General features: G+C 36.3%; 3 protein-coding genes and 2 long non-coding RNA genes across 11 annotated transcripts; 2 read left to right on the plus strand and 3 right to left on the minus strand.

The window, feature by feature from the left end:
- The first annotated feature begins 5,328 nt into the window (after positions 1–5,328).
- On the plus strand, positions 5,329–8,057 carry Insm2 (INSM transcriptional repressor 2). The gene has a single exon (XM_063246667.1). It carries the CDS (start codon positions 5,329–5,331, stop codon positions 6,991–6,993), a length of 1,665 nt encoding a protein of 554 aa, XP_063102737.1. The 3' UTR covers positions 6,994–8,057.
- A 960-nt stretch (positions 8,058–9,017) lies between these two features.
- On the minus strand, positions 9,018–249,677 carry Ralgapa1 (Ral GTPase activating protein catalytic subunit alpha 1). 7 transcript variants are annotated; one of them, XM_013154647.3, is made up of 42 exons: positions 249,144–249,677; positions 204,618–204,728; positions 197,594–197,643; positions 193,257–193,314; positions 187,307–187,350; positions 185,666–185,843; positions 183,926–184,041; positions 179,185–179,323; positions 177,189–177,397; positions 175,091–175,330; positions 171,450–171,644; positions 167,725–167,862; positions 165,807–165,955; positions 163,105–163,234; positions 161,051–161,288; positions 159,794–159,955; positions 149,153–149,293; positions 138,515–140,065; positions 136,666–136,790; positions 134,718–134,925; positions 133,364–133,540; positions 129,809–129,961; positions 127,277–127,470; positions 126,928–127,026; positions 126,145–126,300; positions 124,559–124,687; positions 119,572–119,697; positions 109,767–109,825; positions 107,013–107,121; positions 104,109–104,219; positions 102,619–102,687; positions 94,205–94,339; positions 93,621–93,804; positions 81,687–82,548; positions 80,224–80,295; positions 67,303–67,426; positions 51,521–51,676; positions 40,934–41,092; positions 39,062–39,189; positions 19,205–19,329; positions 18,592–18,622; positions 9,018–10,332 (listed from the first exon to the last, which is right to left on the minus strand). In XM_013154647.3, exons 1-41 carry the CDS (start codon positions 249,247–249,249, stop codon positions 18,615–18,617), a joined length of 7,623 nt encoding a protein of 2,540 aa, XP_013010101.2. In that variant the 5' UTR covers positions 249,250–249,677; the 3' UTR covers positions 9,018–10,332; positions 18,592–18,614. The 7 variants fall into 7 exon arrangements, with proteins under 7 accessions (XP_013010101.2, XP_013010099.2, XP_063102734.1 ...); XM_013154645.3 differs by lacking the exon at positions 18,592–18,622; XM_063246664.1 differs by lacking the exon at positions 18,592–18,622 and having other exon boundaries at positions 139,898–140,065; positions 249,144–249,676.
- Positions 249,678–258,492: 8,815 nt separating this feature from the next.
- On the minus strand, positions 258,493–264,491 carry LOC134475544 (uncharacterized). Its single transcript, XR_010046716.1, has 2 exons — positions 260,890–264,491; positions 258,493–260,044 (listed from the first exon to the last, which is right to left on the minus strand). It is a non-coding gene; the product is annotated as an uncharacterized LOC134475544 (long non-coding RNA).
- Positions 264,492–264,536: 45 nt separating this feature from the next.
- Positions 264,537–303,987, plus strand: Brms1l (BRMS1 like transcriptional repressor). Its single transcript, XM_003471890.5, has 10 exons — positions 264,537–264,839; positions 268,056–268,146; positions 272,770–272,897; positions 275,383–275,462; positions 292,086–292,182; positions 295,544–295,627; positions 296,647–296,711; positions 297,404–297,443; positions 299,581–299,707; positions 302,401–303,987. Exons 1-10 carry the CDS (start codon positions 264,698–264,700, stop codon positions 302,516–302,518), a joined length of 972 nt encoding a protein of 323 aa, XP_003471938.1. The 5' UTR covers positions 264,537–264,697; the 3' UTR covers positions 302,519–303,987.
- Positions 303,988–467,768: 163,781 nt separating this feature from the next.
- On the minus strand, positions 467,769–483,545 carry LOC134475547 (uncharacterized). Its single transcript, XR_010046717.1, has 3 exons — positions 483,060–483,545; positions 471,850–472,099; positions 467,769–468,716 (listed from the first exon to the last, which is right to left on the minus strand). It is a non-coding gene; the product is annotated as an uncharacterized LOC134475547 (long non-coding RNA).
- Positions 483,546–576,716: the final 93,171 nt, after the last annotated feature.

Genomic DNA, 576,716 nt, shown 5'->3' on the forward strand with positions numbered 1-576,716 from the left:
TATAACATTATTCTGTATTTCTTCATAATTTTGGTTGCTGTTAGCGTCAATACTTTTCCTTCACTTCTGACACTTAAGCGATAACTCCCACTCATCATTTAGGATTCACTGTGTGCCCTGTATCATGGCACTTTACATGCAATGCCCAAAGTGCCCCAGGAGATAATTTCTGCTATTGCCATTTTGCAAAGGGGTAAGTTGCTCAAGATTAAACAGCCAACATTAGAGCTGGAACTAAACTCAACTGTTTTAAAGACTGTGTTTTTGACCACTGTCTCACACACCTACCTATAAAGCTTCTATATTGAATTTTTCAGTAACCTCATTCCTACCCTCCAAGCCCAATGCCTGAAATTCCTTATTTCCCACATAGTCTTCTCCTGCCCATCCTGTGTTTCTAAGTAGCCAAGCAGCTTCTTTCTTGCTTCCATTTTCCTGATGGTCAGGTTACTTAAAAGCTTAAAAATGGTAGAATTCTCTAGGGAATTATGTAGGGAATGACTCCAAAGGACCAAATGGGAAGAATCTAGGCCATGAATTGAGTGGCAGATGCAGGGAAGAAAAGACTTCTAAGAACACAGGACACAGGAAAACCTTTTTATTCCTCACATTCTGCTGCACCCTAAATGCGCAGGATCTGTAATCCTTATAACTTCTCGTTTTCTTTTGTTTGTGTTCGGGCAGAGTGAGTATGATCAATTTATTTATGCATGTTCAGCACTGTTTATACAGCTATGAACAAAGAGCCTGTCTTGGTGGATCCCATAGCTGGGGCAGGAAATAACAATGAATAAATGCAGCAACAAGTGATAAATGCTATGAAGAAAAGTAAATAGAGGAGCTGTGTCTCAGTGATAGAGTGCACGCTTCCCATGTGTGAGGTTCAATTCCAAGAACACAACAAGCTGAGAAAGGGACAGAAAATGATAAAAGGTGGTGGGAGAGCTACCAATTATTAAGGTGGTTGGAAAAGATCTGAGATTAGATCCTTTAACTAAAACCTCGATGAGTTAGGGAATAAGATGCAAGCAAATCTGAAGGAGTATTCTAGCAGAATAAAACAGTTCAGGGTGGAAGCATGCTTATCCACACTGGAAGAAATCAGTGTGGAAGGGAATGACATTGGATGTGGTTTAAGAACAGCCAATCTTTATACTCTGAGTCACTACTTTGAAGATAATTTTTTAGGTTATTACATTATTTTGTCATGAAATTGTTTTTTTCATAAAATGAAAAAGCATTTAGAGCAGTATATGGAACATACTAAGTTCTACATAAATGCTCAATAAAGAAATCACTGGTTATTGACCTTTTACTCAAGGAAAAATAACAACCATGGACTAATGAGAGCTTTGGATTTTACTCTAATGTTATGGGAAGTCATTTGAAGATTTTGAGCAGAAGAGTGAAACAATCAGATTTATATTACAACAGAATCCATCTTGCTACTAAATGAAGAATACACTCTACAGGAGCAGGGGCTAATGCAAAAGACCAAACAGAGTACAGCGGTAGTCTAAGAAGTGTTTGGATTCAGGAAATGCTTTAAAGAGAATTGGTAAGACTTGCTAATGGGTTATGAAGTGTTTAGTTTGAGCCAAAAGTTTCTGAGTTTTGGCCAGGGCAGCTAATTGAATGAAAGTGCATTTACAGAGCTGAGGACACTGAGATGGGATTAGATTTAGGAGCGCAACTCAAGCATGCAGTGTTAGATTTGGGACATAAGGTTGATTTACAAGTTCTTGAGGACCACGGGCCTCTAGTTGCTGCTACTGGGGTTAACCTATTAAAGAAAGTGTCTAAATAGATGTGACAGTAGAAATAAATTCCTCGAGTAATCTTCTAGATACGTGATTAAAAAGTAAGTCATCTGAGCCTTTTTATATACACTATGAGTTCAGGACCAGAAGAAATCATTCTCTTTGGAAAATTTCCCAATTTCGGTTATCCCAATTTTGATTATCTCAATTTCTGAACTCAGATCAAAGTAACTTATTCCACAATTAGAGACAGAAAGCTCAAAGTGTAAATAGTTTAAGAGATAATACAGGGTATGTGGGGTTTTGTTAGAATATAGCTGATGAAGTTCCTGAGCGTTTTTTTAAAATTTTATTTTAAAAAAAACAAAACAGTAAAAGGGTACAAATAATACAGAATAAAAAAAATAAACAGTAAGAAATCAGTAGTTAATAGATTACATATTGTCATCTTAGAAATAGTTGTTCAAGTTACAGGATTAAAGCATACAAAGTGCACATTCAAACAGTGAGACTGTAAACAGTTGTGTTCAATGATCCAACAAAAACTTAGTAATATGGTCATCCATCTTACACACCTAAACACACTTGCAGTTGTATCCTTTGGAGCACTTTCTTTTCCTCTCTTTTTTACAATAACATTTACACATTTTGGGTTTTATTACTCCTATAGTTCTTCTTATTTTTTTGGAAGAGAATAAAACCAAATATGACAAAACAAAGCAGTCAGTCAAAACAAAGAATGGACATAGTACATGATGTAAAAATAGAACACAAGGTGATCAACAATGGTTACCATAATGCCACTTGCTACCTTAAAAAGAATTGCCTATATCATTAGGTATAATAAAATTGAACAAAACCGTACAGAATAAGACCAATAAAACCTAAACATTGGAGACATTACAGAGTTCCTGAGGGTTTTAAGGGAGAAAAGTTTTCAATGTCGAGAAAATTTGATAAAATAAAGACTTCATGATTTTGCCTGACACTGTCCTGTTTATTGTCACATATAAATAAAAAGAGTTGAGAAAGAAGTGCTCATATCTTGAAGGACGATCTAGGCCAGTGAAGGTAAACCTTTTAGAGATTTCAGTGACACAAACAGCTGGCTGTAGCACCTGTGCCACAGGTTTGCCACCACTGCTCTAGGCTGATAGTTGAGTAAGAGTAGGTATCTAAAGTTCCTTCTCTCCCCCCTTTCAATCCTTGATCTCTTCCGAAAGGTGTTCTTCAGTTGGAAGGCTGATGGCATGACAGCTGACAGCATGATGGAGACTTGTCACCTCTCTGCTAGCACCATATTTCTAACAGCCAGCCCTGGAGAATGCTAGTTATCTGTACAATTCTCCATTTGGTGTTGTGGTGTCCTGGGGGGTGGGCGTTTATCACATTTAACACCAGAAAGAATTGAAGGCCAGAAAGGATTTATAGTGTGTGTGTGTGTGTGTGTGTGTGTGATTACCAGAGTAACACTATATATATTTGTTGCAGAATACTTAACAAAAACTTTAAAAACCAAAACAACACAGACTTAATATTTCTAATATTACAACATTGTGGTAGGTTTCCTTACAGTGTTTTATGCATTTTATAACTGAGCTTTTAGATATATAGCCAACTTTACAACTTTCTGTTTTTGCTCAATGTTATTATATACATACTTGCCCATTTAATTAGATTTCTATGTTTACCTAGTCATTTATAGCATAGTTACACCATGATTTATTCAAGGTAATTTCTGATTATTTATAATTACAAATTACAGTGTGGCAAATAGCACTGTGCATAAACCTTTGCTCTTATGTTGGATGTCTCATTAAAAGAACAAATGGTGTAACCCACCATACATATTTTTTAAAAAATTCTTTGTATATAGTTACTCCAATTTCCAGAAAGATTGTTATTGGAAAATGAAGAGCTATCAGAAATACTGGCTATGGTAGAAAATATGACAGAAGTTATATATGTATGTAACATAGGACATACTTATTGTTGTGGGTTATGATTAAGAAAAAATAATTTGAAGCCTTTGGTATAGTGGAAAGAGTCTGAACTCTGGTATTAGACAGACCTGGGTTTGTATCTAGGCTGTCTGTGTGACTTTTGCCAGTTACTGTACCTACTTTTCCGGCTCAATTCACTCATTGAGAAGAGAATAATAATATCTTGCATTCGTGTGTGGAGAAAATATTGCTTAAAGCAGAATGCTTACTGCATAGGCAGTGATTAATATATAATCACTTCTGATCCTTTCTCCAAATAATGCCATCCATGTAAAGCAACTTCATTAACGAGAGGGAAGACAATCTGTTTTATTGATGACTAGATCTGTTACACGGTATTTAAAAACACCCCCTGGAGTATTTTTCTATATTTTGGGTTAGTCAGGCTACATGAACAGAGTTTTTTTTTTTCTGTTCTCACACTGTTCCTACCTATGTTGTGGATTTGAGAACTTCACTTTGGCCATCAGCAGTCTATTTCGTCGTCAGCCTGCATTTCCGGGCCTCTTCCACTTCCTGGACGGCGAGGAGCACATGGCAGGGGGCCTGAGGAAAATCTGTCGAGCCGGGTCTGCAGCACATCTTCTGCAAAGTGTCGCTCGTGGTGCACAGGGAGGCAGAGGTAATGCTGATGCCAGCAGCGTTTCTCACTCAATCTACTCCATGCTAAACAGGCCAGGCAGGCATTGAGTCATGTCTCCGGGTAGCACAAGTGGAAAGTGTGAACAGAGAAACCACTTTACGTGAGGGCCGCGGAAAATGAGATCCCTTCCCGCCCCACTGGCGCGGCCCTCGGGGAGGGGGCACTTATCGGCCCGGCGGCCGGCCCAGGCGTGCGGTGCCGGCGCTCAGAGGCTTGGCGGGCACGCACGCGCCGCCGAGAGCCCTTCTTTCCAGATGGAGCTTCGCGGCGTCGCAGCCGCGCGACACGATCGATACTAGATGGCGGCCGCGTCCCGCCGTCAAGTGCAGGCGCAGGGCGGGGACGCAGCCACTCCGCTGCGGCCTCTTTTCAGCCCCGCGCCGGCCACGGACGTTAACCCGTTCCCGGCTGACGAGCGCTGCCGTGTCCGCCGCCGCCCGCTTGCCAACAGACAGAGCCCGGGCCTAAGGGTTTCAGACTGGCAAGGGGCCAGGCTAGGTTTGAACCTAGGTTCCCCGTGTGATTAAGAGGCAGGGAGTCGAATCTGCACAGTTATGCTCGGGGCGTGTCGTGAAGTCGCCGCTGCGCCCGGCTCCCCACAGACGGCCGCGGAGACCTTACCTTCCCGCGGCGTCGCGCGGCCGACGTGGGGCGGGGTGGACAGGGACACCGCGCGGGTTCCCCGAGTGAGCCCGCCGACTGAAGCCCCGCCCCCAGCACCCGCTCCCACTCCTGATTGGCCGATGCGGTCCGCAGGCGGTCGGGCCGGCGTCTCAGCTATAAAGTGAGCCCCGGCATGCCCGCCGCGGCGAAGCCCGTGCAGCTTCGGGGCTTGTCCGCTCCTAGCCCTCGCCCGATCCCAGCCCTCGCACCCCCCCCCCCCCCCCCCAGTTCAAGGCACCCGAGCGCTCTTGACTCCACAATGCCGAGGGGCTTCCTGGTGAAGCGAACTAAACGGACGGGCGGCTCTTACCGAGTGCGCCACGCCGAGCGGGTCCTACCTCCACTGGGGCCCCAGGTGGCGCCTCCCGCTCCCGCCGAGGTTCCCAGCGCCTCCCTGCCGGGTGCAGAGCGCGCGAATCCCCACGCCGAGGGGCGGACGGCGGAGACAGCTCAGGAACTGTCTGGATTGCCCTGTCGGGCTGCGGGGGTGAGCCCGGGGGCGGGCGGGCGGGAAGGCCTGGAGTGGAGGGCCGAGAACTCGGAGGGCCCGGGGCCCAGCCGCAGCCCCACGAAGCCTGCGGGGGCTGAGCTCCGCCGCGCGTTCCTGGAGCGCTGCCTCAGCTCGCCGGCGTCCGCGGAGTCCTTTCCCGGGGGCACCGCCGCCCTGGCCACCTTCTGCTCGGGGGCGCCGGCCGCGGCGCCTTCCCCAGCGGAGTCATTCCTGCTGCCGCTCCGGGCGCCATTCCCGGAGCCCGCGCTCCAGCCGGAGCCCGCACTCCTCCCGGCCGCCTTGCACGGCTTAAAGCGGGCGGCGGCCGGCGAGCGCCGCGTCAAGCTGCCTGCGGGCTGCCCGCCTGGACCAGCGGCTGCGGGCATCAAGAAGCCAAAGGCCATGAGGAAGCTGAGCTTTGCCGACGAGGTGACCACGTCCCCGGTCCTGGGCCTGAAGATCAAGGAGGAGGAGCCGGGGGCGCCGTCCCGGGCCCTGGCGGGCAGCCGCACGCCGCTGGGGGAGTTCATCTGCCAGCTGTGCAAGGAGCAGTACGCGGACCCCTTTGCGCTCGCCCAGCACCGCTGCTCCCGCATCGTGCGCGTCGAGTACCGCTGCCCCGAGTGCGACAAGGTCTTCAGCTGCCCAGCGAACCTCGCCTCCCATCGCCGCTGGCACAAGCCACGTCCGCAAGCTGCAAGTACAGTCTCCTCCGCCGACGGGAAGCCGCCCCCGTCGTCTTCGTCCTCCCCAGATTCTGGCTCCATGGCGCCTTTCCTGGCCGAAGGAAAGGAGAATAGCCGGGCCGAGCGGACTGAGGATCAGCACTTGCAGGCGAAGGACAGCTCCAGGGAGGATCAGCACCAGGACAGCGACCCACGCCTAGGCCTCTCGGGGCTACCAGCCTTAGAGCAGCTATCCGTGCCTCCGGCTCCTTTCACCGAGGGAGTGTTGGGGCGTCGGGTGCCTGGGGCAGGTAGTGCCAGTGGTGGCGGGGGATCCGAAATCTTCGTGTGCCCGTATTGCCACAAAAAGTTCCGTCGCCAAGCCTACCTGCGCAAACACCTGGGCACTCATGAGGCAGGTTCGGCTCGCGCACTGGGCCCCGGCTTTGGCTCTGACCGCAGGGCCCCACTCGCCTTCGCCTGCCCCTTGTGTGGGGCGCACTTCCCGTCCGCAGATATCAGAGAGAAGCACCGGCTGTGGCACGCTGTCCGCGAGGAGCTGCTTCTGCCTGCTCTGTCTGGGGCTCCTCCCGAAGCCCCGGGCCCTGGAGGGGCATCTGACGGAAGTGCGCAGCAAATTTTCTCCTGCAAGCACTGCCCGTCCACTTTTTTTAGTTCCCCGGGACTGACCCGGCACATCAATAAGTGCCACCCCTCAGAAAACCGCCAAGTATTGTTGCTGCAGATGCCATTGCGGCCTGGCTGCTGAGGTGCAAGAAACCAGGACGCTGTCAAGGCTGGCCTCGGAGAAAACGAATCATGGGAACTTCTATGGGGCTTTGTTCAACTTGCAAGTTTTACTTTTTCTTTGCCATGTTTTCCCCTCCTAAAACTCTCCTAATAGTCAGTGTCCCACCAGGGGAGACCAGGTACGTATATGCCATAACCATTCATGGTCGAAGACTCTCAGCTGTAAAACCCCTTTCACTTTCCCCACTAAAATAGGATTTCCCCCCTCAAAACTCTGGAGACCCTAACGAATCCTATATGATTTGTAATTCCTATGGAAAGTCACAGTGAATGCGTGCATGTCTCAGTGTCTACAAAGGTTCTGGCTACCAAAAGTGGTAGTCACATTTTGTTGTTTTCTCTTGCCATCACAGGCGCCTATGTAGTTTCTGTCTCAATAGGGTCAGATATCTTGCATTGTATATTCTGTGAATTTAAAGTTATGTGGTTGGTGCCAAACTTACAGGGGGGAAAAGACTCAAGTCCTGTGTCCATGGGCAGGGAATTTAAAAAGATGTTTGCTATTCTTGAGGGTATGAGAATTTTCCCTCAAACATTTTAATGAAATGTTATAGTCGATTCTTACATTAGTTTTTGGACAGGGAGGGTGTTATTTTACTGGAAGGAGCCACCCTCCAAAGTCTTACCTTTGGCTATTTTGTGTGCAGTATTCAGGAAGAGCTACTTTAAATCTGTTTACATAGCTTTTTAGAAATACTAATTTTTTTCCTTAAATCTGTTTTAAAGGTTTCACCCCGTATTATTTAATGTTTGTTGTAAATCTCATACTGTGTATTATGTATGAAATTATGTTCAGCTTTTCAAGATGTTAATACCTGTAATACATGGAATTGAATGGCAATTCCCTCAATATTCAGTATTTTCTTTCTAGCAGAAACTTTTGAATTTCTTTTTGTAAACTGTATTCAGTGTACTCTGTACCCATTCTCTTCATACTGAGTTTGGGGCACTGGCCGAACATTGCTTGACAGATAGCTTGGATCTGTAAGACGCGTACCACCAAATAAATGTACTATAGACTGCTTTTTGTTCTGTATTTGTCTTAAGAGTTGGCTGAACATGGTGTATTTTCAAAGCCACGTTTCTTATCTCCCCAATGCCAGTGATTCTAATGCCTCTTAGAATCTTAGGATCACTTTAGCATACAAAGGCAGGAGATATATTTTGCAAATAAATGTAAGTGCAGATATGCAATAAGAAGTTTTCCTTTGAAGTATAGTAGCACAGACTTAAGTTCCAAAAAGCAGTATATGTTAACTTTAGAAAGATAATTCTCCCACAAAGAGAAATGTTAAATATTTTCTGTAAAAAGTTACTGAATAGTGTTATTTGAAAATGACAAAAATCTTAATGGTACTAATTTCAGTATTTCACGTTGGTATTTTCAGCCCATTTTGTGACCTATTAGTTGTCCACTAAGATGCTTATTTAAAATAAAGTGAATATACCTTAGAAATATGTAAGCAGTTAAATTTGAATTTCCTTCTTTGTATTTCTGAGTGGTGGGAAATTGTCTATAATGTTTAATCTTGTTTCCAGGGACTTCTTTACCCATTTATTAACTGGAACTTTAGTTTTAATTATAATGGCAAAAAAGTACACAGGAACTCTGAAAAACCGTTTTAGAAAAATTGGCGAGTTTTATTTCTGAAAGTATATTATAAAACAATGTGGAATGTAAAATATCAGGCAAACATATAGCTAAGATAAACTGATGTTTTAATCCTGCCCTGGGTGAAGTTTTTGGCCAGCACTGGTGAAGGTATAAAATTTCTTATGTTTTCAAAAGCTGTGGTAGTATCTTGAAAAGTACGTTGGAGGGTATCCTGAAAAGGGAATTTAAATTTGTTTTCATAATTATCTAAGGTAACCTAATTTTATCCTTTATATGTCACCAATAGTCATATACCTCTGATTATTCATATAGCTCTGATTATTAAGTGTGAAAATTATAAAATACAGAAGAAAATAATGGACAGGAAGTGATAGTAAGAATATTTTTATTGTTTTATTAAATACCATGTCATCTTTTTTTTTATCCTTCCCACCTTTATAAATTTGTAGACAGTACATGAAGGATGATACATAATTTTTATTCTATGGTTTGCCAGTATGATGTATTTACACATGCAGTTGGTACAGATGTCATGCTACATTTCCTTAGGAGATGCTCAATTTTTAAAAATGTGAGCAGCTTATGTACTAGAGGAAAATGCTCCTGGAGGGTGGGATGTATACCAACTTGCACATGCAAGTTTAGTATATTAGATTTAACTTAGATTCCTGGGTCATGTTTCCTTTTCTTTTAAAATAATGTACATAGTTTGAGCAACATATTTATATCAGGAAAGTTTTTTCCTCCTCACCACCTTATTTTTGGTATTTAAGAAAGAATAGAGATATACTAGGTTCTATCAACCAATGTTAATGGGCCACAATCTCAGAACAGAAATATTTAACGGTGGTACCACTTAAAGCAAAACAACAGAAAATTATCTGGAAGCTAAACAGAAACCAAAGTTCAGCAGTGATTTTGCTAATTATCTGATATACATGGCATCACCTACACATTCAAGAAATGCCTTGAGAATTGCCTTGAGAAGAAAAAAAAATTAAAATTATTTCAGTTGGAATTTGAGATATTAAATGACCATCTAATTTTGAATGTTTTATTTTTGTGACATAAATAATCTGTACATATCCTGTTTATTAACAGATCTGTAATTTTAACTTTACAAATGCTTAAGTTTAATTTTACATTTGTAAAAAAATTATATATTTATTGAACCATAAAGCTGCAATGGGACACAATAAATAAAACGAGACTATCTGTCCAATTATATTTTGGCTCAATGTTAATCATGAAATTAAAGGTAAAATTACTTACATGTAAATATCTAGAAAGGTAAGATAGAATAAAACTCAGCCCCCTCAAAAAATGGCAGTTTGGAATGTAGGGGAAAAATGAACTGAATAAATAGACCAAATCTAAAATATTAAGTTACAAATTATTTCAGTCCAGTGTTTTCTCAAATAAATGTACAGGAAAGAACATGCACAGTATGGCAGATCTGAAGGCCTGAAAGGGTTAACATTATGTTCGTGCTAAGGTGGCTACTGCAAATCACACCGTTGAGCTGCTTGTCTCCCTAGGATTTATTGGCTGAACCAGAGGAACGACGCAGCTTCATGGACATGCGGCTTTTGCTAGTTCGAGGAGACATTGGAGAGGCCAGGTCAGCCCCATCTACCTGCGTTGCTGTGGGAGCTTCACTGGGTAGAATCTCTGGGTAGAAGCCTGTAGAAACAGCAAGAACATTACCACAGTCATCCAGCCTCTCATTCCATAAGAAAATACGCTGTCTATTACTAATCTGGAGTGAGGATCCCAAGCCTTATCAGTGTCTTTCGAGAGAAAAAGCCCCATATGTTCTAGGGTACAGTAGCCTGCTAATGTATTAAAGCCCAGTGATCTGGTGGCTCATGTTATCATGTTAGCAACAAAGCACCAATCATCATCTCCAGAGCCAGAACCCTGGAAAAAGCAATGGTAAACGAAGACTTTGGGCAAGAATAGGGATCCAAAGCACTTCTGGCATGCAGGAAAAAACACAAGAAGCTAGTGAGAAAGACCAGTTTCTGTCTCTAGGGTTCAAGGTATAATTAAAAAAGGGCCTTCGTTCTTCAAACTGGAAGAGAACAGAACAGAACAGAACCTAACAGTTCTAGACAGGTTCCAAAGAACTACTCAATACTTACGAGACCATCATATACGCTAGGTATTTAAATTGGATTTTAAAAGGAGGGCAGATAAATTCTTAAAGGAGGGAAGAAGATCATAATTCTCGTTACAAAAATCAGTCAAAAAAGATAAAGTCATGTTAAAAAAGATAAGTAATGCTTGCTTTTACCTTCATTAAGTTCTGCAGTAACACTGTAGGTACCAAGTAAAACTAGTAAATGAAGAATTTTAAAGTAAGCAGTCAGGCATGGTGGTGCACACCTGTAATGCCAGTACTCAAGAGGCCGAGGCAGGAGAATTACAGTTCAAAGCAAGCCCGGACTACCATAGTGCAAGATCAGCCTGAACTACATAGTGAGACCATGTCTCAAAAAACAAAACTAAAACAAAAATCAAAGCAAGCAAAACAAATTCAAATAGGAAAAGCTTTTATGTCACAAAGTATTTTTTAACTCCGTCTTTATGAATTATGACTACAATAAACAATACAGGACCGTGCATATAGTAGGATCTATGAGTAAATGAACAAGACATTAAGAAAAATCCTTCAGAAAAAAAACCTCTACAAATAAAACAAAATTTAAATTGTTTCTATATATTTCAAGGTATGTTAATCCATATTTTTTTCTGGGTTTAAGTACATGAAAAAATGGAGGGAGATTTTTGGGAAACAACTGACAAAAAATGCTCAGTGAAGTGCAGAACTCATGGGATATCTAAATTAAAATGTATCTAAGTCTTCTGTATGTGGAAAGCCAGGTTTTCCAGTACCACTCATTAAAGAGGCTTTCTTCCAGTGTTCACATATATCTGTACAGAATATTCAGTGTTTTTAAGGCCAAAGGTTACAATTAAAAACAAATATATGTCTCGCCATGTTTTGTCATGTATAATCCATGTCAACTATCTTCCTCACAGTAACTTCTCTAACATTTTCTTTTCTAATCGCAATGACACTGGCCTTCTAAATAAAAGGAGAAAATATAGTTTTAGTTCAGTTTTACTCTTCTTAAAGATCTGAATTGGTGAATACTGAAAAATTTACAGAATATAAATCAATGGCCTATTTAGGGAAGCCCTGCAGATGGGTAGTAAAAGGAAGGTGAAGAGCAGTAGCCCACGCTTTTTTGCTAACGTGTAATATTCCGGCCATTGGGAGAGGCCTTCCCATGGCTCTTTACCTTGAGACGACCAATGGTTTCTAGCGGAGGTTTTGGGAGGAAGAGAACTATCACTGCATTTCTTTCTTTGATGTAAATGAAGAAATGGAGTAGCGAGCAGAAGTGAGAAAACAAAAAGAGAAGATAGACAACAGATATGAGAGTCGTAGTGCAGAATTCTACAGGTGTTAACTGAGGAACAGAGAAGAGAGTGACCAGGTTTTTATTGTGAAATATAATTGGGCATGCAATGAGTTAGGGCGATGAAGTTTCACAACTGTCAGTACTTTTTCCATTCAAATATTATACTTACCAACTAATAAAACAAGTTCAAATAGGAAAAAAGAAAACAAGAAAAAAGTCTGTGAGAGATCCTATAAACATGTACTTTTTAAAGCATTCATTGTATTGGTGGCACTCAGAAAATATCTAGAGATATCCTGTCAACTATGACGCAAAAGTCACATTAAATGTACATTAAATGTAATTTAAACTAAATAAAAATTCAGTTCCCTGGTACCAAATATTAGTTACATGTCAAGTGTTCCAAAGCCACCTGTGATTAGTTGTCACCATATTGGACAAAGCAGATAAATAACATTTCCACCATCGTAGAAAAATTTACTAAACGAACTGCTTTAGAACATACCAAACTCACGAAAATATTTTCCTCACTCAATTCTTCACAGAAACAAACCTCTCTGAAAGTTTACTTCACAGCTATTTCTATTTCTATTCTAATTTTTTTTAACTATACCTATTCCTAAAATCTTTTTCTCACTACTTTTAACAGTAACAGTAAATATAGTTCCTCTTCAGATGCCTTTATCACTTAAAAAACAGAACAGCAACTCCTCCACCTCTCCCTTATTGCCTGAATGAAATCCCGCCTTCAGTGAACTAAGAGTTAAAGCAGACTTTTCATAGCATATAGTGCAGTTACCAGTACTTATTCATGTTTTAGCAAATGCTGTGTGATACTCAATATATCCAAATTCTATAAATATGTAGATAGACGTCAACCAACTACTGATTTTTACTACCAACCAATGCTGATTCATTTAATTACTTTTAAATTACTTCTACTATTAACATATCCTCAAGAAAAATTTTTAAAAATATCTGTATTGTGATTATGTTACACTCACAGACACTATGATTATAAACTGATAGTATAATAAACTGATTGATGTTGTATATTGATTACAATATACACTACTACAAATAACAAAATGAGTATGACTTTAGGTAGCTATACCTACACTATGAAAAGAAACTCAATGGATTTTTTGTGCTGCTTCACGACAAGCAGGACCAATTTAAAAGTACTAAACTTACTGGTTAAATCTTTTATAATATTGTAACTTTGAAAGCAATGTTATCATACTGACCTAAGAAAGAATGTGAATGTTAGAACGTAAGCATGAACCGATAGTTGTAAATTATATACCAAGTCTGTCACTTTATTAACTAACCTCAGACATTTTATTTGTAAAATAGAGACAATTATTTTGCAAAGTTGTAGGAATTAATGACCACAAATGCAAAGATCTTGGCATGTGTTAATAAAGAGCAAAATTTAACAGAATTTAAATAAGAATAGATAAAAATCAGAAAGAAATAGAAATTAAAAATATTTCTGAGGAAAAAGATCACCTATTCAAATGTGGAGAGTGCAACACATCCTTAGGTTTAGTTTTCAAAAAAAGAATTTGTTCTCTTTTATGTTGGTAGTCCTATAAAATGTAACTTTATATTAAAGGTCAAAATTACTCAAATAACATTGTTAAAGGAGTTGATAACTGATTAAAATTAGCATAGGTACAGTAATACATGTCATAAAACATACAACTTAAAATGAAATAGCACAGAAATATAGGTAAATAAGTAGTTTCATTTTAAGATATTCAAGACTATTATTACCACATACTTAGAACGAATCAAGTTAAGCTCATTATATTTCACCCTTTTACAAATGAGAAAACTGGGTGTAGGACACATTAAGTTCATGTGGATAACAAATGGCAGGACTATGATTTATGTCCAGAGAAATATGATTGCAAAGCCCAGATTTCTCCTCTGACAATCTTAAAGCTATTAAAAACATTTTTCAATGGGTAGGAAAGGCAGAACCCTCAAAATAAAAAAAAGTCTAACATCTTTTAATTTGCAAATATGACAGGCTATTGAGCTATCTCTTTTCCCCCCGATCAACAACATCAAGGAAATGAATATACTTAAGCTAACAGGTAATTGTAATAGTTAAGATTATGTACTCTGAAGTTAGACAAGTCTAGGCTGGAATACTAGCTTTACTGACTATCACATGATCCTGGGTATTTTTCTTAAAAAATAATTTCAAAGAATTGCCATGAAGATTAAAAAGGTAGTACATATACAGTATTTAGCATAGTACCTGACACTCTAACTGCTCAGTTATTATTTTATCATTTTCATTACAAAAAATTCACATCTGAATGAATACTTTCTATGGGAACTGAACCTAGTAATTACTGTCATAGAAGGTTAATAGATGTTATTTATGATCAGTATTATTTGCCTGTTAGTCAACAACATGTAAGCCAAATTTCTAAGGTCAAAGCACTAAACAGAATGCATTTAGGTGCCTCTATCTCCAAGCTAATACAGTGTTAAGCATGAGTAAGAATCTGCTTTTAAAAACATATTAAATGCATTTATAGCCTACATTACATATTAAAGGAAACTGATTTTCCTATTGGTATTTACCAATAATACTTAGGATATTTATAAAATAACTATTTCCGAGCTAAATTATTTTCTTTTAGATCATTTCATAGCCTGGAAAGAAGAGGAGAGGTTAAAATAACTTTCAAAGGACACTGAGTTAAAAAAAAAAAAAAGATACCTAAAGCAATAGCAAAAGTTGGACGATCCATTCTACTGAAATATTCAGATAGATAGATCTGATAATCATTTCCTATCTATATGATAATGCTAATTTTGCAAAATAACCGCAAGGCTGAGGTTAGAATGAAGGTAGATTGGATGCTACCCTACGTATTTATGGTTACTCTAAGTCACTTCCGCTTTTGACAGCATATACACTATTTTAAATCATTAGTTTTAAAACATTTTCTTTTTTCCCTTTTTCTTTCCTGTGGTACTGGGAATTAAACCCAAGGCCTTTGCAATGAACTATATCCCCAGGCTTTTGTTCCATTTTTTATTTTGAGACAGGGCCTTGTTAAAACTGCTAAATGTGCAGGCTGGACTTAAATTTGTGGTCCTTATGCCTCAGCCATAACATTTCTTTCAGCAGAAACTTATTTCTAAAGGTACCTACAGAAGTGCTCTATTTGTACAGATATACATACATGAGTGTATATATTTATGTATGTGTTTGTGTATATAAAAAGAAAAGAGAGAGAAGGAGAAGGGAGACTGAAACAGCAAACTCTAATTGGTAAGGAACTGAAACCTCTAATCTATTGAAAAGCAACCCATGGAAAGGTATCTCCTGGCTTAGATTATTAGAGATAATTTTAGATGTACTAAATAATAGGATTTCAAAAATATTTTTGGCTGCTACACTAAAAATTATATAATATCAAAAATTATGTTATTCTAGTGATTTTAATACTGAAATTGAAAAACACAAACCACTAATCTTTACTGTATACTTTCAGTAAAACTGACTCCAACTGCTTGTTGACATTCTATAATTTTTTTATGATTAAAAAATAAAACACTCCCCACAACAATGTTGAAAGACAATGCAACATTTGAGAAAGATATAAACATTTCTTGTTTCTTTTTGAGACAGGGTTTTGCTATGCAGTTCAGGCTGGCCTTGAACTTACTCTGTAGCCCAAGCATGCCTTGAACTAGCAGCAATCCTCCTGTATCAGCCTCCCAAGTGCTGGGATTATAGGCATGTGCTACCATGCCCAGCCAGATACAAACATTTCTGAACTACTGTTACCTGGCCAGAAAAAAAAGTTATTTGGCTTCATGCGTACAAGATGTGTTACAAATATACAAAAAACTCAAGAAAACAATCACTAAAACATTTGACATTTTCCACATTTATGCTTGACAAAGATAAAGGGATTTTTTTTCTGTAGTTTTTTTAAAAAAGGACAAGAAAAATCTAATAATATTTTAATGTAGTTATAGAAGATCAACAAAGTGTGACATCACAACATTTCCCTCAATGACCTTAGGGATAAAAATAATTTCCCTTAAGTATCAGTCTACTGCCACAGACAGTACATTTGAGAAAATATAATTATGAAATATATGAATCAATTATGATATACCAAAATCTTTCAAGTCAATTTATATATTATCACGGCTGGTACCTCAGTACCAACCAGGAAGTATTAATATTAACTAGGAAGTGAGTTTTAGATCATCTTGAATCAAAATAAGAAAAAAATTTACAGTTTATGTTTTTTTGCTCAGGACTGAAGCCAGGGCTTTGAACATGTGAAATATGCACTCTACTGCTGAGCTATTTCCCAAGCTTCCCCAAATAATATTTTTCTATACTATGCCAAAGAATAGAAGTATATATAGGGATGGTTAGAGAGACTATGATCATCATGCTGATATTTCTATTTTTATGCTGGTGTTTCTTTAAAACTTAATTTCGAATTACTGCACTAGTACAGATTAGTATTATTTTATATGCATAGCGTATATGTGATATCTACAGTTGATTCTCAATTGCAAGTATAAATTCAATTCCTCAATGTGGCAAACAAATTTTATTGTATGCTTTAAGAAAAATGAACCCAGTAAACTTTATAATATTGTACCATTTTTGCAAACTAGAAGTCAGGTTTAATTTGCTATTATATGGCTTATTTCATGTCTTTCTCTCCCTCTAACTTAAAATGTTAAAGAACATTCTATATGTAGTGGTACAAGGCAATATGTGAAATTAATGGAAGAAAAAAAGACTATTCAGGTACTATAATGCCTTTGCTACTGTAGAAGTATATATTTCGTTTTTATTTTATTGTGTTGAACTGAGGGCCTCTGTGATAAAAATTGTTTGTTGTAACTATTAAAGTCTATGAAAAACTTACATAAATGTATTCAGTAATATTGCTACCATTGTTTACAGGCAAAAATACTTTAGAATGCATATCTTGAATGGATCCTGAAGGCAAAAACATTTTTAAGGACTACAATATTAGGTTTATGTTCAAATTCATATTTTTATTATTACCTAAGTAAGACCATTAATAATACTTAAATAACTAGTAATAAGAGTATAAGTGTTGTTTCAAACAACTTATTAATAAGAACAGTAATACATTAAAAAAGAAGTCAACATAGCTTTGACTTGGTCGCTATAGCACCCTTTATTTAATGTCTCAGAATGTGAAAATGTAACTTACTTCCCACATTGTTTACCTGGTTAAGCGCAGGATAGTAAGCAAAATATGAAAATAACATTTAGGTGACAAATATGAAAGGCTCCAGCTGGTAAACAATCCCAACATTAAAAATGAGCAGCCTTTATAAATCTAAGGGGAAAAGTTAGTCCAAAGGTTGCCTAAAAACACTAATGTACTTTTCAACTGTGAAATTTATGACTTGATAAGTATTAATTATTTTTAATAGTCTGACATGTTATCAGAAATCCTTTGTTAAACAATGAATTGGCAAGTGTACTTAGTTTGTTTTTGCTGGTCATAAGTTTACTTTCAGTATCTTTTACCTTCTCCTGTTAATGCCAAGCTGAGTTTTAGATGGCATCAATCCATTAAAGCAAATCCTACACTTTATTTCATTTTCAAAAGATTCAACATAGTCTGATATGATTTTTCTCTTTGTCAGGTTTTTTTTTTTTTTTTGTCTTTTTCCTTTTTATCGGTACCGGGGATCGAACTCACGACTGCCTGCTTGCAGGGCAGGCGCTTATGCCGCTGAGCTAAATCTCCAGCCCCAGGTCTTTTTATTAATGGAAAGAGATCTAAGTTTTTTGGTAAAATTATTTTTCTAGTGGCAAATCAATTATGACAGGAACGGAATCTTTAATTTTATTAACTAAACTTCAATTGAGAATTATAGTAATTTCTTTCCAGAAAAGATTAAGTTAAAAAAGGAATGCTATGTCTTTTAAATGTATTTAATACAAAGAAAACTTATTTAACATAAAAAGAATTTACAGGTTTCTTATGATTAATTTCATATTCTTTTCCTGCTTCCCTTTGAACACCATTAGAACAGTCATCTTTGTATTTCAGGTGCCTGGTACAGTGCAAGGCGCATGGAGAGTAACCATTTAGTGAGATATTCAATAGCAACGCAACACATTACAAAATACAAAGACACACTACTTCAGTTCAATGGTACTATTCTTTCATGCTGAGAAACAAACAACAATAAAAGGTCAATATAACAAACTGTAACTAGTTTCAGCCAAGGGGTTCTATTATTAGTTATTTTAATCACCAAACCACGTTAGTGTTTCATGCAGACCTGGGTTAGTATAATTCTAAAAAAAAAAAATTTAGTGACAATTTCTGAAATGTTTAGTATGAACCAGGGCAGTGTTAAATTTGTTTACTGTCTTGTGTTACAAGGTGAGAGCTTGCTAATTTTAAAAAAGGAAATGAGAAAAGAACAGAGGAGTATTTTGGTTGACACTTTGTCTTACCTTCAGATAAACAGAACTGATATTTAATGATCTAAAGAGGGAAAATAAATGAAACAATCATAAGGAGTGCAAGATATTACAGAATAGGAAGGCCATGAGTCATTTATTTTCTTAATGATTTCTTCAAAATTAGTTATTGTATTAATGCAGTACCCTCTTAATCTTTAAATATAACATAATACATTAATTACTTGTAAATGTAGACTAGCTTTTTTGAAAGACCAGAGACAGAGAGAGAGAGAGAGAGAGAGAGAGAGAGAGAGAGAGAATATGAGGGAGAATGAATATTCTTGGCCATAAAATTTGATCTTCTAAAGTTGAGAGTGCATGCTCAACTTCTGTTTCTTTCTCAGATACTTCAGTAACAATTTCAAGAGACACAGGGGCATTAGTAGTTCAGATAAAATGTGGTACATGTATTTTTATAAAGATTGTTGGCTTTTTAAGGAACCGTGTTTGGGTAAAAGAAACCATAAATCAAATTTACAGGCCAAATTCAAATAGTTATTTATATTTCAGCAATCAGAATTTTATTCAAGCAAGTTTTTAGAACAAAAGGGTACTGCATTTCAAGTTGCAATCACAAGTAACTAATACTTGCTTTTTATCTTACCGGCATCAGAAGGTAAATGATGGTAGGGAGCTGGAGAAAAAACCTGTGCTGCAAAATCTTCAAATGTTGTTGGTTCTAAATGGTGCTGAACAATTGTTTGCAGGTAACGTGCTCTCTCCTCATAGCTGATTTCCTTCTGTTAAGGTTGAACTTAAATGTAGCTTACATTGGAAATAAACGGATCTCAGTAAAAAGGTGTATTATGGTTGCCAGAACATTATTTCTTGATACATCATTCACTAATCATTTTTACATATGATTAACAGTATGCCTATTTAAAGCTAAAAATACTTTTTAAAGAAGTTTACTCGTGATACCACTATAAATGATAGCTTAACAGGGACACATTTATTAGAAAATAATTATAATGCTAAAGTTTTGAAAGATAGAACAGTTTACTTGAGAAAGAGTTCAACAGTTATCAGGTCAGCCCAGGCTCCTCTTGTTAATCAGCTTCCAACAGCAGATTTACTCTCAAAGCTGCATGATAAATATTATGAGGCTGCTTAAAATATTTTGTCCAAAATTCTGTATTTTTCATTTGTAAAAACTTATTGTACAAAATTCCTGCATATCTTCTTCATTTTCTAAAAATCCCTGCATTTTCTGAACAATTGTTCTCATTTTGAATGGGAGACTACTGTTGTTATAATCCTTGAATAACTCCATGTGGTTACTCCATAGCTGAATCTGTATGTCAGGAAAAAATACCCAGTCAATTATAACACTGAAACAAGCAGGACTATTTGCAAAGAGTCCACAGGACTCCTAAATACTGTCTAACAAAGCATCTACAGGGCACTGACACTGACAGAAAAATACTGTACTTCCTTTTCACCACATTTTCTTCTCTGATATTATTGACAAGCAACCAGTATCTTTAAGTGTTGTTGCTTTCGAACAACCCACTCCAGGCTTCCTGTTTCAGCAGGTCTGATTGTGCTGTTAGCACAGAGAGGGCGAGAAAGAGAGAGAGAATATTTCTGTTGTTCAAGAAAGCAACTATGGAAATGGCTGTCAAAATGTAGAGCAGCAGGCAGCAACATACAATTATCAGGAAAAACTCACATGCTGACTTCATGTCATATAGTTCCTGAACTGAGAAATCAGTTAACCTTTCTTCTACAACTTTTAAAAGTTTTCCTGCTGTACTCAGTGTGCCATGTTGACATTTAAATAAGGATAATAAAAATGTATGTAACACATTTAAATAAGGATAATAAAAAGTCTATTGGTTCTTCATTTGCCAGTGATTTTTTTTCTAAAACCCATTTTAATATTTTCTTCTCAAAACTCCTCATCTTTAAAATACTGCCACTTAATTATTATAGCTCTATAATTGCAATAGAAATTGTACACTAAGTTTACAACTCAGACTAAGAAAAATAAATAAGAGGAAGACAATTTAAACTTAATTCAATTGGAGATACTATGGGCAGTTACATTTATAAAAGTTAGTTGAGTTAGAGGGAAAAGCCTAAGAGTTAAAGGTAAGACTATAACATATTCGTTATAAATTTGCCTTTGATTCTGATATCTTTGCTTTTAAAATTATGTGTGTACTTTTTGTATTACAATTTATTTTATGCATCAAATATTGAATAGCTTGAATTCCAAATCCTTTTTTTTTTTTTTTTTTTTTTTTGTCTTTTTCATTTTTATCGGTACCAAGGATCGAACTCACGACCGCCTGCTTGCAAGGCAGGTGCTTATGCCACTGAGCTAAATCCCCAGCCCCGAATTCCAAATCCTTACAATTCATCATTTTAATTTCATATACTGGTGTTAAAGTTCAAAAGAATTTCACTTCTGAAATGGGTAGCAACAGAACAAGATGTTATATTAAAATGATTGGTGGTAAGGATTTTATAGAAGGATAAAGTGGTCATTTTTTTAGTCCAATATACATAGGAAAGTAATATAGCACTTTTTTTTAAAGGAGGTTATATATGGTTATAAATGGAAGAGGATGAAACTGATGGTTCAATCTAAATAATACCACATATCTCACAACTTGTTGGAAAGTACTTTTTTTCATTGGGGGAGATTCACAGCTGCCGAATTTTCTGCAGTTAATAGAGTCCTTTGATTCACAGCAGTGCCCCTTGTACAAAAAATACTGGCCTTTGTGTATTACCAGAAACTAATTTTCTATTTGGCTGAAAAGGGAAAAATGGGGTTATTGCTTCTCCCTCCTACAGAGCTTTTCATTATGCCTGATGCACTCAACTTCTAAGCTCTTCTGAGAAAAAAAAATAACTGAAGAGGCAAGAGGTAGAAAAATGAGCTTGTTAGCACATTAGAAGTGAAGTATCTTGGTGGGCCCTAGAAATTCCCAGTGGTGTGTTAACTTATCACTCTATGCATGCTGGCACTGATAGTCTCCCAATTGATCACTCTCTTTTCGCACCAAAGGTGCTGCCAGGAAGCAAAGGCTGAAGGCCCACAGGAGAACAGTCTGCTATCAAAACAAGCTGTTTTTAAAAGTCTGCTTGAATGGGTAAAACGCTTCATGAAAAGTAGGGTGGAGACACCTACCTGCTTTGAAAATGCTCTACTTTCAGAGGCCTATAAAATGAAATATTTTACTTTATCTTATTATATTTAGAGTTTACACAAAAAAATTAGAAAGAAAGGAAATGTTAATATTTAACACGAGGACACTTCCAATGTAATAAGTTTATTAATGCAGGAAAATGAGTATCTAAATAAAACAGTTTGAGGAGTAATTTTACCTCATTATATAAAAGGAATATAAAACTAAGAAACACTAATAGCTGCACAAAACTAAAATTATCCTGACACAGCATTTTTATTTTATATAAAAACACAAGGTATTGGGGCTGGGGATTTAGCTCAGCGGCATAAGAACCTGCCTTGCAAGCAGGCGGTCGTTGAGTTCGATCCCTGGTACTGATTAAAAAAAAAAAAAGACATAAAAAAAAAAACCACAAGGTATTTAATAGTTACAATAAACTTCATTAGTGAAATATTTCTTAAACGATTTTAAAAAAATCTAAGTGGCAGAGTGAGGGAAAACAATCATTAATGGATGATTTTTAAATGGAAAACTAGTACTTATTACATAATAGCAAAGGCTAACACCTAAAGTTTCTTGTTTTGAGGATTAACTTCAGAAAACACTATTGGCTTGGTAAATAATGGCAATTTACCTTCAAAAGCTATGTGTACTTTATAATTTCCTAAATTTGATATAGACAAAATAAATAAAAACAAACTAATCCAACACATGATATATGTAACTTTACCTTTTTTTTTTTAAAACTTCAGAAAACATTCTAAGGAGAGATGATAAACTCTAAGTATTTAAATCCTAATCCTACAAGGTACTTTTGTTATAGCAATGATTACAAACTTTCAAACAGAGCTATTAACATGTACAGTTGTAATCAGAATTTAAAGTAGTTAATTCCTATATCTCCTTATAAAAGGTTAGATACTCTTAAAAGGTAGCTCTCTAGGGAAGTTATTAGTACCTATTTATTGAGTGGAATACACAAACTTGACAGCCAGCAACAAGAAGACAAGTCAAGCTATATTCCAGCTGTGAGTGAGTGTTGCCAATAGCATTAAATTAAAAAAAAAAAAACCAAAAACTGGAATGGGTAAGATGATAAAAAGGAGAAAGTAAACTAGTAAAATATTCAAAGCAAAAATTTAAAATACAGATTTAAGTTGAACTGAGATGGTTTCTGTTATAAATGTAAAGTTCAAGCTAAATTTAGCTATAAAAACATTTGATGAGGGAGACTTTTAGCTGGTAGGAATCTTTAATACAGAACTAGCCAATCAAAGGAAATAACACACAGGTGCTGCAATCACAGCAATATAATTATCCACTAATCCTTCTTCCTTTCTGCAAAAGTAGAAAAGAGGAAGGAATATTACTATTTTAAAAATAATAAAGAGAACTAAACATTCTCTACAACATAGAAAAGGGTTAAATCTAATCTTCATTAAATTAACTTTATTATGCATTTTAAGTAACTTTTTAATTTTAAACTTTAAGAGCAGCTGTTAAACAGGGGTTCAATTTCAGGCCGGTTCTGGAAAGGTAAGTACGAATTCTCTTTGCCACAGTCTATCTGTATGTTAAATGGGGATACCACCAACTGCTCCTATTTACTTCATTGGAGTGTTAAAGAGAAAGGGTATAAATACAGGGTAACTCAAATGTGCCCTTTCATCTGTGCTGAACATAGTTTATTCTGATGATTGGCTCACATCTTGGCAAATAGCAGGTGCTGTCTCTAGGAGTTTTCAATTCAGATCAAGAAATACATTCAGGTGCAAGAACTCTCTGATAATATTGGCAATATTTCTAATTTGTGTTGTCTACATAGGGACTTTTGATTTTCTTTACGCGAAGAAACTGATTTCTCATGGGGCACAGGTACTACAGCAGTACCAAGTATTTCCTTCTTATTAACATTTAGAGAGAATGAATAAAAGAGATTTGGTTTTAAAGAAGCAACACCTCTCATTTTCCATAGATCTCTTAATTTGGTAATTCTCAACTGCTTTTAATGTAGAAATGGGAATACTTCCAATTTTATGATCAAAAATTCTATAGAACACCCTGGTAAATTACATATTTAGCTCAAATGTGATGTAGGACTAGACTGAAATGGAATTTTTTGTTGCATGTTTACATAAACATGTACTATACACAAGAATGAATATCAAGTATAATTTTCACTAAAAGGAATTATGAAAATTGCAGTTAACAGGCAGTGATCAAAAACCTGGATCATTATTTTATTGTTCAGGGTTAATGTTTTGTTTCTTAAACAAGAAAAAAAATCCTACTGGTACTTTTTAAGAAAAAACACGAATGAAATGTTTTGTATATGTGCTTGATGGCACTGTCTCAAGGATTTAAGGCCTACTCTGAAATTTTGAATTTAGTAAACATTTTTTTTTTTTTTTTGTCTTTTTCGTTTTTACCAGTATCAGGGATTGAACTCACGACTGCCTACTTGCAAGGCAGGCACTTACGCCGCTGAGCTAAATCCCCAGCCCCTGAATTTAGTAAACATTTGCTGCAACGTTAAGATATTTTGTGGTTTTTAATATGTAGAAATTTCATATCTTTTTCTGTATAGAAGATTGCAAGAATGATGGTGATAAGAAGAGGGAGAATTATTATTATTATTATTATTTGAGACAGGGTCTTTGTAGTTCAACCTGTCCCTGAATTCACTACATAGCCCTAGCTGGCCCTGAACTCTAGGCGATCATCCTGGTTCAGCCTCCCAAGTGCAGGGGTTACAGGTGCTTTACACCATGCCTGACAGGGAGAATTTCAAGAGTAAAAATTTAGTAATTTTGATTATTGATTTGTATCTTTAAGCCATATAATCTGTGTAGGCACTAAAGAAATAAAGATACAATACATGGACTCTGCTCCTATGACATTAGTCTCTCCACAAGTCTAAACACAAAATGGACAATTAAAATTTAATATAAATAGAATTATGGATTACTAGTCTCTAAAGTACATAAGAAATTGTAGATTATTGGGAGAACAAGTATGAAGATAGAGGCTCTCTGGAGTTGGGGTGGGAAAACTATCAAAGCCAATGTTAAGCTACCTTATTTATGAGAACGAATTTGACTACACCTAAGCCTTTGATCTTGCTGACCCTCTTTAATATAAAAAGTGAATAAGGCACAATTTATAATTATGTAAAGTGTAACACAAGAAAACTAATTTATTCTTTAAATGTGCATAATTGATTAAAGAGAAAGTCTATACAGGTCAAAAATAATTAGAACTCATAACTCAGCACTGAACATTTTCCCTTCACTGTGACAATTTTTTAAAAAATTAAAGAATTTTCATAAATTCTGCAATGGTATTGAGATAATATGTTTTTTTCTGTTCTATTAATTTAAGAGCCATCCATAGAGATGGGAGAAGACTCTTTGAGAAAAATCTATACAGATAAAAGTCAAACAAAGGGTAATTTTAAACCATTTTAGCCAGATTTATGAAAATCCTTGAAAAATATTTGGAAAAATTTAAATTAGATATTCTTCAACTTACAATGGTGATACCTTTTGATAAATCTACTTAAGTTGAAAATGCATTTAAGTCACCTAACAACCTATGGAATATTAAAACCAAGTATTGCTGTACACTAGACTATAGGATGTTTACCTAACAATCACTTGGCTGTCTGGGAGTTGCCCAAGATTGCTAGAGTACTCTATATTCCATTGTATGTTGCTAGCTCAGGCAATGACCAAAAATCAAAGTATAGCTCCTATTGAATGTGTATTGCTTTCACATGACATAAAGTTAAAGTATAAGCCACATTTCAAACTGGGGATGTATGTAGATAAGTTTTAAAAAGATATTTGAAAAGGATTAAATGAAGTCAAGGCATCATTTGAGAATATTTAGAGTATTTAAACTAGAAAGAGGCTATACCTATCATCATTACTTTCACAAAACTTAGTGAACTCAGAAAAATGTTTATTCAGCAATAAGCCTGGCCTCAATGGGTCTGCTCGGAAAAACAAAACTGCTGATGTACAGAGTTGGGGCTACAACCTTTTAATTAATAGCCCAGTGCTCTTGTACATCCAATGATCTCATGTTGTGTGGAGGAAAATGGCCTATTATCATGTTAGCTATTTCTAAGGCGGTCAAACAATGAGTACTAGCTTGAATTCTAAGATTGGCAAATTTTTGAAAAATATGTATACTGCCATATACATTAAAATTATAATTATAATAAGTCCCTGAATGTTCTAAAATAAGTCACTTAGTATTTTAGTTTTAAAGGGCTTGCAATATCTTTAAATAATCTGAGGTAATATCACTGCACAGTCCTAATGAAAAATAAGAATTTTACTGAGATATATGGTGGATACCTTTTCCAAGTACACTTCAAGGATTTGATGCTATTATTAGTTGTAAAGTGGCAGATTTTTTGAAATATAGAGAGTATTTTTTGAAATATTTTTTGAAATATTTTGTAATATTTTTTGAAATATACAGAGTAATCATGTATCCTAAGGACTGGTAGGCACTGTTCATTTATAAGAGAAAAGTAACAATACTGTGTATCTTACAAAGCAAGATCTGGAAAATTAATGATTGGCAGGGGGAGAATTTCTTTCCTACTATATTTTATAGTTTATTCAGGAAACACAGAGTGTACTACATATGCAACAAAAATAAAATTCTCCTTAACAGCAGGAACCTTGGTATTAATATTATTTACTTGTATGATATTAATAGAAATTCTGAAAGTATGCAACAGGTTATGACAAACTGTCTATTTTTATGTCTTATATTAATGAAATTCTTTAGTAGCTGATACTATCTACACCATGAAGGAAAAGCTGTGATTTGTCAGAGCAGACAAAGCTGGGCTTTAATCCATCCTTTTAACCATATTGCCAAGTCTATATTGTTTTCACTGCGTCTCAATTAGGAGACAGGCAGGACACCTGGTACTTCTTTATCTAAGTCCCATGGGCTGCCAGATGACTCAAAATCCATAACAGGTGCTAAGGCAGTGTGAGGATACCCCTATTATTGAAAGCTGGAGTTGAATAAAATTTGTACCATATATAATTGCTCATACATCAATTACTAAATGACAACATTAAAAAGTTGATAAGTTCACTTCTACCAAAGTTCATGTAAATACATTTTAAAAGATTATCCTTAAATAAATAGGCTTAAAATTTTCAACCTATGTAAAGGCTCTAAAAATCTTTCTTGGTTTAATAATCTTAACAATCTTGTGATTTCCAGAAACCCTAACATCATTATAAAATGTGTATGTATCTATCCTACTGTTGAATGAAGCAAAACATCTAAAAGAAAAATTGAGTTCTCTGGATTTCAAATGTAAAGAAATGAATATTTTGTACATTCATTCTTGCTAAGACCTGCTTCAAAAAATGTTATTATTAATTTAGTAATGTGGCATTCTTAGTACCTATATGCCTCAAAATCACTAGTCCTAGAGTAGAAGTTTTAAAAACAGTGGGGAGATACAGAAACATAATCACTTTGTATTGTTTCTTTTAGGAACAAAAATTTCATAACATTAAAGTTGAGGAAACAAATATATTAGTATTTAACTAAACTCAGACCCTGTAAGAAGAATGTAAAAAGAAAAGAAATAACCAAACAAGTGAGATTTTACAGTGTACAATTACTTAAGCATTATCTCTACCTAAATGTGCACTAACTTAATTAAGACTTTGTTTTAATGCTGTAATTATCGAGAATACAAAAAAAGTGATTTTATTATCATAGTAAGTAGAAACAAAGTACTGCAAACTGTCATTTAAGACAGTGTCATAGAATCTATGATAAGGAGCATATTGGCTTAAACTAATGCACTATATGCCCCCAGGGAATGATAGGCTGAGACACTGGACTTTAACATCAAAATCTACCCATTAATCTTGACTTAAATATAATCTATTCTACAGTAAAAGGAAGAATGGGCATTCAATGAATTACGGTTTTTGAAATACTGCAGTGATGTATTTACTAAAATCACTTAAGGGGATATGAGGAGATGGAATACCAGTAAATTTTACAGATTTACTAGTTTTACAAAACATGCATTTGACTTTCCCCAGATTCAGCAAGAACATCCCATTTTTAAAAACAGATTTTAAAAAGTTTTCTTCAAGTCTTTTCCTGATCTTATGTAAATACAAGGTGCATAAATTGCAATATTGTCAACTTAATTTCAGCTGGAAAAAAATCATCTGTGGAAATATACTGTGGGGTCAGAATCCCTGGAGGCTGAAAACAAGCTTTAATTAAAAAAAATGGTAGTCATTGTTTCTTTGCATCAGAATGACCAACTGCTTGCTGACAGGACTGACCAGAAGAAAACAGAAGGACCAGGGGAAGAGTGTTTATACAAACATCAGAACATATAAGACTTCATCAAAAAGAAAACAAATCTCACATTTTTAAATGATATACAAAACTAGACATAATTCAGTAAGATAACTGTAGGCTAGAACAACTACCAGTTATTCATTTAAGTGATAAATATTTAACCTTAAGATGTGCTAATTTACCTTTAGTGTATTCTTTTGGCATTTGCAACTGTTACACAAAGTTAATTTACATTTCTATACTAATTCAGCTAATATGTATTTAGGTACCACTTGGGAATCCTAAAAAAGTGTAAAGGAAATAAAATCAAAATTTATAACCTTATTTGATATGTGAATTATGGAGGTTTAATCTGTTTCCTCTTATTTAAAATTTTTTATGGACTAAAAATACATTATTTTCACCTAAACATAAAGAATATTATAAAGCAAAGCTCCTATTTTCTCTGATATAATTTGGTGGCTAAAAATAGATAATGGCATGTTAACAAGGGATTACTACAGGTGGTTGCTTAAATATATTCATTTCTTTCTGATGGTAGTTATGTGCTAAATAAAAGTCAACACTCCTATAAAGAAAGTAAATGTAGAAACATCAGTTCTACAACAGCAATTTTTGTTCCTTCTCTTTTCTGAACAGCAATTAGTAAAGCAACCCCTTCCCCTCCTCCCTAGCTGTCAAGCTGTTGAGAGCAGTTTGCAACTTGACAATGGTACCATTGTGAATGCTCTCTGGGCTTCCTTCCCACAGAGAGTTAAATGGGCAGTTCCTGCTGCCTATGATTGGTGTCCAGTGAAATAATACTCAAGAGCCAGGTTTTATCAGCTTCACGCCAAAGAAGTGAAGCCAGGGAACCCAAGCCTTCATATCATGCTGGACCATATGCCAACCCTGATGGCCCTAAAGGTTTATCACTAAGAATCAGGATCCATCATGTCCCTTGTGAAATTTCACTTCACATACCTTATGTGAAATGCAAAGCTTCACTAAAAACCGAACCTTCTTTACAATTGGTATGAACAGATGGATGGTAACAGTGGTTTGGCAAGCAAAAGTTAAGATTTAAATAGGCTATATTTTAGGATTTGAGAGGAAAAGCAGTTAGAAGAAAATGTGATCTATGCTCTATAGTTTTATTTTAATTCTATTATTGAGTTAGTAAACATTCAATATAAAAAATTCATGGTTAGTACAATAAAATAGATAAAAAGCACTTTAATTCCTATGTCAAACAAGTCTGATTTAAGCTTTATATCCTTTATTTTGCTCTCTGAAACTCCCAAGTAGCATCTGAATCTAGTTAATTTTATATTTAAACAAAGACTACATAATTTGAGTATTATGTGGCAGGTGTGCTGAATAATAATGTGGGTATACTGAAGCGCTTTCATCACTAACAAAACATTGGATTAAAAAAAAATTCTCATTCTTGGATAGGCAAGAAGGTAAACAAGGAAGAAAAGAAACATCAAGTTTGGCTGTTTTTAAAGACTAGTTTGCCCATATCCTGATAGTGTTCTTTATCTTCTTTCTGGTGCAATGTGATATATGTGTATGACCCAGCTGTCTACACTGGCATACATGGACTATACTGTCACACTACTTTTCCTTTGCTATTTTTTTTTTTAACAATGAAGCCCAATGTACTATAAAACAGAATGAAAGCACTTCATTTATCAATAATGTGTTAAAAGTATAATAATGGATAAAAACACTGTAATAAAGAAGAGCAACTTTTATGAAAAGTGTGAAAAACTGCTAGACAAGAATCCATCCTGAGTATATCACATAAAAAAGTAAAATCTCAAATGGTCTTTTAAAGATGGCAAATATTTAAAAAGTGGCAAATATGTGTAAATATTATCAAACACCTACCCAAATATAGTAGCATACCCCTGTAATCCCAGCATTCTGGGAGGCTGAGACAGATAGATCTAGAGTTCAAGCCTAGCATGTACAGTGTGACTTAGTGAGATCCTACATTAACAGTAAAAAAATAAAAAAAAGATTTGGGAATGTGGCTCAATGTGAAGACCCTGGGTTTAATCTTCGGTACCACAAAGCAAATCAACCAAATATTTAGAGACCTTCGTCTCATTATGAATAAAATAATACTGGCTACCACAGCTATTAGCTAACTATATGAAAATAATAAACTTAGTTTGGAAGAGCTTCTCTAGATAAAATAAAATAAAAATGATAAATTCAAACTCAATGGTCTATTCTACCATAGGTAAAAAGTATACAAAATCAGATGCACTGTCACTTTAGATACTGGCTACTGTATTATTGTCAGAAGCACTAGAAAATCAACTTTACATTGCTTTGCTTTCTGCTTGACTCCAGTATCTGGTTTTGATCTATATCTTGGTCTTTATTTGCCACTATTCTTCTGTCTGCCTTGTATCATTTAGTAGCATGAATTCCATACCCCCCACCCTCACCTCCACAATTTTTGTGGTGCTGGGGATGAACTGAATTCAGGGCCTCACACATGCCAGGCAAATGCTCTACCAATCATCAGGCATCTTTAGCTTCTCCTTGAATTTCTTGACCATATACCTTTATGCCTCTATGCCCATTTCCTATTCCTGAAAGACTTCCCTGACCCTGTGTCATAAGGTCCCATGTGTCTCTGAAGTAGTTACCAGAACAGCCTTGATTGGTAAAACCATTTCTAATTCTCTTGCCCCCTCTCTGCTTCCACTTAACATTAATCATCTTTACTGCCTCACTTTGAACACATAGTCAAAACTGGACTCTGTTCAGTATACATTTCATTCATCCACTCACAGGGCTCTCCTCTCCCACAAGACTGTAAACTCCTTCAAAGCACTGAGTTTTTTCTGTCTCTAACTTTTTTCTTCACAGTGCTTCCCATTTGAGGGGTAGACAATAAATATCTGGTGAATAAATGATTCAAAATAACTTAGCAATATTGCCAAACAGCTGTTAAGTTTGTGAAACTTAACAGTTTGTGAAACTTAACAGTAGAGAGTGAAAACAAGTATTTCTAGAATCAAAACAATATTTAGGGCTGGGGACGTGGCTTGGTAGTAGAGCTCTTGCCTTGCATGCACAATGCCCTAGGTTTGATCCACAAAACAAAATAAAATCAATATTTAGAGAAGTAGAAATGACCACATACTGAAGTCACTTTTGTGAGCTACCACAGTTTATGGTTTTTTTTTTTTTTTGCTTTTGCTTTTGTTTTTGTTTTCTGAGACAAGGTCTCACCATGAAGTTCAGACCAGCCTTGCAGTCATTATGTAGCACAGGCTAGTCTCAAACTCATGGCAATTCTCCTTGGGAGGCAATTCTCAGCCTCCCAAGTGCTGGGATTACAGGCATGCACCACCACTCCTGACAACTATCACAGTTTAAATATTAGTAAATTTTTAAAAAAAGATTCTCAAGAACCTTAAGGGAATGTTATTTTCAGACATGCTGGTTCAGTTCCACAGAATATACTTTATCATCACCCCAAATTTATTACATACTTATTGCCTTTATATCTTTTTGAAGAGCACAGTCAGATTTGGTAGACTAGGGGCTGGGGATTTAGCTCAGCAGCATAAGCGCTTGCCTTGCAAGTGCGTGGTTGTGAGTTCGACCCCTTGTACCGGTTGAAAAAAAAAAAAAAGATTCGGTAGACCAAACTAATATCTCCAAAGACATGCAGTGTTTCCTCAATAATTGTAAAGAAGCCCCCTAGAAAACCAGTAACACCACCAACAGGCATATAACTGCCAACCACTGAAAAGAATAGATGAACAAATTAAAACTGACACAGTAAGGAATATCTCAGTCCTTATAGAATTGCTACACATGGCTAGGGCTCACATAAATAAATATTTACCTAAACAGACTATGAGGCTTGATGGCAAAATATTTATAGGCCAATGGATTAAGCACAGCAAAAAGTGCTTTAAAAGTACTACCCAAGTACTTTGTAAAGACTCACATGTCTCCATTAGAGATGTTAGGTAAATAAGAATGTTTTGTACTCTTGGAGAGGTCCTACAATAGGATTAATATCAATGGTACGATGCCTGCTAACATTTCAAAGACCAAAAAACCTGTACCAAAGAACCTGGATCACTTAAGTGAGGCATTTTGTTTAAAAAAATTAACTTCTTTGAAGCATAAAAATCCATAATTATAGACCTTAGGGTTTTTAACAACTAACAAATTGTTCATGAGATACAATATTCTCATTTAGAAACAATGAAGAGTATGACTTTTTTTTTTTGGAACCGGGGATCAAACTCATGACCTCATGCTTGCCAGGCAGGTGCTTGTGCTGCTGAGCTAAACCTCCATCCCATGACACAGATATTAACAGCTAACAGAATTACTAATGTAAACAATAAAGCTCAATGAGCTTTGAAAATAATGATACACAATGCATTATTTTATTTTTGTGATGGGACTTTATCTTTTCATAAAAAAAGAAAAAGTTCAAGCAGCAAAACTGGAGACCTCACTTACATCTAGATTCCCACAGATGCTCCCTAGTGTTCTGTAGCTACCTACTACTTCCTTTGCCATATAGCAAGTATAAGCTTTCAGGGCTACTACTGCACAGAGCCTCCCAGGAGGGAACACAAACTTGCATCTTCCTTAAGACACCTATCATTGTCTATGGCCATACCATCCTGAACGCACCCGATCTCGTCTGATCTCAGAAGCTAAGCAGGGCTGGGCCTGGTTAGTACTTGGATGGGAGACATCTATCACTGTCATCAAGTCAGAGTTCCTACACTCACTTTTCTCTCTAACAGATCTTTTCCCTTTATCTCCACTGACTACTGATTTCTGAAAACTATCTTCACTAAACTATAATGTCCTCTAATAAAAAATACACTGATTAACCAGTCAAAATATAAAATGCTTGTACATGTACTATTCTGGCTTATTCATGAGTCAGAGGCAATTTCTTGTGGTCTTACATTTCCTCTTTTTACCTATGCAGTAAGCTCTTTAGAGTCACAGCTTAGTGTAATACTGTACAAACTTAAAGTTGTAAGTTACTATAAAAGATAGTTTTTGGGTCTGAAAATCCTTAAAAGAAAATTCACGCTAATCATACATAATAAAGTGTAAGTGAAGTTTTAAAATACACTGGCAATTGGAAAAAAGTCAATAGGCTAAGAATCCATCTACCCTTGTCCTATTATAATAAATTACTAGTCATCTATGAGGCCAGGTACTATGCTAGAAGTTAGACAAAGAGGGTAAGAGTTATTAATATGTGCACATATATGGTAAATAGTATAACAAAATGTTTTGAGGCAGCATGGAACAGTAATTTTGCCTATCAAAGATATTGTTTTGTCCCCTCATCAAAGATATTTATTTAGGTCATGAAGAATGGATATATAAGGTAAAAAAGAATAGAAATGGGCATTCTTGGGATTAAAAACATGAGTTTGAAAGAAAACGGTACTCAGAAAATGAGTATGATTTAGTTGGACATACTAGAGCATACTGTGGTGGGATGACTGAGAAGAGGCATGGAGCTGGGGAGGAGTGTAAGTCTGTCCGACAACATAAGAGTGTGAAGCACAAGGCTGGGATAGTTAAGAGGGTAAGAGAGAAAGAGTCACTTGAAGGTAGTCAACAAATGTAGATGTTTCTTTTACTACATGTAGGTTTATATTTTCAAGTATTTCCAAGATTTATGTAAAGAATTGTATCAACAATTACCATGTAGTTACTATTTTATGAGCACTTGGTGCAGAAGAGACAGGTTGCTTAGAGCTTCACATGGATGCCGTTTAATCCTTATACCAATCCTGAGTTTACTATTATCCTCTTTTCTGCAAATTAAATTAAGAACAGCCCATACTTCCTAGTATTATCTTCTGAGAAAATCACCTACAAAAGACAGTAGATACATAAAATTATGCAGTTTCTTAAGAAACTCTTTATCTACTAACATGAAAAGGCAGCAATATTGATGGGCCCCCTGACAGGTTTTATAATGTCCTACCATAATAAAAGGCAACTGAATTTAGCAGGATGGATCAATTCCATTTCATTTAGTTTTGGCTCTCATACTTTTACAACAGGTTCTCTATATTTGAGTAGAACTGCAGGGATAACAAACTATGACTAACTGAAGAATAATCATTGACCTCTGGTAATTTGTCTGATAAACGGAAACCTAATTCTGGCACTTAACAAAAAGTCAATTTAAATAGATTAGAAAAATCAAGTAATATTGGTTGTGGTAGGAAAGGATATTAAATTTAGGTACAAAGTATATTTTAAAGGTGTTTAATTGTATACTATCCCTTATACTATGTATTTCAGATTATACACACAGTATACCTTCATTCATTCATACATACATACAAAGTCCTAGGTCAGTGGCGGCAAACCTATGACACGCATGCTGCAGTGGGTTATTTGTATCACTAAAAGTTCTAAAAAGTTTGCCATCACTATGCAATTACAAATTACAATAACTGTTAACAGACTGATTGCATCATATCTACTCAGTCCCACCCTTTGACACTCAGATCTTCTTTTTTGGTGGTGGTAGAGTACTAGAGACTGAACCCAAGACCTTGTGTACAGTAGGAAAGCATTTTACCACTAAGTGTTACCCCTGGCACTGAAACTCAAATTTTTTACATTTCTTTCCTGATCTTGGACACGCCTGTGTTCCAAAGCATACAGGGGGACTGCATTAGTTTTATGTAACTATTATACCATTTTATATAAAGGACTTCAGCATCCACAGATTTTTGATATTCATGGGGGTGAGATCACAGAACGAATTCCACATAGATACTCAGTGACAACTCTAAATAGATATGGATACTCTTGTTCTTCATTAATCTGAAGAACATGTAATAATACAAAAATGGGCACAATTCTATTTTAATTCTAAATGTTGGAAGACAGTGACTTCATGTAGGCATATTACATAAGCTTATAAATAGAAGTTTATATAATAATTCACAAGTAGACACTTGTATTTTTGATGTTAATATGTAAGTATCTTTTCATTTTAAATAAAAATATATAATGTATCAAAATTTTAAATGTATGTTTTTGACAAATCCAGATTGATTTCACTGAGGAGAAAATCATGCATCCTAAAACACATTGCTAGACTTAACATGATTTACATCAAGAACTGAAATAAAAGTAGGCTTTGAAAACCACCAGAGTTAATATTTTAATGCTCTTAAAAATTTAAAGTAAAAAATGTAATAAATTCTGTTATACTTCTGGGTCAGTTATTTTATGCCCAATAAAAGTATCCACTAAGATTCCACAGCATAAATTGTGCTATTTATGATCATTAAGTATAGTTTAATTTTTATCCCAGGAACATCTTCTGTAACTATGAATCTAATGCTGTTCACTAAACAAGGACAATATTGATTGTCATATGCTGCCCAAATCGATCATCCTGGCAGCCAGAATTACAGTAATCTGTCAGTATTGATGACTGTCTTTAAGCTTTGAAACCTCTTTCACTTGTTATCTCATATACCACTTGTACTTGAAAAACATTTTCATGGAACCTCTGATTTTGTCAGCTAGGTACTTTTTTCCCTTCTATTAAGCTCAATTTGTTAGTTTCACTAGGCAGTTTGAACTGAATTGCAACACTGGGGCAGAATACCTGGCAGACTGGGTAACCACTTGATTAGATAGGTAGTTCAAGTTTAATCTTAGCCATCATTTATTAGATACCTGGAAAGAATGGTGGTTTTTGTTTATCTGTTTGTTATATTAAGAATAATTCTATTAACATTCATAGCATTAGCCATCATACTACTTTAAAAAATTAAAACAATTGCTTGTTTTGATTCTAAAACATTTTGACTATAACTTTTAAATGTATAAGCATTATATATGTCATTCTTATATGCATTCTTTCTTTTTAAATGTGAAATTATATGTAGACTTTTTTAGGAGTTAGGGTATATACTCATGTTGAAGGTTCTCGGAGAAATAGAACCAATAGGATGTGCACAGAGTCATCCTCCATATCTATGGGTGACTGGTTCCAAAATTGTAAAGATACCAAAATTTGCAGATGGTCAAGTCCCTTATATTAAATAATGTAATATTTATAACTATAAACATCTTTCTGAATATTTTATTTCAATCATCTCTACTTAATATAACTGATATGTAAATAGTTGCCATACGGTATCACTTAAGAGAACAATGAGAAAAAATTTCAAGTAATTTCCATCCACAGATGGCTGAATTTTAGTACATGGATACCGAGATATGCAGGGTTGAGTGAAACAGTATGAGAAAACAATTTCCTATACTATGCTGTAGTTTCTAAATTCAAGCTCCAACCAGAAAAAAATGTTTGATCTTAATATTTTCAATCCCATGTGTTTCATAAGCAATTCTTATGGTAGAAAACTTTTGGATGTGATTTGAATAAAGTATCCATGTTTACTATTTTCAGCTAAAATTATCTCTTCTTATCCTAGAGTTTTCTCCAGTGTGGTTCTACTAATTTCTCAACATTAACTATTAAAAACATGATAAAGTAGGCCTGAGAATTCAACCCGACAAACACAACATACAAACCAACCAAACATAAAAACTATGCATACTATGGTTAGGTAATTACTTGGTGTTGGGGTGGAATTGTTTTACAATGCCTGCAATCCTTACACGTAACAATTACTATACAAAATAACTCAACCTGGATTTATTAATCCAAAGTCATTCTCTTATTTAATCTTCACAACAACTGAGATGAGTATTAGCAACTTTTTATGGATGAACAAAGTAAGATTCAAAGATTCTGACTTGGGCTGGTGGCATAGCTCAGTAATTTGGCCTAACAAGTGAACTGTGAAAGAGGCAAAGGTCCTATCTTTGGTGAAGCTAACAGTGTGGATAAAATTATTTCATGGGGAGTAATCTGTCTATTCCATGTAAGATTAGTTTCCTTTCCAGAGATACACAGAAGACAATAAACTGAAAAATACGCTCCAAGAAACCAATTAAGGGTACATGGCTTTACAAAAGCATTACAATGAGATGAAAATTAGAATTCAACTTTAGAAAAAGTAAACAGAAGGTAAAAATTTGTTACTAAATACTCATTTTGTACTAATGATAAAGATAATATACTAGAGAGTGAACCTCAAATTTCAAAAAAGGCATATGGTATGTAAACTTTAAAAATGAAAACTGTGATGATGAGTTGATGAATCACTCACATCTCCGTGTGACCTGACTTTCAATATTTCAGGTCTCAAAAGTAATGGAAATGATCCTAATTTCTGCGTAAAATCAGCAGGGTTCATTAAAACTCTAAAGGGTTGAATAATTTCTCTTTAATACTGCCAAGCAATAAATAGATTGCATAATTTTTAAAGCAAATTTTCAAAAAGCTTACAAATTGCACAGTCAAAGACAAGTGAGTTAGAAAATAAACTTTTTTTGCTACATAGTACTACTCACTGAACCAACCCACTGAAATTTCTTCCAACTGGTACTCTCTAGTGGATCTGTGTGTGTGTGTGTGTGTGTGTGTGTGTATACACATACATACATATATATAAAAATAAATTTTTTAGAGGGGTAGAGGGGTCTTGCTATTGTTGTTCAGGCTGGTCTTGAAGTCTTAGGCTCCAGTAATCTTGCCTCATCTTCCCAAGTATTTGGGACAACAGACAGGCATTTGTTTCAAATTATATTTTTAACAATACAAGGCTCCTGAATTCTTATCATTTCACTAAAATCACAACTTGAAATCTTAGTTTTTAATTTAAAGTAAGTAAAGATACATCACAAGTGAAAAAGGCAATCTAAACAATATAAACATCATTAAAGGGCTGTGGATTTAGCTCAGTGGCACAGTGCCTGCCTGACAAGTGTGAGATCCTGAGGTTTGATCCCCTGCCAAAAAACCAAGTCATTAAGCTGTATCAGTGTAACATACCACAATTCATCTGTAATAAATTCCATTAAACTTTATCAATTTAACATATCATGATCAGTTTGTAACTGTATTTCAGTGTCAAAATGCAGAGAACTGATATAAGAGTGTTTAAGCAAATTCATCAGAGCAGAAAATGCACATGACAGTTACCAAGTTATAAATCCATTTCACGTAAAATAGAACATTTTTAATGCCTTCTTTATAAGTCTTAACACTAGCAATTATTATATAAAAGAAAAAGAATGAAATATTTTTAATCACATAGGATAAATATATGGAACACAAATTCCTTTAGAAAGGAGTATCAAAAAAGAATTTAAAACATTGTGCCTATTTTGTGTCAGGCAGTATTTCAAGAGCTCCCTGGAGAAGTCAGTATTAGTTTTTATAACACCATGAGCTACACATATCATTCATATTTTATGGGTCAGTAAACTGAGGCCCCAAGATGTTAAATAAAGTGCCCAAGGCCAGCATTTGACTCTTCCTAGAGCTCCATGTCCTTGTTTACACTGTGCCTGTTAGGAAAGCTCTCCTTAACCTCATCTATCTCTTTAACTATTAGTCCTTGTCCATCAAAATTTGTTTAATCATCACATTTATCACAAGTGTTTCCTGATAGCTGCACCTCTTGTAGTTGAGTGAGAAGCCTTTGTTAGTATACATGCTGCATATTATCTTTTTAAAAACACTACTGAAAACACTGCTTCTCCAACTAGATTGAGTTCTTTGCAAGGACAGTTTTAGTTACTTCTGTATTTCTAGAATGGCAGAGTCCTGGAAAATAATGGAACTCTAACCAATTAGCTAAACGATTAGTACTGATTGAAAGTATGTAAAAGCAACTACATCATTCAAATATCACAAATAATCAATCACTGGGGAGGAATTCCACCATCTATTTATAAATAAGCAGACATTCAAAGGTCTTAATACATAAGAGATACTTACCTTGGAAGCAGACATATATTACAGAGGAAGCTATACAGTTTTTAAAAAAGGATACAAATTTTGATACAAAGGAATTAATGATTTCAGAGCACGGCTTGCATTTATAGCTGTTGCTCGAACCATAATGGGTAGAACTTTTCCATTCACAATAGCACCATCAAAAAGTGGACCAAAGAAGGGAACCTGATGGAAAAATGAGAACATAATTTCATATTTGAATAGCAGAAAAAATAAAAATAAAAGCAATCAAGACATGCACACAAAAGTGCTTCTGCTTCTTTAGTTCTTTCTTTAGCAAACTATTATTCAAATTCAATTATTTTCTTTGATGGATCATCAGACTAAGACAATAAAAAATGCCAAAGGTCTACAGAGTGCACTTAAAAGAATTATGGGCTTCATGTAACTGACTAAATAATTTATGTGTTCTATCAATTTTCAAATTTTTGTATTTTCAACTGCAAACAAAACTCCAAGGATGTGCTCTTTTTTTTTTTTTTTTTGTCTTTTTCTTTTTTTTTATCGGTACCGGAGATCAAACTCACCACTGCCTGCTTGCAAGGCAGGCGCTTATGCCGCTGAGCTAAATCCCCAGCCCCCAAGGATGTGCTCTTGTATCAAAAGGATATCAATAAAATTAATTTTAAAAATTCCAACAATGGAAATTACTTTTTTTAAAAAAAAAAACAGGAAAGATACACATTCTAATAGGAAGTCAGTTTTGTGACTTCCTATTATTTTTGTGAGATACAAGCTTTATGACAAAACCTAAAATACTCATTACCTGCTTTATTAGGACAAAATATCTATGTTTTGATATTTAAATGTAATTTTTAGCAAGTGAGTGTAATTTTCAAAAATTATTTTACGGGACTTGGGGATCTAACTTGGTATACTGCACTTGCCTCATGTGTGAGGTCTAAAGCTGAATCCCCAGTACACACAGAAAGGTTATTTTATTTGAATACTGTTCGTAAGCAGTTGCTGAAGGCAAGAAATAAGCTGTGGGTAACCAAGCAAGTATTTTACGTTTTGTGGTCATAGACTGGTCTTTAGTTTTTTAAAAAAGAAAAAGTCTTTCAAAATGTAAAAAACGGGGCTGGGGATTTAGCTCAGCAGCATAAGCACCTGCCTTGTAAGCAGGCAGTCATGAGTTCGATCCCCGGTACCAATAAAAAAGGATAAAGACCAAAAAAAAAAAAAAAAAAAAAAGTAAACATTCTTAGCTCGTAGCTTGTATAATATTAGATACTGGGACAATAGTATGTTGACCTCTGGATTAGATGAATATTACAAAAAAAATTCTATTCATTGATAAAATTCACACATTGACAACTGCGCTGACTTTAAGGAATTGTGAAGATTCTGATCAACTGTCAAAAAGTAGGTCTTCTACTAAAAGAATTCAGCTAAAAATTTTTTAAAAGAATGGAGCCCAATAAAATACTACAAAACTTTTACTATTTTGAAAATAAATTTTTGCAATAGTTTTTAAAATCCTGGAATATATATGAAACACATAACTGTAGGAAAGGTGACAATTTTTCCTTAATTTGTAGTGTTGTTTATTAAGTGACATATGACTATGCTCCTAAAGAGGATTGTTTTTTACCATATCTTTTAGGAAACCATAATTATTCTTTTAACAAAAGACAAGTCCTTTTATGAGCCCAGTACAAAGGAATTTTTATTCTGGCATTACCCTGGTCATCTCCCACTTGAACAGTTTCTTGCCATTCACTGTTCTAGCTCTTCTAAACCAGGATTAAGACAATGTACACAGCTGCTAGAATCTGTGTTGTATTTTCCACTGTTTTCACACCATAATTTGATGCTTGAACCAATTTTTCTTCTACAAGATGTAAAGAATTTCTAAACTAATATAGAATTCAAAATCTGTATTAAAATGAAGTGAAGGAATTCTTACCTCTGGTTTTTTCATTATCTGGATACTGAACATGTGATTTTTCATTGGATATATTACAATAAGGACATCACCAAATTCTGTAGGAATAATTCCTCGCCTGTAGTCTCTAGTATGCTCTGACCAAACAATGTGCACTTCATCATTTCCTAAATGTCTCAACTGGAAAAATCAAGAAAATAATTTAGAGTGCTTTGTGAAAGCTCTGTGAGTATGGTTATAAATCTTGTGATAACATACTACAAAAAGAAGAAAAGATTTTTAGAATTTAAAGAATTTTAAAATTTCATTTGATCATTTTCATAATACATGTTACACACTCAAAAGGCATTAATTAGGAGACACTGCAGAAGACCAGATAATCTCAATTGTTCACAGTCAATGAGAAACAGAGACCTCGATAAAAAGATTTAACATATAGCCCAGTGTTCTTAACTAGCAACTGTACCAGTTCTCCACTCCAAACCTTTTAAAAGGTTATTTAAAACAGTGATTGAAGACTTGTGTGTTGGTTGTTACATGTTTATAATCCTAGCCCTTGGGAGGCTGAGGCTGAAGGATCACCGTGAGTTTGAGGCCAGCCTGGACTACACAATGAGACCCTGTCTCAAAAACAAAACAAAATCATGATTAATTTGAGATTGTTTTTTCTGATCACTCTCTTCAGTGTTAAAGAGCAGTGAAGTGGCTTAAAGGAGACAATAGGAAGGGAAGTAAAAAAAATAATTCATAAATTGGACAATCAATTTACTGCATAAGAGAAAATTGATTGTGTTTGGCTTACCAAATTAATTTCCAGGATTTCTTTGCCTATTGAACTTAAAAATTTGAACTTAAAAATTCCTCCACATAGATGTCTTGATATTTATGAGACCCCGAAAATGTCATTTAGATATTTGTGGTACTTTCAAAAGTGTTTCTGGCAATCTCAGAATTAATATTATATTAATTAAAACTATAAGGAAGTAAAGAACCTAAAAGTTGGAATTGTGGTATTTTATTTAAAAAGTAAAGTTGATGTCCTATTGTTGAGTTTTCTTCTTGAGAATACTACTATAATTTATATTATGAAATTTCATTTATCTAATATATATTGATTCTGCCATGGCCAACAAGTGAGTCTGCCTATCATACACATCTTACATAGGCTCCTTCATTACTATCACATAATTGGACACATTGTAGATGAGAAAATTAGAAAGACAAAAGTGGGATAAGTATCAATAGCTAAGCTATGAGCTACTATGTAGGCAATTTCTGTTTTTAAAATGTGGAGTTTATTTTAGATTAAAGGTGTAGGGTAGGCAAATAACTTAGAAGTGTGACTTAAATAAAGGGTTAAGACAAAGTAGTGAAAAGCTCTCTTCTGTTATTCTGGAGTACTTCTTACATCTGTGTAGAGCAAAACTGGAATGACAGAAATACAGGAATCAGACTTTTGTCATTTTTAAAAAGAAAAAAAAAAGATTACACAACTCAGAAAAGCCATGGCTCTATAATTTCATTTTTTAATCAAAATACTTTAAAAATATCCTTCCTATACAGCCATCCCCATGTGTCAGCTTCCCTAATAGGTTTATGTTAACTGAATACAAAAGAAATGTGAAATAAATTTAACCAGGAGGGATGATCCAATCTAATTTTGATACATTAATGTCATATGCTGTACATGTTACAATAGCAGCCAGATCTAATACTAAGCTCCAGGCTATACTGAGATTTCCAAATGGCAGATTGTTCTAAGTGATATCAAGTATAATTGAAGTAATAAACGATAGTAAAAGCTGAGCACACTGTCAGGAAGAATTTAAGTATTTACTTTTTAAAATTAAATGAGTTAGGTTAGCAAAGACAAGACAACTGAAATAATGCAGGTCTCAATTTACAGAAAATTCCTTTTATTTATCTGCTACATTAACCCTTGAACTCTTGCCAAAACTATCTATAATTTCTAGTGCCCACTTATCTAAAGAAACAAGAGAAAACAAAAACTGCACTTTTATCTTATAACCAAAGCTTGTCTTTAAATATCTTCCACATAGTATTAAAAGTCTATCACAGAAGTTTAATGGAAAAGAATACACATTTTTTTCAGGATGTTACAATGAAGATTTTTGGCATAGAACCCTGCACATAAAAGTCATTCTAAACATGTTCAAATATTTTAAGGGAAAAATTCCATGAAAATACCTTATAATTTATTCAAATGTTAGAAAAATAATTATCTTATTAGGCATGTTAAATTATCATAAGGTATGTTTTAGTATTTTTATATCTTTAAAATCTGTGTAATACAAATTGAGAAATCGTCAATCACTGCTTGTATACTGGAAATTTTGCAAAGACTACTGAAGGAATGAAGTATTAATGATGAATAGTTAATTAAAACTTTAACAGTATGCATATGCAGCATAAGTACCTCCTATACTATTTTATGTTTATTTGTTCCTGATAGCTTATGCACTCATAAGACTATGTATATACTCAACAGGCTTTCCTACTTTCTGAAATTCTCAAAAGAGCTTCTATCTATATGTTTCTGGATCCAGGTAGCAATCCATTTATGAAATAGAGTGTAAGACTTCTATATAGAAGATAGGTCTGTTAAAATGATTGACAACAAAATGACTCTTTCAAATTCATCTCAACTATTATTGAAGGTACTTTGGAATTTAAGGTATATAACATAGGCTAGAGATTATTAATTTTTTGAAGATAAAGCAGCAAAATGAAGTTCAACTTGTGTATAACAGAAACTCTTACTACATGACAGAATAGATGAGATCTTCTTAAGGTACAATTTTCCATTCAATATAGAACTCTTCGCTGCAGTATTCCTGAGAAATATCCTACCTCTGCTCAAATACTTTTAAGGTTAGGGAGTTTAATAATTCACAAATTAGTCTATTTCACTTTTAAGGAGCTATAATCATTAGAATATTCTTTATACTAAGATAAAACCTGCCTTCCTGAAGTTAGCTCTTATGAATTAAATCTTACCAAATAAATCTAATTTGTATTCTAAATATTTTTAGATATCTGAAGATTGGTTTAATGTCTCTAGTTTTCTAGATTATAAGTGTTTTTAGTTCCTCTTCTTATAGTTTATAAACATACTCATTTTCCTGGATTCTTGCCTCAGTTTATCAATGTTTCTGTTAAGTTTAAGTATCTAGAATAGAATATGGTATTGATAGCAAACCCATATTAAGCACTTTTTCTTTCTTTGTCATTCTGACCCCTACATTATTTTCTGCATCTTTATACATTGATCACTTATCAATGAGTAGACCTCAACTCAATTCAAAACCCCGAGTCTTTTTTCTTATTAAGTTCTTTTAGGCAGATACAATTGACTGCAAGAATACTGGGTTTTATATGTATTCTTATTAATTTTGCCTTAAAAAGTTCAGATTATCATTAAGCTTGTCAAGGTCTGCTATTAGCCTGATTCTACTATTCAATATGCTGGCTCTATCTTTACCAGGTTTACATTATCTTTAAATTAAATTTTTCTGTCTTCATTTAGGCTTTGGCTAAAAATGTCAAATGGGACAGATCTGGATCCAGCTCATTAGAGATTTTCCTCTTGGTTTAAAAAAAGTTTATTTATTTTGTGCTTATAATTTATTAAGTTCTTCCTATCCTAAATGCTTTGTGATAATTCATTTAATTTTTGCAACAATGCTACAAGCTCAGTATAATTAATATTACTCTATTTTTACAGGTGAGGAATTGAAGCTTAAAAGGACAATGGTGCTTGCCTAAGGTCAAACAATCATAAGTGCCAGAATCAGGATTCAGATATAGGCCACATGGTTCTAGAAAACGTAATTTAACCACCTATATATAATGCCTCTTGTTAAATAACTTGAATATTATCAGTTGCGAACATACTTACTAAACTATTAAGGCCACATTTCTTCAACTTGTCCACACAAATAACTTAGTTTAATGCTTTATATAGTCTATGGCTGTCTCTGATCTAGTAATCCTATTAAAAGAAATTAAATTACTTTGATGTGATTTGTTATGGTGAACTAACTTATGTGGTTCCTTAGTGATCACTACTTCATTATCACCAACTATCTGTTTAATAATGCTATTTTACCAACTATTTGTTTAATAATGCTATTTTACCAGGAACTGATGTGGGGCCCATGAATGTAGGTAATTTCTGCAGTATGTGGACTACTCTACGTCCTTTTGTAAAAATCAGGTATCTGTCATTATTATAGTCTGTATGTTAATTTGTTGTCTTCCTCCCACCCCCAAATTCACATGCTGAAGTCCCAACCCCCAATGTGATGGTATTAGGAAGGGGGGTACTTTGGGAGGTGATTAGATGCATAAAGGCTCTTTTATAAGGAATTAGTGCTTTACTTATAAGGGATCCCAGAAAGTTTGCTTGCCGCCTGTGACATGAGCTTACTGGAAGAGTCCTCTGTGAACTAAGAAGTATTTCCTCATGAGATATTTAATCTACCAGTGCCTTTACCTTGCCAGCCTCTACAACTGTGATAAATTCCTGTTGTTCATAAGCTATCCAGATTGCCGTATTTTTGTTATTACATCCCAAATGAATCAAGACACCTTTCTTATGGCAGAGTTCTCATTCTCCATGATTATCAACAGGTACCCTAGAGTTAAGTCTAGATTTTCTTAGTGTCATAAAATATTCACCTAAGGTTAGAGACTAGAATTCATGTAATGCTATCTTTTGTAAAATCAGCTTACCCAGCTGTTTCTCCCACTTTTGTTATAGACATCTGTCAACTAATTATAATCACTCAGGATCAAAATCTAAGTCTCCTTTGATTCTACTGGTTTCCTCCCTACTCTCTAACAAGCTCTTCATTAAAAAAAATGCACTATGCTTTTTAAAAAATAATTTCCTATTAGTTGTCCCTGTATACTTGAACTCATGAGTTTTAATTTTTCTCTCTTCCATCTTTTTCTCTCCTTCAATCACTTCTTTTTCATTCACTAATAAGTATTACCCTATAGCAGTGGGGCGAACCTATGGCACATGTGCCACATCAGGCTGTTATGATTCACAGTTCTAAAAGGTTCACTATTCACTGCTCTAGAGCTTTGATGAGGAAAAAAGAGACATGGTCTCTGTTTTCAAAGCTTTGGGTCTAGTAGAGACAGAGTAACTCACCAGACAACAATAGAATAATTAAAGACAAGTAATGTTTAAATGAGCTTTTCTGAATATAAGTAACAACACTGATCTAAATGGCATATGAACTAAAAGCTAATTAGTTAGTTAAAAGTTAATAAGGTTAATTAGGTTAGGCAGTTACTTCAGGACAACTGGTATACATGCAGAAATTGAAACAATATTCTCAATGCTCCAAGTCCCCATTATTTCACATACATTCTTATAGTCACACATATTTTCATATACTCATTTGCTATCTTTATTCATTTTCAGCAATTAAGAGAAGCTTCTTGACAGCCACGGGCACAGCATCTAGTATTGTCTTAGCATAGGGTAGTTGTGCATCAAATGCTGCTGGACACTAAAAAGACAGTATAATAATACATGGAATATTGTTTCTATCATTGCATGGTGCACAGAATAAAAATAGCATTATCTGCAATTATGGCTTTTTTTTTTTTTGATACCAGGAATTGAACTCATGACCTCGTGCTTGCCAGGCAGACACTGTGCTGCTGAGCAATAATCCTGGCCCTGGCATTTATTTAAGAATTTCATATTGATAGCAATAAAGATGTCTAGAGGTATTTCTTTTGATTTGAAACATTTATTAAACAGCAGTAAGCCTGGCTGTAGGTGCTGGGGATATAGCAATAAACAAATCAAGGTCCTTTACCTCATGACTTTGATATTCCTAGTGGGAAGAGTCAATAAACATATACAAAAATAAACAAAAAAGACAACTTTACATGGTGACAACTACTAGAAGGAAAATAATATAGAGCACTATAATAGTGTTCTTGAATAGAAGGGGGCTTAACTAGAATGGTATGCAAAGACTTTCCTGAGAAACTGTCACGTGAATTTGACAACAGAACAATGAGAATGAGGAAGCCTGGAGAAAAAAAAACTCAAACTGATGGTCAGTCAGTATATATATACATATATATGTATATCTGAAAACAGAGACGATGTCTGTTTTTCCTCATCAGTGCATTTGCAAAAGCTATATATATACATGTATATATAGCCTCTGTGAATGAACTTGTTATGATGGAAGGCTAGAACGAAAGCCAATGAGGCCAGAATAAATGAAGAAGAAGGTGACAAGAGGCAAGATCAAAGAGATAGGTAGGAAGGTGGCCAAATAACGGAGGCCACTGAAGGCCTTAATGAGGAAACAGAATTTTATTTTACATGCAATGAGAAGCTACTGCTACCCTTATTCAAATTATATCCTTCAGAGTGTTAAGACACATTTGAACCCAACCAATCACATTTCCTGGTTATGCTAGACTAATTTTTCTTCCTCATCAGTACATTTGTAAAAATTGAGGTTATGGTCAGAATCAAAGGAATAAAAATAGAATTAATTGTTTTATTTGGTTGCAAGGAAGGTGCAGTGCCACTGAGCTGTATCTCTGGTCATAATGGTTTTATTTGGGAATGAGACCATGAGTTTAATTTGACAGAATTTATTAATTATAATATTAACCTTACTTTTTACTAATAAAAAGCTTTTTGTTATTCATTAAACTTGTTTTGTTAAAATTCACTTTCCAGATTATATTTAGCATATAGTTCTTCAGGAAAGATCTCTAAATTTTATTTTCATATAAAATTTAAAAATATTAAAAATTAAGATTAGAGAAAACAGGCCTATGTTTCATTTATTTTACTACCATGACCAAATTTCAAGACAGAAAATCAAATGCTGTACATTACACTAATAGTACTGCAGAGGAAAACGACTTAAATAAAGTGCTTCTCCTCTTTTGGGGGTGCAGGAAATGAAAGACAGACTAGAGAGTCCAACTAAGTATGTTGCAATTATCTCAACTTGATCTTCATCAAACTTCTAAAAGAATGATTCAGGTACCTTAGAAGCAGAGTATCAGCAAGTGGCTAGAACAAGGAGACAGAGGAAATGAGAGAGGCTCCTGTGAACACTTTATACCAATGCTTGCAGCACTTTTGATTTTTAGGGGTGAATACGCTCAGTTAAGTGGAAATTATTTTTAACCATTTTCCATCAATCTTCCTTGGGTAGAGATAATTTACAGAACAGATGGCTTGGACTGGGGTTATATCAAGGTTTTTGATATGGCAGATATTTCTAAGACAGAGTACTAGATTGAATGGTTAATTTGTTCAAAAGGTACAGTCTATGTTGTAAACATAATGCTGCTACTGAAAACCTGTTCATAAGAAATAAAAATGTTACACCTAAGTAAGTCAAATGACATTTACTAAGAAAATAAAATATTTAAAAAATAATTTACAAAAATATCACATAATATTCTAAGTAAAAACTCAGAACTAAAATTAGTTTCTACAAAATGGATATAAATGATTTTCTTCTACCAAGTTTAAAACAAAAAACCAGAGTCATAAATAATTCTAGCTTGCCAGAGGCATAGCTATTTCTTTATACTGACTGTCGACTATCTAATTTAATTAGAGGTATTAAAGTCCAAGCTGAGGTCAACAAGCCTTACTTCCTCCAATATTACACTTCAACTAGTGCTCATTAATGTGTCTACTGAATGGATTAACACACCTGAAGATATATGTACAAAGGAAAAAGGGGACAACTTAATGATATCCAATTGTTCATTTGTAATAGGAAACATGTTCTAGGCTTCAACTTATTACTAATAATGTGGAATTTATTAAATTCAAAGGAGAAAAAATACCAATACAGAAAGTGATTTTTTATTAAGAACTGGTATAAGACAATTGGCATCTATGATTAAGTTTAAACATTTAACTTATTAAGGAGAAAGTGATGCTGTAGTAGTGAAACATAAGCCCATTCTTGAAGAAAATCTTACTAATTATCTGAGAAGCAGATTAAGAACAAAAGTAATAGAGAATAGGGAAAATCAGTATATAGAGAAATCAATATTTATACATTTTTATTTCTCTGAAAAGAAGATTTAGAGCTGGGTATGGTAGGACACACCTGTAATCCCAGCACTTAGGAGGCTGAGGTAGGATTGTTGTAAATTCGAGACCAGACTGGACTACAAAGTGAGCTCAAGGCCAGCCTGAGCTGCATAGTGAAACCCTGTCTCAAAAAGATCAAAACAAAACAAAACAAAAAACCCCCAAAAGAAGATTTAGACTAGTTATGTAAATATGTATTTTGGGGGGTTGGATTAAAGGATTTGTTTAAAACAAATCCTTTAAATTGCTTTGTTAAGTAAAAAATCTTATTCGGCTTTGGTAATTTTCTTTAGCAATAAAGTTTATTAGTTTAACAACTAGAGTAATACATGTTTACATTATAATTGTTTTAGAAATTTAAAAATATGCTTATATTTTTAACCATTTACCAGTCCAATTATTTAAATACAGGATGACCAAAAATTGCAATTTTTTGTTAATTTTTATAACAGGAAATATAAAAAAAAACAATTTTATCAAATTTGTTCAATAAAAAAACAGACTGCTTGAACTAATACCTGCCTGACCAATGCTTGAGACAGTACATAAATGTGCTGCCCAAGTGAAGCTCGGTGTAAACTGTTAAGTGGTAAAAGTTAGAATATTTCTGGTCTCTTAAATGTATGAAATATTATGCCATACAACTACCCACGTTTTCTTTACTAAATAATTGGAGAAGATACTAGTAGTTTTTCCCCTGGCAAATTTAAAAGTTTAAGTTAACATAAATAATTGTTAAGATATCCTGAGTTCATGAATTGGAAGACATAATAGTACTGCCTAAGTGATCCAAGATTCAATGTAATCTTCAAAATCTGAAAAGTGATTTTTGCAGAAATAGAAAATCCATCACAAAATATTATACAGAATTTCAAGAGATTTTGAAAGAAGGTCAAATGATCTCAAAAAACAAGCTAGAAGATTCATACTTTCTGATTTCAAAGTATATGGCAATGCTACCATAGTCAAACAGTGTGGGACTGCATAAGGACAGACATTTACATCAATGGAATAGAACAGAAAGGCTTTTCAACAAATCTTAATGGGAAAACTAGGTATCCATAAGGATACCTAGGATATTTTCAACTGAGTGAAATGACAACTGACAAAATAGGAGAAAATATTGCTAAATAAAAAAAAAAAATATATATATATATATAATCATCAGAACAGGATAGCAGTGGCATAAAAATAGAAACAGACCAAAGGAATCAAGTAGAATGTCCAGGAATAAATACAAACATGTATGGTCAACTACTTTTCACACTACTTAAGATATAGAAAAATCAAAGCAGATTCATTAAGATTTTTGAAAGCCTATACTACACAAGAAATAAATCATGAAAAGAAGGAATCCTTGTATATTGCTGATGGGAATGCAGACTGGGACAGCTATTATGACAAACAGTATGGAAGTTCCTAAAGAAATTAGGAACAGAATTGCCACAGGATGGAGAATCCCTCTTCTGGTATATAGCTAAAAGAAATAAAATCAGTACCTTATGAAGATATCCATACTCACATGTTCACTGCAGCACTACTTATAAAACCCAAGATATGGGAAATATCTCAGTGCCCACCCATGGATAAACAAATAAAGAGAATGGGGCATGTGTTCGGGTAAAATGGACTATTACTCTTCCTTTAAAGGAAATTCTGCCATTGTCACAGTGTGGATAAATATTGAAGATATTACGCTAAATGAAAGAAGCCATACATTCCAAACAACACTTACGATCTTATTAATATGTGGAATAAACATATACTTATATACAGAGAAACAATAACACAATGTCTAAAGTGGGTAGGAGGAGGAAATGGGGCCATATATATAAAATGATACAAAAAAGCAGATATGTGGGATAAACAAATCTAGAGACCTAGTAACAAGAGAACTGTCGTTCAATAAAATTGTATATTATTTGAGTTATTTAAAGGTAAGATTTTAGCTACTTTTTTGTTGTAAATAAGCTACTTTTTTGTTGTAAATGAGACGATGGATACGTTGATTTCCTCCTCTATAACAGTCATTTGTTATCTATATGTATCCTATAACATCATGTTGTAATCTTCAAATATCCACTATAAAATTTATGGGGGACTATAATCTTCAATCACATCATTGATTTTTAAGGAAAATATAGTTTATTATATAATAATCTTGGTTTTTTTTTCCTTTTTTGGGGGGGATAGGGTCTTGTTATATAGTCCAGGCTGGTCTTGAATCACTATAGAGCCCAGGCTTGCCTTGAACTCACAGGAACCCTCTTGCCTCAGCCTCCAGAGTGTTGAGCATACAGGTGTGCACTCTCACAACTGGTTGATAATCCTGTTCTAAAGACAGCACTAAGTTAAGAAAGAAGTATTACATTCAGAAATAGTATTTGGTCAACTAGATTTCTGAAATATTTAGTTTTATTAATTTTCTTAATTACTAAGATTTTAAATCTGAAGCATTTTTTTCTTCTACTTACTTTTTTTGTTAAAGAGTCATCAGAATCAGAAGGCATTCTTGTTGATACATGAAATATTACTTCTACTGTAGAGGTAGCAAAATATGGAGTGGTCAATCCAGTGCTTTTGTTTTTTTGTAATCCTCCCATAAAGCCACAATGATTTGTAAGATTTACCTAAAAGTAAAGAGCCACATAAAAATCAACTGACACAACAAAAATACATTATTGAGAAAGACTCAATACTAACACAAAGTCTTTTGCACATAATCAATAAATACTACATCTAGAATTGCAGTCATACTTTATATGCACATGCCACATCCATGGACTCAACCCAGTATGTATCGAAAATATTCAGAAAAAGTTGCCCTGGCACTGAACATACACAGATTTTTTCTTTTGTCAATATTCTCTAAACAATACAACAACCATTTGTATACACTTACATTTTACTAAGTATTATAAATGATCTAGACATGATGTACAGTATACAACAGAAGGAGTATTAAGCAAGCACTATTTCACTTTCTGCAGGGCATTTGAGCATAGGGATTTTGGTTATAAAGGGGGTCTTAGAACGAATCCTCCTTGGATACTGAAGGACAACAGTTTTAGAGCCAAACCTTTATGTATATGAGCATTTTTTCTTAAGAATTTGAGAATCCTTAATTAGAAGGGGTTAATTCGGAAAGAAATCCACTGCTGTGCACTATGCATCTTTTGTTAAGCAACTAAATGTTAGTGAAAAATTATAAAGGCTGTTTAGGGCACAAGGTCAGAGAGTAAAAATTAAATTTGGAAATGATTTGGGGAAAAGTTAAAACAGCAATGTCAATTTGACAAAATAATTATTTAGGTGTTGTCATTTTTACTCATAAAACTGGCTTCCTAGTTTGTCAGTATCCATAATAGCTCAGCATAAAATTATAAAACTGCAAAATTTATAATTAATTATATTCTTAAAACTACAAATTAAATCTATGCAAATATTTGTTTTAAAGTGCTAAAATACACATTAATACCAAAGTCACTGCACTTGCTGATATCCCTGAGCTTGTGCAATGCATAAAAGCCAGCAAACTTTACTGGATAAAACTGGCTATACATAGGAAAGAAGAAAGAGAAATAAAAAATCATTCATCTTTGCACTTATGTACACAGTTTAAAATAACAAATTTGATCTGGTCTGATAATTCATGATAACATTCTGGAAGGATGAGACAGCAGGACCAAAGATTTGAGCCTAGCCTTGGCAACTTAGTAACTTACCAAGACCTTATTTAAAAAGAAAAAACAAACAAAACAAAGGTTGAAATGTAATTCAATATAAAGGCCCTGTGCCCTATGTTCAATCCTCAGTACCATGAAAAACAAAATTCTGAATATCTGATAAAATGAAGAATTACAAAGCCAAATCTCAGTATTATCTGAACTGAGTACATCTTAAATATCAATACTAGTGGCTAATGGCAGAAAATATAAATGACATTTGTTTGTATGCCATTCCTACAAGACTGCTTAGATTCCTAGTTTTTAAAATTTATTTTTGACTCAGCAATATATTATTAAACATTTGAAAGTACAAAAAAGACACAGTAAAAAGTCTTCCCTAAATTTTTCATCTGTATTACTCAGTTTCCATCCCAGAAAACAATTAATAGTGTCTGCATAAACAAATAAATTCATGTGTACACACACATAGGTGTGCACACAAAGCGTGGGCATACAATGCTCTGTACCTGGCTTTTTATACTTAAAATATTCTGCAGACCCTTAATATGAAAAGCTTCCTCACGTTCTGGTTTTCATAGTTTCACAGTTCATTTTATTGATACACATTAATATAACTAGTTCCCTGCTTGAAGGATATTTAGGTTGCTTCCAATCTTTTGCTATTGGTCAGTACTGCGGTGAATAACACTGAGCGTATATATCATGTTCTATTTGTGAAAATAGGTCTGTGGACAAAGGGCAGGTGCATTTCTAATTAAAAAACATACTACCAAATTGCCCTCCCTCGATAATACAAACAATATGAGTGGTTGTTTCCTTCAAATCCTCTCAAATGTAGTATACTATCACATTTTATGATCTCTGCTTACATGATAGGTGAAAAATGGCAGCTTGGTATAGACTTTTAGTGAGAAAGTTACTTTTTCAAGTTAATTCTGTTTTAATTTTCTGATCATATAAAGACAGAGTCAATTTAGTGTTCCTTCACTGTACTTTTGTAACATTTGGCGATCTGTTTTGGAATTTAAATGTCTGAAGATAACTGTAGATTCGTGGGAAGGTATAAAGTAATAATAGGAATAACCCTATATTTTCTTATACAGAGTCCCACAATGCAAAACTCTATCACAGTCAAGATTGATAAAAAGACATAAACTAAAGGATCCCCCATACTGCCTATTATGTGAGCCACCTCCACTTTCTTTCCATCTTTAGACCTTGGCAATCACTCGTCTGTTCCATAATTGCCATTTTAATAATATGAAATAAATGAAATCACATAAAAGTAACTTTTCCAAGTTATTTTCCTGTTAACTTTTAAAAAAATGATTTCAGGTTTGACCCCATTGTAGTTGGAAAACACTATTAATTTCAATGCTTGTAAATTTGTTTTATAGCCTAGGGATATCTTCTATCTTGGTGTATGTATGTCCTGTGGGCACTTGAAAAGAAAGTAAATCCTGCTGTTGCTGGATGAAGTGCTCTAGAAATGTAGAGTAGACCCTGTTTGATTTCTGGTGCTATTGAATTCTTTCATACATTTGATGATGATTTTCTGTCTAGTTCTCAACTGCCAGGGGTGAAATCTCCAAGTACAATTGTTTCTATTTGTAATCATTCTATCTGCTTTTGCATCACATCTCTTACAGCTCTGCTATACATACATTTAGGATTGCTATGTCTTTTTGGTGGATTTGCTCTTTATAATTACAAAATGTTCCCTTTTGTTTCTTTATTTTCTTTGCTCTGCAAGCTACCTTATCTAACATCAATGTAGTCAGTCTACCTTTACCTTATTATTTTCTTTTCCTTTTTGCCAGACTGTAAAGTTATATTTGAAGTGAATTTCTTTTAGATAATATAGAAGTGAGCTATGTTTTTTAACCTAGTAACTTAGCAATGTGTTTTTTAATTTCTATATTTAGATTATTTACATTTCATACAATTATTGTGCTTTAAACCTGCTAATTTTTTGAAATCTATTTTTTTTGTTTTTCATTTTTCTTGTTTTACTTTCCCTGATTCCTATGAGTTGCCTGAACCTTTTCCTAAAGTTTTATTTTATTTACCTACCACTTTAAAAAAATTTTTTAAAAAATTTTTGAGACAGGGTCTTACTGTGTAATTCAGGCTGGCCTCACACTTAGGGCAATCGTCCTGCCTCCCAAGTGTTGGGTTACAGGCATGTGCCACCATACCCAGCCATACATTTAGATATTATATTACATATAGATAACTTATCACATTTTGTAAGTATATACCTGTTTAGGTAAAATAACCCTACTTTACTGTATGTTCCTTTACCTTCCCATTTGTAACATTTTAATTGTCCTAAATATTTCCATCATGTATAAATTTGAAACACAGAATCTGTCTCTATGTCTCTTGCCAAAGATGGTAAGTTTGCAACCATTATTTAAGTACTTTTTCAGACACAGCCTCTTTACCATCTTCTGGGATTCAGAGAAGTGAAATGTTAAAATCTTTTGTTACAGCTCCAAAGGTCCCTGATGATCTGTTCATTGTTTGTAGGTCTATTTTCTTTTTGATATTCAGGTAAATTTCTACTATTTTATACTAGAATAACAAATATTTGAATGCAATTAGGAATATAGCTGAAACAAAGAAATAGAAAATGTGTGGAACAACCAAATGGACATTTTAGACCTGCAACTATAATTGCAATAAAAAGCTCAATAGCTGAGGCCAATCAGCAGAGCAAAGGTAGGGATTGGGTTATAGGAAAAGAATCAGTACACTGGAAGATATGTTTTTGTTACTGGTGGTATTCATTCTATTTGATATCCTCTTGGGTCTTGGTATAAAGAATGATTCTGATTAAAACCTAGATAATTTCATGTTAAAAGACTATTTCTGGGTGGGGGATATAGCTCAATGGCATATGTGAGGTCATGAATTCGATTCACAGTACCAAAAAAAAAAAAAAAAAAAAAAAAAAAAAAAAAAAAAAAAAAAAAAAAAAAAAAAAAGAATCGTATTTCCAAAACTGAATGAGAGATACAAATGGCAAAGTAGTGATCAATTGTAAAATATACCCTCTCCAGGACCAGGAATCCAGACCCCTGGAAAACAATAACTTGATAAAGATAAAAAAAGAAGTAGATCTCTGAGAATTGAAAAGGAACTGACAGGAAAATTAGAAAATATAAAGAAGGTAGAGAAATAGACCACAATGTAGAGAAAAGTAAGAAATAGTCTGGAAGCTTATTACAGTTCCTGGGGAAGGGAATCAGTCTCCTGAAGATGCAAGGAAGCTAAGCCCCAAGGGTTTGAAGTTCCAGAGAGAAACAGTAGACAGGGCCAGCAACAGTGCTATGTCCAAGAAAAGGCCACAGATATTACAAGCTGTACAGCATGAGATTTTATGCTGAAAGTGACTCTAACAATTCAGACTACAGTTGGAGACGGAATCCAGCACACAACACCAGCCATATTGCCAGTGTTTCATCAGGTGACATTTCAGGAAGGGATTATTTACACTGAGCCACCGAAAAATTACGAACAACTACGAACAACTGCATTTCAGGATTCCCAGTGCCACCCTTGCATAGGTGATTGGGTGAGACAGCCATGGGAAATAATTATGGGCAGGGTCCAGGTTAGACATAAACCCCCTGAGAAATTTAAGCTCAGACTGGGAAGGGCACAGGACCCCATACTCCGTGGTGAGCCAGGTCTCACACATGTGGCTTTCAGAGGTGGCTGGAACTGAAAGTGCTAGCATTATATAGTGGCCTTGTGTTCATCTAGGACAGATTAGAGGTCTAATTGCTTTCCCCAACTACCAACATGGGCAAGGACACACTTTGGACTGGATAGCTGCCACCGACTAGAGTGAATGGATAGAGGGGCTCTGGAGTGGGGGTACCTCACAAATCTACAAATGGCAAATCTAGGAGGAGAAACAGTGACCAGTCGGATTTCAAAATTGTATATGCTAGAAAAACACTCATTCAAATATATAGAGGAAATTTTTGTTTTTATGGTATTATTTCATTATTATTTCCTTCTCCATCACTTTTTTGGGGCTTGGGATCATTTACTGTTATCTGTTTTTCTTCTTTTATTTTCCTTTTTAAATTTTTTTATTCTTATTTTTTGTTTCTCCTTTTTCTTCTCTGTTAGCTTTATCTAATTCTATTAATTTCCTCTTACTCCTTAATAGAATCCTTTATCTCATTTTTCTCTCCTCCCCATCATTTTCTATTGCTTAATTTTTAAGTTTCTACTTTTATTTTCCAGTTTTGCACTTTATCTTAATCAGTATAACTGTTAAGTTTCATTAATCTTTAGATATTTCATTCATTCTATTACTATTATTAGTGTTGGTATAATTGTTGCATTTAGATGTTATTTAGATATTTATTGTATGTCAATATTTAGTGTATCTTAGTGTTTATACAATAATTACATATCTCCTTTCTATGATTGGGTAGTACATAATTGGTTCTTATTACGTTAAGAACCAATGTTCAGTTTGTCTCTGTGTTACTGTTGCTAGTTTAGTTGCCACTGCCAGAATGGCATACAGTTGTTGCTATCAATAGATTTTTTTCTCATATGCCAATATCTGGATTGCCTTTGTGTCATTAATACATTCTTGCTGGCTTGAACTGCCTATGATACATGTACAACTGTCCCATGCATGACTATACACTTGTGTTACCAATGGTACAAGCCACTTGGGAGTGAGATGTATGTGTGGCCCACTCCTGGTGAAATGGGTACCTGGCCAATTACACTGCATCCTCCCTGTCCAAACTAATGGAAGTGGTCAAAGTTAGAGACAGAGGCAGAGGCCTATAGGTGGTAACATCCAGAATGCATCATAGAAAAGTATCTCCGTACTGGCAACAAAGAGCACCACACACACACACACACACACACACACACACACACACACACACACACCATCCATGACAATAACAGAAATATCTGGAAACAGGGCAACAAAATGCCTCCAGAAATTCTCGACTCTCCTTGGGGCACTGAGGAGAATGAAATCAAAAAGCCATATAGCTTTATTAACTGAAATGATAAAAGATATTTAAAAAGATCAGTAACATGACTGGCAAACTAAAAAAAAAGAAAAAGATATAACTAAACAGCAAGTTTACAGAAGACTCTAGTAAAAAAGTAGATAAAGTAAGGAAAAGGATATAAAATATGAACAATCAGTTTAGTAAAGAATTTGGGGCCTTGAAACAACTAAACACAAATCCAGGACATTAAATATTCTGTTGAAAGTATGGTCAGCAGGAGCAATCAAAATGAAGACAGAGTATCAGAATTAGAAAATAGGGAGGATGTTGATGACCAGTTACTTAGAGACAGCTTTAAAATAACCAGAGAACCTGAAAAATGGATCTAGCAGCTGCTAAGTGATGCAAAAAAGACTAATGTAAGGTAACTAAAATTAGTGAAAAATCAGAAGATAGCACAAATGGCATTAAAAAAACCTGTTTCCAGAAATAATAGCAGAAAACTTCTCAAATATGGAGAAAGAAAAACACAGAAAAAGGAGACATTAGAAGGGTATGGTGGTGCACACCTGCAATCCCAGTATCAGACGGCTGAGGCAGGAGGATCATTGGAAGTTTGAGACCAGCCTGGGCTACAAAGTGAACTTGATACTAGCCTAAACTGCATAGTAAGACTCTGTCTGAAGAAAAATAAAAATTAAAAATAAATTTAAGAAAAAGAGAATGCAGAAACCCAAATAGATCAAAAAAGAACTTTTTGACAACATACCATAATCAAAATCCCAGAAGTCCAACACAAAGACAGAATCTTAAAAGCTGTTGGAAAAAAACCAAAGAATCACTTTCAAAGGCAAACTTATTGCAATTACAGCAGATTTTCAACGCAAACTTTAAAGGCTAGGAGTGTAAAAAGTAAAGTCCTTCCAGCCCTAAAAACAAAACAATCCTCCAAAACACAATTTCTAAACCAGATTGTTCTACAAAACTTATCTTTCATAATTGATGAAGAAATACGGTACTTTTATGACAAAGAATATATTAAGAAATTCATTACCATCAAACCAGCACTCCAAAAAATGCTCAAGGATATCTTAGAGAGAGACAATGAAGCTAACAATACTAAAAGGTGTAACAGAATGAAATACCAGTAAAGATGAGGAAATTAAGAAGGACCAGGAGTGGGGTGGGTGGGTGTCAGCCATAAGAAAATAAAGTAACGACAGGAATAATTCAGTACCTCAGTACCTTTTGGTAATACCTCTAAGTGTAAATGGCTTCAATTTCCCAATTAAAGGACACAGATTGGCAGAACAGATCAAAAAATAAAATCCAACAATATGTTGTACACAAGAAACACATTTACTCCAAAATGAAATTCACAGACAAAAAAATATCAAAGAACAGAAAACAATATTCCATACAACAAAAGCCTAAAAACAAGTAGAAATAGCTAACTTAATTTCATATAAAGTAGACTTTGAGCCAAAACTGATTAGAAGAGGCAAAGAAGTCATTGCACATTGATTAAAGGATCAATTCAACAGGAAGAGATAACGATTATAAACACCTAGGAGCCAAATAGTGATATATTCAACTTCATAAAAAAAACACTACTGAACATAAAAGATCATATAAACATCATCACAAATATAGTGGAGTATCTCAGTTTCACACTGTCACAAATAAGTCACTATCAAAGTAACATCAGAGGTGAACCAAACCTGCAAATAAACGTACTTAACAGATATCTAGTGATCTACCTAGTAACAACAGTGTACATATTCTTCTAAGCAGCACATAGACCTTCTCCAAAGCAGAACACATACTATGCCATAAAGTATACATAAATGCAGAAGAGCCAAAGTTATACCATGCACACCATCAGATTGTATAGTACAAGGAAAATAGAAATCAATGGCAAAAGAAATCACAGAAATTATACAAATGCTTGGAAATTATGGAAATTAACCAATATACTCTTGAATAGTTAATGGTTACAGGAGAAATCAAGAAAGAAATTAGATTATTTCTAGAATCAAATAGTAATGCTAGTATAACATACTAGTAGTGCTTATGAGAGACAATGAAAGCAGTGTTAAGAGGGAAGTGGAAAACAGAGAGTGACAAGAATGACAAGCATAATCAAAATCCAAAGCTACTATAAGAAAGTTGCAAAGATCAGAGTAGAAATTAATGATATTGAGACTTAACTACAAAGAATCAAGTAACTGGTTCTTTGAAAGAATAAACTTAACAAACTCTTTTTAAAAAAAAGTAAAGAAAAAAGAACAGATTCATATAATTAGAAATGAAAAAGCTGAAATCACAATGGACATTGCTAAAATCCAGAAGATCATGATTAATCACTTTGAGAACCTGTACTCCAATAAATTAGATAATCTGGAAGAAATGGATAGATTTCTAGATACATATGAATTACCAAAACTTAACCAAGATATATAAACCCTCAATAAGCGAATAACACGTAACAAAATAAAAAACTGCCAATTAAGAAAACTCCAGAACCCAATGGGTTCACCACTAAATTCTATTGGAACTTTAGGGAATGTCCAGGGCCAATGCTCCTCAAACTGTTTAGTGAAACTGAAAGGAACAAAGAGGAACTGGGGAAATTCGCCACCACCAATCCAACTCTACAAAGGATACTGCAGGGCATTCTAGAGAGAGAAAAAAGTAGCAAGATTCTAGGAACAGTGGCAGAGAGGCCTCAATGAATGCAGCAGAAAGTAGGATGAAGAAGACAGACAACTAATGGCAAACAAAGAGCATAACAGAAATAAGGCAGAGAAGGTTGGTTATAAACTCTAATATAGACAGCCCTGATACACTAAATTTTAAAAAAAAAGAAAATCACAGGTAGAGTAGATCAGGAGGCAGGGTCCACTGAGATGCTCTTTATAGGAAATATAATTAACCTGAAAAAGGGTATATGAACTGAAAATCAAATATGGGAAAACAATGATGTATGGGACAGGGAGCCAGAGAGTAATAGGGGCAACTAGACCAGTATTTGTGAATAGGTTGGAAAGACAGGCTTTAATGGTAAAGGAATATAATTAGAGATCAAGTCAGGAGAAGGTTTGGAACCACTTAGGTAAATAGCAGCTCCACCCCACCCAATTTAAAACTCAGGGTCTAGATGAGACCCAAAAATACACAGTGCACCCTGGGGAAGTGAAAGGGGAGGAATGGTCTTTAAAAAGATGGCAGAAGATATTAATAGTGCATCAAGAATTAAAACCCATATTACTTGCACTACTCTGCTTAGATAAGATTTTATTCTGTCCCAGTTTGTCTACTTGCATTAGATTTGAGGGCACAGACAGCTATCCCCAAAACACCAGGATACAGCACAGTAATCATCTTTAATTTCCTATTAGCTTAATCTGGAGCCCTGTATGACACATACTGGTTTATCATGACTGATCTTAGTTAAATCTGGTTTGTTTGATTGCTGTTTGGTACGGACAGATTTTATTCAAAACTTATATGATTGATAGTATCAAGTCTGAGAGTTTAGGCAATTACGCTGAAAATGACAAGACTCACTATGATACCCATTCTGGCTTGATTACTACCTGTTTTTGAAGCTTTATACTACATACAAAATTGTGTTTTTATTAATACTGTTATGTACTGATATATTCAATTATACTATGTCTGATGATACAGCCAATTCTATTGAAGATAACAAGAGACAACACAGTAACCACGGTAGAATCCCTTGTACAGCAGTCTTGTATGTCTTTTTCATTTCATGTGTTTATAGGAATATGTTTTATTTTGTCTTGCTTTGTTTTGTTCCTTCCTCTAATATAGAAAGGATAGAAATACATGTTAAGACTCATGTACGTATAGAACCAATAAACAGTTTATGAGAACTGATCTTATGATACATGATGAAATGAACAAATACTTTAAAGAAAGAGACACTACAGTACCCAGTGCTGATCCAGGAGTATCATAATGTGAAACCCAGCAATACTATTATTCTTTGCTCAGAGTTTGTTGAAGAGAACTGGTTGCAGTCTCACTGTTTGAAACCCCACTTTATATGCTCCACTTTTGTATCTTGAATAACTATTTATAAGAGGACAATATGTAAATATCAACTAGTGATTTCTTACAGTTTATTCTTTCTTTGAAGGTATGTATTATTTTTACCCATTTTCTGTTTTGTTTAGTCTTTCTTTAAAATTTAAAAAAAAGAGCAAAGGGAGGGAAAGGTGGAAACTACTGTCAATTTCTTATTGTCTTATCTTGAACTCTTGCATTGTTTACACAATTTTATGAGGTTTGGCTTTTGTTAGATTTTATGCTTTCAGATGGTAAGGGCAGCTATTTTGAATATAATGGGAAATATTACTGTAATCATGGTTTCTTATTATATTGTTTTAAAGTCTTATAATGCTTTCATTCATTGGTCTGATTTTATTTTGTTTGGTTTGGTTTTACTATGTGAGATGGTATGAACACTACCTTGAAGAAAACAAGACACTATGGTAGCTATTGCGGATTTACTATCATCTTGTTTTGAAGTCCTACCATGCTTTGTTCTTCCGTTTTGATTGGTTCTATCCTGTTGTGTTTTATTTGACTTTATTATGTGTGATGTTATAGACAAATTTTTTTATCTTATAATTTTTATTGCAAAAAATTAGAATAGGGCGATTAAGAGATTTCTAGAATATATAATAAAATTATGTGCAGATAAATTCAAGGAAAAAAATGATATAATTTTCAGTTAAGTAGTTTGTTCATATATTTTTTTAAAAAAATTTAAATTTTATTTAAAGAAAGACTAAACAAAACACAAAATGGGTAGAAATAATACATAGGTTCAGAGAAAAAAATAAACAGTAAGAAATCACTAGTTGATGTTTATTGATGTTTACATACTGTCCTCTTACAAATAGTTGTTCAAGATACAAAAGTGGAACATATAAAATTGGGAATCCAAACAGTGAGAATGCAAACAGTTCTGTTCAACTATCCAACAAAAACTTAGTAATATGGTTGTCAATCCTATACACTTAAACATACATGAAATTATCATTTATATTGAGATTAAAGAAACTAAAACAGGCTAAAATCATTCTGAACAAAGAATAATAGTATTGCTGGATTTCACATCATGACACTCTGGGATCAGCACTGAGTACTGTAGTATATAAACAAATTTTTTGAGGAAAATGAGGTATTATAGCAGCCATTGTCCATTTCCTGTTATTTGGTTTTGAAGTCCTGTAAGACTTTCATTCTTTTGAATTTTTTTTACTATATTGTTATGTTTGATATTATTGTGTGTGAAGGTATGCTCAACTATTTCAAAGAAAAGAGACATTATGTTAGCTACTGTTGATATCCAGCTGTTTTGTTGTGAAGTGCTGTGTTGCTTGCATTTTCCTGTTCTGATTTGCTTTGTTTCATTCTGTTTTCTTTTGTTCTCTTTAAAATAAAAAAAAAAAAAGGAAGAAAATTCACCATTATGTTGCACCTCAGTCCCATAGTCACTAGTAGATCTGCTTTTTCTTCATCTTTCAGTCTTCTTATGTTTGTTAAAGTAGGGTTTTGGTAGTATTCAACATAAAGAATAGAAACAGTAAATCTATTCAAACATTCTAGAAGTACAAGTTCCCTTTGTATAATTTAATAAACTTTAGTATTTTCACAGGTAAGTGTAATCATCACCACAGTCAATTTCAGAAATTTTTATCACTTTCAAAATGTGGTGGCTTCCGGCACTTGTAATGATGAAGTAAGGACTGTGAATTTGAGGCCAGCCTAATTTACATAATGAGTTTAAAGCTAGCCTTGACTAGAAGCTAACAAGTCTCAAAAAACTCCACCCAACCAAGCAAACACAAAACTTAACAAAACCAAATCCAAATCTAGACCCAAATTGATCCAGCCCAACCCAACCCAATCTAACCAGAAATGCCCTACTGATTAGATAGGTGATCTTCCTACTCACCTTCCCTCATTTCTCCGCATTCCCTAGCAGCTAACTGAACATCTTTACATGTGTTTATTTGGTATACATATACCTAAATTGTAGAAAGGTCTATTTAGGCCTCTTCATTTTTTAAGTTGTCTTCTAATTTTTTATTTGAATGAGTTCTTTGTGTATTCTAGATAGCAATCATTTATCAGACATGATTTGTAATGACTCTTTCCAATTCTCTATTGTGGAGGACTATCTGGATGACTCTCCTTGAAGGAAGGGCAATAGTTTCCATTTTGGTTAAACCTTTCTTCATATTGATACGTACAGAGGTAGCTGGGGCATTTCTCTATCCCTCCAATTGGTTTTAAGCAATGCAAATCAGTCTAGCTAAGGTGCTGATGTGTAGTCTTTTAAGAAAGGCGACACAGGTCAGTGTTGTCCCACAGGATAGTTCCCAAAAAGCACATGACCCAGGTAGGAAGGAGAGCAATGCTCCACGCTGTCAGCTGCAATCCAGACTCAAGACAAGAGGCTATGACTTTCAAGGGCATAAAAGATTACACATCAGAGCTGAAGCACTGACCCCAAAACATTAGATATTGTCTCAAATTGTGTTATGCATATACCTTTGTGTCTCAAATTGTGTTTCTGCATATACTTTTCTCTGTATACTGCAGAGGTGATTTCAGGCCTCCTACCTAGCCCAGTTTGTGACTCACATAGTTCCCACCACAACCACAGTCACTCATCCCTGAGCCACTTCCCTTTCGACAAATTAATAAAACCTGAGTTTGGCCTTAGGTCAGGGCCTTTGTTCTGGTTAGCCATCATCCTTGCTGGACTTAGGACCCCTTGGATCCCCACATAAAAATGCCTTAGTGTCTATTCTCACCATGGGTTGCACTGGAAGTGGTAGACTGGAATTAATGAAATCCAGTAACTTTTCCATGGAATTACAAATACAAACTTCCTGGACTGCGATGAAGACCAGGAAGGACTCCAATACTCTATGCTGTCTTTTCATTTTTTAAAATAATTTTTATTTTAAAGAGAATAAAACAAAGTAAAATAAAACAGAATAAAGCCAATCAAAACAAAACTGTGATACAGGACTTCAAAACAAGACAACAGGAAATCAACAATGGTTACCATTCTTTTCACTTTCTTGATGGTATACCCTGAAGCACAAATGGATGCTATGGTACTCATTTTTAGCCTTGTTTCTCATGCTTTCAGTAAGGTAGCTAAGAATCCTTTGCTAATATTTTTCCCTAAGAGTTTTATACTTTCTAGATTTTTGATCCATTTTACATATAGTATGAGGCAGACTCTGACTTCATTCTTATATACATGTACATTCAATTTGTTTAGCACCACTAATTGAAGACTGCTTTATCTCCTGGATGGTCTCGGTTTCTGTGTCTTCAAAAACCAGCTGACTACTGAGCCAGGCATGTGGTGCACACTTGCATCCCTAGCACTTGGGAGACTGAGACAGGAGGATCATTGTGAACTTGAGGCTAGTCTAGACTACACAGTGAGTTCAAGTTCAGCCTGAACTGCATAGTGAGACATGTCTCAAAAATACAAAACCAAAACCATCAGACAAAAAAACCCAGCTGACTATAAATGACAAACTTCTTTCTATACTTTTAACATGATTCCACTAATCTATGTCTGTGCTTGTGTCAGTATCATGGTTTTGATTAGCACTGTTTAATAGTAAATTTTGAAATTGAGAAGTATGAGTCTTCCCAATTTGTCCTTGCATGTCTCCTACACTTTTATTTAAACTTTTAATGGCTTTTAAAAAATATAAAAGCATCTATGAAAGAATTTTCACACACACCATCTGTATTGAACTGCACATCACCTCTGTTGGGTAAAAAGAAAAATTTTACCTGTGACAATAACAGACTTAACTTATTTAAGGTAAGACATCAGCTATGACAATATATACTAAATACTAGAGATGTATCACATTGTGAAAAATGTTGGAATGAAAAAAAAAAAACCAATGAGATGAAAGTCCTTGTTCTTTAGAAAGTTATAATCTAATGTAGTGGTCTTTAGTAATTCTGCTTATAAACTCTTTAAAAGTATTTTAAGAAATTATGTACTAAATTGATAACTATAGAAATTTTCTGTTACAAGTTTAAATGGTTGCCAAAATTAATTTCCAGTTTTCTGTATGTTTCATATATATATGTGTGTCTTAAATATATTTTTATCAAAATCTTGAAGTTACAGATTTGCTTAATTCATATTGTTAATGATATGTTAATTGTTAATGATAAATCAATTGTTAAATGATAAATCAGTCACATCAGATTCATTTTCTATTAGAACACACCTGACATTTCATTTTAAAACTAAAATAAACACATTAACATAACCTCTATGATGAAAACCTAGTTTCTTGTTTTTGTTTTTTGAGATGGGATCTTGCTATGTAATCCAGGTTGGCCTTGAACTTGCAGTGATCCTCCCGCCTCGGACTCTTGAGCACTGGGATTGCAGATGTGTGCCACTCTGTCTCGCTTTTATATAATTCTAAAATAGGTACGGTACAGGAACCTTGGAACAGATGGTTGTCAGGCAGTGTTGAGAGCACACTGTTTGATATTTCTTGCTTTACTCTAAGAGACTCACTTAGGAGAACTGCTGCCAGATCTCTCAGACAATGTAGGCTTTGCAGTAGGTAAAGTAGAATGCCTTTCCTTCCCAAAGCAGAAGAATAGAAAAAGAGAAGTAAGAAAGCATAGAAAGATCCTGATATTAGTTATTGTGAAGCTGAGAATCTGAAAACTAATTTCCTTATAAGTGTGCATGTTCTCCTGCAAAGGCTTTGGTTAACCCTAATGTCTTAGTATGAAGACTACCCATCTAGTAGTCACAGCTAGAAAGAAAACCTGTATCTTCTAAACTCAAGAGTTTAGTATTCTTTGATAATATATTGCTCAAGAATCAACACTCTTTCTTTCAAAGTTCCAATTGCTTTTCTATTTTCAGATGAGATATAAGGCAGAAACAATAGCAAACCTATTGTTAAATTGTTGTATCTACTAAAATAATGTCTCTAAAATAAGCTGAGAGGAAAAAGAATCCTCTGATTCCAAAAAGCTGTGAGTTCTGTATCTACAGATTGAACCAACTAAGAATTTAGGGGGAAAAATTATATCTGTATGCAACATATATTGAAGACTTTTTCTTATCATTATTCCTTAATAGAACAACTATTTATACAACATTTATATTATGTCATATATTCTAAGTCACCTTGATTTAAATGCAAATACCCTGCCCTTATGTACATCAAACTTTAGCATCCTTGGATTTTGGTATCCACAAAGGGAGGGGCAATCCTGGAACCAATCCCCATAGATACCAAAGGATGCTGATAGAATGGTATTTGGTGTAACTTTAAAACAATACCTCCCAACAGGCATGGTGGTCTACACCTGTAAGCTCAGCATTTAGGAGGCTAATATAAGAGGACTGCTGCAAATTTGAGGCCAGGTTGGAATATACAAGGGCTAGCCTAGACTACACAGTGAGACCCTGACTCAAAAGAAAAGAAAGAAAAGACACAATACCTCCCAACCAAGACCAGCTACAAAATCTTCATATTCTTGACTTCCTCCTATATTGGTGAGAATGGAGTGCTTGTCTTCTTGTCCTTCAGCAACATAAAATACTGCAATCTTATGTGTCTCTCGGCTGTAAAACAAAAGAGTATACCATTCATTTAATCACTCATCTTCCCAGTCAATCATCCAATAATAAGGCTCTACCTAATTATTGCCAAAGTATATAGCAATACAAAGATGAAAGAGACTTAGAGCCTACAGTATACAGAGGGAGACAAATAACTTCAATATAAGTTTAAAAAAATTACAGAAATGACAAAATTGTCATTAGAACGAAAAGGCAAGATTATTTGTGACTGGAGAAAGAGACCACTTAAAAAAAAAGTAATAATGAGTTAAGTAAAAGTAATAAAGATTTGGAAAATAAAATGAAAGAATAAATAAATGTGCATTCAGGAAGCATCTAAAGAGTTTACATATTCCTGCCAGCTTGAACCACTGGTACATGCATGACTACCCATCAGGCAGCATGGGATGGTTCCACTGGATGGTACAAGTCAATTAATGAGACAGTCATGCAGGTTCAGGCCCCTCATGAACGTGTCAGTCTGTTGTGCAATGTTGCTGAATCGCAGAGTGAGAGATTTTGTTTAAAAACTAAGTAGGAATACAGAGATGCATAAGAAATGATCCATTCCTTCAAAGTACTACTACTTCAAGAGTAGAAAAAACATATATCCAAATACCAACAACATAAAACATAAGCATAAAGTTGTATGTTTCAATACTTAAGTTCTTAAACATTTTTTAGATCTCTCTAAATTTAAGTGCTCATTAAAACTTATTTCTTGTAAGAAATTAAGTTTTCCAAGTTAAGTAGGATACACAATTTTGGTCAATGTTGATTTAACAAAGCATGGATTGACAAATTATATGAGAAGCAAAGCTTTACTACCATACTATATCTTGGGGGAATTAAAAAAAGCAAACAAATGAAAAGTAAAAACAAACCCTACACCCAACTACCAAGAACAAGTAAACACAAATTGAAGTTATTTCAAAGTGTAGTGTGACAAAGTCGATTCTCCCACACAGATTGAGGAAATTGCCAAATTATGATTGTGGGTTTCACTATCGGTGACAAAGAGATTCCAGTGGCTTTCAAAAACTACAGTATTTTAGTTTAAGTGGTAAACACATAGGTAAATTACCAACATATCTGATGTGTAATTAGGATAATTAGTATAAGCAATAAAATATAATTGGGGAGAATCCCTAGAAATACAAAATAAAGACTTTAGTGGCCTCTTTTCCATGTAAAACACAATTTAACCACCGACAATAATTTTTTTTTTGTCTTTTTCTTTTTTATCGGTACCAGGGATCGAACTTGTGACTGCCTGCTTGCAAGGCAGGTACTTATGCCGTTGAGCTAAATCCCCAGCCCCCTGACAATGATTTTTAAAGAATCAAAGTCTCTGGATTTGTTTTAAAGGCATAGAGCAAATGTGTAAGTATTAATTCAGGGAAATGTATTAAAAGTTCTATAAGAACAGACGTTTTGACACCTGAACCATTATTTGTTCCCTTATCCCTGTCCCTCAGGTCCATATTACAGAAATTTTGTTCAAGCATTCTACTTAGGCCTAGAGGAGGGAGGGAATTCTTTCTCCTTCAGTTCTCAAGTCTCACTCTAGAACCTCTGGAAGCTGTGTTACTGACGGCAATTATCTTTCCCTAGCTCCCTGTTACAGATTTATTCAAACAGTTATGGGTGAGTGAATCAGACATTTTTTCTCTTATCTAGCTCTCTGTTAGAACAAAAAGCTCCAGTCTGAAGGTCCAAACATTTCCTATTTCAGCCTGCTTGTGTGTGTGTGTGTGTGTAGATTCCGATAGGAAGAGCAAGCTAAGAAGACAAGGGACTAATAACCCCTCCACATGTGCTCAATGTTAGAATAGAATATCACTCTAGAAGTCAGTCTCTGATCCCTGGCCTACGAGTGGTGGCAGATGAAAATAGCCCAGGTAATAATAGGCAGGCCACAGGGTCAAAAATCTCACCAGTAGTTCTGCCTGAGGCAGCAAAATAGCAAAAGTTTAATAGGGAACCAGGAAAAGGCCCAGCCAAGAAGAGTCCTCTTCACAGTCAATTCTGGACCTCAAGAAGCCTGTGCACATGTATCATGCTGAACCAATCAGGAGCAATTACAGCAGGAAAGCACTCCCAAAGCAACACCCACAGATTTAAAGAAAGGAATCACTGGTTGAGTAACCATTTAACTCAGGGTCAATTCCTAGGAAGCTGAGTCTTAATAATACATAGCAATTCCTGGCAGTCTGGGAGTCTGTATGTATGCCTCAAGTTGTATATTTTTTGGAATGGTAAGAAATTGAACCCTTAAGTTTAAGCTACTAGTTTCTGCATGAAAGTAGGACAAATATAGAAACACTCTGAAGTAAGAGTACAGATTCTAAGCTACACAGAGTGAAATGTAAACAGTGAAAGTCTAACTGGCTAAGGGAGTTCAAACGCAAACTCTCAGTAAGTAGGTGATATAAACCTAGGGAAGACCCTTGATAGCTGTCATGGTTTATGTTTGTGTCCCCCAGGCCTCATGCATTTGCACTGTACATTTGTGACTGGTTCATTGTCTAGTGCTTGGATTGATGGTGTCAGTGCTACCCCATCTAGGGGTGGAGCCAGGATGTAATATAATGCAGGAAGAAGGTGTGTCTTGCTCTTTTGCGGGTTTCTGCCTTGCTGTTTGCAGCTGCCATGAATTGTGGCCCCGCCATGCCAGCCTGCCTTGGAGTCAACTGAGTATGGACTGAAACCTCCAAAAACTGTAAGAAATACATCTTTTCTTTCCCAACTTTGGGCTTCAGGTATTTTGTCTCAGCAACAAGTAAAAAGTAACTAAGACAATAGCATAAAACAGGAAAACAATTAAAATCTAAACAGGGAGATCAGGCTGCCCACACTTGGGAAACTAAGTTGAAAGAAAATAAAGTTATTTCTAAGCAAATAACAACTATCGCCAACATATGTTTGGTTCAAAGACTGATAAAATTTAAACTAAAAGGGATATGAAAAGATACTATGCAAACAGTAACTACAGCAACTGGAGTGGCACTATTACTGTCAGACTGATGTACTAGTATCAAAACAACAGAGAAAAATCAATGAAACCAAAAGTTGTCCCTTTAAGAAGATCAATGAAGTTGGTATTAGGCAGACTCAACTAGGAAAAAAATACTCAAATTACTAAAACAGGAATGAAAGAAAGGCTATCACTACTCACTAGACAGAAATAAAAAGGATAAAGAAATTTTATGAACACTTACATGGAACCAAATTAGATGTTAGAATAAATGTAGGAATTCTTACAAAGATATAAACTACCAAACTAACCTGAAGAAGAAAGTGAATATTTAATATTCACTTTAATTTAATACATAGATTTATAACAAGTAAAGATTTTGAATCATCTAGAAAGGAAAATTAAAAATATTGCCACTTGCAGGTAACATAATTTTACATATAAAAATCCTAAACTATATATTAGAGAGCTATTAAGGCTAGTGAAGTTCAGCAAGATTGGAGGGCATAAAATCCACATTTAAAAAAACCAGTTGCATTTCTATACATTAGCAGTGAATAATCCAAAAACAAAATTAAGAAAACAATTTCTTTTATAATACCATCAAGAATAAAATACTTAGGTATAAACTTTAAAAATATAAAAAAATACTGCATAAACTACAAAACAGGTCTTCCTATAACATGAAAAATCACAGTTGACAAAAGAAAAAGCAGGTAACCAAATTTAATAAAAGTTAAAAATTTTAGTGCTACAGAAGATACCCTCAAAAAAGAGAACCAGTAACCTAGAGAATTAAGAAAATATTTGCAAATCATCTTTGATATGGAACTTACATCTAAAAATTTATAAAGAATGCTTAGAGTTCCATGTAGTCAAAAGGTAACTCAACTTAGAATATGGGCAGAGAATTCTGTATTAGTTTCCCAAGGCTTCTATAACAAATTACACAAAAAGATGAGTTTAAGCAGTAGAAATTTATTTTCTCATGGCTCTAGAGGCTAGAAATCAGAAATAAAAGTGTTGAAAATGCCATGTTTCCTCTGAAGGCTTTAGGTGAGAATCATTCTGTGCCTCTTTCCAGGTTTGACAGACTATCATCATCAATCCCCAATATTTCTTAATTCAGAGTGGCATCCCCACAGTTTGTCTCCACCTTCACAGGGTCACATGTCCCAAAAGCACATGTGTTTGTTATGTCTTCAATTGTCAATTGCAAGACTGGAGCCAATCTGATCCAGAATGACTTCATCTTAACTAATTCCATTAGCAACTCTATTTCCAAACACACTCTGAGTGGCAAATCAGTGGTTGCGAACCTATGGCAGGTGTGCTGCAGCATGCACAGAGCCCTCTTTGACAGCATGTGAGCCAAGCTGCCCCAGTAGCCATACATCAGATAGTAGTTGTTTTTCTAAACTAAAGCCTCAATATTCAAGTTTAATTGTAATAAATAAGTGGATATGGTTGCAGTTTGGGCCCTTAGTCTCTAAAAGTTTTGCCATCACTGTTCTAGACAGACATCAATATTTAAGGAGACACTATTTAATCCAGTACATACCTAAATAAATACTTTCCTGAAGATATAAAAATAGCTGAGTATTGAAAAATGCTCACAATTATAAATTTTTTTTGTTTGTTTTTTTCCTTTTTATCGGTACCGGGGATCAAACTCACGACTGCCTTGCTTGCAAGGCTGGCGCTTATGCTGCTGAGCTAAATCTCCAGCCCCTCAATTATAAATTTTTAGGGAAATGTAAATCAAAAACAAGACACTACACTTCATCTCTACTAAGGTGAATATTAAAAAACAGTAGCAAGTGTGCTAGGATAAGGAGAATATGGAACATCATAATTGGTTGATAAGAATGTAAAACAGTGAAGTTACTATACTACAAGCAGTTTCACAAAATGCCAAAGAGTTGTATTATCCAACAATTATATTTCTAGGTATCAGAGAAATGAAATATGTCTACATGCGCGCGCGCGCACACACACACACACACACACACACACACACCAGTAATGTTCACAGCAGCATTAGTCATAAGTCAAAACAACTCAAGCATCCATTGACTTATGAATGGATAAGTAAATGTAGTATATTCATATAACAGAGTATTCTTTGGTAATAAAAAGAAATGAACTACTGAGACATGGGAACATGAATGAACTTTGAAATCATGCCAAGTAAAACAAGATTCTGCAAAAAAAAACCCCCACATATTGTTTGATTCCATTTACGTGAAATGTCAAAGCAAATCCATAGTGGCAGAAAGTAAATGAGTGCTGTATAAAGCTGTGGACACTGGATGGCATTTAGAGAAAATGGGGAATAACTTGGTAATAGATACCAGGTTTCTTTGTAGATGGACTAAACTATTCCAAAATAACAATATAGTAATACGTGCATAAGCTTTTTGAATATACTAGTAATACAGTAGTTAATAATAATATTTCATTATTGGTTCATCTATTGTAATAAACGTACATTAAGACAAGATATAAACAATAAGGGAAACTGCAGTGGGAGAGGGGTATAAAGAAACTGTATTTTCTGGCTGTTTTTTATTTATTCTTGTGTACTGGGGACTGAAACAGATCTTTCTCACTGAGCTACATTCCCAGTCCTGCTCATTTTGAGACAGGGTCTTACTAAGTTGCTAAGTTACCCAGCAGGACTAGAACTTCTGATTCTCCTGCCTTAGCTTCTCAGAGTACTCTCACTGTTATTTTGCAAATGTAAAATTACTCTAATTTAAAACATGTAAATTAAATTTAAATTAAGTTTAAATATCTGGAAAATCTTTAGACTTGATTGTTAGGCTATCAACCTTAATGATTTAAAAACTTTTTTTTTTTTTAAAATCTTTTGAGACAGGCTCTTGCTTGGTATTTCAGCTGGCCTTGAACTCATGTGACTCTTTCACTTCAGCCTCCTTAGTAATGAGATTATAGGTGTGTATCACTACACTCCAGTGAGAAATATCATTTCAACAGAGTAATAGAGATAAAACATAGATTTGAGGTGAAAAAGACAGCAAGAGATGTGATCCCTGCCCCCGAGGATGGCCAAAAAATACCAAAGACACATCATTACAGGGAAGAGCTAAAATTGGGAACCCACAGACTACTTAAGAGAGCTTTTATAGATGTTCTGGAAACAAGTTATAAGAACAGGTAAGTAATTGAAAGTAATATTAATCTGCAGTATGGTAAGTGCTGTAACAGGCAAGGGTTTCATGGAAGTAAATCCAGACATGCAATGGGAGAAAGGTGAAGTGGAGCTTATGGAAAGGCTTCCCAGAAAAGGTGATGTATAAAGTACAAGTTAGAGGATGGGTAGGAGCAGTAACTTGAGAATTACAGAATTACAGTTTAGGATTATTTCATTCTCAACTAAAAGAATAAAAGTAAGACACACAATAATATTCTATTCTGCATATAAAATAAAGTAAAATAAAGCTTATGAAGGAGATGGAAATAACAGAAAATTTTGAGTTAGAAAAAGAAAACACAATATAATAAACTAGAATTCATTTCTTTGAAAAGATTATCTGCAGCAAGATGATCATCTGCTTAAAAAAAAATTCAAGCCAGGTGTGGTGGTGCACATTTGTGATGTCAGCACTCAGGAGAGTAAGGCAAGAGGGTTATTATTAGCTTTGGACTTCACAGTGTCCTGAAGGCCAGCCTGCACTATATAGTAAGACACTGTTTAAAAAGAAATAAAAGTAGGACAAGAAAAAGAATATAAGAAAATTATGATAGTATGTCTGAATCTCTACTATTACCTACTTGAAAATCTTAACAGAAACAATGAAATTGACCCAAGAGATAAAAAAGAAAACCTGAAAGGACAAATAAGGATGAAATAAATTTTAAAAAATTTGTCCGGGAGAACATGGCGGACAGATAACAGCAACTACCGGCGGCTCTCTGAAAGACTCGGCTCAGAAGCCAGGAATGGTGCGGACTAAGGAGACATAAGCAGGTGGAGATATGCTCTGCTGACTCAGGAACGAACTGGGCTGAGAGAAGCCAACTTGGAATGCAGTCCTGGTGCTAAAACAGGAACAGAAAAGACTCGGTGTGGAGGCTGGAACCGCGCCATTGTAAGCCGCGATTTGGGTTTCCCGCCGCGCAGCGGCTGGCTGCCTCTACAGCGGCTCGGCAAGGGGAGAGACGTGCAGAAGCTCTGAGAACGGCAATCTGCGAACGGCAGGGAGGCGTGCACTGACTTATGGTGAGGTGAGTGAGAGAAACTGACACTCTACCACAGTTTGACTCCAGCAGAGGACTTTCTGGGCCCGAGCAGTCCTGCGGGAGCAGGGCGCGGTGGCGACTCCAGCCACACATCCCCCTCTCGGGCGGGATTGGTGAAAAGTGCCTGGCCTGCGTGACGCTGCCGGCGGACCTGGTAGACTGTCCCAACCCAGATCCCAGAGCCTGATGGTGGCCGGGAGGGGAGACGCGTAGGCTGCCTGGTCCGTAACTCCCTGGTGCGCAGCGGTGAGCGGGAACACCTAACTGGCGCAATTCGATCAGGCTGTGGCTGACTGGGAGAGAAGCTGGGCCTCTTATATAAGCTTGCATATATAAGGAACAGAGAAGAAGAGGCAGCATGGGAAGAGGCAGCAACAAGAAAGTCTCCTCGGCCCCCAATTCTGAGAAACAGGCAATAGCAGACACCGCACCAATACACATAAGGCACCATATAGAGAGCCTCATAGACCAATTCAGGAATGAAGTTATCAACGACCTGAAGCTAGAAGTATGCAGAATAGTTAGAGAAATGCTAAGCACCATCCAAGAAAAAACAGGTGATGGAATGGAAGAACAGAAAAAAAGGGGAGAATTGTTTGATGGAGAAAACAGAGAAAGCATAGAATACGTGAAGCAGGTTCAAAGGGACTACCAAGATACTAAGAAGTCTATCGAAGACTGGCATAACAGCTTGAAAGAAACTAAGGACAGACTATCTGAACTGGAGGGAAGACTTGTAATATGGGAGAATGAAATGAAAAACTTCTTAAAAATAACAAAGAAACAAACAGCAATAATACAAAGACAAGAAGATGATAAGAGGATCCATAACTTAAGGATTAAGAACATAAAAGAAGAAGTAGGGATGCAAACAAGTGAACTACAAAAGCTACTCACAGAAATAATCCAGGAGAATTTTCCTAATTTAGCAAAAGGTAAAGATACTCAGATGTATGAGGCATACAGGACCCCAGCTACCTACAACCCAAACAGAGCAACACCCAGGCATATAATAATAAAAATTCCAGAAATTCAATACAAGAACAGAATATTAAAAGCTGTAAGAGACAAGAAACAGACCACTTACAAGGGAACACCCATCAGAATTACAGCAGATTTCTCTGCACAAACCATCAAATCACGAAGAGCGTGGGGGGAAATAATTCAAGCATAGAAAGATAATAATCTCCAGCCAAGATTGAGATATCCTGCACAACTGTCCCTGGAAATTGATGGAAAAACAAGGTGCTTCCAGGATAAAGAGGAACTGGGGGAATTTGCAACCACCAATTCAACTCTACAGAAAGTATTGCAGGATATTCTAAAAAAAGAAAAATACAAAGAACCCAGAAATAGTGGCGGGGAGGCCACAACAAATGGAGCAGAGAACAAAATGAAGAAGACAAACTGACAGCTACTGACAGAAAAAGAGCTTAACAGAAATGAGGCAGAGAAGATTGGATGATAGGAACAGCTATTTTGGAGAAAATGACATCTTAATAGGTAATACTGATTTAGTATCATCTTGTTTTGAAGTCTCATCTAGCTTTTGTCCTTCTGTCTCCAATGGTCTAAATAGGCTGTATCTTATTGGATTTTATTATGTACGATAGTATAAGCAAAAACCTTTTAAAGACAAGGAGATTATACAGAAACCATTGTTCATTTTCTGTTAGTTGATTCTAAATACTCTGTAATGCTGTCATTCTCTTGAATGGTTTTACATTGTTTTGATATACTTAATGCTACAGTATACGAAGTTGTACTCAAGGATTTCAAAGAAAGAAACAACATGGTAACTACTTTTAGGTTAGGATTATCTGGTGGTGAAACACTATTCTGCTTAAATGGTTATGTTTTGATCTGCGCTGTTTCGTTGTTATGCCCTCTTTTATCTCAATCTCCACTCCATTATTTACTTTTTTATCTTTATCCTTTTAATTAAAGGAAAAAAATAGCAGGATATATTATAGTAACCCATTTTGACTTTTCATTACCTTGATTTAAAGCCCTGTATTACTCTCACCATCTGGTTTTTAACTGATGTTCCCCTATTCTGTTTTGCTGGATAGTATCAGGTTCGAAAGTTTAGGCATCAGCTGTGAAGATAATGAGATTCATTATGACGCCCATTCTTGTTGACTTTTAGCTACTTTTGAAGACCTACAATGTCTCCAATGTTTTGGTTTTGTCGGTTTTATTCTTTACTGTTTTGTTCAATTGTATTATAACTAATGATATAGGCAATTCTATTAGAGATAGCGGGAGACATTATGGTAACCATTGTTGATCACCTGTATTATGTTTTTACATTATCTATTATGTCCATCCTTTTGATTTGACCGACTCTGTTCTGTTATGTCACATTTGGTTTTACTCTCTTCCAAAAAAGTAATAAGAACCGTGGGAGCAATGAAACCCAAAATGTGTAATAGTCATGGTACAAAAGAAAGGAAAAGAAAGTACTCTAAACTATATAACTGCATGTATATTTAAGTGTATAAGATAGAAAATGATATCACAGAGTTTTATTGGATCAATGAACAGAACTGTTTGCAGTATCATTGATGGAATGTCCACTTTACAAGCTTTAATTTTGTGACTTGAACAATTATTTCTAAGATGACAATATGTAATCCATTAACTAGTGATTTCCTACTGTTCATTTTTTTTCTGTAAATCTGTATAACTTGTACCCTTTCCCTGCTTTTTTTTTCTTTTCTCCTTAAATAAAATTAAAAAAAAAAATTTAAAAAAATTTAAAAATAGCAATTTTAATTCTAAAATTTCAAGTAACAAAATTCATTTTGGGAAGCTATATATAAAGGTAATTCTAAAAACATTCAGAATGAAAAAATTCAATGAATAGACTCCAAGTGAAATTCAAGTAAATTTAACAATAGCAAGTCAATGGACTAGGTAAGATTTACTTGTAAAAATGCAAAGATTTTTTTCATGTTAGCAATCTAGTGGTAGTGATATACGGTATAGGAAAATATGAAATAAAATGATATGCACAACTAAATAGAAGCTGAAAAGCATTTTGATAACATTTCACACATTTTCCTTATAAAAACACCTTAAGTCAGTAACAAACGTTACCCATTTCAAACCAGCAATCAATATTTTCTTCAACAATGAAAAAAGAACTGTTCCCATGAAAGTCAGGAAAAACAAGGAAGCTTACTCGTTTTATACTACTTAACACTATCCTGAAAGGTCTGGTTACTGCAATAAGATATAAATAAAATTAGACAAGCTATTAGAAAGGAGATTATCTGTAGATAATGATCGTACACCTAAACAAATCCTAAGAAAGAAACAACTATAACTGTATAAAATCAGTAAAAGAATTTACTAAAGTATATAAAATATAAAAATTAAATATAAACATAAACATTAAAAATAGAAAACTTAACTGGTCATGGTGGTATACACTCTGGGAGGCTGAAACATAAAGGTTGCAAGTTCAAACTTAATTGAGCAATTTAGTGAGAAAATTTAAATTTAGTCTCAAAATTTAAAAAAACAGAAACTAAAACCACTGAGGAAGTAGCTTGGTGCAAAGGGCCCTAAGTTCAATTTCAAGTACTGCCTCTTCCAAAAGATGTGATAGGAGAAAACACTATTCAAAATAGTAATAAAATATCTAAATGTTACTCATACAAATAATGTTAGGTCTTAAAATAAGTAAAGAGACATAGCATTATGAAGAGAAAAATATAACAGCTTTATTTATTTTGGGAGTTTTTTAAAGACAGAGTTTCGCCTCTTGCCTCTGAGTCAGCCTGGCGTTGAATTTGTGGCAATCCTCCTGCCTCAGCCTCCAAGTGCTGGGAAAATGATGACTAGCTGTGCCTATTCTTTTGATGACAGTTTTATTGAAAAATCCAAACGAAATACTAAGGGGACTTTTTTCTCCTATTAAAAAAACTAGAATAACTCTAAAATGTTTCCAGAAGAACAAATAGCTTAGAATATTGACAAACAGAAGAGTAATATGAGGAAAGGTTTCAAAAAGACTATACCTAACAGATATTAAAATATAAAACTGTAATAAGCGGAGTAGGAGGGTAACATTCACACAAAAACAGGTAAGTCCATAAGAAATAGCTTTGAAACAGATAGCTTGATATTTGACAAAGGAAACAACAGTGAGAAAAGCATGAGTTGTTCAACACACTATAAAAACAGACTAATCTTTAACATTGAAGCTAGTTCTAGTTCTCATTGTGCCATAAAATATATTCCCGAAGGAAGAACTAAATGTAAAATTATCACCTGAACAAAATAAAATCTCTAAGGAAATACAGCAGAATTTCTACTTAATTTCAAATAAGCACAACAAACTGAGGAAATCTAAAGAATAATATCGAGACTTAACTATATAAAAGTGAAAACTTTATGCTAAACAATCTGGGTTAAAAACTGAAAGAACAACTAATTCACACAAATAGTACAAAAGTTAATATTTAACAAACACACAGAAAGCATTATTACAATTTATGAAATTCCTAAATAAAAATGATGCTGAGAAAATTTATAAAGATTAAATTTTATATAAATATATAAAAATAAAATAAAAATTAAAGCAATATCATCTGCCTCTCAAGTTATAAGGATTAAGGAAATGTGATTATATCTTACGCTAGCCAGGTTGAAATCATATAGGTGCTCTTATCCAGTGTTGGTTGATTTATAAATTATTACTTAATGGAAAATAATTCTGTAATATGTATGGTCTGAAATATGTGTTTATACTTTGGTCTCACAATTATACTTCTAGGAATCTACCCAGGGGCAAGAAATTGTTAATGTACAGAAACAGTGAACTTGGCACAGCAGAGATGGATTATTTTTGTTTTATATTTTCTGTAGCAACCAAAAAATTAAAACAATTATTTTAAAAAGGCCATTCTGAAGGAAGCTAAAGGATTTCATAATAAAAATCACCTTGGAATTATAGGAACTCGGTAATGATAGTATTTGCCTAAAAATTTGGTAGTAAAGGGCATGAGAGAAATAGGACATCAGTTTGAAAAGCAGTAACTGGGGAAGTTTTAGTTTTTGATTTGTTTTACTTAAAGACACAGTAGATGTGTTTATGGTAGAATAAGCAGAAATACAAGATAAAAAGGAGATTGTTTTATGAAGACCGTAAAGCAGGCATAAAAGATGGAAAGCAGAGAAGTGTATGTAAGAGGAAAATAGAGGACTTTTGAAATCAAAGGCCATATAGTGAGTTAGCATTCCTATACAATAGTGATGTCATGGTGGGTGGCTTTTTAGGTTCTAGGTCCAATCAGTTTTCTGTGATACAAAAAATGACTGTCAAATACATAAAAATGTATAGACAATTCAAAGATAATGGAAACATTAATGCAGTTCTAAATATTTTTAAAAACAATTTATTTCTAAGGCATAATGAAAGTGTTTGCTCAGAAAGTTATAACAGTAACATATTACTCACTGTTCACAATATTATTCACAGTATTATTCTAAACAGAAATAGCTGAATTGCTAGTTATAAGTGTTTTTAAGGTTTTCAACAACTTACCACTGTCTTGAGTCCAAGTTCCTAAGTTCTCTAAGTAGTTTTTCATTTTTCTTCAGGAGATGAAAGCTTCTCCTAGATAGGATTTATAAACAAATATGTACATAAAATCAGTGTTTGGTGTGATAAAATATAGCTTCCTATCTTTAGTTTTTTTCAGGACACAGTACATAGATCATTACATAGCAAGAGAGCAACATATATTCATACAATAACTGAATGACAATTATCTGTATTTGGACATATCAAAGGCAACCCGTTCCCAATATAATATGTCTTTATTTCTTCCAATAAATGGAAGAGTTTAAATCATGTAATACTATGAACACTACAAAAAGAAGAACTCCATTTCAGTGCTTACCATACACAAGGCTTTGGGTTCAATCCCTAGCACCAAAAAAACCAGAAGCCTAACAAAATTTAAATGTATGCTAGTAAGAGCTAAGATTAATGTAAACTCTTAAGGGTTTTTGCACATTAGTTCTCCCTACTAAGTAAAGTGGGAATTATTCTCAATTTGTTGACAGTTGCTCATGGCTCAAAGATTAACTGACTGTAAACTAGGCCTTAAGTCTAATGCTTTTGTCACTTCCATCCTAATTTACCTGAATTCATGTGTTTACCACACGGCGGGGGATGAACTCAGGGTCCTATACACTCTACTACCAAACTGTTCTCCTACCTCTATCTTAAATTTTTTTTTAATAAAAAATTTTAACATATGTAAGAAAATCAAATAACAAGAAGAAAAAATTCCAGATGTTTTTCTTGACTTGACTTTAAATCTTGGGTTAGAGTCCAATCCAAGTCTTCAGGTAATACTATTTTCCCCTACTCCCAACAACAATATGATTCACCAAACATTGATTTTATGTACATATTTGAATCCACAGAACAGACTTGGTAAAAAGGATATATTTCTTCATAGTGTAACAATCTTGGGTTCCCCAGTTCAAAACAAAAATGATCATATTGTAGTTGGGGGTTGGGGAGACAGTATTACAAGAAGACTGAAAAACAAAAGGATTCTTTTTTCTCAATCACAGAAACTATGATTCCTAACTCAGGCTATTCTAATAGTCATTTTGAAAACGTTAATAATTTACTGAAGTATCATTTTATTCCTCTGAATTCTGATATAATTCAGTGCTCTCAAAACAATTAACCAACCAACTAACCAACCAAGCAGATCTTTTGATTAACAGCTAACTGATAGAACAAAGACTAAAATCGTTGATTAGAAGATGAATAAAGCTGGGTATGGTGGTATACACCTATAATCTCATCACTCTAGGAGATTGAGGCAAGATGATCACAAGCTTGGACCCAGGCTGGGCAATTTAAGTGACTTTGAGAGATCATATGTCAAAATAAACTAAAAATGGTCTGGGTTTGTGGCTCAGTGCAAAGGTCTTAGACTCAATACCCACTACAAAAAATAAATAAACACTCTTATTTATTCTTACCGTTTGTCCCAGGAATTCATTCCTAATATACTAAGAAGCAATCTGCAGTAATAAAATGCTGATTGAGGTTTTTGAGGTGTTGGTTCATCTTGCTCCACAGCTTTCATATTTAAGTCATTAAAGTGCTTCTCAACAAATTCTTTTTCCTCTGTGTGTTGTTTAAGGATAGCATTAATAACGTCATTCTCTTGTTTTTCAGAAATGCACACAGGTTGTGGGGCAGGAATATTAAGTGAGATTCCAGTTCTTTGTAAGCACTCAGGGCTAGTAACACCCAAATACTGCAAAAGCTCATCAAGAACATCTTCTTCATCCCTTATTGTATCCCAAGTTGGCACAGTTTCTCTAAATCTTTTAAACTGGAGGGAAAGTCCATCTTTTATTGTTATATCTTCTAAGCATTCATTAGACATAAGAGGCTCTTCTGGTTTCTCTTGGTGAGACAATGAAAGTATGAGAGATGTAGGTTCTGAGAAGCCACTTACAGGAGGTGGTCCATATAGTATAGCAGAATCCCATGAATATTTTCCAGAGAGATCACGTACTATGATTCTGACATTTGAATTGGCTGATGCAAGGCCAGCTGATAAACCTCCTCCAGGCATACTCTCTTCTGATCTGATCTGGATACACGACACTAACGTTGTATTGTTTAACACAAAGAACTGGATATTTGGGCTATCAAAGAGTTCAGGAGAAAGTTCAGTACTTTCACTGTAATGATTATCATGATTTTCACACACCTGGCTTGTTAGCATAGCAGGACCACCACTCATTGGATAATGGCCCAAGTGATTTACCAGATGTGTAATAACAGTGCGGGCTGCTATAGAGATTAATCCTTGTTGCATCTGTGTTTTCACTGGAAATAAAAAATACAAATGAGTGGGAGTAATGTTTCTTCTTAGAAGTCATAAAAATAATGAAATACTTAGACAACAAATAGGTATTGCATCACATTGTTTAAATCACAAATATTTGAATAAATATTATTTCCAACCTAGATTCTGTATTGAGGAATAATGGCAAAAATGGAAGAAAATTGCTTTTTGGTGAAATTTTGCTTATTTTACACAGAAGTCTTTTGGATCTATAATTTAAACCAAAATCTTTACATGTATATCACTTCTGAATGATCAAAAGTATTATAAATCAGTCACTTGGAATCCTAACACACAGATTTAAAAGCTAATGAAATCTATCTAACTAGTAGTAAGTTTATCTCATGAATAGATTCCAGATTCAGAGACACAGTTTGCAGAATGTTTTAAATGTCATTTAATTCTGGCTTTTATTGATGAGGCAAGTGTTTCTGAGAAAAAGGCACTCTGTTTAAACTTGAGGAGACAAGAGTGAATTTAAACAGCAAATCAGTATAGTCTGTACATGCTAAGAAAACTTTATTGTAAAGGCAAAAATCTTTGGCGGGTCTGCTTATGTATCACATTTTTAAAGAAATTCTTCCAGGTCAGTTTAACAGTGGTATTCAAAATCATTTTCTTTTTCCCTAAGCACATTAAGGAAAGCAAACAGATAAGTATATTCATATGAATTACTTTAAAAACTGAAATGGAAGAGTAAAATGAGAAAAAGACATAGTAGTTGAGAATCCCAAAAAGGCAAGACATCTTGTGTCAGAATCTGAAGGAGGGAGAAGGAAGATAGAGGTCACAGAGAGCAGTGGGAGGAGAAAGCAGATAGTAAACAGCTGAAGCTAATGAATTACACTGTCAGTGTGACTGTACAGAAGGCTGATGGTGACGCCAGATTTACGCTGAGAGATTTCAGGAAGTGAGAACAATGGATTGATGATTATCTCAATACTTTTCATATAAGAAACAGGAAGAAAGCTGTCACTGGTAAAGATGTATTAGTCATGTTATAAGAGTATGTTTAGTTGTGTGTATGTGTGTGCACATGCATGCATGGTTAGTGTTCTTGTTTCTACTTTTAGACATAGATACAGTCATACAGTTTCTAAATTATTCTATCATAGTCACAGAATATCCTTGACTAAGTATGTTATCTGAAAGTTAATCAGTTGTGAACACTAAGGCTTAGCTGTCAGAATAAATACAGATTTAAGAATGTCTTCATTTACACACAATAAAATGCCCAAGTCCAATACTTAGAGGACGTTTAGTAAGTCATACCAACAACTTAACCACCCACATAATCAATACGTAGAAAAGTTCCCTCATCAAAAAAGAATACATTTTATACAAATTATACCTCAATAAACCTAACATTAAAAAAGACTTAGCTCCATTGCTAGTACAATTTCTTAAAAGGGATCAAGAGAGACTAGCATTATATTTTAAAGGCGGTAGTCCTTAAGAGTTAAAACTAACACCAGTATGTAAAACATGAAGAGTGAGAATCAGTCAGTTATTATGCCCATTAATATTAACAACATCTTCTCCAAGTCTTAAAAGGAATGGTTTTCTTAGACACTGACTTTAAAATTTTATTACTGAAAATTTAATCTTCCTTTATTGGTCAATTTTATGCTTATATACCTGTATGTAATTTTTTAGTATATTGAGATGTTTTAAAATCATATTTACACTACTTCTGAAAATCAGCTGTTCTATACTAAATGACTAACTTAATCCTCTATTTTTAAAACTGTATCACTGGGTGATATGAAACAGGCGTGGCTTCAATTTAATGTCTGCTTTCCCTTAATTATAATTATGACTGTTTACACTGTAATCTAGTTAGTGTCTTTCATTTTGCATAAGGACAATTGTTTACAAAGTTAAGTAATCTGCCTTAGATTTCATATCAGAACTGGTCTTTGCTGCTCAGCTCAGTGTTATTTGTTCCTTTATTGTAATTCTAATTTCTACACTTTTCTCTTTTGTTAAGCTGTGACAAATGAAAACAATACATTTAAAAATTTTCTCTATGTATAGGAACTCCAAAAAAAGTATCAGAGTATACTTAGCATAAATTACTAAATAAATAGCCAGACTCAAATGAAAATGCTCATCCAAATATAAATGAATCATGTTTTAAATAGTAATTAAAAATTGCGAATAACAGCTCTAAAATATTTGATGTAGGAGAAAAATATTCTACTTTTTACTCTCATTGCCTTCCTGTTGAGTGACACACTTTAAACAGATAACTCATTCTAAGTGACTTTTCTTTACAGAACATAAAAGTTTACATTTTAAAGGAGAAAAAGTATTATTTAATAGCAATGATTACAGAAAGGAATTCACAATGAATTCATGTTTTTGATGTGCTCTGTGATCATGACAAATCATATAAAATTCTTCAACTTCATTCTTAGGTAATAATAAGCAGGTTTACTTGTAAAGAATTAAAAACTCAGGGCTGGGGATTTAGCTCAGCAGCATTAAGTGCCTGCCGTGCAAGCAGGCAGTCGTGAGTTCGATCCCCGGTACCGATAAAAAGGAAAAAGACAAAAAAAAAAAAAAAAAAAAAAAGAATTAAAAACTCATGTACAAAACCATAATGCAAACAATAGAAATCATTTAATTTTAAGAATATTATAAGGAACCTTGGTTTATGAGTTACTTTTACAAACTTGCTTATAGGTAAACTCCAAAAAGGAGCCAGCTGTTCCCTAAAACATAAACCCCCAAGCCTAGGTACCTGACTATATACCTTATATATTCTCTTGCCAATATATCTATGATGCATTCTCTTCCTACTTGGTTTAAAGTAGGAAGAGCTTGATCACAAAACTGTCACAATTATTAACAGTGAAACAAAGTATAAACTTTGATTTCAGATGCTGGTAAAATAATTCTCTAAGTTCACTATAAATTAAGGATATGTAAAAGGATAAAAATCTCCCCAACTTGTTAATTGAGTATAGATTTATTTTTGAGTTATAAACTATACAACATACATCTTTCTCTTATACTAAGCTATTAACTTAAAAATAAGACATAAAATTATCTAATTTAGAAATTAAAAATAAAATTCTAAAACAGCCAGACTTAGGAGGAAATGCAAAATGAAGATATCAATGCTTCTAAGGCTTTTGTGTTAAACAGCATTCATTTAAATGTCTTTTCAGAGTTGTCTTTTCAGATTGTCAGATTAAACAAACCCTACGGCATTTGCAGCAAACCCATAATTATAGATTATTATGGCACACAAAAGCAGCAAGACATAAAAAGCTGCTGTAATTCACTGCACTGTAATAGAACATGCAGAGGAAGTTAATTTTGGCAAAAGCTTTAAATATTAGCTTTGCATAATATGTATAGGTGAAACTATAATTAGGACAGAACAAACCCTTTGGAACCTCCTTTCACTCTGATCCTGCAAATGATGACTTTTTATTAATAAGACTACTGCCATTTGACAAAAAATTCACTACCTTGCTTTATTATTTAGTAAATTTAATAATTACAGCTACTACTGCCAATAGTTCTCAAATCAGTCTTGTTTAATCCAATACTGAACTGATTAGGGACACTTTATGTTTAGAATTCACTGGCCAAAAAAGTACTTGAAGATGATGAAACATGTCTTAGGGATACAATGATCAGTCATTTTCACTACATTAAAACCCCCACAGCATGCAGTCATGAAACAGAGAATCAAATGTTGTTGGCTCACGGCTGATCTTAAAAGATTCTGCATTTATCTGATTCTCAATACCTTTGAGGAAGTCCAAAGGAAAAAACTTAATACATTTAGAGAGTAGTATTACACAGAACTTGTAGTATCAATATTAAGCTCTTTACATCTTTTTATGCAGTGACTGATATTGTACAGTAAATTTTATATGGAACACATTAAAACTTCCTTTTATATCAAACAAACTCCAGAGATACACTGTACTGTCATGAGTCAAAATGTTACCATGATTCTTTAAAAATGCAAAGAGCAATTAATCTTTTAATATAAGTTAAACTGTAACTTACTATGTCAAATCTAAAGAGGCGATTTTAAGTTGCTTATATCAATTACTGTCTAAATTACTTAGCTATATTACATTGACCAGTAAGTCTCTTTTATATGTTAGCCATAACTGAATTCTTATGACTTCACTTGTGTATTTGTGCTCTAGACAAACCACTAGCAACTTATTATCAGCCCTATTTCTTTGAACTTCGAATTTCATATCTTTAAGGTCAAAGTATGCCATCAATTCACTATCATGGTCACATTCTACATGTTAGAGAGAAGAAACAAATCACCTATAAAGGAAAGCCCTTCAGAATTACAGCTGACTTCTCAACACAAACTCTTACAGTAAGGAAAGCCTGAAGTATTTCAAGCTCTAAAAGAAAACAACCTACAACCCAGAGTGATATACCCCACAAAACTATCTTTCAAAATTAATACAGGCACTTCCATGACAAAGAATATCTGAGGAAATTTATGAACACCAAACCAGCACTACAAAGTGTTCTGAAGGACATTCTAGAAAGAGATAGTAAGGGTGGAAGTTCTATGAACTCCAATGGAAGGAATCCATCAGGGAAAATAAAGGGAGTAGATAACAGGAAAATAATATGAAAAAGTCAATACGTATCAGTTATAGCCATCAATGTTAATGGTCTCAATTTACCAATCAAAGGAAAGAGACTTGGAAGAATGGATCAAGAAACAAGATCCAACAATATGCTGCATACAAGAAACACATTTAATGCAAAAAGAAATTCATACAATGAATATCAAAGGAGAGACAATAATACTCCATGTGCAAGAATCTGGAAAAAACCAGAAGTAGTTATTACATTTGTGGAAAAAGTGGACATCAAGCCAAGACTGATTAAGAGTGACAAAGAAAATCACTACATCCTGGAAAAGGGAACAATCGAAGAGGAAGAGATAATAATTATAAATATATATGCAATAAATACCAGTACCTAATTATATAAAAGAAACATTAATGGACATGAAAAATTAAATAAGCACTAATATAATTGCATTGGGGGATGTGAATACATCACTGTCACAAAAAGACAGATCAACTAAACAAAAAAAATCAACAATAAAATATTAGAATTGAGCCAAACTTTTGAACAAATAGACTTAGTACATGTCTACAGAATATTTCACCCCACAACATCAGAATACACATTCTTCCCAGCTATACACAGAATGTTCTCCAAAACAGACCTCATACTAACTCATAGAACATGCATAAGTAGATGTAAAAGAAATGAAATTATTTCATGTATATTATCAGATCATAGTGTAATGAAATTGGAAATCAATGCCAAAAGAAACCATAGGAGCTTCATAAACACACAGAAATTAAATAACACCCTCCTAAACAACCACTGGGTCACGGATGAAATTAAAGAACAAATTAGACAGTTTCTAAAATTAAACAATAATTCCAATGTAACATATTGGAAATTTTGAGACACAATGAAAGCAGTCCTACAAGTGAAATTTATAGAGTGAATATCCTTATCAGGAAAACAGTGACTTCAAATGAAATACTTAATGTGGAATCGCAAATTTCTAGAAAAAGAAGAGCAGGCCAAGCCCAAAGCTAGTAAAGAGAGAAAATGATACGGATCAGAGCAGAAATTAATGCAATGGAGACTAAGAAAACAATACAAAGAATCAGTGCAATGAAAAGCTGGTTCTTTGAAAGATTAAATAAAATCAAGAAACTCTCAGCTAACCTTATCAAAAAAAAAAAAAAGGAAAGACTCAAATTCACACAATTACAAATGAAAAGGGTAAAATCACAACAGATCCTGCAGAAATTCAAATCAGCTATACCTACTTCAAGAACTTGTATTCTAATAAGATGGAAAATGCAGAAGAAATGGAGATTCCTAGATACATAAGAACTACCAAAGCTGAATCAAGACATACAAATCTTAACTATCAAAGCTGAATCAAGGAAATTGAAGATGTAATTAAAAACTTAGCAACAAAGAAAAGCACAGATCCTGAGTGATGCACTGCTGAATTCTACAAGAAATTCAGAAAACACTAATACCACTACTTCACAAACTCTTTCAAAAAATTGAGAGGGAATCAATACTCCCAAATTTATTCCTGGAAGCAAGCATGACCCTGATACCAAAACTGAGCAAGGACCCAACTAAGAAAGAGAATCACAGGCCAATTTCCCAAATGAACATAGATGTGAAAATCTTTAATAAAATACTGGAAAAAACAATGCAGAAAATCATCAAGAAGATTATACACCATGATAAAGTGGAATTCATCCCAAGGATGTAGGGATAGTTTAATGTATATAAATCCATAAATGTAATAACTATACTAATAGAGCCAAGGACAAAAACTGTACGATCATCTCAATAGATGCAGGAAAAAAACCTTTTGACAAAATCCAACAACCATTCATAATAAAAACTATATTGAAAATTGGAATAGATGGTCTTTATTTCAATTTGATAAATGCCATCTATGACAAATCAACAGTCAACATCATACTAAATGGACAAAAACTGAAATTTTTTTATCCTAAAATTAGGACCAAGACAAGGATATTCCACCACCACCACTCTTACTCAGTATCGTTCTGGAAACTATAGCCAGGGCAATTAGACAAGAGAAAAAAATAAAAGGAATAATGATATGAAAAGAAGTTAAATTATCATTATTCATGATATGACATGATAATATGACATAAAAGACCCCAAAACCTTCACCAAAAAGACTTCTAGATTTAAAAACCAAATTCAATATGTACCTGGATACAAAGTTAACACTCAAAAATCAACAGCCTTCCTATATACAAATAATAAACTCAGTGAGACAAATTAAGAAAACAACACCTTTCACAATAGCATCTGAAAAAAAAAAGCAGTAAGAAAAAAAGAAATACTTGGGACTCAATCTAATAAAGGAAGTAAAATACCTCTATATTGAAAACTACAGAAAAAGGAGATTGAAGGGCGTATCAGAAAATAGAAAGATAACCCTTGCATTGGGGTAGGAATAACCTCTATGATGAAAATGGCCATACTTCCAAAATTCTATATGGATTTAATACAATTCTGCTCAAAACTGCAACACATATGTCACAGAATTAGAGAAAACAATTCTAAAATTCATCTGGAACGAGAAGAGACCTGGAATATTAAAGGTAATTCTGGGCAACAAAGGCAAGGCAAGGGCATCACAAACTCAAAAAGTTGAAATTATACCACAAAGCTACTGTGATAAAACAGCATGGTAGTAGGAAAAAAAAAAAAAAAACAGACTTGAGGATCAATAGAACATATTACAAAGTGCAGAAACAACTACAAACATACTTAGTCACCTTATCTTGATGAAAGTGCCAAATACATTCACTGGAAGAAAGAGTTTCCTTAATAAAGAAAAATTGGATGGAAAAATTGACTTTGCACATGATGGGGATTACAGTTAGACCCATATATTTTACCATGCACTAGACTAAAATTGAAATGGATTAAAGTTCTAAATATTAAAACAGAAATGCTAAATCTACTGGAAGACAGAATTTTTGAAGACACATGTAGGCAAAAACTTTCTAAACAAAATCACAATTGCACAGGAAGTATCATAAAGAATCAATTGGGATTTCATCTTTTGGGACTTCTGGGAGAACATGGCAGACAGATAATAGCAGCCACAGAGGTTCTCTGAGATTGCCTGCTTAGAATCCAGGAATGATGCAGTGTGAGGAGTCCTAAGCAAGAGGAGACATACCCTGCAGACCCAAGAAGGAACTAAGCTGAGAGAAACCAACTGGAAATGCAATCCCGATGCTATAACAGGAACAGAAAAAATCTCAGTGTGGAAGCTGGAACCCGCGCCTCTGGAAGCTGTGATTTGAATTTCCTGCTGCTGCTGCTGTGTCCCAATCAGCACAGCAGGGAGAGAGATGCGAAACCTCTGAGAGTGGGAATTGGCGAACCAAATGGAGTTGAGAGTGGGACTGGCAGGGAGCCCTGCATCGACCTGTGGTGAGTGAGAGGAACGGGGACCCTTTCATAAACTAGGAGGTTCCAACAGAGGACATTCTGGGACTGGACAGACTAGCTGGAAAGGGCACTGCAGTGACTTTAGTCGCATATTCCCCTCTCAAGTGGGACTGGTGGGGAGCACTTGGCCTGGTGACACCACGGACTAAGATCCAGTAGGCTAGCCCATACCAGGTCCCAGCGCCTGGCGGTGCACCCTAGCAGTGAAGCCTTCTCAGTAGGGTGACTGACCTGGAGGGGTGGGCCCAGCAGAGGCTGCCCAGGTCTGTGTCTCCCTAGTATACTGCAGTGGGCGGGAACACCTAGCTGACGGATTCAAACAAAGTGTAACAGACAAAGACAAAAAAAAAAACCTGGGCCTCCTATATATGCTTGTATGGAAGGAACAAAAAGTATGGGAAGAGGGAGCAATAAGAAAGGGTCTTCAGTCCCCAATCCTGAGAACACTGATCCAGGAAAGGGAAATGCAAAGGAGAATGAAGACAGAAAACATGCAATAGCAGACACGGCACCAACAGACATAAAGTGGTATCTCCAGAGCCTCACAGATGAGTTTAAAAATGAAGTATTTAATGAAATAAAGCAAGAAATAAATAGAATAGTTAGAGAAATGCTAAGCACCGCCCAAGAAAAAAACCAACGGTGGAATGGAAGAACAGAAAAAAAGGGAGAATTGTTTGATGGAGAAAATAGAGAAAACATAGAATACATGAAGCAGGTTCAAAGAGATTACCACGAAACTAAAAACTCTATTGAAAGCTGAAATAATAGCTTGAAAGAAACTAAGGATAGATTACCTGAACTGGAGGACAGATTTGTAAGGTGGGAGCATGAAATGAAAAACTTCTTAAAAATCACAAGAAAACAAACAGCAATAATACAAAGGCTAGAAGATGATAAGAGGATCTATAACTTAAGAATTAAGAACATAAAAGAAGAAGTAGGGACTCAAACAAATGACAAAAGCTATTCAGAGAAATAATCCAAGAAAATTTCCCTAATTTAGCAAAAGGTAAAGATGCTCAGATGCATGAGGCATACAGGACCCCAGCCACCTACAACCCAAACAGAGCTACACCCAGGCATATAATAATCAAAATTCCAGAAATCCAATATAAGAACAGAATATTAAAAGCTGTCAGAGACAAGAAACAGATAACTTACAAGGAACATCCATCAGAATTACAGCAGACTTCTCGGCACAAACCATCAAATCACGAAGAGTGTGGGGGGAAATAATTCAAGCTTTGAAAGATAATAACCTCCAGCCAAGATTGATATATCCTGCACAACTGTCCCTAGAAATTGATGGAAAAACAAGGTGCTTCCAGGATAAAGAGGAACTAGGGGAATATGCAACCATCAATTCAACTCTACAGAGAATACTGCAGAATATTCTAAAAAAGAAAAATACCAAGATTCCAGAAACAGTGGCAGAGAGGCCACAATGAATGGAGCAGAGAACAAAATGAAGAAGACAAACTGACAACTAATGATAGAAAAAGAGCTCAACAGAAATGAGGCAGAGAAGGTTGGATGGTAGGAACAGCTACTTTGGAGAAAACAAGACATCAAAATAGGTAGTGCTGATTTAATATCATTTTGTTTTTAAGTCCCATCAAGCTTTTGTTCTGTCTCCATTGGTCTTAACATGTTGTACCTTATTGGATTTTATTATATGTGATAATATAAACAAAAACTTTTATAGACAAGATTATACAGAAACCATTGTTCATTTTCTGTTAGTTGATTCTAAATACCCTGTAATACTGTCATTCTCTTGAACGGTTTTACATTGTCTTAATATGTTTGATGTTACAGTATACGAAGTTATACTCAAAGATTTCAAGGAAAGAGACACTATGGTAACTACTTTTATGTCAGGATTATCTTGTGGTGAAACACTATTTTGCTTAAATGGTTATGTTTTGACCTGTGCTGTTTTGTTGTTATGCCCTCTTTTATCTCAGTCTCCTTTTTTTATTATTTTTCATTTCTATCCTTTTAATTAAGGGAAAAATAAATAAAAAATAGCAGGATATATTATAGTAACCCACTATGATTTCCTATTAACTTGATTTGAAACCCTGTATTGTTCTCACCATCTTGTTTTGACTGATTTTCCTCTATTCTGTTTTGCTTGATAGTACCAAGTTTGAAAGTATAGGCAACAACTATGAAGACAATAAGATTCATTATGACGCCCATTCTGGTTGACTATTCTCTTCTTTTGAAGTCCTCTAATGTCTCCAATGTTTGGTTTTATTGGTTTTGTTCTTTTTTTGTTCAATTTTATTATAACTGATGGTATAGGCTATTCTTTTTAAGTTAGCAAGAGGCATTATGGTAACCATTGTTGATCACCTTGTATTTTGTTTTACACATTATGTATTATGTCCATCCTTTTGATTTGACTGACTGTGTCCTGTTATGTCACATTTTGTTTTACTCTCTTCAAAAAAAAGTAATAAGAACAGTGGGAGTAATAAAACCCAAAATGTGTAATTGTCATTGTACAAAAAAGAGGAAAAGAAAGTGCTCTAAAGGATGTAACTGCATGTATATTTAAGTATATAAGATAGTGACCATATTACTGAGTTTTATTGGATCACTGAACAGAACTGTTTGCAGTCTCACTGTTTGAATGTCCACTCTATATGCTTTAATTTTGTAACTTGAACAACTATTGCTAAGATGAGAATATGTAATCTATTAACTAGTGATTTCTTACTGTTTATTTTTTAAATTTTATAATACTTGTACCCTTTTTCTGTTTTTTTTTCCTTTTTCTCCTTAAATAAAAAAATAAAAGAAAAGAAAAGGTAGGGAAATAAAAAAGGAAAGAAATAAGTTATGTCATGTACAGATACAAATTCTGTGATGAACGTGATAATTATGTATATCTAGAATGTGACAATTAAATCTGATTGGAAAAAGAAAAAGAAAAAAAGAAGAACAAGAACTCAAGCAATAATATCCTGAAGAGAACTCATTTTACCTTCTGTTACTGGTTGGAGTTTAGAAGATCGTTCTGAATCTGGAGAGTGCAGAGGTTCAGGCTCTTTGAGACTTTCCAAATGCATAAAAGGATCATAATCTACAGATGCCAAATCAGAAAGGCTCATTGGAAAATATCTTGGATTGCTAAAACACTGGGCTCCATAAACACAGCCATGTAAAACCTATAAATATACAGGAAAAGAAAAATACTTAAGTTCCACGTTTAAATGAAAATAAATAAATAAATGCAAAAGGGAAAAAAAGTGAACTTTCACACAAGAACTTGGCAAAAACTGTAAATATTTTAAGACTTGGGTCTTTAATTGGGCTACAATACCTTTTCAAAAAAAGAACAAGTGAAACTGATTCTCTTATTTGACAAAGATCTAATTCAGAATTTTGCAATGAAACAAGAGTGTCCTGTGGAAAGTATTCCTAAATTACCTTTACGTGTTGTGAACCGAATCTTTATTCTTAGAAAATTATTGGCTGTAAAACAATGAAAATGTTATAGTAATTGCTTCTGTAATTTTAAAAAATTTTGGTTACCAAATAAACAATGAAGTAACTAAGGAAGTTTACCTTATAAATACAATTAAGAACCGATTTTTCTGCTTTATCATTTTCTGGTCCTGCAGCATGGACTGGTTGGAGTAGTGTCTTTAGAGGTAAGGCCATGATCCAGTCCAGAAGGCAGAGAAGTAAGGATACTACCAACTGTAACAACAACAAAATCATCGCAATTGCAAACTTGGAAAAGCTTGCTAACACTCAATAATTCATCTTCTTATTTTTCTGTTTCAAAATTCTAATTTAGGAACTATCAGCCCTATGTCCCTAATAATATTTACCTAGATCTAACTGATTTGAACATGTTACATATGAATATCATTATGGTTTTCTGTTTCATATTTCAGGAAAGCATAATGAAATCTTAGGCATACTAAAAACAGGAATGTTAAAAATTAGTTTGAATTAGAACAAAAACACCAAGCTTCAAGACAATTTATAATCAGTGTTGTAGGTATAGTTCAGTGGTAGAGGGCTTGTTTAGAACATGTAAGGCCCATAGTAAGTGTATGTGCATATGTGTATGTGCACACACGCACACACAAGTCAACAGATATCAATTAATCAAACTTATTTTATTGCATAAAGATGGAATAAAAATGAAAGGTTTTGGTCCATAAGTGTATTAATCACTTCTGCCTTTTCTCTGATTTAACAAGACCTCACCAGGAACAAAGGCACACCTATAATTTCCCAAGCTAGGGAGGCCAACAGAAGATCTGTGCAAGTTCAAGGCCACTTACTGAGTTCAAGACCAGCTTAGAACACAATGAAATTTTGTCTCAAAAAAACAAAAAGTTGGACCCAAAACAAAACAAAAACCAAAAAAGCCAAAACTTCACTGAGTATTCTGCCCAAAAGAGTACTTTAAGCAACTTCTGAAATTATTACTTATGTTAAAAAAATGAATTTTTCCACTGCACATTTTTAAACTACTGGAAGCTATGAACAGAAAATAGCCAAACATGGAACAAAAAGGGAAGTATGTACTCTATTGCCTAAAAAAAAAAAAAAAAAAAAATCACAACTAATACTAAGAAAGTAATAATTAGTGCCACAAAAGCAGCAATCAAGTAACAACAAGATACCTGATCATCTTTAAAGACCAACTTTCCAATAAGTTATTTCTGGCCTAAATTTTCTCACACATTCTCCAAAAGAGTAAGAAGCAGTAGACATCACAAAACTTATACATTCTGTAAAACCAGAAAATCAAATATCCAGACTTTAAACTACCTGTAAATAGAAAAATATACAGGTAATCCCATCAAATTTTCTCCACATTTCCCCATTGTATGGATTCATGAAGAGCAAGATTAGTTTGAGAAAAATTGAGAGAAGAAAACAGCTGCAAAGCTGACACTGATTTAAAACTAAGTCAGAAAGAAAAAGTCCATCCAAAGTGTGAGAATATTAAAAAAGTATACTAGTAGATCAGGTTATAAGTAGAGAGAAGGACTGAAAAGACACATACAAGAAAAGTAACATTTAGAAGAGGAAAATGTTAAAATAGAATGGAGAAATATGCTTTGAGAAAAAAAATCCTTTGAAAAACATGCAATGAAAAGAAAAAGAAAAGGGGCAATTCTGGAACTTGCAAAACTTAAAACTGCTAGAATAGGGAACTCGTGAAATAAGAATGTTGTAAACTATCCCAAGCCTTGTTTGCAGAAATGACAACAGCGGTCTTCATCTAATTACTAAAAAAAGAAAACAACAAGGGAATTCCTACTCCAAAACCAACTGGAAAGCATAAGAAAACTAGAATAAAGCATTCTAAATTTATTAAGAATATTTTCAAACAAGCATTTAGAGATACAGGGAGTGGGAAGATTGATCATATTTTAAAACTAAGAAGTACTACAAGATTGTACATGGGGAGGGTAGGAAGGGCTGAAGAGAGGGAAGAGGAATGGGGAAAAAAGAATCAAGTTATATCATGTAAAGGTACAAAAATACTCCATGACGAATGTGATCATTATGTATATCTAAAATGTACCAATAAAGTTTGATTAAAGAAAAAAAGAAATACTACAAGAAGGATAAAACTAGTTTAAGTCAGGAAAATAACTACAAGAGGGGCTGGAGATTTAGCTCAGTGGCATAAGCGCCTGCCTTGCAAGCAGGCAGTCATGAGTTCGATCCCTGGTACCGATAAAAATGAAAAAGACAAAAAAAAAAAAAAAAAAAAAAAAAAAGAAAATAACTACAAGAAAAAAACAAAATCATCTTAATAAATTCAGAATCAAGCTGGGTGCAGGGGTGCACATTTGTAATCCCAGCACTCTGGAAAACTGAGGCAGGAGTACTGCAAAGTTTCAGTCTAGACTGAATCAATTTAGTGACTCCGAGATACTATCTCAAAATGAATAGAAGGCTGAGATGTAGCTCAGTGTAAAGGCCCTACGTTGAATCCCCAGTATCCCATAAAAAACCAAGGTGAGTTGATTTGTTAATGTACAGAAAATGCACAGGAATCAATCTTTTCATTAAATATTACAATGTGCTCTTAAATAATAAACAGAAAAAGGTTAAGAAAAGGAATACAAAGATATTTTAAAAGGTGTACACAAAACATACACATATATGCATGTATAAAACACATGTAAACACTTGAACAAAAGTACAAAACTACAAAATTTCCTGAAAAGAGAAATTTAAAAATAAAAGAACAAAGGAAATATATCACACAGAGAAAATAATAGAAAATGTAATATGGTATGTGTAACAATGATGAAAAACAACAGATCAAAACAGTATTATCAGAATGGGTACAACTTTCTAAAGGAAAACTTCCTGAAGAAAAAAAAGAATTTCAGTTTGTCTAGCAAAGCAACACCCAAGTAAATGCTGTATATAAGACTAATAATGACTAAAAATACACACACAAAGAAAGAAAGGATTAATGAACCAAATCCATAACACTTTTCTGGGCTAAGGATTCAACTACTTGGTAGGACACTCGTCTAGCATGAATGAGGCTCTAGGTTGAAATGGCACAACAAAGTGTATATGTATAGGGGACCCTAAAGGAAGAAACAAGATATTCAGTCTCCCAGCAAGAGGTAAATGAAAACTACATGGTGATACTGGTGTTCACCAAAATTGGCAAAAATTTCAAACATATAACAAATCTATGGTTGAAGCTCTAGTTTGTTGGTAGAACTGATAAAAAAATACTATATATCTGTTTACCTTTTAATCCAGTATCCACTTCTAAAAATATCCTAAAGGCATACCCCAACAATATAGAAATATATACCCAGAAAATTAGACACTTCAGTAGTGTTTGCATTTCCAAAACTTTGAAACAGCCTACATGTATACACACAGAAAAGTAGTTGAATGAACTATGGTACATTCACACAATAGAGTTCTAATCCAATCTAGATGTAAAAAAAGAATGAAAAACTTTATGAATTGATGTATTGTGATATATAGGATACAGTATCAAATGAAAAATCTAAACTACCACCAGGTATGGTGATATATACCTATATCCCAACACTGGGGAGGCTGAGGCAGGAGAAGCTCCACAAGTTTGAGGCTAGCCTGGGCAACATGGTGCATTAAGGACAACCTGAACTACATACTGAGACCCCTTCTGCAAACAAACAAACAAACAAACAAACAACAACAACAAAAAAAACCAGAAACAAAAACTATGTTAACCAAAGGCTAACTAGACTATGTGTAGAAAAAAAAAATAAACATGTATCTATTCAGTTGTGCAAAAATAAGCATAGGATTGTTGACTGGAAAAAAAAAAAAACAAGGACAAGAATGGAAGGAAATAAGAGACCTTATTTCAAATGAATTATATCACATAAAATGAGAATCACGAGCCCATATAGAGATAAAATCAATAGGAAAGAATAAAAGGCCTTTCCTCACAGTATAAAGCTATTAATGAATGTGAAAGGAATGATGGAATTAGGAAATCACCATTTGGTAACTATTACAAAAAATGATTTAGTTAAGTCATCAATGGTTGGAAAACCAGTTAGTAAAAGTTTAAGGAATATCAGGATATTTATACAGTTCCAAAGTATTTTCCTACAAATATCTGTTAATTGGAAAAGGCTGAATAGTAGATTAACAGTGAAACACCTAGAGGACATCACCTTAATCAGCTAAAGCTAGCACCAATCAGTAATGAAAAAAACTGACATCTGTGCTATCTGATATAATGAACAATCTTCTGAGACATTCCTATCAAACATTCGTAACTAAAACTAGTAACAAAAAATAAACACTACTGCTTAGTGATTAAACCACAATGAAATAGCTGGATGTGGTGGCTCACACCTGTAATCCCAGCACTCGGGAGGCTGAGGTGGGAGGATCGTTGCAACTGCATAGCGAGACCCCGTCTCAAAAAACAAACAAACAAACAACAACAAAAAAAACCCACAATGAAATTCAAACCCAAATTATAGGAAATTCTATAAAATATGTGGATAAAAAATGTGGCTACACTTCAAACATGTCAACATCAAGAAATAGGGAAAGACTAATGACATATTCCACACAACAAAAGACCAAGGACAAACCATGACAGAATGCAAAATATGATTTGCAGTTTTCTCTTGCCAAAGAGGACATTATTGAGACCTGGTAGAAACTGGCTAAGACATACAGATTAGATAATATATTGATGCTAGCTTCATAATACTGATAATAATACTGTGGTTGTATCATTCATTACTTGGTTTGTTGAAAAAATCAGTTGCAGAGGTTAATACCCAGAAGACTCTTCTGGGTGATTACTATGATATTGGAGACTATCTGGTTCCTAGGTCTTTTCTCTGGCACTGTTCCCCTGCTCTGCTTCCCAGTTGAATGAATGTAGCAGCTTTGTTCCATCATGTTTATTGGCCATGATGACATTTTTGCCTTTGAGAGCCAGCCAATTATAGACTGAACCCTCTGAAACCATGAAACAGATAACTAAATGTCAGGTACTTTTTTTCTAGTAAAGAGAAAGATGACTAACAATAAAAAAATTATTTTGAAGTTGAAATGATGCATTTAGAATACTTATTGCCACGTACCCATACATGATTTAAAACAAAAACAAAAACAAAACATGTAAGCTGGGCATGGTGGCACATGCCTGTAATCCCAGCACTTGGGAATTTGAAGAAAGAGGATTGCCACAAGTTTGAGGCAAGCCTGGGCTACATAGTGAGTTCAACACCAGCCTGCCCTGCATAGTGAGACCTTGTCTCAATCCTTCACCGCACTGTAAAATCCAAAACCAAAACAAACTGACCATATAAATGTTTTCACTTTGTTGCATTTCTTTTTAAGATTAAGACTGTATTTATCAATACTGATGAAGTATTTTAGAAATCTAAAAACTTGTGCCCCATACAAAATATGACTCATATTCTTAAAGATCTGAGGTTAAGATAAGGAACTATAAGAAATTTTAATGCCAGGATTGAGAAATGACTCTATACTATGGCCTGCATAACAAGATTGAAAGTTCCTAGATAGAGAATAAAATAATAATTCAACATTTCTGTCTTATGCAATGCACAAGTTTCTAATAAAACAATACTCAAAGTGACTCAAAAGAAAAAAAGTATTTGGATTCAATACAGAAGAGAAAAATAATGAAGTTATGTAATGTTCCCAATACATTGCATAGAAAGGACAGTCAGACATTTTAAAGCTGTTTAGAGCAATAGAATAGTGTATTTAGAAAATACAAAGAAACCTGTTATCAGTCCAAGAAAGATGGGGCAAATCATACTGAATGATGACTCCGCATTAAGTGTATATATAATTTCAAAAAGGTACATTGAATAGTATTATTTTTATATGATTGAGTAAAAGTATTAACTCAAACCTGCTTTTATTTGTTTCTACTGATCTGTATATGAATGAATGATAAAATCTGAGACCAGGAAGTATTTGGGAGATTATTAATCTTCCCTTCTGTGTGTATACTCTTCTGGACCTGGTCTTGTATCTCTTCCACTAGTCTTTTTGGTCATTTTTACTGAATTTTCCTTTGCTTGCTTTTTCATTATTATTCTTCCTTGTGCTTATTTTGGTATTTTTTCTCACACAACAGTCTCTCCTAAAGCAATCTCATATAAGCCCAAATCTTAATACTACTCATGTGCTAAGAATGCTAGTATTTTTAGTTCCAGCCTCAAATTTTCTAGTCAGGTCTCTTGGCTGGTGGTTTCCATCTGGATGTTAGTCCTTCAGGGCACAAAAACTGAAATCCACTTTTTTCTAACAATTCTGATTTTTTTCATCATCATTTCCTTGACTGTGGATTCCACGTTATGAATATCTGTTCTCTATTCCTTTTGCCTTAGTGCAGAATGTCATCAATTCTTGCAGAAATTATTGTGATCACAATTACCATATTATTCCATTTAATTTTACTTTCATAATTTTATAAAACTGTAAAATTTCATCCATATTTTATCATGCACTGTAGCCCTTCATAACTTGGCTCTTTGATCTCTCAAATTTTATATTTCCTTCTTAATCACACATTTCATATTCTATAATATGGAACTGGTTCATATTTCCCCAAAATACATCATTCTGTTTTATACCTCCGTGACTGTACATAGGCTATTTTCTCTATTTGGAATAACATTATGGCTCCACTTCTTGTCTCTATTTATGTAGTAAACCCTACTTACCCTTACAGAAGTTTCTGATTAACATGCCCTCACCTCTTTAATAGTTAAATTACTTCTTCTTCCATGGTATTTTATATACATTAACATAGGCAAAAGAGTGCTTATTACATTGCATTGCCTCACTTATCTCTCTAATCTTAAAATTCTTTGAGAGCAGAAACTATCTTATTTATCTATGTTTAATTTAGTGCAACAGATTATCACAGATTTACTTTAAGATCAATAAATGTTTAGTTAATTAAGTAAACAAGGGAAAAACTTTTTCATCATAATAGCTAGGTCTTTGTAAGCCAAAAATGATAACAGAAGGACACAGCCAATTCGTTTTTCTAATAGTGTTAAGGTACTAGATTTAGAATTTTTGACTTTAACAGACTAAAATGAAAGACTCTGGGATGAAAATGGAGCACAGACTGAACATCCCTAATCGAAATATCTAAAATCTAAAATCCAAAATGTCATCAGTGTCAACATGATGCCATAAATGGAAAATTCTATGGTAGACCTCACAGGAAGGGTTACAATTCAAATGCAGGTATGTTAAAAATAGTCTAAAAAATTATCTTAAGGCTATGTGGGTAACGTATATAGGAAAGATAAATGAATATCTAATAATTACATGCAAATATTTTTTAAAAGCTTCTAGTCCCAAGCATTTCAAATAAAAGAGGAGACTCAGTCTCTTTTAAAGCTGAAGAATATCTTTGCCATGAACTATGCCAAATGAGATTTAAACCGAATACAAAGGGGAAAAATAAAAAATTCTAAAGTAAATCGATGAAATCAGTGATATAAAAGACACTGAAGAAACAAGTGTATGTATCCAAGCAAAACAACTTGAAACAGTAACAGAAATGTAACCATGCAATTAAGCACTTTAAATGGTGCAAATGCAGAATTAAAACTTTAATGTGAACTTTTAATGTAAAGCCACATGTGGATTAAGCTATTCAAATAGCAGAGATCTACTTTCCACATGGGTACATAATGTCTAATATAAAATAAAAAAAATTAGAAGACAGATGAACAAAAAGGAAAATGGAATCATCGTGAAAAAACAGAAACAAACTCAGTGATGACTACAGATATTAGATTTAGCACACAGACATTAAAACAATTATAATAAATATGTTAAAGAGTCTTCAAAAGAAAATTCATGTAAGATGAAGAAATGCAGAATTTCAGGCAAGATATGAAAATCTATAAAATGAAAACACAAAGAAACTCTAGAAAAGACAAATACAAGCTGAAATAATAAAGTGGCTCTCATAATAATAAATTTACAATGGTAAATCCAGAGTTTGTAGAACTTTTTCATGGACATAGAGAATGACTTTTCCTAAGTGACTAGCTCTACATATTATGCGTACTTTGCTTACTGGAAATATCTTTACTTTCTACCAGTAATAGCTATACAAAGACAAGTGGATGGTTTCAGTGATGCTGAATTCCTCACAAGTAATAGTCTCCATTATAATTTGACTGGATATAATAAAATAATTATTAAGTGGGTAAAATGTTCTCCAAGGTTCCTTAAAGTCCTGAAATTCAAAAACTTTATCAAATAAACATGAAACTTGAACTAAAATATAATATAGCATATATAATATACATGAATAATGGAAATATAGTTCTCACTATAACTGTGAATGCAAGATGAATTTTTATCATGTAAATATCTTTGAAAATGTGAAATACAAGTATTTTAAGCTAGATACCAACATATTAGATAGCAAACAAACTTTAAATTACCCTCTTGTCCAATTCGTAAGATGAGGCTTCTGTACTTGGCAAAAGATGAGTGATAGTGGCTATTAGGATCTACAGGCAAGACAAATGAGTAAATAAATGAGTGCAAAATAAAGTAATGATACATCTTAAAGTTAGCTGTTATATGCCAAAATAAAATCTATTGCTACAAATTTATCCTAAGGACATTATCTAAATACCTATACTTTAACCTAACATACATTGTTTAAGTAACTTAATAAGTAAGCTTTTTGGGGCTGGGGATTTAGCTCAGTGCCATAAGCGCCTGCCTTGAAAGCAGGCAGTCGTGAGTTTGATCCCTGGTACCGATAAAAATGAAAATAAGTAAACTTTTTAAGTATATTTAACTGTCAATCATTTAAAGTTCCCAAGTATAGACTCAAAATTACATATACATGTTCTGTCAAGTATAATTTCATCCTAATTCAATTCATGGAAATGAATCAATATATATAAACACATAGATAATTGTCAAGATATTAAAAGATACAATTAAGAGTTTATAAAAATCACTGTCACAGTATCAGCCCAAGAAATCCATTCTATTGTCTTTCCAGATTCCAATATATAAAGGTTGAGTATCTGAAATCTAAAATTTGAAATGTTTCAAAATCTAAAACATTTGGAGTGCTGACATAACAATCAAAAAATTTTCGATTTTGGAATGTAAAATGCTCAACTGGTAAAAATCTAGGCAAATATTCCTGAATCCATAAACCTCCAAAATCTCAAATTCTTCAGCTAAGGGACATTCAACCTGTATATGTAAATATATGCTTTGGAAAAAAAAGGAGGTTTTCTTTTTTAATTTGCAAATTTATCAGTACATGTATGCAGAACACAATGATTACATTCATTGTGGGATGTTGGTACATGTATATAAAATATCTTAATTCTTTTTATATTCCCTCTTTTTCTCCCTGTAGTTACTGAACCTTTCATCTCTTGGGTCCCTTTCCATTTTAATCTGTAACATATATGCAGATATTATATAAATAAATGTTAGACAGAGACATGTGAAATAATAATAAAGATGTTATTAAAATGGAAGAGCCAGGCATGGTGGCACATGCCTGTAATTCCAGCACTTAGGAGACTGAGGCAGGAGGATTGCCACAAGTTTGAGGCTACATAGTGAATTCAACACCAGCCTGAACTATGTGATGAGACTCTTAATGTCTCAAAAAAAGGGTAGGGGGATCTATTCTCGCAACTGGTTGGTCTCATTCAGTGTTTATGTATGTGTTAAAAATGTATTAGAATAAATTTTTGATGTGTTTTTATTTTACATTTTTACAAATTGATTGGATCCATTAAGTAGAAAGTTCTTCTAAATATACCTTACATAAAATCTCAAATAGCTCATAAGGAAAAAAAATTTTATGTCTTCTGAAAAATATTTTTTATTCAAGGCATACAAATCTAAGACTCTTTCACAAGGTTATAGGAAAAATAATTAAGAAATTACTTACTTGAATAATTTTCAAGGGAGAATCAGGTTGATAAATCTGAAGTCTAGGTACGTAATGAACCAGCATGTGAAGCATGTTACAAGCTACATGGGCAACCATCTTATTAGTAAACTGCAATAATGATAACAAAGAAAATCACTGTTAAAATTTTAAATTTTTTTTAAAAATTAATTTTATTGGTATTCTTTTGATATACATAATAATCATTCATCCTAGGGGATTTGTACCTGTACATAATATATTTTGACTCTTCTTTTTCTCCTATTCCCCTAGTGTCCCTTCAACGCTTCTTATTTACCAAAGCAAAAATTTTAAATTCAAGACATATTTCTTTTTGTCATACACATTTATGAATGTTTAAAATATTATTAGAAAGATAAATCTTCAGAGAAAAAATAAAATCATGACATATTTCTTAAGAAACATAAAGCTGGAGTTTTTCTTTGTAATATTTGACTGTCCTTATTAAACATTTACTACATTTCCAGTTACCTGGATTTCGGCATTATTCTTATTATCAATCTTTCTTGTGATACTGGGGAATGAAACCCAGAGCCTCCCTGTACCAGCCAGGTAAGAGATCCACCACTGAGTTATATTTTCAGACATTTAAAATTTATTCTTTGTAACGTTTTTAAATTAAACTTTTAAACCACTGCTCTGATCCTAGCATTCTCAATGTTTAAAACTCTTAAATGACTCTCCAAGAACATAAAATCAAACTTTTTGATACTTATTCATTTCTAGTTCTCACCTATTTTTTAAACTCTAACAAAATGTCCCAAAGTCTTTTTTGAAAATTAAGTCAAGGGGATCTCTGTTTCCTTTGAACTCAGCAGTTTACAGACATTATTCATTGAATACTCTCAGCTTTCTATATTTTATAACTCATTTTAAAATTTTTTCACTTATATTACTCTCCAGAAGCTAGTAATACATGTTTTAATCTCATTGTTCTTCACTTTGCCTAGCCAAGTGCTTCAAACAGTACATTGAAAAATGTCAAGAAAATATATTATTAAAATATTTGTAAGATAAATTTATGTTTAGAGTATTAAACAGATAATGAGAACTAAAATTTTAAAGAAAAAATATTGTGTATCCTTTTATTAAAAATACTCATTTGCAAGGATAACCAAAAATAGTCAATACAGAAATTTTAAAAATTGTTACAGAGAGCTGGGGATATAGCTGAGTGGCACATGCCTGCCTGACAAGTGTGAGGTGATAAATTCAATCTCCAGTACCAAAACAAACATACATACATACATTACAGTAAAAGACCTACTGCCATTAATCCTTAAAATATAATTCCGCTTGCTTCAGACACATTTATCTTATTTTTTTCTGCCTTTTATCTCTGTTCTGTTTTGGGGTTTTTTTTTGCTTTTTGTTTCTTTGTGACAGTTTCATCACATAGTTTAAGCTGGCCTTGGCTCTTGCTACTTTCTGAAGAAGTTCTGGAAGTCTTTTTTGTGAGTATCTTTAGTTGCTCTATCATAACCACATCTATGACCAAAATTGATACAAAATGTTTACCTTTTATAATCATTTTGACTTTGGGGAAGAGTCAGGGTGACATGCTGCCCGATATGATGGATGAGTATATACTGTGATGTTTTTACAAGCTTGTGTTTCTGTTGGGTGACAGTTGGTGGCAGCATTTACCGTATTTTTAGTCATATCTTGTAAGGACACCCATGAAAGTGATTTTCAGAATGGCTTTTTGTAAAGACACTCAAGAAAGGATTTTCAGAGTATCTTCAGACAGTGGCGAGAACAAGTGGGAAAAGTGAAGACTATTTTGAGGGGGACTAATATTTTAGGGGAATGAATATTTTACTACAATATCCTTTTTTTTTAAATTTAAAGATTCACTGTATATTTTACAGGCAAGATGGCATACTCCTGTAATTTCAGAGCTTGGGAGGCTGAAACAAGAGGACTCCACAAATTCAATCAAGGCCTGCCTGAACTATAAAGTAAGACACTGTCTCAAAAAAAATCAAAGATTTGCTGTATATTTAGACCATTCCTTATATTCATATGCATTCTGTATAGTAAGATTATTATATAATTTTATTTTAGCTAAAAAGAGAGATGCTAAGAGAATGAGGAAGTCAAAAGTTGAGCAGGGTATGGTGCTGCGTCCCTGTAATCCTAGCATTTGGGGTTTTTAAAAAATTTTATTTTAAAGAGAATAAAACAAAAGAGGACAGAACAAAATCAGAACAAAACAATGTAAGCAATACAGCACTTCACAAGACCACTGGATATTAACAGTAGCTACCACAATGTCTCTTTTCTTTGAAACAGTTGAGCATACCTTCACATACAATAATATCAAACATAACAAAATAGTATAAAACCATTCAAGAGAAATCCTAGCATTTGAGAAGCTGAGGCAAGAGGATCACAAATTCAAGGCCAGCCTGGGCTACAAAGTGAGTTCAAGGACAGCATGAACTACATAGTATGGCCCGTCTCAAAAAAGAAAAATAAAAAATCTGTAAGTTGAATAGTCCCCAAATTTAGGAAGTAATAAAAATTAAAAAGTTACAAGAATACTAGTTAAAAAAACTTCAAGAACCTGTGTTTTAAGTGACCAGTTTCCTTTTTTGAAGGAAATATACACATGCATACACATATACATATACACTTTTTCATATATAGGAATGAAACTAAGTATATAAAAAATTCAGATAAAAATCATCCAAAAAATGCCCTAAGTCTGAAGGTGGCATCATTCTTGAGAGCTGGGATCAAAGTAATAATCTAACAATAAAATAATAAAAATATTTACTATAAGTGCATTATTCTATGAGATCATGATATATAATCATCCTTGCCAAAAAATAATTGCATTTGAACTACCTTATTATGTCATTATACAGTTTTTATTACCTTTAAGGAAACACAAATTACATTCAGAGCTTCTTTAATTTGAGGATGATGAGAATCATGGACTAGCTCTTCACAAATCCAAATACCTAAACTGCAAAGTGCTACACATCTGCAAAAAAGGCAACCAACACAGATAAAAATAAAAATGAACTAGTTTTTAACTACCACTACAACCAGTCAACTGATAGAATGAACATGCACTATTAAAGACAAGTAATGACATTACACACTAGCTTGTGATTAGGGAGAAGAAAGTAGGAAGAAAGAACAACCCCCAAATTTAAAATCTAACTTTCTATTATAATTTACCACCAACATCATGTGCTGGGCTAATACACAGCAACTTTCTAATAAATCCATGTTAATAAACTGGTATTTCCAGAAGTTTTCCCAAATAAATATGCAACCTGCTTTCAAAAGGAAAAGTATAATTTTATTGATAAAGGTAAAATGAACTTCAGTCAGAATCTTTTGTAATCCTTCAATTAGCCAAATTCTTTATAAAACAAATCAAGAACACAAAACTTTGTTCAATTTATAAAAAGAATTCCATCAGAAATAGAAATTGTAGAAATGAAAAACCATACAATTGTTCTCTCCATAAAGGGTTAACATTCTAGCATTCTAGTATATGTGAGGGATCCACATAATTTTTTTTTCCATATTGATATTCCTGACAAATTTGGCGGAATGCTAACTTCTAGAATCACACATTCCACAAATAATTTTTCACCAGGAGCACAGCAGATTAGCAGGTTGTAAGTACCTCCTTTCAATGTAGAGTGTTGATGCCACTACATTGTTAACTATCAAACTGCCAGAGAATCTTCAAACTAAAGTTTATTGCTTTATCTCTTCCCCAATTTGTTCACTCTTAAGTCCTGTATATTTGTACATCTAAATAATGAAATTCAGGCTTAGCAATGGAAGTACCTGCAATCCTAAAGCAACACTACAGTAAAGCAAAGCAAAGCTCTCTTAAGTATTTAGCTAACTAAAAGCAGAGTTCAGTAGTACACAGGCTGGACAGTTTTGTTGTAACAAAGGGGTAAGAACAAGATGTTTTTGTTTATGTGTATATGTAGGGTTTCCTGCATTCCTCAAACTGCTAAGTAATTGAGATTACCGGCATCTTAGCTCAACTGTCTGCTCCTGCTCAGATTTCAGGATTTAGGCTTTTTAAAAAAATTAAAAAAGTTGTAGGAAAACAATCTGAGATAATGATTATGTCCTACTTTTGGAGTTGTTCCATCTTCTTGAAAACAAGTTGTAATGTTAGTGATTCCTCTCCTCAGTCACCTCTATGCAGCCATGTTTTAGGCTTCCATATTCACTTAAGAGTTGAGATCAATTTTTAATAAAGGCAGAAGATTTAATTTCATTACCTCTATTTGCCAATTTAGTTGTGCTGCTTGTTAGGTAACAATCATGGTTTTGTCACATCTGAGAGACAGTACAAGTTACTTAAATACTCTGGGCTCTAGTTTCTTGTAAAAAGGAAGATAAAAATTATGGACTCCAATTTCTTGTAAAAAGGAGGATAAAAATTATAAGTATCTTATAGAGCTGTTATAAAACTCATATCTAGCACACAGAAAGACTAATAAATGCTGGCTTTGAGTTTAATAAATATTAGGTTATTAGCATTGATTTCTGGCTAGCAAAATTCAAAGAGTGCTTCCATTAATCTTTCAGAATTGTGGTGAGGACTAAATAAAATAAACATTGTAGGAAAATCATTGTAAATTTAAATGAAATTAGTGTGAAGGAAGAATCTATTCAGAGAGATTTGTTTTTAGTTAACTTATTTATCATGTGAAAAGAACCTATAATTATATTAGTAAAAACTGGAGTTCTCATGTAACTAAACAGTTCATTTTACAGCACTTTTACTTGCCAGAAAAAAGTAAGTTTAAACTAGAATTACAGTATAAACAGTAAAAGCTAGTATTTGTACTTTTTGAACTCCAGATTAATAAACATGTACATGATTGGTAAGCAGGACTTTTCACTGAGGTCGAAGAGTACTATAGCAGCAGACTAATGCTGAGGCTGATATTATACTGTTAAAAATAACATCAAAAAATATAAAAAAGAATTTGATGTTTTGGGTAAGAGAAGAAAACCTGCTCATTTATATCTTGATCATTTTGGGGTTATTTACTAAAACAAAATGTGAGTCTTCAATTCTCAAAACATAAAAAGGAGGAAAAAGGTGTAAAAATCTTACTACTAAGGGCCAGGGATATAACTCAACAGCACTTCACCTGCCTGCCAAGTGTGAGGTTGTGAGTTCGATTCCTTGGACCCTCTCACAAAAAAAGACAAAAAGTTAATTAATTAAAAAAACTTATTATTTGTATTCTATTACAATTATGATCAATTAAAATATACTTTTTTCTTAGCTACATTACTTTCTACAATAATATTTTACTGTAATTTAATTTAACACACACTCATTCAGCACCTGCTACACTGTACAGAGACAATGATAAATATCTGAATAGAGGCAAAATATACTTAAGTAAAATGAAAGAAACTTTTAAGGTACAGTGGGTAATGAAAAAAGTAACAAGTCTTTTTAATGAAACAATATGTACTCATAAGAATATTTGATCATTCAAGTAATTTAAACTTATAGTTTTAAGATGGTTTTCACGTGTACAACCTAGAGTGCTATAATAATTTAATCAACTTCCAAAATAAGACTCCAAACACAGAATAGTTACATTAAATCTAAAATATGTGACTTACCGTGCAGGACCAGAGGGCTCATCTCTTGCTGAGCTTAATACAGTTTTGATTATAAGTTCCTAAAATAAAAGGAAAGAGTTAATAGCAATGAGAAAGATTTTCTTTACTAATTCAACAAACATTTATTAAGATGGCCACTCCAGGGTAGTCACTGTGCCAAGTATTACAGGCCCAATACTTAAGTGAAACAGTCTGTTTCCACATATATACATTCAGTAAAGAATCTGAATTATTTGTCAAAGTAGCTAAATAAATATAACAATTTGTAAAATTTATTACCAAATAGGTTCAAAAATAATCTTTTGTTCTGGATTAGAAGAATAGTAAAGACTCATTATAAGACAGCTAATTAAAACAGAATAGCTCACAGATATCTACATCCTTTGATAACTGAGAATAGCATTTAGAAGTCAGACCTGGGTGGTGTCAATGGTAAATTCTATTAAACATTTAAAGAATAACTAGCAGGGCATGTGGCACATCCCTGTAATCCTAGCACTTGGGAGACTGAGGCAGGAGATTCACTGAGAATTCTGCAAAGAGAGCTCAAGGCCAGCCTGAATGGTATGTAGTGAGACACTGTCTGAAAAAGATTAAAACAAAAAAATTAACACCAACATTTGTCAAACTCTCCCCAAAAACTGAAGAGATATGTTTCTAAATTCATTTTATGAGGCCACAATTTCTTAACAAATTCAGATAAAAAAATTATAGGCTACTATCTAGATGAACATATATACAAAAAATCTTCAGTGAAATACTGGCAAACCAATTTAACCAGCACACTGAAAAGGATCATATACCATGATCATACAGAATTTATTTGTGAAATGCAAGGATGGTTCAATATACATAATAAATGTAACAGAATGAAGAACAAAAGTCTGGTTATTTTAATAGGTTTAGAAAACACAATATCCTTTCAGGATAAAAATTCTCAAAAAATTAAGATATGGAAGGAATGTTTCTCAACATAACAAAGGCCACAGAGTCCAGAGTTGACATCAGAATCAAATGCAAAAAGCTGAAAGCTTTCTCTACATCAGTACAAGCACAAGGACCACTCGCCACTTTCAGTGGAAGTCTTGCCCAGAGCACAGTAATCTCCCGAAGTCACTGAGTTACCCTGGTTGGGCTAAAATATATGATCCATAGTGCTGGGATTACAAGTGTGCACCACTATGCCTGAATAAGATCTTTTTAAAGGCTGAATGATTTCTCATTTTGTATGTGTGTGTGCATATGTGAATATAAGACATTTTCTTTATGACATTTAGTGGAGATTTAAATTTTTTGGTGGAGATTTAAATTTTTTTTCATATCTTACCTAATATGAATAATACTGAGGTGGACATAGGAATACATGTATCTTTTGGCAGACTGATCATATTTCCTTTTGATGTACCCAGAAGTGAAAATGCTTTGGATAGGATGGACATTTTAACAATATTAATTCTTCCAGACCACGAACACAGAATACTTCATTTATTTGTATCATTTTGAATCTCTTTCATCAGTGTTTTGTAGTCTTCACCTCTTTGGTTAAATTTATTTCTAAATATATTATTGTTTTTGATGAATCTCACTTATCTGTGGACTTAATAATAGTAATTGTAAGGGGTTAAGGGCTGGGTGAAAAGGAGAAATGTTAGGAAAGGGTACAAAGTTTCAGCTATGCAGATTGGATAAAGTCTGGATAAAGTGTCCACATACTCATCATAATTAACAATACTGTAGCATATACTTGAAATCCTAGTGCTAAGAGAGTACATCTTTCTTATTCTCATTAATCATCTACCAAAAAAGGTAATTTGTGTAAACTGAAGAGTATATGACTTAGCTTGACAATTACTACAAATTATTATTGAAACACTATGTTGTATATAATAGGTTTTTAGTCACATAAATTTACTAATCATTATGGGAGGTCCAACATAGTGAGGAGACCATAAAAAGACACCTTATCAGTCTTCTTTCTCCAGTGCTCCAGACCCAAAATAGATTTCCTGCCTTTCCTTCCTGCTCACACCAAAGGCACTCTAATCCCTAGATAAAAATGTCACTGTCACTTCTGCTCACTGTCACTTGCTAGTTTAGCACTATCACAGTGAGAGTTAACATAAGCAGCCTCCCAGCCCTTTGTCTATCAAGCGAGCCTCTACATTTCTCCACAGCCTCTCCTTTGCCCACTCATTAAAGGCCTTCACCTCTTACTCTGTTTCCTCATCACTCTCATTTTCTCCACACTCTTTCAGATTGAGTGCCAAAAAATAATCAGTATATTTTTGTATATAATTTTGTCAATTTTACTTTAACAAAGCTGAAAGAAAAGCCAGCCTCTTCTTTGATGATTTATAAAGTATGATAATACATGCATTTAGGGAAGAGTTCTAGATATTTAAGTTGAATAAACAAAATGTTCAAGAGGGTAAAGAACAGAAAATACAACTACAGGATATCGAGGTGAGTATATGTTTAGCAGACAAAACATCCTAGTTTATTAAGGAATCAGAATACTTACAGAAATAAAAAGTGAATAAAAATAGATCTGTGTAAGATAACTCACTGGTACCATATTTACCTAGAATGTGTAAGACTATGGGTTCAATCTCCAGTAACTCCCACCCCAAATCTATCTAAAATAAGCCACATTTAGGAAGGTCAGAAATATCAAAAAGGTTAAATACCATAGTAGCCAAACAGAACAAGAATGACACTAGATTTCATAACTAAGAATTGGTTACTGATTTTTAAATCACCCATACTTATACTAAGTAAGCATTTATTGGCCATTTAGCAGTTTTCAATTTATCTTTATAAATTAAGCACCTAGCGCAGTGGCTAGCAATTAAGTTACCTAGAATATATCTACTGTTCAAGCTTAAGAACTTTCTATGTCATAGACTCTGCCAACTGCAGATATTAAGAAGATAGGTAAGCCATGTACTTATCCTTAAAAAAATGTACAGTTTAAGAAGGGAGGCAGATTTGTAAACAATGAAAATATAAGATCGTGTGATATGCTAGGCAACTCTATAGACAGCACAAATATATAGCTGCCAAGAGACTATAGTAAAGGAAAAAAGGAAGGACTACTAATAGATTTGAGCTTTTTTGGGGGGTGGTAAAAAAAAGTTCTAATATTAACAGTGGTGAGCAAACACTTTGGCAAAAAGCCATAAATGACTTAATAAAGAGCTGGCTTCATTAAAAACATGAAATGTAAATATAACAAAAATGCTCTGTAACTTTTCCATTAAATATTCGTTTTCTAACTAAGAACAATTACAATGTTAATGGTTTTTGCTTTCTTCATCAGTATCAGCATTTTGCTTTCTTCAGAAACATTAAAAATTTATTTCTGATCTTAGAGGCTTTTTTCTCCCCCAAAAATTGGTATTATTTTTTTAAAAATCACTTTAACCATTATTGCCTATACATCAGTCAAAAGACAGAAATACAAACATATAGGCTAGGCTAATCCCTAATTAACTCAAAACTGCCTAGGGGTGGGGATTTAGCTCAGTGGCATAAGCGCCTGCCTTGCAAGCAGGCAGTCGTGAGTTCGATCCCTGGTACCTAAAAAGACAAAAAAAAAAAAACCTGCCTGAGCAACTTAAAACAATTACCATGATACTTGGCCCTTATTAACTTGTAAAAATAAATCAAAGCTCATGAAGAACAAAGGGAAATCAGTATAGTTTTTATTAAAATATCATTGCAAATCTTCATTTTCACATATGATTTTATCTATGAAATCACATTCACTTAACAAAAGATTTCTGAATATATATCATTTGCCAAACAAGCTGTTAGGGTATGAAGACATAGCAGTACATAGGACAGCATGGTGTTATCTGTCTAAAGCAGAAGTTAGGCACTGAACAAAAAATTATAAGTATGATCAATGTTACAAAAAGAAATAAGGATACTAAAAAAATGGTACCACTTGGCATACATTGATTGGATTGAAAAACTTTAGAGAAAGCAAGTTCAAAAAAAAATCATCGTAATCCTAAAGGAAAACAACTTCCAACCCAGAATGATGTACGCTGTCCTTCAAAATGGATGGAGAAATAAGTTACTTCCACAACAAAGAACAGCTGAAGAACTTCATGATCACCACACCAACCCTGCAAACAATACTGAAAGACATTCTAGACAGACATAGGAAAAAACCACTAAGCAAGGCAAACAAACAATTGAAAGATAAAGAATCAACAGCAGAAAGATAACATGTCAAAACTAAAACAAGATATATATATATATATATATATATATATATATATATCAGTTATAACCATTAATTTAAATGGCCTCAATTCACCAATTAAAAGAAACAGACTGGCAGAGGGGATCAATAAACAACGTCCAACCACATGCTGTCTATAAGAAACTCATCTAACCCAAAGGGAAACTCATAGACTGAAAGTCAAAGGATGGAAAATAATACTCCATGCAAGAGGAACCCAAAAAAATCAGGGGTAGCTATTCTGTTTGCAGACAACGTGAACTTCAAACCAAGAATAATCTGAAGAGATAAAGAAAGTCACTACATACCAGTTAGGGGAAAACTTCAAGGGAAGAGATAACAATCTTAAATATATATGCACCAAATATGGGAGCACGTATTTATACAAAACAAGTATTGACACAAATGAAGAATCAAATATGCAATAGCACAATTATAGCAGGAGACCTTAACATACCATTGACACCAAGGGGCAGATCAACCAGACAGAAAATCAGCAAAGAAATAACAGAACTAAATCACACCTGTGAACAAATGGACTTAATAGACGTATACAGTGTCCCACCCAACAACATCAGAATATACATTTTTCTTAGCAGCACATGGAACATTCTCTAAAATAGACCACATCCTAGCCCACAGAACATGCTTAAGTAAATGCAAAACAACTGAAATTATCCCATGCATGTTGTTGGATCATAGCACCATAAAACTAGAAATAATGATAAAAGAAACGGAAAAAACCCCACCAACACATGGAAATTGAATAATACACTCCTGAGCGATCAGTGGGTCACAGAGGAAATTAAAGAAGAAATTAAACAATATTTTTAGGCAAATGAAAATACAAATACATCTTACAGAAACCTGTGGGATGCAATGAAAGCAGTGCTCAGAGGAAAATTTATTGCGGTGAACTCCCATATCAGGAAAACAGAGCGAACACAAATAAACAACCTGATGCTACACCTCAAAAATCTAGAAAAAGAAGAGCAAGTCAAGCCCAAAGCCAAAAGAAGGGAGAAAATTATAAAGGTCAGAGCAAAGATCAATGCAATAGAGACTAAGAAGACAATACAAAAAAAAAAAAAAATCAATGAATCAAAGTGTTGGTTCTTTGAAAGAATAAATAAAATTGATGGGCCTCTAGCCAATCTTATTTTAAAAAGGAAAGAAAAAACTCAAATTCATGCAATAAGGAATGAAAAAGGTGAAATCACTACAGACTCTGTGGAAATACAGATCATCAGTACCTATTTTGAAAACCTCTACTCTCATAGGCTTGATAACACAAAATAAATAGACAGATTCCTAGAAACATATGAATTACCAAAGCTGGGTCAAGAAGAGGTAAAACTGTTGAATAACTCAATTTCAATTAATGAAATTGAAAATTTAATTAAATCCTTACCACCAAAGAAAAGCTCAGGTCCAGATGGATTTATGCAGAATTTTACAAGAAATTCAAAGAACACTTAATGCCAACAACTCCTCAAACTTTTCAATGATATTGAAAGGGAAACAATTCTCCCTAATTCATTTCTGGAAGCAAACATTTCTCTAATACCAAAAGCTGAGAAAGACCCAACTACAAAAGAGAACTACAAACCAATCTTCCTAATGAACATAGATGCAAAAATTCTCAATAAAATTTTGGAAAACAGAATGCAGCAAATCATCAAGAAGATTCTACACCAAGACCAAGTGAGACTCATCCCAGGAATGTAGGGATGGTTTAATATATGCAAATCAATAAATGTAATCCACCATATCAATAGAGCTAAAAATAAGAACCATATGATCATTTCTACAGATGCAGAAAAAGCTTTTGATAAGGTTCAACCAACACTTGTTCATGATAAAAACGTTACAAAGAATTGGAACAGATGGCCTTTACCTCAATATGATAAAAGCCACCTATGACAAACCAACAACCAGCATCATATTAAACTGTCAAAAACCGAAAGCCTTTACCCTAAAATCAGGAACAAGGAAAGGATGTCCATTATAACCACTCCTATTCAATACAGTGCTAGAAATACTAGCCAGAGTAATTAGACAAGAGAGAGAAATAAAAGGAGTATGGATAGGAAAAGAAGTTAAATTATCATTATTTGCAGATGACATGAATACTCTACATGGAAGACCCCCAAAACTCCATTAAAAGACTCCTTTGTATAATAAATAAATTCAGTAATGTAGCTGGATACAGAGTCAGCACTCAAAAATCAATAGCATTCCTGTACACCAATAACAAAACCACTGAGAGAGAAATAAAAGAAGCCACCCCCTTTATAATAGCATCCAATAAAATGAAATACTTAGGAATTAATCTAACAAAAGAAGCAAAAGATCTATTCAGGGAAAATTATAATACCCTGAAAAAAATCGAAGAGAATGGAAAGACATCCCTTGTTCATGGATAGGAAGAACAAACACTGTGAAAATGGCCATTCTCCCAAAATTGTTATATACATTTAATACAATCCTAATCAAAATATCCTTATCATACCTAGAAATCTAGAGGGATCACTCCTAAAATTCACCTGGAACCAAAAGAGACCCAGAATAGCAAAGGCAATTTTGTGCAAGAAAGGCAAGGCAGGAGGTATCACAATCTCTGATTTAAAGTTATACTACAAAGCTTCTGTAATAAAATCAGCATGGTACTGGAATAAAAACAAACCTGACAGTGGAATAGATTAGAAGATACAACAGTAACTGCAAACACACTCAGCCACCTTACCTTTGATAAAGGGCCAAAGACGGCCACTGGAAGATAGTCTCTTCAATAAACGGTGCTGGAAAAATTGGCTTTCCATATGCCAAAAACTAAAACTAGACCCATGCCTATCACTGTGTACTAAACTAAAGTCTAAATGGATCAAAGATCTAAATATTAAAACAGAAACACTAAATTTGTTGCAAGACAAAGTAGATAGAAATCTTGAAGACATGGGGGTAGGTAGAGAATTCATTAACAAGGATCAAACACATATGAAATATTTCACAGAATCAATAACTAGGATTGCATCCTATTAAAAAATTTTTGCATGTTGAAAGAAATCTCCAGCACAGTGAAAATAAAACCCACAAATTGGGAAAAAATATTAGTGAACGTCCCTCAGACAAAGGACTTCTGTCCAGATTACATAAAAAATGTTTTAAACAATCAGATCCCCCAAATTCAAAAACCCATTCCAAAAATGGGCATCTGAGATGAATACACAGTTCTCAAATAAAGAAACACAAATGGCAAATAAATACATAAAAAAAAATGGTCAGCATCATTGATCATTAGAGAAATGCAAATTAAAACAACGCTGAGGTTCCATGTCACGCCAGGATCAAGAAAACTACCAACAACAAATGCTAAAGCAGCTGCAGAAAAAAGGAACTCTTGTGCACTGCTGGTGGGAGTGTAGATTGGTGCAACCACTGTGGAGGTCAGTCTGGAGATTCAGCAAAAAGCTGAGATTGGAAGTCCCATTTGATCCAGCTATTCCACTTTATGGGCATATTCCCAGAAGAACTGAAAACATCATACCACAGTGATACATGTGCACCCATGTTTATAGTCGCACAATTTATAATAGCCACATCTTGGAAACAACCGAAATGCCCATCAACTGAGGAATGGATAAAAAACTTGTGGTATTTTTATACAATGGAGTACTTACTCTGCTATAAAGAATGCACACTGAGATGTTTATAAGTAAATGGATGCAACTCGAGAGCACATTCATAAGTGAAATAAAAATTAAGCTCACATGTGTAAATACCATATAGTCTCCCTAGTATAAAAAATGGTAAGAGTACATAAGATAAAAAAAACTCAATAAATACAGTGAAAGACAAGAATCTGCTTAAAAAGGAAAAATAGTATCTCAGAGAAAATGAAAAAGAAAAAGGAAGGGAAAAGAAAAAATATCTAAAATTACATAAACGCACTTAGGATAGCTAAGATGATTATGCTACAAATTCTGTTAAGTTTTTGGAACAAAATAGCTAACATTCGTAGGATTGGAACAATTGTGCATATTATTGTATGGTGATCTGAAGAACCCTTGAAGATCATTATGTAAAATAACAACCCTAGTTATGCTCATACCACCTTGTTTTGAAGGCATATATTGTCAGTGTTCTGGGCTCTTTGCTATTGTTGTTTATATGTCTTTTTCATTTTATGTTTTTCTAGAATTCATTTTGTTTTGTCTTGTTTTGTTTTGTTTTTCCCTCTAATACAGAAAGGATAGGTATACATGTAGAGACTCATGCATGCGTAGAATTTCTCAACAGTTTATGAGACTTGATTATGTAATGCACGATGAAATGAACAGCTACTTTGAAGAAAAAGAGACACTAAGGGTACCCAGTGTTGATTCCTGAGAGTTATGATGTGAAATCCTGTAATACTATTATTCTTTTTTCAGAGTGATTTTAATCTGTTTTGTTTTTTAAAATTTCAACGTACATGAAGGAATTGATAGCTATTTTGAAGAGAATGAGAGACATTATGGCAGCCATTCCCTATTGTCTGGTCTTGAAGACCTAAAATGCCTTCATCATCCTGTTCTGATCAGTTTTACACTATTTTGTTCTGTATGAATTCACTGTATGTGAAAATATGGACAACTATTTGGAAGAAAACAAGAGACAACATGATAAGACAGTGAAGATCTCCAGTTGTCTTGCTTTGAAATCTGTGCCTTTTACATTGTTTTTTCATGATCTGTTTTGTTCTGTTTAATTTTATCCTCTTTAAAATAAAATCAAAAAATCATCAGCATTTTCCCTCAGGGCTATAATTTTTCTTTTCAACTTTTCTTCTCATTCTAAAGAACAGGTTAGGTCAAAAGACTATCCGTTAATTACAGTGACAGGCACAACTATCCAGATAGCTAGGGATGCAGATCATGCCACACTTATCTCCTCTGCAGAGGCACAAAACAACTTGTTAACAGTCTTCTGGCTGAAATTATTTAAAAGGCTTATACACAGTCAGGGTCATTTGGCACAAATGCTCCTACCAGGACATTTTCACCTTTCTTTTAGGATTAATATCTAGGATCAGGGCAGTAACAACTGTATAGTCACTGTTAATTTTACACCATCTATTATTCCACCCCTTTAATGCTTCAGGTACATGACATTGCACTTAACTTCAAAGTTTCATAAGTAATACAGAAATTTCCATTACTTTATTGATATAACATGCTAAGAAATTGGGAAAAGAAGTCAAATGCAGGTTTAGTTCAGTTTGTATGCCTTACATTGGCAGTACTGTGTCTACCTCATTGGATATTTCAACAAATGCTTAGTAAGTGAAGAAATCAAAGTGATGAACACATGACTAGGTTAAACAGTGAGAAGCAGTTTAAATACACACAAAAAAGACAATTTCTAATCGACATTCCTTATCTAGAGGATATGATTAGTTAATGTTCTTTAACAACCAAGCAGATTTCGAAAGGAAAGAATACAAATGCAATCACTTATATTTTAGGCTTATAAAATCACTTAAATGCTAAAAACTAGCATATGTTTTCTTACCTTAACATCTGTAAATTGAGACACGGCAATATCAGGAATGTTGGGATGGAGTGCAGGCAGTTCACAATATAAGTTGGGAAAGCAAACCAAAGATCCCAGAAGAACTTGTGCTTCTACTCTTGGTGCCTATATATTAAATTTTAAAACATCTTTAAAATATATTTAACTCCAAATGGAAAAAGGATATACAAAATGCTTTAGGCTTCCATCCATACTTTCTATGTAAAATACTGTTATTCTCAGTAAATAGAATGGACAAATAGCAGAATTATCCTCAAAAGCAGATAATGAGCAGAAATCAGCCACAGTTAATGAGACTGTACATAGGATATGACTTAGTTTCCAACATGCATTTACTCTAATGGAAAGGAATAATATATTATAAATACATTTTTTTTTCGGTCTCTCCTTTTTTTTTTGAGACAAGTCTCACTATGTCATCTTTGTTAGCCTTGAACTGTGTAGCCAAGAATAGCCTAAAACTTGTGGCAATCCTCTTGCCTTAGTCTCCTGAGGGTGAGAATTACAGGTATGTATCATGGTGCTTGGCTTAAATAATTTTAAAGATAATTTACACAACAAGCTAATGATTTAGTATCACTACATTTTATTTATTACTACCTAAGGATGAAAAAAAGATGAAAATGTTAACTATATTTTCAAGAAACAATATTCCAGATGGTTTTTACATCATACATGAGAAAAGCACTGTATATACTAAGATAGGAGACAGGGCATGGGTTAGAGAGGTTGGGATACCAACATCTCTCAGGACCAGTATAGAGAAGTTTCAGGAGGTTCCCTCCAGATGTGGATGACATAAAAGGACACAGATTCCATAGAAAGCTCACTATTGCAGCTTTCCTCGTGACAGCCTGCCCTGCATGTTCCAAGATGTCATCTTGTTTTTTCTTCTTCTACTCGGCCCAAACTTGCTCTGTATGTAGAGCCAGTTACTCCCTCACTCGCCACTTTTTACTTTTTCAAATAAACTTTGTCACTGTCTTTTGCTCATTTTGTTCAACTCTTCGTTTGAGAGGAGAAGAACCTGGAATCCAACTCCAGAAGGAGAGGTGAACAACCTAAAACCTGGTAACATTTATTTGGTGAGCCACTTTTATAAGTACCCAGTAACACTATGAAATACAGTTAACATTAGAATTTATGCCTTGACTGTAGATCAAAATAACTTTTCATCTTTTTTTCTTGGGTTATATTAATTATTTTGAAAGTATCAATACTTAACACTTTTTTTTCCTCTTCTACTTTCTTAAATGCCCACCAAACACCAACATCTAACTACCACGGCATTGTTTTATTAAAATACCTAAAAATTACTGATTTATATGTTTAACAATACTTAATAAAAATGCTGAAATCAATCTATTAGACATGTAATAATTCTTTCACACAAACCAAGAATCAATCTCTAAAAATGATTTTTCTTTCTCCCTTCTCCCTAACTTTTGCAGAATTGGGATTGAACCTAGGAAGCTCTTCTGACTTTTGCCGGTATCTAAGAGAGTAATAATCTGAGTATACTGACAATACAATAATGATAGTGCAGGGGCTGGGGACTTAGCTCAGTGGCAAAAGTGCCTGCCTGGCAAGTGCAAGGTCATGAGTTCGATCCTGGTACGAAAGAAAGAGAAGAAAAGAAAAGAAAAGAAAAGAAAGAGAAAGAAAAGAAAAGAAAGAAAGACAGACAGAAAGAAAGACAGAAAGACAGAAAGAAAGACAGACAGGCAGAAAGACAGAAAGAAAGACAGACAGACAGACAGACAGAAAGAAAGAAAGAAAGAAAGAAAGAAAGAAAATGGAATGGATTGGAATAATGACGGTGGAACTACTGTCCTGCTTTTCTTCCATATACTCTATACTTAGATTAATGTATTTCTTAAATATTCTCAAGGCACAGGTTCATTCACCTATCTCCCCACCTTAAAACATTTAAATGTATGGCTAAAATAGCTTCGTAACCTAGTTCATGGCATTCAAGACCTTCTAAAATATAGTCTATAGCAGTGCTTCTCAAACTTTTACCAATGATTTTTATCAACCTTTTGTGATCTAATTAAAATGCAGTCTGATTCAGTAGGTTAGCTGCATTGCTAAAAAGTATCCAGATCACACCAAAAATATTTGGTGTGCAGATCATACTTTGGGTAACAAGGATCTAAAGTATCTTTCTACTTTTCCAGTCCACTATACTCTTACAGATCAACTAACCTCTAAACAAAAGAAATTATTTGTCATTATCGGAATGCATTTTACTAGGGGCTGGGGATTTAGCTCAGTGGCATAAGTGCCTGCCTTGCAAGCAGGCAGTTGTGAGTTCGATCCCTGGTACCGATAAAAAGGAAAAAGGAATGCATTTTACTTGTGCCTGTTTATGTCCACCTGGAACAGCATTACTTAGTTCTACATATAATTATTAATCTTTCAGGGATCTTATTCATGTATTTTTTTCAGTGAAACTTTCAAATCCATAAACAAATTCAAGTAACTTTAAAAAATTATTATACATTTCACATACAATGCATATTATGTTCCACGTGGTCCTTATAAAATAATCCTACAGGGCAGAATACTTTTATTTTAAGAAACAGAGACACAGAGAAGCTAAACAACTTGCCCAGAGTTACACAGCTATTAAGTAACAGAGCTGGGATTTCCCTGACTGGCTCTAAACTCCATGCTTTTAACTATTATGCTACCCTCTTCTTCTTCAAACTTTAATGTATTTTCTGACCTCCCTAGTAGCAGACAGTTTATTTCCTTTTGTGAGCACAAAGTCTATCTGATTTATTTCACATGCCATCTGTATTCTACCCAAAGGAATTGTTGTGCTTTAGATGTGGTTTGTCCCCCAAAGGTTCATGTGTTAGAAGTTTGATCCTCAGTGTAGTGACAATCAGAGAGTGTGACCTTTAAGAGGAGGGGCACAGTGGGAGGCAGGCCAATGGAAGAGATTAATGTAGCTCTTATGGGTCCCCGATTTTGTCCTCACAAGAGTGAATTGTTAAAAAGTGCAGCCCTGCTTTCTCTTGCTTTAGCTTCCTGCCTTGCCCTGTGATCTCCCTCTTGCGTGTGTTCCCACTCTGATCCAATCCACACTAATGTGATACATCAAGGGAGTCCTTGCCAGAGCTACACTTGAGAGCTCCAAAATGAACTGCATAAACCTATTTCTTTGTAAGGTATCCAGTCTCAGGGACTCACTAAAGAAAACGACCAGTACAGAAACACTTTGTACATAAGGGGAGAAAAAAATTAATAACGGAAAAAGGGGACTGGGGATATAGCCCAGTGGCACAAGTGTCTACCTGGCAAGTGCAAGGTTCTGACTTCGATTCCTGATAACCAGAAAAAAAAACTGAAAAAGGGCTCAGCACAATGTTGAGCACATACTGAGTGCTCCTACTAATACTCATTTGATCAACAAATACCTACTAAGCTTTAGCTTTTGCTAGACAGGGAGATAACAAGATGAGTTAAGACATGATTAATAGAGGCTGGGGATTTAGTAGTGGCATAAGCGCCTGCCTTGCAAACGCGTGGTCGAGAGTTTGATCCCTGGTACCAATTTAAAAAAAAAAGACATGAGTAATATTCTCTGAAAACCGGAGAATCACAATTTTTTTTTTTTTGGTCTTTTTCGTTTTTATCGGTACCAGGGATCGAACTCACGACTGGCTGCTTGCAAGGCAGGCGCTTATGCCGTTGAGCTAAATCCCCAGCCCCGAGAATCACAATTTTATAACCAACTGTAAGTACAGGTTTTCTCTTCTGGATTTGTACTTTTCTTCTAGGTGGCTGCACTTAGTGCCATGGTTTTAAGTAACACATATAAGGAAACATCTCCTGTGTGCTCTTGGCATTAATGTTTTTTAGTCTGGGTCTCACTTTTCAGTTCATGCTGGCCTTGAACTCACTGTGTAGCCCAGTCTGGCCTCAAACTTGCAGTGATCCTCCCTGTCTCAGTCTCCCAAATGCTGGGATTACAGATGGTACACCACCAGCTGCTCTTGACTTTTATATACAGTTATTCTCTTTATATCTCCTTGTATATGTCTAGTAGATGCTTTACCAGGCTACAAAGAGAATTCTGTATCATTCAGTCCTGGTCTTTCATAGCTTACAAATGAAATAGTCTACATTATACTGTTCTGCAAATTTTAAAGTATCAGGCAAGTATTTCTTTTTCTTTCATATACTCTTTTTCAGTAGACTTTCAGTTAATTGTTATTTTGCACTTATAATGTACTCCAGAGTAATCTTTCCAAAATATAAATTTAATCACGTCATTCCATGCTTAAAATCTGTCAATAGTTATTCCTCCTGATAAAAATTTAACCTTTTCAGCACTATATTCACAGCTAAAACTTTTCTCTCCAGCTCACTTTTGCCACTTATATATAGACACTTTCCAGCTATACTGATTTACTCGACATTATCTCACAGTTCCACGACTGCAAGAATAAAAAAATCTTCAAATGCAGATGTAGAGTTTAAGGTTAAATTTCTGAATTATTTCATCACTGCTGTTTTATTTCTCCACTCAAAAATATTTAACTGTCAAATAAAGAATGAAACTGTCAAAAATTGAGCCACACGTGATCTGATATACATACACACTGCAGTGATTACACTCTGTTTCTTTTCCTTTTTTCTATTAGTCCACTGCCTTTTCTTCACTTTTTTCCCCCATTCCTTTACATTCCTTTAATGTTAAATCTAGTTATGGTTATCAGATATTTTTACAGCTCTTGAATCAATTCATCAACTAATTTTAGTGATTTCTCATACTTCAAAATTTCTTCTTTACATCTTTTAATATGGAAGAAGCAATCAATTCCAACTATACTTGGAACATATAATATCAGCTTGTTTTATTTTTATCCACAGCAGCTCTTTCCTTATTGCTTTCTTAGCTGAGTTCATGTTAACTGAAGTTTAATATGAAGAATAAGAAACAAATACTTACATTGAGAAAAGCTGAAGAAGCCACTCTACCAGCTGCTACAATAAAATCCATAATAAGCATTGTAGCACCAGGCAAACCAAGTGAAAAGAACTGAGGTGAGCAGTGCTTGATGATTGTATTAACAATATCCTTAGAATAAGAAAGGGAGACAGAATATCACATGTATAATCTTGGTTACCAGCTAATCAATATCCTTAGAATAGATAACAGATGAAAATTTAAGAGTAACAGTTATACCTGTTGGTAATCAAAAAGACTAATTTTAATTCTTCTAAACAACGCATACTAGCAATATATTCTGTTAACAGAAAATAAAACTAAAACACATTTATTTAACTGATATAAGTAATAGCACTTCTTTCCATATTGGAGGGTAAGGAAGGCTGTACTTCACAGGGATAAAAATATAAGGTGTGTACGTTATAAAACTCTAATGCAAAGAAACTACTTCTACTGTCATGTTGTTTCCAGGTAATAACTCACATCTCTAATTCCACAGGAGGTACTATGTAGCAGTTGTAGCCATTTACTTTTTTAGATGAATTTAAGTCTTTAAGTGATATTTAGCCTCAGAAATCTAGACCTACTATTCATTTGCTACGTCTTTGTTGTTTAATATGAGGATACAGAGTATTTGGTTGTAGTACGGGATTTACTTTTTAAAATTTATTTATTTTGGGGGGAGATTTTCAAGATAGGGACTTGCTATGCAGGTTAGGCTGGGCTTCACCTTACTGTGTATTTTAGGTAGCCTTGAGCTCATGGCGATCACCTGCCTTTGCTCCTGAATACTAAGATTACAGGTATGCACTACTATACCTGCCTGTTTTATTTTAAATGAAGTATTTTTCTAGTAATTAAGAGTGTCAATTTACCTGAGATATTTTTATAAGGTTAGGACACTATTTTAGATGAATGCAAGAAGTTTTTCATTTTTTTAGAAAGAAATCTAATTATCATATTTTAATAGTTAGTACTCTTTAGACGACCTGTGAGTTGTTTAACTACATTAGGATAAAAACATTTACATTACTTTGACTTATTATCTCTCATGCCTTTTAGTTTGACAACCAGATCAAGACTCTGAATTTTCTAGAGTTATATTTAACGACTATAAATGATACAATTGCCAAGTCAATGTAATTGACATGGTGCTAGCAAAGCAGTAATAAAATATGAGGCACTTGCTTCTTACAGTTGAGAAAACACCTCTGAGTGATGCAGACAAGACAATTCATATGGCTCAAGTATCAGTTATCAAGTATCAGTTATAAAATGTCTACTACTTGTACAATGGACCATCAGAGAAAGATAATGTCACTCTAAGTAAATGATGGTTTAATCACTTCTAAATCAAACAGGTTGGTTATAACACTAAACTGGAGGAACACTCAAGGCAATACCATAATTGCTATAATAGCTTGTTTTGAGTCATGTTTTAAGAATACTGTCATAAAATGGAAGAAAATTATATATAAACTACTACATATGGCAAATAGATTTAATTTTAGGTCAAAATCAAGAGTTAAACAGAATTGAGAACCAAATATAAACTGATAAAACTTGTAGAAGGCATGTATATATACCTGATCAATATGAAGTAATCCACAATGCATTATATTGTAGAAATGTGTTAGAAAATCTCTATTTGGAGATACATCTTGTCTTCTTTTCATTGTATTACAAATAAGTTTATAAGCATGTAATTTACCTTGTTTATATTTATCAGTCAACATAGTTGCCTAAAATTAAAAGATCAGCTTTAATACTCAAAAACAATGTTACCTGTTAAATACTTAACTGAATACACCAAGCATTATTACTCTTTCATTTATTTCTATGTTAGTTCAATTTCCTAAATGAACTAAAAAGTCAGAGCTACTAAAATTATGGTTATTATTCAAATGATATAATGTAGCTGCAAATAACAGTGTTTCATTGAGGAAAATGTACACGTATTTAGAAGAATTTAAAAGTATACATTATATTCTGCAATACAACTTGAAATTTATTTTTCACTTAAGTACAATACAGACACACTTTGTTTCCACTTTTGCTCTATTAAATAAAAGATAAAAATTATATATCTGCAATTTTGCCATGATTTCGCCAGAGATATAACTCAGCAGCACAGCACCTGCCCAGCAAGTATAACGTCCTGAGTCTGATTCCTGGTACAACAAAACAAAACAAAAGAAAACAAAACAAAATCTTTCCCATGACTACTTTCCTCTCTATACAATGTCTAATGGCTTCCTAAAGATATTTAAAACTAGGAACTCTAGAAAACATAATAGCTTAAATCTCTATCAAAATGTTTAAGACTTATTTACTAAAAGACTCAAACATATTTTATGTATTAAGCTTACCTTAAAAAGCCAAGGTGTAAGAATTCTTAGTGGAGGAATCAAAACTGGAGGAGAAGGGGAGGTCAGGTTATCAGTTGAAATGCCGAGGTTGTCTCTAATCTGTAATTTTCAAATAAAAGGTAACAAAACTATAAAAACTGTTTTCCCTTCCAGTTTGCTTTACTCTATACTGAAATTTAAATCCACTTTCTATCACTAATCGCCTATTTAATTGCAGTTAAGCAACTTCGTCCTGTGGGGCACCAAGATAGCTATAATGAGGAGAGCGTATAACAATGTTCTTTAACATTTCTTCCATTTCTTAAAACTTACTCTTTCTTTTTCCTATCTCCTTTATTTTCTCTTTTACCTTGGCTAGATTCTGCCAAAGTTCACAGAGGTAATCAAAAACTTGAGCATGTATTTCAGGATCCATAATAGCATTGACATCTCCTAAAATGCCTAGCATTCTTCGCCACATAACAGTAGCAACATCAGCATGCCATCCAGTGAGAGTACCCCCTGCCATCACACTGCAACATTCGGATGGAAATTCACTGATTTCTGTAAGAAAAAAATACAATACTGTCAGTAAGGTTTCAGAAAATTGACCACAGAAATCAAAAAGCCAACCTAAATTAATGTTAAGTATCTACAAAAGTGAATAAAGTGTGACTATATATGTTTTATTTTTTCTGAGATCAGAACCTCACCAGTTTGTAATTCCCTATTATGGCAATAATTATTTATTCGATAGTATTCTATCCAGATTTCCCTAAGGAGAAAATTATGCAACTACCACTGTGTAGATACTAGGTGACAAATTTGTGTTTGATTTAAACATCAATTTTATAAGCACTTGCGCTCACTATTATCTAATAGTTTCAAATTATATCGCATTGCATTATTTATAACTTCACATTGAAGCATCATAACAAAAGAAAATCTCAGGCTGAAAACAGTTCCTGTAAAGTCTTCACAAGCCTGTATCTCTGTGGTTAAAGCTTCCAAAGAAATATATGTATGTATTTCACAACCAAGCCAATTTTGCATTAAAAGAGGTATCAGGATGGCATCGAAAAGAAGTTTTATTAAAATGTAAACACAATAAAATATTTCTTTTAGTTATTAAAACTGGCCCAATTATAATAAATACAGGTAACCTCTCCTAGACTAATTTCTACCACTATATATTAAGTTATTTATAACCTTACTAAGGCCATACTTCTTCACCTATAAAAAGTGATTTAGTTAGATCCTGTTATAGGTCTTCCTCCAGGTTAAAAAATGAATCAATTATGCTACTCAGTGTATTTAATATATTACTTTATTCAATGTATAGAAAAAAAAAGCCCATCCAAAGAACTTTGGAAGCTAAATATTTTGTAAAACAAATCATGAGGCTCATGATTCTCCATATTTGATAATATCCCAAAGAGTAATTTACAGTAAGTTTATTCTTAGAATATGAACATCTTTTATTTGTAATGCTTAAGTTTTTTTGTTGAACATAAAGTAGGTAAGATAGCTAGGTATATTATGAAAAAGGTACTAAATAGTCTTTCTCCATTAAAAAAAAAAATAAGCTTCTGATATAAAGCCACTAAAAAGAAATGAAAACAATTAAGTCTAACTACTGCTGCAATGCCTGCATAGTTCACAGTACCTTTATAATACAGAAATGAATCAATTGATTTGTTTCTTATTCTTCCCAAAGTAAAGCTAACAAAATTTAAAGGATTAAAAGGCAAACAACACTACTGGGTGCTTGATTAAATACTGGACTAAATTGCTATGGTATAGCTATAAAGGACACTACCAAGGTAACTGAGAAAACATGCCTAGATGAAAATAATAGTAACATATTAATGTTCAGTATCATGAACAACACCACTACATTGTGGTTATACAGGAAATGAACATGTTTTTCTTTGCAAAGAATACTGAAGTATATTTGTAATTCTCTTTTAAATGGTTTAGGGGGGAAAATAAAACAGGACAGTTATTCATGTGTGCATGTGCCTATGTGTAGATACAGACATAAAGAAAAATATTAATAGCTGGTGAATTTATGTAAATAATTTATGAATATTCATTTTATTGCCTGTGTGTTATTTTATAAGTTTTTTCCCAAATAATGCAGGAAAACAGTAAAAAACAAAACTTGAAGACCAAATAAAGAAAGAACAAGTCAGAAGCCACAAACAAGGAAACTAGAGCCATGTAACTGAAATGTAACTTCATGAATAAGCCTCTTTTAAAAGACTCCAGAAGTTATACAGTTTTGTATTTCCTTCTTTGGTCAGAGAATAAACTAGCAATGAAAACTGGCTTTTTATGTCATTTATTGTATCATATCAACTACACAAAGTGTCTCTCTGATGCTTGTTACATCATGCAGGATTTAGCAAAAGTAACTTTTTTTAACTTGAGGTTTCTGAAGTTCCCCAAGTAATTTTAAAACATTTACTCAAAAATAAAAATATGGACTGCCATTTTAATTATATTTAGTTGCTATATCTACAAAATCAAAATCAATGAAAAATTATGATTTGATGAACTGTTTTCATTGGAAGCTCTATTAACAAGTAATAATACTATGTACTTTCTCCTCTGAGTCAGAAGGTTTTCCAATATATTAAGAACAAGTATAGCCAAATTATGTGTTTTCTATTTTGGGAAATAGCATACAGAGAAATCATTATACAACACAAAAATTAACACAATCACTAATTCTAAGACTGCAATTAACTATGATAAAATCTGAGCATAAAAATTTTTAAGAGGGAGAAAAAAAGTAGTAACGAATTTCCCAAACACTCAGAAAAGTTCAAGGATTTAAGATTCCCTAACACTAATGCTTTGAAAGGAAAACAGCAAATATTTAATTTCTAAATATTGCCTAGATCATCTGGTGTCTGAAGAACAGAGTGGTGGAGTTTCTCATCAAGTTGTAGATCCTTCTGTTCCATGTGATCTATATTCAGTGTAGAAGGGGAAGGAGTCTGTGACCTGGATCCCAGAGTGGAATGAACTGGGGAAGCACTTTCTGAACCTGTAAACAGAATTTCATAAAGTTACTATGAAGAGAACACTCAATATTCTATCCTAAAATATAATATTTAAGAACACCAAAGTCAATATGATGGTGAATGCCTATAACTCCAGAATTCTGGGAGGCTGAGATAGAAGGGCTGAAAGTTCAGGCCCAGCCTAGGCACCTTAATCTGACTCTATCTCAAAATTTTAAAAGGGCTGGGGATGTAGCAGAGTGCAAATGTCATGAGTTCAATTACCAGTACCACACACACACAAAATAGACTAAGAAGATCAAAAGATAGAATAGGTTATCAGCTGGCTAAGAGGTCAAGAGAATAATATTGTACAAACTCCTATATCTAGAGATTGAATATCTACCATGGGACTAGTATGAAATCAGAAAGGGACATATCAGGTAACAGGAACCATCTGTGAGAGTAAGACTATCTACTTCCCAGCTATAGAAACTCTGGTATTCATTGCCACTATACTTTACTTACTTCAAGCTCGAAGCAACTGTTGAGTCCCTGCTGATTTCTATGGGCCTGTCACTGCTAACTTGGTTCATGTAGTCCTCAGTCTTTTCTTGTCTCTACTTTTGCCTTTCAACCTAATCTCCAAGATATAGTAAAAATCTAAAAAATCCAATGTGATCATGTCACTTCCCCATTTAAAATCATTCAAGACTTCTCACTGGCCTCAGCATAAGCCCCAAACTTCTTAGTACTGTTTCAAACCTCTGCATCTTTCTTATCTCTCTCAATCTACCTGTAACTTTTATATTCTAGACATACAGGTACTTGTATTTATTAGAATGCATTATACTTTTGGCCTTTACTGTATGCTTTTCCTCCCACAGTGCCTAGATTAAGATAGAGACACATATCATGGGATAAATATGCAGCTGGAAGAGTTATAGAAAGGGTCTTTAAATCAGTGAAAAAATTTCGGAGGCATTTTATTCTTCCTACTTCAAAACTCCGCCCTTTTCAAGGTTCACTAATATCTCTAGACAGCCAAAACTTTCAGGGTTTTGATGATAATAAAATTTGTGTTTTCCAGGTGTGGTGGCACATGCCCTTAATCCCAGCACTCAGGTGACTAAAGCAGAGGATTGCTGCACATTTAAAACCAGCCTGGGATACAGTGGGATCTGGTCTCAAAAACCAAACCAAATCAAACCAAATAATCTATATTACACTAGAACATAAAATCTTACATTTTTCTTAATTCATCCCTTTTTAAGAAGTCACATATACTTGACACTTGCACAGTTTTGTAACCAATACTATAATTAAAATATAAGTTCCATTATCATAAAAAACTCTTTAGTGCCCATCTTCAGATTTCCTTGTCCCAAGTAAACGTTCATCTGCTTTGTCACTATAGTTTTATCTTCTCCGGAATTTCATGTATATAGTTATGGTAAGTTTTTTGTATATAATTTTTGAGAACTGGGTATGCTCCTACTTATATTAATATTTAATTCTTTCTCTTGCTGAACATTATTCCAGTGAGTATTCAATGAATATATTATACTTTGTATATCCACTCATCAGGTCATTGACATTTGTTTTCATTTTTAAAGATTTTTTTCTTTCTTTTATATTTTTGATGGTACCAGTGAAGGAAGCCAGAGTCTTTGTATTGAGTTACATCCTAACCCCCCACTCCATCTTTGTTTTGTTTTTAGTTTCAGAAAAGAGTCTTCCTAAGTTTTCTAAACTGCCCAGGTTGGGTTCAAACTTGTGATCTTCTGCTCCAGGTGTGTACCACCACACCTAGTATACTTTCAGTTTTTAGCTACTATGAATAAGCTGCCATAAACTTTCACATATACTGTCCATGGTATTTGTACAGGAATGGTGGCTGTACAGTTCTGCATTTCTGGCAGCAATACATGAAGACTTTTGATTGCTCCACATCCATTTTAATGCTTATTCTACTAAATGTTTTTGTTTATTTTTGTTTTTGAGACAGAGTCTCAGCACGAAGTGCAGGCTGACCTTGAATCCACCTTGATCCTCCTGCCTCAGCCTCCTGAGTGCTGGGATTACAGGCTGCTAAACATTGTTTTTGATTTTTGTTTTTGTGGTACAGGTGATTGATCTCATGACTTCATGCTTGCGAGGCAGGCACTTGTGCCATGCTAACTGTTTTTAATTTGAATTGTTTTAATATGTATGTAGAAACAGCTCACTATGGCTTTAATTTGAAGTCTCTGATTGCCAGTAATGTTGCGTAACTTCATTTACATTCTTAAAGAACAGTGACAAGGGCACAGGATATAGCTCAGTGGTAGAGTATAGCAAGTACAAGGTTCTAAGTTCAAGCCCCAGTATCACAAAAACAACCAAGCAAATACAGTGACAGTAAAAACTGTTTATTATAAAACAAGAAATTTCTTACTTTTCTTTGAGTAATTTAAACTCTATATTGATGGTACAGTGCATCTAAGCAAAGCAGCTCCTTTCACTCAAGCCCTATTATACAACTGGGCATATAAAGTTCTACACCCTGACAGAAGACAGGGCAGGATGTGAAAATACAAAGTTCCTGCTTATCTAGCATTCCCCTAGACCAATTTCATCCCTCTGAATTGGCTAAGGAAATGTCTAATTCCGAAATACAGTCCAGTTCCAGCTAACTACAACATGCATAAATCACTCCACTGCTACTTAATAGATAATTGCTTAGCAAGGAGCATTAAATTATAGCTGAAACCAGACTGAGTAGGGAATCATAAAATGGAATCATCAACATCTATGGTCTTGAGGATCTTGATGGTCTTCATGATGTGCTCAGAATTAGTTTGATCCCTGCACTAACCCTACAAATAACGTGACCACATTTAACATGATTGAATTTTTTCTCAGATTTGACTTGCTATATTCTAGTTGGGTTTGACCACTGGTAAAAATTTCTGAAAAATATAATTTTTTGGATAAATAATAAGATATTAGTATGTAACAAATAGGCCTGACATTAGACATTAATAAATACTATAATAAATATTTTGGCAAAATTACTTTTAAAAAGTAATTGTTTATTGGTACATTTCAGGTACACATAATGATTATATTCATCATAGAGAATTTGTATCCTATATGATTCATCATTCTTTTTTCCAGGGCTATATTTTTAAACTTTTAAATCTCAATTACTGCAAAAAATGCTCTCATTAATATATGTGCAATATTTTGTGATTATTAGTTCAAAGGACTCTCTGAAAGTTACATAGACTTACCAAGAAGTTACCTTATTTTAATAAGTTTTTATTCATCTTTAACAATGCAGAGGGAAAAAATACTTCATGCAATACAAATAATATTTAAGTAAGACTTCTTAAGAATGTAACTAGATTCTCTGAAAGTTTAAAAACTGAATTGAGGGAATATTTTCCCTCAAGTAACTTTACCAGTAACTGTTGCAACTTCAGCAGAGAAAGCCTGCTGATTAAGACTGTTTGTTTCAGAATCTATATGAAGTGTGGTTAGACTAGCCACTTCTTGCTCCTCAGCACTCTGAAGATGGCCAGAGCCTGACTCGACATCAGCAGAGGACGTAATTCCAGTGTCAGCTCCAAAGCCAAAGTCTACAGAAAGAAGAAATGTCAGTATGAGTCCCAGGTATAAAACAAACATATTTATATAAGATACAGCTAAATCCACAAAATAAGTAAACATTAACATTTCCTCTAAATCTATTTTTTTCCTCAGGCAACTGTAAACAATGTTAACATTTTGAAGATTATAATTAAAAACATGTTTTAAAGGTTTCCATAGTTTTATCAACAACAATAAGAAGAGACAGAGACATGTGAGATAGCACCACTGATTTCATCCATGTTTCCTGACAGCTGGTAATATACTTAGTGCTTACATATTTTTTTTTTTTTTGTCTTTTTTTCATTTTTATCGGTACCAGGAATCGAACTCACGACTGCCTGCTTACAAGGCAGGCGCTTATGCCGCTGAGCTAAACCCCCAGCCCTAGTGCTTACATATTTTATAGTTTCCAGTTCAGGAATACACAAAAAATGATGCAGTGAAAATAATATTTCCCTTAAATCAATCAATGTATGAGGGAAGGAAACATCTCCTAGCTCTTCACAAACTGGATTCCCAAGGTTTTCACTCTTTTTAAAATTTTGAGGCCTTTCATTAATTGCCAAGCATAAGAGAATTACTGCAGAATGATCATGTGGTCATGATAAAGTGCCAGGTAATACCATGGATGTAATTTTAACATGGAACAATTTTTTTTTTTTTTTTTGGTCTTTTTCCTTTTTATCCGTACTGGGGATTGAACTCATGACTGCCTGCTTGCAAGACAGGCGCTTATGCCGCTGAGCTAAATTCCCAGCCTGGAACAATTTATTTAAGAAAAGTTCTGAGTATTGCAGTATTCAACATAATTAATCAACGGTTCCCAAATATATGCATGAAACAATTGTAGACCGTCCTTTATTTTAGTACTAAATTCATAATAAATTATTTTCTTTTGAGCATTTTTTGATCCTAAAAATGTAATTTATTTTATGAAAAGGCAGTATTTCTTAGATGTGCTAATTTGGCAAAATACAATGGTCTCAACCACAAGTACTTTCCTAAAACTTCCTTTGGAATTTTACTGAAAAGTGAAATCAAATTATGTAGGAACCACTGTCTGAGTAACACTGGAGAGAAAGGTGATGGCTGCATAACTTCCAAGTTAGTCTTGAACAGACAATCAATATAAAACATGCTACTTAAATAGTAGGAGATACTTGCTGTCAAATTTTCGGCCATCATACTGGAAAGCACTGAAAGAATCCTCTGAGCTGATAAGATCACTGCTCCCCGCACTAGCAGGAGATGTCCATTCGGAGGGCACGCCTGGATCATCAATAGGGCGCATCTGGCTCTGCTTGTTTAGAATATCAGGGAGGTCTTTAGGAATTTCAAGGCTGCCTGGGCTACTTCCTCTTCTTGTCGTATTCTAAAAATTCAAGAAACATTTTACCAATTAAAAAAGAAGAGAGAATTTGAACTATGGAAAACAGTTATGGAGATTCCTAAAAAAAACCCCTAACAACAGAAATTACATTCAATCAGCTATTCCCCTTCTGAGTATCTTTTTGAAAGAGTAAAGATATCATAGTACAGTGATACATACATACTTAAGTTACAGCAGCACAATTCATAATAGCTAAATGTTGGAGGCAGTCTGTATGTCCATCAACAGATGAATGGATAAAAAAAATACAGCATTTGTATAAAATGGAGTACTACTCTGCTACAGGGACAGGAAAATGTATATTTTGGTTTTTGGCCTATTAGTCTGGCTGTTAATCTGTGTTTATGATAATTAACTTGATAAAGACTTATAAACTAAATAAATGAATCTGATCCTGGCAAAGAATTTTCTAAAGGGAGAAGAAAAAGGGAAAAAAAAAGAATTGAGATGTTATGTACGTGTACTAATTCTCCATGATGAATGTAATCATTACGTACTGCAAACATGTACTAATAAATACAAAATTTACAAAAATTGTTTTTCTATTTTTACTGAGCACCTGAAACCTTTAATTTTTAATATATCCATTATAAAAAGTAGTAGATTTAGGACACTTAATAGGAGGGGGTAAAAGACACTCACCAAACAATCTAAAGGTATGGGTTAGTACCTAAACCACGACTGTTCTGGTTAAAGACCAAAATAATGGATGTTGTTGGACCTGAGGTTCTAAACACTCATTAAGATCCATGCAATGACTAGAAGCTAAACAGTAGAAAGAACAAAATAAGTGGAAAAAAAGATGTAAACAGATCATAGAAGAGAAGGAAGTATGATTCCAAAGATGACTTTTTATAATAATTTCACAATCATTTCATCTATTCAAGAAAAAAACTACAACAAAAAAATATAAATAGACAACTTAAACCCCAACAGAAAACGACCAATTCTACATTTACTCTTCCCTAACAATTGAGCATCATTAGGAATAGAAAATAGCTATTTTATGTTATTTAAGTTTATTGTGTTACTTTATTTATGTTCCATGCATAATGATCACATTCATCACAGGGGAATTTGTACCTGTATAATATGTTGTACCTGTATATAATGTTTTCCCATTCCCTTCCCCAACCTTTAAGCCATTTACAAAATCTTTGTTTCCATTTTCCCCTTTCATTCCCTGACCAAATCCCTTTTCCCTTTCTTCCTTAAGCCTCCCCACTTTCTAGTTCCCCTTCTCATTTGAACATGAAATAGCTCTTATTTTTGTTTTGCCACAATCTTAATGTTCCAAATAAAGAAAACTTTAAAATCTGTTCCAAAGTCATCTGGGATGATTAAACAGTACAATATTTGTGCTATCAAAACCATGAGGTGACCTCTGCTGTTATCTTACTACTGAGGGCTCACAGCTGGTATGAAGGTGAGACCAAGCTGGGGATAACTAAGAAGGTACTGTGTGGCTCATATCTATTTGAGAAAACAGATACTGTGATCTTTCTTTGTTGAAAACTAGAAGCTTGTTTTAGGTTTCAAGTTTAAAATTATTATAAAATATAGTTTAAAAGATTTTAATTCAAAAAATTGGGAAAGACTGCTTTGAATAAAAATTTCCACCTGTATTGTATATTAAATATATATACACACAGAGGTATATATATATTTTTAGTTCTCTTAACCTTTCTCTCTATAACCAAGTAAAGTAAAAATACAACTTACCAAGGCATTACCACTTCGTAGTCGTTCAGCTATAAACTCATCCATCAAGTCAGGAACATTAGCACTGCTGCCGCCAATATCACTATTAAGAGGAGGCAGTTTGGGGCTCATGTCCTCTTTATTGACTAAAAGTAAATAAATAACTATATATAGTGAGGAAAAACAACTGCATTTTCTAAATATGAAGCCAAAAACAAATGAACAAAAAACAAAACCACACACAAAAACACATCCAAAACACAGTACCTATGCCATATCAATTATTCGCCAAACATGCATTTATGAATAATTTCCCTCCTTTTAGATTTAATTTTAAGAATTAGTAAATTGATGTTTACTTTATTTAACTAAGCAGATGTTAGTGAATCTTCAGTATGACCCTAAGTAGCAAGAAAGCTTATAGATAAGCACTAGTTGAAGTCAGGTTAATATTGCCTATAAAGAAACTGGTATATTGATCTGTCTTCCTGCTTGTATGCTTTCTTTTAGAGCTTTAAATATTTACAACTGCAAAAAATATTTGCAAGGAATATATCCCTTCCATCAGTAAAAGTCTCAGTGGGACACAAATGCATTTAAGTTTCCATATTATAAATTTAAAAATCTATGGTTTTGATACAATATTCTTTCCACTATAAAATCTAATTTTAAATAAGAAAACAGGTTTTCTTCACTGCAATATTTTATGTGATTAATTATAATTTACATTAAAAAGAAAATTAACTGTAAAACTTATAGAAGGCAGAACGTTGTCACTACTATGCTACTGAAAAACTAATTTCTCTACAATGAAAAGCAAATCAGCACTGTTTATATTCCTGATGAAGCATTTTAGATTAAAAATGTACACTGGTCAGAAGCCATTGTGAAATACCATTATCTTTATATTACTGGCCAGGCTTTGCTAAGCTGTCAAATACTGCCCTCAGGTGGCATTAATGGCTCAATGCAAGATGCATTTTACAGCATTTGTTAATCATGCTAACAAAACCATGTTAAAATAAATAAAATCAAAACCTACCTTACTGCTGAAAGGTAATTTTCCATATCTTTAAAGGTATTTTAACTTTGAATCAAAATAAAATTTACCATAATCTTGCTTTTTTCTGTAGTTATCCAGAGGTCCCATATTGAATTTATGATTAGCTATTGTGAAACTTTTATGCAAATTTAAAATCTCAGAAAAAGGAATGATAACTCTTTCAAGGATATGATTTGCATTCTATTTAAATGAATGCAACATCAGAAGTGTATAGCATGTTTGGAAATGGTTTAAATGAAAATTGACTACATTAATTGAAGATGATACAATTTCCTCTTTGAACATAGTTAACTATGTTGGTGCTATTTATAGGACCTTGATTTCTATTATGTTAGATGTTAAAGTAATTTTCTAACATGAAAAAAATGTAACACCAAATAGACAGGCAGTACAAACAAATAAACTCAATTATATATACATATAGCTAGTACCCTCTTAAATATAAACTGTAGGGGGCAGGAGAGACAGTGTAACAACTTGGTAAACTTCCAAGACTTGTATGGCACTCACAGAAAAAGGTGATTTAGGTAGCTTTTGAAAGCTCATTCAATTTTTCCAGTATCTTCTTTCCTAACTTGTTCAGCAGCAAAGAGGTTTAACTAAATGCCTTGTAAGGGAAATTAGTAATTTAAATAAACATTTTATGCTGGGAAAAATACAGCTGGGGAAAGGCGCATGCATAACCAAACAGAGAGAAAGCAGTGACCATCCCAAAGCTTTTTGATTGCTTATAGCTTGCTTCAGTTGCATTAAGCCAAACTGGTGCTGTCTTTCTCCTTTTGCGCTTTGCACACTGTTAGTGCTCACCTGCAGCTTTCCTTCCAAAATAGCCCATTACATGACTGTACAGATCCCTCAGTGGAGCCTCTGGTGGCATTCTGTTCTGCCTCTGTGGGGAAACATTTGCCTTCGGCTTCGAAAGAGCATGTACAACAGTTTTATAAACGCCACCCAGGGAGCCCTGCTGTAGTCCTGCCTCATGACTTGACCTGAGAGTACTATGACTATCTAACTGATTACTTGCAGTTCCTTCTTTTTGTAATAGGGCGGTGGGAATCTCTGTAGATTCCTTCACTGTTTTGCTACTAACTGATGCTGTGCTAATTGTATCAAGAGGCCTGTACACACCCGGTTTTACAAGCTCTGACCCACTAGTTGAGCTGGTATGGGTGTTGCTGGTGCTACTACTGTTACTACTGCTACTACTACTACTAAAGCCACTGAGCTTCCGCAGTCTCATCTTCCATGGCGCTTCTTTGTTTTCCAGAGGATTATAAAACTGAACAGATTCAGTAGATGGTCTAAAAGTAACATGAACACTATTTCGTTTTTTAGTAGCAATTTTCATGATTTTGGCCCTATGAGTTACTGTTTCAGACAAGCTCCTTTTAGTAGGAGAAAGCTTGCTAGTGTTTGAAACATGAGGCATTCTGCGGTTAACAGGTACTTTTAGCATAGTTTTCTTGGCATGCATTACATGTGGGACTGTGATTTTTTCATTAATTTGTACACCCTTAAGCTTTTCAACTAATGTGACATCTACACAGGCATCTAATTCTGTGGCTGTTTGTCTATACAAGTATTTCCTTTTTTCTTTATTACAAGGGCTATGTGAAGTAGGCTCTGATGACGATTTATCAATGTTTGGTTGCTTAGATTTTTCAGAAGTCTGTGGTCTCGTAAAACTGTCTGACTGACTAGGTACAATATTACTCATGAAAGCAGGTGCATTAGGTTCTTTCTGAAACTGTATGCTTTCAGGAGTCCCAATAAAAGACATGACATTTTTTGATTTAATTTCTTCATCTATATATTCTGACTTATCTAAGGATAATCTTTCATCCTTAGTTACTACAATAATCTCTTCCTGAGAAGCTGTATCTTTCCCTATTTCATTTTTACTATAATTTTCCTGGTTTTCCTTAAAATATTCTTTCAGGGAAGAAAGAAGATCATCATCTCCTTCAAGGTCAATGTACTGGATTTGTTCAAAAGCTGAATCTGCAAGTTCTACTGGACCTATTAAGTGGCAAAGATGGTCATATATGCTATCACCAACTTCCAGAGAAGACTCTCTACTATGAGAATCAGTGATGTGGCTTTCAGTGGATCTAGTTATTGAAGAAGCCTCTGTGGAACTCTGCAAGCTTGGTGCATGACGGGATGAACTGTCAATGACAGGAACTGCACCTTTGGCTCGTTCAACAGTGAATGGTTCCAAGATGTCAGAAGTACTGCTACTTCGAGGCAATGGCTGTTCCTCATTCAAAGCACCAAAAACTTCATTTCCAGTGTCTTCACTTTGTGAAAAATGTCTGACTCTAGTTGAGCGGGGATATATTTGAGCATCATCAATATCTGTGAAAGAGAAAAATTATATAGAGTAGAAACTATATGAATATAAAATATTAATTTTCACTGTAGCCTAAGCATATGCTTTAAAATAAAAAATTCTGAGTTTTTGTAAGTTTCATGAAAGAAAATCAATTAAAAAATATAAATCTATTTTTTAAAAAAGTGATGGGCACAAGCCAACATAGCATGTAGTGTCAATGAATTAGAAAACTACCAAAATACATTTTAAAATGTTAACATGCATCAGAACAGTGAGATGACAAAACATTTGGAAGTGCAGTTTAAGATAGAGCTGTGCCAATAAATCAAGCAATTCAAATTTGTTACTCAAGTTTTCCTACTTGAGTTCGAAGCATAAAAATAGATCTTAACACATAAAGTTGACCTAAATATTCCACTGCAAATTTATAAATTCCTGCTTCCAACCTGAGCAGACAAGAGGCATCACCTTTTCTTCACATTTTGCTCATCTGATTGGTCAAACTTTATAAGTGGAACTCTTTACTCTTTTCCTAGAATTTTCTTTGTCAAGAAACTATTATACTCAGGTGTTTTATTTTACTCTAGTATTAAAACATACTCACTACCATCAATTAAAGTCAATATACTATAAAAATTATTTTGCTTTTAAAAATTATTATTTAAAACTTCTAAGAAGATATTTTACTTGGCTATTATTGGTACTATCAAACTATCAAATTCTAATAGTTATCTATAGTTTCTTACAGCTTTTTTTAAGAACAGATTCTGGGGCCAAAATGGACATTTAGCAATCATCTAATATAACTCTCTGACAGATGAGAAAATTGAGCCCACCCACAAGAGATGAAATTACTTTCTCAGACTTTAGTCATAAGATCTGACAATCAGCATTAGTATTCTATGTCATTATAGTATGTCACATTAACTCATTTATGCCAAAGGCCACAATTTTTAAAATTTGTACATGAAATTCATGTATGTAACATAAAATTCAAGGAACAAGAATATGAAGACTAAAATTTTTATAAATGTCCCACTGTTTAATGCTATTCCAAAACTAGAACACTAGGCCTAGAAGGATTAAGTGTTCAGTACATGGTAAATCTCAAAAACACTAATAAAATTGAAAATTGAAAGATGGAATACTATTTAGCTGTTAAAATATACACATTTTCAAAGAATTATAGAGGTTAACTACAATGGCCAGGAATCTATCATGGTCTTTAGTTACTTAGGAGTAACAAAAGTTTCTTTCAGATACCAACAAAATACTGAAAACTGGACAAAGTATAAAAAAATCAGCTGTTGGGCCTGGGGATTTAGCTCAGCGGCATAAGCACCTGCCTTGCAAGCAGGCAGTCGTGAGTTCGATCCCCAGTACCGGAAAAAAAAAAAAAAATCAGCTGTTACTATTTACTAGTTTGTAATACAAAAGTAAAAATCATATAAGTGTAACTGAAAATATTGTTCATAATCAAAATTTTAGATTCAGAATAAAGCAGTGACTTATCCAAGATTACAAAACAATTTCTTATTGGTGCTAGGTCTTGAACTTAGGTTTGCTTACTCCAGACTCTGAGACCAAGTTCCTCATTGATTAAAGAGAATTAATATTCTAAGTATTTTCAGGACACATGCAATGGATGAAAGGAAAGGCTTGGCTATTTCATTAATATTATCCTCTTTATATGAAGCTGAAAAAAACTACTTTGATTTAGATTCAGATCAATGAAAGTTTCTATCATGCTAACACTCTTAGTACTTTCCTGAAGATTTATGTGTAAGTTTCCAACATAGGTCAAATATGTATCTCCTGAAGTTGTGTGGAGTATTTTATAATTCACTGGCCTTCTTTTTTATGCACTTCATTTAGAACTTTTTCTGAATGAAAAGCAAGTTTCCTTACAAACTTCACCTTTCTGTACTCATACTCACTGTTCCTGCAGCAGGTAACTAATGCATGTCTGTGCAGTTTGACAAACAGAAATATTTTGATTAGTTACACCTTCCATAACAGGTCATAAGAACTTCTGCTTTGACTATATTCAACATGCACTCCATGTTTTTTTCCATATAAAAGAATCAGCACAGGATAAATACAACATAATTTTACTACAAAACTTAAGGGTTTTATAGCGGGAATTTAATCCAAATTCAAAATCAAGAATTCAGAACATTAAATTTAATGAGACCAACAAACATGAACATTAAGAAAGAGAACAATATTAGTTTTAGTTTTTGGTTCTCACTATTAATAAGTTCATATTTTTTTCATTCTACAGAAACCAAGAAATATTACCGTTCCTTTTTTCTTCCCAAATATAGTCCTCTCTTTCAATTAGAAAACTTAACATTACTTCATCTTGTGTTTTCTTCCTAAAATTTTGTTACCACAAATGAGTATCTAAAATTGCTATGCAAGTTTAAGGGGGCAAGTGCTTTTTAAAAATGTAACTAGAAGTTGGGTGTGGTGATGCATGCCTGTAATCCTAGCACTTTGGAGGCTGAAGAAGGACTGCTGAAAGTTTTGAGGCCAGCCTGGCCTACAGAGTGAGTTCAAGACCAGGCTGAACTATATAGCAAGATCTTGTTTACATAATGAAAAAAAAGTATAACTAGACATTTTTCTACAGTAATATAGTGTTGGAGAATTTGAAACTGATACATACTTTTTTTTTGTACAGGGGATTGAACTCACAACTATATGCTTGCAAAGCAGGTGCTTATGCTGACGAGCTAAATTCCCATTCCCTGAGTATGTAGTTATAAAGTAAGCTTTAAATGGGCACATGATACTAAAGAAGTGGTGGGCACAAGACACACTAATTGTATAAAATCAAAGAAGAAAGTAACTATGGACAGGAAACTAATGCCAGCACTTGAATTGGTGTAACTGACTACAATATGCCTTATTTTAATTGGAAAATATACCTGACCTTTATTATGGAGAAGACTAAATGGCTGAACTATTTAGAGATTTTCTACATGACAAGCATTATTCTAGGCACTTCATATAGTCCTAAAAAGTCCTGTAAGGTGCTATTATCTTTATTTTATAGATGATAAAACTTTATAAATGATTTGCTCAAGATTACATGGCTATAAAGTGAAGGGCATTGATGTGAAATAGGGCAAAAAAAGTCCATACTATTAATCTTTTGAGTAATGTGTTGCATGTTTTATATTCATGAAATAATTCACTAATTTTTAAAAACAAAATTAATTGGTAAAATTAATTACATTATTACGAAACTACAAAGTGGCATAATGATTCATCTCTATAAAGATAAACATCCTAGAAGCCAAGACCTAGACAAAACAAATATTGGTGAACTGTACAGAGTAAAATCACTGAAAAACTTTGTATTGTATTGTTAGAAATGATGGCATTAGGAAATACCCTTCAAGACAATTAAATTATGCTGGTTGTATTTGAACCTGGAAAATACAAGTTATTTTAACTGAAATAGAAACCATTTAAATGGGTAGAACAAAAATGTCATTAACAAATAAGTGTTTGAACTCTAAAAAATGCTTCCTAAATAGCCTACAAATTTACAGAAATGTTACATTTTATCTCTTTGCATCTTTAGGATTAAAGTTTTGGAGATTATTTTTGTATTAACATTTTTTCCTGAATATTTTGCTTCAGTAACAGGTTTCCTTTGCTTGTTTGAAAGGTAAGCTGTGAATTAAAATGTAGTATGTAAGGAAAGTTGCTTTTTTTTTCCACTAGAATTTTTAAGTATCTTGAGGATTTTTGCTTTGCTCATCACAGTATCTATCTTGCAACTGTTTGAAAGACATCACACAGTAAGGCTTAGATAAAAATTGGTAGAAGAGATGCATTTTTAAAAATAAAAAATTAGTAGCTACTGATTGGTAAAAATCTAACTAGTTCCTCAAGGGGTTGAATAAAACATCAAGTTAAAATGCTTTCATATCAATGGAAAATTTAGAAATTTTTGAAATGATTTACATAACCAAGTACCCCAAATTCTTTTTACCAAAGTTAAATTCATTTCTTGGTCAAGCACAAATATTTATGGTCAGTAATATTTTCATGGCTCCTAAAGTTGCAAAATCATTTACATTTGTTTACATGGAAATTAGCACCATTTTCAAACAAGTTTTTTTCAGATAATCACTAGGCAATTTTATACATTTTGTCTATTTGGGCAACAATGGCAATATACCATCAAGATAAATACAGAGAATCTTTTAAAACTTTAAGTTTAATTAATTTGCATGCTTTAATTTAATGTAGGTAATTCTAAATAGTTATTTATGTTACTGAAATCACAAGCAAAGATTTAAAAGCAATAAACCAAGTTAAAATAAATAATTTAAATTTCAAGCCACCAAAATTTAGACCATTAAACTCTTTTCTATTTCTTCTGTTTTCATGACTTTTAAATCTGGAATGCAGTAAATGACCTACATGTTTGTATGTTAAGAAAATTACAGTATTTGGTTCATGCATACATTATATATTGCCATTTAAGTCAACTTCAAATTTTTCTATTTGTTTGAGATGGGGACTTGCTACATATTTCAGGCTAACCTTGAACTTGAAATAACAGTAATCTTCCTGTTCAACCTCCTGCTCATATATAGTTATATCATATAGCATTAGACAATGGAGACAGAATAAATCTGTTATTCTCTTTAAAATGTTCTACAAATAATGAAGACGGGGATGGCCAAACAATAAGAGTATAGCATTTTGAAATCTGAAAGTCCATTCTTAAAGAAGTATGCTTTTTAGACCAGGCATGATGGCACATGCCTATAATCTCAGCACTTGGGAGGCCGAGACAGGAGTCAGAGGCCAGCTTGGGCTACAATTGTGAGTTCAAGGCCATTCTGAATTACAAAGCAAAACTATTTCAAAAACCAACAATGAAAACAAAAAGAGTTATGTTTTTCAAAAGATAAGGGGGTGAGGAAGGAAAATTAAAAGGAGCTTGTTTTTTGCTGTAGTACTAAAAACTGAATCTAGGACTTCACACATGCTAAGCAAGAAAAAAACAAGCAATTAACCAGTTGTGCTGACTGAGTACCTAAGACTTGGTGATTTTTTTTTTTAACTAAACACTATTTTTACAAATGTTTATACTCATCTAACTCCTTTTTCTCCTATCCTTTCCTTCCATCTAATTTCTCAAGAAATAAATTTCAGGCCTTCAATTTGCCTCTAATACCATAGGGGCAGCAATAATAAATACAGTAATTCAGATTTCATCAATGTAAACTGGTATAAAGAAGTGTTGGAGACCACTATGAAGCAGTTCTGCGCAGGATTTAAAGTTAACTAACTGACTTTCTATGTTTATCTGTTGAGTCTTTCCTAGGCATAGGCCCCTTGCCTGGGATGGGAGCTGATTCATAGTAAGTGAATTACTGGTCCTGGCTGAGGCCTGTAGTGGCCTGAGGCCAGAGATACCTCAAAGGGACAAGGCCACAGCTGCAGGCACTTGGCTAAACATCAATTATGTAGATAGAGAATACAGCTGCAGGTATTATTCCTACAGTCTCCTACCATGTCCTCATGATGACAGTTCTACTAATTTGACACGATTCATTACTTGGAGACATCCTTGAAGTGACTCGTAAGGTGCTGCTCATTGTGTGCATTTTCTTCAGTTTCCCCACCCTGTTGTTAGACCTAATAAATAAAGTGGGCAGTCCAGGAAAATCCTTTCTTAGCCCTCGTTTCAAACTCAACTAAAAGGTTTTGACCCTCCTGGAGCCCTAAAGTCATATAACTTGTCTCTATTTAAATCTCCTCAGGAATACTCGTTTGGGAGATCCGGGATCTAGGTAAGGACCTAATAAAGAAGTACTGTCCAACTGTCATAGTGCTAATTTTTAAAATAAGAAGGATTTTCCAAATTTGTCCTCTTTGAAACTTTACTGCTATTGGCTATTAATATGTGCACTTAGGAGCTCTTTGCGTAAACAAGTTTGACAAATACTGGGTTTTACAATTTGTTTTAGTATTTTTAAACAGAACTTCTGGGGAGCATAAATGTATTGCTGAACATCATGAAGCTTTTCCTCTCTGAACTTTTTGCATCTTCTAACAAAGTTCTGAGAATTTTTGTATCATCTTGGAAAACGATAACTTAAATCAATTTCTAGGAACAGGAGAATTTTTGTTGCTATTGTAAAATGGTATGCATCCTCTTTTTCATTCTTGAGATAAAAATATTTTAATTCAATCACATCTACTTATGCTTTTATATTTTATATTTCACATATATAAAAACTGAAGGCAGGCTGGGAGTTTAGCTCAGCGGGATAAGTGCCTATCTTGCAAGCAGGAGGTCATGAGTTCAATATCCAGTACCAAAAAAACCTGGAGGCTATGTCATTTAAATTACGAATAAATTAGCCTCAGTTTACAAGTATGTATCTTTTCTTGTATTCTCTCCTATATGATCCGTGTTTTTAGAATGAATATTTATAATTTTCATGAACAAATATGAAGATTGTTTTTAGTAACTGGTGTCTCAACACTGCCTAAATGTTTACATTACAGAAGACATTTTATCTCAAACGAGAAAATGAAAAAAAGTACCATTAAAAAATTCCTTTTAAACATTCTTTATATACATTCAAATCATAAGATCTTTTAAAGAGATAATTTTTCTGAACTATGACTCAGCAGCAAGAGTTCTGAAGTAAGAACTTGTGTGGGCTAAGTTACTACTTTGGAACATTTTAAAGGGAATAACCTTTTTTTTTGTCTTTTTCATTTTTATCAGTACCAGGGATTGAACTCACGACTGCCTGCTTGCAAGGCAAGCGCTTATGCCACTGAGCTAAATCCCCAGCCCAGGGAATAACCTTATCTTTTAGTTTTTAAAAAAATACGTTGCAAAACAAAAATTCTGTAAGGTCCTGAAGACTCTGAGAAAAAAAAAATGTTTTAACAATTTCTTAAGATATGAGAATATGTGATCCAACAAACTTTTAAGAATGAGAGGGCTGTATTAAATACTTTAAGTATATTTTAAAGCTTAGAACAGCTTGGGGTAGTAATGTACACCTGTAATCCCAGCAATCAGGAGGCTGAGAAAGGAGGATTACCAGGAGTTCAAAGGCCAGCATAGGCTATGTAGCGAGTTCAAGACCAGCATGGATTACATACTGAGACCCTGTCTCAATCAGTCAATTAATAAATCAATGAAGAAAAAAAAATTGTGTCTAGTTCATAATCTGTATGTAGTTTGTTGTAAGACAGAAGTATTATTTTACTTGCCAAAATAACTGAAATAAGTTTTATAAGCAACTAACACCTGTGCTATTCACATAGAAAAGTACAAAATACTTAAAACAGAGCACTGAAAAGACAAAATATTCAAATTCTTTACTTATAGCTAAGCACTGCTTATAGCAAAACTGTGTCATTTTTTGCATCAAAATTTATATTACCTATCTATTTATTTTCTACTCTTCCGACTTGTTTGCACGGATAGCCTAAAAGATTCAGTCTATCTAACTGTTCTGGTATAAAGTCTGTTCATTCATGCATCAAACATTTATTGAACATCCAGAGTTGAAGCCAAATTTTCATTTTATTATTTTCACTAAACTACAAAATCAGCTAAAAATTTCATTATAAACTATTTGTAGTTAACTGCATTATCATTTTAAAATAACACTTCAACAGCTCTCAAGCATCACAAAATCCACTGTTTTTAGTCACTATATTCTGAATTAGAAAATATATTCAATAATTAAATGCTTATTGTCTCATTTTGAGAAATGCCAATACCAACACAAGACACATAGATTTCTGTACCTACCTGTTCTAACTTTAAATTTATGTTACCCCAGTTGGTTTGGAACAACCCTGTCCTAAGTAAGATTAAGGATGGTAGAAGATACATCATCTGAAATATTAATAAAAATGAATCTTCCCGTTTAGTTCTTTCAGTACATTCAGGTACTGAAAGGTATGAAGATTGGAAAAAAAATCAAAACAACAAAAAACCCAGTTACCTCACCAAAAGTGACAATGTCAAGGAAACATTCCTAAGAATAATTGTACTTACTTGTATTTAAGAATGTACAAGTATCTTTGAACTAGCATATTTTGCATAGTAATTGAACTCAACACAAGTTTGCTTCTGTCCAAAAGACTAAACACTCTATGACTTTATTTGCACAAAAATTTTTTGAAAAGACAAAACTAATCTATGAGCTGGGGATTTAGCTCAGTGGCATAAGTGCCTGTCTGGTAAGCACAAGGTCGTGAGTTCAATCCCCAGTACCAAAAAACCCCCCCAGAAACTAATTTATGGCAACAAAAATGAAAAAGCAGTTGTATATGGAAGAGTACAGTGCAAAATGGAAAATTTCCATATTTTCTTTGGGATGTTGGTAATTTAGTGGTGTGTGCAATTCTCAAAATTACTGAATACAAGATCTGTGCATTTTATTATATGCTAAGCCTTAATGATAACAATAATAATAAAAAGTCAGTTATTCCAGTAGTGGAGATTAAGGATCCAAGGCAGCATTGAAAGCTAAGCAGGTACTGAAGCTTCCTGAACTTTAGGCTTCTAAGAATAGTTCTAAAATGAGGAAGTCCTTAGAATTCTACATACATTTATTAAATCTAAAAAAAAAAAAAATATATACTTATTCCCAAGCAATTTTCATATTGTGTTATTCTCAATGATTTACTGACCTTATTTAGTATCATTATGACAGATGATGAAAAAGCAATTGTTCAAGTTTTATAATATTAGTATCAGAACAATGGGGAATTTAAAGTCAAGGCTTTAATTACCTTTTAAGCCACTTCTTATAAGAAATCTATGGTATAAATATACACCATATACAGAAAAATATACAGAAAAAAATTAAACATAATATTGGACATTGGCACAGCACTAAACTTAGCACTTCCAGAATGAACTGCAAGGGCAGCATTAGAGTTCAAATAACTCAAAATGTTGATTTCTCAATCATTTCCCGGTTACCCACGCCTCCCCCAAAGAAATTAACTTTGAAGAGTTTATTTGACTAAGCAAATCTGAAAGCAGAGGATTAAAAAGTGAAAGGTGGTGCAGAAATTAGCAGAGGTGGCACTACCTGAAAGCTCATCAGAAAGGGGAGTGAGAACAATATCAGGCAAGAAGGGTTTGGAAGTATGGATCAGAACAGGAGCACTTTTAGCACTGCGTATATAGGCCGATGGCAGAGCACATTCACCAATGGATCGGCTTCTCATGGCTTTAAAAAAGGAAAAGAAAGAAGTGGGGAAGGAAAAAGAAGAGTGACTATAATGAAAGGCTTGTGTCACAGAAAAAGCAGCAACAGAGAAAACTAAAAGATACAAAGGAAGGAAATTTTAAATTAAAACATTTCAGCACGGCAAATACTGGCAAGCTGTAAGAAAAGAAATCAGAGCACACATACATTTTGAATGTAAATTTTTTGGTGTAAAGCAGAAAAATGCTTTTTAATATTAGCAATCACAAAGGAACAGCATTAAAAACAGTACACACTTCAGCATTATGTTCTCAAAACCAAGAATATTTGTTGAATGCAAACATTGAAATAAACTCAATATTATTAGTTCAAAGAAATTTTTGATACCATATTTGGCTATTTCTCAAGGAGAGTGTAAGTCATTCTTCTTAATGAAGCTGGATTTTAAGAATAAATCATCCTATTTCCCTACTTTTCCTCAAATAAATTTTGAAGTCATGTTTTCCTATTTTTCCTCAAATAAATTTCCAAATGACTCAAAGATCTTTTTAGAAAAATTCTAAGTATATCACAATCAAAAAGATTCACTTTCATGGTTAGTGTTTGCTTCTCATAGGAAAGGAATACTTTAACAATCAGTATCTTTTATTTATAAGGACTAATAATTTTAAAATGCAAACATTCACACAAAACAATTTTTAATCAGCATGAAGAATAAGTTTCTTGAGAATACTAGACAGTTTTTTGCTTGTTCAAATTATAAACATATACAACCTTAAAAGATTATGTTTTAAAAGACAAATTTAGATTACTTTTGAAATTTGCATGTCATAAGAATTGGCAATTTGTTACAGTCACTAGTTCACAAAACTGAAGACACCTTTTAGTTCACTTAGATATAAAGTAGTAATTTAAACTTCATGAAGATTTTAAATCAGTGACTATTAAGTGAAGATATACAATATATACAACATATGAATGAATAGAAGATTTAATATTGCATAATGTCTAGGGCAAAAGTCTTGGGGGGAAAAACAGCTTGCATGTTAACATAAATTCAAAATCCTGGGCTTTCCTAACTACTAGTAAGAAATCCTGAATGGTTAAATTTCTTAGCTGTAACATAAGATCTTCTTCACTTCACTATAATGAAACTTTCACTGACTTGCCTATCTTTCTACCATCTTTCCATGCTGCTGCCACACAGAATTCTATTTTGTTCCCTAGAAATTTCAAGCTCTTTCATCATACCATGGCTTTGTGTGTGACTCTTATCCTTGGTCTTTTCCTTTCTCTGACAAACTCTTTCATATTTGAAATAGCTCATTTAAGAAGTTCTTGGACATTCAGTATATAACTTGTTGGGAACACAGAAATAAGTAAAATTTGTTTTTGCAAAGCTTATAACATTTTCATTGGATTATATGGTTTATGTTAGAATTCTCAACATTTCGCACACAAGAACTATATTTTCTTTGACTCTTTAAAGTCTGATACATGAGTTTAATAAATATTTTATCAATAATGGCATATAGGCCAGTTGTGATGGCATACCTGGGAAAGCTGAGGTAGGCAGATCAAGAATTCAGGGCCAGCCTCAATTACACAGTGAGTCTACATAGTTAGACCTATACTAGTCCACATAGTGAGTTAAAAAATGGTTCAAATATACAGTGAGACCATGTCTTAAAAAACTAAAACCAAAAGCAAGGAAAATAATGCTATCTGTAGGAGTACAGCCTAATTGCTTGAAAACGAAAAGTTTCAGATTCTGAAGATACAAAAAGGAAAGCTGAAAGAACTATTAACAAAAATTTAAAAGTATTATATAGTTTATAACTAGAAAAAAGTAACCAATTTTTTCAAAAAATGTTATGAATGTTGCCAAAATAAAGGATTTGAGCTATTTTTAGGCACATCAATGTGTAGAGACAAGTGAATAGCTGAACGTTTAAACGTAACAGCAACAAATTGTTTTCAGTATATGATTTATAATATTTTAAAGACAAGTGTATTTTAAAATTGAGTACATATATATAAAATATCAGAAAATAATCCTGTTTTGAGTTTTCCCACTTCTTTTCCTTCTTATGAAAGTAACCCACAACTTTATTATGATACAATTAGAAGTTATATTGACTTGAAGATGATAACTCATTAAACCTTTTTAGAGCAAAGACCAAGTACTCAGGCAAAACAAAGCACTGCTTATAAAGCAGATAACACACCACCTACAGATATAACTAGATGTAGTTTTTAATTTTAATCTTTTCAAATTAAATGGAATAAAGTTTTAGATTTCACAAGTAAATTATGCATTTTTCTTCTTTTCCTTGAAGACTAATCATTTCTTCTGTTCTTCTTTACCATTACCAACATCAAGGAGGAACTTGGGCATTTCCCTTAGTACTTTTTCGGTATTTGCAGTGGCACTGTCTTTGTCTTAGATGTAATGAATAAAAACCCAAGGTTCTGGGTGGCTCACGGTCTTCTGTTCCCTGAAAGTAACTGGTCACTCCAGATCCCTGCTGTACCCACCATTTTCGTCTCTTGCTCTTTCTTTCCCATAATGTACCATAACTCTGGAAAGGAGTTTGGGAACTCACTGCAGGGCCCCCCAATAATGGTGCCATGGAAAGGGTCTCCGATAATTGGGCAATTGTTCATATACTTACTATGCAATTTGCATTCTTCTCTGGTGAGGCACCTATTCAGACATTCTGCCTATTTTCCATCAGAGTAGTTTTCTTTCTGTTGGGTTTCAGAAGTACTTTGTATATTGTGGAACCAGTCCTTAGATAAGTGTTTTGCAAAGACTTTTTCTCAGTTCTACAATTTGCCAATCTCATTCTTTCACAGAGCAGAAATTTCAATAAAATTCAATTTTGTAATTTTTCCTCTCATGGATTGTTTTCAATATTTTGCCTTAAAACTCACTATTAAACCCAAGTGTTCCAGACTTTCTTATGTTATCTTCTAGATGTCAAACACTACATTTCACATTTAGGTTTATGATTATGAATTTTCCCTACAAAGTCTTTGCCTAGATTTTCTTCCTTTGCATGTAACTGTAAAGTGATTGCAGCACTATTTGAATTATGGAATTCTTATAGAAAGCAGGTACGTGAGTCTTATTCTTTTATCCATTCAGCTAGTCTCTTTCTTTCAATTCCCATGTATTTAGACCACCACATTTAAAGTTATTACCAATAAGGTAATATTGTACTGCATTTTTTTCTGTCCTTTATTCACGGCCTTTACTATTTTTTTTAAATGTTTACTCTCTTCTACTTTTTCAGGTTTTAAATGAGTTATTTCATATGCTCATTTCTCTTCTTTTTACATATAAATTACAATACTGTAAAAAAATTTAGTGGTTACCTTGAGTTTGCAACATGTAGCTATAACTAATCCAAGTCTTATTTTAAATAGCACAATATCACTTCCCAGATAATGCAAAGAGCCTTATGACAGAGTACTTCAAATTCCTCCCTCCCACTGCTCTCAAACATTTCAATATCCATAAAGTATAATCACCTACTACACTGTTTTTTTGTTGTTGAACAAATACTTATTGTTAGAATAAAATCCACTGGAAAAGTGAATAGGGAACAAATCATGTATGGCTGTATAAATCATTTTGTCAAAAGCAATAGAAGTCCACTGAAATATGTAAGCAAAGAAGTTACATCAATCTAAAGGTATTTTTAAATATGACAAGAGTGTAGAATAGGAAGTTGAAGGTAGTAAAGGACTGATGTAGGGAAACAAATTAGAAAATTTTTGCAACAATGTCAGAAGGGAGGTATACCAGACCAAAGTAGGAGGAGTGGAAATGTAGAGATAAGACAAATACTTCACTCAAGCTGATTCAACCAAACTCATGAGGTACAGGAAGAAAGAGAGAAGAGTGCAAATGACTTATATTGTCCATTTGGGAAACTTGATTACTCTCTGCTCCCACTGTTAGTCCTTCCTCCTTAGTTCTGACAGTAAATTAATAAAGCTGCCCACTTCACTCCTATTTGCTTCTTCTGAAATTTATAGTATATAACATTATGAAATACATCTCTAAAAACATTGTTTTTAAAAGATTACTCTGCTGCCCAAATACTGGGGTACATCTAAAATTCTTGTGTTCTAACAGTATTATTCAACAGTTCGTTTCTAGCTTTTTACATATGATAAGCAAAAGCAAATACAGTGGACCCACCAGTTATGACCAGCCTAACATATAAACAACTTGGGTTATGATCAGAATTTTAGTTTAAACTTATGACTTAACATCTTGACCTGAATGCTGGCTGCTTGGTGTTCCAGATGGTCTGATACAAATTTAACCCTTAAAGAGTTCTAGAAGAATATTACAGCATCCTTTCCTGTATGGAGTTAATATGAAATCCTGGGTCAATGTCTTTCTAAGGATAATGAGATCTGCCTGTATACAGCAGACTTCGAAGGCTGTGCAGAGGAACATGAGCCTTCAATTAGCAACTTGAGTTACAACCAGCCCTTGGGAATGAATTAAGTTCACAAGACAAAAGCCCACTCTATTGAGAAATTAAACAAGAAAGATCCATTGAAGTAATCAGAATTAGTCCAAATATTAAAGTAAAGCACATGGGTATGGATTTATCTAGGAAGGACAAACTTTTTGAGGGGATAACAATCTGTCCTTTAATGATTAATGTGGCATCACTATATAAAACTAGTAAGAGCAATCACTCTTCAATTTTCTTGGGTATATACCTAGGAGTAGAATTACTGGGTAACATAATAATGGTTTACTATTTGGAGGAAACAATAAACTTTTGTTCCAAAGCATCCGTACCATTTCATGTGCCCACTAGAATGTGTGAAGATGCTGATTTTTCTACATCCTCACCAGCACTTGCCATCATCTATCTTTCTGGTGGACAAGTCATTTGAGGGCAGTGGGAGTGAGCCTATGACGTGTACCCTGCAGTGGGCACTTTGTATCACTGAAAGCTCAAAAGCCCTGCACTAGTAAGAATTACAAAAAGAGAGTATCTCACTGTGGTTTTCATTTACATTCCTGATGGTTCATGTTGCTGAGCATGTGTTTAGTAGCCATTTACGTATCTTTGAAGAAATATCCCATTTCTTGTACCCGTTTTTAAACCAAGTTGTAGTTCTCCTATTTTTCTTTTTTGAATGGGAAAACTTCTGTGATCTTGAGATAAGTCAAGCTATTTATTTACATTTTATGTATATGTATGACATACAATACAATAAAATACATTCACTGTGGGAGAATTGTAAATATACACATTACAACTTAATTCTTTTAACTTTTCCATTCCCCTTTCTTCCTTCTCCTCTTACTCTATTCCCAGATCCATTCTATAGATATTTGAAAGTCTTAAGTTGATGGTGTAATACGATTAGTACCCTTTCCCATTATGAACAAGAATTTTATAACATATTCTTACTAAGCTCTTCCTGAATTATGTAAGAGTGACTAGTTATTTTAATTCTTTCCTTCTTCAAAATATAGACTATTTCCAGATAATATTTAGGTTATCTATGTATTTACCAACTTCTTTGATCACTTATTCCTTCTTAAATCTTCAATTGTAGTATTCTTTTCCTCATATATTCTTAAGAAGTTCCTATTATAAGAGTAAGATAGCAGCAAATTTTAAACTTTATTTCACTCTCAATATTAAAACAAGTTTTGTTCTGTACACAATTCCACAATGAAAAATTATTGTCAGCCTGTCATTCTCTTGTAGTTGATCCAAATTTTCTCTTCGCAGCTTTTAAACTCTTTCACCTTTCCTTCTATGGCATCTGTCAGTGCAACATATTAGGTCTACTTTTCTACTAACTCATTATAATCAGTATACTATGTGCTTCTGTTCCTACAGCCTCATATCTTCCATCAATTATTTGTTACTCTCAAAACACTGCATTTCAGAATTTAAAAAAAGAACAAAACAAGCTGCACAATACACATGTAACTACTGCCTGAGGACTGTAAACTGCATGAACTACAAACGTGTACTAGTAAAATTAAAAATTAGTTTTAAAAAATATTGCAACTCCTTTACTCACTCCTTTTGGAATTGTAATTAAGATATGTTCAAGCCTCTCACTCTAATCTACATATTTCTTACCCTTTCCTTCATAATATCCTTGTCTTGCTAAATTTCTTCAAATCTCTCTTCTAAGTCACTTAGTGACTTAACTACTGCCAGAAAATATTATTAGCTAATTAACTTTGTCAAGCTCTCCAGGTTCATGAAAGTCTTTACTTCAGTCTTTCAATCCTGAATCTTATCAACTCTTAGTTTAGATAGTAGTTTACTTCAAGGTCATTCTACTTTTCCAGTGTTATTGCTCACTACACAGTTCTTGGAACTTTTAGTTCTTTCATTTTGGGCAGGGAAATAGTATCAGGAAGAAGAATCCTAGAGATTTCCCTTTTTGCAGAGCCAGCAGTATAACTGCAGAAGAATAAAAAAAAAAAAGTAGAAGAATATCTAATAGCTTTCAAATACCCAGAATATCAAATTTACTATATTGCTGGCAGTTTGAAAATCTTTTTTCTCTCAATTTTTAAAAAAAAATTTCAAACATACACAAAAAGTTGTCTGTAACAACAGCACACATATTCTTCCATTTAAATTTAGAAGTTGTTAACATCTTGCCAAAAATGTTTTATTTTTTATGTGTGTGCATGGTACTTTTGCTAAAGGATTTGAAAGTAAGCTGCAGATACCATGACTCTTCAATCTCTAAATACTTTAGGATTCATTCTTGGGTAAGATCATCCTCCTACATAGCCAATACCATTATCACACCTAACACAATTAACAATTAATATACAATCCCTATTCGAAGTAACCAAATTATCTGCAAAATGATATTATAACTTTTTTTGAAACCAGAATTCAATCAGGGTTCACATATTATGTTGTTTACTGTCATTTTAACCTAAAACAATTTTTTAAAGATACTATCTTTTTTAACAGTACAAATCGTCTGATAAAATGTACTACATTCTAGTTTTAGTTGTTTCGTCATGAAGTCATTTAACTTTATGTATTTTCTGTATATGCTATAAATTGGAAATTAGGAATACAGGCTGATTAAGTGATGACCTCCAGATTCTCTACTATTAAGGTAGAGTTAGCTGTTATAAATGTAAATAATCTGTTAGATGATCCCTTCGACTAACCTGTTATAAAACAGTGTGAGGCTTACTGATACTTGCTTAAATCTTGCTTAAAAGTTTCAAACTGTGGGGACTGGAGATTTAGCTCAGCGGCATAAGTGCCTGCCTTGTAAGCAGGCAGTCATGAGTTTGATCCCCGGTACCGATAAAAAGGAAAAAGACAAAAAAAAAGTTTCAAACTGAGATTCTTCTAATTCCTTCATGATATTTATTTTATATGATACATATATAGTGAATCACAATTTTATATAAGTAGTTATACTTTTTGGCAAAGAAAGAGTTTTAACTCCTCCCCACACACAATTTTTGAGTATCATTATGAACTAATGAATTTTTGATGTTTTGACCAGTTGGAAGGCTCTAAGTAGCTATTAAATGTATTCAAATGTGCTCATCTTCATTCACATTTTAAAAATAACAATAGGTAGGAATGGTTGTACAGGTCTATAGCCCTAGTTACTCAGGAGACGAAGGCAGAAAGGATCGATCGCTTGAATCCAGAAATTCATAACAAGCTGTGGGCAACACAACCATCTCAAGAACAAACACATCATATTACTATGGAGCAAAATGTTTATTAATTAATAGCAGGCATGCAGAAAAACCAGGAACTTTTTATTGTTAATGCAAGTATAAATTAATAGAGTCTCTTTAGGAGGCAAATTAAAGTCAAATCCTACAGACTTTTCCTATAGGTAGGTATACATGCCCAAAATAGTCAGACATTTATGTATATTCTATACTATGCACAAAATCATAACATATAGTTTCAAGATATTTTAAATTAAGGTACTTTCCATGTAATAAAATATGATGAAGAAACTTAATAGTATTTGCTCCATAGTAATCTCAAAATTATGTCATTATAGCATCTCCTAAAACTCTTTTCTCACTCTATATTCTACTACATATACAATCCTAGCTCCAGAACTTTTATAACCTACTTTCTACTCAGAATGTACTTCCTATTGATATTATCTAAACTCATCCTCTCTAGGTGTCTATTCTTAAACAATATGGTAAGACAGACCTTCCCAGATCTCCCTCTCCAGAATAGTACTCTTCTCTAGCTCTATTAATTTCTAGTCCATTATGCCTCTACTTTTCCTCATGACCTGTTACTATCTGATATGTTTATTAGTTTATGTTTATAAGATTTCTCCCTAACATTATGTCAGCTCCAATGAACTTTCTGCCTTGTTCACAACTATATCCTTAATGCTTAAAACAGTGCTTCCATACTGACTACTGAAAAAAATTTTTTTTCATTCAAATATGTAAAATCCACAATTCACAATAATACAGATATTTCCACAAATGCATAAAGTGGGCTGGAGATTTAGCTCAGCGGCATAAACGCCTGCCTTGCAAGCCCATGGTCATGAGTTCCATCCCCGGTACCGATAAAAAAAAAATTAAAAAAAATAGATTTACACAAATGCATAAAGTATCTTCAGAAGGATGGTCAAAAAACTGATAACAATGATCTAGTGAGATAAATGGAAGAGTAAGGAGCAGTAATGATGGAAAGACTGACTACAATGCATACAATTTTATCACAGACTGAATTTTTAATCATGTATATTCACAAAGAACATAAAAAACTTATTTTAAGAAAATACATGCCCAAAGTACACCCTAATTTAATCTCCTACCCTTCTGTTTCCCAACTTTCTTAAAATTTTTAATGCTTTAACTTTTTGATTTTTTTTATTGTGCTGAAATACATGTAATATAAAATCTACCACTATGAACAACTTTTTGTTTGATCTAATAGACAATTTTTATTTATTTATTGAAACAATATCTTGCTATGTAGTTTAGGCTGCCCTTAAATTCACTATGTAGTGCAGGTTGGTCTCAACTTTGCAGTGATCCTCTTGCCTCAGCCTCCTGAGAGATGGGATTATAGGCAGGGGCCACCACACAGCAGATGAAACAAATTATTTTACGTAAGTATGACATTAATATAAAACAAAAACATTTCAGATATAACCATAATTTTCCTTAGGATTCCACAAAGTAATTATATGCCAAAATTCCTAGGTATTACATTAATTTTATTTATTCATTCATTCAAGACAGGTTCTTGCGATTTTGCCCAGTCTGGCCCTGAACTCATAATTATCCTCCCTCAGCCTTCTGAGTAGTTGGGATTACAGGTATGTGCCACCACACCTAACATATTGTATTAACTTTAATCCGTCAGTATGATTTTCCTTATATCATTTCTCATTCTTATACAGTACAATTACACACAATTGGCATGTGCTTATTTTATAAGCACAGGACAATTCTGAAAATACAATCTCATTAAAGGATTTTGAATAAACCATGGTCTTTAATTCTATTTTCTTTTTAGTTGTGTCTTCCTTTAAACGTAACTCTTAACACTTTAGAATCCATAATTTTATAGAAGTCATTTCCTTACAAAAATCGTTTTAAATTTCTCTAGAATGACCATTAAATGACCAGATACATACCTATGGAAAACACTCTTTTGCTACAAGTTTGGACTATAAACCCTGAAATAACTTCAAGCAATTTTGCTTTAGGCATGGAAAATATTATCATTCTCACTACACAGATGAAGTAAAGACTAGGTTAACTGTCCAAGGTTATCAAGCTATTTAGTGATGAAAGAGAGAAATGAGATTAGGACAAAGCTCTCCTTGTTTTTCATTGCAATAATCTTTCTACCATAATTCACACCAAGTTATGAATCTCCGAGAGGAAATGGAGCAAGATGTTAGCAAGATCTACAATAAGATGAGTGATTCTACGCCTGGATATTCTGCAGTAGTCCTTCACTGCTATACTTCAGATCACAGAAATTCTTCTTCGTTAAAAGCAGCAGGGAGCCTAGCAGTAGGTTCCATCTTGGGTTCAGCTGTCTGTCAGTAGAGAACATGAATTCCTTGTTGGAAGTTTATGAAGCCAATTTAACTATATAAATAACTATGTAATGAAAATTAGCTACCCTAAATTTCCATGTTTGTGAGGACATTCATTAACCGAAAGCATATCAATTAATCTTTAAGTTCTGTAAGCTGAATTAGAGTTCTAATTCTTCAATTCTGTGAAGAAACATTTTAAAATCAAGAAAAGATATAAAATAAACAGTAAAACAAACTACATAAAAGTAATATAATACAGCATGATATCATACTCTGTGAATTAATGAGAAAAAAGTTTGCTACAGAAGTTTTTCATTTCACACAAAATATGAACTTATAAGAAAATTGTACATTAATACACATGGTTTGTCAGCACTGTGAGCATACTGCTCTCTAAGTTCTCCTAATTTAAAGAGTACGTACCAACAGTTTTCTGCCGTACTATACTCCTCGCCTTTTCAGTCCCTGGAGAGCCAGTAGTTGTTGCACTTCTCTGTCTCATTGGAGCTTGGCCAGGCTGATCACGACTCCATCCTCTAGAAAATGACTTGTCAACTGAAACTTTTTGAAATTCATGTCCAACTCCTAGAAATGTAGATTTTCAATCTCAAACTACTGTCACCTGATCAACATTTTAAAATTATGTATGTTTTATTGCCTCAGATTCTCAGACTTACTTATAAATTATAAGATAGCAAGATAAAATGCTGCATGCACACTATAAAAGCTTTTTGGAGCTTCATTTTAAGTAAAAATTATATTCCAAAATTTAGGCAGAATTTTAAAATGACAATAAGCTATTATAAACTCTGTACCTACTTACTTTATAATAGAAATGAAACATCTGGCTAAGCAAAGACAGATGGGAAACAAGCTTACCAGAAGTCATTCTGCAGTGAAGGTTACTTAGTATTTTTCAACCAATTATAGCTACTTAGGAAATAAAAAGTCCTGAAAAATGTAGTCTGGAAATATAAATACAATGGATAAAGGGTGACTTAAATATTATCTCTAGCTAGCAACTAATTATTAAAAAAGCAAAATACTAACAAACCAAAGATTATAAAAATGTGCATTAGTGACAATAATTTATGTTATTGCCTCATTCCCTTTTTACTATTACACAAATATACACTTCATACGGAAGTAATGCTTGCTTTATGTTAAAACTAAAAACAAAACAAAAAAACTTTAAAATGAATTTTCCAAATAATTCTTTATACTTTTAAAAAATAGAGTGAAGGGGCACAAGCGCCTGCCTGGCAAGCGCCTGCCTGGCAAGTCGTCAGTTCAATCCCCAGTACTAAAAAATAAAAAATAAAAATAAGTAAAATACAAATAGAGTGAAATAAAATCACCCTTCAATTCTAACTAAAATTTGTTTATGATGAAAGGTATTTTACGAATATCCATTTTGGTTAATTTTTAAAAATAAAATATTTAAAATTCTGAATTATTTAACTTTGTATAGAACATTTCCATCTTTAATCAAAATTAATATTGATTTTAAGGTTAAGAAAATTATACAATGTTTTATTGTTGAAAATGTTAAACCTCCAGGTAAATGAAGGCAAAAGTAATTAAGAAATATGACTTTTACTCTCATATGTCTCCTGACTTGGTTATCCTCGCTCAACTATTTAAACAAATTTAAAAGAAGCATCTCTGAACAACTCTTACCTTTCCCTTTGTGCTTTTTTTGTTTCTGTTCACTCAATTTATCCAGTGGCAAATCACTGAGATCCAAACTATATAAATTTCTAGCTAAAACTTTAGTTAGGGTCTCCATAGTCAGTGACCACTCAGTGGCCAATTCTTCCCAATAGGTCAACGATGACAATACTGACAATAAGTCATCCCAAAGTTCTCGGGAGATGTACACATTTAAATTTGCTTTGATCCAGGCAACTATAAGAGTCTATAAAAACAAATATTCAGAAATAATGAAATGTATTTAGTATGACTCCAAAATCAGACATTCAGATCTTAAAAATTTACCTAGATACAAGAATTTAAAATTGTATGTTCCTGATCCTTTCCTCAGATACTTATAAAAGCAACTCCTGCAATCATCAGTACCTACTACAAATTTCAACAGCCAACTCCCAACTCTCAAATAAGCTAAATTGAAAAAAACTCCCCAAAAGCGGAAATATCTTTTTATGTGCATTAACATTAAATACAAAATATTGTTTGAGAGATAAAAGTCTCTATACTATTTATTTTTTAATTTAACTTTTTGTCTTTTTGAGACAGTTTCACTATGCAGTTCAGTCTGACCTGGAACTCACTTTGTAGCCCAGGCTGGCCTTGAACTTGCAGCAATCCTTCTGCCTCAACCTTGAGAATGCTGGGATTACAGGCATGCACCACCATGCCCAGCTTCTTTCTACTATTTAGTATTGAAATTATTATTAAACTAAAAAAAAACCAGCGCCATAGTTACAAAGACAGAAATCACTATATAATTGGAAAGATCTCTTTACTATAAAGTGGATTAAGTTTAATGAAATGTTTCAGAAAACCATATAGAAGCTGAAGGTTGAAATTAAATTTTATTTTGAATACATCAGCGGAATTAAGCAATTTAATCTATAAGAAATTCTATCATAGAATTAAAAATTTATAAAAGGGCAAAAACTACTGCTTAGCCAGTACCCTGAAATTCTATAGGTTTCTACCACATACCTGCTTCTAAATTAACAAGTCACAATAAGTTTTCTAAAGCTTAACTCTACAACTTTTATTAAGAAATTCATATAATTATACATATGAAATGTAAAGGCAAAAAGCGAGAACAGTTTAGTATAGAAACGTGGCAACCAGTGACTTCTCATTCTCTTTAAATGTTTAAACTACAAAAAAAGTCATCTTAAATAACAATCTAAAATTTTATCTTTCACCATTGCGTTAGTTATTAAATGGTGAAAAAATTTTTCAAAAATCTAATGACATTAAAAGAAACTTATATGATACATATGATGCTGGTTTTAAAGAATATTTACCACTAACATAGAATTTTAAGTAAATGGCTAATAGCCAGGAAAAAAATGTTTTTCAAGTATTTCCCAGTTTAACATAGTTACAGTTATGGCCAAGAATTAGAACTGAGAGAGCTTTGACCTTTGACATTAAGAACCATTTTATTTATGTATTTTCAGTTAATGTGTCATCCTAAGAAAATATTTCACTTTCCGTTTTCTAAAAAATCCATTTAAAGTCAGAACTTTTCAGGCTAAAAACATAGTATGTAGGTCCTATATAAACAAACTACTACTGATAATTCAAATTAAGAGGACAATAACGCTTTTGGAACAGCATTAAGAGTGAAACTTGATTATCTACCAGTTTTTCATTATTAAGGAACAATTTAAAGTTTTTTTTTTTTTTAATAATCTCAGAAGCTTAAAACTCACAAAGCACACCATCAGGTCATTACTTCTGAACTCTTCTTCGGAGTTTTGTCAATCACATATAAATATGGCATAGACAAAATAAATATCTTCACCCTTCACTGTAACACTTTTTCTCAAACTTTAGAAATCTACCACTCTTACACTAGATTGTAGATTTGTATGGCAATATAGCCTATTAAATGAGTAACTTTTAACACTGCAAAATCTCCTTTAACATGAACCGGTTTGTAAATTAAAAATTTTTCCCAGGTAACAAGCTCAAGGTGTCATGAACTCTTAAAAAAAATACATATCTATTTGTCTATTTATTTTTATTGCCTGGAAAAGTGGTCCTGCAAGTCGACCTGCCAAGGTCGTATTTTTTTTCCCTTGGAACTGTAGAAAAGCTTGTGATGACATCTTCAGTACAGACTCCGTGACTCTGAGCAACACAAGTAGCATCTGTTCCCTTAAAGTAAAAAGATTAATTAATGTTTCCTTCTCGCATATGTTTGTTTTGGTTAATGATTAACTTTTGAATTAATATCTGCTACATATAGTATTATCTATGGAGTAATAAATACTAAATATTTTGAAAGACAAATTCAAATATTTAGAATTCTTTAAACATTAAAATTTAAAATTCCCTTTTATATATCTATATCAGCTATTTTAAACTGTTTTCTAGCCACGATACACTCAGATGCAAATAAATTAGTTTTAGTGATGAGGATTTAGAGGACACAAGAAAGATAAAAGATATTGTCTCTTTCCATTCTTTTTATTTGAGCCCTTTTAAAATTTTTTTCTCTGTGTATTGCAAGTCAAGGCAAACTTAACATTCTTAGTTTGCCTGTTGACGCTTACTATTAAAACTATAAAATTACACCTGGTATTTTGGAAACTGATTCAAGCATATATGAAAAAGAAGCTAACAAGGGAATTTCAGTTGGTTATATGAACAATTTAGAGTCCATGTCCCTTTCACAGCCTGTTCTTCACTGGCTACTTTGCAGCCCATTCCAGGTATAGCGTTACAGGGGACAGTTGTGAGAAATATGGCTGAGGCAGCAGCAGTTACCAGATCTAGATGTCATGGGTTATTTTGGGAAGTAAAGGGAGAATCACAGAAAGCTCACTCAGTTAAAAAAAACATTCTAGATCTTTTGGCAAATAAATACATGTAATCATTCAAAAAATAAAAATCAGAAATGCCACATTTGTAATGTTAGGCTTCTAGTGTAGCTAAATGATAGAAAAGCTATTTGAAATCAACTATATATGCAATGAAGTATAAGTTTTACGAATAAATCTTACAATGATTTACAGTCAAACTCAGATAATGTTCACTTTTTTATATAAAAATGATTTGAATTAATAAAAGAAAATCATAATATCAAAGTAAATATGTGGGTAATCTTTTAAAGTGTTATAACTTTAAAATAAACTTAAAAAATAAAAATAAAACTGTGCTCCACATAGCAAGAGACTCTTTACAATTGGGCTCATCACGGATTCAAAGCACACACTAAAGACTTAAAGTGGGGAAGGGTCTAATATAATATAATTTCCTGAGTCAGAAAGATCGTAATTCAGATCTCTGTTCATCACCCACTGTGTGAACAAGCGCCAAGTCATTTAATTTCTTTGTGCCTAAGGACTATCTCATGTAAAATAGGGACATTAGCTATCAAACATCAAATAGCACTTCAAGTAGTAAGGAAGTACATGTAAAGTGCTTAAAGTGCTAGCACGAAGAAGTGCTCTGAATGAGCTAAAAAGTACTTCTTACATATTAATCTATTAATACTATTAGTAAATAATTATTTCAAAAGAAAGCCTTTTTTTTCTACATAGCAAAAGATAAATTAGGCATATCCTTTGACCAAATGAACTCACTTTTAAAGAATGAGTCAACAGAGGAAAATTAAATACAAAGATGTTCATCATCAGCCCTTACCCCCCCAAAAAAATTAAGAACAACATGTATATTACTAATAGGGGACTGGTTAAGAAAATTATGGGTCACACATATAGTACAATACTAAGTAACTGTGTGTGGTTTGCTGAGTCAGATATTTACTTATGCAAGGGCAAACAATCATAATCTCCACAGAGTGAGTTTTGGATAACTTTTAAAGCTTCTGTGTTTGAATTTTATCATAACCATGTATCATTTTTAGAAAAATTAAAGCGTCGATCTTCCCAAAGGTTTATTTTCCATTTTGTTAAACAAATATACATACAGTACCAACAATATATAATGTACTGTGCTAAGAAATGCAGGAAATATAAAAATAAGACAACCTGCTCCTTCTAGGACCTCTCAACTCAGTGAAGTAAACAAACTTATACAAGTAATTTAGGGATCAAGACAGTTTTGATGGGAACTGTGCACTGGTACAAAGGTGTGGAAAAAAATATGAGTAAGGATATGTACAAAGGGAAAGTTGGATCTAAAGGACAGTTTTGGCAAAAATAGAGAAAGATGGCAAGCATTCATTTTAAAGTATGTTCACAATGTGCTCAAGGAAGAGCAATTTGATAATAATTCTGGGAAGCAGAATCCTATCATACAAGGCAGGGGTTAGTTTTCAGAGGAAAAAAGGAGCCAGGGAGAGTACGTGTGACAGTACATATCTTTTAGTGCCAGAGAGAGGAATCAGGCATACACATTTAGTGAATCATCCATCCATCCATCCACCCACCATTCATTCTTTCACACAGGCATTAACTCATTTCTCCATATACTTGTATGTGCACATGCATGCATTCCTTCCATGGGATGTGGAAGGACATCATCTGCATACTCCAGAAAGATAGTCTAAAAGGTCTTGTGGAAGCATGATCAAAGATGTTTACAATACAATGAAAGAGACATAGCATCAATATGACTATTACATAAATATTATATTCATTTAAAAATAGGAGCCCTTACAACACTATAACAAGCCCTGCTGTTCACAGATACTATTCCTCTACAATTCATTATACTTATGTATATAATTAAAAGATATAATATATGAATAAAAGCCTTTTACCAAGTTTTTTTGTCCATTGATACTTGCACAACCATGTACCGATAAATATTAAGAATGCGTTTACACATATCTGTGTGCTCATCCAGAAGGTTTTTTATTTCATTTGCAGGTTCAAGAAGAAATATGTTTGATGAGTTTATAATGAACACCTAAGACAAAAGAAATCATTAGCTATTCACAGTGAAATCTCACTAGCAAATTTCTTATAGAAAGGGAAATTTAGATGCTGAACATCAGATGATTCACAATTAATTGTATGGGCTGGGGATATGGCTCAGTGGCACAAGTGCCTGCCTAGCAAGTGCAAGGTCATGAGTTCAATCCCTAGAATCAAAATAAAGAAAGAAAGAAAAATGAAAGTTACAATTAAAAGTGGTGGGTTTAATTCTAATCCTATTTATACACCTAACTTTGTATTTGAAATTTAAACTCATTGAATCTGCCCATTTTTATCTACAAAATTACTAAGCACTCAAAAAAAAAATGAACCAAGTATACAAACATTATTTCTAAACAAAGAACTTTCATATAATAATGTCATAAAATGAAAAAAAATGAGTAAATATACATAGTTTGGGCTAGAAGATGATATCTAAATCAGAAAGAATTTTCTGAATGAGTTGTATTAATAACTTTTTCTCATTTTTATGTGTGTACATATGTTTTTGGTGTTAACACACTGCATAAAAGATTTCATATTCATACTAAAAAGATTTCATATTTCACTGTTAATGAAGAGTCATCAGTGTCCATGTTTAATAAAATTCATTATAATCAATTAATTGTACACTGCTTCAGAGTGCAAAGTCATATAGTATAGTCATGGGCAGTAGTGTCCAAGGATATTTCAGAAGAAAAGAACAAGAAAGGGCATATTCTATACTCACAATTCTGATTTAAATTTCCTGAAAGAACTACATAATAATAATAATACAGTTATAAAATCAAAAGAAAAGAATATAAAGTAAATCTTTTTAAGATAGTAACAAGAGTTGACTCTATAAATCTGCAAACACTAAGTGAGACAAATATTAGAAATAAAATGAGGACAAGAATAATTTAACAAAAAAAATGAATAGGACTGGTGACATAGTTCAGTGGTAGAACACTTGCCTAGTATGTACAAGGCCCTAGGTTTGATCCCCAGAAATAGCGGGTAGTGGGGGTGGAGTGGGGAATTAATATAATAAATTTTTACAAATTCTTAACATCTTATGGAGTAATGGAAAAAGCACATGAATAGACAATTCATAGATGAAAAAAGATGCTTTCACATTCAATACAGATGAAGTATTTCTAAATTTACATTTATTCATGTTCTCATTACATATATTGTCAGATTTTATTTTTTTGCTACTTCTACATAAATGAAATGTTTTCATTTAAAAAATTGTTTTCACCAAGCATGGTGATGTATGCCTGTAATCGCAGCACTTGGGAGGCTGAGGCAGGAGGATCATTGTGAGTTTGGGACCAACCTGGGCTACAAAGTGAACTCAAGGCCAGCCTGAACTACATAGCGAGACCCTGTCTCAAAATCACAAAAAATAAATAAATAAGTTTTTAAAAAATTGTTTTCTTGTTTTAATTAGCTTTTCTTTGATTAGTATTCAATAAGTTTGAGTTTTCCCACCTATGAGTTGCCAATATAATATATATATGAAAAGGAAAACAACAAAAATATATGACATAAGCTAGATATGGTGGAACACGTCCTTGGCACTCAGGAGGCTGAAGCAGAAAGATTTCAAGTTTGAGGCCAGCCTGCACTGTAAGACCCTATCTCCAAAAAATAATGGGGAGAAAAAGGCATAATTGATAATTGAACTTATTACAATAAAAATTACACTGTATATTGAAGTCCTAAAAATACACATATGCATAAAATATTTAAAGATTTTTAAATAAAGTGATATACCTGCAAAACAGCCTGGGTACCAGCTCGTATGTTTTGTTCTGTGGCTTCTTCAGATGTATTATGAAGAGTATCTTGGCAGGAACCATTTTTTGCCCAATTGGAATTTCGAACATGTTCAGCCATATTGGTCCCATTTTCCTAAAGCATACATCAAGTTTTAGATTATTTCATTAGTAAGAATGTGAAGGCCCTATGTGAGCTAAAAAAGTAAATAAAATTATTATATCCCACTGGTAAATAAACATGCTTCTCTTAAAGTAGATTATTTTTGCCTGATTACAAAAACAGTGTATACTGAAACAACAGTCTCATTAAAAAAATAAAGCAACCATCCACAATGATTAGGAAGAGTTAAGATATCAGATATATACATATTTTTCTGTTAATTTACTGCATAAACCTTTTTCCACACTCTCACAGATTAAAGAATAGGATTAGAGTATGCATCACTTTGTAAAAGATGAATTCTATTCTAAGTTAAATGTCAGAATCTAAATAACTTTTAAAAATACAAAATAACATATTCATCCTACTTAAGAATAATAAAATTTCCATTATTTTAAAAATACTGATATATCAAACAATCAAGGTTGTGGCTTTCTGCCTGAGTTTTAGCTGTTCCAAGTCTTTTAGACTAGGTATTCCACTGATAAAAAGCATACTAATATATGGCACAGGATGAAGTTCTCTTTTCCAGTTTCTTCCTACTTTGAGTTACCAATATTTTCAAAGAGTTAAATTTCGTATTTTGCAGAGTTTATATTGTAATATGCATAATTCTTAGTCTCAAATAAACTACTCTTCCATTACTGGAAGTGATGTTGGATTCTGTCACAGTACAGAATACAGTACTGTGTATTCTGTAAAGTACACCACTGTCCAGTCTACATTTTCCCTATTACCAGGTGTCTTTTAAACAGTCTTCTTGAATTAAACACAACCACCTAAAACTCAACATATATAAAGTTTCAACCATGTTCTCATCATTCTTACTAATTCTTCCAATCACATAGGCCATGACCAGCAAACTTATAAAAATTCCTATCCATGTGTGAATGGTAACTACCCTAGTTGCAAAAGAAATATGTGATACATCCCTATTTCTCAATCTCTCAAAGACTACTTTTATTGCCAAAGAAGCTAATGTATCTGCCGTTTTCTTAACTATCCCATTCCAACTGCCACCGTCTATTTTAGGCATTTATTTTCCTTTTCAACTTTGACACTTCCTAATTGGCCTACTTGCCTCCAGTCTGGCCTCCAATCTATCCTGTACTCTGGATCTGGTGTGATCCTTCTGAAATATGTAACATATTCATGCTATTCTCCTACTCATAATCCTTCAAATGTTTTCCAGGGTCCAGAATGTAACCCAAATTCATTAACATGACATGCAAGTAACTGAACAGAATTTAACAACCATGTATTTCAGATATTCTATTTTTTCCTATATTCTTAGCTACAGTTAAACAAAAATATTTTAATGGTGTCTTACAACATTTTAGATGCTGTCATATTTTGTGGTTCCTTTCCCATTTATCTATTTTTCACATTATAGTGTTTTTTAATGAAGTATTCCTTGATTTTCCCAGGCAAAGTGAAGTACTCCTTGTTTCATGCTCTAGAATCAAAGCAGTAACACTTAAAAATACTTACCTTTATTTATCTTCTTGCTAAACTATCAGTTATGTAATGGTAGAAACATGTCTTTTCATATTTATATTTCTAATACTGTTTTTTAGGTGGGTACCATCATGCTCTAAAATGTTTTACTATCACAGAACTGAAAGATGTCACTGGGATTTAAAAGGACAGACCAGAGAGTGCTAAACATCCTATAAGGAGATACGCAACAGTCCTACGTATACACATGCATTCACGTACATGAATGCACACACACACATATATTTTTGTATCCTAAATGTCTTTCAAATGCCTTATATACATTATGTGAAATTAAAAACTCATTCATAATTATCTGAAAATATAATTTAATTCTATTTTATATTTTACTAAAATTTGTAATTTTTTAATATATATTTTACCAGAAATGTAAATTCACTATTGACTACAACTACTGAGTTACACATACATCATTAGCAAGAGTTGGTAGTATTTTGAAAAAAAATCATAATTTTAATGGCAATGTTACTGCATTTTAGTCAACAATAGAAGATACATGTATCATTCTCTCCATTCCTTCTTCTGTAATTATGTACACTGAAAGTTTATATCCTCTCTATCATTCTTATTTAAATGGCACAAGTAGCCTCAGTATACTAGGATGGTATAACGAAAAAGGTTGAAGAAAATATTTAAACTGATAGGTTTATTTGCTAATGTAATACAAATACTTGTCATTTTCCATTGGTAACTAACAAATAATGCTATGAATACCATTTTATTTTATTTCAATTTTGATGGTAAGGCTTAAACCCAGACCCCTACTCTACAACTGAGTTAACTGTCAGCTCCAATTATATTACTTAATTATATCTTTTCCCTTCTTAGAAGGGACAGTGTTGTACAAACATACACTCCACACGCAACAAATCTTTGTATAACTGGCCTATTCATTCAAATGTTAATGTAACTAATTAAACAAGCAGATAGATCTTTTGCAAAAGGTTACCAAAGGATGGAAGGAGAAGGGAGAGAATAAAAAAAGAATTAGAATGTGTAATGTACATGTACCAACTCAGGATGAATGTAATCATTATGTATTGTAAACATGTATTAATAAAAAAATTTTAAAAGCCAATAGGAAACAGAGAGATGGGTGTTTTGTAAATGGAAAGGGGACCAACAGATGAAGGGAGGGAACGAGGAGGGGAGGGTCACGTAAAAAGAATACAGATGTGTTATGTACATGTACAATTCCTCATAATGAATGTAATAATCAGTATTTATTACAAATAGGTATTAGTAAAAAACAATTTACAAAAATAAAGCAAAACAAAATCCAGATTAAATTTCATTGTTACAGCAGATTAAACACCAATGTAAACAAATAATACTCAGTTATTCCTATGTAGGTTTAATAAAATCTACAGTACGATACATTTTAGTAAAAGGTAAGCCAACCAAAATAAACTTTTTGTACTTCTAGCTCCGTCTTGAATTCTTCTTGTTTGATAGCCTGATCTGTGATGAGGACTGAATAACCAAAGAAGAAGAATTCATTTAGATTTAATGTAATCAAGGACTCAAGTGCCACCTCTACTCTCTTGTCTCTTTTCTCTCTGTAAGAAAACACCAGTCTTATCACACACCAGCTTACTTTATCAAGTCAAGAAATATCACATTCTTCAATCAGCTCTAGTGCAAGAGTCCTGGAAAGAATTCAGAATATTTTGGTCTGTGCTGGGTAGAAACTTGTAAAAGGAAGTCACCTTTCCCAGGGAAGAAAGATTGTAGTTTGGTACTCATCCCCAAAGTAGGTCTACATCTGTTTTGATGTAGAACAACAGCATTAAATTTAACATCTAACTTTAATCCAGCAATGTCTTCAGAAAATCAATATACGATATCAATATTAACTTATGAAAATTGGGATATTCCAAAGGTTTTCAATAGAGTATGAAGTATATTTTCCATATTATCTGAAATGCATATACATTAAAGATATCCTTATTTTCTCATTTAAGTACACTTGTGCTAGCACATTATTATACTTCTGTGAAACTATTAAAAATGTATACTAAAATATATCTTACAAATTTTACCTCTTCTCTTTTTTCTCCTTCCATTGAAATATCATGGTCTTTAACATTTTCTATGCAAGGTATATCTGAGGAAACGCTCACAGTTTCTTCAGGCTCTTGCATAAATAAAGGTTTTTCCTCTTGCTGGATCCATTCTTGATATACTTTTACCACTTTTCTCATAGCTGCTGCTTCACAAATTGGTAACAAAAATGCCTAGTAAAGAAAGAAAAAAATAGTACCTTTTCCTTTGCCATGACCACTAATAGATTTCTATCTGATGAGATATGAAATATTAAACAATTTTTTAAAGTTCTTCAACTGTCACAAAAAACCTTTTATTTTAAATAACTGAAATACACTGAAAGCAAAATGTCTATGGGAAATAACCATATAAGTGGAAGGAACAAAGATTTGTTTCAAATTTACTACCTCAGAATGAGAGTACTTCTCATTTCATTAAATTGTGCTCTAATAATGTTCAACATAAATATATTTTTTTTCTTTTGAGGTACTAGAGATAAAAGGCCTCTGCACTAAGCTACATCATCAACCCAGAATCCCATACTTTTTTTGAGACAGTGTCTCATTGAGTCACTAAGTTAGCCAAGTTTCCCAGGCTGGGCTCGAACTTGTATTCCTCCTGCCTCACTCTCCCAGACTGCTAAATTTCAGGCCTATGCTACCACATGTTGGTCAGCTTTAATTTTGCAACCTTTAACTAATGCGGTTATTACTGTTTTTGAAAATTATTACAAATAAAATACATCTGATAAAATGCATCTTTTTCTTTTTTGTTTCATAGTTCCTTGGGAGGTCTTAATGTTAAAAAACGTTTTTATTATCAAAAATACATTTTCACAGAAAAATTTTCAAGATGACAAGCAAAGGTAAAGCAGTACAAAGAGTCTTAATCTCACTAATCAAAGTGTTTTTTCCTTTTGCATGTTTTTTCTCCTTGCTGGGACAAATTCCTGACAACCAAAATGAAGAAAGGAAAGGTTTATTTAACTCACTGCTTGTGGAAGTTTCATTTTATAATCAATTGGCTCACAAGCAGGGTGGCATGGCACCTGGGCAACACTTCAAAGCAGCAGCCAGCAAGCCTCTTTTCCTCCCTTATATTGTATGCAGAACACCCAACCCGACTTCCAGGGCAGATGTAGCACTCACAAAATCTCTGTGCCCTCCTCTTGCAGAGGCTGAGGATATTTACAAAGTCAGGATCCTGGTTCCCTGCTGAGTCCCTAGTTAAAAGTCTCCTTGCTGCAATGTATCAACTATAACAATCATGGTTAACATTTTAACTTTATTTTTTATTTACAAACAGAGACAAATTCATTTTTTTCATTTTCTGAACACTATTGTCAACTTTAAAAATCACAAGATCTTTACCTAAAACCTAAAATTTTCTATTCTTATTAATGGCTGTATTTAATAATAATTATATAGTAAAATAAATTTATTCTCCCAGACTGCTGAATTACAGGAATAAAGCTAACAAAAAATCGGCATCTAAGATAATAATGGAAAGTTAATATATAATATCAACAGGGTAGTTAAGAGTTGTCTGGAAATCTTTTTTATTTATACTCCATTATTGATCCCTTGACAAACTATATTACTTGCTGCTTTCCTCAATACAACAAGTACATTCCTAAATTTTCAGGCTCATATTCTAGCAGTTAACTGATAAGACACTATCATTCTGATTGAGTGCTTGCTGTAACAAACTTTTTATAAAATCTGTAGGAAAATGGATGCACTAAGAACCTCCATAATGTTAAATGAAATCAGACACACAAGCTTAAACATCACATGGTTTTTCATATATGAGAAACACAAAATATAAAGAGCAAATGAAAAATACTAGGAAACAGCAAGATAGATCTTTTGCATATTGGAAGAGGGGATCAAGAGATGGAGGGAGTTAGGAGGGGAAGAGGATTTAAAAAACAAAAAGAGGGGGCTGGGGATTTAGCTCAGTGGCATAAGCGCCTGCCTTGTAAAGTAGGCAGTCGTGAGTTCGATCCCCAGTACCAATAAAAAAGGAAAAAGAAAAAAAAAAAAAAGAATATGTGTTATGTACATGTATCAACTCTCATGTGATCAATATGTACTAAAAAACAAAAAAAAAAATCCTTAAGTTTACATTACAGTCTGAATGGATAAAAGAAAATGTGATATACAATGGTATATTATACATTCTTAAAAATGAAAGCAAAAAGCAGAACGAATTCTTGCCATTTACTGTAATATGGAAAAAAATGGAGGATGGTATATGAAGCAAAATGAGCTTGATGGACAAAGAAGTCAAACCTACAAAAGCAGAGAGTAGAATGGTACTTACAAGTGGCTGGGCAGTAGGCAAAATGGGGAGATGTTGGTTAAGCAGTATAAAAGGTTCAGTTACATAAGACAAATAAATTATATGCACAGCATAGTAACTACAGTTAATAATACTAAATTTCATACTTGAAAATGCAAGAGATTTTGATTTTAACTGTTTTTACCATAGACATACATAAAAACTCCTAACTGTAAGGTTAACTACATAACTTCTGTCTTAACTTCTCAAGTAGCTGAGACCACAGGCGTATGCAATTCTGTTAAGCTTTATATAATTTTGTCCATTATATCTCAATAAAGCTGGGAAAAAAACCAGACTAAATTTCAAAGATCTGATATCAAGAGTCATGCACTAAATGATGACTGGGGAAACACAGAATGAAAAAACATCAGTTAAAAAGAAGGGACAATAAAGAGTTATGAGAAAGGAAGCACAAAAGGATAAAAATACAAGATAAGATAGTATGAAGAAATCCAAGCATATGAGTAACTACAATAAATGTAAATATTACAGTTAAAAGACGAAAAAAAGTTTTGAAATCCAACCACATTTACAGGAGATACATGAAATCAAAGGGTGCAGCCAGGCATGGTAGCCTGGCCACCAGCACTTGGGAGGCTAAGGCAGGAGGATCACCTTGAGTGCGAGGCCAACCTAAACTACATAGTGTGTTTGGAGGCAACCTGAACTACATAGCGAGATCTTTCTGTCTTAAAAAAAAATAAAAAGAAAGAAAGAAATCAATCAATCAGAGAGCACAAAAAGCTTGAAATTAAAAAATAAAATTAAATACATGAATTGGGTTTAATAACCAGCACTACAAGAAAAATAAGAGGAAAAAGAAAATATTCAGGGGCCAGGGATGTAACTCAGTGATAGAATGTATGCTCAGAATAAACAAGACCCCGTGTTCAATCCCCAGCACCAAGAAGATAAAAAGAAAAACAACAATCACAAAAATATTAAGCTGAATGCATCATAAAGTATAAAAAGATTATGTGGAACACATTAAAAGAATTGCACATTTTAAAAATACATATGAATTTTAAAAAATCTTCATAGAGAATAATTTTAAATAGTTAAAAATAAATATATTTAACAGGGTATAATGGTACATGCCTGTAATACCAGCACTCAGAAAGCTGAGGCAGGAAGACTTCTGTCAGTTCGAGACCCACCTTGGCTACAAGATGAATTCAAGGTCAATGTGAACTACATAGTGAAACTGTCTCAAATAACACACACACACACTGTAAGTATATATATTAAAGACAGGTATCTTATACCATTTAAAAATACTGACATATTTTACCTGACGAAATATCTCTGTGACGAAGTTTACATTACTTCTTTTACAAGAAAACACCCTGCGAACTATTTCAATATCTGTGAGATGTTCTTCATCAATACTACAGAGACTAGATGAACTAGGTTCTCGTTCTGTGAGAGTGCTGGTATTGGAATGAGACTGCTCTGGTTCTGTGGTTCTGTCTGCTTTATCAGCACTGTCATTTTTGTTTTCTTCTCTGGATACCAAACTAGCAGCTGCTCTCTAAAATAAATATAAAACACAAAGAATATTACAATCGTTTAAGTAGGTTATCTTTTCTTTAGGAAACACAGGCAGAATACAAAGTATTCAACAAGTGATTTACAGTACTGTGTGTAAAATTCAGGCACAGAGCCTCATCTAAAATCCATCCTAAATGGCAATGTAAATATTTTAACATCTTAAGTGGTATAAACTCCAAAATGTATGGTAATTAATTATAAATTAATTAATAAATTTAGGCAAATGTAGGTAATCAGAACAAATCATTAAGTAAAAGAATAATGCTGAGACATGCACATCTTCAAGAATACACAAATAATTTATAAGTAAATGTAAGCAATATTGGGTTATTTACCTAAGAATGCCTGAATTTTTAAGCCAAAAGCCTCAGGAAAAAAGTAAAATTCATCAGATAGTAAGTAAATTCTATACTACCATGATATTGGAGGCACAGCAAAATTCTGTGTTACGAAAATAACTCCTATTAAAGTATTCAAGTTTTAAAATCTCAGTTTTGTCATCCATAAAATAAAAAGAATTTAAGTAAATTATCTTAAATATGTCTTCATAATAAAAAATTTGTCATTTTTCCAGGTTCACAAAAATAGTTCTGCCTCACTCTTTGCACTTAATTGTTTGTAGAGATCGTGAAAGAAACTTTTAGGGAAAACAGATCAGACAGACTGTCACAGATTTTAAAAAAAGATGAAAGAAAATCAAAGTCAAAATGTTTTACGTTATACCTCCACCCTATTTTTAAAAAATGATTTACAAGTTACATTAAAAAATTAAAGATTTTAAAAACTAAAAGAAAAATCTGAGAAAAGGACAATTAAGACAGTAAAAATACTGTAGTAGATAAGTTGGGGAAAACAGACGCAGATAAAAGATAAAAGGAAGAATTAAAATGTTAAATTTTTAAAAACCCAAAATTTTAAATATTAGTTCCTCCATCCATAACTGTGTAATTTTATATGCTAAACTCAATGTTTCTGTTGTAAAATAGGAAAGAAGTAGGACCAGAAACTTGTATCACCTTTCCATGACAACTTAGAAATTAGAAAGGGTTGTCATGGCCCTACCTTATGATAGTTCTTTCCACTTGCAAGAACTTATTTCCACAATTTGGAATATTTTTAGTTCTATATGAATGTGCTCACTTAATCCAGATTTTTGCTTGCACTATTTTAGTTACCCAGTTAATCATAATCTGAAAGTATTAAATGGAAAATTTCAGAAATAAATTCATAAATTTTAAATCTTTTATCATGGCACATTACAGTTGACTTTATTTGTGCTGTGATTAATTTCTTACTGCGCCTAATCTATAAATTAAACCTATCATGAATATGTACAGATAGAAGAAAATATAGTAGATGAAGGCTTGAGTACTGCTGTAGCTTCAGGAATTTACTGGAGATCTTTGGATGTGTTCCTTGTAGATAAAAGAGGGCTACTGTACAACTAAAAATGTAGCAGTCAATTAGAAATTAAGATGTTTTCATGACTGAAATTATCTTCTACACTCACCAACATTTATTTTTTATTAAGAAACTTGTCACTTCTATAACTGTTAAAATTTGGATTTATAAAATACATTATTTAATAAAGGGGCTGGAGATTTAACCTTGTGGCATAAGCGCCTGCCTGGCAAGCATGAAGTCATGAGTTCGATTCTTGGTACAAATAAATAAATAAATAAATCACATACATGATTGTTAACAAAAAAAAAGCACTTAAAAAAAACAAATAGCATTTAAAAAAAAAAGTGCTACACACCTAAGGCAACTGAAATCAATGAGTTAAAACTGCAAAAGTCATTTCTAACTGTAAGAAGCTTATCACATGTGTATATTACCTGAATATTCTTTGGTAAGATTTCACCTTCCATTCCAGGAATATGAGGTCCCGTATGTGGTTTTGGCTCTAGCCAGAAAGAAACCAGCCAACGAATTACTATAACACGAGCTTTAATGAAAGGCTCTTTTGTGCAATAGATGGCTTCATTGGTTTCAGCATCCTTCTTTATCATGACATAATGTGGCTTTGGTCTGATCTGTGGGATATCTAGGTAAAATAGAAAGAAAAAAAGCAAAATGAAAGAAGAATTATAGTTAGATAAGCTTCCATTTTTTAGCTTCTAAGAAAACACTGTGCTGTTACTTTGGTTTTAAAAGTAGTTTTAGAGAAAAATAACATTCTAAAATTTGCTAGACGTTAGCATGGAACCTAGAAGAGTGACCCATACTAACCAAGTGAATATATGGAAACATGGCTTTGTACAAAATATTATCAAAAGGTCTGACAACTTAAAATGCAAAATAGTCAGTTTTTTCTTCTAAAAGTCCAGTTTCCTTTAAACCCTATATGTTAAAGAAATAGGTTAGAGAGCCTGAGTTCCAATTGGTCATTTTAAATCCACAGAACCACATGAGACAGGAGGTTACTAAACAAATGAGTAATTCCTCCGCTCCACTTATCTACAATTAGCTCTAGAACATGGGGCCATGTGGCCACCCATTTCAGACCTTTCCTAAAACCCCAAAGGCTAACTTTATTTCCTATGAAAAATGTTCCTAACCTTGAAAAATCAATCAACACATCCTGCCAAAGTACAAAGAAACTTCTAGAATTACTTAAAATTAATGAGAACTTATTTTATTTCATCTAAAACTGAAATACACACATAAATAAAACAAAGACATATTGTGAAACTGCAAAATATAAAGTTTGGCTGAACTTGGCATTATGCACAGCTTTCTGCAAAACAGACATGCCAACCATGATGGCACACACTTGTATTCCCAGGAATTACTTGCCTGTAATTCTAGTACTTGGGAGGCTAAGGCAGGAAGATCTCCAAGAATTACACAAGCTTGGGCTACACAGTGAGTACAAGGTCAGTTTGAACTACATAGCCAGAGTCTGTCTCAAAACAAAACCAAAAACAACCAGATATTACCGTATGTAGAATAATGTCCTTGGAATATGGGAAAGGTCTGTTCTTTAACTGTGATTTATCCACATCTGTAGCTCTAAGGATCCAACAATTATCTTGGCAAAGCCAATTTAGTATTCAAGATATTAGGGCAACAGAGCTATTCAGATAGAACTTAAGACTCGTGCTTGACTGAACCCTTGAGGCAACCTTAAGAGGAAAATATAGTTTGCTTGGCCTCAAACACACAGCAATTCTCCTGCCTCAGCCTCTGACATACTAGAATTACAGGCATGTGCCACCATATCCAGCTATTGTAAGGATCACAGTAAACATTAGAATTCAGTTTAATTTACAAACACAAACATTTCTGATGGGCTTTCTTTCTTTTTTGTTTTGAGTTGGGAGTCTCACTATGTAGTTTAGGCTTGTCTTGAAAGGGTTCAAATTCACAGTGATTCTCCTGCCTCAGGTTTCTGAGAGCTGGGATTATAGGTGTGCACCACACGCTTGATTTGGTGGGCTAATTTTTCATTTGCTTTCTCTTTTTTGCGGGGGAAGGAGCATTTGAGACAGATTCTGGCTATGCAGGTCAGGCTGATCTTGAACTCACTATGTAGCCAAGGCTTGAACTCACTGAGAACTTCCTGCCCCAGTCTCCCAAGTGATAGGATTACAGGCATGCACCACCACATACAAAAGTAAGCTCACTTTTGTAATGGGTGAGATCTAGAGAATAAGTTTTTAAAAATAATCTCTTCCTTCTCAATGAAAATTTCTTGTTATGTGAACAGTAAATGAGGTTTTTTGTAAGAAGAAAAATGATAAGTTAAAAAAATAAATAAGTAACAACTTAACTCTGAGAAGTATTTTATTCTTATGTATGATCTTTTAGATAATTCTAATTACTACCTACCAAGTGCAGGATGATATAAACTGTTCTCCTTGCAGATATTTGGAAAAATATAAGGTAAATAATATTTCTTAAAAAGTGAAAACAAAAATGAAAATCCCCTTTCTTGATTTTCTTTGTTCTTCCATTCTAAACTTTTTACCTAAAAATAAACAATATAATTAGAATTCAAAAGACAGAATCTCTTAAATATAACTAGCAATTATAAACAAGCTTATAAGAAGTTACAATATACTAAATAATTATACTGTGAAGACCATAACATACTGCAAAAAGTAAAATTTTTAAATTAACCTAAAATCACATAAATACAGTATATATTGCAAAAATCTGAGAAATAAAATGTGCTCTGAAATACTGTGAAGGATGTCTCAAAATTTAGCTCTACTAATGCTAAGACTAAAATTCTTTCCCCTCTGACTTTTCTTAAATAATTTTTTTTTTGGTCTTTTTCCTTTTTATCGGACTGGGGATCAAACTCACGACTGCCTGCTTGCAAGGCAGGTGCTTATGCCGCTGAGCATCCCCAGCCCCCCTTTCCTAAATAATTTAAAGGCAAACAAAATAGAAAAATGGGTCAGGCGTGTGTGTGTGTGTGCGTGTGTGCGTGTGTGCATGTGTGTGTGTGTGTGTGTGTGTATAATCAGAGTCTAAAATAGGACCATGGAAGGGATACAGTAAAGGCAGTAGCACAGAAAGACCTAAAGTCTGAGAGAGAGGTAAGGAAGGTAAGGATAATATTTATGAAGTGGGATGAGGGACAAAGGAAGACAGGGTAGCATAATACACTGCTGTGGAACTCCAACAGAGTGAGGAAGACATTTAAGTAGGGAGCTGAGGGAAGTACTAGAGACTGATAGCTACAGAAAAATGTCTGTAGAGCAGGGTATGGAGGTAATGAGAGATCTGATTACCTACAAGAAGGATTCACTGAATAAGCAAATAGATGGAGATTAGTATACATTTCTCACTGACAGAAAAAAAATTACAAATTGAGAAAGAAACTAGAGTGAACTCAGTATTGAATAGAAGTCTGAGATAGTGGTATGAATTCATGATGAAAGAAAGAAGAGGGAAAGGAAGAGGGAGAAATAGAGGGAAGGAGACAAAAAGAGAGGAGAGGAAGGGAGAAAGGCAGAGAAGAGGGGAAACGGAAAGGGAAGGAAGAACAAAGAGAGAAGGAGAAATAGGGAGGAAGAGGCAGAGATAAAAGGAGGGAAGGAGAGAAGGAGGGAGAAAGAGAGATGCCCCAGAGCAGATCTAGGAAAGGCAATAGCAAGAGCAGTCTGTGTGCCTAGATCGTGAATTCCAAACACAGTTCTCCACGAAAATGAATAATGATGGCTCTTCATAGAGACATACAACTCCAGATTGGGGCAAGGAAGGTCCAGGACAACTTCTGAAATATCTTGCTGTGCCAGGAAGGCTTGCTTGCTTGCATTTTTTTTTTTGGTACTGGCAATTGAATTCAGGACCTTGGGCTTGCCAGGCAGTCACTGTGCTGCTGATCTTTATCCCTGGCCCAAGAAATACTTTTGAATGAAATTTTTTCTTTTTCTTTTTTTTTTTTGGTGGTACCAGGAAGCAAACTCATGCTTGTCAGGCAGGCCCTTAAGTGGCTGAGCTAAATCCCTGACCCTTGAAGGAAATTTTAAAAACACAGAAGCCAGGTGTGGTGGTACACACCTCTAACCCCAGTACCCTGGAGGCCGAAGGCAGGAGGATTGCCAAGAATTTGAGGTCAGCCTGGGTTACATAGAGAGTTCAAGGGCAGCCTGAATTACAGCGAGATCCTGTCTCCAAAACCCAAAAAATTAAAATAAATACATAGCATAGAAAACAGCTTAAGGAGCGTTCACTGGTCAAATCTCAGACAATATGAGCATCAAAATAAGTAATAATAATGAATATTACTACAGGATTTCATGGGAATCATAAATCTATGTTAAGATAAATAATTATATGCATTACAGAGAAGAAAACTTTTGCTAACAGTTTTTCATCAGAATGTACAAGATGGAATTAAAATTTTAACAGTGGCCCAAAAGAGAAAACAAGCTAAATACCCATCAACTGATAAACAGAATGTAGTTTATTCATATAATATTGTTCAGTAATAAAAAGGAATGAAATCTTGATACCTGCTACAAAATGGAATTTTTTTTTTTTGAGTTACAGGTATAGTTTATGGTAGAGCACTTACTTAATATGTGCAAGCTCCTAGGTTCAATTACCTAGCACTGAAGTGTACCTTTTGAACTGCATGAAATGTGTATTACATCTTAATAAAGCTCAATTATCACCATAATAATTCAGTTGAATGAATAGATACTAAAACATATGGGTGAAACTTTGAAGAGGAAAAGGATATTTACATAGTTGTAAAATACTTCCCTATAAAACACTTACTGATTTTAAAGAAAAGAAGAAACAATACCACTGAAAAATCTTGGCAAATTAACACCATCAAAGAACCCAGATCGACACAGTCTTGGAGCATGTATCAAAATCAGCTCGAAATAAACCACAGTGAAACTAACAACAAAACTTTTCAAAATGGAGACTATTTCTTGCGATGCTGAATTAAATGAAAATTTGTTTTGTTTGTAGGGTTTATTTGTTTTTGGGGGGGAGGGGAGACAAGGTCTCACTGTTTACCTCAGGATGGCCTTAAACTTGCTAAATTGCCCAAACTGGTTTTGAACTCACAATCCTCCTGCCTTAGTCTCCTGGATGCTGAGATTATAGGTGTGCACCACCATACATGGTTTAGACATCAACTGTTGGATTCATAGAAAAAAAAATATACCACGTACTGAACTTGGTCAAAATAAAAAAACACTTCAAAAGAACAAAAACCAGGCTTTAAAATCATCCATGAAAATGAAAGGGCAAGCCACTAGGAGAAAATACAAAACATACACCTGAGGATGTGTATCTAGAATATGTAAAAAAATTCTTAAGACAAATAATCCAATTTAAAAGTTGGCAAAAGTAAAAAGTCACTTCACCAAGATGAAAAACATATAACACAATTTTGAACACATCATTGGTAGCTACAGAAATGAAATTAAAAAGCACAATAAGACAGATACCACTCCACAATCACCAGAAAAGGCTGATAATGTAATAAATGTTGGTAAGGATGTGAAGCAACTGTAAATCTCATACACTGCTGGTGGAGTGTAGAAAGATATAACCATTTGGAAAACAGCTTGGCAATTTGTTAATCAGTTAATACACAACTTCTATATGACATAGCCATTTCACTTCTAGGTATTTACCTAAGGGAGAAGAAAATGCTTGTCCAACAATGACTTCCTTACCAATAATCACTGAAATTTTACTATGAAAACAACTCAAATGGACATCAGCAGGTACTGGGTTATTAATCATGGCATATCCAGACAATGAAATGTTAGTCAATAATAAAAAGGAACTGCTGATTGTAAACTCAGCACTCTGGGAGGCTGAAGTAGAAGAATGGCAAGTTCAAGCTCAACCTGGGCAATTCAATGGCTTAGTGAGATTCTGTCTCAAATTAGTAAGATAACAAAAACAAAAACAAAAACAAAAACAACCTGGAGATATAACTCAGTGTAAAGGCCCTGGGTTCAATCCTCAGTACCATAACACTGATATATACAACAACATGTATCAAGACATACAACAATGTGAACGACTTAAAAAATAATTATGCCCAGAGAAACCATATCACAGAAGAATACATGCTATACATGAAAATACAGGCCATGCAAACTAATCTATAGTGACAAAAATTAGATCAATGGTTGCCTGTGGGTGGGAGGGGCAGAGTATAAAGGATTGTAGATTATAAATGACCCCAGGAAACTTTAGCAGTGACAGGTTCTTCATCTTGATTGTGCTAATGATTTCATGAGTGTTATATGTGTAATAAAATGTGAAATTGTAAACTCCCAATGTGAAAACTTATTGTATATTAGATGTCTCACAATAAACTAATAAGAAAATAGAAATACAGTACAGATTTGTGAAGTAATTTGCCTTAATACCAAACTGGAACAGGTAATATTTTTATCCCTATTTTTACAAATAAGAAAATAGAAGTACACTACAGATTTGTGAAATAATTTGTCAAAGGTCACACTACCATATAAGATGTGGAATGAAGATTCAAACCCTGATGCAGGATTCAAATTAACTTTATAATGCTTGTTTCTGAAGTACAGAAAATTTTATATCTAAAAGTGATAAGAAATGTGTATGTGTTAAAAAGCTTTTCATCAATGAAAAAATGCACATTTCATATCTTCAAATGAACAAGGTACCTTACAAAGTACATATACTTAGAATTTAAAAGGCATAAATAGATTTAAATGTAAATTACATTTCTCCCCAACCCCTATCCTGCAGTCTACCTTTTTAACTGTTAAATCTTGACAGATTTGTCCCTAAATCAGTTATCAGCCTTTCATTTATGGTACCACAGCTGCTGATTACAAATGAAAGAATTAGACATTAAGCCCAACTGGCTACATAAAAAACAATTACATACATAAAATTTGTATCATAAAAATTTCTTTAACTAACAGTTTCATACTATCTCCAGTGATTTTTATCTCACTGTTTTCAAAATTCAAAATTTGTCAATCCTGCTTCAAGAAAATAAGCAGATATCTACTATGACAGAAAAATGCTAAAAGAGGGAAAACGGAGTTAGTCATGTAATATAGCAACAGGGGTGATATCAAAAGTAACATACCTGAATTACTATGTATTTTAAAAGTGCTTCAAGAAAGTAGCTTGTGAGATCTTCTTGTCCTTTATCGCCTGATTGTGGGGGGACAAGAGGAGTGATCTCCTCTATAGTAACTTGAGCTACCCAAGGACAAAAGAATAGTATAATTACAAGTTTAATGATACAAATAAGTGTAATTACAAGACACAGATGCAGGGGGCTGGGGATTTAGCTCAGCGGCATAAGCGCCTGCCTTGCAAGCAGGCAGTCGTGAGTTCAATCCCTGGTACCAATAAAAACGAAAAAGACACATATGCATAACAACTGCTTGGAAACTTTCTAATGATTTACTCTTAAATCTGAGGTCAAGGTTAAGTCTGATTCCCTACAAAACAAAAACAAAACCAAATATTTGATGTCATCCTGATAGTCTGTCACACCAACATAAACTTTAGTACTCAGCTGTCTGTGAACCCTTCACTGACAGATCACGACAAAAGAACAAAGAGTAAATATACAGTGATTAAAAAAATATGACATCTCATTTGAGAAACAACTAGAAAAAACACTAGGTGATCCATTAAAACAATACACAGTATGATGGGAAATGGGAGGAAATGGGAGCAACAACATGCTTATTCATCAAACTAACATTCTGACTACATGTACAAGAAACTTTTACAGTAAAAAAATTTATTTATAACAAATGCAAATTCAAGAAAATCAACCCACAACTCATTGAGTTCTCTTAAATAATTCCTAAGCAGCACAATCAGCATCTGGTTTAACACATGCAGATTTCTAATGCTCTCTCAGTAAGTATCAGTCAAGTAAGCACACTGACAACATCCCCAGTAAGCACTACACACAGACAGACAGAGACACACATGTACGTACAAAATACAGGAGGAAGAAAACAGTAACATTAGAAAATATTAGGTTAAAAAGGGCAAAGATTCACTAATGAAGTAAAAATTAAGTAACATTTCTGAAATTATAAAATAAATTTAAAAATAAAAATACTGAGGATTTTAAAAATTCAGTTTATATATTTCTGCAGACATCTATTGCACAAAGTGAAATGCACTTGTACATCAATGTATAGCCAGACTAATTCCATGATACAAGGTGATACATAAACAGAAATTAAAGATTAGTGTAAAATGGCCCGTGTTAACCAAGTATTTCTGATGCTTAGACATCTGAGGACTGGTTAACTAGAGACAATGTTCCCTCCAGCCAACTCCTGGAGAGTCTTAGGTTGCCTTTCACATGCAAAGCAACCAATCCACAGCACCCCCTCACACCTCCTCTACATTCCCACTCAAGGCCACTACCTCTCAGTTCTAACCCCTGCAGGGCCAGGTACCAAAAAACTAAAGACAAGGTTTAAGACCCAGAACCCACTGGAATCTTTCAGTTAACTTGCTTATCCTGGCTTGCATATTTTTTCCTGGGAAACCATAATAAAAGCTCCTGCCTACATTTGTTCCTGTTCCTTCTGCCTTCTGACTAACCCTGGTATTTCCCCATTCATGCTCTAATACCTCTCCCTCCATCCTTGCATGAGACCCTGTCATCTTACTGTAATAAACTATGGTTTCAACAGCTGTCTTCAACTTCTGGCCTCACCATACCTAAATAATAATAAAACCCAGAATTTAACACATTATCTTATTTAATTCATTTAATAATATAAAGGCATTTAAAAATACATTAAGAAATATACAGAAAACTTAAAAATGCTGATGGATAAAATCTTACTTTCTTGAAGGTTCAGTGGAGGATTAATAAGATTATCTAAAGTTCGAGGTCCATGTTCAGATTGTGGTGCTGAAAACCCAGGAATTAAGCATGAAAACATCCAGAGCTGTTCTTTGCTACAGTTAGTTTGAAGAGCTTGCAACCACAACAAGAAAAGACGAACACCTTCCCGCCTAATCTAAAGTAAAATGAAAAACAGTATATTTTAATAGAAATACTATATTTCCTTTTTAGAACATAGCTCTCTAGATGATTACAGAATGATATTTTATAAAAGAAACAGACACTACTTTGAAGATAATAATATACAGTATAGTAACCACTGTTAATCTCTTGTTATGTTGATTTGAAACTCTGTACCATTGTTTTTAGTCTTTTTTTGTTTGTTTGTTTGTTTAAAAAACAGTAAGGAAAGAGGAGGGAAATACATATTATATGCAACGTATCTTGTTTTTAAATCTAAATTCATGGATTTTTAAAAAGAATAAACAGTCTCTGTCTAAAGTCAATTTTACTGTAGAATTTCTATTTATGAAAAATTAGAAAACCACTTTCTTTATGTCTACCTCCTTCCTTCCCTAATCACCACTAGTCTAATCCAAGAAACAAAAAGAGGCAAAGTAATGACTGTTCTTCCCCTAAAGGGCGTGGTCAAGGAGTAATGGTAACAGATCCTGGCACACTGCTAATCAAGTGTTCCAATCCTGAAAGAGTTCTGCAATTACTAAAATTGCTACAAGTAAGATTATTATATTTTTTATTTAAATAAGTTATTTTAAACACTTGAAATTTATCTCATTTAGTTATTATTTGTGTCTAAGCTACAGATCAATAATTTTGGCCTGTTACTCTATCTAAGCATCCAGAACAATACTTACAAATAGAAGACAATAAATATACAAAGCAATGAAGGAATGCTCTCCTAGCAAAAGACCAAGAAAAAGTAGAGGAAAATTCAACTCCTGACAAGCAAAACACTAAATTCTTCACCAACCTAGTATCACAGCTAACACTGGGAATTACCCTACCAGAGTTTTAATGGCCACTTTCAAAGCTTTTCACCTGCTGTCACTCTTGTGGTTTAGCAACATAACAGCAGAAAAGTAGAGAAAGGTTTATTTCTTTGTACTGCTATACCCAAGCCTTGATACCCAAAGTACATTTTATAATGTGTGACTTAGCTCAGTAGAGTTTGGAATGGAAAGTGTCCTTTACTGTATGTAGCACAACAAGCTAATGAAGATGAAATAAAACAAAGTATATTAGGTAAATAGTTTAGACAGACACACAGACACACACACACAAATACAGGTATTGCTACCCTTATCTTCCACTAGACCTAAAAATGTCTCTTGTAAAATTAAGAGTAATTTGTTGAATGACTAAACGACTTTTCACTGAGGAAAGATCTGCAGTAATTAAGGTCAATGTAGTGGCAAAATATAATAGTTTTCAATGCCTTGGTCAAGCTAATACACATTTTCAAACATAATATTAAGTATAACTATATTGTAGGTAAATTTATTTCAAATAAGTGATGACAACTCAATAATCTTCAGAGAAAAGTTACGGCAGCAAAAGTAGAACAGGTATATGTGATTTACTCAATTCTTAAAAAGTCAGAAACAATATATATTATACCTTTAAGGAGTTTCCTGTATGGAGTAATTTCTTTAAAATCAATCCTGAAAAAGGAAACATGATGTTAACTATTCATATACAGTATTCTTATCTATTTCTAAAATGTCAGAGTTCTCGGTCAGACTTGAAAATGTTTTTTTAACAAGTCCTTGGCAACCTCTACATTGTTCTTGGTGATCTTGAAAGCCTGCTGGCCAAACTTGAGACCAGAGGATATACAAAAAAAAAAAAAAAAAAAAAAAAAATCACCTTTTAACACATTATTTATTACAATTAAACATCATTCACTTTATTGATAAATCTGGGGCCCAAAGCTGTGTTTAAAACAATATTCTCTCAGGTATCACTTACTGAAACAAAAACTTTATCACTAACATAAAATTTACTGTAGAAATTTTTCATTTAGTGAACCAAACACCTCTAAATCTAATATTTCCTAACAATATTCCAAATGCATTATTTTTTTTAAGTTTCAAAAAATATTTAGTATTTTTTCTTTTAAATTATGAAATATTTCAAACCCTCATTAAAATAATGAAATTAACATTAACAAACATCCAGAAATTCAGTTTGATCAAATCTAAACAATTAGTTTGCTATAATCTTTCAATTTCACTTATTCACATTATCTTTAATATATTATCTAACTTAAGTGTCTGCATGGTAAGCACGAGACCATGAGTCCCCGATTCCTAGTACAAAAAAATATATATATACACATGTATTTATATATTATATATAAATATATAAAATTTGCAGGTATCACTGAATCTTATATCATTTTCTTCTCCAGAGAAAACCAGTATACAGATTTTGGTACAAATAATTTCCAAAATATTTTATATTATTACTTACTTATAAATCCACCAAGAACTTAAATCTGGTTTGTTTAAATCCTTATTAAATGGTATAAAAAACAACTCATTTACAGGTTTCTTTTCACCTCTAACAGCTTCCCTAATTTATCTACATTGATCTACACAGCTCTAGTTCATTCTCTTTTTTTGGTACCGGGAATTAAACTCATGACTTCACACTTGCCAGGCAGGTGCTTGTACTGCTAAGCTATGTCCCCAGTTCACAGTTCATTCATTTTTTAACTGCTATTTATTATTCTATTAGATAAACATACTATAACTTATCCTCTGCATACTAGGACAGTTGGCTTGTTTTCCAATTTTTGCTGTTACCAAGAGTGTTATAATAAATCTTTTTGTTCATTATTCCTAGTACACACGTGATTTTTCCCTGGGCCATATAGATGAGAATGAAATTAAAATTCTCTCACCTTTGCACAGTGACAGTAGCATAGCCAATGAGGTTTATCCATGGCATGATTATTGCTAATAGAAAATTTTCTCAAGAGTAGTTATTTATAATGCTTGTGTGTTGGAGACCACTACACTAAGCGGCTCTGAGCTGGATTTGAAATTAACTAATTAGCTTTCTGTGTTTACCTGCGAGTCTGGCCTAGGCCCAGGCCCTTGCCTGATAATAGGAGCTTCTCAAAATTATGGTTAAAAATAAACCAAATATTCTCTTTTGAAGTTTTAAAATGGACTGGGAAAATAGCTCAGTAATAGACCACCTACCTAGCATGCAGAGACCTGGGTTCAGGGACTAGTACAGCAAAAAAGGTTTTAAATAACCAAAAAAGAAAAAAAGTATAAAGTGTTTTACATATTTAAGTCCTGAAACCCATCAGAAATTTGTGTGTGTGAGAGGAATCGAGTTTGTTTTTTTCCAAATGGAAAACAAATTGTTGCACTAACTGATTCAAGGCTTATAATGTTCAAATTAAATAAAAATGACATCTCAATCATATTGCAAGTTGAAGGACAAACTCTTTTTTTTTTTTTTTTTTTTCATTTTTATCGGTACCGGGGATCGAACTCATGACCGCCTGCTTACAAGGCAGGCGCTTATGCCGCTGAGCTAAATCCCCAACCCTGAAGGACAAACTCTTAAGACATAAATTATCAAAACTGACTCACAAAGATAATAAGATATGAATAAACCTGTAACAAGCAAAGAAGTTGAAACAATATAATTCTCACAAAGAAAAGCCCAGGTCCAAATAGTTTTACTTTTAATTTTATCAAATATTTGAAGAAAAAAAACACACCAGCCATTCACAATCTATTTCAGACAATTAAGACAAAACCACTTTCCAACTTATCTATGAGGCTATACAATAACAAGACAAGAAAAACTAAAGAACAGTACCTCTCCATTATCAAAGAGGCAAAAATGTAACAAATTAGTAACACTGTGAATGTAACAACACAGTAAGCTATTAATAAATGTCAATCAGTGACATTTAATTCAAGAACACAGGTTGATTAAATATTTAAAATTCAGTGAGTGAAATATGTAACTCAATAAATGATAAAACCACCAAAGACAAAGTGATCACATCAACAGATGCAGAAAAAGAATCTGAGAAATTACAATGCATATCATAATCAAAAAAGTCTTAACAAACTGAGAAGGTGACTTTCTCAACATGACAAAGCGCATCTACAAAAAGCTACAGTTACCATCATACATAATGGTAAAAGATTGTTTTCTCTTAAAATATGGAATAATGCATGGATGTCCATTCTGGTGGTTGTTACTCAACACTAGTGGAGGTATAATATAAATACAAAAAAAAATAAAGGCACTAGATTAGAAATGATAAGTAAACATCTTGATTCATAGATAACATAGTCTTACAGCAGAAATCTGCAAGAATCCATAAGAAAGCACTACTAAACAAAAAATAATAAGCGACAAGCATAGAAATGTTCATGAGTAGTTGGTGAGCAGATAACCATACATGGTATATTAATACAACAGAATACTATGCAGCAATAAAAATACTGGTATGCTATAAATAAACCAAAGACAAGTTATGCTAAGGATACAAGGAAGATACAAACAATCTCACATTGGGATGGTTTTTCTTTTACATGATCCAAAAATTATAAATTTATTTAGAACAGAAAATAAACGGATGGTGGGAGCAGTGATTGGCCACAAAAGGCTTGAAAGATATTTGGCAGTGCTAGAAATGTTGCAACTAGACTGTAGTGACTTGTGTATTTACTAAAAATCATTGAATTGTTTACCTAACTGGGTAAATTTTATCTATATAAATTATATCTCAATGAAGCTATTTTTAAAATATCAACTGGAGTCACTAATTTATGTACTTTTATATGGAAGACAAAGAAGGAGAGGATGTAAACCAGGCATGGTGGTGCATGCCTGTAATCCTAGCACTCTTGGAGACTGACACAGGAAAATTTAAAATTCAAGCGTGAGCCAGGCAACTTAAATGACTTAACCAGACTCTGTCACACACACAAAAAAAAAAACCTATCACAACAAAAGTCTGGGAATGTAGTTCTGCGCAAGACCATGACAATACCCAGTACCGACAAAACAAAACAAAAATACAAAAAGGGGGGATTTTTCTGAATGACAAAGAAAAATAACCATTTATGAATTTTTTCAAGTTACAGGTATTTTTGGAATGCTATTAGTCATGACAAGTAGGTTATTTGTGGCAGGTAATCTGTGGTGATTAAAAAGATTCCTTTAATCTTTGGGATTAAAGGTGACATTCCTTAGACATACAAGTCTTTGAAGCTCAGATGTCCAAAGAAAGCTTCTTCACGTACAATCTTCAAAAATATTTTTATGATTATGAATAGAAAAGCATTTCATTCACTTGAGCAACTTATAAGTTTATCAGCAATTCTTCAATCTTCTTTGGTGTAATGTCTATTCTTCTGCCTACTTCAGAAATTTGTTTGCCTTTTGGAGCTCTCTGTCTATTATGGGAACATAAATTTTAGTCCCCAAATTTCGTTTTATTAGTTTGTTTTTGTGGTGTTAGACCAAAAACCAGGGTCATAAAAATTCTAGGCAAGTATTCTAGCACTGAGCTAAATCCAGTCTAAACCTCAAAATATTTCTAACAAATTTATTCTAAATATTTCTAACAAATTTTTTCTAACAGGCTTTATAATTTAGAATTTTATTTTTTTTTTCTTGTCTCTTATTTTTTCTTTTATAGTAGCTGCATCAATATCCCCCAGCAGTCCAGAATTACTTTTTTTGTTTGTTTATTTGGTTTTTTGAGACGAGCTCTCATTATGTAGTTCAGACTGGCCTTTAATGCACTATGTAATTTAGGCTTTACACAGTTTCAGTGATTCTCTTGCCTCGTCTTCCCTAGTGCTGGGTTTAGGGGCTGGAGATTTAGCTCAGTGGCATAAGCGCCTGCCTTGCAAGCAGGCAGTCATGAGTTTGATCCCTGGTACCAATAAAAAAACGAAAAAGACCAAAAAAAAAAAAAAAGAAACCTAGTGCTGGGTTTATAGGCATGTACCACCACACCCTGCCAGAATTCTTTCTTAAACTGGAACTGCTAATTAGGATGGCCTCAATTTCAATCTCAGAAAAGATTTCATTTTCTAAAACCAATTAACCAACTGTAGGACTTCTATAAATCTACCTTTCTTTTTAAGAAACAAATACAGTTTTACAAATGAATAGCCAGGCATGATGGTGCACACTTATACTCTCAACTAATTAAGAGACAGAGGCAGGAGAATTGAAATATCAAGGCCAGTTTGTGTATCTTAGGCAAAATCCTGTCTTTAAAACCAAAATTAAAATCCAGGCATGGTGGCACATACATATATCCCAGCACTTGGAAGGTTGGGACAGCAGGATCGTTGCAAACTGGAGACCAGACTTCGCTACAAAGGAGCTTAAGGCCAGCCTGAACTGCATAGTGAGACCTTGTCTCAAAATAAATAAATAAATAAAACCAACATTAAAGGGGGAAAAAAGAGAAGGGAGGAGTAGGGATGATGTGTCCAGTAGTAGAGTATCTAGCACGCACGAGGTCCTAGCTTCATCACCAACACAGTAAAGAAAAAAAAAATTATAAAATCTATACGATTGTGCTTCAACAATGTATATCTAGAGACTATCCATTCTCCATGACAGTTCCTAGCAATCAAACCTGACATCACTAAACCACCCAACAATTACCTACCTGCAGACTCTTTAATCTGAGAGGGAAAATCAGTCTTTATCATGAGAGCTCAAGCGTCTTGTGGCAAACCAGGCTCTAAGTCAGCAAGTATGCTAGGTGAACTATAATAATAGAAAGTCTGTGATTGCCCTGACAGTAACTTGCAGGACTTACTTTTTCTTTTCAGTTTCTTTTTTTGGGGGGTAGGGAGGCTTAAGACAGAGTATTCCTATGTAGTACAGGCTGGCCTTGAACTATGTAGCTTAGGCTGGCCTCAAACTCACAACAATCCTCCTGCCAGTCTGCTGAGTGCTATGATTACAAGTATGTGCCACCATGCCTGGCCTGTTTCATTTTATGAATTTGGAAAGTCCCACTTTGACCCTTCAAATCATAAGTTCAACTTCGGTCCCTTTGCTTTTTTGTTTTCAAATGGCACAAACTCAAGAGTTCACACTGCTTGCTTTCAAATTAGGATTTTTATTCTTCCTGGTGCTTTGAATTTCTCTTTTATTTTGGATACACAGATATTTATCTTGGTACTGATCCTGCTTTTATTTTATATATGTATCAGCACTGCTGATGTATTCAACTAAAGGATGAGGTACATCAAAAACACTTTGAAATTTTGATGAAAAATTACACACATACATACATGCACAAAACATAAGCATTCTAGAGTTTTAGGAATTGATCACAGGGGGTCATGCATGCAAAGCACATGTTCTATCACTGAGCTATACCCTCAGCCCTGTACCTATATTACTTAATCTTATACTCCCAATCTGTTCCTGCAGTCTGTTTTTAGTAAATCATAAATATTAGTTCATTTTAAAGAACTACCAACCTATTGAAAAGTATCTTCATATGTCATTAGTTATGTAAAGTATGAAACACATAAGTTACATTGCTTACCAATACTATGAAACTGCCATCGCTGATGAATTCTTTCTGGAAGAAGCTGTAAAATTTTCTAAAAATCAATATGAACAAAACACAGAAAATGAAATATAAGTGATGAGTCTATATCTTATGACTCGTCAGATAGTACAGCTTATTAAGCCCATGTTTTCTAAGTAAAAGACAGTACTTCACACATAAAGTAATCTCTGAGCTAATCTGATAGTGATGGTATTATTTCAGTACTGACATGCTGATTAATATCTGAAAACATAAAAAAAAAAAACCTCAAACAAGCGATATTAACAACTATTTGATACAAGAAATTAATGAAATTGGGGCTGGGGATTTAGCTCAGCGGCATAAGCACCTGCCTTGTAAGCAGGCAGTCGTGAGTTCGATCCCTGGTACCGATAAAAAGGAAAAAGACAAAAAAAAAAAAAAAAAGAAAGAAATCAATGAAATTATCTTTTATAAAAATGTTACAGCCAGGTGAGGAGACACATGCTTGTAATCCCAGAACTTAGGGAGGCTAAGGCCAGCCTGGACTACACATTGAGTTCAAGGCCAGCCTGAACTACACATAGCAAGACCCTCTCTCAAACAAACAAATACACAAACAAAAAGGTCACAGAAAGTAAGTATACTGCTCTCTAATGACTAAATACTAATTCTAATATATTTCAAAATGCTTATTTACTATTCCTAGAATTTTGATATGGAATTGATATGTTTTCAATTACCTAGCACATTAATATTTGTGACATTTTCACATTGTTTTTTCCTATTTTGATAAACTTAGGGCAATATTTTGATTTCATGAAAATCATCATTTATTTGTACTAGGCAGGGAGTGTAGGTCAGTGGTAAAGCATGTGTTTATTTGCCTACTCAGTATTCTGGGTTCTAACCCCAGCAGTGCACAAAAAAAAGAAAGAAAATATTTGTGCTGAGTTAATTCATAGGTGTTATAAAGGACGTAAGTATGAAAGCAAATACTTTAAATTTAGGAACCTAATTAGATAAGCAAATATATTCAGATTTTCATTTATTGGGGAAAAACACATTTTACATGTAACACTTTCAAAAATTTTCCTCATTTCTTTTACAACACCAATGTGGAAAACTCTGTAAATCAACAACTAATTTACTACTGTAATATGCTCTCAGTACTCACCATCTTGTTGAATGACATTAGTGTTTGTTATTTTGGTGTTATTACTATTACTGTTTTACAATACTGTTATTTGAATACTCATAAAGACCAAACACTGACCTAGACCCTTGATATAATGACATTTTGTCAATCTTTGCAGTCATCTTAAAGAGACCTATTAATTTCACTTGACCAATGAGCAAATGGATTAAGTAGTGTGCATAAACCAGAAAATGAAAGAACAGATTATAACCTCAATATGCCTGTTACCAAACTCTTTGCCTCTGTAATTCTGAACAAAGAATGATACATATTTTTTATACTTCTTACTTTTGATATGATCTTCAGTTCATTCCATATACGAGAATAAAGAAATTAACAGTTCTTCACAGACAAATATTAGTCTCACATGAGCAATACTAACTTCTTTACCTTGTCTATTTGCATCTTATAGTTAAGCCAATAACTGCATAATTTACATTTATTTTGCTATGAGATGAAATTACAGAAGAATTGAAAAAACAAGTTTATGAATTATTCAAACTGCTGCTAAATTATGACAAAATACACTTCAGACCTTTTTTTTTTTTGGGTCTTTTTGAGACAAGGTCTCTCTGTGCAGTTTAGGTTGGTGTTGAGCTCACGTTGTAGCCCAGGCTGGTCTTGAACTTGCAGCAATCCTCCTGCCTCAGCCTCCAAGTTCTGAATAGAAGCATGCATCACCATGCCCAGCTTTACACTTTAGATTTAATTTCATGTTTTTTATGTGGATAACAAAAGATGAAAGATACTACATGTGCCTTTACTTACAGTGAATAGGCAGAATATAAATCTTTACCCATATTAACATTATATAATTATGCTTTTAGCCAGAAAAAAAGAAATCTTGGGAGTTTTGTCATCTTTTGACTTTAAACATAGAGATTATATATTATCACATTATAAGGAAAACACTTAGAATAAAGAAATAATGCTTTAAAAGATGAAACCTAGGGCTGGGCACCAGCTCTCTTGACAGATCATGGCTTAGCATGCACAAAACTCCAAGATCAACCTCCAGCACAAAAGTAAAAATAATAGTAATAATAATAATAATAAATTAAATAAATGAAAATTATCTCACATCCTTAAGATATATATTTTTACTTAAAGAATAAAAATGATCAATTTGTTAAACAGATTGGAGGGGTACTAGGGACTAAACCCCATGACCTTCACACTGAGCTACATTATCAAGCTTTTTTTTATTTTGAGATGGTCTAGCCAATCACTGTAGAGAGGCCTGAATTTGCAATATTTTTGCCATAGCATCCCAGATGCTCAGATTACAGGCATGTGTCACTACAGGTGGCTAACAATTATTTTTAGTAGAGGCAATATTTTGAAAGGGCTTCTGTAACTAATCAAGCATCTTAGTTTCCTGAATATAGGGTAAGTATGAATATTTGAAAGAATGCTTTCCAGAAACTATTACCTTTTTTTTTGTATGGACACTTTCATTCTTTCTCAAACATCAATGTTTCAATATTCACCTTATAAACAGTTCATGTAAACACTTGGGAAGGGAAATTAAATTCTTGGCAGGGATCATGACTAGCAAAAATTAGTTGGCAAATATCAATTACTACTGTCTGAAATTTTAGGAACAAATTTTTTTAACTTGTGACTAAATAAATAGTCTGATCAGTTGCTACAAAACAAATTAATTAGGTTGTTCAAAGTCTTCTAAACTATACAAAATGCCTCACATGGTGGCGCAAGCCTGTAATCCTAGCACTTAGGAAGCTGAGGCAGAAAGATCACCAAAGCTTGAGGCCAGGCTGGAGTATACAGTTAGTTCAAGGCCAACTACACAGAAAGTTCACAGCTAAACAGGCTGTGTCTCAAAAACAAATAGACAAATAAATAACAAAAAATCTATATCAAAACACAAAACAGTAAATTATCTTTAACTGGCAATAGACAAAATGGAATTTGGGTACACACAGATATAGGTATATGTATAAATTTTTAATTTTTCCTGTAAGACACAGGGTCTTGCTATGTTGGTTGCCCAGTGTCAAACCTCCTACTATCAAATGATCCTTTTCCTCCTTCCTTGGTCTCCCAAGCAACTGGGCCTTTTAAGGACATACTATTATATCCACCTAGAGACTGTTTTTATTTATTTATTTATTTATTTTTTCATTTTCATCTTTTAATGAGGATGAAATATTTTCTACTGGAGGATTAATCCCTTGGTTGCATTTTGAGCTATGGGTGTTTTTTTTTGCCATAAACCATCATCACAGGGGCTGGGATTTAGCTCAGCGGCATAAATGCCTGCCTTGCAAGCAGAGAGTCGTGAGTTCGATCCCTGGTACCGGTAAAAATGAAAAAGATAAAAAAAAAAAAAAATCATCACAGGTATTTCTGTCATCATTTATATTTAGAGAATTGTAACAAAGTCATAGAAAAGTATCCAGTCTCTGCCTGCAAGGGAGAGACTGTTTTTAAGTTCTTTTCTATAGTTTCTCAAGTCACAAAGTCTAGTTATGGCTTTCTATAGGTTGATAAATTCTCAGTGTATCAGAATACTTCCATGACTATTTACTTTAAAAAGAAAGAATAAAGAACAAGGAGTTACTCCAAACTGGTATGACAGGTTCTTACGTTTTATGAGCATGCCAAAAATATAAAATATATTAGCAGAGCATCAAATTTTGCTCTGCCACTTCTGAGACACGTTTTCTTCTGAATTTAAAAACATCTGCCCTATTCTGTTTCAAATATAAATTGATAATCTTAAAAACATTTGAGATTATTTTGTACAAATTTACAATGAAAAGTCATTAGAGCAGAAATGATAAATCTTCTAAGTGTATAACAGCTGTAGTTCTAGAATTTTTAAAAGAAATCTATGTAAACTTTACACAAATTATATTTTCATTGTTTGGAAATACACTGAATATCATATAATTTGGGGAGATCAAATGCCTAAAACAATTCTAAAGGCAAACATTTTAAAAATGCAAAGTTAAGCCAAGTGTATTTGGTTAAAAAATTTGATATAGCTCTTCAAAAGACTTAGTGCAATAAAGATGAACCTTTTAGAGCTTTCAATGCTAACAAACAGTTGGCTATACCACATGTGCCATAGGTATATATTCCCAGAATTATTTTTGAAAAGAAATTTAGAAGTATCAGAAGCACTTACCTCAAAAATAAAAAGTATAGCATCCAATTCCTCTCTTTGAGACTTGTGACCTAAAATATTTTTACATAAAAATATATTTAAACATACCTTTTTATAATTATTGTTAATAATCATACTTCATGAGGTTAAAATATTTCAAGTTTTACTAAACCTTTTCTTGATTTTTTTTTTTTTTTTTTTTGGTACAGGGGATCACTCATGACCTTGCACTTGACAAGGCAGGCATTTGTGTTGCTGAGCTATATCCCTGGCCCTTTTCAGGTCTTTTTGAGACAGTGTTTTGCTATGCAGTTCAGGCTGGCCTTAAGCTCGCTTTGTAGCCCAGTCTGGTCTCGAACTTAAAACAATCCTCCTGCCTCATCCTCACAAGTGCTGGATTACAAGTATGTACCATCATGTGTGACACATGTTTAACACATTCATGACATGGTCATACATGCATGATTATCCCATGCCACGTGATGAGAGAGTCACACATAACATTGGTGGGTTCAAGATAGTGTGACTGTTTTAAAGCATATTCTATTCTTTGTGTACAAAATATCTGAATGTCTCTCTATTAAAAATAGTGGAGCTAGGGGCTGGGGATTTAGCTCAATGGCATAAGCGCCTGCTTTGCAAGCAGGCAGTCATGAGTTCGATCCCCGGTACTGATAAAAGGGAAAAAGACCAAAAAAAAAAAAAAAAAAATAGTGGAGCTGCAGATTAGTAGTACATCGAATGCTTAGTCTCTGGGTTCAATCCCTAGTGCATACACACACACACAATTAGGCTCTGCTTACTTATGTATAAAAACAAATAATGATTTACTGGGAACTTTAAAAGTATGCTCTGAAAATTAAAATATAGAATCCCTGCAGGGCTGCACTCTAGCTGTTGCCTCCAGGCCGCTGGCAAACCTGTTGCTGTAGGCCCAAGAGTGACTCAGCGCCCACTGGCTGCCCCTACCCCTGCTGCCGCCACCCCCGCCGACCTGGAGGGGAAGTGGCGCAAAGTAATACAGTGCAGGCCACAGCATTTGACTGATCCAGAGGGGAGAGGCCAGCATATGCCATCACTGTCTGCAACTCACTAGCACACGGCAGTGTGAAGGATCACCTAGCCAGCGCACTTCAGAAGAACTGTAATCAAGAAAGAAAGAAACTGAGGCCTCCTAGAAGAAGCCAAAAAATGGGAAGAGGAAGCAACAACAAAAAGTCCCCAGGTCTCAACCCTGAGAACATTGACCCAGGACAGGGAAATACAATGGAGAATGAGAATAGCAAACATGCAATATTAGACACAGCGCCAGTGGACATAAAGAGATATCTTCGGGACCTCATGGATGAATTCAAAAGTGAAATATTTAGCCAAATAAAGCAAGATATAAGAAGATTAATAAAAGAGATACTAAGCACCCCTCTAGCAGACACAGACAGAAGAAGGGAGGAACTCAAACACAGGAGAAAACCATTTGGTGAAAAATATAAAAAAAAAAAAAAATGTAGACTGGGACCGAGAGAACATGGCGGACAGACAACAGCAACTACTGAACGCTCTCTAAAGGCTCGGCTCAGAGGCCAGGAATGATGCGGACTAAGGAGATACGAACCAGTAGAGATATGCTCTGCTGACTCAGGAACGAACTGGGCTGAGAGAATCCAACTTGGAATACAGTCCTGGCGCTAAAATAGGAACAGAAAAATCTCGGTGTGGAGGCTCGACTCCGCGCCATTGGAAACCGCGGTTTGGATTTCCCCCCGCTCGACGGCCGGCTACCTCCACAGCGGCTCGGCAAGGAGAGACGCGACTGCCGAGCTCTGGGAACGGGAGTCTCCGAACGGAGTCGGAAACGCAACGGATAGGGAGGAAGGCTGACTGGTGGCGAGGTGAGCGAGGAACTGACTCCCTACTGGAGTTTGACTCCAGCGGAGGTTTTTTCTGGGCGCGGGCAGTCCTGTAAGAGCAGGGCGTAGTGGCAACTGCAGCCGCACATTTCCCTCTCGGACGGGATTGGTGAAAGGTGCCTGGCCGGAGGGACGCTGCTCGTGGACTCCCTAGGCTGGCCTAACCCAGATCCCAGAGCCTGACGGTGGCCCGGAGGAGCGACCGACTCCCACGTAGGCTGCCTCCTCCGCAACCCCCTGGGGCGCAGCGGTGGGCGGGAACAACTAGCCAGCGCAATTTGATCAAGCTGTGGCTGACAGGCAGGGAAGCCGGGCCTCCTGTGTAAGATTACATTTTATAAGGAACAGAAAATATGGGGAAGGGAAGCAACAAAAAAGGCTCCTCGACCCCCAATCCTGAGAATCAGGCAATAGTGGACACTGCACCAATATACATTAAGCGCCATTTAGAGAGCCTCATAGACCAATTCAGGAATGAAGTTATCAATGACCTGAAGCTAGAAGTATGCAGAATAGTTAGAGAAATGCTAAGCACCACCCAGGAAAAAGCAGATGGTGGAATGGAAGAACAGAAAAAGAGGGGAGAATTGCTTGATGGAGAAAACAGAGAAAGCATTGAGTATGTGAAGCAGGTGCAAAGGGACTATCAAGAAATTAAGAAGTCTACCCAAGACTGGCATAACAGCTTGAAAGAAACTAAGGACAGACTATCTGAATTGGAGGGCAGACTTGAAACATGGGAGAATGAAATGAAAAACTTCTTAAAAATAACAAAGAAACACACAGCAATAATACAAAGACAAGAAGATGATAAGAGGAGCCATAACTTAAGGATTAAGAACATAAAAGAAGAAGTAGGGACACAAACAAGTGAACTACAAAAGCTACTCACAGAAATAATCCAGGAGAATTTTCCTAATTTAGCAAAAGGTAAAGATACTCAAATGTATGAGGCATACAGGACCCCAGCTACCTACAACCCTAACAGAGAAACACCCAGGCATATAATAATAAAAATTCCAGAAATTCAATATAAGAACAGAATATTAAAAGCTGTAAGAGACAAGAAACAGATCACTTACAAGGGAAGACCCATCAGAATTACAGCAGATTTCTCTTCACAAACCATCAAATCACGAAGAGCATGGGGAGAAATAATTCAAGCTTTGAAAGATAATAATGTACAGCCAAGATTGAGATATCCTGCACAACTGTCCCTGGAAATTGATGGAAAAATGAGGTGCTTCCAGGATAAAGAGGAACTGGGGGAATTTGCAACCACCAATTCAACCCTACAGAAAGTATTGCAGGATATCCTAAAAAAAGAAAAATACAAAGAACCCAGAAATAGGGGCGGGGAGGCCACAACGAATGGAGCAGAGAACAAAATGAAGAAGACAAACTGACAGCTACTGACAGAAAAAGAGCTCAACAGAAATGAGACAGAAGACTGGATGATAGGAACAGCTTTTTTTGGATAAAATGACATCTTAATAGGTAATGCTGATTTAGTACCATCTTGCTATGAAGTCTCATCTAGCTTTTGTTCTTCTGTCTCCAATGGTCTAAACAGGTTGTATCTTATTGGATTTTGTTATGTACGATAGTATAAGAAAAAACCTTTTAAAGACAAGGAGATTATACAGAGACCATTGTTCATTTTCTGTTAGTCGATTCTAAATACTCTATAATGCTGTCATTCTCTTAAATGGATTTACATTGTTTTGATATACTTAATGCTACAGTATAAGAAGTTGTACTCAAGGACTTCAGGGAGGGAGTCAATATGGTAACTATTTTTGGGTCAGGATTAGCTGGTGGTGAAACACTATTCTGCTTAAATAGTTATGTTTTGATCTGCCCTGTTTCGCTGTTATGCCCTCCTTTTTCTCAATCTCCACTCCATTATTTACTTTTTTATTTTTATCCATTTAATTAAAGGGAAAAATATAGCAGGATATAATATAGTAACCCACTTTGACTTTCTATTATCTCGATTTGAAGCCCTGTATTACTCTCACCATCTTGTTTTTGACTGAGGTTCCTATATTCTGTTTTGCTGGATAGTATCAGGTTCGAAAGTTTAGGCATCAGCTGAGAAGATAATGAGATTCATTATAACGCCCATTCTCATTGACTTTTATCTACTTTTGAAGACCTACAATATCTCCAATGTTTTGGTTTTGTCGGTTTTATTCTTTACGGTTTTGTTCAATTGTATTACAACCAATGATATAGGCAATTCTATTAGAAATAGCGGGAGGCATTATGGTAACCATTGTTGATCACCTTGTATTATGTTTTTATATTATCTATTATGTCCACCCTTTTGACTTGACCGATTCTGCTCTGTTATGTCACATTTGGTTTTACTCTCTTCCAAAAAAGCAACAAGAACCGTGGGAGCAATGAAACCCAAAATGTGTAATAGTCACTGTACAAAAGAGAGGAAAAGAAAGTGCTCTAAACTATATAACTGCATGTATATTTAAATGTATAAGATAGAAAATGATAGCACAGAGTTTTATTGGATCATTGAACAGAACTGTTTGCAGTATCATTGTTGGAATGTCCACTCTACAAGCTTTAATTTTGTGACTTAAACAATTATTTCTAAGATGGCAATATGTAATCCATTAACTAGTGATTTCCTACTGCGCATTTTTTTTATTCTGTAAATCTGTATAACTTGTACCCCTTCACTGTTTTTTTTTCTTTCTTTTCTTTTCTCCTTAAATAAAAATAAAAAAAAAAATGTAGAATACATGAAGCAGATTCAAAGAGATCACCAGGAAATTAAAAACTCTATGGAAAGATGGCAAATCAGCTTGAAAGAAACTAAGGATAGATTATCCAAGCTGGAGGACAATTTTGCAATGTGGGATTATGAAAGGGAAAACTTTTTAAAAATAACAAGGAAACAAGCAGTAACAATACAAAGGCTAGAAGATGACAAGAGGATCTATAACTTGAGAATAAAGAATGTGAATGAAGAAGCAGGGGGACAAACAAAGGAACTACAAAGGATACACACAGAAATAATTAAGGAAAGCTTCCCAAACATAGGAAAAGGAAATGATATTCTGATATATGAGGCATACAGAACTCCAGCCACCTACAACCAAAATAGAGCTACACCCAGGCATATAATAATCAAGATCCCAGAAATTCAATATAAGAATAGAATATTAAAATTTGTTAAGAGACAAGAAACAGATAACCTATAAAGGAAGGCCCATCAGGATAACGGCAGACTTCTCGACACAAACTATTGAATCAAGAAAAGCCTGGAGTGAAATATTCCAAGCCCTTAAGAAAATAACCTCCATCCCAGATTGATATACCCTGCTAAACTGTCTCTAGAAATTAATGGAGAAACAAGATGCTTCCAAGACAAAGAGGAACTTGGGAAATTCGCAACCACCAATCCAACTCTATAGAGAATACTGCAGGGCATTCTAGAGAGAGAGAAAAGTGCTAGGATTCCAGGAACAGTGGCAGACAGGCCTCAATGAAGGGAGCAGAAAATAGAATGAAAAAGATAAGCAGATAACTGATGGCAAAAAAAGAGCATAACAGAAATGAGGCAGAGAAGATTTTATTCAAAACTGATATGATTGATAGTATCAAGTCTGAGAGTATAGGCAACTACATTGAGGATGACAAGACTCTACGATACACATTCTGGTTTGATAACTGCCAGTTTTTGAAGTTCTATACTATACACAAAGTTGTGTTTTTATTAATACTGTTATGTACTGATATATTCAATTATATTATTATGTTTGGTGATATAGCCAATTCTATTGGAGATAACAAGAGACAACACAGGAACCATGGTAGAACTCTTTGTACAATGGTCTTATATGTTTTTTTCATTTCATGTGTTTATAGGAATGTTTTGTCTTGCTTTGTTTTGTTTCTCCAATATAGAAAGGATAGACTCATGCATGTGTAGAATCTATAAACAGTTTATGAGAACTGATCATATGACACATGATGAAATGAGCAAATACTCTGAAGAAAAAGAGATACTAAAATACCCAGTGCTGATCCTAGAGTGTCATCATGTGAAACCCAGCAATAGTACTATTCTTTGTTCAGAGTGATATTAGCCTGCTTGGGTTTATTCAGTCTCAACATAATTGAAGATATGGATAACTGTATTTATGTTTAAGTGTATAGGATTGATAACCATATTTCTAAGTTTTTACTGGATAGCTGAACAGAACTGGTTGCAATCTCACTGTTTGAATCCCCACTTTATATGCTCTACTTTAGTATCTTGAATAACTATTTGTAAGAAGACAATCTGTAATCATCAACTAGTGATTTCTTACTGTTTATTTTTTCTTTGAAATTATGTATTATTTCTATCCATTTTCTGTTTTGTTTAGTCTTTCTTTAAATTAAACTAAAAAAAAAAAAAAAAAAAGACACTATAGCACCCAGTGCTGATCACGGAGTGTCATGATGTGAAATCCAGCAATACTATTATTATTCTTTGTTCAGAATGATTTTAACCTGCTTTAGTTTGTTTAATCTAAACATAAATGAAGATATGGGTAACTGCATGTATGTTGAAGTGTATAGGATTGACAACCATGTTACTAAGTTTTTGTTGGACAGCTGAACAGAACTATTTGCAGTCTCGCTGTTTGAATTCCCACTTTACATGTTCCACTCTTGTACCTTGAACAATTATTTGTAAAAAACAATATGTAAACATCAACTAGTGATTTCTTACTGTTTATTTTTTCTCTGAAAGTATGTATTATTTCTACCTATTTTCTGTTTTGTTTATTCTTTAAATAAAATTTTAAAAAATTAATATATAAGAATGGGTGTTCAAACATGCTCAAGGCATAAAAAAGAAGGTAGATGAGAAAACATGAATCTGATAAATAAAAAAGCCAATCTTCTAAGCCTTCATAAACCAGTAAAGATAGTGATACTAATCCATTAGTTTTCTCTCAAATTCATGTTGTTGAATGTAGGAGAATAGAGAAATGTGGTAAAGTCTGATGTAAAGAAGTGAATTAACCCTAAAACTAACTTCTAAAAGCCTCTTTTTAATGTTTACAACAATTACTGGAAATACCACCATCAGCCAAGATACACGTTAACATCTCACTTACCTTTCTGCTTTAGACTAGCTTCAATAGTCACAAAGTTTTCAAAGAACACATAATATATATGTGAAAAATGTTGGTCAAAAAACTGTTTAAGATCGATAGATTCTGCATTCTCTGAAAGAGAAAAGAAAACGTTTTTACTGATTACTAATTCCATAAAAGTTAAATCCTGTTTAATGACAAATTAATTATATCAAGTTTCTTTCAAAATCAAAAAACTGCCCTAAAATTACATCCCATTAAAACATATTTACGGACAGATATGCAACTATATAAGTTCATGGGCTATAGCCAATGGCCTAGGTTGGATGGTCAGGGACTTAAGAGGAAGATGATTTAAAAACTGATGACAAAAATGAGGGAAAAGATATGAGATTGCTCCATATGGGCGTAAGATGTGAAGATATTCATGTCTCACATAAATGTTCACAAAAGGTCATCTCAGTAGAAAAGGACTTTAACAATCAAGTGAACAGGATATCTCTTCTATAGATAGCAGTCAATCTCTTTCCCCACCCACCCATGTTGTTGACCTATGGACTCATGAGCAAAATGGCCATGATGCCAGGGATGGAGATTATTTATGGGGAGGACATGGACTTCCACTCATCAAAACTGACCTGACTACAGCCACTGCTAAGTGCCCAGGCGGCCAGCAGCAGAGACCAGTGCATAGGCACTGCTAAAGTACCATTTTCCAGACTGATTCACCTGAGATCCGAGGGCAAGTTGATTATATTGAACCACTTCCATCAAGAAAGGGGCAGCCATTTGTCCTCACTAGAATAGATACGCATTCGGGGTATAGATTTGCCTCCCCTGCATGCAATGCTTCTGTCAAAACTACCATCCATGGACTTACAAAATGCTTCATCCACTATTACTATATTCCACACAACAGTTATGGATTGGCAGAAATATGGACTGTCTTTTTTGAAGATACAGTTCCAGCACAAGCTGGGTAGCAATTCCTAGTAGGACCCTGGCAAGAGTCTTCCATAATCACGATTCATGGGTCAAGGAATCAAGTAGAAATGGAATGGCACCACTCACCATTACTTTTGGTGACCCACTGGCAAGATTTTTGCTTCCAGTTTCCATGACCTTATGCTTTCCTGGCCTGGAAGTCTGGTTTTAGGGGAGAAGGCTTTTAACCTTCTACTTGGCCATTTCACGATCTTTATGCCTCTAACTCAAAAGCAAAAAGGGTATTATGGTGATGGGGTTTGACTGATCTTGACTACCAAGGGGAAAATGAATTATTATTCCACAAATGGAGAAAGGAAGAGTATGTTCAGAGGGCAGGAGATCCAATTAGGATATCCCCTAGTATTACCATGCTGTTACTAAGGTCAATGAGAAACTAGAACAACCTAATACAGACAGAATAGGAATCAAAGTGGAAGACATCTTGCCAAGTAAAGAACCAAGACTCATAGAGATATCTGCTGAAGGCCAAGGGTACACAGAATGAATGTAGAAGGCAGCTAGACCACATGACCAGTTACAGAAACAAAAAGTGTACTGTCCTATGTATTCCTTTTGTTTTAAGAATATGCCCATGTTAAGAACATACTTACCTGTATGTGTAAATATACGTGTGTATTATACATACACATATATTAAGCAGATATTTTCTTTCATTGTATTCTTTTTTTTTTGGTATCAAAGATTGAACTCATGACTGCGCGCTTGCAAGGCAGGTGCTTGTGCCACTGAGCTAGATCCCCAGCCCTTTCTTTTTATTCTTTTTTTTTGTCTTTTTTTTTATCAGTACCGGGGATCGAACTCACGACTGCCTGCTTGCAAGGCAGGCGCTTAAGCCACTGAGCTAAATCCCCAGCCCCTTTTCTTTGTATTCTTATACCATGTAACATAACATTAATTAACTTAACCTGAGTTTTTAAGTATTTGTTAAATCTGCATTATAATAGTTAAGTTATGGGATGTCAAGAGAAAAGTATCATGCAAAGAAAAAAACTGCTTTTTATTCGGGAAGTGAATAAGTATGTTTCTGAGTTCTTGTAGGATAGTTATTGTATCATGTTAGCCAGAATTATGAATTTGCTGTTGTTTTGATTTGGAGATTCAGCACTGTTAAAGGAGATGTGTTTTGCTGTTACCATTAATTGTGACTATCAACGTGATTGGATTAAGAAAACATTCAAATAGATTTTATTATAATATCATAAATTATTTTTACTTCATTGTGCTCATTTTGAAAATTTTATCAGTGGAAAAGACTGCATAACCTACTGAAAAACAAAATAGCTTTGCTCCATCCTGCTCACAATTACAATTCCCACATTGAGTACTATCTGTAACACTTGTCACCTTAATATTTTTCCCAGAATTTGAAAATATAATGGTTCATACAACCTAAATGTTGTATACTAGACACTCACCTAAGCCCTCTACAGAAATTAATTCCTGAAGTCCTCAAAGAAACACTACAAAATAAGTATCATTCTTATCTCTATTTCACACACAAATGTAGGGACAGAGAGTCTAAACAACCCAACTATTAAAACGCAAAGTCAAAACTGAAACATCAGATATCCTGAATCTAGTGTTCATGTTCTTGATTTCTATGCTATTCAGACTTTGTAAGTACTATATCATCTGCCAATAATAGAATACTCATCAAATACTAGTTAAATATATTTGATGGAATACCAAAATAAAAAGCACATACAACTGAGGAGAAAATTTTTAATTTTTCCACAGAATGGTTTAAAATTAGAATGAAATATACTGCTATAATTGCATCTAACTTTCTTAAGTCAACACTTCAAATACAACATTCAAGGATAATGAAAATAAAAATAGTAACAAAGCAAAACAAGAAAACAAAAGCAAATGTGAGCTCCAAAATTCTTGAACACAGAAGCCAAGATATTCTCTTAATTCCCTTCCCATATGACATACTAACACAGCCTGGAAACTACCTGCTTACTAACACTAACTGAAATTAATGGATAAAAATTAGGTTAATTTTTTTTAATCCTATGCCTAACTGTAAAGAGCATGTTATTAAAAAAAATCATAAAACATTTTTATCACCAATTCACAAAAATTTACATGATGGGGGAAGAAACACAATGGTCAAGACTTCTTTAAAAACAACTTTCCAAAACAATAACACAGAATAAAGGAAGCGGAAAAGGAAGGAAATCCAAAAAGAGACGCTGAGGGAAAAAATTCAACCAATTCTCAATCCCAATACAAATTCCATCCTTTCCAAAAAGCCTCCCTTAGCCTGTTTTGTTTCTCTTTTTAAATACTTCCACTATTTTAGACAGTGAGTCCTAATTACATCACATGAGCTGGGATTATTCTCCTACAGGAACTACACAGCCTTAAGGAGCACGGCATGCCTAACTTCTTTTATAATCCTTTAAATTTTTAATGCAAGGGAGATGTGTTGTATACCACTGAGCTGATGGTCAGTGGGTTACAGAAAAAAGTTTAAGGGTTCAAAAATTTTCCCTATTTTCAAAAATACTTGTTTGTTTGCAAGTTTTTGTGAAGTTTAGTATTTCCTTAAAGCAATTAGAAGGGGAGAGAGAGAGAAAGAGAGAACGAGTGAACAAATGAATTAATAAACTAAGTTTTTTATTATAAATTCAAATTGAGAGTTCTGCAACTTATAAAACTGGTGCTGGCTGAGCAATGCTTAGATAATTATAAATACTAACTTAACAAAATAATTCTATATAGTTTCCACAAATGGAATTTTTCTTTGGGCTCTTTTTATGACTCAGCTTTGATAACCTGATAGTACATTTATTTTTACTACTTATTTTATTAAGACATTTAGGCACTATTAACACATACGTAATGAAGCATTTCCAAGGTTAGCAATTAGTTTTCCTGACTTTAAAGTTTAGACGCTGAATCTCTTTAAAAGTTATTAAATAACCCATTTTGAAAAAAACTGAATTCAGGGAACTCACTTTCCAGGGCTTCTTCTATCCCTCTTAGACAGATGCTGTCTTTCTCTCAATAAAATTCTTCCCACTCTTAAAAAAAAAACTGAATTTGGCAAAATTTTGTAATATCATTTTTCATTCATTAAAAAGATTTTTAATTTCTCAAATGATGGCACCATAATACATGACCACAAGATGTGTCATAAGCAATTTGCTTTTAATCGTACCAAGCACTGCAACTATTGGCTTAACATAATCAATAACAGGGACAGTTATACTTAACACAAACCATCCATTCACTGCAAACACAGAAATGCTGGAGAAAAATAAGTAACAAGTAACAAGCTGAGGGGTGGGGGTGGACAAGAAAAGAGGACAGGAGGCAGCAGGACAGAGGAAAAGGAGCTGTAGGAAGGAGAGAGTAAACTTTTGAGTAACCATTAAGAGCACCAACAGAATATAAACTTTTAAGTATTAGAGCAGTGGTGGCAAATCCACAGCATGCATACCACAGCGGAGTGTTTGTATCAATGAAAGCTCTAAAAGCTTCATCATCACTTTTTTACATGGAAAAAAGATACATATTTCTCAACCAATCATAAATCGGTAAAAAAAATTTACCAAAAAAGTGAATGCAGCAATATAATAAAACACAAAAATGCCAAACACGTTACTAGGCTAACTCTCCAATTAAGACAGGTGGAATTATACTAGATTTAAAAGCACACACAAAAATCAAGCTACAAAGTGTTTCCCAAATCATATATAAGCAAATTTCAAATAAAAAATGATTAAAGTGGCTACTTGGGAGGCTAAAGCAGGAGGATTATAAACTCAGTGATAGCTTCAGTAATCAAGCAAGACCGACTCTATATCGAAATAAAAAAAATAGGGTTGGGATACTGATCTGTGCTCCCTGGAATCAATACCACCAATAACTATTGTAAAAATAAAAATAAAAAAATAAAGTGATAAAACATGTAATTTAGATCCTAACCAAAATACCAACGTTGATACTTCAATAAAGTACAAATTAAGCATTAACAGGCAAGAATTACTACAATTAAAGAGGGTCAATATTATTTTGACAAAAAGTTCTGTTTACAAAGCTCTGTCTACTAGAAAGCTTTGTTTCTAGATTTCCATACACAATTTCAAAATATTAAAAGCAAAGTCAACAAAATTCTAAGGAGAAAATAATCCACTAAAAAGCATGTCTCAAATACCTGTCTCAAATATCTAACATGTAAGATTTTAATCCTACTTGAAAGCTATCAGGGATAAGACTAGTAGTACATATGGAAAATCTGAACAACACAAGTAGCATTTTACACACAAAACTAAATCCAACACTTAACATACAAACTAGACAATGTACCAAAAATAATATACCACATACTACACTCTAACCAAAATAAAGCAAAATTAAGCATTATTAAACCCTTTCAAGAGAAATTTATGAATAAAAAGAATGTTTAGAAATGTTAAGAGAATATTTTTAAAAAGACCATACAATATAACAGTCCCAAGCACTCAGAAAGTCCAGAATTCTGATTCGATAAACTACAAAAACTCACAATCATGTAACCCTTAGTTATAAAGAAGGTTAACAGTGGAAATAACTGACCTAGATCCATCAGTACCTCAGAGCCACCTAATAGGAAAGCAAGATGCAAAAGGATCAAACTGTTTCCAAGTAACTTTGCTCAGGACAAAAGCTCAAGAAAAATTTTAGATATATAATTTAGGACTCAACAAGGTATATTATCAGTTTTTATCTAGTGCTGTATATAATTAAAGATTATGAGATATTAAAAGAAACAGAAAATATAACTAATAATGAAGAGACTAATTAGCAAATCAAATTCAAACCAGAACTGACAGATGTTAGAATATGCAGGAAAATAGTTATAATTGTACCCTACATATCCAAAAAGGTAAGGAGAATGGAAGATACAATAAATGAAAGATTCAAATGAGTATATATGGATTAAAAATTAGTAATCTACAATGAAGAGTAAACTAGATAGAATTAACAGCAGGTTGGTACTTCAGAGATAAATTAAACTGGGCCTGTAATCCTAACTACTTGCGAGGTTGAGGCAGAAGGACCAAAAGCTGGTACTGCTTCAAAATAAAAATAAAATAAAGTCAGACATGTAGCTCACTGGTATGATACCACGGGGCTTCATACCACCCTCTCCCAAACACTACAGAGGGAAAAACAGAGCAAAAAAAAAAAAAAAAATAGAGAGAGAAAGAGAGAGAATATCATATTGAAAACATAAATTAACTGTGAGCCAAGTGGTCAAATAAAAGAACATTTGAAATCCTTCAGGTAGAGGAGAAGCAGAAAAAATACTTGGAGACATAATGGCCAAAATGATGTCTGATGAAAACCACACACCTACAAATGCAACCTCAAGAATAAGAAACATTAAGAAAATTTCACCAATGCACATTATAATCAAATTGCTCAAAAACAAAAAAGAAAAATCTCAAAAGCAGCCAGAGAAAAAGTTATGTAAAAAACAGAGTAACTAGCTGGGCATGGTGGTACATACCTGTAATTCTAGCACTTGGGAAGTTGAGGTAGAAGGCTTGCTACATACACAAGGTCAGCCAGAGCAACACTGTAGCTGATAAAATAGTTGAAAAAAACATCACAGTTCTTCTTCTCCTAGAGTGTATATATATTTTTGGCAGACTCTGTATATTGACCAGCCTGGATGACGTAGTGAGATCCTGTCTCAATCCCTCACCCAAAAGAGGAAAGAAGAGTAACTAATGTACATTTGATTCTCATAAGAATGCAACAATAGTTTTAAAGTACTTAAAGGAAAAAAAAAAAACTATGTTAGAGTTCCACGTTCAGTAAAAACATCTTTCAAAAGCAAGAGAAAACTAAAGGACAACTGCAGAAATATAAGATCTGAAAAAATTCATCACCAGCAGACCCACATACTATGGAAATGAAAAAGCCCTTCAGGCAGAAAGTATTAGAAATAAGATGTACACAAAGAAATAAAAAATAAAGTTGGAGACGTACCTCAAATGGAAACTGAAATGGTAACAATGAGGGTAGATATACAACTTGAAAACTTTTTTAAAGACAACTGACTGTTTAAACAAAAATAATAATGCACTATAGTTTATAACACATATAAAAAACTCATGGAAGCAAAACCATAAAGAGAAGGGAAATGGAAGCTTCTTATGTTATACAAATAGTATAACCACACTGGAAAACAGACCATAAAACATTAAAGACGTATACTACAAATATTAAAGCAATTACTAAAATTGTGAAAACAACAAAACAAAAATAGGTACCATCTATCTCTTAAACCAGAGATATGATTTCAGACTCATCCAAACTTCTTCCACCCAACCTCAACTCTCTACCACCCCACTCTCCTCCACTCAACAAATTAACAGCAAGTTTTGCCAAGTCTACCTTCCAATGTTGCTCTCCAATACGCTTCTTTCTCAGGATTTCCTCTGACACTTGGTTTGGTATCTCATGGTCTTTTTGGTGAATTATTTTATTTTAGAAGCCATCTGAATTGCCTTTTATACCGTTCCAGTCCATCTTTAATATTCTTCATATGATTATCAGAATTACTCAACTTAAATCCAATTACCTGCATCACTAACCTGTTTGAAATCAAGGTTTCCCATTAATGCAGAATAAAAGCCCAAACTCTTTTGATAGTAACACATCACCCAAAACTTTCTAGTGCCACTGCCCCTACAGAGTAAGGCACTAGTGGAGGCATATTCATACAATGGAATATATGGTCACTACACATGTTCATAAAAGGACATTATACTAAAATTTTAAAAGTTTAATAAGTATTTGGAGTTGAAAAAGCAAAAGCAGCCAAACAGGATGGTGCCTATCAGTAATCCCTGCACCCATGAGGACAAGAAAGGAGGACTATCATGAATTCAAGGACAGGCTAGACTACAGAGAGTAAGGCCCTGTGTTTAAAAAAAAAAAAGGTAATGCAGGAGTAGACTGTATCCATGCAGGTAGTATCAGAGTAACAGGGGCCTCTGGACAAATCCATAAAGGCAAGTAAAGTAAACATAGGCAAGGACTGTCAAAATCAACTTGTACTGAAATGTGGAAATTAACCAAAGGCTTACAATAACCAGGGACATTAAAAAAAAAAAAAAAAAGGAGTATCATTAAAAACAGTGAACTTTGTGGCACTTTATCTTATTTCCATCCCTTTTTTCCTACCGCACTCCATAGCAACTCTGAAAACCAACAGCCCAGGATTATAATGAAAATTAATAGCCCTATCCAGAAGAAATACAATCGAGACTGGTGCTCTTTCATCATCTCAATCTCAGAAAACTGTCACTATCTGACTAGTCTAGCTAGCACCTAGGAAACACCCACTTGAAAATTTCTCTTTCCTCAACTCCAAGTTTGTGTGCACAGCAACCTTTTTCTAGGACCATTCCTCTCAAACAAAAGGTGGCAATTTTTAACACCACAGCTGCCTATGTCACTGATCACTAATGATGCAAACAAGAAGCTAACCAAAAACCCTAAGAGAAAAAACTGAAGAGTGAGGTATTAATGGGGGACTTTGAGAAGCTCTGATAAATTCCAGGGAGTAAGTAAGCTCACAGGCATGCTTAAGGCTGAAAGCAAACTCAGGAAAGAATGAAGAAAGCTGTGAATTCTCCCCTCCGGCTGACCTTGAAACAAGAAGGAAATGAAAGCCAAGACAAAAGTGTAAACTGTCTAGCTGAATCCCTGATAAACAGAGGTCTTTGGCAAAGATTAGATTTATCAGTGTCAGTGCTTGTAAAGAAATCTCTATATATTCACTTGCTGATCACTAAGCTGAATGAATAAAATTTAGTGCTCACATAAAACAAAGATAATAAAAAACATAATTTCAATAAAGTTATTAAAGAAACAGAAAACAACAACCACAAACAGAAACGACATATCCTGGGAGATGGTAAAATCAGGTTTCCAGAGTTAATGCTCTATTTAAAAAGTCAAGTATTTAATAAAAACTTGTGAGACAAAGACCTGAAAATTATAATTAAAATAAAGAATTGAATACGTTCAGTAGCACATCTGACTGGCAAAAACAAGACAAACAAATCAAACTTTAACCAATTTAAAGAAAGGTCAATTATTAAGATTATTAAGTCTGAGGAAAAGATCAGAAATAAAGAGAGCTTCAGAAACTTGCACGTCATCAAGTTCATCAACACATGCATAAAGGGACTCCCTGATGGAGAGAAAAGAGTGTTACAGTTTAGATCAAGAATGACCCCCCAAAACTCATGTACTCAGAGACAGGGCTTTGGAAGATGACTGGATCATGAGGTATGACTGCAGAATGTGTGGTTAGGAGATGAAATCTGGTTGGAAGAGGCAGGTCACTGGGGACTGAACCTGAAGGGCAGCTCTTCCTTCCCAGTTCCTCCTCCCTCTCTCAGTTTCTCAGTCACCGAGTGAGCAGCTTTTCTCCACCAGACCCTTCTACCACACTTTTCTGCATTGGAGCCAGCTGACCTGGGACTATACCCATGAGCAGAAACAAACTTCTACATTAAGTTTCAGATACAGGGAGTTGTGCCCAAGTGACAAGAAAGTTCTAAAGAGAATGAAAGAAATAATGGCTGAAAATCTCGAATCTGATGAAAAGCATCTGTTTATAGTTTAGAAACAATAAATTCCAAGTAACACAATGTTCTTTATTATGATGTGCCTAGATGTGAGTCTAGATATATCTAGATGCATATAAATACACTATAATAAAAGTTCACAGATACATCTAGACACATCACAATAAAACCAATCAAAGACAACAGTCAAGGCAACAACAGCAAAGTAACAATATCACTTATTAAGGATGTCTCTATAATAGCCGATATCTCATTAGAAACATGAAGACCAAAGGAAGTAAAATGACAGTCAACAGTAGAAAGACAAAGGTTGACTACCAGGAATTCTATATCCATCAAGCCCTATTCTTCAAAAATCAAAGAAAAATTAAACATCCCCCCCCAAAAAAAATTCAAAGTATTTGTTACTAATAGGCCTTCCCTGAAAAAAAAGCTTTCAGGGAGTTCATCCAGTTGAAGTGAAAAAATATTAGATAGACTAAAGTGAAAAAATAGTTCAGAAGTGCAAAGGAAGAGCCTCTCTGAGATGTGCTGTCCAGACACTGGAATATAGCAACACAAAGCATCAGAGGACAAGGAAAGTGAGTCTCTGCATCTAGGAAGGATCTGAAGCATGTAAAGTTTAAGCACATAAGTAAATATAAAAGACAGTTTAGATGTACCTGTAAGCCATTCTTCCTTTGTGTTGACTTAAAAGACAAATGCATAAAGCAATACTTACAAATTTATGATAACATAGTGTATACATACAATTTGTATGACAATAACACCAAAAAAGAGGGTGAGGAAATGGACATATACAAAAGCAAGGTTTCTTTTTTTTTTTTTGTCTTTTTCCTTTTTATCGGTACCAGGGATCGAACTCATGACTGCCTGCTTACAAGGCAGGCATTTATGCCCTGAGCTAAATCCCCAGCCCCCAAGGTTTCTTTTTAAAGAGAAAAAAATTTTAAAGAAGCCAACTCTGTAGACACCTTTGGAGTTTAGTTTTATAATAGAAACTGTCTGAATAGAACTTTACATTCCTGAAAAAAGAATAAATGTGTAATCTTTTACCTTACCAAAAAAAAAAAAAGTTTCTGTATATAATAAGAATTAAACTGCCATTAATCCAAAAGATTGTTATACTGAAAAAACAAACTTTTTCTAAGTCTAGAAATTATAAATTGTTGTATCGTCAAGTTGCTCACATTTATTGCCAAGATTTGTGCATTTTTTCCATTTTCTGCAGACTTGCTAGCCATTAGTATACCACCATTATAAAACATAAAATGTCATTTTTAAAAATTTAATCAGACAATATGAAAGTAATCCAAATACAGTCCTACTAATACTGTACATACAGTTCTACAAATCTAAAATAGATCATTTAATTCCCTATACTTATAACATTCTTTTGGACACAGAGAAAATTAAACATGTATTATCTGCAAGTTTAATCTAAAATGGCCAACACTAATATAGGCATTTTTATAAACGTGAAATTTTCACATGATGCAATTAATTTAAATAATAAACAAGTAAATGGGATCATTATGTATCAGAAAATACAATATACTGAGAAAGAAAAATACTGTATACTGTTATGCCAGGTTATCCTGTGGTGAAACACTATGTTGCTTAAATTGTTCTGTTCTGACCTGTGTTGTTATGTCCTCTTTCATCTTAATCTCCCCTTTTATATATATATTTTTTTAAATAAAAAAAAGAAAAATACTGTAACACTGGGAAAGAAAATATATTTTAAAGCAACAGAGGATAAACGCAGAATAAGCCTTAGTTCTAAACATACTAGATAGGCTGTGCTTCTCAAACAATCTATAAAGGGCCAAATTATTGTTTTTGTTTTTTAAATTCCAATTCATCACAGATCAATGCTTTAAATGAATTAATAAAGGAAGCAAAAAGCATCTGGGGCTGGTTTATATCACATTCAATGAAGTCCACTAATCACATGCTTAGGTTTCATGGTATTTTCAAACCGAGATGTTCTCAATACGTTCAATTACTATAATTAACTTGTAGAAACACTTACCTTGTATACTTGTATTACAAGTATTTTTTTTTATTCTATGCTGACCTTGTGATAAGCAGCAAACTAGCACCAGTCTGCAGACTATGCTTTGTATAACAGTATTGACTATGGGAAGGAATGATAAGAGTTTCAGAGCAGAATGAGCAGTTTTGATAGATATTGAAGTGAGAAATCTATTCATGCTATGAATTCAGCAACTATATTAGGATTTCAAAAAGTAGAATAAGGTACTCAGAGAAATGCTATTGCCTTCTTTTCCTCAATCCTCATTAAAAACTCAAGAAATATTTCTCTAAGTAACTCTCACAACATTCATTGATTTCTAGTTACTGGTTTCGAAGCCAAAATTTTGAGACTAAAGCCTAATGTCCTTAGGTTTAATGGTATAGAGGACTACATTCTTCTAGTTCGCTGTATTCACATGCTTTTACCATTATTTTTACCCAAATAACTCTTCCTTACTTCTATCTATTGAAATTCTAAGCAGCTTTCAAGACATAGCTCAAATGTCTCTTTCGATTAGATTCTTTTCACAGCTAGGGTGGCAACCCATGCCTGTAATCTCAGCAACTGGGAGGCTGACACAGAAGATCAAGAGTTCAAAACGAGACAGGGCTACATAGTGAATAAATTCCAGGCCAGCCTTGGCTACACCACAAAACATATATTTTCTGTTACATTTTACATCTGTTATATGATTCTTTTATTATACCATCAACTCCTTTACTCTTCTCGTTACCTAAAGTCAAACGGTTGCTTAGAATCATCATTTTTAGATTTTCAAAGAAATAAATATAAGCATAAATGTTTGCCTAAAGCACCCTTGATAAGAAATGACATATTTATAAATGTCTTATAGTAACAATCTACTTGCCTCTAGAATGCCCAAAGAACAACTGATGGAAAAAGAAAGATGACTGAGAACCTAAAACTACTGGTTTAAAAGAATTCATATAATGACAACAAATTTTGGTGTCTTAGTTACTTTATGCTCGTCGCTGAGACAAAATACCTGATACCCAAGTTGGGAAAGGAAACATTTATTTCTTACAATTTTTGGAGATTTCAGTCCACACTCAGTTGGCTCCCAGGCAGGCGGGCATGGCTGGGCCGCCTTTTCATGGCGACTGCAAACAGCAAACGAGGACAGCAAAGACACAGCTTCTTCCTGCCATTATGACATCCTGGCTCCACCCCTAAGTGGCTGTAGCACCTAACACCATCAATCTAAACACTATACAATGAACGAATAACAAATGCACAATTCAAACTCATGAAGCCTGGGGGACACAGACATAAACCATGACATTTGGTGACACAAACATACCTCTTACCCTCACAATTCTGTTTTAGTTTGGGAGGAAAAGGAAAGAATATTAGTTGCTAATTGATTTCCCAGAAATTATCGGAAATAAAATACTAATGACAAATTTTATTTCCATGTAGTCATCTAATTCTTTGTTTTTCCAACATGCAACTTTAACATTGTTCTAATTATTTCTAAAAGACTACAGACTGCGAAATATAAACCATTAGCAAGATGATTCAGTAGTTGTTTTTTTTTTGTTTTTGTCTTTTTCATTTTTATCGGTACCGGGGATCGAACTCACGACCACCTGCTTGCAAGGCAGGCGCTTATGCCGCTGAGCTAAATCTCCAGCCCTGATTTAGTAGTTTCTGTTCAATTTATTCTTTAAGAATAAATTTTGTAATTTGATTCTGAAAAATTCACAACATCTTGAATTCAGTTGTTTTCTGCATTTGCTTCAGATCAAATCCAAGATTTTGAGCATACTAGACAAGACCTCTACCCTTGATTTATATCCCAGCCCTCTAATTTAATTTTATCACCTTTAAAGTTCCAACTAAAACTCAAATATTGCTTCAAAGTCTTTTATAATTCTGTGGTTCAAATGCATTTTTTTCATAGTCTCCCAACAGTCTGTGAGATGTTACAACTTTAATTTTACAGACAAGTAAATTGAAGATCAAAAGTGTTAAGTAAATGATATAGCTGAGATTAAAATCCAATCTTCTGACTCTATCTACCATACTCCAAACTATATACATAGTACTCACATCTCTGGATATTAATTACTATCTACCACATAAGGCTATTGTAGGAAAGGAAAGTCAAGTAACATATGTAAAATGCTTAGTTTGCAGCCTACCTTGATAAAAGGTTAAAAAATATTAATTATTATCAATATGTAGCTGTTTCTATAAAAATGTTCACTCCTCAAAACTTCCCAAATACAATAGAGATAGAAAATACTTTTCATTCATATAAAAAAAAAGCCTATTTGTCAGAGTATTACTAAATTGTTGGGGACACAGCTTATTAGAATGTGTGTTCACTATGTGCAAAGTCCTAGGTTCAGGCTCCTGCACCAAAGGGGAAATGGAGAATAACCCTAATGATTCCTGAGAATCATATTCAAATGTAAGAATCTTGTAACTAAATTCTGAATCAACCCCTAAATAATGAGTATTTACATTGGCTCAACTTTTCACAGATTTAAATAACTTTAGAGTGATCCTGCATAATAATTCATTTACTATCTTAGAATACTAAGAGATGGAAATACAGGTTACAAAGGCTATGCACATATATTTTATAAATGTTGATATTTCACAGTAAACCTGCCTTCCAACTTACATTTCCTCAGCAATATGTTTATATATCTTGACAAAATACTTCAGACTTGTTTCTAAGCTTTATAAATTTGTAATAGACTATAAACTAAGGAAAGTACCTGGGCATGGTGTCTCGTACCTGTAATCCCAGTTCTTGGTAGGCTCTCGCAGGAGGATAGTTACAAAATTAAGGCTAGTTTGGGTAACATAGTGAGTTCAAGACCAGCCTGAAATATATAGTTACACTGTTTCAAAAGACCAAAAACAAATACAAAACAAAAGATTAAGGAAACAAATTCTTAAACTTGCTGCAATGTTTCTTAAGTTTGTCACTTTTATTTTAATTCTGGGTTTTACTGGTAGAAATTATAGTGTGTGTCACACAGGCAAATTTATCAAAATTTCCTTGACTTACTGTCACATAAATTTTTAAGTCTTTCCTCTGCAATATTTTAAAATATTTGCTAATTTTTTTCTTCTCTTACTTTTAGGATTTTAAAAGTTATACTAAAGATGGGAAGTTGAGGCAGGGGGATTGTTGTGAGTTTGAGACCAGCCTGGGCTACAAAGTGAGCTCAAGGCCAGCCTAAACTACATGGCAAGACCCTGTCTCAAAAAGACAAAAAAAAAAAGGCAAGGACTATTTCAAACAAGAAAAAAATTTAAGTGTCTTAGTTACATTTTTCATTTCTCAGACAAAATACCCAACACCCAAAGCAGGAAAGATTTATTTAGTTTACAATTTGTAAAGGTGTCAATCCACAGTTGGCTGGCTCCATGGCAGGGTAGTATGGCAGAGGAGCATCACAGAGAAATACTTCATGATGTAGCAGGCAGCAAGGCAATAAGTCTCTCTTATCCTTTTATACCATCCAGGATACCAGCCTTTTGGGGGGTGCCGCCACACCCAGAGTTGACTTTCCCATTATACATTTTCTTCTCTTACTTTTAGGATTTTAAAAGTTATACTAAAGATGGGAAGTTGAGGCAGGGGGATTGTTGTGAGTTTGAGACCAGCCTGGGCTACAAAGTGAGCTCAAGGCCAGCCTAAACTATATGGCAAGACCCTGTCTCAAAAAGACAAAAAAAAAAAAAAAAAAAAAAGGCAAGGACTACATGCAGAAATACATTAATTCAACCAATGGACTAATTTAGTACCACATACCCTTAATACCATTAATCCCAGTATCACACATCCTAGATCCAGCCAGTTCTGAAAAGCTCCACCTATAAGCACATGAGGAAATAGTCTAGAACACTAACTTTGGCTCCTGGGGAAGGAAGAGAACCAAAGAACCACAAGGTTAAGCCCTGAGAGGAACCTCAGTAACAGATAATGTGTTAGCAATGTGAGCCCCAGGAAAAAACCCACAAGCAGCACCTTATCCCAAGCTGCACCTTCAGTGTGAGAGGGTTTTACTTCCTCACGGCACGCTAGCTTTGAAGAAAAAATCCAAAGCAGCCCTTACATATCTTGCAGTGTGATACTCAGGAGCCACTGTTTAAGACTGTGTGATGCAGGAATCAGAAGTTACAAAATAATCACACTTCGGAATCAATGGGCTCACCCTACTGCAACGCCTGGGTGGGAGACAGCCACAAGAGCCAATGGTTAAAGGGAGGGCTAGAAGCAGACCTGCCCCCCAAAGAAGTTTTAGCAGTGGGGACCTCTGGCTGTGAAGGAACAGTGGTCAGCAGCACTGCCCTTTAGGGAGAGGAGCCAGGCTGGTTTGCAGAATGGTTGGGTCAGAAAGCAGTTGGATCCAGCCCAGTGAATAGCTTGAGTCCCCTTGCTGCCACAGAATTCAATGGTTTGTTTCATTTCCCCATTCACCAACTTGATCATGGACAGGCTCTGCTTGGGCATTTGCTACATTCATGATTGTACAAAGAAAGGAGGTTCTGAAGCAAGAGGGAACCTCAGCAGCCCACAGACCACAACACTATTGGAAGACAGCAGTGATTCAGGGTATAGGGAAATCCACAATCAACTAAAAGCCCCTGAGTGAACGGAGTGCTGAGGCAGACAACATACCACTGACTAACCCCACCAGAGGAAACAGTTGGTCAGAACTCAGCATTTACACAGCAACAGCAATTTAAGTGGTGTGGAAACACAACAGATTACAGATGCAACTCACTATCCCTTCCCTGTATCTGGTAGATTCCAACACTGCAGGTTCTGAAAAGAAAATTACCCACTCAAACACCCTGATGTGAAGGAATTTTTTGGATTATTCTCTAAGGTTTTTTGTTTTGCTTTGTTTTGTTTGGTACATTTTAGACCTTATTTACTCTCAATTTCTCATACCAGGAAGACAATACAATGTTTACACATGTGACTCTGATTTATTTCATTTATGAGCTGTATCCATTTACCTATAAAAGTCTCCAGTTTACCCATCTTTGTGGCTGAGGAGTTCTAAGGGTTTCTTTTTTCTTCACTTTTTAAAATTTACTGTTATTTTTACCTAATTCTATTTACATTTCTTTTTTTTCTTTTTTTCTTTTTTTTTTTTTTTTTGTACTGGGAACCGAACTCACAATGCACTGAGCTAAATCTTTGGCCCTACATTTTATTCTTTAACTGGATTTTTATCTCCCTTTTTCTCCTTTCCCTTATCTTCCTTTTCAATTTTTACTTCTTCCATTTTCCTTTCCTTGCTACTCAATTTTTTATTATTACTTTTAACATTTATTAATTTTTAGCCTTTTATTTTACTCTTTACTATTATTTTCTATTATTAATGGTGATATTGCTTTTAAGGGTTTTGTCTTTGTGCACCCACCATTACTGTAGTTTGTCACTTTCTGAGTGAGTACTGGGGAATCAAGCCCTCAAAATAAGACTCGACTAAGGAAACCTTCAAATAAAAAGTAGAAGAGATATACATCCTGATACATGTACAAAAATCAATAGAGACAAAAAAGTATGAAAAAACAAAGCAATATGATTTCTCCAAATGTCCATAACTTGGCAGTACCTTAATGCAAAGTTGTTAAAGTATATGAAAATAATCAAAGAATTCAAAAGACTAAGTTTTAAAATAATTAATGACTTGAAAGGAAAACTCAACAAATGAAGAATCAAACATCTCAAAAATGAAAAGTGCAGTAAGTCAAGAAAAAATAACAAATTCAGGGGAAAGTCTCAAGGTAGACAGAATCAAGAAGATGGAATTTCTAGGTTTGAAGATAGGGTTGAAGAATCATTAGATACACATAATAACATTCAAAAGCATCAAAAAATTATGAACAAAGACCAAACTTATGAATTGCTAGTGCAGAAAAGGGTACCAAGGTTCAGATTAACTACACAGAAAATCGACAAGATAATAATCGGAAGCCAGGTTTGGTGGTGCACGCCTGTAATTCCAGCACTCGGGAGGCTGAGGCAGGAGGATTGAGGCCAGTCTGGAGTACAAAATAAGTTCTAGGTCAGCCTGAACTGCATAGTGAAACCCTGTCTCAAAAAGACCAATAAATAAATAGGAAATGTCCCAAATCTTGGAAAAAAATATAGACATCCAGGTATAGGAGGCATTTAGAATCCCAAATATGCATGCCCAAAAATGAACCTCTCCATGTCATGTTATAGTTAAAACGGCAAGAGTGCAGAATAAATAAAGAATATTGTAACTGCAAGAAAAAATCCTAAGTTACTTATAGGCAAACTCATCAGAACAACTGCAGACTTCTTTGCTCAAATCTTAAAGGTCAGCAGGGTATGGAATGATGTATTTAAGTCCTGAAAGAAATAGTCACCAGTCTAGATTGCTATATCTAGCAAGCTATCCTTCAAAATTAAGAGAAATAAAGACCTTCCGAAATAAGGATAGGCTAAAGAAATTTATGACCAACAGGGGCTGGGGATTTAACTCAGCGGCATAAGCGCCTGCCTTGCAAGCAGGCAGCTGTGATTCGATCCCTGGTACCGATAAAAAACAAAAAAGACAAAAAATAAAAATAAAAAGAAAAAGAAATTCATGACCACTAAGTCAGCCCTGTAGAAGATGCTTCAAGGAATTTACACAACAGAACAGGAAGAATAGGTAAGATATTGAGAATTAGCAAAGAATCAAACATTAGAGAAGCAACAGAATGACAGGAATTAATAAGTACATACCTCTCTACAATTACTCTAAACGTAAATGGCCTTAGCTAGGTATGGTGGCACAGGTCTGTAATCTCAGCATTTGGGAGACTCAGGCAGGAGAGCTACTATGTGTTTCAAATCAGTCTGGGCCTCACAATGAGCTAAAGATTAGCCTAAACTACACAGTGAGACCTTGTCTCAAAATAAATAAATAAACTGTCTTAAGTCTGCAATTAAAAAACACATAGTAGATGCCCTCAAGCATCACAATGAAACTGCTTTAGAAGTTGCACAGAGGCAACGTGGGCCAGGAGGAGAACAGAGCTCCAGAGATCCGGCCATGGAGGGACTCAGGCAGCTTATTCACCCGCCTTCTTTTTAAGTACCTCTAAGGCAGGCCAGGAGGAGAACAGAGCCCCAGAGATCCAGCCATGGAGAGACTCGGGCAGCTTATTCACCTGCCCTCTTGGTAAGCATCTCCAGGTTGGGCCTGGAGGAGAACCATTACCTGTGAACCTACTGCCACGTGAGCTGAAAATCAAGCACCCTTCTCCCACCTGTCCCCTCCCCCCACAGCTACTGGGGATAGATTTTTCAACATCTCTTGGGAGGATGACCATATGCAGTATAGCAAATATGGGGGATTTCCTTCTATCTTCTGTTCGAAGGCATAGGTTATTTTCACTGTTTTGTTATGTTTCTTTTGCTCTATTCAGTATTCTCAATTAGTTTTATAATGTTCTATTTTTGGTTTGATTTTGCAATACCTAATCGACTGCACAACTATGTTAAGTTAAAACGATATACCATAATACTTACTACTAGTATCCTAGTATCCTGCTGTGAAATCCCGTACCAATTTCACTGCATTGTCTCGATTGGCTTTGTTCTATCTTGTGCTATTGCATTTTTACTACTTTCATGTAGGGAGTGGTGCGACCGCCCCATTGTTGCCTCCCTGCCTCTCTCCTATGGGCGTATGATGCACCTGCCTACATTGACCATAATCCTCTCCTGCTTATGTCACATACCCAGACGTGACGATGACCTATCAGAAACCACCCCATAGCCTCTTCCTGTCCCACCAACCCACCCTTGGCCTATAAAGGATGCGACCACTTCCTGAATAAACGAGGCTTGATCAGATTCTCTCGACTTGCTTCAATCTCTCTTTGTCTCCTCCCTGTTCTATTCATCCCCATTCCCACTCCAGGTATACTCCACGGATTGATCTGCGGGCTGGATCAAGTGGCGCCCAGCGTAGGGGCTCCTGGCATGGGGGAGTCAACAAGGGAGCCGTTCGAGAATGCCAACTAAAAGTGGGAGCAAATTGAATCAAGGAACGAGGCTAAAAGTGAAAGCAAATTGAATCAAGGACCGAGGCCTGCGCAGATGATCGCCTGACCTGCCGCCCGAGTCACAGTGAGTGAACAGCAACCCCATTCCCTTTCCCAGACATGGGTCAAGCATTGAGCGAACATGAATTGTTCGTGGGAGGCCTTAGCAAGGCATTAAAGACAAGAGGGGTAAAAGTTAGAACAAAAGAATTATTGTAGTATTTTCAGTTTATCCATAAAGTTTGCCCTTGGTTCTCCCTAGAGGGCTCTGTAGATACCAAGAGGTGGAAAAGAGTAGGAGATACTCTAAAAAATTATTATAGGGTTTTCGGTCCAGAAAAGGTTCCGGTGACCACCTTTGCATACCAGAATTTAATCTCTGAGCTCCTGACCCAGCAGCATGCAGATCCTCAGATTGAGGAGACGGTCGCACAAGGCCCTCCGAGCTACACAGCCTTATAGTGCCCCTAAGATGGTGCCTGCCTCCGGCAAGCCTCGTGGCACTCTTAAAATGGCACCTGTGTCTGGCAGCCGACCCTTACTGGTTCTCGTGGCCAGGCCCTCTCCTACAGGGGGATTAACTCAAAATTGGGAATGCAAAACTAAACCCCAAATTATACCCAAACTAAATAACCAACCAGGGTCTTACCCACAGGAGTACAAGTCATATCACATAGAGGTGCATAGCTCCTGTTATGATGCTGTACAAGAATGTACTGGCTGGGGCTGGGGATTTAGCTCAGCAGCATAAGCGCCTGCCTTGCAAGCAGACAGTCATGAGTTCGATCCCTGGTATTGGTAAAAATACAAAAAAAAAAAAAAAGAAAGAATGTACTGGCTTAGATAATGCCACTTATTTTACAGCCATACTTACAAAAATAAAAATGGCAGCAGCTGGAGGCGATTGGGGCCTCAACCCCTCTGTATCGAGAAGCCCCATATACACCCAAGCCTCCTGCAAAGGCGAAATCAACAAGCCGGTCTGTTGGTATAAGAGGGCTCCAATCCATGTCTCAGATGGGGGAGGTCCTTAAGACAAAATGAGAGAACTTTATGTTGAGAAAAAACTAAAAGAAATAGAAGACAGTCTATTCCCAAAGATCAATTACCATCCGTTAGCTCTCCCCAAATCACGGGGTGTGGATTTAGATCCACAAACTTATGATATCCTCTCAGCTACTCACTATGTACTTAACCTCACTAACCCTGCTTTAGCGCAAGACTGCTGGTTGTGCATGACTTTAGGCAGTCCTATGCCCTTAGCCATCCCCTCCAACTCAACAATTGACCCCTCTCGTGATCAATATAATTTTACCTGTAGACCTTCACAATCATTTCTAGTCCAGCCATTAATAATACCCAACACATCCATGACCTGCCTACAGGGCTCTCTCCAAAATGATTCTACCCTTATAGATATGGGCCACCTCCTGTCCACGGCCTGTGTTCAATTTGTCAATCATACAGGCCCCGTGTGCCCCCCGAAAGGGCACATTTTTGTCTGCGGTAATAATAGGACCTATACCTATATTCCAGCCAATTGGACAGGAACATACATAACTGCTTCCCTCCTGCCCGACATAGATATTATCTCAGGTGACCAACCTGTCCCGGTGCCAACACTTGATTACATTGCTGGCCGCCAAAAACGAGCAGTAACACTGATCCCGCTTTTGGTGGGAATGGGCATCACTGGCGCTGTAGCCACAGGTACTGCTGGCTTTGCCACTGCCTTAGATAAATATGCTGACCTGAACAACCAGTTGTAAAAGATGTTCAAGCTTTATCCTTTACGATAAAAACTCTTCAAAACCAATTAGACTCGCTGGCAGAGGTCATCTTATAAAACAGACGAGGGCTAGACCTGCTCACAGCAGAGCAGGGGGAAAATCTGTCTTGCCTTACAGGAAAAATGTTGCTTCTATGTCAATCAGTCCGGTGTTGTGCGAGACAAGCTCCAAGAAACAAAGAATGGCTTCAACAGCGACGACAACAAATGGCCGCTAACTGCTTCTCCTGGATGGGGGGGGGGGACTTTTCCCTTACCTAGCACCCCTTTTGGGTCCCCTAGCTGTCCTGTTGCTTCTCCTCTCTGTGGGTCCTTGTATTTTTCAGAGGATTATGACGCTCATTAATAACAAGATAGACTTCAATCCCTGGTACTAATAAAAATGAAAAAGACAAAAAAAAAAAATAACAAGATAGACGTATTTATGGCAAAGCCCATTCAGATACACTACCACCAGCTGGAGATGGCAGATCAACAAACCTACCGGGAAGGAATTCCCACGAGTGGCCCATATGACAATGTGGCCTAACTACTCTGGGGCAATGGACAGGCAGCCAGAGACAGGCAACTAACTAGGACATGCATGTTACTCCACAGGTCGCCTAAGACAGGCATAGGACCAACTGCTGTCCTGCAAGCCCATGACGGGTAAGTCCTGGTTGGGTTCATGTAATGAGGTTCAATGACCTAAGACACATGCTATCCTCACAGGGCCTGCCATACTCCTGATTAAATAATATAGAAAGGGAGGAGATATAGGGAGCAGTGAGACCGCCCCAGTGGTGCTGCCTCCCCACCTCTCTCCTATGGGCATATGATGTACCTGCCTACATTAACCATAACCTCTCCTGCTTATGTCACATACCCAGACGTGACGATGACCTATCAGAAACCACCCTGTAGCCTCTTCCTGTCCCACCAACCCATCCCTGGCCTATAAAGGATGCGACCACTTCCTGAATAAACGTGGCTTGATCGGATTCTCTTGACTTGCTTCAATCTCTCTTTGTCTCCCCTCTGTTCTATTCATCCCCATTCCCCTCCAGGTATACGCCACAGATTGATCCTAGGCCGGATCACTTTTAAAATTAAAAAAAAAAAAAAAATACAAGTTAAGACTCATGCATGTGTAGAATCTATAAACAGTTTATGAGAACTGATCTTATGACACATGATGAAATGAACAGATACTTTGAAGAAAAAGAGACACTAAAATACCCAGTGCGAATCCTGGAGTGCCATAATGGGAAACCCAGCAATAGTAGTATTCTTTGTTCAGAGTGATATTAGCCTGCTTGGGTTTATTCAGTCTCAACATAATTGAAGATATGGATAACTGTATTTATGTTTAAGTGTATAGGATTGATAACCATATTTCTAAGTTTTTACTGGATAGCTGAACAGAACTGGTTGCAATCTCACTGTTTGAATCCCCACTTTATATGCTCCACTTTAGTATCTTGAATAACTATTTGTAAGAAGACAATCTGTAATCATCAACTAGTGATTTCTTACTGTTTATTTTTTTCTTTGAAATTATGTATTATTTCTACCCATTTTCTGTTTTGTTTAGTCTTTCTTTAAATTTTAAAAAGAAGACACTACAGTACCCAGTGCTGATCACGGAACGTCATGATGTGAAATTCAGCAATACTATTATTCTTTGTTCAGAATGATTTTAACCTACTTTAGTTTGTTTAATCTAAACATAAATGAAGATATGGATAACTGCATTTATGTTTAAGTGTATAGGATTGACAACCATGTTACTAAGTTTTTGTTAGACAGTTGATCGGAACTTTTTGCAGTCTCTCTCTTTGAATTGGCACATGTTCCATTTTTGTACCTTGAACAACTGTTTGTAAAACGATAACATCAACTAGTGATTTCTTACTGTTTATTTTTTTCTCTGAAGTATGTACTATTTCTACCTATTTTCTGATTTGTTTAGTCTTTCTTTAAATAAAAATTTTTTTAAAAACACATAGTAGACTGAATAAAAAAAAAACAAGACCCAAGTCTGCTGCCTGTAAGAAATATACCTTACTAGCAAAGATATACATTGACTGAAAGTGAAAGAACAGAACATTACACCGTCCAACAGAATATGAAAGCAAGCAGGAGTATGTATACTCATATTTGACACAGCTGACTTCAAGATAAAAATCAGTGAAATGAGACAAAGAAGGCATGTTTCTATTGGTAAAGGGAAAAACCCACCAAGAAGATTCAACATTTGTAAATACATACGCACTGAACATTGGTGCCCCCAATTCCATAAGACAAACATGCTTGACACAGTAGGACACAGGTCTCAATATGCCGATACTGGGTGGCTCTGATACTCACTTTCACAAATAGACAACCAAATAAACAAACATAAAATTAAACTACACCATGGATCAAACAGACTTTACAGAGTCTATAAAACGTTCCATCCAAAAAGTACAGAATATACATTCTTATTCAACAAGTCATAGAATATTCTTCAACAAGATCATTTTAGGCTGCAACACAAACCTTAACAAATATACAGAGAAAGAAAAATAAGTCTTTACATGTTGCCCAAATCATAATAGAATGAAACTAGAAATCAATAGAAACTATAGTAACCATACAAACATATGAAGACCGAACAATTCAGTTTTCAACAATCAGTGGTTTATTCACAAAATCAAGGAAGACTTCCGGGAGAACATGGCGGACAGATAACAGCAGCTACGGAGGCTCTCTGAAAGACTCGGCTCAGAAGTCAGGAATGGTGCGGAATAATGAGACATAAGCAGGTGGAGATATGCTCTGCTGACCCGGGAACGAACTGGACTGAGAGAAACCAACTTGGAGTGCAGTCCTGGTGCTAGAACAGGAACAGAGGGGCCTCAGTGTGGAGGCTGAAGCCCGCGCCTTTGGAAGCCGTGATTTGGGTTTCCCGCCACACAGTGGCTGCGTCTACATGGGCTTGGCAAGGAGAGAGACGTGCAGAAGCTCTGAGAATGGGAATCGGCGAACGGAGTTGAAAGCAGGATGGGCAGGGAGCCGTGCACTGACTTGTGGTGAGGTGAGTGAGAGAAACTGACACTCTACCACAGTTTGACTCCAGCGGAGGACATTCTGGGACTGGGCAGACTTGCGGGAGCAGGGCGCTGCGGCGACTTCAGCCACGTATCCCCCTCTCAAGTGGGATTGGTGAGAAGTGCCTAGCCTACGTGATGCTGCTGGCGGACCCAGTAGGCTAGCCCAACCCAGATCCCAGAGCCTGAGGGTGGCCTGGAGGGGTGGGCCCCGCCTAGACTGCTTGGTCTAGAACTTCCTGGTGTGCTGCGGTGGGCGGGAACACCTAGCCAGCGCAATTCGATCAGGCTGTGGCTGACAGGGAGGGAAGCTGGGCCTCCTATATAAGCTAGCATATATAAGGAGCAAAGAATATGGGAAGAGGCCTCCTCGGCCCCTAATCCTGAGAAACAGGTAATAGCGGACACCACACCAATAGACATAAAGCGTCATCTAGAGAGCCTCATAGATCAGTTCAGGAATGAAGTTATTAATGACCTGAAGCTAGAAGTAAGCAGAATAGTTAGAGAAATGCTAAGCACCACCCAAGAAAAAAACGGATGGTGGAATGGAAGAACAGAAAAAGAGGGGAGAATTGTTTGATGGAGAAAATAGAGAAAGCATAGAATACGTGAAGCAGGTTCAAAGGGACTACCAGGAAGCTAAAAACTCTATCGAAAACTGGCTAACAGCTTGAAAGAAACTAAGGACAGACTATCTGAATTGGAGGGCAGATTTGTAATATGGGAGAATGAAATGAAAAACTTCTTAAAAATAACAAAGAAACAAACAGCAATAATACAAAGACAAGAAGATGATAAGAGGATCCATAACTTAAGAATTAAGAACATTAAAGAAGAAGTAGGGACACAAACAAATGAACTACAAAAGCTACTCACAGAAATAATCCAGGAGAATTTTCCTAATTTAGCAAAAGGTAAAGATACTCAGATGTATGAGGCATACAGGACCCCAGCCACCTACAACCCAAACAGAGCAACACCCAGGCATATAATAATTAAAATTCCAGAAGTTCAATACAAGAACAGAATATTAAAAGCTGTCAGAGACAAGAAACAGACCACTTACAAGGGAACACCCATCAGAATTACAGCAGATTTCTCTGCACAAACCATCAAATCACGAAGAGCGTGGGGGGAAATAATTCAAGCTTTGAAAGATAATAATCTCCAGCCAAGATTGAGATATCCTGCACAACTGTCCCTGGAAATTGATGGAAAAACAAGGTGCTTCCAGGATAAAGAGGAACTAGGGGAATATGCAACCACCAATTCAACTCTACAGAGAATACTACAGGATATTCTAAAAAAGAAAAATACAAAGAATCCAGAAATAGTGGCAGAGAGGCCACAATGAATGGAGCAGAAAACAAAATGAAGAAGACAAACTGACAACTAATGACAGAAAAAGAGCTCAACAGAAATGAGGCAGAAAAGACTGGATGATAGGAACAGCTATTTTGGAGAAAATGACATCTTAATAGGTAATACTGATTTAGTACCATCTTGTTTTGAAGTCTCATCAAGCTTTTGTTCTTCTGTCTCCATTGGTCTAAACAGGTTGTATCTTATTGGATTTTATTATGTACGATAGTATAAGCAAAAACTTTTAAAGACAAGGAGATTATACAGAAACCATTGTTCATTTTCTGTTAGTTGATTCTAAATACCTTGTAATGCTGTCATTCTCTTAAATGGTTTTACATTGTTTTGATATATTTGATGCTACAGTATACGAAGGTGTACTCAAGGATTTCAAGGAAAGAGAAAATATGGTAACTACTTTTATGTCAGGATTATCTTGTGGTGAAAAACTATTCTGCTTAAATGGTTACGTTTTGATCTGCACTGTTTTGCTGTTATGCCCTCTTTTATCTCAATCTCCACTCCATTATTAACTTTTTTATTTTTATCCTTTTAATTAAGGGAAAAATAAATAAAAATAGCAGGATATATTATAGTAACCCACTTTGACTTTCCATTATCTTGATTTGAAGCCCTGTGTTACTCTCACCATCTTGTTTTTGACTGATGTCCCCCTATTCTGTTTTGCTGGATAGTACCAGGTTCGAAAGTTTAGGCAACAGCTGTGAAGATAGTGAGATTCATTATGACGCCCATTCTCGATGACTTTTATCTACTTTTGAAGACCTACAATGTCTCCAATGTTTTGGTTTTGTCGGTTTTGTTCTTTACTGTTTTGTTCAATTTTATTATAACTGATGATATAGGCAATTCTATTAGAGATAGCGGGAGGCATTATGGTAACCTTATTGATCACCTTGTATTATGCTTTTACATTATCTATTATGTCCACCCTTTTGATTTGATTGACTCTGTTCTGTTATGTCACATTTGGTTCTACTTCCTTCCAAAAAAGTAGTAAGAACTGTGGGAGTAACAAAACCCAAAATGTGTAATTGTCATTGAACAAAAGAGAGGAAAAGAAAGTGCTCTAAATGATATAACTGCAGGTATATTTGAGTGTATAAGATAGAAAATGATATCACTGAGTTTTATTGGATCATTGAACAGAACTGTGTGCAGTATCATTGTTGGAATGTCCACTTCACAAGCTTTAATTTTGTGACTTGAACAATTATTTCTAAGATGACAATATGTAATCCATTAACTAATGATTTCCTACTGTTTATTTTTTTCTGTAAATCTGTATAACTTGTACACTTTCTCTGCTTTTTTTTTCTCCTTAAATAAAATTTTTAAAAAATCGTGTAATCCCAATACTCTAGAAATCTGAGACAAGAAAATCACAAGTTCAAATCCAGCCTGGGCAACTTAATGAGACTCTGCCTCAAAATGAAAAATGAAAGCTAAAAAAGGATGGTTACTGGCTTTCCTACCCTCTGTCTGCCATAAACTGTTTTACTTCTACAATAATTGTCTGCCATGTCACCCTGTCTTGGAGCCAGACAAGTATGCACTGAAACCTCTATAAACTGTGAATTAAATAACTCTTTTTAACTAAATAAATTTTTTCTCCCTTTAATTTTGGGTGTCTGGTATTTTGTCTCAGCAACAACAGAAAAGTAACTAAGACACAAGTACATCCAAAGGAAATAAAATCAGTAAAAATTAAGAGGAGCACTGTACATTGTTGGGTGAAGTGTACATTAATGGAGCTATTACAGAAAAATGATACAGAGGTTCCTCAAAGAACTAAAAATACCATATGACCCAGCTATCCTACTACCAAGAATATATCCACAGACAAACCAATATACTGAATCCCTAGTCACAATCTCCAAGTCATAAAATCATCTGAGTATCTATCAATGGATTAAGAAACAAAATAATGAAACATTGATCAAGAATGAAGTTCTGTCATTTTCTAGCAACACAGATGGAACTAGAAGACATTTATAGTAAATGAAGTCAGCTAGGCAAAGGAAAAACAAATATTGAGTGTGGTGACAAGCAGGTTTCAAGTTTGATTTCTGGTACCCCCTCCAATAAATAAATAAATACTTATACATAAAATTAAAAAATCAGCTGTCAAAATTAAACCGAGTACATAAAGAATCTAAACAGATTGATAACATGCAATGAGATCTGAAGTAGTAACAAAGTTTCCCAACAAAAAAAGCCCACCTCTAGACAGGGTCACAGCTGAATTTTACTAGTCCTTTACAGAAGTAGCACCAATGCTCCTCAAACTTCCACAAAATAAATGGAAGGAATACTTCCAAAGTCATTGTACAATGTCAAATAACATCCTGATACCAAGCCAGAAAAACACTCCCAAGAAAGAAAACTATAGACCAATATCCTGGATGAACACAATGCAAAAGGTCTTAATAAATACTGAAAAACAAATTTCAACACCACATTAAAAAGATCATACACTGTAACTGAGTCTCATGCCAAGGATTCAAGTATGGTCCAACATACACAAAAGAAATGTTACAAATCCATAAACATACTCAATGATATAAATTGCACAATCATTTCACATGATGCAGAAAGAGTCTTCCAACAAAATTTCATATCCATTCATGACACAAGCCCCAAAAAGCTAGATACTAAATGGGCTTGCCTCCATCTAGTAAAGGCCTCATATGACAAACCAATAGTCAACATCATTATGAATGGGGCAAAACTGAAAGCACATCCTCTAAAAATCAGGAATAAGGCAAGGAAGTCCACTCGTAACCATCCCTATTCAATACAGTTCTTGAAATTTTAACTAGAGGAATTAGGCAACAGAAAGAAATAACAGTAAGTCAAATTATCCTTATTTACAGACATACAATCTCATAAGTCCCCAAAGAGTATATAAAATGAAATTTAGCACTGATAAACAAATTCACCAAAGTAGCAGGATTTTTTTAAAAGCAACACTAAAAAAATGAATAGCTTTTCTATACACCAGCAATGAACTAGCTGAGAAAGAAACAAGGAAAACAATTCCATTCACAATAGAACAACAATTCTATTCCAATTCAAAATAAATAAATACCTTGTGATCAGTATAATCAAGGAGATAAAATACCGCTACAATGAAAATTTCAGAAGAAATTGAAGATGACACTAAAAGAGAAAGACCTCCCATGTTCATAATTGATGCAATAGTTAAAATGATCGCCATTACTAAAAATGATCTACATATTCAAAGCAATTCCTATAAAAATTTCAATGACATTCTTCACAGAACTAGAAAAAAAATCCTAAAATTCATATGAAAATATAATAAATCCAAAATAGTCAAGCAAGCAATTGGGGTGGCAGGGAGCAAATGTGAAGGCATCACAATACCCAATTATTTCAAATTATTTTACAAAGTTTTAGTAACAAAAACAGCATGGTACTGGTACAAAAAAATACACACACAGACAACCCATGAAACTACAGTCATCTGATTCTGAAGAAGCCAAAAACATACAATGGTTAGAATAACTGGTTTTGGGAGAAATGGGTATCCACTTATAGAAGATTAAAGTCAGATTCCTATCTCTCACTCTGTATACAAATCAATGCAAAATGGATCAAAGGCCTGGGAATAAGAAAACTTTGAAGCTGATAAAAGAAAACATAGAGGAAACACTTGAAGCCACAGATACAGGCAAAGACTTCCTGGATAAGATTCTAGTAACAAAGGAAATAATAGTAAGAATCAACAAATGGGACTACATCAAATTAAAGTTTCTAGACAGCAAAGGAAACAACCAAAAGAAACAGCCTCTAGAATGGGAGAGAACCTTTGTCAGCTACTCTTCTATTACTCAGCTATTATGCTATTAGAGGACTAATATTTAGAGAATATAAAGATTGGTTCCCAGCACCAAAAAAGAGAGAAAGAAAAAAAATCAGTGTATAAAGATCTCAAAAAATTACTCCCCCCATAATCAAATAGTCCAATAAATGGCCAAATGAATTGAATAGACACTTCGCAAAAGAAGTACAAAGACTCAACAAGTATATGATAAAATGTTCATCATCTTTAGCCATAAGGAAATGAAAATCAAAAACTACATTGAGAGAGCTGGGGATTTAGCTCAGCAACATAAGCACCTGCCTTGCAAGTACACAGTCCTTAGTTCAATCTGTGGTACCAAAACAAAACAAAAACTACATTGAGATCCACCTCGATCTTGTCAGAATAGCTATCAAGAATACAAAAAACAATACTGTATAATAGTACAATTACTACAGAAATTAGTATGGAGGTTTCTCAAGAAACTAAAAACAGAGTTGTCATTTAACTCAGTTCTATCACTGCTTAGTACACACTTGAAGGAATTAAAGTTAGCATACTACATAGGGATACCTGCATACCCATGTTGTGTATGGAGGAGGACACAATTCACAACTGCCAAGATATGGAACCAGCCTAGCTGCCCATCAACAGATGAATAAATGGATAAGGAAAATATGGGATACATTATTTAGCTACAAAAAAAGAACCAAATTTGGTCTTTTATAAGAAAATGGATAGGTCTGAGTATGCAGGGCAAAATAAGCCAGATTCAGAAAGATGAAAGTGCATGTTCTAAGAAGTGGAATCTAAAAAAGATGACATTAAAGTAGAAGAAAAACTATTATTAGTAAGGGGAAAAGGAATAGATCAGGCATGGTGGCACACACCTGTAATACCAGTACTGGAGAGGTTGAAGCAGAAGAATCACTGTGAATTTGAGGACGTCTTGGGCTACATAATGAGTTCAAGGCCAGTCTAGACTACACAGCAAGACCCTGTCACAAAAACAAAACAAAACAAAAGGAAGGGAATAAGAGGGAGAGACAAGAGGTATAAAAGACGATAATACAGGGAATATATTTGATAAAAAAATACATATTGAAACATGATACTTGTAAAATTAATAGGCACTAGCTACAGTTCCATGTGAACACTTATGGAAAACTGAAAAGGTTAGAAAAACTGTCCAATTGTGTCATGAGGCCAGCCCTATCTGGAATCAAAACAAGAACATTAAAAGACAATGAAAACACAGATCAATATCCCTCATGAACATTACCAAAAAAAAAAAAAAAAAAAACTTTCTCAGTTCAAAGCCATAAGTATATAAAAAAGACAATATATCAACTTCAGCTTAATACAATGAAATAAAGTTGATTTTTTTTTGGCACCAGGAATCAACCTCATGACCTTGTGCTGCTGAGCTACTCCCCAAGACCAGAACTGATTTTTAAAACTCAGTGAAAGGACAGAGAAGTAGACCAGTGGTAGATGACTTGCCTAGCGTGTAGAAGATACACTAGTTACACAGTGGCACTGCAAAAAATAAGGTCAATATACCTAACCCACCACATGAACAAATGAAAAAAAACTGTTCTACCCAATAGAAACAGCCATTTAACAATTTCAACATCCATCCTTGATGACTGTTAGCAAAAGAGGAACAAAATAAAAATTTCTCAATCTGATTCAGGGTATCTATCTCAAGTTATATAGCATCATTAAAAACCAAATGTTTGACCCCTAAGATTAATAACAAGTCTATACCATAAGAGATTGCAAGGAAATAAAAAGCATCTGGATTTGTAGACAACATTCTCTAATTAAAAAAAAAAGAAAGAATGAATGAATGAATCCAGTGAAATCCTTAAGAAATACTACTAACAGTTTAACAAGGTTGCAAAGCCTGTTGTGGCATACACCCGTAATTCTAGCACTTAGAAGGCTGAGGCAGGGGGATATTGTGAATTCAAAGCCAGCCTGGGCTACATAATGAGTTCAAAGCCAGCCTGAACTGCATAGTGAGACTCCATCTTAGTCTCAAATTAACAACAAAGTAAAACAACAACAAAACAAGGTTGCAAAATACAAATTTAACATACGAACCTCAATTGTATTTGTCTACCCTAGCTACACACACACAAAAAATCTCATTTTAGAAGAGCTTCAAAAGTAGCTCCCAGGAATGGCAGCATATACCTGTGATCCCAATTGCTAAGGGGCTGATGCAGGAAGATCCCAAATTTGAGGCCAGTAAAAAAGAAGAAAATATATTTAGGTATAAATCTGACAAAAGTGACAAAAGGTGTAAGTCTCAGACACTGAAAACTACAAAACATAGGTGAGAGAAACTGAAGAAGTCCTAAATAAACGGAGAAACACATTTTGTTCATCAGTCAGCATTCCACTATCAATTTTTCTCAGACTGATATACACATTTAACACAATCCTAGTCAAAAATTTCAGCAGGCTTTTGTTTTGTTTAGAAAATACAAACTAGGGACTGGGGATTTAGCTCAGCGGCATAAGCGCCTGCCTTGCAAGCAGGCAGTCGTGAGTTCTATCCCTGGTACCGATAAAAAGGAAAAAGACAAAAAAAGAAAATACAAACTAATCTCAAAACTCACAGAGAAATGTAAAGTACTTGTCACAGCCAAACAAAAGACAAAAAGTAAAAATGAAAAGAAAACCTTTGAAAATGAACAAGGGTTGGAATAATAAAGTCAAAATAATGAAAACATGGTGGTATTGGCACTAGAACAGATGAAATAGATTGCTCTCACGTAATAGAGTTCAGAAATACGTCCAAACATACTTAGACAACCACATTTTAACAAAACTGCAGAAGCAACTCAATAAAGGATAGCCTTTTTTCAACAATGACACTAGAACTAGTGAATAGCCACATGCAAAATAAATAAATAATAAGTAAATAAATTTCACTTCATACCACATTTACAAAGTAAATTCAAGATGGATTATTGACCTAAAGACCCTAAAACTATAAAACTTTCAGAAAGCTGGGCATCGTAGCCCATGGCTTTAATTCCAGCACTTGGGAGGAAGAAAGATGGTGAGTTCAAGTTCCACATGGGCACCATTACAAGACACTGCCTCAAAATAATAAATAAAAAGGACTAGGGATATAGCTCAATGTGAAAGTCTTGGGTTCAATCTAATACTAGAAAGAAAGAAAAAAAGAAGGCAAAACAGAACTACTTTTTTAAAAATTTATTTCATTATTTATATTTGGAATGGGGTCTTGATTTAAAAAAAAATTTTTTTTTTGAAAAGAGCAAAACCAAATGAGAAAGCAAACAAAATGGAGTCATTCAAAACAAAAGGATGGACACAGCACATGATTAAAACCATAATACAAGGTGATCTACAATGGCTACTATAATGTCTCTTGTTATCTTCAATAGAATTGTCTGTATCATCAGGCATAGTAAAATTGAACATAGCAGTACAAAAAAATATCAGTAAAAACAAAACACTGGAGACACAGGACTTCGAAAGCAGGCAATAGTCAAACCAGAATGGATATCATAGTGAATCTTATTGTCATCAGAGTAGGTACCTGTACTCTTAGAACTTGATACTATCAAACATAACAGATTCAGATAAAATCAGTCAAGACAAAACAGTGATCTAACAGACCCGATTCAAATAAGATCAACCATAATAAAGACAGTGTAAGGAATACAGGGTTTCAGAATAAGTTAATAAGAAATTAAGGATGGTTACCATAGTATATCCTGCTATTTTTGGAATAGCTGTCTGTGCCCTCAAATCTAGTACAAGTAGACAGACTGAAACAGAATATAACCAAACTAAACACAATGATGACAACAATGTGGGTTTTAAATCATGATACACTATTAACAATGTCCTCTGTCTTCCTTTTTTAGACATTTCCTCGCCTTTCATAGGGTGCACTATACATTTTGGATCCCACTAACTCCTTTAGTTTTTAGATTAGGGATGTAACCCGCTCTTTACCTAAGTGGCTCTGAACCTTTTTATCCCTGAGCTTGACCTCAAGTTGTATTCCTTTACCTACAAAAGCCTCAAGATTTTCCTTTCTATAGCTGAGTAGTTCTCCACTGCACAAAAGTATCATCTCTTTCCAACCTATCTGCAGTTGCTGGACGAGCTACTCCTATTTCTCTGATTCCCTGTCATATAGAGCAATATTTTCTCTTCTTTGACTTTCAGTCCATCAACCCTCTTTCAGGTTGATTGTATTTCCTATACAGAGCATCTGGATGGACCCTATCTCCTAATCTACTTTGTTTCTTTTTGTTAGTGTATCAAGGCCATCTTTGTTAAGAGATTGCAGTCAACCTTCTCTGCCTCACGTCTGCTATGCTATTTTTCTGCCATTGGTTGTCTACTTTTTCCCTTCATTCCACTGTGTGCTCCATTCATTGAGGCTTCTCTGCCACTGTTCCTGAAATCCTTGTGTTTTTTTCTCTCTCTCTAGTATGTCCTTCAGTATTTTTTGTAGGGTTGGATTTGTGGTCATGAATTCCCCTAGTTCCTCTTTGTCATGAAAGCATCTTTCTCAGTTAATTTTGAGAGATAGTTTTGCAGGGTACATCAGTCTGGGTTATTTTCTTTCAGGGCTTGAAATACTTTGCTCCAAGCTCTTCTTGATTTGATGGTTTGTGTCTAGAAGCCTGTTGTGATTTTGATGAGTTTTTCTTTATAGGTGATCTGTTTCTTTTCTCTGATTCTTTTAACATTGTTCTTCTATTGGATTTCTGGGATCTTGATTATGTCTGGGTGTAGATCTATTTTTGTTGTAGCTGGCTGGAGTTCTATATGCCTCGTGTATCTGAGTATCATTTCCTTGTCCTATGCTTGGGAAGTTTTTAATTATTTCTGTGAATAGCCTTTGTATTTCATTTGTGTTTATTCCTGCTTCTTCACTCAAATTTTTTATTCTTAAGTCCTCTTGTTGTCTTCCAGCCTCTGTATTGCTACTCGCTGTTTCTTTGTTATTTTTAAGAGATCTTTCCTTTTGGGATCCCACACTGCAAACTTGTCTTCAAGTTTTGGTAGTCTATCCTTAGTTTCTTTCAAGCATTTTTGCCAGCTTTCAATGGAGTTTTTAATTTCCTGGTAATCTCTTTTGAATCTGTTTCATGTATTCTAGATTTTTAAAAATATTTTTCATTGAAGGTTTCCCTCCTTTTTCTGTGCTCCTCTATCCTTTCATCTGTGCCTTTTTGAGAGGTGCTTAGCATTACCTTTATTAATCTTCTTATATCTTATTTACTTGTATTAGTATTTCTGTTTTGAGTTCTTCTATAATGTCATGAAGATATTTCTTTATGTCAGCTGAAGCCATTTCTTATACTACATGTTTGCTGTCCTCGATCCCTTCTGTTTACCTCTCCTGGACCTATATTCCCTGGGTTGGTGGCTGGAGACTTTCTTGTTTCTTTCTGTTTTTATGTTTCTTTTTTTTCCAGACAGGTGTATAGTAGAGGTCCCAGGCCCTTTCTGTATTGGTTACGGTTATTCTGAAGCACGCTGGCTAGGGATTGCTGTTCTCTCCAGTTTTCTGCTGACCACTGAGGTACAAGCAGGGGTGGTGCAGGCTGGCCCCTCTTCTTTGAGCCAGTCAACTTCTGGGGACCTTCACCATGTTAGTGTGTGCTGTGCAGATATAACCAGTTCAGGACAACTTCAGGGGCATATTTGTCCCTGGCTATTGAGTCCTGCTCAGGTTGGGAACCCATCCAAGCTGTTTCCAGCAATCTTCTGCACTAGGAACAGCCAACTAAAGTTGCTATGGTTCTGAGTTCAGGCCCATCCTGCCCAGTTCCAAGATGTCACCCAGCTGGTCACCACCTCCTGTAAGAGGACCAAATTCCGAACACTCACCACATGCCAGTGCAGATCTCTACGCTAGCTCTGTTCTCTGTTGTGACACATCCTCCTGCCAAAGTTCTTGGGCTTGCCAACCCCTGACTTCAGCGAACTATGAGTCAGACCGACTCCAATGAGAGTACATCTGGCTCCAGCCTTCCGTCCACGTTTTTCTTTTCTTTTTTCTTAGTTTCTTTCTGGGTTGTGAGAATCCCTCTCCTTTCATCTGGTCTTCTCCATGGTGTTAAATTCTAGCATTCGAGCTGTTTCTCTCAGAGAGGTTCTTTACCTTGCTACTTATCTATCCACCATCTTGCTGCCAACCCAAACTACTTTTAAAAAGACAGAATGCACAAAAGTCTTTGTGACCTTCAATTAGGCAATGATATTTGAAAATCTCCATCAAAACAATACTAGTGGGGGAAAAAAAGTACTATAGAAAAAAGGTTAATGGAGCGACAAAAAGACGGCATCTTGATAGGTAGCTGGGTGGAGCACCTCTCTGGGAAAAACAGCTCAGACCCTGGAATTTGACAACATGGAGAGGGCCAAACAAGGGAAGAGTGATTCCCACGAACCCAGAAGGAAACTGAAGGAAAAAGAAAAACAGGAAGAGGAAGGAAAAATGCGGGTGGAGGGCTGGAGCTGGATGTGCTCACTGGGACTGGTCCCATGCTGTGCTGGTCCCACCGTGGAGTCCCACGATTCAGGGTTGCGCTGAAGCCGTGGCCACCGATAATGGGAGTTGGTGAGTTCCGGGCCCTTGGTGGGAGGATGTGGCACAGCATGGAGTAGAGCCAAGGTGAAGAGCTGCATTAATTCTCGGTGAGTGCTGGAAACTGGGTCCCGCATGGGTGTGGCCAGCAGGAAGACGTATTAGAGTTGGGCACAATAGGCCTGAGTACGGCACTGTGGTGGGTCAGTCAGCTGCCCTTGGCCCAAAGCTGACTGGTGGAACCTGCTTCGGCTGAGTCACTCCCCTGGTCAGGACCCAATAGCCAGGGACGAAACTGTCCCGACCCTGTGACATCTGCAAAGCACAGGCTAAGTTGCTGAAGGCACTTGCCAGTTGACTAGCTCAGAGAAGAGCGGTTAGCCCACAGTCCTTGTGTACACCTCGGATAACAGTAAACTGGAGAGGGCAGCAAGCCTCCAGCCAGCACACTTCAGAAAAACCCTAAACAATACGGAGAGGGCCTGAGACCTCCACCACACATCTGTCTGAAAGAAACCAGAAACATGACAAGAGAAAAAAATAAGAAAAAACCTCCAGTCGCTGACCATGGGAAAATAAGCCCTGGAGAGGTAAATACAGAAGAAAACCAGTGCAGCAATCATGCAATATTGACCACAACATCAGTGGACATAAAGAAATACCTTCGTGACCTCATAGACGAACTTAAAACTAAAATTCTAATCCAAGTGAGGCAAGATACAAAAAGATTAATAAAAGAAATGCCGGGGCTGGAGATTTAGCTCAGTGGCATAAGCACCTGCCTTGCAAGCAGGCAGTCGTGAGTTCGATCCCCGGTACCGATAAAAAGGAAAAAGACAAAAAAAAAAAAAAAAAAAAAAAAGAAATGCTAAGCCCCTCTCAAAAAAAGATACTGAGGGAAGAATGGAGGAACCCAGAAAAGGAAGGGAAACCTTTGGTGAAGAATATAAACTAATCTACAAACCATGAAATAGATCCAAAGAAATTATCAGGAAATTAAAAACTCCATTGAAATGGCAAAATGCCTTGACAGAAACTAAAGTTAGCCTTTCAAAACTTGAAGAAAGATTTGCAACGTGTGATCATAAAAGAAAAGACCTCTTAAAGTAACAAGGAATTGGGGGCTGGGAATTTAGCTCAGCGGCCTAAGGGCCTGCCTTGCAAGCACGTGGTCGTGAGTTCAATCCCTGGTACCGATTAAAAAAAAAAAAATAAAACAAGGAATCAGGAAGTAACAATTCAAAGGCTAGAAGATGACAAGAGGATCTATAACTTAAGAATAAAAAACGTGAGCGAAGAAGCACGAGTAACCACAAATGACAAAGGCTATTCACAGAAATAATTAAGGAAAACTTCCCAAAAAAGAAATGATAACCAGAAACTTCCCAAATGAGAAAAAAGAAATGATATCCAGATAAATGAGGCATACAGAACTCAAATCAATTACAACCAAAACAGATCTACAGCCAGACATATAATAATCAAGATCCTAGAAATCCACCACAAGAACAGAATATTAAAAACAGTCAGAGAAAAGAAGCAGATCACCTATAAAGGAAAATTCATCAAAATAACGAAAGTCTTCTCAACACAAACTATCAAAGCAAGAAGAGCCTGAGGGGAAGTAGTCCAAGCCCTAAAAGAAAATAACCTCCAACCCAGATTTATGTATTCTGAAAAACTTTCTCTCAAAATTAATGGAGAAACAAGCTGTTTCCAAGACAAGGAGGAACTGTGGGAGTTTATAGCCACCAATCCAACCCTACAAAAAATAATCAAGGACATTCTGGAGAGAGAGAGAAAAAATACCAGGATTCTAGCAACAATGTCAGAGAGGCCTCAATGAATGGAGCAGACAGTGGAATGAAGGAGAAAAGTGGAAAATAGCAGAAAAATAGACTAGCAGAGATGAGGCACAGAAGGTGGGCTATAATCTCTAATAGAGATATCCTTGATAGACTAACAAAAAGAAACACAGGCAGAATAGATCAGGAGACAGGATCCATCGAGATGCTCTGAATAGGAAATATACTGAAAGAGGGTTAATAAACTGAAAGTCAAAGATGAGAAAACGATGCTCTATGTGACAGGGAACCAGAGACAAATAGGGACAACTCATCCAGCAGCTGCAGATAGGTTGGAAAGTCATGACACTTTTGTGCAGTGGAGAACTACACAGCTAGAAGGAAGGAAAATCTTGTGGCTTTTAGTAAGTAAAGGAATATAGCTCAAGATCAAGCTCAGGGATAAAAGATTCAGCACCATCAGATAGATAATGAGTTGCCCCCCTAATCTAAAAACTAAAGTCACTAGTGGGACCCAAGGCTAGTGGGATACAAAGCATCCTGAAAAAGGGAAAGGTGAGGAATAGCCTAAAAACGGAAGGCAGAGGACATTGTTAACAGTGTATCAGGATTTAAAAGCCATATTAGTGGTCTGTTTAGTTTGATTTTATTTTGTTCCCGTCTGTCTACTCATACTAGATTTGAGGGCACAGACAGCTATCCCAAAAATAGCAAGCTATTCTACAGTAACTGTCCTTAATTTCCTATTAACTTAAACTGAAGCCTTGTATTACTAACATTGTCTTACTATGACTGATCTTATTTGAAGCTGGTTTGTTAGACTGCTGTTTTGTCTTGACTGATTTTATTCGAATTTGGTATGCTTGATAGTATCCAGTCTAAGGCAACTACTCTGAAGATGACAAGATGTAATAAGATACCCATTCCTGTTTGATTATTAACTGCTTTTAAGGTCCTACAAAGTCTCCAATGCTGTGTTTTTATTAAAATTGCTATGTAATGTTATGTTCAATTATATTATGTCTGATGATATAGACATTTATTGAAAATAATGAGAAAGCATAGTAACTACTGTAGATCACCTAATAATATGGTTTTATATGTCTTTTTCATTTCATGTATTTCTAAGAATTTGTTTTATTGTCTTGTTTTGATCTGTTTTTCCCTATAATACAGAAAGGATAGAGATATATATGTAGAGATTCACATATGGGGAGGATTTCTAAACAGTTTATAGGAACAGATTATATAATGCACGATGTAATGAACAGATACTCTGAAGAAGAGACACTAAGATACCCAGTGCTAACTCTGTAGCATTATGACATAAAATGTAGCAATACTATTATTCACTGTTCAGAGTGATATTAGTCTAGTCTCATGTTTAATTTCAGCATATATAAAGATATGGACAGCTACTTCGAAGAGAATGAAAGACATTATGGCAGTCATTGTTGACTTCCCCAGTGTCAGGCCTTGAAGACCTAAAAAGCCTTCATCATTCTGTTATGATTAGAACAGTTCTATAATGTTCAGTATGTATTCAATAGATGAAGACAATTATTTAGAAGAAAACTACAGAGACAATATGATAGACAGTAAAGATCTCTAGTGGACTTACTTTGAAATCCGTGTTTCTTAAAATTGTTTCCTAATGATTTGTTTGTTCTGTTTTGCTGTTTACTCTCTTTAAAATAAAAAAGAAAAAAGGTTGACATGCAGACAATTAAAACTAAGTACTATGTTTCTACTCCTTCAATGAAAATGTTAAAAGAAGGGGCTGGGGATTTAGCTCAGTGGCATAAGTGCCTGCCTTGCAAGCAGGCAGTCGTGAGTTCGATCCCTGGTACCGATAAAAAAAAAGGAAAAAGACAAAAAAAAAAGTTAAAAGAATAGTATGAGCCAAAATAAACCTTTCCTTTTTATAAGCTAAAAAATATGTTAAGAGTGAAAGGAAAGGACATCTCAAACTGGGAAAAGTTTTTGCCAATCATACATTTTATAAAATACTGATAATCTGGGCACTAAAAATGTAGTTTGGTAGTACAGCACTTGCCTAGAATGTGTAAGGCACTGACTTTCATTTCCAACACTGTTAAAACATACAAAAAATTATATCCAGAATATAAAAGAACTTTCAAAACTTCATAAGAAAGCAAACACAATTTGAAAAACAGGCAAGGCCTCTGAGTAGAAACTTCATCAAAGAAGTTATACAATAGCAAACAAGCACAAGGAAAGATACTGAGCATTACTAGACATCAAGAAAATACTAATTATAACCAGTATATTACAGTAGCTAAAATTAAGAAAACTGTCCATTATATTGATATTGTCCATTATATGTTCGAGGCCATACAGTGACATTGGTGCATTTATGGAGGAACTGAACTTCATCACTGCTATCAAGAATCCAAAATTGTAAAAAACAATTTGGCTATTTCTTAACAAGTTAAATGTACCACTGTGATATCATACAGCCATCCTGCTTCTAAGTATTTATTTATCCATGAGAAAGCAAGAATATGTCTATACAACAAGTATACTCCTCAGAAGCTTTACTTGCAACCACCTACAAAAACCCACATGTTATTCAATAGGTGAACATAAAAACTAAGTAGTGTTAAGTAGTGTTAAACACTACTTAGCAATAAAAAACAATGAGTTGACACAAAATAAAGATGAATTTCAAAATAATGAGGCTGAGTAAAAGAAACAGACTGTAAAATATAATCTCATTTATATAAAATTCTAGACAATGAAAACTAAGAGTGATTGTAGAAAAAAGTGGAGAGGACACAAGTAGAAGTGGGAGGAAAGAAGTAAGAGGAGTGTGGAAACTTTAGAAAGTTATAGCTGCAGTCATTATCTTGCTAATTTGCTATGTTTATTTATTTATTTATTTATGTGGTGCTGAAGTTCTTTAAGAACTTCAAAGTTCTTAAAGATATTAAACCTAGGGCCAAGGTATATGCTTTGACACTAAGACACATGCTCAGGTGTAAGACATATATATCTTGAATGTCTCTGAATTTCATCTTAACTGTTACGTTAGTTTCATGAGATATATCTCTGTTAAAGTACAGTATCATATGCTTTAAATATGTGAAATTTTATTATACACTACATCTCAATGAAGCTCTTAGAATGATTCAACATTCTATTTTTAGCCAAATAAGCATTCATCTTTTTATTTTTAAACCAAGAGAACCAAATTGTTAGCTTGTCACTTTAAAGTAGAAGCAAACTAAAACTGAGTCAATATGTACTATATGTCAAGCACCGTTAGTCATTTCACATGCAAATTCACTGCCATCATCTGAAAGGTTTTAGTTGTAAAACAGAAGAGAGAGAGTAAAAAGTACCAGACAAGGCTTTTTTTTTTTAAAGAAAACTAACCAACTTCTGATTCCTACAAACCAAACATATACACACAATAGCAAACATAGCATATTTAAATCTGAATTCTTCAGAGTCAAGTCCTATGATTAATGAGAACTGTTCTATAGAAAGAACATATGCCAAGAAAAAAAGTTTACACTGGACGTTTAAGTTATGACTATGTTCTTGTACACTTGGATGTACTTAATTCACCTATTAATACCCTAATTGAATTGGTAGTTTTGTTTGGTCCAATACAGGTCAGATTGACCAAACGAAAATAAAAATCCTAATCATGCATGATGGTACTTGCCTGAGTCCCAGAACTCAAGATGCTGAGGCAATTAGACTGAGTTCCAGGCCAGCCTGGCATATATAACAAGAGTCTTTCTCAAAAAATAGCATAACAATGCTATGAAGCCAGGTATGGTGGGGCATGCCTATAATCCTAGCACTCCAGATCTTGAGGCAGGACACTCTAGCAGTTCGAGGCCAGACTAAACACATACTAAGACCCTGTCTCAAACAAAACAAAACAATGATGTATTATTATGTGTATGCAAAATGTACCAATAAAATCACTTTTTTTTTTTTTTTAAAGACAAGGTCTCACTGTGTAGGTTCAGGTCAGTCTTGAGTTCACTATGTAGCCCAGGCTGATCTTGAATTTGTAGTGATCCTCCCACCTCAGCCTCCCGAGTGCTGGGATTATAGGCATGCAATATCCTGAATAGCATAATTCATGCCTGGCTGAATAAAATTAATTTTTAAAAAAACAGTTAAAAATCCTATGCTACTGCCAAAGCTCAACCATTCTGCAAACTAGTCTCATTGTGACTGCTTTATTTAAATACTTCATCTACTTCCAATAAAAGTGGCTCTTTCATCTGTAAAATGACATACCCAAATGCTAGACAGAATAGTTTATCCAAGGACTGGGGATTTAGCTCAGTGGCATCCTCTTACAAAAAAAAAAAAAAAAAAAAAAAAAAAAATAGCATTTGAAAGTCCACGTTTTGCCTCATATTTTGACAGGTTTCAAAACCTCAACATTATTGCCCACTAGGGATAGAATATTGTTGCAAGTGATTATTCTGAGTATTACAAGATGTCCAGCAACACTAGTGTATACCAGATGCCAGTAGCACCTCCCCACATTGCCGGACACTGACTGCCACATTGCCAATTGTCACCTGTTGGGTAAAATGAGGAATGAGAACTGTTTAGGATAATCGCTCTGTTTCCATTCACAGGGTCAGGAGTATTAAAGAAGAATGCTTATAACTTCAAAGTTCTTAAAGATATTAAAATGTAACTGTTTATGCCCTTGACCTACCCCCCCATCATATACATTCCATTTAAAAATTTCTAAAAAAGCAAAGAAGTTTGCTTTTCATTTTTAAAAATTTATTCTATTTGCAAACCAAAGTCAGTTTCTACAAAATGTCTGACTTGCATAACACCTCTTAATGTGGAATATATCTTCTAAATGGAAAAAGTGGCTTCTATGCTAAAGAAGTACAAATAAACTACTTCTTAATTATACTATAACTAAGGTACTACAGTACTTAATTAGGAAGCTTCAATATTCTATTAAATTCAACTTCAAAGCTTTGCATTTACCCAACCTATACTTGTCCCAAACAAGTATCAAGTTCCATTAAGTGTCCAATTTCAAACTTCCACTCTCTGAGATACAATATCTACATTTACATGTTGATTTTCTATGTCTCACTCTCAGCAAAATCATTTCTTCAATAACTTAACTCTTAAGTAGAATGAAAACAGTAAGATCATAATCTCTACCACATTTAAAAAGTTTATTTTCTCTTGAAAAGTGAGTTTATTTTTGTACTGGTAGCCTGGATTTGTTTTATAATTTACTTATGATAAAGATTAGCTGTCATAAATGTAGGAAGAGTAAAAATACGATGGAGACAAAATATGGGTTCCATTTCGTTTTTGCCATGTGGTAACTCAACGACCACTGAACTTCCCAAAGCCAGCTTTCTCCTTTGTCAAAACTAGACAATAATAATATCTACACCCCTGCTAGTAGGAAAGGAACAGCACAGTACAGTGTAAAGAAATAGGCACTACAAACAGAGTACTTAACCACTACATAAGTCACTTTACAAAACAAACCCTTATTAGGAAGACAACTGGAGGTCAGCAGAACTAGAATTCAGGTAGTTAGGCTTTAAGGTCAGTTATGCTATTAATTCTATGCCAATGCAAGCAGTCTAACTTTCCTTTTCACCTCAAATTTCTTCACCCAAAAAAATCAAAGTAACTGAACCACAAGTTCCCTATAAATTAAAGATTCACTTAAATTATATCCAATCTCAAGTAGGCTGCTTGGTTTGTCAACAAAGCAGAAGCTGAAAGCAGCAGACAAAAAATTTTAACTAACTAAAAAGAGAATTCTCTACAATTCTCAACAAGCAAAAAAAACCCAATAAACTACTTTGTTTTCTGTACCTAATAGTTCGCCCTTTCAACGCCAGTAACGATGAACAAGGCGCATTAACAGAAGGGCGGGGCTCTTTCCCACAAGCTTTTGGGAACCACCCACTTCCCAAAGAGGTGTAACAGCTTCCTCCACGCCCTCATCCGCCAAGAAACTTCAAAGATCAAGGAGCATATGGTCTGAAGAGAGTTTTGTTTTTCTTTTCACTGGGTGGAGAAGGCTGTAGTGATCTGGCAAATCTACATTCTAATACACCATCTTCGCACAGTTCCCCTCAAGATCTAAGTTTTTAGCGCAATACTAATCTTTAACAACGAGTTCCAACTATTAACTCAGAGCTAGGTACGTTCGTGCTCATGCTACCCGCCCTCCAGCGTCCGCACCGAGGCGACGCTTTGCCCCGCTCCCCGCAGCGCACTGGGTCGCGAGGGGACGTCCCCTGGGGCGCGCGGGAGGCAGGCCCGGCCCCCAGGCCTCAGCCCCGCCAGCCTCCGCTTCTCACCGATGACTATGCGCAGGTGCTTGAGGCGGGTCAGGGCGTCCTTCTTGGTGTCCAGCACCTTCTGGGTGGACTTCTTCACGTCCCCGTGTGGCTTCTTGGAGAACATCCTGCCGCCACCGGTTCCCTCCCCACGGCAGAAAGTGGACGGAGTGGGCGGGGAAGACACTAGCCCGAGTGGCTCATTCGCTCCGCACCCTCGCGGGCCCCAATAAACTCGACCCCACCCGCCTCGCGCCGCGGCTCCGAGGCCCCTCCGGCTTCGGCTCCGGCTCCAATATGGCGGATCCCGGCTCCGGGCCCTGCACGGAGCGAGGGAGACCCAGGCTGGCCGCCCGCCACAACCGCCGACTCTTGCGGCCGCTCAGCGCTACAGGCCGGGCCTGGGACCCGGAGCCACAGAGGTGGAGCTCTCGGCGGCGACGGCACAACTCTCTCCCTGAGGCCCCCTTAAGGTTAAAGCTTCTTTAGCAGCTTAAATCCCGCAGAGGCCAAAGCAGAGCGCAGTGTGGTGATGGGGTTTCACGACTCTGCCGTCTGTGGCGAACGGTCCCCTTGGCAACCGCCTTCTGACGTCAAGTGTTCTTGACGTCATGCTAGCGTGAGCTCATCTGTGGCGCTACCATCCTTGGTTTTCAGTGTACAGAAAAGAAAGAGGAGCCAAGAGAGTCAAGAAGGATAGTTAAGTGTGTGGCACTGTAAACACTGAGTCCTAGCAAAACTCGCAGAGTGTCTGTTGTATAGCTTTTGTTAAGTCACTGTTAAGGAGTTTGAGTAACTTAAAATCCGTACTCTAAACAAAGTAGAGGTACAATATATGCTTGATGTCAATTTTTAAGACCTTGGTTGTAATGTCCATTTCCTGATGCGGATGTTGTTTAAAGAATTTTTGTTTGTGTTTGAAAGTGATGTTTATGGATATGTAGTATTATGGCACATCCTTTTTTGGCACATCCTTTTAAAATTGCACATTTGGGAGTGTAGAACAGTGGTAAAGTGCATCCTGTGTATGCGTAAGGTACAGAGTGTGATTCCTGGCACTAAACATTCAAATTGAGTTAATAAAATTATCTTGCACAAAGAAATAACACACCCTCCCAGAAACTTATTGGAAAAAAGAATTAAGGAAAAAATTCTGAAGAATTTCATTAGTGAGTTTTCTTAATATATAAAGCACTCACATAAATTCAAGAGAAAATTGATAGGGCCTGTATAGAAAAGTACTAAAGAAACATAGAGAATACTCTTTTGCCTAGCTTTCTTTACACAGCATAACTTACTGTAACACTAATGTTTTAGCAGTCAAGTTAATAATATTTGTTTTAAATCAGTAATCTTTCCAAGGTGAACGTGACAGTGGACATTCCTACAGCCTGCTGAGTAGGAGCATTAATTAGTATAAACTTTCTGGAAAGTAAAATTTGGCATTATGTATCAAGACATTTAAAAATGTTTGTGTACTTTGAGTTGGACTTGGTGGTACAGGCCTGTAATGCCAACAGTGGAAGCTGAGGCAGAAGGATGGCAAGTTTGAGGCCATCCTGAACTACATACCAAGTTCTAAGCCAGCCTAGACTATAAAAAAGGTCCTTTCTTTAAAAATCAGAGAGTTAGGGGCTAGGGGTTTAACTCAGTGGTGTAAGTCCCTGCTTGGCAAATGCAAGGTTGTGAGTTCAATCCCCAGCACCCCCCCCAAAAAAATCAGAGATTTAAAAAATATGTGTGTGCATGTATGAATACATATGGATATCATCTTTTTATTATATATAGTATATATACATACATACATATAGTTTTAGATATGTCATAAAGTCAAGGAATGCATAGTAGGACTCTCAAAGAACAAAATTCACATTGTCAAACTGTGACAGAAAGAAGAATCATGTGTCTAGATTTTATATCTTGCTGCTACTTCAGAGTAATTATGACAAGTATCTCAAAATCTGTTAAGGAGATTCATGAAAAGCAGACCTAGTCTCATGTTTCTAAACTCACTGAAGTGGGAAGAATTGAAGGAAGGAAGGAAATCAGTTACATTGGTGTTATGATTTGTGTCAAACCCTCATGCAGTTATAGGTTGGGCTCTTTCAGAGGTGGGTGGGTCTAGAATGTGTGATTCTGAGATTAAAGATGTGTGATTATTAAATGAATCCATTGATTGGTTTGGCACTACCCTAATTCCAGTACCATAGATACAATATTAAAGGGACAAAAAGACACTGTTAAGATCCCTTGCTTGCTTGCTTAGCTACCTTCTTCCCACCATGAATTGTTTCTCCTCTGTAGTCCCTGTCTGCCATGCTAGCCTGCCTTGGAGCCGTGTGATTCTGTATCAAAACCTGAGAGACCTAAAATAAACCTTTCTTCCTTTAACTTTAGGTGTCAAGTCTTTTGGCTTAGCAGGGAGAAAAGTAACAAACACAATTGGGTATGTTGGTAGGCTTACCTTGGGGCAGTCACAGCCAGTTCCTCTGGAAAGCCCTCCCTCTCAGGGTCATTTGAGCTCACCCCCCACTGTGAAAAGCTTAAGAGTTAGGAATGGGCACATGACCAGTTCAGCCCAGTATAACTCTCTCTCTCCTAAACAGTTGGGAAAAAGAAGTTTGCTTTCTGATGGACTGAGTGTAAACAGAATGAAAGTCTGACTGGAACTGCTGGAAATCATGTGAAAAGAATCTGCTGGGTAAGTTGACATGAAGGAGAATGGGGAGAATAGAGTTACAGACTTTTGATAACATCATTTGGGTATTTGGACCCAATTTGGCCTGAAGTGCTATAATCCTGTTTCACAAGCCAGTAAATTTTTAATTTTGCCTAAACTAGTTTGAGTTGGTTTCAGCCACTTACAGCAGAAAAAGTGCTGACTTTCACGTTTTAAAGATATACTACAAAAAAAAAAAAAAAAAAAGATACACTACACTGAATAGAAACAGGAATGTTAAAGAAAAAAGTAGTACTTTAAAACAATATTGCAGCCCTCTCTGAGGTCTTCTACCATGAAACTCTTTGTTCAGTCATTCTGTGCTCTCTCTCCCTCCCGCTGCCCCTCTCCTCTGTGTTGTTCTTTGAGGGATGGTCTCACTGTACAGTTCAGGATGGCCTTGAACTCACCATGTAGCCCATGCTGGTCTTGAACTATCCATCCTTGTGCCCCAGCCTTCTGATTGCTGGGATTATAAGCATGTGCCACACACCTGGCTTCATGTCTCTTGTGACTGTAATCTCTCTTAAAGGCAGGTCATGGTTTTCTATGTTCCGATATTTCACAATCCAATTTAAATCTGCAGCCTCACCCCCAGTCCAGTGACTCAATATATTTGTGGAAAGAATGAGTGAACAGTAGGCATTCAGTAACCACTAACTGAATTATGCAAATGCAGTGGAATTACCATTTTTTGCAGTCCATTCAGGAATGGTAACCTACTTTAGGGAACACCAGGGAGGGGAGAACATGATGGTGGGAGGGCAAGAAAAAGGAGAAACAATGCTTCACACAGGCAAACCGGAATTTAAGAGAAGTAAACCTGTTACTCTCCAGGTTTTCATTCATACAAAAGTGTGTTCTGAGGTTTCCTTAGGCTTTGAAGTAGAAAATTTCCTTTTATGTTAATCTATTTCAACTCTGGAGGTTAAACTGTTGTTATTGGCATAAAATAGTAGAATGTTATATATGGCTGAGGCAACAATAAAGAATAAGAGATAAATGACAAAAAGGGGGGGAAGTAATCTTTGTTAAACATTTCCTTGATTGATCCATGAAAACATGCATGGTCACCAGATATCAGCAAAATAATACAGTCAAAGCTACAATTGGGCAGTGCCTTCTGTCCTAAATCTATTATTGAGACTATTTCATACAATATTAATGTGTTTTCTTTCTTTGGATAGGAAGGCAGTACTGAGAACATCCCCAGCCCTTTTTATTTTTTATTTTGAGATAGGGAGGTTTCATCAAGTTGTACAAGTAGGGCTCCAACTTATGATCTTTAGCCTCAGTCTCCCAGTGCTGGGATTTCTGGTGTACCTCACCATGCCTGGCTAATGTATTTTTTATTGGGTATAACACATATCCTTGTCTTTTTTTCCTCCCTGCAAATAATTAGATGACAAATACTTTTACACAGAGCTATGTAGGGTTTTATTTTATTTTTTATTTTGAGACAGAGTCTCACTAATTTACTAAATTGTCAGATTGGGCTCAAATTTGTGATCCTCTTGTCTCAGGCTTTACAGGTATGTGCCACCACATCTGATACATAGGACTTTTGTTTTTCTTTTCTTTTCTTTTTTTTTTTTAATAAAATAGTCCTACTTTTCAACTACTTCTGTTTTTAAATCCTCTTTCCTGCCTGCACCCCACATAAACATGGGTATGTAAACTGGGCATGGTGGTGCATGCCTGTAATCTCAGCACTCATGAGGCTGAAATAGGAGGATCATCACAAGTCTGAGGCCAGCCTGGGGTACAAGTAAACGCCAGCCTACCTGCACAGTGAGAACCTGTCTCAAAAAATAAACAATCTATACATGAACATAAAGTAAAAAACATGGATGTGTTATTAGTTTTTTTACTGCAAAGAAAAACTTAGAATATCTTATTACATTAATGAAGACATCTGAAGAATCTGTAATATTTGAAAAACATAAGGGAAATTCTGAATGTTATAAACAAATTGTTCATGGAAACTCTGTCCATAAATTAAGTGGTCAAGAGTGAGTCTTCTTGTTTGTAGAACTGTTTCCTACTATAGTCTCACCCACAGCAATACTGTATGTAGTCTTGTTCAAAATGCAGTGAAATATTTAGTATAAACAGACAACAAAATCAACAACAAAGAAGAGAAAAACATAAGACATTTGCTAAGATTGTGTTAAAATACAGTACTTTGCTTAGTGAAACCTTGTTTCAAAAACCATTCTGTAGGGTTTGTTTTGTTGTTGTTGTTATGTTTTTTGAGATAAGATCTCGATATGTAGTCCAGACTGACTTTGAACTCACTATGTAGCCCAGACTGGCCTAAAACTTGTGGTGACCCTTCTCCTGGTTGAGCCTCCTGAATTCTGAGATTACAAGCATGTACCATCACACCTGGGGTTCAAAAAAAAATTAATATGGTTTTAAAAAGTTACAAAATGTATACAGTTCCTAAGAGCATGGTTTGTATAATCTAGGTTATAATAGAGCTTGTTTTTGAGAAAGCATTATGATATAATGGGATAGTAAGTATATTTATTAAAGATATTTCAATTCTGGTTCTTCTCTTGGTCAGTTTTATTAATAGAAAAATTAAAGTAAAAGGCTTTCTTTCCCAGGTTTGTGAAATTCAGGCAACAGTATAGTGTTTTGAACCATGAGCTTTAGAATGAGGTCTAAAGAAAACATTTTGTTTTAGGATTTACTTGCTCTGGGGCCCTTTGCATGGTTTAATATCTCTCTGCCTCATTTTCTTGATATTAAAATTCATCAACCATTGTGATACTTAGGTGAGAGAAGGCACTGCAAGTTGCTTCTATAGTCGTTAAGGTATCTTTCCTTCACAGAAGAGTAACTTGTGTAATTGTTCAGAGATTTGCACTCTCACTAGACTGTAAACTCTCTGAGGACAGACCACACATTTTCTTTAGAGCTGTATTGAGTCTTGTTGTAAAGTGTGCTATTATACTTTCGATCTAAAGGGTGGCCCCAAATTCTCGTGTTCAGATTTGGGGCCTGGTTGGAAGGGACTGTTCCCTGGCCATACGACTGGAAGTGTGTGTTTTTATTTCTACTTGCTCCCTTTTCTGTTTGCTTTCTGGCTGCCATGAGCACCTTTTTATCTGCCATGCCTTTCTGCCATTCTGTTTCTGCTTTGGAACCCGCCAACCTTGATTTAAAATTGTGAGCTAAAATACACATCTCCTTTAAGCTGCTCGTGTCAGGTATTGTGCCTCAACTGGGAGAAAAGGGACAAAGACATGCTCTTTGCAAAATGATAACAAATACTTTTTTTTTTTTTTGGTACTAGAGATTGAACTCATGACCTCATGTTTGCCAAGCAGGCAATTACGCTGCTAAGCTAAACCCCCTGGCCCCAACAAAAATCTTTATTAAGGGGGAGAATGAATTTGAGCTCATCTCCCTTTCATTTACACATTCACTCAGTAAATGTTTGGTGAATGAGGGAAATAATTTGAGAAAATAAAAATATAGTACAGTAGGCCCCCAAAATTCATGGGGCTTATGTTCCCAGAGAATCTGTGAATTTCAGATATGCTCAGAAAAATGCCTGTTTTTAAACTTCAAACCCTATATGTGCAATGCCTCCTGCAGTTATGTAATTTAATAAAATACTATAATAATAAAGCCTTAGAAGGTGAAGAGAGTTTGGTGGCATCTCAGAGATCTTAGTGCTTTTAGAAAAACAAAATGGAGAATACTCAACATACTTACACTCAGTTCCGAAACCTGGTAAGATTGTGGGAATGTATCAAATTACAGTGCTATATGTGCACCCATGTTTATAGCAGCACAATTTGTAACAGCCAGATCTTGGAAACAACCTAAGTGTCCATCAACTGAGGAATGGGTAAAAAAGTTGTGGTATTTTTATACAGTGGAGTACTACTCAGCTATAAAGAATAATCACATCGAGATATTTATAAATAAATGGACAGAGCTTGAGACCATACTCATAAGTGAAATAAATCAAACTCACATGTATAAATACTGAATAGTCTCCCTAGTATAAGAAATGGTAAGAATACATAAAAGTATGTGGTAATCATGATTCCCCATTATATGGCTTTGAAGCATTATAATGTTTTCATTCATTAGTTGAAATGGTTTATTCTGGGTTGTTTGATTTTATTGTCTGTGAGGGTATGAACAGCTATTTTGAAGAAAATAAGACATTATAATAGCTAGTGCTGATTTAATATCATCTTGTTTTGAAGTCCTACCTACCAAGCTTTTGTTCTTCTGTCTCCATCAGTTGTATCATGTTGTATCTTATTGCATTTTATTATATGTGATGGTATAAACAAAATTTTTTATGGACAAGGAGATTATATAGAAACCATTGTTCGTTTTCTGTTAGTTGGTTCTGAATACCCTGTAATACTTTCATTCTTTTGAATGGTTTTATACTGTTTGTTATGTTTGACACTATAGTGTATGAAGGTATACTCAAATATTTCAAGGAAAGAGACAATATGGTAGCTACTGTTATGTTGGGTTGTCTTGTGGTGAAACACTATGTTGCTTAAATTGTTCTGTTCTGACCTGTATTGTTATGTCCTCTTTTATCTTAATCATTTTTAAAAATAAAAAAAAAAAAGATTGCGGGAATGCTGAGACCTACCTAAGATAGGTTACAGAGCAGCAGCCAGGCAACACCAAGGAGAACTAAATAATGCTATCAGACTGGCTACTTGCAAACCTCCTGTCTCCCTCCCTGCAATGCACAAGATATTTGCGGGTTCCGTGAAATTTCAGGGTTTACAGGAATGATTATCAGGTAAAAGGAAAAACCCGAAATTGACTGAGGCCACAAACTCTGAACCCTGATTTCGCTAGGGTATAGGGTATATTGTAATAATTAGATGGCTGGCGAACTAAAACAAAAAAAGGAAACACTGGGGGCTGGAGATTTAGCTCAGCGGCATAAGTGCCTGCCTTGCAAGCAGGCAGTCGTGAGTTCAATCCCTGGTACTGATAAAAAGGAAAAAGACAAAAAAAAAAAAAAAAAAAAAAAAAGGAAACACCATTGTGATACAGACCAGCATAATACAATTTAGATGAGGCATGTCACAGCCCATCTGATAGTCTCTCCTCATTGACTTAAAAATACATAGTAAAAATCTCTGAAAGTGTAAGTCCTCCCATCTCAAAATAAATAATAAAAAGGGCTGAGAATGTAGCTCAGTGCAAAGGCCCTGGGTTCAACCCCCCATATGAAAAAAAGAGGGAGGAAAGAAGGAAGGAAGGAAAGAGGGAAACAAAAATCTCACTGGAGACACATTTATTATGAAAAGAACCTCTCAAATTATTTTTGAAATATTGCTTATGGGAACTAGAATTTAAATTTATGTTTAAAAAATCATGAACATCCCAAGAAAAATATGCATTAACCAGTTGTGAACATGTTACAATACTGTACTATTTTTTATAAACTCAAGGTGTATTCAAATATGAAACTATAAAAATTTAATAGAATTATTTTTGCTACCATTTGAATTTACAGAAAAATTGAGTCAATAGCATGAAGAATTCTCATGTACCCAACTCCAAAACATTATTAACATCATATATTAGTAAGCTATTTTTGTTGAAATTAATGAACATTCTTTTTTGTTACTGTTTTTTGTTTTTTTGGTACTGGGAATAGAATTCAGGACCTTGCACTTGCCAGACGGGTGCTGTGCTGCTGAGCTATATCTCTGGCCTCTGAACATTCTTATTATTAATTGAATCCCATAGTTTATTCAGATTTCCTTATTTTAAAATTTAATATATTTTTTGTGTTATTATTGCAGAAGCTTTTCTAAGGTCCTGTTACATTTGGTGGTTATATCTCTCTAAGCTTCTTTTGGCTATGAAAGTTTCTCATACTTTCTTTGGTTCTGATGGCCTTGATACCTTTGAAAAATTCTGGTGAGGCATGTTGAAGGATGCTCTTCTATTGAAATGTTTCATGTTTTCCTCACAGTGACAGTAAAATTATGGGTTTTGGGGAAGAAGACTACAGCAGTAAAGTGCCATTTGTATTACATCACATCAATGATACATACCATCAACATGATATCACTGTAGATGTTAACCTTGACATTCAGCTAATGTGTTGTTTAAGTTTTTCAAATGCCTTTGTTTTTGCCTTTTCTATAGTATACTTTGAAGGGAAGTCATTATGTGCACCCATAAATTTTAATTGGTTATATTTTATTATAAAAGTTTGTATATTTATTTCAATAACTTTAGCCATGGTATCTGTTTTAGTTTCATTAGTTGTGTATGAGAAGTCTGAAATTGTTGAAATGATAAGAGTAGTTGCATAATGTTTACCAGGTGAGTCATATGGAACACAGATGGCAAGGATCCAAATTTAGCAATGGGAAAGTTAAGACCCGAAACAAGTGATGAAGATAAAGACCAGAACTTTGTAAAATACTTTGTTCAGGATTGGTATTATTGAGGTACTCTAAGGAGTCTTACCAATTACCCTACTGGTGAAAATGACACAAATTTTTGATAAAAGAAGTCAAGATATAAATGAAAAAAGCACTCAATTTTAAGATATTAATTCTTCCTAACTTGATACATACGCTCAGCATACCAATCAAAATCCCAGAAAGCTATTTTGTAGATATAGACACATTAGTTGCAAAGTTTATATGGACAGTCAGAAAATGCAGAATGGTCAACACAGTTCCAAAAAAGAACAAAGTTGAAGTACTCATTCAACTTGATTTCAATGCTTACAATACAACTGTGGTACCCAAATAGTATAGTATTGTTGAAAGAATAGATCCAGTAATCAGTGGAGCAGAGTAGACATACCCAAATATGTCAACTAATCTTTGACAAAGACTAAAATACAATTCGGTGGAGAAATAATACTCTTTCACCGGGGATTTAGCTCAGCAGCGTAAGTGCCTGCCTGCAAGCGCAAGGTCATGAGTTCAATCCCCAGTACAAGAAAAAATAAATAGAAATAATACTCTTTCAACAAAGAGTGCTGACATGTACATCCATTTTTATATGTACTTACAAAAATAAGAACCTAGACACAGACCATACACCTTTAATAAAAGTTAATTCAAAATGGAGAATATATATAGGTAAACTGAAAAACTATAAAACTTATAGAACAAAATATGAAAAATATCTAGCTTACCTTTGGTTGGTTAAGTTTTTAACTACAGCATTGAAAGCACAATCCATGAAAAAAGTTAGTAAGTTGGACTTTATTAAAATTTGTTAGGCGTGGTGGTATACATCTAATCTCAGCACTCAGGCAGAAAGATTGTCAGGAGTTCTAGGCCACTCTGGGCTATGTAGTAAGGTCAAGGTCAGGCTGAAATACATAATGAAACTGTCTCAAAAAATAAAAATAAAATGTAGCCAGGTGTAGTGGCACACACCTGTAATCCCAGCGTTCGGGAAACTGATATAAAAGGACTGCCCCGATTTTGAGGCCAATCCAGGCTACGTGGTGAGACCAAGGCCATTCTGAATTACACAGTGAGACTCTGTCTCAAGAAAATAAATAAAAATAAATAAAATTTACAGTCTAAAATACATTGTGAAGAAAATCACAAGACAAGCCACAGACTGGGAGACAAAACATATTACAAGATATATTTATATATTACTCAAAATATACAAAGAATTCTTAAAACTTAACAAACGACCTAACTTAAAAATGGGCAGAAGGCCTGAACAGACAAGACTCAAGAAGATGTCTAATCATAGCTACTCAGGAAGTTGAGGAAGTAAGATAGAAATTCAAGGCTAGCATGGACAATTTAGTAAACCCTGTCTCAAAACTAAAAAAAAAAAAAAAAAGGATAAGGATATAGCTCGAGGATATAGCTAAATAAGACAGCACTTGTCTAGTATGCTTGAAGTTATTTCTTTCTTAACCAATGAAAATCAGGGTTTCTGGCATAATTAAAAATTGGGTCTCATCTAGTTGTTACTGTAGGTCCCTAAAGCCCCTAAAGTTTGAATGATGAAAATGCTACTCTGACTTGAATATAAGATATTAGCAGTAGCCTTAGGACTTCTCCTGTTGTTTTTCAGCTACCAGACTGTAACCTGGGTCAATCAGTAGTGACCAGGTTTGTCGAATGTGTAGTTGGTGTCTCAGCCCCATCATGTGGTCGAGCTTGGAACTGTTTGCTTTCCTGCAGAGCAGGACATGCAGCTTGAAAACAAGAGAAAGAGGAATACAAGGTAGGTCAGAATTTTAAAAATGGAATAGTTGTTTTCCTATATCTAATCAAAACGATTTGAAATTTAAAATACTACAAATAAAAGTTTTAATATTTTCTTTCTTAACACCTTGCCCCCTTGGATAAATCCCCTAGATAGATAGATGTGCCACATTTTAGAGATTGCTGATCCACAGAAATTCTCTTGTAGATCCATACAACAATGTACATTGAGGGAACTTTGTATATTTTATTTTCCTGAGACCAGGTCTCCATATGTAGTCTTTGCCAGCCCTGAATTTGCTAAGTATCCCAGGCTGGTCTCAAACTTACTATCATGCTTCAGTTTCCCAAGTGGTGGGACTATAGGCATATGCCACCATGTTCAGTGAGGCAACTATTTTTAATAGTGAAAAAATAAGCAACATAAATGTACATTACAGGCAAATAGTTTATTTGTAATAGTAATTCAATGAAATATATTTGACCAAAGGAATATATTATCACAGGTAAAATAGTAACTGAATTAGAGTTACTTCATCACTTCCATCACATACTATCGTTTAGAAATATCAGTCCTCTAAGCCAGGTGTGGTGGTGCACACCTGTAGTACCAGCAGCTCAGCAAGCTGAGGCAAGAGGATCAACAGGAGGCCAGCCTGGACAATGCAGTGAAACCCTGTCTCAAAATGAAAAATGGTCGTGGATATAGTTCTGTGCAAAGACCTTGGATTTAATGGATTTAATCTCCACTACCACAAAAAAGCACTTTAAGGCATGTTAAACAATATTACATATTATCTATGGATATACACATATGTAAAAATAGAGCATATACTTGCATGATAATCAAAAGCACAAGAGTCCATGTCATAGTTACTCTGGAAAGGGCAGGGAAGAATTGGGATTGAAGATGAGCTGAAACAAATATGGTAAAATGTTAAGATTTGACAAAACCTAGAGAAATGCTCTCTGTCATATATTTTAGTATGTGTGCTGCTGAAGCAAGCACATGCAATGTATTTTAACTAACTTTCTAGGTGTTCACAGTATTATAGAATGTTAAAGTATTCAAGAAAACATATTAGGAAAAAACTATACTCTCAAAAGATATAGGGGGAGTACTAGAAAGAAATGCCACAATTATTTTACCCAACAGGAAATAGAGTGGTATCGGACCAATTCCATAAATATTACCATGGCTGGGAAATATGAAAAGATAATCTCATTAGAACGACACTGAGCCAAGGAGCTCATAATCTCAAAAAGTGAGGGGGAGTGTTATGGCTTGTATCTAGACGTCCCCCCAAAGCCTCATGCAGGCATAAGTGGAACTTTCTGGAGGTGACTGGATCTAGAGTGTGATGCTGGGATTCATTCATGGTAGTAGGAGTAGCACTCTGGATGTGAGTGCCATGCACCTTGAGCAGGTAGCCTGGAGAGAAAATAAGGGACAGAAAGAAACCTGCTGTTGTCACTTGCTGCTTTTTCACTACTTGGCTGCTTTGCTGCTTTCTGACTGCCACGAACTGTTTTTTTTCTATGATGTCTCTTTGCCATGTATCCAGCCTTGGAGCCAGCCAAGTATGAACTGAAACCTCTACAAACTGTGAACTACACTAAATCTTTCCCCTTTTAACTTTGGGTGTTGGGTATTGTGTCTCAGCAACAAGAAAGTAACTAAGACATGGAGTTACCTTGGAGATACACAGGTGACAGCAACAGAGATATTATCTGATTTCTTTGGTGACAATCTGGGGGTGACAATCAAGGAATACATTCACTCAAGGCAAGGTTTAATGATAGGTGGAGTACAAAGGAGCAAGGTCCTAAGGAAGGGCTGCATTTCCTTTAGGACAAGAAAGTTGAAGGGATGGTTCAGAGAAGAAGATATAGGGGAGTTTGCTAATAACTGATCATGGGTTCCAGCGGGTATCAATAAATGTATAAATAGTGCTACATAAGTGTATAGCATCATTACTACCTCTTTAAATGTCTTGAAATTTAATTCTGCTTTCTGTGTGTGTGTGTGTGTGTGTGTGTGTGTTTTGTGTGTTACTGGGGATTGGATCCAGTGCCTTCACAATGAGCTACATCCCCAGTCCTTTTTTATTTTATTTATTTACTTCACTTTTCTTTTGAGACAGGGTCTTACTAAGTTGCTGAATGGCTCAGGATCTAGAGCTTGTGATCCTCTGTCCCAGCCTCTAACAGCTCTGAGATTATAGGCATGTGCCACCATACTTTATTTGGTTTTCTTCATACTATTTAATTTTTTATATCAACAATATTGTTTCCTAAATGCACTCACTAACTTTTCTCTATATAGTTTCTCTGACATTCCCTATACATTTTTTTCAAAATCTGTGTGGGGGTAGGAGAGAACAACATCTCCCTTAATCTAAATACAAACATGTAAGTCTTAATTGCATTATTCCTATCATCATTATTTTGAGGCAAGGTCTTGCTATGTTGCCTGTTATGTGTGAGTGGTATCGGACCAATTTCATAAATTTCGGCGTAGTCTTGAACTCCTGGTCTCAAGTGATCCTCCCTTCCTTGGCCTCTGAATGTTAGGATTACAGGCATATACCACCACTCCCAGATAATCTCTTAGTATTTTTGTCTACCTTCAACATAAATTTAATGACGAGAATTTTAGATCTAGAGGAGAATTTATGCAGATATCTCAATTTACAACTGACAAAAGCTTAGATGTTTTGATTTAATCAGCTGGTTAGTAGAACAATCAAGGCTTGAACATGTACCTCCTCTTCCCCACTTTATTTCAGTTTCAAGAGGAGAAACAGAAAGCACCCATGAAAACCACACTCTATGCCAGAGGTTGCATGCAGGCTACCCAAATTCAAATCTTAGACCCATTACTTGATCTTGCCAAGTAATCTAGCTGCTCTGTACTTTGGTTTCCTCGTTTATAAAATGAAAGACATGATAACCTTCTAGGGTTATTTCAAGGATTAAATGAATTATTTAACATGCATAAAAGTGCTTGGCACATAAACAGTGGCAGAAATCTAAGCAATTATTACTATATGTAGCATATACTCTACTAGCTGCTAATACAAGGATTAATGGAAGCCAGGGATTTTACTCACAGATGTTATTTGGTCTGGAGTTGAAGAAACAAAACAAAATCCCACTTGAGTGAACATTTACAAATGTGGATAGTACATATTAGAGATGCAAATGTTCAGTTTCTCTTGAAAATCAGGTCTGACACCTTTAGGCTAGAATTCTCAGGTAATAACAACTAGCTGGTAGTAACAATGCAGCTGCCCCTTTTAGTCCATACTACTCATATAAGATTTCTATCTTTTAGCCTCATCTACCTGTCTACTGCTGGCTGTTGAATTTCCATCCCAGACTATAACAGTCAATAGTCTTTAGGAACTCAATCCAATGAGTGGCAAACATTTGCTAGACAAATCACAATACAGTGTAGTAGAAACAAGTGCCAAGTCGCCAAGTACAAATAGGAGGAGGCTGATGGTGTATCCTAAATGGTGGACATGTTGGTAACGATGTTGTCAAGAAAAGGAAATGGAGATAAATGGGTTTGCAGGATGAACAGAATGTGCAGACATTGAAATGGGAAACTATGGGCTTAGCAACTATAAAGAGGTGAATTTTGGAAAATATAGTTAGAAGGAAAGAAGTAGGTTGACACTACATAATAAAGTTTCTTACTTGGATTTTACTCAGTAGTGAGTAGACAGGAGGTGTTTTCTGGCATTTGGTCAAAAACAACAGCAAAAACAAAAGTAGATTAAACATGCCATAATAAAATGCCCTCCCTCCCGCTTTTTTTAAGGTTCCCTTTATGCAGTTCGGTCTAGCCTTGAACTCACTGTGTAGCCCAGGCTGGCCTCGAACTCGTGGCAATCCTCCTGCCTCTGCCTCTTTAGTACTGGAATAACAGACGTAAGCTCCTCTGTACTTTTGATTGTTCCATAACAATTTAAAAATTTGTGTGTGTGTGTGTGTGCAGCATAGTACAAATTATTTTTCTACAGTTACTATTCCATAGAATATTTTACTAGAGGTAGTAAAGGTATGAAGTTAGAAGAGATGATTCTCCAGTTCTCACTGGCTCAAAGAGCAGGCAAAACTCTCAGTCTTCTGACATCTTACACAGGTATCTTGAATAGCTAGAGGTCAGACAGACTCGTGGCGGGAAAAGGATACACACATACCAAATTCGCACAATCTGTTTCTGTTTAGTTTATAAACTGTGATCTATTGTGTCAGCTTTTGTGCCTTGTGGGACTTGAAGTCCAGAGGGAAGCAGCGATTGCGACTGTTGAACTATGGAAGCCCTCAGTCCCTGCAGGTCTGAGCGCCATGAACTACAACTCCCGGTATACACCACGATCTGCGCCGTCATTTGGGAGAGGCACTCGGGGCCCAACAGGGCAAACCCCGCCCCTAGCCTCGACCAATAGCAGAGCCTTCAGCGTAGAGCCTGCGGGTTAGGTTGTGAGGCCCAGGCCGGGGGCGGGGAGGTGCCGAGGGGGTTCTGAGCTAGCTTGGCCGCCGGGTGGGTCTGGGCGATCGGCGCGTCCTTCACTGAAGCGGCGGTGGCCGAGCTGGGCGCCGGGAGTGGGAAGCGACGGCGTGGCTGGAAAATGCCGGTCCATTCCCGCGGGGATAAAAAGGAGACGAACCATCACGATGAGATGGAGGTGGACTACGCCGAAAACGAAGGCAGCAGCTCCGAGGACGAGGACACTGAGAGCTCGTCGGTGTCGGAGGATGGCGATAGCTCAGGTGTGCGCACCGGCGGGGCCGGTCTCGGGAGTCCCCGCGCGGGGCGCGCGACAGGCCGCTCTCCCCACGCCGGGCAGCTGCGTCCTGTGGGGCGCGGGGCGGAGAATCGCGGAGGGGGCGGAGACTGGCTGCGGCGCTCGGCGGCCCTCGGATAGCGTCCCTGGCGGGTCGGGTGCTTGTGCTGGGCTCCTCGGCCGGGCTTGTAGGCTCCGGGAGTGGTGGCTCCGCGCTCGGGATGAGACCCACTGTTGGGACCGCCTGGCAGTGCTCTGGGGCTCCCGACCCTGGCGGGGAACGACCGGCCGCTGGGGCTGGAAGACCGCAGCCCACCGACCTTCTTATTTTCACCTTTGCGATTTGTTCCTTGCATGGGTGGATTGTCGAGGGGGCGGTAAATTTATATTTGGCCGTGGCCGGGGTGGAACCAGTGAACCTTCGCTTCCAAACCAGCCTGTCTTCAGCGCTTTATCACCTCTGTGCTCTTTCGGTGCTATCTTGGGAGTTGTTCGGTGTGTGATATCTTCTCCCAGAAGTTCTTTAGACGCAGAGGAAGAACCAACTCATTTAACATAATCCTTCTAAACTTTGGGCTGTTTTCAGATTTTTGGAGGTGGGGAGGGTGGGTAGGGCAGATCAGTATCACAGACTTTTAAAAAAGGAATGGAACTTGTATATACCAGGATTCTTTTCCTTCTATACTTATGACGATGGAACTGACTTCTTTGTTTTGATCCAATTTGGGTTAATGACAGTTTGCTATTATCCGATGCCTTCTTTTCAGGTTTCCTATTCAGAACAATCTCCATGGAACGATGTAATTTCAATCAATAAATCAACCATCCAAAAATAAATACTTCTGAGTGATTTCTCTGTGAAGCCTGGGCACTGCTCAGGATGAGCTATAAACAAATAATTATAATCTGGTCTCAATTAAAGAGGGGTCATAACCGAACATTTGATTTAATTGTAAAATGAATGCTGAACTATAAGAAATACTGTGAGAATTCAGACGCAAAGGAAATATTTCCAGATTTGGGTGGTCAACAAGGAAGACTGAATGACTGTAGTTAACTTGAAGGCTAAGAAAGAATTTGAATTCAAGTGGTAATGGTTGTGCTCTCCTAGAGGACCAGGAATGTAAGGAAAAGTGCAAAGGGCAGAGTTTATTCAAAAGAGTGAGAAAACCAGTTTGGTTGGGAGGACTTGAGCCAGGAATGGAGAAAGAAAAATATGGGCGTGAAGGGTTTTAAAGAAAGCTCTAGACTAAATGATAAATGCAAGTTCAGGAGCAAAGGTAAGAGAACCCGGACACAGGAGAATGGTGGTACCATGGCAGACATAGAAAAAGTAAAACGTCTGAGATGGAGATAGATATTTTAGTTATGTTACTTTTGAGTGATGGTATAATTAAGAATGCCCAAACCGGAAACTTTCTAATGGGAGAGTAATTCAGAGATCTATCGTCTACCTAGGAATAGGTAAGATTTCAAAAGGAGAATGTAGACAAAGAAGAACACTTAGACTTATGCAAATCCATTTCCTAGATCTGTAAAGCATTTTTATTTCCAAGTGTTGCACAGAGTCTTGAGGATGCTTGACAAGCACTCTACCACTTGGCTACATCCATAGGCCATTCTTGACTTTGTTTTTTGAGTCAAGCTTTCACTATGTAGCCCTGGCTGGCCTCCAATTCAATGTGGTCCTCCTGCCTCAGCCTCCTGAGTGCTAGAATAAGTGTGCCAACAGTGGCCGCCTCATTATTGATTTTTTTGATGGGACCTTGGATCTTACAAAATATCAGTTTGTTAAAATTCGTCCCCTCAGATTTTGTATTAATTGTGATTTTAATTATTTCCCATCATTCTAGAAAATGAGTGACAAATTTAGTGAAAATTATAATAATTTAAACTAGTCAGATTTTTTTTTAAATGCAAAGAAATTATTTTAAGTTCGGTGTAGTGGCACATGCCTATAAATGCCAGCTTTTGGGAGGCTGCAACAAGAGGATCGCCATGAGTTTGAGGCCAGCCTGGGCTACATAGTGAGAACCTGGTCTCAGAACACACAAACATACAGACCAAATCATAAAGAAGAAATTACTTAAATATATTTCACAGTTTTGTAAAATCATCTCTATTTTACCATATATTTTGCAAGTTGAACTTGCAGTTTTATTCTCAAGCCTTGGAATAGGACAGATCATAAGGTTATGGAGAAATAACCGTACAGAACATGGGAAGTGAGTCGTCTTGAGGGATCAAGTTTTAAATAGTTACATACTAGACTATTAAGAACCTGAAACATTTTAAATGTTGTAGAGAATTAAAAGACAGATACACATAGTAAACATCTTTCCCTTTGTTTGACTTTTCTTTGATGAAGATCAAGATGCAGATCAATCTGCTTTAGTTATTTTGATGTGTTGCATAAACGTGATGTTAAAATAGAAATGAAATGTTGGACAGACCTGGTAATTTAAGAGTTGCTTTCCTTAAAAGTTTGTTTTTCTCTTTTACCTTTTTTTCCTCTTTACAGGGAAGAGGGAAAAATGATGGCATAAGTGGCAGTCTAAGATACCCTGTGGTAAACATTGAGATGAGTTTCTTGTTTAGATGACTAGCACATCAATGATAGAAGTTCTGAAAGTAGAGTTCTAAGTGTTTTTGAGCAATGTAATTGCTTTTAAAGGACACAATCATTTTTGGTGCTAAGTTCTGATGAATGGATGGAAAACAGACCAAGAGTGGGTTAATTACTTCATACTCATAGCTTATAATCAGTCCCTTGGCGTGATTTATGAATGAGTAAATCTGAGCAGGCCTAGAAAGCATACTGTAGTTTTCATTCTCATCTATGTTTTAGATTAATTCTTCAGTGGAAATTTGTTTGGATAACTGTCTCCCTTTCCCTTTCTGGGGAGTAAACCCAGAACCTTTATACTGAGGTATATTCCCAGTCCTTTTAAAAAATTTGTTTTTTATTTTGAGACATGGTCTCCCTAAGTTGCCCCAGTGGGACTGTTAACTTGTCCTTTTGCCTCAGCATTTCAAGCGTCAGGATTACATATGTGAGCTACTTTCTCTTAAAACTTTGTGTAGACCTTGCACATCCATCTTCATATTACAGTTTTGTTTCCTATTTGAGTTAAGCTCAGATGTAGTTGAAACATAAAATTAATTTTGTCCTTGATATTTGCCTTTTTTTTTTTTTAAATAGAAATGGATGATGAAGACTGTGAAAGAAGAAGGATGGAGTGTTTAGATGAAATGTCTAATCTTGAAAAACAGTTTACGGATCTCAAAGATCAGTAAGTAGTAATTTCAGAAGGTGGTTATAACCCAGCTCAATTGCGTCACATGCCTACTAGCACAAGAGCAATGATGTTGTAGGAACTGTTTTCCTTTTTGTATTTCACAGAACTAACTGATCTGAAAGAGGCTCCAACTATAGCTTGCCTGCCCTTTGGTAGGTTTACCTACCTCATTAACTAAGCAGAGAGTTTTGAGGCAGCTGTTGTGGGCTGTGAACCAGAGTGTAAGAGTTCTTTAACATGGTTTTTTGTTTTTGTTTTTGGTACTGGGGATTGAACTCATGACTTTGCACTTGCCAAGCAGGTGCTTATGCTGCTGAGCTAAATCCCCAGTCCCTAAGTGTAAGAGTTCTATTAGATGTTGGGTGATTAAAATGTCTTCCATGTTGCTGTATTTTTAAAAAATTCTGTGTCTGCTAAAGAGGTTATGTTTATATCTTACATCAGGTAGTCTGTGCATTACATGTTTTTCATTTTTTGTTTGCTTCTTGCAACAATTCTGTAAGGTTGGAAGACACTCTTATCTCCATTTTACCTGTGAGAAAACTGATGCGGAAGGTAGATTCCCAAATCAGAAGTTGTTAAACACACCTAGATCTTTTGCCTCCTAGTGCTGTTGTTATTGTGTTCCTTCCACTAACGCATATTACTTTGGAGGAAAAGTGTAGAACAAACTAAAGCTCTGAATCCAGGCTTTCATGGCTGGTTTAAGGTGATAATTGCATTCTTTCTATTATCTGTAAGGATTGAGGAACAATATGTAAAACTCTTGGGCCTTTGCTGTGGTATATGGTGGGTGCTTATTAGATCCTGGTTCCCCCACTCCTATGCCAGAACCCTTAAGTGACATTGGTAACACAAGAGTGGGGCTCTGTGATTTGAGAGAATCAATGTATATAGAAAAGATGGAATTACAAGTTTAAAAAAAGGAGAGCTTTCATTTTGGGACTTGCTGGCGAGGACATAGGCATGACTACAAACTAGGAATTGTAAATGGAAGAGGGAAACTTCTGATGATGTGGACACCTTAATTATTCAGAAGCTGGCTGTTCAGTTTATGAATTCTACAGAATTTTCTTGCTGTTTCCTTTTTTTATATTTCCCTAAAGAGACCAAAAGTAGGCAGTAAAAACCCATTTAATATATCTGAAATTATACTAAAATAGATTAAATACTAAAATAGATGAAAGCTGGGCATGACAGCACATGCCTGTAATCCTAGCACTTGGGAGGCTGAAACAGGAGGATTGCTGTAAGTTTGAGGCTAGTCTGGGTTACAAAGTGAATTCAAGGCCAATTTGAACTGCATAGTGAAACCGTGTCGCAAAAAAGAACACCAAAAACAACAACAACAACAACAAAAAGGAACAATATAGGACAGTTTTATTTGCCATATTAACTATTTATATCATTTTCCTTTTAACTTTTTAAAGTGGTATTAGAGGTAAATATATAAATATTGTTCCATGCTAGTTCAACAAATTAATGTAAATAATCCAAAATAATACTAAGTGTAAAATTTTGACCTTGAAAACCATGGTATAATTTTCTTATTCTAAAGATTTATGTTACTAATTTTAAGTTAAAATTAGTTTAGATCCCCAAAGAATCTATTATTTGGGCAATATAGAGGGTTCATCTGAGATCATTCTGGAAAACAGTATCAAATTTGTGTTTTTGTATTTTAGTTCAAGCAACCTATAAATGGATGATTCTCATGCAATTAAGTTGTACCTATTGAATTTTTAAAGTGTATTTTAGATTAGCCAAGAAATGAAGATTACTGTAAGTTCTAGTATATACATAGAAAAACTTTGTAACTACTTAGTGATTAGGATGGAATTAGGTTCATCTTGGGCCAGGCAGTGCCTTGATTTTTGCTCTCCCATGGCTTACAGTGGTCTCCAGGTAGTTCACCCACCAGCTTTATTGTTTAAAAGTGTTAAAAGTGAATGATGACCAGCATCTTGGAAGGTCCTTTCTTAAGAAATTGGTTTCCAGAAACATGTTTTAGAAAAAACTCATTTTTTTACACCAGGTTTACAATCATATTTTTTCTTCTTGCTCTAGTTGCCTTGTTTTCTGTTTTTATCCTGTCATACTCTGTGTCTCTGTAAACTGTCTCAGGTCTTCTTTAGAAGTTCAGAAAACATACTAATAGCAATAATATAGTTATTCTGCTTCTCCTATTCTGGTACCACAGGGCACAATAGCTCTCCCTTCATAATGCAGAACACTCAGCATCCACAGTTTGTGTAGTGGTGGAAAGCGAGTTCTTCACCTTCCTTAACAAATACAAGTATCTGTCCCATCCAGGTTTCCACTTACTTTAGTATTCAACATCCAACAAACATTAATTGAGCATCTAAATAATATTGTGGTTGCTGCTGAAGGAATCATGGTTCTTGGCTTTGTTGAATTTGTACTTGAATCCCAAGGCTGTGGAATTTTTTTTTTTTTGGTACTGGGGATTGAACTCACGACTTCCTGCTTGACAGGCAGGTGCTTGTGCCACTGAGCTAAATCCCCGGCCCAGGTTGTGGAAATTTTGAGGAATCTATTCTTTTAAAGGTTAGTTCATAGAATAGTATCAGTTTATAGATCCTCTTCATTCAATGTGCTGGTCTACAGTTGTTCTTTGTGTAACGATTTTAGTGTTTTGTCTAAAGTTGTTATAATTATCATGTTATACTTTCCTGATTTCATACATTGGTTTATCATTGTGGTTTAAATTTTAGAAAAATTTAACCCAGATATGGTAGTGCATTGTTTTGGCAGTTAATTCTATAAATAGTATTGTGGTTGCTGCTAAAGAACCTCAACAAAAACAAAACAAGAGTATTTATTGTGTTAGCACTCAAACTTCCCTCTTAGGAATCATTGTTTACATGTCTTACGCTAATCACAATGGTAAATCAATTATAGATAATTAATCTTGATTTTCTTAGTTGTATTGGTTTATATTTTTAAGAGAGAGAAAACAGAATTTAATATGAAGACTAAGTTCTATAACCTTTCAAAAGCCAGCTGCTGGTTATACTAACACCAGCACGCTCTGTGTTTCTCCTTGGTAGTTTATTTTGGAGGTGACTACAGGCTATGCTTCTCACATTGTATGACATGTGCTTGCATATGATAAAAGTAATACATAAAAAAAATCAGTACAGAATGATGATCTTCAAATATTAAAGTGCTTTGAATTTTTCAAGGACATCCTTAAAATGCCACAAAATCAGAATTAGAAGAAGAATCTTTCATAGCGAATGACTATATAGCATTTTCTTACTAAAAAGAATTAGCTTTATCCTGTAGGATTATTGCCAAAATAACACTGAGTTGTCTCACATACTCATCAAACCAACTTACTATATTGTGAGAGCTGGCAAATTGAAGTGTTTGCAAATGGACTGAGAAATGGGGGCCACGGGGACCTCCTTGCCTAATTTTTGCTTTTTTTATCCATTGAATAACTCACTTTGTGAAAGCTCCTTCATTCATGGTCGAGGTGAACAGGTTCTAAAGCCATTGGTTTATATTTGTCACTTTATTTCCCTCTTTGTTCTTTTTAAAAATTAAATAGACTGGATATTGTACTGACTGTGTTTCAGGAAAGGTAGAGCGAAGCATGGGAATTATTTATTTTGACAACTGGTAATGTTTCATCTATTCAAAATGACCCCCTTGTTTCTTTCAAAGTCTGTATAAATTAACTTTTCTCTTAGACTTAATTTACCCTCCTCAGTTAAAACAAACACAATAGGTAATTGAGAGTTACAGCTGGATGTGGTGGTACATTTGTATAGTCTCAGCACTTTGGGAGTGAGATCTTGTCTCAAAGTAAAAAAGTGTGAATGGTTTTTTTTTTTTTGTTTTCTGTATTTAGAGATAGAGTCCTTGAATTCTCCGTGTAGCCCAAGCTGGTATCCAACTCATGATCCTGTTGCCTCAGCTTCCTGAGCACTTCTGTTTTTAAATTTTAAATTTAAAAAATTTTTTTTGAGATTGGTATCATTATGTAGTTCAGGTTGGCCTTGAGCTCACTATGTAGCCCCAGGCTGGCCATGAACTTGCTGTGATCCTCCTGCCTTAATCTCTTAAGTGTTGGAGTTTCAGTCTGTACCAACATCCCCAGTTTGCTTTTGGGGTTTTTTTTTGAGATGAGGTCTCATTAAGTTGCTTATGCTGGCCTCTGTCTTTTTTTTTTTTTTTTCTTTTTTTCTTTTTTCTGGTACTGGGGATTGAACTCACAACCACCTGCTTGCAAGGCAGGTACTTAGGCTGCTGAGCTAAATCCCCAGCCCCTGGCCTCTGTCTTTTGAGCTGAAGCAACCTCCTGACTGAGCCTCCCAAGTACCTGCAACTATATACACATACCCTGTGCCTGGTTTTAAATTTTATTATTTGTATTTTGAATTAACCACTAAAAACTGATACTGATTTAAAAAGTCATAGATATATACATACAAAATCAAATAATACAATTGAGATCTCTACTTGAGATCAAGGCAGAAAAAAACATTTGATAGGTTATTAAAATATGGATAGTATTATATAGAAATGGCAAATTATTAGCTCTTATTGAGATTTTTAAATTAACATCTTAATTTTTGCTTTGTTAAGACTTTATAAAGAACGATTAAGTCAGGTGGATGCAAAACTACAAGAAGTCATAGCTGGAAAAGCTCCAGAATATTTGGAACCACTGGCAACCTTACAAGAAAACATGCAAATTCGTACCAAGGTAGCAGGTAGGAAAGTGAAACTTTTTTCATGTAGTAGACTCTACACTCCTTAGCTTTAAAAGATGTTTTTCAAGTTGTTGATGGGATTAAAAATATATTTTCAGTGTTGATGAGATTACAGATATATTTATATATTTACATTGCATTATAAAAATTTTTATATTCATTGTTAAATCATTTATTAAAACCCTATTTTTCTTTGCTGCTGTGGGAAAATTTAAAAGCAACAGTGAAAAACTAACGTTGCCACAACATAGTTGAAAAGATACTTTCACATTTGGTAAAGCAGGGGCCAGGGATTTAGTTAAGTGAGGTCCTGAGTTTGATTCCTGGAACCCCCCACCCAATACATTTGGTAAAGCAATTAGAAACCACGATACTTTCATTAAAAGTTACTGTTGCCATCACAGATTAATTCTCTGTGAAATAAGTTATTAGGTTGTCTTGATTGTTTTCATGGGTAAGAGTCATTAGGATTTTTATATATTTATTTTTTAATGATGAGTTTCAATGTGTTGCCCAGGCTGGCCCTGAATTCCTGGGCTCAAGAGATTCTCCTGTTTTATCTTCCTAAGTAGTAGGATTAGCTTTTTAATCTATGAAAATTAATTTTTAAAATGCTTGATTATTGTTTTTTAGGTTTGTTTGCTTCTTGATTTTTCTGTTTTCTTTTTTCTCTTTAAAGTAAAATTTAAAAAAATAAAATACTTGATTAGGATGTTATAGAACAAGGAATTAACCTTTAAACAGATAACTTAATAATCCTTTTTATTTTGATAAGTTTGGTTACTTATGGCTCTGATTAGGTGAGATGTACTGTATTTGTGTGCTTAAACTTCAGTGTTGTGTTTATAGTTGGGACCCAGCCTCAGTGCCGTGTGCTGGCACTTGTAATCACAGGATGTATCCATTAAAAGATCACTTATGACGCTGGGCATCGTGGCACACACTGGTCATCCTAACCACTTGGGAGGCTGAGGCAGAAGGATTGCTTGAGACTAAGGCCAGCCTAAAGAGTAGCATAGTAAGACACTGTCTCAGGAAAAAAAAAAATCACTTTTGGTTTATGGTTTTTTTATAGTGGAACTAAAATGTGAACTTTGATAAATGGAGTTGCTGTTTTTTTTTTTTTCCTTTGTTGCGACACAAATGGGTCCTTATGTACCTGTTAAATAATACCTAAGTCATTGTTGATAATAAGTTCTTTTTGTGCTAAAACCAGCCTAAAAGTAAATTTTATTCTTGAGTGCTTAATATTAGGTATATAGACAATATGATAATTAACCTACTATCTTTGAATATTGACTTAGCTTATCCTTAAAAGTAAAAGCATCCCTCATTTTCTTTGATATTCTTTTAGACAAAATGAAGGATCATGAAATATGGTGGTTGTGTGAATTACTCACTTTTCTACTCTTGACCACCATTGCTTTTCGATTCCAAAGAGTGTGTTACTAATGATATACTTGCAGCTGTCTGTCCTCTGCCTTTACTATACAGAGAGAGAAAATTCCATTTCTGGGGTCAGTTACAGTGTAAAGTTTAGCATACACATTTAGAACTCTTTCCTTACCATTTTGTGGGGAGCCATGTTGCTTGTCTTATAGTAGGTGTCTTAAGACAAACTTAATTTGGCTCCTTTTCTCTCTACAAAGGCCTCTCAGGATAACTTGGAACATCATAGATTTTGTTATATCATTTTATATATACATATGTCATTTTGTACATTTCATCTTTGGACTTGGAAAAAATAAGTAATAGTTTTAAAATAGTATTTTTAGCTGCATGTGGTGGCACATACCTGTAATCCTACCACCGGGAGGCAGCGACACAGGATTGCAAGGTATAGCCAAGCCTGGGCAATTTAATTTAGTGAGACCCTACCTCAAAAAGGTTGTAACTTAGGGGGTGGGGATATGGCTCAGTGGCACAGTCCCCGCCTGCCAAGCACAAGATCCTGAGTTTAATTACTCCCATTAAAAAACAAAAAAAGAAAAAAAGTTGTAACTGAGTAGTGGAACAGCCCTGGGTTCAACCCCCAGTGTCTGGAGATGGGGAAAAAAGTGGTTTTGAGGGAATATAGTACCCATTTGTTACTTTGAGTTTATATGATTGGTGAAAACCAGATTTTGTCTTTCTATTATGAGAAGCCTGAGGGATTAGTTTTCATAGGAGAAGAATTTTATGTTTCACTTTGATCATTCTCTATTGTATTCTTTTTATTCCTATTGTATTCTTTAGGAGAGTAAAGCAAGAACAAAAATTAGCGGTATAGTTTCTTTTTGGCTCTTAAATTCTTAGTTTCTGGTTTTCTTTGATAGATATTTTAAATAAGCTCTTTTGTTTTTACTTTTTAAAGATAAAGTTATAATGACTTGCCCTTTTGTATGGATTCATCCTGTAAAATATGAAGAGAACAGAATTCCTGTAGGGAAATGATAATGAAATGCTTTACTGCTAATATAATCAGAGTAATTGTGTTTGGTTGCAGGAATCTATAGAGAGCTCTGCTTAGAATCTGTAAAGAACAAATATGAATGTGAAATTCAAGCCTCTCGTCAGCATTGTGAGGTACTGTCATTTTGCTTAACATTTAAGCTAAAGACATTTCTTCAATCCTTTTATCAGTGTAGTAATTTAAAGAGTAAATTAGTAAAGAAACTTAAATAGTATTTTAGCTCATCCTTGTGTGCAAATTTTAAAAAGTATAGTTGTACAGGGAGCTGTGTAGGAAATACAATACAAGGGAAAAATCAAAGACAACTGAGATAATTTTAGAAGTTTTGCAACTTTTGATTTTGTGATGATTATATCATCTGGCTGCTAAAAATACTAGCATAATTAGTGTACTATGGAAATTTAGACTAAAAATTCCACCTGTTTGTGCAGTTACAATATTGGCATATAGAATTAATTTCTGACCATCCAATCCACTTCCACATTTTTATAGCTGCTGCTGTAAAATAAGTTTTCTATTTAGGTAAAGCATCTTCTATTTATGTGCAAAATAAGTGTGTTTTTCTATATATTCTCTTTCTTTCAAATAGTGTTTAAAAGCAGTGCTAATTTTGCAGGTAACTTTTCATAACATCTACTCAAGATCAGCAATGTACTGAGGACATAAAAGGATAAGTTCGCAGTGACTCTTTCTCTTTAGTGCACCCTGTGCTAAGAGCAGATAAGCGTCAAAGTGGTGGAGTTTGTTAGTTCATTTTCTTGATTACAATTGGGCTGAATATTTTTGTGGTGTTCAGTAGCTCCTTGGATTTTATTCTCTAAGAAGTGTTTGTTCATGTCTGTGGCTTTTGTATTGGGCTATCTTCTCCTTGTAGAAGTTCTTTATACATTCTGGATGTAAAAGCTTTGTATGCTATGTATGTATTTTACTCAGATGTTGGGATCTTTTCACAGTAACTAGAAAGCAATAAGGTTTTACAGTTTAATGTAGTTGGATTTATCATCTTTTGTTTGTGGGTTTTTTTTTTTTTTTTTAAATCTTACCCATATGAGGTAAAAAATACGCATTTTTCTTTTTCTTCTCCTCTTGTCCTTCCCTCCATCCCTCCCTTTCTTGTGGTACTGGGTATTAAACCCATCATACTGAGCTACATCCCTAGCCCATTTTATTTTTTGTTTTGAGACAGAAACTCAGTAAGTTGCTGAGTTGCATATGCTGAGTTTGAACTCATGATTCTTCTTGCTTCAGCCTTCCATAGGGATTACAGGTGTGTACCACCACACCCAGCGTGTAATTTTCTTTTAAAATTTGGAAGTTTGTTTTTAACATTTGAGTCACTAAACTACCCTTAATTTTTTGCGAAGTATATAGTTCTAGTTTTATTGTCTTTTACATATGGATGGATAGGTAATGTGAATACCTTATTCTATATCCCATGTTTTTTTAACAACTCAGCAGTTCTCTCTTTGAATATCAGATATTCACATATGTGCTAGCTTGTTTCTAGTTTTTTTCTCCTTTTCTTCAGTAGTATTTTGGCTACTTTTTGCAAAAGCATCACAATATTTTTCTATACCTTTCAGTTTCATAATTTTAAAAACTTCTTACAATTGTTACTGTGAATTTTGTAACAATCTTTTAAAATTGCTTTTTATATTTTGAAAAGAAAAGTTAATTCTGTATATTAATATTTTATCTATAATGATTTAGATTCTTTTAGATTTTCCATATAAATGATAATGTTTCTTTGTGAATAATGGTAATTTGTTTTTTCTGGTCTTCCTCGCTCTTATTTGTTTTATTTGCTTTTATGATATTGGTAGGGTCTTCATCATTGTCATGTTGTTTTTAAATTTTTGTTTTCTTTTGAGACAGGATCTCACTATGTAGTTCAGGCTCTCCTTGAACTCACTGTGTAGCCCAAGCTGGCCTCGAATTCACAGCAATCCTCCTGCCTCAGCCTCCCCGAGTCTGGGATTATAGGCATGTACCACCATGTTGGGCTGTTGTCATATTCTTACTCTTCTAACAGTTTTCCAATAAGTATGATTGGGGGGGTGAATTATAAATATTTTTTATCAAGTTAAGAAAATTTTCTCATAGTGTCTAAGAATTTTTATCATGAATAGCTGTTTTATTTTACTAAATGGTTTGTCTGCATCTATTGAATTAGTCAGGGTTTTTTTTTTTTTGCTCTTGATGTGAGTTGTGGCACTAATACATTTGCTAATGTTAAATAGTCCTTAGATTTCCTGGAATGATTCTTTCTCTTCTGCATTGTCAACGTCACATTATGAGTACATTATTTTGAGGTTTCATTTCTGTGTTTATAAATGAGATTTAACTTTCAATTCTTAGAGGCCTTTAATTTCATTTCAAAGTTCTTAAAATAAAGTATGAATCTTCCGTAGTTTTCTTTTCCGTAGAGGTATATGTTTAAGATTGAGGCAGTTAGTTCTGTGGTTAGTGTATTTTGTTTGAGGGGGAGAGAAGGGAGGAGAAGGGGAAGTAAAAAGAATTAAGATATGTTATGTATATAAACTGAGTCCCTGCAACAAATGAAATCATTATGTATGCCAAATATGTACTAATAAAAATAAAACGAGAAAGCTTTTAATAGTCTTACAATGAGAAAGGTTTCAAGAAAGTACAAAGAACTGTATTTTATGAGCTGTCTGAGAATGAGTGCAAATTATCCAGCACCAGTACCGTGGATCCTATAATGCGTATTTTAAACAAGAAGTATCATTCTCTTATGAACCACGATATAGTTATCAAAACCAGAAAGTGTACACTGCCAGGTTGCTACCGTATCAAACCTGAATCCTTAGACCCCATTCAAATTTTAGCAGTTGTTCCAATAGGACTGTTTGAAGCAAGGTGGTCCAGAAGTTTTTATCATTGTGTTTAGTTATTATTGTATCTTTTTTTTTCTTTCTTTTTTATTTTTTTTTGTCTTTTTTTTTAATTTTTATTAGTACCAGGGATCGAACTCATGACTGCCTGTTTGCAAGGCAGGTGCTTGTGCCGCTGAGCTAAATCTCCAGTGTGTGTCTTTTTTAGTCTTTTACAGTATGGTGTAATTTTTCAGCCTTTCTTTACTACTGATCTTTTTTTTTTCCAGTACAAGGAATTTAATTCAGAGCCTTGTGTGTGGTAGGTGAGTGCTCTGCTGCTGAGCTACATCTCTTGCCCTGATTTTTGAATTTTTGAAAATGTCAGACCTGTTACTTTGTAGGGTATTCCTCAGTTTTGAATGCTAATTCTCCATAGAATCAGATTTTGCATCTTTGACAGCACGTTACAGTGGAGGTGCTGTTCTCGTCTCATTGAATTCTCTCAGACAGTGCACACTTCTAATAGGTTCCAGTTTTGGTAACCTAATTGGTATGTTTCAGGTTTCTCCAAGTAAACTTCATTTTTCCCATTGCAATAAATAAATATTTTGAGAATTATTTTGAAACTATGCAAACATTTATTCTCACAAAACTTTCAGTTTACTTATCTACTTATATTAGTATGAATTCATTGTTCCATTACTTGTAGAGAAGCTACATTGACTCCGTCTTATCCCGGCCACATCTGGTTAACAGTGTCTTGGCAGAAAGTGCAAACTTTGAAACATCACCTCAAGATAAGAACATGAGGTCCTGTGAGGACACATAATCAAGTTATGTACTCCAAGCATGCATAATATAAGTGTCTTTGTTTTTTATCTCAACAAAAAGTTTCCTGCTTATGCTGGTCAGGCAGCAGCCATTTTCCTGACCCTTAGTGTGTGTGTCCCTCTATTTTCTCTTTGCTTGCATAATAATAACCCCCACACTTACTCATTTTTTTGGTCTACTTCTTTTAGTTACTGAGAGTAATAGGTAAAATTTCTGTGATGGTGTGTTTGTTAATCCTTATATTTCTTTCTTGCTTTCTTTTTCAGTTAGTTTTCTTTATTTCCTAAAAGAAAAAAAAAAAACCCATGCCATTTTTTTTTTCAAATAGTGAAATCAGACTGGAGACACAGCTGGTTCTAAGGCAGAAGCAGAATGGCAAAGTGGTGTGACAGATGGAAAAGTGCTCAACCCATAGCAGGAAGCAGAGAGAAGGGGAGAACTGGTTTGGTAGATACATCCTTCCAGGTTATACCCCATGACCCATCTATAAGGAAGCCCTAACAGCACATCCAGCTATGTACTCAGCAACAAGTATAGTGCCCATATAATCCATTTACCCCACTTTTGAACACACGAGGCTTTTGGAGGACATTTTAGTTCTTAAATCATAACATTCTAACCTTGGCCCTGAAAGATTCATGTCCATCTCATTTTACAAAATGCATTTTGTTCATCTGAAAGAATCACCAAAGTCTTAACAGTTTCAGCATTGCTGAAAACTCTCAAGTTCAAATTATTTAAGACTCAAGGTGAATTACCTGTAAGCTTCTGTTAAAAATTAAAAAGAGGCCAGGCCTGGTGGCACACACCTGTAATCCTGGCACTCAGGAGGCTGAAACAGGAGGATGGCTGTGAGTACAAAGTCAGCCTGGGCTACATAGTGAGTTTAAGGCCAGCTTGAACTATATATATAGCAAGACCTTGTTTCCCCCCCCCCCAAAAAAAAGTTAAATACTTCCAGCATACAATGGCACAGGTTAAACCTTCCCTTGCAAAGGGCAGGAATAGGAGGACAAATGAATCCCAAAATAAGATGGAAATCCAACTGGTCAAATGTGACATGGTATAGTTCCATGTCCAGCACCCAAGGCAAGTTGTGGTAAGATGTGAACTTCAGCTTGGTTAGCCCATGGCATTGCTGGTTGTAGCCCAAATGGCCTGTCTTTTGAGATGGCCCTGCACATTGCATGTGGCTTTTCCCAGGAGACAATCTATGTTCCTACATCTCTAATTTCCTATGATTTCACTACCCTTTTGTCTTTACTCTCACAGCTTCATATACTGCCCTTTTGGAGTGTACTGCCTAATCTCCAAGGCCTTGTGAAATATGTGTGGGAACTTCTATGATCCTTAATCCTATAATTTTTGCATTCTGTATCCTGAAAACAAGCATTATGTAGATGATGTCAAGATCTGCTGTGATATCAAACAGTAGCTGGGTCCCCTTGGATCATTGCTGAGAAGCCTCTTTGTGCTTGCATGGCTAAACATTATGAAACAAATTTTGGGAAACCAATGTTCAAGTAAGGAGCCTATCAGTAAATGAAAATTTTACAATTTTGTGCCCTTGACCTTGTGGAAAATGTGGTCTTGCTGATTTCTGAGATGCCCTTAAACCATCTTTCCGTTTCCTGATACAAAGTAATTACGTGGCTTCTTCTTTTTTTTTTTTTTTTTGTCTTTTTCGTTTTTACCGGTACCGGGGATCGAACTCATGACTGCCTGCTTGCAAGCAGGCACTTATGCCGCTGAGCTAAATCCCCAGCCCCTACATGGCTTCTTTTAATGGTAATCTTTTCAGCAGTCATGCTTTCTATTACCTAATTTGTGGGTACATTAATTTTTGGGGGGTGCAACTTTTCCAGTTATTTAGTGTTGTGATTTACTCTTTACTTTTACCACAAATATGGCTAAAAGCAGCCAGTAGTACCAGGTGACCATCAGACTGCCTTGAAAGTTTGTTCACCAGATTAATTAGTCTACCAACTTTAATCTCAGTCTCCCACAAAGTGTCAAGACATGGGCAAAATGTAGACAGATTTTCTGCCAGAATGTAACATACATGGCCTGGAGTTCAACAGCCAATGAAGTCCTTCATCCCCATGGAAACCTCCTGAGCTGGGCGTTTACCAACCACCTTTATGTCAGCATTTGGATCTGAACTTTGACAGAATCTCCCATCAAGTTTGATTTACAGCATTCTAGGGTTTCTGTCGCTGACATTTTCAGGCCTTTCCAAACTGTTCTCTTGGACCACTTCCAAACTCATACAGTGACCCAACTTCCGTGGTATGAATTTTTGCCCTAGTCTCTTTCCCATTGATGACCTAATACCCTACACTTCCAAACTGAGGGAAGAGAGATTTCTTTTGCCTCATAGTTTCAGGGCATGGTCAGCTGGCTCAAAGGCAGGAAAAGGACGACAGAGGAAAAGGTGTTCAACACATGACAGACAGGAAGCAGAGAGAAAGTAAGGAGACACCTCCCCCCAATCACACGCTCAGTGACCCACCTCCAACCAGGCCCTGCCTCCTAATGGCACATTCAGCTATGAACTCATCTGTCACTGTTCAAAAGCCCCACTTCTTTTTAAATTAAGTTTATTGGTACATTTCAGTTATACATAATGATCACATTTATCATAAGAAATTTGTATCTATAAGTGATACTTGATTCTTTTTTCCCTGCCCCCTACCCTTCCTTAACCTCTCTGCCACTCCTTATTTACAATAGCTTTGTTTCCATTTTTCCTTCTTTTCTCATTTTTGTTTTTCCCTCCCTTCCTTTTCCCCCTCTTCCCTCCCTAGTTCCTCTTTTCATTTGAACACTTTTCCTATTTCCTAATATCTTGTCTACATTTTGGTCCTTATTCACACTTTCAGTTTCTCACACCTGAGAAACAATGTGGTATTGACACATATGTTTGATTTATTTCCCTTTAGAGTATGGTCTCAAGGTGCATCAGTTCAGCTAGAAATGTCTCAACCTTATCGTTCTTTATGGCAGAGTGGTACTCCACTACATAAAAACACATCTCTTTTATCCATTCACCAATTGATGGGCATTTGGGCTGAAAACCAACTGTGGCGCCTTAAACATGGGTGTGCACAGATTGCTGTAGGATGGTGCTTCTAGTTCTTCTGAGAATATTGTTCACAGAGCCATATTATGCTTAAATATCACTTCTTACACATTTCTTAAAGCCATGGAATCAATAACTGCTTCATTTATCGTTTTCTTCTGTTTTATCTGTTCTTCTAAAAGCCAGCAGATCTATGAAAGCCACTGAAGACTTTTTTTTTTAAATTAAGCCAGATATTTCCAAGATTTAGCTATTACAAATTGTGCTGCTGTAAACATGGGTGCACATATATCATTGTGATATGGCCTTTTGTTTTTCTGGGAAAATACCCAGGAGAGGAATAGCTGGATTGCATGGAACTTTTGATCCTAGTCTTATGTGGAATCTCTATACTGATTTCCATAGTGGCTGCACCAGTCTACACTGCCACCAACAGTGGAGCAGTGTTCCTTTTCCCCCACAGCTTCGCCAACATTTGTTACAGTTGATTTCTTTATGGCAGCCATTCTTTTCGGAGTGAGTTGAAATCTCAATGCTGTTTTAATTTGCATTTCTTGAAGGACCAGTGATGGTGAACAATTCTTCATGTATTTATTTGCCATTTGTATATCTTCATCTAAGAAATGTGTGTTCGTCTTAAAAACCCAGTTTTGGAGAGGGTCTTTGAATTTGGGGGGCTTGATGTTTTTCAATTCTTTATATGTTCTGGATATAAGTCCTGAATGAGGGGTTGCTGGCTAAAATTCTTTCCCATTCTGTGGATTTTCTTTTCACTTTGTTGGTGATTTCTTTTGAAGTGCAAAAACTTTTTAATAATATGAAATCCCAGTTGTTGATTCTTTGAAGTGTTTCCCGTGTGGTTTGCATTTTGTTGATGAATTCTCTGCCTACTCCTGTGTCTCCAAGACTTCTACCTATCTTGTCTTCCAGTAGATTTAGTGTTTCTGTTTTAGTATTTAGATGTTTGATCCATTTTGACTTTAGTTTATTGCATGATGATAAGCATGGATCTAGTTTCAGTCTTCGGCATGTGGAGAGTCAGTTTTTCCAACACCATTTATTAAAGAAGCTATGTTTCTTCCAGTGAACATGTTCAGCCTCTGTCAAATATCAGGTGGCTGAGTGTCTTTGGAGTAGTGTTTACATCTTATAATCTGTTTCATTTATCCTCAGGTCTATTTCTTTGCCAGTACCATGCTGATTTTATCACTGTATTTTATAGTTTATTTTCAAGTCAGGAATTGAGATGCTTCCTGCCTTGCCTTTGTTGCCCAGAATTGCCTTTGCTATTCTAGGTTTCTTCTCTATATGGCTTTAATGGTTTTTTACAAAGTCAATATTTGGCAAAGTAAAAGTCATGTTACATAATGAAGTTAAAATAAGCATGGAACTTGTGATACATTTGCAATTATGTGAGGATTTAAACTCCTATTGTCATCCCCTTAAAGATCAAAACAACTTATTTTAATGTTCCTTGTAAACAGTATCCTCTGGTGATTTGTAGAATGATCTGAAAGTGGCCCTAATACTTACTTCTCTCCAAGTCCTAGTGTGTTTTCAGTGTGACCACATGCACTAGATGGTGTTTCAGTCCTACTTTCTCTTCAGGGCTTTCTCCTGGGGGCGCCCCCTCCTGTCCCTTGTCTTCTTGCTCTGCTTTGCTTGGTCTCCTTCAGATGCTTTCTAGGCCAGCTGTATCTCTGTCTTTCTGGGAGGTCTCTTCACCATTGACCTGGACATTCCTTTCACCTCTCTTTAGGTAAGCCTCATTTTCTCTTGCAGTTTGTTACAGTTTATGTTTCAGAACCATCTTGAGCAATGATGTATATATAGAAATCCATTTTTTGAGACTTTTTGCACTGATTATTTGTAGTTTTGTGACACATAAATTACTCCAAACTGAGTGGCTTAAAACAAAAACAACAATAAGCATTTATTATTTTGTAGTCTCCGTGTTTGGGAACTGGGGAATAATTTAGCTACGTAGGTCTGACTCGGGGAATCACATGAAGCTGCAGTGAAGGCTATTATCTGAAGGTGTGACTGGGGACTGGAGGATCTGTTTCCAAGGTGACTCACTCAAAGCTGGCAAGTTGTTGGTTCTTGGTTGGAAGTCAGTTCTCCCCATATCAGTGCCTCTGTATCTGTTGAGCATCTTTATGACCTCCTAGATCGAAGGATCCAAGAGAACAGGACAGAAGTAACCATGTTTTTTTATGATCTACATTTGTTATATTCTGCTCATTAAAAGTCACAAACTCAAACCTATATTCAAGGGGAGATCAGTTAATCCACCTTTTTAAGTTAGGAATGTTCAAGAATTATTTAAAACTGCCACACCTTCCCTATGTAAACATATCTTATGTCTGTGTGTGCAGGGACTGAACCCAGGACCTTTACACTGATTTATATCTCCAGCCCTTTTTTTTGGTACTGAGAATCAAACTCAACCTTGTGCTTGCCACAGGTGCTGTGCCACTGAGCTATATCCTCACCTCCAGCCTCTTTTTTTTTTTATATTTTATTTTGAGACCAAATCTCACTAAGTCACTCAGTTGGCCCAGGTTGGGCTCGAACTTGTGATCTCCAGAGCATTGGGATTGTGCCACTGTGTCCCCATTCCAAGCATCTTTACTTTCACTTCCGTACTTTAAGAGTACAGAATGTCCAGAATATATAAAAGAACACAGAGAAGTATTGCATGTTTTCTCTTAAGCAGAATGTTATGATTTGTGTCTAGCTGTCTCCCAAAGCTTTGTGCAGTCATGGGAGGGTAGACTTTTCAGAGCTGGCTAAATCTAGAATGTGTAATTGATTTGTGGTCCAGTGTGGTTCAGTGAGTGTGATGGCTACACCCACCTGAGGGCTGGTAGCCTGCATACAATATAAGGGACAGAAAGAGGCTTGTGCTTCCCTTTGCTTGTTGCTTTTGCCGTCTTTTGAGGTTGCCCCTCTGCCATGTGCCACCCTGTCTTTGAGCCAGCTGATTATGGACTGAAATCTCTCTAAACTGTGAGCTAAATAAATCTTTCACCTTGGGTATCAGGTATTTTGTCTTAGCAGTGAGAAAAGTAACTAACACACAGAATTTAGGTGAGAAAACAACCTAGAAGTAGAAATGGAACTATTAAGGAAGGGGAAAGAAGCTGGGGAAAGTGAGTAGAAGTCAGAGGGTAGGTAAGAGAGGTGGTAGGAAGGGTGGCAAATCAGAACAAATCAGAATAAAACAATGCAAGCAATGCAGCACTTCACAAGACAACAGGACATCAACAGTGGCTACCATAATGTCTCTTGTTTTCTTTGAAATAGTTGACCATACCTTTACACACAATAATAGCAAACATAACAAAATAATATAAAACAATTCAAAAGAATGAAAGCATTACAAGACTTTAAAACCAGATAATAGACTTCCGGGAGAACATGGCAGACAGATAGCAGCAGCTATGGAGGCTCTCTGAAAGAACCAGCTTGGAATTCAGGAATGGTGCGGAGTAAGGAGTCATGAGCAGGTGGAGATATGCCCTGCTGACCCAAGAACGAACTGGGCTGAGAGAAACCAACTTGGAGTGCAATCCTGGTGCTATAACAGGAACAGAAAAGCCTCAGTGTGGAGGCTGGAGCCCGCGCCATTGGAAGCCGCGATTTGGGTTTCCCGCTGCACGGCGGCTGCGTCTATATCAGCTCGGCAGGGAGAGAGACGCGTGGAAGCTCTGAGAACGGGAATTGGCGAACGGAGTTGAGAGCGGGACGGGCGGGGAGCTGTGCATTGACTTGCGGTGAGGTGAGTGAGAGAAACTGACACTCTTCCCATGGTTTGGGAGACTCCAACAGAGGACATTCTGGGACTGGGCAGACTTGCGGGAGCAGGGCGCTACGGCAACTTCAGCCACGTATCCCCCTCTCAAGCGGGATTGGTGAGAAGTGCCTAGCCTATGTGACGCTGCTGGCTGAGACCCAGTGGGCTAGCACAACCCAGATCCCAGAGCCTGAGGGTGACCTGGAGTGGCGGGCCCCACAAAGGCTGCCTGATCTGCATCTTCCTGGTGTGCTGTGGTGGGCGGGAACACCTAGCCAGCGCAATTCAATCAGACTGTGGCTGACAGGAAAGGAAGCTGGGCCTCCTATATACGCTTGCATATATAAGGAACAAAGAATATGGGAAGAGGGAGCAACAAGAAAGGCCCTTCGGCCCCCAATCCTGAGAAACAGGCAATAGCAGACACCACACCAATAGACATAAAGCGCCATCTAGAGAGCCTCATAGATCAGTTCAAGAATGAAGTTATTAATGACCTGAAGCTAGAAATAAGCAGAATAGTTAGAGAAATGCTAAGCACCACCCAAGAAAAAACAGATGGTGGAATGGAAGATTAGAAAAAAAGGGGAGAATCGTTTGATGGAGAAAATAGAGAAAGCATAGAATACGTGAAGCAGGTTCAAAGAGACTACCAGGAAACTAAAAAGTCTATCGAAAACTGGCATAACAGCTTGAAAGAAACTAAGGACAGACTATTTGAACTGGAGGGCAGATTTGTAATATGGGAGAATGAAATGAAAAACTTCTTAAAAGTAACAAAGAAACAAACAGTAATAATACAAAGACTAGAAGATGATAAGAGGATCCATAACTTAAGAATTAAGAACATAAAAGAAGAAGTAGGGACACAAACAAATGAACTACAAGAGCTACTCACAGAAATAATCCAGGAGAATTTTCCTAATTTAGCAAAAGGTAAAGATACTCAGTTGTATGAAGCATACAACAGCCACCTAAAACCCAAACAGAGCAATACCAGGCATATAATAATTAAAATTCCAGAAATTCAATACAAGAACAGAATATTAAAAGCTGTCAGAGACAAGAAACAGACCACTTACAAGGGAACACCCATCAGAATTACAGCAGATTTCTCTGCACAAACCATCAAATCACGAAGAGCGTGGGGAGAAGTAATTCAAGCTTTGAAAGATAATAATCTCCAGCCAAGATTGATATATCCTGCACAACTCTCCCTGGAAATTGATGGAAAAACAAGGTGCTTCCAGGATAAAGAGGAACTAGGGGAATATGCAACCACCAATTCAACTCTACAGAGAATACTACAGGATATTCTAAAAAAGAAAAATACAAAGAATCCAGAAATAGTGGCAGAGAGGCCACAATGAATGGAGCAGAAAACAAAATGAAGAAGACAAACTGACAACTAATGACAGAAAAAGAGCTCAACAGAAATGAGGCAGAGAAGATTGGATGATAGGAACAGCTATTTTGGAGAAAATGACGTCTTAATAGGTAATACTGACTTAGTATCATCTTGTTTTGAAGTCTCATCAAGCTTTTTTTTTTTTTTTCTTTTTTCATTTTTTATCGGTACCAGGGATCGAACTCATGACCGCCTGCTTGCAAGGCAGGTGCTTATGCCACTGAGCTAAATCCCCAGCCCTCTATCAAGCTTTTGTTCTTCTGTCTCCATTGGTCTAAACAGGTTGTATCTTACTGGATTTTATTATGTATGATAGTATAAGCAAAAACTTTTAAAGACAAGGAGATTATACAGAAACCATTGTTCGTTTTCTGTTGGTTGGTTCTAAATACCCTGTAATGCTGTCATTCTCTTAAATGGTTTTACATTGTTTTGATATATTTGATGCTACAGTATACGAAGTTATACTCAAAGATTTTAAGGAAAGAGACAATATGGTAACTACTTTTATGTCAGGATTATCTTGTGGTGAAACACTATTCTGCTTAAATGGTTATGTTTTGATCTGCGCTGTTTTGCTGTTATGTCCTCTTTTATCTCAATCTCCATTATTTACTTTTTTATTTTTATCCTTTTAATTAAGGGAAAAATAAATAAAAAATAGCAGGATATATTATAGTAACCCACTTTGACTTTCCATTATCTTGATTTGAAGCCCTGTATTCCTCTCACCATCTTGTTTTTGACTGATGTCCCCCTATTCTGTTTTGCTTGATAGTACCAGGTTCGAAAGTTTAGGCAACAGCTGTGAAGATAGTGAGATTCATTATGACGCCCATTCTCGATGACTTTTATCTACTTTTGAAGACCTATAATGTCTCCAATGTTTTGGTTTTGTCGGTTTTGTTCTTTACTGTTTTGTTCAATTTTATTATAACTGATGATATAGGCAATTCTATTAGAGATAGCGGGAGGCATTATGGTAACCATTGTTGATCACCTAGTATTATGCTTTTACATTATCTATTATGTCCACCCTTTTGATTTGATTGACTCTGTTCTGTTATGTCACATTTGGTTCTACTCCCTTCTAAAAAAGTAATAAGAGCTGTGGGAGCAACAAAACCCAAAATGGGTAATTGTTATTGTACAAAAGAGAGGAAAAGAAAGTGCTCTAAACGATATAACGGCATGTATATATAAGTGTATAAGACAGATAATGATATCACTGAGTTTTATTGGATCATTGAACAGAACTGTTTGCAGTCTCACTGTTGGAATGTCCACTTTACAAGCTTTAATTTTGTGACTTGAACAGTTATTTCTAAGATGACAATATGTAATCCATTAACTAGTGATTTCCTACTGTTTATTTTTTTCTGTAAATCTGTATAACTTGTACCCTTTCTCTGCTTTTTTTTCTCCTTAAATAAAATTTAGAAAACAAAACAAAACAAAACCAGATAATAAAAAATGAACAATGACTACTATAATATCTCATTTTCCCCAAAAAGTTGTTCATACCATCACACATAATAAAATCAAATAAAACACAACAAGAAAGAACTAATCAAAAATAGAAGAACAAAAGCATGATAGGACTTAAAAACTAGACAATAGGAAATCTGCACTGGCTACTATAATGTCTTATTTTCTTCAGAATAGCTGTTCATACCATTATGCATAAAATCAAACCAAACAGAATAAAACTAAACAAATGAAAGCATTATAAGACTTAGAGCAATACAATAGGAAACCAAAATTACCATAATATATCTCATTATATACAATATAGCTGCCCCTATCATCAGACAGAGTAAATCTAACAAAACAAGACAGAACAAAGCCAAACCTACAAATTGTGAAAACAATATAAGAGTTCGAGATAAGACAAGAAATTAACACCTCTGTTGCCACCTTTCCCTTCCAGGTATTTCCTCCCCTGTCACTCTGCTCTTACAGTAGTAACTATTTTGCTTTTGGATCCCATTGACTCCTTCTGTTTCTTATGCTAGGGTTCACATGTATGAGTTTGAACTGTTTCACTCATGAACATGATCTCTAGTTGGGTCCATTTACCTACAGGAGCCTTAAGATTATTCTACTTTTTTTTTTTTTTTTTTTGTCTTTTTGAGACAGGGTCTCACTGTGCAGTTCAAGCTGGCTTTGGGCTCACTTTGTAGCCTAGCCTGGTCTGGACTCTCAACATCCTCCTGCCTCAGCCTCGCAAGTGCTGGGTTTACAGCGTGAGCCACCATGCCCGGCTTGATTCGACTTTATTGCGGTGTAGCTTTCCCTGAAAGCTTTGCATGAAAATACCGTATCTTTTTTATCCATTCTATGCTTGATGGGCAAGTTACTCTTGTTTTTTTTTTTCTGGTGTCCTGTCACATGGAACAATTGTTTTCTCTCCTTTGATTTTCATGCTATCAAATTCGTTTCCAGTTAGATGTGTTTCTTATATACATTATATTGATGGATCTTGTTTCTTGATCCATTCTCGCTGTGTTTCTTTTTATTGCTGACCTGAGGCCGTCTACATTAATGGTTACAATCAGCATACATTGGTTTGTCTCTGCCCTGCTATCCTCCTGTTGTTGACCCTCCACTTTTCCCCTTCATTCAGTTGCCTGTGTGGTTTGTCGATCCTCTTCTGCTGCTGTTCCTGGAACCGTAATCAGCTTTATCTCTCTGTAGAGTTGGTTTGATAGTCATGAATTCCTTCAGTTGTTCTTTATCATGGAAGTATCTTATTTTTCCATGAATTTTGAAAGACAGTTTTGCAGGGCAGATCAATCTGGGTTGGAAATTGTTTTCTTTCAGGGTTTGAAACACCTTACTCCGAGCTCTTTTTGACTTGATTTTTTGTGTTGATAAGTCTGTTGTAATTCTGATTAGTTTCCTTTATAGGTGATCTGTCTCTTTTCTCTAACAGCTTTTAATCTTCTGTTCTTCTGCTGAATTTCTGGAATCTTGATTTTTATATGTCTGGGTGTAAATTTACTTTGGTTATGGCTAGTTGGAGTCCTATAGGCCTCACTTAGTTCTGTTGTGTTCTAACTTCTAGTATTGCATTTGAGAAGTCTTTTGTTTTGATTCCTGATCCTCACCTGTTTTATTCATGACCAATTTTAGAGTTTTGCAAGGTTGGAAAAGTGAGAATGAAGTTTAAAAAGAATGAAGAGAGATACAAGAATAGATAAATGGTACTCTTTAATGCATAACTTTAATGTCTTTAGAAATATTTTCAAGATTTCAAACACTTCAGTTTCATTGTGGATTTTTAAAAAAAATATAGAGTATGATTAGTGTACTTACAGAATTTCTGTTTAGCCTATTGCAAATTTATCAATAGGAAAGGAAAGAATACACTAATTTTTGATATTCTTCCAAGCATAAGGCTTATCCCTCTAGCTCTGCCTTTAGAGTTATGTTTAGCCAGGGAAACTGCCAAATATTTATACCTGATATAGGGCCTTGACCATGGAGAAGTCCTGCTCTCCATTATTCACTGATAAATAGCACATTAGGCCTGGAATATTTAATAAGACTTTACCAAGGTCAAGGAACAAGCAAAAGAAGTGTAGAGGCTAGCGTGAAGTGTGGTAATTTTTCATATGACACTGAATTTTAGTTTTCTTTTTTTTTTTCCACTCGGGTTTGAACTCAGGGCCTTCACACGGATCTGCATGCCTTAGCCCTTGCTTATTTTTTATTTGAGACAGAGATTTGCTAATTTGCCCACGTTGGGCTTGTTTTAGTGCTCTTCTGGTTTGCTTTCCTTGTGATTCTCGGCTTGCCTAAAATTGACAAAAGCAATCTTTTCTGTACCACCCTGGAAAACAGCTAAGCACACAGAGAATGTAAATTATTTCAAACTCGAAAGAGAGGACATTGTGATTGACTTCAGGCATGCTTCCTCCATGGTGTGTTCTGTGTCTTCCACAAGAAGTCTTGTCTGACTGTCACAGTACCATCCACAAGACGGTCAGATCTTCCAAACTGCAATAGCCTTATATCCTTTCTAGAGATAAACATGTGGCAGTGGGTTGGAAATTTATCATAGGCTTTAATGTAATGTATCTGTACATTGTATTTATACATATTTTATAGTTTTATATAATAAGGATTGCAGTGTTATATAATTTTTGAAAAATGGGCTAGACTAGTAAACCTGGATTCTAGGCTGGTCTACCTGCAAACTATCTTATCTCTTTTAGCAAGTGAATCTGTCATAGTTGTCTGGAGAGTTTTGAATATAAACAGTCTGTTATTTTGACTACAACTGAATTATTTTAAATAATTATAAAATTTGTACCCAAATCTTTCTCTTTGTGATATATTGGTCTTTGTGATATGTTCATCTATTTAATCTGGTGGTGAGGTATTAAAGGCCCAATTATTGCCCTTTGAAAAAAATATAACCCATTTTTTAATGGCTTACTTTATATAAGAGGTTCTTCATTATGGTGATAGGTGGGAACTGCTAATATTTAAGGGAGGCCATAAGAGTTTGTTATGAATAAATATTCTTTATCACATAACAACCTAGATGTTCTTAAGCAGAATGTAATTTCATGTAATTAAATCTACATTTAGATTCTATGCTTTACAGTTCTATTTCTTTGATAAAATTTTAAATTGAAGTAAAAAAAAGCAATCAAAAGCATCATACATTAAAGGAGCCAAACATGTTTACTGGAACATGTATATGTAAAGTTCTTTGGTGCTTAGTTAAATAGACCTGGGTTTTCTCATGATCGTTCTTTATTTTTCCAGAGTGAAAAACTTTTATTGTATGATACAGTCCAGAGTGAGCTAGAGGAAAAGATAAGAAGGCTTGAGGAGGACAGGCATAGCATTGACATTAGCTCAGGTAAGGGGCATACGGTGATGGTGATGTTTGTGATGCTGGCCCTTCTACCACAGTGTCTCATATTGTCTTCATCTTCTGAAATTACTGTGTAAATGAAATGTCCCGATAGAAAAGAGGGGACTTCCAAAGAACTACAATTGTGATTGTGATTGTTACTTTGATATGAATGTACACTTTAGAGAGATGTAAAAAATTCTACTTCATGGAACACATGAAGTGCTGACCCCACAGAGCATAGAAGTGTGACAGGAAAACTACTATGAGGCTAGTACTGGAAAAATAGCAACAGTATATGTTCTCCTCTGGAAATCTTAAGAGACTGTCATGTGGGGAAAGGACTGCAAACCTTTTTGACAGAATCAAACCATAGTAAGTGGAGAGGTGTAGCTTTTTTGTCTTAGAAAAAAGAAACACTTATTAGTAATTAGATTAATCCAATGTGAAATAGGCTACTTTGGAGGTATTGATAGAAGGGTTTTCTATGAATATTCGTGAAATTCACTGGGAAACAGGAGAGACCAAAAAATAACAAAGGCAATCCTGGGCAACAAAGGCAAGGCAGAAGGCATCATAATCCCTCACTTGAAATAATACTACAAAGCTACTGTGGTAAAATGGGCAAAAAAACAGATCTGAAGACAAGGGTAACAGATTAGAAGATGCAGACACAACTGCAAACACACTCAGCCACCATGTCTTTGACAAAGGAGCCAAACATGTTTACTGGAAGAAAGACAGCCTCTTTAATACATCGTGCTAGAAAAATTGGTTTGCCACACGCTGAAGATTAAAACTAGACATGTCTATCACCATGCACTAAACTAAAGTCAGAATTAATCAAAGATCTAAATATTGAAACAGTATTAGCACTAAATCTAGCACTAAAATATTAGCACTAAATCTAATTGAATACAAAGTAGGTAGAAATCTTGAAGGCATAGGGTAGGCAGAGACTCATGAACAAAACCCAAACTGCATGGAAAATACTACAAAGAATCGACAAATAGGATCTTATCTTATTAAAGTCTTTGTACTTTAAAAGAAATCACCAACAGTGAAATTTTCCCACAGAACAGGAAAAAAATGTAGCCAACTGTCCCTCAGACACAAAGGACTTCTATCTAGAACATATAGAGAATTGAAAAAGATTAGACCTCCCTAACTTCAAAGACCTAATCCAAAAATGGGCATCTGAGATGAACACACACTTCTCAGATGAAGATATACAAATGGCAAGCAAATATATGAAAAAAGGTTGAACATCATTTGTCTTTTGACAAATGCAAATTAAAACAACACTGAGATTCCATCTCACATCAGAAAGAATGACTGTCATCAAGAAATCAACCAATAACAAATGCTGGCAGTGTTGTGGTGAAAAAGAAATCCTTCTCCACTGTTGGTGGGAATGTAGACTGGTGCACCCACTATGGAAATCAATGTGAAAATTCCCCAAAAAACTAGGATTAGAGATTCCATTCAACCCAGCTATTCCCATTCTGGGTGTCTTCTCCTTAGAATTAAAACATCATACTACAGTGATCTATGTGCACCCATGTTTATAGAAGTGTTACTTATAATAGCTACATCTTGGAAACAACCTAAATGCCCATCAACTGAGAAATGGATAAAAAAGATTTTTTTTATATAGTGGAGAACTGCTCAGCCATAAAGATAAACTCAAGGTTTTTATTGGTAAGTGGATGCAACTTGAGACCATACTCATAAGTAAAATAAATCAGACTTGCATGTGTAAATATCAAATTGTCTCCCTAGTGTAAGAAACTGAGAGTAAGTAAGATCCGAAATGTTTAATACATATTGTGAAACTGCTCAGAAGGAAAGAATAAATGGGGGAGAACAAGAAGCCAGCCACAGCCAGCACGCAGGCTAGGAGACAAGAAAAGCCAAGATGTCATATGTCTCCCCCTGCCCAGTCTCCATAAGCAACCAGGAAAAACACAGATGATGATAGCTATTGAGATAAAATACAATTTAATGCTTGTAGTGTTTAGTGTTTCATTGACTTTGTAGACCTAAGGCTGGTAATCTGATCATGTATTTAGAGGATAACACTATGCAATATAGCATCTGTATGGAATTTCCTTCTGAAGGTGGTAGCCATTGTTAAATCTCTATTATCTTGTTTTAAAGTCCTGTATCATTTTCATTGTTTTGTTTGGTTTGTTTTTATTCTGCTTTGTCTTGTTTGATTTTATTATATCTGATGGCATGGGCAGCTGTTTCAAAGATAAGAAGATCTATTATGGTAGCCATTTTGGATTTTGGATTATCTTGTTATGTGTCCTATGTTGTGTTCATTGTTTTGTTTTTATTGGTTCTGTTCTATTTTGTTTTGTTTGATTTTACTGTATCTGATGGATGGGCAGCTATTTTGAGGACAACAAGGGCATTATGATAGCCACTGGTCATTTCCTATCTTGTTTTAAAATCCTATATCATTTACACTGTTTTGTTTTGATTGGTTATATTCTTTTATTTTGCTTAGTTTTATTTTTAAAATAAATTATAAAATAATAAGTTGGGTGGCAGAAAGGGAAAAAGAAGGAAGAGAAGAGAATACACAGATATGTTCATATATATATATATATGAACATGTATAATTATCTTAGCTATCATATATATATATATTTCTGTTCATTGAAAAGTACAGTTTGTGCTTATATTGTTTGATCAAATTTTATGCTTATTTCTTGTAATATGAGCAACTACTTAGAAGATAACAATACGCAGTATATAAACTTATTCTATTATCTTTTGAAATTCTCTATTATTTTATTGTTTTTTCTCTTTAAAATAAAATTATTAAAAAAGATTTTCTACTTTGGGTGAAAGATTACTAGGTTATCTTAAAGCTCTTGAGTGTGTATTATTTCACCTGCTAAAAACTTATTTCACTTATTTTACAGTAGGCACAGTGGATCACATAGTCTGAGATCTAATTCCAGGGTTCCTTCACCAAGTATTTGAGTGATCTGGGACAGATACTTAGGTTTTTCTAAATCAGTCTTCTTGTCTATAAAAGGAAAGTAGTAAGAATATCTACCTCAGAGATAGCTTGAGGATTAGGTTGGATTATATGATACATAATTTGTAAAGCACCTGACATACAATGATAATTTTTAACTATAAGTGTCAAATTAATTTTTGCTTTAATAAAGATAGAGGAAACTTCATGTATATATAGCTGCTCATGAAATTATATATATTATTTCCCCACAAAAGTATTAATATAGTTTTATAAATAAATAAATAAATACCATCACAACATTACATAATACTTTTTCCTCCTGTGGTTACCAGAAATCAGCTAATACTCCCATTTTTATTTGCTTGCCAGAGCTGTGGAATGACGAACTTCAATCTAGAAAAAAGAAGAAAGATCCTTTTAGTCCTGACAAAAAAAAGCCAGTTGTTGTTTCAGATATCCTTTTCCAAATTCTCTGGGTTTTTCCCCTTGGTATATGTTTCTACACTGTGCATACCTTTGTAACTTTCTCTTGTATATATTAACTTTATTTATGTGGTCCTGTAATAAGCAAAGAAATGCTTTCTAAAACTGACAAAAGGCAGAAGATATAATTTAGATTAAGATGGGAGCAGGAAGGGGAAAACTTTAGCCACCATCATGACTTTGAAAATTCATGTGGTTTCATAGTCATGAAAGCTTTGATGTGGAGCAAATGTTTTAGTATACACCATGATTCGTTTCACAGGTACTTTTTAAAGAACATTTTTCCTGTGTTCAAAATTGGAATATCCTTGAATAATAACTGATATGTACAGTTTTAGTGGTCCTGTGTCACCATCCTCCTGCCCTTGGTTCTTTCCCCATCTACCTTGAAAACAGTGCTTAAGTTGATGATATATTTTAGAATTGATGATATCATGGGATTAAGGGAATATACTTAGGCCATCTGAAATATGAAAATATATCAGAAATTAATAAATAGTATCTTGATTCTAAGGAGGTTTTTTTTGTTTGTCTGGTTTTTGTTTTTTTGAGACAGGGTCTTGCTATGTAGTCTAGGTTGGTCTTGAACTCACTGTGTTGCCCAAGCTGTCCTCAAACTTGTGGTAGTCCTCCTGCCTCAGCCTCCCACATGCTGGGATTACAGGCATGCGGCATCACATCTGGCCTATAATTAGAAATCAAAATTCAGGATCCCAAAGAATTATGTCCAAATATCATTGTTATATGTTCTGAAAAATAGAAGTTTGGAAATAGAATTCAAAGTGTGATACTGTATTTTCCTGTCCCTTTCCCTTTCTTCTGTCCTTTGTTTTATTTTATTTTATTTTTTTCTTCTCTTCCCTCCCTCCTTTCTGCTAGGGCTACAGCCCTGGTTTCACCTATGCTGGGCAAGAACTCTACTCCTGAGCTACTCTCCTAGCCCAATAGTGATTTTTTTTTTCCAGCTGAATTAACCTTGACTTTTCAACGTCCATATATTGTTTATATGCTACAAGATCTTGATATTCTTGAAGACTGGACAACAATTAGGAAGGTATGATTAAAGAATGGTGAAACACAAGTATATTTTGATTGTCTACTTTTTAAGATTTTATGTTTTTCACTAATATATCTAAATACTATAAATATATTTTGCTTTGAAACGTGTTCTTTAAGGCAGTTAATACTATTATAAGTAACAGTGGATTTTAAGAGTATTTTAGAGACATGCCAGAAGTTTGTATTTTTTCTTTAACAATATAATCATTTATGCAGGATTATAAAAAGGATTTATTTAGTTTACCCAAAAATAATGATATCAGCATTCTGTGCCTAGAGCTCAGCCTGGCCCTATCATGGAAGGTGCTCAGTCGTTATTTGCTGACTGAATAAAAGTAAACACTTGAACCCTTACTATGTGTCCTAATATTAAACAGTCAAGAATTATAGAATTTCAGTGTTTGTTTAAAAATAGAGCCTTACTTTCCTTTAAGTTTGTTAATTTTGGAGACTTCTTAAGAGTTAGCAATTATTTCAGATATTGATAATACTTCTAGGACGAATTGTTGTTTGCATGTATATTCTTTATGGCCGTAGACATTAAGAATTTATTGGAGCAGCTAATGCTTATATTTTACCATATTTGTTACTGAGCCAATCAATATTGTTATATATAAGAGTAGATACCAAAACATATTTTCACTATAAACTCAAACAACATCTTTCTGCCTTCTTGTTTTTGTCAAGGCAATGGCTACGTTGGGTCCTCACAGAGTAAAAACAGAACGTAAGTGATGAATTGAGAATTACTCTGTGGAGTAATTTGGAGATTTGTTGAATCAGGATTGTTAAATCATCTCTGTACTGAAGAGCTTCCTCATCAGTTGTTTCATTTCATCAGTCAACACTGTACCTGAAATGATGAAGAATTCTTCTGGAGTTTTTAACATCATATGAAAGTTTCAGAATTTCTGAATGCAATATATTTCTATATTGCTTTAGCTAATGGATCAGTAATTCAAAAAGTACTGTTTTTTTGTTTTTGTTTGGGTCCAGAAATGTTTTTAGAGAAGATATTTGGAATTTCTAGACTGGCTTCAGGAAGTATGGATTCTCTGAAGTTGTTTGAAAAATATCTTACATGTTGTCTGCATTTTCTTTTATTTTTTTATTTTTATTTTTTGGAACTGGGGGTTAAACTCATGACTGTGCACTTGCAAGGCAGGTGCTTATCCCTGAGCTAAATCCCTGGCTGTGTCTGCATTTTCTTAGAAGAGAGAGATTAAAATGCTGACAGCAGAGTCCATTTTAAGATATTTTTCTGCCACAAAGGTCAACACATTTTGGTATCCCTTAGTAAATTCACATCAAGTTATAGTTCCTTGATTTTTTTTTTTTGAATATCTAAAAGCACTGCCAAAGACATGATGGCTATATGTCTTTTTTCACTAGATGTGAGATTTCCTAAGTCTTTACAAGGACCGTGAAACTATATATATATATATCTATGTATATATTTTAAAGCGTATTTTAAGTACTAAGATCTTTCTAGTCACATTCCGATAGACAGTTTGTAAGAGACTGATTTCTATTTTATTGTGACTCTATGAGTTCCTTTAAAATTTATATCATATCAAGAATTTATATCATGCCACAGCAATATTGTAGTTAAGTACCACCACTGGAGATTAACTGGAAGGGCAGCTTCCTAAATCTCTAGAGCAGTGGTTTTTAACATTTTTGGGATCGTGGATTCCTTTGAGGTCCCCCTCTCCCACCTCCTACACCAATCACCATTATCTTAGCATTGTATCTTATTAGTTTTCTTTTTAGCATTTGCTAAATTTATTGTTTGTCTCCTGACTGGATAGTAAACTCCATGAAGGCTAGTACTGTATCTCTTTTAATCATATCCTCCCCACCCCACCCCAGCACCTAGCACAATTCCTTATGTATAAGAAGTGCTCATTAAATGCATAAATGAACAAATGAATATATACTTAACATGTTCCCCATATAGAGTACTATTTGAGAATCTGTGTATACAATAGAGATTGATTTCTGGAGCTTCCTTGGGGGTAGTAGAATAATATATATGTAAATAAATTAAGATAGCTCCAGATAATAATGTTATGAAGGAAGTATATAAAGTTATTATGACAATTAATCAAGGAGTGGGTAGAGTGGCTGGGAAAGACCTGTCTGCAGGGGTGACATTTGAGTGACAAAGAGATATTTATTTATGGTATGTTTTTGACAATGTAGGGAGAATACTTTCTCACTGCATGAGTTTATATGATTAATGCCAAATCATTTCTGGGATTTAAAAATGGAAATTTTGTTTATGATATTTCCTTCTTAGAATGAAAGGTCTGGGGAGCTCTTGGAACAGATACTCAACTTGGCTTCATATGAAGCTAGTGGTGTAGCTTGCGGTAGAGCCCTTAGCTTGTGCAAGGTCCTAGATTCCATCTCCAAGACTAAAAAAAAAACAAAAACAAAAAAACCCAAAATAAAAATCAAACAAACCACAAAGCAAAGCAAAAAAGCCCCTCTGCTTCTTTGGAAGCTATCAGATTCCTTGGAAGAGAGAAAATGTGGAAAGTATGTCTTCCAGTGGAAATACAGCAATTGATATTTTCAGTATTACTCAAAACTGGGCATTAGTAATTAATCTTTCTGATGCTTGTCTCTTCAGGTAATGACTTATTTTTCATTTTTGGCTTTGTTTACATTAAACTTGTTGGTTTATATGAAAGAATGTAAGAAATTAAGTTCTTTGTTTTTAATAGGTTTTAGGTTTGTTTTCTAAGAAATAATTTTTTCACCTATATGCATGGGTTGTATTAATACTTAGTGTTCTGATCCTTTTGTTCTTCTGACAATGTCTTATTAATATAACAGTTTTGAACTGATCCCTTTAGCACCTGTGAAACTAGAAAAACATCTGCACAGTGCTAGATCTGAAGAGGGAAGACTGTATTATGATGGTGAATGGTATATACGTGGACAAACAATATGTATTGATAAAAAAGATGAATGTCCTACGAGGTAAGGAGCTTTTATCATTTCAGTGTTACCAGTCAGTGCTAGTTTTTACATTATCATTGTTAATAAATATTTGCAGCTTCCATTGGGTATTCATAGTGCATCATTAGTTGCCTGTGGATGTTTTTCCATATTCGATTTTATGTGTACACACATGTCAGTATGTGTTTTCCTGTTCAGCTTATGAGCACCAGGACTGACAAAAGTAGCAGTATTGGAATTATTTTTCTAGTGAGTGATCCTATTGCTTAATTCTCAGTTGACAAACTGTTATGGTCCAGATATAGTGACCTGTAAACCAGGAATTCTCGAAGGATCTATTTAATCTCTGACTTTATGGGATCTGTTAGAAGAATCTGAAGAATTTGTATCTATTAAAAGAGAAGGGAGAAATGGAATGTTAACAAAAAACTAGAGTAATAGTAGTTAAAAGTGTAACTAAAATCTGGAAATTGTCTTTTAAAAGACCTAATCTCTCTAGGCTCAAATAAAGTTTGTATAGTTATGTATAACTTTTCAGTTTTATCTGGCTGTGGTCTTTTGCAAATATTTACGTGAATCATTGTTTTCATTCCTAGTAGTTCAAGATTTAATTCTCAGAGTAGTAGCCTTCTACAGTAAGGAAATATCTTTTCCTAGGTAACAGTAGTAAAATATTTGAATATACATTTTCATTTTCCAAGAACAGTGGTTTTAATTGGATTGTAATTTCATTTAAAAAATCTTAAGGATTCCAGGTATATAGTATAGAACTTTTTTCACAGAAGCTCACTTGAGATGGTTACTAAGTTATGTATAATACTCAAGGATACTTTTCTTTATCGTAATCTTTTACTACTAGCTAGCATTAAAATGGTTAAAAAGATGACAACATAAAAGAGGGTAAAACACATTTGTTTTATAAAAATTTCTATGTGAAGATTGGTAGTATTAGAAAAATCCATGCAAGTGCTGCATCAAAGATTCCCTTTGGTCAAGGCTGGTAAGCGTGGGGTATGGTTATACCATATCAGTTAATGGTGTAGTTCCACTCTAGCTTTTATGAGGGTGAAATGGTGAAGGTGTAGGAATGAAATGCATTTAGTGTAGCCATGTGTCCCTGAGCAAGGGGAATATCTTCCGAGAAATTCAGCATTAGGCATTTTGCCGTTGTACAAACACCGTGCACAAACTGGGATAAAATACAGCTCCGTCCCTTGCTGTGCCTTCTTGACGTACTTAGGGTATAAAGCTGCTGCCATGTTTCATGGCATGCTATTTTATTGTAAACCTTTTTTTTTTCCCTCATAAGTAGGTGTATACCCTAAAATTATGGCACAAATATAAAACAGTAAATATTTAAGCCAGTAACGAAGTCATGTATTATCACTGTCAAGTCTCACGTACTGTCCCTATTTTATGTGGTGTACTTTTTATCCACTGGCAGTGTAGTAGGTTCTTGTGCACCAGCATCACCACAAACATGTGAGTGATGTACTGTGCTACATCCTGATAGATACAACCACTGGGGGATGGGCCTTTTCAGCTCCCTTATTATCTAATGGACCCACTGTTGAATATGAGACGTGATGGGAAAAGATGGTGAATTCTTAATTAAAAAAAAACACTTGTGTAAAAGACACCTTGGTATTAATCCCCCCGAATGCTCTCCCTCACCAAGAGAACATATCTCATCCTTGCCACTTTCTGAAGCAGCTCTAGAAGTCCTTTTTCGTGAGTTTCTTAAGTTGTGCTGTTATAGTTCCCTTGATATACTGAATTGATTCAAACATTTGTCTTTCTTGGTTGTTTTGATTTTTGGGAAGAGGCAGAGGTCACACGGTGCCAGATCCACTGAATAAGTGTGTGAGGACATACTGTCGTGTTTTCACAACGTGCCTTTCCTTCAGATGATACTTGACAGTGAAATTCACTACATTGTTGATCATATCTCATAAATGCATGAAAGAGAACTTCAGAACTGCTTCAGAAAGTGACAAGAAGCCTGAGATAACTGTTATAAGTGAGAGGGAGGGCTTTGTTTTGTTTTGTTTTGGTTTGGTTTTTTTTGAGACAGGGTCTTACTCGGTAGTTCAGGCTGGCCTTGAACTCACTGTGTAGTCCAGGCTGGCCTCAAATTCATGGCAATCCTCCTGCCTCACCCTCCTTAGCACTGGAATTACAGGTGTGCACAGCCATGCCCAGTTTGAGGGGGAGTTTTTTGAAGGAGGGTGATACCAATGTGTCTTTTATTGTATAATTCTTTTTTAAATTTCAGCATTAGCAGTGTATTTGATCACTCACTATGTGGTCTCTTATGAACTGAATGTCTTTTGCAGCATATGAGTAGATCTAATAGAAAGTCAGCCTTCCTTCCTTCCTATTCATGTTCCTTTCTCCTTTCACCCTCGAATCCCTCTTCCCTTTCACCCTCTTCGTCTTCCCCTTCTGCTTCTGCTACCATCCTGTGATCTTCAATAAACGTAGCTACTTACTACATAAAAGAAAATTGATTTTACTAACTCTGTTAAAGAAGAATATTACTATTAAGTGTTACTAAATGTTATAAATTCTTGACCTGCTTATAATGCAGCCATCTGATAAAAGACAATTGTACACCTGAATCTATTGTCCAGTGGTTTGGTTTTATAACTAGTAATCTAAAAGGAGGAGGCATATTGTAACTCATTCATTCTTTCTCTTCTTCCCCTTTTTAGTGCTGTAATTACAACAATTAACCATGATGAAGTTTGGTTTAAGAGGCCTGATGGAAGCAAATCTAAGCTTTACATTTCACAGCTACAGAAAGGAAAATATTCAATTAAACATTCATAATCATGATTTAAGTGTTATCTAAATCTACCTTGTTAGTGTTACCAATTTCAGTGTGCCATGGGAGAGAAAAAAATGTATTCAGTAACTTAATATTCTCTTTGAATCATGAGAGAATGTGTATTTGTAGGTAGCAAACCTCATATTGATATGTTATTGAAAGAAACAGTAATAAAAAAGTTTAACCATAATCATTACATTAATTTGCCTCTTAGGTTTAATTACCAATAGCTATATGTGGTAAGGATTTTTTTCTAAAAGTTATTTTTTGTTTTTTGAAAATAATTATGCACATCTGTCTAATCTTTAGTGAACTATGGCTATGTTTATCTGCAATTTATTTTCCATCATAGTCACTCATCATGTTTGTAAATAAGACATAAAATGTTTCCTATAAATGGTTTGTAATAGTATATTAGTGTTCAATCAGAATTGAAATTTAAACCTATATATGTGAGTATGTATATATGATATCATCAGCTTATTTAGAACTGATGATCTTACCTTACAATCTAGTCTTACCCAAAATTAAAATATTGGGTGTGAAAGCTAAAAGGAGCACTTTTGTAGAATAGCTGTTTTTCTCCTCTTTCTTGATAGTTTGGTGGTGACCTATTTTTACAAATTGTGCTTCATGTTAATTAGTAAAATTAGTGTCAAGTGATAAGATGTTTCTACCTGTATTTCTTGTGACCCTTTAAAGGGCATGTGTTCATCCCTGTTATTTATGGTCCAGTGTGTAAGTGGTGAACAGTAACTGACAGTATTGTGGTGCTTGCTGTATGTGTCTGATCTTCCCAAACAGATTTTTAGTAAGCATTTTCCAGAGGTAAAACTAGATCCTGATTCTAATTTTATTCCTAAGGCAAAATGGACAGGGGTAATTTCCTTGAACTTATTCCCCAATTAATATTTTTATCTTGAGTGTTTTTTCACTTTAAAAGCCATTTCGTGCAATTTAGAAAGTGTTGGCCTCCCTTCCCTTAGCCATAGTGGAATGAACTTCCAAAGCCTCAGGAACAGTACAAAGCATTGAAACCCTCTATACAGCAGCACAGTGTCTGTAGGACATATTTAGAGGACAACCAAATCAAGTATTCCTGGCGATCTTGTGCACTTTAATTTCTGTTACAGTGAGACTTAAGAGGGTGAGGAAGAAGTCTGCTGACTAACTCAGTGCAGGAATGTCTGCATGATTCCGTTTGTTTTTCTTACTATTTTACCTCTGCAAACATCATCCTATGCAGACTGCTACTTTACAGTTGCCAAATTTTAAAACGTTTGACTTCTGAAATTCAACAATAGCAATTATGCAACTTTGTTCTGTTTCTAATTAACTTTAGTAACTGTACATAATGTCATAATCCAATAGTATTTGACAGTACTTATGTATACAATGTTTGATAAGCATTTTTAATAAGATTTTGTATTTTTTAATTTAGTATATAATAAAAAGATGTGTTTGAGTGTCATTTGTTGTGTCTTGAATTACTTATGCATATTTAGTTCTTATATTATTTATAAATTGTCCACTTTCAAGAAGAATTTGAGTTAGTTTACACAGATGGATATGGCATGCTAGAGTTCTTCACAAATCTTTTTGTTTCCCTAAATCACAGTCACAATCTATTGGGATATTTAGATGTTTAAGACAACTAAGTTATACTTAACTAAAAAATATATGTTGTGCTTTAATAAAAATGTACTCTGTAAGTTTTGATGTTCTGAATAGAAAAATCTTTAAAATTATGATTTAGTAGATGTACTTTTCAAAACTTGGTATTTATATACAATTTTACCATAGTATTAAGGTCAGGTAATCATATGCTTGTCTGTGATTAAAGTACTATAAAATAGTTAGTTATTGACAGTTTGCCAGTCATTTTCTGATACAAGATTTAACTTAGGAGAATTGTTAGAAACTTTGAAATATGTGGCAGCAGCTCTATATGTTTATAATAATCAGCTTCTGTGTTAGTGTCACTTGCTGTGTACTGTCACACCTCCTGGTTTTTCCTGTTCAGTCCCCTTGTTCTTTTTGTTAAATTTTTTTTGAACAGAGTAAAAACAAACAAAAAAGAATACAATCAATCAAAACAAAAAGTGAATGTGATACAGGACTTCACAGCAAGAGAATAGGAAATCAACAGTGGCTACTGTAATGCCTATTGTTATCTTCAGAGTAGCTGCCTATACCATCAGACATAATAAAATCTAACAAAACAAAATAGAATAAAATCTATTAAAACAAAGCAATCTAGGGCTTCAAAACAACATAATAGGAAATCAACAGTGGCTACTGTAATACGTTTTATCTTTGCAGTAGCTGCTCATACTATCAGATATAAGCAAAATAAAACAATAAAACCAAACAAGCAGAATAATGAAAACAGTACAGGGCTTTAAGACAAGGTAGGAAATTAACACTGGCTGCCACCTTCCCTTTTTATATGTCTCCTCCCCTTTCACTTTTACAGTATCTGTTTCCCACTAACTCCTTCAGTCTTTTAGACTAAGGAGACAACATGATGTTTCCCCATATGAGTCTGAATGTTTTACCCATGAGCATGGCCTCAAGTTGCACCTATATACCTATAAGGGTCTCAAGATCATCCTTCTTTATAGGTGGGTAGTGTTCCATTGTATAAAAATGCCACATCTTGGGCTAGGGATTTAGCTCAGCAACACAAGCACCTGCCTGGCAAGTACACGGTTATGAGTTCAACCTCCAGTACAAAAAAAAAAAAAAGCCATACCTTACCCATTCTGTGGTTGATGGACAAGCTACCTCTGCTTTTTTCTGGTTCCCTGTCACAATGAGCATTGTTTTGACTCCCCTTTGACTTTCAGTCTATGAATTGCCTTTCATGTTAAATGTGTTTTTTTGTATAAAGCATATTGATAGATCCTCCTAATCCACTCTGCCTGTATTTGTTTTTATTGATAAATTGAGGCCACCTGCATTAATGATTATGGCCAACATACACTGGCTCTTCTCTGCCTTGCTATTTTCCGGCCACTGGTTGCCTGCTTCCCCCTCCATTCCATTGCTTGCCTTGCTTGGTGATCCCCGTCTGCCTCTGTTCCTGGAACTGTGGTTATTTTCATCTCTCTAGAATATCTTTTAGTATTCTTTGTAGGGTTGGTTTGGTGGTCATGAATTCCTTCAGTTCTTTGTCATGGAAGTATCTTTTTTTCCTATTAACTTTGAAAGATAGTTTTGCAGGGTACATATATCTGGGTTTGAAGATGTTTTCTTTTGGAACTTGAAATACTTCACTGTAATCTCTTCTTGACTTGATCGTTGTGTCAAGAAGTCTGTCATGATTCTAATGGGGTTTCCTTCATAAGGTGATCTGTTTCTTTTTTCTAACAGCTTTTAATCTGTCCTTGTGCTGAATTTCTGGGATCTTGATTATTATATGTCTGGGTGTAGTTATGGCTAGTTGGAGTCCTATATGCCTCTCTATCTGTATGCCTTTTTCCATGTTTGGGAAGTTTTCTGCTATTCTGTAAATAGTCTTTTTATTTTATTTGTGTTGACCCTTGCTTTTTCACTGATACCTATAAGTCTTTTTTTTTCTTTTAATTTTACTTAAGGAGAAAAAGAAAAAAAAAAACAGAAAAAGGGTACAAGTTATACAGAATTTCAGAAGAAACAAACAGTAGGAAATCACTAGCTAACAGATTACATATTGTCATCTTAGAAATAGCTGTTCAAGTTACAAAATCAAAGCATACAAAGTAGACATTCAAACAGTGAGACTGCAAACAGTTCTGTTCAATGATCCAACAAAACTCAGTAATATGGTTATCTATCTTATACACTTAAATACACATGCAGTTATATCCTTTAGAGCACTTTCTTTTCCTCTCTTTTGTACAATGACAATGACACATTTTGGGTTTTATTACTCCCACAGTTCTTACTACTTTTTTTGAAGAGAATAAAACCAAATGTGACGTTACAAAACAGTCAGTCAAATCAAAAGGATGGACATAATACATACTGTAAAAACAAAATACAAAGTGATCTACATTGGTTACCATAATGCCTCTTGCTGTCTTAAAAAGAATTGCCTATATCATCAGTTATAATAAAATTGAACACAACAGTAAAGAACAAAACCAATAAAACCAAAATATTGCAGACATTACAGGATTTCAAAAGAAGATAATAATCAAACCAGAATGGGCGTCATAATGAATCTTACTGTTTTCAGAGTTGTTGCCTATACTCTCGAACTTGGTAGATACCTATCAGTCTTACATTACTTTTCTTTGTGTCTTGCAGCTGTTGGATTGTTCTCTCATGGTTCCTTATTTTTAAGAGATATTTCCTTTCACTTGCTAGCTACAAATGTGTCTTCAAGGTCTGAAAGTTTATCTTCAGTTTCTTTCAAGTAGTTTTACCAGCTTTCAATGGAGTTTTAAGTTTCCTAGATATCTCTTTGCATCTGTTTCATACATTCTAAATCTTCCATTAGTCATTCAAGGTTTCTCTCATTTTTCTATTCTCTTTTTTTAATCTATGTTTTGAGATATGCTCAACACTTCTTTTACTGTTTTTTTTTTATTTTTTCTTTTACCTGAGATAATATTTCTGATCTAATTTCATTTATAGCATCATGAAGTTGTTTCTTTACTTCAGTTACCATCACTTTAGAAACTTCAGCTGTGCGACTTCCAATCTCTTCCATGTTTATATCTCCTGGATTTACTCTGCATGTGTTGGAGGCCAGAGACTGCCTTTGCTTCTTCATCTTGACATTTTCCTGAGCATCTTTCGGACAGTGGGTTGTGGGGTACTTCCCGCAATGGCTATGATTTCTCCTAGACATGACTGGCTGGTTCTCCTGGCCAGTGTTGGCTACAGTTACCCAGTGGTGGCCTTTGGGTGTGCTGTTGTGGGGATGGATGCTGCTTTTCCCTGGGCTGACTGGGAGAACCAGCTTCGCCAGACCCGTGCTGCTTACCGGCAGAAGGCGTCCCCAATGGCAGCTCTCGATCCACTTGTTCTTACCATTTCCCACTTTAAAAAATGAAAGCAGGCCAGGGGTATAGCTCAGTGGCACAGTGCCTGCCTGGCAAGTGCAAGATTGTGAGTTTAGTCCCTGGTACCAAAGTAAGTAAAAATAAATAATTAAAAAGTAAAGGTGTCCTAGCCATCATTAATTCAATTTACTGAGTAATAATTTTTACCAAATATTGGCATTCTCATCCCTTATTGTTCCTTTTGACACACTGATCTTTCCATTACAGTTCCATGTAAAAGCTGTACTGGTGTGTGTGTGTGTGTGTGTGTGTGTGTGTGTATTTTTTGTACTGATGTATACATTGTCACTCAGGACTCTACTTCCAGAACCATGTACTCATTGATAATTATTTAGAAAGAATAGAGATGTTGGCTATTTCTAATATTTTGTTGTTGGATCCAGTGAATCTAGTATAATAAGGTAGAATTTTTATAAGGAAAATGGGTGTAGAAGAAATAATTAGGATTTATGTGGTCTCTAGCCAAAATGGAATGCAAGCTATTTTATTTGTTAAAGGTGAAATCTAAAATACCAGAAAGAGAATTGAAAAGCTCAAAATGGGATTAGAAAAACATGCATGTCCTGCCTGTTGTTTTTAGTAGGTGCACTACAGCGCTGTGGCTAGTACTGTTGGTGAGATCTAATGTGCAGTTCCCTCATTGCTCACCGAGGGCCACAACCTCCCTCTCAATTCTTTCTTGGGCATGTCTCTTACTGCTCTGGTCAGTTTTTGGACCAAAGTGGTCCCTGACTCATGGGCAGCTGGTGATAATAACACTTGAAATTTGAGTGACTGCTGTGTAACTAGGAGCTATGTTAATGTAAAACTGAAAGTTGTTATTTAATATTTTTTTATGTTCAAAATAAACATAAATGTCATTTTCATGTTCTAAACAAAATGAATACAAATACGGCAGTAACAACAGGCTTACTCTTTATAGATTTGCCATATATTGGGAATTTCTGCCCATGAGTCTTTCCTCAAGGAATGAGACAAGATATTGTAGCAGAAATTATATTAGCAGTGTTCTGAAACTCAATTATCTCATGTTACTAATCTTTATGAAAAGTGTGTGTGTGGTTAGCTGTTGAAAGCTATCAGTCTAGAATTGTTTCTAAAGTTGAACCTAGCATGTTCTCTTTTATGATAGGAAGATTAAGAATAAAAGTCATGCAGTAGAGAGTCCATTTCTCTTTCCTTTTCTGTTTTCCTGTGTTTAATATGTGTTCGAGGTGGGCGACCTTACCAGATTGTTATATTCTCTGAAGACAGAAGTACCATCATTCTATCCAGAAGCAGGCCACATGGTACTATTTCATCTCTGCTAGTGAAGATTACAAATTATGTTAAACTGCACAAAAAACCAGACCTTTGAGCAAAGGCTAAATGATCTTCTTTACAGGGATATTGAAAGAAATATATTTCATTTATTATTGAAAGATTTGAATGACATTGTTAATGGAGGAGATAGTAAAGTGCTTATACTTGTTTGAAGATAAATTTATGATTTGAGATATTATGCTTAAGTACATCTATGTGTAATTGCACTTATAGACTTCAGGCACCATTTAAATTATTGACTGTAGTAGATTTAAAGCTGATAATTCATGGTGTTATTGTATATTTAAAAAATACATTTATATACTGTATGTCTTTCCGACACATACTTAAATCAGAGGTGGTGATTCTACGGCACATGTGTTACTATTGGTTTTCTTTTTAGAAGAAAGATGTTAATATATGAGTTGTGTTTTCTAAGCTACTCCTCAGCATTCAAGTTCAATGGCAGTGTTGGCACTTTTTGATAAATAAGTGGGTTTGGGGTTGCAATTTGGCACTTGATTTCTACAACATTTGCTATCACTAGATGACATCCTCTCTTGGACTCAAGGTTCTTTTTGAGTGTCATGTGTTTCTCATAGAAAGGAGAGCCCAGGGGCTGTGTCCACTCGTCCTTTAACTCCTTTATAACTCTCCTTTCTTCCTTTATGAGGCTGCCCATGACAGTTCTGAGTGCTGGGCCACGCATATTCTGTGCATGGGCCCAAAGGAGGAAAGAGAATCAAGTCGAAGCTGCTGTTTTGGCCCCTGCCTGCAGAATTCCCTCCCCTCCCCTCCTTTTCTCTTTGGAAAGGACTGCATCCAGATTTGGCAATGAGCCACATCCTAGGCTTTTTTTATTTTTTATTTTGAGTTAGGGTCCTGCTAAGTTGTCCAAGCTGGGCTCAAACTTGGCAAGTCTCTTGCCTCAGCCTCTAAGAGGTGCTGGGATTACAGGCCTTTATTATCATACCTGGCTAGTAAGGTGATTTCTGTGACCTCTCTTAGTTCTGTAGATTTGTCTTTATCTCCATCTGGAGATTTGAAAAGATTTTGTGAGGTTCTATGTCCCATATTGTTTGTTAAAAATCTGTGCACTCTTCTATACTGTTTTGCTTTTAAACATAGTATGTCTTGGTAATTGCTGGGTCTCTTGTGATTGAAGGTGGCAAGGTCCGTAGGTGCTGCAGAGACGTGACATGCTGAAGTCACTGGGGACCTGTCCTTGGAAAGTAGCTTCCCTGGATCGGATCTCCCAGATGGTTTTGTAATGCCTGAGCTGGGCCTCACTCAGCTCTCTCTGTGCTTCCTGCTGGAGACAGGACCACCTGCTCCCGTGCTTCCTGTCATCATCTGTCCTCAGCAGAGCTCAAGCCAGGGACCTGCCTGGTCTTTGACTTGGAACCATCAAAACTATGAGTTCATAAGCCTCTTTTCATTATAAAGAGACCGTGTCAGGTATTTTGTTTCTAAATGAAGAGCTAAGTAATACGGTAATCTTTCTATATCAGCCCCAAGAGATTGTCCTTGTCTTTTTTAATGGCCACATAGTATTACTTTTTATGGAATAAAATGGTGTGGAATTGTGTGGTATGGAACACCAGCACAATATGGGTGAAATAGTTTAGTTTGTTACTTTCTCTCTGCTTTCTGGTCTCCTTCCCAGTATTTCTTAACAAAGGAGGCTTTGGTGAACACTTTTATACATAATATCTTTGACAATGGGAAAAAGTATATTTGTAGCATAAATTTCAAGCAGACTTGCTAGGTCAAGTGATAGAATTAATGTTTTATTAGATATTTCTAAATTTCCCTATACAGAAATTGTACCAATTTATACTTCCACTAATGGTATATGAAGGTGCTTGTTTCTCCTAATCATTAGAAATAGTTTTCAAAGTCATCATTTGAGATCATTCCTTTACCTTTTCTTTAATTATCTTGGTTTGAGAGGTTATTTTGTTATTTTATTTGTTTGTTTTTGTTATGTTTTTTGAGATGAGATCTTGCTTCGTAATATAGGCTGGCATTGAACTCACTATGTAGCCCAGTCTGGCCTTGAATTCATGGCAGTCCTGCTTGAGCCTCCCAAGTGCTAGATGTATAGGCACACACCATCATGCTCAGCTCTGTAATTATTTAATTTCTTCCAGGCAGCATGCTAGGTCCTCATTTTTCTCCTTTCAAAAGATTTAATTCATTTCACTGGCTTCAGATAGTACTGATTTTTAAATCCCAAATCTAAATCTCTCTCTGGTTGCATATTTCAAATTGCCCACCGGGGAGTTACATTTATTATTCTCTTCACATTTTTTAAACTTTATACCAACAAAACTAAAGGTATCCTTTGCAAACTCCTCCACTAACCTTCACTGTATTCCCTTTTTGTTTCCACTCATCCACTTCAGACCTTGGAGAAGCTATGGCAGAGACATCTCACGGATTTTAGCGTTGAGTAACTTGTGGTGAGCTCTGTCACTTAGCAGCTATAGGCTTTGAACAACTTCTTTACCTGTGTTGCCTCAATTTCCCCATCTAAAATGGAAAATCTAAAATTTCACGGGCTTGTGGTGAGGACTTAATGAATTAATGTATGTTCAGTGCTTAGGAGGGTGTTTGTTACATGCTAAATCGGATTCAAGTGGCATTTACATATTTTGAATCCTCCCTCATATCTTTGTAAGTATCTAGTCTTACAGATTCTGACTTGAATAATTTCCTGAAACCATTTTCTTTAGTCCCACTAATCTGCCCTAGTTCTAGCCCCTGGTATACATTACTAGAATGATTATGATGGCCTAAATGCTAATGTTTCTTGCCTTTTTCTCTCTGTAGCCAATATTACAGTATTTCTAAAACCCAGAGCTAATTTTTAAAAAAAATTTCTACCTGGACTTCAATAATTCTGCAGTTCTGGACAGCTAGGAACTGCTTGGCACTCAGAGATAGGTCTTGATGTTTTCCTGTGAACAGTAACAATTTTATTTGTAATATCAGCATCAAAAAGACCAGCCTGCAACCATGATAAACTGAGCACAAAGACCAAGAATCTCCCTGTACCCCACAATCTTGTCTAACTATAGACTTAAACAAGGTCAATCTACAAAGAACAAAGTGCTAAGAGTTCCCCTGAACTGGCTAATATGAATGACTGCTACTGCTTTAGTAACTGTGTTAGCTGCTTTTCTGTTTGTTGATGGAGTACATAACACCTGCAACTTAAAGGGGCTGAGGTTTGTTTTGGTTCATGGTTTTAGAAGGTTCAGTCTGTGCATGTTAATTTGGCTCCAAGGCAGAAATGGTGTGGTGGAAAGATATGGTAGAGGAGGCTTCTCACTCATGGCAGCCAGAAAGCCGAGCTAGAAAAAGGAGAAGTCGGGGATAAGAAAGCACCCTTCCAGGTCACACCTCCAGTGACCCAACTCTTCTAACCAGGCCCCACCTCCTAAGAGCACACACATTCAGCTGAATCCGTGATGAGTACTGTGCCCCAATCCAATCACTTTCCAAAAGCCCTGGCTCTGAAAACATGAGACTTGGAGTACTCAGGATGGCGGGGAGGAGGTTAGATCTAAACCGTGACCCTAACCTTAGCTTCATTTCATTTCTCCTGATTTACAAATAAGATTTATTAAGACACCTGTTGTATTGTCTCCACTTCCTGACAGAATCTTATCCAGAGAAAGCCTGTTTGCTTGAAGCCACTCCCAATGTGCTTACATAAGGCCAAGTCCTCTGAGTTGTTCTTAACATCCCCTTACTTGGACGACCATGGTTCTCCACTGTGTGGTTTTTCCCTCACCACAATGAGAAAGAAACCCAGCTCACGTGTTCCTGCTCACATCACAGCAGCCCTCTTGCCTTAGCCTCCTGAGTTTGGGATTACAGACATGCACTACCACCTCCTGGCTCCATTACATTCAGCTTTGAAATGGTTTTGCTTTAAGATGTTTTCATTAGATTCATCTGCACATATCTAAGTATATTCTTGACAGTGGTCTGAGAGCTTTCGGGATATAATTATAATGACTGGTAAAAAATACACTTAGGCTTTAATTTTCAATTATGTTTTAGTCAAAGAATCAAAAAAGGCAAAGCAAGGTGGAAGAATTTTTCCTGAAAGACATTGGAATTGCACCCTAATTTAGATAGTATTTTGTTTTCCAAAACACAAAATATTTCCACTATCTGAGCCAAGGGCCATCTGCCTCCTGGAAACGTGAAAGCTATGATCCCAATGCATTTTAAATAGAACCTGAAGGTGGCAGTAAATTCCTACAAGACTCAAGTGCTTAGTTTAGAATTTGTATTTTCCTTCTAATTATTCCGGATCATATAATGAGACTGCTGTTGTATTTAATCCTATTGCATACTAATTAAAGGATATTCATGAAGGAGATAGAGTTCTAAACAAGGATTATATTCTTTATTACAGTTTACTAACTGAAAAAATTCACCATGGTAAAAGGCTTAAAGACATTGTAACTGATTATACACTTTAGGTTCCTATAGAAACAAAATGAAGCATTAGAACTTCTAATATAGATCAAGGTGCTCTTGGGATCTGTGTGTCAGTAAGTATGTAATAGTTTATATTTGTCTATTGAATCAATAAACATATTGCAGCTTTTTATTTCCCCCTTCCCTGAATGTATCCTCAAGATTATTAGAGTTTTGTATGGCTGTATTTCTACCTATACGTTTCCTTACAGCCAATAGAATCTCTAGAATATTATTTATCAGGAATGTTCTACCTGGCCATGGTAATATATACCTCTACTCTCAGCTACTAAGGAGGGGAGGCAGGACAATCACAGATTTGAGCTAGTGTGGGCAGTTTAACAAGACCTTCTCTTAAAATAAAAAAATACGAAGGGCTAAATATGTGGGTCAGTGTTAAAGCATCCCTGGGTTCAATTCCCAGTACTTCAAAAACAAACAAAAAGCCCTGATAAAATTTAATATAGAAAATCTACAAATATCAAACTTAAAAATGTTAATTCACATTGGAAAATCAATTTCATCATTGATCTTTATATAAACATCTAGGATGGGGTTACTTCATACTTTCTTTATTCAGGCAATAACATTGTTATTGGCTCAGTCAGCCATACCCACAGTTGGGGGAAGCTTTAGTTACATCAATATATATGCACAAGATTATTACTATTTAAAAAATTATGTATTTGAAAATTAAGGATATTTCAATAATCTCTCTAAAAGTTGAACAAGTACTATACATATTACTATATAAATATGCACAAATTACTTTTGTTGAGATAAATGATGCTGACACCTTAAATATTTTGAAATGATTGTTTACACAGGAATAAATGTACAGCTTACAAAACATTAATTTGAATGAGCTGAATTTTCAAGGTGTTATTTTATCCCTCCACTTAATTTATTTAACTCTCATTTAAATTCATATTCATACAATAGTAACATATTATTACCTACAGCAAATGTAAATTTAATTTTAATAATTAGACGGAATTTATATTTTATTCTTGTTTATAAACATTGTTCTTTGTTATTTAGAAATTTCACCTAACTAAAATGACAGTCATAAATTCGGTTTTGACCAAGGAAAAAATTGAAATTAGGATATGTGACTTACATTTATTCCAGTATTATGCCTGCTTGCAATCCAAAAATTTTAAGTTATTTTTAATATGAGTTATGCTCAACAATTAGAAGTATCATTTCATTTTATAATAGTACAATTATTTTTTCTATAACATTTGAAAATATATCTCTTAACTGTGAATTCTATGTAATGTGATAGTTAACTTACAGAGTTTGAGTTCCATTTTGTCACTTGGAAAAAATAATAAACATAATTCCATGCCAGGTGTGTTAGCTCACACCTGTAATCCCAGCACTTGGGAGGCTAAGGCGAGAGGATACGGTGAGTTCGAGGCCTGCCTGGGCTATATAAGCGTATTCAAAGCCAGCTTGCACTACATAGCAAGATCCTGTCACAAACAAACAAACAAACAAACCTCCTCATGTATGCCCAGCAGCTTAAACATTAGCATGCACCGATGTACAGGGTCTGCATTATTTTGAAACTACAGAGGAGTGATAGTTAACACTGGATGCCAGCAGAGGGCGCTTAGGGGCGTTACATGTCAGAATTACAGGATGGTTGTCCAAGAATATAGACTACTTGTTTCAAACTGTTTTCATGAGTAAAGATATTTTAAAAATAATTTATTGACTCCCTATTTCCTATCCCAGTTTATAAACTCCCGGACTGTGTGGACAGGAGTAGGGACATTTAAAGAACCCATTAATTTAGCTAGCACAAGCGCGGGAGAGGGTCCTGCAAAGTCAAATCGGGAGGCTGGAAACTGCCTGGTTTCTTTCTCCCAGCCCGTTTCAGCTCTATTACCATTGTCTATATCGCCTTTTGAGATGGGAGTAAAGCCCAAGAATAAAAGCGTGTGGTTTTAAAATGATATATTTGAGTCAATAGGGAGTTAAACATCAAATTGAAAAGATGAAGCCAGAGAGGATCTGGTGGGACAGAGGACGCCTTCCTGGCGAGCCAGCAAAGCTTCCCTGGCAGGCACACGTGTACCGCGGGCAGGCGCACGTGTACCGCGGGCAGGCGCACGTGTACCGCGGGCAGGCGCGCAGGCACGCTCCCTACATCGGAAACAAAGCGTCTCAAACAATGCTTGCCTTTATCATCTACGATAAAGACACATATACTTTACTTACGTAAAATACAGGAAAAAATTTAAATGATAAAAACTTAAATGTTTTAATATTTATACATGCTTTCCTGATCACGTTTCCTTTGAGTCAGGATATATTATCTGTACACACGTATACATCAAGGAATCTGTTTCTGCCCTTTAAAAAAACGGGACTCATCTGTATAAATCTGACTGAAATTAAAATCTTTTATTAAAAATGTGTTATCGTTACCGCTGATACATACATGATGTTTTTATTTATTTATAATAAATTTAAAGAAATATATCACCCAAGTTAAGAATTAGAAAATTATCAGTTACGTATATCTATTTTTCCTTATTTTTCTCTCCCCTCCCCTCTCTTTATCTATCTATCTGTCTAGGCATATATACACACTATTCGCAGAAAATGCTTGCAGACCTATGTCTCCCATCACACCAGCAGTCTTGGTGGCTGGCCTCAGACACAAAGGCTCCAAAGTGGCACTGCTCTTTATGGCCCTGAATCTTCTTCAGGTGTCAGACCACTGGCCCACATCTGGCTCTGTTTTCCATCCTGTCTATCCTTGTGTCTGTCCAGGCACCAGTCTAGGATCTTGTCTCGATGTGGCGTGACCACAGTGGTGATGACAGGTTGCCCCGCATCCTTGGTGAGTTCCCTCACCTCTTGGCAAGGTCTACCTTCCTCCCCACTGCATGAGCATATCGTAACGGCTCATTTAGTGGCTGTGGCTGCAAGGGCTGTTTTCCACTGGCCATTGATATTGTGTCAAGTACTTTAAAAATGTGGCAAAACATCTCAGGCATTGCTAGAGATATGGCAGCCCCAGTCAGGCAGAATAAAAGCTTCACTGAAGATCTGCTTTTATTTTCTCTCACATTCTGTCCCTGCTGCCTTTTTCCAATAGGTAAACATTCAACTGATTTTATTATTCTTTTTCATTTTAAAAGTTTGTATGCACTACACACACATTTGTACTTAATGTCTATATATACATGTATATATGTCCTGTTTTATGTATGCATATGTATTCATATTTTGAAGTTTGCAAAAAATGAGGTTTTATACTTGTCTAAGTCTTGCTTCCCCCATTCTATGTGGTGGCTAAGATTCATCCATTTTGTTGCATGTGCTTATAGTGCAATGGTTGATACACTGTGTCAACTTGAGAAGTTTAGAAACTTAACTAACTCAGCAGCTCTACATCCTTGCCTTTAGAAGACATCCCCAGTGTACACTGTGTCAACTTGAGAAGTTTAGAAGTTTAACTAAGTGAGTCCTCAGGGGGCCAGGGGGCCAGGCTCCTCACTTTGTAAATATCATGAGCCTCTGCAAGAGGAGGGCTCTGGGAGGATGTAAGTGTTACACCCACCTCAGGATGGGTAGCTTGCTTACAATAGAAAGGAGGAAAAGAGGCTTGTTTTCCTCTTTTTTTGCTCTTATTGCTTTTGCTGTCTTCTGCAGTTGTGAATGATTGCCCCTCTGCCACACCACTTTGCTTTGGAGCTAGCTGATTTTGACAGAAACCTCCACAAACTGTGAACTAAGTAAACCTTTCCTTCCTTAATTTTGAGCATCAGGTATTTTGTCTCAGTAATGACAAAAAAGTAACTAAGACATATGGTTCATTCTGTTTTGCTGCTATAGAGTATTTTTTTTTTTTTGCCATTAATGTCAATGTTTGTATATTTCTTCTAATAGCCATATGCTTAGGGGTGGAATTTCTGTATATATTGGATATACTAATGTTTATCTTTACAAGGAAGACTGAATTATTTTACAAATTGACTTCCAATTTATCTTCCTAGTAGCAGTGCGTAGGGATCTGTATTGGTTCCTGATTCTTTGCCTTCACTTTCCAAGTAAGTTACTTGCACTTATATCCTTGCCTCAGGGCTTGCTACCAAGGAACAGTTTTGCTCAGAGATTGGAGTCAGTATTTTACTTCCTTATACCAAATGTTTGCCAAGAAATAAAGAACTAAGCAATGTTCCTAAACTCTAGCTGAAAATACTATTTCCAATAATATTACTGGCCGGGTGACCTAGCTTGTATTATTTTTGTGAGCAAGATGCACACCTATAATTCCTTCACTCTGGGAGCCTGAAAAAAAAAAGGATTTTGAGTTTAAGCCTAACCTGAGCAATTTAGCAACTTAGTGAATCCCTGTTTCAAAATACAGTTTAAGTAAATTTACCTTTTGGTAAACCCTTGACTATTTCACTAGCTCTTTATGTTTTTGTGAAGAATTGTTTTTTCCAGTAGTGGGGACTGAACACCAGACCTTTGCACTGAGCTACATCCTCAGTGTGAATTTAGACTTTTGCTGGGCTTGTGACATGCTGTGACATGTGGGACACTACTCTTAGGATGCTAGCCAACAGCAGCCAACCTCAGTAACCACTTAGTTATGAGATTACAAGGGCAAATAGATACCCTTAGTATAATGTGCTGCCCTGTAATGGACACCTTTAGTGTACTGTGTGTTTGGATATTGTGTTTTCACATCCCATGAGATCTACAAACATGAATCTGTGTGTACAGGAGATAGTCAACACTTTACTATAAAGTAGGCTTATTTCTAGGTGTGTCTGTAGGCTAATGTAAGTGTTCTGAGTATATTTAAAGTAGGGTAGGATAAGCTGTGATGTTTAGTAGGCTGGATACACCAAATGAATTTTCAAGTTAATGATATTTTCAGTTTATGATGGATTTATCAGGAGAAAACCCATTGTGACTCAGAGCTCTGTAAAATTTCAGAACCAGATTCAGGCACTGGAGAAGCGTGGCAATCCCATGGGAGGTTAGGGTAGGAGGACTGAAGTTCAAGGCCACCCTGGACAACTTAGTGAGACCATGTCTGAATATACAATTGTTAAAAAGAGATGGAAGTCAGGTGGGGTGGTGCATGCCTGTAATCCCAGGGCTCAGGAGGCTGAACCAGGAGGATCATTGTGAGTTCAAGACCAGCCTGGGCTACAAAGTGAGCTCAAGTCCAGCCTAAACTGCATAGTGAGACCTTGTCTTAAAAAAAAAAAAAAAGAGGTGGAAAACACACACACACACACACACACACACACACACACGCGTGCGCGCGTGCACACACACACACACAAAGTGCTGAGGGTGTAGCTTAATGGTTCAGTCACAACCTAGACACTGACATTCCCATCACCACAGGACTCCCTCAGATTGCCTTATTCTCTAGCTCTTCTTTTGCCTTTGACAGTCACTAATCTGTTCTCTATTTCTATAATTTTGTTGCTTCAATATTGTCATCTAAGTGGAATTGTACAATGTGTCTAACCTTTTGGGGTTGACTTTTTTCATTTAAAATAATTCTCTGGAAATTCATCCAAATTGTTGTTTGTGTCCATTTTTTTTCAATTTGTGTGTGTGTGAGTGATACTGGGATTGAACCTAGGACTTCTCACATGCTAAACAAACACTCTTATCAGCTGAGCTGAGCTACCTCTCTAGCTCTTTTTTTTTTTTTGAGATAAGGCCTTGCTAAATAGCCCAGGATAGCCTGGAACCTATGAGCCTTCGACTTCAACCTCTCAAATAGCTGAGATCACAGGTGTGTGCCACCACGCCCTTCATTTAAAAATTTTTTTATTGATGAATAATATTCTTTGGTATGAATGCACCAAAATCTTTTTTTTTTTTGGGGGGGGGTACTGGGGATTGAACTCAAGACCTTGTGCTTTGCCAGGTAGGTGCTATACCACTGAGCTAAATCCCCAGGCCCCAGCCCTTCTTTTTTTTTTTTTTTTGAAACATGTCATTTTACTGGCTATTCTGAATGATCCTGAGATATATAAGTCTTCATGTACAGGTTTTTTTTTGTGATATAAGCCTTGATTTCTCTGTAATAAATGCCCAGGAGTGCAGTTGCTGTATTGAATGGTGGCTGCATATTTAGCTTTTTAAGAAATCATCAAACTTTTCCTGAGTGACTCTGACATTTTACATTTTCACTAGCACGTACAGTATGGGTGATCCAGTTTCTCCACATTTTCCTTGGCGTTGTCTCTATTGTTACATGGTAACAATGGTACCGCTCATTTGCATTTCCCTAATGACTTGATATTGAAAGATATTTTCATGGGCTGTTTAAGATTTGTAAAATGTCTCTTCATGTGCTTTGCTTGGTTTATAGTTGGGTTGTTTGCTTTTTACTGTTGAATTTGAGATTTCTTTCTATATTCTAGATACTTACTAATTACCTGTTAAACATGTGGCTTGTAAATATTTCCTTCCACTCCATATTTTGTCTTTTATACTCTTAATAGTATAACAGACTCCAAGAAGGAGAGAAGAAAAAAGCTGTGCTGAACAAGAACTAAAACAAATAATGGAACAACACTTTCCCAAACTGACAACAGAGTTAAAACTTTAGATGCAAGAGGCTGGATTATCTTCAGCCAAGAAACAGATTGAATGCAAAAATGTCCACACCAAGATATGTTATAACTGAACTTCTTAACCTCTGTAAGCTTCTCATCAAGCTAACAACAAGTAAAAAAGTCTTGAGGGCACTCAGAGAAAACTGATACCATACCTGTTGGCATAATGTGGGGGGTGGGTAACAGCAGATTCCTTTTTGGAAATCATGGCAGATACAAGGAAGTGGCACAGAATTTTTCAGTCATTGAAACAAGATAATTATCAATCCAGAATTACTGTCATTCAGTGAAAATATTTTTCAAGTATTAAGAGGAAAAAAATAAAGACATTTTTAGGTGAAAAATAAAGAACATTTTTAGGTGAAAAAGAAAACTCATTTCCAGTCAATCTACTCTAAGGAAAGAAAATGGCTAAAGCAATTTCTTTGAATTGAAAGAAAATGATAAAAAACTTAGAACATCAGGAAAGAAGGAGAAACATAAAAAAATACATGAAGAAACCAAAGGTTTCCTTTTCCTTTTGAATTTTCTAAATTATGCTTGATGTCTGAAGCAAACATCATAACACTGTCAAATGTGGCTCTAAATTCATATAGAGGGAAATATTTAAGCCAGTTATTAGTGAGGGCATTAAAAAGATATAAGGGAAATGAGATTTGCTTCATCCAACTTGGTAAATGAAAACATCTGTAGATTGTTTAACTGAAGCATGTGTAGGTAATATACATAAACAGTAAAAGACCTGTAATATGCAAAGAAACTCCTGAAAATACTTGATAAACAAAATTATAATTCTAAGGAAATATTCAAATAATTCACAGCAAGTCAGGAATAATAAATCTGAAAAGTGAGTTGCAAAGAAATCAATCAGAAAATAAATAAAATGGCAGACTTAATGTATCAATAATTATATGATATTTATATAACATATAAATGGTTAAAATACACCACTTAAAAGACAAAGATTAGCAAAATAAAGCAAAACAAGACCCTACCTGGTAAGCTTTTTATTTTATTTTTATTATCTTTGTTTTTCTTTTTTGGTGCTGGTAATCAAGCTCACGACCTCATGCTTGCCAGGCAGGTGCTTTGCCCCTGATCTATATCCCTGACCCCATGGTTTGCTAACTTTTTGTTTTGGTTACTTTTTAGTTCTAAAATTTCCATTATATCATCAGTTTATTTTCCAAGACAATTTTTTAAAATTTTGAGTGTGTTTCAGTGCTTATCCAAGCATTTGTATCTCAGCTAGTTTAATCATTGTCAGATAATTCTGTAATTGCTATCATTTCGGTGTTTTCATCTTTTGATCGTGTTTTTCATTCAGTTTGAGCTCTTCTTTCTTGCTATTGAAACCTGGACATTTTCATGGACAGTACTGAAGCCTGGACAGGCTGGATGGGAAACTTTCTGTCTTGGCTGACTGCTGCCCCCTCTTTCTGCAGCACTGACTCTGGCAGAGAGATCGACCAAGGGGCACTGCCTGATTTCTCCCAGGTGAAGGTGGAAGTCTAAGTTTCCCACTTGGCTCCCTCCTTGGTCTTTTCTAGTTATACATGGGGATGAGATCACAGTTTTCTCTGTGGTGTTTGGCTGTGTTTTCTGTGGCTGTTATTCAGAAGTTCATTCTCTCTCTCTCTCTTTCCACCTCACTATGTAGTCCAGGCTGGTCTTGAACTCACTGTATAACCCAAGCTGGTCACAAACTCACCATCCTGTCTCAGCCCGCCAAGGGCTGGAATTACTGCCACACTGGCTGTTTTAAAGTTTTCTCTCTTACTAGGCTTTGTTTGTCCCAGTCCTTTGGCTAGAGAGAACAAGTTTTCTTGGGTTCATTGTGCTGCACCCGTGGCAGTGATGGGTTTCCTGCTCCTTCAGCTGTAGGTCTGGGATACAGAAGCACAAAGAAAACCTGAGGATTTTACCACCATGTTATTCCTCAGAATCCTACAGGCAACTCCAGCTTCTTTTTCTACTTTCCCATTTCTTTTTTTATGTTTGTTTTGTACATAATGTGCAAGGCTGTTAGTGGTAGTTAGTGGTGAAAAAAAGGAAAAATGACATCTATTCCAGCTTCCTGGAATTGGAAGTCCTCACAGCTGCCTCTTACCTACATAGGAGAAAAATCATTTTTTTTAAAAAAGATGCAGCTTTAGGTTTTTTTTAAATTATTATCTTTTTGGTGTCAGTATTGTAGTTTCAATACAAAACATTTTAATGTTTATTCATTTGCAAATCTTATTGTTCAAGCATAAACATTATTCACTCAAAACACAGGAACAAATGTGCTCTTTGCATGGCCCAGAATGCTTCTGATTGCATTCATAGTTATTTGGATGGAGTGAGAGACGAGATGGTAGCTTTGAGGATTCATAGCCCTCTTACTCTGGCTCCCAAGTATTTCTAAGAACCTTAAACCTAGCAAACATTCCCTTCCACCACTGAGTTACCGTCTTCAAAGTCTTATAAAATGTGTTCTCTAATTGAAAAGTTTAACATAGGCTTTAAGTAAATACACAGCGAATGACCGAAGGTTCCTATATTCCTTAGCCTTCAGTAGTTCCTCATCTTATAAATGACTGGCAGGGAAGCTCCTCAACATAGTACAGGCGGCTTTTTAACATTTCAGGTGAGATTTTTCAGTTCCACCCTCAATGGGGTAGAAATTGGGGAGGATGTTTGAATTAGCACAGAGCCAAGAGTGAACCAGTTATTTATGCTTCATGTGTGTTATGGGGCACATTATTTCAACTTTGTAATGAATTATTGGGAGATCAGAAACGCTTGATTTTTAACTTAGGACACCCACGTTGCCTGCAGCTTCAATGTCAGTATTTTAACTTAACTCCCTCTTTGTCCTGTCTAAAAGAAAACAACACAAATGTTTAACTGGACAGTGGGCTTTTGCTCAGACTCATTTGAACATCAATGTCTCCTTCCTCCTTTATCTTTGTTTTTCAGAATGTGAATGATCTTTTTGTTGTGATTTTCTTTGATCTTTCTATGCTTTTTATTCTTTTAATCTCTTAAAATAAGAACACCTCACTATGCATAGTTTTCTGACCCTCATCCTAGGTTTAATGAGACTGATTATGTCAGTCACCTAGCACCAATGATAGCAACTACTTCTTATTCAGTCCTTTGTGCTTACAGCTACCTTTCCTCAGTTATAGCTGTAAAAGAAGCCAAAGAACAAACTATCTTTGTTCTTCTAAGGCAATTTTAAGTTTTTGGTTACGAAAATTACTGTCTTATTCCACCTAATCTATTTTTTTCCCATTTCATATAAAGGTTCACCTGCCTTGATTATTAAGACCTGGTCACCCTTATAGCTAAACAATGTGACTTTCTTCTTTCTGATTCCAGGTCCTTGACTTTTTCTTGTCAATCAATATGTGAGATTCCCTTGGCTAACACTATTTCCCAACCTGAGGCTTATGACCAAGATTTTCCCTAATGTCTGATTTCAAGATGCTTGGCTTAGTCTTGACTGTCAAAATTATTAGCTTTTAGACTCTTGTTTTTGATCATCACTCTTCTGCACACAGTACACATGACAAGTTTGTACAATGTAGATTCCTTTTTGCTAGGCTTGGACCCAGGACCCTATCCAACCCTTTTAAAACCTAGATCTCCACCTAGAAATTTTGACCTTACACATTTCCTTTTATCACGTACCCCTATTAATTTTATATCCTAAATAGTTGTAAAATCTATTTCCCTAGCATAGATAGGTCTTTTTCTGTTGCAAATTACAGGACTTAGTTCAAGCTAGTTTTGCAAAATGAGAATTTGTTTTTCCTATTTTCTCCCATTCCTAGGAAAGTCTAGAGCTTGAGGAGACCTCAGTGTTAATTCGATTCAGGGATTCAAGCAATGTCGTCAGGAACCTGCCTGTCTCCATGTTATTGCTTTATGTTGAGAATATCTCCCGAAGGCCTCATGGCCTTTTGAGGAGGACTGGATGGAGAAGGTGCTATAGCTGACTTGCTGTTAGGAGATGGGGCCTGATCAGGGGAGGTGGGTCCCTGGGGGATGACCTGGAAGGATGTGTCTTCCTCCCTGGCTCCTCCCTTCTCTCTCTTCATCCTGGCTTACATGACATGAGGAGCTTCCCTGCACTCAGGCCTTCCACCATGCGGCTTGAGCATACAAGGACTGAAGCTTTTGAAACTGAGCCGAAAGAAACCTCTATTCCTTTAAGTTGTGAGTGTTGGATATTTTGTTCCAGAGATGAGAAAAGTGACTAAGATTCTATCTCTCTAAACTCTGTTTCTTCTTGTAGTCTTTCATCTTTGGCAAGAAGAATCACATTTTGGTGACAAATGTGACATTTTGAAGCTCCGTACTTACATAATGTTTGCAGCACTGACCTGTGCACAAGAAAATTAGGGGCCTGAGGTATGGGGGTGGGAAGGACATTTGGCAGGATTGATCTTTTTACCCTGTGGTTCCGATTAAATAAGTGTGCCAAGGCATCAGTGAATGACACTACAAACTGGCAATTCAATCCATAGAGACATGAGCTAAGCAGAAAGTAAAACCCTGTTAATAAGGTGGGAGGGGAGTAGAGTGTAATCAACTATATCCAGCATTGTGTAAGAGACAAAGAACTTGTAACATTTAATTTTGACTGTCAACTCGATTGGTTTGGGAGAGGGCTACAAGATTGGTAAAGACACCTCTGGGTGCGTCTGAGTGGATCATGAGGGGAAAACCTTGTATCTAACCCTTGGCTCCTTCCTCTGTGGCACTCTTTCTTTTTTTTTTTTTCTTTTTTTTTTTAAAAGAGATTAAGACAAAAGAGAACAGAGCAAAGCAGATCAGAACAGAACAATGTAAGCAACACAGTACTTCACCACAAGACAACACGACATTAACAGTAGCTACCATGTCTCTTTCTTTGAAATAGTTGAGCATATCTTCACATACAATAGTTTCAAACAAAATAGTATAAAACCATTCAAGAGAATGAAAGTACTACAGGGCATTCAGAACCAAATAACTGGAAACAAACAATGGCTACTATATTTCTCATTTTCCATAAAAATTTGTTTATACCATCACACAGAATAAAATCCAATAAGATACAATGTGATAGAACCAATGGAAACAGAGAACAAAAGCTTGATAGGACTTCAAAGCAAGATGATATTAAATCACCAATGGCTATTATAATGTCTTGTTTTCTTCAAAATATCTGTTCATACCATCACAGATAATGAAATAAAAAAACCAGAATAAAACCATTCCAACCAATAAATGAAAACATTATAAGGCTTCAAAGCAATGTAATGGGGAATCATGATTACCATATAATCTTATGTACTTGTACCATTTCTTACACTAGGGAGACTATACGGTATTTACACATGTGAGTTTGATTTATTTCCCTTAGGAGTATGGTCTCAAATTGTGTCCATTTATTCATAAATATCTCAATGTGATCACTCTTTATAGTTGAGTAGTACTCCATTATATAAAAATACCACAACTTTTTTATGCATTCCTCAGTTGATGAACATGTAGGTTAATTCCAAGGGCTGGCTATTTCAAATTGTGCTGCCATCAACTTGGGTGCACATATATCATTGTGGTATAATGTTTTCAGTTCTTCTGGGAATATGCCTAGAAGTAGAATAGCTAGGTCAAATGGGACTTCCAATTCTAGCTTTTTGAGGAATCTCCAGACTGACCTCCACAGTGGTTGCACCAGTCTACAATTCCACCAACAGTGTAGGAGAGTTCCTTTTTCCCCACAGCCTCTCCAGCATTTGTTGTTGTTGGTTTTCTTGATCCTGGCCATTCTTTCTGGAGTGAGATGGAATCTCAGTGTTGTTTTAATTTGCATTTCTCTAATGACTAATAATGATGAACATCTTTTCATGTATTTACTTGCCATTTGTATTTCTTCATCTGAGAACTGTGTATTCATCTCAGATGCCTATTTTTGGATTGGGTCTTTGAATTTTGATGGTCTGATTTTTTAAAATTCTTTATATGTTTTAGACAGAAGTCGTTTGTCTGAGGGACAGTTCGCCAAGATTTTTTTCGCAGTTTGTGGGTTTTCTTTTCACTATGCTGGAGATTTCTTTTGACATGCAGATACTTTTTAATAAGACATGATCCCAGTTATTGATTCTGGGAAGTATTTCCCATGCAGTTTGATTCCTGTTCATGAATTCTCTACCTACCCCAATGTCTTCAAGATTTTTTACCTAATTTGTGTTCCAACAGATTTAATGTTTCTGTTTTAATATTCAGATCTTTGATCCATTTAGATTTTAGTTTAGTACATGGTGATAGACACAGGTCCAGTTTTAGTTTTTGGCATACGAAGAGTCAGTTTTTCCAGCACCACTTATTAAAGGAGACTGCTGTTCTTCCAGTGAACATGTGTAGCCCCTCTATCAAAGATAAGGTGGTTGAGTGTGTTTGTAGTTGTGGTTGTATCTTCTAATCTATTCCATTGATCTTCAGATGTTTTTATTCCAGTACCATGTTGATTTTACTAGTTGCTTTGTAGTATAACTTCAAGTCAAGGATTGTGATGCCTCCTGCCTTGCCTTTGCTGCTTAGAACTGTCTTTTCTATTCTAGGTCTCTTCTCGCTCCAGATGAATTTTAGGATTGATTTCTCGAGATCCATGAGGTATGTTGATGGTATTTTTACTGGGATTGCATTGAATCTGTATTACAGTTTTGGGAGAATGGCCATTTTCACGGTATTTATTCTTCCTATCCATGAGCAAGGGATGTCTTTCCACTTTCTGAGGTTGTCTTCAATTTCTTTTTTCAGTATATTATAATTTTCCCTGTATAGGTCTTTCAATTCTTTCATGAGAGTAATTCCTAAGTATTTCATTTTTTTGGTTGCTAGTGTGAAGAGTGTGGCTTCTCTTCTCTGTCAGTGATTTTGTTGTTAGTGTATAGGAATGCTATTGATTTCTGAGTATTGATTTTGTATCCAGCTACATTACTGAATTTATTTATTATATCTAAGAGTTTCAATGTAATTTTGGGGGTCTTCTATATAGAGTATCATGTCATCTGCAAACAATGATTATTTAACTTCTTCTTTTCCTATCTTTACCCCTTCTATTTCTCTCTCTTGTCTAACTGCTCTGGCTAGTATTTCCAGTACTATATTGAATAGGAGTGGTGATAAGAGACATCCTTTTCTTGTGCCTGATTTTAAGGTAAAAAGCCTTCAGTTTTTGGCCATTTAATATGATGCTGCCTGTTGGTTTGTTGTAGATGGCCTTTATCATATTGAGGCAAAGACCATCTATTTCAATTTTCTGTAAGGTTCTTATCATGAATGAGTGTTGGACCTTATCCAAAGCCTTTTCTGCATCTATAGAAATGACCGTGTGATTCTTACTTTTGGCTGTATTGATACGGTGGGTTATATTTATTGATTTACGTATGTTGAACCATCCCTGCATGCCTGAGATGAATCCCACTTAGTCATGGTGTATAATCTTCTTGATGATTTGCTGCATCCTGTTTGCCAGTATTTTATTGAGGATTTTCACATCTATGTTCATTAGGGAGACTGGCCTGTAATTCTCTTTTTTTTGTTGGATCTTTCTCAGGTTTTGGTACTAGAGTAATATTTGCTTCCAGGAATGACTTAGGAAGAATTGCTTCCCTTTTGATTTCTTTGAAGAGTTTGAGAAGTGTCGGCATTAAGTCTTCTTTTTATTTCTTTAGAATTCTGCAGTGAATCCTCTGGGCCTGGGCTCTTCTTTGTAGGTAAGGACTTAATTACATTTTCAATTTCATTAATAGAAATTGGGTTATTCAGCAGTTTTACATCTTCTTGACCCAACTTTGGCAGTTCATATGTTTCTAGGAATCTGTCTATTTCTTCTGTTATCGAACCTATGAAAGCAGAGGTTTTCAAAATAGATGTTGATGATCTTCTGTATTTCCACAGTCTGTAATGATTTCACCTTTTTCATTCCTTATTGCATGAATTTGAGTTTTTTCTTTCCTTTTTAAAAACAAGGTTGGCTAGGGGCTTATCAATTTTATTTATTCTTTCAAAGAACCAACTCTTTGATTCACTGATTCTTTTCTTAATTTCTATTGCATTAATTTCTGCTCTGATTTTTATAATTTCCTCCCTTCTTTTGGCTTTGGGCTTCACTTGCTCTTCTTTTTCTAGATGTTTGAGGTGTAGTATCAGGTTATTTGTATTTGTTCTGTTTTCCTGATGTGGGAACTCAGTGCGATAAATTTTCCTCTGAGAAACCCTTTCATTGCATCCCACAGATTCCAGTAAGTTGTATTTGTATTTTTTTTTGCTTGTAGGTATCGTTTAATTTCTTCTGTGACTCACTGATTGCTCAGAAGTGTATTATTCAATTTCCATGTGTTTGAGGGGTTTTCACAGTTTCTTTTATCATTAATTTCTAGTTTCACGGCACTATGATCTGATAACATGCATGGGATAATTTCAACTCTTGTATTTACTTAAGTATGTTCTGTGGGCTAGTATATGGTCTATTTTAGTGAATATCTCATGTACTTCTGAGAAGAATGTATATTCTGATGTTGTTGGATGGAATACTCTGTATACGTCTATCAAGTCCATTTGTACACAGGTATGATTCAATTCTTTTATTTTTTTACTGATTTTCTGTCTGGTTGATCTGTCCCTTGGTGTCAATGGTGTGTTAAGGCCTCCTGTTATAATTATGTTATTGCTTATTTGATTTTCATTTCTGTTAATACTTGCTTTGTATAGCTGGGTGCTCTGGGATTTGGTGCATATATATTTAAGATTATTATCTCTTCCTCTTGAAAATTTCCCCTAAATAGTATGTAGTGACCTTCTTTATCTCTTCAGATAATTTTGGTTTGAAATTCACATTATCTGCAAACAAAATAGCTAACCCTGCTATTTTTTTTTTTTTTTTTTGTTCCTGTTGCATGAAGTATTGTTTTCCATCCTTTGACCTTCAGTCTGAGTTTCCTTTTGGGTTAGATGAGTTTCTTGTATACAGCATGTGTTTAGATGTTGTTTCTTCATCTATTCTTTCAGTCTGTTTCTTTTAATTGGTGAATTGAGACCATTTACATTAATGGTTATAACTGTTATATATTGGTTTAATGTTGACATGTTATCTTTCTGCTATTGCATCTTTATCTTTCCATTCTGTTAAATTGTCTGCCTTGCTTAGTGGTTTTTTCCTATGTGTATCTAGATTTATTTTGACATGCAAAAAATTTTTAATAAAATGAGATCCCAGTTGTTGATTGTGGGAAGTATTTCCCATTCAGTTTGATTTTTGTTCAAGAATTCTCTTCTGACCACTATGTCTTCAAGATTTCTACCTACTTTGACTTCAGTAGACTTAGTGTTTTCATTTTAATATTTATATCTTTGATCCATTTTGACTTTAATTTAGTGCATGGTGATAGGCATGGGTCTAGTTGTAGTTTTTGGCATATGGAGAACCAGTTTTTCCAACATTGCTTATTAAAAAGGCTATCTTTCTTCCAGTGAATGTGTTTAGTCCCTTTGTCAAGGTGGTGGAGTGTGTTTATAGTTGTGGCCGTTTCTTCTAATCTATTCTATTGGTTTGCAGGTCTGTTTTTATTCCAGTACCATGCTGATTTTATCACAGTAGCTTTGTAGTATAATTTCAAGTCAGGGATTGTGATGCCTCCTGCCTTGCCTTTGTTGCCCAGAATTGCCTTTGCTATTCTAGGTATTTTCTGGTTTCAGATGAATTTTAGGAATGATTTCTCTAGATCTGTGAGGTACACTAAGGGTATTTTGATTGGAATTGCATCAAATCTATATAACAATTTTGGGAGAATGGCCATTTTCACAATGTTTGTTCTTCCTATTCATGAACAAAGAATGTCTTTCCATTTTCTAAGATCCTCTTTGATTTCCTTTTTCAGAGTACTGTAATAAATCTTTCACTTCTTTTGTTAGATTGATTCCTAAGTATTTCATTTTTTTGGATGCTATTGTGAAGGGTGTGGTTTCTCTTATTTCTCTCTCAGTGAGTTTGTTGTTTGTGTACAGGAATATTACTGATTTTTTTTGTGCTGACTGTATCAGGCTACAATAATGAATTTGTTTATTACATCTAGAAGTCTTTCAATGGAGTTTCAGGGGTCTTCTATGTAAGAGTACCATGTCACCTGAAAATAATGATAATTTAAATTTTCCTTTCTTATCCTTATTCCTTTTATTTCTCTCTTGTTTAATTGCTCTTGCTAATATTTCTAGTGCTATACTGAACAAGAGTGGTGATAATGGACATCCTTGTCTTGTTCCTGATTTTAGAGTGAAAGCTTTCAGTTTTTGACTATTTAATAGGATGCTGGCTGTTGGTTTGTCATAGATGGCGTTTATCAGATTGAGGTAAAGACCATCTATTTTGATTTTCCATAGGTTTCTTACCATGATTGAGTGTTGGACCTTATCAAAAGCTGTTTCTGCATGTATAGAAATGATCATGTGGTTCTCATTTTTGGCTCTATTGATATGGTGGATTATATTTATTGATTTGCATATGTTGAACCATCCCTGTATTCCTGGGATGAATCCCTCTTGGCATTGTGTATAATCTTGATGATTGCTGCATTCTGTTTGCCAAAAATTTATTGAGAATTTTTGCATCTTTGTTCATTTGGGAGATTGACCTGTAGTTCTCTTTTTCAGTTGGGTCTTTCTCAGGTTTTGGTATTAGGTTAATACTTGCTTCCAGGAATGAGTTAGGGAGAATTGTTTCCCTTTCAATTTCATTGAAGAATTTGAGGAGTGTTGGCATTAAATCTTCTTTGAGTATCTTGTAGAATTCAGCTATGAATCCATTAGGACTGGGCTTTTATTGTTTGTTAAGGTTCTAAGTACATTTTCAATTTCATTCACTGATATTAGGTTATTCAGCAGTTTTACATCTTCTTGTTTCAGCTTTGGTAATTCATTTATATTTAGGAATCTTTCCATTTCTTCTGTGTTATCAAACTATGAGAGTAAAGATTTTCAAAGTAGGTACTGATGATCTTCTGTATTTCCACAGGGTCTGCAGTGATTTTACCCTTTTTATTCCTTATTGCATGCATTTAAGTTTTTTCTTTCATTTAAAAAATAAGGTTGGCTAGTTACTTATCAATTTTATTCTTTCAAAGAGCCAACTCGCTGATTTGTTATTCTTTGTATTGTTTTCCTAGTCTCTATTGTGTTGATTTTTGCTCTGATCTTTATGATTTTCTCCTTTATTTTGGCTTTGGGCTTGACTTGTTCTTCATTTTCTATATGTTTGATGTGTAACATCAGGTTGTTTATTTGTGTTCATTCTGTTTTTCTAATGTGAGAATTCACTGCAATAAATTTATCTTTGAGGACTCCTTTCATTGCATGCCACAGGTTCCAGTAAGTTGTATGTAGTTTTTGTTTGCTTGTAGATATTGTTTAATTTCTTCTGTGACCCCATTGATTGTTCAGGAGTGTATTATTTAATTCCCATGTGTTTATGTAGTTTTTGCAGTTTCTTTTGTCATTAATTTCACTATAGCACTATGATCAGATAATATGGATGGGATAGTTTAAATTCTTTTGCATTTACTTAAGCATGTTCTATGTTTATGTTCTAGTGTATGGTCTATTTTAGAGAATGTCCCATGTGATGCTGTGAAGAATGTATATTCTGTTGGGTGGAACACTCTGTACATGTCTATTAAGTCCATATGCTCACAAATTTGATTTAGTTCTTTTATTTCTTTGCTGATTTTCTGCCTTGTTGATCTCTTTCTTTGAGTCAATTGGGTGTTAAGGTCTCCTGTTATAGTTGTGTTATTGCTTATTTGATTTTTCATTTCTACTAGTATTTGTTTTACATAGCTTGGTGCTCCCATATTTGGTGCATATATATTTAAGATTGTTATTGCTTCCTCTTGAAGTTTTCCCCTATCCAGTACATAGTGACATTCTTTATCTCTTTTGATCATTCTTGGCTTGAAGTTCACATTGTCCTCAAACAGAAGAGCTACACTTGCTTGTTTTTGGTTCCTGTTGCATGAAGTATTGTTTTCCATCCTTTGACTTTCAGTCTATGACTTTTCTTTTGGATTAGATGGATTTCTTGTATACAGCATATGATTGGATGCTGTTTCTCGATCTTTTCTGCCAGTATGTTTCTTTTAATTGGTGAATGGAGGCCATTGACATTAATGGTTATAAGTGCTATATAATAGCTTATTTTTGTCATGTTATCTTTCTACTGGTGATTCTTTTTTAAAAATTGGTACAGGGGAGTGAACTCATGACCATGTGCTTGCAAGGCAGGTACTTATGCTGCTGAGCTAAATCCCTAGTCTCAGCTAAATCTCTAGACCCTGCTGCTGATTCTTTACCTTTCCTCTATGTTTAATTGTTTGTGCTGCTGGGTAGTTGGTCTGTTGGTGTTCTTGAAGTCACAGTTATTTTTATATCTATCTAGAATATCTTTCAATATTCTTTGCAAGATTGATTTGGTGATCATGAAGTTCTTCTTATTTATTTATTTACTTTTAATTTTTAAAAAGCAAAACAGAAAAAAGGGTATAATACAGAATTTTAAAAAGCAGTAAGAAATTAACACTAGTTGATATATTACACATTGTTATTTTAGAAGTAGTTGCTCAAGTTACACAATCAAGGCATAAAAAATGAACAGAAAATCAATCAAGAGCAACACAAACTATTCTTTTTGATGAACTAACACAAAATTAGCATTAGAGTTATCTATTTGGCACACTTACACATGCATACACTTATATGTGTATATATACAAATTGTTCTTTGCTTTTGAACACTTTCTTTCCCTTTCATTATTACAATATCTATTGTTCATTTTGGATCTTAATACTCTTTCAGTTTTTTATTATTATTACTTATTTTTTACATGAGAGAAGCAATAGAATATTTACCAATGTGAATCTGATTTATTTCACTTATGAGTATGGTTTCCAGTTGCTTCTGTTTATGTATAAAAGCCTCAAGATCATCCTTTTTTTAGCTGAGTAATATTCTATTGTATAAAAATGCAACATCTTCTGTCTCTACCTGCCAGGCACTGCCACTGGAAGCTCTTACCCTCTGTGCACCCAGAACAGGCTGAGAGATACAGATCTGCCACTGCCTGCTAAGCAGAACAATGTAAGCATCACAGCACTTCACAACCAGACAACCACATATCAACAGTAACTACCATAATGTTTGAAATAGTTGAGCATACCTTCACACATATTAATATCAAACATAACAGTATCATATAAAACCATTCAAAAGAATGAAAGTATTACAAGTCTTCAAAACCAGATAACAGGAAATGAACAATGGCTACTATAATATCTCATTTTCCTCAAAAAAGTTGTCTATACCATCACACATAATAAAATCAAATAAAACACAGCAGGATAGAACCAATCAAAATATAAGAAAAAAAGCATGGTAGGACTTCAAAACAAGATGATAGCAAATCAGCAATGGGTATCATAATGTTTTGTTTTCTTCAAAATAGCTATTCATACCATCACACATAACAAACAAAACATGATAAAACCAATCAAACCAATGAATGAAAGCATTATAAGGCTTCAAAGCAATATAATAGGAAACCATGATTACCATAATATATCCCATTATGGTAATTATATTCATTATATTCAAAATAGCTGCCCCTACCATCTGACAGCATAGAACATAACAAAACAAAACAGAACAAAGCCAAACCTAATAAAATTGTGTAAGCAATGCAAGAGTTCAAGATAAGACAATAAGAAATTGACAGAAGTTTTCACCGTTCCCTCAAACACCCCAAAGGGGTGTTTCCGCCCCTTTGCTCTTACATTAAACATTTTGCTTTGGATCCCATTAACTCTTTCTGTTTCTTATGGTTAGGATTCACACAAATGAACTGTTTAGTCCATGAACGTGATCTCCAGTTGTGTCCATTTACCTACAGGAGCTTTGAGATTATTCTACTTTATAGCTGGATGGCTTTCCACTGCATGAAAATACCATATCATTCTTATTCATCCTGTGGTTGATGGGCAAGTTATTCTTTTTTTTTTTTTTTTTTGGCTCCTATCACATGGAACAATTGTTTTCTCTCCTTTGATTTTCAGTCTATCAATTTCCTTTCCAGTTAAATGTGTTTCTTGTGTACAGTGATCTTGTTTCTTGATCCACTCTCCCTGTGTTTCTTTTTATTGCTGACCTGAGGCCATCTACATTAATGGTTACAACCAGCATACATTGGTTTGTCTCTGCCCTGCTATCCCCTTGTTGTTGGCCCTCCACTTTTCCACTTCAGTTGCCTGTCCTGTTTGGTGACCCTCCTCTGCAGCTGTTCCTAGAACTGTGGTCAGCTTTATCTCTCTCTAGAATATCCTTCAGCACTCTCTGTAAGGTTGGTTTGGTAGTCATGAATTCCTTCAGTTGTTCTTTATCATGGAAGTATCTTATTTTTCCATGAGTTTTGAAAGATAGTTTTGCAGGGTAGATTAATCTGGGTTAGAAGTTGTTTTTTTTCAGGGTTTGAAACACTTTACTCTGAGCTCTTTTTGATTTGATGGTTTGTGTTGATAAGTCTGTTGTGATTCTGATTAGTTTTCCTTTATAGGTGATCTGTCTCTTTTCTCTAACAGCTTTTAATATTCTATTCTTGTGCTGAATTTCTGGAATCTTGATTATTATATGTCTGGGTGTAAATTTACTTTGGTTATGGCTAGTTGGAGTCCTATATGCCTCACTTATCTTCATGCCAGTTCCACCTCCTATGTTTGGGAAGTTTTCTTCTATTACTTCTGTGAATATCCTTTTAATTTCATTTGTGTTGACTCCTGCTTCTTCACCTACACCTAACACTCTTAAGTTATGCTTCTTTGCATCATCCTGCAGCCATTGAGTTGTTATTTCCTGATTCTGTGTTATTTTTAAGAGATCTTTCCTTTCACGATCACTAGCTGCAATCCTGTCTTCAGAGTTTGAAAGTCTATCTTTAGTCTCTTTCAAGTGGTTTTGCCAGCTTTTGACTGAATTTTTAATTTCCTGCATCTCTCTTTGAATCTGTTTCATGCATCGTAATTCCTTTCTACATTCCTTCAAGGTTTCCATCATTTTCCTATGCTTCTCTTTGTTGTCTCTGTTTTCTTTAGACCTGCTGAACAATTCTTTGAGTATGTTTGTGACTTCTTCTTTTACCTGAGACATTACTTCTGATTTGACTGCTTTTACAGTCTCATGAAGTTGTTTCCTTACTTCAGTTGCTATCCTCTCAGAGATTTCAGGTCAAGGTAGATAGACAGATCCACGTCTGTCTGTTGAGTGCTACCACCAAAAGTTCGTATCTATTTTCTTGCATGACTGTATCTCCCAGACTTATTCTCTGTGGGGTGGAGGGCTGAGTTTGCCTTTACTCCTTCATCCTGACATTCTCCTGTGTTCCTCCCAACAAACTGGTTGTGGGACCCCAGGCACTTCCTGTGTTGGCTGTCCTTAGGCAGTGTAGGGGGATAAGACAGGCATCTGGCTTCTTCTAATTCAAGATTTACAGGGAGGTAGCAGGGTGTGGCAGGCTTCTCTAGACCTAGGCAGCTACCCTGTGGTTTTGCTGATGATCAGGGGTGCATGGAGGTAGGGCTGCTTCTCTCAGCCTGTATGTTTACATTGAGACTCCCTCGATGGTGGATGGTGGCAGACACACAGGGGTGTGTTTGTCTGATTCTGCTAGTGGATAATGACTGTTTGAGAGAACCAAGGATCCATTTGTTCACAAGTTTGATTCAATTCTGTTATTTCTTTGCTGACTTTTTGTCTAGTTGATCTATCTCTTTGTGATATTGGGGTATTAAGGTCCCCTGTTACAATTGTGTTGTTGCTTATTTGGGTTTTCATGTCTATTAGTATTTGTCTTATATAGTTGGGTGCTCCTATATTTGATGAATATATATATATATGATTGTTAGTTCTTCCTTTTGAATTATTCCCATAACAAGTCTGTAGTGACCGTCTTTATCTCTTTTGATCATTTCTGGTTTGAAGTTCACATTGTCTGCAAACAGAATAGCTGCTTTTTTCTGGGTTCCTGTCACATGGTATATTGTTTTCCATCCTTTGACTTTATTCTATGAGTTTCCTTTTGAGTCAGATGTGTTTCTTGTATACAGTATATTGTAGGATCCTGTTATTGATCCATTGTCAGTCTATTCCTTTTAATAGGTGAATTGAGGTCATTTACATTGATGGATATAACTGATATGTACTGGCTCGACTTTATCATGTTACTTTCCTGCTGTTGATTTTTTGCTTTTCTCCCTTATTTAATTGCTTGCCCTATCTGGTGCTTTCTTTCTGTTGCTGTTCTGTGAATTGTAGTCATTTTTATCTCTCTCATATGTCTTTCAGTACTCTTTCTTTTGCTGCACATGAATTTCTTCAGTTGTTCTTTGTCATAGAATTATCTTATTTCTCCAACAAATTTCAAAGAAAGTTTTTCTGGGTACATAAATCTGTGTTGAAAGTTGTTTTCTTTCAGGGCTTGAAATACTTCACTCCAAGCTCATCTTAACTTGAGGATTCGTGCTGAAAAGTCTGCTGTGATTCTAATGGGCTTTCCTTGATAGGTGAGCTGTGTCTTTTCTCTAACAGCTTTTAGTATTCTGTTTTTATGCTGTGTGTCTTGGATCTTAATTATTATATGATGAGTGTAAATTTATTTTGGTTTATGACTGGTATTCTATATGCCTCAGTAATCTGTATATCAGATTCTTTCACCACGTCTGGGAAATTTTCTGCTATTACTTCTGTGAATAGTTTTCTATGTCATTTGTATTGCATCTCTGCATCTTAATTGATGCCTATCAACCTATATTGTTTCTCTTTGTATCATCTTGAAGCTGTTGAATTGTCATTTCATGCTGCATTGTTATTTCTAAAAGTTCTTTCCTTTCATAATCGCTAGCTCACTGTCCTCAAGATCTGAAATTCTATTCTCACCTTCATTCAAACAGTTTAGCCATCTTTCAGTAGAATTTTTTATTTCTTGGATATCTCTTTAAATTTGTTTCATGCATTCTACTTCTTTTCTATATTGTTCATTCAAGGTTTCCATCATTTTCCCATGATCCTGTACTTTTCTTTATTTATGTCTTTTGTAGCTATGCTGAGCAACTCCTTTATTAAGAAGTTATTAAGAAATTTGCCATTTCTGTCTTTATGTGAGAGATTACTTATAGTCTGATTTCTTCTATAGCCTCATGGATTTGTTTCTTTATTTCCCTTGCTATCTTTTCAGAAATTTCAGGTGTATGTCTTTAATGTCCTCTATTTCAATATCTCTTGTAATTGTTCCTGATAGGCTAGATGTTTGAGATTGCATTTTGCATTTTCATTTTGTCATTTTCACCTCTTGGGCTAATATTTGGTCTTTCAATCCTACTAGTCTCAACTGTCTGTAGTACGTGTCTTAGGGTCCTACTGTGTGGTTGATGATTGTCCAGTTGCTGGCTCCCACAATGAAGGGGAGAGCCAGTCACCTGAATTCCTCCTACAGAGCCTGTTGGATGAGTCCTATAGTCTCCCTAGGCTGACTAGCCTAGGAGTATTGATATAAGTCAATCCTTAGTTCTTGTTGTTGGCTTCAGGTTGTTCCAGGCCCCTGGATCTACCTGGCTATAGTGTTTACCTACCTTGTCACTGTGTGTCTCATAAGCCCTTTTGATTTCCTCTGGGTTGGGAGAGGCACTCGTCTCAGATCACCTGAGTTTTCTATATAGAGGAAGGGCTTATCCACCCTCTTTCCAGGCTTACCAGACCTACAAGCTGGTGTGTGTGTGGGGGTGCTTTGCTACTGCTCCTGTTTACTCACTGAGGTCCTCTATTTGAGGAGGAAACTCACCACACTGTCACAAGCCTGCCAAGGTCCTCTGTGTGCATGAGGGATCACTGAGTGTCCCATCAGCTGAGCAAGGTTAATTCACTGCTGTCCAAAGTCTGGGGGTTGAGGGAGAGAGGTAGTCAATAATCTGCAGCCATCCTAGTTCTGGTGGTGAGGAGGAGGGGCAGCTAATGATCTGCCACCATCCTAGGTCTGGGGGTCAAGGAGAAGTGGTAGCTGTCAATCCATGGCTGCCCCAGGTCCAGCGGCCGAGGGTGAGGGGCAGCCGACAATCCTATGTAGGACTGTGGGGGGAGAGGGGAGACTTGGGTGGGAGATATTTCTCTTCTGCACAGCCAGGACAGACTGCCAAGTTGCAGGTGTACATCCTAGCCTTTTCCTTCTTCAGCTGTTCTTTATCATGGAAGTATCTTATTTCTCCATCAATTTTGAAGGATAGCCTTGCAGGGTACATCAATGTGGGTTGGAAGTTGTTTTCCTTTAGGGTTAGAAATACTTCATTCCATACTCTTCTTGATTTCATTGTTTGTATTGAGAAGTCTGCTGTGATTCTGACGGGCTTTCTTTTATAGGTGGTTTGTTTCTTTTTTCTAACAGCTTTTAATATCCTGTTCTTACGTTGAATTTCTGGGATGTTGATTATTATGTGTCTGGGTGTAGATTTATTGGTTATGGCTAATTGGCGTTCAATATGATTCACTTATCTGTATGTCAGTGTCCATTCTCATGTTTGGAAAATTTTCTGCTATTTCTTCTGTAAGTAGTATTTTTATATCATTTGTGTTGTGACCTTTTTCATTTATGCCTATTATGTTTATATTGTTTTTCTTTGCATCATCTTGCAACTGTTGAATTATTTACTGATTCCTTGTTATTTTTAAAATATCTTTCCTTTCCTGTTCACTAACTATAATCTTGTCTTTGAGGTCTGAAAAATCTATCTTCAGTTTCATTGAGGTGGTTTTGCCAACTTTCAATGGAATGTTTGATTTCCTGGATATCTCTTTGAATCTGTTTCATGCATTCTTTTTGTTTCTTATATTGTTAATTCAAGGCTTCCATTTTTGTGCAATGTTCCTTTATTTTTTTAAATATGTCCTTTTTGGTTGTGTTTAGTATTTCTTTTATTATGTTTATCATTTCTTCTTTACCTAGGAGAATATTTCTGATTTGAGTTCCTTTATAATTTCATGAAGTTGTTTCTTTACTTCACTGACTGTCATTTCTAGAGTTTCAGCTGTATCTCCTAGATTTTATTCTATGTCCATGTCTGCTAGGCTTGGTTGGGATGGGCTGGAGGTTTGAGATTGCATTTGCTCTTTCATTTTGTCATTTTTCTGTATTCCCCTGGGGAAGTTGAATGCAAAGTCTCAGGTGTTTCTTGGATTGAGGATGGCTATTGTAGTGCAGAGAGTTTCTCCAGTAGAGTAGGCAACATTAGGCAGTCCTATCTGGGTCCCTAGTGGCACTCAAAAGCTCTCCAAATGGGGGGTGTTGGGTGGACCTTCAGCATACCCCAAATGGCTCCTTAGCTGCTTGAGGTCACTGGGCAGGGCCCTGTCAAGTTCTGAGTGGCATAATAAGGCTGAATGGTATGTGGAATACACTGGGCAGGCCTTCAGTTCCTGTCATGTGGCACACTAAAGCTCTCCAGCTTCTTGGAGTCTCTGGGTGGGGATCTACTGGGTTCCGCATAACATACTAAGGCTGCATGGCTAGGTGGAGGCCCTCAGCTTGCCCCACTCAAGCTTCAAGCTTCTGGCTTCTGGCTACCTGGGGGTCACTGGGACCCAACCAGGACCTGAGTGATGACTCAAAGGTCCTGGACTGTTTGGGAACACTGAGTGGGTCCTACCCAGTTCTGAACAGAGTCCCACAGCTGCACAGGTAGGAGTTCACTGCAGAGGCCTCTCAGCTCACATGTGGCTCCCAGCTCAGGAGTAGGGTTTTGAGAAGGCCTAAGAGGCGGCCACATGGTCCTCTGAAACAGGAAGAAAGAAAAGAAGATTCACATAGGGATAGGTTTGTGTCACTGTTCTACTGGCAGGAATTTGAAGGAGTCCTTTCGATGGCTTTTGTTTCTCCATAAAAACAGAAGTCTACTTCAGATTGCCTAGTGAGTGATTTGGGAGAATAGAATGGGGCAGAATTCAGAAGTTTGAAAAGAGCAAAAGGAAATTTTATCTATGCTATAGAGATGTAGAGAGAAGCAACACAACTAGAAACATACTTCTGTAGCTGTCATTCAGAGGTCAGGGCACATTAGAGGCTGATGGCCATAAACTATAGTGGACTCATGTACTTATCTGTGTGATTTCTCTCCAGTGAAGCCCAGAGTATGGCTCGATAAGGTAGAGAGTGGTGCTATGCAGGGTTAGATGGACAACAGCACAACAGAATTTAAGGCTGAGATTTTATCCTATGTAGTTTTTCGGTTTTGGTGTATTCCTAATTTTTTCCATGTTTATTGATCTAATGAGTATGTTTAATTAATAGTCCAAAATTTTCCTTTTTCAACTATGCTATTTTATTTTATTTATTTATTTTTATTTAAAGAAAAGGAAACGAATAAAAAGATACATGGAGATAAAAAAAAAGGGTAGAAATAATACAAAATTACAGACAAACAAAAGGTAAGAAATTGCCGGTTGATAAGTTACAAATTGTCATCTTCGAAATAGCTGTTCAGGTTATAGAATTAAAGTATTTAGAATGACATTCAAAAAAAGTGACCCTACAAACCATTCTGCTCTATGATCGAACAAAAGCTCCGTAATATGATTATCAGCCCTACACATTTGTTTTACATCTCAAAGAGGGTAAGATTAACCATATCAAAACAGAACAGAACATTTAAAAAAAATAAAATAAAAAACAATTTAAAGAAATACAGATTTCAAAGCAAGTCCACTGGAGATCTTCATTATCTAACTGCCTCTAGCTTCTTACAAATAGTTGTCCCTATCTTCACCCACTTTATATACTTATTGCATATTATAGAACTAATCAAATCATTACAGGATGATGAAGTCTTTTTAGGTCCTCAAGTTCCAAATTAGGGAAGACAATAGCAACTACCATCACATCTCTCATTCTCTTTGTGATAGCCGTCCCCATCTCTGCATATGCTGAAGTTGAACTGAAGAAACCAGTCCAATGTCATTCTAATCAGCAAACAATAGATTGCTAGAATTTATATTATAATGCTATAAAATAAGCCTTGGGTTTCTCAGCGTCTCTTCCTCAGAGTATTTGTTCCTTACATCTTGCATTATATAATCTGTTCCTATAAATAATTTAAGAAAAAAAGAAAAAAAAAACCCATGTGTGAATTTCTACCTATATATCTATCCTCTCTGTATTATAGGGAAAACCAAGTCATTAACAAGACAGCAAAACAATTTCCTAGAAAAACATGCAATGGATAAGACATATAAAACTACAATATAAATGATCTTCCGTAGCTACTATGTTTTCTCTTGTTATTTTCAATAGATTTGTCCACAACACTGACTTATTATAGTTAAACATACTATCACCTATTTTTATAAAAACTTAACTTTGACTGCATTGTAGTATTTGAGAGCTGTTACTGATTCATACCAGTATGGATATCTTTTACATCTTGTCATGCTCAGAGTAGTTTCCTCTACTTTTAGGGTTGATTCTAACAAGCATACCAATTTCAAATAGAATCAGTCAAGGCCAACCAATAGTCTTATGATTCAGATACAATTAAGATCAGTCATAGTAAGACAATGTAAGTAATACAGGATTTCAGCCTAAGTCAATAGGAAAGTAAGGATAGTTACCATGGTATAACCTGCTATTTTTGGTTCTAGAGGTCTGTGTCCTCGAATCTGACATGAGTGGACAGACCAGAACAAATTAAATTCAATCTAAATATGGCACTAGGACTACTGTGTCTTTTAAATCGTTATACACCATTAGTAATGACCTCTGCTTTTTTTTTTTAAATATAGTTTCAGAGCTGTCTATACTAAAGACTAGCTTACTGTCTCTGCCTCATGTCTGCTACTCCACTTTTCTGCTATAATTTGTCCACCTTATTCCCTCATTCCATTGTCTGCCCCGTTCACTGAGGCCTCTCTGCCACTGTAGCTGGAATCCTGATATCTCTTCCTCTCTTTCTCTGTAATGTCCTTCAGCGCTCTCTGTAGGGTTGAATTGGTGGCCACGAACTCCCACAGTTCCTCCTTGTCTTGAAAGTATCTTATTTCTTCATTAATTTTTAGAGAGAGTTTTGACAGATATATGAACTTTGGTTGCATATTTTTTTCCTTCAGGACTTGGAATATTTCTCCCCACTCCCTTCTTGACTTAAGAGTTTGTGTTGATAAGTCTGCTGTTATTTTGATAGATTTCCCATTATAGGTAACCTGCATCTTTTCTCTGGCTGCTTTTAATATTCTGTTTTTTTGGTGGATTTCTGGGATCTCCATTATTATATGTCTAGGCGTAGATCTGTTTTGGTTGTAGGTAGCTGGCTTTCTGTATGCTTCTTTTATCTGGATATCATTTCTTTTTGCTTTAATATATCTGTGAATATTTTTTGTATTTCATTTTTGGATGTTCCTGCTTCCTCACTCACATTCTTTATTCTTAGGTTATGTATCTTTTTGTCATCTTCCAGTTTTAGAATTGCTTCTTTCTGGTTCCTTGTTATTTTTAAGAGGCTTTTTCTTTTACGTTCATATGCCCTAAATCTCTCTTCAAGTTTCAGAAGGCTGTCTTTAGTTTCTGTCAAGGCATTTTGCCAATATTCAATGGAGTTTTTAGTTTCCTGATATTCTCTTTGGATCTGTTTCATGTATTCTAAGTTATGCTTAAATTCTTCTTCAGATGCTTCTCTTTCTTTTCTGATTTCCTCAGTTCTTCCATCTGTGTTCTCTTGGGCGGGGCTTGTCATTTCTTTAATTAATCTCTTTATATCTTGCCTCACTTGGATCAGGAGTACAGCTTTAAATTCCTCTATGAGATCATGTAGGTACTTTTTAATTTCGGCTGATGCTGTGTCGAGTAGAGGATGGTTACTGTGCTTGTTCTCTTCAGTGTTTAGTTCTCCTGGGCTTATTTTCTCCTGTTGAGCAGCTGGAGATTTTTTAAAATTTTTATCTCTTATCATGTTTCTGGTTTCTTTCAGACTGTCCTGGAGTTCTCTGGCCCTCTCCGAATTGCTTAGGGCCTTTCAGAAGCGTGCTGGCTTGAGTTTTTTCTGTCCTCCCCAATTTACTGTTATCTGGGGTAGGCTGGGATGCAGGGGCGGTACAGTCTAGTCTCTAGCCTCTGTGTCAGTTAGTTCATAAATTAGGCTGTACTTTCTGGTTGTCACTGAGTTGTGACTATTTTGTATCTGCTTATTGGGCCCCAAGCAGAGCCTTGGTTTAGCCCCAGTAGCTCCTGCCAGTTTTCTTTGTACCAGAAGCAGCTGAGTAATGTCACTATGGCACAGGGTTCTGCCCAAATCCCAGCCGTTCTCTTCCAAACCTCTCTGTGACAGGAGCACCAGAATAGCAGATCCGCCCAAAACTAAGATGTCTCCCACTAAGTTCTCTGTGTGGAGCTGAAGCCAGCAAGTAATCAGGCTCTGCCAGGATTCAAGATGTCTTCCACCAACCCTCCCTACAGGGGGACCTGGTGATGTCACCAAGCTGTGGTTTCTGCCGCCAGGCTAATATGTCTGCACCAGACTCTGTGTTATTGATTTCCCCGTGGTGGCGGGCCAGCTGTTCTCTGGCCAACCCCAGCAGCTGCGGGGTTCCCGGTACTCACCAGAGTCTGGTGCAAGTCCTCATTCCGGGACCACCGCACACCAAGCTGCCCACCTTTCCCACACTCCCGGCACAGCGCGGAACGGTGCACAGCGTGCGCTCCCGGCACAGCACTGACCGGTCAGATATCTGTGCACCGTTTAGATTTGAAACGCCAGAGCTTTGTACATCCGCTCTGGTGCAGCGGTGCAGTCCTGGCTGCTACTTGAAGACCCGGCCCGGGTCTCAGTTTCCCGCAGTCCCCAAATGCAACTCAGCTTTTCCTGCTGGGTCCACGGGTCAGTTTGTTGATTTAAAGGCGCGGGATTTGCAGCCTCCCGTTATCAGCGTTCAAGGTCTCAGCACGACTTTAAATCCTCCAGCTGTACTGTCTTGGTTAATAAGAATCGCTATCGATTTGTCTGGCCCTCTCCATGTTGTCTTTTTTTAGCTTCTAGTATGAATTCTCTGGAGAGACTCTTCGCTCGATCCCCTAGCCAGCCGCCATTTTGACCCTCTCAACTATGCTATTTTAAAGCTAAATTTTAGTCTTATTTCTGTCTGTTTCTGTTTCCTGCATTTCACTAATCCTGGAAACTTTAACAGTCGTTGACTCCCATGTCTTCTACAACATGGGATTTAATTTGTTTTTGTGGGGTTGACTTAATTTTTTTGGGTACTGTTGATTGCATTCAGGATGTTTGCACTGAGCTGGGTCCCCAGCCCTTTTTATTTTAATGCAAGATCTCACTAAGTCATTGGGCTTGAACCTGTCATCCTCCTGCCTCAGCCTCCTGGAGTGCTGGCTTGTCAAGTGTGCCCCAAAATGCCAGGCTGGCTTCTACTGTGTAATATTTTTCTTTAAAATGAAAGGAAACCAGGGATTTAATTAGGTAACCTTAGTTTTTTTTTCAGCTTAGGACTTATGTTTTGGGTTTTCAAACCCTTCAAATCAAAAGACCATTTTTATATTTTATATTTTTTTTCTGGTTAAAAGGTGTGTTTTTTTTTTGGGAGAGGGGGGAGTATGTGAGTTAATATAGAGACGTCAGAAAACTGTTTTGATTTCTGAATTAAAATTAAGAGCTAAGTTTTTTTTTTTTTTTTTTTTTTTTTTTTGTCTTTTTCCTTTTTATCGGTACTGGGGATCGAACTCACAACTGCCTGCTTGTAAGGCAGGCGCTTATGCCGCTGAGCTAAATCCCCAGCCCCTAGGAGCTAAGTTTTGAATTGTTTCCAGTGGGAAATTTTGTGGCTTTAGGTATAGCTTTAGGAGATAGTGGTAAGCAATGTGAATATAATAGAACTGAAAAGATTAATTTTTCTTTCTGTGTATGTCCTGAAGTGAGAAGAATGGGCGTTTGGGTATTCTTGTGTACTGCACGGAAAGGTAAATATCACTACGGCTTAAATGGAAACCTATCTTAAAATATTAGAAGTTTAAAATATGTACACAATGTTTATCTCAGAAATACTTCTTTCTGAGATAGGTTGGTCTTGAACTCATTTTTTATGCCAGATTGGCCTCAAACCCACAGTGATCCTCTTGCCTCAGCCCACTGAGTGCTGGGATTATAGGTGTGTGCTACAATGCCTGGTCATCTCAGAAATACTGAGGATGTTTCCTTGGTAATAATATGAACAAGAGGGCAAAGATGTGTGTATATAGAGAGATATTTGTTGAATGATTATTTAGAATAAAAAGAATGAAAATTTTAAAATTGTATTTTTATAGGTTTGATATAGTTAAATACTAATTGGTATATTATGCAGATATTTTGTACAAACATGAATGTGTAATGTGCATGTGTGTGCATGTGAGTGTTTGTATGTGAATATTCTGTAGCAGTATACACATAGTGTGGTAGACTGAAATGGAGTGGGGTTTAACACAGAAACAAGAAACAGGCAGAATACAGAGAAATAACAGGGAATAGTACAGAACCTAAAGTTTGTAATGTGGAGGATGTGAGCTATTTACCACCTCTAAGTTTGTGTGAAGGGGCCAAAGGAATTAGGCAGCCTGTTAGATGAGAAGGCTCTTAGATGGGACTTGTGAATTATCATAAGGTAATGTAGCTCTCTCATAGCAACTCTTCTGTGTGTTTGCTGGGAAGTGAAAGCCATGGCTTCTCTCTTCTTTCCTCTACACTCTCACTGTTGTTCTTCATTGACTAACCCAAGCAAAAGTCAGACTGAAAAATGTCTTTTGATGTAGTCCGTAAGGATCAGTTTTCCAAAGCACAGAGCAGAGTGGGAAGGACTGAGAACAGGACTAGCAGGACAAACAAAATATCCAGCTAGCAGATGTATACCAACATATAAATAGATGTAATTTCAGTGGTATTAATCGGCTTTCCATTGTGTGACAAAATACCTGAGACAATCAATTGCAAAAGAAGGGGGGCTAGGGATTTAGCTTAGCTACATAAGTGCCTGCCTTACAAGTGTGTGGTTGTGAGTTCAATCCCCAGTACCGATAAAAAAGACAAAAAAAATTTTTTTTTGACTGGGGATTTAGCTCAGCAGCATGAGCGCCTGCCATGTGAGTGCGCAGTTGTGAGTTCGATCCCTGGTACAAAAAAAAAAAGAGGAAAGGTTTATTTTGGTTTATGGTTTCAGAGGTTTCAGTTCATGGTCAGTTGTCTTCATTTCTTTTGCACATGTGTTGAGGTGGAACATCATGGTGAGGAGTATATGGTGGAACAAATCTGGTCACCTCATGGCAGCCAGGATTCAGAGAGAAAGAGGGAAAGATGGGAATCCCAACATGCTCTTAAAGAGTATGCTCCAGGTGACCTACATTCCTTCTGTTAGACTTTGTCTCCTGAAGCTTCCACCACCAAACAGTGGACCACTCCTTCAATACATGGGCCTTTGGAGGACATTCAAGACCAAATATAGCACCAGGAATGGGATTATGGATTGATATCATTGTGTTTCTCCTTAATTATACTTCCTAAAATTTTGAAATTAAACAAGATTTGTGCAATTTTTTGAAGGTTAAAAATTCCTTTTTTGGCCTGGGATTTAGCTCAGCGGCATAAGTGCCTGCCGGGCAAGTGAAAGGTTGTGAGTTTGGTCCCTGGTACAAAATAAAATAAAATAAAATAAAATAAAATAAAATAAAATAAATCCTTGTAGAAACAGTTTACCCTGAATTATCTGAAAATTATGGATTTATTTTTCTAAAATTCAGTTGTTTGATATCTACACAACTATATTCCTACTCTTAATCTGTAATCCCTTTTGGTTGAAAAATGTCCTCAACATTTCTTTTAGTTAGAAAAATAAGACCTTTCTTAGTTCTAGTTCTGACCAATGTTAGCATTTGGAGGTGGGATAGAGCATTGACTTTTTTGGAACATTGATTATCCCTAGGTGACATTTTTGGAACCACTGTGGCATTTAAAGACCTTTATACAAAAGTTCTATGAGTTTCTCAGAAGAAAGCAGATTTAAAAGCCCAACATCATTCCACAATTCTGAGAGAATAGTTTGGACAAGTCAATAGATAGCATTATTGTAGCATTATTCTTGGAATGAATTTATTAAGTCAAAGGTAAAATTGCTTCATATCTGTCGATGTCCACTCCCGGCCGGCAGGAAGGACACACGACAAAGTCTGGTAGTGGACAACCTTTTCTTTTTATTTTCCTTCTCCGTACAGCCTGCCCTGGGTTCTCCCAGCTGAAGCCTCCTCTGGTCCGCTCCCCGCGGCTCCTTTTGTGCTTCACTCCGAAACCTCTACCGGTCCGCTCTTCGCGGCTCCTTCTGGGCTTCTACTTCCGGGCTTCTTCTTCCCCCCCAGGGGTGGCACCAGTATATATACGGATACAGTGTCCAATCATGTTAAAGTAAGCAAGGCAAGCTGATTGGCTAACATCATCAGTTGCCAGGCAGACTATATTGTTGAGCGGGTTGCTTACGCGGTAAGCAGGAAACTAACGTGCTCGATGGGAGGGGTAATCTACCTCAGGCTTTGCTCTTTACTACAGGCCTCACGTCCGCCACGCAAGGCGAGCTATCACAGACGCGGCTCCCAACATCTCCCCCTATTTTATTTTTTATGAATGTGCGCATCGTAGCCCTTCCTGGACTGGGTGCAGAGGCTTATGCCCTATGTGTAGGTCCACCGTAGGTCCTTGGCTTAGACCCTGGTTGGCCATGCCATGGTCTGCCAAGGCCCTGAGGCCCTCGTCCTTTTTCTAGGGCCAGGCACAAACTGGACGGAACCTGGATGCACACAAGCTTGCACTCATTTCCTCTCCGTAAAGAAATCCCCTCGGAGAGAAATTTAGACCTGGGCAGCATCTAACAGTCCAGCGGCTTACGTGCAGGATGGGGTAGGGCCTGGCTTAGGTCGAGTCGTGCTGGGGAGGCACGCTCTTACCCGTCATTGACTCACCTACCCTGCTGTGTATTGTCACCTTATGGAGGAGAATGAGGGATGCCCGCCATATCTAGACTCGGTCGTGGGCCAATTGAGCAAGCCATGCATATGCCTGAGGATCTTCTTGTCCATTTCGGGCTACCGCTATTTCTATTCATCTTATTGGTTGGTCTGTGATGGATCTCCAGTAGGGCAGGTCTGATCTTCAGTCGAGGGCTTTGTTGCCCGTGTCAGTCTCTCCGGTATCCGCAGTGGTTCTCGTCCCGGTTCCTGTGGGAAAACACAAACCGCGCCTCGGTTCCAGCTGATTACCGGATCCGGGCCCATCCATTGTCATGCCATAGATAACCGCGCCTTTGGAGGCAGGCCTTGGCTTACTCCCCCTTTTTGTTTTTTATTTTTTATTTTTTATTTTTATCTTTTTCGTTTTTTTTTTTTTTTTTTTTTTTTTGGTACCAGGGATCGAACTGGCAATTGCCTGCTTACAAGGCAGGCGCTTATGCCGCTAAGCTAAATCCCCAGCTCCCATTTCCTCGACCGGCGTTTTTCTCAGCCTGCTCTGCAGAGAACTCTGTGTACCAGGCTCGCCAATCCAGGTAACTACCCGAGGGCAGACACGCCTTTGCCAGCTGAATCCAGTCCGCGGGGGTGAGGGGCCCAGAAGACAGATTCTCCAGCATGGCAATGGTGTAAGGCGCAGTCGGCCCAAAGGTTGTAACTGCATTTTTAAGTTCTCTAATCTGCTTTATCTCAAAAGGCTCCCATGCATTGCGTCCCTGGCCCATAGCTACTTGTACAGGAAATATCCCGTAGGGGCCACTATCTATCCCAGGTGGATGTACCTCATGAGACAAGCGTCCCCCCTGCCAAAGCCGCCTGTAAAAATACCGACCCGCCGGCGGCGGAGCATAAGACAGCGGCCGTGATTGGGCGGAAAATGGGGGCCCGTGCATCACTTCCTGTTCTGGCGAAAGGGGAGAGAACTCCCAGGCGGCCGCCTCGTGGCGAGGAATCGCCTCCGGAAACGGCCCCCAAGGTGGGGCGGAAGGCTTCGCCTCCCTCTCGCGCCGGGGAGCGCTCAGGAGCTCTCTACTCCTCCGCAGACCAGGTTGAGCAGAGCGCAATTCGCGGGGCAACGCTGGAAAAGAACCCTGCGACTCCTTATTGAGCGATTTAGGCTCCTGACAGCTGGTCTCTTTGGCCTCCTTGCCATTCAACTTTCCCTCGTCCTCGGAGTCAGACGACTCCGAGGCTAGAGCCCCGTCCTCCTCCTTAGCATCCTTGTTCCCCTTGACGGACCCCTCTCGGGAGCTCCCTGACTGGGCCTGCTCAGATACCCTGCGTACTTTTGTAAGCTCTTGAGAGCTTTCTCCACAACCACCCTCGCTCTTAGTGTTGCTACCTAACATGTTTCCCATCTTTTAATATGTTACTCACCGCGTGAGGCCCAAGGAATCCGCCACTTACGCGTGAGCCTGAGGGGAGTCTAAAAGCCCTGTAGGTGCGCGCCACCCAGAGCCCAGGCTTATCCCCAACTCACCTGTCTCGCAGCTCTGTACTGGAGCGTTGTCCACTTCCACGTCTCGGGGGTGATCAGTCCCCGGGCGGGCCTCCAAATGTCGATGTCCGCTCCCGGCCGGCAGGAAGGACACACGACAAAGTCTGGTAGTGGACAACCTTTTCTTTTTATTTTTCTTCTCCGTACAGCCTGCCCTGGGTTCTCCCAGCTGAAGCCTCCTCTGGTCCGCTCCCCGCGGCTCCTTTTGTGCTTCACTCCGAAACCTCTACCGGTCCGCTCTCCGCGGCTCCTTCTGGGCTTCTACTTCCGGGCTTCTTCTTCCCCCCCAGGGGTGGCACCAGTATATATACGGATACAGTGTCCAATCATGTTAAAGTAAGCAAGGCAAGCTGATTGGCTAACATCATCAGTTGCCAGGCAGACTATATTGTTGAGCGGGTTGCTTACGCGGTAAGCAGGAAACTAACGTGCTCGATGGGAGGGGTAATCTACCTCAGGCTTTGCTCTTTACTACAGGCCTCACGTCCGCCACGCAAGGCGAGCTATCACAGACGCGGCTCCCAACACATATCTGTCCTTCAGTGGTATGTGTTAAATATTTATATTACTGATTTGTAAACTTCATTCTTCCATAGGGCAGCTTCAATGTACACTTTTTTTTTTCTCTATTCTGAATTCTTATGACTTTGATAATATAATATAATCATTTTAAAAATGTCGACATTGACTATGCTTAGTGAAGAGATGAGAAATATCTCTTTATGCTCTACCATATGAAAGGGTTTGCTTTGTATAAATAAAACTACATGCTGTTAAACTTTCTATTTCTCTTTTTCTCAGACATTTCTTTTATCTTTAAAGGTACAAACATCATTAAAGTTGCATTTTTATTAATATATTTTCTGGGAAAAAATGAGAATATGTGTAGACCATGTAAAAATGCTATGCATCAAATCAATGTTCAAAAGAAGATCTTGGCTTGCCCTCATAGTAAGTGCCCTGGCGCTGCCAGGAGGAGAACCAGTGGTTACTCGAGACCCGGCCACATTGGGACTTAGACAGCTGCACAAGAAGGCAATTTGCCCACCCTCTTGGTCTGCAGGAGGAGAACCAGTCAGCTGTCCCGTGAGCCTACCTACACGCAGGCTGAGAATCAAATATCCACCCCACCCCCTCCGGCAGCAACTGGGGACAGAGTTCTGAGCATCTCTTGGGAGGATGTCCATATGCAATATAGCAAATAAGGGCGATTTTCTTCTATGTTCTGTTTGAAGGCAAAGGTCATTTTCACTGTTAGGTTTTGTAATGATTGTTTTGCTCTATTCAATATTCTCATTCAATTGGTTTTACAATGTTCTTTTATTGGTTTGATTTCATTACACCTAATTGACTGGACAACTATTGTGAAGATAATGAGATATACTATAGTACCTATTACTACCATCCCAGGGCCCTGCTTTGAAGTTCTGTACCAATGTCACTGCATTGTCTCAACTGGCTTTGTTCTGTCTTGCTCTGTTGTATTTTTACTACATTCAAAATAAAATTTAAAAAAAAGAAAATCTTAAAGGCAGCCATATCATAAAAAAATACATGTTTCCTGTCACTATCATATAAATTATTTCAAATTCAGAGACTTGAAACAACATAAATGTATTACCTTAAAGTTTTGTGGGTAGCCATATTACATGGGTCCCACTGGGCTGAAGTCAAAGTGTCATCAGGACTACGTGCCTTTCTGGAAGCTCTAGGAAAGAATTGGTCTCCCCACTTTGTCCATGTTTTAGAGGCTAGAAACGTAGCACCTTTCTGATCCTGTTTCCATTGTCACTTGTCTTTTTCTAACTCTCTTGTTTGTTTTTCTTTAAAACAACATTGGCTCTAACTGAATAGTCTCTCTATTGTAAGGTCACTTAACTATTAATCTTAATTCTGTCTGCAACTTCATCCTTTGCTATATAACCTAAGATATTTGTAGGTTCTGGGAATCAGGAGACAAAACATTTGAGAGGCCATCATTCTGTCTACTACAGTCTACTTTCTGACTCCTAAATATAACTATTTGTGTCACATGTAAAATGCATTCATCTGGTTCCAAGATCTCCAAAAGTCACATACCATTCACAACATCAATGTAAAGTTAAAAATAGGTACTGAAAAGCCCAAATATTATTATTATTATGTAAATCTAATCTAGAAAAGTATATTTCTAACCCAGAAAAAGTGTACTTATTTTATTCAACTGAAAAGAAGGCAGAAAAAACAAAGAAAAGAGATGAAACATGTAGAAGAAAATAATAATATATACTTGAACCTAACATATCAATGATGACATGTAATGTAAAGAATTTGAATACCCTAATTACACGATACAGATGATCAGATCGGATAACATAGTGGATAAAGTAGTTCATGAATGTGTTTTATTTGGGCACAGGACATGGGTTGAAAGATATTCCCTGAGGCATGTCTCTCTCCCAGAGACTGTCCATTCTAATTTTCCTGGATAGTTTTTGTAAATTTCTCTCTCCTCTCTCTCTCTCTTTCTCTCTCCTCCTTCTTTCTGAGACAGGGTCTCACTATGCAGCCAGGCTGGCCTTGAATTCCCTGTGTAGTCCAGGCTCACCTTGAACTCACCATGTAGCACAGGCTGGCCTTGAACTTGTGGGCAAACCTTCTGGCTCAGCCTCTAAATGCTGAGATTACAAGTGTGTACCACCAGGTCCAGCAAAAATTTCTTGCTTAAAGAAGATAAAAATATTCTTGCTTCCTATTGCTTCTTTAAGTTCCTTACTGTCTAGCTTCTCCTTGGAGGATAATTTTCTCTTTTTCTTGGAGATACTCTGCTGCCTGCCTCTTTCAGATCACTTTACTGTTTCTTACTGGGTGAAGATTTCTTCTTGATAAAACTTGCACTGAGAGCTGTCCCTACAAGAGCACTACTAACCAACTTTTTGGAAAAAGGTTTCTTTTTCTTGAATTTAGAGAAAGATGACTCTTCTACTTTTCTCCTGGGGAGTTCCCTGAGCCACCTGCATTTTCTTTTTGGGTTTTACCTGTCTCCCCATATTCCTATGGAGTGCTATCAGTAGTTTTCAAATATGCCAGGAAAAGTAAAGTGTATTAGTCAGCTTCACATTACTGCAATGGAATACCTGAGGCAATTAAATTCTAAAGCAAAAATGTTTATTTAATGCATGGTTCTGTAAGTTCCAGTCTAAGATCAGGAGGCCTCAGTTCTTTGGGGAGTCAGGGAAGGGTCTGGATGGCAATGGTGGAAAGTGCTTGTGAGAGCAAATTGCTGATATCATGAACCAGGAAGCAGAGGAGCAGAAGAAGAGACTGGGATCCAATAATGCCTTTTGGGCACATCCCTAATGACCCGAGAGCTTCCAAGAGGCTCTAATCTATGACACTCCCAATACTACCCCTTGGGAGCTAAGCCTTTAACACATAGACCTTTGGGGAATACTACCTTATTTAAGTCATAGCACGCAGGCAGTGGAAGAATCACATTTTAATCATAAAGACACAAGTAGGTTGTGGTGGATTGGTAACTGGTGGTCAGCTTGTAGCACTAGCTGAACTGAATTACTGTGGTATTGAGTACAGATGGCCCACGTGAGGATTGTTTCCAGCATAAACTGATACCTGGAGAGGAGGAGGTAGTGGTGTTGGTTCTCCGTGGCTTTGTTGGTTCTCCTGTTGCCTTTGGCTCTCCTGGGGAAGTTTGTTAAGCTTCTTTCCCAATATGAACTTGGCTGTTCTCATTGTCAGAGGGGCTCAGGATCTTGTTGTTGTTGAGGATGGCTGCGTTACTTTCTTGAGGAGCCCTGGTCCTTACTCTGAGCACTACTTCCTGGCCCCACTGCAGAGGTCTTAACCTACTAGCACAGATCCTTCATCCCACTGGCACAGACTTTCTAGCTTCCACCACTGACCTTTAGACCTTTCAGCACAGATCCATGAAACAGAGTTGCATGAGACATAATGGGCTGTAGCTCTTCAGCTGACTCATGCAGGCCGTTGCCATGGGATCCAGGCCTTTAGCTGGATTCTTTGGGTCTTAGTGTATGGGCAGATTTCCTGCACTTCTTTTTTTGTTTTTGACATTTTGTTTTGACATTTTTTGACTGTTAGAGACCCTCCCAATACTATAAATTATAGAATGGTAGATGTAGCTCTACCACTGAGCTACATCTCCAGCCCCTGGAGTGATTTATTTTTTTCTTTTTGAGACAGGGTCTTGCTATGCAGTTCAGGCTGGCCTTGAGCTCACTTTGTAGCCCAGGCTGGTCTTGAACTCGCAACAATCCTCCTGCTTCAGCCTCCCGAGTGCTGGGATTACAGGCATGAGCCACCATGCCCGGCCCTGGAGTGATTATTAACAGCAAACAAAAGGTAGTTCAGAAATATGGCTATTAATAGGGATTAAGATTATAATTTCATAATGATGGAGTCAGTTCATTAATAGGACATAACAATCCAAAATATTTATGTACCTAAAAAGAAATTCAAAAGATATGAAACACAGAATGATAGGATAATAAAAGATAGACAGATCCATAATTACAAGGATTTAAACACTTTTCTCTAAATCATTGCTAGAACAATTAGACAGAAAATAAGCAAGAATATAAAAGACTTAAACAGCATTAGCCAACCCCATCTAATTGATCAATTTTAGAAAACTCCATCCAATGACAGAAGAATGCACTCTGTGTGTGTGTGTGTGTGTGTGGTTTTGGGGATCAAACTCAAGCTCTTACACATGTTAAGTTTGTACACTACTGTCGGGCACAGGCGCTCAACACACCCCCCGCCTGGGACGATAAGACCACGTCAGCTTCCGCAATGCATTACGTCCCTCTCTAAACTAGCCACCCCGTGCACACCTCTTGCTCACTCCGTATTCGCCCCGTGCTGACTCTGTGGCAACCCCTGATTGGCCACAGCTGGATATAGTAGCCAGAGCCTGCGTCCCATTCCCGCCCTGCTTCCTCGTGGCGGCCTGTGATTGGTCACGGCTGAATATATAAACCAGAGCCCGCGTAAATAAAGCGGCAGTTACCTGTTACCCACAAGAGCGTCTCCTGTCTCATTGGGGGGCTGCGCCGGTCACACTACCACTTGGAGCACTGAGATTAAACCCCAGTACACATTCTTCTCACTTGCACATGGAACATTTATGAGATAAACCATATTTTGTGTCAAAATATATGCCTTAATATGATTACAGGTTTTCATTTCATAAAAATGTGTGTCTTTGATCATAATAGACTTCGACTAGAAATGAATAACAGTAAGATTTTAGGAAAATCCTCAAATATTGAAAGCTAAGGAATGTATTTCTAAATTTAAAGACCCATGGTTTAAAGAAAAAAAATCAAATAAAAAGCTGTAAAGTATTTTGAAATAAACAATAAAAATATGACACATCAAAACTTGTAGAAGACTGCCAAATCAGAATTTAGTATGACGTGTCTAGAAGTAAATGCCTATATTGAGAAAGAACACAGTTCTCAAATAAATGGTAAAGAAGCTACCAGGCCTGGCTCAAAACCTGGTGGTAAACCTCTAGCCAGAGTGATCAAGAAAAATAAAGATACAAGTTATCAAAATCAGGAATGACAAAAATATCACAGTAGATCTTCCAGCCATTGAAGGATAATAGAGGACTATTATGAATAAAGTCAGACTATCTGGCAACTCTGACAAAATTTCCTGAAAGGTATAAATTATTTAAACTCAACTCAAAAGAAATAGATTATCTGAATAGTATCATATTGAGGAAATTGAATGTGTTTTCAGTATAGTTAGAAACCTTTCTACAAAAAACTACAGACCAATGAGTTCTATACAATATTTAAGGAAAAACAAAATCAATACTACCTCATATTTTCAGAAAATTATAAAGGCAGAATACTTCTAAGTTGATACTATGGGACCAGATTACCCTGATACAAGTACCATGGATTCATATCCTCATGAGCATAACATACAAAACTTCTAAACAAAATTTTAGTAAATTGAATCTAACAAAATTAAAAAGGTACACTTTGACCAATAGCATTTATCCCAGGGATTTAAGACTGATGTAGCACTTGAAAATTGCATCCTGACAAACTAAAACAGAAAAGCATATAAAGCACTGGGCAAAACCCAAATTAGGAGCAGAAAAGAATTTCTTTAAGTTGATAAAGAGCATCTATGAGAAATCTGGAGCTGACATCATATTTAATGGGCAGAGACACTCATATATTTTCCCTAAAATCAGGAACAAGGCAAAATGTGTGTGCTTACCATTTCTGTTCGATACTGGATAGCCAGCACGATCAGGCAAAAAAAAAAGAAATAAGAGATATCTTAAGACAAGGGAAGAACCTAAACTGTTTTTGGAGATAACATGATTGTTCAATGCAGAAGAGCTAATGGATTGGGCAAAATGATGCTACGAATTTACCAAGGTTGCAGAATACAATATATTCAGCTGTATTTTACATAAGAACTGCTACAATCAGCTGTACTTCTATAGAACAAGAAATGTATTGGATACTGTTACCAATCATTCCATTTACATAGTCTCAAAATATGAAATATTTGATGAATAAATTTTACTAAATATGTGCAAGTATTTTATACTGGAAATTGCACAACATTGCTAAGAGAAATTAAAGATACAAATAGAGAATATGTTATTATGGATAAGAAGACTCAGCATTAAGATATCATATCTTCTTCACATTAATTTATAGGATCAATACAGTTTCAGTAAAAATTCTAACACAAATTTTAATAGGAATTAAGAAGTTTAAGCACATATGGAAATTCAAAGAATCTAAAAGAGCTAAAAAATTTTTGGAAAAATCTGGATCATGGACTAACATGACCTTAGTTCAAAGATTCTTATAAAACTGTAGCAATTATGACAGTATGGCCTTTGGGCACAGCTAGGTAAATAGATTAATGCAACAGAATAAAAATCCAGAAACATAACCAAACTTTATGCAGACAATTAAATTTTTGACAAAGGTACAAAGGCATTTCATTGGAGAAAAAGAATCTTTAAAGAATTCTGGAGTAACTAGAGATCTATATGTCAAAAACTTCCACCTAAACCAAATCAAAACAAAACTTTGATCAATACTTTGTGCCACATATAAAAATTAGTGCATGTAAATCCTAAGATTAATTAAACTTTTAGGAAAATGTGGAAAAAAATCTTTGTGATTGTAAGGCAATTTTTTTAAGGTACAAGAACAACAAAAGCACAAACTAGAGAAAAACTTGATAAATTGGACCTCTTCACAATTAAGAATTTGTACTCTTTGAAAGACAGTGTATGAGAATAAAATGACATGATATGGATTGGGAGGAATAGTAGTACCTTGATTCACAAAATTAGTTATTTCCATGATTCTGGTCACAAACTGAACTGGAGGAATCAAATTCAGTAGTTAGGTTCAATGATGACCTTATGGGGAAATTTGATTCAGTTCGCATCCAATTCAGTTTGCGACCAAAATCATAGAAAGAATCATGTTCATGAACCAGGGTTCATGTATGCAGAGCATACATTTGTAAAGAATAAGCAATCTAATTTAAAAGCAGGCAAAAGATTCAAGAAAGACACACACACACACACCAAATAAACATAAAAATATATAGAGATACCAAATAAACACAAAAAGATGCTCAGTACCATTTGACATTAAGGTAATACAAAACTAAAACCAAAATCACTACCACACATCTTTTAGAATGACTAAAATTAAAGAGACTGACAATATCAAGAGGTGGTGAGAGTTTAAAAGAACTAGAACTTTCATAGGTAAAATAAGAATCTAGGACTTAGGATGTGGCAAAACTGAGTCTGGGAAAGGACAACACCCGAGGAAGCCTGGAGGCAGTGAACAGCTTTGTTTTACACCGTGGTCCTGGCTGGGATGTCTCCTTAACAAAGCCAGGCCCCGGGTGCTTGCAGGCCAGCACTTTTGTATGATACATAAGCTGGGGTTACAAAGGTGAGGTCTCTGATTAGCCAACGGGGTGAGATCAGCAGTTATAAGACTAGATGAATAACCATGGAGCTTGTTACAATCAGACGTCCTGCATGTTTGGTTATGCTCTTGTGCTTACAGAGGTCAAGAACCTAATTACAGAGCCATGAATCAGTTACAGAGCAAGGCAGTTTCAAAAAGAACAAAGGCTTAAAGTGAACAATTTTTCTTTTTCAGATGTAGCTCATGGACAAAGCTCTTGTTCAGCATACCCAAGGTCCTGGGCTCAATCTTCAACTATGGAAGGTAAGATAGGGGGAGGGATGTCTTGACAAATTCTGAAAATGTTAAACATAATTTTAGCTATTGCCTAGTTATTTCCCTCATAGGAATTATCCAAGAGGTTAAAAGCTTATGTGTACACAAGGACTTGTATGTAAATGATCTTAGCAAGTTTGTCTGTAATAGTAAAAAACTAGATTCTTATTTCACCAATGAGAATTTCAGTTGTCCTAAGCCCTCAATAACAGAGGCATCCATTCATAGGCAAATAGATAAAGAAATCATATGTATGTGCTAGAATACTACTCACATGTGAAAAAGGAGTGGCAGACACAACATGGATAAATCTCAAAATAATTATCGTGAGTGAAGAAAGCAATCCACAAATCACATTACTGATATAAAGTTCTAGAAATGCAAAATAATTTTAAGTGACACATGAAGATCAGTGCTTGCTTGGGTTTGGGAAAAAGGATCACTGGAGAGAGACAGGAGCAGGGCCTACAAATGGAAATGAAGAAAGAGTCCATTGGTGGTTGCATGGTTATATATGTTTGTCAAAACTTAACAAATTTTCCTCCTAAATGTAATCAATTCATTGTATATAATGTATCTCTCAATAAAGGATTTTGTTATTTTTTTTTGAGTCAGGGTCTCACTATGTGGCTCAGGCTGGCCTCAAACTTGTGATCCTCCTGCCTCAGCCTCCCAAGCTTTAAAAGTACAGGTCATGCTCTATCATGTCTAGCCAGGACTTTAATTTTTTTTAAAGGCCCTGTATTTATTCTTCACTGCCTAGCAATGCATTTTGATAGGGCTGAAATCTGAAGAATATATTTGTGAGCTACTTTTTATATATAAAATGCGGTTTTGGAGACACAGAAGGTCAAGGTTACAAAGCCATGGTCCCCCTCACTGACTCCCCAGCTGCCTTGTTACTATGCAATTATCTTTCGGTTATTCTCCAAGGAGTGTTAGTCAAGCGTTCTAGACCAACAACAAAATTTCAAAACCTCGTTTTCTTTCAGCGTTACATAAATAACAGTGGCCAACACTTTCCAGTGTTCGCTTTGACAGACTATGAAGACACCTGAAATTGGCTCACTGTCTCTGACTTCTTCCTTTCAAACCCTCAGCAGGCGGTGTGCAGCTCAGAGAATTCTAAAAGGCAAGCACACTGAGAGGGTATCTGGACTGCTTGGCTTCCTGGCAATAACTTGAAGTTTGCATACACCATGAAGGAGACTCCTACAAAGAAACTGTAGATTTGTTCCCTGTGCAGTTATTAACTACCCACCCCTCTGATGGCATTTTATTCAAAGAATGGATGCAAAACGAGTTTCTAGAGGAACAGGTGCAAACTTCCTGAGTGCGTTGAGCTTTGTGATTCCGCAGTCACCTATCTGTCTTCTTTTCCCACATTCCCGCTCCTCGTCGTGCATCCCGTGCTTCCATAATCAAAACAGCTGTGTCCTGAGCCCCTTCACTCCCATGCCTTGGCTGAGGCCCTTTTCCCTGAGGTGGCTCACCTCTCCACCCTTGGCAGGCAGCAAGACTATGAGTCCCCCAGAGTGCCTGGGTGTCTTGTAGGATGGCGTTGCCTTTCTGCATGACAACTTTGGAAAATGAAAATGGAGCCAAAGTGACAAAAGTATCCCGTAGGTGGGAATGCAAGGGACCAGTGGATGCTTTGCCACACCCCAGTTTCTTACTGTCACACCAATGAAGTTCCAGATGACACAGGCTTTGCCAGCCTGGATATCAGAGTGAGGAGCTATGAAGATCCTGAGCCAACCTAGCAGGTTTTTTGGCCAACCTATAGATCTCTGTTGTCATAAGGCACCTGTATTTGGGGATTTTCTTTCTTTCTTTTTTTTTTTTTTTATCGGTACCGGGGATCGAACTCATGACTGCCTGCTTGCAAGGCAGGTGCTTATGCCACTGAGCTAAATCCCCAGCCCCTATATTTGGGGATTTTCATTACTGTGGCATAACATGTATTACCCTGGCTGATTCCTGCATCATTCTTCTGCTGATGTCCTTATTCCTGGGACTCAGCAAAAACATCTGACTTCTCCAGACACAGTGAAATGTTTTGTTCTCTATGTTCCAAGGAACCCTTAAAAATATCTTTTTAGTACCTATCTCACAGATTGCTGTGACAGTTACCTGCATAAACGTAAAAGGTGTTTACTAACAATGGCTGGCACACTGCGTGAAAGAGCTTGGAAAGAATTAGCTATTTTCACCATTGTTTCATAGCACGTCTCTTGTTTTATGCAATGATCTCTTAAACATTTGTCTTTATTAGGAGTATGATTATTTGGAAGGCAAGAACCACATTTGTCAACACATTCAGCCCAGTGTCAGAACATAGAAAGCACTTAGTAAATATTTACTGATAAATGTATGTTTAACATCTGCCAGGTATTCCTATTTTTAAGTTTCTCCATGTAGAACCATGCTGTCAATGTGTTCAGTGTATTGTTGCCATAATTTATGGAGTGCGTAAGAAGAACTCATGCTTTTCATTATTTTCATAGCTGCTGAACAATGAGGAATAGTTGTTAGACTACAATATTAAACATTTTTATAGACTTGGATGCTGCCTGTGGCCACAGGTAAAACAACCTTTCAAAGCTTATTTTCCTTGTTTGTACAGTTGCACAAAGTTATCTGATATGTTTGTTATAAAGAATTATTCAAATGCTTTTTGAGAACTAACAGTACTTGGCACATGGAAGCTATTGTATCACTTACTGTTTTATTTATTATTATTAGTTCTTTTTTTATCTTTGACTTTTTCTTGGCTCACTTGATTTGTATGTTTTAGTGTCTAATTACAAAACTGAGAGCCTAATACATTCTCCGTTCTTTTTCACAGAAATGATATGATAATAATTTTTAACACATGCCCTGGTTCATACTCTAGTTGTTTAAGTGGCACAGTGTAGCATTGTGTATATTTAACTATAGGAATTAAAAACAAAAATGTGTTTTTGTTTTCACTGTATGAGAAATTCATTAGAATATTTGACATTCTCACTATAATAAAATTCTATATAGAACATTGTGCTTATCCAAAAAGAAAGTGAAAAGTACATTTTATATATTTTTCCTGCCAATATCACAGTTACATCATTTCTATCTCAAAGAACAAACGTGATCTGTATTTGGTTTAGATGTACCATTTTTTACTAATTCATGCATCTTTAAACGTACCTACCAAACATGCTGTCAATGGGTAATCTTTAACTCATTCTAGAAAACCTGTTCAAATCTTTTCAAAGGAGATCGCAATCTAGTTAAAACTAAGTATCCTTTTAGAAACAGAAGAGTGAAGAAGATTCAAAAAGAAAATGGCCCAGAACGTGAATCATTCCTCTAGTTTGAGGTTTTAAAGAGACATGCAAAGAAGAACAGAATACAGATTTTTTCATTCTGTGGTGAGTAAAAAAAATTACCTTATAGTGGCAAAGTGGATACTATTTTGTATGAAATACTGCAATTTCTTGAGAGAGTAATCTGGAAACTTATTTGGATCATTGTTAACAAAGTTCACACCAAGTTCTAAGACATAGCTCCTAATCTTTTTTTAAACTTTTTGGAGAGTGCCTATACTGGGAGGGTGGAAAATATTCTCATATCAGAAAATGTTTCCTGAGCATGGTAATGAAATACCCACTTAGCTCACTTTTCTATCAAAACTTATATTATTATATTTGTTTTTTTGTCTTTTTTCTTTCATATGCCATGATCCAAAATTAATTACAATTCTCTAAAATATAAATTCTGGCGAATGAGTATGTAGAACTAATTTTTTTCTTATAGAATGTTTTTAAAGTTAGATGTATTTTAAAGGGCTATGTCTATCTGTCTGTCTACCCATCTGTTTATCCATCTATTATCTGTCCACATTTAAAAATTTTTTTTTGTTATTTTAAAGATAGTAAAATCTAACAAAACAAAACAGAACAAAGCCAATCAAAACAAAGCAACAAAACTGGTACAGAGCTTCAAAGCAGGATACTAGGAAAACAGCAATAGCTACCATAGTGTATCTTGTTATCTTCACAATAGTTGTCCATTCCATCAGAGATAGCAAAATCAAACCAAAGACAAAACAGAATAAAACCAATCAAAACAGAACACTGAATGAAGCAAAAACAATCGGAACAAGGTAAAACAGTGAGAACCATATTGGATTTTAAAGACAAGATAGAAGGAAATCCCCCATATTTGCTATATTGCATATGGTCATCCTTCCTAGAGATGCTCAGACCATTGGCCCCAGGCCTGCAAAATCAACCAAACATTTAGTTGCTTTATGTACTTTAGTTGCTATCAAGGCAGTTGCTTATGGTGTTGGGGGTAAGGGGTGGTGGTGGTGATTCTCAGTCCATGCTGGTAGGCTCACAGGAGATGCTGACTTCTCTTCCTGAAGATGCTTGGCTTGCATGGCTTACCAGAAAGGTTGGCTGGTTGGCTTCTTATTGGATCTTCCAGGCCCAGTATGGCCGATTTTTAGGAGGCGCTAACTTTTCTCCCGGTCCATTTATCTGTCAGTACTGAGGGGTGAATCCAGGAGCTCTGTACTACAGAGCTATCCTATCATTTGTAAAAAATTTTCATTTTGAAACACAGTATCGCTATGTTGCACAGGTGGAACTCAAAATTGCAATGCAGGCTTTCTGAGTGCTAGAATAACAGGCATGCCCACCACACATGGTTTGTGTTTAACTTTTAAAAGAGATTAAAATAGTTTACAATCTATTTGTTTAGGTTTTCCCTTTGTAAAGTGGGGATAAAGCTTATTACTACCATAACCAAAAGCATTGTAACTGAAATGTTTGAAAAACAGGGCATTATACATTTTTTTGTTTTGTCTTTTTCTTTTTTTATTGGTTCCGGGGATCAAACTCACGACTGCCTGCTTGCAAGGCAGGCGCTTATGCCGCTGAGCTAAATCCCCAACCTGCATTATACATTTTTAATAAAAATTTTAACAAAATACTATTGTATTTATGTATCTGTTATTTTCATACCAGAACATTTCCAAATTAAAAATTTAGATGTGGTATTTATTTGAATTCAAGTATAATCCACTGTTACCAATATTTTCTGGTGTCAAAGACGTTAATGCTGAAATATTTTTTTAAGTTAAATTTATTTTTAAAATGAATTATTGAATGTCTAAAAATTTTTTAGCAAGTAATGTGATTGGTTGGTGTATACAGTACTTACTGCACTCAGATGAACAACAAAATAAGAACAGAATACTTCTTCTACAGTACTATATTTACTCTTTTTTTCTCAAGAAGTAACTACTGCACATGAAAAGCAATTTAGAAAGACTTTAATCAGCAAAACATTCCATGGTTCAACCTTCTGATTCAGAATGATGTGTATTTTTGGCAGTATAAATTGTCAGATTAATAAAACCATTAAAGTTTTGGAGAAAAGCAGCAATCAAATAAACAAATACAGAAAAATAAGCTTTAAAAGTTGTTAATGAGTCACAGATTCATGTCTACTAAAATATTTAATTCTGGCTTTTTTGTTTGCTTTGTTTTGTGCTTTGCCATGCAGGCACTAGGCTGCTGAGCTAGATCCCCAGCCCCAATTAATTCTGTAATTTTGATGACTGTCCCATCTTCTCCACGTATTGTGGATGACACCACAGGCACACCTGTGGGAACAGACAGACCCAGGCTTCTGCTCTGGAGCGGTCCTGTGTGCTGGGACACTGCCAAGTGCTTTAGTGTCTCGTCATCTCAAGTTTATCATTTAGAAAACACGGGCAATGACACGTATTTCCTAAGGTTGCTTTGAGGTTTAAATAAAGCCTTGTCTCCACTGCCTGGTACAGGGAAAGCACTCGATACCTATTACTATTATTTTTACAAGTGTAGTACTTTATGCTTTATACATTACCTTCACATACAATTTCTCATTTAAAATAACAAGCTCTTGGGTGACAGCACCACTTTTATCACAGAACTATGTATGAGTATTTAATAAGCATGTTTGTTATTCAATTTGTTCTGATGAAAAGGCAGCAGATTTCATTCCCTTCAATTTGATGTAAGATTACAATGTGTTAAAATCACTATTTTTTATATTTAGATTGTACCTGACTTCAAACCACTTAAAGGCACCCTTATCAAGCTATATCCCACAAAGCTATCTTTTATCCCCACTTTACAGATGGGAAAGAGAAATGTGAAATAACTTTCCCAAGGCCAGAGGGCCCTGAGCTCCCTGACTGCCTGCCCTTTGCTTTTTGATGGAATTCGAAGAATGTGCTGTCTTCTGCCCGGGCTCTGGGTGAATCTTGAAAATGTCCAATCTTGTTTGAAAGCTTTTGAATGCAGAGAATTAAAAGGAAGGTGCTACTACAGTGGCGGTGTGAAGTCTCTGGCCAGTTTTGTCATCTGACCATGGCTGGTTATACCTTTAATCTTCTCAGTGACCAGCAAGTATTAAAACCATTTCAAAAGATACATGGTGAGCTCCAACCTTACAAAGAGGAAAAATGGTTTGGGGAGCAGTTAAAAATCCCATTATAGTTTGGGCAATTTTTTAGGAGCTTTCCTGGAAGCACATTCCACTGGAAGGTTTAGCCTTTTTGTTTTCCCAGTCTGGAGAGTCAGCACCTTGCCAGAAAGAAGGAAGTGAGGTAACGCGGGTATCTCAGTATGAACCTTTTACTCTAAGAGGTATTTCTAGAAGGCAGATGACAATCACTGCTATTCTCTCACATCAAAACATGCTGATGACAGTTGTGACCGAACTGCATCCTCAGCACAGATGTCTGGCTGCCACTGAGCTAACACAAGTTTTAGATTTTTTTCCTGGACACACACACACACACACACACACACACACACACACACACACACACAATGTTCTAAGAGCCTTTTGGAGAAAGGGGACATAATGTAGAGCTCCTGTTATTCGATTCTGATTTATACACATTGCTATTTATGAATGGCTTCCTTTTAATTAGATGTTTAATTTAAAACAGAGCTTGTGGCTATAATAACCCCCAAAGCACAAACTTGGGAACATGAACCATTTGGGGGAGGGGAGGAGTGAGAATTCAAAAAACCTTTCAATTGTGGGTCTGTAATTGACTGTATAGAACATAAAAGAATTCCTTATTATTTTATAGGAGCATTAAGAAAAACTATTACGGAAAACAGTTTCAATTGTGAAATAAAATCTAATTTCTGTTTTCCAGAATTATAATTTTGTTTGTAAAAACTTACAATTTGTGAAGACATTTCCTTTTAACGTTTGAGTAAGGAAAGGTAGATGAGGTCTTTAATTAGAAAATTTATTTTAAAGTGGAAAAAACCCCATATTTGTTAGTGCCTTGTTGCTTTGCAGAGAGTATGCAAATCTGTAGGAAGGATTTAGGACAAAAGCAAATAAAAGAGAAGCTAAATAATTAGTGATCACAGGAAAGAAAATGCACTCAACTGAGTCATCAGAAAATTACTGTAATCCCAAAGCTGTAACACTCTTGAGGCAAAAAAACAAAACAAAACAAAAACTTGACAAATAATGCTATAAGGGTTATTTAACATTTTCTCTCCAGCTAAAAATTAAAGATAAGTGTTTCATGGAGTCATTCTAATATAATCTTAGAAGTATTAGCAAAAATGAACACATCTGAGGTATACTTTGTGGAGGGAAACTTCACATTGTAGAATAGCATTCTGTGATCATTTTAAATGGGGAATTAAAACATAGCTGACTTCTGGAATCAGTATCCTCTTTTCTCTATTCTTGGTGTTTTGCAGGCTGATTAATTTTCAGAGGTTGGCTTTGATTGCTGCTGAAGTAGTAAGCATTATGGATTCTCTGTTATTCTCCAGTCCGCTTGGCTGAAGTCTATGGCTCCATCTCTATATATTTAGCTACCTTTCCACATGGTGCTTAGTTCTGTAGCTCTAGATCCCTCCTACATGTATTGTGAAAGCCTATTGTGCTGAACTTTCAAGTCTCTTTCTGTCAATAGGTGACTGTTCTCCCTCCCTCATCAAGAGAGCTGTTCTATTAGGTTAAGGTAAATGAGCTAGACAGAAACCGACATTTAGAAAACAGCTTTGTGTGTGAATGTGAGGGATGTATCTGGCTAAGTTTTGCAAGCAGAAAGGGGAGGCACTGAAAGCCAGAGATTCTGTATGATTCATACAACAATTAAATAAATAATGGCTAAAAGAAAATGTACTCAGTATATAACGTGTGGTATTCTTAAATGATTGAAAGCAAGAGCCAGCCAGGCATGGTGGCACCCACCTGTACTCCTAGCACTTGGGAGGCGGAGGCAGGAGGATTGCCATGAGTTGGAGGCCAGCCTGGGCTACATAATAAAAATTATGTAGTCTGAGTTACATAATGAAATCTTATTTTAAAAAAAGGAAAGGTTCAGTATTTCCAGTTTTTGACAGCTGTTGGTATACTGACTTGGTTATGGTTGTTGGCCATCAACCCTGGATAAACATTCTTTTTAAGTTTCTAATCAGCAGTTAATTAGATGAACTTTATCTTCAATATTCTCTAAATCAGCTTTGTTTCAAAAGTTTGAGATAGAATTAAAACTTAAATTTAAAAAAATTTTGTCCAGTCTACCCTACCTGGAAATGTTGTTTGACAGTTTCCTTCTTTGATCTGTTACGGCTTGTGTCTAGATGCTCCTTCCAAACCTCAAGCCGTTATAGGTGGGGCTTTTTCAGAGGTGGCTGAATCTAAAGTGTGTGACTGATTCATGGTGTAGTGCTAGGATTAAGGGTCTGTGGTTACTAAATCAGCCCACTGATTGGTTTGGCACCTTCCTATCCCAGGAGCCTAGATGGAATATAAAAGGGGCAGAAAAATGCCGCTGAGATTTCTCACTTGCTTTGCTACCTTCTTGCGGGGGGGTCGGGGGCGGTTTAAACTATTTCTTCTCTGCAATGCCAGTCTGCTTTGGAGCAAGCCAACTGTGAACTGAAACCTCTACAAACTGTGAGCCAAATAAACCTTTCCTCCTTTATCTTTGAGCATCAGGCATTTTGTCTCAGCAATGAAAAAACTAAGAGAAAGAATATATTTCTCTACATTTGAAATATTCCAGCATTACATGGTGGAATTTTTGGAAGCCCTTTGAAGCACATAAATGTATATGTTGGAAAAAACTGGGTAAGGTTTGTGTGAATACAAAGGTTGGGCTGGTTCAAATGCAGACTGACTCAAGACTTAGAACAGAAACATCTCTCAATAGACTTGGTCCATTCCTTGATCATTTAACAAGAACTTATTGTACACTTTGTTAGAATGACTGTCCAAACAAAAGTACAGCAGGCATTCTAGGAGGGTGAAGCAGAAAGACTGCAATTTTGATTCCAGAGTGGGCAACTCAGTGGCTTAGCAAGAGCTTATTGGAAAATAAGAGTAAGAAAAGGTCAGGGATGTAGCTCAGTGTGAGAGGCCTGGGTTCGATCCCTAGACTGACAACAAACAAACAAATTCCCAAGTAACAACAACAACAGCAACAGCACAACAGGGAATATGTTTAAGACACCCACCCCCTGGATGCCTGAGACCTGAATCCAAACCTTCTTTCTTTCCTATAGGCCCTACAGCATTGCTACATAATACCAGAGTTAATCCATCCTTTCATGCTTTATGCTTTAGCATTAGGAAGCAAAATAAAGCTCATTTGAACACAAGCAATGCCAAGCATGGCAGTTGATATGAAAACCAGGATGATACCAGTTGACTAACAAGAGGGTGGATATGCTGGACAAAGGGACAGTTAATGTCCTGGTCAGGGTGGAACAGGATGTGTGAGATGTCATCATAATGCTCACTGTGGCAGAAAATTTAAACTTATTGTTTCTGGAATTTTCCAGAAATATTTTGGAGTGTGGTTGACTACTGGCAACTGAAAACAACACACAGTGAACCTAGGTATGTGTGGATATTCTATATAAATTATTTAAAATCTAGGCCTTTGAAGGATAACTCAGTTTAAGCTAAATGATACTTTTGCAGGAAAGGATTCATGCTTTAACAATCATGATGAGCTCTAAATAATTCTTTAAATGGTAGTTATTGAAAATACTCTTTAATTCATTGTTTTTTCTGAAAAATGAATACTACATAACAGTACTATGTAAAATATTTTTTAGGGCAGGGTCCGGGCCTCAATGGAAGGACAATTTCTTAGCAAATGCAAGGCCATGGATTCTATCCCAGAAATGAAAAAAAAGTATTTACACTTTATATAAAGTCTATGTATAAAATAATCTGAATTCTTTCCTTCCTAGGAACAAATTCAGAATTATATTGGTGAATAAAACACCATTATTACTACTGCAAACAGCTACTTAGAAAATTTGCTCCCAATTAACCCTATAGACAAATGAAAGCCATCTTCTAAAAATGAACACATTTATTTCTGTAAATTCCTCAGCATTTTTGCAATGTTGAAATAAATTATTTTCAATCTATATTTATAGATTAGAGTTGGGAGTGATTTCTCTATCCTTTACAAACAGCCTTGACTGCCTACCCTGAGTTCAAAACTGCCTTAAAATGTGTTATTTTTTGGTATACAAAAGGCATTCTAAAATTGTATTATGCAGTTATTGTGCTGGAAGAATGACCCTTGCCACGCTTTGTTTACTGAATGTCAAATTTTCATTTGTATTACAGCTGTGTACCATAGCAGTTTCGGTTTTGTATGAAGGGCAACTAATGCACAAAACAGTCAAACCACAGAGCAGTAATTAGTCTGGAAAAGATCAAAGTATGCTCTTCTAAATCCAGCCAATTTGCTCTGGGTGTGCAAAACCAATAGTCTTTCTTTTGCTAAGGTCTCTTATTAATTTTTGCTTTCGTTTGTTGCAGAGCAGCTGCTTTACTATCAATCCAGCATCCTGCTTTAAAAAAAATCCATTTCGATGCTACAAATGCAATTTCAATGGGTTTAGGAATAATAACTAGCTTCCCCTCACCCCACCCCAGTTCTAGGAGATAGAAACTTAAAGTTTCAGCATCTGTAAAGTGAAAGAAAGCAACATCAGGCATAACACTGTTTGCATTTGTTATGCTAAAAAAGCTTGAAAAGAGTCATCTATAAATATTTCTGCTTTTAGTGTTTTGAACCAATTCTTTCCTTACCACTACACATTTATTGCTCGCTTCTCTTCTTAATGAGAGTTCTTTTTATTCATGTGGTCACATTGTGACTTCTCATGCAAAAATTATTTAATGTCTTAAATTGTTAATCAAACTAGCAAGAATTGAAAAATATCAAACCCCTCAAATTCAAAGACCCTCTCCAAAAATGGGCGTTTGAGATGAACACACATTTCTCAGATGAAGATATACAAATGGTGAATAAATATATGAATGACTATCACTGGTCATTCGAGAAATGCAAATTAAAACAGCATTGATGTTTCATCTCACTCTGGAAAGAATGGCTGCCATAAAGAAATCAACTGATAACAAATGTTGGAGAGGCTGCAGGGAAAAAGGAACACTTCTCCACTGTTGGTGGGAGTGCAGCCACTGTGGAAATCAGTATGGAGATTCCTCAGAAAACTAGGACTAGACGTTCCATTCAATCTAGCAGGAAAGAACTCTTAAACTGACTATTTGTTCATACATTGCAGGATGAATATAGTAAGTCAGCAATATGATTTCTATTGGTGTATTTATTATTTCTTAGTGACTGTGATGATAGCTGTTGAGGTTATGAGTAAACCTTATCACAGGAGGTAGGTGAATAAAATCTGTGAAGAAGAAAAAGTACAATATCACCTGAAACTTCTGGAGACATATGTGTGTATATTATATGTACATACATATACATGCATTTCATATATGTATAGGTACACATATATCATATATATACACAAGTATACTTGTTTTATATGTGTATACATATTTATATAAGCAATATTTGAGCAGAGTTGAAGGTAACAGTTACAGAAGAGCTGTCATATTAGTAGGAATTAATAAACTAAGTAGTGTATTTCTCTTTCTACTTTTATGGAGGGAGAATTTTAGAGAAAAAAAATGACAATTGGAGGAGAGAATGCATGTGCCATAAATGTATTCTCTATGATCATACTTCTTTCCTTTTCTTTTTGTGGTACTGGATTTCAAACCCAGTAGCACTGTACCACTGAGCTACATCCTCAGGCCTTTTTATTTTGAGACAGCATCTCTCTACATTACCCAGGCTGGCGATAAACTCATAATCCTCCTGCCTCAGTCTTCTGAGTAGGTGGGATTACAGATGTTCACCACCATGCCCAGATGATTTTTCAGGAGATTATACTGTATTTTTTCTCCTTTTTATTCTCTTTCTGTGATCAGCTTTATTTATCACCCTCAACTACTACTTCTGTATTCAAAGTTAATTTTCTGTGAAAACAGGATATTGCACAACAGATGCAAAATTACATTTACTAATATATATATATATATACACATATATTACTCCTGTAACCCTTACAAAGGCACACATGTGCATAAATTTTAGCAAGTTTCTTTACCCAATATATTTATACGTATTAGTAAGTAAATATATTTTTCTGAGTCTAGTGTTCCAGAAATATTCCTTTTTTTACAACAAGCTACGTAAATTTGATTCTGAGTTATAGCCCATTCTAAACATGTGCCAAATCTTTGTTTTGATGTCAGTGTTTCTAACTAGCCAGACATTAAAATACAGCCAAGCAAAACAAAAAGTGTAATGATACACCTAATTAACATAATTAAGAGAAGCACATACAAGTAATTTACAATAATTGACTCATAAACAAATGTGTAATGTCCATGGAATGACCAAATAGGTTCATTGTGGAAGCATTTTTATTTTTTATTTAATTTTAATTTTTAAAATTTTGTTTTAAAGACAGTAAAATACAACAAAGAAAAACAGAATAAACCCAATCAAAACAAAGCTGATACAGAACTTCAAATCAGGGGACTACGAAAATAATAGCTATCACAGTATAATTTTGCTATCTTCACAATAGTTGTCCATTCCATCAGATATAGCAAAATCAAACCAAAACCAAAACAGAATAAAACCAATCAAAGCAGAATACTGAATGAAGCAAAACAATTAATCAGAACAAAGCAAAAGAGTGAGAATATTAGATTTCAAAGACAAGATAGAAGGAAATCCCCAATATTTGCTATATTGCATACTGTCATCCTCCCAAGAGACGCTCAGACCATTGGCCCCAGGCTTGTGAAATCAACCAAAAACACAAGTATTTTGTTGCTATATGTACCTTAGTTGCCATCAACTCAGCCTGTCCTCCAACCCAGCAGGTTGCATATGGGAGTAGTGGCTGGGGTTTTAAGGGGGTTTGATTCCCATCCTGTGCACTGGCTAGGCTCACAGGCAGCACTATCTGACTTTTCTCTTGCTGGAACACGCGCAGCTTGTGCGCCTTACCAGAAGAGCCGGCTGGCTGGCTTCTTGTTGGGTCCTCCCAGTCCCAGCATGGCTGGTTCTTGGGAGGCACTGACTTTTCTCTTCCTGGAAATGGAAGTATTTTTATTTAGACAGGAATTACCTGCTTTGAAAAGTGACAAAGTGATTGTACAGCAAAATTAAATTATCTCTTTCTTCATATAACAGATACAAATCAGTTACTAACTCTTGATTTTTCTCTGTACTCCCCATAATGTCCTAAATGAAATTAAGCTTTAGGACTTTTTGTGTATGTATGATTCTATTTGCTGTTGTGGTTTAAATCTTAATTGTCTTCCAAAGACCCACGTATTAAAGCCTCTGATTATAGACCAATCTGTGCGTGTGGCCAGGTAGGAGCCTGGCCACACAGCAGAATGTGAGTGAAGAACCATCTGTATTTACAGCAGCAACCTATCACTAGCATTATATTGCTTGAACCCTGCCTCCTGTCAAATCAGCAGTGGTTTTAGATTCCCATGGGAACATGAATCCTACTGTGTACTGCATATACAAGGGATCTAGGTTGCACACTCCTCATGAGAATCTAATGGTTGGTAATTTCAGGCAGAGATAAAGCTGTGATGCTAGCTCTAGGGAATGTAATTATTATGCAATACAAACATATGCTAATAAAAAAGAAAACTAAAATAAAAAACAAATACCCCATCATCAAAGGAAAAATTATCTCTCAGGATTCTGGTTTCTGGTGCCAGAAAGGTTGGGGGTTGCTGGGTTAAAGACTTGGTCCCTAGCTAATTATGTCATTGGGTGCTGGTGAACATTTAAGATGCTGGATATAGTGGAAAAAATAGGTCACGAGTGGCACACCTTTGAAGAAGACATTGGCACCCTAGCTTCTGCTCTTTCTCTACGTCTCAGCTGCCAGGTGATCAGATTTGCTTTACCACAAATCCCCATCATGATATTCTGTCTTGTTATGTAACCAAAACAATGGCACCAACAGGCCATGGACTGAATCTTCCGAAACCATGAGCCAATGTGAGCCTTACAGGATGATTATCTCAGGTATTTTGCCACAGTAATGGGAAGCTGACTGACATACTTAGAGCCATACTAGAACTGTCCTTACTCCTGCAGCCCTTGTGATTCATTTCATTCTTTTCTACTCATTATTTGAGGGGGTAAAATCTTTGTGTTATAATAAGTTTGATGGGAATGTTTGTATTAGAAATGAAATAAGTGTATGTAATGTCATTTATAGCTACTACTACGCAACATCTTGAGATTGAAATAAAATTTCATTGATTATTTTTCTGGTTCTTTCCATAAGATGATTTAAAACTTGGCTTTTAGCACTTAAAATTGGCTCAGGGAAGGGAACGCAGTCTCATTTAGAAGATTCTGAAAGTGTTGGGACTGAGAATTTTTAAATGATATTGAAAAGAATGAGATCTTCTGGAAAACTCTATTGACTTTTTTCCAAAAAGAGAAAAGAAGCTAATTTATGAACTGTATAGTGGTAGTCTCAGTATTAATTTAGACTAAGTTACTAAACTGGTGGTTTCTTGTGAATTCTTACATAAGTAATTGTTTCACCCTGGCATGGTTGTGCACAACTGTAATCCAGCATTCTCGGAGGCTGAGGCAGGAGGATCACAAGTTCAAGCCTAGCCTGGGTAACTTAATGACTTGAGAGGACTTCATCTTAAAAAAGAAATTAAGAAGGACTGAGGTTGTAGATCTGTGAAAAAAACCTAGGTTCAATCCTTGGCACTGTTGAAAAACAAAACAAACAAAAAACAAAAAAAGGAAGGAAAAATGGAAAAGAAAACAATAAAGAAAAAAGCAATCATCTTGGCCAATGCAGTACATCAAGAAAATTTATAAAAATGTAAGAATTAGAAGGGGAAGAGATAATATTGTCATTTTCTTCACTATTTTTAAGACTATATTAATAAAGTAACAAAGCATAATTTTTAAACAAATATCTCAACTTCCTATTTATGAGTACAGCCTTCTGATAGCTGTATCTGTCATGAAGAGCTCAGATTCAATAGAATCATTGGCCGTTTCTCCTGAATTTATTATTCTCCTGGTATCTAGGAGATTCTGCCTTAGTGAATGCACCACTATAAATGAAGTCACTTATGCCCAAAGTTACGGCTCAGTCAGCTTCGTGTCAAGTCTTTCTCCAACCTCCACAATGTTGGTTTTCCATGGTCTGCTCACACTGGCTACTGTTCTATCTCCTACCCATCACTACTGTGTTGGTCTAGGCCTAATCATCTCCACTGGACTCTCAGCAGGGTTTCTTAACTCATCTATCTCCAAGCCTGTGTGGCTTTCTACACTGCTGCTAGCACATCTTCCTGAAGCTTGTTATTTCCCAACTCTATACCCTGCAGCAGGTTTTCATTTACCCTTCTCATCGTCTATCCATAAAGGTGTCTGGAGCATACATACCTGATATAATTAGTACATTATTGAATTTGTACATGATTAAACATACAATACAGCCTTTTTTTCAGTAGTGGGCAAAAACCCCAGGCCCTTGTACATGCTGAGGAAGTGGTCCACACTGAGCTACATCCTAACCCACAAACTGAAACTTTAAAGATGAGATGAAAATAGAATTTATTCAAAATATTATTTATTGATAGAATAAATTCAAATAGCTAATCTATTTTTACAGTAGTATGTTTCAATTGTCTTTTTAAAAACTTTAATCTCGACTCCTGGTACCAATAAAACTTTAATGATTCAAATTCAGTTTATTTTGATTCTTTTGATTATTGCAATGGTTAAATACAGGGTGCTTCAAAATTAAATAGAAGAAATGAGATAATGGCTATCACTAAAGCAATTTTTGTTTTTCAGTATCATCTAATTACTCAAACTTTTTTCCTGAAATTCATTTTTGGTTATTTCTTAATTGGTTATTTCAAACTCTATTAAATCTGTTTTTAAAAACAAAATTTTAGAACAAGACAAATTTTCATTTTCATACTTGGAAGTATACAGATTGGAGAACTCTGCTCTTGCTGTTTGGTAGTAAAATTATATAATAATGGAAATATTGCCATTTCAAAACTGCTTTGCACATATACATTTCCTTTTATGTTTTTTATTTATTTTGCTTTATTTTTGGTACCAGGGATTGAACTCACAATCACGTGCTTGCGAGGCAGGCGCTTATGCCTGCTGAGCTAAATCCCCAGCCCCCACATTTCCTTTTAAAAGCAGTTGCTTTCTCATTTTTGTTAACCAATTTTCACTGAACCCAGTCATCTTGGTCTCCCCCCACCCTCCAGTCCTGAGGATTTACCCTAGGGAGTACTAAGCGCCCTGCCCCTTGTTTTTCTACTTTTTGACACAGGATCTCTTCAATTTAACCCAGGCTGGTCTCAAACTTGCTGACTTTGAACTTGAAATACTCCTGTCAGCCAGCTGAATAGCTGGGAGCACTGACATGGCCACCATAGTTGGCCAAATCTCAGGTCTTTGATATAAGCCCTGAAGTCTGGAGCGGGGAAGGGAGTAGCTGGGAGTTTAGCTCTCAAGTCAGTTCCTCCCCAGGCTGGAAGGAAAGAGACTGCAGGCTCTCCCAGGGCAGGGCCAGTCAGTGGGCGAGTAAGAGTACTCACCAATTTTCCACGAAGAATCTCTTCTCCCCTTCCCTGTTTGACTATTTTCTGTCAGTGGAGAGAAGTTGTCTTGGAAATCATAACTGTCAGTGCTGTGGTGGGCAGGAAGTGCCCTGTGGAAATCCGAGGAGGCTGTGGGCAGATGCCTCAAGGTGGCAGCTAAATCCGTTCACATCAGCTTGGTCATGCTGAGCCTAAGGCCTTGTTTCTCACCCTTATGCTCACAGGGCAAAGGGGCTATCCTGTCATTTTTGCTTTTTGTGTTTGTTTTTTAAACAACAACAACAAAAAACACACCATTTGAAGCCAATCAGACATTGCTGACACGTGTTTATTTTGCAGAAGTGCCGGGGCCAGAGCTCTGCAGAGAGAAATGGGGAGAATGGACAGGAACAAAAGGGAAATCGAGGCAGGAGCAATGCTCAGTGGGGCGGGGGCCAACGCTTTTGTTAAAATCTGACTTTTGTTCTCAAGGGACCGATTAGCTGGTTTATTTTTTCTTTAAATGTGCTACACTGCATGTTAATGATAATTTATTCTGATCGTAAAACAGATGAGCAAATCTGAATGTTTGTTTGTAAAATAAAGCTATGTGATGCACCTTTAAATGTGAAAGTTCCTTTTGTTGTGAGATAACACATCTCTGAGTAATACTAAGATTCTCATAGGAACTTTTTATCTCACTAAAAGGCAATTTAAGGGCTGTGGAGGTAACTCAGGGGTTAGAGTGCTTGCGTGGCATGTACAAGGCCCAGGTACTGCCAAAAAATAAAAATTAAGAAAAAAAGGAATTACATTTTAATGGTTTTACTTTTATAAAATTACTTTTATGAGATGAGAATGTCCATCTGGGTTCATCATTTTGCATGCAAATTTTGCCTATAATTACATGGACGTTAACTTTATCGTTTTACCTAGGGTGTCTTTCTTTTAAGTTGTTAGTATTTATGCTTAGTTTTTTTCTTCATCATCAATATCAGGAGATACTGATAATACAAACTGGGCATATTAATACAATATGGCAAGGCCTGTAATCCCAGCACACTGAGAGGCTGAGGCAGGAGGATAACGACTTCAAACCCAGCCTGCGCAATTTAGTGCTTAGTGACTTCAGCAGACTCTCAGAATAAACAATAAAAACTCTTGGGGACACAGCTCAATGAGAAGGCCATGGGTTTAGACTGTAAACAAACAAACAACACACAAAATCTCCTGATAATATACTGTATATTTTACCATTATGCAACATTTAAACTTTTGTTTTTTATTTTAAAAGCATAAAACCAAGAAAAATAAAACAGAATAAAATCCATAAAAAATAAACCAGTATAAGTGATACAGGACTTGAAAACCTTACAAAACCAGTAATAGTTACCATAATGCCTTTTGTTGTCTTAAAATACCTGCAGATACTTTTGGATATGATAAAAATCGAACAGACCAGAATAGAAACACAAAGGATAAAAGCAAAACAATAAATGCAATGAAGAACTTCAAATAAGCCACTAGTAAATCCTAAATGGCTACCATGTCTTGCTGTTTTTCAAATAGCTGCTCCTGCCATCAGATTTAACATAAATAAAACAAAAGAATAAAACCCAACCCAATAAACAATCAAGATGATACGGTTTCCTGGCCGGGATCCCTACCTGGAAAGGCCTGGATGTCTCCCCTCAACCCCATGCAGTCTGGGAATGGCGCTGAGTCACTGAGAGAGGCTCCAGTGTGGCTGTTCCCACTCTGGCAGCAGTTATACAAGTTTTGACCCAGAAAAAAAAAAATTGTTCATGTATTTTATTTTTGACGGTTTTTGGCAAATTGAACCTAGAAACGTTAGAAACATTTATAACTTTATCTGTTCAGCGAACTTTCTTAAACGTGTCTCTTCATTTAGCACTGTTTCCCCATGCCCATGTCCTTTTAGCTAATGCATTTTAATTAGGTGCTGTGTTAGGGTACAAGCAGATCTTGAAGCAAGGTGGGAGTGGAGGCAGTTTATTTGGGAGGGGAGGTCCCAGAAGTGTAGGTAAGGGATTGCTGAAGTCTGAAAAAGAAGGAAATGATGCAAGAAAGGGAGGGTAACCGAGCAGGCATATGCTGTGGGCTCCTGTAACTCCCTCCACTGTGGAGCACTGGGCCGAGTGTGCAGAAGTTTCCTGAGCTGTTCCATGTGGGGTGCAATAAGTTCTCCACATCTCTTTTTTTTTTTTGATATATCCTGTTATTTTTTATTTTTCCCTTTAATTAAAAAGATAAAAATAAAAAAATAATAAAAAAGGAGATTGAGATAAAAGAGGACATAACAACAAAACAGCACAGGTCAGAACAATAACCATTTAAGCAAAATAGTGTTTCACCACGAGATATCCTGACATAAAAGTAGTTACCATAGTGTCTCTTTCCTTGAAATCTTTGAGTGTAACTTTGTATACTATAGCATCAAACTTATCAAGACAATGTAAAACCATTCAAGAGAATGACAGTATTACAGGGTATGTAGAACCAACTAACAGAAAATGAACAATGGTTTCTGAATAATCTCCTTGTCTATAAAAGTTTTTGTTTATATTATCATATATAATAAAATCCAATAAGATACAACCTGTTAAGACCGATGGAGACAAAAGAACAAAAGCTTGATGGGAATTCAAAACAAGATGATATTAAAATCAGCACTAGCTATTATGGTGCCTTATTTTCTCCAAAATAGCTGTTCCTACCATCCAACCTTCTCTGCCTCATTTCTGTTGAGCTCTTTTTCTGTCATTAGTTGTCAGTTTGTCTTCTTCATTTCGCTTTCTGCTCCATTCATTGTGGCCTCTCTGCCACTGTTTGTGGAGTCTTGGTATTTTTCTCTTTTAGAATGTCCTGTGGTATTCTCTGTAGAGTTGAATTGATGGATGCAAATTCCCCTAGTTCCTCTTTATCCTGGAAGCACCTTGTTTCTCAATTAATTTCTAGGGACAGTTGTGCAGAATATATCAATCTTGGCTGGAGGTTATTGTCTTTAAAAACTTGAATTACTGTTGACTTCTTCTTCTCCCACAGTTCATCAAACTTGAATTCTTAAGCTATCAAATTTAGCAAAAATTTGTGAGGTCTTCATAGCTGAGATAAAAGTCTATATTTCTAATTTATCCTATCCCTCTGTCTCTATCTGTCTCCGTATGATCAATGACTTAAGAGACCTGAGTTTTTAGCAGTTTTACCTGACAAAGAGGTGATACAAAGAACACAAAGATCAGCTCCTCTTTTCTTTTAGTTCCTATTGTGCTTACTCTATTGGAATTATCTTTAGTTTGGCATTTCTTTGAAGGGAGCTTTTAAACTCACTAGTCTGTTTTTGGAGAGTGACTTACTTAAAGCTTATACCATAATCCCTGGTGTATTTAATTAGATACCATAAGATGTAATGTTGATACCCTTTTTTTCCCAATGCTGGGTATTAAACCTAGGACCTCATACATGCTAGGCAGGCAAGCATTTTATCACTGAGCTACATCCCCAGAAAAATGCAATGTTTTATAGACATCAAATAGAACAGAACAGAATGGAACCAATAAAATCAAAACAATGAATGCAATAAAGGACTTCAAAACAAGAGAATAGTAAATCCAAAATGGCCACAATAATACATCTTGTTATTGTTGAAATAGCTGCCCATGCCGTTAGATATGATAAGATCGGACAAGACATAATAGAATAAAACCCACCTCCACAAAACAATGAAAATGATACAGGACTTCAAAACAAGATAACAGAGAATCAATAATGGCTACCACCTTCAGAAAGAGATCCTCCTAGATGCTACATTATGTATCATCATCCTCTGAGTAGATGATCAGACTACCAGCTTTAGAACTGCAAAGTCAATGAAACACTAAACACTACAAGCATTAAGTTGTATTTTACCTCAGTAGCTATCATAGCAGTCTGTGTTTCTCTGGATCAGTTGTTCGCTGACAGTGGGGGTGGGGTGGAGTGTGTTTGGCTCTTCTTGTCTCCCAGCCTGAGTGCAGGAAGGTGGCTGGTGTCTGGATCTCCCCCCCTCCCCCAGCAGCCCTTGCATGGCACCGGCTGGCAGGGAAGGCTTGCTTCTTGTTGACTTCTTGTTCTCGTCCCCCACAATCTGTGAATGGCTCCACATTTACATTTTTAAAATTTTCATTCATACATATTGCACAACATAATGATTGCATTTATTGTGAGGAGTTGGCACATGCACATACTGTACCTTAATTTCTTTTATGTCCCCTTCCCCTCCTTTCCCTGCTCCCATTTAGAAGTTCTATTTTTCTCTGAAGTATGCTTGGCTTACTATATAGGATATGTAACAGCTTGACATGCAGATCTATTGAGGGTGCCAGTGTCAATTTAAATGAAATAGTAGAGAAGTTTAATTTTTCCCTAATTCTTGGGGCTAAAATAAAATTTCTAATATTTTATACCAGTGGATTATCTTGCACCTCCCCTGTGGTGCATGCACCCAGATCTGGAGACCCCTAGACAGTGAGACAAAGTTCAGATGCCCGAGCATGACGCACACCAACATGTACTGTGTGGCCCTTACCTGCTTCGGTAGGCTCAGTACTTGCCTAGTTATGCCTTATACTTGGCTGGCACTTCAGTCATAATACAATTTTTAAAAGTTCCTAAGCTTTATCATGTTGAATGTGTCAGACCTTTAGATGCACTGTGGTTTCCACACAGAATGCTCTGCTCTTTTTCACTACCTGGTAGCACCCCATCCATAAACATGAAGCTGGCCCTTTTCCAGTTCCCCAGAGAACTGAAAACATGCTCTTTGCAACACTACCATATTCTCATCCTTAACCCTTGGCCATTAGTTGAACATGTTCCCTTACATGCTTGACTCCTCCTATAGACTAGTGTCTCCTCAAAGTCAAAGATGTGTAATTTATCTTCACATTTCTAGCATACATCCTCAGTCAAAAAAAATTAATATGTGTTGAATTAACTATGGAGGTGACATTGAATTTGTCAGCCAGAGTAGGGGAGTGCATTTAGTTTTGGATGCTCTTGAGGAAGGACTTAGAAAGCTGATGTGTATCCAGAGGGAACAAATTCCAAACAATGTCAAGAGAGCAAAAGCCCAGACTGGGATCAATGTATAGAATAATAGGCAGAGCGATTTGGTTTTAATATGAAGAGGAATTATCTAACAGCTAGCTGGAGTTGCTTGAACATGAGATGAATGGCTCTGGCGTATGGTGAGTTCCTTGCTGTGGAGGTAAGCCTGAGCGGATAACCTCCTTGAGCTGGCTGAACAAGGGCTTCAAGCATCTGGGGTGATCACTGGGAGTGGAGGAGAATTTGGATGTCTTTGATATGTAAACAGTCAAGCCGAAATTGGAACCCATTTGATAAGGCTAAAGACGATCTAAGCTTTAATAGATATTGTTTAAAAGAAAAAGCAGTGAGAATATTTTAAGTAAACAATTTCTCTGTGACTCTGAGCCTCTGGATCTAGGGGATACGCAATAGTAACGCTGCTTTGCTTTCTCCTGAGTCATGTGTGATACTCAGGCTAAGCAAGTCCTTGAGCCCGTACTGATTCTGCTGTTTTTCTTCACGAGTGTAACTATCTAGGCTGTTTCCTCCAGTCATTTTGGAAGTAGGCTGCCTTCACTCTGCTCAGCCACAGATTTACAAATGATAGTCTGAGTCCATAACAAAGTGATATTTCCTGAGTGTTGGAGTTATCAATTTTTCATGTATTTAAGTCTGCCTGAGGTAGACTTTTAAAATAAAATATTGAATCAATTAAATTTAATTGAGGACATAAATAAAAATGTGCCACAGGTTGAACACTGCAGAATCATATTAAAAAATCTATTTCACCTTGAAATGGGCCTGAATCTTCCAATATGAGAACTGAGACTCAGGAAGGTGGACTTATCTGGATGTCATATAATTAATTGGTTTTAGGACTGAGACCACAATCGGTTGCATCTAATGTCACTCCCATGTGGCCTCAGTTTTGCCACACTGCCTCAAAAATATGAAGCTATCATCCCTGCCCTGAAGGACTTTTGCAACTTCATAAGGAGGTAAGACATGTCTAAAACAAGTAGAGAGCAAGGAAAGTAAAACAAACAGCAATATATGTGTCACAGCACGGTCAAGAAGGTGAGGGCTCACCAACTAGAGCACATGGGAAGTACTCACAGGCTGAACGGTAGGGGAATTTGTGTGAAGGGCAACCCTGAAAATAGTTCTGAAAGGTAATTAAGCTTAAGACATTTTTCTTTGGTTTCCAGAGTACATTTTGGCTTTGCCCACATTCACCAGTGCCTTTCCTCTTCTTTTATTTTTTGGTTTTTTTAAAACTACTCTCTTAGCACACTGACCAATAGGACACAAGCATCTAATTGCAGCAAATTCTTATACATTCCAAGTTACCTCCACAAAAACAGGTCACCATGGTAACCAAACAAAAAGGGACTGGAAAACAGAAGCGGAGTATTTACTTAATGTCTGGTAGGCTTTCTGAATGATTTTCTTAAGACCTGTTGTTGCTGACTTTTTAAAGTTTGGGTGCCAGTCGCTGGTGATTTTTTTAAGCTGTTAAATGATTAACAGCTTTGAAAACTGTATCAGATTTTTTATATAGAAAATTGCACTGAACGGTGAAGTCAAGTTGTTGATTTTTAATACATAAATAAATGTTACTTAGAAATGTTGATCTATTACACTTAACCCAGGAGCTATCAATTTGTGTGGAATTCCAGGGAAAAGAAGGGCCATTTGCTGATAGTTAAGAGCCTTAAGAATGATGGCAGAAAGGGAGGCAATGGTAGATTTGAAATAATTTAGTTAAGCATCCTGCTATTTATTTTTTCTGTGTACATTATAAAGGTATACACTAAGCAACTGGCAGTAAGATTTCACTGCTAATTATTTGGTGTTTTTTTAACTGAACGACTACATTAACTGATACAGTTTTAATCCTTTGCAAAGGAAGATTTTTATGATGAAACAGACAACCATTTAGGCTCATAAAGAGTGGCTAACATTTTCTGGACTGGGGACTAGGACCTACTCTCTTCATCCTTACTATTGTCTTGGTGCTTCTTTGAAGTACAAAACTATACCACTTCAAAGCTGGCCAGGAAGATGGCAACTGCAGCTTATGGCCAGCTCTGGATGTGTGCACAGACATGCAGCATGTCCTTTGTGATAGGATTATCTTCAGAGGATAAAAGATGCTTCCAAAAGTTGAGGAGTATAAGACAAAAGAGGCCTTTATTCCGGGAACATGGGGAGAGAGGACTGGTGCACTGGCCGCTGGAATTTGGTGATCTCTCTCGCGGACACGTGGCATGGGGGAATATAAATAGCCTAAGCTTAGGGCAGTGCCCTAAGGCCATTAGAGATGCACAGGTATTTCATTGGCACACGTTTGGTGCCAGGGACAGGTTTTTAGGAGTGGGGGTATAGGGTTACAGGTAAATCTCTAGGGGCGGGGGAGGCAGGAGCTCCCTAATTCTGGCTGAAGCTTTTTCTGGCTATAGCGTCCGGTCTGGGCCAGCAACTCTTTCACTTTGGAGGTAGGTTTACTAGAGATCTTGGTATAATTGGCATTTTTTTCCCTTAAGACACAATCTGTATACAATACATTGTCTTATTTACTACTTGTTTTCTAAAAAAATCACACTCTTATGATTGTTATTTTAATGACGTGCTCTATATACATTTTGCTAAAAAGTGATTTTACTATGTCAATGTCATTTGTCAGAGAAGAAAATAAAGCTAGATGCCATTCTGGATGCTTAATAGGCAGGAGGGAAAGTTGTTTCATGGAAGAATGGATCATCTATGGGATGCTGCTGCTCTGTGGCACAGATTCACTCAGAGAATATCTGGAATTAGCTGTATTAAACTAAAACATTTCCTTTGTGACTTTTTCAGCTAGTGCTCTTTATCCTAGAGCTGAGTATGGGATCCTTAGAGCAAGATTTTTTTCCAATAAAAGAATTTGCGTATTAGGAGTAGAGTTTACACAAAGTTAAACTAATTCTACTCCAGAGTCAAAGGTCAAAGGGAAGAAAGATAAAAAATACAATTTTTTCCATATAAGGAGATCTCGTTTGTAGTAACTACCACTCCAACAAAGATAAAATACATAGGGGAGCATTCATTATGTATATTCATATGAATGGCTCAAGTGGGAAATGCCCCATTTTTGCACTTTGGGATGGATGTTTAATCCCTCTGCCTTCTGAACTGGGTTTTTGCGAAGGACCATAGCACAGCCTTCACCAAGCTCACCAGCCTCTTTCTCCCACTGCAGCTGTCGAGAAAGAATTAGAGCCAATGTAATAATTAGGTGGAATGTTTCTATGTCCCAACCTCCCATTTCATTCTTTGGAAAGGAAGTGGTAGATTTGAACAAATTTTTGGAACGCAGATCCAATAGAAACAAGAGTCATTAAGTTTCAGCCTTAAAGCTACTAGAGGCAGATTTTTGCTTGGAGAAGGACTGGTAGATGTATTCCCAGCCTAAAGACCCTGCATAAATAGTTGATGTACAGAACAGAATTTCAAAGCCTGAAAACAACACTAAAAGAATTGTGTAGGATTCTTTCCTAAACTTCACGGATACTGAGAGAGCAGTTTTTTACTTGGTCTCTAGTAAAAATGTAGCCTGGTGCAAAAAATAAAAATAAAAAGGAATTTCTGCTAAATCCTTTCAGATTCCTTCCATGGCAGCATTTAAATGTTTCGTTTTTTGTTTTTTGGTACCAGGGATTGAACTCAAGACTTCACATTTGAAATGTTGCTTTTTTAACCAGTATGAAATGATAAACATTAACTCTCCCTCTCTTAACCAAAGTTCATTCATTGTTCCATTTTGTTCAGTGAATAAAATAGTCATGACTTTTCCCGGAGACAGCCTCAATTACTACATGAAATTTATTTAGAATCTGCAATAACTGTTCTATGGAGGATTTTATTTTATTTTATTTTGGTACCAGGAATTGAATTCAGGACTTTGTGCTTGCCAGGCAGTCGCTTACGCTGCTGAGCTATAGTTCTGGCCACTGTGGGGGATTTTAAAGACTACTTTCCAATCCTTACCTTCTAGTCCACCCCATTTTATATTTTATTTTCCTTGATTGCATAAAGAACCTCAACTCTACTGCTTACACTTGTCTATCTCTCTCCTTCTCTCCTTTTGTCTGTGTCTGTGTCTGTCTTTCTGTCTCTCTGTCTTTCTCTCTCTCTCTGTCTCTCTCTCTCTCTCTCTCTCTCTCTCTGTCTCTCCCTCTCTTCCTCTGTCCCTGTCTTGTTCTCTCTCTGTCTCGTTGGTTTGAGTCTGGTGAGCTTTATCAATAATTTCCTTAAGGGTCCTAAGGAATTCGTTTCTTTCTTTGGCTTCCTTTCTCCATAGGCCTATTATCTCTATTCTCCTGCCTTAGTAAAACAAGACATCTGAGATATGGTCTAACTTTTATGAAGTCAAGGATGCTTTCAAAAGTGAAGTCTGGGCAGTTGGGGGAGGGAGAGCAGATAACAGGGAGGAGAAGGAATTGTAAACCAAGAGTAGGCTGTGGACTGGCTCTTTTCTTTCTGGGCATTCTTTGACACTGCTTTAAAGCCAGTGAAGAAAGTAAAATCTGCAACATCAATTAAAAAATACCATTTAAGGTTCTGACTTCTTAAACTGATCTGCATAAAAAACAAAGGTAAGGGAAATAATGCAAAGCAGGTGGGTAGGTACAAAGCTGATCTCGTTTTCACTTGTTGGTTTTTTTAAAAGGAGCCACCACATTCTCTATTTGGCAAGGATGGGGTTCAGGACATGCTGCTCCAAACTGTGTCCCCCTAACATGTGAGAGGAGAGCAGAGGCAGGACAGTCACTGGCACCTTCCCTGTTCCTTCTGTCCTGAAGCAGGTGATAAAACCTGGAGAGGTTTTCTGACCTCCACAGCAAGCAGGTCATAAAACCCCATTTGAGATGCTCCTTAAATATAAGGAAAAGTGACATAGGGGAAATATGCATAACTCCAAACTGTTAGCTGTCAGATACAATGAGTTCATGTTTCCTCAAACTGAAGGATGTATTCTAAGGAAAATCAGAGGTTGAGTATGAAACGTTTATTCAAAGCTCCTGAGAGACAGAAGGGTATCTAAGAAGTGGATTGTGGAGCCCACTTTGCAGAGGGAGTTTTAGAGAGTACAGTCATGAGTTGGGCACAAAATCACAAGGTGGGTACAATGTTGGATGAAACTATGATCAACCAATAATTTAGCCACTTAGGTAGCATTGATCCAATGGGGAAGCAGCTCATGCAGCAAGTGTACATAGAAAGAACGAGAACCTATTTAGGAAGAGATGAACCTGAGGGTTCTCATCACACACTGGGGAAACTGATGTTTGCCTGGACTTTACTGGCCCAGGTGAGCACAATCCCCAAACTACTGCTCATCCTTCAGGGAGCCATGTAGGTCTGGTCACCCTGTTGCCACCTTGAAGCCTCACCCTCAAAAGATGCCACAGTTATGAGTTCTTATCTTCTGCACTGACTCCCTAAGGGATCCCTCTGTCTGACTGCCTATAATATTTCCACCTAGCTTAGCTGTCTATAATATTCCCCCTTCTGAAGAGGTACCCCTAACTGCCATGAGGGAATAAGGGATGCTGTCCATTCTGGCTACTTGTAGCTGAAGAGGTTGTGGTTGTGATCAGCAGTGAGAGATACTTTCCAGAGAGTCTCTGTAAAGGCCCCTGATAGACGTCAGGTGTTCCTGTCTCAGGTAGGCATATAGCTTTAAGTCTGGAAAAGACAAGGTCAAAGAAACAGTTTAGTATGCACAGGTCAAATAGCAAGATCAACAAGACTATTATGAAAAAAGGCAACAAATATTTCCACCAAAACCAGCCAATAATAGCTTCCCACAAAGTGGGTAAGAAGAAGGTCCATGGAATTTCAGAATCCAACGCAGCATTAAATTGTCATTGAATATCTTGAATAGTTATTGAGATATTAGGAAAAGGATCATGAATGTACACACAACACTCAGCTTTTACAACTGCACAAGTGCCCCTTAGTGCTGCTGTTAGGATGTCTAATAGCATCTGATTTTGGAGGAAAGCTTTCCTCATCAATTTTTTTTGTCTTTTTCCTTTTTTTTTATCGGTACCGGGGATCAAACTCATGACTGCCTGCCTGCTTGCAAGGCAGGTGCTTATGCCGCTGAGCTAAATCCCCAGCCCCTTCCTCATCAATTTTATTTCTTCATTTAGGCGAGACCAGTCAAGGTATTGTTTAAGGCATGCCAAGTACGGTTAGCCAGGGCCTCCGTATGTTACATGACATGCTCTAATCTTATGGAAGGGACAAAGATAGAAGACAAATAATCATACCGGTGAACCATACTCCTAGACAATTGATGTCATAAATGGGCTAAGTTTGCAGATAGGCTGATATTTTTGACACTCCACACAAGTCCCAGTAGGTATCTCCCTATTCATCCAGATGTCCACAGGAATAATGAAGTCACCTGGAGATTCCCATCTAATTTTGGGGTGATTAAACCAGTCGATTACAAACTAGTCTTTGACCTGTAAAGTTATGGTGTGTTCTCACTGCTCCAGGGAGGTGTCTGTCCCAAGTATTTAATAGAGTTAGACCAATGAAAATATGAGTATTTTTTTTATTCTCAACATAAGAGGGTCTTTTTACTAAGTTGTCCTATACTTGAAGTTAACCGTATATAATCATTCTGTGACTGAAAGCAGGTATTTTTTATGTATGATTGTTATCTCTCATGATAGGACCCTTACTATTTTTTTCTTTCTTTAAATTTTATTTTAAAGCGAATAAAAGAAAACAAAATGGAACAAAGCAAATCAGAACAGAACAATGCAAGCAACACAAGACTTCAAAACAAGACAACAGGAAATCAACAGTGGCTACCATAATGTTTCATTTTCTGCAAAAAGGACCTTTATTCTCAATAGGAATTATTCTAGGGCTATAGAGTGGCCTCAGTGGTATTCTTAGAAAAATTTTGATTAAATCCAGGATCATCAAAAGTGTGGTTTATAGACTACTCAGTTACTTTATGGAAAATCTGTTGGCTATTAGATAACTTCTTTTTTTCCATATGGCTCCATAGGCATGCAACACTAGGAAAACATACTTTAAATTATATAAATATTGACTTTTTGTCCTATACTGAGTTGTAAAGGCCTGGTCAGAGGTATGAGTTCTGCTAACTGGATGCTGGTCCCAGGCTCAAGTGAGGAACTTTCAAGTATCTGACATAGTCACTACGCATACCCTGTCTTTCTTGTTCCATTTTTCCATGAAGGAATTGCCATGACAGAAGAGGGTCAAATCAGGACCCTGGGGGTATGTCTAACAAGTCTGCTCTGGCTGCATGCATGTGGAGAATTACTTGTTTGCCATCATATTTTTAAATCTCAGTTTCCTCCTTTTCTGATAGAAGGGTGGAAGGGTTCAAAGAGGAGCATGTCTTTTTTAAATGGCTGGTTCTTCTAGCAGTAGAGCCTGTTATCTGACAAAGATAAGCTCCCTTTGGAAGATAGAAGTCCTGTTACATTGTGGGGTGAATACACAGTGAGAATCTTTGTCTAAAGTCAGTTTGGCTGCCTCTGGCACTAGTAGAACTACCACAGCTACAGTTCTAAGGTATTCAGGCCATCCCTTTGCTACAATGCCTAATTCATGACTCAGATATCCTAGAGGCTCTTGAGCATAAGGACTCCCTAAGTCATGCCCTATCTTTTATCAACATATAAATTAGAATGATGTCCTGGTGGTAGCTCAGTGCCAGGACATTTAGAAGTACTTGTTTAAGCTTCTAGAATGCAGTTTGGGAATTGGGTTCCCAGGTTAAAATATGGATGTCTGTCTTTTTGGCTTCCCTTATAAGCTGATAGAAGGATTGTGTGATTTCATCATAACCTGCTATCTGAAGATGACAAAAGCCTGTAAATCCTGGGAATCTCCTTAGCTGTTTTAGGGTTGGGCTGTGGGAGGGAAAATAATGGTTTAATTCTCTCTTCCCCCTGCCTTTGGATTCCCTTGCATATGATAAGGCCCAAGTATTATACCTTAAGGTCACAAACTTGTGCCTTAGACCCAGAGACCTTATAACTTCTGCCTGTTATAAAATTGAGCAGAACACAGCACCTTGGCTAGAGAGTGCTTCTAAGGGGGTACATAGTAGTTTATCATTGACATATAGTAGTACTGTGACTTGGAACTTTTCAAAACATGCGAAGTTGTGGAAAAGCACTTGTCTAAAAAGATAAGGACTGTTTCTAAACCCTTGAGGAAGCACAATCCCAAGTCAGTTGAGAGACTTGGTTCTGAGGATTTTCAAAAGCAAAGAGAAATTGGGAATTTGTGTGCACAGAAATACAAAATAAGACATATTTTAAATCTAACACTGAAAACCAACTGGAATCTTCCATGATCTGAGAAAGGAGCATGTATGGGTTAGGCACCACTGGGTAGATTGATAATGATATCTCATTTACCAACCTGAGGTCTTCTACCAACCTCTACTCTCTGTTGGGTTTTTAAATTCCCAATATTGGAGTGTTGTAGGAGCTGCTAAAATATAAATATACCTTGTCCCCTTAAGTTGTTGATTGTAGGCAACCATCGTCTTTCAACTTTGAGCCTTAGAGAGTGTTGCCTTTATTGAAGAAAAATAGTAGGATATTTGAGATGTATTTGTATTGGGCAGCTCTTACTGCTCTTCTTATTTTACCTTTAGGTGTCCATACTTCAGCATTTATTTTTGTCTCCATGAGGGGAAAGCAGTATATCTGACCTGGCTGCATGTATATAACAGTATTCATGCAAGATAAGGTTTCTCTGTCCAGGAAGGGAACTGGACTTTCAGGCATAATTAAAATGGAATGGGTGAAGAAAAAGCCATCCTAGTTATAGTCAGAGGATTGTGAGAAAAAGTGAATTACCTCTTCCTCTATGTTTCCTTTAACTGATGTATAATGGCTGGAAGGAAGACCAGGGTTTAAAAGAAGGACTGAGGGACATGTGTCAGTGTCCAGTAGGAGATTGGTTTCTTTTTTCTCTATTTATGATTACCTGGGGCTCCTTGTGGAGATGACTTGTCTGGTCAGATAAAGAAGGCAGAGAGTGCCCTGGGGTCCTCCAGTCTTTCTGGGCCACTTGGTGAGATGGGCCTGATCCCTGGGACCTCCATCTCAGGGGCAGTCCAACTTCCAGTTGTCACTTTTTGTAATCAGGGCATGGTTCAAGGTGATTGTTTTTAATCATAATCTCTCCTAAGGTGGCCTGGATTTCTGGAGTGGTAGCAGGTAAATTTAGCGATTTAACTTGGAGTCCAGAAAGTCAGATTTAGATTCAATTTCTTTTAAGGCTGCAACCAAGGTGGCCATTTTTTCTTGGTCTCTTTGTTTTTTTCTCCCCTTGGTCTCCTCCTGGTCTTGATTATAAAATACTGAGGAGGCAATTTTCACCAAAGTATCAAGTGAGCTATCTGGAGTAAAAGCTATCTTTTGTAGCTTTTTTCTAAGGCTGACTGGATAATAAACTTGTCTTTAAGAATAATCTGTTCTTCTGTCGAATCAGGAGTCAGGGGTATATGCTTCAGGAATGCCTCTTTTAAATGATCTAAGAAGGCTTCTCATCTTTTTCCTAATGGGTAGTTGAAAACTTAAAATAATTGAAGGTCTTAGTTCTCATGCTTTTTAGACCTTCAAGAATACATGTCTGTAGATGTCTCCTAATCTCCTGTCTGGTTGGTAAGGCAGTAGGGATCTTGTGTAGAGACTTCTTGGGCTCCAGTGGGAACTGTCTAGTCTCCTGTTTTCTGGCCTTCTAAAATTTAGCAATATATTTATCTCCAAATGTAATGGTAACTTGTAATGCTGCTTATCTGTCATTAGAAGTCAATGTTTCACTTAACAGTAACGTTGCATCTTTTCAGTCTAGCTGAGGAAGTCCCCTAAAGACCTCAATGTACTTACCAGGGTCATCAGAAAACTTTCCTAGATCAATCAAGTTTGATCTGTTTGGAGTCACTGAGGGAAATGGGCATGGGTAGTGCTGTGTTCTCCATTTACCTCCTGTAAGGGATACTGACCTTGAGGAGCTTGAACAAAACCAGAGAGTCATGAATATAGCCCATTGAAGGCTTCAATTATGACTGGTTTAGAAGCCTCACCTTTAGAATCCAGAGGACAAGTGTAGGGAACCTCAAGCTCAGTAATAGTAAACGTATCCAGTTCTGCCTTAAGGACCAGAGGTATCTGGTTTTCCTGTGACTTACATTTACATTCTGAGCACAAGGAAGGATTATATCTTAATGAAAAGAAAGTCTGACCATAAGGTAATTCTGACCATTTTTCCTCTCTTACAGCACAATTCTAGTGGTGAAATAGCATCATAGTCATTACTTCTCTCTGCATTACATTTGGTCTTTAGGGGGTAGGCAAAGCCACGCATGGGGGAAAAAAATACTAAACAGATCTTTCTTAATATGTGAAGTTGAACAATTCCCAGTGCTTAAGAATACATTTCAAAGGAGTAAGAGAACTCAACACTGAGTCCCCACCTGAAACACAAAAGGAAAATAGGTGTCCCCTTTAATCTCTATTTGATTTTTGTATGTTCTTAAGGCATCCCCTGAGGTGACCTGCTCCAGAGCAGGTGGCTGCTCTGGAGAATGACCAAAAGGTAGATTGGGTTGGACTAAGCACACTTATGAGCTCCCATTCCTTCCTTCTCTAGAAACTCACACTCCTAACTCCAGCATGTGTTTCCAAAAGCACAAGCTGCAATTGATTCCAGCTGTAACAGTGATGTTTCAAGAAGGAAGCACTGCTAGAAAAATTAAACCAATAATCAAGAGACTCAAACAACTGCCTTCCAATTCTTTGAGAGAGAGAGAGTGCAAATTGGAAATGATTGGAGAACTTCTATAGCCTGTATAAGAGATCACTTCTAGAGAGAGATAGAGGCAAATAATGGCTCATAAAAACCCTGCCCAGGACCCTAGGGCAAAGAAGTCCCCAAGACACTTGTGTGGTCCACCTAATTACTGAGACAATCTTTCTTAGCAGCAAGACAAGTTTAAGTTTTATTCAAAATCCACTATAGAATTTGTATGTGCAACAAACTTGTGAAACTCACAGGTTAAAACCTGTACCAATCATTCAGCAGCCACAATTTATACTAGTGAAGTTACTTTTCTTTCTTTGGTGTTAGCAAATGTTCATTTTGGGGGCTCAATTTAAAAGTTCTTAGTTGCTGGATTGGAGAGAAATACAGTTTAGTTTCCTTTGTCTCTAATCTTTAGCAGAAACATGCCTCCAAAAAAGAAGAGTACTTTGTAAAAGTACAGGAAAAGATAAGAAATGAGATCAGAAAAAGGAAGAGTTTTCTTCTCACACTCATGGAAAGTTATACAGACAATTTGTCCCTGGATCATCAACTTCAACCTGGAAAGGTGAGGGTGGGGAACCTCAAGAGCTAAGATTGCCTCCTCACCAGCAGAAGATCAGATCTGAAAGGAAACCAAAAGAAGAGGCTTGACATTGCCCTCTAGGGTACAGAGAGGGGACCAGACCAGACTTTCCCAGTGACCTATCCTCCAAGTCTTCAGAATGACTGCTGGTCCATTGCCTTTTACTGGCAGTTGGAGTCCCATGATTCATTAATAGGCACATACATTTCCTAAACATAAATTAGATTTCATAAAAGACCCATTTTACAGTATTTCAAAAATTTCCAACTTGGCAGGCAGGTGAGGTGGTGCACACCTATAATCCCAGAACTGTGGAGCCTGAGGCAGGAGGATCACTGCAGGTTTGAAACCAGCTCAGGCTATATAGTGATTTCAAAGATAGCTTGAACTACAGAGTGAGATCTTGTCTCAAAACAAACAAACAGGTGCACCAGTGGCTCCCCTGATGACTGGTGAGAACCAGGAAGGAAGCTATGCAGCCCCCTATGTGCCAATGGAGGCCATGCAGGATGGGGAGAACCAGGAAAGAGGCCATGCTCCCTGCTGTGACAGTTGGCTGATTGAGTGGAGCACAGGCTGAGATAACAACTAAAGTAAAGATACAACCTAAAGATTGTATTGTTTGACTTTACAAATCCAAAGCCAGTAGTCTGAGCAACTATTTAGAGGTTAACAATATGCAAGATAGTAATTCTGTGGATTTCCTACTGTATTATCATTGTTGTGTTTTATTTTATTGTTCTATTTTATTCTCTTTAAAATAAAAAATACAAGAAAATAAAATCCACTTAAAAGCCAAACAAACAAACAAAATTTACATCTTGGTTAGTCTTGATGTCTACTAGGAGATGCTCTAACATTATTTTTCCCAAGTACTGTTGTCTAGCAAGTCAAACAAGTCAAGCAAGGAACACCAATAAGTTCAGCAACTACTAAGTCTAAGTGCAACATATGCAAAACAGGAATACAAAATTTTTCCTACAAAAGTAAATGTTTCATCAAAGAAACATCATAACCTTCCCATGTTCTCAGTTAAATTTATCATCATTTTAACAGTGCATAAAAGAGGCATAAAAATTCAAGGCATAAGCAACTGACAAACAAAGATGACAGTGTCTGATTACCTAAATGAGTCACAATCCAGAATCCTTGAAACAAAAGCAAACTCTTATACCTTCCAATTATCTCAGTGGGACCTCCAAAATGATATAGAGGAAATAAATGCAGCTTGCAACCTGTTAGATGTCAGATACTCTGAGTTCGTGTTACCCAAAATCAAAGAATGAATTCTAAGGACCAACAGAGGTTAAGAGTATGAAATATTTATTGAGAGAGAGAGAGAGACAGACAGACAGAGAAGGCACCTGAGAAATAGAAGGGAACCCCTAGAATGGGTTTCCATGAAGCCCACTTTACAGAGGAAGTTTTATAGAACAAAATCATTAGGTGGGTACAATGTGAGACAAAACTATGATCAACCAATAAGATTTTTTTTTTTTGTCTTTTTCCTTTTTATCGGTACCGGGGATCGAACTCACGACTGCCTGCTTTCAAGGCAGGCGCTTATGCCGCTGAGCTAAACCCCCAGCCCCCCAACCAATAAGATTTGAAGTATAGTTGTTTAGCTAATATTGATCCAATGAGGAAGCAGGTGATGTTGCATGTATACATGAAAACAACAAGGATTTTTTTAGGAAGAGATGAACCAGGGAGTCCTAGCCACTCACCAGAGTGACTGATGGCTGCCCAGACTTTACTGGCTCAGGTGAGTACAATCCCTAATCTATTGCTCATCCTTTGGGGAGGCATGTAGGTCCAGCCACCCCATCCCCATCTTGAGGCATTGCCCTCAACAGACGTGCCTCCAACCATAGTTGTAATGTGTTCTCAGTACTTTAGTATTGACTCCCTTAATGGCCTAATCCTATCTGACTGCTTGTGTTTTTATCTAACTTAGCAGTCTATAATAAAGGGAACTCCTTGTCTTTGAAGACATAGCACCTGAGAATAATATGAACACTCAGAACAAGTGAAATCCCATTCTTTACTTTATTACTGTTGGATCAGACTTTCAAAACAATACTCAATCCTCTTTCCCTATAACTAGCATAAAAATCAAATCTAGCATAAAATCTAGCATAAAAAAATACACAGGTTTACCTGCTGCTGCAGATCTTCATTTCTTTATTAAGTTTTCTGTGTCACTTAAAACTTACATGAAATAAAATTGTATAATTTTCTCTTGTCTTCTGCTGTAGGGGACTCAGGGATAAACATAGTATGTGTGAGGAAAAAATATTTCTTTTTCCCCTGTAGCCATAAACAAGATGAGTCCAAATGGGTCAGCTATGACATCACATGGTGTGTTTTCTGGAACCAAGACCTAACTAACCACAAGAGCTACTCCTCTTAAAAAAGTGAGGGTGCTAGAGACATCCATTGCCACAAGAAGCTGTAAAGTCTACATCATAAATAGTTTTGAGTGAAGTATAATCAGTAAGGAAGGAAATCATGGAGGGAAGAAAAAATTTTTTCCTGAATGACTAATTCAGATTTGTTTTTAAAAATTAACTAATTGTTTCTCTCAGTAACATCATGCAATTATTTTCATGGGTGGTTGAGAGCCCAATTCTATTTCTGAGTAATAGACCAAGGATTAGTTAAATTTACATTTAAAAAATTATCTTTTTTTCTGGCTATAAAAATCATCTATATTTATTATGGGAAATTAGGTCAAAGAAGTGAATTTGTTTGTTTTTTATTTATTTTAATTTATTTATTTTTTGTTTTGGTACTGGGAATTGAACTCACAACCTCTCACTTGCTAGGCAGGCACTTGTGCCACTGAGCTAAATCCCTGGCCCAAAGAAGTGAATTTGAAGTTACATAAAAAATCATAAATAGGGCCAGGGATATAGCTCAGTGGCACAGTGCCTGCCTGGGAGGTTCAAGGTCATAAATTCAACCCCTGATACAAAAAATATCATAAATAAACTGGGCTTAGTAGTGCTTGCCTATTTTCCTAGCATCCTGGGAGGCCAAAGCAGAAGGAATATTGAGACCAACTTAAGCAATTTCAGCATTCAGAAGGCCAAGGCAGGAGGATTGCCATGAGTTCATGGCCAGCATGGGCTACATAATGAGACTGTCCCCCCATCCTCCCCAAAAAAGTAAAGAACAGTGAGGGCGACACTTTCTTTTAAATGTCCACCAAGGAAAATGAAAAAGGATTCACAGGACCTGTAAGATGCTTTGTGACTCCTGTCATCTTTCTTCTTGGGCCTGGGAACTGCTGACCTTGAAACTCATCCACCACAACCCTTTAATAGGAGTGAGCCATGGGTGGTGATGGGCATGACCATCACTTTGAAGTGCTCAGGACACTTTCTACTTATGACCAGGTGTAAGTGCAACAGGAAGGCCCTCTCCAGGGACTAGATGGACCATGTGAGTGCCAAGTGTCTGTAAACGTTATCCTCCCAGCTAGATCAATGCAGCTTCTCCAGGCCTATGCACTACTTGGGAGCTCTCCAAGTTTAGCATCCTGGGATGTTAAAAAACTGTTTTCATGTAGGTAGAGTTCTGTCTTGTGTGTATGTGATTGGACCAGTGTGCTTTGGACTCTATCCTCTAACTAAATTTCAGTTTTAAAAGTTAGCTGTGGTAGGGAGAGTGCCTACATTCTTCTTGCGTACAGCTATTGTGTGTTCAGCTGTGGAAAACAGTTTTGAGGGAGCTGGTAGATTATAGTAGCTTTCGCATATGTTGACCTACAGTGAGGAGTTGAGAAGAATCTTGGGACTTCTTGGAAGTCTGAGGTTCTCATGAACAAGATCTAGCCCTGCAGACTGGCAGCAGCATTTAAGGGATCTGGGAAGCATTTCCACTGGTTCATCATGGTGTCAAGTTTGAATGATTCTGTGTGCTGTGATTTGAAAGTGTCTCTCACAATTCATGTGCTGAAAAATTAAATCTCCAGTCACATATTAATGGTATTTGAAGGTGGGCTTTTGGGAAGTAATTAGGATTAGATGAGGTCGTGTGAGTTGGTATTTTGTACAAGCTCCCTGCTGGACACCCACAAAGGCTCATACTGTGACTTTGGTAAAAAGAAAAGCTTTATTGTGCAGTTAGTTGGCAAGAAGACCAGGAGCTAATAAGGAACTCAGATCTGCCTCCCCATCAGCTGGCAGGGGGTGACATAGAGGAAGGAGAGGGGAGATGCTGCTTGTTGGGTGGTGAGAAGAGGGAGTTTCGGGGTTCTCTGGGGTAAGCATACATAGACCAGACACCTCTTCACAGGTGGCCTGTGTCTTTTTCACAGGTGGTGCTTGTGATGATTATTTGTTTTGTGTCAGTTTTGGTCTTGGGATGTCAAAATTGTGATAACTAGATGAACTGGCTTTTTCTGTGCCTGTGTAGTCTTGAAGAGCAGTTTCCAAAGTCTTTGAGTAGACTTTGGAGCTCTCTCCTGAATGACAACAGCATAAGAACTTTGTTATGTAAGGGATTTACACCTTAGCTGATTTCACTGTGATGGCATTTGTGGCATTAGAAGAACAGGCAGAGAGATCTGAGCTAGCATGTTTTCTTTGTGTGCTGTGTGAGCCCCCTGCCTTGTTGTGATGCAACATTGCTGAGTCTTGGGTCTGAAGCCTCCAGTACCATGAGCTAAATAAACCTCTATTGTTCATAAATTACCTGCTCTGTGATACTGAGTTATGGTAACAGAAAACAGACTGAAACAACCTGAATAAAATTTTAGGCTATTCTTCCAGATTAATAGGTGGAAATATTGTATATGTATGAGTTCCTTACAAATCTAGGCATCCTAAAAAATGAATTTATAAATGATTATAAAAGGCCTGACTTGTTGGTTCCTTTTATGTTTCTTCCAGAAATATCTATTTAGAAGGAACAGTGGTTGGCTGGTCTCCCTGTTCCTTTTTTCCCTTTCATTTGCTATCATCATTTAAGTTATGCAAGTCAGCTTATCAGAATTAGCAACATGGGGCTATAATGTGACATCTGTTTTGCACAATCACAATGTTCCTTTGTGGAGGTAAAATGTTTTGCTTTTGGGATGAGACCTGAGTCAATGCTTTCTCTGCTTCTGTGTATCCTGTAAGGGACTAAAAGGGCTTTCAGAGGCTTCTCAATTGGAGATGGAAACTCAGAAAAATTGGAAACAAGTAACTACCACTTCCTTCCCCACCCCAAATGTCTTCTGCAAGCCAGTTCAGAGGAGCCTGCCCCACAGCCAGAGAGAGGCTTTATCTGCCACACGTTTATCTGGAGTTTAGACACTGAAGAGAACGTTGAATTGCAGTGAACTTTGCACTGAGGTTTCACATTGAAGTGGCCGCATTTGTGCCACCTGTTGACGGCGTGACTGGAGCATCAGACCTTGCTGGGTCTCCACGCTGCTGCTAACTCTGCTTAGCATCGCCACAGGGGAAGCTTTGTTGGAAGCCGCAGTCACTTTGCCTGGGCAATGGTGTACATTGGCGCCCCATTCAGCCCTTTTTTCTGACATTAGCACATTTGAATGGGCCACCGGGGAAGCCATTCAGCGAGTACATGCACCGAGGGCTTCTGGGTGGCCTAGGGTTGAGCTGAGAATCCTCGTTAATGGACTGCAAGACTTATCCTATTGAGGTACATGAACTCAGTGACCAAAGAAAAGTGAGACAAAGATGTCCCTCGCAGGAACATGTAGGTCAGAAGTGCACAAAAGCAGACACGGACCAGTCAAAGCTATTTGATTACTGAGCTGAAAAGGGAGCACAGATCTCGCGGAGGTAGGGGGTGGTGGGGGACACAGTGACTGATGGGATGGAAATCTAAAGGCCCACGCAAAGGCAGGCATTTACCAGAATTGCAGGTGTGTGTGAAGTTATTTTTAAAAATGTTTTTTCCTTCCACTTGTCTTTGTGGTAATTTCCTATTGGGTAGTACTTGGAAAAAGCCCTGAAAAACTAGAATGAAAAGAAAGGGTCACAAAATTGAATGGGAAAAATCATACTTAGAATTGAAAAGTAATCACTGGCAACAGCTCCAGACTGCAGGAGCTTTGAGTCCTTACAAGATCTTACAGACTAGAAAATATATGCTCAGAGAACCCGTACTTCTGCATGTTTAGGATAACTCGAATACATCACTATAATTTCAAAACCTTTTTCTTTAAAGTGCCAGCTAAGGCATGCGTGTTGACATGCTTCTGTAATCCCAGCACTCAAAATGCTAAGGGAGGCAGATCATTGCAAGTTGGAGACCAGCCTGGGCTACAAAGTGAGCTTAGGCCAGCCTGAACTGAATAGCATGACCTTGTCTCAAAGAAGAAGAAGAACAACAAAAAAACAGTCAGCTAATACTACCTGAAATTTTACACACACACATACACACACACATGCAAAGACAAAGAACATTTGTGAAACTTATGGAGTTAGTTGAGATCTATGAATGTGGTCATGGTCAATTAATTCTGAATAAACCCACATTCCCCTTTCTTGCTGTAGAAGTTTCTTAGGGAGCGACGTGAGTTCCTTACTTCTTAAGTATGTGATCTGTGCACATGTCTGGAGTGCAGATACTCAGGTGCATATGAAACCTGAAAAGCAGTCTGTGGTACTTCAAGCTAGTGTTTTAAAAATTATATTATTAATGCATTCTGAGTCAAGTTTATTAACTTGGTTACAAACATTACAACTTTTTGAGGTAGTAAAATATATTTTTTTGAATTTTTTTTCTGGTGCTGGGAATTGAGCTCTGGGGTTCGCACTTGCCAGGCAGGCACTTATGCTGCTGAGTACATCCCTAGGCCCTTATTTATTTATTTGTAGTAATATATTTTAAAATATTCTTAATTCTAGTTTTATAGGATTTTGGATACTTAAAAATACCTATAATTTTAATTTTTACTTTTTGTACGAGGGATTGAACCCAGGGCCTTTGTACTGGGCTATAATCTCAGTCCTTTAAAATTTACTTATCTTTAATATTTTATTTTTTTATTTTGAGACAAAGTTTTGCTAATTTGTCAAGTTGACCAGGGTAGGCTTGAATCTGATCCTTCTGCCTGTTTCCAAAGTGCTAGGATTACGATGAATACTACCAGGCCCACCTAATCCTGTTCTTTTATAAAGGTATCAGGGAAGATGATGGTACAGAGGCACACAATTATAAGCTCAGAGGCCAGAAGGCTGAAGCAGGAGGATTGGGAGTTTAAACCCAGCCAGTGTTACATAGTGGATTCAAGTCTAGATGGGCTATATAACAAGATTTTGTCTCAACAAACACACAATAAGAACAACAACAAAAACCAAACAGGCAACAAACAAACAAGGATTGGGAAAGAAAACGTATTGTTTTGTTGTTGTTGTTTTTGAACACTGTTTTGCCTTGTAGTTCAGGCTGGCCTTGAATTTGCAGCGGTCCTCTTGCCTCAGCCTCCTGAGTGCTGGGATTAGGTGTCATGCTCAGTTTAGAAAAAGTGTTTTTAATTCCATCATAAATAATGCAACTATTTTTATAGGAAGAAATTCTATTTAAAATATGACTGAGGATAAAGAAAGAGACATATCTTAACAGGAGTCATATTTATTTATACTGAAGCAGAATTTCAGAAAGGATTTCAGAGTTCATTTAGTCTCCTGTTGAATCCATAGTGGAATTGACACCTACAAACCTTTAGCAGGTTGCCAATGGCTCATTCGGTAATTAGATTTAAAAGTAACGCTTAGCCTTCGTATGAGAATTATTTCATTGGAGCAGAGTTGTATCTTTCCTTGTTTAGAGCTAGCCTCCTTTGCCAGTGTTCTGCAGCAAACATAAAACTGATTTGCATGCTGTATACATATCTTTGTTATGATGTTTCCCTGAACTATATCCCCAACTTTTTAAAGCTCTAGTAAAAGATAAAAATATCTAATGTGACTTTCCTGGAACACGAACCTTTGACACAATCTGGCTTTGCCTTTCTTAACATTTCTAAGATGGATTCTCCTCCTTTCACTTTCATAAGAGCTCTTTAGCTTTCTTTTCGTATATTGTACACGCTTGGCGTCGTACACTCTTGATATTTTTCCTTTGACTACTTCAAAATGTGAAACTAAGACAATTTTATCTTACTATGTTATTCATATTTACCTTCCGAAATCACTTCAACTTGTGTCCTCAGTTGCTTGCTAGTGAAATACGCCAAATTGGCATAAAGATTATTTTAAGCTGAAGGCAACAGGCACAGGAAGGGTTCTCTGCCTTTCTCCTTTATGCCCCAAAGCAAGTCATAAATTTTCCTGTATAAAGGTGACACAAGTTTCTGTTTGTAAAAGTTTTCTTCTTTCCCCTATCAGGAGATCTTGGAGATCAGCCCATGTAACAAATCTTTGTAAACAGTATTTATCTTTGAGCATGTTTGCTCTTTTTATTATTATGATACTCACACTTTCCCAGCAGTTCAAAATCAGTAAGGCTACAGCCAAGGGCAAGAAAATGTGTGTGGAGGCACTGACCACCAGGGATACAGGCAGGATGCACGGGTACAGAGGATGCTGCGCTGGTGACGGGGTGCATGCTCAGCATGAAACTGGTATCCAAGTACATTTGTACTGGGAACTTGCTTGTTGATGTTGGCACTGGCTAGATGGGTTATGACGAAATGCTCTTGTTCTCATATTTCTTATACTCACTGATTCTGATTTCAGCTTTCACATATCTCCATTTTACCATTCAAGTTGTCTGCCCTTTGTCCTAGTTTCTCTGGGACAAAATGAAAATATTTTCTGAATTGTGAAAGTTCATGTTGATAGCTAATGTAGTACTGTATTATGATTCTGCTGTTTGGAGACTTGTTATATTGTGAAAACTCACCCAAATTTGTGGTTTAGGAGGACACATCTTTCCAATTTTCACCAACCAAGAGAAGAGATTTTGATAAAGCAAAGAACAAATTCATCATATTTTATGTCAGCCCATATAAGTCTTATGAATCATCTAAAATTTGCTTCTATCATCTCTCCAGGGACAGAAAGTCAAGAGCTGCTTATAAAAAAAAAACCCTGATGTGTTAAAGTACAAATTCACTTACATCTAATGTTCCAGGTTACTCCAGAGGGGATTGACAGTGGTGATGGTGCCATCACATTTAGGAGAAACATGAAATATTAACTTTAAATCTTCCTGGGAGTTTTAAAGAAATCTGAAGTCGTAGGTCCCACCCAGACCAGCTAAATAAAAATGATCTGGGTGTGAGATCCATGCATCAGAGTTTTTAAAAATTTCCCTAGGTGATTCCAGTATGTAGTCAGGGCTGAGAGCACAGATCTAGCATAACATAGAGATAAACTATTATTGTGCATAACATTGTCCAAGCTTCTGTGGGAGATACAGAAACGAGAGAAGACATGTCCCTACCATTGATGTGGGTGCAAAGACTCTTGCCATAAAATGGCCACTACTGATGTAGCACAGTCACTCACGTTTTAATGTGGAGAGTGCTTGCCAGAAGATGCACTGTATCACTTCCAATCCTTCCTCCTACCACAAAGCAATCGTAAGAATTGTCTCCTGTGCATTATTTTATACACCTCATTTAATCTCAATTGCTAACAGGTATTATTTTTGAGATTTTATTGCAGAAATTAAAACCCAAGTGATATTGTTGTTTTCTGTATTCTAAGGGGCAGACATTGAACTAGACCTGTTGGGAACCAGTGTGTCTGCTCTTCAACCATAAGGCTGCTTGGTCTCGGAGACGCATGGTCAGTAGTAGTTGGGGTGAGCTGCAGAACACAGTGTTTCTAAGCATTTAAATATACTGATATTTCTGAATCTTCTTCAAACTTTAAGTTAAAAAATTCACATCACATAAAAGCTGAAAGAATGGTGCAGTCAATACTGTATACTCTTTCTCTGCACTCATCAATGACTAGCAATTTATTAGTTCTGCTTCGTCCAAGGAGGACAGCAAAATAAAACAGAGCTAGTAAATTTTTAGTAATTGAACTACTTGAAAGGAAGTTACTGACACCATAATAGTTCACCCAGGAATTCCTTAGTATATTTTCCAGGTATAAGAACAACCTTCTATATAACCACTATGTAATTCACACATCAGCAAGTTAACAGTAATTCAATGTTGTCATCTAATGTACAGAATCATTAAAAAAATTGTTATTTTGTTAACCTAAGACCTAGTCAAAGTTTACTGTAGTATTGTTGTTTAGAGACTTTCAGTCTAGAAGGAATTGTCTACATGGGTTTATGACAATAATTCTGTTTTGAGGATCTAAGCCAGTTGCTTTGCGAAAATGTCTGTCTGATTATTTTCTCATAATTGAGTTTCAGATTAAACATATTTGGCAAGAATACTTGGTGGACGATGCACATTTCTCACTGGGTCCATCAAGAGGCACATGGCAGGTTGTCATACCTCTGGTAATGCTGTTTGATCATTTGCTTAAAATGGTAGTGTCGCACCTAATTTCCATACTGTGAAGTTAGCTTGTGGATTTGTATCTCAAAATCAATGATCTTTTACCCAAGCGTTTAGCACCTATCCCCTTCTTAAATTTGGGGTTGAGTAATGGTGACTTTTCTAACTTTATCATTTCCTCAATATTTATTATTTGGTATATTCATCTGTTTTGGTTGCCATAACAAAATAGAAAAGAAGATGTAGCTTGAACAGCAGAAATTTATTTTCTCATAGTTTTGGAGGTTAGAAAACTGAGATTAAGGTGCTGTCAGAGTTGGTTTCTGGTCCTGTCTTCCTGTTTGGTTTAGTCACTTTCTCATTTTGTCCCCACTTTTTTTTTTTGGTATGGACTGGGGGCAGAGAAAAAGGGGAGCCAGGGGAAAAAGGGAATTAGGGAGCAAGGAAGGGAGGCTGGAAAAGGGAAGGAGGGAGGGGGGAAGGAAGAAAGAGAGAAAGGGAAAGAGACTGGTAACTCTGGCATTCTTCCTCTGGTGAGGATGTCAGTCTTCCTGGATTAGAGCCCCATTTCCAAATACAATCACACTGAATTCAGCTCCTAACAGCTGGTATTTTCTGAAGTAGAACTTTGAGCATCTGTTCTTCCCTTTCTTCCTTTTCTCCCCCTTCTCTTAAATAACATTATAGACTCGTGCATTTATTTTTCATTGATTGTATTGGAACTTAGTATTTATGTTGACAATAAAATTGTCCAAGTTGTGGCCCATGGGAGTTCTTTCAAAACACCTTCAGTATCCTTTTGATGTGACTTGGTCAGTATTGAGTACTCCTTTGCTTTCTTGAATAAAATATTCCAGACTCTCTTGTATTTTTCCTTGTATTTCTGGAATCAGCCATTTGGCTAAAGAACCCCGGTTCCTTTCAGTATAAAAATGATATTAGAAACAGTCTGTTCATTTGTTATACCTTCAGAATCTGTTATTTTTAATAGCATTCCCCAGGTAAGACCTATACAACCTGTACCTAGGAAGGATTTATTGTTTTAAGGACTAACTCATCAAGACTATAATCAGCCACAAGCCCTTGAGAGATACAGAACATGAGAAGTACTCAGCGAATATTGATGAATGAATGAATGAATGGCCTGGAATCATGGAGTTTGTTTAGTCTACTGAGAGGGTCTTCTAACCCCAGTGACTTTTCTCCAGTTTTAGTGAGTGGAAAGTGGGATCAGTCCTTACATTTTATCTACATTTTCAGTCTGTAACTCTTGCTCCTGCTACTGGGAAAATCCAGATTCCCATCTCCGGTAAGCTCTAAGGGCTACTTTCCTAGGAAGCAGTTCTATAGAGCCTCTAACTTCTTAGCTGTTCTCAGTGTATTCTCTTGGATTTCTAGGGGGATGAGATAACTTATTGAAAGGAATACTTGAAAATAAATTCTTTTCCTAGTTTTACAAAGCAGCTAGCTGAGGAATTTTTTTTTTCACAGATGAGAATCCTGTTAAAATGAAGCTAGGAATACAGATTTTAGAGCTCTTGAGGTTCTCATACATTTAATATCTATTCTGAGGAACAAGGATTCAGTCACAACAACTCTTTGAAGATCTATTTACTGTCAAAGTGTAATTGGATTTTGATATAGCAGTTCATTTTGGTGGGGGTGGGTACAGGAAGATGATTACAAAGTAACAAACAAAATATAAGTGATGGAACCTTTTATTTATTTATTTTTTCTTTTTTTGCTCTTGGATCTTTGCAGATACTGGGAATAAGCCCCTTATCCCCCTCAGTGGTCTTAGAAAACAAGGCACACACTTCAGCTACTTCTGCTGTGAATAATCCATTGAAGCCAAACAGTATTATACTATTTTCATCAGTGTTCACACAAAGGTCATATCCTTACATATCTCTTTGAATTTGTGGGACACATATGGTGTACCACTTCTATAGAAGAAATATTTTCATTTTAGAATTCAACTTTTATAACCTTTGGCAACATGTAGTATCAATGGCTCTTTGTTGTTCACAAGGAAAAAAAAAGTAAAACTGTAAGCTATCCCCAAGGATATGCAGGGCGTTGCTATAGCAACAGAATCTGCCTCCCAGCACCACAAGAGAAGCTATGAATAAAAGATGGTGTTCTAAGGACAACAGAATAGAAGAGGTTGTTTCGATCCTTCTAATACCTGAAATTTGCTGTTATTTTGTTAAATGCAAAATAAAAATCTTGGGGGGAAAGGCACAGTTCACTAAAAGGATGAATTTCTATATCGTACTTCAGATGTCACGGGGAAAAAATATTTGCTTTCTGAATAGACTTGCCCATGTACAGAGGAGCAGAAAAGGGCCAAAATATTTGATTTATGTATTTTTCTGTTTAGTTTAGTACTTCAGATGAAAGAACTTGAAGATAGATATGTTAAACTGACATATGAAGAATGAAACCATTTTGAATTGTGACCCAAAATAGTCTTGGTTCCTTTTTTAAGCATAAGCACGCTTTGCGTAAATGGTGGGATGAAATGCCACTCTAATTCCAACTGGCATTGTCTGTTCTGAGTCCAGTTGTTTCTTGTATTCCCCCCCTTGGTTTTTGAGTCCATTCTGTTGGCCTCACTGTAGCTACCTATCTATCTATCAACCTAGCTATGTTTTATAATGTTGCATATTTAGGACTCAAATGTTAGGGTAACTGAAGTTTTCAGTTAATACAAGAAGTGACCCCCCCATCTTCCCACATGGATCTTTATATAATTTTGTTTTGTTTTTTTGGAGGCAGAGACTCACTATGTAGTCCAGGCTAGACGTGAACTCCCCATGTAGCCCTGGCTGGCCTCAAACCTGCACTGATCCTCTTGCCTCAGCCTCCTGAGTCCTCGGATTATACATATGGATCGCCATACTGGCCATGTTCAGTTTCTAAGAAACATTTTTTTATTATGTGATGCTATTGGTGAGTAGCTATTGAGAGAACAGTTGAAAAACTTCTCTGTAAGAGCTTATTTTAAAAGATATTAAGAGCTAAATTAAAATTAATACTGGAAGATATGATTATCAGAGTAAAGGGATTACTATGGACTGAATTATGTTCTGCCAAAATTCATATATGGAAGCCCCAAACACAATATAGTGTAACTATATTTGGATATATGGCTTTGATAGAGGTACTTAAGGCTAAATGAGGTTATGATCGTAGGGTCCCGATCTGATAGGTTTAGCAGCCTTGTAAGAAGAGGAAGAGAGACTACAACCTTCTCTCTGTATGTACTGAGGAAAGGCCACAGGACTACTTAAGACAAAGGTGATTGTCTCCATGCCAAGAAGGGGGACTTTACTAAAACTAACCATGCTGCTTCTCTGGCCTTGGAACCCCAGCTTCCAGAACTGTGAGAAAATAAGTTCCAGTTGTCTAAGGGACTAGACTATGGTATTTTGTTATTGCAGTGTTAGCCAGCTAATTCAGGGATGTAAATATTTGATATGATTATTCCCTGAATTTCCTTTCAAGGTAAGGCCCTATTTGTAGGGGGAACAGGTGCGCACATAAATCTTAACATTTTTCTAGGACTTCTCTTTTACTGCTGTTACCGTGGAAACTTTACAAAATTGAGGAGCTAAAAATCACTTACATAGTTATCAAATGTGTGCTTAAAAATATTATCTTGCCTATGATATCTAAAAAATATGATCTTTTGTTTTCATTGGAATAATTTCCCACTGAATTCATGGGTAAACAAAATTTCAAGAGCCTACCAAGAGGTAGTATTTTGTTTTTGACTTTAATTTTAATGTAGGTATGGGTAGACAACAGGTGGGAAGAATGGACTAATCGACTGCTTAGTATTAACTTATGAGCATAAACTCTGAATAATTATTGTCAAAATTTCAGAAATCCCTCTTCTTGTTTTTTAAAATATAGTTTTGTTTGTGCACATTATTATTATTATTATTATTATTTTTTTTTACAAAATATTGGGTTTCATTGTGGAACTTTTGTGCATGCATGTAACATATTTTGAACATTTTCATCATATTCATCACCTAATGCCATCCCTTCCATCCTACCTCTTATTTTCTTCCCCTTGACTAATAATAGCCTCCTTTTACTCTCGTGTCATTTTTTGGGATTTGTTTTACATTCCACATATTAGGAAAACGTGAAAACTTGTTTTTGTGAATATGGCTTATCTTGCTTGACATAATGACCCCTCTCTCTGCAAGTGATGTGATGTTGTTCTACTCTGTGGCTGGATAATCCTCTATTATGCATATATATGTATATCACATTCTCTATGCATTCTTCCACTGTTGAGCACTCAGGCTCATTCCCTATCTTGCCTATTGTGAATTGTGCCTCATTAAACATTGGTATGCAGAGACCTTTTTCATTCTTGTTAAAGATTTCGTTCTTTTTATTTATGCCCAAAATTTAAAGTCTCCAGGTACTTTTAAGTTTTTTTTTTTTTTTTTTTTTTTTTGAGACAGAGTCCATGCTGTAGTTCAGACTGGCCTTGAACTCCCTACGAAGCCCAGGCTGGCCTAGGACTCACTATGTAACCTAAGCTGGCCTTGAACTCACTGCAATCCTCCTGCCTCAGCCTCCTAAGTGCTGCGGTGACAGGCATATGCTATCATGCCTGGCTTCCAGGAATTTTCTGACTTGGGAATCTCTTCAATGCAGGTATGGCTCGGCAGTTTTTCCTACTTAAAACTAAGCAGTTTGGGGTTGGGGACTTAGCTCAGTGGCATAAGCGCCTGCCTTGCAAGCAGGCAGTCGTGAGTTTGATCCTGGTCCCGATAAAAAGGAAAAAGACAAAAAAACAAAAAAAAACCAAAAAAAAAAAAAAAAAAAAAAAAAAAAAACCAAAACCAAAAACAAAAACAAAAAACCAAAAAAACCTAGGCAGTGCACTATAATGTTAGTAATGGGTAGTAAGAACACTGTGGGAACATGGGGGGTTTTTTCTTTTCCATTTATTTTTTAGGTTTGTATAATAACTACTCATTATTTTTATAATGGGAACATAATAAGGTAAAAAACTAAGTATTAGATAAACTTACATGCCTTCTTTCAAGAAGACCCTGAAGTGCTTTACAATAAAAGACATTAGTACCATAAAGCTACACAAGCTAGGAGTGAGCTTGTCTAATCTCCAAGTACGAAAAGTACGAAAGAAAGAAGAAAGTCCTCTAATGAAGAGATTTAAAATAGTTGTGGTAACTGAACATTAAAATTAGTTCTGGGCTTTCTGACAGTCCAGGAAAAGGAATAGTAGATTGAAAATTCTCATTAGCTGATCAAAGGAAGTATTCAGCACTTTGTGAAAGAACATTTTTTTCTTTGACAAATATCTAAAAAAAATTTGTCATCATACACTGTTTCCTGTGTAAAACATAAAAAGAATACTTTTGTGTACTTACAAATGCAGAGAAAAATGTCCGGAATCCAAGACACTATTGGTCCTCCTCAGTCCTCAGACTTTAGGAAGTCCTCAGTCACTTTTGCTAGGTAGTGTAGTTTTTGCTTCTTTTGATGACCACATTCACCTTCCCCAAGAGAACTGCTCCTCTATGCTCCATGCAGAATTTATTAGTATATGGCCCTTTATTAGTATATGTTTTCAGTGTATAATGATTACAGTTATGGAGAGTTGGTACATAATACAACCCAGTTCTATTGTTTTTTTAATTCTCTACCCCTCTTCTCTCTCCTTGCTTTTTCCATTGAAAATGATCTTTTTACTTTCCACTCATCTACCTTCTAATTCTCTCACTGTCTCTGTTTCATATACATACGCATGTGCATATATATTTTAGTTTCTCGTATAAGAGAGGGTATAATGTTGAAACTTATGTGTCTGACTTATTTCACTTAGGCATAAATCTATCATTTATAGTAGAAGGCATCTCCATTCATGATTATCCCTGGGGGATAGAATGTGCACACTGGAAAAAGAGCAAACGAGGGAGATTTTATTTTACTTGAAAAAAATTTGAATCCAAGTATACATTAACTGTATAATAATAATACCAGCAGAAATAACATCAAAAGTAATATCATGAGAAAATTTGTAAAGGGACATTGGAGAGTACAGAGGACAAGATCTCCAGGAAAGACTTCAAAGCAGACGCCACCACCAGGGCTGTATTTGTGTCTCTTTCTTGTATGTGTTGGGCTTTGGTAATGCCTGAGAATAACACTGAAATGGTGTTCAGTGCAGGAACTCTACATTTAAGCTACAAGAGTCTGTAGAATACATAGAGGAGTGAACAGAGACAAATCTCAGGTGATTAGCCTTTTGCCCAAAGGCTTTTGACCAGAATTGGAGAGCAAACAATTTCAGGTGAATTTTTCTGTGCATATACTATTGAAGGCACACTGATGTGCTTTGGATTAAACAGATGGCAAGGGTGAGTTTTTTTTTTGAAAGAAAATATGCTTGAAGATGTGCTTTGGATGAACAGATGGCAAGGGTGACATTATTTTATAAAAGAATATATGCTTGATTTTGCTTATACCTAAATAAAGAGACACCTAGCTTGCAAATGAGGACAGGTCACTGAGTTCCCTGCAAGTGGGGCCAATGTTTTCCTCCAGAGGTAGCTTTGAATCTACTTATGTCATCTTTAAGTTATGTTCCTGAGACCTTAGGGTGGCTTAAGATGAATACAGCACAGCACTGGAGAAAAAGGCTTGACACCTGCACTTTGTCAGTGTGACTCTGACACCTGTAGCCTTTCCAACTTCCCAGTGCAGCTGCACAACCGCAGATCTAGCTGCTTTTTGAACAAATCTTTGAAGTACTTCAAAGTCAACATATCTGAAACTGAACTCATTATGTGCTGCTGAATGCATGTCAGTATTTCTTTATTCCTTCTCTGTTATAGTCACCCAAGCCAGTAACCTTGGAGTAATTCTAGATTTCTTCCTTTTTCTCGTTCCTGATATACAGTTGTGTCCTTGCTTAGTTGTAGATTTTCACTTCCCATTTCCATCTCCACAATCTGTGTTTTGATTTTGCCCTAATAATTCTGTATAAGTTAATTAATTTGCTAACTCAGCAAGCACATATTTATTGAGGTCAAACACTGAGGATTCTAGATCTGAGGATTCAGTGGTGAGCAAAACCAATTTCCCCAACCCTTGTGAGGCTTGTAGTCCAGGGCTCACTGTAATACATCTCAACTGATCCCGTGGCTTCTAGAACAAACAGGCCCTTATGGTGTTGCCTGACTGCTTTGAAAATGAGATTCAAAATACAAATATGATTTAACCCTTTGGCTCATGGGATAAAATACAAACACTTGGTGCACAAGCCTTTTGTTATTAAGGTCCTTCCTCTGTCTTCAGTATGCATTTTAAAACTTTTGTGGTATATGTTCCTGCAGGGTAGTGGGGTGGACTCTTTTCAGGGTTATTTTCAAGCTCTTGTCATGTTCAAACAACTGGACAAAACAAGCAAAAAACATAGCAATATTTTACATTTATTAAAGGTCTTAAAGGTAGAATTAAAGGCAGGAAAAGAAATACGCTCTGCAGAGGGCAGAGTGGGCTGGTGAAAAGGCTCACAGTGGCCATGAGGTTTTATATCTCCCTTTTGACGTCAGATCTAGGCTGTCCTATCATGTACTTGTTTGATCTTGTGCCAGAAGAATTGAAGGTAGGATTCTCTGATTGGTACCGGACACAGGGCTTTGATACATGCCCTGGATCTTTGTTATTGACAGGTTATATCCATTTGCCCAGCCATTTTCTATTCCCTGATTGCCTGCTTCAGTGAGCAATCCTCCAGAAACACTGCTGAAAATTAGTTTCATATATGCTAGAGCTCAGTTGGGTAAAACTACTAGATAGTCTGTATTTATAAAAAGAAATATGAAAAAAAAAGAAATATGGAAAAGCACCCCCCACCAAGTTTTAAAATTATATATGTAATTTGCTAGCTCACAAATTAATGGATTTAAATACTTCAATTGGAAATTCTTTTACCTTTCTCAAAATATTCTCTTAAAAATAAAACATGATTTACAGAGAATGTATTAGGATTTATAAGAGACTTCAGCAATGTTACTGGATGTGAGTTCAATATTGTTGTGGTTTATATATGGATGTCCCCTAAAGCCTCATGTTCTCATAAGTGGAGGGTTTTTCTTTTTTTGGTCTTTTTTGAGACAGGGTCTCATTATGCAGTTCAGCTAGCTTTGAGCTTATTTTATAGCTCAAGCTGGTTTTGAATTTGTAATAATCCTCCTGCCTCAGCCTCTCAAATGCTGGGATTACAGGCGTGTGTCTCCCAACCAGGTTGAAGTTTTTGCAATCATGGTTGTGTGATGCTGGACTAGTACACTGATTGTTTTAGCATAGCTCTGGATATGGATGATGGATTTGCTGAAGAGAGAAGATCTACTCTGAGTGTGGGTGGCACCAACCAATATCCTTATAGTCTGAATGGAATAAAAAGGGAAAGAAGGAAGTCTCCCTGCTTCCTCCCTGCCATGCCTGGGGCTGTTTCTTCTCTGCCATGCTGCCTTGTGGACTGGAATGTCTACAAACGATGATCTAAAGTAAGCTTTTCCTCCTTTAACTTGTGGGTGTCAGATATTTCATTCCAGCAGTGAGAAAGTAACTAAGACAAATATATGAAAGAAAAGACTGAAAAATGTAAGAAACAGCATAATTTGCAATAATAACCAAAATATTAAGATAGAGTACTAAGAATATATTTGGCAAAATATGTTAAACCTTGAAGGGTTTAATTATAAAAGTTTATTAGGTTTGCAAAATAGAATTAAATAAATACAGATGTGTAATAAATTTATAGTTGAGAAGGCTCAATATTGATGTAACTTTTCCCCTTAAAGTTGAGTTATCCTAATAAAAACTCCAACAAGATTTTTTTCTTAAAACTTAAAAAGTTGAAACTAAAATTCACATGGAATAATGAAGTGGCAGCAAAATCAAAGTAATTTGGAGAGATATTCAATTGTATGACAGGATTTAATGTGAAATGATACAATTAAAATAATGTGGGATGTAGCTTAGTCTAGATGAGTGGGACTTTGAGTTTAATTCCCAGCACCAAAGAAACAAACAACAATATCCTCTGAACAAAAACAAAACAAAATGATAACAACAAATGATAAAATCAAAAGCCAAAACATGAAACTAGAAAAAAATTGTGATAACTGCATAAAGATAGGTGATTAGACTATATGCACATGTGAGATATTGGCATGCAGTATAGATAGTAGCATAAATCAGTAAAGAAATCAATGACCATTTAATAAATAGAAGTAGGCAATTGGCTATATGGGAAAAGAATTGAATGTTTATTTCATGTACCACACACAACTAAATTCTAGAAAGATTAATGGCCTGAAGGAGAAAACTAGACCTTTGAAACTTCAGGCCTGAGATGATAATGGATAGAACCAGAGATGATAATGGATAGAACCAGAGATGATTAAGTCAAAGAAGCCAACCACAGAAAGACTCCAGCATGATCTCACTCCTGAGGATTATGAAGATGCTGATTTCTTGGAAGCTGAGAATAAAATGCTGGTTACCAGAGCCACGAGAGATAAAAAGAGGGAGGGAGGAAGGGAAAAGGTCGATCAGTGGGCCCGGTTATAGTTACATAGGAGTGAGACGTTCTGGTGACTGGATAATGGTGATGAGTTTTACACTTCAAAAAAACAAGAAGAAATTATATTGAAAGTTTTCACCATAGAGAGATGATAAATGTCTGAGGAAATAGATATGTGTAATCTGATTTAAATACTATACCATGTATACATGTGTCAAAACATCATGATTAATGTGTACAATTTTAATGTTTTAGTATATCAGAAAATTGAAAAGCAAAGCAAAACAAGATGAAAATCTTGAGGACATCTTTAATTGCCAATTTAGGAAAAGATTTCTCACATGAAAAGCAGAAGCCAGATGAGGAAAATGAATGAAACCAAGGGAAACGCTAAGTTAGACATTAGCGATTTTGAGAAGATATTTGCAATACATTATCTGAAATCAGTGAAAAGTTGCCCACCATGAAGATGCTGATGTACAAGAGGACGAAGAAGGACACAGGTGAAAAGCTGTCTGAATGCTCAAGTGAAAGGGAAGATGAGGAAGATGCAGATGGAAAAGAAGACGAAGATGTAGGTGAGAAGTTGTTTGAAGATGACAACTCCATTGAGAAGCCCGATGTTTGATGATTCTGATGAGAGGAAGACTGGGTAATGGGAAGGAAGAGGGACCACTGTCCACAGGCAGCAACTTTTTCTCAGCAGTGATGACGACGATGGGTGATACCTAATCTCTTAAACTTGCTTTCTAGGGAGAGACATCATCTGCTTCGGGGTTCTTACCAGTAGTGTATATGTGGTAGGATGCCCTCAAATGAACACACTGAAGTTTTTAAATTGTCTCCTGTGCCTAATGATCTTAAATATGTGTTAATTGTCTGTTCAGTTAAAGCTGCTATAATGCAAATACACTGGGGGTGGGGTGGGGAGGAAAAGGTGCCAAAATTTCTTTATTTCTTCTCTTAATAAAGAGTACCATTGTCTACCCCCAGTAAACTAAAACAGTAACTTATATACAGAATACATGAAAAAAAACCAGCTTCATAGAAACACCCTCAACAGTCATAAGGTAAGTGCAAATTCCAGTTATAAGCATTACTTGATGCCCATGAGATGTTTTTAAGCTTGGCAATATAAAACATGGTGAGAATGTGTCAATCGAGGAGCTCTTAAGTAATGGAAAGCAATTTGGGAAGACTGAATGGAGTGGAAGGACAGTCTTTAATGATCCACTTTTATAATCACCCTAGAAAAATTCTCACCCTGAACTACTACTTCAAATATAACATTATGCAATATATTAACTAGTGTTAATTTCTTACTATTTTCGAAATTCTATATTATTTCTATCCTTTTTTCTGTTTTGTTTTTAAAAATAAATAAAAAAATTTACCTTGCATTTTTGTAATAGCAAGAGCTGAAAGTTCTGAAAGCTGAAAGTTCCTTGAGGAGTGGACTGGACAGCTACGTCATTGTATAACCATGTATTTAACGTGATTACCGTTCTGAGTTAGCTATGCTGTTTTAGCTTTTACATTGGTCTTCTGTGCTTTGTTCCTCCTTATTTTTGGCTCTTTATGAACACTTATTATAAACTATTAATGACTTCTTTTCTCTCCTCTACCAGCTCATTAGTTTGCCTTCTTGCACTACTCTCCTCCTGGTTACCTTAAGATTATAACACATGTCCTTGACTCATCAGGTGCAAGAGCAGGGTGACCGCTTCCCAGTCAACACAGGCTGTCCAGTGCTTTGTGCATCTACCTTTCCTTTTGTGCTGTTATTATTTTTCATTTCCACATAAACATTTTAACCTATAATACATTATTATTATTGCTTTATAGAGACAATAATCATTTGAATTTCATTACATATTTTTTCTTGCTATTCGTTTTGTTCTGTATTTCTGTCTTACAGCTGGAATCATTTGACTTTTGCTTGAAGAATTCCCTTGACATTCATTTGGAAGTTTTCTGGTTTTTTTTTGGTTTATTTTTAAAGAAACAAGGTCTTGTTCTGTTGCTCAGGCTGGTCTCCAACTTCCAGACCGAAGCAACATGCAAGCTGAAGATTTATTTTAGAGTGGTGTTTGGTAATAAGTTCTCCCAGTTTTTACTTTCCTAAATGTATCTTTATCTTTCTTTTATATTTGAAGGCTACTTTTGCTAGGCATACAATGCCAAATTGGAAGCTATTTTCACCTTCTGTGCTGCAAAGATATCAATCCATTTTTCTTGGTCTCTTTTTTCTTTCTGTTGACAAGTCAATTGACAGTCTTATTGCTTTTTTAAAGCTAACATCTTTTCTTTCTTGTTGCTTTTAATCTTGTTAGCTTCTTTAAAGCTAACATCTTTTCTTTCTTGTTGCTTAAAATCTTGTTGATTTTAGTCTTAAGCAGATAAATTTAAGTATAGTCTTAATATTTATCCTGCTTGTGTTCAAAAAACTTCGCAAATCTATGGTTTGAGGCCTTTTGTTAGTTTTTGAAAATTCTCATTCAGCTTCTATACCATTTATTTCTCTCCAAAGCCACGTTGATATAAATTAGTACCATGTTTTACATGTCTCTTCTGTTCTTTTTGTGTTTTCCGTGCTTTTTTCCTCCATGTTCTAGTTGATATCTTCTACTGACACATCAGGCAGTTTTATATGTTTTTCCTTTTCTGTGTCTACTATGCATTCAACATTGTCTGTTTATTGAGTTTTTATTTCCAGATCAAGGATTTTTTGTAGCTTATTGAGGCTTTTTAATAGTTATTCTTGGCAAGAGGATTGTTCTTATGTAAGAAGAAGCAAGAGTTCCTAATATCTTTTTAAAATTCTTCTTCTCTGTTGCTGATGATTTATAGTTATCTTCAGATGATACTTTGATTCATGACTATGGCTAACTATTAATGTCTACATTAGCAGAATGAAACATATCAAAGTGAGAATTATTGTTAAATGTTGCATAGTCAGAGAGCTCTACTTGATTCTGGCTATTAGATTTAAATCACATTAGAAATTTTTGTATTACTCTCTGAAAAAAAGGATGAAACTATGGAAAACATACTCATAGACTTTTATAAAGTTTTAACTCAGTAATGAGGAACATTAACTTGCAAACTTTTCTTCTATTAACTTTTTTTGATCTGGAAATTATTAAAAAATTCCTTTTCAAGAATTTTTCATTGTTTTGTTAAATGAATGATAATTTGTGTCTTGAATTTACTGAATCAAGAAAATTTTATCTAGGATTCAACTCATAATTTTCTTATACTAAATTCTTTTTACCTATTAACTCTATGATCTCACTGGAATGATTTTTTTTTAAGATACTGAAAACTGAACCTGGGGCTTTTACACTGAATCACATTCCCAGACCTTTTGAGAAATTTTAAATTTTGAGACTGGGTGGTACTAAGTTACTAAATTGCTCAGCTAGGCTTGAACTTGTGATCATCCTGTCTCAGCCTTCCAGAGTGCTGAATTACAGGTGGAAGTTTTTAAGAATCAAGAGACAAGTTGAATTAGAATATGGACTAGGAAATCAGATCCTTGGATTCTACTTTTCCTCAGCTATTGATCACACATGTTGTGTCATACACACTTCTTTTAGCCCCTGTTGCCTTATCTATAAAATAAAATAATCAAATTGGCTGTTGTGATGCATGCCTTTAATTCCAGCACTGTGGAGGTGGGAGGCAGAGGCAGGAGGATGGCTAGAAGTCCCAGGACTGACCACATAGCAAGACCCTGTCTCCCCCACAAAAAAGCCCAATCCAAATCAAACAAAAAAATGTTTATTGTAAGTTATGTTTGTTTTTGGAGAAAAGGCATGCAGCCTGGCCTTGAACTCACTTATATAGCGTATGTAGTCTCGGTCGGCATTGAAGTCAGGCTCATGAGTGCTGGGTTTACAGGTGTGTGCCATCATGCCTGGCTTTGTAAGGTTTTAAAGATGGCTGTGCCAATAATGAATCCATATCACATGTGCTTCTTACAATGCGACTGACAGTCTTGTTCACTGAAAAACGGGAGGCTAGGTTTCCACCATTTAATTTAGGGAGGAGCCAATAACTATTTTTACTATTACGGCAGAAGTGATGCTGTATTACTTCTGAGTCTAGATTATAAAAGGGATTTGACTTCCATTTGGCTCTCTCTTTTGTAGTATTTGCTCTGGGAGTTCAACAACCCTACTGAAAGGAAACCACAATTAACCTATGAAGAGAAACCAGATGGAGCCACATGAGACCATATGGAGAGGAACCATTTTTTCTGTCTTTAATTGATGTCCTGGCTTCAGAGATAGACAGGATCTCCAAATTCCTGGGCCTTTCTGTAGGACTGAGTTACTTCTTGCTGGCTTTTGTTACCACAGATGTTGTTTTTAGCTTTCTTTAGTCTGTTAGGTTAGTGATCATCTTTCTGCTTTTTACATTCCAAAATTCTGTGCTTACCTTTTATTTGGTATTGTCAAATCCAGGCACTCTGTATCCTTGGGACTTCATGTGTTTTTATTTCTCCTGTTTTGTTTAATGGTGTTAGAAATAAATGCTTCGATTCCATCTTCTGTGTTGAACTGGAAGCACCCTCTTTCCCTTTCTAAATTTTATATTACAACTATATTTTCTTCTTTAACCTTGTATAATCTTTGAGAGTTCTGACTACAACAATTAATTAAACTTCCTGCAGGGTCAAGTGTTTTCTATGATTTTTCTAGTGAAATACACTGCTGGATATTTTGTTTTTGTGGTCCATGCAGAAAAAAATGGAAATTAAAAGGCAACTTCCTACACATAAATTAACAGCTGATTTTTTACAAATATGCATAAGTCATTCAATGGAGAAAATATATCATTTACAACAAATGGCACTTGAACAATTGGATCTCTGTATGCAGAAAACAAACTTCCATCCAAATGATATGCAAATATAAACTCACAATGGACCATACACTTAAACATGAAGCTTAAACCTGTAAGACATATAGACGAAATATAGACAAATGCTTGTGCGATCTTGGGTTAGGCAAAGATTTCTTAGATGTAGCACCAAAACCAAAAATCAATACATTAATCTTCACTGAAATTATGAATTTCTGCTCTTTAAAAGACACGGAAGAGAATGGAAAGAAAAGCCACAGACTGAGGAAAATATATATAACCACATATTTGAAAAAGGACTTACATTCAGAAAATATGAAAAATTCTCAAAATACAACAGTAAAAGCAAATAATTTAGTTTTAAAATATTCAATTTTAGCCAGCTATGATGGCACCACTTGTAATCCCAGCACTCAGGAGGCCAAGGCAGGAGAATTGCCATGAGTTTGAGGCCAGCCTGGGCCCCATAGTGGGTTCAAGGCCAGCTTAAAATGCCAAAAATGTCTAGCAAGGCCCTAAGTCTCTCTCTCTCTCTGTCTCTGTCTCTGTCTCTCTCTTTCTCGTACACACGCTCACACACAGACACACACGCACACACACACACACGCATGCAGAAAACATTTGGTTTTAAACCCTTTGAACAGACATATCATCAGGACAAATAAATGGTGAACAAATAAGTACGTGAAAAATGCTCATTAAAAGGATTAACAATACCAAATGTTGGTGAGGACATGGAGTAACTGGAACTCTGATACACCCTTGGTAAGAATGTAAAATGGCACACTTGGAAAATAGTTAACCATACCGTTACCCTGTGATGTCGTTTTAGTATCAATTTAGTTAAGATAAAATGAAGGAATGGGTTCATACTAAGACTTGTAGACACATTTTAATACCAGCTTGATCTGTAATAAACTAAAGCATCGGCAAACCACCCAAATGTTCATCAGTGAGTCAATGAATAAACCAGCTGCTGTTTGTGCAAACAATGGAATAGTATTTGGCAATGAACAAATTAATTATTGGTAGATGAGCAATATGGTTAAATCTGGAAAATAATTATGCTGAGGGAGGCGCAGACTAAAAAGAGAATCATACAGTGTATGATTCCATTAATATAAAACTCTAAAAATATGCAAACTAATGTAAAGTTAAAGAAAATGGTTTAGTGGTTGATCAGCGAAAGCAAGGGTGAAGCAGGATTAGGAAGGAAGGATTACCATGGTTCAGGATGAAACTTTCAGGTTGTGTTCATTAGCTCGATTGTGGGAAGTTTTTTCTTCTATGTATACATGCGTTAAAATTTATCAAATTGTACATTTTAAATAAGCATAGTTCGCTTAATGTCAGTCATATATAAATAAAAATGAAAAAAGACAACTTAAATATTTGTGACTTAAACACCCTTTAATGATTTTAAGGAAGAAAAATATCCAAAGTTAAGTGAGAAAGTATGTCTGTGAAGAGGTGCAAGTCCATAGCTCTTTGGCAAATAGGAAGGGAGCCAAGGAATGGAGAGGCGAAGGCAGGAAGAGGAAAGGGAAATAAACAGAAGTAAGATGTACTGTGGATCTGTGCCAGCTCCCCACCTTGAGTGTAATCCTCACACACTGCAAACGTGTACTAAGGAAAATTTAAACAGAGAAAAGCTCCACTAATCTGAAGTCTTTCTTGTTTCTTCTCATTTGGAAATATAAAAGATGACTAAAAACTGCTCAACATCCGTGCCAAATGGAAGTTGCTTCTCTTCTGTCCTTTGTACGTCATTCCGTGAGGCAGCGTGCATGCTAGCAGGGGGAGGTTCTGTCAAGATACTCAGACTGGGATGATTTCTTTTCTGCTGCTCTTCATTTATGCTTCCAGCCCACCTAATTTGACTCTTGTCGTGTTCATACAAGACTGAGGGCTTTATGTGAATTCCAATCAGTCACAGTTGTTGGCAGAAGCAGCCTGCTGGAGAGTGATAATGTTGTGGGTTTTGTATATAAAAAAGATGTATGTGATCAACAGAAAACAAAATTTCCTTTTGTCTCTGGCCAGCACAATTTAGTAATTATTATGGTATTCGAAGAAAATGTCAGTGCAGTCATTTTGTATCTTGATGAGCTAAGAGAGGAGAGTGACTGCAGAGATAGGTGTTGAATGATAGCGAGCTGACTGAATCTTCTGTGTGGTACACAAAGGCTGAAAACAAATTGCCCACAGATTGAAATAATTTCCATGGGGTCACAGATGTCAACAACATCTTTCAGAACTGGTTTTCTTTTTAAAACTGGGAATTTCTTTTATGATGCTGTCCAGCTTTGAAAACGAGCCTCACATAAAACATAAAGCCTTCTCAGAGCAGCCTAAAGCTCTGAGTTATGTGTCATTCTTTTATATTATTATCTCCCTGTCACTATTATCACTGAGATCACCACTGTTGTCATTAAATACTATCTGATTGTCATTTGCAGGGATTAAAAAAACCACAGAAACTACACATTTAGAAAAATGTGAAAACTAAAGATTCCCCTTATTCAGTTTTGTCTACTCAGGCAACAAGTATGTGTGATGAAATATCGACAGTTCTCACACAGCCAATGGAAACTTTCTAAAAATTAACTGGTAAAAGCAATTTTACTACCACGGTTACTAGAGGAAGTCTTTGTATGAAGTTAAAGTGAATCCTTATAGGATAGCACCACTTTTGTTATATAAAGTTGACTAGAGGCTCTTCAAATGAAGACAAAAGCAGTTTCATAGAAACAGGTTCTTATCTTAATGACATCTTAATGGAAAGTGATTCATGAGACTTATTCATGCATGTGATGGAAGAAGGGACTACTCTGTCAACTATCTCACATCTTCTAGCATGCATACATGTGTTCATTCAATAATACTTATGGAACAGCTACTGTCTAGGATTGTACCTAGATGCCAAGCAATTACATCTGTAAGAATATGACAGTGCAGAGGAGCTCCTGGCACAGGAGCGGCTCCTAACTTCATATTGGAAAAAAGTGGTGGGCATCCAAAAAGTCCTTTTTTTTTTTTTTTTTTAGATAAGGGCTTGCTTGCAGTTCAGGCTGGCCTATAGTGGCCTTGAACTCAAGGTGATCCTCCTGCCTCAGCCTCCTGAGTATTGAGATTATAGGTCAGCACGACCACACCTAGTAGAACAGGCTTTTTGGGGTAGCTTATGCTTCTGTTGAAAGCAGAAAGGTTGGTAGGTTATAGACAGTGGGAATGAAGAAGTAGAAGGGGTCAGGGACAGAGGCCAGCACACATAAAAGCCAGAAGAAAGAGAAACTGACGTGGCACCCTTGTAGAAATGAATGTCATCCAATCTAGCTGGGGTGAAGAATGTGTAGTGGAATAGTGAGTCATGCTGCTGCTGAGAGGTAAGCAGGGACCAGAAAAGAGCCTGACTCACAAGGCCAATGACAGCAGTCAGCAAAGTAGTTTAAACAGAGGAGTCACATGTTTAGCATTTCACCGTAGAGAGGACTAATGGACATTACTCAATAAGAAGAAGAATAATTACATATGAAAGATTATCTACAAAATACTATCGTAAAAATTTGTTAAATACATAGATATTAGTAAGGGTGTTGTGATTTATTTAATCTTTTTTTAGATATGTAGATATGTTTTGGGCAGTTTTTATTCTATTTCATTGTAGCAAAATTTTTTAAATAGACATACTTTTGTGTGATTATATAATTTAGAATTAAAAACCTTTGGTTGGTAGGCTATTTCCTTTGGAGCTGGAAAGACAGAGCTGCTCCCTGTTTACTGCACTAAGAGGTGAATTATTTTTTCATGCACTACATTAATCATATTTCTTATTGCTGGGACAAAATACTTAACATCCACAATTTAAAGTTTATTTTGGCTCACAGTTCCAGATAGTTAAGTCCATGCTTCTGGCACCAAGATACAGATGGAATGGCAGGAGAGCCTGGTAGAAGACAGATGCTCAACTCATGGCATTCAGGAAGCAGAGCAAGCAGGAAGAGTTAAGAAGGGAAGGGAGGAGCAGGAGACAAGAATATACCTTTCCACGTCATGTCCCAGTGGCACATCTACAACGGGGCCTCACCTTTGAGAACACATTCAGCTACGAAGTCACTGATGGATGAATCCTCAGGACACACTCACCTTCCAAAGCCCCACCTCTGGACACACAAGACATTTGGAGGATATTTTAGGCTTAAGATATAAAATGCATCCAAACATGTTGGTTTTCCACAAACACAAATTTCTTGAAAGCCAAGTAAAATGAAATAGGAAAGAATTTTGTAATACTCATCACCTGAATTGGGTTAGAAAATCTCAGTATGTTTGGAAATTGGCATAGGTCTAGAAGTATCTGTATTATCTGCATTTTTGAGGTTAAGGCTTTCTATAGAGGAATGTATCAATTGATATATGGAGTAGTTAACTCATGGATTACAGCAAACATTTGCAAATGCAAAGTATGTGCCAACCATGGTTCCTAAAGTTTGAAAGAATCAGGCAGGTAAAGCCTCTGCTCTCATCGGCACCTGGTCAGTTTGTGAGAAGCAGAGACAATGACTGGCCAGTAAGTGTGGTGCAGGCCAGGTAGAATGTTTTGATAGTCACTGTAAACTTCCTGGTACATTGGGCGGCGGCATGCCAAATGCAAGATATGGGAAGGTGATGTGGATGCCTCTCTCAAGTCTTTGAAGAATTCCTGGTAATTCTCCAACATATTTTTCTGTTCAGTGAACTTTTAACCCTTAAATGTTCAACAGCAGTTTATCCTTTTCCTATCTGGCTGGTTTCTTTTATTAATTTCAACCTTATTTTTTTGTAGTACTTCCTGCTAAGCAAGTATTCATCCTTTGAGCTATTTTCTTAGTTTCAATACCAAAATTTGATTTTTTCCTCCTGCAAGTTTTAATAAAGAACATCATAACTTGATAGAGGCCTAGCTCCAAAGTCAATTGAAAGCCAATGTCATGGTTTATGTTAGTGGCCCCAAGCCTCATGCAATTTTGGACTCACCAAATCTAGTGTTTGTGATTGGTTAGTTGTTTAGCACTCAGATTGGTGGTGTGAGTGTTTCACTCGCCCAAGGGTGGAGCCAGGATATGACGTGATGGTGGGAAGAAGGTGGGTCTCTTTCTCTCTTTCTGGTTCTCGCCTTTCTATTTTGCAGCCAGCCATGTGTGGCTGCTCCACTGTGCCACTTGCCACAGAGCCAACTGATTATAGACTGAAACCTCCAAAACTGTAAGAGATAAACCTTTCCTTCCTTAACTTTGGGTGTCAAGTATTTTGTCTCCACAATGAGTAAAATGTAACTAAAACAGCCAGCATGGGGGTGCATCTATAATCCCAGCTCTGGGAGACTGAGATAGGAGGACTGTAAATTCAAACCCAGGCAGGACAATTTAGTGAATTAGTGAGATCCATTACCGAATAGAAACTAAGAAAAAGGTGTGTGTGTAGCCCAGTGTGAAGTCCTGGATTCCCTAGTACAGGAAAAAAAAGTCATTTGACTATTTGCAGGGTCAAGGTGGCAACAAAGGAAGAAAAGTGGAGTTTGAAACATACTCTTAACACCCTGTGAGTCTTGCTCAAGCCCAGACTGTTGAAAAGGACCTCCCCAAAAGCTTTTCAGTAGTTTTTATTTTTTGCTTTGTGAACTCATGTAGTTCAAAATCTCTATCTTTGTTTAGCTGATTAACAAACTGGTCAAATTAAACCAAATGGCAGATTCTGCAGCTCTTATATTTTTATTTCATCATGTCTTAGTTGCCTGCTAAGTTTCAGGGTCATTTTGGTTGCAGAGTGGGCGCTTTAATTAAATGGATGGGTATGAATCTGGGCCTGTATTGGCTTTGGGGAGAGTCTGGTTTTAAAAGGCACTTTATGCATCTTTGATTGGAATAGAATAATCATAGGTGGTGAAATGTAATCTCGGTCACTTATTCTAATGTCTACAAATTTATTTAGTAGTGAAAGCTGTTTAAAGGTAAATCTAGGTGTGGGGAGGGAAAAATATAACACTATAATGGTTTTCATTATGTTTATTCTTTTACTAGTGATCTGAAAAGCAAAATGATCTGTTTTTTTCTTCCTCTAGCACATTGCTACGAGGTTTACTTCCTTTACTTCAAGAGTTTTCTGAAAAAAAGTCATAGCCAACCAAATGGCATATGTGTTAAGTTATTTGATGTGCCACAAGGAAAAAAATTATATACTACTAAAGTTGGCTTCTATAAGCTGCACGTCTGAACAAGTAATCTTTTTCATGGAGAGGAAACTGTTTCATATCATTATGGACCCTGACAATACAAATCCATTTTGCTCACTACTATTGGAGCATGTCTAATTGAAATGGATTTTTTCTTTAAGGCTTCACTGTGGGTATACACATTGAGGATAGTCATAAATGCTTCTAGGACTTAATTAGTAGAACATTACAAATACACGGGAAATCTGCTTACAGTAGGGTTCTCTATTATGTTGCTTTGCCCGACAGACTTCAAACATGGTTTCTTTGCTTTAGAGAGAAACTGATGTATAAAGCAACTTTGTGAATTAGTGGAAACCTCGTAAGATTTATATGGTGATACAGGCACTGTAGAACTAACAGATATATCTGATTTAAAATATTGTCATTTTTCTTGTCTGTTTTGTAAAACCCCATAAAGCAACTTAGTGGACACAGCCCGTGGGACAAGTCACCCCATGACAATATCATAATTTCAGAGTATTTAACAGTCCTATGGGACTCAGAGGCCAAAGCTCTTGTGAGCTGAGAAATAGCGTAGAGTGAGTTATTTCAGAACGTTACTGTGCAGCAGAAGTGAGGAAACAGTTCTGTTATTGTTGTTGGGAAATGTGGCTTCAAGGCACAGATCTACACTTAGTAGCTATGAGATCCTGGACAAGGTGTTTTATTGTTTTAAATCTTCAGTTGAATTCAGCCTCTCTAAACTTCTGTTTCCTTATCCCAGCATGGGGGTAATAACAGCTCTCATTAGTTGTGAAGACCGATTGGGACAGTATAGGTAAAGCATGCGAGAGCTGCGCAATATAAGTGTGGTCTTGCTGCTGTCAGCGTCTCTTGTGCCTGAGTAGTTCCCAGGAAAAGCATCTTCTTTGCAAATTTTCTTGTGGTATTCTTTTCAGTTAGGAACTTGCCCGCCTGAGGATAAAAGCTATGGACGATATTAACCTATGTTCGTAGAGCAAAGGGGTCCTTTAGGAGCAGAGTATGATGACCAATGCCTTAGTCAGGGGTGAGAAGCCACAGCTGCTGGCCCAGGGTTTGAAAGCAACCATGTGACTTTATGTTCTCTGGACTTAGTGCCTCAGTTCTCCAGTGCCAGACAAGAGTAGGAATTTGCAAATACTTGTTGTTAGATTAAATAATTGATCTATAATATGAAGTGATTAAATAGAACAGTTAATTCCATCCTCTTTCAAGGCTTCTAGTCCCAGGAGAGGGAATTCCCCAGTGAATGGACTTTTTGCTGTAACTCTGCTATGTGACGCTTCCAACTGATTGGAGGGGTGTGGGTATCAGTTTTGGATGGTGGCAAGCCTAGGGGAATGGAGTAGATGAGGAAAGCAGGCCTAAAAGGATCAAGAGCTTGTTTTCTTACAAAATGCTGATAAAGAACTAAGATTTGGGGTTCATCAGCATTTTGTGAGGATCATACGTAGAACTCAGCTGGATTGGCCTTCCAGTCTGGGATGAGATAGGATAAAAAACCAAAATAGTAGGATATGAACTTTAGGTAGGCTGAGCTAGTGAAGTTAACAGTTTAAGGAAATAAAGTAGTAGAGATATACATAATACGTAACGCTTAGAAACTGTATACCAGGCACTGTATAAACCTTTTGAACATTTCACCTCATTTAATCTTCAAAATACCCTATGAGGGAAGTAGTTTGTTTATCCCCATTTTACAGAGAAGAAATTGAGGCACAGAGAGATTAAATGATGTAGCAGAGTTCACATAGAAAGTAGCAGAACTGTGATTTAAACTCAGTCTTTCTCCAGAGCCTGTACTTTGGCACAGATAAAATCTGGATAAATGTTATTGTGAAACTTTGGTCACCTTTAGCTCCAGAAGCATAGGACCAAGTCTTGAATGTGTTCCACACGAACTACATTCTGAATTAGGTAGTACTGAAAACTTCCACCAGAGCCAGAAATATAATATCATCAGGGGTAAAGAACCCTATGCCTACTTCTAAATCCTAAATGCACAGACTGTGATTTCTATTAAGGATGTGCTTGCCCTTTCAGTGATTCAGATCCATGTCCTGACATTTTTACTCCTATAACCCACCACTTTCAGTGCCAGCTACACCTTTCTATACTTTTAATCACAATATAATTGCAATGTTTGACTATATTCCAATAGTAGTCTTGGCTTTGGAGAGTACTCCATACTCAAATCTATCTGCTGTCAGTTGCCAGTCTCTCTTAGAAAGTACCATGATTGATACAAATGATGTCTACAGGTGAGGCCATGTGTCCAGTGCCAGTGGAATGTGAGTAGATGAAAATACTTCTGAGTCTAGGCCCATGGACACTGGGCAGGCACTGCCTTCTGCTCCATCCTGAGAGATGTGACACAGAGGTGCCCAGGACCCACAGTAACCAGCAATCCAAGACATTGCCCTAGAGTCTTGCTGTTCAGAGTGTGATCCATGGCTGAGGATAAAGGGATATTTATTACTCTGAAATGGGGAGGAAGGAAGCAAAGATATGGTTGGTGCATATGTGTGTGTGTGTATAAGAGAGACAGATACTAGGGTTGCAGGAGCACTTACATCTCTGTGATGTAGGAGGAACATTGTGCTCTGAGGGAAAAGGGGCTGTTTTGTGTGATAGTTTGAGAACTTCACTTTCATGAAGTGAGGTGAGGTGGAAGAACATGGTGTCTTAGTTACTTTTTACTCATTGTTGAGACAAAATACCTGATGCTCAAAGTTAGGGAAGCAGAGGTTTATTTCTTACAGTTCTTGGAGGTTTCAGTCCATACTCAGTTGGCTCCAAGGCAGCATGACATGGTGGAGCAGCCACTCATGGTGGCTGTAAACTGCAAGGTGCAAACAGAAAAGAGAAAGAGATGCACCTTCTTCCTGCTGATACATCATATCCTGGCTCCACCCCTGCCTGGGTGGGTGAAACACTTGCACCACCAATCTGAGTGCTAGACAACCAATCACAAATGCTAGATTAGGTTGAGTCCACAATTGCATGTGGCTTGGGGCCGCTGACATAAACCATGACAGATGGTGAATAGCTGCAGGACAGGGCTGTGCATAGTTTGAAAATCTTTACTGGTTTAGGTCTCTCTGTCTTGATCCTGGATACAAGGTAATCAAATTGGTGGGACATTGTTGTCTGGTAAGAAACCATGTGTCATGGTTTATGTTTGTGTCCCCCAGGCCTCATGAGTTTGCATTGTTCATTGTGATGGTTCATTGTATAGTGCTTGGATTGATGGTGTCAGTGCTCCACTCACATAGGGGTGGAGCCAAGATGTGATGTAATGGCAGGAAGAAGGTGTGTCTTTCTCATTGCTGGTTCAAGCTTGCTGTTTGCAGCCACCATGAACGGCGGTCCAGCCATGCCCGCCTGTCTTGGAGCCAACTGAGTGTGGACTGAAACCTCCAAAAACTGTAAGAAATAAACCTTTCCTTTCCCAACTTGGGCATCAGGTATTTTGTCTCAGCAACGAGCATAAAGTAACTAAGACACCATGGTTTCTGATAAGGAATCTCCTTTATTATAGCTTTGCAGTGATTTTCCCTGGAGTAAAGTTTGGACCACAGAGTCTTATCTTAAACTTCCAAATAATACTTGAAGCATTAAAGTTTCATCATCATTTCTTTGTGCTTTAGTAGAAGGTGCACTTTGGACCTAGGGCTTGAGCCCTTGTATTTACCTGGTTGCTTCAAAAGAAGGAGGCATGGGTCCAATAGAGCAGCCTGCTTCAGCTTCATACATTCAAACCTGGGATCAGAATTCACCTGAGGGAACATAGTTTAAAAGGCGCCCTAACCAGAGTTGACTGCCAACAATTGTGAGTATTGTGTGCCCGCCAGCCTGCCAAGTGGGGCCTTGCCCTGGGAGATGCAAGTTGCTTGCCACCCACTCAGCAGACTCTGGTATGGGATGCTCAGGTCCCTGGGCTGCTTCCATTTTATAATCATCTCCATATTAACCGATTTTGCTGGCCAAAGCATCAGGCCAGCTGGTGGCTTCTTTTTGGCAGCTGTTCTAAGAAAAGAATTTCTTTTGTGGAGACAGTGGATTTTTTTTGTCCATGTTTGAATGGATTTGGAACATCGTTTCTAGCACTAAATTGTTTGTCCATTTTTTAAAAAAGCAAACAGAGACATAATTTTGATCTTTCTCTAGCTTCTGATTCTTTTTTTTGGTACCAAGGATTAAACTCATGACCTCATGCTTGCCAGGCAGGCACTTATACTGCTAAGCTAAATCCCCAGCTAGCTTCTGATTCTTAAGTCTACAGGTTAGAAGTACTTCACTTTATACTGACTCTGTCATCATTTCTGAAAATTTTTTATTGTAGTATATGTTGTTTATAGACAGAGGGTGATTTTAGAAGCATTATTTAACGTTTTCACAAATTTCATTTATATTAGCATAAAGTAACAATTCATGAATTACTAGACATTGATTGTATTTTTTTACATGAATACATTTATGAAATTTTTTTTTAATCAGTACCGGGGATCAAACTCATGGCCACCTGCTTGCAAGGCAGGTGCTTATGCCACTGAACTAAATCCCCAGCCCACATTTATAAAATTTAATATAAATACTTACTCCTATTTTTCTTAACTCCAGGAATAAAATAACTGGGCAATCTTGGGAGAATTACCTTGTTTTAAATGCTACTTTGTTTTTTTAAACAGAAAAGATAAACTTGATTATCTAATCATGTACTAAGCAAGAAGAAGAAAATTAAAATTTAATGGAATAATACATTACTTTGGACTTTTTATGTATTTCAGGCTCTAGCAGTATATTTTGTTTATGAAAAATACACTTGCTAATCTATTCTCTAGCTTATGCAAAAATAAACACACATGGATAAGGTGCTTATGGATGTTAAATGAAAAAGTTAAAATAGTATGTATACTATGGTTCTCAAACTTATAAAACAACACTAAGATATGTATACACAAATATTATATAGATGCACTTATAGGCATGTAGATGTTTAAAAATGATAGGAAGGAATACTGAGGAGGTTTTAATTTAATTTTTATTGGCTCCATTTTGTATTTAATATTTCCTGGGTAGAGGTAAAGTCACTTGGATGCAGAAAGGAGTCGAGAGCCTGATATGTCTTGTAAGAAGGAGGTGACTGCGGCCTTCTAATGAAGTCAAAATGCTGGATGCCATTTTTTGGGGGGAAATATAATGATGCAAAATGAGTAGCCTGAAATCAACCTTATTTTCCCTTAAACCCAACCCAACCAAACCAACCAACCAACCAACCAACAAACAAACAAACAAAGATATTGTACATTAGTTTATTCCCAGTTGAGGCCTGGTTGGAATTTAATCAAAAAAGACTACTAAATGGAATTTCCAAATGATGACTGTATGTTAACCTGTGGAAAATGTTAGCCTGTAGTACACTAATGGGTAATTTGAGTGAGGTAGCCGTAGGAGGTAAAAATGGAGAATGCATAAGGAAGAGTTCAGCGTGCGGCACATGTTGCTGCGTCTGAGCCCTCACACATCCCCATGTCTTGGGGTGTGTCCCATTGCAGAAGAGATGCCAAGTCCTTAAGAGATTCTGCTTTATTTAGCAAAGACGCTTTTTTGTAGTCTCAGAGCCAATATGATCCGATTCCCAGATACTCAAAAACATACCTATATTTTAAAGGAGGCCCCAATGAATACACCATCAAGGCCAGAGCAATTTATTGGCGAAATGGAATCCCAGCTAAATTCCACAGTGCCAGTGTGTCCAGCACTCTCGGTAAACTGTACTAGTTACCAATGGAAAATTAAGCCTTTCAGTGCAGGGTGCCTTGCTGAAGTGGAGCCAGGCTCCTACAAAGTGCCTGCAAGATTGGTTTGGAGAGTTCTCAGATGCTCTGAGCCTCCCCAGAGACTCACAGACCTGGTCAGGGCATCGCTGGGCCTCAGCCAGAGGTTGTGAAGCAAGACTGTGCTCAAGCGACACTTGGCCGCTGACAGAGCTGAGTTATTGTGTGGGAAGAGGAAGTTCAGCTCCATGGCTCATCTCCTGTGGCTGGGTAAGGAAGGCAAAAGGGAGAGCAGCTGGAGGAGGGGGACAGAGTCCGGGGGAGGGAGGCAGTGAGTGTGGGGCAGACTCCCCTCAGGCCACTGCCAGCCAGAAGAGGCCGAAGTCAAGGAACCTTGTACGCTAGTGAGCACTGAGTTGAGGTGTCTTGGGAGAAGCGTGGGAGACGAGGTAGAGTCATGTATGTGATTTGCTGCAGCAAGTGGAGCACAAATTAAAGTCGAAGCTCCTTTTAATTTCCTGATGGAGGTGTTACTCACATGGCAAAAGAGTTTAGGCCTTTTTCTATGATGACTTCTGCATTGCTATTCTACAAACTTTCTTTTACTACTGGACTGTTTGCTAATGTAATGGGCAAAAGACATGCTGTTCTTCAAGTGACACTCAAGAAAAAGAATGACCCAGTTTCCCCTGAGTCCGAAAATTTGCTGATAGTGAGCTCAGTGAGACTGTATGGTGGGTAGGGGATCTGGAAGACCCAGCACTGGCCAGATTGGAGAATATAGCTGACCTAGAGATGTATTTCAGCACCCCTATGTTGGGTGGCCTGACTGAGAGAGACAGAGACAGAGACTGAGAGAGACAGAGACAGAGAGAGAGAGAGAGAGAGAGACAGAGAGAGAGACAGAGAGACAGACAGAGAGAGAGACAGAGACAGAGACAGAGAGAGAGACAGAGAGAGAGACAGAGAGACAGAGACAGAGAGAGACAGAGACAGAGAGAGAGACAGAGAGAGAGACAGAGAGACAGAGACAGAGAGAGACAAGAGACAGACAGAGAGAGAGAGACAGAGACAGAGACAGACAAGAGAGAGACAGAGAGAGAAAGAGAGACAGACAGAGACAGACAGAGAGACAGAGAGAGAAAGAGAGACAGACAGAGACAGAGAGAGAGAGAGAGAGAGAGAGTAACAGCAGTTATGATAGACTTGGTGTTTTCAATGAGACATTTCCTTATTGAATATGGCATTAGACAAGTTGCCCAGGCTGAGCTTGTACTTGCAATCCTTCTCTGTCAGTCTTCCAGAGTGTTAGGATTACAGTGTGCCCCACTACTCCTGGCTCATATTTCTTGATCCGTTCATCAGTTGAGAACCTTGCAGCCCAATTCTATCAGTGTCAGTGTGCGGTTACCTGTTCTCTATGCTGACTTGGTTTGTCTGGGTGTGTACCAAGGCTGCTTACCTCCTTTTATTACACCCGAGTCTGCTTGACTTTGTTATCCTGTTACTAATGTGTGGTTGACCGACAGCAGAATTGGCATCATTTAGACAAAGGGAACCTCAGGCCCATCCCAGAACAGCTGAGTTGGAATTTGCACTTGATAAGATCACCAGGTGCCAAAGTGTGTACATTCAGTCTGAGAGCAACTGGGTGTGGAGGCACATGCCTGTAATCTCAGCTGAGGCAGGAGGATCACTGTGAGTGAGGCTGAGGCAGGAGGATCACTGTGAGTTTAGGTCAGCCTGAGCTACATAAGCAAGTTCAAGGCCAGCTGAACTGCATACTGAGACCCTGTCTCCAAACCAAACCAAACCAAACCAAACCAAACCAAATCAAAAACAAGAAAACAAATCTGAGAGCAATGTTCCACATGAAGTTAATGTCAAACAGCAGGGGAAGGGCTTATCCTCTAAGTATGAGAAGTTTCTAATGAGCTCCCTCTTTTCTTTCTCAAGCTATCAGTGGAGAGACAGACCAGGAAGGAGATAGGTTTTTTTTTTTTTCTAAACCAAGGAGTGCTGTAGTGGAGGACCTGTCAGGTGAAGTCACGGATGCTTTTTAGCCCTGCTTTGAATTAGACGTAACCTGACAATGTCAGCTGCTCCCTGGCAGCTCTGCCTGATTAAGCTCTGTATATGGCCAGGGCATCTAACCAGACTGTACACTCTCTGCAGGCAGGCACAGCCAAAGGGGAACAAGGGCAAAGTTGGCTACTGCATTTCTATTTCCAAGCCTACCAGAAGGCTCCTTACTCCTCCTCACTGTGAGAGAAGTCAAGTATCCTAGTGCTCTGCCTGGAAATGTTAAGTGTCTGATATAAAATGTCTCCAGTAGAGTTTTTGTCCACAAGTCATGTTGGACAAAATTGTCTGCAGCCAGCCCCAGAGGCCTCAGAGTCACTGGGACAAAGGATCTGCAACAATGTCGTGTGGGTCCCGGTCCCTGTTCTACTCAGCTGCCCCCTCCATTTATAACACACTGGCTCTACAGTCACCAAGTCTGGGATCCCTGTCAGTCAGGTGGTGGCCACATTTCCAGCGGCAACTCGAGGGGCAGGAGCCAACTGGTTAGCTGTATGCTTTTGAGAAGAGAGGGCTGCCTTTTGCCCTTGGTAAGATCAGGTTGCCTTGGAATCTTCCTTCAGTCCATAGAGAAGCTGCTTTTGTTTCAGGCATAGGTTTCTCACCTCCATTACATGAAAATGACTCAATTCAGACTGATTGCCTCACTGCCTGACAGTGATTGTTAGTGATACGGAAAACCAGGCATTGAACTCCAGCGTGTCTAGCATTGTCCAATCGTTTAATTGGCCATAATGATTTTATTATCTGGGTTTTAAAATGGGACAATTGGCAATTTTTTCAGAGTGCTTTCTGGTTGATTACGTAAGTAAAAGGGAAGAGGTATGTAATATCTATATGCCCAGTAACTGCTTTTCTCAATCTACATTCATTCCTCTTTATTTTATTTGCAAGTGTAAGGAGTTCAATATAGTTCAAGGAAAGCATTGTGGTAAACTGCCAGATTAAATGTGAGCAGTGTAAAGAGCAGCAGCTTGCAGAAATATTGCTATAGATACTAAGACCGTATCCTGCCTCGATACAGACCACACATAATTGAATCATGTTCAATAGAAGGCCATTACAAAACCGAACTTATTTGCAATGCTAATGCGTGGAAGACAGCTGTCACAGGGAATTAAATATGATCATTCAAAGCTTGAATAAATGAGGTGTCCATTATGTTCTGGCTGTGTTGCAGGCTGCTTGAAGAACATAAATAAATGATACTGTGGTAGTACCCAGCCTGTGGTTTTGTCTTTTAGGCCTGGAAATCTGAGAGCTGCAGAGGAGGGGTGGAGAGGTAGGGATATAGAAAAAGGCTCGGCAGATGAATATAGGCAAGTGGGCCAAGAGTTTTATGCCTCCTCCTTCCAAGAAACCATGAATGCACCGAAATAATCAAAATTCTACTTCTGATGTCTCAAATAGATTTTAATTCTGTTAAAAGATTTTTTATCAAGATGCATCCCTTCTCCCTGAGCCAACTCACAAAGGAGGCTGAATGTAAAAGAGTTGAGTGGGAAATAAACAAAGCTAATCCTTTTGTCCCTTCCCAAGGGACTTCCTTTCCCTCCAAATGGGTACTAAAGATAACAGAGAACTCCTTCCTTCACCAATGAGGTAAAAGGTACTCAGATCATCACTGTCTTAGAAATGCCATTAATTAATTAATCCAATTAATTAATTAATTCCAATTAATCTGTTAATTGGAATTAACAGAAAGGGAGTTTTCCTTTGGATCTGAACAAACTGTCTAAAATCAGTCTTATACTAGTAACGAGGAGATGGGAAGCTTTTGTCTTTTGAAACATAATAAAGTTAGGAACAATCTTTAAAAAGCACTTAAATATAAGACTGTTTTCTGATAGAATACCTAATGCAGGTAATTCTAGGTTATATCTTATTGTAGAAAATTATAGGACACTGGTTGAGAGAAGAAACTCAGGTTCCTATAAGCAATGGCTAGGAAGACTTATTATGAAACACAGTTACTGGTGCAAAACAGCTCTGGAAATAAAGTTTGGGAAGGCCTACTGCTTGCCTTTCTTACCTTGTTCTCTGTAAACTATCATCAAAGTTATCAGTTATTCAATAAGACAAAGAAGAAAAAAGTAACTTTGAAAATGTGAATAGGTTTATATGCTTGTACTTCTTTGTATACCCTAGAAAACTTTGCATTGAATATTCTGTGTTTTGTGTCTCATGAATTGTACTTATACAGCCTATAAGTTGAAATTAAGAAAATATTATATTTTTAGCTGGTAAGAGCTCTGAGTGTCTCAGTGCTTCTTTTTTGTTAATTCTACCTAACAAGCTGGTTTCAGGCATTTGTGTGTTATTTTAGAAATGGACTAGAAGTTCTGAACTAGAATTTGTAGAATTGGTAGGATGGTAAGAACTGTAACTAAAGATGATTCCTCAGTGTTCACAAAATAATACTACTTCTATCAGGGTGTATATATTTTTAGGACGGTTAAAAAACTGAGAGAAGACTATTGTTGAAATATTTATTGTGCTAGGAAGAGGAAAAAGTATGTTGAGTTTAAGATTCTAAAAGAATTCGCCAGGACTCTGGCTAGGAAGGAGACTTAATGAATCCCTCTCTTAACACCTCTGCTGGGAGAGCTCGGCCTAAACTTCTTCACATAGAAGTCATCTTGTATTTAGGATTTCTTACTTACTAAAAGCTTGAATAATTTAGTAAGTGTTTTGGCTTCAGCTCTAAGCACACCCCCAAATTGGTTTGGATATCTGATTTTACAACATTATGCTCATTGTATTTATTACCATGCTTATAAACAAAGAGCTTCAAATAATACAGATTACAGGAAGCAGCAGGTGAAAGCCCCATAATTCCAGCCTTCTACAGATATCACCACTGACAGTCATTTTACTGCTTTTTCTTCTGAGTAGACACAAGTCTTTTTATCAGAGTTATGTGCAATAGTACAATCCCACATGTTTTAGTCACTTAGTATAAATGTTTTGAAAGTTTTCTTCTTTTTCATGATGTTTGTGGGCTAGTAGTGTAGCTCAGTGCTACAGCACTTTCTTAGCATGTGTCAGGCTGCGGGTTAGATAAAAATTAAGATGATAGCCTGAACACTCCCCTATTCATGTAAACAAAACCATACTCACTACTTTGTGGGTCTGTGGCTGCATTAGAAACTAGTATAGAAGACTTGACTGGCTGCCACAGAATGCAAAGCCTGAAAGCATCTATTTTATTATTCTGTATAGAAGAAAAAGTTTGCTGTTTGATTTAACCAATAATTTTGATTGGTTTTATAGGTTGTTTCTAGTTCTGCACCATAAAAATAATATACACTACTCATAACAACTAGTTTTAGTGACAGATTTTACAAGCAGGAAGACCTGAACTTAGTTTCTGCTTCTATAGTTGCTAGCTGTGTGATTGCATGGATTCTTTGGATGCAAGTGGTAGAAACAAAAAGATTTGTTGGATTTGTGCAGTGAAGGGTTAACTCAGGTCCAGGTTCCTCAAGCCTTGACAATCCAAGGAAAGCCCTGTGTTTAGTGGGTTCGCCCTTCAGGCTCCTGCGAGATAACCTTGGAGCCTTTGGAATGGCTTGCTTGACACAAGTGTTTTTTATTCCTGAGGCTTGGGCCATGCTGTGTCACTGTGACTCCTGGAGGCTGAGAATGAGTAGCGAAGTTGGTCACACAGATGCTGCATGCTCTGCACCTGAGGCTTCTGTGAACCTCCCCGGTCAGCAACACTTACCGTGTGCTGTCACACATCATTGATGGGACAATCAAGTGATGTCTGTGCAGCTCCCCTGGGAAGGACAGCTAGAAGCTTGTGCCTGGCTCCTTGTGGACTCTACCCTATATTCCTCTTTTCCCTTGCTGATTTAAATCAATATTCTTTTGCTGTAATAAACCATAAATTATGTAATAAACCACAACTGTGATAAAAATATACTGAATGTCTAAATTAAAAAAATTATCCCAGTAAAAGACACATTGCCTTTAATTCCCCATAAAACACTCCTCCCCCCCACTTCAAACACCATTTGTTCTGGCTGCTTTCAGAAGCAGTTTTGGAAGTCCATTTTCATCCTTTAGTGTACTGCTGTGGCTGCCTTGATGTTCTGAATCAATTCACAATGTTTACTTGTCATGGATGTTTTCACTTTGGGGAGTATCCTGATGCCACAATTTCTGAGATCCAGTGAATAAGGTAGCTGAAGACACATCATCATAGAATTACAGGAGTATCTTCCCTGTGGATAGCATTCAACAGCAGCACTTACTGGTTTTTTGTTTGTTTTGTTATTTGTTTTGTTTGAGACAGGATCTTACTATGTAATCACTAACTATGCAGCCCAGACTGGCCTTGACTTCACAAGGATCCTCCTGTCTCAGCCTTCCAAGTGCTGAGGTTATAGGTATGCATCACCACACCTGCACTACTGGATTTTTGATCACACTCCATAAAAACAGTAGTAGAGAGGATGTCCAGAACTTCTTCAGAAAGTGGCAAAGATGATAAGTGTGTTCAAAGTGAGGGGCATTAGTAGCAATGTGTTGTTTTCTATAGTAAAGTACAGTATTTAATTTAAATATTTTATATATATATATATACATATATATATGATTTTTGGTATGGGAGATTGAACTCAACACTTTGCGCTTCCCAGGCAGGTGGTTATGCTGCTGAGTTAAATCCCCAGCCCTCACCATATATTTTGAAATACACCTCATTAATAGGTTTTCTGAGTTCTTTAGGTTCTGAATCATCAAACCTGATAATGACGTTGGAAATTCCTGACATTCTTTTCTTTCTGTCAGTTCTATCTATCAGTCTGCCTGTCTGTCTGTCTGTCATCTATCTATATATCTATTTCAAAGCTCACAGATATAATAGAAGGCCAGAGAGTAAAACTTAGAATCAGAAAATAACTTGTACAAAGAGCATAGCCCAGAGGACTTTTCTTCAGGCCAGAACCATTGAAACGATCAGGCTCTAATTTTTCTGGGTTGGTGGTTTCCTATACAAGAGTAAAACTGCATAAGAGTGCTGAATTAGGGCACAGCTGTCTGCTCTGTCTTGCTGTGCCATGGATCAGAGGAAAGACCCTCTAAAGCTTTAGGACATTTGCTGTAGTGGAAAACAGTACCCACACTACAGTCAGAAAACATTCATTGTCTTATCTATTGTCTACCTCTGTTCTAGGTGCCGGGGATATGTTGAAAATAAGAAAAGATTCGTGTCCTTTGGATATTTATGGTCTGCAAAAAGCAATTCTTGGAAAAGGACCGATGTACTATTAGGAAGGAGTATTGGATGCTGGGTAGCTAAAGCACAGCGGTCCACTTTAGTAGTAGAAATGTTACTCACACTCTCTAAATTGGTTTCCTTGTCTGCAAAATGGGACTATCTAATTTGGTTACTGTGTGAATTTTGCGAGGTAATCTTTATGGTTAACTCACAGAAAACAATAAATAGCATTTATTTTTGGTGGCTCAGAAGAGTCAGTTCTGAAGTCAAACTGCAGAGGTTCAAACTCCAGTTATTTGTTAGTTCCTGATCTTATTCAAGTTCTTTAATTCTCTAATAGGAACATCCTTTTATAGATGCCTCTTGTGTAGTAAACTCAGGCCCCTGCACTTGGCTTAATGCTTTGCTGCTGAGGCCTTGAAACTCAATTTTTGAACAAGAGGCCTTGTGTTTTCATTTTGCACTGGCCTTTGCAAATTATGTAGCTGGTCCTATCTCTGATGTTTAGTTGACATGTGTAAATAAAGGTACAAATACATAATGTAATATTTTTCAATTGCCTCCTTTTTAACTGTTGGATTAAAAGTTTGGCACTAAGATTTTATTCATTTTCATTTGTCTCCTTTCAGATATAATATTATCACATGGTGCTCATATGGGCTATTTAATGCATTTTACTAAAAATCTCCCACAAATCCCATTTCCTATAAGAAGATAAAATAGTAGTAAGTCCAAAGCATATACAAGTCTCATACTTGGCAACAAAGAATCATACTCTGAGTATTTCAACATCTTCCACAGGCCCTGCTGTGTTTTTATATGAGGAAATTGTTGCATTTAAAACTGAAACTATAACACAATGTAGAACAATTCATCAACTTACATAATTGGGAAAAAGCTGGCCCTTGAAGATTTGTGCTTTGATGTAGAATGTGATATGAAAGCAAACTTCAGTAGTACTGTTAAATGCCCTCTTGTAACTAATTCTTGCAATTTAGGTCCCTGCACTCTAGGGCAGAGAGAAATAAAAAACCATGCCCCACTATGCTGGAGAAAGTAAATTTGAAGAAAAGATCAAAATAAAAGGAATAAGCCATTTCTGAGTACTTCAGGGACAATGGCATAGTTGTCTTTTTAAACAGAATGCTTGAATTTAATTTTCACCCATCAGCAGGTAGGAAGAGAAACAGAGAAAGTGAACATAGATTTACAGATCAGCAGAAGGCTACTGAGGTAATAGGAAGTCTGGCGTAAGCCTGTGTTTAAATCTTAACAGTTTAAAAATGTTCATATTTGGATTTGTATCTTCAATTCTAGGAAATTAAGTGTTGGGTGTTGGGGGACCATTTTGAGTCCCAGGTATGTTTCTTTAAACTTTAAGGCATTTAAACATGCCAATGGGATGCATTTATGCACGAGTGTGTGTGTGTGTGTGTGCGCGTGCGTGCTTGTGTGTGCGTGCTTGTGCGTGCGTGCGTACGTGTGTGTGTGTGTGTGTGTGTGTGTGTGTGTGTGTGTGTTGTACAGGCAGGGAAGGCTTCTGACTGCCTCATGTGAGGCGAAAGTACATTTCAGGTTTGCTTGTCTCGGTGCCTCTGGGATGTGCTATGTGCAAAGGAACCGAGATTACACAATTTCACAGTTGTTTAAATACATCAGAGAAAACCTATATTCAACACTTGGAAAAAAAAACTTATACTGACTTGGAAAAACTCTTATAAAAATCTGAGAGAGGCATTGTTTGCTGTAACAAAGACACTTGAGTTAAAAAATGATTGACTGATATTTAGTGAATCCAAAAGGACGCCTCCTAATTTTGGCTGCGTGCTTGGCGGTGAGAAAGGGGGAGAAGGATGCTGGCGATTGCACCCCAGGCTCTGCAGTTTGGTGGGTGAGGAGAGCCGTGGGTGTGAAAATGGGGACTCCTCTTCAATGAAGAGCTTTTAATTTTCAATTAATAGAATGTCTGTTTTATTTTGCACCAAATTTAAAACTACAATGCTACTTCCACTTAAACTTTAACAAATAAAAAGAAAATAAGTGTTGGCATGGGGTCCAGGAATGGAAGTGTGAGAAGAGTATGTGGTTTTATAACTCATTGTTCATTAGTTCATGTTTGTAGGCTGAAAGCTGCTCAAAGGTCAACAGTGTAATAATGTTCTTTATTACCATAATTATTATAAATAGTTACCTTTTGCCACTTTGTGCCACTTTGAAAAATTACTTTTGAAAATAGTTTTTCAAGCCCTTACCCCTTCTCTTCTCAGAGGAGCAAGAGGGAATTGCTAGTGTTGGATCATACAGAGAATCAGGCGAATACAGAAATGTACGGCACAGGGCACATGCATATATTGAGCACCGGAACGAAGAGCAAGACACTTTGGATGGTTTCATTTCCTGCAGTAGGAAAGTGACTGGATTTCCATTTGGAAGCTTTAGGGTGAGTCTGGTATTCAGTCAAGCTGCTTCAGGAATTTGAGTAACAAATCCTTCCTGTGTGTTCATGGAGTGTGTGCGTATGCTAGAGTCTTTCAAGTACAGAACTCCACAGATAACATACCAAGCACGTGGCATTGAGTTGGTCAAAGTGCTAAGAAGATGCTCACATGGGTTCCGAGGCATAGATTGGGAACTTAAGCTGGTAGATTGATATGAGTTTTAGATACAGTGTTATAAAATGCTTTAGTAAATTTATTTTTATTTCTTTTCAAATTTGATTGTATGGATTTGCAATGGATAATAATTACATTTGTTTTGGTTAATCGGTACATATATATTGTAGATTGATTGTTTTCAATACTTTCCCCTCCCTTCCCCTCATTCTGGTGCTCCACTTCCCCATCTCTGAGTAATCTATGGGGGGCATAAAGGGGGTGACAATAGGATAAAAGAGATCTTGGCAAAAGGAAGATTTTGCTCAAAATTTGTAATTGTCAGTGTTGTGACTATCATAAACACAAGTTTGAAGCTTGTTACGGTTTAAGTGTGACCTGTCCCTCAAGGGTTCATGTGTGGAATGCTGGTCCCTTCAGTGTGCCAATGCTGAGAGGTGAGGGGAGGAGGCTTAACAGGTGGGCCTAATAGGAATTGGTTACGTTGTTGGGGGTGTTATTCTTGGAAGGGATGAAGGCAGTTCTTGTGAGATCCCAAGTTAACTTTCATGAGCATGTATTGTTATAAAGGAGCTCCTCCTCAAGCTCTAGCTTCTTCTCTTGCTGCATTTCCTTCCCTTTCCCTCACAACATTCTTCCACCTAATCCCATCCTCCCTGACGTGGTGCAGCTAGGGGACCCTTACCACAGTGCTATGCTGTTGGATTTTCAGCCTTCAAAATGGTGAATTAGATAGGCCTCTTTTTTTATAAAGATTTTTAGCCTTGAGCATTTTGTTAAGGTCACAAAAAATGACATGACAATAGGTTTTAACCAATTGCTAAGAGATCTTGGCAAAACAGCTTCTTCAAGATGTTCCTAAGGATACTCAAAATTTGTAATTTAATACAAACACAAAGCTTGAAAATGGAATAACTACTATGGGGTATGGAAAACTTTTAAGAAGGATTTTATATTTTATGTTAATGAAATATTCTTGATTTAGAGTATAACTTGCTGTAATATTATCAGAAAAGAAAGCAGCTTTCTACTAATTAAGAGACATATTTTGCTTCAGGAATTTGCTAAATTTTAGGCATACTAGAATTTTTCCTATGTGGTTTTGCCATTAGATAAACAGAGATGTCTTATCCTCAATCCTTAAAGATGTTACTTGAGTATTAACTAAGATATACTATGGCAGTTGGTTCATTATAGAGCATTATGTACAAGGACAGCCTCCTAGACACAGTAGAGATTCAGGTGTCCAGAAGACACTCTATGATACTTATAATAAACATGAAAACCTCTCAACAGTCTTTCACGTACAGTTATTGCTCACTTGTTGGTTCTCATTAATATCCAACCTTGATTTACCTTGTCTTTGTCCTTAATAAGACTGGAAAACATTTTCACTTTTGTAGAAGAATGACATAAGATATTCCAAGTAGATATAAAAAAGCTTGCAAAGGTATGTAAGTAAGGAGGTGTAGGGGTTAGCAGGGTTTGTGATGTGGTATGTACTGGGGACTACAAAGTGGGAAGAGAGACAAAAAAGAGAACATTGTAAGAAAGCCAAAGATAGATTGAGACCTTCAAGCTCTGACATTTATTTTTATTTATTTATTTTTTTAAATTTATTAGAAACCTTTTTTTTTTTTTTTTGTCTTTTTCATTTTTTTTATCGGTACCGGGGATCGAACTCACGATCACCTGCTTGCAAGGGAGGTGCTTATGCCGCTGAGCTAAATCCCCAGCCCAAGCTCTGACATTTATGATTTTGAGAGTTGACTTCTGTGCAGTATGGAAGCTGCATTAAAAAGAATGCAATGTAATTCTATCAAATAATAATTATGTTGTTTCCTGTTAAGAGATATGGAGACAAACTTTATCCTTGTGTCTTGGTTACTTTTCTCATTGCCAAGACAAAACACCTGACACACACAAGTTAAAGAAGAAAGGTTTATTAACTCACAGTTCATAGAGGTTTCAGTTCGTAGTTGGTCGGCTCCGAGGCAGGCTATCATGGCAAAGGGACATCACAGAAGAGAAGCAGTCCATGGCAAGCAGGTGGGCAAAAGCAATTAAGGGACCTTAGCAGTTTCTTTGTGCCACTTTTTATTTTATCTAGACTACTGGGATTTGGGTGGTGCCAAACCGATCAGTGGACTGATTTAATAATCACACACCCTTAATCCTAGCGTGCACCATGAATCAGTCACACACTCTGGATTTAGCTTCCTCTGAAAAAGCCCCGTCTCTGACTGCATGATAGTTAGAGGTGACATCAAGACAAGGCGTAACACCACGTCAGTAGGAAGGGAGAAATGGATAATAAAATCATTTTCTGAGCGGAGGTGAAAAAATTTGGTACCAGATGGATGAGATGAGGGGAAAAGAATGAGGCAAAGGTGACCCCGGGTCAGATGGCTGGGATATGACCTTGTGGATCATCACTTAAGAGGAGAACTTGAAAGTGGAGCTATTCTGGTGGGGCTGAAGGTGGGTACGTTAGGCTTCTATAACAAAATACCACAAACTGGGTGGCTCAGACAATGGAATTTATCATTACCCAGCTCTGGAGATTAGAAGCCCATCATCAAGCCGTCAGCATGGCTGCCTCCTTCAAACAGTACTAAGGAATATTCTATTCCAAGTCCAAGGCTTAGCTTCTGAAACTTCCTTGTTTATGGCACTGTAACGCTAATCTTCCTGTGGTCTTCTTTTTGTGTGCTCCTGTTTATGTACAAACTTCTTTTCTTAAGGATACCTGTTATGTTAGAATACAGCTCATGCTACTCCTCTTGCCTGATCTCATCTTACCTAACTATATCTACAATAACCCTGTTTTCAAATAAGGCTACTATCTGAGATACCAAGGGTTAGGACTTCGACATGAATTTGGAAGGCACACAGTGCAATCCATAGCAGTGGGGGCAGCTGGCAGGATGTGCTAAATTTTAGGTTCCTGGATGCCTAATGTCAGTGGGTTGGTGGCAATAAGAATGTAAACTGTATGCATAGATTCTGTTATCCTCTACATATAGGAACATCCATGTAGGATTTTCCGTGAACTATTTTAGAGCTGTAGGAATGCAAACACATTTTGCCCAGGGAAGAAGAGAAAGAGGAAGAGTATACATTCATCAAATACCTTGTTAAGGCTCACGACAATGCCATTCCAAAAATAAGACACTTTGGTGTTTGAGAAAATCATAGAAGCCAGAAGGGCACTCTCATTTTCTCCTCATCCTCCTTTCCTGAAGCAGATCACAAGATACTTAATGTTTATACAGAGGTTAAAGAAGCCAAAGACCAAAAGGTCGCAATAGGAATCTAAACAAGTAGGTTTTGCTAAATTTCCCCTGAGCTTCTACCTTTACATTATACCTGCTGTATCCAATCATGCTGCTCCATAACTATCTACTTCATCCAGCCTAAGGAAAAATATACATACATTTACCTGTATCTTTGGCTTTTCACTCTGGCAGGCTCCTATGTAATATAAAACAGATTAAATACACTGGTGTGGTTTTCTCTGATTAATCTGTCTTGTCACAGGGGCCTCACCCATGAACCTATGAGGGGAAGGAAAGATACTTCTTTTCCTTTTCAACCTCTTTATGAGCAGGGTTTTCTGCTCCGTGTTTAGATATCTTCTCACTAATTCTTCACATGGATCATGAGAGGGAAATTTTGAATGAAAACTGAGCCTCCATGATAAAAAATCAGGGGAATGGCATGACTGGGCTTCGCATTTAGGTTTATTTGATTTTACTAAAAGATGTCGCCTCCTCCTGGGGAGAAAGTACAGAATGAATTAAGCACAAAATTTTAGAAGAGCCAGACGTGGAGGTGCAGGCCTATACTCCCAGCATTCAGGGCTGAGGCAGGAAGATTAGAAATTCAAACCCAACTCGGGAAACTTAGTGACTTAGTGAGACCTTGTTTCACAGCTTTGAAAAGTAAAACTGGAAAAGGGCTGAGGATGTAGCTTAGCGGGAAGGCCCTGGGTTCAATCCCCAGTACTACAAAACAATCAGTCAAAATGACCATCTTAGAAGAACCTGGTTACTGAAGGGGCAGAGAGAGGGAAGCAGTGATGGAGGAAAGACAAAGAGAAGTCGCTCTGGAAATCCAGAACAGAGTTTGCAGGAGCAAGGGGAGGGCAACAGTATGAACCATTTTAGACAGCCTAAGGACCTAGAAGTATCTCTTTGGTTTAGTACCCTCTCAGGTCTTTGAACGGCCATTTGATTAAGAAGTGAAATTATAACAAATTTCCATTTGCAGTGATTACAGCCAACAGATTCACTCTAAAATAAAAAAGAGAATTACTCTAAATTTTATTCCAAGTTCACCACAGTCAGTGTGCTGTTGGGCGAGAAACATCAATTCTGATAAATTGCTCTCCCCATGTGTGTGACCTAGAGATGGCTTTGAAGGCAGATTTAATTCTTCATTTCTGAGCCCTGGGTCTTGGTCCCAGAGTCGTGGGTATATGCTTTCCTTTGTACATATTGCTGTTTTGATGCCTTTGTTTACATATACATGCTATAGAAGCTAGCAGAGCAATATAAGGAGGGAATTTTAAAGGTGACTATGGCATTTTAGGACATGTAAGGCTCTGAGGTGATAAATAAGCACCTAGTGGCTTGATGCCCATAACTGCGTTAGAGTCACTTCAAAGAAGAACATTTTCATTAAAAATAAAGCACATAAAATGTCAAGGTGCCCATTCTCTTTTTTCAGACTCTTCTTTTTACATTACAAAATAAGTGGATTGACGGAAGCATAAACTGCAGCTAAATAGAGGCTTTTCTTGGCATTCCTTGGAGAAATCAAATCCAAGACCAGTGGTGAAAGGTGATTGTACTGTATCCACTACACAGACTATTTCTTCTAATTATCGGCATGAATGCAATTACTTCCAAGCAGCGCAGGCTTCTATGATCATGTCCCTTAGAGCATTTCGTCTGTAATGATTTTCCTTGATAGAAAGCCAGTTGGAAGCATTTGTTGCATAACATTGCTCAACCAGAAAGAAAAATACGTACTTCTCAGAAGAAAGATCTGTATGCTTTCTTTTCAATGGTACTTATATTCTGCCAGAATTTGATTAGGAGCTATCTTGGCACAAAGATTGCTAATGACCGAGTCAAATAACTTATATAGATTAAACAATTTCTTGGAAAAAATACAATGTAGTATGACATTCCTTCTGCAAGAATATTGCAGCTCTGCAATGTAACCACTCAAGGTGAATTGTTAAATCCTCTAACTTGTAGAGGCAGATAGAGTGGGAGGGGTGGGTTCCTGAGGGAGATGCTAGAGTCTTTAGGGCTCTAGTTTTAAGGAAAAGTATGCCTGGGCTGGAGCTAACACTGGAGATTTATGTAATACTTTAAAAAATTTAAAGCTGTAATTGTGTGAGAGGTTACCCAGGCTTCTCCTTCAAGAAGTGATTAGTCATTGCCCTTTGTCTCACAGTGTGTTGAGTCATAACCAACTGCTAGATGTTAAATTTCTGTCTGGTGTTCTTACTGTCGTCATTTCTTCATCTAGGATTTTAAAAAAATCACAAAAGTTTAACTTATCTGGCACAGTCAAGGAACATGTTTTAAATGTTTACTTTCTAAGTAACTAAAGTTTGTGTCTTTATACATCACTGAAAAGTTTTTAATGGGACCAGTCTTCACAAACAGAACACTGAGCATAATTTATCATTTCCTTAAGGCAGTGTTGTCATCACTATGAGCGTTAATTGCTTTCCTGTGAGTGCACTGATTGCCCTCTGGAGTAACCATTGAAGGGATGTTACAGACAGCGCTCGGTCCGTTGCTTCTGCTGTCCTGTAATTCCCAGTTTCTTATCACCCTTTCCCAGTCTCACAGTCCCTTCTCCCTCCACGCACTACCACACTCTCCTAAGGCTGCTGGTGCTCTCTTGCAGAAGGAGCCAGGAGCTTGTCCTGCACAAGAAAACAAATTGTGCAATTGCTGTGCAGTTAGAGTTTAGCTTTGTCCCCCCCCCATCTAATGAAATGCAACACCTTCATAATTGATAGCACTGTGTGTCCTTTGAAGGTGTTAGCTGATGATTTAAAAAACTGATGTGACATTTTCATCATAGACCATCTTTTTTTTTTTTTTTTTTTGTCTTTTTCCTTTTTATTGGTACCGGGGATTGAACTCACGACTGCCTGCTTACAAGGCAGGTGCTTATGCCACTGAGCTAAATCCCCAGCCCCCATCATAGACCATCTTAGAAGAAAGATTTAATTGTTGAAAGGAAGGTGGGCACACTGGGGGTGCTTATTTCCCTTAACTATCCCTGACTCTTAACTCAGTAGCCCTGTTGCCTCCAGATTGTCTCTTGTTCCTGGGAGTTTTGGGATTAGCCAATCGTTCTCAAACTTCAGCATGCATTGAATTTACCTGGAGTCCTGTAAAACCATAGATTTCTGGATCCCAACTTCAGAGTTTTAGATTCAGTAGGTCTGGGGTGGGCTCTGAGGATTTGCAATTTTTTTTTTTTTGTGGTGCTGGAGATTGAACTCATGACCTTGAACTTGCCAGGCAGGCACTTTTGGCACTGAGCTAAATCCCCTGCCCCAGGATTTGCATTTTTAATAAGGTATAAAAAATGCTGCTGCTGCTGGAGACCATACTTTTGAGAGTCGTTATGGAAATCTTCATTCTCTATTACTCATCACAAAGAAGGAGAGAGTCAAAAGGCCCTGAGGCTGTCTGGGCCTTCAGGTGTCTGTTGCAGAGGACATCATCCAGAACCATCTAGGAGTTCATGGGGCCTCTATGGCAGGTTCTGTCAATGGCCTCTCACATCAGAAAACAGTTTGGAACATTTTAACAGGTTCTCATTCTTTAATTTGAGAGTCTTAAAAGTTAAGACTTTTGCTGATGTGCTCAGAAGCAAGTAGGCTTTATTTTACTTTCCTATTCTAGAATATTGCTATGATTTATTTATTTACTTCCTTGTTTCTCTCCATCATTAGACTGTAAACTCTCTGAGACCAGGAACCATGTCTCCTTCAATGTTCTGCCCTCAAAATCTTAATACCTGCCCAGTGTAGTACCTGTAGATCCCTCAATAAACATTTTAACACTACACAAATAATGGCTGGCAGCTGAGCATGAGGCTCCTTAGGATGGCATGGTATCTGTATAAGCTAGACTCTGTGAAAGATTTTATTCATTGTATTCATGGTGACTGTGGTATGCCCATTTTCCTCAGGATGCTTTTACAAAATCAAAACTGTTTGATACTTTTGAATCATGCATACTCTTAAAATTGATTTAAACTAAATTCTGCCATATTGCATATATTTGGGTTTGTCAGGTTGATGGTATAGTTTAAGAAGTTATATTCATAATGTGTTTTATACTTGCTTCTTTTAAAATCAGTCTTGGAATTGTAGTTTCCTTGTCCCGAGACACAGTTTTGAAAAAGACTGTTGTGCTCTGAGGGAGACACCCTTTTCTCCTAAGCGCTCTGCACTAATTGCCACTCTATCAGGTCCCTTTGAGAAAATTTGGGGGTGGAGGACAGCTCTCAGTCATAAATGTTTCTCTGTTAGGCATGGGATTCTACAGTCTTGTTGGGTGGTTACAAAAGGTAGCTTTTTCTGTTGTATCAACTAACAAAAGATCCACATTCTGAAACATATCCCGTGGACTGCTTACTGAGGTACCTGGCTGGTGTGCTTGTAAATACGCTGTGTGTAGTACTGAGCACGGCGTGTGCTTCTGAGAGCAGCTGCCTCTTCATCCGACCTGGTACTGATCCGTCATCCTTGCTGGATTCAATGGGCTGTTCAGCAGCCCTGGAACATGGGCTGGATGCCTGTTGGCAGCTCTGGCTGTCTGGGTGCCTTTCAGTTTTATCCCTTTTATTGTCAAGCTATTTTGCATTATTGATAAATTACAGGTATGGCACTCAGAGGGAGGACAGGGGCAGCTCAGGGTAAATGGCAGTGTCCTTGGATATGAAGCTAACTTGGACTCATCCATCTAGACAATTCTGTGCAGTGGAAGGTGTGTTTATGGAATTAGTCATTAATCACAAAACAGGGGGGGTGTTCTTTGACTGGTAATTATGACACTAGATGAGCACATGAATATCATCATCATAAACAGTATCACCCCTGTAGGACCCTTCACGTAAAATCAGTGCTGTCACACAATTACTTGTTTACATAACATGGAATTTTTAAAAAATCCTAAAAAACTAGAAACAACTAAATAAGTAAAATATGTGTCTAGAAGCTAATAAAAATTAGTACCTTAAAAAAATCACTGCAAGCAATGTTTTCTATAATTATATGAAACCCTAGAGTTTTAACCATGTAATAGTAATTTTTTAGTGTTTTTGCTGTTATTGTCCTTTTGATTTACTTAACTATGTATAACTTGAACAAACAGTGTTAAGTGGGGAAACAGATGCGATTAAATAGCCTGTAATTATGTTTTTAGTCAACTGCTACCATCACAGACTCCTCCTGCTACTCGGACCCGAAAAAAAGTGACCTAACTGATTTCACCAACTGCTTTGCCAGACCCTGATGCAGAATAGATGGCCTTATTAAGCAATCAAAAAATCAGCCATTACAGAGGGATGCTAATCAACAGTGTTTATACAGCTCACACACTAGCCCCACAATACACAATCAGGACCATGAATTCTGCTAATTGGGTACCTTCTGCGTCCAGAGGTGCCTGCAAAGGGAAACAAAAGGAACTTGAAAATTAGTGTTTGTAGCAATTAGTTTCTGTCTAAAGGCTTAACCCAGTTCAGGGAAACCAGGATTCAAACAGGGATTATTACAGCAACTCTGGTATTTAGATGTCTTCTGCCATTATTTGAGGTAGGATTTTGCTTGGCAAAAGTAAGGTGGATCCATCCTCCTTTTTTTACTTACTTCAAATGATTTTAGTTTTGAACTTTTCAAAAATCAAAACCATTAAGTAATTTGCTACTTTACGTTTTCTGGCATTCAGTATTTGTGTGTGTGTGTGTGTGTGTGTGTGTGTGTGTGTGTGTGTCTACTCGCGCGCGCCTGCGTGTGCGTTTTATGTCTTACGAGCTTGCTCAAGACCAGTTGAAAGGACTGTTAAATACATGTATTGTTGAGGAGCTCTGCTCAGAGGGATAATACAGTTGAGTTTGTTGTGCCATTATTTCTCTCGGAATGATCTGTGGTTTAGTGGGAACTACAAGGTATAATTCTTGTGCTTTACAGCAAGTGTTTTATTTGTAAGTGTATGTACAAATTCACATTTTAAGTTATGGGTCTCTGGTTATATTTTATGTGAGCAAATCAGCTAGGCGTTTTCCAAATAGGCCTCACTGAAAGTTCAGTGGATTTTATAAAATTGATTACAAAAGGCCTTTGGCCCTTTTCTTCTCTTTCAGTCTTTGGCATTTCTGACGTAATAATCAGATAGACAAATCTCTGTGCTTTGCTTCTGTCATTGTAGACTCCCTGCTGTAGATGCTCAAAGGGCAAATTAACAGTGGCACAACTCGAGGGACCTCTTCACCTCCCAAGGAAAACATCAGTGGCAGGTTGTTGCTTTCCTGAAGCTCTCCAGATGGTTGCAGACGAGCATAACAATTAAAAAAAAAATAGTAAAGAGAAAACTGGAGAGAGGAAAGGAAAGACCTCCTGATTTAGAAGAAGACCAAAGGAATAATTAATGTTTCATTTTCTCTGACTTAAAGATTACATGAGTGAATGATAGTTTGTCTTTTAAAATTTATTAATATTTTGTCCTAATTACTTAAATGATGGTTACTCAATGTGTCGATAATGTAGTAAAAATTTTTCTTATTAACACCAAATTTTACATTATTAAGACAGAAATGATAGGATATTGGTACTTTGGAGACAATCAGAATGATAAGTATGATGGTTTTAGAGATACTGTAACAACATTTTACTCCTGACTGATTACATTGCATATTGATATTAGTGAGCATCAGTGTGTAGTGCAATCAGTCAGGAGAAAATGAGTGAAATGTGAACTAATGAGAGCTAATTGTATCATATGATAGCAAGGACACAGAATTCTATCAATTAAATTAGTTTGAGATGAAACAAATATGAATATAATAATGTTTATAATAATGAGGCAATTAGAGCTAATGAAATAAATGTTAATAAAGACCAGACTCTCTAGCTCATTTCTGCTCATCTCCTGCTTCCTCTAAACTTTGAGTTGTGTTGTAGTCACTGGAATATTTTCAGGCATGGAGGCTTATATCTGTGTGTCTTGGGAAGCAGGGAAGAAATGTGTAAACCTTCATGGTCTGCGTTTTCTTGGTTTCATATCTTCAGAAAATTGCTGAAGTTCTGTTGTTGGCAAGGTACGTTTTTCTTTTAGTGGATAAATTGTGTCCCATAACACGGAACTTTTACTTCCGCATACAGCTTGCTTTCATCTGGAGTAGAAAACCGGCACTGCTATTGGTGTGAATGTTGGCCTTTGTCTTTTCCATATGTGGGAGCACTGACTACACAGGGCGAGTGCCCCTCCATTGTTCAAGTCACTGGATTCCACTTATTAGTTACTTTCTGGGTTTCCTAAAGTCTCTGATGCTTATGCCAGTTAGTACTATGATACAGAGAATCATAATTGGGATGGCAGGGTCTGTTTATTATTAGGAATCTGATTAGAAACATGCCTCAGAAGATGGTTTTAAAGATCCAGCTTCAGCCTGGCAAATTCCAAACATCAGTAAAATAATTAGGAACCATGTTCTGTGTTGCTATTTAGATATGAACTTAGTATCTGGGATACTAAACATCTTATAGAACAGTCTGTATGGGCATTAGGACAGATGATACAGAAGTAAATTTATGATCAGCTTAGAAACACACCCATTTTATCTAGGAAGACTGCCTCCTCTGTGTTACCTTTTAAAGGTTAAAGAAAAAGTATTTTCTGTGGTGCATGTCTATACCATTAAGAATACTGCATGAGTAATTAATGGGAAACTTGAAATATTTTAGTAATTTCTTCTTTATTATTTGCATGTTAGTCTGGTTGTATTTATCCGCCACCTGGGCTACATTTATTAATGCTACTGGTATTGACCTTTAACGTAGGTAGAACTGTGCTGTGAAAGCCTCAACCAACTTTCTTGTTTGGCAACCATGTTTTTATCATGTATATTTTGGGTGGTTTTGCTTTTGCTTTTGTATCACATTTAAAAAGACATCAGAACGAGCTGTGAGTTAATGTTTCACTTGTAAAAGGTTATGGATTACACTCAGCTGGTTTCTCAGGCTGACTCAGGGTTCATGATTAGAAGAATGAAAACAAACATGAATTGAAAATGTCACTAACCTTCATTGGGCCCTGTAAATCCTGGAGTCTGCCTGACAGGAGGCTTTCCTGTTTTCAACAGTATAAAGAAGATTGAAACCAAACAGCACGGATCTTGGCTATTTACATCTTTTAATGAATGCTCTTCACGTTTGTGTTCCTTTGTCTGTCTCCCAGTTTTCAAGGGTTTAGCTGTGAAAAGTGTGGATGGTATCACATACTCTTTTAAACTATGGAGCAGACATCTGTCCAGGATGCTTTTCCCTCCGAATTATGCTCAGTGTAAAGCACGTACATACAGCTGTGCATGTACAAGGTAGCCGATTACCCATTCTCAGTCATCACAACCCAATTGGGAAATATTTTCCAGACATACCATAAGTAAAGCTGTATGTTTATAGGGGTGTGTGGTGAAGATGAGATTTATTATCTGTGTATGATAGGGCCCATAGATTTGAATCTGATTGTGCTGGTCTTAACCTTATATGAATGATAAACAGATGGAATCACAGCACATGTGTCTGAACCTCACTAGATAACAGAAAGTAAAATAAATTAGTCTGTTTACTGTAATGTCCAATTGTGATACAGGAGATACACATGTCCAAACAATAATAATTTATTCTGTTAAAATAAATTTAGGTTCTGTTAAAATTCCCTATCTTTGTTTCATTTCAGTGATTTGGGCTTGGCTGTTCTTGACCTAAATGTGAAGAACCTTGCAGCATTTGAAACATATTAGTATTTCTTTACCCCTTAATTTGTCTCCCTGCTAACTCCTGACATGGTACAGCTTGTAACAAATTGTACCGCAGTACTTTTCACTGATTTTTATATGTAATTTGAGAAAATGTCATGTGAAGATTACTAAAGAAATCTCAAATCAAAGTATGTTCCTTCTTCTGAACTGTAAATGTGTAGTGAGTAAAGTATTTTAGACTTTTACAAATGCATTTACTTGTTCCTGGATTAAAGTGAGTTCCAGAAACCCACACTTAGTCCAAAATTATTTTAAATACTGATATTTTGTGGTGTAACTGTGGCCTATAATACAGATGTAATAACATTCTTTGTCAGACTATAACTTTTAGCAAACACTAACCTATGCCTTTTTATTCTCACTACTGTATATCTAATCATATATTATTTTAAGGCAAAATTTTTTTTATTTTAAAAGATTAAAATAATTTTTTTCAAGAAAGGATTTTCATGTTAAAATATGGAAAATTTTCTATATTTATTGTAAAATAGTATTAGATTAAACATTACACCCAAAATTATTGTTAAGCATATTTTAGGAAAATTGTCTGCTGGAAAGAAAATTAATGTTAGGTTTTCTACAAGTGACAACATTGCTATTATTTCAATATAAAATACTTAGTCATACCTATGACATTCTTTTATTTCAGAATAGTGAAATATATACTTTTACAATCTAAAACAATATTTCCTATTTGGAAAAACATATTTTTTTTTGAGGCAAAGCAAAAACTCAGGCTTAAATTGGAAGGATTGAGGGTCAAGAATCTGACTCTGGTTTTGACCTTGCTGACTTTGATGATCTATGGAATCTTAAAAAATCACGTATGCTCTATTCAAATTTCTCTTATGTGGTGTAATTTGGTATTATTTGCTTTCATCCTGTATCTATTGGAATAGACTAGATTATGCTGTAGTAACAACCACTGAATCTCAGTACCTTAAAACGACAACATTTGTCATTTATGCTTTGTGTTCACCAAGGATGGAAGCTCTGTAACATTGCTTTTCTTTCTTTCTCTCTTTCTTTCTCCCTTTCTTTCTCTTTCTTTCTTTCTTTCTTTCTTTCTTTCTTTCTTTCTTTCTTTCTTTCTTTCTTTCTTTCTGTTTCTTTGTTTCTCTCTCTCTCTCTCGCTCTCTCTCTCTCTCTCTCTCTCACTCTCTTTCTTTCTCTTTTTGAGATAAGGTTTCACTATGCAGTTCAGGCTGAACTTGAACTTCTTTTGTAGCCCATGCTGGTCTTGAATTTGTAGCAGTCCTCATGCCTCAGTCTCCTGAGTGCTGGGATTACAGTGATGTGACACTGTGCTTGGCTGTTGTCATTTCCCTAATGCTTGAACTTCTCTTGGTGGAGTAACCTCTATCTGAGATATTACCATTGCTATTACCAAGGCAGAGGGGAAACAAACAAACACACGAGGAAGCACACACTACATTTTAAGTCACACTATGTCTTAAAACACACCCTACTCTCACTAATAGTGCCAGCTAACGCAGGCCTATCTAGTTTTATGTAGCAGAGAACTGGAATTCTCTGCTTAATTGGAAGAGCAAAGATGTTGTTGGTTAATAACCTTAATACTGTCACGTTTTTCTCATCTTATACCTCATATTTATTTACCTGTAAATGTTATTTCATAGTGAAGTTACTAAACTTGTAAATTAGTAAGTTAAAATTTTAGTCACACTAAAAAATCAAATGATTTTTGTTGTTCAAGTACTTATGTATCTTGCCAGTGTGCATATATGATCTTCATGTACCTCGGCTGATTTTTTTTGTTTGTACTGGTTGGACATATTAACCAACACTTTTAAATCTTAATAAGCCTGATTATGAAAATTTAATTTGAACCTATGTTGCAAACAATTTTTCATATACCCACATAGCTTAGCTGTAATTTTGAGTTGTAAAATTCATATAAAAGAAAAGTCAGGGATAAATAGGTAAGATGATAAGCTTACATGTGCAGTATCGTAAACTACTTTGCAGAAGATCTCATGACAGTTAAAAATATTTTGTTTGGGGGCTGGAGGTTTAGCTCAGCAGCATAAGCGCCTGCCTTGGAAGCAGGAAGTCGCGAGTTCGATCCCCGGTACTGATAAAAACGAAAAAGACAAAAAAAAAAAAAAAAAAAAAAAAAAAGAAAAAAAAAGTTTTGTTTGTATAATGTTCATTCAGATGGATTTCAGTGGAATCCAACTTTAAAAAATCAGTTAAAATTGTTTCAATTGAATATCAAAGCCTCATGTTCAGGTTCTTTTTATTTGGAGTGGTGGTGGGGATTATAGGGTTTCATTTATGCAGAGGTGTACAAAGTCAGGATTTTGCAAGGAAAGAGAATATATGAACAAAAAGATATACATATAAAGAATCTTGTCATATATACATCCAATTTAAAGCTTTAATTTCTATAGTGTGATCTTGGAAAGGCTGATTTGTTTTAGTATTATTACATGTTTGTAATACTATCATTATTCTAAAAATTGATTTTGAGATGAAAAAGAACATTCGTTTGTGGTAGATAACATAAAGCGCATTGGGATCTTATCATGACAGCACCCTTTTCTAACTTAATTTCCCCTAGAGTGGTTGTTTGGAAGGGCATTAATCATTGGTGGGTCTACCTGGTCCAAGTAATATTGTACCTCCCACCCCAATAGTCCCTGCATGGAAGAAGTTTAGTAATCATGGAATCACATATATCTTCCATTTCTTACACTAAAAATTTCTTTCCTTAAAATTCTGCTTTTCTTCCTGTTACAATATAAAGTTTTTGAGGATACTGACTATATTGTTATTTTTTTCTGGGCTACCTCCCCAGTGACTAGAACAATACCTGATACATAGTTAATGTAATTATGTTCAGTAGGCATTTGTCACATGAGAACATATCCAAAGGTTAAAGTTAGACATTTTCTTTTTTTTCACGTAGAAATCAAGAGATTTTGTTTTAAAGTAATACTTTGGGCAAATCAACGCCTTCTTGTACTCCCTGGACAAATAGTTGCCTTGATAGGCTTTAAAATGGAAAAATAAACTGTTTCACAGTTTTCATGTATAAGTCTGTGCAGCAACAAAGAGATTAAAATTTTTTAAAATTTTCAACCTAATATTATGGTATGCCCCACCCACACATGCATAACAAGTGTGAGAAACAGAAACCCTATGACTCACAGTGAGTGTGTAAAATAGGATAGTTCCTATGGAAAATGCTATAATATCTCCTCAAAAAATTTAACATGGAATTACTATATAACTCAGTATTTTTTTCTGGAGATATGCCTTAAAAAATTAAAAGCATAGCCTTCAATACTTATTTGTACATCTGGGATTTTTTTATTTTTATTTTTAAAATTTTATTTAAAGAAAGACTAAACAAAACAGAAAATAGGTAGAAATAATACATACGTTCAGAGAAAAAACTAAACAGTAAAAAATCACTAGTTGATGTTTACATATTGTCGTTTTACAAATAGTTGTTCAAGATACAAAAATGGAACATGTAAAGTGGGAATTCAAACAGTGAGACCGCAAACAGTTCTGTTCAACTGTCCAACAAAAACTTAGTCACATGGTTGTCGATCCTATACACTTAAACATACATGCAGTTATCCATATCTTCATTTATGTTTAGATTAAGCAAATAAAGCAGGTTAAAATCATTCTGAACAAAGAATAACAGTATTGCTGGATTTCACATCATGACACTCTGTGTCAGCACAGGATACTGTAATGTCTTTTCTTAAATTTAATTTTTTAAAAATTTTATTTAAAGAAAGACTAAACAAAACAGAAAATAGGTAGAAATAATACATAATTTCAAAAAAATAAACAGTAAGAAATCACTAGTTGATGATTACAAATTGTCTTCTTACAAATAGTTATTCAAGATACTAAAGTGGAGCATATGAAGTGGGGATTCAAACAGTGAGATTGCAACCAGTTCTGTTCAACTAACCAACAAAAACTTAGAAATATGGTTATCAATCCTATACACTTAAGCATACATGCAGTTATCCATATCTTCAATTATGTTAAGATTGAACAAACCCAAGCAGGCTAATATCACTCTGAACAAAGAATAATACTATTGCTGGGTTTCACATGATGACACTCCAGGATCAGCACTGGGTATTTTAGTATCTCTTTTTCTTCAAAGTATGTTCATTTCATCATGTGTCATAAGATCAATTCTCATAAACTGCTTATAGATTCTACACATGCATGAGTCTTAACATGTATTTCTATTCTATGTTAGAGGGAGAAACAAAACAAAGCAAGACAAAACAAAACATATTCCTATAAACACATGAAATGAAATAAACATATAAGACCATTGTACAAAGAGTTCTACTATGGTTCCTGTGTTGTCTCTTGTTATCTCCAATAGAATTGGCTATATCACCAGACATAGTATAATTGAATATATCAGCACATAACAATATTAATAAAAACACAACTTTGTATATAGTATAGAACTTCAAAAACTGGCAGTTATCAAACCAGAATGTGTATTGTAGAGTCTTGTCATCTTCAGTGTAGTTGCCTGTACTCTCAGACTTGATACTATCAATCATATCAGTTTTGAATAAAATCTTCTCTGCCTCATTTCTGTTATGCTCTTTTTTTTTGCCATCAGTTGTCTGATTATCTTCTTCATTCTGTTTTCTGCTGCATTCATTGAGGCCTCTTTGCCACTGTTCCTGGAATCCTAGTACTTTTTTTCTCTCTCTAGAGTGCCCTGCAGTATTCTCTGTAGAGTAGGATTGGTGGTTGCCAATTTCCCAAGTTCTTCTTTGTCTTGGAAGCATCTTGTTTCTCCATTAATTTCGAGAGACAGTTTAGCAGGGTATATCAATCTGGGATGGAGGTTATTTTCTTTCAGGGCTTGGAATATTTTCCTCCAGGTTCTTCTTGACTTGATGGTTTGTGTTGAGAAGTCTGCCGTTATTCTGATGGTCCTTCTTTATAGGTGATCTGTTAATTGTCTCTAGCAGCTTTTAATATTCTGTTTTTATATTGAATTTCTGGGGTCTTGATTATTATATGCCTAGGTGTAGCTCTGCTTTGGTTGTAGGTGGCTGGAGTTCTGTTTACCTCATATATCAGAATATCATTTCCTTTTTATGTTTGGGAAGTTTTCCTTAATTATTTCTGTGAATTCCTTTGTTTGTACCCCTGTGTTTTCATTCACATTCTTTCTTCTCAAGTTATAGATCCTCTTGTTGTCTTCTACCTTTTGTATTGTTACTGCCTGTTTCCTTGTTATTTTTAAAAAGTTTTCCCCTTTCATAATCCCACATTGCAAAACTGTCCTCCAGTTTGGATAATCTATCCTTAGTTTCTTTCAAGCTGATTTGCTACCTTTCCATAGAGTTTTTAATTTCCTGGTAATCTCTTTGAATCTACTTCATGTATTCTATATTTTTTATATTCTTCATCAAATGGTTCTCTCCTTTGTTTGAACTCCTCCCTTCTTCCATCTGTGTCTGCATGAGGGGTGCTTAGTCTCTTTTATTAATCTTCTTACATCTTGCTTTACTTGTCTAAATATTTCACTTTTGAACTCATCTATGAGGTTCTGAATATATCTCTTTATGTCCACTGGAGCTGTGTCTGATATTGCATGTTTGCTGTTCTCATTCTCCTTTGTATTTACCTGTCTTGGGTCAATGTTCTCAGGGTTGGAACCTGGGGACTTTTTGTTGTTGCTTCCTCTTCCCATCTTTTTTGCTTCTTCCAGGAGGAACCAGTTGGTTCCTTTGTTGGTTACAGTCTTTGTGGGTTACAATTCTTCTGAAGTGCGCTGGCTAGGTGACCCTTTCCACTGCCATATGCTAGTGAGTTGCAGATAGGAACAGTGTATACTGGCCCCTCCCCTCTGGATCAGTTAAGCTGCTGTGGCCTGCACTGTATTACTTTGTGCCACCTCCTCTCTGGGTCAGTCAGGCTGCTGTGGCCTGCAGTATGTTACTTTGCACCGCCTCTCCTCCAGGTCAGTTAAACTTCTGAGGTTTCACTGGGTTAGTGTGGTTAGTGTGTGCCACCACTTTAGACACTTGATTTTGGATAATCTATCGGGTCCCAGCCAGGTCGCATGACCCAAGCCTAGCTCACTCCATCAATCCTGTCCGGGAAGGGAACAACTAACTGAAGTCACTGCTGTCCCTTGTATTTGCCAGTCCTGCCCAGTCCCAGAATGTCATCCGCAGGAGTTCCCCTTTCTGTGGGATGGCTCCACTCTCGTTACTCACTGTGGGTCAATGCAGGCAGCCTGCCAACTCAGCTCTCACTTCAGCTCGCTGACCCCCAAACTCAATGTAACTGCGCCTCCAATGAGTTGAAGCAGTGGGACCTCAGATGGCTTGGCAAGTTGCCTGCTCCATTGGGAACACTGAACCTTTAGCTGTTCCAATAATAGCACTGGGGCTGTATATTTGGTTGGTTCTTCTCACCTTAATTTCTTCTTGGGACGAGACAATTCATCTCCCTCTGGGGCTCCCCACTCTGTATTATGTTGAATTCTAAGTTGACTATCCCAGGGAGCCTCTGTAGCCAGTTGTTATCTATCTGCCATTTTTGCTTCTCCCCCTTCATTGCAGATTTTTTGCAATAGTCAAAAGGTAAAAGCAACCAGATAAATACTCATGGATGGGTAGGAAACAATATTATTCAAAACAATATTATTAAAAAACTAAGAAAGTAAATCCTGATACACACAATACAACATGAGTGAACATTGGGGACTAGATGCTAATTAAAATAAGCCCACCATAAATCATCACTTATATAAGGTACCTGCAACAATTAAGTTCAAAGAGACAGAATGCAGAAGAGTGGTTGCCAGAGCCCGAGGGAAGAAAAAAATTAGTGTTTAATGTGTACCCAGTTTCAGATTGGTAAGGTGAAGTTCTGCAGGTGGGAAATGGTGATAACTGCATGCCAGTGTGAATATGTTTAATGCCATTGATTTGGTTCCTTAAAAATAGTTAAAACTAAATTTTATGCTATATATATTTTACTACATCATTTTTGTTTTTACTGTCAAGGTAACCAATGGCTGCCAAGTTGCCAAATTCTACAATTGATTCTTTTTTCTTTCTTTCTTTTCTTTTCTTTTTTTTTTGTCTTTTTCCTTTTTATTGGTACCAGGGATCGAACTCATGACTGCCTGCTTGCAAGGCAGGCGCTTACGCCACTGAGCTAAATCCCCAGCCTCCTATAATTGATTCTTAGTTTTCATAATGATCCTATTGCATCATTTGAACCAGAAAGTCTTTCCTATTACTTGAAATATTTTTTCTTGCTTCTGGTGAATCATACTGTGTTGGTTGTATTGTTTTTCTCTTTTTTGTTCTCACTGGCTGCTCCTTCTCAGTATTTTCAGTTGTGTCCTCCTCTTCTTCCTAATCCCAAGTGTTTGAGCAGGCCCTTTTTTTCTATATATCCAAGTACTATATATTTATCTAAATTCTCTCTATGCTCATGCTGTCTCATGACTTTAAATATCTTTATTATGTATATGAACTTTTAAAGTGAATCTCCACTTAGACATTCAATAGATCTTTGAAATTTAACATCTGAAATAAAATTTGACTTTTTTCCTGGTAAATTTGCTTTTCACTAATTTTTCATGCTTACTAAGTGAATCAGAAAGCTGTTAGTATTGAATTGGGCCCAGAACAAGGAAAGGGTATACAATGGGTCCAGGCTGCTGTGCAGGCTGCTCTGACACGGGTCATATGATGCAGCCAATCTAGTGGTACCAAAAGTGGGTTATTGGTGTGACTATTCCCAGCTGTATGGTTCAGAAGCCTTTGAAGGAGGAGTCTGGAAAGATTTGGAGATGTTGGCTAGAGAGCCATGGTAGTTAATCTATGGCATGTGTGTTATTGTGTTTTCTTTTAAGACAAAAGTTGTTAATGTATGAGATTTTTTTCACCCCTGGACTAAAACCTCAGCATTTAGGTTTAATTGTAGTATTGGCATTTTGCAATAAATAAGTAGGTTTTGGGTGGCAGTTTGGCACTTGCTTTCCAAAAGGTTTGCCATCAGTGCCCTAGAATGCTGTAAGCAGTGCTTGATGTGCATTGCTGATCAGATGTAAGAAGACCACAATGCTGTTATGGATGTGGTCAGGCCCAGGAGGTTGTACTTGGGAACAAAGGCTCCATTGGCAGTTGAGTTAGAGGACATGCATGCTAGGCTCCAGCAAAAAATTGTCTACATTTTGCCCATGTCCTGAGACTTTCTGGGAGATTGAGATTAAGGATGCTGGACTAATAAATTTGATAGAGGAAACTTTGTGACAGTCCATTGTTCAGGTTGTGGCATAGGCATTGCTGGGTTTTTAAAGACCAGACATTCAGTGAGATTCAGGAGCAAACAATCTGAATGATTTCAAAAGTTTGCAGTTTCACTAGAAAGGAAACACCTGCAAAATTGGGGCAAAGGGCAGCACAGTTAATGAAGATATTAGTATTAAAAAGTAGCCATGTACTTTGTATAGAGACAAGAAGAAAGATGCTTTGAAGGTATCTCAGAAATCAGCAAAACTCTACCCATAACAGACTCAAAGGTATAAAACTAAGTGATTCACGTGAAAAAGTGCTGGTTTTCCACAAGTTGCTGGTTTATCAGGAATGCAGAATACAAGAGTTATGGGGTCATGGAGGTTTCCACCAAGATTTTAAAAGAAAGCCTGGGAGGTCAGGCAAAAATATGTGGTAGGATCACAGTCCCTGCCAGGTGCCTCTAAGAGGATGCATGAATCCATGAGAGTGAGGCTTTCATTGTAGTGGAGATCTCAGAGGGTTGGGGATGCCAGGAACATGAAACATCTGCTGAGGAAAGCAGCAGGCCAAGAGCAAGGGAGAGGCCATGTGAACTGCAGCCAGCAAAATCACGGAGATGGAGTTTCTCAAGCCCTTTGGAACTCATGTCGCACCATAACTAGTCCTTTGTCCCTTATCCTTCAGTCCTTTATCCCTCCATTTTGGAATGGGAATGCTTAATCTGTGCCATTTATGCTGCAAGTGTTTCATTTATTTTTATTTTTATTTTTATAGGGAGCCACAGCTAAGTGTTTTTCCTTGAGTTTTAGAGAACCTAAACTTTTCAACATTGCCAGAACTGTTAAGACTTTGGCAACTCTTAGAGATCAATTGAATGCATTTTGTATAATGAGAAGCATATGAGCCTTTTGGGGGTCAAGGATGGAATGCTATGGTTTAAATCTAAAATGTTCTCCAAAAGTCTTATGTTTAATGGCAGGACTTGGTTATAAGTGGTGCATCACTGGGACTATGATCTGAAAGAGTGTATTTTTGTCCTGAACTCCTCCTTTCTCTTGTCTGCTTCTGGGCTGCCACAGGACGGAGCAGCTTTCCTTCACTGTATCCTTTTATGCGATGCCACTTCTGCCTTAGAGCCAGCTGAACAGGAACTGAGTCCACTGAAATTGAGATGAAGTAAACTTCCCCTCCTATAAGTTGCGGGTATAGGGTATTTTGTCCCCCCCGATGGGAAATTGCCTGAAACAATACACTTTTCACCTATTGTTTTTGTCATCTCAGTAAATGGCAAACATTCCTTTCACACGATGGTAACAAAAATGGATACCCTGTCCCAAATCCATTAGAGAATTCCATCAAGTGCTACCTTGCAAGTAATTCCCAAATTTGATCGCTTGTGAGTCTTTTTACTTTTGGTGCTTTGGTCTGAGTCACCATTACCTTTTTCCGGCACTGCAGCAATAGTTTCTCGAATTGTCTTTGCACTCATAATCTTGTTACTTTTTTTCCCCTAAAGTGTATTTTTTCTTCCTAGGAGCTTTAGTGCTCCTAAATCTCATGAAATACTGTAACTTTTCCTTATCACTTAAATTTAAGAATAAAGATTTTGATTGTTTTGAGCAAAATAGAGACATTCTTTCTATCAAGAAGAGTTAGATAAATGTTGTAGTTTGAATGTGTGTCCCCCCCCAAATTTGTATGTAGAAATTTAAAGCTCCAATGAAGTAGTATTAGGGTGTAGGGACTTTGGGAGACCTAAGTCATTGGTTACCTTTGTTATGGCATTAATTTCCTTATCAAAGGGGCGAGAGGAAGCTTGTTTTCCTTTAAACCATGGGAGGACAACAAGAAGACACCATCTATGAAACAGAGCAAGCCCTCACCAGACACCAAATATGCTGGGGCCAAAATCTTGGACTTTCTAGCTTCCAGAATTGTGAGTGAAAATTTATAATTTACCCAGTAAAGATATTTTACTATAGCTGCCCAAGAAGACTAACGTAGCATGATTTGCTATGTGACTCTTTTGGCACATATATTATGATTCACTGTATAAGAATATAATCTAGAATTTACAGAGAAAGAGTGTTTTGCTGAAAAGCAGTTTTTTACTCTTCCTTCAGATGATCCATTCCTCTTCAGGGGTCCCGTCATGCAGTGATGATTATAAACAGGTAAAAATAACACTCACTTCTCTTTCATTATTTTTGGTGCATTGCCAAGATTAAAATGGAAGTGAGACATTTGTATCAACTATTGGTTTAGTGGTTCCAAGTAAAAGAGTAGGCCAATATCCGTATCTTGTTTTCTTTATCCATCATTTAAAAGCTTTTATTATTCTCTGATGTCCTTTTTACTTCTCAGTATTTTGGTTAAGCTCCCTTTTTTCCCAAATATGAGCCACGTACTGAGATTTTACTTTTTAAAAGACTCAGGTTACCAAGAGTAAATCTGGGCGATCATACTTGTCCATCTCCTTTAGCTTCTGAGGGCCGTGTGTATCCTGACAACCACGCAGGCCTAACAGACGGCACGGCAGCATTCCAATGATAGATTCTGGCAGTGAAAAGTTTTTAGGTTATTTCCCAGGTTGTCATTGAAGGCTACTTTTTGCAGCGTACATTCTGGTATTTGGTTCATTTGTTTTAAAGGTTTCATATGATTGGACTTCCATCCCATAGTTAAAGAAAACAGAGTACTTTCAGAGCACTCAGAGGCAAGGCAATTAACTACCCTAGTCATGCATGGTACCCTAACAGTGGGCTTTGAGTTACTCACAGCCACTTACCACAGGAAAATGACAACTTACCTAATAGTTACTTAGCGTAGGGTACATTAAATATCTTACTGGAAGCAAAGACTTTATAATTTTTCTAATAGTTAACTGAATAAGTTCAGCATAAATTCAATGGTATATCTGTGAAGTTGTGCTCATAATTAAGGTGTTTCACAAGAGAGCAGTGCCTTCTGATTGACCCAGGTGCTGTTCGAGAGAGAAGCCCCTTTTCTTTATAGAATGTAAACTGGATTTCCTAACACACAAAAGGCACTGACCTAGTTTTTCCTTGAGCTCCTGTGACCCGAGGAGATGAATGTTAGGGATGTGGGAGCTAAGTGCGATAGCATTTGTGGAGAGAAAGGAATAGCTGGCAGGTCTCAGATCGGCTTCTGATAGTGTTCCAGTTCCCAGTCTGACTCACAGCTGCCGCCTGCATTCTGAGACTCTCAGTTCCCTTAAACAGTACTAATTACTTTGATTTTGCCTGACTCATTCCAACCTCTTTGGGTCTTAGAAAAAAGAAAAGATACGAGTTTATATGTGGGGATGCTGGCTAAATAGACACTGCTAGAAAGTGACATTTTCTGCTTTAGTAGCTGGGTAAACCATTAATAAGCAAGCTTTCCCATTTCTGTTTCCCCGTGTTTGACCTGGTAGGGCCATGTCTGGGCTAATCAGCCTGTGTTATGCCTAGTATTATGAGAAAAGGGAAAATAGTCCAACAAGGAATCCAAAATTATTACATAGCGGTTAGACCAACTCTGGGGGGGGTGCTAACTCTAATTCTATATTGAAACATATTCTTGAACAGGATGACTTTTTTGATTGTGATTTTGGTGTATTGACTTTTATGTTTCTTCTGATATTGTTGCTTTGGCAAACATGCTAGGCTTAATCTAGTTTTTTATGCTTCCATTATTTTATCCATTTCCCCCTTAAGTTTGACACTTGGCTATGCTTTTACTTTGAATATTATGAAGAATTCCTCTTGATAATTTTGCGTGAAAAGATTATAGAACTGACAAGGGATGATTCTGTCAGTGTAATTAAAGGGGCAAGCACTCATCTGTGAGCCTATACAAAGACATTTTAAGAGTGGGCTGCTTTCACCCTAGCTGCTCATACTTGTTAATTGGACTTGAGAGTTACACTTGCCTTTTGTGGCTTGTTATAATGCTAAAACTGAGGAGTCTCTTCACTGTTAGTGGTATATTAAGCTCCAAGTTCATTTCCTATAGTATTCATTGATTGTTTGGGTCTAGATAGCTAGAAAACTGTTTTGAAAGAAAGATTTAGTAAGCAACTGGTTGAGTTGAGTAACCTCGTTTAAATCTGAGAGCCTTGTGTAACCTTGAAAACTAGAGTTTAAAAAGACTTGGCTCAATCTTTAAACCCTAAAAATTGAAAATGAAAATTGTAATAATGTCAAGAACTTTGGTCATGGGATTATCAGAAGAAGGTAGACTTCTCCGTAATAAAACGATAGACTTTCTATTATCTTTCCGCAAAGCTACTGATCTATAAAATTTATCCCTTGAAAATATATCTCTCTATCTTTATTATCAATAAATAGGAGGACCGGTATTCTTCAGATTACTTCCTTTCATTCATTCAATACTTTAATGAATGCCTGGTATGTACCGGACACAGGGCTAGTTACTAGTTATATAGCTGCAAATATTGCTACTTTTGTGGAACTTACAATCTAGTGGGAAAATATAAAATAAACAGTTATACAAATCATAATTTGCTTCTCATTGTCAAATTCTTTGTATGTTGGTTTAGAATTTATTTTTAAAAATGTTTTTCATTCTAAAAATAATAGGGTACAGATTTTCCTTTGAACTATAAAAAAAACTTCATTCTCATTTTCAACAAGAGTTTCATCTATATTTAAAGTAGATACTGATGCTGTACTTATATATTAGAGGTTTACTAATATACTAGATATTAGAAACATTAGAGATTTGATTTTATAGTAAAGCTTGAAGATTATTTCCTATAAATGAAAAGTACTCTAATTTTTTCAATAAATATATTTAAAGGACTTTATTTGTGTATGTTTTAGTCTATTTTATGCTGGTATAGGGGAATACCAAAGACTAGGTAATTTCTAAAGAATGGGACTTCATTTGATTTCTGTTTCTAGAGGTTAGTGATAGATTCTGTCAGCTTGGGGCTTAGCTGTCTCTAAGATGACACTTGCCCAAATGGGCACCAGCCTGAGAAATACTTTATCTCTCCAAAAGTAACTTCTGTGTTGTTCTTCTAAGTCCAGAAAAAAGCCCTTCCACTCCCTTTTTGCCCGCGTATGGAGCCTTCTCCAATCTCAAGACTCCACAATCACGCAGTCGCTCCAGCCCCAGCCCAACTCCATAAAAACCAATCCCCAGCTCTCCTTTTTGAGGGATCTTGCATTCTTCGATGTTCCTCCGGTGCCCACAATAAAGGCCTCTTATCTTTCTACCTCTCTACTGCCCTGAAAACACTCAGCAGTTAGGAAACTAAAGGCACGACCCCAGTATCTTGTGAAGGACTGTGTGCCATGTCATAACATGGTGCCTGAACAAGGGAGAATGCAGCAGAGAGGGTGGGGGGCTAAATTTTCCTTTCATCAGGAGCCTACACTCTCAATAACTAACCTACTCCCACCATAATCATGAATTAGGGGTTGATGCTCCCATAACCTAATTACTTCTTAGAGGCCTCGATGCTTAATACCATGATGACAATTGAATTTCACCATGAGTTTTGGAGGAGGCATTCAAACTACAGTAGCTCTGTAAGGGATGCACGTGTCTGCAAAATGCTTCATATGTAAGAAGTAACGCAAGCCAAGGAAAAAATAACCATTGCATAAGGAAGTCTATAAAACTATATTGGAGAGATTAAAAATGGCAAAATAAAGGCCAAAATAAAGGAATTCCCACCTGGAAAAAGACAACTTGGTGAAGAGAGAGAAAAACAAACAAAAAACTACAGCAACAACAAAAGTAAAAAAGTAGAGCTCTGGGAATCAAGAAAGGAAAACCAGAGACTATAGAGATCAAAATACCGAAGGTAAGGCTGAGAAAAGAATGGAGCTCTTGGAACAGCAAGTCTGATTCCTAGGAGGAGATATTGTCTTCAGAGACAAAGTAAACCCATGGAGGAGTAGAAGCCCAGGGAGAAACAATGCTCTGGGAGCACTAGTCTTGAGAAAAGGCCTTGGTTACTGTCAACTGTAAATGCAGCGTAGTTTTACTGTGAAAGTCGCTCCTTCCACACAACAGGCCAGGGTTTAAGAAGAAATGCACTGCAGCATCTGTTATACTTGGGAGAGCTATAAATCAGAAGCTATCTTGGGAAAGGGTTTTCTGTTTGGGACTGAGCTACTCTGGGAATTAGAAGTCACAGAATAACTACACTTCAGCCTCTTTGGGGTCTCTCTGCCTCTGTGACTAGGTGGGAGTCAGCCACAAGAAACTATTGTGGAGAAGGGGCAGGCTCATGGCAGATCCTCTGGGAAGTTCAAGCAGTGGTGAGCTCGGACTGTGAATGATACGGCAGCCCCACTCTGTGTTGTGAGGACACAGGCCAGTAATATGGTTTCTTGAGATGACTGGGTCTGAAGATACTGAGATTGGGTGCAGAAATCTTGCTTGGCCTCCCCGCACTCCCTATTTCCAGCATAGATATGAGTGTTCTGTTTGCTTTTCCATTTGCCAACATGATTAGGGATATGCCTCAGGTTGGACAGTGGCCACCTCCTGGGGTGTGCAGACAGCGGCTCTTCTGGAATGGGACAGCACCTAACAAGCCCAAAGGCTGTGAAACTGATCAAACAAAACAAAACATAAAATGCAACCTTATGTTGCCCATAGAAGACACACTTCATTCAAGAGGAATTACACTAAAGGTGAAAGAATGGAAAGCAACATTCTACTTGCTGAGAACCTAAAAACCTTATTTTCAGGCAGCAGACTTCAAGCTAAAACTCCTGGCAACTACATACCAGTAAAGAGGACAATTCAACAGGAATAAATAACAGTTGTTAATATCTATGCACCAAATATTTATGCATTTAACTTCATAAAATAAAAGCTACTAGACTTAAAAGGACAGAGAGACACCAACATAGCCATAGAAGTGGATTTTAATACTTCACTGTCACAACTAGACGGGCCAGCCAGACAAAAATATTAACAAAGAAACATCAAAGTTAAATTATACTACTGAAAAAATGGATTTAACAGATATCTACAGAGTGTTTTACACAACTAGGGAATATGCAATAGCACACCGAACTTTTTTTTTAAATAGATCATCTCTTATTCCATAAAGCATGCTTAAATAAGTACATAAGAACTGAAATACTTCCCTGCATACTATCAGATCATAGCAGAATGAACCTAGAAATCAATAGCAAAAGAAGCCACAAAAGTTGCAAATACAGAGATGAAATAATACTTTATTGAAAAATTGATGGATCAAAGAAGAAATAAAAAAAATTCCTAGAGTCAAATAACAATGGAAGAATTACATAACCTATGGGATAGAATGAAGCATTTCTAGGAGGGAAATTTATACCTGTAAATGCACAAACAGAATAGAGCAATTCCAAATTATCTAATGGTACAACAAAGTCCTACAAAGACAAGCACAATGCAAATCTGAAACTAATAGAGGGAAAGAAATGTTAAATCGAAAGGAGATCAGTGAAGCTGAAACTAAAAAGACAATACAGAGAATCAACGAATCAGAGTTGGTTCTTTGAGAGGGTGAGAAGGGAATCTAAGGATAAGAGAGTGGGGAGAGGAGGGAAAGAGGAAGTAAAAAGCACCGAAGTGTGGTATGTATATGTACCTGTGCCCCTGTAGTTAATGTATTTACTATGTATCGCAAACATATAGTAATAAAAAATTGAGAAAAAGAAAAAATATCTTAAGAATGAGTAAAGAACAAAAGGAAAGCAAAGGATCAGGTATGATCAGGGTAGTGATGTTGAGCCTTTTGTGGTTTTTTTTTTTTAAACACAAATGTGTTAATGTGTGGATCCAAATCCTCAATATGCAGAGATAATTGCAGTGTTGGCACTTTGCAAGAAATAAGTGGGTTTTGGGCTGTAATTTGGCACTCAGTCTCTAGCAGGTTTGTCATCATTGATCAAATTTATTGAAAGGAATATATTTCAATTACCCTTGAAGGATGGGTTATACTTAATTTAAAAAGTCAATTATAATAGCTCATTAAAAAACTTGTGACAGCTAGGGATATAGCTCAGTAATACAAGTGCCTGCCTGGCAAGCATGAGGTCCTGAGTTAAATTCTTGATACCAAAAATGAAACAATAAAACAAAAACTTGTGATATATGTAAATTTGTAAAGCAGAAAACAATTATCTAAAATGACATACCTCAACCACAGGTATTGTTCTCATGTGTATCTTTATCTAGTCTTTTATGTGCATAGTCATGCATAATTAGGAATGGGCTATTCATATAATTTGGTGACATATTTTCCCATGTCAATATCTTAATTATGTCCTTATGATTAAATGTTTTTAGAAACTATTGTCATAAAGTAATTCATTATTTTCTATCTATGAATGTGCGATGGTTATATTCTGGCCCAAAAGAGAAGATGTCACACAGACTAATGGTATGATATGGAGTTTGAAGAAAAGATTTGGAGTGATAGAGTGACAATATCTTTTTCACTAGTTCCCCCAAAATATTTTATACTTCCTTTGTCTTCATGCCTTGCTTCTAATCTCTTCCTGTTTTTCTATGCCTCTATTTTATCCCCTTAGCCCTTTTAAAATTTTTTCCCTTGGGCTGGGGATTTAGCTCAGTGGCATAAGCACCTGCCTTGCAAGCACGCAGTCCTGAGTTCGATCCCTGGTACTGATAAAAAAAAATTTTTCCTTTGAGGGGAAAATTGCCATACTGAGGGCATATATAATGTATACAATTTGATGATCTATTTTAGACTTTGTTATATAACTACAAATCTAGTTCATAAGGTTAAATATAGCAAATTAATAGTTGCCTCAGTTTGTCATTTTCTAGGCTGTTTCACGCTATCGTTATTACTTATTGTATTACTTTAGCCAGTGTGATGTAATTGTTCTAGTCATTTGTTCTTCATAGTATGCCAAGACTGAGATTTCATACATTTTAAATGCCAAAGAATCAAGGACTGGTGATCCGGCCTGCAGATCAACAAGTTTAGAACTCCTGGAGGGGAAACGGGGATAAAATAAAAGACATGGGGGAGACAAAAAGAGATGAAAGCAAGACGAAATAATCCGATCAAACTTCCGGTTTATTCAGGAAATAATCACACCTTTTATAGGCTAAGGGCGGGAGCTGGGACAGGAAGAGGTTAAACAGATGAATACAACAGGGTTACCATCACATCCGGATACGTGACGTAAGCAGAAGAGGATTATGGTTAATGTAGGCAGACGCAGTGCCCATAGGAGAGAGAGAGAGACATCGAGGCAGCAATGCCTGTCACTTGGCTCCCTACATCTCCTCCCTTTTTATATTATTTAATTAAGAGTATGGCAGGCCCTTTGAGGACAGCATCTGTCTTAGGTCAAGGACCTCATTGCATGAACCCAACCAGGCCTTACCCGTCATGGGCTTGCAGAACAGCAGTTGGTCTTGTGCCTGTTTTAGGTGGCCGTTGGAATTAACATGCATGTCCTAGTTGCCCGTCTCTGACTGCCTGTCCATTGCCCCAGGGCAGTTAGGCCGCATCATCATATGGGCCACTCGTGGGAATTCCTTCCCTGTAGGTTTGTTGATCTGCCATCTCTAGCTGATGATAGTATACCTGAATGGGCTTTGCCATAAATGTGTCTATCCGGTTATTAATGAAAATCATAATCCTCTGAAAAATACAAGACTCACAGAAATGAGAAACAATAGGTCAGCTAGGGGACCCAAAAGGGGCATTAGGTAAGGGAAAAACTCCCCCCCCCCAAATCAAGGAGAAGGGGTTGACAGCCATTTGTTGGTGTCTCTGTATGAAGTCATTCTCCTGTGTTGGAGCATGCCTTGCATAACACCGGATGTAGTCTATTTGGCTGGTGTATGTTTCTCCAGACCGAGAAGAGCCTCTTTCGCAGTCATGGGGTTCTGTGCATGGCTGTCAGCAGTTGTAGTCTGTTTGGCAGGGGTCAAAATCCACCATGGATGTGGTGTGGCTCAAGAAGGCTGGCTAAGCAGCATAAGGCTCTAGGGAGATGTGTCACCTGTAAGAGAACACAGGGGATTGTGCCTCAGGAAATAACATTATTCCTGGGTGTTATATGGGGTCTTTGAAGAACTGTCTACTTGTTTTATGAGGCATTTAGGTAGCCATCTAGCTTTTTTATCTTGTTGAGAGTAAACACACACTGAACCTCGTCCCCAGATAAGGACTGGATCAGGGCCATTTCACACATTGGTTAGTGGGTCTCTCCATAAAACAGATGCAAACCATGTTTGAGTCTGAGTATGCCAAAACCGAGATGCTGCGGAGCAGCCTGAAGCATCCAGGGTCAGAAAATTTAAAATAAAAAGAGCATGTGAAAGGACATTTTTAGGGGACCCCTGGGTGGGGTACCATGTCTCCCTTTTTATTTTATCTATGGTGAATTTAAGAGAACGATGCGCACATTTAACAATGCCTTGTCCCTGAGGATTATAAGGTATACCTGTAGTGTGGAGGATATTAAGGCTCTTGCAAAATTGAGCAAAGGAGGTGCTGGTATAGCCAGGGCCATTATCGGTCTTGAGCTGTTGAGGACATCCCAGAACTGAGAAGGCTGACAGCATATGGGCTATAATGTGTTTAGCAGCTTCTCCAGTCTGGAGAGTGGCAAAAATGAAGCCACTATAAGTGTCAATAATGACATGTACATATTTTAGATTGCCAAACTCATTGAAATGGGTAACATCTATTTGCCATAAGGCGTTAGGAATTAAACCTCTAGGGTTGACTCCTAGGTGTTGAACAGGTGAGTGGATAGCACAAGATGGACAATTTTTTATAATTTGTCTGGCTTGCTCATGGGTAATTTTGTAGAGAAGGCGGAGGGTGTGAGCATTGAGGTGGTGTAGCTGATGGGCTTGTTGGGCCTCATACACCTTGGAGTCCTGAGCCATAAAAACCTGTGTTCGTACAGCAACATCAGCCAAATGATTTCCTTGGGCAAGAGGCCCTGGGAGGTTGGAATGAGCTCGCAGATGACCGATAAAGAACTTATGACGGTGAAGCCGTATGAAGCATTGTAATTGTTTGAACAGATTTGCAGCTGGGGAAGCATGACATATAGTAGCAACAGTCTCTAATAATGGAACAGACTGGGCAAGGTAAGCACTGTCAGTATACAAATTAAATGGTTGGTCAGAGTAAGCAGCAAAAGCTGCAAGAATAGCTTTTAACTCTGCTAATTGTGCAGAGGAAGTATCTGCCTTGAGGGTAGAAACATTGTCTTGAGATACATAAGCAGCCCTTCCGGAGGATGAGCCATCAGTGAATAAAACCAGGGCACCTGGAAGGGGTTGTGAAGCTGTGACTTTAGGGAATATAAATGAGTGACGATTAGCAAAGTCAACTAGCTTATTTGGAGGGTAATGATCATCAATAGTCCCTGAATAGGAAGCTAAGGCAATAGGCCATACTTTTGTACTCTGAAGTAGCCAATCTATTTGGTCTTTTGTAAAAGGTTGAATGATAATGTCTGGTTCTTTGCCAAAGTAACATTTTTTTTTTTTTGCTTTCTACCCTGGATTATTAGGTCTGAGACAGCTTGGAAATAAGGCAAAAGTGTTTTTTTTGGAGAGACTGGTAAATGGACCCACATGAGGGGAGCTTGTTGTCAGAACACTGCTGTGGGGCAAAGCTTTGTATTAAAAATGAGAAACTGTAAAGGCTCATTGTAGTCTATAAAGGAAACAGTTTGTTGAGCAATAGCCTCTTTTACTTTACTGAGCGCTCTCCTGGCATCAGGTGTAAGCTCTCGGGGGGAAGTTGGATCTATGTCTCCCTGAAGCAGCGCATAAAGAGGCTGTAAATCATGTTTAGTTAGTTTTAAAAATGGTATGAGCCAATTAATATCTCCCAATAGTTTTTGGAAGTCATGAAGTGTTCTGAGGCCATCAAGCCTCAGTTGGGGCCTTAAAGAGAGTATTTGAGTGCCACATAATTGAAAACCCAAGTATGTATATGGATCAGTAAGCTGTACTTTATCAGGGGCTATTTGAAGTCCAGCCTCTTGTAAGGCAACCTGTAAGTCCTGGTAGCACCTTAGGGTTTGGTTTTGATCATCTCCTGCTAAGAGGATATCGTCCATATAATGAATAATATAGATATGTGGCCAATGATCTCTGACTGACTGTATTGCAGTGGCTACAAAAGACTGGCATAGTGTGGGGGAGTTGGCCATACCTTGTGGCAAAACTCTCCATTGAAATCCCTGTATAGGGGCTTTAAAATTAATTGATGGGAGACTGAAGGCAAAATGCTTTTGGTCCTTTGGATGTAAAGGAATAGAGAAAAAGCAATCTTTAAGATCTATGACAATTTTAAAAAATCCCAAGGGAATGGCACTGGGTGAGGGGAGGCCTGGCTGTAGGGGCCCCATTAAGACCATTGTCTTATTTATTGCCCTAAGGTCTTGTAGCAGCCTCCACTTCCCTGACCTTTTCCGGATAACAAAGATAGGTGTGTTCCAAGGGGAATTACTAGGAACAATGTGGCCTGCATCTAACTGGTCCTGCACCAGCTGCTGTGCAGCTGCAAGCTTTTCAGAGTTAAGGTTGTTTCTAAAGGCTTATATGAATCCCCAATTTGCCATGGAGGCACAGGGAGTGGCGGGCTGCCATCCTGGGACCTGCTGATCATGTCAACAGGTGGAAGTGGTGGCAGATCACCATGTATGAGGACCTCTAACAGGCCATCATTCTCTGCATCTGAGAAATTAGAGGCTTTAGATTTTTCTGAGGGCAGTTTTGAGGTAGATTTAACAGAGTCGCGCAAGGCAGCCTCACCCAGTGTTACTGTCTCCTCAACCTGAGGGTCTGCATGCCTCTGGGCAAGCAGCTCAGAGATTAAATTCCAATATGTAAAGGTGGTCACAGGAACCTTTTTTGGACTGAAAACTCTATAATAATCTTTTAAAGCATCTCTTATTGTATTCCACCTCTTGGTATCTATAGAACCCTCTAGGGGGAACCAAGGGCAAACCTTATGAATAAACTGAAAATACTGTAATAATTCTTTTGTTCCAACCCTTATCTCTCTTGTCTTTAATGCCTTTATAAGGCCTCTGATGAACACTTCGTGTTTGCTCAATACTTGACCCATGTCGGGGAAGGGAAATGGGGTTGCCGTTCACTCACCGTGACTCGGGCAGGACGTCGGGTAGTCGTCTGTGCAAGTCTCGGCACTTGATTTAATGTCCTGTTGCTTTAAGCTTTAATCCTTGATTTAGTTTACTCATTCCTCGGCCGAGGTCTCTGGTTTAATTCGCTTTTACTTTTAGTTTAAGCTGGCTGTCTCTCGAACGGCTCCCTTGTTAACTTCTCCGTGCCAGGAGCCCCACATTGGGCGCCACTTGATCCGGCCTGCAGATCAACAAGTTCAGAACTCCTGGAGGGGAAACGGGGATTAAATAAAAGACATGGGGGAGACAAAAAGAGACGAAAGCAAGACGAAATAATCCGATCAAGCTTCCGGTTTATTCAGGAAATAATCACACCTTTTATAGGCTAAGGGCGGGAGCTGGGACAGGAAGAGGTTAAACAGATGAATACAACAGGGTTACCATCACATCCAGATACGTGACGTAAGCAGAAGAGGATTATGGTTAATGTAGGCAGACGCAGTGCCCATAGGAGAGAGAGAGAGACATCGAGGCAGCAATGCCTGTCACTCGGCTCCCTACAGTCTGGGCCAAATAGGCAGAAAGTACTCATTTCCAATAAATTGAAGAGGTAAAGTCTTACAACAGATTCAAAATTCAAAACCAGTAACACCAGGAAGACATCTCTGAGAAGTAGTAATTTCCTAAGGATTTTCAGTACTACTAATAAAGTTACCTTCCATAAGCAATTTACAAGCATCAACCCAGGAATTAAACTAAAAAAAATAAACAATGAGAAGACACAAATGCAAGATGCAACTCCAGACTTCCAGCTTGCCAAAGGCAAACTCAGGGGCAATGAGATGGAACAATTTGAAAGCATCCCAACCTGGGTTCTCTGAAATGGAAACACCAGAAGTAACAAAATGGATGAATGGTGCTTTAGAAAAAAATCAAATCAGAAATGATTTTTCAGGGCCACACCAAGTGATCCCTGGGTGGCCAGCAGTTGCCTGCATTCTGCCTTACCAGGCAAAAGTGTGCAAGGTGATTTCTAGCACGTGGAGAAGCTTTGGAACATCACTCCGAGCCAGTAAGTCCCTCCCCAGTGTTCCATTGCTACAAGGCTGGAAATACAGAAAAATGACAAAACAAAAGAGCAAAATGCAATCTGAAACCTCCAGCCCATCCCAAGCAAGCCTACAAAACATGGACATAGAAGAAAATGTAAGCCATACACCTGAAACACCTGAAATGATAGCAACTGAAGTAAAGTAACAACTCCAGGAAGCTATAAAAGAACTCAGATCAGAAATAATCTTCCAGGTAAAAGAAGAAATGATAAATGTAATAAAACACATCTAAAGAAGACATGCTTACAAAATTAGAGGAACAATGCAAGAAGATGGAAATCTTGAATGAACAATATAAGAAACAAACAATGCATGAAGCAGATTCAAAGAGATATACAAAAAATCAAAAATTCCACTGAAAGTTGGCAAAACTGCCTCAATGAAAATGAAGATAGATTTCAGACCTCGAAGACAAGATTACAGCTAGTGAACAGGAAGGAGCTTTTAAAAATAACAAGGAATCAGGAAATAACAATCGAACAGTTGTAAGATGTTGCAAAGAAAAACAACATAACATTGATAGTTATAAATGAAAAAGAAGGTGACAACACAGATGATATCAAGAGGCTATTTACAGAAGTAATAGCTGAAAATTTCCCAAATATGAGAATGGAAACTGGAATACAGAGAAGTGAATCATCGAACTCCAATTAGCCATAGCCAAAATAAAACTACACTCAGACATATAATAAACATCATCCCAGAAATTCAACATAAAAACAGACTTTAAAAGCTGTTAGATAGAAGCCTATCAATGAAAGCCTATCAGAATTACAGCAAACTTCTCAACACAAACAATGAAGTCAAGAAGAGCATGGAGTGAAGTATTTCAGATCCTAAAGGAAAATGACTTCCAACCCAGACTGATGTACTCTGAAAAACTGTTCTTCAAAATGGATGGAGAATTAAGATATTTTCATGAGAAAGAACAGCTGAATAACTTTATGACCACCAAACCAGTCCTTCAAAAAATACTGAAAGACATTCTAGGCAGACATAGGAAAAAACCACTAAGCAAGGCAAACAATTAAACAGAGTGGAAAGGTAAAGAATCAACAGGAGAAAATAACATGTCAAAAACAAACCAATATATAACAGCTATAACCATTAATGGAAATGGCCTCAATTCATCAATTAATACAAACAGACTGGCAGAATGGATCAAGAAACAACATCCTAACATATGTTGTATACAAGAAACCCATCTAACCCAAAAGGAAACTCATAGACTGAAAGTCAAAGGATGAAAAAAAATACTTCATGCAACAGGAACCCCTCCTGCAAGTAGGGGTAGCCATTCTATTTTCAGACAATATGAACTTCAAACCAAGAATGATCAAGATAAATAAAAAAGGTCACCACATACTAGTTAGTGGAAAGTTTCAGGAAGAAGATATAATAATCTTAAATATCTATGCACCAAATTTGGGGCACCCAGCTATACAAAATAAATATTAACAAAAATGAAAAATCAAATAAGCAATAACACAATTATAACAGAACACCTTAACACACAAATTGACACAAAGGGATAGATCAACTAGACAGAAAATCAGCAAAGAAAATAACAGAACTGAATCTCACCTGTGAATAAATGGACTTGGTGCATGTATAGTGTTCCACCCCAAAACACCAGAATATACTTTCTTCTCAGCAGTACATGGGACATTCTCTGAAACAGACCATATACTAGCCCATAGAACATGCTTAAGTAAATTCAAAAAAATGGAAATTATCCCATGCATATTATCAGATTGTAATGCTATGAAACTAGAAATTAAAGACAAAAGAAACTGAAAAAACCGTACAAACACATGGAAATCATATAATACACTCTTGAGCAATCAGTGGGTCACAGAGGAAGTTAAAGAAGTTAAACAATATCTACAAGCAAATGAAAATACAAATACAACTTACTGGAACCTGTGTGATGCAACGAAAGCAGTCCTCAAAGGAAAATTTATTGCAATAAATCCCCAAATCAGGAAAACAGAATGAACACAAATAAACAACCTGATGCTACACCTCAAACATCTAGAAAAAGAAAGGCAAGTGAAGCCCAAATCCCAAAGAAGGGAGGGAATTATAAAGATCAGAGCAGAAATCAATGCAATGGAGACTAAGAAAACAATAGAAAGAATCAATGAACCAAAGAGTTGGTTCTTTGAAAGAATAAGTAAAATTGATAAGCCCCTAGTCATCCTTATAAAAAAGGAAAGAAAAAAATCAAATTCATGCAATAAGGAATGAAAAGGGTGAAATCACTACAGACACTGTGGAAAAACAGAAGACCATCAATACCTATTTCAAAAACCTCTACTCTCAGAGGCTTGATAAAATGGACAGATTCCTAGAAGCATATGAATTACCAAAGCTGAATCAAGAAGGTATAAAACTGCTGAATAACCCAATTTCAGTTAATGAAATTGAAAATGTAATTAGAACCTTACCAACAAAGAAAAGTCCAGGTCCTTATGGATTCACATCTAAATTCTACAAGAAATTCAAGGAAGACTTAATGCCAACACTCCTCAAACTGTTCAATGAAATTGAAAGGGAAACAATTCCTGGAAGCAAGTATTACTCTAATACCAAAACTAGAGAAAGACCTAAGCAAAAAAGAGACCTACAGGCCAATCTCCCTAATGATTATAGATGCAAAAACCCTCAATAAAATACTGGCAACAGAGTGCAGCAAATCATCACATAGATTACAAACCACGACCAAATGGGATTCATCCCAGGAACGCAGGTATGCTTCAACATACACAAATCAATAAGTATAGTACATTATATCAAAAGAGCCAAAGACAAGAATCACAGGATCATTTCCATAGATACAGAAAAAGCTTTTGATAAATTCCAACACTTATTCACTTATAAGAACCTTATGGAAAATCAGAATAGACCATCTCTACCTCAATCTGATAAAAGCCATCTATGATGAACCAATATCTGGCATCATATTAAATGGTCCAAATCTGAAAGCTTTCACTCTAAAATTAGGAATAAGACAAGGATGTCCACTATCACCATTTCTATCCAATATAGTGCTGGAAATATTAGCCAGTGAAATCAGACAAGAGAGAGAAATAAAAGGAATAAGGATAAGAAGGGAAGAAGTTATCATTATTTGCATTTGACATGGTACTCTACACAAAAGACCCCCCAAACTCTACTGAAAGACTTCTAGATGTAATAATGAAATTCATTAATGTATCTGAATATAAATTCAACAGTCAAAAATCAGTAGTATTCCTGTACACAAACAACAAACTCACTGAGAAAAAAATAGAGGCCACACCCTTCACAATAGCATCCAAAAAAAAAAAAAAAATGAAATTACTTAGGAACCAATCTAACAAAGGAAGTGAAAGATCTATTCAGTGAAAATTACAACACTCTGAAAAATGAAATCTAAGAGGATCTCAGAAAATGAAAAGACATTCCTTGTTCATGGATAGGAAGGATAAACATTGTGAAAATGGCCATTCTCCCAAAATTGTTATGCAGATTTAATGCAATCCCAATCAAAATACCATTAGCATACCTCACAGATCTAGAGTAATCATTCCTAAAATTCATCTAGAATCAGAAGAGGTCTAGAATAGCAAAGGTAATTATGAGCAACAAAGGCAAGGCAGGAGGCGTCACAATCCCTGACTTGAAGTTATACTACAAAGCTACTGTAATAAAATCAGTATGGTGCTGGAATAAAAACAGACCCGAAGAACAATGGAATAGATTAGAAGATACAACTACAATTACAAACACACTCAGCCACCTTATCTTTGATAAAGAGGCCAAACACATTCACTAGAAGAAAGACAGTGTCTTCAATAAATGGTGCTGGAAAAATTGGCTCTCCATATGCTGAAAAATAAAGCTTGACCCATGCCTATCATCATACACTAAACTAAAGTCAAAATCAAAGATCTAAATATTAAAACAGAAACACTAAATCTGTTGGAAGACAAAGTAGGTAGAAATCTTGAAGACATAGGGGTAGGTAAAGAATTCATGAACAAAAATCAGACCTCACAGGAAATACATCCCAGAATCAGTAACTGGAATCTCATTTTATTTAAATGCTTTTGCATGTAGAAGGAAATCTCCAGCACAGTGAAAAGAAAACCCACAAATTGCAAAAAAAAAAAAAAAAAAAAAAAAAAAAATCTTAGTCAATTGTCCCTCAGACAAAAGACTTCTTTCTAGAACATATAAAGAATTAAAAAAAAATCAGACCCCCGAAATTCAAAGACCCAATCCAAAAATGGGCATCTGAGATGAATATACACTTCTCAGATGAAGAAGTACAAATGGCAAATAAATATATGAATAAATGTTCAGCATCAATGGTCATTAGAGAAATGCACATGAAAACCACACTGAGATTCCATCTCACTCCAGAAAGAATGGCCATGATAAAGAAAACCACTAATAACAAATGCTGGAGAGGCTGCAGGCAAAAGAACATTTTGACAATGTTGGTGGGAGTGTAGACTGGTGCAACCACTGTGGAGGTCAGTCTGGAGATTCCTCAAAAAGCTGGGATTGGAAGTCCCATTTGACCCAGCTTTTCCACTTCTGGGCATATTCCCAGAAGAACTGAAAACATCATATCAAGTGATATATGTGCGCCTGTGTTTATAGCAGCACAACTTGTAATAGGCAGATTTTGGAAACAACCTAAATGCCCATCAACCGAGGAATGGATAAAAAAGATTTGATGTTTTTATACAATGAGTACTACTCAGCTATAAAGGATGATCACATTGAGATATTTATAAATAAATGAATGGAACTTGAGAGCATACTCATAAGTGAAATAAATCAAACTCACATGTGTAAATACCATATTCTCTCCCTACTGCAAGAAGTGGTAAGAGTACATATGATATAAAATCCTCAATAAATATGGTGAAAGAATAAGAATCTCATCAAGGGAGGAAAATAATATCTCAGGTAAAAGGAGGAAAAGAAAAAAGGAAGGGAAAAAACATCTAAAATTGTATAAACACACAGGATAGCTAAGATGATTGTGCTACAAATTCTATCAGTTCTTGGAACAAAATTAACATTCATAGAATTTAAACAATTTTGTATATTAGTGTTTGGTGATCTGAGGAACTCTTGAAGATCATTATGTAAAGTAACAACCCTAGTTATGCTCCTTGTTTTGAAGGCTTATATCATCATTGTTTTGGGCTCTTTGCTGTTGACATTTGTCTTTTTTGCTTCTTGTTTTTCTAGTAATTTGTTTTGTTTTGTTTTCCCATCTGATACAGAAATGATAGGTATACATATAGATGGTTATACGTGCATAGAACTTCTAAACAGTTTAAAAGAATCGATTGTATTATGTGTGATGAAATGAACAACTACTTTGATGAAAAAGAGGCATTATGGTATGCATTGTTGATTCTGTACTATCATGCTGTGAAATCCAGTAATGCTTTTATTCTTTGCCTAGAGTGATTTTAGTTTGTTTTGTATTGTTTAATTTTAATGTACACTAAGGTATGGACAGCTATTTTGAAAAGAACAAGAGACATTATGGCAGCCATTGTTGATTTTCCTAATGTCTGGTTTTGATGGCCTATAATGCCTTCATCACTCCATTCTGATCAGTTTAATACTATTGTGTTTAGTATGAATTCATTGTGTATGAAGATACGGACAACTATTTGAAAGAAATCAAAAGACATTATGGTATCCAGTGATGATCTCCTGTTGTCTTGCTTTGAAATCTGTGTCACTTACATTATTTTCTTCTGTATGCTTTGTTCTGTTTTGTTAAGTTTAGTTTTACTCTCTTTAAAATAAAGAAAGAAATAATTTCTCAGATAATTGCAGAGATGGTGACAATAATGAAAAATGGCTAGTGACTCTAGACAAGACACAGAAAAAATCAGATTTAAAAAATCTAGAGGAGTTATGGTGGAAACCATGAATTCCACCATGAGTTATGGTGGAAACCAACAAAGGAAAAATAAGATTCCATGAAACAGATGCAAAGAGATATCTAAGAGGTTAAAAGTTCCATTCAAAATAATGAAGCAGAATTAGCCAGTATGTAAACAGAATAACAGATCTGGAGGACAGGATTGTGGTTACCAATCATGAGAAGAAATATTTCTTAAAAATAGTAAGGGACGGACTTCCGGGAGAACATGACGGACAAATAACAGCAGCCACGGAGGCACTCTGAGATTACCAGTTTAGAATCCAGGAGCGGTGCCGTGTGAGGAGTCCTATGTGAGGGGAGATGTACCCTGCTGACCCAGGAACGAACTAAGCTGAGAGAAACCAACTGGAAATGCAGTTCTGATGCTACAACAGGATAAAATCTCAGTGCAGAAGCTGGATCCCACGCCATTGGAAGCTGCAATTTGAATTTCCTGCTGCCGATACTGCGTCCCAACCCACATGGCAGGGAGAGAGACACATGAAAGCGCTGAGAGCTGGAATCGGCAAACCAAATGGCATTGAGAGCAGGACTGGCAGGGAGCCCTGCATTGATTTGCAGTGAGTGAGAGAAATGGGCACCCTTTCATAGACTAGGAGGCTCCAATAGAGGACATTTTGGGAATGAGTAGACTAGCCGGAACAGGGCCCTGCAGTGACTTTAGTCTCATAGTCCCCTCTCAAGTGGGAGTGGTGGGGAGCGCTTGGCCTGGTGACTCCGTGGACCAGGATCCTGTAGGCTAGCCCAAATCAGATCCCTGTGCCTGGCGAAGCAGTGAAGCATTCAGTAGGTTGACCTGGAGGGGCAGGCCCAGCAGAGGCTGCCCAGGTCTGTGTCTCCCTAGTATACTGCAGTGGGCGGAAACACCTAGCTGGCAGATTCAAACAAACTGCAACAAAGAGAAAAAAAAGTGAGCCTTCTACATATGCTTGTATGGAAGGAACAAAAAGTATGGGAAGATGGAGCCACAAGAAAGGGTCCTCAGTTCCCAATCCTGAGAACACTGATGCAGGAAAGGTAAATGTAAAAGAGAATGAAGACAGAAAACATGCAATATCAAACACAGCACCTATAGATATAAAACGGTATCTCTGGAGCCTCATAGATGAGTTCAAAAATGAAGTATTTAATGAAATAAAACAAGAAATAAGTAGAATAGTTAGAGAAATGCTAAGTACCACCCTAGAAAAAACAGATGGTGGAATGGAAGAACAGAAAAAAAGGGGAGAATTGTTTGATGGAGAAAATAGAGAAAACATAGAATACGTGAAGCAGGTTCACAGAGATTTCCAGGAATCTAAAAACTCTATTGAAAGCTGGCATAACAGCTTGAAAGAAACTAAGGATAGATTATCAGAACTGGAGGGCAGATTTGTAAAGTGGGAGTATGAAATGAAAAACTTAAAAATAACAAGAAAACAAACAGCAATAATACAAAGACTAGAAGATGATAAGAGGATCTATAACTTAAGAATTAAGAACATAAAAGAAGAAGTAGGGACTCAAACAAATGAACTACAAAAGCTATTCATAGAAATAATCCAGGAGAATTTCCCTAATTTAGCAAATGGTAAAGATACTCAGATGTATGAGGCATACAGGACCCCAGCCACCTACAACCCAAACAGCACTACACCCAGGCATATAATAATCAAAATTCCAGAAATCCAATATAAGAACAGAATATTAAAAGCTGTCAAAGACAAGAAACAGATCACTTACAAGGGAACACCCATCAGAATTACAGCAGACTTCTCAGCACAAACCATCAAATAACGAAGAGTGTGGGGGGAAATAATTCAAGCCTTGAAAGATAATAACCTCCAAGATTGATATATCCTGCACAACTGTTCCTAGAAATTGATGGAAAAACAAGGTGCTTCCCGGATAAAGAGGAATTAGGGGAATTTGCAACCACCAATTCAACTCTACAGAGATTACTGCAGGATATTCTAAAAATGAAAAATACCAAGATTCCAGAAACAGTGGCAGAACAGCCACAATGAATGGAGCAGAAAGCGAAATGAAGAAGACAAACTGACAACTAATGACAGTAAAAGAGCTCAACAGAAATGAGGCAAAGAAGGTTGGATGGTAGGAACAGCCATTTTGGAGAAAATAAGACATCATAATAGGTAGTGGTGATTTAGTATCCTCTTGTTTTGAAGTCCCATCAAGCTTTTATTCTTCTGTCTCCATCGGTTTTAACGTGTTCTATCTTATTGGATTTTATTATATGTGGTAATATAAACAAAAACTTTTATAGACAAGGAGATTATACAGAAACCATTGTTCATTTTCTGTTAGTTGATTCTAAATACCTTGTAATACTGTCATTCTCTTGAACAGTTTTACATTGTCTTGATATGTTTGATGCTACAGTATATGAAGTTATATCCAAAGATTTTAAGGGAAGAGACACTATGGTAACTACTATTATGTCGAGATTATCTTGTGGTGAAACACTATTTTGCTTAAATGGCTATGTTTTGACCTGCGCTGTTTTGTTGTTATGTCCTCTTTTTTTAATCTCAATTTCCTTTTTATTATCTACTTTTTCATTTTTAATCTTTTAATTAAGGGAAAAATAAATAAAAAATAGCAGGATAAAAAAATAGTAAGAGACCATGAAAAATCAACCCAACAGCTGCTAGATAATGCAAAAAAGAATAACATAAAGCTGGTGAGACTCAATGAAAAAGCAAGAGATAGTGAAAATATTTTTAAAAAACTGTTCACAGAATTAATGGCAGAAAACTTTCCTGGCAGGCAAAAATAATTTCACATACAGATAAGTGAAGCATGTTAATTATAATTAATAATTAATAATAATAAAAAGCTGCCGCCAGGCATATAATAGTTATGATTCCAGAAATCAAGCACAAAAACAGAATATTAAAAGGTATTAAAGAAAAGAAACATTACCTATAAAGGAAAGCCCATGAGAATCACAGCAGGATTCTCAACACAAACTCTCAAGTCAGGGAGAGTTTGGAGTGAAGTATTTCAAGCCCTAAATGGAAACAACCCCCAACTAATATTGATGTACCCCATAAAACTATCTTTCAAAGTTAATAGAGATATAAGATACTAGCATGAAAAACATGGAGAAATTCATGACCACCAAATCAGCACCTCAAAATGTTCTGATGGACATTCTAGAAAGAGATATAAAGGATTTTAACTCCATGAACCCCAATAGAATGAATTTACCAGATGAGGCAAGTGACTAAATGGAGAGGGGTGAGGGAAAGGGAACCAGCAATAGGAAAATAACATGACAAAGATATATTTTTTCCTTTTTCTTTTTCCTGGTACCAGGGATCGAACTCACGACCGCCTGCTTGCAAGGCAGGTGCTTGTGCTGCTGAGCTAAATCCCCAGCCCCTACAAAGATTTTTATATGTTTTAACAATCAATGTAAATAGTCCTCAGCTCATCAATCAAAATAAATAGATTTGCAGAATGGATCAAGAAGTGGATCCAACAATATGCTGCATACAAGAAACACACTTAATTAAAAAAGAAATTCATAGAATTGAAAATCAAAGGATGGAAGATAATACTCCATGTAACATAAACCTGGAAAAAAACAAGGATAGGTACTTTATTTGAAGACAAATTGGATTTCAAGTCAAAACTGTTTAAGAGAGACAAATACCACTTCTGGGCATATTTCCAGAGGAACTGAAAACATATCACAGTGATATATATGCGCCTATGTTTATGGCAGCACAATTTGTATTAGCCAGTTCTTGGAAACAACCTAAATGTCCATTAACTGAGGGACGGATAAAAAAGATGTGGTACTTTTATACAGTGGAGTACTACTCAGCTTTAAAAAAGAATCACATTGAGTTTTTTTTTTTTAGGGAAATGGATGGAACTTGAAAGCATACTCATAAGTGAAATAAATCAAACTCACATATGTAAATACCATATTGTATGTTATAATAGTCTATATAGAAGACCCCCCAAAAAGACTTCTAGATTTATTAGAAAATTCAATGGTGTAGCTGGATAGAGTAAACATTAAAAAAATCAATAGCATTCATGTACACAAATAACAAATTTACTGAGAGAAATTAGCAAAACTGTATCTTTCACGATAGCATCAAAAAACAAATATATATATAAAAGAAATACCTAAAAATCACTTTAATGAAAGATGTCAAAGACTGTCGATGTCCGCTCCTGGCCGGCAGGAAAGACACACGACAAGGTCTGGCGGTGGTCAGGCTTTTCTTTATTCTCTCCTTATACAGTCTGCCCCGAAGCCTCTACCGGTCCGCTCTCCGCGGCTCCTTCCGTGCTTCAGTCTGCCCCGAAGCCTCTACCGGTCCGCTCCCCGCGGCTCCTTTTGTGCTTCAGTCTCCCCCGAAGCCTCTACCGGTCCGCTCCCCGCGGCTCCTTTTGTGCTTCAGTCTCTCTCTCTCTCGGGGGTGGAGGCACTGGCTATATATAGGATTAATAGCTAGGCAGACTACCCTGTGAGGCGGGAACTTAGTGGGGTGATAAGAAACAGGTGCCACACAGGCGGGCTCGATGAGAGGGGTAATCTAGCCCAGGCTTTTGTACTTTCCCACAGGCCTCGCAATCACCGCGTCTGATGACTTGACAGTGCCACGGCTCCCAACAAAAGACCTTTAAGTGAGAATCACTGTTCTCCAAGATACTGAAGAGGATATCAGAAAGTGAAAGTTTGGGTTCTTGTTCCAACCCAAGAAAAACCCCTTCTTCTTGGGTTGGAAGAACCAATGTAGTGAAAATGACCATACTGCCAAAGTTATTTTTATTTCTTTATTTTCTCAATACTCTCCCTCTACTCCTTACTTACATTTTGTCTTTCTTTTGTCATTTTCCCTTCCTTTCCTCTCCATCCTCTACACTTTCCCTTTCTTTTGAATAGTTTGTTCCCATTTCACAATAATTTTATATACTTTGGTCCTTAGTCAGACTTTATATTTCTCACACCAGAGAAACAATGTAATATTTACACGTGTCCAATTTATATCACTTAAGAGTGTGGTCTCAAGGTTCATCATTACCTAAAAATGTCACAAGTTTACCTTTCTTTATTGCTAGCCAGTACTCATGCATAAAAAACCACATCTTTATTCATCAATCGATGGGTATTTGGTTTATTTCCAAGAGTTAGCTATTACAGACTGTGCTGCCAATAAACACGAGTGTGTATATATTGCTGTGGTATGATGTTTTTAATTCTTCTGGGAAGATGCTCAAAAAGAGAAAACTGGATCATAGGGGACCTCTAATTCTAGTTTTTTTCTCTAATCCTAGTTTTTTGAGGAATCTTCTCCATGATTTGCATGGTAGTTTCACCAGTTTATACTCCCACCAACAGTGGGGAAGTGTTTTTTTTTTTTTTTTCTCCACAGCCCCTCCAGCATTTGTTAATGTGAATTCTTGATAATAGCCATTCTTTCAGGGGTCAGATGGAATCTTAGAATTGTTTTAATTTGCATATCTCATATGACCAGTAATGTTGAACATTTTTTCATATACTTATTTTATTTATTTTGTCATTTGTATTTCTTCCTCTAAGAAGTGTGTATTTATTTCAGATGCACATTTTTGGATTGAATCTTTAAATTTGGGGTGGGGTATAATTTCTTTTTGAATGCTTTATATGTTTTAGGTTAGTCCTTTGTCTGAGTTAAAGGAAGGAAAGGGAATGGGAAAAATACAAAATAAAACCTACTGTGTACAAGTACAAATTCACTATGATGTATCTTGTCATTATGTATTTCTAAAATGTATCAATAAAATTAGAAAAACATTTTATTGACAGTTCAATCAAGGTATTCCCTATGGATAGTTGTGAGGATGATGGTTGAGTGGGAAATTGTAATTCTGGCTTTGATGAAGGTGCAGTGTCAGTCTCTACCTAGCTCTGTCACTTGAGGCCAACATTGCCAAACACTGCAGATATCTTCTTTATCTAAGACTGTGAGTATCTGCACTGGTAGTGAGGGGTACTGTGACCTTTGGTGGCAAAGGTGTTTAGGGCCGTCCTATTCTCTTTTTCTCTCCCTGGAGAGGAAATTCCTTTTAGTACTGGGTCCAGTTTTTGGATATGTCATTGGGGTTGTGGCTCAAGTGTCTCACGTGTGGTACTGAGGAGGTGGCTCTAGAATTTGGGTATGTAACACAGGTACACATGAAGGAACCATAATTCTAGGGCTCAATAATACAGTGGCACCAGTGTCAGGGTGCAGGTATCCCTTGTTTGGGGTTGGTAATGTTGATAGTAGTGTGGGAGCAGGGACCGAAGAATGGATTTACACAGAGCTACAGCAGCCATGGGCGTCTGGGATGTAGACTGCCTTGCTGTGGGGGTGGAGCCAGTATCTGAAGAGCTGGTGCACAGGACAGACAACAGCCTGCAATGCTGGAAGCCTTGATATCAGACATGTGGGTAAAATGCAGTGCAATTCTGGGACTATGAGTGGCTCCAGAATCTGGGGAGTGGTATAGCTGCTGTGAAGGTTTCTCAGGTTTTAGAGGCCTGCATTCTAACTGAGTTGTGTTATAACTAGGGCCTGTTACTCAGGGATGGGAAAATTACTTGTCTTTTATTCACTGATTTTCAGCTTGAGTATGTCTGCTTTTGAAGTTTCTTATTGAAATTTTCAGTTCAGTAATTGTATTCTTCAATTTTAGGATTAAAAAAACAGGTTCTATATTTTGTTAATTTCTCATTTGATTCATGTATTGTTTTTATAATTTCCTTTAAGTGTCTATTTTCTCATCATTCACTGAAATTCTGGGAAATTATTCTGAATTGTCAGTTACTTCATAAAGACTGTGGTACATTATTAGTTTCCTTTGGTGGTGCCATTTCCCCCTTATTCTTCATGGCTCCTTTATCCTTGTAGTGGTGCCTGTACACTTCAGGAAGCATTTACCTCTTTCGGGATTTGCAGGTTTGCTTTGGCAGGGGACACTTCTACCGATTACCCCAGCCTGGAGTTCTGAGCAGGCAAGCTGGTGAGGTCTGTGGGCTGCTGGCAGCTGCTGCCGGAATGTCTATTTGGGTATATGTGCTGCCCATGGCTGAAGCAGAATGGAGCTGCCGGCTGGCTTCTACTTTTAGGTAGGGATGCTGACCGGGTTCCCTGATCGTATGAGGCTGGTGATTGTGCTCAGTGTTGGTAGGGTTGCTTTGACTTCCAGGTCGAGTAGGGTGTTATGGTTTAGATCTAACATGTACCCTGAAAGTCTCCTGTGTTCAGAGGTGAAGCTTTTGGAAAGTGATTGGATTGTGGGCATGCTACACTCATCAGTGAGTTAATCTTGGGTTCATGGATGATTTGCTGTTAGAAGGGAAGGCCTGACTGGAAGGCACAGGTCATTGAGGGTATTACATAGAAGGGTATATTCTTATTCCTGGTTCCTGCTTCTTTCCTTTTCCCTCTTTTCTCCATGCCTCTGCCCTTCTTACCCTCCTTCTTAGATCCTACGGGTTGAACAGCTTTGCTCTGCCGTACACTTCTACCGTGCTATGGGATCAACCAACAATGAACTGAACCACGAGCCAGAGTAAACCTCCACCCCTTCAATTTGTAGGTGTTGGGTATTTAGTCCCAGTGATGGGAAAGTAACTAATGCATAGGCTTCAGGCTATGCCTTGCTGTTGGATAGGGCTGGAGGCTGGGTGTCCTGGTCAGTAGAGCAATGGGCTATGTTGTACCGTTGGATGGAATTGCCTTAAGGCTCCTCTGGGTGGGGTGGTAGGCTAGGCTCCTGGGTTGAGTGGGGGAGCTGTCTGTGCTCTGAAATTAGATGTAGTCATTGGCTCAACTCTGGTTGGGTGATGTACGGACTTGGTACCACCACCAAGATCTTTGTACTGATCTCTGCTTTTGAAACTTTTTATTGAATTTTTCATTTGTAATCTTCATCTCTAGGTTACATTTTCACAGGTTATATTTATTTATTAATTTCTAATATTGCCTGTGTATTATTTTCCTGAATTTTTAGGTCTCTGTTTTCTTGTAGCTCATGAACTTAAAGATTTTTCTGAATTCTTTGTTAAAGCGGCCCTAATCTTTTTCTTGTTTCTATCTGACTCCAGGTGCTCTAGTGCTGCCTGTTCTCCTAGTGTTGTTCTCTATGAGGCAAGACAAGCCAAAATGCTAGGGATGCTGGTGTCAGCCTTCACTTCTCTTTTCCTCACAAGGGAAGCTTTAGGTCCAGGGGCATCCTCTTTGCATAATACTGTGCAGCCTTGTGGGAGAGGTGGCGACTCTGGAATCAAGATGAAACCGCTCATTTTAAATGTCTTTAAAATGTAGTTTTTCTCAGTTTTTGGATTCCAGGGGAACATGTCAGCCCTGGGGTTTTTGGATTTTCACAATGGAATTATTGTCTGTAGATAGTTACTATTTTTGTGAGGAAGCTCTCCTGTTGTTCTGTCTTCCTGAATCTCCACCTTGAAATTCTGAATCATTGTTGAACAAAGCGCTCTACAGTGAGGGTGGGGCATACACATTGCATGGCAAGTTCTGCCTATGATTTTGTTTAAAAGGCATTGAATTGTCCACTTTATCAGAGAACAGTGAACTTGTTTCTCCAGTTGAAGGAGTCACTGCAATACAAAGAGCACAGCCAATCATTTTGTAAGAGGACCAGCTGCCAAAAGGAAGAGCCTTTTCAGGGAATGCATAGCTTGAGGTGTGTGAGCTGCCTCTCCTCCCTTTTTTTCCAGTCCTCAATTGTGTTGGTTAAAGGTCGTCCTCTTTTGTATTCTAATCCAATAGAATTGGCAGTTCTGGAATTGTTCCTTGCCTCAGTAAATCCAGATGATAGTCTGTTTTTGGTACTTGTCAAGCTATGAGACATAAAGAAAAAAACAGGGAAGTTTCAGCTAAGACAGGGAATACCAGGGTGTGAGGGATGGAAGCAACCTGTGTTTCCATGAAGTACAATAACAATTTGAAAGCATCCTTTAGGTCACATGAGACTATAGAGGGTGATGGCTTACATTATCTCATTGCTTCCTAATCACCCCAATTATTAGGTGAGCAAGGGGACCATGCAAGAAAAGACCACGGATGGATTACTGAGGTATGGCTGATGCAAATACAACAGAATCAAGACACTATGCAGAGCCCGCCAAAGACCCATGAATGTACCCTGCAAGAGAGCTGGCATATGATTCTAGGCACAGAGGTAGACCCATGATGATTCACTGAGGGCTAGACAAAGAATTGGAGACCTCCGCCCAAAAAGAAGAGATGGTCATTTTTTCTTTTTGTATCAACGCAGTTAGATAAGCACTTGGAAAAAGAAGTGGGTAAAGGAGGATAGATTATAGCTCTTCCTTATATCATGATAGGAACCAAGTCTAATCTGTGCTAGGAAAGAAGGGACAGAAGGGAAGGAAAAGCTGTCGGGCAGAAGGAAAGCCTTGAAAAGAAAATCTAAAAAATTTTTTAAGATGAGCCGAAGTCTTGAGAATAGAGCAAAAATGTCTTAATACTAGAAGAGTAAAATCGTGAAGAACTGGCATGCACATAACACCTGGGAAAGAGGTGTTTGGCAGAGCAGGACCTGGGCCAGAGGAAGCAGGGCACGCTGACGTGAAGGAAGGGGGCCGGGCCGACAGATGAGAGTCGGCTGGAGGCTGATGGTGGGCTGGGTGAAGTGCATGAGCTTGCCTTGCCTTTCTGTTTATTTTTATGCACCCGGAGAATTCTATAGTAAAAAGTTAAAAACATGGACTTTAAAGTATCTTAAAAACCACTTTGATGCATTATTGATTCCTGGCATTATTTTCTGTCTCACTAGAGACCTTCTCAGGAGCTCTTTGCCTACACCTACAGCTTCAAGTGTTTCCTCCGTTTTGTTTTAGCAGTTTCAAAGTTTCAGGGTGGAAGATAACGATCTAGTTTCAGCTCCCACAGTGGATATCCAGTTTTTCCAGTACCATTTGTTAAAAAGGCTGTACTTTCTTCAATATGTATTTTGGTGTTTTGGTCCAGAATCAGATGGTTGTAATTTTGTGTTTCTTTCTTTGTCCTCTATATTGTTCCATTAGTTTACATATCAACATGCTTGTGTTTCTACAGGCCTTTTTTGTGCCAGTACCATGCTGGTTTTTTTTTTTTTTTTTTTTTGGCACAGGATCTTACTGTGTAGTGCTAACTGGCCTCGAATGTACTTTTGTAGCACTGGCCTCAGACTCACAGCGATCCTCTTGCCTCAACCTCCCAAGTGCTAGGATTGTAAGTATGTGCCACTATGCCCAGCACCATGTTGTTTTTGTTTTTGTGGCTTTGTAGTATAATTTCAAATCTGATATTGTGATGCCTCTAGTCTTGATCTTTTTGCTTAAGATTGCTTTGGCTAGTTTATTTGTTTTGTATTTCCTTATGAATTTTAGGATTTTCCCCCTAAGTACTGTGAAGAATGTTATTGATATTTTAATAGGGATTGCATTGAATCCATAGATCACTTTTGGTAATATGGCAATTTTAACGGTTATAAGTTCTTTTTTAAAAAAAAAATTATTTAAAGAAAAAAACAAAATAGAAAAAGGGTAGAAATAATACATAATTTCAAAAAGAACCAGTAAGAAATCACTAGTTGATAAATTACATATTGTCCTCTTACAAATAGTTGTTCAAGTTACAAAAGTAAAACAAAGTGGACATTTAAACAGTGAGACTGCAAACAGTTCTGTTCAACTATCTAACAAAAACTTAGTAATATGGTTATCATCCTACACACTTAAAAATACATGCAGTTATATCCTTTAGAGCACTTTCTTTTCCTCTTTCTTTTACAATAGCAGTTACACATTTTGGGTTTATTACTCCTACATTTCTTATTACTTTTTACACTAGAGATACAATGTGATATTTATAAATATGATTCTTATTTATTTCACTAATAAGGATAACCTCAAGTTGTCTCCATTTGCCTATGAAGGCCTTAAGATCATCCTTTTTTATAGCTGAGTAATATTCCATTGTATAAAAATATCACATCTTTTCCATCCACTCTGCGGTTGGTTGATGGGCATCTTGGTTGTTTCCAAAATTTAGCTATTACAGATTGTGCTACTATGAACATGGTGCACATATATCACTGTGATGATCTTTTCGGTTTTTCTGGAAAAATACCCAGGAGGGGAATAGCTGGATTGAATGGAACTTCCAATCCTAAGTCTTCCGAGAATTCTCCATACTGATTTCCATAGTGGTTGCATCAGTCTACACTCCCACCAATAGTGGAGCAGTGTTCCTTTTCCCCCACAGCATTTGTTATCAGTTGATTTCTTGATGGCAGCTATTCTTTCCAGAGTGAGATAAAATCTCAATGCCGTTTTAATTTGCATTTCTCGAATGACCAGTGATGGTGAACATTTCTTCATATGTTTATTTACCATTTGTATATCTTCATCTGAGAAATGTGTGTTCATCTTAAAAACCCATTTTTGGAGAGAGTCTTTGAATTTGGGGGGCCTGATGTTTTTCAATTTTTATATGTTCTGGATATAAGTCCTTTGTCTGAGGGGTTGTTGGCTAAAATTCTTTCCCATTCTGTGGGTTTACTTTTCACTCTGTTGATTTCTTTTGAAGTGAAGAAGCTTCAATAATATGAGATCCCAGTTGTTGATTCTTTGAAGTGTTTCCTGTGCAGTTTGTATTTTGTTGATGAATTCTCTGCCTACCTCTATGTCTCCAAGACTTCTATCTACCTTGTCTTCCAGTAGATTTAGTGTTTCTGTTTTAATATTTAGGTCTTTGATCCATTTAGACTTTAGTTTTGTGCATGGTGACATGCATGCAAGTTTCAGTCTTCGGCATTTGGAAAGCCAGTTTTTCCAGCACTATTTATTAAACATGTTTAGCCCCTTTGTCAAACATCAGTTGGCTGAGTGTCTTTGTGGTTGTGTTTGTGTCTTCTAATCTGTTCCATTGATCCTCAGGTCTATTTCTTTGCTGGCACCATGCTGATTTTATCACTGTGGCTTTGTAGTATAGTTTCAAGTCAGGACTTGAGATGCCTCCTGCCTTGCCTTTGTTGCCCAGAAATGCCTTTGCTATTCTATCTTTCTTCTGTTTCCAAATGAATTTTAGGAGTGTTTTCTCTGTGAGGTATGTTAATGTGAGGTATCTGTGAGGTATGTTAATGCTATTTTGATTGGGATTGCATTAAATCTGTATAACAGTTTTGGGAGTATTGCCATTTTCACAATGTTGGTTCTTCCTAACCAAGAGCAAGGAATATCCTTCCATTTTCTAATATCCTCTTCAATCTTCTTTTTCAGCATAGCATAATTTTCAGCATATAGGTCTTTTACATTCTTAGGTTGATTCCTGAGTATTTCATTTTTTTAGATGCTGTTGTGAAGGAATGTTATTGTACAGGAATGTACAGGAATGTTATTGATTTTTGAGTGTTGACTTTATATCCACTTACACTGCTGAATTTGTTTATTACTTCTAGCAGTCTTTTAATAGAGTTTCTTGGGTCTTCTATATAGAGTATCACGTCATCTGCAAATAGTGAAAATTTAACTTCTTCCTTTCCTATCTTTATTTCTTTTATTTATCTCTCTTGTCTGATTTCCCTGGCTAGTGTTTCCAGAACTATATTGAATAGGAGTGGTGACAATGAGACATCCTTGTCTTTTTCCTGATTTTAAAGTGAAAACTTTCAGTTTTTGTCCATTATGTTGGCTGTTGGTTTTTCATCAATGGGCTTTATAAGATTGAGGTAGACAGTGTGTATTCTGAATTTCTGAAGCGTTTTTATCATGAACATGTGTTGGACTTTATCAAAAGCCTTTTCTGCATCTATTGAGATGGCCGTGTGGTTTTTGTTTTTGGCTGTGTTGATATGGTGTATTACATTTATTAATTTGCATATGTTAAACCACCCATGAATTCCTGGAATGAATCCCACTTGGTCATGATGTATAATCTTCTTGATGATTTGCTGCATTCTATTTGCCAGTATTTTATTGAGAATCTTTGCATCAATGTTCATTAGTGAGACTGGCCTATATTGGTCCTTTTTGGTTGGGTCTTTCTCTGGTTCTGGTATGAGAGTAATACTTGCCTCCAGGAATGATTTAGGGAGAAATTGAAGAATTTAAGGAGTATTGGCATCAAATCTCTAAATTTCTTGTAGAATTCAGCCGTGAATTCATCAGGGCCTGGGATTTTCTTTGTTGGTATGTTTTAAATTATGATTTCAATTTCAATAGCTGATGGTACTGGGTTATTCAAAATTGCTATATCTTCTTGGTTGAGCTTTAGTAGTTCATATGTTTCTAGAAATCTGTCCATGTCCTCTGTGTTTTCCACTCTATGTGAGCAGAGATTTTCAAAGTAGGTATTCATGATCTTTTGAATTTTCATGGAATCTGTAGTAATTTTCCCCTTTTTAGTCCTTATTACATGAATTTGGGTTTTTTCTTTCTTTTTCTTGATAAGGTTAGCTAGAGGTTTGTCAATTTTGTTTATTTTCTCAAAAAATCAGCTTTTTGATTCACTAATTCTTTGTATTTTTTTTTTTAGTTTCAATTGCATTGATTTCTGCTCTAATCTTTACAATTTTCTCTCTTCTATGAGCTTTGGGTTTAACTTGTTCTTCTTTTTCTAGAAGCTTGAGATGAACTATTAGGTTGTTTATTTGTGCTCATTGTGTTTTTTAGGTATGACAACTTATTGCTATATATTCCCTCTTAAGACTGCGTTCATTGCATCCCACAGATTACAGTATGTTGTTTCCACATTGTCATTAAATTGTAGGTATTGCTTTATTTCTTTAATTTCATCTGTAGCTCACTATTTCAAAAGGTTGTTATTTAATTTCCATGTATTTATGCATGTTTTACAATTTCTTTTGCCATTAATTTCCATTTTTAGTGCACTATGGTCTGATATCACACATGGGATAATTTCAGTATCTTTGCATTTACTTAATAATGTTTTGTGGGATACTATATGATCTATTTTGTAAAATGTCCTATGCACAGTTGAGAAGAATGTGTATTCTGATGTGGTCAGGTGGAACACTCTGTAAAAATCTACTAAGTCCAATTGCTTACAAGTATGATTCAGTTCTATTATTTCTTTGCTGACTTTTGTTTAGTTGATCTATCTCTTTGTGACAATGGGCTATTACGGTCCCTTGTCATAATTGTGTTCTTGTGTATTTGGTTTTTCATGTCCATTAGTATCTCTCTTATATAGTTGGGTGCTCCTGTATTTGGTGCATATATATTTATCATTGTTAGTTCTTCCTCTTGAATTTTTCCACAACGAGTATGTAGTGACCTTCTTTATCTCTTTTAATCCTTTTAGGTTTGACGTTCACATTGTCTGCAAATAGAATAGTTCCTGTTGCATGGAATACTCTTTTCCATTCTTTGACTTTTAATCTATGAGTTTCCCTTTGGGTCAGATGTGTTTCTTATATTGTGGGATCCTGTTTCTTGATCCATTCTGTCAACCTATTTCTTTTGATAGGTGAATTGAAGCCATTTACATTAATGGATATCGTTGATATGCACTGTCTCTACTTTGCCATGTTATGTTCCAGTTGTTTGCTTTCTGCCTTTCTCCCTTGTTTAATTGCTTGTCCTACCTGGTAGTTTCTTTCTGTTGTTGTTCTGGGGATTGTGATCATTTTTATCTCTCTCTAGTATGTCTTTAATACTTTTTCTAGGGCTGGTTTGGTGGATGTGAATTTCTTCAGTTGTTCTTTGTTATGGAAGTATCTTGTTTCTCCATTAAATTTGAATGAAAGTTTTTCTGGGTACATCAGCCTGGGTTGAAAGTTGTTTTATTTCAGGGCTTGAAATACCTCACTCCAAGCTCATCTTGACTTCAGAGTTTGTGCTGAAAAGTCTGCTGTGATTCTAATGGGTTTTCCTTGATAGTTGAGTTGTGTCTTTTCTCTAACAGCTTTTAGTACTCTGTTTTTATGCTGTGTGTTTGAGATCTTAATTGTTATATGTCTGGGTATAGATTTATGTTGGTTGTGACTGTTAGGCATTCTATGTGCCTTGCTTATCTGCATACCAGCTTTCTCCCTCATGTTTGGGAAATTTTCTGCTATTACTTCTGTGAATATTTTAGTTATGTCATTTGCATTGACTCCTGCCTCCTCACTGATGCCTATTAATCTTATATTGTTGCTCTTGGCATTATCTTGAAGCTGTTGGATTGTCATTTCATGCTGCTTTGTTATTTTTAAGAGTTCTATCCTTTCATGGTCACTAATTGCAATCCTGTCCTCAAGTTCTGAAATCCTATCCTCAGCTTCATTTAAATGGTTTTGCCAGCTTTGAATAGAATTTTTTGTTTCTTGCATGTCCCTGAGTTTGTTTCATGAATTCTGCTTGTTTTCTATATTGTTCATTCAAGGTTTGTATCAGTTTCCCCTGATCCTGTACTTTTTTCTCTATTTCTTCTTTAGCTGCGTTCAGCAACTCCTTTACTAAGGTTGTTATTTCTATCTTTACATGGGAGAGTACTTCTAATTTCCTCTATAGCCTCATGGAGTTGTTTTTTTTTATTTCACTTGCTGTCTTTTCAGAGATTTCCAGGGTGTTACTTTGAAGTCCTCTATTTCAGTGTCTCCTATACTTGCTTTTGGTGGATTAGTTTCCACCAAATTAGTTTGAGATTGCATTTTGCTTTTTCATTTTGCCATTTCCCCCTTTTGGGTTAATATTTGGTCCTTCAATCCCACTAGTGTCAACTGTTGGTAGTGTGTATCTTGGAGTTCTAATGTAAGGCTGATGTTTGTCCAGTTGCTGGGCCCCACTATGAATAGGTGGGCTGGTCACCTGACTTCCCACTACAGGGCCTGTTGGGTGAGTCCTATATTTTTCCTGGGCCGACAACCCTAATAGTATTGATGTAGGTCAACTTTTAGTTCCTACTATTACTTTATCTTTAGGTTATTCCAGGTCACATCAAATCTCCCTGACTATAGTGTTTGTGTCAGCTGAGGCCCTACTGTATCCCTATTGTGTGCCTGTGTGTCTCATAAGCCCTTGTGATTTTCTCCAAGTAGGGAGAGTCCTTGTTGGCACACTCCTCACTCTACCTGATGCTTTCTGTGTGCAGGAAGGAGTCACCCACACTCTTGTCAGACTCACCAAGGTCTTACAGTTCGTCTGAGGGAGCTTTATTGCTGGCCCTATTTACCCACCGTACACCTCTGTTTTAGGAGCATACTCACCACACTGACTGGAGCCTGCTGAGATCTTCTGTTTGGGTGAGGCAGTCACTGAATCTCCCTTCAAGCTAGCACAGTTAATTCACTGTAGTCCAAGGTTCTGGGAGAAAGGGTGAGAGCTAAAGATCAACAGGAGTATTAGATTCAGGAGGTAGGGAGTATCCCTGAGGCTCAGCAGATGTCCTGGGTCTGGGTGTCTGCTGCGCTCAGGCCACAATCCCAGGGCAGCATGGCGTTCCTCAGTGCTGGCTGGAGTCCTGCCTATTTCTGGATTTTGAGCGATGTTTCAAAGCTTCCTCGGTGCGCTGGGAATCACTTGGCCTACTTTTGGCTCCAGTGGCAGACTGCTGGCAGCTGCTTGCCACTTGGAGCTCACTGGGAGTGGGCCAGTTGGGCCCGCAGTGATTTTGGGTGTCATCTGGTGATTTCAGATGCAGGGCGTGGTCTTACTGCCTGGGAGCAAAGTTCTAAGGCTTCCTGTGCACTGGAATTCAACCTGCCCACTGTCACAGCTCTGGACTGGATTCCGAGCCCTGCTTGCTGTTTGAAGTGGCCTGGTTAGGCCTTGGGTACCATGCATTTTAGGGTGATTTCAGACGCAGGGCATGGTCTTACCACCCGGGAGCGAAGTTCCAAGGTTTCCCTGTGTGCTGGCCAGGGCCAGGGCTACTGTATAAATTCTGTCAGTCCATGGCTAGGGGAGGTCTTTCCATCTTCTAGTGTCATTTTTAATTTCTTCAGTGTTCTCAAGTTTTCGTTGCAGAGGTCTTTCACCTCCTTGGTTAGATCCATCCCTAGATATTTTATTTTAGTTTTTTGAAGGTACTGTGAATAAAAAAAAGCTTTCCTGATATCTTTCTCAGCTAGTTCATTATTTGTACATAGGGAAGTTATTTTTTAATGTTAATTTTATGCTATTTTGCTATTTTGCTGAATTTGTTTATTAGCTCTAAAAGTCACTTGATGGTGTTTTTAGGGTCTTCTAAGTATAGCATTTAATTGCTTGCCAATAAGGATAATTCTGGTACTTCCTTTCCGATTTGTATCCCTGTATTTCTTTCTCTTATTTAACTGCTGTAGCTAAAATTTCTAGCACTATATTATGTAGAAATAGTGAAAGTAGACATCTTTGCCTTATTTCTGATTTTACAGGCAGTGCTTTCATTTTTTCCCCAGAATACTTTATATATTTGATCTGTTTTTTCCTCATACTGTTTTATTTTTTGTCTTAAAATTTTAAAATAATGATTTTTGTCTTTTAACATTCCTCTTTAAATCTATCTCTGCTTTCATTCTTACTTTTATCTCTTTATGCCTTTATATTTAAAATATATTACTTTTAAATGTATTAATACAGTCCCATCCTTAATTTTTTTACATTTCAGTTTCTCTTTTTCTATTCTTGATGTTATAAAACTATTGTAAAATTTTAATGCGTTTTAGGCCTTTGTTCTTTCTATTCTTAACTGTCTCCATCTGTCTTTGTTAACTATTTACATGGTTGATCTACGTTGCTGTTTTGTCATTCTTAACTTTATCCTTTACAGATGTTACAATATTGTTGTGATTTTTAAATCATGTCTAGACAGTTGCAACAGAATTGGATGGAGATCTTCCTACCACCTGAAGAAGAGCCGAGGATCCTTGCTTCCCTTTTTTCTGTTGCTGTCCGTCTCTCACCAGTATTCTACGTGTACCACTCTAAAATAGTTTTCTGGAAATTACGATGAAAATATGTCTCAAGCCTTGACAATCTTATTGTACACATAGCAATTCAGTTGCTAAACTTTACTTCTTGTATCACACAACAGCAGATCTCTTCATGCTCTAAAGTATGCGGTTCTACCAACCACCATTGGCAGCAGAGCAGTATTCAGTGGTGGACTGCTGTGTTTTAAACTCAGTATCTAGACTGATACCTGCTTTTGTGCAATAAATTTTGGAATATTTTTGTTATTCTATTATAAGCACTGTGTGTGTGTGTGGTATCCTGGGAGGTGAACTCAAGGCCTTTATGTTGAGCTATACCCCTAGATCTCTTTATTTTTATTTGGAGATACAGCCTTGCTAAATTGCCCTGTCTTAGTCCCCCATGTGCTGGGATTATAGTGTGGGCTATCTTGCCTGGCTATCATTAGGTCTTAATTACTTGTGATGTTAGAAGTACAAATACCAAGTTTTGAGATTATTTTATATTTTAAAATAACTGCATGTGCTTTTATGATTACAACTAATTTTCTTTTAAACCATTCTTATGAAATCCACTTCAGGAGACTCTCAAAATTCTTTTATCTTTAGCATTTTTTTCTCGCTATTTGTTTCTAAGAATTTTCTGTCTTAATCCCAGAGATTTGACTTTGTGCTTTCCTAAACTTCCTTGGAGCAAGAATCTAGTGTTTTCTCTTTCTTTTTTATTTTTCTTTAGGGGTCTTAGAAGACAAACAGTGTCTAAAACTTTAACAAAACAAGTAATTAGGTATAAATCATAGGTAACCAAAGTGAAATGTGATTTGGGCTATCTCTTTAAAGAAGGCAAACTATATTCATAAGAAGTTGCTGAAACTTTATCTGTCACAGTAGAAATTTAAAAATAATTTTGAGCCAGGTGTAGTGGTATATGTCTGTAATTTCAGCATTTTGGAGGCTTAGGCAAGAGGTTTGTTGTGAGTTCAAGGCCAGACTAGGCCACACAGTGAGACCTGGTTAAAAAAAAAAAGAAAAAAAGAGAAGAAAAGGAAAAAAATAGATAAGAAAAATTAAATCAGCTAGATTAAATCAGCCAGGCATGATGGTACCTGCGTGTAGGTAATAGCAGCTATTTGGAAGGTTAAGACCAGAAGATTGCAAGTTCAATGCCAGCCTAAGCAATTTAGTGAAAACTTGTCTGACATTTAGAAAGTAAAAAAGGTCAAAGATGTAGCTCAGCACTCCTTGGTTTCAATCCCCAGTGCTGAAAAAAATTTTAAATCTTTCTTCCACAAATATTAAATATTAGCTACATATGCTTGTGTATTAGGATTGGATTTATATTTAGGATTTTTTTCAATACCCTGATAATGACTCAGTTTCACTTATTAGTTGCTTTAGTGAAAGATGACTCAGTGCACATTTTACTTGTGCTCTTTTCCAAGAGTCTACTGAAATTATAGAATAAGGAATAAGCTCATAACTATATTAGAAACTAGTAAAGGATGATAGAATAGCCAGTGTGGATAAATTTAAGGAATTTGTTTTCTGAGACAGGGTCTAGCCATGTGGTCTAGGCTAGCCTTGCTCTCCCTAACATAGCCCAGGTCGGCCTCAAACTTGGGGCAATCCTCCTGCCTCAGTCTCCTGAGTGGTGGAACTATAGACATGCACCATCAAGCCTGGCTTCATTTTCATGCGAATTTAATTTCCATAGTCATTTTTTGAGAAAAAAATTTGGCTGTGGATATCAAAAAAACATATCCTTTGAATTAGCAATTTCACCACTAAAAATATGTAATCCAGCAATATTTCCACATGTGTTCAAAGATGTATGAGTTAGAAAATTCAAAATCAGAACATTCATCCAAAGGAAAATCATTAAATGAGTGTGTGAATGTTTACCCTATAGATATAATTTACATGACTACATTTATGAAGATTATATCTAGATCAACATATGTACCTGGTGCTAGAATATTGTCAAAACATTTGCATACCAAATCCTCAGTACTGGCTGCCCAAGAGAGGAAAGTGTGTTAGTTGAAGGATCACAAGGGAATAAAGCAAATTTTTAATATCTACACAATAGACTATATTATCACTTGAAAATATTTCAAATAAACATTAAAGAATTAATCCTGGGTCTGGTAGCTCTTGTCTGTAATCCCAGCACTTGGAAGGCTGGGGTAGGAGGACTGCTGTGAGTTCGAGGCCAGCCTTGGCTACAAAGTGAGTTCAAGGAGCCTGCACTGCACAGTGAAACTTTGTCTCAAAAAGAAAAAAAATTAAAGGATTGAGTTGTATGCATGAAATTTTTTTCCTAGCTAATGTTTCACCAATTCTTCTATTTACCCATGAATCTTAAATTCTTCATATTTCTTTGCTTATTCTGATTATAAATGGCTTTATCTTGTGATTTCTCTGTCAGTTTCAAGATAAGACAACAAGTTTATGAGTAAATGATTGATAACATTTCTTTCAGTAGCTTCTCACAGAGTGTAGGCCATTAAAAACATAGTGCAAGTTGTTTTTCATTCTCTTAAGACAAAATGTAGAGTTTGAAAAATAGATTGTATTTTTAAATAAAGCTACTGTTAGTTTAATATTTAAGTGTCTGCGGCATTCTGGATGTATTATCATATGTAGAATAGACACGTTGTGTATTTATTATTTCTACAGTATGAACCAGAAAAAACCCACACAGAATGAGAACCTAAGAACAAGCAAGTGTGTTTTATTATGATAATCCTTTTCGAGTCTCTGCTTCCGGCTTTTGATCTAGGTGATGGCAAGCTGGGAGCCTAATTAAACCAGTGCTAGTGAGAGCAGGAGATACGATGCACAAAACCCGGGTTCTGACCAACCAGGTTTTGAAGTTGAAGTTAATTAAAAGCAATATACAAATAATCCCTGCAAATGGTGACATTTAAAATGCATGTTGAGTATTCTGAAGCAGTTATGTAAATTACCAAGAATAAGACTCTAGAGGAAATGTAAAACACGCAGGCTCACCTTTTAATACCTTTTGGGAATGTTTTTATTAGACTTAATGTTTTAGAGATAATCTGATGATAGAAATGTATCCCCAAGGGATGGGGAGCCTTAGAGAGGAGGCTGCTAAGAAATATGTAGATGAGAGTCAAAGATAACAATGAAACGACAAAATTAGTGACATTCTCTCTGGTTCTTTGGAAGTTTTGAGCCTCTGCAATGTAAAAAGCAGAACTAATAAGGCACTGAGCCATCAGTTTAAAAAAGGACTGGCCTCAATACTCACAGAAGCTTTCCCGCGGATGGGCTTTGAGAAGGAGGCTAACAAAAATTACAACCTTGAAGTTATCATTTCAACTTACAAGTCATGTAAACTTTCAGAGAGTTTTAGTTCATGGGTTTCAGTAGGACAAGTGTGTGTGGGGCACGTGGTAATTGCTTTTAATGTGTATCCAGTGAAACAAATGCAGACTTTAATGGCATTTCTAGATCACACGCTTGGCCAGTTGTAGAATAGGCAACTGACCCCTGGAATTTGGGTTTTCACTTATGATTGTCACTTCTGTAACTGATGTCATTTGTATAACTGATGCCACTTCTATAAGACATCTGCAAATTTGGGGGCAGCAGCTTCTGGCAAAGCTGCTTTGAGAAGTGATTTTGTTCACACTGGGCACAATTTTATCAGGAATTTTGAGAAATAATTTTGTTCACATTGGACACAATTTTATCAGGAATTTCTTCCTGCTCCTGTTCTCAAGTGGGCTAGATTCAGTCTTTTATTCCTTCTGTTAGTTTCTTTTTTCTTCTTTATCACTGGCATTGGCCAATGTCTCATTTTTAAAAATTTTATCTTAGAGAGAATAAAACCAAACAAAACAAAATTGAATAAAGCCAATCAAAAGAAGACAATGTATATGACTCAGGACTTCAAAACAAGGCAATAGAAAGCCAACAGTGGTTAGCATGGTGCCTCATGCCATCTTCAAAATAGCTGTCCATATTTCCAGACATAGTAAAATCAACCAAAACAGAAACAGAGTAGAACAAATAAAAACAAAACAATACATGCAACATAGGAATTCAAAACAAGATAATAGTAAATCCAAAATGGCTACCATAATATATCTGGCCATTTTCAAAACAGCTGCCCATGCCATCAGACAACAAAATCAAACAGGACAAGAAAATAAAACCCAACCAAACAAAACAATGAGGATGATACAGAACTTCAAAACAAGATCTTATGACTTTATTCCCAATGGCTTTTTACAAAACAACTGCTTTTAAAAAAAATTTTGCCCTCATTTTAAAGACTACCCTAGTAACGCTGTCAGTTCTATCCTGGTTGGGCATTGCTTTTGAAGGAATGGGGAGGGGAAGTTGTGCTGATTTGTTTTATATAGTTGAAAATTTGATTTCTAAAGTCTCAGAGCTTCGAGGAACTGGAAATATGCTCAACATTCTCCCTATCAACAAAGCCTAATCAAGAGTACATTTTTGCAGCAACATTCAAAACAGATGATTGCAAGCTGTAGCTTGGAAATAAACTCTTTTTATTGCATTTCAATTTATAGTGTTCTTTGCTTTCATTTTGCACATATACTCAGGGAATTTTCCCATTCAGAAGAACCTGATGCCCAAATTAAAATATTTTAAGTAATACCATTCATGATTTTTCAAGAAATTGTTATGAGTTTATATATGATACTATTGTGAGTTCCCTATATCACCTATACTCTTCTCGGGATGTATGTTTCTTCACAGACATGTGTCACTCACAGGAAAAATAATTGTCTTTGGATTAATAACATTAATTTAATGAGACTGATTTGTTAATCAGACCTCAATTTGCAAACATGTGGTGGTGGTTTTGTTTTGTTATTTTTTCTTTGATTTTCCTCTCTGAAAGTTCTCTCACAGGATATAACTAGAAAAACCACATAAAACTAATGTTAGACTTATTTAAAAACCACAGGTTATGTTATGGTTTGTCCCCCCCCCCCACCAAAGCCTCATGTATTCATGGGGCTTTTTCAAAGGTGGCTGAATCGAGAGTGTATGATGTTAGGATTAAAGGTGTGTGATTAATAAATCAGTCCATTGATTGGTCTGGCATAGTTTTGGATAAGATTAAGGGTGAGTGCTATACCTATTCTAGGACAAGTAGCCTGTGTACAAAATAAGATACAGAAAGAGTCTTGTCTCTCCCTGCCACTGTAAGTTGTTCTTTTGCTGTGTTCCTCTGCAATGAATTGTTGCCCCTCTGAAATGGGCCACTATTCCTTGGAGCCAGCCAATTATGGACTGAAACTCTACAAACTGTGAGCTAAATAAAGCTTTCCCCCTTTAACTTTGGATGCCAGATTTTTTTATCTCAGCAAAAAGAGAAGTAACTAACACGTTATTTGATCAATTTGTGCAGAATTAAATAATATTTAAGAGTATAGTAAACAATAGTTAAAATAGTCATGAGGATGGAATGCTTGTTAATTTTGAATAATTTCAGAAGTTTAGAAACTGGTATTTGCAAATTCATCTTATGGATCTACTATCTACTTGTGAAACTGCTTCTAACTGAAAACAGGAAAAAAAATCAAGTGGAAGAAATGTTTAAATTCAGAGAACCAGAAAAAAATAAAATAAAACTCAAATTCATTAAATTAACCCTGGATTTATCTTGCTAACATGGCAAGTCATTATATATTTAGCACAATTGAGATACATGATTTTAATGAGCAGATAATTCCTTAAAACAATATTTTCACAGTACATGAGATGTAAGAGCTTAGTATAACACCAGATTAACCTTGAAGGAGAAAGTAATTGAAATGTTCATGATTTTATGTGGAAAACTGAGCAGACTACAGCTGAAGAATCTGATACACGGACAGGGAAGCTTTCAAGCTGTGAACAGATGTGTTCTTTAAGACTGTTTAAAATTTGTAGTTTCCAATTTTCAGCACATTTTCCCGAATGATAATGTGAATTCTCAGTAATGTTAGCTATGTACTAGGTACTTTCTAAGTTCTAAGTGAATTGCCTCCTTTAATTCTTTCAAAAATCGTATAACTGAGGTTATAATAATTAACCTAGTTTTATAAGAAGAATTGGAGACACAAAGAGATTGAATCGTCCAAGTTTACACAGCTGGATTCCAGGAAATTTGACTCTAGAATCTGTGCTTTTAACCTCTTTCACAGAGGAAATGGTATTAATCATAATCAGGTTCTGTTCCAATGATTTATTACTATATTACAATCTATCTACTTCTCAATTTTATTTTACTCACAATTTTGTGGGTCAGGAATTCACATAACTCAGTCCCTTCCATTCTTCTGTGTTGAGGCTAATTTTTTATTGTTTGTAAATCTTATGGTTGTCTTAGAGAAAAAGAAAAAATGACTGAGAAATATATATCAACTCTCAATTCTTTTAGGTATTCTATATTTCAAAATACTGCATCTTTCTCTGAAAGAATCACAGACCTTAAGATCTGGGCAGCTTATATTGTTCTCCTTAGAGTCAGTTGAGGTAGGTGGATTGCAGCTTGGGGATTCACTTCCTGCATGGCTCACAGGGCTGGAAATTTGGTATGGGACAGTGGCTGGGAGCTCAACTGTTGGCTCTCCTGCACAAGGGCCTTTCTATAGGACTGCAAAGGCCTCCTCAAAGATGGTGGCTGGATTCCAAGAGTGAGTGTTCCAAGAGGCAGTAAGTAGACGCTTCCAGTTTCTTAAGACCTGGATGTGGAAAACAAACATAGCATTGTTTCTGCACACTGTACTTGTCAAAGTAATAACAGAGATGCCAGATACTTTCATCTTGATCTACTGTAGGTGCACAGAACAAATCATGAAACCTATTTAACCTGTGATCTACATTACTGCCTCTCAGAGCTATCTATAGCACTCTTACCACATCAAGTTAACTTTAATTTAAATCTTACTTTTTAAAACTATGTGCTTTTCTCAACTCTTAAGGTATGCGATCCTCTTAGAGAAGGATGTAGTATTTTAAAATATAGAATACTTAAACAGTTGGGATTCTATGTACACTTATTAGTTATTTTCCTTTTGCTCTAAGACAACTATAAGATTTAACAAACAATAAAGAATGCTGTGACTCAGAAGAACAAAAAAGATTGCTTTTTGAAAGTACAAATACTCTGTTTATTTTAGGGCATAAGCATTTCATTCGAGTTGCAGAGCAGCGTTTCCTTGTCATCATCAAACTCCAAAAATCTGTAGGCTTTTTAGCAGTATATGTATAACTCATTCCTTACTTTCTACCCCTAGAATAAATGCAGGACCCTGGGATATAGTAGATATTCAAGAAATATTTAGGGAGTGAAATTTAATAAACAATAAAATGCTTTGAATGTATGTAAGATAATCTATCAAGTCTGACTTACTACTAGATGCTTTTCTTCTTAGGAATTTAATGTGCTGTCATCTAATGAAGCAAAAATGGTGCGCTGGTTTTATATAGGTTTGTCATTTTAGATGTTTTAAAGCAGTTGTAAACCAGGGACACTCACAAACTATTCTGATAAAGAAATTTACAATGTGTAGTTAATCCACAGTGGTCAGCATGTATCCATGAAACCTATTTATCTTTATCTCAAGAGGTAAAATCTCTTTATCTTGCTCGTGCAAATGTATTTTAATCTAATTGCATAGGTATTTTTTCCTATTTAGTTAAAATTAACAGTAATAGCAGTGTCCTGAAGTGCCATCTCTCTCATTTTGATTGAGGGTTTATCCTTCATTTTTTTCTTTTTCAGAATTGATGAAAAATAAATAAGGATTATCATGTAGAGTATCACTTAGCTTGAGCGTTGGCTTTCTAGGTACCTGATGTGTTTGGGTTTCTTACTGTGACCTGCGACCTGTGACCTGGAGCCTATAAAACCATAGTGTTCATATGTCCTGTAACACTTATGATGTCCTCTAGATTTCTTCTCTGAGAGTTCTCAGATTATTCAGTCTTTCTCTAAGTGAAGAAATATAGCCTGTTTGGATATGGAGTAAAAGATTATAGAAACTATTTTCTTTGAGGACAAAACCAAATATTTGATTAAAAATAGTTCCATGAAGTTAATTCAAGAAAAGAGGAATTGATCACATAAATAATCTACTATGAAAAATATGTTCTTAGTCTTCAACTCAACTTTTATTATCTGAAGAGTTAATTTTCAGGACAGTGGCCCCATCCAAATTCATTGCTTCTTGTCCTATTAAATTCTTTTATGGTTTAAACATTAACTTCATTCCTCGTTTTGCTCTGTGTAACAATTACAACTTAGCAAATAAGTGAGTAGAAAAGGAATAGGAAAGAAGACTTAAATACGTTCATTTAGCTATTTGTTTTCCATCTATTAAATAGCCCATAGGCAATCAAATTTGGGTTACTGTGTAGAAGTAAGCATGGATATTTCTTTTCTGCAGACTTTATTATGCTGATAATCTTTTCAGTGATTGCTGTAAGTAATGCATCATCTGCTTTTAAGTTTGAAGACACATTTGTAAGAAGGACTAACATTGCAATATATGGCATGATGAGAAAAAAAAGACTAGAAATAGAAATTTTTAAATTTCATTATACTTTATGGAAGGTGATCTGTAAATCAGTAAAAGTTGGGTATTTAAAATGCTGATGATACTTCCTAAAGCTAATGATAATAAGAAAGATCCACAGTCTAGCATACACAATTGAAACAGAAAACATAATAAAATGCAGAATGACTGGATTGAGTCACCTTCTCTAATCTTTTACACACTTTTCCAAGTCTTGTCAAAATGTAACACTGAAGTGGGAAGTGGTGAAGTAGGGTATTAAAAAAAACCCACTTCCAGTTTCATCAAGGCCATTTGCAAATGACTTGTCTCAGAGAAATGGAGATACCTCCATCCCAGCAGTTTCAATGGGCAGTTGTGTTTCACAAGCACGCGCACACACACACACACACACACACACACACACACACACACACAAATTACTAAAATGAGCATGCGGGGAAGTTTAATAGCTAATTATTCAAGTTGATTATCTTGGCCAGTTCATTGGGATGCTCTTGCTTCTTTGCTAATTTAATTTGTTTCATTGTTTTTATTGTCTCCTTTAAATAGCAGTTAGGAAAGAGAGAGCTCCATTTTGCCTCTTATTTGCTCTTTTGCTAAATCATGATTTCACCTTGTGCCAGATAGTTATGGTAAAGGAAGAGGTGGCCCTGGTGAAAGGCAGAGTGGGTGAACATACTTGGCTCAAATCTGAGTGATTCAGGAGAAAGTTGCCAATGATCCATGTGTGTGTGTGTTTGAATTCCTTAAAACAGCTCATTTATTCACACATTCAGAAATACAAATTGCATGTTGGGAAGTTTAAATTCATTTATGTGAGGACAATCAGTAAAATATCAGAATGTTTCTGCTTTGTACATCCTGTTTTAAAATTAGATATTTATGTATGTGGGAAGCAATTATTGAATACTACAGTTTTTCGGTATGTTGTTGCCAAATGGCATTTTTCAAGTGCTGGTTTTTATGTAGTCCTTTCTTAGGTGAGCCAAAAGGGGCTTACTTGATATGTAGTACTCTACTAATGAATTTTGCAGTTTTTTCTTAAAGTACTATATATTCTTACGAGGATAGCACAAAAGATTGCAGTTCAACTGTATTTATTTTGTATTAAAAGAGAATTAGGAAGAATTGTCCCAGTTCTTAGGTAGCTTTAGGATAAAAGGAAAATGGGACATGAAATAAGATGCATAAAATGTGTTGCATGGCCCTACAGAGCACTTTTATGTCCAGGATGGCAGTGATATGAGTCTAGAAGACACCGTGAAATGGTGACACTCTGGCAATTGGTTTCTTTACAGGTTTTCTCTATAGCCAGTTGGTAGCTTTCTAAAATCCACAAAAAGCCATCTGCAAAAATTGGCTCCTTTTGCCAGCACTCTGGAAGGCTGAAGCCGAAGGAGGATCAGAAGTTCTAGTCTAGGAACTTAGTGTAAGGAATTTGGCAACTTAGCAAGACTTTTTCTCAGCAAAAAGGGGCAGACAGAAGGCTGACACTGCAGCTCAGTGCAGAGGCCCTGGGTTCAATCCTCAGTACTGAAAAGAAAAGTAGCAGAGGGAAAATACACAAACACCAGCTTTATTGGGAGGTGCATCATTAAGGAGGAAGCAGAAACTCACAGCCCTTTAAAAAGGTATTTGTTTTCAAGTATCTCTTTTTAAAACATGAAAGATATTTGTGAGCACTACAAATTTCCTTTATTTTTCATTCTTTCAAATTTGTGAAAGTAGACTTATCCCCACTTCAAATTATAATACTATCATTGGATGGGGTCCGAGGAGTTTCCCGGGAGAGCTAGGGTCTCAAGTCACTCAGTTACAGAATAGGTATGCTGACACCCACCCCAATAAGGAGTTGTCAGGATCAGTCACTAAGAGGTGTAGAAATGAGTTGGTAGGCAGAGTTAAATTAGTCCACATTCAGAGAGAACAGAATGTGAGTCTCAAGAAAAAGGTGCATTGTAGTTTGCGGCTGAGATTTTTTTAAAACATGGTCTTGCGGATAGAGATCCATGGAATTTGTGAGCCTGTACAGTAAAGGGAGAAAAATCTGGGCTCTGCTTACAGGTTATGTGCCCATTTTATAGGGGAGAACAGTTTTTAAAATTTAGAAATTTAGGGGGGAGTATCCTAGAAGGGAAAATTGTAACCTACAGTTTCTTTTCTCAAAGTACAATTTTGCTATTCTAGGTCTCTTCTGATTCCAAATGAATTGAGGATTGTTTTCTCTAATTCTGTGAGGTCCTAACAAAGAAGTTTTTTACTTCCTTCATCACACCGATACCTAAGAATTTCTTCTTTTTGGATGTTGTTGTGAAAGATACTGTTTTCCTAATTTTTCTCTCCGTGAGTTTGTTATTTGCATACAGAAATGCTATTTTTCAGTGTTGGCAATGTATCCAACTATGCAGCTGAATTTGTTTACTAAATCTAGATGTCTTTTAGTAGAGTTTGAAGGATCTTCTGTGAGATTATGTTATTCTCAAATGATGATAATTTGACTTCTTTCTTTCCTTTCCTTATTCCTTTTATTTCTTTCTCTTGCCTATTTGCTCTGGTTAATGTTTCTAGAACTATATTGAATAAGAGTGGTGATAGTGGACAACCTTGTCTTGTTTCTGATTTTGAAGTAAAAGCTTTCAGTTTTCGACCATTCAGTATGATTCTGGCTGTTAGTTTGTCAGATTGAGATAAAGACCATACATTCCAATTTACTGTAAGATTCTTTTGTTATCATGAATGGGCGTTGGAGTTGGTCAAATGCTTTTCCTGCATCTACTGAGAAGATTGTATGGTTTTTGTCCGTGGCTCTATGGATATGGTGTATTATATTTATTGATTGGCATATGTTGAACCACCCCTGGGATGAATCCTATTTGGTCATGGTGTATAATCTTCTTGATAACTGGCTGCATTCTGCTTGCCAGTATCCTATTGAGGGTTTTTACATCTGTGTTCATTAGGGAGATTGGCTTGTAACTCTTTTTTGGTTGGATCCTTCTCTGGTTTTGCTATCAGGCAAATGCTTGTATCCAGCAAGGAGTTTGGAAATACTGATTCTGAGCAACAAAGACAAGGCTGGAGGCATCACAACCCCTGACTTGAAATTAATTACTTTTTGGGTTTTTAAAAATATCAGACATGGAACTCAGAACCTAATGTTTACCAGGCAAGCCCTGTGCTGCTGAACTATATCCTCAACCTTTTGAAATTAATTAATTATACTACAGAGCTATAATGATAAAAACAGAATGGTGCTGATAAAAAAAAATGACCTAACGATCAGTGAAACAGGTTAAAAGATGCAGAAACAACTCCAAATGTACTCAGTCACTCTATCTTTGACAAAGGGGCCATATATGTTCACTGGATAGCCTCTTTAACAAGTAATGCTGGAAAAATTGTCTTTCCACATGTCAAAGAATAAAACTAGATCCATGTCTCTCACCATGCCCTAAACTAAAACCAAAATGGACCAAAGATTTAAATGTTAAAACAGAAACACTAAATCTTTTGGAAGGCAGAATATGTAAAAACTTTCGAAAGCATAGATGTAGGAAAAGACTTTATGAACAAAATCCTAATTACACAGGTACTACCACAAAGTATCAAGAACTTGGACCTCACTTTTTTTTTGTGGTACCAGGGATGGGATCTCATCATATTAAAAAGCATTTGCACATCACAAAAAACCACCAATAAAGTGAAAAGACAGCCCACAGAGGGGGAAAATGTTTGCCAGATGTTCCTCAGACAAAGAACTAATATCTAGAATATATACAGAATATAAATATGGAGAATATAAAAAAATCAGACCCCCCAAAATTAAAGACCCAATCCATATATGGCCATCTGACATGAATAGACAGTTCTCTGATGAATAAGTAGAAACAGCCAGAAAACATATGGAAAAATGTTCAGCATCACTGGTCATTTGAGAGATGCAAATTAAAACATTTCTGAGATTCTGTCTCACTCCAGAAAGAATGACTATTATAAAAAAATCAACTAGTAACAAATACTTACAGGGAAAAAGGAACCCTTCTACAGTGTTGGTGTGAGTATAGACTGGTACATGCATTGTGGAAATCAGAGTGGAGATTCCTCAAAAAACTGAAACTAGAGGTTCCATTTGACCCAGTTATTCCCTTTCTGGGTATCATCTCAGAAGAATTAAAAACATCATACTATTGCAATTTATGCACACTCATATTTACAGTGGCATAGTTTGTAATAGCTAAATCTTAGAAACATCCCAAATGCTCATCATTCAATGAATGAATAAAGAAAATGTCTTTTAATACAATGAAATACTATTGCCATAAATAAAGATAAGCTTGAGACATTTCTAGGTAAATGGATACACCCTGGAACCATACTCTTAAAGAAAATAAATCAGAGATATATTTAAACACTGCATTGTTTTTCTGGTGTGAGAAACCTAAATTTTAAATAAGAACCAAAAAATAATAGATATTGTGAAATAGGAAGAAAACATTCAAGTGGGAAGGGTAACTAGGGAGCAGGGAGAGGAAAGAAAAGAAGGGAAAAGAAAAAAGACACGATAGAAGGAAAAACTGGAAACAAAGCTTTTGTAAATAAGGAGGGAATGTGGGATTGAAGGGAAGGGAAGGAAATGGAAAAAAGAAGAATCAAGCTATATCATGTACAGGTACAAAATCCTTATGACGAATGTCATCATTATGTATATCTGAAGGGCAGCAATAACATTAATTTTTTAAACATTACAATTTAAAAACTATGATTTTTTTCTTGTCTCCTTTCTATTATCTTTATTTCTTGTATCCCACCTCAATTTGGTGAGAAAGTAAGTTCCCCAAGTAAGAAAAGTTCTTACTCTTTTAGGAAGGCAAATTAAACTGAGAAATGCAACTTACCACCCATTCAGCAGTTACTGTCTTAGTGTTACAGCTGGTCTGAAAGGACAAGTTGTAACAGAGAGACTGTCACAAGTCTTTGCAGTTATTCTTGTGATTAGATTGCATTTCTCTTGAAATAGATATTTGCATACTTGATTAATGAGATAGCTCGGACCCTGTAATAAAATCCAAGGAAGCAAGAAATTAAGAAAATTCAGAGCAAAGGCTTTATTCCAGGCCTGGCGACACAGCCCCCTTTGGATCAATCCAGAGACTGTGCACCTAACAGACTAAGGGAGGGATATTTAAAGCTAAAAAACCGCAAAGCTATAAAGCTGTCGACTTAATTGACTTAGTTCTGATAACATCTGGAGCTCTTGGTATATTCCGCTACTCCCACCCTGCAGTTAAACATTATCTCGGAATAGCACACTTGCAATAACATGCAGAAAGAGGGTAGGGGGGTTACAAGAAGCTGAAACCTAAGCTTTTACAAGGATTAGAAACTTAACTGTATTGAGACGGCGCATACAGAACAAGACGGAGGTGAATTGATTAGAGTTAAACCTTAACAGTTAATGACTCTACATGTTCCTGACACATAGAAAGTACTCAGTATTTATTGAATGAATGAATGCAAAATTGAAAAATCTGAAAACCCAGAGAGAGACTTAAAGAGTAGCAACTCCTCTTTCCCTAACTCTTAAGGTATTTTGGGAATAAGAAAATGAACAGTTTAGGAGGAAGGGGAAATAGCATCCTCACTGGAAATCTTGCTGCCCATATGGGGACAGTGTTCTATAAAAATGCTGGGAGGCTCAAGGACTTTATTGTCTTTGAAGTTTGAATTCTACAAGGCATTGTGGAAGAATGATTCTCTGAGAGAACCGTGATGTGAAGATGATTGCCCAGGAAGAACACAGAACCACACTGTGATAAAGTATATGGTGACTAGAGTGGCTTACTCTTCAGCACCTTAGGAAGATGGGTGAAATTTGAGTTGGGATAAAATGTCTTCAAGAATCCATTGTAAAATCAGTTTCCATTCTTCAGAGTCAGGGATGTGAGTGATCTTATCATCTTCCCTGTATCCTATAGTCTCCTAGAAAGGCATGTGCATCCTAACCCATGGTAGCTGTTCTACATAAATTATTAACCACATAAATTCTGCACAGGGGCAGAGAATACAGGGTACAAGTTGAGATTTTTCATTGCTTCTCATTGCCAGGCCTGCCCTGTTGCCAAAGTACTGTACTGTGTTCAATTAGTTCTAATACCTATTCTGCTGTTCTGTGGAAGATGAATTCAACCTGCTCTAGATTACCTCAAAAACAGAACTGAGGAAAATTGGTAGAAAACAGAGGGAGACAAATTTCAGCTTAGAATTTTCTAATAAGCAAAGTTGTTCAATATAAAAAAAAGTACAGAAGTATGCAAGCAAAAATTGAATGGCTGTACCTCAGAGATGCTTTAGTGAGGGTCAGTGTGCTGGGAAAGAGCTTGGTCCTTTTGTCACAAAGGGCTTAGTATTATTTTTGGTATTGTGTTAAGAGACCATCTACTATAATAAAATACAAGTGATCTGGTAAAGAAAAATATTGAAATGGGCAATAGAGAAAATGATTGCATCTGTATTATGATACACTATTTTGGCAGTATGTTTAGTACATGACACTGGAAAATGTGTCAGGTTGTACTAAGCAACTATTTAGACTGTGTAAGGTAGTATGAGGGAGCAAATGTGAATTAAAAAGGGAGAATTAAAGAGGGTTGGAGTCATTAAGAAAGGCTTCGTAGAGTGGCTGGAGGGCTGGTTCTTTAAGGGGTCTCAGGAAAAGGCTGGAAGAGGTCTGGTGAAGGTGGGGAGGGGGTGCTGCAGCAGGAGTGTCAGCAGGGGTGTCAGCGCGAGGGGCTGCTGTGAGCCTGGCCTGCGGGGGATGCTGGGAGGAGGCCGAGTGATTTGGCTCACTCAGGCTCTCTGTGTGCGCTTTGCACAGAGATGATGGGAACAATCAATGGGGTCATTTGAGGGAATGACACACACTTAAGTCCCTCTTATCTGAAATCCAACAGGATCCTGAATTCCATTGGCCGGTTCACTAAGAGACCTGGGAGTCTCAGCTGGTTCCCTAACTAGCTGTTTGGTCACGACACATCACTTAACCTCTGTGAGGTTATTTTCCTCAATTATAATCCAAGGGAGTTGCTTAAAACATGTTTCTCAAACTTCAATGTGCAAATGGACTATTGTTAAAATGCAGCCTGATTTCTATGGTTTGAGCAGGGCTTGGGATTCTGTTTTGCTAACAAGCTCTTGCTGAAGTGATGCTATAGGTGAGCAGATCACACTTTGAATAGTGACATGTTGGGTGACTTAGGTACATCAGCCACCATATGAGCACTACATAAAAGTAGTTTTAACTATGCTTTGGTATTTTCCACAGGTGTTCAATTCTTTTTTCTTTATCTTATATGAGGAATAAATGGCCAACACCGAGCATAGTCATATTAGAGACCCAGTGAACGTTTGCTTATTTATGTAAAGTTTTTCCTTGGACGCTGCTTACTATGGAAATGGTACCATTTTGATTGTTCAGTCTTACATTTCACACAGATTCAACAAATCTAATGAAACTCAAAGAAAACCTTGATACTTTCCTAGACCTCTCTTTTCATAACTGTTGTTTACTTCAAGCAAGGTATTTATATATCTCTTTGTTTTATTGCTTTAGAGGAAAAAATAACTCCATTGCCTTGCCATGTGATGGATAGATGGGACGAAGGTTTCATTGTGTTAACTTTCATTCTATGAATCATTCTAAATTCTCAAAAAATATGCCAGGGAACCCTGGTTAATTCACACAAATTGCTAGTTTTAGCTTTTGCCTCTGCAGCTGATCAGTGGCACTGCAAATATTTATTTGAGTGAAAAATGAGGTTGCATGGTTTATTACTGATGTTGCCAATTAGTTTTATAGTAAGACAGATTGGTCTGTGCCTCAAAGGACTGAGAAAGAGTAGAGTTTAGGGTTCCCAAACCAAATAGAGAGTGTTAATATTAAAAATTATTTTGACTGACACTGATTTAGAAGTGTTCTAAAGAGGTTGTGTTGACTGAGTATATACATACTTGTGTCATCCAGATTTTTCTAGACTTAGAATAGCTCTCAAGAAAAGGCATTTATAGCTGTTTTTTTCCAACTTGTAGCACATCATAACCTGTGGAATATGATGAAGAGTAATGTACATACAGGAAGACTTATATTGAGAAAATGTGGTTCATTTGAGGTTTGCTGCTTGCTATCAAGCATAAGTCAGTGTCATTGAAAAGGAAGAAAGAGGAGGAAATATCAGATACAAAGTTTTATTTTATCAAGGCAACCTACTTGCCCAGTGATAAAAGATCCATCACATGTATTTGGGATAAAAATATGCTAATTAGAGAAATTAATTACAACAGTAATCAAATAAATAACATTATCATGCTGAATTTGTTCTATAGAGAAAGAGGCTGATTTTGCTCAAGCCATACTTAAAGATTACTTTGTAACTTCTTTGGATTGGAAAAACCTTATTTGAATCACTAGACTTCAGACAACTGCATGCAGTTTATATTTTAGGCAAAGGTGTGTCTGGTGGAAAGATCTTGGGATAGTCACCATAATTGAAAGAAAAGTAGGACAAACATTGTCAGGAAGTCAAGGAGAAATGCAGTGGAGCCTGAGAAACCTACGGTCAAGTAACTCAGTTTATCTTTCTATTTGGTTTCTATTTGTCTTGGTGCTTATTCTGTTTTCTTCTTGTGCAGATCAGCTTTTTCCATTGGGCAGTGAAAGGAGCTGTTGATAACTTCTACAGGAGTTTCCTGTTTTACAACTTTTTCCAGCAAGGAGTCAGACTCGTAGACTCATTTCTAAAAGCAGAGGGTACAAATTCTGGCTATGCCAGGTGGTTGCTTATCCTTGGACCTATCAGCTCTGAGTAGAGAGTGTGATCATAAATGAACATGCCCAATCTCAGGGTAGCCACATGACTGGTTGGGAAGAGGGCAGTAAGTTTCAAATTAAGGGAGGGATATACTTAGCAGAAGTTGAAGGTAAAAGGCAGGGTGAAGATTCTTAGTGTGTTGGTCACTAACCTGGTTTGTAGGAGCATCAGATTCTTGCTTTATTCAATACTGATCTCCCTGCCTAGTTATAAATACAAGCCTGACAATTCTGTACTAGATGTTCTGGAGCAGCAACAAGCATACAAGCAGCAGGGGCCTTGCCTTCTCTATTTCCTGGAAAAATGAAACTGCCAGTGTTTCCTGGGTCCCATACTGGCCTATGTGGTGGATCTACTATTGTGCTTCTATAATTGATTGACCTGAGTTACAGAGGAAAGAGCAGAGATAGACTGACAGATGGTATTTGTAGTAGGTGCAGAAAAAGACCTAAGAGTCTCCTGATATGAACCCCCCTTCCTGCTCCTCCCTCCTCTTTGCCCCCGCCAGCCAAGGAGAATGTATGGTCCTTGCAAGTGACATTTGAGAACCCAGGAGGTGGGGATAATAGCCTATGTGTCTTTAAATCTTAGGAATCTCTGAATACAGGGCTTACAAGGAATGAAACCATCACAAATGTTTGTAGTTTTGAATTGAGTTTAACCCAGTTTAATCAGCATGATAAAATGTCAGAGATGTAGCTGAGCTTTAAGATTATAAAGTCCTCAAATATGAGCATTTTATATCTCCATGTATCTATCGTGACTACTAGGGCAAAGTTCTTCTGGTGATTCTGCCACTACAGAATTTATCTTTAAGAGGAATATTATATTTCTACTGCAATTTTAATTATTTATCAATAAAAAATGATGGTTCCTATTTAAGAAATGCAAGATTCGTATGATTCAAACACATTATCTCTTACAAGGAGATACTAATGAGTGGTATGAAGGCGATAGGCACTAGAAATAGAAGCAGAATCTGAACAAATGTGTTCATTAGTCTTGCTTGTTTTCTGATGAAGGATAAATTGAATCTTGAGCCAGACACATGACCAGATTCAAACTTCTTTAAAACACAGGGGTTATATTTTAACTAAAAATCTATTATAGTAAGTAGATTACATTATCATTTGTTGTAGGAAAGAATTTGCTTGTGATGTTTACCATGAAGATTCTCAAAAATACTTTGCCTTTACCCTACATGGTCATTTTCTATTTTTTTCCTAAATATATAAATAATATATTCTCACTATAAAAATTCAAACTCAGAAATGAATTTTAAAACAATTTAAAGTCTTTATAATCTTGCTTCTTAGAAATAATCACTGTTAAGAATTTGATGCATATTTATTTATTTTATATAATAAACTCTCATACCCCAATTTCTATGTGCCAAGTCTGACCACTTTATAGTTGTACTTCATTTAATATTCATGACCTTATTCTTCTACTTGTAGAGGAAGAAATTGAGTCTCAAAGGCATTGTTAACTTGTACAAATACATAGTTTTAAGTGAAGAGTTGGGATTCAAACACAGCTCATCTGACATTAGAGTCCCTTATTCTTAATGGTACCAGGCCTTCTAGATTTTTCTTTATAGATACATGTTTATGTATGTACATATGTGTGTTTATACAGCATGTATGTGTATGTATATACATATGAGAATATATGTGGAGATAGATAGATAGATAGAAAGAGAGAGAGAGAGAAAATTTTTCCAAGTTGACTTGCTTCCTGTGGTTGACTGCCCTTTCCTTTAATATCCACTTAAAATGATTCAAGACAGGTACCTGGGGAAGATGGTGGATTGATAGGTAGCAGGGCAGAGAGCCTCTCTGAGAAAAACAACTCAGATCTCAGATGCTAGAATTTAACACCATGGAGAAGACCAGATGAAAGGAAAGGGATTCTCACGACCCAGGAAGAGACTGAGGAAAAAGAAAAAAAAGAAAGAATGGAAGAAAAAACGTGGACAAAAGGCTGGAACCAGACACACTCTCACTGAAGGCACTGTGCTGGGCGCGACTTGGAGTCAGATGACTCATGGTCCTGCTAAAGTTGCAGTAGTGCCAGAATCAGGGGTTGGTGAGCCCAAGGCCCTTGGCAGGAGGATGCAGTGCAATGGAGAGTGGAACCAACGCGGAGAGCTACATTAACCCGTGGTGAATGCTAGGAATTGGGTCCTGCAGGGGAGTGACTGGCTGGGCAACATTTTGGAGGTGGGCAGGATGGGCCTGAACCTGGAACCACAGTGGTCTCAGTCGGCTGCTCCTGGCTCAAAGAGGACTGGTGGGATCTGCTTGGGCTGTGTCATGCCCCTGGTGGAAACCCATTGGCAGAGACAAAACTGTCCTGAACCTGTGACATGTGCACCACATAGACTAAGGTGGCGAAGGCACTCGCTGGTTGACTGGGTCAGAGGAGAGGGGCCAGCCCACACTGTACTTGCATGCAACTCACAGATCAACAGTAAACTGGAGAGGGCAGCAATCCCCTAGCCAGCATGCTTTAGAAAAACCATAAGCAATATAGAAAGGGCCTGAGACCTCCACCATACACCTGTCTGAAAGAAACAGAAACATGACAAGAGGAAAAAAATAAGAAAAAGCCTCCAGCCACTAACCCAAGGAAAATAAGTCCAGGAGAGGTACATATAGAAGAGATTGAATCATGCAATATCAGACACAGCATCGGCGGACATAAAGAAATACCTTCATGACCTCACAGATGAACTTAAAACTGAAATTCTAACTCAAGTGAGGCAAGATATAAAAAGATTAATAAAAGAAATGCTAAGACTCTCTCAATAAGACAGAGATGGAAGAATGGAGGGACCCAGAATAAGGAGAGAAACCTTTGATGAAGAATATAAACAAAACCTAGAATACATGAAACAGATTCAAAGAGATTACCAGGAAATTAAAAACCCCATTGAAAGCTGGCAAAATTCCTTGACAGAAACTAAAGTTAGACTTTCAAAGCTTGAAGGCAGATTTGCAATGTGTGATCATGAAAGGAAAAATCTCTTGAGAATAGCAAGAAACCAGGAAGTAACAATACAAAGGCTAGAAGACAACAAGAGAATCTGTAATTTAGGAATAAAAAAATGTGAGAGAAGAAGTAGGAGTAAACACAGATGAAATACAAAGGCTATTCACAGAAGTAATTAAGGAAAACTTTCCAAGCATAGGAAAAGGTAATGATATTCAGATACATGAGGCTTACAGAACTCCAGGCAACTACAACCAAAATAGATCTATACCAGACATGTAATAATCAAGATCCCAGAAATTCATCACAAGAACAGAATATTAAAAGTGATCAGAGAAAATAAAAAGATCCTCTACAAAGGTAAACCCATCAAAATCACAACAGACTTCTGACACAAACTATCAAATCAAGAAGATCTTGGAGTGAAGTATTCCAAGCCCTGAAAGAACTTCCAACCCAGATTAATGTACCCTGCAAAACTGTCTCTCAAAATTAATGCAGAAACAAGATGCTTCTATGACAAAGAGGAACTCAAGGAGTTCATGACCACCAATCCAACCCTACAAAACATACTTAAGGACATTCTAGAGAAATATAAAAAAATCACTAGGATTCCACAAACAGTGGCAGAGAGGCCTCAATGAATGGGGCAGACAGTGGAATGAAGAAGAAAAGTAGACAACCAACAGCAGAGTAATAGCATAGCAGAGATGAGGCAGAGACTATTGGCTATAATCTCTAACACAGGTGGCCTTGATACACTAATAAAAAGAAACGCAGGCAGAGTAGATCAGGAGAGAGGGGCCATCGAGATGCTTTGAATAGGAAATATAATCTACCTGAAAGAGGGTTAATGAACCGGAAGTCAAAGATGAGAAAACAATGCTCTATGTGAAAAGAAACCAGAGAGAAATAGGGACAGCTCGTCCAGCAGCTGCAGATAGGTTGGAAAGTCATGACACTTCTGTGCAGTGGAGAACTACTCAGCTATAAGGAAAGAAAGCCTTGCGGCTTTAGTAGGTAAAAGAATACAGCTCAAGATCAAGCTCAGGGGTAAAAAGATTCAGAACCACTTAGGCAGATAGCGGGCTGGCCCCCTAATCTAAAAACTAAATGAGTTAGTGGGACCCAAAATGTACAAAGCACCCTGAGAAAGGGAAAGGGGAGGAATTGTCTAACAAAGGAAGGCAGAGGACATTGTTAATAGTTTACCAGGATTTAAAAGCCACATTAGTCTTATCGCTCTGGTTAGTTTGACTTTATTCTGTTCCAGTCTTTTACTTGTACTAGATTTGAGGGCACAGACAGCTATCCCAAATATAGCAGGATATTCTATGGTAACTATCCTTAATTTCCTATTAACTTAACCTAAAGCTCTGTATTACTTACACTGTCTTACTATGACTGATCTTATTTGAATCTAGTTTGTTACATAGCTGTTTTGTCTTGACTGATTTTATTTGAATTTGGTATGCTTGATAGTATCAAGTCTAAAAGCAGAGGCAACTACTCTGAAGACGACAAGATGTAGTAGGATATACATTCCGGTTTGATTATTAACTGCTTTTGAAATTCTATAATGTCTCCAATGGTTTGTTTTTATTAATATTGCTATGTAGTTCTATGTTCAACTATATTATGCCTGATGATATAGACAATTCTATTGAAAATAACAAGAGGCACCATAGTACTACATTACTTCACCTAGTATTGCGGTTTTATATGTCTTTTTTGTTTCATGTTTTTCTAGGAATTTGCTTTGTTATCTTGTTTTGATTTGTATTTCCCTCTAATACAAAAGGATAAATACACAGGTAGAGATTCACGCATGTGGAGAACTTCTAAACAGTTTATGAGAATAGATTATATAATGCACGATGTAATGAACAGATACTCTGAAGAAAAAGAGACACTAAAATATCCATTGCTAATTATGTAGCATCATAATATAAAATCTAGCAATATTATTATTTTCTGTCCAGAGTGATATTAGTCTGTTTTCTTTTGTTTAATTTCAACATTTATAAAGATATGGACAGCTATTTTGAAGAGAACCAGAGACATTATGGCAGCCATTGTTGACTTCCTATTGTCTGGTCTTGAAGACCTAAAATGCCTTCATCATTCTGTTCTGATCAATTTAGTACTATTTTGTTTGGTATGAATTCACTGAGTGTGAAGATATGGGCAACTATTTGGAAGAAAACAAGAGACGTATGATAGACAGTGAAGATCTCCAGTGGTCTTGCTTTGAAATCAGTGTTTCTTAAATTATTTTCTTATAATCTGTTTTGTTCTGTTTATCCTCTTTAAAATAAAAAATTGTTCAATACATGAGTAGGGGAGTCCAGTGTTAATATTTTCATATTTTTCTTGCAGCATTTATGTCCTTAATCCAACTCCTCAGCAGCATTTCTTCTATGCCTTTGGCATTTCACTCTGTATCTCTGAAATCTGCCCTCTTTCTTCTTTTCTCCAGGTTGTTACTAAAGAAAAAAAGCAGTTGAATCTGGAGAACTTTACTTGAATTTTGGGGAAAAGGAGAGAAGTATAAATTAGAAAAAAATTAGCTTAGTGTTTAAATAATTGTTCATAGAGTCCAAGTGAAAACTAAAATGTAAAAAATTTCAAAATATTTTCACTTTGGGCACACTCCAAATCCAGGTACTACTTTCTTGTCTCGTGAACTACTTAGAGTTTCTCTCAGTTACTTTTTCTCCTGTCTGATATCCCTTCTAATCTATATGGTCACCCTCCTATCAACAATCTTTTAGGTATAATATTTACGTTTATTCTTCCATTTCATCACCAGTATTTATAGTAGAAATCTCTTGTTTTCCTCCTGGTTCTCAGTGAGAGTTGGGAGGTGACTTTGACCTCTAGAAGGCATTTTTACTGGATAAATAAAGAACTCTCCAGTCTAGTGCCAAGACTAGAAAACCCCGGTCTGTAAAAATATTTAACCTTCATTTTGAGAGGTATTTTTCTCTACTAGACAATAAAGTTTTTTTTTTTCCATAATACCTACAGAGTGAGTTATAGTGCCTGCTCTTTGACTTCATGATGCCCCAGGCTGAGCACAGTTTTCGAGCTCCAGCTCCGGAGTCACATGACCAGGTATGGACAAATACATTAACCCAGACCCATCTTTGCCTGGGAATGTGCTCTATACATGCACTCCTGAATGTGTGTGGCAAGTGGCAGGAATACTCACTGCATCATTGTCTGTATTTCCAAAGCTCAGTAACAAACCACATGTTCATCAATAAGTGATCAATCAAATACACTATGGTAAACTATACAAATACTATCGTGATAGTTTGTACCAAGTTAACTGGGAAAAGCCAGAACTACATTTCCCAGAATCTCCTACGCTGAAGCATCATGAGTTAGAATTGAATAACAGAACAGTAGTGGGAGATTTGGAAGGTGGAGGAGTAAAGTACTTGTTTTGAAAAGCTTTTTTAAAACATTTATATAACTTCCCTCCATTTGGCTACAAGTCACCAGGACATGTCTATTTCTCTCTCTTTTCCCCCTTAATCTTCTGATCTCTCTTCCTGAAGAATTTGGGCTTCACTGTGACAGGCTGCTTTGGGGACTTTGCCTCTCCTAGAACTTTGCAGCATCTGGATTGTGCCACATCAATGGTGGGAGCAGCTCTGGTCTTCTTTCTGGCAGCATTTGCCAGTGTCTGCTCACTACTCAAACGATGCAATTCATCACGATCAACAGCTGGGCAGAAGTTCAGCCTCCCTTTGTGATCCAGCTTTGCTTCTGCAACACCTGGTTTCTCAAATGCATCAGTATCTGACTCATCTGCAATGTCACCTCATCCTTTTAGACCTAAAAACTTCCCTAGCATCACCCATACTTGTATAAGGTCTGATTTCTACAATATCGCTTGGGTAATAACTTAATGGTTTTGTTTCCTTGACTGAACTGTAGTTGACACAAATATGTAACCTTTAAAAATAATCAGGCAGCCCTACAGGCCAATATATATGGACCTCCTAGATATAAATGGAAAGAGCAAGCAGCTAAAGTATTGAAAAATATTACCAGAGAAACTAGAGGTCACTTTGACCAATAATGCTGACTCAGGTTCCCATTGCTTTTCTCCAGACATAAATACTGTTATTAACTCTAAATCAATTCTTTTTTTTTTTTCTGTGTTACCGGGCATCGAACTCATGACCTCATGCTTGTCAGGCAGTTGCTTATCCCTGGGCCCTCTAAATCAATTCTTATGGTCTAGGGAAGAGTCCTCAACAAATTGTAACTCCTATAGCAGTTATTTTGGTAAGATTCCTTTATTGACATATAACAAACATACAATAAAGTACAATTTTTAAAGTACAATATTTTGACTGTGCAACCATCACCCCACACAAGATACAGAACATTTCCACCTTCCTCTCATTTCCCTTGTACAGTTTTCTAGTTACTCTATTCCCTTCTACGACCATCACCTCCTTTTTGTCTCTACAGATTAATTCACTTTTATTTGGCTTTCATAGATATAGAATCATATACTATGTGTTCCTTTGCATATGGCTTCTCTCACTCAACACAGGGATCTTGAAATTTGTTGTTTTCCATCAGTCATTCATTCTTTTTATGGTTGAGCAGTAGTTTATAAAGATTATGGCACACCAGAATCTAATGGTATACCACAATCCATTTATTTTCCTTTCGTTGGATTTAAATTGTTCCAGGTTTGGGGTTATTATAAATTCAGGTAGAGTTTTAAATATACCTCGACAAGATTGTTGGATTAGGATTATTAGTATAAGTTGAATGTCCTTTATCTGAAATGCTAGGGACTAAAAGTGCTTCAAAATTTTGCAGTTTTGTTTATTTTGGAATATTTGTATAGACTTCACAAGCATTCCACCATAATTAATCCATAATTAAAAGTCTGTAAATCTATGGGGTAGGTTGGTACACACCTGTAATCCCAGCTACTCAGGAGGTTTAGGACAGGACTATTCCAGGTTCTAGGCCAACCTGAGAAACTTTTCCAGAAGTGGAAAAACAAACAGACAAACAACAACAACAACAAAACTTGAAATCCCAAATGCTCAAAGATCTGAAATTTGCTACATGATGTGCAAACATTTCTGAGTTTGGAGCTTTTCAGATTTTCTATTAGAGATGCTCAATTTATATTATAATGTGGAAATGTACCTTAATTTTCCCAGGGAACTTTACTTCCTTTTACAAAGCATTACTAATTATTTTTTTTCTCTTTTAAAAAAAATTTTATTTAAGGAGAAAAAAGAAAAAAAACAGAAAAAGGGTACAAGTTATACAGAATTTCAGTAAAAATAAACAGTAGGAAATCACTAGTTAATTACATATTGTCATCTTAGAAATAGTTGTTGAAGTTACAAAATTAAAGCATATACAGGGGACTTTCAAACAGTGAGACTGCAAACAGTTTTGTTCAATAATCCAACAAAACTCAGTAATATGGTTATCTATCTTATACACTTAAATACATATGCAGTTATATCTTTTAGAGAACTTTCTTTTCCTTTCTTTTGTAAATGACAATTACACATTTTGGGTTTTAATACTCCCACAGTTCTTATTACTTTTTTTTTTTTTGGAAGAAAGTAAAAGCAAATGTGACATACCAGGACAGAGTCAGTCAAATCAAAAGGATGGACATAATACATAATGTAAAAACAAAATACAAGGTGATCAACAATGGTTACCATAATGCCTCTTGTTATCTTAAAAAGAATTGCCTATATCATCAGTTATAATAAAATTGAACAAAACAGTGAAGAATAAGACCAATAAAACCAAAACATTGGAGACATTAGAGGACTTCAAAAGAAGATAATAGTCAACCACAATGGGCGTCACAATGGATCTTATTGTCTTGATAGTTGTTGCCTAGACTTTCAAACTTGGTACTATCTAGCATAACAGAATAGAGGAAAATCAGTCAAAACAAGATGGTGAGAGCAATACAGAGTTTCAAATCAAGTTAATAGGAAATCAAAGTGGGTTACTATAATATATCCTGCTATTTTTTATTTATTTTTCCCTTAATTAAAAGGATAAAAATGAAAAAGTAGATAACAAAAAGGAGATTGAGATAAAAAAGAGGGCATAATAACAAAACAGTGCAGGTCAAAACATAGCTATTTAAGCAAAATAGTGTTTCACCACAAGATAATCTCGACATAATAGTAGTTGCCATAGTGTCTCTTCCCTTAATATCTTTGGGTATAACTTCGTATACTGTAGCATCAAACATATCAAGACAATGTAAAACCATTCAAGAGAATGACAGTATTACAGGGTATTTAGAATCAACTAACAGAAAATGAACAATGGTTTCTGTATAATCTCCTTGTCTATAAAAGTTTTTATTTATATTATCACATATAATAAAATCCAATAAGATACAACACGTTAAAACCGATGGAGATAGAAGAACAAAAGCTTGATGGGACTTCAAAACAAGAGGATATTAAATCAGCACTACCTATTATGATGTCTTGTTTTCTCCAAAATGGCTGTTCCTACCATCCAACCTTCTTTGCCTCATTTCTGTTGAGCTCTTTTACTGTCATTAGTTGTCAGTTTGTCTTCTTCATTTCGCTTTCTACTCCATTCATTGTGGCTGCTCTGCCACTGTTTCTGGAATCTTGGTATTTTTCATTTTTAGAATATCCTGCAGTAATCTCTGTAGAGTTGAATTGGTGGTTGCAAATTCCCCTAGTTCCTCTTTATCCTGGAAGCACCTTGTTTTTCCATCAATTTCTAGGGACAGTTGTGCAGGATATATCAATCTTGGCTGGAGGTTATTATCTTTCAAAGCTTGAATTATTTCCCCCCACGCTCTTCATGATTTGATGGTTTGTGCCGAGAAGTTTGCTGTAATTCTGATGAGTGTTCCCTTGTAAGTGATCTGTTTCTTGTCTCTGATGGCTTTTAATATTCTGTTCTTATATTGGATTTCTGGAATTTTGAATATTATATGCGTGGGTGTAGCTCTGTTTGGGTTGTAGGTGGCTGGGGTCCTTTATGCCTCATACATCTGAGTATCTTTACCTTTTGCTAATTTAGGGAAATTCTCCTGGATTATTTCTGTGAATAGCTTTTGTAGTTCATTTGTTTGAGTCCCTACTTCTTTTTTTATGTTCTTAATCCTTACGTTATAGATCCTCTTGTCATCTTCTAGTCTTTGTATTATTGCTGTTTGTTTTCTTGTTATTTTTAAGAAGTTTTTCATTTCATGCTCCCACCTTACAAATCTGTCCTCCAGTTCTGATAATCTATCCTTAGTTTCTTTCAAGCTGTTATGCCAGCTTTCAATAGAGTTTTTAGTTTCCTGGTAATCTCTGTGAACCTGCTTCACATATTCTATGTTTTCTCTATTTTCTCCATCAAACAATTCTCCCTTTTTTTCTGTTCTTCCATTCCACCATCTGTTTTTTCTAGGGCGGTGCTTAGCATTTCTCTAACTATTCTACTTATTTCTTGCTTTATTTTATTAAATACTTCATTTTTGAACTCGTCTATGAGGCTCCGGAGATACCATTTTATATCTATAGGTGCCGTGTCTGATACTGCATGTTTTCTGTCTTCATTCTCTTTTGCTTTTACCTTTCCTGGATCAGTGTTCTCAGGATTGGGGACTGAGGACCCTTTCTGTTGCTCCCTTTTCCCATACTTTTTGTTCCTTCCATACAAGCGTATGTAGGAGGCTCAGGTTTTTTTTTCTCTTTGTCTGTTATAGTTTGTTTGAATCCGTCGGCTAGGTGTTCCCACCCACTGCAGTGTACTAGACACAGACCTGGGCATCCTCTGCTGGGCCCACCCCTCCAGGTCAACCTACTGAATGCTTCACTGCTAGGGTGCACCGCCAGGCACAGGGACCTGATTTGGGCTAGCCTACAGGATCTTAGTCCACGGCGTCACCAGGCCAAGCACTCCCCACCACTCCCACTTGAGAGGGGAATATGCTACTAAAGTCACTGCAGGGCTGTGTTCTGGCTAGTCTGCTCATTCCCAGAATGTCCTCTGTTGGAGCCTCCTAGTCTATGAAAGGGTCCCCATTTCTCTCACTCACCGTAGGTCGATGCAGGGCTCCCTGCCAGTCCCGCTCTCAAAGCCGTTTGGGCCGATTCCTGCTCTCAGAGCTTTCGCACACCTCTCTCCCTGCCGTGCGGATTGGGACGCAGTATTGGCAGCAGGAAATTCAAATCGCAGCTTCCAATGACATGGGATCCAGCTTCCACACTGAGATTTTTATCTGTTCCTGTTATAGCATCAGGATTGCATTTCCAGTTGGTTTCTCTCAGCTTACTTTGTTCCTGGGTCGGCAAGGTACATCTCCCCTCGCGTAGGACTCCTCACACGGCACCGCTCCTGGATTCTAAGCTGGTAATCTCAGAGAGCCTCCGTGGCTGCTGTTATTTGTCCGCCATGTTCTCCCAGAAGTCACAGCATTACTAATTATAAAAGAAGTTATGATTTCAATTTTTTCCCCAGCTATACTTATGGGGAAAAGGTGGATGATTTTACTCTCCCTTTACTGATGAAAGAATTATGCCATGTTGACACAGATTTTCAGTCACAAAAAGAGTGAGCTTTTAATTTTAGGAGCAGAAGTCAGATGTGGCCACTCCTGAGGGTCAGATAAAAGACCATGGCATGTTTATTCAGACCTTGGGTCTTGTGGATCGTTGGCAAGAGGACACAAAGACGAGTCTCACATACATTTTTGAAAGCATAGAAGGAACAATAGGTAACACTAAGCTTGTACCTAATTTAAGGTTTCTGTGACATGGTGATAGGTCCTTCCTAGAATCATGAGAACTGAAATAGCAACAGCCAGCTAACTGAATGAAACATAACAGTAAACCTAGAGTTAAAGGTGCCCTCCTCCTTTCTGAGGTTGGACTTAAATGGAAATTTAAGTTTTAACTAGGGCTAGGTGATAAAGAACCGTTGGAACTTTGTGACTTAGATTATTTGGTATTGGTTTGGAATTTCAGATAAAAATATTTTTGTTCTTCCACAAAATTTAAAGATAAATGAATTATTTTTCTAGTAGCATCCAATGTTAACTATTGGGGCTGACACAATTAATGGTATTAAGAACATGTAGTTATGTTTATTTAAAGTGGTGCAATTATACAATTTTTAATAGGTTAAGTGATATTTTTGTTTTCACAAGAGTTTCATCCTTACTTCTTCTTTCTTTTTTGAGATAGGGTTTCATTATGTGTGTCATGCTAGCTTTGAGCAGTGTAGCCCAGGCTGGCCTCAAACTCCCAGATCACCTCCAGACCCACGTGCTGGGACCACCATGCCCAGTCTTATTTCTTCTTTGTGAAGCAGTTTTTAGTGTTTTAAAGTTTCAGGGGTAAGCTTTTATTAAGTGAATTTGTTAATGAAAAGTGGCATGTACTTCTCAATGACAAGATTTTTATAAAAGTCATCAAAAGTCATAATATTAAAAGATCTGCTCTTATAATGGCTCTTAAATCAAAAGCTGTTGATGAAATTTGAATTTTTATTATTTAAATTTCCATTCAATGAGGTACTTAGAAAACAATGAGAAGCATTTGCTAAATTCATTTATAAGGAAGTCTCAATTAATACAACTGATTGTTTTAAATCACTTTCTAAAAGAAAGTATTACTTTGAAATATGCTCTGGGCTCAAAGTTTAAGATCTGTGAGGTTCTCAGTCTAGTCTTGAACAATTTAATGTCATTCTGACAGATAGCTATTTGTCACTGAAGTAGGGCTCACTACTGATGTTTTATGATTTTCCTTCGGTGGTCCCATTAGATGTGATAGGAATTAATGAACTTAAAGTCACTGTGATGCTCCTCGCTGTTTTCCTGACAAAGACAGCAGCTATTGTTTCATATACAGACCTGACTTTCTTCCTCAAGTGCTGTTTTTTTTAAAAAAATTTTTTAGTTTATGTCTCATTGTTAAAACATGTGTGGATCCCGATTTAAAGTACATTCAATTTTAGAATCAGAATAGTCTATAAAGTAGATACGACTGAGTTAGTCAGTGCTCTCGAAAGATAGCCTTTGCTCAAATGTAGTGTCTACTTGGCATGATCGTGTCATAGAACAATAGATTGAAGACATCTTGGGAGTCATTATTAGCTTGTGAGTTTCCTATTTTTACTTTGTTCTGTTACAGGTTAATAACAAGTGAAGCTCAGAGTCAGATTTGGAGATGAGAATCTGAGAGTCATGAGCTGCTTTATTCCCTGAGGCAGGACAGGCTGCTGCTTCAATAAAGGACTAAATTGAAAGTTCAGCTTAGCTCTGAGACCCTTCGTCAGTGTTGTCAAACCTTTTAGAGATGAGCGCTCAAACTGCAGCCCCAAACCCACTTACTCATTGCAACACTGCAAGTAAGCCTGAAGGTTTTAGTTTATTAAAAACAAGACAAAACACTCCTTCCAAACCCAGACTCATACACTGACATACTTTGTCTTAAAAGAAAAACATGTGTTGTAGGTCTGCGACCACTTCCCTAAGCCATGCCCCTGTTCAGACACTGAAACAACGGATTCCTTTCATTTTCTCGTAACATCCTCTTTTTATGAGGTGGGGTCTGCTGAAGGTCAGCTGCTGTATAATGCCCTGGATCTGACTTGTGCTGGCCACACTATATTGGTCATGTAGTTATAGGGAGACTGAAAGTCACAGATGGCATTGCCTGTATCAAAAATATGAATTTTACGATCTGCCTGAGTAGAAAGCAATTTGTCTAGCATCACGATATCTTCCCTGACTCCACCTGAATCTTATAATCTCAGTCACCATGTAGTTCAGGACTCTTTTTGTGTCTAGTACCAGTTTATACTTTTCACTTGCTCTTTGACTGTATGTTTTACCTTTGTCAGTAGATACAGAACTGTCTATGTGGAAGAGAAAGTTGTATCGCAATGGCAGGCAGAAACACTGAAATGGAACCAGGATCTGGAGGCAGATTTATTTATGTCAACTGGGGATTGGTTCTTATAATATGCATCACAGTGGCAGCTATGCAGCACAGTAACCAATTGCTTCTAAGAAACAAAAGCAACTGGAACTGCAACAGGAACGGTTACCCGGGCAACTAAGAAGCTGAATTATACTGGCTGGGGGAGGCCATTACAGTGTGACTACTGTCCCTCAGCATATGTATTTTCTCCAAAGTCATTTATTGAGATCTTAAATCCTGAAGTGACAGCACTGGGAGCTGGTCCTTTGGTGAAGTGATTGGGTCATGAGGGTAGGATCTTCAGGAACAGATTTAGTGATCTTGTAACTATGGCCTAAGGAAGGTCATTCATCTCTTCTTCCATGTGAGGGTCCAGTGAACAGCTGCTGTCTATGAGTCAGGAAGCAGGCTGTGAACATTAAACTGGATGGCCAACTTGATTAGTTAGAGAGCTGCCTGGGGGATTTAGTAAAGCATGCTTCTGGATGTGTTTGAGTGGGTCACGGAAACATGACCCTGGGCCTTGGCCCTTCCTAGGTTAGTTCCATTCCTCTCCTCTGCTTTCCCTGGCTGCTGTGAAATGCGCAAGTTTGCTTCCCTGCCCTTTCACTGCGGTGTTTCTATTTAGCGTCAGCCAACTTTGGACTGAAGCTCTGAAAACTGTGCACCAAGTTGAACCTCTCCTCCTATAAGTTGTGAGAAAGGCGTATTTTTATCCCAATGATGAAAACATGACTAATACACAGGTTCTCACTAGATACTGAGTTTCCTGGCATCTTGACCTCGGGTGTCTCAGCTTCTAGAATTGTGAGAAATAAATTTCTGTTGCTAAGCCACCCAATTTATAATTTTGTTCTAGTTCCCATTGGAATAAGATTACACTTGAGACAACTGGCCAATTGTTGACAGAAGAAACTTTTCTCAGGGATTTGATGCATAATCATAAGAATGTCCTTTCTTGTCAGTGATACCTAGTATACATTTTATGAAGTATTTAGCATAGTTATTAAGACCTTGGGTCCTGTAGTCTTGTTTCCATTATTTGCTAACTTTGGAATGTGAGGCAAATTCCTTAAACTCTTTTTTCCTCAATTTTCTCATCTGTAAATAGGAACAATAATACTTTCGCACATGACTTTTAAATGTTAGAATTGACAATATGACGAGAATGGTGCCTGGCACATCAGAATGCCTCACTACTGCTATTTTAGGAAATATTTAGGCCTCTGACATATTGAAATTCATTCAGGTAGGTCAAAGTTTGTGAATTCAGAAAACCTGAAGATTCTACTCATGCTTGGCATAGGACCTTGGAGGGAAATTTTAAGTTACAGTATGATTCTAAAGATGTAATCCTAGAAAATTCCCAATTGTTCAGATGAATACATGTGAGAAATGGACGTGAGCTAGAAATGCAACTTTTTTTGCAAGAATTTTGGTGAGGTAAATTGATTAACTCAGCAATCGTAGCAACAGGCTAGCACTCTGTCTGGAAGTTATTTCAGTAAGGAATAATGAAAGAAAATACATTAGAGACCCCCAAGGCTCAGTAAAATCTCGAATTCAAGATTTCTTTCATAAATGTCCCTTAAAGTTGCAGTTCATTCCAGAGAGTTGAAATGCAAACCAGCTTTGGTTAAGTAAACACATTGAACTCCATGGAGAATGGCACATAACAATGCATTGCTAGTCTTCATTTGAACCCTGCAAAGTCTGCTTTCCCAGTATTCATGCTTATTTAGCTTTCTTCTCATGAATCCAGCATGGTGCTATGACTTTTGACCTGTAGGATGCAGTGGATATGATGTTATCTTTTTTTTTTTTTTTTGTCTTTTTTCCTTTTTATCGGTACCAGGGATCGAACTCATAACTGCCTGCTTGCAAGGCAGGTGCTTATGCCGCTGAGCTAAATCCCCAGCCCCGATATGATGCTATCTTATGTTATTTATAAGAAGCCTCATGGATCACTGGCCTGGCAAGGTGGTTCTGGCATAAGCCAGTCATGAATCAAGAAGTCCAGTTCTCCAGAGATCCAGGTTGGCAGACCCAAGGTATGCTGAGGGTGAGGGCAGTGGAAGGGTTCACTTAGGGTCTGGAGAATAAGAGGTGTGTTATGCATAGGTCATTTAAAAACAATGTTAAAGCAAACTAAAAGCCAGTCTTCTTTTTAATTATCACCTTGCACAAGCAATTGTAAATAAGGATAAGTAAGGAAATATATCTTCCCATGAATAGACCTCTCTGTCCACCATACCCCTGCAAATCAATGTTCGGAAGACAAACCAGTCATGAGCGAAGAGAGATTGTGTAGCCACTGCACCGTGGGCACCGTGCATGAGAGAGAAGACACTCTCTCCGATGGCCAGCACAGGACCACTTTCAGCCTCTGCTGCATCTGACTACAAGGTCATGAAAGATCTAAAGCCATGACTGTCAAGCAAAGCCTCATAAAATCTGTGGACTTTCATAAGGAATGATAAAAGGAGTTGTTTTAGGCTACTAAGTTTTGTGATAGTTGGTTGTGAAGTAATTAATAAACAGAAAACTAAAGAGACCTGTAAGAAGAAAAAAGTCTCCCTTATCTCCCCTTTCCTCTTCTACGGATAAAGTATCACCCAGGTAACCTATACTGTATAGGGGGACTAGAGATCAAATTGTCTTAATGTTGACAGAAGCAAAAAATGACTTGACTTCACCACTAGATGGAAATTATATCTCTGCAGATGTTGCTAAGCAACACGAGATCAAAAACTCATAAAGAGTGCCACAGAACGTAAAGCATTGGGTCAGCCTACTAAGTTCCTGCTGTACTTCTTTAAAAAAACCTGGTTATGTGAAGAAGTGATATCCACATTGTATAGGGAAAAGAAAGTTCAGGGACTTTGAAAGGACTGTGTGCACGTCACCATTATTTGCCTGCAGTGATGAGCAAATCAAATAAATAGCCAACACATCACTTGGAAAGTGGTCATTGTTTGTGATTAAAAAGAATAGCAATTTTTAGGAGTAAACACTAACAGCACTGGGAAATTTGGTTCCTCTTATCCTCACAACCTTTGAAAAAGCATTTGTGTTAAATGCATTCAATGTTATAAATATTTAGTGAAACACAAAAAATAGGCAGTGATGTCTTTCTGAACTTCAGAAGGAGTTTATTAAGGGCATCAGTGAATTCAAGGCTTTTTTTGGAATAGAAAATCAGTTGGTCAATGTGGCTTGCAAACATTTGATTTTGCTGGCCAGAGAAACAGACTGAGCAAAGGGGCATCTTACTGAGGGCTTTGTGAATAGCCTAGTAGCAGGTGCATATGAAAACACTAATGGTCAGAATAAAGTGCACACCCCTAACTGTTCCTCACCAGCAATCATTCTCATTATTTCCTCTGGATGACCTTTCATCACTCCATTTTTCTCTGATAATTAGGTTTTTTTCTTTTAAAAATGGAGAGAGAGAGAGAGAGAGAGAGAGAGAGAGAGAGAGAGAGAGAGAGAGAGAGAGAGACTGAGACCCAAGCTTAATAGAAGAAACCCAGGAATTGAATGTATATATTTATCTTTAATATGTTTATGCAAAACCTGTGTGACTACCCAACATCAGCACATTACTGGGGCCTATGCAAAGGTGTTCAGTCTTTCCTGCGACCTGGGCTCTGAGGAGAAGAACCATGTTCGTGAAGGGCAGAACCTGCCCTCAGCCTGCCGCTGTTGCTGTGGTGAGCACTCTGTCAAGCACTTCTAAAGCAGACCCACCAAATCCCATGTAAGTGGTCAGAGCACAAATGAGGCTGTCGGTGGGCAGTCCTGCCCCATTCATGAGCTCTTTCGGAACAATTTTCATTACTTTTTTAAAATACTGTTTTTGGCAAACACTTGATACTTGAAATAAAAAAATGCATGAGTTACCTACTGGGATAGGCACAGTGTGTGGTTCATTGAATTTAGCTAAATTGTGAGTCATCCATCAATAGTCCTCTTGGTGAACACACTTATAATAATTTCACACGTTACAAACAAAAATAGGTATGATTTTCAAGATTCTTGAAGCTATTTCCCTTGGGGATTTTTGGATTGAGTTTAGTGGGAATTTTTGTTTTGTTTTGCTAGGTGGCAAGAAAATCGTGTCTTATCCTCAGATGGAGCCAAGGCTGGTCTCTGTTATATGGTAAAAAAAAAACACCAAAACTCTCCCCCCAAAACAAAAAAAGGAAAATTGATTTTGGGGGTGGGCAGAATATAGACCTGGGGGAAACAAAAATTGTGGTTAATATTTGTTCTTATCAGATTATCATATTTATTTTGGCACCTGGAAATGATCGACTCCACCCACAGAACAGTCTTAGAGCTGCAAGAATGTGAGCCTGTGCCCCCTTTATCTGAGGAGAGGAAGCAGAATTGGGTGGTTAAGTGTGCACCACTGCCCTCTCTCGGTCGGCACCAGCGTTTCCTCCAAACCCAGGCCCCATTTGCACCATCTCGAGGAATGGGACCCAGGAAAAGGAGGTAGTATTGGAGTAACACACACACACACAAGTTGACATCAATGAACCAAAAGAAACTTATGTCCAGAGAAGTAAGAGGCTGTCTGGCACAAGAGTCTTTATGTCTCCTTTCTGGTGGCTGTGGAATGGTGTGACGAATGCCAATAAACTGCTGGATCTTTGCTTTTTTAGAAAGTGAACATAATCACAAGAAAATGTTCCCCACTTTTAAATTTTTCTCTGTTTTTCATTAATAGCAGAGCAGCCATAAAAGGGCTTTTGCTTTTGGATATAACCAGAGGTTAGATTTGTAAATATGGGTATGAGGTGAGAAAGTGAAGTTCTTCACAAATCGTGCCTGAATGATCTGCAGAAGAGGCACACAGGTGGCCCAGGAAAGTGACTGGGAATTTTGCTTTCCTGTGGCCCGTATCCCTGCCCTCCTTCACCTTCTGCGGGATAGAACTAAATGTCCAGGCTGACGCCAGGGAGTCCTGTCTTGTCACTACTGGCTAAGTAACTTGGGGTAGTTGTGTGACTATTGGGACCTTATTTTTCCTGGGTAAATTCAGGCATTTAGGATAGATTATATCTCAGAGTCATTTTGGTTCTAAGATGCAATAAATTATCAATTATCCCTCTGTGATAGCATAAGCACAAACTATGCAATGACCAGACCACACACACTGAAATAAGTAGCTTCCTCTGGGGAAAGTTTCAGTGTGATCACTGTGATAATCTGGCGAAGCAGTGGAAACAGCTTTGGCTGGTTCGAGCAGTCCCATGTGGTCCTGTCCCGGGCCCCACAGTCCGTCCAGTCTCCCCAAGCCCTGCGCTGCAGCGGAGTCTCCAGGACCAGCAGATGGCGCACTTGCACAGTTCACATATTTTTCGGGTTCCCGAAGTAAACCGCAAAGATTAATATCCAGAGATAACCGCTAATGTGGTTCGAACAGATTGCAACATTTTCTAGGCTTCAGAAACCATGGCACTTTGTGATCTGGAACATTTGCTGATATTTAAAACGATGAGACATATTGTTAATCTTCAGTACTGTTTAGTGCTAACAATCCCTTTCTCTTAGGCATCAAAAAGCCTTTAATAATAACCAGGATGACGAGGAGGAAGAGGAGGAAGTGGAGGAGGAGGAGGAGTAGGAGGAGGAGGACGGGCTGGGGAAATCAGGGCAAAAAGTCAGTTGTTTAGGATCACAGCCAAAACAGTCATAGAAATGCAGACCTTATGTTCTGATCATTTTTAAAAATTGTCATTTTTCTTATTCTTCCTTTCTTTAATGCCCACTTCTCTGATCACGCGGGGGGTGTATGTATGGTGGATGTGTATCTTGGGAATGTGGGAGGGGCAATGGGCATATTCCGCACTTTGGGGTTTTGCTCATGGTTTCCATGACTCCTGACTTCCTCATCATGACAGAACACCCTGTGACAACAATAGATGACACTTACTGATTGCTTACTTTGAGCCATGCATTGTTCTAAGCATTTTTTCACATAATAAGCTAATTCTTCCAATAACTTCACAAAGGTGGCAGAGAGAATACCTAGACTAATAATTCTTTGTTTTTTCTAGGCTTTTTCAGCACTAAAGACATCCAAGTATTTTTTGAAAAGAAACAGCGATAACCACTTTTGGTTCCAAGTACTTTTAGCTAATAGTAAGCCAATTTTCATTTTTTTAATTTTAAAAAAGCAAAATATGAAAAAGGATAGGCATGACTACAGAATTTCTAAAAAGTTGTAGGAAATTAACACTAATTAGTATATTGCATATTGTAATTTTAGAAGTAGTTGGCCAATTTTTATTTTAACTTTTAATTTACAGGAAACTTATGGCAGTTTTGACTGCATTATATTCGCCTTGGTTATATGAGTTTGTGACACTTGTTGATTTGGAAGAATTCCTTACACAACCTCATGCGTGGAAGAAATGATTTGCCAAAGTGGAAAGAAGTGAATTAAATGAGGATGTCTGGCAATTTCATCATTCAAGTAATGTTTTTTCTTTTTTCTTTTCTCTTTGTTTGTTTCTTTCTTTTTTGGTACAGGGCTCGAACTCGTGACCTAGCACTTGCCAGGCACGTTCTTCAAGTAACATTTCTTAAGTGGCCTCTTGATCCATTAGGAAGAAGCATGTGTATGTGGAGGGTTTTGTTTCTGCCAGAGTCTATTTATTTATTTCTAAAGTGTTTGTAGTGGTTACTGGATGCCAGATTCACTTAATATTTATTAAAACTATAGCAAGTCTCATCTACAGATGAGAGAACTAGGTTAAGAGAGATTAAATACACAGCTGGTAAGCGTCAGGTCAGGGTGTCTAACCAGCGCTGGCTTCTCGTCTAAGGGCTGTGTTACTAGGCTGTGATGCCTCCGTCAGTAAGAAGTAGAAAGGATGTGGAGCAACTTAAAGATCACAGACTGAAACAAACACTTAGAATATTGATTTTTTTCCTACCTAACAAATACCCTCAATATGGTAAACAATTTCTAAAGTAAAAAGTGAGTGAAAATAGCCAAATTAACTATTCCCCTTAATAAAGGAGACTTGAAACAATGAAGAACTGGAAACTGCAGGGAGCCCTACAAATGCTTTTTAAATGAGTATTAGTTTGTGGTATTTAAAATAATGATTAGTTTTTCATTTTCACTGAAGAATAAGCAAAAGAAAGTGAAGCCACATCACCGTTGTGTTTGAGAGGATATCTGTTGCCTTTCCTCTTCTCCTTTCTGTAAGGCAACATCCTCCACTGCAACACTGGGAGAAAAATCTTCTCCAAACTGAATGTGCCTGTGAATCGCCTGGGGACCATGTTGAACTCCAGATTCTGATTGCTAGGTCTAGGATGGGGCTTGAAAGTTTGCATTGTTAACCAGGTGCTGTTGCTGCTAGGTGACCTGCTGTGAATGGCAAAACTCCTCTCTTACCCCATGTGGTTTGGGTAGGGGTGCCAACCTTTGCACTTTGCACTCCCCACTTCTTCCCTCTGCACAGGAGTGGTTATCATGGTGGTTTAGACTTGATTACTCTTGTTCCCCAACTCACATATCTAGGCAATGAAGTCAATTCACTAAGAGATGCAGAGAGGAGGAGGAAAGAACAGAGAAGGAGGAAGGGAGAGAGTGGGGAAGAGAGAGAGAGAGAGAGAGAGAGAGAGAGAGAGAGAGAGATGTGAACAAGTGTTGGTTACATTTGGAGTCCTGAAGTCCTGAAGGCAGTTCCATCTCAAACATCTTAGTCACATGAGCTTTACATTATGATAATTTGAATAGTTGCTTACAATTGAAAGGGTTTTGCCAAATAGAAGAATAACTTAGAATTTCATATAAAGAGCTTTTTAGTATAGCAAAAGGGTGGTTGCAATTCGTACTGAAGATCATTAACAACGGAAAAGACACTGAGGTTATTTGTGGAAGACCTGTAAGTGTAAGATTAACAAATTTAACTATTTAACAAATAGTGTGGCATGGATGCTGACCAATCAAAACTGACATCAGCCACAGTGACATTCTGGGAGCACTAATTGGATACTAACCTTAGTCACCTGGATACTGTTTGCTGTAAGTACAGTATCTGCAATGTCTGTATGTTGGTTCTGAATTCTCTAGCATATACAATTTGTGAAGGAGGTAATGATACTTTAAAATGTATAATGTTCCCTTACTGTTTTATAAATTTAAAACCTTTATTTTGCCCCAATATTTTTACAGAGGTACAGACATTATCATGCCAGGTGATCGCCTTCATGTTTTCTTGATTAGACTTCAGAATTTTCTTTTCTAAAATGAACATCAATATACCTAGCATTTATTTAAATAAAATTGTCATATATCATTCTAAATGCATTAAGTGGACAATTGGTTCATATTACAAAATGAAACCATTTAATCTTTAGGAGTTTTAGAATGTTAGATGAAATCAAGAATGATGTTGCAACTTGGTTTTATTAAACATAATAGAAATCTGAAAGAACAGTCAACTTCTAGGAGTTATACCTATCTTTAGTGGAGTCTATCTTTAAATATGCTCCTAATCTCAACCTGCAAAATAGATCTTGTGGGTTCTGCGTTGGTGGAGGATGCTGGGGAAACTCTGGGGACCAGTTCAGTCAGGCTTTTAATGCTTCCTTTTCTTTAAAGACAGGAACACTGCATTACAAGGCCAGAGATCCGAGTTTTATTTTAAGCCCACCTCAATCCACTCTGTCCCCATTTCTGAAGCCTCAGTCCCTTTTTCAGAGCAGGATAGAGGGAAGAAATTTCTAGGAATAAGATGTCATCCATTGTTCTGAAAGGGCACGTTAGCTAGCTTGTGAGCAGAGACTAGGATTCTCCAAGAGAGTCCAATGACCTTGATGTGAGGAAAAAAACATTTCAGAACAGCCTAGGATAATCTGGACCAGAGTATAATGTGGTTCCCAAATTGGGGACCATGAAAATATTATAAGGGGTCTGTGAATCTAGAACATACGTCAAGCCTTGTGAATGTACTGAATAAATAGCTCACAATGCTGTATTACTCTTTCCTAGTCTATATACAAGCTGTTTTAATGCCTAGAGTACAATCATTTAAAAGGGAAATTAATTCAGCATCCTATATATTTTAAATATAAGTATAATGCCTAAAATATAAGGTGCTACAGAGTCTATGTTAGTATATGCCATTGACATTTTAAATATGTTGAGAAATAGGTTCATGAACTTTTGTAGGTAACTTGGGTTTTAAAAGCCTTGAAATGCTTTCAGCAGCAATTGTGATTTTTGGTTTTAAAAAAATTCCCTAGACTGATCAGAGGGTGCTTTCTCTATGTCCTTAGGACTGTGAAAAATCACCTAGAGGCAAGACAAGAGCTCATTAATTAAATACTTCCGAGCTGGACACTCATCATGCCTGACAGTTCTCTCATTATGTGCCCCTGAGAGGGATACTAGTTGTCAGCAGCTGATGTAAAATAATTTTCTCATCGCTGTAACTGCACGAGAGAAGGCTTGATAGCAGTTCTTCATGTCTATTAGGTAAATCATTTGAGGGAAAAATGGTTTTGCACTGAAGGGAAAGTCAAAACATCTCATGTAAAAATCTTAAAATAACCTGTTTTTTATGAGGAGAAAAAAAAATTAACCTTCTCCAAATGTAAACATCTTTTGCTGCTTCCCCTGGGGCCCTCTACCTTTGCCTTCTCTCTCTTCAGACCTATTTCTCTACTTATTAAGATAGAGAATATTCTATATGTTCTGATGAACTGTTACTGAAATCCAGAGTGTGAAAGACTCAATTATTTTTAGTGAATATTATAAGCTGAGAAATTTGGCAATCTTTTGTGGCAGTGCTGGTGGGCAAGATCTCTGGGTATTCTCAAGATTCTTTTTCAGAACAGAGATAAAAATTGATGCAAATTCCATACTTACATCTATGACCTATATTATGCCAATCTAAGCTCAATCTGCTTGGAATTTTTGCTTTGTAATTTCTTTTTATGTGAGTTGCAAATGCAGAGTTCTGGTCATTTGATTGCTTACACTGGTTCCAATGAATACAGCTGAACACATCCTATTTTCATAGCTGTTATAAATGACACAAAGGAAGTGTAATGCGTCATCAAAGAACTAACCCTAGAAAAGCACTAGATCAAATAGTTTTGAAAGCAATTCCCCAAAACTTTGATGAGAGACACTTTAAAATGTTTCAAAGTTTCAGAGTTAATTTTATGAAAATTCTGATATTTAGATAAATAATAAATAAACATGGAAAATTTGAAAACAGAATGCGTTAGGTGCTCGGCCCACTTCCCAGCAGCCTATCTATGAATTCCCCCTTAGCCTGCACCTCATCTCTTCTGCAGGAGGACTTCTCCAGCCCTTGGAAACTTTCTCAGCCTGCATCAAGGGCAGCCTGGAAATACAGGGCACTTAATGTTCTCAGAGAGAACCATTCACACTGGAGTTAAAATTTACAAACGTGCATGGTCACAAGTTCCTCTGAGGATCCTGAGGGGAATTGGATCCACTGCCTTCAGTTGCAAGCAGCTCATCAATGCATTCTTTACCATCTTTTACTTCTCTTATCTTTTTCTTTCTATTAGTGGATGTTTGCATTCTAGAACAGTGATGTTAATGTTGGGAGATGTCATGGTTTATGTCTGTGTCCCCCAGGCCTCATGAGTTTGCATTGTGCTTTTGTGATTGGTTCGTTGTCTAGTGCTTGGATTGATGATGTCAGTGCTACACCCACATAGGGGTGGAGCCAGGATGTGATGTAATGGCAGGAAGAAGGTATGTCTTGCTCTTTGCTGGTTCCTGCTTGCTGTTGGTGGCCACCATGAACTGTGGCCCAGCCATGCCCACCTGCCTTGGAGCCAACTGAGTGTGGACTGAAACCTCCAAAAACTGTAAGAAATAAATCTTTCCTTTCCTAACTTGGGCTTCGGGTATTTTGTCTCAACGACGAGTAAAAGGTAACTAAGACAGAATTTGGTACCGAGGAGTGGGGTCATTGCTCTGAACATACCTGACCATGTTTTTCAAGAGGCTTTGGAAATGGCTTGCGGGCAGAGTTTGGAAAAGTTCGGACATGTCGCCTGGATGCATAGAGCTGGAGCAGCTTAGGCTGTTCTGTAGAGGAGATTCTGGTCAGAGCTCAGGAGACCAGAAGGCTGATAGAAAGCCTCATGGTAAAGACCAAGCTTGGGAGGTTTCTGCTGGGAAGAAGGAATGCATTGGTTGTTGGACTCCCCATGATGTGTGTTATGGCTTGGCAGAAAGTTTGTCTGCATTTTGCTCATGCCCAGAGACTTTGTCTGAGACTGAGACAAAGGGAAATGGACTGATTAATCTTGAAAAGGAAATTAAAAAGCAATCGAATGTTCAGGCTGTGGCATGGCTATTGTTGGGGGCTTTTAGCCAGCTTTATGTTGCAAATCCAGAGCAAAGAGCCCAGCAGGATAATTTGCAATACTGTGAGTTTGTTGAGAAGGAAAATGCCAGGAAGGCGGTGGATTGTAAAGACAGAGTTGAGATTTTGATTGCTGAGGAGAAACAGAGAGATAAGAAAGATGGTCCTGGGGCATTCCAGGAAGCAGGTCCCCACCCTTTGCAGCCTCACTGCAAAGGTGAAAGAATTTGCTCAGAGGGAAAAGCTGTAGAGCATCATGCCTCAGAATGGCAATGGAGGCTACATAAGGTTCCAGAATGGTGACAGAGGCCACATGAGGTTCCAGAATGGCGGCAATGTAGAGAAGCTTTTCCTCACAATCAAGTAAACAGAGTCCTGCGATCCAGGCAACTGACCCCTACAGCCAAGAGAGAGAAAAGCGTGGCTACTGCTTCAGCCTGCAGCAGACTTTGGTGGCATCCACAAGATGCTGATTTTAGGTGCAAGGAAAATGTGCAAATTCTGAGGATAAGATGGCTTCCACCTCAATTGCAAAGGGCCTGGCCGGCCAAGCAGTGTGCCCCCAAGAGGGCAATTTGTGAAGATGTAAAGGTGAAGCCAAGGGTGCAGTGGAGACCCCAGAAGTTTGGAAAAGCCAGGAATGTGTATGATAAAAGGGAAGCTGCAAAAAGCGAGCAAAGAGGATTTAAGAGAAAAGCTGTGCGAGTTGAAATCGCCAGAAGTGTCGTGGGGGTGGAATCATCCAAGCCTTTTGGAGTTTGCAACCAGATTGCTTCAGATGCTGAGCATGGAACTCTAGGACTTAATGTTTGTCCTGCTGGGTGTTGGACTTGCTTTGTTTCCAATGCTTTCTATTCCTCTGTTTATAACTTTTGGAATGGTAATGTTTATCTTGTGCCTTTGCATTTCAGAAGTGTTTAACCTTGTTTCATTTGTACAGGGGGTTACAGTTAAGAGTTTACCATAGAACTTGGAGGAGACTTGGGACTTGGACTATTCAGCAATGCTGAAACTCTTAGGACTTTGGCAACTCTTGGAGGTGGACTAAATGTCTTTTGTATAAAGGGTGTACATGAGTCCTGGGGGCCAGGGGTGGAATGTCATGGTTTATGTCCGTGTCCCCCAGACCTCATGAGTTTGAATTGTACATTTGTCATTCATTCATTGTCTAGTGCTTGGATTGATTGTGTGAGTGCTACACCCACATAGGGGCGGCAATGTAGAGAAGCTTTTCCTCACAATCAAGTAAACAGAGTCCTGTGATCCAGGCAACTGACCCCTACAGCCAAGAGAGAGAAAAGCCTGGCTACTGCTCTAGCTAGCAGCAAACCTTGGTGGCATCCACAAGGTGCTGATTTTAGGTGCAAAGAACATGTGCAAATTCTGAGGGTAAGATGGCTTCCACCTCGATTGCAAAGGGCCTGGCCAGCCAAGCAGTGTGCCCCCGAGAGGGCAGTTTGTGAAGATGTAAAGGTGAAGCCAAAGGTGCAGTGGAGAGCCAAGATGTGATGTAATGGCAGGAAGAAGGTGTGTCTTGCTCTTTGCTGGTTCCTGCTTGCTGTTGGCGGCCACCATGAACTGCGGCCCAGCCGTGCCCGCCTGCCTTGGAGCCAACTGAGTGTGGACTGAAACCTCCAAAAACTGTAAGAAATAAATCTTTCCTTTCCCAACTTGGGCTACAGGTATTTTGTCTCAGTGATGAGTAAAAAGTAATTAAGACAGGGGATATCGTACATGTGTATAACATGTTGTACTCATTTTTCAATACCTTTATCTGCTTTTTCCATTTTCCCCTATCTCTGGATCCCCTTTCCTATCTCTAAGTATCTACTATCCCTTTCTTTCTCTCTCTTTCTCTCTCACCCTGTCTCTCTCTGTCTCTGTCTCTGTGTCTCTCTTGCTCTCTCTCTCTCTCTCTTTTTTTCTCTCTTTCTACTCCCTCTGTCCAGTTTTTTGGGAACACCTCTAAATAGGCTACCTGTAACAGCATCCCTTTAGTAGGTTCTTCTTTTTTTGGGGGGGGACCCTAAAATAAGACATGAAAATGATTCAATATCAGAAAATCTAATATGCTTCATTTAGTCAATATGCCAGCAGAGAAAACAATGTGATTCCTTTATTGGATTCAAAAAAGACACGAGATCTGTCTTCCATTTTAAGAACTACTGTCAAAATGTAAAGCATAGTGGAGGGATGAGAAGAAGGCAAAGCTAACTAAAGCATTCCTGCAGTACTTAGGGAGGGTCCTTGGGCTTGAAGGACATGTGTCTTTGCAGTCAATGCCACAGAGGTTCCTGCTTTTTAGAATCAGCTTCTGGGCAGGATCCAGGAACCTGAGCTCCCGACTCACCATTGCTGGTGTTGGCTGTTTCCTGCTGCTTTTGGTTGTATTTTTGCCACTACTTCAGAATGAGACTGTCCTTGCTGTTATTGCTCTTGCCAGGTACACTATCAGGAACTAGAAGAGGGCTGCTTGTTTTGTCCTCCAGTCTTCCAGTCATCTTCCACTGTCAGAAACTACTAGAGGCCAGTTGGCAAGAGTGCCTGGGAAGGCAGTGCTTGGCAGTCTGGCATCAATACTATGCCTATCAAAGCACATAGCATTGTGAATGAGCCTGCAGTAGAGCAAAGCAATTGGCTATATAAACAAGCACCATTCTATACAACTAAAATACTAGCTTGGGATGCTTTTCTTTTAAATCAATGATAAGACACAGTTGTAAATTGTTGTAACTCATTTTTTTAAAAGAGAGCTATTGATGTCAGATTCTACACCATACCACTCATTTAAAAGTACAATTCAGTGGTTTGTGTTACAATCAGAGAAAATATTCAACCAGTACCACAGCCTGTTTTACCCAGTTTCTATCATTTAAAAAAATACTTTAAGTATCATTCCCTCTTGCCTACATCTTCCCCCCTACCCTCACTCTTAAGCAACTTAAGCAGTCTATTTTATGTCATCATAGGTTTCCTTATTCTGGACTTCTGCATGAAGGTAATCATACAATCTTTGGTCTTTTGTGATTGGCTTCTTTTACTTGGTATAATGTTTTCAAAGTTCATTTGTGTCTTATTTATCAAAATTCCATTACATTTTATGGCCAAAAAGTGTTAAATTGTATGAATATCGTATTTACAATTCTTATTTAATATTTTCTCTTAAGTTAGAATAGTTTAATTCTAGGAATGAAAATTGGACAATAAAAGACAAAGAATCATTGTTTTCTTTTTTCCTAAAATAAATTTTTTTAATTATAAAAAGAACAAAACAAAGCAAAGCAAATTAAAGAGAACAAAGCAGATAAGAACAAAACAATGCAAATAACCAGGATTTCAGAACAAGACAACAGGAAATGAATAGTGGCTACCATAATGTCTCTTGTTTTCTTCGAAATAGTTGTCTACACCTTCACACACAATAAGTTAATACAAAACAAAATAGTATAAAATCAATCAAAATAAAAGAATGGGAGCCTTATGGACCTTCAAAACAAGACACTAGGAAAACAAAAATGGCTATGATAATGTCTCTTGTTTTCTTTAAAATAGGTGTCCATACTTGCATAATATTGAAATCAAGTAATTAAAATAAGACTAAATCAAAACTAAGACTAAAACCCTTATTGTACTTCAAAACAAAATGATAAGAAATCAGCAGTGGCTACCATGATATCTCATTTTCTTCAATACAGCTGTTCATACCATCACAGATAATAAAATCAACTCTTGTAAAATTTCACTTTTTAGGTGAAATTCTAGGCATATATAAGCCTATACATGTTCACCTATCCTTTCTATATTAGGAGGGAAAACAAAACAAAACAAAAAGAAGTATAAGAAAAAAAAAAAAGAAACAAGAGGAAAATAAGTAACTATAACAAAGAGCTCAAAGTAATAACAGTGTAGGCTTTCAAAACAAGGTGGTCGGAACATAACAGATTTTGCTGTTTTGCATTGTTATCTTCAAAAGTCTTACTAAATTACCAGGCAAAACCATGCAAAATTGATCTAATCCTACAGATGGTAACTGTTTTGCTCCAAGAACTAATAGAATTAGTAGTACAATCATCTTAGTAATCTTAAGTGTATGTATATAAATTTATATCTTTTTCTCTTTTTTTTCCATCTGAGTTATTTTTTCCTCTTTGAACAGTTTCTTACCCCTTTACAATATTTATTGAAGATTTTATATCTTATTTACTCTTTGAATTTCTTACACTAGGGAGACAATATGATATTTATACATGTGAGTTTGGTTTATTTCACTTATATGAATATAGTCTCAAGTCTCATCCATTTACCTATAAAAGGTAATATGGTCCTTCTTTGTAGCTGAGTAGTATTCCATTGTATAAAATACCAAATGTTTTTTATCCATTGCTCAGTTGATGGGCACTTGGTTTTTTTTTTTTAAGATTTAGCTATTACAAATTGTGCTGCTGTAAACATGGGTACACATACATCACTGTAGTATGATGTTTTCAGTTCTTCTGGGAATATGCCCAGAAGTGGAATAGCAGAGTCAAATGGAACCTCCAATCCAAGCTTTTTGAGGAACCTCCAGACAGATTTCCACAGTGGTTACACCAGTCTACACTCCCACCAACAGTGCAGATGAGTTCCTTTTTCCCCGCAGCTTCTCCAGCATTTGTTATTGATGATTTTCTTGATCCTGGCTATTCTTTATGGAGTGAGATGTAATCTCAGTGTTGTTTTAATTTGCATTTCTTGAATGACCAATGATATTGAACATTTTTTCATGTATGTATTTTCTATTTGTATTTCTTCATCTGAGAAGTGTGTATTCATCTCAGATGCCCGTTTTTGAATTGGATCTTTGAATTTTGGGTGCCTGAGTTTTACAATAATTCTTTATATGTTTTAGACAGATGTTGTTTGTCTGAGGGACATTTGACTAAGATTTTTCCCCAATTGGTGGATTTTCTTTTCTCCCTGTTGGAGATTTCTTTTGACATTCAAAATTTTTTTAATAAGAAGAGATCCCAGTTGTTGATTGGGGAAAGTATTTTATGTGCAGTCTGATTTTTGTTCATAAATTCTCTGCCGATCCCTATCTTCAAGATTTCTACCTACTTTGTCTTCCAGTACATTTAATGTTTCTGTTTTAATATTTAGACCTTTGATTGATTTTGACTTTAGTTTAGTGCATAGTGATAGGCATCAGTCTAATTTCAGTTTTTGGCATAATGAAAGCCAGTTTTTCCAGCACCACTTATTAAAGAGGTTATCTTTCTTCCAGTGAACGTGTTTGGCCCCTTTGTCAATGATAAGGTGGCTGAATGTGTCTATAGTTGTAATTGTATCTTCCAATCTATTCTCTTGATCTTTAAGTCTGTTTTAATTCTAGTACCATGCTGATTTTATCACAGTAGCTGTGTAGTATAACGTCAAATCAGGGATTGTGATGCCTCCTGCCTTGCCTTTTTTGCCCAGAATTGCCTTTGCTATTCTAGATCTCTTCTGGTTCCAGATGAATTTTAGGAATGATTTCTCTAGATCTGTGAGGTATGCTAATGGTATTTTGATTAGTGTTGCATCAAATCTGTATAACAATTATGGGAGAATGACCATTTTCACATTGTCTGTTCTTCCTATCCATGAACAAGAAATGTCTTTTCACTTTCTGAGCTCCTCTTTGATTTCTTTTTTCAGAGTGTTGTAATTTTCACTGAATAGATCTTTTACTTCTTTTGTTAGATTGATTCCTAAGTATTTCATTTTTTGGATGCTATTGTGAAGGTTATAGTTTCTTTTATTTCTCTCTCAGTGAGTTTGTTGTTTGTGTACATGAATGCTATTGATTTTTAAGTGCTGAATTTATACCCAGGTACATTAATGAATTTGGTTATTACATCTAGAAGTCTTTCAATGGAGTTTTGGAGGTTTTCTGTGTACCTTGCCATGTCATCTGAAAATAGTGTTAATTTGATTTCTTCCTTTCTTATCTTTATTCCTTTTATTTCTCTCTCTTGTGTAATTGTTCTGACTAATATTGTCAACACTATATTGAAGAGGAGTGGTGATAGTGGACATCCTTGTCTTGTTTCTGATTTTAGAGTGAAAGCTTTCAGTTTTTGATCATTTAATATGATGGTGGCTGTTTGTCATAGATGGCTTTTATCAGACTGAGATGGAGTCCATCTATTCTGATTTTTCATAGGGTTCTTATTATGAATGAGTGTTGGACTTTATCCAAAGCTTTTTCTGCATCTATTAAAAGATCATGTGGTTCTTATCTTTGGCTCTATTTATATAATATACTATGCTTATTGATTTGCATATGCTGAAGCATCCCTGCATTCCCATTTAGTTGTGGTTTATAATCTTTGTGATGACTTGCTGTATTTTGTTTGCCAGTATCTTACTGAGGATTTGTGCATCAATATTCATCAGGGAGATTGGCCTGTAGTTCTCTTTTTTGGTTAGGTCTTTCTCTGGTTTTGGTATTAGGATAATACTTGCTTCCAGGAATGAGTCAGGGAGAATTGCTTCCCTTTCAATTTCATTGAAGAGTTTGAGAAGTGTTGGCATTAAGTCTTCCTTGAATTATTTGTAGAATTTAGCTGTGAATCCATCAAGACCTGGGCTATTTTTTGTTGGTAAGATTCTAATTACATTTTCAATTTCATTAGCTGAAATTGGGTTATTCAGCAGTTTTATGTCTCCTTGACCCAGCTTTGGTAATTCATATGTTTCTAGGAATCTACCTATTTCTTCTGTGTTATCAAGCCTATGACAGTAAAGATTTTCAAAGTAAGTATTGATAATCTTCTGTATTTCCACAGGGTCTGTGGTGATATCACCCTTTTCATTCTTTATTGCATGAATTTGAGTTTTTCTCTCCTTTTTTGAATAAGGTTGGCTAGTAACTTATCAATTTTATTTATTCTTTCAAAGAACCAACTCCTTGGGTCCAGGGCCCACGCTGGAGGAGGCCATGGAGAGGACCATGCACCTGGGTGCCAAAGCTAGGCGCCGTGCCTTGCAGTTTTATGAAGAGGTAGAATGCTGATTTAGACATGGAATAACCACATCAAGTTAGAATCTACCTCTGTGAAGGAAGGAAAAACGGGAGTGTAAGGCTGGAGCCCTGCACACTCACTGAGACAGGTCTGCGCTGTACTGGGAGTGCTGTGGAGTCAGGTGATTCAAGGTCAAGCTGCGGCCATGGCCGCTGATAATGGGAATTGTTGAGTTCCAAACCCTTGGCAGCGACACAGCGTGGACTGGAGTCAAGATGAGAAGCTGTATTCATTGATTCCCGGTGAGTGCTGGGGATTGGGTCCCATGGCTGCTGTGGCTGGCTGGAGGATATCCTGGAGTTGGGCAGAGCCTGGCGCCATGGTGGCGTCAGTCGGCCACCCCTGGCACAGAGAGGATAGATGGGCTCTGCTGGTGCTGAGCTATACCTCTGGTTGGGACCCAATAGCCAAGGAAAAAAAGGTCATGACTTGCTGATGTCCACAAGGTACAACATAAGAAGGAAGTTGTGGGTCGACTGGCTCAGAGGCTAGAGGCTAGCCTGCACCATCCCTGCATCCTTGCCTGTACCTCAGATAACAGCAAACTGGGGAGGGCAGCAAAACCCCAGTCAGCAAGCTTTGGAAAGACCCTAAGCAATAGGCAGAGGGCCAGAGACCCCCCAGGACACACCTGTCTGAAAGAAACCAGAAAAATGATAAGAGATAGAAATTTAAAAAAAACACTCCAGCTGCTGACCCTGGGAAAATAAGCCCAGGAGAGGTAAATACAGAAGAGAGCCAGTGCAGTAATCACGAAATATTAGACACAGCATCAGCGAACATAAAGAAATACCTTTGTGACCTCATAGATGAATTTAAAACTGTACTTCTGATCCAAGTGAGGCAAGATATAAAAAGACTAATTAAAGAAATGATAAGTCCCTCCTAAGAGAACACAGATGGAAGAACGGAGGAACTCAGAAAAGGAAGAGAAACCCTTCATGAAGAATATAAACAAAATCTAGAATACATGAAACAGATCCAAAGAGATTACCAGGAAACTAAAAACTCCATTGAAAGCTGGAAAAATGCCTTGACAGAAACTAAAGTTAGCCTTTTGAAACTTGAAGAGAGATTTATGATGTGTAATTGTGAAAGAAAAGATCTCTTAAAAATAAGAAGGAACCAGGAAGAAACAATCCAAAGGCTAGAAGATGACAAGAGGATTTATAACTTAAGAATACAAAACATAAATGAAGAAGGAGTAACCACAAATGAACTACAAACAATATTCACAGATATAATTAAGGACAATTTCCCAAGCAGAGGAAAAAGAAATGATATCCAGATAAATGAGGCATACAGAACTCTAGCCACCTACAACCAAAACAGATCTACACCCCGACATATAATAATCAAGATACCAGAAATCTACCACAAGAACAGAACATTAAAAGTGACAAGAGAAAAGAAAGCAAATCACCTACAAAGCACAAATCATCAAAATAATGACAGTCAGACTTATCAACACAAACTCTCAAATTGAGAAGAGCCTGAGGGGAAATAATCCAAGCCCTGAAAGAAAATAACTTCCAACCACGCCTGATGTACCTAGAAAAACTCTCCCAAAATTAATGGAGAAACAAGATATTTCCAAGACAAGGAGGAACTGTCAGAGTTCATGGCCACCACCCAACCCTACAGAAAATACTGAAGAACATTCCAGAGAGAGAGAGAGAGAGAAAAAATACTACCAGGATTCCAGCAATAGTGGCAGAGAGGCATCAATGAATGGGGAAGACAGTGGAATGAAGGAGTAAAATGGACAAATAATAGCAGAAGAATAGAATAGCAGAGATGAGGCAGAGATGGTAAGCTATAATTTTTAATATAAATAGCCTTGATACACTAACAAAAAAAGAAACAGGCAGAGTAGATTAGGAGGCAGGATTCATAGAGAGGCTCTGAACAAGAAATACACCCAACCTGAAAGAGGGTTGAGTTTTCAGTTAATAAACTGAAAGTCAAAGATGAGAAAACAATGCTATATGTGACAAGAAACCAGAGAGAAATAGGGACAACTCGTCCAGCAGCTGCAGATAGGTTGGAAAGTTATGACACTTATGTGCAGTGTAGAACTACACAGCTGGAAGGAAGGAAAACCTTTGTGGCTTTAATAAGAAAGGATACAGCTCAAGATGAAGCTCAGGGGTAAAGAGGTTCTTCAACACTCAGATGGATAACAGATTGACCCCGTAGTCTAAAAACTGTAGGAGTTAGTGGGACCCAAAATATACAAAGCATCCTGAGAAGGGGAAAGGTGAGGAATTGCTTAAAAAAGGAAGGCAGAGGACATTGTTATAAGTGTATCAGAATTTAAAAGCCACAGTAGTCTTATCACTCTGTTTAGTTTGATTATATTTTGTTCCAGTCTGTCTACTCAGATGAGATTTGAGGGCACAGACAGCTAACCCCAAAATAACAGATTATACCATGGTAACTATCTTTAATTTCCTATTAACTTAAACTGAAACTCTGTATTACTTACATTGTCTTACTATGACTGATATTATTTGAATCTGGTTTGTTAGACCACTATTTTGCCTTGACTGATTTTATTCGAATTTGGTATGCTTGATAGTATCAAGTCTAAGAGTAGAGACAACTACTCTGAAGATGACAAGATGTAAAAGATATCCATTCCAGTTTTGATTATTAACTGCTTTCAAGTCCTACAATGTCTCCAAAGATGTGTTTTTATAAAACTAGCTATCTAATGCTGTGCTTAACTCTATAATGCCTGATGATGTGGACAATTCTATTGAAAATAACAAGAGAAAGCATAGTAACTACTGTAGATTACCTAATATTGTGATCTTATATGTCTTTGTCATTTCTAGGAATTTTTTTTGTTGCCTTGTTTTGATCTGTTTATCCCTAAAATACAGAAAGGATAGATACACATGTAGAGATTCACACATGGGAAGAATCTCTAAACTATTTATGGGAACAGATCATATAATACATGATGTAATGAACAGATACTCTGAAGAAGAAGAGACGCTAAGAAACCCAATGCTAATTCTGTAGCATTATGATATAAAATATAGCAATACTTTTTTTCACTGTTCAGAGTGACATTAGTCTAGTCTCTTATGTTCAATTTCAGCATACGTAAAGATAAAGACAGCTACTTTGAAGAGAATGAGAGACATTATGGTATTCATTATTGACTTCCCCAAAATCAGACCCTGAAGACCTAAAAAGCCTTCAACATCCTGTAATGATTTGATTAGTTCTATGTGTGTGAATATGGGGACAACTATTTGGAAGAAAACTAGAGACAGTAAAGATCTCCAATGGACTTGCTTAGAAATCTGTGCTTCTTTAAATTGTTTCCTTATGAACTGTTTTGATATGTTTAATCTTACCTTCTTTAAGATAAAAAAACAAGTGTGTAGGACTGATAACCATATTACTAAGTTTTTGTTGGATCATTGAGCAGAACTATTTGCAGTGTCATTATTTGAATATCACTTTGTATGCTTTAAGTTTGTAACTTGAACAACTATTTCTAAGATGACAATATGTAACTTATCAACTAGTGATTTCTTACTGTTTATTTTTCTGAAATTCTGTATTTGTACTTTTTCTATTTCTTTTTCTCTTTAAATAAAAAAACGAACCAACTCTTTGATTTGTTAATTCTTTTAATGTTTTCTTAGTTTCTATTGCATTGATTTCTGCTCTGATCTTTATAATTTCTTCCCTTCTTTTGGCTTTTGGGCTTGACTTGCTCTTCATTTCTAGATGTTTGAGGTGTAGCATCAGGTTGTTTATTTGTGTTCATTCTGTTTTCCTGATGTGGAAATTTACTGCAATAAATTTCCCTGCGAGGACTCATGGCATTGCATCCCACAGGTTCTGGTAGGTTGTATTTGTATTGTTGTTTATTTGTAGATATTATTTAATTTCTTCTTCAATTTCCTCTGTGACCGATTAGCTGTTCAGGAGTATACTATTTAATTTCCATGTGTTCATGGAGTTTTTGCAATTTCTTTTGTCATTAATTTCAAGTTTTATAATACTGTGATTAGATTATATGCATGGGATAGTTTCAATTCTTTTGCATTTACTTAAACATGTTCTGTGGGCTATTTTAGTTCTGTGGGTCTATTTTGGAGAATGTCTCCTGTACTGCTGAGAAGAGTGTATATTCTGTTTTTGGGTAGAACACCCTGTACACATCTATTAAGTCCATTGTTCACAAGTTTGGTTCAGTTCTGTGATTTCTTTGTTGATTTTATGCCTCATTAATCTCTTTGAGTCAATGGGGTTGTTAAGGTCTCCTGTTGTAATTGTGTTATTGCTTATTTGATTTTTCATTTCTATTAATATTTATTTTATATAGCTTGTTGTTCCCATATTTGGTGCATATATATTTAAAATTATTATCTCTTCCTCTTGAAGTTTTTCTATTACCTGTATGTAGCGGCCTTCTTTATCTCTTTTGATCATTCTTGGTTTGAAGTTCACATTGTCTGCAAACAGAATAGCTACCTCTGCTTTTTTTGTGGGGTTGTTGTTGCATGAAGTATTGTTTTCCATTCTTTGACTTTCAGTCTATGAATTTCCTTTTGAATTATATACAGCATATGGTTGTTTCTTGATTCATCCTGTCAGTCTGTTTCTTTTAATTGGTAAGTGGAGCCCATTTACATTAATGGTTTCAAGTCCTGTATATTGTCTTATTTTGTCATGTTGTCTTTCTGCTGTTGGTTTTTGTACTTTCCTCCTCTGTTTAAATTTTTGCTGGTTGGTAGTTTCTTTCTGTTGGTGTTTTTGATGTCGTAATTATTTTTGTGTCTATGTACAATAGCTTTCAGTATTCTTTGCAGGATTGGTTTGGTGGTTTTGAAGTTCTTTAGATGTTCTTTACCACGGACATATTTTATTTCTCCTTTAATTTTGAAGGATAGTTTTGCAGAGTGCATCAATCTGGGTTGGAAGTCATTTTCCTTTAGGATTTGAAATACTTCCCTCCATGCTCTTCTTGATTTCATTGTTCATGTTGAGAAGTCTGCTGTTATTCTAATAGGCTATCCTTTATAGATGATTTGTTTCTTTTCTCTACCAGCTTTTAATATCCTGTTCTTATGTTGAATTTCTGGGATGTTGATTATTACCTGTATGGGTGTAGATATATTTTGATTATGGCTAATTGGAGTTCGATATGCTTCACTTATCTGTATGTCAGTTTCTTTTCTCATGTTTGGAAATTTTTCAGTGATTTCTTCTGTAAATAGTCTTTTGATATCATTTGTTTTGTCACCTTTTTCATTCACACCTAGTAATCTTATATTGTTTTTCTTTGTATCATGCAACTGTTCAATTGTTATTTCCTGACTCCTTGTTATTTTTAAAAGACATTTCCTTCCCTGTTCACTAGCTGCAATCTTGTCTTCAAGGTTTAAAAGTCTATCTTCACATTCATTGAGATGGTTTTGCCAGATTTTGATTGAATTTTTGATTTCCTGGATATCTCTTTCAGTCTGTTTCATTAGTTTTGGTTCTTTTTTATATTGTTCGTTCAAGGTTTCAATCATTTTGCCCTATTTTTGCTCTATTTTTTTAAAGTTATGTCTTCTTTAGATGTGTTCAACATTTCTTTCATTACATTTATCGTTTCTTGTTTTACCTGGGAGATTATTCTCATATGAGTTCCTTTATATTTCATGGAATTCTTTTTTTACTTCAGTTGCTATCATTTCATAAATTTCAGATGTATGGCTTACACTTTCTTCTATGTCCATGTCTCCTAAGCTTGTTTGGCATGGGCTGGAGATTTGTGATTGCACTTTGCTCTTTCATTGTGTCATTTTCTTGTATTTACCTGGGCAGTTGAATATAAAGTCTCAGTTGTTTTTTGGATTGAGGATGGTTGTCTGTACTGCAGGGAGTTTCCAGTGGGGGACACTAGGCAGTTCTTACCAGGTCCCAAGTGGCACTCAAAGGCTCCCCAAATGGGGAAGGTGTGCTGGATGGACCTTCAGCACATGGCTCTCTGAATTTCCCTGGCTGCTGAACATCACTGGGCAGGGCCCTAGCAGATTCTGAGTGGTGTACCAAGGTTGAATGATATGTGGTGTATACTGCGCGGGCCTTCAGCTCATGTCACATGGCACACTAAAGCTGCCTCGCTTCCTGGGGTCTCCGGGTGGGGACCTACCAGGTTCTGTGCAACATACTAAGGCTGTACAGCTAGGTGGAGTTCACCGTTCAGGCCTTCAGCTTGCAGCATGCAGCCCACTGAAGTTACCCACTGCTTGGTGTTGCTGGGTGGGACTCTACTAGGTTCTGAGCAAGGTTCCCAAGTTGCATGGTTAGGAAGAGTTTGTTATGGAGGCCTTCAACTCACATGTGGTGGCTCCCAGCTACCTGGGGGTCACTGGGCCAGGCCATCATGAGCAGGATACTCCATATCTTTCAACACCACTCTGCTGCTAAGATAGCTTTCCTTCTGCTCCCTCTGAATTTGCTATACTTTAAATAATCCTGTACCAATTTTAATTTTCCATTTCCTGCTATGAGCCCCACTTATTCATTCTTCACTGGAGTAGGGGGCAAGGACCAAGTCTAGGAAAAATGTAGAGTGCTGTTGGGTGACCCAGACCCCAAATCCCTATTTTCTGATTATGTGTTTGTTTATCTTGAAACAAGCAGAATAAGGAAAAATAATAGTAACTAAAGAACACTGGATAATAACTTCCCTTATATCAACCAGTTAATAAATGATGTGAAAAATATTTCATTTATAATATCAATAACCTTCTATTCTCATAAGGAAAGTAATATGAATTATGGAAGACACACAGATACACATGTACACATACCCCTTGTCAGAGACATGTGATCATCATAGCTGAGAAGCCATCATGTATTTGGCCTAAAGACAAGATTGTAAATGTAGTAAAAATTAACTTATGTGTGTGTTGTTTTCAAATCAAATTCTAATGGCTTTCATGTAAGGACTTCAAAAATAATTCTTATGATTCCCTGGAGTTGTAAATTGAGTAGAATACATTAGTAAAATTTTGAAAAAGAAAAACAATGATGAAGGGAATTGAATTATGAGATACTGAAAGTAGTACAGGCACTCTTAGACAAAAACTGATTGGATTGTTTACAAGCAGACTTGCACTAAAAAAGAGTAATGAGAGTTATTTAAGCAAAGGTAAAGTGATGCCAGTAGAAACATGGAATGATAGGGATACATGAGGAGCCATAGTAAAGATGAACAGGTGAATATGTGGACACATATGAATGTTTTAACAAACAAAAATACAAAAGCCCCTGAATATGTGTGCATAATTAACTGCATTAAAATAATAGTAAAAATATGATGGTGATATCAATGGAATTAATGTAGTCTAAAGAACCTAACATTTTCTGGAGAGTGGTAAAAGAATTAATACTCTTAAAAAATTAAAAATGCATGCTGTAAACTAGAATAACAATAGAATAGTGCAAATTAACGAGTTAATATATGAGAAACAGAACAAAAATTATTAAAGACAAGGAGAGAAATGTAACATAAAGCAGGTTGAAGGAATGGTAAGTAAAAAAGGAAACTAATAAATATAAACCCAGATTTATTCAGTACATTCAGTGTCAATGGACTAAATTTTCCAGTTAAAAAATAAAAGTTGCCAAAATAAAAGATAAATACACTGAACTGTAAAATCCATAGCCACACAGTATTTTCTATATAAAGAGAAAGACTGAAAGCTAAAAGATATGACATAAACCTTAAACAAAATAAAATCAGTATGATGCTTAACAATGTAACTTTAAAGAAAGTATTACTACAAATGAAAAGAGATATTTCAAAATGTTATGATTCAAAGGACCCATATTAAAATAATTATGAATAAATTTGCATGTATCTCCTAAACTATAGGAAATGGATATAAAAATCTAAAGAACTAAAATGAAAAGTTGTGGAATCCACTCTTGTAATGAGAAACTTCGAAGAACATTCATCAGTAACTAAAAAAACTTAAAGACAAAATACAATAACAACAATGACAAAACAAAACTATAAGTATATACAGCATTTTGATATAATAAATGATACCAACAAAATCATTGTTGTCAACAGATAAAATATTACAATCAATAAGTGCAGAATATATTTTAAGTTCATATGAAAAATTATTGAAGTTGAACATAGGTGGGCTCATGAAACATTTCTCAACAAAATTTGAAAGCAAAAATAGTCCTTAATGCAGTAAGATAGACAGGAAAAGAAAGATTAGAAAATGTCCAAATGTTTGGACATTCTTAACTCAAAGGCCAAAGAAGACAGACAATAAATTCTAAAAATATTTTGAATTTAATGAACATATGATTTAATACAACTTATTGAAAATAAGGATAACATCATGTAAAATAGTAAAAATTTCAAGCCTTAAAATGTTTTTGTTGCCCAGGTACAGGGGTGTGCATCTATAATCCCAGCTTCTGGGGGAGCTGAGGCTGGAGTGTCTTGAGTTTGAGCCCAGCCTGAGCAGTTTAGTGCCTGAGCCAGATCCTGTCTCAAAACAACGCTGGAAATACCTTGACCCAATACTAAGGAATTTAGAAATTCTATGAAAAATAGATTAAAAAAAACAGAAAGAAACCACATAGTGGAAACAACAGAAAAGAAATAAAGAAGCAAAAATGAATATAAAATACAGAACTTATTTTTTGAAAAGACTAATCAAGTCAATAAAGTTTTAGCAAGACTGATTGGGGGAAAAGAGCAAGGACGTCAAGAAGTGAACAAGGGCATTGTAACAGCTCTTATAAGATTAATAAAGAAGTAGCATATTATAAATATTCTTTGTGAATAATTTTGAAAATGTAGAGAAAATAGACAAAGTGCTGGAAAATAATTTACCAACAATAACACAATGATAAATAAAAAATGTGAATACTATAATAGTTATTAAAAGAAATCGAGTGTCCCCATATGGAAATCTGCAAGCCCAGAGATTTAGCCTCTTGCAACTTTCAAAAAAGAAGGCATAATTCTTAACTTCTTCAGAATAGAAAAGAGTAACTATTCTCAACTTGCATTCTGAAGCCATTATAACCTTGATATTCAAATACGACAAAACCATTGTAATATTCAGTCTTTCTATAAACCAAAATGCAAAACTTCTATACAAAATATTGTGAATTAAATTGTGCTTTATAAAAGAAGATATGTCACAATCAAGTTACTTTTATTCCAGGAGTGCAAGATTGCTTTAATATTCAAAATCTTAATCAAGATAATTTACCATATTGAAGACTAAAGGAGAAAGATGATTACCTTAGAAGATGCAATACAAACATTTGGTAAAATTCAATGGTTAGGTTTATAACTTAAAAACCTACAGCTAATGAAAACTCCATTAATCTGAAAATATGTATCTTTGAAAAACCTAGTATGCCATACTTAATGGTGAAATTTTCAAGGATTTTTCCTTTGATATCAGAATGAAATTTTCAAGGATTTTTCCTTTGATATCAGAATGAGACAGATGTTTGCTATCATTGCTTTTATTCAACACTTCCTAAGACTCTTAGACAAATAAAAAGGTAAGTAAAAGAAATAAAAGATATAAAGATTGGGAATAAGTACAAAAATAAATAAGCCATTATTTGCAAATGCCACTATTAAAAATATAAAAGATTCAAGTGAATATATCAAAGAACTATTAGAACTGATGGGTGAATCTAGGGTGATAATAGACAAACATGAAATATATGTGTATTTATTTAAAGTATAATGTGTAGTTAAATATACATAAACTTTATATATTTAAAAATATATTACATAAAATGTATACTTTCATACTTTAGCAGTATATAATTTGAAAATGATTTTTAAACAATAATATCACAATATCACCAAAAAGAAAATACCTGGGAAAAAATTTGACAAAATATGTGCCAGTATTTTCTGTACAGGAAATTATAAAATAGTATAAAACTAAACAAGCAAAGATATATTTCATTTTCATGTATTAGAAATATAAATACTTTATGCCCAAATCATCTATAGATTCAATGCAGTTCCAAGTAAAATTTCAGTAGGTGAAATTTATAACAAATGTAGGTGATGAGATGCGCCACCCAGGAAATTGTGCTGCCACTCTGAGGGAACTGTCAGCTACTTCAGGATCTGCTGGCCTCGTTCACAGCTTTTTCCAGTGAAGCTACATTCAGTGATTGAATGAGACGAAAGATAAGCTTGTGGCCATCTTGGCCTCATGTAGGACAATTCTGACAGTATCCAGCAGTCAGGGTTTGGGCAGGGACTGAGATTGGTGAGATTGGTGTACAGGAGTGGTAGACAAAGTTTTGTTTCTTGACCTGGATGGTAGCTGACTCACAATGATTCATCAAACCGTACATTTGCTTTATGTGACTTTTCAGTTTCTGCATTTTAGTGTGCAATAAATACTTAATATTATTCACAAGCTAAATTTAAGATTTTTGTGTAGATTTATGTGAAAGTTAAATCTCTGCAAGAAATAAAAAGCAGAACTTCTAGATGGGGACAGAGAAAAATATCTTCAGGTCTTTGAAGAAACAAAGATTTTTTAAAATAGGACCTAAAAGAGATTAATTCTAAGTGAAAAGATAGATAAATATGACTAAATAAAAATTTAGAACTTTTTCAGCATAAGATAATATTAAGAGAATGAAAAAGCAAGCCAGAGAATGGGGAAAGATATCTTCAAAATACTGCTCTACAAAGAACTAATATAAAAAACATATAAAGAACTTATCAAAGTGTATTTTAAAATACTGACAAATCAAAAGAAAAATGGATAAAAACTAGAATAGCCATTTCATAAAAGAGAATGGCCAATGAAATATAGGTAAAGACAGTCTGCACCATTAGCTTTATGGAAAGAGAAATGAAAATCATTCTAAGATACCATTTTGATAATATATTTCCACTGCTAAGTATGTGAGTTGATGTACAAGATATTAACAGCAAAATACTACTGTAATTTCTAAAAATTGAAAGCAATTAAGACATTCTAGTAAGAGAGAATATGCTTTTGGTTAACTTCAAAACAAAAACAAGAACACAATCCAAAATGCTTCTGTGCACTATGACTGTTGGTTTAAAAATGTAATGAAATCTTTCTTAAAAAGAGAGTTAAATTTTATTTTTGTTTATCATGTTTTTCAAAAAAATTTATTTTGAAGGTAGTAAAGTACAACTGAACAAAGCCAGTTGAGACAATGCAGTGAAATTGGTACAGAATTTCATAGCAGGATACCAGGATAACAGCAATAGGTATCCTAGTACATCTCGTTATCTTCATAATAGCCCATTCAATTAGATATAGCAAAACCAACCAAAAACAGAACATTATAAAACCAATCAAAAGAGAATACTGAATAGAGCAAAATAATTAATCAGAACAAAGCAAAACATTGAAACATTTGCCTTCAAACAGAAGATAGAAGGAAATCCCCCATATTTGCTATATTGCATACGGTCATCCTCACAAGAGATGCTCAGACCTCTGCCCCCAGTAGTTAATGGGGTGAGAGGGAAGGATGGGATGTTTGATTCTCAGCATGCATGCCAGTAGGCTCATGGGAGACGCTGACTGGTTCTCCTCCTGGCTCGCACCAGGGGCACTTACTATTTATCATGCTTTTACAATTACTTGGTTATTCATTTTCCTGAAGAAGATGTATATATCAAAGAAATTTATAGATTACTGTGTCATGACTTAGTGAAAGAATGAGTGCACTTAATCCAGAGGGAAGATTTTTAAAAGTTACCCTGTCAAGCTTGCCACCTGGCCCCTGCTTTCTTGTACACTTGGAGCTCTCTTCCATCTAACTTTTCAGAACACTGTTACCATCCTTAGCTAGGTCAGAATACTTGCTAAGTAATCTTGAACAAGGTATTTAACCTCTCCGAGTTTCATCTTCTTTGTCTGCAATAATAGGTGTGTGTGTGTGTGTGTGTGTGTTATTAAAGGTTAATGTGGGTGTTCTAATGCCTGCCAAGGATCTGACACCCCATAATGCTCATTAAATGTTAGTACTCTTTCTTCTCACCTGTGATTTGATCCTTCAGTTGCTCATATGTAATATACACTACCTCATATTTTTCTATGGTTGTTTTGCATATGTATGGTATGTATGTAGTCTAAAACTAATTTTAGATTTATTTTACTTGCTCATTAAGCTATGTTGAAATTTGATGAAAAACTATTCTAGATGTGAAAGTACTTTTTAAAGGTGAGATAACATTTAAATCAGAAGATTTTGAAAAAGTAGATTACCCCCTATATTGTTTGAAGACAGGCCTCAACTAATCTGTTGAAGGCCTAAGGACTGATGACTTTCCCTTGAGAATAGAGGCTCAAATTTCAGCTTTTCCCCTGGATTTGTAACCTGCTGGTCCACACTGCAGAATTTGAACTTGCCAGTCTCCACCACTAGGCAAGCCAATTCCATAAAATAAACCTCACTATGCACATCCTACTGTTTGTGTTTCTCTGAAGAGCTCTGACTAATATAACTTACAATGTGTAATTATTTTAGTATTTCATGAAGACTAGAAACCTTTAGAGCTAAGGAATAGTATACCATTCTTGTATGTGTCTTTTCTACAGTCCTACCTATGCTCAGCCTCTAGCCCGTGATAGATTTTGTTAACTACTTATAAAATGAATGACCAATTTCAGAAATGAATGCTACAGATAAAATCTTAAAGAAAAAGACCTCATTTAATTTAAATATAGGATTAATTTAAAACTTGGATGTAGTTTTCCTTTAAGTTTCCTTTTTGATTTGTTACTAAACACAAAAAGAAAATATAAACTTTATAGAGATTATGTTAACAGGAAGGAGGAAGCATTTTGCTCATTAGTTGTGATATGGGCAGAGGACTTACGATTTCTACACTTAGAGCAGGAAACAGAATACTCATCAAATTCAGAAATTGTTTCGTGGATTCCAGATGTGGGCCTCTTTATGCCTCCAAGCAGCTACACAAATAAATAAAAGATAGATATGATCTGTTCATCCATCTGTCAACCACCTCCTTTAAGTAAAAGCAAAAGATAGGAAAATCAGAGGGACAAGGGATAAAAAGCACACTTGTTCGGAATTTCCAATTTGAATTGAAACATGGAGTTTAAAGTCTTTTACCTAGGATCAGATCATAAACTAAAAGGAACAGAAATGAGATTTAGAAGTGGCAGATGGGTAACCTGGCCTGGAAAGCAAGTTGAAGCTTTCTGCCACTAAAGAGGCTTGGAGAAAAGGATAAAAAATATCATGAATAGTAACAGCTTTCAGTCACTGTGAAGAAGAGATAAAACCCAGAAACTTGAGACCATCCCAAAATACTCTGATTATCTAAAAAGAATATCTGAAATGTGTTTACTTCCTTGCTCAGGAGAAAGGCTAGTCCCTTCCTCTTATCTACCTCATCTCACAAATGAGGTCACTCTTGCTTGGATGGCCTGGAGAGGTGATGAAATCTGAGTGAACAAACTTGGTGCATTCTCGAATGACAGCCAAGTTCAGGAAAGGCTGCTCAGAGTTGAGAGGTTGGCAACTTTAGTGGGGAGAAAGACCTGAAAGGAGAAGAGAACCAGCCCTTCTAAAAAAAGTAGTGAGTTAATAATATCATATTCTTGGTATCTCTAACAGGTTTTCGGGATAGATCAATGACCAAGATAAAGTTACTGTGCTCATGAAGGATGAATTCTAGAAAAGGAGAAAGAGGTAATAGACACATACAAAATATATATAATTTTAAATAGTGAAAAGGACTTACAGAGAGAGGAAACAAGGGATGCTTTTTATCAGGATTAGAGGGGGCTCTTTGACATTAAGTTGAAATGGAATTGATTAAAAGGAGGCAGCATGCCATTTCTATAGGAATAGGGTTCCGGGCAGAGGTCAGAGCTGAAGATAAATGTGGTGCGACTGAGGGACAGCAGAAGAGCAGGGTGTCAGAAGCACAGTGGGTGAGAGGAGCTGGAGAGACGAAGCTGGAGAGGGACACAGAGGACGAAGTACGTGAGCTTTTGGGAGTCAAGACTAAGAGTTTGGATTTTATTTTAATTGCCAACGGAAGCCATTAAAAGACTTGAAGCAGGACAGTGATACGATCTGATTTATGCAGTCCTTGTATTACTGACCTTTTCACTTGAACTTTGGCTAGTAATTTTGAGCCTAGCAACACCACTAGAGAGCCTCCAAATACTAGTTCTAAATCAAATTGGCCAGATGTTCTGTCATCTTTAGTGAAAAGTTGAAGTCAACATAGCAAGAACCACCCAATTTAAAAATGAACAAAAGATTTTAACAGACACTTGATTAAAAAAAGATATGAATAGCCAATAAGCATATGAAAAAATTCTCCATATCATTAGTCAGGAAAATGCAAATTAAAACTGCAATGAAATACTTCATACTCAGCCTCAAAGAAAGATAAACTCAAGGCTTCTATAGGGAATGGATGCAATTTGAGGCAATACTCATAAGTGAAATAAATCAGACTCTCACATGTAAACATCATATTGTCTCCCTAGTGTAAAAAACTGAAAGGGTACATGGGATCCAAAGTGTACAAGAGACATTGTGAAAGTGAAAAGGGGAGAAACTGCTCAAAAGGAAAGAACAACAGAATGAGAAAAAGGAGAAAAGAAGAAGGATAATGATTATATATATATACATATGATTATATATATGATAGACAATTATACTACTAATCTCAATTAGTTCATCAAAAAGAAGGGTTTGTGCTTTCACTGTTTGATTTTTTTCAGACCTATATCTTGCAATCTGAGTAAGTATTTTGAAGATAACAATACATAATAGATTAAGCATTGTTAATATAGTATATGGTTTTGAAATTCTGTATCATCAGTTTTGGTTTTTTTTACATTGTAAAATAATAACAAAAAGAAATACTTTCTTCCCTAAAATGGCTAGAATTAAAGAAAGATCATAGTGAATACTGATAAAGATGTGAAATAATTGGAGCTTTCACATATTTGCTGGTGGTAAAGTCCCTTTGGAAAGTAGAGTAGTGGTTTCTCGTGAAGTTAAGAATTTACCTTACTTATAATTTAGCAATCCCTCATAGGCATTTACCCAAGAGAAAGTAAAGCATATATCCATGAAAATGTTGTATATAAATGTTCATAAGAACTTTACTCATAATAGTTAGAAAATGGAAACAATTTAGATGTCTGACAGTGAGTCAGAGGATAAACAAACTGAAAATACTCAGCAATATAGAGGACTGAATTACTGCTACAAACAGCATGAATGAATATATAATAAAGCCTTTTTTTTCAAACAAAGACGGTTATGAGCAGCATATATGGTGTAAGATTCCACTTATTTGAAAGTCAAGAACAAATAACTCACAATGGCAGAAAACAGTCAGTGATTGCCTGGGGATTAGGGTGAGACTGTAAATATTTGAGGAAACTTTTTAAGATAAGGTAATGTTCTATATTTTGATTGTGATGATTATACGGATGTATATCTTTATCTAGATTCATCAAACTGTACATTTAAAAATAGGTGTGTTTAATAGTGAACGACTAAAACACATAGCAGGAAATACTTCTGTGTATTCTCCCTAGGGAGTCCTTACCTCTCAAAGAACCTAGTATCCGGAGTCTCTCAGGCTTGGACTTGATGAACAGCTGGGGATTCAGGCTTAGTCAACACAGGCAAGATGTACTTTTTTATCCCTTTGTTCTGCTGTCAGTTTATTCCCTAAAAACCCTTCTGTCCTCTGGCCTGATCGTTGTATAATGAGTCAGAGAACCTATGATGCTGTTCTGGAAATCTAATTTTTCAGGAGCTAAGTATCCAGTTGATATAATTTGTATTCCTTTTGGGAATTTTGGCTAATTTATCCTCTGACACTCTTTTGATAAGACTTCTTTACCTTTATCAGGTTATTTTGAAGAGCTTCCCATACTAATCTGTTCTTTTTGTTTTGTTTTTCTTTAATTGGCACCAGGAAATTGTACACATTTATTTGATCCAGTGTGAAGTTTTGACACATGTATACCTCATACAAGGATCATATCAGGGTTAGTATATCTACTATTTCAAACATTTATTGTGTCTCCAACTCATTTTTATTCTTGATGTATTTCCTATATTTTCCTGGAACTAGCCAACTTATAGTCTTCTCTAGTCATCAGTTTTTTCCTATATTGATAGAAATACATGTGTATACTTTGTAGACAGATACAACCTTCATAGAACACCCATAGATGCCAACAGATATATATGCACTGCAGAAAAATCAAGAGAAGACTTTTCCCTATCAGCACCCTAACCGTGGGGTGCCTAAAATTGGGTCTACCACTTGAGTAAGTGACTGAGTTAAATATTTTGACTTGAATTTTATAACTTGTCACAATGATCCGATTGGCGGTAGAGTGGTGGGTTTCCAAGAAGGCAATTAATTATCTTTCTGTCTCCCTGTATATTAAATTTTGTTCCATTTCCCTAAAGAGAGGTGATGCTATGCCTTATGACTACTATGCTCTTGTAGAGCTCTCCACACCAATTAGAAGGGTTCTGTGTTATGACACTCTTTGATAAGATGTTATGACAGTCTTTGATAGAAAGCCGTTGTCCCATTGAAGAGGAAACTTCATCAGAAGCACAGAGAATCAAGGGTGTGCGCTAGACACCCTGAATGGGAGGGGACTCTCTGTGCTCACCAAGTCCTCAAACAAAGTGCCTCCCACATGGGTCTTTGCTTGCAGTCCAGCTAGTTCTTTGCATTTGCCTCCGAGTGTTAACCTTTATTTACTACTCAGTTGAGGGAAGCCTGTAATACAGCATTTCTCCACTCACGACTTACAATTCCTGTATGTTTATTTGAAAGTCTTAAAAGCCCTCTTTTTTGCAGAAAGCAAAAATCACTGGGGGATGAGAGAGATAATGGCTTAATTCTTTTTGAATATTTTAAGTTTTGAAATGAGGGGTTTACTATATTGAAATTACAGTTTATTTTGTGGGGGTTAAGGAATGAAAGTCATTTCTGCAAGTCATGTCATGACATGTCTTAAAATCATGAATTTTAATATCTTCATTCTCAATACTTATTTGCTTTTAGAAAGGCTTGCCTGTGTTCTCATAATAAATTTCCCTGTTTGGAAGGTAAAGATATGAAACCTAGTTGGCTAATTACTTAGCACCTGGGGCTCCTAGATTCTATTATATTTCCATTATCAAAGCCTAGAATTGGGTGCATAATTTACTTTGTCAATGTCATTCTTATTTTTTTCTTTCTTTAGCTTTAAGTAAAATTGAAGTAAATAATAAACAAGACATTAAAGCTGGAGATTAGAAACTCACCATTTTTCCTTCTTCCTAAACGTCTTCTCATGACGGTGTCTAAAATGGAGGATTTGGAATCTTTCTTCAAGTAAATGTTTTATGGTAAGATGTACACTTAAATCAACTACCTAGAGTAGTTCCTAACAATTCTTGATCTTGATATATCTCTTTTTAACATCATTGTTGGTATTAGACAGATTCTGGCTAGACCTATGGTGAAACATTACTTTGAATGAAGTGATATTTTCAAAAGAGGATAAAAGTGTTTGTGTTAATGATGGGGGCGCAGTGGTTCACTTTTCTCTTTGAAAGTTTTCCTGTTTTTATTCTGAGCGCAATTACTCTGATATATTTACTTACAGTCCTTCTTGATCTTTATATTCTGGCTAGGACCATCCTTTGTTTTCTTTCATCAATGCCTCATGGCTAATACTATGCTTGTGGGTTTCATTTGTTTGCTTTGTTTTTTTGTCTTTTGACCTGAAGTTTGACATGTAAAAATATATCCAAAAATAGAGGCAATGGACTAAAGTTCTCAGAAATGGTAACATTGAGTGAGGAAGCCTGGATTCAAGTTCAGACTTTGTTATTTGCCAGCCGTTTAGTCTTGGGTTTTAGTTTCCTCACCTTTTAAATGGAGGTGCAAATGTCAACTGTAAACAGGTAATATTATGTGGAAGTAAACATGAAATCAGGCGTGCACCAGTTGTTAAATAAATATCTGTTAATTCTATACCTAAAAATTAATGTTCTGTAAGTTTTCACAGATTCTAAAAAAACTTTAAAGATTAAAAATATACTTGGATTTATTTGCAATTCTAAGTTTGAACCTCTTGGTTTTGTGTTGGTTTAATTTTATATGTCTGTATGTCTGTGTGTCTGTCTAATCATCTATCTGTCATCTATAACTGGAAAAGCTACTGCATGCAAATGAATAACTACAAGATAACTAAGAGTAGAAATAATTATAAAGTACTTGTCAAAAGTGAAGTGCTATAGAAATGCTAAAAAATGACACTAAGAAAAAACTGATTGTCATGACTTCAAAGGAAGTGTGAGGTTGGAGTGTTTTGATGTGTACGGCATTTAGATGATCTAAATAGGTGTTTAGGTACTCACATGAGAGATTGTTCTAGCTACTCAGGGGAAATAAGAGTGTGCTCTATCCACTTGATGTTTCGATACTTCCGTGAGAATTTTATCATCTTTAAATATTATTAAAAAAGGTAAAGATTGTGTTGTCTTGATTAAATTCATCCAAAAGGACACTGCCTAATAAAAATATGATGTTCTCAGATTGCTTTGCTCTTCGGCACCCTTAAATTTCTGGAGTCTGCCTCTGTTATGATCTGATGACCTGGATCTGAGTTTTGACTTGACACATGAGATTTAGGGCTGCAAATTGGCAGTGAATTTTTGCTAGAATTAGAACTTTGGATAATATAACCATCTTGTTTAAAAAAAATGTGTCTTTAAGTATTTGTTAGATATAGGAAGTCATTCCAAAGGCAATAATGTGGTTCTCTGAATGTTAGGTGAAAGAGAAATGAGTGGATTATATTGCTTGTATCTTTAAAATAAGAAAAGAGAAATATTTTGCACTGCAAACTGCCAAGTATTTGATATATATTGAAGCAGCACTGGTGGAATCTATGAATAATTTGGTTTAAAATACTTATTTTCATGCATTCTTAGAGGGATGAAATTTCTGGTTTTAGACTCAGTCAGAGTTGAATTTAAATCTATCCTGTGATCCTGAGCCACTAAGATCTTTCTTCATACTTCAGGTGTTTTGTTTTATTTTTTAACTGATCAAATGGGTGCTGGAGTAATAGTGGCACCTCCCTTAAAGATGTGAGAAATGAGATAAAACACATGAAGTGCTTCTATGGAATATTGTAAAAGCGTAATAAATGTCAGGGATGGTTTTTGCTTTTCTTTGCTTAGATACAGTTAAACAAACCTTGTCCGAAATGCTCACAAGAAGTGTTTCAGATTTTAGATGTGTTTTTGGAATATTTGCATATATATAAAGAAATATGGTAGGAATAGGAGCTAAATTCATTTACATTTCACATATACCTTCTACATATGGCCTGATGATAATTTCATAGAATATTATTAGCATGCCTGTAGTTTCTGACCTATCGCATAAAGTCTGTTGTAGACTTTTCTATTTGCAACATCATGTTGATGCTCAAAAAGTTTTGGCTTTTGGAGCATTTTGTATTTTGTATTTTTGAAATTAGGAGTGTTCAGCCTGCATTCTGTGAAGGGTAGTCTTTTTTGAAGGTGATTTCAAATCTTAGATTCACTGGGGCTCCATATAAAAATATTCGTTCATGGTATGGCAATACAGCTTTGTGTTGGACTCAAATATCCTCTACTAATCTTTAGCTGTTTATTTTTGGGGTGAGTTAGGTAATTAAGAATATCACTGAGGCAGTACTCACATCTTGTGGCTGGCAATACTGAAAATGTATTTTACTAGATTTGGTTTCTTTTACATCTAAGTAACCTTAGTATATAGTAGGTATTGAGTAGTTGTTTACTAATGAAATACATGAAAGCAAAAAGTACTTCATCATACCTTTATATTAGAGTTTATTTTCTATAGATATTGCTAATGCTGGAGAATTATACTTTGTGTATGCTTTTACACTATATCACTTTCAAACCAGAACAAGAAATTTTATATTTAAGGAAACCTGTGAAAAATTCTTTACTAAATGTTGATTAGTCATGGTCTTCTGTATGCTTTGTAAATTTCTCTCTTTGTAAAGAAACATAAATCTAAGATAAAATGTTACAGAATCAGAATAATGTCGAGGGAAATCTGGAGTCACTACTTCTTCAGTCTGAAATGTGGATCTATTGATTTATCACTTTGTTCTTTCAGGGATGCCTATTACTAAATATTAAATTAAAACATCTCTATGAGCAATTGAAAAAAATAGAGATGAGAGCATTGGAGACTCTTCAGAATTAAAATGTCACATTTTACTATTCTCATTATTTAAAGGTACAATATTTAACTCCTTGGGTAATTCCTTATTGGGGAGCCTACTCTGAAGCTCTCCCTTTGGAGTGAGGTAGGTAGAGTGAATGGGGTAAGGTCTTGAAGTTTTTTCCAAAGTTGTGTATGGAGGCTGCCAGGACAACTGTTCCCTGGCTCTGCTGCCATTGGCTGTGGAAATCCGTGTGTGTGTGTGTGTGTGTGTGTGGTGTTAGGCTTTCTTGCTCTTCTGGCTGGAGCGGGGTGTGGACCTCTGCAAACCAGATGCACTGCTGGATGGGACTCACGTGGTGTGTCCTGCAAGAGACCACTCAGGCCCATCCCTTCGCCTGCCTTTTTCTTTCAACAAAAGGAGGAAAGTGAGTTTCTGCCAGAGCTTGTTGAGGTACTCCTTGGTGCTGGGCTCTGGCAGGATACATCCAGTGAAGTGTAGTGTATTTTAAAAATCTCTTTCTGGGAAACGAAAACATGATTTTGAAGTAGTCTGTAGTATCGAAATGCAGCACTCTGCTTCTTTCCGAAGCAAGACTTGCTGGAGGCTCACTGGTGCAGAAGGGTCCTCAAGGCAAAGAGACTGAGAAACAGCAGGGACGGGATCTTGAGAAAGATATCACTCATCCTACAAAACAAATTGCTCTAATTAAAAAAATGTGTCACGTTAGCAGGAGTAGCTCAACTGGCAGTGTGATGGCGGAAGGAAGTTGCAAGAAAACTCCATAGAAATACCTGCTTGCAGACTTCATAGTCTGGGTTTCTTGAGGGGTGATGAAAGGAACTGGAAATTGGTGGACAGTGGTCATTCCCTATTGTGTCATTCTCCTCTTAGGAATAGAAACCTTGGAAAATTTTCCTTTCCCCTTTCTTTTCATCCTCTTCTCTGAGTACGCAGCTGCATAGCGATGCTTCATGACATTCGTATGTTTATCAACTTCAGGCTGTTTCAGGCATTGTCCACAAATTCCAGTGGAATTTTAAACACTTTTAATTTATTAATTTTTTCATTTGTAAAAAAATTCTGTGCTGTTAATAATGAAAGACCACCAAAAAAAATTCACTGAAATATACACGACAGTTGACAGCACAAACCTGTGTGTCTACTTAGAAGCAATACTTTCCATTTTCATTAATGTCTAAATTTTTGTTTTGGTTTGGTTCCATTTGCATGAATTAAAACGTTTTGTCATCTGTTTCTAGAAATTTTTAAATTTAGCCAACTTTAGTGGAATTATGTGATATATTGGTATATGAGATCCTCATCTCTTTTCATAATAAAAGGAAAATGCCTGTATTGAAGCACAATATTCATGTTTGGGGATTATACATCTCTCTCTCCTTTTTTTTGGTACCAGGATTGAACTCACAACCTCATGTTTGCTAGGCAGGCACTTACACCGCTGAGCTAAACCCTCAGCCCAGGATTATCTATCTTTTTAGTTTTTTGGAAGTATTAACCAAACTTTTTATAAGATGTGAATTTTTTATTCCAGTGCTTCTAATTCATGTGCATACAAGTCACCTGGGGTGTCCTTGAAATGCAGCTCTCAGACTGTGACTTTTTAAAAATTTTATTTAAAGAAAGACAAAGCAAAACAGAAAATGGGTAGAAATAATGCATACTTTAAAAGAAAAAAATAAACAGTAATAAATCACTAGTTGATGTTTACATATTGTCCTCTTACAAATAATTGTTCAAGATACAAAAGTGGACCATATAAATGGGAATTCAAGCAGCGAGACTGCAAATAGTTCTGTTCAACTCTCTAATAAAAACTTGGTAATATGGAGTCTGTGACTTTTGAGAGGGGCTGAAGGTCATGCATTTCTGACAAGTCCCTCTGTGCTGCCACTGCTTCTGAGACACAGACCACGTCTTGTGGAACAAGCACCTCTATGCACTTAGTTTCTCTAATTCCAGCTGTGTAGCTGATGGAACTCAAGGTTTACTTAAAAAGCTTAGATAAAATTTGCAACTCTGGTGATGAACTAAGCTCTGCTGATGATTAAGCTCCCTATTCCCAAAAGAAAAAAAAATCTAAGCTATTCATAAGATCCCAATACTCAGCTGGTTTTTGTTCCTGAGCCCTCCTATCCCTTCTGTGGTTATTTAACTTTCTTAGGTTCTCCTTTGTTTTTCTCATCATGAGGAACTGAAATTTCCATTCCAGACATCAATTACGGATTGGTGGGCTTTAAGAAATGTGTCCAGTGTCAAAATATTTCTCTATCATGGACCTTTTACCAAAATTCTTGAAAAATATTCATGATTTGGAAGAGTCCTTCACTATACTTTTGACTGCTTATAACACAGAAATAAATGTTGCAGTTAAATAATAATAAAAATACATATTTTTGCATATATCCCTCCCATTAGACTTCTAACTTCTCAAGCATTAGGTCCATGAATGTTTCATCTTTGTGTAACTGCAGTCACCAACAAAAGTTTTAGAGTTGATATATCATTGGTTATGGAAGAAGCAAAAATGCCTACAAAAATGCCTATAAAAATGATAGTAGGCAGAGGAGGAGCTGGGCAGATCTGGGGTGCCCTCACCGGCCTCTCTGCGTGCCTGGAGGACTCTGGATATCTCCGCCCAGACTGCTGGAGTTCCCCCAGGCTTCCAGGTGCAGTAAAGGGGCGAGGTGGGTTTGAGGCTATCACATCAGCCTCCCCATTCCGGCTCCACTTGGAGACCTGCTGAGCTGCCGACGGATGGGCGGGCCCACACTATCAGCCTAGCCCAGCCTGTTTAGCTGCCCTGCCTGGACATAGGTCTGCAGAGGAGGAGCTGGGCAGATCTGGGGTGCCATCACCGGCCTCTCTGCGTGTCTGGAGGACTCTGGATATCTCCGCCCAGACTGCTGGAGTTCCCCCAGGCTTCCAGGTGCAGCAAAGGGGCGAGGTGGGTTTGAGGCTATCACATCAGCCTCCCCATTCCGGCTCCACTTGGAGACCTGCTGAGCTGCCGACGGATGGGCGGGCCCACACTATCAGCCTAGCCCAGCCTGTTTAGCTGCCCTGCCTGGACATAGGTCTGCAGAGGAGGAGCTGGGCAGATCTGGGGTGCCCTCACCGGCCTCTCTGCGTGTCTGGAGGACTCTGGATATCTCCGCCCAGACTGCTGGAGTTCCCCCAGGCTTCCAGGTGCAGCAAAGGGGCGAGGTGGGTTTGAGGCTATCACATCAGCCTCCCCATTCCGGCTCCACTTGGAGACCTGCTGAGCTGCCGACGGATGGACGGGCCCACACTATCAGCGTAGCCCAGCCTGTTTAGCTGCCGCGCCTGGACATAGGTCTGCAGAAGAGGAGCTGGGCAGATCTGGGGTGCCCTCACAGGCCTCTCTGCGTGTCTGGAGGACTGTGGATATCTCTGCAACCAGGGAGGGTCCACAGGTTCCTGAAGCACTGCGGCCTGTGGTGAGTACCCTAACCCGGCTGCGATTGAAGAACTGTGGAGCTTCCAAGGGGCAGGTGGGCGCACAGTGTCCCTGAGGCCCAGCTTGTCTGGAACTGCGGAGTTCTGAGCAGGCAGAGGAGAGCCACTAGTTCTGTAGGCCCAAAGGCTTGGGGTAGCGTGGTGCCAGAGTCTCAGTAGCTCCAAACATAGAAGGGGATTTTCAACAGATCCTGAGGTAGCTTTCAAATAACACTTGAAACACAGAAATATAGGAAAATGACAAAACGAAAGACTAAATTACAACCTCAAACCTCCAGCCCATCTCAAGAAACCCTAGGAGCGATGTATATAGAAGAAAATATATCCCATCCACCTCATATATCGGACACAATAGCCACTGAAATTGACAAGCAACTCCAGGAAGCTTTAAAGAAATTCAAACTCGAAATAATCTCCCAGATAAAAGAAGAAATGATAAAAGAAATGAAAGAGATTCTAAATATATCTAAAGAAAACACAGATAAAAAATTGGAGGAACTAAACAAAAAGATAGAATCCCTAGATGAGCAATATAAGAAACAAACAGAATACATAATGCAGATGCACAGAGATATACAGGAAATAAAAAACTCCACTGAAAGTTGTAAAAACCGCCTTAATGAAAGTGAAGATAGAATTTCAGACCTTGAAGACAGGATTGCAGCTAGTGAACAGGAAAGGAAAGATCTTTTGAAAATAACAAGGAATCAGGAAACAACAATTCAACAACTGCAGGACGATGCAAAGAAGAATAACATAAGAATGATAGGGATTAATGAAAGAGAGGGAGACAACATGAAGGATGTCAGGAGGATATTTAGAGAAGTAATAGCTGAAAATTTCCCAAGCATGAGATCAGAAACTGACATCAGGATCAGTGAAGCATATAGAACTCCAAACAGTCATAACCAAAATAAAACTACACCCAGACATATAATAATCACCATCCCAGAAATCCAACACAAGAATAGATTATTAAAAGCTGTCAGAGAGAAAAAACAGATCACTTATAAAGGAAAACCTATCAGAATCACAGCAGACTTCTCAGCACAAACAATAAAGTCAAGAAGAGCATGGAGTGAAGTATTCCAGATCCTAAAGCAAAACGATTTCCAACCGAGACTGATATATCCTGCAAAACTATCATTCAAAATAGATGGTGCAATACGATACTTCCATGACAAAGAACAGCTGAAGAACTTCATGAACACCAAACCAATCCTGCAAAAAATATTGAAAGACAGTTTAGAAACACAAAGGAAAAACCCACTAAGCAAAGCAAATAATTAAACAGAACAGAAAGATAAAGATGCAACAGCAAAGAGATAACATTCCTACAATTAATCAGCATTTAACAGTAATAACCATTAATGTAAATGGTCTCAATGCACCAATTAAAAGAAACAGACTAGCAGAATGGATCAAGAAACAAAATCCAACCATATGCTGTTTACAGGAAACCCATCTAACCCAGAAGGATACTCACAGACTGAAAGTCAAAGGATGGAAAACAATTCTCCATGCAGCAGGAATCCAAAAAAAGGCAGGAGTAGCCATCCTGTTTGCAGACAACGTGAACTTTAAACCAACAATGACCATAAAGGACAAAGAAGGTCACTACATACTCGTAAGGGGAAAACTCCAAGAGGAAGAGATAACTATCTTAAATATATATGCACCAAACTCCAGAGCACCCAGTTATATAAAACAATTATTAACAGAAATGAAAACTCAAATTATCAGTAACACAATTGTAACAGGAGACCTTAATACACCACTGACACCAAGGGACAGATCAACCAGACAGAAAATGAGCAAAGAAATAACAGAACTGAATCACACCTGTGAACAAATGGGTTTGATAGACATATACAGAATGTTCCACCCAACAACATCAGAATACACATTCTTCTCAGCAGTACATGGATCATTTTCTAAAATAGACCATATATTAGCTCACAGAACATATTTAAGCAAATGCAAAAAAGTTGAAATCATCCCTTGCATATTATCAGATCATAGCGCTCTGAAATTAGAAATTAATGACAAAAGATACTGCAAAAATTCCACAAACACATGGAAACTAAATAACACACTCTTGAGTAATCAGTGGGTCACAGAAGAAATTAAAGAAGAAATTAAACAATACCTAAAAGAAAATGAAAATGCAGATACAACTTACCGGAATCTGTGGGATGCAATGAAAGCCGTTCTGAGAGGAAAATTTATTGCACTGAGTTCCCACATCAGGAAAACAGAACGAATACAAATAAATAACTTGATGCTACACCTCAAACAGCTAGAAAAAGAAGAGCAAGTCAAGCCCAAAGCCAAAAGAAGAGAGGAAATTATAAAAATCAGAGCAGAAATCAATGCAATAGAGACTAAGAAAACAATCCAAAGAATCAACGAATCAAAGAGTTGGTTCTTTGAAAGAATAAATAAAATTGATAAGCCCCTAGCCAACCTTATTAAAAAAAGGGAAGAAAAAGCTCAAATTCATGCAATAAGAAATGAAAAAGGAGAAATCACTACAGACCCAATAGAAATACAGAGGATCATCAACACCTATTTCGAAAACCTCTACTCTCAAAAGTTTGATAACACAGAAGAAATAGACAGATTCTTAGAAGCATATGAAGTACCAAAGCTAGATCAAGAGGATATAAAACTGTTGAATAACCCAATCTCTGCTAATGAACTTGAAAAAGTAATTAAGGCCTTACCCACCAAGAAAAGCCCAGGCCCAGATGGATTCACTGCAGAATTCTACAAGAAATATAAAGAAGACCTAATGCCGACACTCCTCAAACTATTCAATGAAATTGAAAGGGAAGCAATCCTTCCTAAGTCATTCCTGGAAGCAAACATTACTCTAGTACCAAAACCTGAGAAAGACCCAACTATAAAAGAGAACTATAGACCGATCTCCCTAATGAACACAGATGCAAAAATCCTCAATAAAATATTGGCAAATAGGATCCAGCAAATCATCAAGAAGATTATACACCATGACCAAGTGGGATTCATCCCAGGAATGCAAGGATGGTTCAACATACGCAAATCAATAAATGTAATCCACCATGTCAATAAAGCCAAAAATAAGAATCACATGATCATCTCTATAGATGCAGAAAAAGCCTTCGATAAGGTCCAACACTTATTCATGATAAGAACTTTACAGAAAATTGGAATAAATGGTCTTTACCTTAATATAATAAAGGCCATTTATGACAAACCAACAGCCAGCATCATACTAAATGGCCAAAAATTGAAAGCCTTTACTTTAAAATCGGGCACAAGACAAGGATGTCCTTTATCACCACTCCTATTTAATATAGTACTGGAAGTACTAGCCAGAGCAATTAGGCAAGAAAGAGAAATAAAAGGGGTAAAGATAGGAAAAGAAGAAGTTAAATTATCATTGTTTGCAGATGACATGATACTCTACATAGAAGACCCCCTAAACTCCATTGAAATACTCTTAGATACAATAAATAAATTCAGTAATGTGGCTGGATACAAAATCAATACTCAGAAATCAATAGCATTCCTATACACGAACAACAAAATTACAGAGAGGGAAATAAGAGAAACTGGACTATTCACATTAGCAAGCAAAAAAATGAAATATTTAGGAATTACTCTTACGAAAGAAGTCAAAGACTTATACAGTGAAAATTACAATACACTGAAAAAGGAAATTGAAGATGATCTCAGAAAATGGAAAGACATCCCTTGCTCATGGATAGGAAGAACAAACATTGTGAAAATGGCCATTCTCCCAAAACTGTTATACAGATTCAATGCAATCCCAATAGAAATTCCATCAACATACCTTATAGATCTAGAGAAATCACTCCTAAATTTCATCTGGAACCAGAAGAGACCCAGAATCGCAAAGGCAATTCTAAGCAGCAAAGACAAAGCAGGAGGCATCACAATCCCTGACTTGAAGTTATACTACAAAGCAACAGTAGTAAAATCAACATGGTATTGGAATCAAAACAGAGCCGAAGATCAGTGGAATAGATTAGAAGATACAACCACAACTACGAACACACTCAACCACCTTATCTTTGATAAAGGAGCCAAGCAGGTTCACTGGAAGAACGACAGTCTCTTTAATAAATGGTGCTGGAAAAACTGGCTCTCCATTTGCCGAAAACTAAAGCTAGACCCATGTCTATCACCATGTACTAAATTAAAATCTAAATGGGTCAAAGATCTGAATATTAAAACAGAAACACTAAATCTATTGGAAGACAAATTAGGTAGAAACCTTGGAGACATAGGAGTAGGTAAAGAATTCATGAACAGGACTCAAACCGCACGGGAAATACTTCCCAGAATCAATAACTGGGATCACTTCTTATTAAAAAGTTTCTGCATGTCAAAAGAAATCTCCAGCATAGTGAAAAGAAAACCCACAAACTGGGAAAAGATTTTAGTGAACTCTCTCTCAGACAAGGGCCTCTTGTCTAAAACATATAAAGAATTAAAGAAACTCAGACCTCCAAAATTCAAAGATCCAATCCAAAAATGGGCATCTGAGATGAATACGCAATTCTCAGATGAAGAAATGCAAATGGCAAATAAATACATGAAAAAATGCTCATCATCATTGGTCATTAGAGAAATGCAAATTAAAACCACACTGAGATACCATCTCACTCCTGAAAGAATGGCCAGGATCAAGAAAACCGACAACAAATGCTGGAGAGGCTGTGGGGAAAAGGGAACTCTGCTGCACTGCTGGTGGGAGTGTAGACTGGTACAGCCTTTGTGGAGATCTGTCTGGAGATTTCTCAAAAAGTTGGGACTGGAAGTCCCATTTATTCCAGCTATTCCACTTCTAGGCATATTCCCAGAAGAACTGAAAGCATCATACCACAGTGATATATGTGCACCTATGTTTATAGCAGCACAATTTGTAATCGCCAGATCATGGAAACAACCCAAGTGTCCATCAACTGAGGAATGGATAAAAAAGTTGTGGTATTTCTATACAATGGAGTATTATTCAGCTATAAAGAAGGATCACATTGAGATATTTATCAATAAATGGGCGCAGCTTGAGACCATACTCATAAGTGAAATAAATCAATCTCGCATGTGTGAATACCGAATAGTTTCCCTAATGTAAGTAATGATTCAAATATATAAAAATATGTGGTAATCATGATTCCCCATTAGGTGGCCTTGGAGCCTTACAAAGTTTTCACTCATTAATTAGAAAGGCTTTATTCTGGGCTTCTTGATTTGAAAATATTTGAAGCTAGAGTATATGAAGTTTTATCCAAATATTTCAAGGAAAAAGACACTATGGTAACTACTATTAAGTCAGGTTATATGGTGGTGAAGTACTAGGTTGTTGAAACAGTCATGCTGTGACCTCTATTGTTATATTGTTATGTCCTGTTTTATCTCAATCTCCCCCTTATTGTTTTAAAAAAATTAGTCATTTCTTATGTTTGTCTTAATTAAAGAAAAAATTCAAATAATTAGGATATATAAATAATAACTCTTTTTGATTTCCTATTAACTTGTTTTGAAGTCCTGTAGTGCTCCCACGATCTTGTTTTGACTGATTAGACGATTAGACTCTGTTCCATTCTATATGGTAGTATCAAGTTTGAAGACATAGGCAACTACTTTGAAGACAATAAGATTCACTAAGATACCCATTCTGGTTTGACTATTGTCTTCTTTGGAAGTCCTGTAATGTTTACAATGCCTAAGTTGTATTGGTCTTGTTCTCTACTGTTTTGTCCAACTTTATAATATCTAATGAGATAGACAATTCTTTTTAAGGAAACAAGGGACAACGTTGATAACCATAGTTGATAAACTTGTACTGTGTTCTACACCATGTGCTATGTCTATCCTTGGTATTGACTGACAGCTTTGTTTTGCCATATTTGACTGTATTCTCCCCCCCTTCCCCAAAAGTAATAAGCACTAAGGAGTAATGAAATCCAAAGGGTGTGAATTTTGTAGTAAAAAAGAGAGGGGAAGAAAAAAAAAAAGAGAGCTCTAACGGATATAACAGCAAGTGTGTTTAGGGGTGTTAAATAGCTGACTGTATCAATGTTTGTGGATCATTGAACACAGATGTTTGCAGTCTACCTGTTTGAATGTCCACCTTGTATTCTTTGATACTGTGATTTGAGGAACTATTTTCAAGATGATAATATGTAATATACTAACAGGTGATTTCTTACTGTTATGGTTTTTTTTTGT

The sequence above is a fragment of the Cavia porcellus genome, unplaced genomic scaffold, assembly GCF_034190915.1.
Source record: "Cavia porcellus strain 051 isolate PalLab524CR breed Dunkin Hartley unplaced genomic scaffold, mCavPor4.1 scaffold_1, whole genome shotgun sequence".
Taxonomy (NCBI): domain Eukaryota; kingdom Metazoa; phylum Chordata; class Mammalia; order Rodentia; family Caviidae; genus Cavia; species Cavia porcellus.

Coding starts and splice junctions, on each gene's coding strand:
- Insm2 (XM_063246667.1), top strand. CDS start 5,329: ATGCCGAGGGGCTTCCTGGTGAAGCGAACTAAACGGACGGGCGGCTCT.
- Ralgapa1 (XM_013154645.3), bottom strand. CDS start 249,249: ATGTTCTCCAAGAAGCCACACGGGGACGTGAAGAAGTCCACCCAGAAG. Junction 177,398..179,184: donor TTTATATCATCCTGCACTTG/GTAGGTAGTAAT, acceptor TATTTTACCTAG/ATATCCCACAGATCAGACCA. Junction 167,863..171,449: donor AAGGAGAAAAAAGAGAAGAG/GTAAAATTTGTA, acceptor TGTATGCTTTAG/GAAAATGGGACCAATATGGC.
- Brms1l (XM_003471890.5), top strand. CDS start 264,698: ATGCCGGTCCATTCCCGCGGGGATAAAAAGGAGACGAACCATCACGAT. Junction 264,840..268,055: donor GGAGGATGGCGATAGCTCAG/GTGTGCGCACCG, acceptor TTTTTTAAATAG/AAATGGATGATGAAGACTGT. Junction 268,147..272,769: donor TTTACGGATCTCAAAGATCA/GTAAGTAGTAAT, acceptor TGCTTTGTTAAG/ACTTTATAAAGAACGATTAA.